Source organism: Phalacrocorax carbo, chromosome 3, assembly GCF_963921805.1.
Source record: "Phalacrocorax carbo chromosome 3, bPhaCar2.1, whole genome shotgun sequence".
NCBI classification, from domain to species: domain Eukaryota; kingdom Metazoa; phylum Chordata; class Aves; order Suliformes; family Phalacrocoracidae; genus Phalacrocorax; species Phalacrocorax carbo.
Window position 1 is genome coordinate 73965891 of NC_087515.1, and position 576716 is coordinate 74542606.

Genomic DNA, 576716 nt, shown 5'->3' on the forward strand with positions numbered 1-576716 from the left:
ATTACCATGGAAAACTTTGTTCTGTACAGTCCTCCAGCTGCAGCACGGAAATATGAGCTCTCTTGTATTAGTGAGTATACTAGAAAGATGGGGATACTGAGCTGTGTAGTGCCACCACCAAGTAGAAGAGGTAGGGAAAAAATAAGCTTTTATGACTGAGCTGACACTCAGTCACTGAAAAAAAAAAAAAAAGCCAAGACAATGGGGCAAATGTTAATGAGTCTTCCTCTTCAAGATAATTTTGGCTTGTTACAAAGTGATCCTAAATCCAAAGTACTTTGGGAGATTGTGAGAAAGATTCAAATTTGAATGTAGATTCTGCTCTCAGATTTACAGTGGTTGTCTTTCTCTACAGTGACCTGAACAACGCCCCAAAAACAATGTCTGAACTTTTCTAGATGCAGTCGGCGCATCATTAGGGGGCATCAGGCTTTATTCAGAATCCTGCTTTCAGCCTCAAAAAATTCAAACCCTGACTAGCTTAGGAAGGTGCTGAGTGAAAGTCCCTGATCCTTTCTTCTTGGATCTTGCTTGGGTAATAGCGAAGTGAAGAGCTTCACCCAGTTCTGCTAAAAGAGCTCCATCCTACCCTTTTACTGAGATTACTGCTGTGATCAGTTAATCAAGCCAGATAGAAGCGTGCAGAGAACCAAGGCATGATTTTCACTTGTAGCATCTACATTCGAGAAGGAAAAATGTTATCATGTGGTACTACCTTGACGCTTGTAAATATGTAATTGTGCCTGAACACTGTTTCACTACAGAGGGGGACTCTAAGTGGGATTGCAAACCTCTGGAAGTGGCTTCCTAATGGAAGCAAGGACAGATCAGGAACAAGGTAACTGAAGTCACTGCTTGATCGATTACATTAATGCCTGGAAGGGAATACGTCCATTACATTTTTTTTCTGTGGCTTTCTGTTGTATCTTTCTCTCATTTAACAAAGATCCATATGGAAGGAGGGGTAAGGACAATGCCAGTTGAGGGAGGGAAATAATTGTCTTCAAGCAACATCCTTTTGCTTTCTGACTATCTGGGATTGTTTTCCCTCTTTCTTAGAAACCTCTATGTATAGCCAGTGAGCAGGGTCGACTGCTTGGTTTGAATTTCTTTTTGTTTGCTGGGACAAAAAAGACCTCAGCTTGTAAGCAAACTGCAAAGCGTTGAGCAAGGATGTGTTTTGAAAGACAGGAACAGCTGAGCCTTCTGGAGGCTCTGCAGTTTGCTGATTAGTGTGGTCTCCAGGCCGATTTTGCTTACAGTGATATGTATGTGAATTATCTGCATATCCAATTTTATAAATTATTCTAAAGAGGAATCAGTATAATGCTGCTCTCCAAACTTCCCTCTCCCCCTCTCCAAGATGAAAAATTCTCTCTCCAAAACTGCATGTTATCAGCCCTTTCTTTCTTTTCTTTCTTTCTTTCTTTCTTTCTTTCTTTCTTTCTTTCTTTCTTTCTTTCTTTCTTTCTTTCTTTCTTTCTTTCTTTCTTTCTTTCTTTCTTTCTTTCTTTCTTTCTTTCTTTCTTTCTTTCTTTCTTTCTTTCTTTCTTTCTTTCTTTCTTTCTTTCTTTCTTTCTTTCTTTCTTTCTTTCTTCTTTCTTTCTTTCTTTCTTTCTTTCTTTCTTTCTTTCTTTCTTTCTTTCTTTCTTTCTTTCTTTCTTTCTTTCTTTCTTTCTTTCTTTCTTTCTTTCTTTCTTTCTTTCTTTCTTTCTTTCTTTCTTTCTTTCTTTCTTTCTTTCTTTCTTTCTTTCTTTCTTTCTTTCTTTCTTCTTTCTTTCTTTCTCTCTTTCTTTCTTTCTCTCTTTCTTTCTTTCTCTCTTCTTTCTTTCTTTCTTTCTCTCTTCCTTTCTTTCTCTCTTCCTTTCTTTCTCTCTTCCTTTCTTTCTCTCTTCCTTTCTTTCTCTCTTCCTTTCTCTCTTTCTTTCTCTCTTCCTTTCTCTCTTTCTCTATTTCTTTCTCTCTTTCTCTTTCTCTCTTTCTCTTTCTCTCTTTCTCTTTCTCTTTCTCTTTCTCTTTCTCTTTCTCTTTCTCTTTCTCTTTCTCTTTCTCTTTCTCTTTCTCTTTCTCTTTCTCTTTCTCTTTCTCTTTCTCTTTCTCTTTCCTCTTTCTCTTTCTCTTTCTCTTTTTCTCTTCTCTTTTCTCTCTTCTATCTCTTTCTCTCTTCTCTCCTTTGTTCTCTCCTTCTCTTCCTTTTTTGTTTAATTTTCTTTCTCTCTGCTTTCTGTCTCTCATTTTTTTGCCTTCTTTCTTGTTTCCTCCCCCTTCTCCTCTTCTGTCTCATTCTGTCTTTCTCTTTCTTATTCTTTCTCTCATTCTGTTTTTTATTATCTTTCTTAAAGTCACTACATTCTTACAGAGGGTACAAATAACCTTTATCTTTTGTTTACTACTTTCTGAAACACTTTGTATGAAGATAACTCATGATCTAAATGCCTATCTTGCTGATGGTTCTTCTGAGCCTATGTGAGTTTAGCAAATCAGACATCAGCTTCTTTTGGAAAAGGATTGGCCCCCAAGATGGATTTCAGTACTGACTGCCCAGACTGCATGAAAGCAAGCAAGAGAAGAAAGACTCATGAATCTACTTATTTGTCTGCCTACACTTTTACATCAAAGAAAGCTTGAACAGTTTCTGAATTGAAGAGTTTTTGAGGAAAACACAAAAACTCTAGAAGGGGATGCTGACACATTTCTGAAAAGGCCTTACTTCATAGTACAGATATATGTTTCTTCGTAGCATCCAGAAAATTATATTCGACTGTCGCTATTTAGTGAGAACTGACGGTGCACTTCATGCTGTTTGAGAGGCAAATGAAATTCAGGGCCTCCTACCAGGAGCCTGTTTCTTATTCTGAATAGCTGACTATGCTTTAATTGTGGTTTGGAAGTTAATGTTATTTCAGAATTGTCCCCTTAATTCCATCATTCCTATTCTGCAGATGTGGAAAATCACCCTCTCTACTATATTGCCCATGACTCTCTTCATTACCATCTGCTAAGGGCCCAAAATCTGTTATAAGCTTGCTGCTAATTTTGACTTCCTTTCCTTTTATTTTGAAAAAAAACAACAAACAAACCCACAACAGAAAATACTCATCTGTAAAGCCACTGAACAACTTACCCTACTGTAATAAAGAACTGCTTTCACAGACATAAGTCAATACTTCTGCTTTAGGTCAGCCAAGAGGAACTGTCTTTTCTTGGACACATCCTATACCCGTCTCTTCTTTCCAAGGGAAAACAGTTTTCACCAGGCAAACTGATACTCTGCCTGCCAGAAAAACTGTGGTGTTTGAAAAATTAAAGCTGTCTCTAATAAAAACTTCTTTTCTAGTACAACTCTTCCTTCTCTATTAGCTAGCTATGTAGTACTGAAGTGTTCATAAAATAGCATTTAAAAGTATCATGAAAATGGCAGTTTCCTAAGAAGTGCATTCATTTCACATTTCTCCATTCCTTGTCACTTTTCCTAATAGCTAGGCACAGCCGAGAAGGAATTGGACCACTTGGATTCTCCCAGTATATTTTTAAAGGTATTTAATTTAAATGGTAGACTTGAAGTTGGTAGTAATAACAACATTACTGTTACAATAAAATCAATTTTTAACAAAAACTCAGCTTACTAAGCTATGAATAAACACACGTAGTAAGTACATTAGCATTGCCTAACAGGGAAGCATTAAACTGGAGATCCCTGAACTCCCTCCCCAACACCATGGTGCGTTGTTGTAAGCCCAGTTTCCATCACCTTTGAAATGGCCACAACTGTAGTTGCTCCCACCAGTTTGGTAGAGATGTCTGAAGTGCAAGAATAAGGCGGAAAGATCTCGAGGAGGGGCTATATACCATGAAGGCCTGGAGGGACAGTTATTTTACACCATCTCTTTAAGAACCTCAACACACGTGTGTTGTCGCGAATAACTCTTATGATGCGTTTGCCAGTTACTTCTGCAGATACTAGCAACCCACTGAAACGAGTTGCCTGCTCATTTGCAGTAGTTGAACAGGGCTGAAGCTGTTGGCAGTGCCTGCATCAAAGCTGAAATATGATGAAAGGATTTGTGTCTTGTGTACTGAACGGGGCAGACTTGCATCATGCTCACTTCTCATCCAGCAAATGCTACTTCCCAACACCGTGATGTCTTTACAGGGGCAGGTCTCTCTCTTTTCTGTGCCGAGAGATAAGCCCAGCCAAGTCTGCCACTCTTCTGTTAGATCTGTAGCAGTGTGACCGACTGTCAAATCTCAGGAAATTATGTGGAGCTAGCTTTGTACTTAAAAATAGAGCTGATGAGGGTGGGTGGGGGAAGAGCACATTCAGAAATCTGGCTTTTTGTTCTTTGCCAAATGGTCCCACTCTCTCTCAGGCGGCTTTTGCAAAGAGCTCGCCATATGGGAGGATGAGGGCTTTGGAAAACTTGACCCCAAGTTCTTCCAAAAATGTGGTCTTCTGGGACAATAAACTGTGTGATTAAGTTGCACAACTAATTGGATACTTTGTTCTACGGTCCTAATGTGCTTATTTGTCCTGTATATCATCATTAGAGTTGGTGCTGAGGTCCAGTCAGTCAATGGATTACTTTCCAAGCCTTTGCAAGTGGATTCAGAGACCCTGAAGGTGCGTGAAGCAGCACTTCCCCACAGACCAGAGCCTCAGGGACCCTGAGCCCTTGCCCTCTTCTGCACCGAACTAATAACTCTTGTGTCTCCCTTTTTTTTTTTGGCAAATCCAACCACAGTGCATCAGGGAGCTTGTAAGTCCATATTGTCCTGCTCCATATGCAAATGCTATCAGGCAGGGAGGACCTGCTGTATGTACGCCGTGTCGTGTGCCAGAAATGTTTGAAGTGGCTGAGGTTCAGGGGCAGTAAAACCCTGTACTGCAGTCACTACTTGGGACAGCAAGAGGATTTCTGTGGGAAATCCTTGCAGCTGTAGGTACAGTTGATCAGGACTCTGCAAGAAAGTCCATTTCAGTGACTGCTCGCTTGTAGTTTAAATGAGCCTTTAGCAAACTAGTCTCCTACCATATGGTGCAGTTTGAGTACCTATATATACTTCATGTAAAATTGTATTTGAAAATCATACAAAAGATTATGCTAAAAAACCCCGTGAGGGAAAATTAAGGACTTCATTAGATAAGGAAACATAATTCACAGCCTCTCAAACTAGATAGTTGGATTTGTTTGATCCAACTTGGCTCACAAATTGACTTGCTAGCCCAAGGGAAGTTACTGTATTTACTAACTTATCTGCTTTTTTTTTCAAGAAGGAGCCACACTGCCAACATTGTCTTGTCATCTGTGTTCATCCAAATTTGACTTTGCAATAGGTCATGTTTTGTTTGTGATGGTGAGCTCCAAGAGGGTTATCTGAGGAAAGCAAAATGTTGATAGCTTATCTGAATCTTTGAATTTTTTTGTGCATCAGAACTGATGTGGAAATCTTGCAAGGTGAAGCTTTGTTCTGAACATTCAGTGTGCCTCATGAAGACTTGATGAAAAAACACCCATTTTTTCTAGTGATTTTTTTAATGCTTCTGTAGAGGTAGTTTCAGCAATTAAAGAACAATGCAGGAAATGCTAAATATAGACTCAAGGAAAATGGTTGGCAGTTTTTGTTTTACACAGCTCAGTTTTCTTATCTCTGTGCAAGGGAGACTGGTTAAATTGAAATATATAAGCTCAAGGAAATATAGCACTGAGTAGATATTATTGTTTGATTATGTTTTGCTTTTAGAGTTTGTTACATAATTTAGAGGTTTAGATCTTTTGGATTACTTTACAAATGTATTAGAGTCAACTTTCAGAGGGCACCTTTTTATGCCTTAAACTGTGTTCTTGCATATCAGTAACATCTGAAAGCAGTAACATATAAATGAAGCAAATGGGTTTGCAATATGTGATTCAACTTATCATTTTTAAAATTAGTTCTTGAGCTGTACCCTTAATACAATGAAAAATACATGGTTTTCTTCTGGTTTTAATCCACATTTTACGAGCTTTTCCTTGCAGCAATTATCTTCAGACACAGAAGCAAAATACAATTAATATTTGCGTGTATTTAAAAACACTTTATTAGAGCTGTCTGTTTCCTTTTAATTTCTTTCTCATTTTTCTGTTCTATCATTTAACTGCAGTGGCTGTGCTAAGTAAAGATCTCGTCACGGTGACTGCTGGAGATGTGTTCCAGCAGGGCCAACATCATGAAAGACTCATGTAATGTAAGCTCAGTGGTGCCTCAAAGCAAGGACTTCCATGAATGAACTGACTTCATGGAGCATTCGCTGGAGCAGTTTGCACAGGGGAGTCTTGTGTACGACTGCCTCCTGCACTTCCTTAATGCCTGTTTGTTGCTACCCATTTTAGCTTCCTGCACTAACAGATCATGTCATTCTTCAGTACATTCTTTCTTCTTTGTAATTTTCACATTGGGAGCATATATGTAATGCTGTTTTGTAAGGATGCAGCCAGTTCTGAACTTTTAGATACACTATATGTCTTCCCATCAATGCATTTCGTTTGGGTGATTCATGCTACTTACCTTGTGTATAGATGGCAATCAGTCTTCCTTCAGAAGCTAAGGGGGGTTCCCATGTTCTGGATTGACCTTCTGATGGTCAGGAGATAGTAACACTGAGAACTGAATGGTCAAAGTACAGAGCATATGTGTACTGTACTGTCCTGCATTAACCAGAAAATTGGAACCATGATTCTTCAATTTATTTTTGATTTACCCAGACATTCTTACTTGAGCTATTAGAATGGAACACCGGTGCACTACATGATGTGCAATTCTTAAACCACGGGATTCCTAGATTAGTGGGACAGTCCCCAACATTTTAAGCAGCAATACTTAAACTTCTATGCTTCTTTTACTTATGTACATTTAAAATTACGTGCTGACTTAGAAGCTCAATTTCTTGTTGTTTTCTCTGTGACCAAGATCAGGTTGCATGTTTACTAAAATGTGTCCCAGATCGATTTGGTCACTCAAGCAATGTGTTATAAGTAGAATACTAGGGAATGAACTTACAGCCAAGACAGAGTCACAAAGTTACTTATAATAAACACTCTCGTCTGTGTTAATTTTAAGTCAAAAGCAAAACAGTCTAAGGATACTGTGGTGGATTTGTACATATGTCATATACTAATCCTGAGGTCCTGTGAAACAAATCTGAGGGGTGCTGTGGGTGGTACAAACTAGTACAGACCAGTTTTTGCATTTCAGTAGTTTTCTACCTTCTTGGGTGAACTGGGTTTGTCTTAAAAAGTGTGTGCTAATATATATGTTTATTAGTTTAATGAGAATGAGAATGCTCTTTAAAAGACTGAAGGATATGAAGCACAAGATACAAGCAAATTGTGCTTTGTAGTCTCAGGCATAACAAAACCAGAGTGTTTCCTAAAGGCTGCCTGTCCTGCACACTGAGAAGTTCTCAGCAGTGCCACGACTGATGGCTGCCAGCTCGCATGCATTGGACAGGGATGTTGGTTCTGAGACATCTGCAGGGGGTGTGCTGGGTGGGTCTAAAATTGTACTTTTAAACTGGATTTTATTCTACCAGCATAGAATACCCCATAATTTCAGGCAGAGACCTCTCACTGCTGAGAGAAAACAAAGTATTATAATACTGATACGTTATTATAGTATATAGTAGTGAATTATTTTAGAATCAATGTCAGTGACTTTCATAGAACAAAAGTCAAATGAGGGAAAAATGGGGCTGGGAGCTTCATGAAGTTAATTGCATTTATAGTCAAAGCATGAAACAAATTTTTCCATCTAACTTTTACATATGGGCATATGACAGCACTGAGCTGACTAAACTGAGCACTGGCATAACTCCATTGACTTTACTGAAATTTCATCCCTTTGCAGCAATACTGGGTTTGGCTCAAACACAAGTGATCAGATAATTTTCTGACTGGTAATGTTTGTAGGTTATATTTCTGACTTGGAGTAAACAAACTACACATTTCAGGCTTTAAGCAGATAATGATGGCCACTTGGAAGAAATTTCCAAGTATTCATACCATGTTGCATGGCTGGCTGGTTGTGCTGTAGTGCGTTTGGCATTCCTGTATATAGTCACTTTTAATTTTAAAGTCTGTATGTCTCAAAAGTTATATAATTCAGTGGGCATGTTTGTTGCAAAGGGAAAACAGGATTTATTCCTTTCTGTGCTGAGGTGGATGTGGATCAGGGAACCTCACGGCACAGGCTGATCCTTTGTTTCAGTGACTGTATACAAGGAGGGTGCTTTTTGATTAACGTTTAAAGCAGGTAGGTTTTAAAAAGGTCAGGCTAAATGCTTCTAATATGGCAGTTACTTCACATTTCAGGTGGAGTTTAGCCTACATCAAGCAGCTTAAAAAATCTGCAAATTTTTGTATAGCAATACCATCCAGTGCTTTAATCTTCTGCACTCACTTGTCTGTGTATAACACGGGGTCAGACAAGACTGCCTTGAACTAAAAGGTCAACTGAAAAAACTCAAGCACTACCAGTGACAGTCGGATCGAAAACCTGACCTGCAGCACTGCTGAGGCTGCTTGTCTTAGGCTTTAGCATAAGTTTCAGCACAGAAAAGTAAACACAAAAAATTCAGCATTTTGATAATCCCAAATAGAAAGGGTTTTGGTATAGCCATTTTGAAACCAAATTGTACCTGCCTGGTCTGACGACTGGTAGCACAGTTATCTCATGCCCTCATTTTCTTCATTTCGCTGGTCTTTCTCTCTGAAGAATTCCAAAGAATACTATCAAGCAACCAAATTATTATTGTTTATTAATTATTACACAGAAGCCTCTAGACTGCAACAGTTCTCAAATATGACCTTCACCAGATGTTTCAGCATCACAATAGATGTAGAATATCACCAAGAGCTCTCAGTCCTCTCTCTCAGGAGGATTTACAACTTGCTGTCTCTTTGACTTAGACTTACTGGAAAAAAAAAAGGATGGGTGCTCCTAAAATCACATAGTGCTTTCATAGAAAGTGGAAGTGACTCAAGTCAGCTGAAGAACAAGAGAACTGGAGAGACTGTAAAAACTCATGCAACATGAGTAGGAGAAACAATTTTTAAAAAATATTTTTTTTGTTGAAGTGTTGTGTCCTGAAAGGGTGTTAGCGAGTCCCACTGGGGCTAGGGGAAGAGGCTCGCCACTCTGGTACAGGCAGTCTGGCTTTTAAATGTGTTAGGAGCCAACCCTGAAAGGCTGGGAGAAGATGAAGGCCTGTCTGTTCTTTTCACATCACATATTCTCTCCATCCCTGCCCAAGTCATTTGTATTTCCCCTTCTTTCCCACTGCCTTTGGGAGAGGAGGGGGTGGAGAAAAGGGAAGGTAGAATAGCGGAGCTCAGCATTTTCCCTTTGAGAAAAACACACCTGGGAAATTCCTGATTGTCTTCACAAGTTACAGGTTAGATGTCACTGGATCCCACTCCCTGCGTATGCTTTTCTTCCTGCAGTATCAGAGTTGATGACACAGGGTTGATTTAAAGGTCTTAGACTTATTTTAAAATCTTATGACCAAAAAACCCACCATGTTTGTCCCACCCACCCGTGACGAACCACGTAAAACCCCTGACTCCCAAGGGTTTTTTAGCAATGATGTAAATGAAAACATTTCCAGGCTGAGATCCTCAGGTGAAAATCTGATTCTGAAACCTGGAACATTAAGAAGAATCTGAAATTTCAGGAGGCTGGCAATAAACCATAGCTACAGTAACAACAAGCTGCTTGGGTTTTTTCTCTCTTGTGGTATAAGCTGTTACCGAAAGCACAGGGCAAAGCAGATTCAAATCGCTATCAATCTGTGTTCCTTTGTGAAAGACAGGCCCTCTCATTTGCTTGTAGAAAAGGCAAAAATGAAAACATTGTATATACCGTGTTGTTTCATGATGCCTGCTTTGCAGATATTAGGTGACACAGTTTATTGTTAACGCCTTACACTGCACACAATGTACTTTTAGCGGAACATTTCAGTCTTTTGTAGGCCAACCTGCCCTACCAGCAGGGGTGCAGTTTATTAGGTAAACTAATCTGTTCTTAATTCTAGTGCCACCCAATACAGTTTAACATCTTGCTTTGCAACATACTTAGTTATTTTTTGCAAAACAGGAGGAAATTCTCTAAGGCTTTTTAAAGGCTGCTTAGACTTTGCTAGGACACAGTGTTCAACTGAAAAAGTTGTGGGTGGATGAAAAGGATTTCTGTATTTAGTGAAGCTACTCAATAACTGAAAATTTGTGATTTTAATTTCAAGGTCATTCACAATATACATGTGTTTGCAGAAATGGTGCTGTTGCTTTTTGATAGAATGCATGCATGCTTGATGTCTTACTTAGATAGGGGAAATAGTCTGCATACTCTTAGAACAATGTTTAGCTACTTAGCATTCAGGGTTTTTTAATAATCTTTTAATTCTGTTAAATGTGAAAGCAAGTGTGTAGAATAAATATTGAATGCATTTCTGGCTTTAATCAAAGAAGAATGCCGCTTTCAGAGGTTATGCTTCAGCTTAATTCCATTTAGAGCATTATGTTTTTACTCAGGGGAAGAGAAAAAAAAGATATGTGACTTCTCAACCTGGAAATAGGTCACAAACTCTTGGGTAAGATGTGCTGCAATTGGCATTAATGAGACAGCATCTGCCTAGTACCAATGCTTAAGCTGTTACTTTCTATTGTTATTTTTCTTTGTTGATTCTGCCAAGAGGGTAGAGTTTGTGTCAGAAAATCATGAGGAAGGAGGTGGGGAGAAGGCTTTTCAGACAATAAGAACTTGAGTCCATTCGCTGTCTGGAGCATCACATTTCACAATAATTATCTGGGGATGCAGGCTGTTTCCACTTACCGTTGATTCGCGTGTAAGGTTACATGAGCTTTCCCTTGTACCACGCTGCCTTTTTCTATGAGTATCGAGACCTTTATACCCTTCATGAGTGGGACAGTACTGGAACACAGCTTGCCACATCCCTAATTCTTGTCACCGTGAGACATGTAAGAGGGGATAAGCTAATGCAAGTCATCTTAGTGTAGGTAGGCTCTGTTAGGTGCAGAAGGACAAAGGCACGCAGAATGGCCCAGAGCCAGCACTACCCAGCATCTCTGCTCAGCTGGGCCTTGATGCTGGGACAACAGAGGCTGGTTAGGAACAGGGGCTTGGGATGTCCTCAGGGCCTGCTGCATTGCCAAGTTGAGATCCATGTGAAAGCAGAGGTTTGCTTCAGCAGCATTAAATAGTACAAACTCATCTCTGCAGGAAGTCCAAGCCAGTTTGCACATTTTTTCAAGAGTTTTTTGAAAATCCAGGACAAATACTGCTCCCGGTCTAGAACTGTGTACATAAGCAGACTGCAGATGTAAAACATTGCAGGATAGTGAATAAAGCGTTAACAAGCTAAATTTATTTATAGAGAAAAACTACTGGCCTCAGTTTGGCTTGGTTTCCAGACAGATACACTGAGGTTACTCGTAGCAAAAAAGCTTTACTAATTACATTCAGTTTCTACAAAAATAGCTTAAAATCCAATCAAAAGGATGAATGTGTCTCAGGTTCTGTTATCTGACTGCTTAAATTTAAGCATGGGTTTTTTTCCTTCTGTTCTGAGCAGTAGCACTCTCAAAGGACCGATGCCCTGGTGGGGGCATCTTGGAAGACATGGCGTTGCTGAGTCAACCTTCCCCGCAAGCAGCGTCATCGGAGGTGACTCAGCAGACTACCTGGTTGTGTTCTGCCACCCCCATCCTGGTCTTTCTGTCTGTTTTTTTTCCTCTGTGGTATTGTTCACGAGTAGACAGGAGATACACAGGGAACTGTAAAGCTGCCATAAATGGCAATATCAAGGTACATGAAAACACTGCAGTGACATTTATTAGGAGATGGAAGAACTGTTATCACACCCTTTCCAGGCATGCAGCTTTCTGGGGTTGTGATATGCCCCTGGATTCTTGCAGCTGCATTACATGACAGCATCACAAACTCCAGAGCTCAGCAGAGATGAGGTAATTTTTCTCCTTGCCTGCTACTAGGTGCCTTCCTGTTCTTGATATTCAGCTTTCTCAGAGCTCACTGCGTCCTCCTGTAAATATGCTAAGCACACATGCTTATCCAACAAAATACTATGCCACAAATGTTGCTTGCAGACAAGTCCTTTAAGGAGATATTGAACTAAGTCGTTTACATGTTTTTTGATCTCGAGTGTTTTGCACGATACTTCAGCTTTTATTCTTCCTTCTTATATCTGTGCTTATCTACCATGATCTCTCTCACAAACATACTTCAATATTGGAGTTGGCTTCAGGGTTGAAAGGCTGGACAATTTCACTGAGATGTTACCAGCAATAATTTAGTTTCCTGCTTTGGTCTTCTACTGTAAGCCGGTATCAGCAGCTTCTTGAAAATGCTTCCAACCTTTTACCATTCAGAGGACCTCTAGCAGCAATCTGAAGGTTTTGACGGGATCTCCTGGAGTTTGAGTATTTGGGGGATTTATTCAGTGTTTACTAACTTTTTAAAAGCTTGTGTTTCTACAAGTCTACCTACAAAACACCTAGAGTCAGTTACGCTTCAGTTTAAACAAGCTGGTGAGGAATGTATGTCATGTCAGGTCTTCAGTGAGTACATAAGGGCTTTACATGGGTAAGAAATAGGACAAAATAACAATATGCAGCATTTCTCCATGCTCATGCCAGTACTTCTGAGGCCTCTCTTTTACTGAGTACATTATGAATACCTAGCTAAGCATAAATAAAATATGACTTGTGCTGAAATATAAGAGATAACTTTCCAAAGAGATAAAAGCTATTCTGTGATCATCCGCTACTAATTAAAAATGCATCGGGTCAGCAGGAAGTGTTTGAACACAGATTTTATTTATTGATTGTGAATGTTTCCACATGAATACAGGGCTGCTCCTGTTTCACCTCAACTCCCTAAGCCATCCCACCCATCGTACTCTGTGATGTTAAAGCCTTGCTTTCCTTGTCTTAGTGGTGGTGGGGTTTGTAGTTTTGGGATGGTTACACTGAAGTTAGAAGCTGTCCAAATATTTTCTCTTTATGGTTTTGTCTGACAATGTGGGTTGCTGATAGAGTCAGGGTACACCTGTCCAGAAGGCAGTTTGCAATGGGGACCACTGGGCTGCAGTTGCAAAGAACAGCAAGGCTGCTATTGCAGAATTATCTCTCCAAGTATTTGGAGCAGACGTAGAGCAGCTGGGGCAGGGAGAGCCTCTTACCGGGTTTGAAATATTGCCGAGAGGAGCATTTTGTTTCCAGTCCTGTGGCTTAAACATTCTGATGATACTGAGGGTCTTTTGGCGGAATTGATCGTTCAAACAAACATTTCGATTCTTCTTTCCAGTTTGTTTTCTCACTAAAACAAGGAAGTAGAGGAGAACTGTTATTTTATTATAAGCTCTACTAAGTCTGCACGTTCCGGCCTCGGGTATTTCAACCGCCGTAATACTGGAGAAAAGCAATTCACTTTTCTTTACCAATTATCTTTGCACCCAATTAAGCGCCTTCCCCGCTGACAGCCGCAGGCCGCCCCCTCCCCGGCCCGCGGCGCAGCGGCAGGAGGCGCGCTCAGGCGCGCTCCCGCCCGGCCCCGCCGACGGCCCCGAGCCCAGCGGGAGCGCCCAAACCGCCCCGGCGAGGGCCTGAGCGGGGCGCGGGGAAGCGCCCGGCCCGGGGGTGGCGGAGCCGCGGCGCAACCGGGACGGGCCGACTCAGCGCCGACCCGCCCTGCCCCTGGGCCGGCTTATGTAAGCGGCTCGTCCCCGAGCAGCAGCAGCATCATCTGCGGGGCTCCCGCCCCTGTCTCCGCCCCGCTCCCAGCGCCAGAGAGGCAGGCGGCGGCAGCGCGATAAAGCAAGTTTTGTCTGCTGCGAGGGGGCGGCGAGGTCCCACTGCCCCCCGCGGTCGCGGCCCGGCACTATGGCTGCGGCGCCCCCGGGGCAGGCAGCAGCCGCCCCTCACGCCGCGGTGGCGGCCCCCCGCTAACCTCCCCAGGCAGCGGGAGCGGCCGCCTACCGCCGGTCATCCGGGCCGCGGCCGCTCGCCGGAGAGCGCGCAGCTCCGCGCCGCCGCTGCCGGAGAGCGGCGGTTCCCCCACTCCGGCCCGGCACCATGTGGGGCGGGCTGCACCCCCAGCTCGGCTTCCGCGGCTACAGGGCGGGTAAGGAGCTCCGCGGCCCCGCCGGGCGGGAAGGGATGGGGCTGGGGGGGAGGCAGGAGGGCCTCGCCGCGCCGCTTCCCCTCCCCCGGCCCGCCTGATTCCCGCGTCCCCACAGAAACGTCCGAGGAAGCGGCTTCCTCCGCACCCGGGTCCGTGAGGGGGGACGTGGCGGTGGGGCCTCACGGAGACGGCGCGAGGGCCGGCCCGGCGCCGCCGCCGCCTCGGCCCCCGAAGGGGCGACGTGCCGGCTGGCTGGGGGGCGCGGTGTTTACTTAGCTGGACCTTGCAGCGGATGAGAAAAGCTCAGCTTAACCTACATAATCCATTTCCTTGTTTTGGGCTTCCCCCCCCGCCCTGTTTTGTTACTGTACCCTTAGGCAGAGGCTGGAAGCGCGCTTCCCTTTATGCTCTTCTTCGTTTTAAATTTAGACTGCAACAAATCGACCCCGTCCTATTTTTTTTTTTCCTCACCACTTCGCTGCCTCTACGTTAATTAGAGCCCAGTTCCTGCAGGTCGGCGGGCATACGTTGAAATTTTACGGCTGGAGTTAGGTTGTTCAGGACAGACATCCTATCTGTAAGTGATGGGGGAACTTCCCACCGTAGAGGCTGTCAGAACCGGCAGAAGAAAATAGGCGCATTTAATTGCGGAGCCATACAAGCATTGCCTTTGGGCAGGTAAGACTAGGTGCCGACTCTTTTGGATGCCCTTTTCAGGATTTGAAAATATTACTGACTATATCACCTGCTTTACTCTGGCAGAGTTCCTGCAAATATTTTGTGACATTTTGACTTACTGAAGCAATTGATCGCCACGAAGGTCTGTAGCTTGGCTCTGCAGTTACTAGTGTTGGAGCAATTTTTTACCTGTTGGAATAATTCTTCGCCCACCCCCGTCAGAAATTTGGTGGCATGTTCTAATTTTGGGATTGCAAAATAGGACTGCATAATATGTATACAGTTAGTTGACATCTTTAAATGCCAGGATTGTTTTGCCTTTGACTGACAGGATTTTTCTTGCAAATACAAGAGCGGCTTAGATGTTCTCAGCAGCTGCCTGAATCTCCACAAGTAGTCGAATGTTCAGTCCCTGTAATGTGCAAGAAGACATTGTTCCTGTTTTCTGTACTGTTATTAAGTTGTTAATTTCTCTGTATGTTTGCCTTGTTGAAGTGTTGTGGGTTTTGTTTTGTTCTGTTTTTTTTTTTTTTTAATGCTTGCCGCAAAAGAATGGCGTTACATTATCTTTGTAGTGCAGCTTGCAAAGATGCTGGGTATTCTGAACACTAGATGCAGAGATTTCAGTTATTTTGATGGAAACTGCAGGATTTTAGGGTGTTTGATTATTCATGTTTGGGGCGGGAATATTAGAAAGTTATATCATTGTCGCTAACTTCAGACTGTACAAAAGTGGTTGGTGTTAATTTTTCATTTGTTTCAGAAAATTTTGGATTGTTGCCATTTGTTATGGTGTCTTCCCTTTTGTTTGGGGTCAAGTGGAGTGTTTAGTACTGTGTTGAATTTGTCAGCAATTCTCATCAATTATTGGATGAATGCTTTACGTTTGCGTGTCTGTCAGTTGCCTTTAAGACTCGAGAACTGATTTTTGTGCATTGCTTTTCTTTCCTCCCCCATCCCCTTTCCTTTAAATACTCAGGGTCAATGTGAAGTTCAAAATGCACGTTTGTCTGTAAGCAGTAGAAGTGTGAGGTACCAAAACTTGTAGGAAAAAAACCAATAACTTGAGGTAAGATAGGCTAACAGAAGGTGGTGGTTAATTAGAAAGCAAGCAGACAAAGGTTTAACCTTGAGATATGATCTGTGCGCTATAATTTTCAGCACAGTAGTCCCTTCCTTCATCAGTCTTACTTTGAAAGAGTCGAGAAGCTGTTCCACGAGGTTTGTAATCCCTTTAAAGAGGAAGTTAATTAGCTCCAAGTGGTATTTTAATGAAGGGATGGTGGCTACTGAGATCCTGTGCTATTATATTATTGCCAGGTTAGATTTTTGGGCTTTTTTTTGAGAAGGAGGCTGTCCATGGGAAAAGTCTTTTTGTTGCAGAACAGAAGCATCCTACTAGTAAGCAGAAGTTTAAGCATTTATTTTTCAAGCCAAAGGAATTTTTCTTCTGCCAAAATATTTCTAATTCTTTAATGGCAACTACTTGTTATAGATTCCGATTGTCTTTTAAATATTGTTGTGGCAGCATAACAGTGACTGTATGTTCCTGTTAAGCTGTGTTTATTACTGTTTATTTTGCTAGTGGTATTTTAGTTATCCAAGGATATTTAGAAGGGCTATTTCTGTTGAAAATCTTGCAATTCCCTTACAAAACTAGGTGCCTGTTGAAGAATTCTGTAACTATTTACACGGGGGAATTATCAGATTTTTCAATAGTAGATGCAAATTTATTCTGGTTTTCTTAAAATGTAACAGGCAAGGAGACTTCTTGTGGACTATTTAATTTGTGGCCTTCAGTTTTATTCCCTCTTGTGATTTCCAAGTTGTTCTTGCTTTTCAGTTCAGTAGGAGTGGATTCTCTGAAAAAATGTGCTGTCTGTTTGCATGATGCAGAGATTTTTATTTATTTTGTTTTTTTAGATAGGTGCTTCTTGTTTAACCAGTGGATTTAATGGCACAGTTTGCTGCCCATGTTTCTCACAGTCTCAGTACCTGTGCTGAAAAATTAAGTTGCTATTTTTGGAATGCATGTGGTTGATTTAGAGTCTTTTGATATTTTATTTAAATGTTCATGAAAATCTTGCAGCATAGTTTATACCTCTATGAAGACAGCAGTTACCAACTATGCTGCAGGAATTTAAATAACTGCAGTGAAGGATATGCAGGGTTTCAAGCCCTGTGCTTATTCATCTAGACCATCTTTTGAAATCCACAGTGGTTAATAACTCTTTTAATACTATGAAAGTGTTCATCTAGATTCGTTTTTCCTCAGGCATGCAGTCATTCAGCTAGGCTATGTGTGTGCAACAGATGCCTGTGGGAAGTGAAACAGACACACTTTAAAATGAAATAACAAGTATTTATTACTTTCAGTACACTGTACCACCTCTGGTCGAGCTTCTCTCCACTGTCTAATTTTACCAATAGTTGACCACTATTGAAATTTGGCTGGTGATAGCTGTTTAGGTGATGAAAGCAAGAAGTGGTGAAAACTGGAAGTAAGGTGCTCGAAAGGATGTGATTGGCAGTCCCTAAAAATAGTAGCCTGCAGCTCTCTGCTCTTAGAGCCCTGACAATGTGATTTGTTTGAAAGGGAAATCCCAGAAGTTACCCGTGTTCTCATACTTAACGCTTGTCAGCAGTGAGCGTGACACCCGTGGGTCTGAAGGATTATTTAATGATGTCACAATCAAAGTGTCAGCAGCAGTAAGGTCACAACATATTGTAAGGCCTGCGGGGCACTGCCTCCGCGGGGTACACACAGGCAGCATCACAACACAGCCAGGGTAGGGGAAATGGGGATGGCGACACTCCTTTTCATCCTTTGAGGTGGAGAGGGGGCAGAAATCCAATGGTTTCGTTTCTGTAACAAGTTTTATTGGTCTGCTGTTGGATGTCTGCAGCTGGGGATATGACAGCTCTCAGGACATCTTGAGAAGGCAGGTTTATCTTTGCAGGTTAGGCAAGGCAATAAATAGTGAGTTAGTGTTACTGAGCATAGACTTCAAACTGTTTACCAATTATAAGTGTATATATGCACGTTTGTATATGGTGCACTGTAAAGATTACTTACACAAGCTTGAAAAATGTAATGTTCCAGCAGCAAGACTGGCTGCTAGAATGGCCTTTGCTATATTTCATAGGTCGCAATGATGTGAAATGACATTCTGTGTTTGAATGGTGGTGAATAAGAGTTCCTTCCCTTCAAAAACAGTGCCAGTGTGCGCTTTTTTTTTTTCCAAATTCTTTCCTCTTCCCTCCAGGCTATTCACTTTTATGGACATAGTAACTACTCTTCTACTGTGTACAAAACATGAGTATCTTAGCTGCTTAGCAAGAAAAGAGTGATAGTTGTAAGGGTGTATTATATTGTTGGTCTTTGGTGTAAGCAATTGTTCTAATCTCTTTTATGTTAACTGTATGTTAAACATTTACTGTCTGGGTATAAACCTGTGGTTTCAGTAGTTCTGTGCTTTTAAAACTTTTAATTAAAGAGGTGGTAATTGGTTTAATGATTTTGAGAAGAATGCATTAAATTTAAACAGTTGTACAGAAAAAGTATATAGTAAAAAGCAGCTGGAGCCATCATGTCTGCACTAGGAGATGGTGGTGAAGTAATTGCTAGTTAGGTTAAGAGCAGCTGTAGTTTCTCCAAAGAATGCCTAGGATTTATGTCCACCAAATATTGCTTGTTGTAGTTGCAAATTAGTTACGCTAAGATTTTAGCCAGGCATTTAATACCTGGTAAAGAACCTATGCATTTCAAAATATGGAGAAGTTGCCAAATACAATAGCAGTGCATGGTGGTAAGAATAGCTGAAAGCCTCCTAAATGAAATGATTCTTGCATGACCTGAGGTTGCAGCCAGAGGTGATCACCTGCGCTGGTTGGAAGCAAAGCCTGTTTGTTGTAGACAGGTTAGTTAAGGAAAAGCAGGATAGTACTACACTTGTTCAATATCAACTGCTCTGCCTTCTGTATTGTGTGGATGCTTGTTTTTATCATATAACTTGTCTGTGGTTTCATAGTTGGGAGTTAAACTAATTGTCAATTCCTGTGCTGGTTGGTTTTTGGTTGTAAAAGTGCTGACTTGGTTGTAGTTGTCAGTAGTCTCTCAGATGCCCAGATGTGTCTTAAAATTGTACTCTGACAATAAAACAGGCTTGTTGTGATTAGCTTTAAAACACATTCAGTGTTTTTGCTATGGGATTCAAAAAGTGGCTTTCTTACTGACTTCTGTGGTAGGTTAACCTTGGCTGGCTGCCAGATGCCCCCCAGCCACTCGCTCCCCCTCCCCAGCGAGATGGGAGAGGAAATAGGATGGAAAAGCTCGCAGGTTGAGGTGAGGACAGGGAGATTGCTTACTAATTGCCGTCACAGGCAAAAGAGACTTGACCATGGGGTCAGTCCATGGCAGCTCCTCTCCATGCTCCTTCCTCCTCATGCTGTTGCCCTGCTCCAGCCTGGCCTCTCTAGGGGCTGACAGGGAATCTCTGCTCAGGTGCCCAGAGCTCCTGCTCTCATCCCTGGGCTCGCAGGGCTGCTTCTTGCACTTTCCCCCCATCACTCATTGCTCCCGGGCAGTGTTTTGCTCCTCCTTACACAGGCTTTCCCTGAGGGATCACTGCCATGCCTGTGGCGGGTGGGTTGGAGCCGGCTGGAACCAGCTGTGTCCAGCTCTGGGCACCCCGGCTGCCCTTCAGCACCTGGTACAACGTCTGAAGAAGGAAGCCGTTATGTTTTGAGTATTTCTTTTGGTAGATCTAGAGCAATACTATACGTAGCCCTGAAGTTTGCTCCTGCCAACACTGGGGGAAGGTGTACTGAAGTATAGTAAGGTTCTGGCTTCTGTCTTAGGCTCCCACATAGGAGTTTTGCTGTCTAGGACAAGTTGAGGAGGTTCTAAATATGGCACATGAGACTGCAGGTTGGCTGTACAGGCCCAGAGGTGGATGGCTAGAGAGAAGGAGAACATGCAGCAGGGAATAACTTGTGTAAATATGCTCACGAGTGTGCTTAGGCTTGTGTTAGTTCTAACCCATCATCCTTCATGTGCCCTGAAACTGCTGACCCCCGTGGAATTGCCCCTGAGAATGCTGGCTTTCCCTGGGCACTGTTCTCCACAGCATCTGGCTTTGTTGCCTGGGCTTGGAGATCCTATTGATTGCACAGCTTCTCTCAAGTGACCTATTTCTCTGTAGCCAGCCATGCTGCAAGGGGCACTGCATCTTTCTGTCCTCATTCCCCAGGAATCTTTCCTGTTCTTTGAGAGTCAAATGGCTCCTCTGTAAAAGGAGGCATTAACACAAATAAAGGAAGGGCAAGTGTTGAGAATTTTTCCTCTTTTTTTTTTTTTTTTTACTTTCAAGATATGATAGTCCCTGAAATATGAGAAGATGTGACAGGTAAACTCCCTTTGTGTGAAGCAGTGTATGTGGGTAAATTGCAGGGCATGGTTTCTTTTTACAGCTAAGATAATCTAGCGGGTAGTCGCTCCCACCCTTCTGGGTACCTCTACTCATGTGTCCTTACTGCTTCCCATGTGCCCTCTCTAGCACTTGTTCAACCTTATGGCAAGATAATTTGGGCAGCTGTACCAGGAGAATACTAAAGTTAAATAAATACGGAAGGGGAGATTGACAGTTGCCTGACCCTGGTGTGAGACATCGCTGCAGGAAGCATCTATGCTGGTGTCAGGTGGGTGCGGAATACCTGGATTTAAATGGGCTGGCTCCTCAGTCAGCTGGTGGATAGTGGAAAAATCTCCTGGTACAATCTTGCTTTCTCACTGCTGGTGACATCAGGAAGTATATAGTTAATCCTCAGATTTACCATGAAGGCCAAGGAAGATTAAGAGAGGATCAGGAAAAAGTGACATTAATTCCACGGGATAGTGGAGCTTCCACCAATTACTGGACTTGCAAACAGGTTGAAACAGGTCCAGAATAATGGATGATGACTGGAGAGGTGGTAGAAGACTCTCTCAGTCTTGCTAAGGACAAGTAGTGCCAAGGAAAAGTCATGCTGCCTCTGTATTGATTAAAACACCTGAAGTAGACTTAGCAAACACAAGCAGAAAAGCAAATGATGCTTTTCAAACTTTCAACTTCCTAATATGTTAAGAGACCAGTGGTATAGTATTCAGACAAGAAACATTCCTGAATCATCCAGGAGTCAGATCTGAGATTCCTTATAAGGTATTCTTACGGTTTTAATGTCTGCTTTACTGCTTTTGTAGTGTAGTTTCCAGATGGTGTGGAAAGCTGCAACTTTTTCAAATGCTTTGGAATAAATAAGACTGTTTTCAAGTCGGCATTTCTTTAAAGATTGTATCTTCTCTCCTGAATGCCTACTCTACAGCAAAGCTATTTATACCTTTTGGCAATTCTGAACCTTTGGAGATGTCGTTATAGTTGAGAATTAATGCTTTGTATAACAGTTCAGTGACTAGCAGTGATCAAAGGCCCGATGGTTCTGTGCGTAATAAGAAAACAAAGTGGGAGTCTGATGACCTAGCTAGAACCACTAAAAGGCGTTGAAAACACCGCTACAGAAAACTTTATCACTCTTCCTAGAGACTTTATGGAAAACAAAGTGACCAGCTGTGATCTTAACCTCTTTCTGTTCACTTCATCATCCAAAATATCAAACTGATAGAACAAGGGCTTTTATGTGGTCAGTAGAATTATTGTAAAGTTTTACATCACAAGTGATTTATAGTTGTGAAGATGGAAACGTGAGAAGTACTTGTTTTGACTGGAGGTATTCTAGGTAGGGTTGATGGTGTACAGTGTGAAAGGGTTTTGTTGGTGTGGTGTTTGTGGGGTTGTGGGCTTTTTAAATTTTTACTGCTGCTCTTTCTTTTTGTACGTGCTTGTATTGAATAGGTGTGAGTAGAAGCTGAGCTTGGGGAAAAGCTGTGCCTTGTAACATAAGCATTGGAAGTTTGTAAGGAAAATCTCATAATGACTTAAGTAAAGCCAGAATTTCATCCTTTTAACCCAAATGTAACAATATGGGTACTCCCTTAAATGAGGTAGATACTTCTGTTAGCATGCAATATAGTCTGGAGCCTTGGTCTCTGGTACGTCCATATTAAAGTAGATCCTGTTTTGTGTATAATGCACATTAGACCTCTTTGAAAAGTGATGGGAAAACTTCTAGTGTCATTATACTTGAGCAAAATGTTTCAGTGAAATTTTTTTTCTTTTGGTCTCTGTCTTCACCATTATTGTAGCATCAAGGATACCTTTAAATCTGATACCTGGTTACAAGGAGGAGAGAAATTATGCTTTTTTTTTTTTTTTTTTGAAAAAAGTAAGACTGCTAGACTCCTTCATTTGATCCATTTTGGAAAGTGTGGGAACTGCTTAAAATAATTTAGTATTTTTTTGACTCATTCTAGCAGCTGTGAGTACTTTACTTTTCCCCATGCATAGAGGGGATTGAATTAACTCTTCAAACAGAAAGAGGGAGGGTAAAGGTAATTCTGTAAGAAAAATGTTGGAGTGATAGTTTGGAGAAAAACTTACCTGATCTTGGTTTTGAATACCAGTAAAGCTAAGCTGCAAGAAGGGCTAAAACATAGGTGATAATTTGTGATCATTAGGTTTTTTTTTTGATAGGAGGAGGATTCAGCTGGTCACCTACAAATGCATAGATTTTTAACATATTCTAGGAACTTAGTTCATGTTCTGAGGGCTTCCTCTTTGGCGTTTATATTAATTTCAAGCATAACTTAATGTGTTTATTTTCCTAGTTGTTCCCCTCTTCGTATTGTAAGTGATAAACTTTCCAAGTTTAAAAGGTAGCCTTCTCCTCTGCAGTTATGATATGGAAGTGAATGGAAACTAAGAATATCATTTTGCGTTTCTCTGGGGTGAATAGTGCATTGAGTCCAAAGACAAAGAGGCAAGCCAGCATAGCAGGCATGAGGTAATATATGTAGTCTGCGTGCCAAACGTGAAATTAGAAACATCTGCAGTTTGTATTTTGAAGTTCTGTTTTATGCAAATGCTCTATCTGGAAGCGGAAAACTCACAGGAGTGCCATCAATAATTGCACTGAATTCCTGGTCTTGTTCCTGTCAGTGATCAAATGAAAGCAAACCTCTTTCCTGACAAAGGTAGGAATTTCATCACTGGGTTGATATTAAATAACTACTGCTAAATGCTGCCTGTATAAAAATCAGTGTGTTACAAATTTTTCTTGTTTTACATACTTTCCAGAATAGAAATCAGGGAGGCTGAGTCCATCATTATGTACTTTGTCAGTCTAAGGATTTTGCCACCTTTTTAGCTAGTAGAATGCTGTGCTAAACACACCTTTCTCCTACTTGAACAGATTTTGTCCTCCACAGTGAAGCCAGCAGAGATTTATGCCTATCTTGCTCCAGTTTAGAATCTGCCTTGACATGCAGTTTGGCAGTAGGGAAAAGCCTAGTTACTAGCTAGTCGCTGCTAGGCATCAGAAGTGTGCCTGTATGCTCCTACGCCCTCCCAGTCTGGCAGTGCTAGTCTGGCCCCTTGCTGAGCCAGTTTAGGAAATCAAATTAGCAGATAACCTTTTCTGTAAGCAGGGACAGTTTGTTCCTGATCCACTTTCTGTGGGATCTGGAGTGGCAGGGCTTACGCTGGGGAAGCAAAAGCGAGTATGTGGCTGGGAAAGGTGAGCAGCCTCTGCGTAGCAGCTGACCACTAGATCCAATTAGCTCAAATGTCAGACAGCATTCTCAGCTCAAACCTGTTTTAGCTAGCCATATAAGCTAGCCAGCTGGACTCTTTGGGAAGACAGAGCTGGGCACCTCTTACTTTCTATGGACTCTGGTGTAGGGGGTTGATAGAGAGCGAGCTACCTGATTACATCTTTAACTGCCATGGCAAGATTCTCTAAAGCTCATCTGTTAGACTGACATATTTATTATTCTTGGTTCCTGTTTTTTCTTCTAGATTGCATACTTCCCTGCACGAGAAACCTTATAACTTGTTGAACAGTGCCATCCACATTTGTAAAGTCATAAAAAACTGTAATGTGTGAAAGTTCACACTGAAATACTACTTTGTATAAAGACAGGTTCTATAGCTATAATTATCTATGATAAGAGATAGTATATTTAGCAACTTCAAGGGGGACGGATGGACACGGGGATATGGGACACTAGCACCAAAATGGTTTAAAATTTAAGGAATTCCAGAGGTAAAAGAAGCTGGAGGCTTGGTGACACAATCTACTTTAAATTTAGCTCTCTTAAGAAATCGGAGCACAAGTTTATATTCCTTAAAACATGACCATAGTCAGGTTCTTTTAATTGATACTGCCAGTCAGGTGTGTGTTTACTTTGAGGATTGTATTTTGAGGATTTTCTTCTTTGTGTTTCTCTCTTGACTTTCATTTTTCTCCTCTACTGTTTATGTTGTTTTTCTCTCTAGTAAATGAATGTTTTTGCACGCGAATAGTACAGAGGACAGGCATGTGCCTTTGTATGCCAGGCAGTATGCTATCAGGCTGTACTAGTAAAAACAATGGTAAAAAGGTCTCTTTCAATATTCTTCTGCTTAAACTCTTGCACTCCTGTGTTTCTTTCCCTGCTTCCTTCTGCATCTGTACATTTTTATCTTTCTTTATACTTAGGATTGCGCTAATCAGTTTCTAACTGAAAAACTAGGGGAACTTAAATAGCCTGCAGGCTCTGTCAAGAAAGGACACTAATAAAGGATATCAGGCCTCAGGATGAATCATACTTTAGCTATCTGACATTGTAAAGTGCTTTTGAGAAACTGAAATGTAAAAGTTCAGTAGTTACGGCTGCCGTTTCATCCCATTTTGCCCTGCTGCTTTTTGCACTTAGATTAAGCTGTATCATCCACCTACTCTCAGCTGCGTTCATGTGAAAGGAGGGACTAGGACCTTCTGGTACCTCAGTTTATGGCCAGCTGGTAGAGCCGTGAGCTTCCACCACCTCCAGAGTGTGTGTGAAAAGGGTCCTGGAACTGTCATCTTCCCTGGAAGCATCAGAAACCCTCTCTTACCAGTGTACTGCTCATGTCAGAAGGGAAGAGGTTGCACTGTAGACCTGAAACTTGTTTTGGACATTTGCATTACTAGAAGTTGCAATTTGTTTTGCAGAGGGTCATAGAGATGAAGTGCACCTAGCAAATATTTGACTAGATGTCAGGGTTGGGATGCCAGTTTTTTAACATTACTTTCAAGAGTATTTATTTGTCTATGTAAGTTTTCTTTTTGCCTGTGTCTACAAGGAACACTTGGTGCCTGGTTCTTTTTATTGTGTCGGGATATCAGATTGAATGAATCCAGCGTATCTTTTGCTTCACCTTTGGTTGAAGGAAGCTGCTGTTGCACCATTCTATCGTTTGACTGTCAGGTTTTTTTAAAAAAAAACCTATGTAAATTTGTTAAAGTATGACATATGCTCTTGTGTCTACTTTTTGGAAAGGTTTTTCGTTTTGTTTTGGGTTTTTTTGTTGTTTTTTTTTTTTAAATTTTAAGTTCCCCTGTCTGTTTCCTTTCTCACTATTTGTGTTGCCTTTCCAACAGTTGAAAAAAGTATAATATTGGCAAAGAACTGTGCATGAAACATGCACCAAAGTGAGGCTTTCTTTAATATTTGAGCAGTAATGATCTTGCAGCTATGATGAGTAAACATAAAAGTTTTCCAACTGAAGTGAGTTTATTCCTACAATACAGGAAATGGTTCACTGAAAGACCGTTTGTGGGTTTGTTTGTAGACTTTTCCTTTTGAAGAGGTCTGTGGTTACTTAGCCATGTGGGACAGGGAGAGAGTGCAAAAGAGAGGCTGGGAAACCTTGAAGGATTTGTTGAGAATGGGGTGAGGGAGAGGTTGCAACTGGGATAAGTTCAGCAGTATCAGGGGGCTGTATGAGTAGGCATGGGGGAATTGGGCTGAAGGTGGGTTGACTTATTTCAAAACACTAGTGTATGATTTTCTAGCTTAATTAGTAGGGTTTTGGTGAAGTTGTTGATGGTGAAGGCGAACCAAATAACTTTGGCAGTGTGTTTGGGCTGAAATGCTGACTCTTTCCTTGAAAGGGCTTCAGGCAGGCTTCAGTGCTGTCGTGGTGTGAAACACTGTACAGCCTGGTCCCATCCATGGTGACTGGAGTGAGCTTTGCATAGCTGTCAGTTTTGATAGCAGTGTAGTGACAGTTTCCTTCAGAATCCTTTGGCTTTATAAATTTACACTGGCTGTCATGGGTGATTAATTCCTGGTCACAATCTATGTCAAGGTCATGGCGTGGAATAGAAAAATCAGTATCCTTAAGTTAGGATGTATCTGCTGTGAAACCCAGTTAAGTCTTTTGTTGTCGCTTTCCACTCAGCATCTAGGTAAAATAACAGTATTATAGCGGTCACTTAAAATAATACTTTTTACATTCAAGCATGTTAGAGGTATTTTAGGAACCAAATATTAAGACAGTGCTGTTATTATTTTGTATATGTAGATCATGTGGGATCTGTGCATGCCACTGAAATTAGGAGTGGTAATGATCCAGAATTAACTAGGTGCCTTTTTGCCAGTGATAGCTGACAGCATTCTGTAGCACACAGAAAAAGATACATGTTTTTGTGGAGTGAAATTTCAACAACTGTTCTCTTTTAATAAATAATCTACTTCCTGCACTTTATATACTTAGTTGTTAACTGATCTGTTTTAAATGCCTAAGCTGGAAACACAGCACTATGTTGATATCTTTAACTGGCCAAACTCAGAGGCAGTCAAGTGTTTGTATAAACAAAGCTCCTGGGGAAAATTGTTTGGGATCTTGGATGTATTTTTTTGTCACGTTTGTTGTTGGAAATTACAGCCAGGTAGGATGACACTACTTTTCTTCTGTTAAGTCCTCTGAAAGGTGGATTTTCTTGACCCAGTAAGGAACAATCATAGTCAGATGGTAAGATACAATTTAGCAGCACAAATATCTATTAGAATTTTTTGCTTGGTTTTCTTGCTCCACTCTGTATTTTGGGCAGATGGATGCTAGCTGTCGTTTGGCAGGCTTGAGATTAGAGCAGTAGGGTAAAGCAGGTGTGCTAGCTGAGCAGCGTGGGGACTCCTGTGTATCTTCTTCCCCTCTTACGCTTGGTTCTTTCAGTGTAGGCTGTTTGCTGCATGAAAGATCACGTGTTTGCAGAGTTGTTGAAAAGGACGTGCATAGAACAGGGTGCATCGCGATTGGTGATTCTTCAGGACTTGGCTCAGGAGGTCGGTTTCGTATAGTGAAACTAATAAGTGAAGTTTTAAATAATGACTTGGACTAATGAGGTCTATAAGGTCTTATTTTATGGGTTATGTTTCCTTACTGCAACTTGTGTAATTACCTTCCCTTGGCGATGAGGAGGGGGTCTGCTCTCTGGCACTTTGAATGGGGAGTACAACTTACTGTTGAGACTTAATTATTGAGTCTGTTTCTACTATCTTGTTGCTTTTATTTGGCCATTTATGGGACTGGGTTCAGTTAGCTTTGAAAAGCTCCTTTTCATGTAGACTGTTTCTGTAATGGCCTTGTATTGTGCAGAAACACCATTAGGTGAGCAAGGTAAAACAATGATGCAGATGTGCAGTGAAACATTAGAAAGTGTAGACTCCTGGAATATGTAATTAGCTATCTTTTTAAAAAAATGCAGCACATTTAATGTCAGGACTTTGGTGGGAGGCAAAAGAGAAAGTGTTTCTTGATCACGTGCAACCTTGTTCTGTTGGCATGTCTGAAATAGGTTAAAAAGCACATACTGTTTGCCTCTTCAAATTCTAAACTAGTTCTGTTTCTTGGGACATACCCTTTTCAAATGCAGAGGCTGCTCCTGAACAGTAGAAGCCCATTGAGTGAGAAAATGAGACTGTTCCACCCCATCCCATCCCCTGTCCATGCCTGTGTACGGGATGACTGTAAGGGAAAGTCGTGATCCTAGTGAGGCACTGTGGGCGTGCTCCAGCTGTGCACAGCCAGCTGTGCATCATGAGGGGGAGTGAGAGGGAGCGCTTGGCTGAAGAGACCCTTCTGGAGCCCAGAGCACCGTGTGGAGAGACTTGAGTAGTTCCCTGCAGAGCCAGATGGGCTCTGGGAGGCCTGCGTTGAGCCAAAGCTAATAAACTGCTGTTGGCGTCATGCTGATCTGTGTGTAGCTATAGATGTATACCAGCACTTACCTCTTTAGGCCTGCTAGCTCAAGAGTCAGGCTTCATGAGGTAACTTAGAAATGCTGAACTGCCCCAGGATGCAAAGGTGTTCCAGGAAGCATTGCATCCGTTCTGTGCTGTGCTAGCAAGTCCTCCTGGACCTGTGCTTCAGCACCGTGCCCGGGGCTTGGTGCATCCCTAGGCTGTGTGCATATAGGTGTAAAATTGAGAATAGATTATAGTAGGGTATTTTGTGATGTTTTTTATTTCCTCAATTACAGTACCTATAGCTATCCTGATGGGGATGACTGTCTGCCCCCTCTAGTATGTTACAGTGCAACTAGACTGGACAAAAAGACTTTTTTGTTGCATCTTTTGGCATTTACTGCAACGTGTTTGGAACGCCAGAGACACTGATGAGATGTTAGGAGTATCTTCTTTGCACTGAGTGGTTAAATGCTGGAACAGGCTACCCAGAGAGAGAGATTGTGGAATCTATGTCCTGGAGGTGTTTAAGGCTCAGCTGGATGGGGCCCTGAGCAGTCTGATCTAATTAGCCTTGCTTTGAGCTGGGGGTTAAAGTAAATGACCTCTGAACGTCCTTTTCTATCTAAGTCCCTCTCTTTCATTCTGCAGTATTTTTAGCTTTTATTCCTCCAAGCTCTACCAAAGTGAAAAGTATTGCTCCCTTTTGGGGAGCTACATATGGGTGGTTATAGGTTCACATATTGAACCTTTGTCTAACCAAGAGATCTAAGAGTTTGAGGCTTAGTGCTACCACTACTACACATTAAATCAACACAGCATTATCTGCTGCATTTCTTTTAACACTTGTTTAATGCCACAAAAGCTGAAATGTCACCAAAGAGTTGAGTTGTGGAGAACATCATTATAAAGGGTAAATGGAACTAAATTTTTCTTCTGTAAATGTGTTTTTAAATGTCTCCTGTATCAGAACTGTGTCTGACTTAATTAGCTTGGACTCCCATAAGTCAACTTTTTTCTTGCTGGAATAGCTAGATGCAGCCTGAGCAGTATGAAGTGGAACTCTTGTGAAAAGTAGACCTATTTAGAGTGAGGGACAGAAAAATTGCCGTTCCCCAAGCAGCCAGAGTGTTTAGTGAAAAATGTGCTGGGTGGTAGGAAAGGAAGAAGCGTCCCAGTTTCCCGCTAGCTGTATATGAAACTATCACATTTCAGTATGTTAAATGATGACAGAGAGAGGAGGGTATGAAGAATGACACCTGGAGTGTATTCACTTAGGATCTTTGCTGGGACTTTCTTACAGGATGTGATGGGTGAGCCATGGGCAGTCATGTTCATGTCTGGCTCCTCTGGTCTTCTGTTCTGCTGCCTCACCCTTGGACTTGAAAGCTACTCAGTAATTAAGAGACTTTGGGGAAGGAAAAGCAAAAGATTTAAGAAAGAGCAGGAAATGCATTGCACAAGTACAGCGAAGGGGAGGGAGGACTGAGTGATTCTGAAGGCTGTGAGAAAATATGTTAAAGGGAAGAGGAGACAGTAACCTCAAAGCAGAATGAAGTTGAGACAAATAAGATGGACAGGCATATCTGAGACCTCCAAGAACCTACTTACAGAAAGCAGACTGTCTTAGATGTCATGTTACAGTTAGAAAGTGCATACAGTAAGGAAGCATGTACTGTATTTCTCCATTTACAAGTGGCTTGGTGAGCAGCTATTATCATTCTGGCTAGTAGGTCTAGTGATTTGGCTGCTACATGGGGAGTATATATGTATACATATATATGTGGGGGTTTATATATATAAAACAGTCATTTTTACGTGCTTTTCTAAACTATTTAATTTACTGGTAAACAAGTACAGCTGGAAATAGCAGCGATCTGCAGATGTCATTGCAGAGGCAAATCACTGTCACGACTTTGGATGGACACTGCTGAAAATGTTTAAATGACCTAAAAATAACCATACGTAGCATAAGAGAGGTTCTATGTGAAGTGATACTTCATGAGTCATTTCCTGCTGAGAGCGTTATGCAAAGCTAACTGCTAGAGGGGGTGTATGTATGTGATTATATATAAAAATCAAGAGCAGGTCGTGCTTTTTTTCCAAGGTTCTTTATGTGGCTCTGCTGGTTTGGAGTGCGAACATGGTGGTCAGTATTCTGCCTATAAAAAATGCTCAGATTTAGATATTGGTTATTGGAAATTGTGATGGTCCTCTGGGACTGTACTGTGGTGTATTTTCCCCTGAGACTGACTATAAAGTAGGCCATGCATTCTCAAAAATTCCGTGAACAGAAGAACTATTTGTTGCTCTGAGTTGTGCTTTACCAGTTAATACTATAACAGTTGTTTAATTCTGTTTTCTTTTTTATTTAAATAAATCACTAGATGGATAGATGTCTCACAGAGACAGCTTGCGTGCTGCTATGTTCCTGCTTGAGTAGGTAGTCTATCTTTTGATAACTGAAAACTACTGATAACAGTGAAACATAATTAATTAGTTGAGATATCAGTGTTAATGATTTCATTGCTGGCTTTATTTTATCACCTCAGTCATGTGGTTTACGCACAGTTGGAAATGGCTGTATTTCACTGGCCAATTCTTCAACTGGTTTCTGTCCTACAATTTGTTCATCTCTCTGATTGTAGTTAAACACTTGCAATGCAAAATTCTGCTGTAAGTTGAGAATTGGTTCTAGAATAGGAATTGTATGATAAGTATTTTGTTAAAGTTAGTGCACAAACAGTTTAAGGGTTATGTTTTTAAACAGTAAAAATTTATTTACTGGGTTTTTTGGGGGATGCTTCCACCTAGTAAAAGGATTGTATTAAAAAAAAAAACAAACACAAAACCGCAAAGCATCGGCACAGAGTCTGGCTCAAACCTGAACTATGAAACATGGGATGCAGTTTTCCTCTTGATTGGTATTTTGTTGTTGACTTCTCTAGTGTATCTGTAATGACAGACTTCTGGCTTCCTTCTTTGTAGGCTCAGATTATTCCTCAGTTGGATGGTTACCTGGTACTGAACCCCTGTGGCAGTCCACAACCCTTTCATCAAGCGGTCAAAGCAATCCTGTCAGAAGACACAGTATAGCTTCCGACAGCGGGGACACTGGGATTGGTACCTCCTGTTCTGATAGTGTGGAAGGTGAGTTGACACTGTTAAGTTTTGGATGTTTCTGAGAGAGAAACGATCCAAAAAGTTTTCAGAATATGTTTCCCAGAATAACAGTAGTTTTCCAAAGCTGTTGAGTGCATGCAGTTCTTTGTTTTCCTGGCTGGACCAAGTAATTGTCCTGGTGAGGTTTAATTAATTTACTTCTGCATGAGTTGTATGCATTAACTTGCATCTCTGCCACAAAGCCAGTACTTGTGTTAGATCTTTCGATAACTGCAGTTACAAGAAGTGGCAGATTTATACAGAGAAGTAATATCCTGTGCTACAGCGCTTGATAAACAAGTGGTTAAAGCAGAAAAACTTTTGAGGGAGTTGATGAAAAGACAATGCTTTCTGGTATTTATTGTGTGTGTCAGCAAAGAAAGCTTACTCATTAGGGCTGGGAGGAAAGTGGGGAGTGTTGTCTTCTCATTTCTTTCCTCTTTGAGAAGTATGTTTACATCTTATTGCATGGCATTTGACACATAATCAAAGATTGTAAGGAAAGTCAACGGTATCTAAAGGTTTTTGAAACTTAGCTTGGGCTAAATCATGATTACTCAAAGTTGATCTTATCAGCGAGGGGTTTAGCCTCTAAGGTAACAGGATCATCATAACATTGGCACCCACCCTGTAGAATGTGTCACTGGAATTAAGCCTGAATGAGAGACAAGGCAGGGAATAAGGCTTGAGGTTTTATTGCACAGCCTTATTTCCCAGCAGGATTTTCAAAACTAAGGTAATGACAGCTGGACTATGATATTCTTTTCTGCCTGGTAAATTTGTCAAAAGGGGTAGCTGAAATGAGGAAGAACAGGAAGAAACAGTAGACATGAAGCAAGGAATGCTGAATCAATGTAAGAGACAGAAATCTGTATAGAGGGGCTGAGCAATACTGAGGAGAGGTCCAAATGCCTCAGTTAAGTCTGTCAGGCCTCTCTGCACATAAGGAAATCCATTCCACCCTCTTCCTGTTGCATCTGTCAGTTGGAAAGGAGCTCTGTAGGAGAGTCCTCATAGCTTTCTTTCTGCTTACTTTCATTTCTAAACCTTTATTGGCTTTGGCAAAATAAAGATTTTAGTCAAATACTCAAATTCTTGGGTGTAAAACTGAAATAGTAAGTCGTTATTAATGTAGAAGCCTTATTGCTTTTTTCTTTTAAGAGATGTAGGGAGAATAAAGCTTTCTCATAGTGCGCATATATATAGGTTTACAATTGGGCTCACCCAAGTATTGCACAATAGTATTTTAAGATGCAATATTTGAATTAAAAACATGTTCTTCCCTCCCCTGCTTTGAGGGCTTTCCCATTTGAGGGGTGGGAGGAAGGAGAGGAAATGAAACAGCACCTCATCATCAGATGTCTTTCTGGCTAAAGAGCAGAACTGAACAACTGTTGTTGGGGGTGGGGGGGTGGGGCAGTGAGGGATGACACACTGATACAATCACAAGTTTGATAGGCATTTTTTTACCAGTTAACTAATAACTCTGTCCATTTGCATGCTCTTAATAGAGCATTTCTACAAGCTGCTTTTGGGGTTTCTCAAAGTAAAAAGGGAAAAATTGCAACCACAGATAGTTTGTGAAGTTTGTGCCTCTGGCAGTGCTTGACAATGGTCAGTTCTGTACCCTCAATGTTATTGATTTCCTGCCACCTTGTCTGAAAAACTTACAAGCAGCAGAAGAAAAAAGTTGGGGGGAAAAAAAAAGGGAGGGAAACCTAAATGAAAAATGAAACTTAATGGAAGGAGCATATGACAGGTTTGGAAATGGAATGTGTAGTTACGTTTTTAGTGGAAAGTAGTGTTGCCTATGATACCTAGTTGTTGGCATATGTCAAGCTGCCTCCTCCCTGAATCCACAGAAAGAAGAGAGTATCGTTGTGATCTGTGGGACTGCCAGGCCAAGCTGGTAATTGCAGACTTGATGCTGGCCATCTGCTCTCAATATGGTGCTGGGGAAGAAGCCCTTGGAGATTTTTCGGAGGGGAATTTCTTTCACAAGTCAGCAGATCATTACAGTTTTTAACAATGCTCAGAGAATGAAGTGTGGCTTTGCTATTTCCTTTCTATTATGCCTACTAAATATCAAAAAATTTAATTTCAGAATTAAAGCAGATTTTAATTCTGAAATTAAGTCGCAGGTGAAATCACTTGTGCAGATGTGTAGTTAATAGTAAATACTCTGGTGCAGACTGTGGAGCTCCGATGCATTTTTAAGACTGTTTTTACTGTTGTTCCTTGCATCTTACATGTTTCTTTTAATTTGTCGTCTTACTCATACTTCATTACAGGAGCATTCGCTCTCTTTGAAAGTGCAGGTTTTAAAGAATAATGCCAAGTGGGTCTTGTGTTTGGCTCAAACCAGTATGATTTGGAGGGGAGAGGGGCTTTGACAGAGGCAAGAGGAAGAGAAATCTTTTACATTAAAATGTATTTGGTTGGTTGTCTCTATATTATGTTGTACAAAGATAGGAAGGTTAGGAAATGAAATGACTAGTTGAGTTTTGTTACTGAGGTTGAACAATGTTGATGTGCCCTGGGAGAAGCTGAAGGGAAAAATTTAGAAATTGTAAATGTGTGGATGTTAGTTTGGGCAAAATAGATCTTAAATTTCTAATTCAGACTTCTCCTAACTTAAGGAGTCATGTAAAAAGGCATTTTTATCTCTGTGTAAACTACAGTTAATGTGGTTGGGTGGATGGGTTGGTTGGTTTGTTTCCTTTCAGTAAGTGGTTCTGGATTAGGATCAGCTTTTGAGCAAGATAAAAGTAGTTACTGTATTCTGTATGGAGCAGGAGGAAAATATTTTTATAGTCTTTTCCAGGTTTTTTGCTCTTTAAACTTACCTCTGTGTTGACCTTAAGTCAACTCTGTTGTTACTGTTTTCAACTTATCCTGTACAAGTCTGACTGAATAGTTTACTCTTGGGCATTGATTGCAGTTAGTCTTCAGGAAAATGTCATACTCTCTGTTAAGAAATATGGCAGAAGCAAAATATAGAGCCCTATGAAACTGTTGAAAAGTTATTGCGTTTCTGGTAGAGTAGGAGGTTGTGTTCAGGATGAACTGCATGGGAGAAAAGATTTTAGTTGGTGGCCAACAGCTGGTCAATTATCAGTAAAGACTGTCTGAACCTTCTTGTTCTTGTTTTCCTTCTCACTGGCAGCTCTGAAATTGGCAGGCTTAACATTTGTGGCTTATGCTTATAGGGACAAAAGATTAGCTCCCAACATCAAACAGCTGACAGGTGTACTTTGTGTTTCAACTTCAGACTTCGAGCAAATGACTGTTGATACTATTTCAGAAGTGAAGCTAAAATAGGAAACAAGGTTTAAGGGGTGGTGGGTGGCAGAAAAAAGCCTCTCTTTCAATGAAAAAGTAGAGGTATAAAGTTCTGACAACTTTCAGTTACAGGATCTTGTGTCTTGTATATGTGCAACTCAGAAGCCTTTCAAATGGAAGCAGGTTCCAGAAGGAGCTGTGAAACGAAATTTAGAATTCTTTTGATGTAGGAGACGTGATGGTGAACTTCTAAATTATGACTTCTCTAATTCTCTGTCTACATAATATGCATGGTCTTGATTAAAGTGCTTCTTTTACAGTCTAGTATGTCTATTGGGGAAAAAGGCGTGAGATACTTTATGGAAATGTGCAACACATTCATGAAGCACAATGTTTCCTATGCTCCATCAGCAATAATAGCATTTATACTTGGAGCTTTAAATAACCATTGTAACACCTATGCTGGTCATCCATCAGTCTCTGTATAACCATTCTTTCAGTAGTATTTATGTAGTAAACATGAAGTCTATATTTTAAGCATTTTTGAGACTGTTTTTATTTATATGACTTAATTAAAGAATCTGGGTCTTATCAGAAATTAAATGGGCTGTAAACCTCAGCAGAGCTGTTTCCCCTGTACACATTCTGAGTTTTGCCTTTTGGACAGGAGGGATAAGAACCTGATATTAATGCGACAAGGTGCAGGGCCCATGGCTCTTGCAGGCCAAAACATCTTCCTCCATCAGATAAGCTTGCTGTTCGGTGGGAAGTTCCTCGTAAATCAGATCTTTCTCCCTTAAATAGGATTCTTGATTTACCATTTCTGGTTGCAAATTAATAGGCATGAAAATTCATAAAGGTTGCTTTCCTGAAGAGAGAGATTGGATGCAGAGTATCAGAGTTACTACTTTTTTTACTGGGGAGTTGGTGTTCTGCTAGTTTATCTTTTTAAAAAAACTTTATTTAAAAACACACCCCTCCCCCAAATGCTGATTTAAGATGGACGGGTAATTGTGTCATTTTCATATAGAAATCTGAATAGGTGTGGTCTGTTCACATTTTAAAATGTGGTTCCACAGCTGTATATATAGGTTGCCTTTGGGAGAGGAGTTTCACAAGTAGTGGTTCAGGGAGTATTGTGGACTAGATGCAGCACGCTTGATATATTGTCTCACTGCATTTTGTATAGATGTGACTCCTCTGGAATGCTTAACTGATAGATTAGGAACCTGGTGTAATGCAGTGAGGGCAGGGAACTCTCTTTGTCTCTAATTTTGATTGGAATATGTTACCTTTCTATCGGATTAAAAAAAAGCTAATTAGTTCAATTTAATTGTAGCATTTCTTGGTACACCTGGGACCGTGGTACAGCCAGCTTCAAAGCGATTTGATTTTGCTATTTCAAGCAGTCTTCTTCCAGCAGATCCTGAGCATGGTATTCCTAACATTCCTCCCTGTCCCCTGCTGCTTTCCACCCCCCCCCTTTTTTTTTTTTTTTTTTTTTAAGAAAAAACAATCTAATAAATACAGCTGATTAATATCGTGAAAGGCAGAGCTGGATTTCCGGAGACAAAATCTGAGTGTCTTGGGGGGGGCTGTTTTGTTTAGCTTAGCATGCTGCTAAAGATAATAGGATTGAGAATGCGTAGAGGTTAAATACTAGTTTGTGCGATCAGTTTTGATGTCAGGAAGGTGCAATAGCACAAGGATCCTAGATCTTGAGAGCTGACAATGTACTTTGTGCTCATTGTCTACTGTGCTCAGTAATGTGGAAGATGATGGATTTTCAGACAAGTCCCTGAACTTACTTGAGTTGAGGTTAATCTTTATGCTTTTGGATCCTGGCAAGTAGTGGTGTAAGTTTGGTGAAGTAGTTGGATTATTTGGAGGTTAGAAAATAATGATGTTTGAGGCATTCTTCCTCGGTTTCCTTCCTCCCTGCTTGCCAACTTTCACCTTGTGAAGCAGTGTCCTGCCCTCTGTGAGTCAGCCTTATTGTGTTACTTGGATATTATCTATCCTGACAATCAGAAATGTGCATTTCACTTAAGCCTGTACTAGACCTAGTTCCTTGTAAAAGAGGTACTGTCATCCCTTGCTAGAATGAGTGCCTATACTTCTGAGGGGAATATAAATATTAATGCTCAGAGCTTGCTGTTTGTTTTCTGAGGGTTTTTTTGGTAGGATTTGAACATGGGTTATTTCAGAATTCTAGTAACTGATTTCCAGGATTTAATGGATAGGAAAAAATGATGCTAATTAAGTTTTCCAGTAAAATAAGACATGGGGAAATTGCTTCAAGTGACGGTAGCATACTCCCTTTGTACTTTGAATTTGAAAATGACTTGAACTAAAGGCACTCACTAATTCCACATGTGAACGTTCTGCAGAGAGAAATAGATGCTGCTTTAACTTCATACTTTGTCTTTGTGATAGTTCCTCCATAGAAACAAGCTCACAGTATGCACATGCTCAGTTTGACTCACATAGAAAAATCCTGCTAGTATTTTTTCCAGCTAGTGGGAGTTTCTGCCCAATGAACTTCAGTGAATTTTGCCTTCAGCTAACATCAGTACTTGGTTTTTAGAAAGCTGACTTCTGTTCAGTCTGATCAGAAATAATTCAGTGAAAATAAATTGTGCTTACTTAGGACTTGGCAGCATTTGCTTTCATACTGTACAAAAAGTTATGTCTATCATGTATATTTTGGAAGTTATGTCACTGTTTGACTTATATCAGAATGAATGTGTTTGAGATGGTTTGGGATGTTGTCCCCAGCTGGCAGGTAGGTCCCTGTGCAACCTCCCCCCCTCCCCCCCAGTGGGATGAGGGAGAAGATCAGAAGAGCAAAAGCAAGGAAAAAAACCCAAACTTGTGGGTTGAGCTAAAGGCAGTTTAATAAGTGAAAGAAAAACCTACCAAACAAGAATCAAGTGATGCAAAAGCACCATCAGCAGACCAATGCCCAGCCAGTCTCCAAGCAACAAGTACTTTGGGGAAAAAACTCCCCCCAGTTTGATTGCTGAGCATGATGTTATATTGTATGGAATCTCTTCAGTATTTCAGGTCAACTGTCCCAACTGCGTCCTCTCCCAATCTCTTGTGCACCCCATTGCTGGGGTGGCAGAGGCCTTGATGCTGTGTAAGTACTCTACAGCAACAGCTGAGACACTGGTGTGTTAGCAACACTGTTTTGGTCACCAGTGTAAAACACAGCACCGCAGGGGCTGCTATGAAGAAAATTAACTCCGTCCCAGCCAAACCCAGTACAATCTCTGCCTCTTATTCCATATCATTTGCATCATGCTCAGGTGAAATCTTGGGGAGTTGTTTTTAATATGTCCTGTAATCTGTATTTTTGTAGTGTGGTGGATAACTGGCATTCTGGTGGGAAAATAAGGAGCATCATAGACTGATCTTGTCTCTGTTTAGGTTAGTATCTCAAGACCTGGGTATGCCAAGTATTGTACATCTCTGCTGAGAGATTTCATGGAGGACTTTGCACTTTTCCTTGCTACTGTTAAGTCAAAGAAAACTTTGGCCTACATTCAGCAGCTCTGTAACTCAAGATCCCTTGAAGCAAACGGGAGTGAGGCCAGTTTCAGAACAGCAAAAGAGAGGAACATTTAGCGGTGTAACCTACCTTTGTATGAGCACTGGAAACATTCTGTAGCTAGTCATTGTTTAATGTACATATTCAAGTAGCATTTGCAGCCTTATATGAAAAAAAAATCACAGGACTCCTTTTTAATCCTTTCCACTATAGACAAAGTAGTGCACGTAGTGATAGACTGTAGTCATTTGGGATGTAGGCAGTGAGTTGATTATAACCTGCTGCTGAGCAAGAAAAGCCCTGTGCTGCTGCCTGGAGTTCTAGCTCAGGACTTGACAGAGAAGACTGGTTGTACCCTCCAGAGAAAGGTTTGTAAATCCCTGGTTTTTAACAGTTTTACAACACTGCCATTTTCTGGAGGGCTTATGTTTTGCTCTTAGTCTTTATTCAACAGAACTGTTTCTACCTTAATGTATGCACAGATAAAACCCTTGTTTTTTTTTTTTTAAAGTGTGAAGTCCAGTTAGTGTGTTTAACATCATCCTTTATTTTAGCTATGATTTCAGTGTAAAAAGATTTTTGAAGTAGAATGTAAAAGTTCCCTGTTAAAGAGAACCTTTTTCAGGGCCTCCCTTGTGTTTCTGTGAGCTTCTGTGATAAGTCAGGTGGGCTTTTTACATCAGTTCTGGCAGTATAAAGGTAGCAGTGAGAAAGAACCATGTGCAGAGACTACTCTTACATGAAGCGTAGTTATTCCATCTCGCTTTGTCACTGACTTTCTTCACATTAGGGGAATTAAGTGTATGAGAAAGTGAGAAGTATGCAGCAAATTACAAGTTTCATTAGGTAGCCCAGGTTTTGGATGGAATGAAACACTCTGAGTTGTGGGGACTGGTAAGGGGAGGAAAAAAAAGCCTGCAAGAATGCTTGACTGTCTAGTCATGAGCAGTTTGTTTGCAGTAACCTCACCTGTGTGATAGTTGGTAACAGCTGGACTGTTAATTTTCAGGCAGAATTAGGTGCAAATTTGTTGCATTTGGTATGTTAAATTCCTTGGAGAACTGTGACTGGTTTGTTTTTAAAGCAACTATTGTCATTGTGGTTTCTCTTTTCACCATCTTAAATGCTTCTTACCCAATCAAACTTAGAAGGAAAATTGGTGTGGGTTTTTCCCAATGAAAACATGGTAAAAGAAATTTTTAGGGTTTTTTCTTTTCTTCCTTTTAAAGGCCTGACATAAGATTTTGCGATGACAATGATTGCATTTGTGTCAGCTGCAGGCGTGGAAGTCTGCATTGTAGAAGTATAGTTGGCTACACAGAGGTCACTTCTTTGCCACTGAAAGGCAATAACGCCTCGTTCTAGAAAGTGTCTTTTCATTGAGTACTTGGCAGATTTGAATGTATGAAAAATATGAGTTGAGATGATGATGATGAAGTTGATCTGTATTTTTTACATTATATTAAGCTATCAACAGCCGTCAGCAATCTTTTGGTTAATTACAGAGGTTTTTGCTTTCTTACCTGTCCATTGACTTTTAGGAATTGCTTTAAAAAGTTATACACATGTATTTTTTCATTCATTCAGACTGAAGAGAGAACTAGGACGTATAATTTGAGATGAGCAGAGGTTGGAATAAACCTAGAAAAAACAGGGCTGTCTAGTTTAAACGGATTTGTTAATCTGTAAGAATAATCTTAGCGGCTTCTTCGTAATAAGTTATTCCAGTTTGAGGTAATATTACAGTGATTAGAAGTTCTCCTAAATATGTTTTTCTTTAAATGTAGGTGTTAGTTTTTGTAAGTATTGAATTGTAGTCCTTAAAAGTGTGCAGGAAGTATAATCTTCTCTTCCTGCTGTGTTGAAGAGGAAATTGCAGATGAAACCCCAGTCACCTGTGTACTGTGGTATTAAATATTTGCTCTGTTTTTGTTGTCCTTAGACACTTTCAAAGCTCCTGGAGCTGATAGTAATACTCTCACATGATCTCATTACATTGTCATGCTACTTAGAAAGGTTGTTTCTTGTTTGTCTCCACAGTACCTAGAATGTGTGACCCTTTTTCACAGCCTCGTACTGGGAGCTACAATGTAATTATACTGCAGTTTCAGAGACATGGGGATTTGTGTCTTCCTTTACGTACACTTATGTACTTGTAATAGCTTATTTACCCTGGTTTGCAGTTCTTTGGTATTTTCAGCTAAAAATACAAGCGTAAAAGTAGCATGTCATTGATTCATTGTAAATACAAGTGTTTGAAGAAAATTGAGCAATGAATGGGTGCTAAAGTGAATTCGTCATTAAAGTTGGGTCTTAATGGAAGAAAAAAAAAGACTTTCCAATACAGGAGTATATAAGCAGATTTAATTTCTTTGATAGCTCATAATTTTACTGTTTTTTGTTCTTACCACTAATGAGGTTTTAGGCATGTGGTGAGAGAAGAAGGTTTCTTAATTCCAAAACTACTTGTGTTTAAGAAGAATTGGCTTGAAATCTATCAGGAGAGTGGAGGTGAGAACATCTCCCGAGTAGATGTTCCTCCATGTGAAATTTAGCTTTATAGCTGTGTACAAAAGATCATCATTGTAGATTATATTATTTTAAAATAACCTGGAAGAAGTCTGTACATAGTCTGAAGGATAGTTGTAGTTACACAAAACAGAGACAAGGCTCTCATGTTGGCATAAACTGAACATCATATGAGCTATTTGCTGTGTTCATTGGGATGTGCTGGGTAGCACCAGGTGACCTGTTATGAGGATCAGCAGTTGGTATTTAGAACTGGGCTGAAATGTTGCCTAAGATTTGTTTTCTTGTGGCTCTGTTGTTAAGATCTAGACAGTATCAGTAGTGTTGGTACTGCCAGGAAGAAAAAAGCCTAAAAACTGGAGGCCCTGTGTTCCCTTCTGGCTGCAGGATGGTCATTGAAATGTAGCAGTAAATAGCCTTTTGATTGCAGGGTGAGAGAGTTTCATTTGAGAGAAAGTCTTTTCACCTCTAACTTTAACAGTAGAAGAGCAAAAGCATTATGGTACAGATAGGACATCTGAATATGCTGCAGTTTTAAGCCAGTTACTAAGAAAACCTTAGGATATATCTCAATTTAAAAAGTACCTTTTTTTACTTTGTATCATGATGACTTGTCAGTGATACTGGAAAAAATGTTTAAACTTTGAAAGAGTAGGTTTTTAAATGTGGGGTTTTTAAAAATATATTTTTAATTGTGTAATAAGTCGTGCCTGCTGCTCTTCAACTCCTCAGTTTTCTGCCGCTGATGCTCTTTTTATTTTACTTAAAATTGGGCTTGAAGTTGGATCTGTTTTGTCTGGATATAGGTTCTGGACTTGCTTTTGTCCAGAATTATATTTACTTAGAAGGCTGAAGTTGATCCTCCTCCTGTGGATGGCAGAATATTGGCCCCTATGAGAAGAAATGTGTCTTGATTTGGCTTAGTTGGGTTTTGTTTGCTTGCTTGGGGTTTTTTTGTTTTTTTTTTTTCTTTTCTTTTCTTTTTCCTTTTCCTGTTGTTAGCAGTGTTTGGGTTGGTTTGTTTTAATGAAACCCCCAAGCAAAACCCACAGCTCTTCTCTTTACTGCGAAATCCTCCCATATTCCCCACCCCCACAGTGAGCATAAATCCTCTCATGAGGAGGCCCCATGGAGGCTTTGTGAAGGTTTGCTGGTTTGTTTTTGTACCTTCTATTGATAATAAACCTCTCAAAGTATGTTCTTGCCTCTTGACTACTTTGAAATTGTTGGAGGGGAAAAAAGCTTCCATTAAAGATTATTTTTCCACTGTAGCTTTATATTCTTGTATTGTAGTTATCCTTGTAGTTGGTTGAAAAGTTAATGCCTCATTCTGCTTATGAAAACAAATACAACTTTTGTAATGAGTAGCTTTTTAGTGAATATTCAAGCTTTTTCTGCAGAAAAACTCTTTGAGGCAACCCTGGTAGGAAATGTTAGTCATGTAGATCTAAAGACTGTCTTCTGTGAATGTGTGTGTATTGTTTTGAAAATGCCTATTAACTAGCAAGATCAGGGGAAAAAAATCAAAAGGCAATTTAGTGTATAAGTAAGGATAAAATTATGTATATTCTCAGAGGGAGAAAGGTGATTGGCAAGAAAAAGATGCAGTGTTTTATTCCCTCTAATGCAAAAGCTTTCTCTTAGACAGCAGTCCTCTGTGCAGCTTTTTCCAAGTTTCTTCTAATGACAATGAGAACCAGAGTGATGTTTTTCAGAGATGGAATTTTAGTATGTGACTTGGTAAAGAGAATTGTAGATTGGGTTTTTGTGTTTTTAAAAATTCTCATGAAGAAACAATGTAGTTCTAAGAGAAATTAATTTGGTTTTGCAAACTGAGGTGACAGTGTGGTGGTGGTGGTAGACTAGACCAAAGACAGCATTAATGGTCTGATTCTTTTGGTTTAGTAGGAACCTGAGGGCTCTTGTAAAAGATACAAGAGTAACTTCTCTAATTTTAGGTAAATTTGTTCTTGTTTAGTGTCTGTCCGGTATTCCTGTGGTGTTCAGGAATTGCATCTTCTTCTGTGCACTGTTCCCTGTCTGGAGGAACAGCGGCACAAGTAATCCTTGGAACAGAAAAAGTAGTAATAATAAAATATACTTGGTGGGCGTTAGTAATTTGTTACATTTATGGATTACATAAACATGAATTAGCATCTCCCTCCTTGTTAATTGTCCTTTTTTACAATATATTGAACCTTGAGATGACTGCATGGATTTTTTTTTTTTTTTTACTCTTGTGGCATTGAACAGAAAGTTTGTAATTATGTTGCTAACAAATTCAGTGGATTGCAGAAGGCCTTTTCTTTTCCCATGAGCTTACTGTCCCAGAAGAAATCACATTCCTGTTCTGAGATCACAACATAATCTCCTTGACAGTATGGCCCTGAAAAAGGGATAGAAGTGGAAAAAACTTTGCTTTCATCTTGCCAGGTAATAATGTAGCTGTGACATGACGTATGACACACCTGGCACTGAATGCCTGTGATGAATTCTACCTGGGTGTAGGTTGGCTCCTTGCAACTCACCTGATGCTTAAGTTAAATGTCACAGACTAGCTCATCTGAAAATAGGAAGCAAAAAGTTTAATTCAGACTTTTTTTAAAATGCAAAATTAATAAGGATTTTAATCTTCTTGAGAAGACTTTGCACTGGATATTTTCATGCTGTAAAATCACAGAAATGTGGTTTGGAAAAGACTGCTGGAGGTCACTGTTTCCGGCCCTGAGCTTGGAGCAAGACCACCACCAACATGGACCAGGCCAGCTATGACTCCATCTGATTCTTGAAAACCTTGACAGGTTCTTCTTTGGGTAACCTATTCCTAGTGCTGTAGGATGTCCTTGTGAAGAATTTTTCCCTAATGACCAGCCTGAACCTGCCAAGCCCCAGTTTTGGGTTGTTGGCCCTTATTTGTTGGTCCCGCTACTACCAGGAAAAGCGTGGCCAATAAATTTATTTGACTGCCATTTAAATACATAGGGTTTTGGGGGTGGGGATATGAGTGGGTTGTGGGCTGTGGCTTTTTTTTTTTCTGGTCAAAACCATGTGCACTAGCTCAGCATTACCTCCTATAGTTTTTAGCAAGTCTAGATATTATAAAACAGAGTTTAAATACGTATGTATATTTTTGATGGATCTTGCTTTGAAGAACAATGCATGCCTCCCTGTGTTTGGGCTACTATTCTTAAGTATACAGGATGATTTTATTCTTGATGTTGGTCTGTGAATCGGAAGGCTTAATGTCCTGTGTGTATTTCTTAAATTGCATGAATTATGCTAAACTCTTAGTAGTACATCCTTTTCCAGCAGGGGTTAGCCTGCCACTGTCAAAGGCTAAAAATATTTTGTATTTTCAAAAATAGAACAATCTTTCTAGGCTGATTTAAACAATGGCCTTTTTTAATGTAGTGGCAGGAGGTTTTCACTTTTCCCATTTATAAGTTTTACCGTAGGAGCACCTAGAGATTTTGAACAGGGTTATAGTTTATTGTTGTATCTTGTATACAAGCTCTAAAGAAACAGATGCTTAGTTTTTAACTGCGGGAGAAGTGTTTTTGGAGTAAGCTTTTCCTTTGAGAAGTGATATGGTTAGAAGTACTCTTATCTCACTGCATCAGCCGTCTGCATACACTCATACTTTGCTGTTGAGACTGATGGCAAGGTTTTCATTCTAATTAGCTCAGCTTAAAAAGTGAATTAAAAATATAGAGTGCATAGAAAGGGAGTTGGATTCATTGGGGCACCCATAATCGTAGGTTGGGGTTTGACCCACATGTTAGACAAATCTTAAGAGGGTTTGGTTTTTGTTTGTTGGTTTGTTTGGGTTTTGTTTTTTTTTTTAATGCTTCTGGCAGTAGTAAACTAAGAACTGGCAAGGTCATGGTGCAGATATTTAGTAAAGGGACCATGCAGATAAGAGATTGTCTAGTATAGTATAATGATCTTTTTATTTAACTTTGTTTTAATGGAATTATTAAAAGTGATAATTTTAAAATCAGCCTTTATTACTATGCAAATATGTGTGTAATGCACTCTAGTAGTCTACACAAACCAAGTGTCATGATGTAAATGTAACTTAGTACCTATTCAAGTTGTGGATTAGATTGTTTAAACTCTGTATGACTTTCTACTTTTATGTATACGCAAGCCCTGCTGGTACAGTGTGGCTATTCTCCATCTAGGAGGAGAACAAAAAAAAAGTTACCTTCTGAGTATAAAGATCTGCCCCCAAAATGTGGTTATTTTCATGCTTATGTGAATCTGATGTCATAGATCCACAATGGATCATTCTGGACTGGAACTGAATGGAAGGCCAGGCTGTTTGCAGGTTTGATGGACATGGGGTCTTGGAAATAATGGCTTTTCTTTAAGTTTGTAAGTTACACTGGAAAAGCTTGTTCTATTGGGTGGTACTGCTTGTGGAAGAACTCTTTCGCCCTATCTAGACCAGGAGAAAAAATACTAATGATGAAAAAAATCGCTTGTAAAGAAAACAGTAGTACTTTTTGTGGAGGTTGCTTGGATATCTGTTGTCTAATACAGCTTATAAAAAATCTTAGGTGAAGTGATTCATGGCTTCTTTGCTGGAAATTAAAATTTATTTAATTCATAATGGAAATTGGGATGGAGTATTTTGGAAGGAGACGAGGAATGTGAAAAATTCAGAAGCTCTTAAATAAGTACTTCTGAGGTTTTAGAATGAATTTGAGAGTAGGTAGGAATATTATATGAAATTTTAGTTAGTTGTGGCAGGTAACATAGTCTAGTAGAACTAAAAAAACATATGACTTACTGCCAAGAGTTCTTGTTTATATGACTCTGGGAGTACTATATGCCCATGGGAGTAGTATACCCTTAATTTACTGTAGCAGTTGAAGAACATTAATTGGACTGCTGCTTACATGAGTGGGTATTACTCCAGCTGTTGGGAGGTAGGTGTGGGACTTGATGGAGAGCGTGATGTGTGCTGCAGTTCTGTGTTTCAGAAGTCGATATATCAGACTTGGAGGAGCATGGATTAATTCTTTTTTCCTCCCTCTGAAACCTACTGATTTGTCTGGTTAAATTACTTAATTTAGCTTTCCTATATGCTTGTATAGTTTCATTAATATGCATTATATGAGAGTTTGTATGTGTATACAACACAGTTACCATACTTGTTTTTCTAACATCACTAAACTTTTTGGCCTGTAATAAGTAAGAATATAAACTAAAATCTAAAAATAAAGTGCAGTACAGAAAGACAAGATAAAAAATATTTGGGGTTTCTGTTAAGAAGCTGTTCTTGCATTCAGTGTTTGTATTATTGATACAGTTCTGTTCCCACTGCTCCATCGTTTCAATATCATAATTATGCCTAATCTGTCTACAAATGCTAGTCCAAGATGCAAAAGGGAATTTAGCAGTGGTTGATTATAAAAATATTTTATGTAATGTGAAGAGTCTTAGCTTTGATTTATCACAAATCATCTGTGGCAACCTCTCTTCTAGAGCTGAAGGGCATTAATAGCTTTCTACCACTTGAGTGGTGATGTGAAGATCTGTATGTAGCTTCTAAAATTGCTACCCTTTGCAGAGTTTCCGATTTCATCGTGGTAGCTTGTATGTGGGCTGAATGCCATTACAATTTGCTATGTTAGGGGTTTACTGGTACTATTAGGTAACACCGGAGAACACATTAGATACTGCATTGCGCAAAACGGCTCTCTTGTGTTTCTCAGGGGTGAAGGATGACTTCAATTATTAACATCATTAGACAAGTGTAAATTTTTTTATTTAAATACTTGCTGTAAGTAGGCAATTCAGACTCTCTGAGCTAGTGGTTATGGAGCTGACTTTATTTCAGAGCCAGAGAGTAGGTCCCAGCAAACTGTTTTCTTCTGCACCAGCTTTTATGATATACTTTGTTCCCTGCTTGTTTTGATCAAAAAGTAAGATCTGAAATTGAGTCTAGCTTTTAAAGAATTCTGTTTCTAATTTCTGGAACATGCTGTGCTGGTAATACCACAGCCGAGGTGTTTCTTAATAGGTTGTAGAGTGGAGAAGAAACAGTTTTGTATTGTTTTTCGTGGGTCAAAGCACTGCTAATGTGCTTGGATACCATAGCGATGAATACTATAAATATCCAAATACACGAGCCAACAACTGGAAATAAATTTATAAACACTAAATTCTTTCCATTATCAAAGACAGCAATTGAAACTTTGCTCTCCCACTGCTGGCTCTGTACCCATAACTGCACATCAGAAAACAAAGTGGACATACGAACTCTGTCTTCTAATTTTCTTAGGGCACAGAGAGAAGCAATCACCAAACTCTTTGAAGAAAAATGTAATTCTGATTGTTTTTGTTCAGGCTTGTTAGTTGTTTGCAAACAGTGAATCCCTCTTCAGTTTTAATATTGCCTAGGAGTTAGTCTTAGAAGACTGGGTAGCATTACAGGTAGCAGCACTTAAAATAACTCTGCAATCCTTACGTCATTTGATATGCTTTGTTTAAACATGAAGGCTGTGCTCAGTAATGCTGTAGATTCAGTGGGTATTGAGGTAGGTGTATTGGCATTGAACCAGCATCCCATTTGGGGCTAGGTAAACCACATTGTTGGGAATTGAGGTGCTAAACTGATTTATAGAATTATGGAGATCGAACCCCAAAACGTTACCAAGGATTTGGAGGGGGGGCAGGGGATGTTGTCGTCATCTTCTTTTGAATGCTGTAGCATGTTTTATCTTTAGTGATTACAGAAATTATCTCAAATATGCAAGTTGGAGTTTGGTTACAGTTCTGCTCTCTGCAGTGGATCAAGTCTTTTAATCTGAGAGTGTTTATATCATTTGTAGCAAGTGTTGTGTTTCATACCAGGGAGGATGGATTTGGTGGACCAAACAGTGCCTGACTTATAAATATATATAAGTTGGCAAAGGAACTTCTGGTCTTTCAGGGTGAGAAACGTTCTTTTAAAGCATTTATAATTACTGAAATACATTTTCTTGCTCTTACGATTTAGTTGGATATGTCACTTTCATTAAATTAGTCTACTAATTCATAAGATTTTCTAAATCATGGTAAATGTTAGGGCAATAAACTATCTTCTCTCTGGCATAGGCAGTAGGGGGAGAAGCAGTAACTTCTTTTTTTTAGAAATGAATTGCCAGTGAAAGAATGGAGAAGTAACAAGCTGCTGTTTAATGTTTTGGTAGAGTTTTTGTGTTTTGTGGTATGGATGTGTTTTTGGTTTGTTTTGGTGGGTTTTTTAAGTTATTTGTAAAGCTAAATATTTTCATGAAGAAAAGCTGGGATAAGAGACTTTTCTGGGCATTATGCATTTCTCTCCTAATTTAGTATGGGTTTAAGTGTGAGTTATAGTTAAAATCAGATCTTTCAGTCAGCCTTTTTCAAAGGACACAAATGGCCTTCAATTTTCAGACTGTTTCTAAAAAAGTGACATATAGGTTCAGATGAATAGTGTATATAACTCTCATTAATTTACAGTAAGGGCATATAAAGAAGTATAGTTCCTTTCGGGAGGGGAGGCTTGTTTTTTACAATACAGAAATTCTCCTAAGAGTGTGAGATTTAGTTCTAAATATAGCCTCTGAATTAACACTGCTAATTTTACCAGTGTATTATTCCCATTTGCTCAAACTATCAACTGTCCTCCAAAAAAAGCAAAATTAAGTACTCAGGGTGTGTGTGTGGGAAGGTGGAGGTCTTGGAGGGTTGTTTATGGGCATTACAGAAATGTGAATCCCTCTCCTTTGTTTTATGTTGCAGAGAAATTATGTATTAGAAATTGAACAACGTTCAGTTATTATCAGCCTTAGTACAATGGCTTCACAGGTGCGTCTGAAAAAATAAAACATTGGAAGCTAGAGTCAAAATGGTGAAAGCCAGATGATGCAGGAAAAAGTGCAAGAAAATTGAGGTTTTTCCACATCTGTTTGTTATATTGTAATCAGTTTTGTGGGATGGCATTCAGTAACTTTTCCATATCTTCTTGCTGCTGTTGCTTTCAGAAATGTCTCTGTTAGTAATAGGAATGCCAAATTCCTTTGGCAAGTATCAAGGTTTTGGTTGCTATAGGAAAATGCTGAGAAATCCAGATGGGTCTTACCCTCCTTTTCCCCCAGTTTATTCCTTCTCTTTGTTCTGCTTGAACTTGTGAAGTTTAAAATATATACATTATATCAGGGTAGCCAGTGTTGCTCAGTGTAGAGAACAATGGGAGGGAGCAGGTAAGGCTTACTAAGTGACATCAGGCTGGTTGTTCTAACACCTTCCCTCCTGTTCTTCATTTGGGAAATAAGGATAATAATGCTTAATTTTTGAAGTATAAAAAGTGACGACTTCTGTATGATATAGATCTATGCTCAAACCCAATTTAAGGTTAATCCTTTGTGACCTGAGCTGGGTTCCAGATGATGACCTACATGTAGAGTAGGCTGTTGATTTGTTATCAAAGACCTACAGTGTCCAAGAAACTCTAATGGAAGGAGAGTGTCTTGTATAGTAAATGAAGGGTAGAATAACAAAGCTAAGAATGTAAAAGTTAGAAAATAGAGAGCTAGATCTACTTCTGCAATATTGTATTTTGCTCTTTTGTGTGTTTATTTTATGGGTGTTTTAACGTTTGTTTAGGTTTTTTTTAAATACTTGCTTTTTCCCAAGTCTTGGTAAGTAATTACATAGACCAAGGGTGCTAGGTCTTCAGCAGACCTATTCCAGTTGAATATAAACTACTGTTAACATATTATTCTGTTACCGTTTGGGGATCAGCATCTGAAGGGGAGAGACTTCCCCAGTGAGCTAAATTATTCTTGAGGCAGCAATTGAATTTTTAGGATTCCTGGGGATGATTTCTGGCCCGTGGAAGGGATTACTGCTTGATGCTGGCGTTCCCAAAGTGTATTAAGTAAATTGCTTGCGGTACATGAACTGCTTCCAAGTGGTACGTAGCATGGCGGTGCTGCAGCAAGCTGGCTGTGTTTGGCGACCTAGCCTGACCTTTGAATGCAGCAGGAGGAAGGAGATAGAGACAGTATTGCTATGAAGCAGTGTGAAAGCCATCAAACAGTATTCTCCTGCCTCACTGGACCCGTGGCAGCCTTACTGCTGTGTGGCTGCTTACAGCACCTGCTTCGGCAGCACTGGCAGTGAAAGGATTTCTTTTTCCATCTGGGTAAAAGCTCATACACATGTGCTCTTGTTGTACAGAAGCCGGTGTGATACTTGGGTCACCCACGAAAGGGTTATCAAGCACTGGAACAGGCTGCCCAGGGAATTGGTTGAGTCACCATCCCTGGAGGTGTTTAGATGTGGCGCTTAAGGACATGGTTTAGTGGTGGGCTTGGGCAGTGTTAGGTTAATGGTTGGACTCGATGATCTCGAAGGTCTTTTCCAACCTAAATTATTCCGTTCTATGGTTATGAGTTTGGACTGGGGTTCCCAAAGTGGGAATGCAGAGGTAAGCTATGAGGATGACTATGACTGCTGTGTGTAAGGCTCAACTGGGGGAAATCAGTAGAGGAAATGGGGTTGGAGTATGAGACTGGGAGAGAAAATGAAGATGAAGGTACATCTTCTCTTCCACACTTGCGTAGCCTGGTGTAAAGCTGAAAGTTGCTGGTCCTGTTAAAAAAAGCTATTCTTGGTGGGCTGTGAACCAAGGTAAGAGATCCACTGCTTAGTGGTGAGCCGAACAGGTATGAGAGGAATCTAAATACGGTATTTTTAAGCTAAAGACCATCTTAGTAGGAGCAGGGATTAAACCTTTGCTAATAAATAATGACCTCAAAAACGTAGCCAGGAGCTCCAGTCTCCTTGGAAGTTGAAAGTGGGATTTAACTGTCTGAAGTTACTTGACATGAAATTGCAGGCTCTGTTTTTGTATGTACTTATGAATAAAATGTAAGGGATTAATATACGCCCTGGCCAACAGCAAAGTTATAACTGCATGGAATGATAGTGCTCTGTGGGAGCCCTCAGGTTCTGCTCTGGTACCTTGAGGTAGAGGGAGTCTCTCCTCTTAGCTCTCCTCATGAGTCTGTCCTCACGTGCACCTCCTTTTCCCTTCATGTCTTAGGTGAGGTGGTTTTGCTGCTGAAAGGCATCAGCCTAGCTAATCTGGGAATGCTGCTGTTAGAGATGGCACCTCAAGTCAGTTAGGGGGTTGGGATAATACAAATAAGTGTCCTTTGGAGCCTGGGAAAGTACAACTTCTGTCTGTCTTGGTATAGGAATGTGGAGGGGTAGGTATGTTTCTGCTACTGGATATTCTTAGAGAACAAAAACACCTAAGATTTTCCCTCTTTGGAGGGCAGGGGTGGATTTCTGTTCTGATGGGCCAAGTTACTCTGAGGTGGGTTTTTTTTTGTTGGTTGTGGGTTTTTCTTTTTTCTTCTGTTTTTATTTTTTTTTTTTAACATCCGTAGTGGGGGATGAAGAAGTAATGCCAGCAGGAGAGAGTATCTGGTACCTGTTGAAGTATATGGTATTTGTGGTATGGGTATCTTGCAGATTCAGAAAGGAAGACAGGTACATTGTGACATCCATAGTATATTTTTTTTTTTTTCCTTCAGCCATTACTTTTAATGAAGGTCCTAAGGGGATATTTGATTTCTGCATGTCTTCACTGTTAAGTGCTGTGTTGGAAAATGGAATTGGAAGCTGTAGATGGCCTTCATAAAAAGGCAAATGCAAGTTAAGATCTGGACCACAAAAAAAACCAAAAACCACCCACAAACCCCTGTGGCAGTCTAAGTTTTCACTTATGCTTTTATTTCAGCAAAATGAAGTTGCCTGATCATGTGACTGCAGTTCTGGAATATTGCTTTATCCTCTTATTGGGGGGGAGGGAGGAGGAAGGAATAGAACCTGTTAATCTAAAAATCGTTCTACTTAGTTATATAACTATTTCTTAAAAATAGCACCAGATTGCTGGAAAAGAAAGATAGATACTATGGGGTACAAAATCTCTCTTTTGTTTAGTTTTCTGCTTTTTTACATACAGCATCCACATTTCATACTTTTTTTATTTTACTGTTTTGTTGTGGGCAGTTGGATGTTACCCTCATGTACTCATACAGCAGCTTATGAACATCCTGGAACACAGATCTCTATCAGATACTCTGTATGTATGGCAGTAATAATAACACCAAAGCTGAATGCTGAAGAGCTGGTAGGCAGAGGGACACACAGAGAGAAAGCATTGAGGATGGGGTATCTGTGTGTGTGTATGTGTCAGTTACTGCTGTGAAAGTTTAACTCTGAAAATGATTGTTCAGAGTATCCTTTATTATGTTTTGTTTCTAGAAAGTGCAATTATATTTGACTGGGTGTGGGATATCCTTGGGATAAGGAGGCAAAAATGCATAAATCAAAAGGTTTGTTGTATTCTGGTAAAATTAGTTAATTCTTTTAAAGGCATACTTCTATTTTAACATGCTCAGTTTTGTCATCTAAAGAGATTTTAATGTAAGTTAGGTTAGCCTTTGTAGTTTAATTTTGCAGGCAAATCTGATTCAGAAACCCAATTTTCGTTTTGGATGGCCATTACAAGTTGGACCCATAGCATTTATAACTTGTTTCCTGTGACTGATATGGAGTAAAAATTTGCTGTTGGGCTTACCTGCTGTGTACTTTAGACTCTGATCAGTTACAGTCTCTGAAATCTCTTCTGCTTCAATTAAATACCCTATAGTATTTGCCTCAAGTGCTTTTAATGAATCTGTGGTTTCACATTTCTCTAACATTGGCATCTGGAATAATTGAGTACAGTAAGGAAAAAAGAATAGAATCTTGCAGTAGTTGACTCTGCTGTAATTCTTTATATCTGCTGAATAATCTTCTCCTGTAAAAACAATTTCACCTGCTGCTTTTTGAAATGTGTGGTACTTCGTTAAGTGTCCTTGTTGCACGGGACTGATACCCAACTTCATTTTGGAGTGGCAGCATCCCACCTCTATACAGTGCTATTCTTCTTTACAGTCCCCTGTTAAATCATCTTCTGAATATGGGCTTCATGTGAGCGAGCTAATTTGACCCAGATCTGGCTCAAGAATAGGAAGTTATTAAATTTGTGTGAAGATGTTTCTCTTCTGGAGTTATGGATTCCCCATCTGAGCATTATTAGCCTAGATATTGCTAGGCAAATTGTTACTTCACAGAAATATTAGTAGGCAGTCCTATTTTGTATTAAATCTTAAAATACCAGTTACGGTAAAATCTCTTAAGCAGGATGGCTGTACTTGGTGTGTAGGAGATACACTGGGGGCTTGGGGGTTTCTTCTTTTATTTTTTTCCATCTGCATGTATATACCTAGCGCCTATTAAAACCTCAGTCTTATCACAGCAAATCCCAGGAGTTTTATGGTACGACTCTCACGTGTTTGCCTTTTTTGTGTTTGTGGCGTTTCTGTTTGTTTTCCGTATCAAAAACTGTTGCGTTAGCTTGGTACAGCCTCCCTGAAGTCAACTGTTGCAAAGCACAAAATGTTGTTAAAAGTTTCTATTAACCTTTTACAGTATATTTCAACAAATAAATTTTCATTATTTGAGACTTGTGATAAACAGCTAGTTTAAAGGAACTTTTTTTTAAGTATAATGTGGATCATTTTACCTGATATCTTCTTGCCAAAAAAAAAAAAAAATCAGTTGTATAATTCAAGGGAATATGTATTTATTTTTAATGAGGCGTGGTTTGGATGACAGGTTGTTCTACCACATGTCTTTTAATTTTGGTTAATATTGGGAACTTTAACATCACACCTGACTGCAGTGGAACTCAGGAGAAAACTAACATTTCCTAATGAGCTTGTGTCTTTCCTGTGTAGTGATTTTATAACTAATAATGTATGATCTTCAAAAAAGCAAATGTATAATCTCCATTGTGTGCTTCATTTTGATCTAGAATCAAAATCAGAATCCAACTGATTCTGGTTCGATCACCCATGTGTAATTCTGTGGGAAGATACTCAGATTGCCTGTTGTCATCTAGCTTAAGCAATGGAATTCGGAATTTTGGCTCTTGAAATGGCTGCTGCCTGCAGAGGTTGAATTGTAGTGCTAAGGTGGGATTATATGAAGATTCTGTCCTTCCTGGTGGTCCACTGTATCATTTAATTGCTTGTCCTTGTAGCTGGAATCTAAAAACTTCACTAACAAGGTTTTTGCCAAGTCTATCATCTTGGAAGGTGTGAGGCAAACTTGATGTTAGTATATGGTGATGACTTCTTGAGTATGGGACAGCACTTTTTAAAAACTTCAAAGCCGGAGAATGTCTGCTGTGTTCTAATGAGGGTTGGTCGAAGAGCAGAGTACTCAAACTACTATAACTGAGTACAGCCAAAGTAGTAAGTTAGGACATGTTCTTTGTCAATACTGTGTTCTAGGGAAGGAGGTAAATCTGAGTGAAGCAATGCAACCTTTTATGTGGTAAGCTGAAAACAGGACTTAAATAGTATGAAAATAGGGAAATAAAGTAACTTTCATTATGAATAAATAATTTCTTCTGCTCAATGACAAAGTGTAATTTTCTCTTGTTCAGTGACAGTTTCTGTGTTAAGCTTCATTAACCAAACTTTAGAACATACTTGTTTTCCACTCCCCCTTTTTTTTAAAAGTTGAGAGTGTTATCCTCACTTCTTACACTAAATAGGATTGTTGCTACCTTATCACCTCTCTGGTAAACAAGGGGGAAGGTTAGTTTGGAAGGGTTGTGGAAATAAGTGAGGTATAGCAAATGGAAAAAAGCAAAGTTGTTAACTGTAGAGGAGGATAATGAAGATGGTGCCAAATGGCCAGTTCATAATTAGTTATATGGGATATATTAGGCAAGCTTTTGTGAAAGCATTTTCATATGTACTTAGTATTCCTTTTGTTCATAAGGATGTCTGAGAGGCTGTTTACCATTTGCTGGAACTCAGTGTTACCTCTGCATTTCCTTCCTTGGATAAGTGTGTATGCTACCCTGGTACTTCTGTGTACAGGTTTTACTCTTGCCCACACTGCTTTCTGCTCTGTTTGCTACACATCCTTTAAACTCCTTTTGCAGTATTTTTTTATTTCTGTGGGTTGTAGGAGGCCTGTGAGGCTGACCTTCAATTTATTCCTCCTTCTATCTCTCTACAATAACACTGCTCAGGTGTAGTAGCTTTACCAGTATTTCATTGTGTGTCTTACTCCAAGACCATGCTGTTTAAAGGGAAGAAATAAAAATGGCAAAATTGCTTGAGTTTTTGAAAATTCTGTCTCAGCTGCAACCTCTGAAGTTTGCATTTGTGTTATTCAGGGTTGTACTGTTTGTACTCCTTGTGACTTATGTAGATTTTAAATCACTTCAACTTCTAAAACAAGCAGGTTTGTAGGTACAACTTGCATTCTTCTAGTACACAACACAGCAGATTACAGAAAACTGTACAGGAATTTGTTTGAAATAAAGTAGGACTGACTTGCAGTTTGCTCTCCACTTCTTATGTAAAACAGTTCTGATCGACGCTGCCAGTATGGTAACTGGTGGTGCTGGAAGCTGGTGACCTTGCTTCTTTTTTCCAAATAACATGAATTGAATATGCTTCTGAACACCACATGAATGTTTTTGCTTTGAAGGCATAAATGTGACACAGGCAACTCAGTTTACTAACAGGACGTATCTCAGTATTTAAGTGTCTTATTTTAAATTAATATTAATTAGCATGAAATTATATTTTGCTTCTAGGAGGTTTTTTGTTGTTGTTTTGTTTTAGTTTCTTGCTGTTCAAACACAACACTTTCCTAACACTATTTGTTTATAATTGCATGATGATTTTGGGTCCCTTTCTCACACAGAACTTGTTAAATGTCTGAACAGTTCTGTCTCTGCAGCACTTGTTTCTCATACAGCTTTATATGATGCATGCTTATATTTATTTATTCTTTGGAAGAGATTTATTTGCAGAAATTTCCTCCATTCACCTCTCATATTTTGACGTAGTAAACTTGAAATAATATGAATAGGACTTGTAAAGAGAATGGTGAAGATTTCTTGACATTATAAAAACCCCAACCAAAACAAACTTACCAAACCCAGACCATACCTGTGACTGCTACTGCACCCTGAAAAGGCATACTTTTTGCTTCCAGACTTTGAGTCAGTGTCTTTGGGGGTTTTTGCTAGGGCTGGCCTCCTGCCTGTCCATTTTGAAATTTCTCAGTTGGCTCATCTCATCATCTATCCTGCATTGAGGCTAGTCCAATTTGTAAGTAGGTAGGTCGGGGGGGAACACACATGTAGCATAAATACTGCTAATCATCCCATGGTCTTTGTTTTTTGACTAACTCCCAGGAGAGTTAGACGCTTCTGTTCTTCTCCAAAAGAGCTGATTTCAAGGTTTTTGGGAGGCAGCCATATGCTTGCATGGAAGAGTGAAGGTTCATGGCCTTCTCAGTAAATCATACGTTGGACACTGGAATTGCTTGTGGCTTGTTGCTGGGGTCCATGCAATTAAGAGTCAGAGAACAGTTCGGGAATCATTCAGAACAACTGACATCCTATAACAAATATAAGAGCCTTTGTGCACTAAACTGCACCCAGATTCAAGACCTTCAATTTGTATAATAGAGACTTGACTCTCCCTGTTTATCTTCTGCTCAGTTAGTAAGAATAATTCAGTTTATTTTCATGGATTGGGGTAATCTGTGTCAGTGTTTTGGGGGGTGGGAGGGGAGGACAGGAAGAGAAGGTCAGCTGTGTTTAATACTAGTGTACTCCATGGTCAGGGCTTTCTAATTATAGCCTGGATAAAATATCAGATTTCAAAGTCCTTCACACAAGGAAGGTTCTCTGTTTTCAGTGGCATGAGATGCATTTTTTTATGGGTTGGATGTGTAACACATGCATCTTGGTTTTGATTAGTATCGGGTAACTGTATTGGCTGATTGCTCTGCTGTTGTTTGATAATACCTTATTGGGAGCAGTAAAGAAATTGTCGCATATAGAAGTGTATCTTCTAGATGGGGTTCTTAAAGCACTAGTTTCACTTCGCAGCTGAACTAGTTGTTCAGGGTTACAGTGAACCTTCTCTCTCTCGTGCATTATGACCAACTGTTGGACAATGGATAAGGATTTTAAGTAGCTGAACAATTGTGCTGTGTATCTGGCCTGAGAAATGGCTTCAGAGATTTTCTTCCAGTTATGATTAATATAGTTGGCATTAGTGAGTTACAAAAACAGCACATGAAAATGTAAATGAGTAGGAGGCGTCTCCCCCTTCTTCAGAAGAAAGTCGCTGCTGTGCTGTCTCACAGTTAAACAAAATTTCTGTGATAAGGTTTTTGGTAAGACCAAAATTGCTTCTGTGATATTTTCTGTGCCAGATACACAATAATGAATTATTTCAGAAGTATAACACAAGATAGTAAGAAAGCCATAAGAAATGCTCTTAGTTTTTTCTGTTCTATCTGTTGCTGTTATGTGGTAGAAATCTTGTAGCGTGTTTTTAAAATATAATTTTCCCAATTATCTTTATGTATGTGGTTTGGGAAGTATTGGATCAGGTATTAAAATGTTATGCCTATTAGCTAAGTCCTCTAAGGAGCTTTGTGGTGGGCACAAAAAAAGAGTTGTTAGAATAACTGAAAAGCAAAATTTGACATATGATCTTGATGCTGTTCAAAGGAAAACCAGTAGCAACTAGCTGTATTTTTTCTCCAGTCTCTTAAGTTTTCGTTAATGGGAGCAGTCAAGCATTGAAAGACTCTGAAGACACACAAGCCATGTTTAAGAGTGTTCGTAATCTTCAAAGAAATACTAGCTCAATGAAGTGAAAATGTGAGTAATGCTGAGAATAGAGGACTTTTAGTTTAGACCTAGGGATTTGCTTACCCCCGACCAATGGAAAGGAAAAACCTGCTGCTTGGATAAAGTAGTCTTTAGTAGGGTTTGGCCAGATGGAGCTTATTTCTGTGACTACAGAAGTAATGTCTTTTCATTTCCATGGTACTTTCTGGATTCTATGTTATTTTCAATGAAATTTCTGATTTTCATGCTTTTTGTGTTGCAAGGAGATGTTTCAGAATGCAGACTGGCTCTCTTTCCAGCTGAGCCTGCAGACAAGGCAGACTGAAGCAATATGCTCTAAGTGTGAATTTTCTCATATGTTACAGTGAGCGTTAATGGGAAGACTAATTAGGACACCTTGAAGCCAAAATTGCTGTGTTTTACTTCGAGACAAATTATCAGAATCATCCACCAGCTGTAGTTGGGTGTACATGGCATTCTGAGTTTAAATCTGCTTGAAGAGTTTAGAATCAGAGTGAGGAAAAGAAGTTTAGATCAGAACAAGGGAAAGTAAAAATCTACCACATATGAATAACTGTACTCTAACAAAAACAGGTGAAGGAGATCATATATTTCTGATTATTGTTTTTAATTCTAGTTTGAAGACTGCGTGTAGGTGACATTAAGTCAGTATTTCAGACTGAAAATGCTATATTAAATACTAATTTTTTTTTGTATGGAACTGTATTTAACTTTTACAGGTATATGCATACAGATAGGGTTTCTTCTTTTGCCTTTCTCTTGCAGTTGTGACATTTCTACCAGTAGAAATCTGCATAGCCTAAAACACAGGTCTCCACAGTCAGTTCTTTTTGAATCCTAATATACTTTATTTTCTTTGGATATAAAAAAGCCTGTGGCTGCTTCCTTAGCAGGACTGACTTTGTGCTGTGTGATATTCAGCTTCTGGGTAAGGTACAGCACAAAAGTTTATTTGCTTGAGAGTTACAAAGGCAGCAGCCATTGTCTAAGGAGTACCTGTACAAGAAGAGGTGTGTTTCTTTCTACTGTGTGTTTTCCTCCCTGCTGTCCCTGCTCTTCTGGTGAATGCTCCCAGAAAGCAGGACTCTAACCCTGTACTTTCCATCTCATAATACATATGTTTGACACTCCAGCTCCATGATGTCATATCTCTTTCACCCTCTTGTCACTGTGTTGATGTCCTCAGCCAGAAATGACTGAGTACTTTTATTTCTATTGCAGAGCAGGGCTGGAAGCTGTCAGCCCCTGCTATGCAGGGTAGCAAGATGTACCTGATTCGTAGTGCCCATCTATACAAGCATCTACTGTGTTACGAGAGAAGATGGGAAGGCCAAGCTGACAGAAGCTGAGACTGCACCTGGTACAGGCAGATTCGTTACATGTGGTGGACATATCACAATTTTGGGAACTGGTAGTGTTGCATGTCACTCTCGCCACTGCTGCAATAGCTGTGGGCGCAAATGCGTTTGGTCAGAAGACTGTGATTCCTTCCACTTGAAATAGGTTGTGTGGCCTTCTGTCTTTCTCTTTAACATGTCCCACCTCTTGAGCAATATCAAGACAGAGAAAAAGCCAAGGAAAACGTTTCTTTCTGCAGTATAGACTTTTTAAGGAAGTAGTGCAGGGAGGAGGGAAGGTCTTTTATCTTCTTTGTAAAAAATGGTACCTCACATTTATTAGCAACATGATCCATCAGGTAACAAGCTACTGGTAGTATTCTCTCCATTTCACTTTCTCTAATGGGAGCTTCTTGTATGTATTTTATGGCATCAGTACCGTATGAATAACTCTTAAACTGTTGGTCCACTTTAACCAGCTCTGACAGTTTTTTCAAGTCTAAAAGATAGCTGTGATCTGTACCTGCTGTGAAAGTAGGTGGCTGGGTAGACGCAAGAGACAATGTGTGAGCTTACGGTTTGAAACAGCAGGGTACATGGTGGGACAGTGACCCATTAGGAGGCAAGAAGGCTTCAGCAAGAATTTCTATCTTAGAAGCTCTGGCTCCTTCAGGAACTGGAAGACAAGTATGTAATAAACAGGTATCAAGGCAAGGAGTGAGGAAGTCTGGTCCCAAATAAGGATGACTATGCAAGTTGGGCGTAAGATTATTTTTATTTGGATACATAGAAAAAGAAGTGCTGACATTTTCAAAAATTGTTGCACCATTGGAAGCTCTCTTCTTTTTCCCATTTGTGGCATGGTGTATTGAGTCAAATATATCCTTTGAAAGGGTGCCCAATTCATAATGTGTTCTGGCTTTCACCAAATCACATTAACCTCGTGTAGCCGTCAAACTGGGTATGACAGTTGTACTTCTGGAGCAAATGATTATTTTTTTTTTCCTTTCTCTTTAATTGTGTCACTATGAACTCTTGTACCAGCTAACAAATCCCAAAGAAACAAGTTCTTGCTAGGTTAGGATGAGGGAAATAAGAAGAGTGTATCTGTCTTGCTCTTGGCAAAAAGGATGCCAAAAGAGTCTCTTAATTAGAACAATTTCATTCTGTCTATCTGCCATGAATCTAATGAGCAACATGAGCTTGCTAAGGTGCAGCCGTGTGACTTGCTGGGAGCTGATCCTCTGAGAGGATTAGGTGTTTATTTCTGGTTGTCCACAGCCTGTGATGTGCACATGTTGCTGGACATGTGAGAGGTTTCAGCCAGTCCCCAGTAACCTCTCATTTACCTCTCTCGTCTTTGTTCTTCTGTCCTCTCCTGAATATCACCTCACTGATTTCTCTGTTCTTCATATTTCAGCTTGAGATCGATTTCATAAATATTGCTGCACACAGTTTGTGTGGTATTGTGTTTGGGTCTGTAAATAGCAAGATTCTGAAGAATACTATGTTCCATTTAGGCTTTGTGTTGTTTAGCAAGTCACCTGGGGAAACATAGTTTGAATCGGCAAGATCCAAAAGGATGAATAGCTCTGCCTAAGAGGCCGTCATTAAACTGGCTCATCTCTGGCACTGCCATTTTATAAAGTGCATTTAGTGAATTGGTTTGCCTTTAAAAAATGAGAAGAGGGATGATAGAAGACGAACCAGTTCTGGGGTTTCTGAATTGTGATACCTCTACCATTTGCGATATAGAAGCTACTTAAGATTATGTGGGGTGGAGGAGAAATCCAACCTGCCTCTTTGAAGCTGGGGAATGAATGCTGCCTTCTGCCCACAGCCTGAGAATTGTCTGGAGCTGCTGTTCCCACCGCTTAGCACGGTTCTCTTTTTGTAATTATGGCATGTGAGCAGAATAAATTTGAAAATATCCCACTTTAATAGGTTTTCATTCTCATAATCTTGAAGGGTTTAGAAGACCCTATTTTGTCAAGAAACCTGTTTCCTTCTGTTTTTGCATTTCACCTTGAATTTGATGTTTTGTCCTCTGGGCACTGATGTTAATGTGAGTTCTGTATTGTACTTACTTACATGATAAATCTCTCTTCCCAGATCATTCAACTTCAAGTGGTACGTCATCGTTTAAGCCCAGCCGATCACTGGTTTCTATTCCCACTGCCCATGTGATGCCGTCTAATGCCAGCTCTTCGCTTTCCAAACACAGGGAAGCTTTCAAGTCTGATGGCTCAAAATGGAGTACAAACTTCGTACGGTCAGGAGGAGGCAGAAATCAGGGTCCCCTGGACAATTCTCTTGACATGAAAGATGCAAGACCTGTAAGAAAATGGTCCTCCTTGTCTAAACTCAGCTCACCAAATACCTTCAGCCAAGATGGCAGTAGTCATTCAGTGGACTCCAGGGCTAGTACAGACAAAGCTGTGTCACCACAATTAAGGACAAATGGGCCAAGTTGTTTGCATGATAGCATGGAATTGCTAAAAATTGAGGACAAAGAAGCGGGGAAAAAACGGTCTTCTCTACTGGACTGCAAATACAAATTTGAAACGTGCAGTAAAGATGATTTTGTTTCAGATTCCTCAAGTAGGAGACATGCCTTAGACTTGACCTACAGTGCCTTACCTGAAAGCAAACCTACAGCAGCCAGTTGTGAAGCTTTCGGACAGAGATATGCAACTCTGGGACAACAGGCTGTGAGTGGAGCTCCCATACAGCCAGCAGTGAGGACTCAAATGTGGCTTAAAGAACAGTTACGTGCAAATCCCCTGGACTGCAGGACTGCTGAAGAGCCCTATGGCATAGCTGCATGGCATATGCAGCAGCTTGAAGACTTCAGAACAGGAGGTGAACAGCCTGTGCAGGTAAGGCTAAAGCATGGTGTTTGCTGCCATCATGTGGCATCATGTGTTATACCTGCGGAATGACATTAGGCAGTCTTTCATAAAATAAGAAAGGAACAGGTCCTCTTAATCAGGTGATGGTGTTTTTAAACTTCATTTGGGGATGCTGCTGTTTGTTTCTCAATATTACCTGAGTGCCAACATTTTTCTTCTGACATCTGCTTACACTTTACCCTGATTCAGTGTGCCTGTATACATGAGACTACCGTCTCCTTTTCTGAAGCTGGTCACAGTAAGAGGTTCATCAAATAACATTTTCAGTAGCTTTTAAGAGAGTCTTTGGTCACAGTATAGTGGGGGAACGTAAGTCGATCCAGATCAACATAGATTCACAAAGAGGCTGCATTTATACGTTCACAGAAAGACTCCTGCATACTGTAAGGATGAATATTGCGTATTGCTGTGACTAGGACTTAAGAACTGAATTAACTTTTGTATTACTGCTTATTTTTAAATAACTAAAATCAACTAATAGTAGTTAACTAATCTGGTTTATTTAAACAAAACAATATGTGGCTTTTGTGTCATACTTGAAGTATTTTCATATAGAAAACATCAAATATGTGGCTTTAAGAGACAGATAACCCTTTCTAACATGGCAATTCACAATCTTTGTTTCCAGCTCTTACCCTAAAGGGAAAAGATAACTTGTGAAGGAAGGCAGTATTGACCATCTAAATGTTCAGGTTTACCTGTGTGGGTAAACTTGACTTGCCAAAAAAGTCCCAAACAGATTACAATATGTAGATTTTCGTGAAAGGCAGTTTAAAGTTAGACTAGGGTATTATCCAAGCAGAGATAATCTAGCTGTATGTGCATAACTGTCTTCTCCAGCCTGAAGACAGATTAATTTACAGTGTTATGCTCAGATTTTGTTGTTTCTTCCATTGTGTATCGAAGGAAAGGCTGACAAGTTCAGAGGTTCTCAAGGTCCAGTTTTGCTCTTCATAGTGATCTGGATTTAAAATTTTTTTTAACCTTAAACATGTATCTAATTAATATGGCTGAACTAAGGGTCTCTCTAAAAATCTGACATTGTTCCAGGTAACCACCACCATTTTACATTATCCTTGTTACTGCAGAAAACCTCATCTTTCTCTAAGCTTTTTGAAGATTTCAGTGTTGAGAAATTACCCAGGTAGAGAGAGAGGCTGAGGGGTCCTTTCAGAGCCAAACTGATGGAAACTGGCTCACTACTGAGGCTGGGTCAGGGGCACTGTCAGCTGGGCTCTTGGAAGCTGGCAGCTACTGGTGGCATTGAGGAGTGCACAAGGGGTTTGGGGAGCAAGAGCAAGGTACTGTGGAGGAGCTAAGTCTGCCCCTTCATTCAAGTCTTCCCGAACACCTGTGAGACATCTAGCTGGCTGCAGCCATCAGCAAGTGCCATCTGAGGTTTGCATGCAGATTACTGTGCCTGGTGGTTCTCCTTTGGGATTTAAAAATGTATATTCAGAGTAAGCTTTATTTACTTCTTTCCTTCATTTAGGTATATGTCTCTTCATTTTTTCTGTACCTTTCACAACACTTTGTTTAGGATGGGTGCTTCAGAAACTCTTGTTTAGGTCAAAACAACTCCCAGATATTTTTTTTTTGTCTCACAAGTGCTTTCTCACTCTAATTGTGATTAAATACACTGTCCCCTTTTTGTATGAAGGCAAAGTTTCTTTTTTGAAACAGATGAAGCCCTACATATATTATTATTATTATGGTTATTCAAAAACAAGTGTTCATGCAGGCATTGATGCCAAGCTGTGTTTTGAGGACAGAGCCAAGAGGGGGAGCACAAGCATTATTTATCTTCTGACTGATTTCATAAAATGGTGCTGCACCTTTTCAGGTTTTTGAGATTGTAAGATTGTAGGATTGCAAGGGGGGCCACAGGGAGTCCGACAGTAATGAAGGGAACAAGGGGTGCAGAGGAGGTTCCTGGTGGCCTTAGCAAGCACTTTCATTGGTATGATTTGGAGTTGCATCAATGGGCCTTGAAAAGCGACCTGTTACATTTCCTGAAGTGAGATGATGTTGTGAAATAGGACCCAGAGGAACAGAAAGTTAGTGTGCAAGAGCAGTGAGCCTTTGGGCTCTTACAGGTGTCCTCCGCTGGCCCTCCCTGCCTGCTCTGTCTTTCTGCCCAGAGGTTACAGCTGTAAGGAGGAGGGACGCCAGAAGAGATGAAGAAAGGAGAATGGTTCTTCCTGTTTTGACACCTGTTTTGTTAAAGGACAGTGTAGTCCTGGTTATATGTACAAACCGGAGGGTAAGAGACTTGAAAGCAGCCCTGCAGAAAGAGATCTGTGGGTTTGGGTTGATGGCAGGTTGAATATGAGTCAGCAGTATGCTCTGGCAGCCAAAAGAGCCAACCGTATGCTGGGGTGCATGAAGCACAGCATAGCTAGCCAGTCAAGGGAGGTGACTCTCCCGCTCTACACTGCAGTTTTGGGCACCTCAGTATAAGGAGGATATCAGACTATTAGAATGTGTCCAGAGGAGGGCGACCAAGACAGGGAGAGATCTTGAGTGCAAGATTTATGAAGAGTGACTGAGGGTCACTTGGTTTCTTCAGCTTGGAGAAGAGAAGGCTGAGGGGTGGGTGACCTAATCACAGCCTACAGCCTCCTCAAGGGGGGGCATCAGAGGGAGAGGTGCTCATCTCCTCTCTCTGGTGACCAGCGATAGGACACAAGGGAATGGAATGATGCTGGGTCAGGGGAAGTTTAGACTGGACATTGGGAAAAGGTTCTTCACTGAGAGAGGGTGGTTGGTCTCTTCCAACTTGAGATATTCTATAATTGTGCTATGATTTCCGCCCCCCCCCCCCCCCCCGAGATCGCCATATGTGCACCTGGGAATGGATATGCTGTTGTTTCTGAGAAACTAAGAAAACTACAATCAAAGTGGAATATATACCTAGGAAAGAGAGACAGCAGAAAGCATGAAGTTTTGCTAGAGGAAGCTGGTGATTTATAAAAGAGGTTAAAAAAAAAAACCCCAACCCACCACAATAGAAACATTTTAATTTTTCTTTTCCTCTTAGTGGGGATTAATTTTGCTATTTTGCTTTTAATAAGTAATGTATGCTGATAGAAAAGCAGTGGTTTTTACAGGACTGAAAAAATTAGTTTGTTGTCCTTTTTCTGTTCATGGCAATAGTGGTTTTAAAGTAAACAAAATGAACTTTGCCTTTAAATGAGAATCTAGAGCAGCTTTGTGTATCTCTAAGGTAGGCCGGTAGAGGGAGAGACTATTGAGGGCAACTATCGCTAATGAAGTAAGAATAGACTGCAACAATTTTCTGAGTTGATTTTGAGGACTGGGTGGTTCAGGAACAGCTACTGGACTTAATAATACAAATAAAATTTTATGCCTTTGCATACTAATATAGAGAGTTTACTCCACAAAGATCTGAATTAGGGTTTATTTTTTATAAAATCAGACAAGCTTTGAATTTAAGTTTACAGTAAAGGATAATGTATTATAGCCCTTAAAAGCTGTTCCAAAGTTAATTACTCCCAAAATTAAGATTCTCTGCTTCCTTAATAGTCTGAATTTAACTGAACTCAGCATCTACCTGTTGTTTTCTTGTTACACTTTGCTACCCAAATTAAAAAGCCTATAATATGGCATTGCTGTTCCAATTGTAAGCCATGATTTTCAAAATATTTACTGTGCATTGTAAGGGAAGTGCAGAGTGTTGGGTAGAAGACCTACAGCTACACTGAGATTCTCTTTCAGTCTATGGTCAGGTTTGCAGCTGCAGGAAAGGTGCTCTGGATCAACAGAACGTCTCTTCAGAGCAGGTGCATTGTTCAGCTGTGGGTGTGACACTTGTCTGTTTTTGAAATAAATCTCCAAGGAGGATCTGGTCTATGGTTATTGTGTAAAGTCGTAGAGTTGTATATGAAAATTCATTTATCTAGCTGATGTGTAGCACTTAATGTATGCTTCTTGAAGATGAAAATTCTATGCATTTCCAAGAAATAGATTTTAACAGTACTTCAATGAAAATAATTTCCATGCAGAATTTATGTTTTACTACACACTTAATTATTTTCAGTTACAGCTGATCTTTTGGCAGACATGGCCATTGTAATTCTTTTTTTTTTCTTTTTTTAACCTTCAAGGTAAGGAAGTGTGTGATTAGGTCTGTGTTAAGGGGAAAAAAATCCTTATAACATGTGACAGCAGTTCCCATTTACTGAACTGGGAGGCCATACCAATCTGGATAAAAGGGCTGTATATTTTCATGTAAAGGCACTTCTTTAAGCCTGATCCTATTATCTATCCTACTATCTGAACATACTTAGGTACATACTGTGTGCTAGAAATGAGTTTTAAAATGGAAGCGTGCCTTTAAAATTGTGGGAGATAATACAAGAAGGAAGGTTTCAGAAGGTTGCATATCTACTTCATAGCTCTGTACAATGTTGTAGGCATCACCTGATGAATCTCAACTTTCTCCAGTGTACGGGACATCTATGTGATTTCTTCATGGCGTGCTAACTTGTGTCAGCATGTGGCAGAGATAATAGAAATCGTTTAAGTGCATCTTTTTCCTTTAATGTATCTGGTTTACTGTGTTTTCTAATGGCGAAAACATGGCTTTTGTTACTACCATCTATATAAAAGTTACTGGAAATTAAATTTTAATGCATTGAGAAATCTAGGGTTACTACAACAATCTTAATTTCAAAACAGAGAAGGAAGTAAACTGCATACATACCTAAACATTAGTAAGCAAAGCTGTAAAACTTTAATTGAAAAAAAAAGTTACAGCATTCTTCAAATAGAATTCTTGCCACAGAAAACTTTATTCTGAAATGTCAACTCAAAAGTAGTTTTTGTTATGATCCTGGCAGATCAGAAAACTAAAACCGATTAATATCAACATTTTTCCTGTGTCACTTTTTAACAAAACCATACTTTTCAGCAAGGTAAAACTTTTTAATGTCAAGAACTATCTCCTCTTCCTGCTTTTATTAAAGAGGAATTTTTTTTTGTCAGGGCTAACTCATTTATCTAATTTTAGCTGTTAAACTGTCACAGTGGTTTTACTAAGGTAGGAGAACTTCTGAATATACAGGAGCATACAGACAATAAGCTTTGTATAAGCCTGAGCAGTGTATCAGTGAATTGCCGTTTCTTTGGGAAAACCATTTATATTCTTCGTTAGAGTAGAGTGGGCTTCATATCAGTTTCTGCGTTTGTGGTGTGCTTTGTGCCATCTATGTCAAGCACCAGCAGAAATCATCCTCCTTAATAAAACGTAACTATGTATCTGTTACAACATCTATTCCTTGTATATAAACTTACAGATTTTTTTTTTTTAAGCAGATTATTTCAAGATTATCAAGATAAGTGATAAAGTGATTATGGTGATGTAGCTGTGCAAAGTTTTTTGTGTTAAATGCAAACAGACAGGAATTGATATTACTATTTCAACATAAAAAACCCTATATATATGTAGCTTGCAGAAGCTATTTTAAATATTTATTGCACATATTTCAGAGCAGATGAGAGAAAAGCTTTCGTTGTGACTATCCGTGCTGCCCCAGCTAGTGTTGCCTAGGCTTTGGAGCAGGTAGCATAGAGTGGAACGTGGATGCCTGTTAACAGTGGAACTTTCTGTTTCCCTAGACATACTGGCTTTTTCCTGTGAAAAGTCTTTTTGTAGATCCAATTTAGATGGGTCTCTTCCAGATAACTGAACCGCCCCACAACAACAGTAATTGTCTGGAAATCCTGTGAATATGAGTAGATCAGCTCTGTAACATATTCAGCCCTTGTGAGAAGTGCTGGATCAGCAGTTTATGTGCTGAATCAGGGATGTGCTGTTGGCAATAGAAAGCTCAGAGCTGGGGCTCACCCTGCCCATGAGCCTCTTGTGCACATGTGCAAAGGGCTGTCAATATGTGTATGTATGGCACCAAGCTTACTGTAACATGCGTATGTGTTGGTGCATTTCCTTCCCACATTGTACTTGGGAAAGAGACATGCTAAGGGTAAGCTGCTTGGCCCCAGTCTGGCCACCTTCTTTCCCAGCACATCTCACGTGTGTAGAGCTACCTTTGGGGCAAATAACTCCAGTGGAAGAGAGCTCTTCTTGGTCACTGTCCTTCCCAGGGACCTGTGGGGAAAGTACATCATCCTGTAAAGGGCCATAGAAGAAGGTCCTGTAAGAATGCTTTATGTGAGGACAAGCTGTGCACTGGGTGACTGCACTGGCAGGTAACAAGTGTTATGTCAAATACGGCTTGAGAGCTCCCATGCTGCACACTTTACCTGTGTGTAAATGGTAAATCCAGCTTGTTAAGGATGTACCATGTTTATGCAGAGGCACCTACTGCTCGTGTGCATGGCTGTGTTAAGGGCTTGGTAGGCACAGTTATGATAACACTTCTTAATGGTTGTTTGTTGTTCAATCGTTTTGACAGCTGCTTCTTTCTATACTGCTGTATAATACTAATGGCTTCTGGCTTTTAAGGTGTTGCTGTGAACCACAGGTGTCAAGAAAGGTATAACAAATACTTAACTTAAACCTAAGTATAATTATTTATCTCAGCTCTTGGAAGCTGCTTTTCATGGATATCCGTGGTTCCATCTACAGCATCTCCACAGGTAGTTTGATGTGTGTTGTCAACCCAATGTAGGCGTTTCGTTCTGCCTTCCTGCTGTATCTGTGTCATTTCCCACGAAGCACACACTCTGTGGAAATTCCATTTTAAAAATTGAATTTCTGCTGTTCCCTTTGCAGGAATGATGCTTCTGAAGGCTGTAGATCTTTTGTAGATCTTTAAATACAAGTCAGCTGTAGCAGTGAGGAAACTGTAGTAACTGCTGATGTACGCTTGGATTTCTTCGTGTACTCAGCGAGGTCCCAGATGCTTTCTTTACTCAGTGGCAGGTAGATAATTGCACGCAGGTTTTAGGTTTGCTTTCTGATAAAATAGGTATGTGAACACTTTATCTAACTGTCAGGTATTTCAGTCTCTGCAGTCTTTGCATATTTATATTAAATAGTTCGAAGTGTCTACATTATCATTGCAAAACCCTCAAAACAAGATTTGAGATGGAAGTGGAGCCTCACAGAGGTTCACATCAGCTTCACAAGGATAAATGCGAGCACCAGAACCAAGACAATAAGCAGAAAATTGAGTAGCAGGTTGAGACCTCTGTTGTTAGCAAGATCCATAACGTGCATCAGTCTGCCCTCTTGTGCTTGCAGCAGACTCTTGATTGTAGCTTTGGGTGGCTCCTTCAGTAGCAGCAATGTAGATTCACATGAACTTCATTGAGTCCTCAGCTGTTTACCTGTTTTTAGTTTCTGCCACTTAAGAAAAAACGTTTGTTTACAATAACTAAATTTTTTCCCCCAGAAAAGGAATCTGGATGCTCCTACAAGCCTTTTTTTCCAAATACCTTAAAAATAAAATAAAAAAATAATAGCAGAGTTAATGATAGCTTTTATTTCACTACTGAAGAACTTCTGAACTGATTAATGGAGAAAGGACTTGAATTTTTTAAAGCTTGGGTCTTTATTTACTTTTTTTAATGTGTATGGTACTTCTCAAGGCCATTTGATTTTCAAAGAAATGGCTATTTTCAACACACTTTCAGCAGAGATTGTTGAAAATTTACTTTTAGAAAACCTCTGTAGGTACAAAAATAAAAACAAACAACTCTCTCATGTGGGCAAAATGTGCTTCTAACAGGAGTGTTTCCTGCCCTTCTAGGGTTTGGCATCATGCAGCTTGGTAGGTAGCGTTTTGCTGGCAATGTGCTATGTAGGATTCATTGCAGCTTTGCAAATGCCTTATTAAGACTCTAGATTGGGCTGGCAGAAGATGCATCTGCAGTGCTTTTAATAGCACATACGCAATAGCTTGTTTTAAGATAGTATTAACAACTTAGCAATTGTGGTTTATATATAGAAATGTAGATATATAAATGAAAGAAACAAATAGGACCACTCAGCCCTAACAGTGAAATGTTGCCAAAACTTCTTTTTAATAACCAGCTAAGTTTTTAGGGAAGATCACAAGAGGGCAGTGTTTTATATTTTATACGAAAATGGAACTTTTGGTGTTTTTTATCTTGGAAGAAATATAATGGGCTTATAAAGCAATCAGTTTAATTAAACTAACTGTCACATATTACAATAAATCCTGTGCGTATTTTAAATAATTTAAATTACTAGGGTTCTTATTGAGATGAGCATAAGTTTTTTAAAGGAATCTGTATAATTGTTGTTCTCAGTCCTTGCAATGAACAAGAGGTGTTCACTCATCTCCTTCCATAACCAAAAAAGATTTTTTCTTTTTTTTAGTTTTTAATTTTTAACATCTAGGTCAAAGCTAAAAGGTTAAATGAAAGATATATGTGAATCCTGTAGGACTTCACAAATATTTCCAGTTGTATTCTGACTGACAGAGACTATTTATTAATAGACGTACATAGGTATCTGGTCTGTAATCTATGGGATATTGGTATGCTTCCAGATATGACTAAGAATACTATCTAAATTAACGTGTTCATCACTCAGCTCTAATTCTGGCAGAATATATAGGTAAAGTCAGATATGCACACTCGTGCTGAGATGTACATGATTATAGTTCTGTGTGTATTTGTAGCAAAACTTACGTAGAAGTTCTGTATGCTGTGGGGCCAAACATTTTGTGCATGTTTTGTGAAAAATTTTATTAAGCCTGTTTTACACTAGTCTTTCCAGTGAGTGGTTCAGTTCTACTAGCATGGGCAGTTGTTGCTAAATTGGTGCAGAAAAGTTAATAAAGAAATGCAAGTACTTGCTGTCCTCTAAAGTGCCTTACTGACTAGTCTTGATCAGAACAAAATTTCTAATTCTGAAATGGGTAGTGTCTTTACCTAGAGAAAAATGGGTAGATTCATCAATATCTGCTGAAGAACTGGCTGAGGAGACATCATCTTTAAAACCATCATATTCTTGTTCCTGATTAAGCTCTTTCCCAGTGTATAATTGCCACAGAAGTTCATGTCATTTCTTTTTTTTTGGCGGGAAAGAGTAATACCAGATTGTTGCCTGCTTAGCTGTGTATTAGTGTGTAAAATGAACGTAGCAAAAAGACATATAGCCTTGAGTGGACTGGAACAGAGAAATGAGAACTTAATCCATGCTGCATGCTGTGTTTGGAATTTTTATTACGGCTCATAAAAGTAGTGAACTTTTTGATTTACACTTTCCTAAAAATCATTAGGAACACTTATGTGCACTAGTTGGTGAGTGTAAATTAAGTATGTGTAAGTGATCTGGACACTGTGAAATAGGCAAGACTACTATTGAAAATCAAACCAGAGTAAACGGAGGTATAAAGTATCAGAAAGCTGTCTGATGGCTAGCTCTTTTCACATAACTTTAATAAGTAGATGATAGAAGGGATGCTTCTTTCTAGATGGAATTGTATTTAAGTATCTTATTTTATGCATTAAAATATTTTCAAGCAGTCATTTTAATAACTAAAAATACAGTAGATGTTAGTTTTAAAGCCTATATAAGTATACAAAGAAGAATGAATGTACTATGTACAAAACGTTTTATTTTTTTAACCTCTGGGTTCAGTTGACATTTAGTGATATAGAGGATGGTAGGTAACAGTTTTTCTGATCAGCAGAACCCTGAGACATGTGAAGCATACAGTACATGCAATTTATCTGCATTGCTGTAAAATAACAGTAGGGCTTCCAGTTTATATATGCTTTGGTTTTGTCATTGTTTGTTTATTTTTTTAAAAAATAATAATTCCTTTTCAGGTACATAAGAAGAAAGTGGTGGATTTATTTTTATGTGGAGGGTGTTTATATTATTTAGCAATGTTTTACTTTGACTTCTGTATATTACTGGCTTGTGAAACCTGTAATCCCAACATGTCTTCAGAATGAGTGTTGGTACTTCACTCTCAACACCTTTTTTTCTTGAGGGAGTTTTCTGTACTGTAAAACTGCTGTCTATTTCCAACGGAAGTTTCTTGAAACACCTCCAAAGCAAAGTAAACTGGAAACCCAATCCATCACAAAAATATAGATTTTCTCTACAGAAGTGCACTGTGTGTGTAGCTTTTCTTAAGAAGAAGAATTAATAGGGAAAGTGCGCTTACTAAAATCTCATGCATTTGTGAGAGTGGTCAGAATGCATGAAATGGAAATTCAGATTTACATTGACGGTTCGAATCACCAGTAGTATTCTTACACTAACTTGCAAAGAGAGGTATGTGTTGCCAATTTCATTGGTGTTTGCCCTAATCCTCATACAGGTGTTAACTAATTTCCTTTAGTGATTAACCTTATTTCAGAGGTCTGGTCTCAGCATGTCTATTCGCCAGGCATAGATGCCTGTTTAAAAATAGATGTCTGTTTGACCTCTGTCTATGGATTCTTCAGCTCTCTTTAAATTTGAAAACTGTATAAAGTTTCTAGGAATTTAGCTTAATACCAGCAACACGTGGGAGAGTTTGAAGTCTACTGCTTGGTCTTGTTACTGACAGCTGCTGGAGTAGAAACTTCATCTTTTATGTGTATAGACTATGGTTTACATGTTGGAAAGGTATTTCTGCAATGCTTTCCCTCCTGTGCATAATGGTATGTATAATTTATTTTAGGAAAGTACTTGCTTGATCTCTAACGGGGATTTGCAGCTGAGGGTGGTGCTGTTACTTGCATTTGTATGATACGCTTCAACCACAGTGACCTAAACCTCTTTCTTTACTGTATCAGATAAAGGCCACCTCGTGAGACAATGGCAAATAGCAAGTTTTCTGTAGTTTTAAACTAAGGAGATTATTGCATACGTTACAGCAGGCAATAATAAAGTTGTCTCAAGCCAAATAGTAAGAACTCTGAGAATTATTTTTGAGTTGTGCCAATTCTCATATTGGTTAAATGGCTATAGAAAATTAAATCTTTGATACCAGGGTGTTGGTGTCAATTTTTCTGCAAAACATAGTGAAAAAACTTTCCAGACATCAGTTCTGTAAGGACATATCTAGTGAAAAATACTGTAAATGAAGTTGCCTTTTCAGATTCAAGCTTTGTGTGTATATATACACACACATATATATACATCTTTTATTTTTATACATACATATTTATATATAAGATCCCTTAAATAGGGAAAAAGCATATGAAATTGTTTTTATTTATGGGTTACAAGGCATTTTTTGTTTCTCATATTCCCTTAAAAGCACTGAAACAATCTGAGTGCTTTCAGTTGATAATGCAGAGATGCAGCACCTTGAAGTAAGCAGAGCAGAAATTTTCCTGGGATGTGTTGAGGGCTGTGTGCCTGTAGCTCTTCTCTGGGTGGACATGGGCCAAATTTACAACCTCTCCAAGGGCTTAAGGATTTCCAGAGAAATTAAAAAAACACTCAGACCCCCAAAAGGAAGTTGCTGTTCATGTGATCTAGCTAAAACTTTGAGGAACTTAACAACTCCACGAAGAGGCAGTACTTTACCCCATTCTGAAAAGACATCTCAACTGAGACAGACAAATTAGGTCATGCACAGCTTTGTAACAACAGGCTCTAAACACTGTTCTGCACAGAAGAGTGTGTTTTTAATACATGTAGTAGGTAGTAAGAGAATAGTGCGATGGTTGGCATACAGCTCTAGTCCAAGTGCTAGCCCCTCTCACAAGATCCTTGCATTGGGAGTTGCGGGTGTAGGCTTCTCTTCCCTCTTCCCTTTCTTAGAGGACAGTGCAGAGAAGTGCTGGAACTTCAGAGGAGCATCACAATGATACAGATCAGCAAGAGGCAAATTAAAATCAGGCAGAAATTCACAAAGAGCTCTTGGAGCCTTTGGCGTGCTTGTGGGTTGACCTCAATAGTTGAGGCTCTCCTCAGGGCAGAGCGGGTTATGTATTGGACCTTCTCCATGGCAACAAGAAAGCAGAGGGCACAAATCAGAGGTTTAGGAGTGCAGGAAGGAAGAGAAGTTGTCAGGAACAGTGCAAAGTGCCTATTATCTTCTCTTTTTGTTTTAGACAGCCTTTGTGGAGCTGGGAAAGCAGGAAAGTGAAGAGTTAGAAATGCAGAAGTGTTTTGATGAGTGCAAATGGAGATTGTTTTAAAGTTCTGAAAAGCCTGAAATAAACAGATTGCCTTTACAGTGTTTTTACTTCAAAACAGGGTTTTTAAAATTTTGCTTTTCACGTTTGTTTGTGCTGTATTGTGCTTCTCCTCCTGAAGGCTACCAGGCACCTGCTTCATAGCAGTGGTGAGGAATTGTAAACTGGAAATTGTGGATATGTGGGTTTTACCCAGATCATTGCTTTAGATCTTAATCTCTCTATCCTTTCCAGTCTGTGAAAAGGCCATGGCTGATTTCCTCCCACTCCCCCACACTTTATTTGTTAAAGCACATGTGAAAGCCTGACGACAGGGCTAGAGTCACAGACCTTTCAGCCAGGAGATCTGGATATTACTGGTGGCTATTATTGACCTGGGCAGGTAATATGACTTACCAACACATTATTCTGGAAGGGAGGAAAAGAAATCTTGTTGAAGCATTTCCATCCAAGTAAAAAGTTCTTTATGGTGCGTAATTAAAAGTTAATGCATCACTGTTATAGGGATTTTTTTAGTAGTATATTTCTTAACAGACAAAACAGAGTAAGGACTACATTTTTTTTTTTTTTACAGGTGTAGTACAATGTGTTACAAAACGTAGGTGCAAAGGCAGAGGACTGCTATGAGGAGCAAAATAAAGCATGTATGTAACTTTGTCCCTTAAGTGAGTGTTTTATTTCAAGTATATTTTTGCCCTTTATAGTGGCAGTTGGAAGCACAGGGTGTAAGTTGTCTTAAAACTGCCAATAAGTAGTTGTGGTGTAAAATCTTCCTGTACAAACCTTCCATGGCAAGAGACTGGCTTTGATATACGCTTGCTTAGTTCATAGCGAGGTGGACTCTGTAAGTGCTACTGCAAAGTGAAAAACTGGTTTTCAAGATTATGGTGATGTATGCATCTCTAACTTTACTCCTAAAACTGCACTTGCCCTTAAAAGATTTCTGAATATATCTTGTGATCGTATCTTTCAAAGAAGGCCTCTCCTTGTCATCTCCCTTCCTTTTTTTTTTTTGAGGGACAATAAATGAAATTCCTGTCTACCCATGTATGCCACATAAAGGAAACCATTGCTTAGATATCTGCTGCCCAAATTAACGTGATAATCCTGACTCAGAGGTGCTTTATTGTCCATGAATTTGTCTTTCGATGTGGCTAAAATGGAAAAACCTTAAAATGAGACAGCAGTGTCTTTCAGATTCTTTTTTTTTTAGTCCCTCTATGTTAGGCTATACAGTCAAATGGTACTGTATGAGCAGAATACATGCGCTTCCAGTGCCCGTGTTGGTATTTAAAGAGACTTTCTGATGAAACCAGATTACACGTGGGTATTTTAATATCTTGAGAGGATTCTATGCAATGACATTGCCTCCTAAAATTGAACTTCAGATTTTATGATGTTTTGAGCTATAGTTGATCCTTTAACTTACTTGCAAATAAAACACCAGGAACTTACTTTCATAGTTACTATAATTTTTCAGCTTGCTTTGACTTCATGCTGTACCTGTTTTCAGCTGTTTAAGCAGTTAAAGTGCTTGCCAAATTAGCTCTTTGCTGGTCACTGTCTGCCCCAAGGGCAGCAAAAGCAAGACGTGGACAGGAATTCTGACGTGACTTGGCTGAAGACACATTCGTTCTCCCAGCTCAGTGCAGGCTGGATTGCATTAGGCTGTTTATCCTCTTCTAGACAAGGCATGGTAGATGAACCACTAGTGGATTTACACTAGTACAGAAAAGTTTGTGTAACTAGCATGTGTGACAGTGCACAGAGAACAGTATTTCCTGCCGATTACATCATCACAACTTGTTATGCCTTTTTTGTTTGTGGTGGTTTTTGTTTGGTATTTTTTTTTTTAATGCAGCGTATATGCAACCTGTGGTCTTCGGGCTGTGTGTGACCTGCTACAGCAATGTATCTTATCTTTTTCCTGGCTGCTGTATTTCTTGGCGCCCTCAGAAGGATTAGAACAGCACAAGTTTTTACCTGCGTGTATGCACGAGTTCATTTCTGTGTGCTGCGTTAGATTTAACTGCACACAATGGTAGCACCTGCACTGCTGTGTTGTTGCATGTGTTCCACTTGCGTGACTCGGGGCAAGGACCAGGGGCTTTGAAGTGCTTCCGTAAAAGGCAATATTAGCTAGTTGGGCATGACAGATGCAAGGCCACCACAGGTGACAAGGGACCATGAGATCTCTTAAGGAGATTTAAAAAAAAAAAAAAAAAATCATTTTTGCCTTTGGAATGAGTGAGGGGTGTTGCTGAGGGAGCAGGCAATAGGTCAGAAGGCTCAGCTTCACACTGGTATTAGCTGTTTGAACATACATTTCCAGACAGGTGATAAGAAAGGATCTTAAAAAAAGGAAGGTAGTGTAAGTTAAAATGTATACCTCATAGTTAGAAAACAGCGTGGAGAAGGGATACGAAAAGGTCAAAATAGAGTAACTTAGTTTTCTTGATTTAAAAGCTCATATGGAATTAGAAATTTTTAAAACACCTTCATGTTGTTTTACCTGCTAAGCCTGTCTGTGGGAGAAGTTTCCTTATAAGCAAAGAAAGCAAATTCTGTGTCTGTGTTTCAACAAGTTTGTCTTTACAAGTGCATGGCTTCAACTAATAAACACGTACCTTGCTCATTAATCCTCCATGGTGCTGTCACCCACCTAAAGTGTGCATAAAGAGAAACTGATTCAGTAACACAGCTGCATATGGATGGCTATCAAGGTCAAAATGGACAGCCTGAAAAATAATTACACTGAAATGAAAGCTGATCATTGCCACAAATAGGAGCTGCTCTCTGCTGTTTAGTCCCCTGTCTGTGTTTTAGGTCAATATTATGCATGCACACACCACTTTCTGAAAGGAAAGTGCAGCAAAAGGGCAAACTGTATTTGACATTTTTTTAAAGTCAAACAGCATTACTCATGCATTAGAAGACCAAGTATTGCACAAGAGAAACTGCTGGTTTCATTGCTATGCAGTTGTATGTTTAGTCCAGTGTTGCAGATGGACGTGAAAGGCTCGTCTTATGCACAGCATGAATCTGCAGGAAGAGGTCATGTGGCTGACCCCATATGTAAGTATGTAGGGGATCCCCTACACCTGGTGCCTTAGAATGAGTCACTGATCACAATTATTGCTACCTTCTTCACTGACATGAGACTGTTTCCCTGATTTGTATTAGGTTATTTTTATCTCTGTTCCTGGATGTCCTTCACAATGAGAGGAGGTATGTTACCAAAGCGAAAATTGTGGCCCATGCTCGTTCCTCATGCAACTGCATTGACTCCATTGAAGTCACACGGGATAAATTTGGCTCCTTTGGAAATGCCACAGCAATTTTAGATACAGCCTGTTTCCTGTCATATGTGTACTAAATGCAGCAGTGATATCAGTGGAATAGAAGAGGTTTGACAAATTTGATTTGTTGCTGTCCCATACAACCAAGTGAAGCCCTGAAAAGGCATTGTTAAGAAGTAATATTGCATAAGTCTCTTGCATAGATTTTCACAATGAGATGTCCCAAAACCTCAGTAATTCAGTTTCATCCATTGAAAATAAATGTCTTAATAACCATAAACAGAGTGAATGCAAAAAGTCCCATCAAGTTATGTGATCCTTGTAGTAGTACATGTTTAGAACTGTTACTAAAAAGTACCTGGCCTAAGAAATTCCTATAGCTGTTGTGTGAGCAGTATGATACTCCAAGGCAGGCAGAGGCATTCTCTGCATGTTCAGAGGAGATTTAAATTTTAAAGATTTGTGCATGCAGTGCCAGAGCAAAATAGAACCCTGTATGAGGACTAAATGCTGTGAGTCGAAGTGGACCTGGAGCCTTGTATTACAGTTGTCTGTGGATTCTGTGGCCCCCAGAGAAGACATTGGCATTTTAAAGCTCTGCCTATGCTGCAGTTGATATGTAGTTTTGTTATCTTCTCTGGCTGTCCTGTGTTAATGTATATATCTTATTCCAAGTTTTATTGCTTTGTTTTGAACCCTGCTGTAAAATACCTCCTCATCCACAGTGTGGAGTCACTGCAGTTGAGACCTCCAAGCCTGAAAAATCTTCTTTTTTGTGTGAGGAAGATGAGGGATGAGAAGGGAGTAAAGAAGGAAGCGGTCAACTAACTCTAGAGACCTCTAGAGGGTCTCGCTACTGTCAATTTAGTTCAGTAAGTAAAAGTTTTCAGTGATAAAACAGAACTTGCTTACAGGTTTTCAAGTACAGAAGCGATTTATAAAGGTATGTCATAACTTTTAATTTTTGTTCTTTTTACAAAAAAATACACAGCATGGAGGTGACTTGCTTAGGATTTACAACAGCAGCTGAATTTTGTATTTACCTATGCTAGTGGTGCTGAATACTGTTGCTTATTCTGATTCTAGGCTGGGGAGTTGTACTAGGCAGTTGTGTCAGTGAAGAAGGGTGTTAAGGATATTAGCCAATTCAACAGACTGCAGAAAAAGGAAAGTTGGTTGTTTTTTTTTTTTCCTTAAGAAGAAGAAAGTATAAAAGGGGAAGGAAAGGGCTGGACATTGAAAACAAAGATTAGGATGGGTGAAGGCAAGAATGCAGACAATAGCATAGGAGAGGACAGATTGAGGGAGGAAAGTAGAAGAAAAGGAGCAGGGGAAGAGAGAGTGTGGAAAAAGAGCAAGGAATTGCGCAAGGGGAAAGAGAAAACTGCAGCTGGAGCACATCAAGTCATTGAGAAGAGCTAGAGACTGACTCATGGCATATAATGTAATTTTTTTCAATTGCATACAGAAAACATTTCCTTGGGATGGGGGAAGAAGCAGCAATTCAGCTCAGTGTTTGTAAAGTGCTGGTAACAGGAAAAGCAAACTAATTTTATCCTTCTGATGTTTTGTTTTAAAGTTTATTTTGTACTGAAGTGTCAGTGTTTTTCATGTGTTTGGGAGGGGATAGGGGAAGGCTCACACTTTAATTTAGATTCTCTTTTTTTTTTTCTCCCCCTCTTATTAATTCATTCCTCTTACAGTCTTGCCCAGATTTGTTCTCAGTGTTCTAGAAGCAAGATCTCCAGTAAGAGCCTCTACCTGTATTACAATTCTATGGGAATGTGAAAGGTGTAGATACCCAGAAATTACACTGATGAGGAGTTGAGCACAGTAGGCTTGACATTTTGGTTTTTGGAGGTTATCCACATACCTTGTGGATACCTGGACGATACCTGGACTTTCATCTGTGTGCTGGTCCGTTAGAGTAGCCTGAGAGCTGATGCTTTGGGCTACTACTGAACTCTGGGTAGAATTCCCTGCAGCTGCTGCAGACCTTGGGCAGGTGCTTCAGCCTCCATACTTATCTGTTCCCCTAATCAAAATAAGACTGTAATAAAAGGTAAATCATACCACCAGATGGTAAAAAGTATATAGTTAAGTAGTAACTTTGCCTTAGGAAATTAACTCCTTCCTCCACTGCACACACTAAGTACCTAACACCTTATAGTTTCAAGTTGGGTTTTAGGGTCTGGTGGTTTGTTTGTTTTGCTGCTTTATTAATAGGAAATGGGGTAAGTGCAATTTGAACTGAAGTAAAAATTGAAATATATCTAGCATGTATAAAAGGTAGAAGTGGATGGGGATGTTGCAAGTTGTGTTTTTAACAGCAACTCGGGACAATGACCTGGTATTGTTTGAAAGAAGAATATGGTACATAAATTGAACTTCTGAGAAGTACCTTGATGCCAGGAAAGTCCTCTTAAGCCATGTATCAATCTCTAGAAAGCAAAAGCAATCTTCCAGGTCTAAAGAGTCTCGTTAGTTCAGGGAACACAGCATTGATTCCCTGTGGGATTTTTTTTGTTTCTCCAGTTTGAGTATGTTGCCATTCCTAAATCAAATTACTCTTAAAGCAAATAAAAAACCTGTTCTTACAGCTCTGTGTCACCCATACATTTTTGTTTGCTGGTAGTCTGACAAAATCAGTGAAAATCACCCTTATGCTGTCTGATTACAAACTGATTTTAATGAGTTTTGTAGTATACAACGAGGACACTATATTCCCAACTTCTTTAGAGGATGAGAAATAAATGCAACTTCTTAAAATAGGGATGGGGTATATACCTAGATCTGAATCTCTCTAAATCCAGATAACATAAGAAATCAGAAGATTGTTATTTGCTATAAATTAAATGTAGTGTTTCATACCTGATTTGTAACGTTTGTCAACTGCTATGTGGCACATGCTTCTGTTGTGACTTTCAGCTGTTGTTACTGAGCTTTGAATGTCTGTGGCATAGGATGTTGCCAGTGTGGAATTTTTAGATTTAGCTTAACAGCTGAGCCACACTGTCATCTACTTTAAATTACCTAACTCTGTGATAGAATGGAATTCAGGTGAACGGGCATCTAATCTGCTATAGCTATGGGTGCATTCCAGTAAAGAGCTGCCTACAGCAGTTAGGTTTCTGTGTGTATGTTCGATCTGTGTGTGTATGCATAAACTCTGTCTTTTTAAAGGTGTGCGTATGCAGTGTATGTGTTAGGAGAGAGGGATTTTCTGCGTGATAGAATAAATAAATCCAAACTCCTCTCTTTACTTGAAAATACATTTTGAACTAACTTTAGCCATGGAAAAAATCTGTCTGTCTCAGAATCATCTTGCTCATTGTAAGCTTTGGTTCAAAGGCACTGTGAGGTCTGAAGTGCTGCTTCTTCCTGGTGGAAACAGCTTCTAGAGACCTTCATAACAGATTGTTTGCCGTATGAGTAACACGACGCCTGGACACTTCTAATACTTGCCTATTCGAAACTGGCACAAGGCTGCTGAGCACAAAACCAAGCACCTGCATGTACTTTTGCCTGATGCCTACCAATTGGTAATACAAAAAGGAATTAGGTGTGTCTGTTCGGTAACAGGGAAAACATGCATCATAAAACTAAGGTCTAGATTAAGTCTGTCTTTTCTAAAACCAGAACCTTAAGTATACATACGTAGTAAGGTATGAATTAATGGAGGGGGGGAACATGATTATAAGGAGGAGAAATTCATTAGAGAACTACATATTCAAGAGTCACGTTCCTTTTAAAAATATTTTTATGTCTAAATATTAAAATGGCCTTTATGTGACATGTTTCTGTTTGAGGTGCACTCTTTTTTTGCTTGCAGTGATTTTAAAACTGGGGTTGTAATTTCTTGTGGAGTGTGTATTCGCTTCCCTTAGTTGGAAATAAAGGGATTACTTTATGAATTTGAAATTCGGTTTATGATATTACAAATCCTAGCTAAATTATTTCTTTGTTATTAGAAGCATTCTAGTACGAGTTTGGCAGTTACAATGACTGCAGCAGGATAAAATAAACCTTTAAAGGAATTCACAGCAAAAATGCTATATGAATTATGTAGCTTGAAGAGCATTTTGAGTAACATGTAGAATTTCGGTTCTAGTACTGCTATCAACTGCTTAAATATTTTAATCAAGGGTACTTTTTCATCATACAGCAAAAAAAGGTTTGCTTTCTCAATGTGTTAGATCAGAAAAATGCTTTTCTGAGTTGAATGGTGAAAGAGCTTTACCTTTGCTAGGCTGCGGACAGGCAGCTTTGGGGAAACAAAAGTGTCCCTACAAAACTTTGAGTAAATTACTCTCCTTGTGGATTTTTTATTTAAAAAACCCCAAACAAACCCCAAAACAAAAAGCAAAGAAAATGTATTAAATTTAAAAGGAGGGAAAAAGGTCCGAGGAAAATGCTGAAAGCTTCTCACCTTCTTGTGTAATGCTGCCTGCATAAATCACCTACCCCAAGGACAGCTAGTGTCCCACTAGCATGTAGAAAAATCTGTTGCCTTTATTGTCCCTAAAATATGTCCCCCACAGCATTACAGTTTTGACTAAGAGCTGTAATGCCCACAGTTCCATATTTAAAAAAAAAAAAAAAAAATTACAGCCATCTGTTAATTTGAGTAGAAGAGCTTTTATAGAAAACTACAGCTACAGTGCCTTGGTGTAAGAATTAAAATTGTAGAAGAGATGTTCCTTACCTCTAGTGTGACTGCTGGTAAAGCACAGAGGAGCTTGCTGTGGGAAGTGTCTGTAGATCTTTGGCAACTTCTCTGTGACCAAGTTGTAGGAACAATTGAAGTAGGTTGAGGGGGAAAAAATAACAAAAGTTTCAGAGGCAGGACTCCTGATGTCATTCAGCAGCTCACAAGTTGTGATTGGTCCCATTTCTGCCTTCTGACACAGGCAGTTGCTCCTCTAAACTTGTTCGCAGCAGTAATATATTAAACGTGGGCAACAACTTCCCTCTTGTGAAGGGAACTGCGTGCCAGGGAGACCACCTGCGCAGCCACTGGATGAAGGAATCCAGGAAGCAGCACGCTTTGGTGGGGTGGCAAAGGGAGCTGCATGCTTACACCCTGCCTTTACTTAAACTGGAATGGAAATGTAAAAAGTAAATGGGAATTTGTTCAGGGAGCTGTTTTGGACATGTTACTTCCACTACAGCAAGGCTGCTTCATCATAAAAACCCTAAATCTTTACTGTGGGTGATCACATTTCCTATGGGCTTTTGACTCAAAGATTTTTCTTTTGTACAAGAGGTTTCTTAAACTGCACTTTCAGTATAGATAGTTTTGACAATTTGATTACACAGCTGGTATTCAGTTTACAGTGTATGATGTGTGTTTTCCAACATAATCTTTCTACTGACAATGCTTGAACTGAAGTAATTTCTCTGTATTTCAAGCCTCTTCCAACCTTTCAAGGTAATTTGTGGGTTAGAGGAATTTTTTTTCCCCAAATAAAATCCAGCATATATAAGTTCATATCCAAAATTTATCATTCCTATATAATTTGAAGTATTTACCTTTTCTTTAAAACACACACCCACACCACTTTTTTCCCCCTCCCTCTTTTTGTGGCTGGAAACTGTCCAAATGATTTTTGAGAATGTTCTGTTTGTTTGCATGGGAGTATCAGTTGGATGTTACTTTGCAGGTTATATATGTTATCCTGTGTTGGGAAGTGACAAATGAGACCACAGTGCATATACAGAGTAGGTTTCCTGCATCCAGGAAGTGGAGGATTTACTGGATGCGAAAGGACCGGACTGTTGAGTGTGCAGGCATCCACCGTCAGGCTTCGTATGTGGATGCAGCTAGCAGCATTTCATTTTCCTGATTTGGAAATTGCAGGCAAAAATACAGAAGCTCAGACTAACTCTGAACACTTGCAGATCCAGTTTTGACGATAATTGTTTAGCATAGATTAGTGCTTGTCTTTGAGCAGGAAACCAGGCATGGTGGGGTTTTTTTTGTTGTTTAGCTTGGTGGTTTTTTTTTTTTCATTCTCTCTGCTCTGCTGTGATACATGCTGCAAACCAGAGGCAAAAAGTCCTTGGAGGTGACATACCACCTTATTTTAAATCGAGCTCTCTATTTCTGTAAATAAGGTTTAGCTCTTCTGCAAAATTGTTTATAACATAGTTGACGTGAGAAACTCAATTTTAATATAATGAGTCTGTCTGCTTTCTGTTATCTCTTTATATCAAACCCAGGAAATTTAGGGTCACATATTTCATTTGAAAGTTAATTGAATATCTCCAAAGCGAGGAGTGATTGTTCTTTACCACTGCAAAGGGTTTTGTAATTTACTTATAACGGCAGTATTAACATTATAAATCTCTCACAGTCAAGCAAACTGTATTCGGCCTTTTTATGAGGGAAGGTTCATGTTTTTTATTGTGTGCTGTCATGAAGCAAAAGTACTGCTACCATTGCGTCGTTTGCTTTTTGTAAGATGTAATATGAAACTTGTAGTATTGAAATTCACCTCTGTACTTTGTTATTAAAGTCCAACACCCAGCACTGCAGTAGCTGCGACGCCAGTTCCTCTCTTTTACCGGGTCACTGTAAAACGGTTGTGTTGTTTAGTTGCTCAACCCCAAATTCTCAGCTTTTTTTTGTTAGTGAATTGGACCTAATCATCATTTCAGATATTAGATGCCTCAAAAGAACGCTAATTTTTTGTGAGCTGCTGACGCAGTCATAGCTTAGTCTTCTTTTTAAAGCATGATACTTAAATGTGCAAGGTAAGGCATTAATAAAAATAGTAGTATTGCATGAGAAATATAACGCATGACTTCTGTAAATGTCTAACTTGGATAAGAAATTTTAAGATTGAAAGTATATTCATTAAATAACAATAACATGCACAAATTCAGACCACATGCATGTTGTTGATCTTGTACTGATGCCAGAGAAACAAGAAGCAGCTTGTTTGGGTACCCTCTCTCAAGAATATTTTTCTAGTTCAGTTTAGTATCGCTCCCTCACGTAACTCTCGGTGATTTTGGTGGGGTTCTGAGGCAGATGCTAAAGTGCTGCTCATGGGACATGTTAGTCTGGCAGGTACAGACAGTGTATAAGAGGACCCCATCGTACTGTTTGATTCACCCCTGGGTGAACAGGTCCAGACATCCATGGATATCAGAAAGGAAAAGCTTTAAAAAAGCAATCTGTGTTGGAGGTTCTGGTCTGCTTTATTTTGTTCTGGGGAACAAAAATGTGCAGCTGTTGCTTGCTTGACCTTAAATGGAGATGATCTGGGCTTTCTCCAGTGGGATTAGAAATCTGCCACCAGAGCATGTTTCCTCTCATAAATTTATTTAGAGATCCGGTTGATGTTTGGGATAATGTCCAAAAAGAGATGTGTTATACTTCAGCATACCAGCTCCTTTATTTAAATAATAATAAGACTTCTCTTCCCATTGGCAATAATTTCCTGGACTATTTTTCCCTTTTGTGTGCTAGTTTTCAGAATTCCATCTGTAGACACTGGCCACCTGTATAACCTATGTGAAGAGTTTCAGATGTGTCTGGTCCATTGATAATCCATGACTCTGCATAGAAATGAACCATAACCCAAGCCCAATTATTTATAATACACAAGTTCAGCAGTAAGTCCGAGTACTCAGGTTAGTGTATTACTTCATGGTGCTGCTCCAGTTTTCTCTCATACTGCAAGTGTAGCTTTCACAATATCACACTGCTAAGGTTCTTGGATTGCACAACTTTGGTTTAAAAGCAACTAAAAATTAAGAGAAGGGAGAAGTGGATGCTCCCACAGATGTGCACTGGTTTGTGTAGGAGGGACAGAATAGCAGATTTTGGTATCAAAGCTGAACACTAGAATGAGATCTTTCCTTTTTGTAACCAGTATTTTTCTGGCCCGATTCTGAGATGCTTCCTGCAGCCTGTGTAATTGCCCGTAGCCATGCAGGTATCGGCAGATGTGGCTTACGAGACACTTTTTGCTGATCTCTGCTAAGGGAAAGGATGCAGCTAATGTATCCTTCAGTTACATTTGTACTGCAGGTCTAATACAACCTAGAGGGAGATGGGAGTTTTTTCTTCAGGACATAGGAAAAGCTGTATTTTCAGCTGGTGCAAACAGTGTTCCAGACTTATACCAGATAAGGAGATAGTCTAATCAATTTGGAGATAGTAGCATTTTCATATGCCATTGAGTTTTCTTGCTTGAATTTGATAGATTTATGACCCATATGTTTGTATGTTTTACCTGATGCCTCCTTTAATGTTTGTTTGACTTCAGTGATTCTCACTCAGTGGTGAGAATCTGGAATCTCAGTGGGTTTTGGGTGTATGTGGACGAAGTTGCCCTTCTGAAGCTGCAGGTTTTCCTGCTTCTATAGTGAGACTTAGTCTCTGTTAGCGTTATAGGAAATAGCTCTGCTGAGCAATCCAGGCTTTGCATCGTGTTATTCTCCTCTAGGACAAGCAGTGTTTACTTTTCCTAAGTATTGGACAGTCATTAGATTAGTTTGATCTTCACAGTTTGTTCCTCACTAGAAACAAGGTGAACTTTCTGAAGCAGCAACTTGAAGTGTACCATTGCAAAGTGATTAAAAAAACTTTACAAAATAAATTAATAGAAAACTATACAACTTGGGCTTAAATATTTCTCATTTTGGGAATGCTGAAGGCGCTGGCAGGACTAGTCATCTGATTTGTTACTAACCAAAGGCATTTTCAGAAAGGTCAGCTTGAATGTTTTCATTTCAGTTGATGTTACTGGCATGAATTTTTAACCATTAAAGTAGATCGCAGGGCTCAGAAGTGTATAACGCCTGTTTATTGTCTTTGGTGCTTTGACCCGATGTTAGGAGAGAAGTAGGGGAACAAGAAATTTTGCCTGGCTCTTGCTCTGAAAATCTACTATGGCCTTCCTCTTCCCATACTCCCACAGGGAGCAGTTATTTCACTTGGAGGCAACACAGTTAGCTCAGGCTTGGCCCATGTAGCTTTTTTTATTTTGCAACAAAATATGGCCAGCACAAAAAGCCATGCTCTTTCAAATACCTGTTGCTTTCATATCAATGAAGTATACTTTTTACTAGATTAATGAAGGGCAAATAATTGAATAGTGGCAGTTAATTGCAGCAGCGTAAAGTGTCTTCAAAATAGCAACATGATACAGAATAGGGAGTTCAGTGATCTTCATTACAGTGGAAGGTTTTTTAGTTCTATGAAATGCTGGGGAGAAGTGTTTTGGTGTTTACTGGTGTCCTCCATTGATTAGGCTGAACAATGTGCTTTAGGTGGTGTGCTGAGATCCTTATACCTAAGAAACTGTGTTGAGTGTCTTTGAGATAAACTGTTCTAGGAAGCACAGAGATTAGTTGTGTTATTTGACATGTTATGAGTGATGGATGAATGGCTGCACAAAGGCATATGAAGGAGAGATAAAGTTGGAAGACCATGTTCCAGTTGCCAAGTGGCAGTGCTGGATTATCTCCACTTAAACAGTAACTGCAGAATGGGAGAGAAATGATTGGGGTTTAGATTTAGCTGCTACCTATCTTCAGCTGAAGGTTGTCCTAACAAAAATGCATAGATGTTGCCCAAATAATGAACACGTTAGTAGCATTTAGTAGCTGAAGGATTCTCTTCTGCAGAGTATTGCAGTGACCGCCCTCATGTAGTGTGGAGGGGGAGCTTGTAGACCAGTGGCCTCAACATCTTGCCTCACTGGGATCTTCATTCAGATCAACGTGGAGATCACACTGACCAGACATTTAAAGGGCTTTCAGGCTAATTTTTAGTTGGCCCGACTTTGAGATGTGTATATGGGAAATGTGAACGAGAAACACTTTTCTTTCTCTTGGTTGGTGTTACAGAATGGTGTCTTTCTTTCTTAACGTATTTCTTCTGCGCATTGCCCTGCCTCTTTCTTGTTCTTTTTTTTTTTTTAATTTAATGGAGTGGCTATAAATAAAACTAGGACAATTCCCATGGTGGATGTCAGCCATCTATCACTTCCTTTCTTTATTATGTGCAATTCATAGCTAAAACACTATGGTAACTTTTTTTTAATTTCATCAGAAATCACTGAAGTTTATTTAAATAGCAGAATGTCTTTTCCCTCTGTAGAAATGAAGTGTTGTTTGATATTACATATGCAGAAAAAAACCCTTCATATTAATAATAAAATTTTATTCTGCTCCTAGCACCCCAGAAAATTAAGATCCTGACCTCTATTACTTGAGAATTTGAGGTACAAAACTTTGTATTTTTCTTTATTCTGTTGTAGTATGTGCCAAAATAAAAGTGTTGCTCTACTCCTCCAGTTCAGACCCTCTCTGAGTAGCAAGAACAGATTTCCTGGTCTTGCAAGTATTTTCTGACTATGTATTTTGTTACAGGCAGCTGCTTCCTCATGGTAGTTCTATTGTCACTCACTGGAGCGTGGAAACTTTTGTCATGTAGAGTCTCACAGGTCCTTTTGGCTGTAGCTGCCTGGCCACTGAGATGATGGGAAGAGCTTTTCTTCCTCCTTTTATGACTTTCTTCTTACAGAAGAAACTATTTGCTTTCTTCTTTTCATGGCCTCTGTTGAAAATGAATCGGTCCTGTGGTTTTGAAATACAGTCCTTTGTATCAGTTGGTTATATGAGTATTTGGTATAAAAATAGCATTGACATATTTGTGAATTAGAAAATGAAAACAAAGGCAGTTCATTCTGAAACATGAACTTTGCCACCTTCTAGATGAGCCTCCCTTCTGTGTTAAAATACAGTTACCTAATTCATGCTATATTAGATTAATCTAGTACTAGTTTTAAAAGAAGAGACTAAATGTATATTTATAGTTTGTTTTTGTCTTGCAATAAACTGCAACATTTATATTAAATTTAAAACTCTTCAGACTGCAGTAAGTCCTGTCTAGGTTAAGAAGTATACAGATTAAGGATATACTGTTTTATTTGATTAGTTTAATATATTAGCTACTGCTGTGAACGGAGTATGAGCATACTTGATATGGGGAAGGGAAAGGAAAAAAGGGAATGTTTCAGTGTAAAAAGGGCCTTCAAATATGCTTATAGCGTTATATAGCTGAAAAACACACCTGCTTGAATATTCAGTATGACATCTGCAGCATGTAGGACTACAAAGGCAAAAGTATGGAGGATCTCCTAAGCTCCCTACAGACCACCTGAGCTTCCTGGTACTTTTTTCCACCTATGGAGGATTTTGTAGATTTCCATTAATCTAAAATACCTTAGTAATGACGGTGCAGAAAGGTGAAATGAGAATTAGCAAGCCTTTTGAATTTCTCTAGTGGATAGAGTATAGCTTAATGAAAGAAGTAGTAGACTGACATTTGGAAAATTACGATTTTGAATCTCATCCTCATTACCAGCTATGCGCATGTTTCTTTGATTTTATTATTATTTTTTTTTTCCCAGTGACTGTAAGAAAGCTACTTTGAGTTTCAGTCACAGAGAAGCCAGGTAAAGAGGTATACATACAGCTTTGAACTAGTTGCTACTGGACCAACTTTTAGTTCTTACCAAATGTTTGGTGTTATTGATGCACTATTAGACAGTATGCTAGGAAGTGTTTGCTGCAGATGCTCTGCTTCTAGCAGAGTGATTCATCACTATGCTGGGAATCATCTTCCCCTCATTCTCTCAGTATTGGTCACAAAAGGGAGTCTCCAGCTGGAGCATGCAGAGACCTGCCTCTGTGTGTGACATTTTCCAGCATGATGAAAAACAGATTTAGATCCTCTCGAGTGGGAGATGCAGCTTCATCTTCATTTGGGCTCTGAGGATGTTCTGGGTGGAGAAGACCTTGTTCTTTTTAATTCAATCAAAAACTTTGTTCAACACATGTTTGTTTTGCTTTAGGCAGGGATAGTCTTATTTGTGTCTGTTAAAACCAGTATTTTGTTTACTAAATGGTTTCCACACTAGAAAATCTGCTGTGTTTTGGTGCTCTTTGGAGAGTGCCCCTCAGTTTATCTCCCAAGGAAGGAAAACACCTTCACACACTGACACGGATGTTCAAATGTACCCTTACATCATACTGCTACTTCTGTTAGAGACAAGTGCATTTCAAGTACCCCTCATAAATTCAAGTGGGAAAGGTTCATAATCTGGATTGAAGCCAAACAGTTTAAATATCTGTCACTTACTCCACACACAAATTGTGTGACTACCTTCCATGCTTGTGTGGTTCCCAGTTTCATAGACAGTCCGATGTTAAACTGGCTGCCTTTCTTCTGTTTGCCAGTGATGAGAAGTTTCGGGCCAGGATTTTCAAATCTCTGACTTTTGACATTTGAGAACCTGTTTTGTCAGAGGCGCAAAGCCTCTGTAATCACCTCTGAAATTTAGAAAGTCACTCAGGTACATGGTGTCTGCACGTGAGTTAAAAGTTGGGGTTTTTTTAAATTCTGGGGCACGTGACTGAATAATAGTTGTTTACATGATGATCTCTAATGTATGTGATCCTGTACAGGGATGGTGGTAAAATCCCTGCCTGAAGCAATGGAAATTTTTCCACAGTAGGTCATCTTCTGTCCTGCTTGTTTTGCTGGCTGAGACACAGCTAGTTCCTCCAAGGGACAATTCCTGCAGTGGGGGCAGAAAATATGCCTCTGATTTTCCCATCTGCTGGAGTTTTTCAAGGTAGTCACCAACAAATGTAAGTGCGCACGTACTCATGTGCAAACCTCTGACATCCATAGACCTTATTAACTCCACAAGAGAATGTTTTCGTAAAGAACTTGGTTTTGTCTTCCAATCCACAGGAAGGGGACTTTATTAAATCTCCCATTTGCTGCTGTTTATAGAATACCCTTGTCTTTTTTTCTATGTCTCTTTTTTTTTTTTTTTTTTTTAAATCTGTGTTTGTGGTAATGAGAGCTGGAGAAGAATAATGGGGGGGGGGGGCTTGCTGGGAGAGGGTGTCTTTGTTTCTGCTTCCTATTTTGGTTTATCAGCCTAAAAGGGAGTGGAAAACAGTATATTACCTAATCATTCCTTCCCCATGTGCTATCAGTTATAAACATGTACAGAAGTTGCATCTGCAAAGCTTGAAATGCACAGGTTCTGTTAATTTGGCTAGACTCCATTCTCTCTGCAAGTGCCCGTAGAGATTAGTTCTGGATTGCCATTATTAAATAAAGTGTGCTTTTGTGAGTCTGTGTGAATACTTGGGTTTGTGGTCATATAAATATTTTGAACACTTCTGCTTTATTTTTGTGGGAGTTTTTGTTTCTTTTTAACTTCAGTTAAATGTGTTGAATATTACACTCATGGCTCATATTTCTTTTAAAGTCATGAAAAGTTAAAACAAATGGAATGTTAGAAGAGAGGGTCAGTTTTCTGGTTCAGGGGCCAACACCCTACACAGAATCTAAAGGTCTTCCATTTGAAGAATCAGGACACTGATGCAGAGCATCAGTTTTCCCCAAATGTATATTCCTGCGTCATATTAAATTCAGAGTGACTTACCTCTCTTTCGGTATGTTTGCATGTTGTGTTAAGCGAATCTGATGCTCAGTACTTACTAGGTCCTTTAAAATTTTCTTTTCCAATTACTGCACAGTGAGTAAGTATTCTTTTTTTTTTTCTTCCCCTTCTAGTATTCACCCAAGTTGCACTCTCTTTTCATTATCCTCTTGTTACAGAAGGATTCTGTCAATTTCTGTGCAAGACTGATGGCTAGTTCTTGCAGAGTTTGTGCAAGCTGGCAAAAAAAAACGGATGCCTTTTTTGCTTGCTTTCTAGGTCACCTTTTGCATCCACTCATTTTTGGCCGTGAGTAGGAGTAATAAGTAATGAATGAGCAATCAGCACTGGCCCCTAGTAAACTGGTATTTGTAGATATTAGCAATTTACATTTAATATAAAGGTTCTTATAAACGATCAGAACTTGCTTGAGGATGCCTGAGTGCAAGTGACTGAGATGTTTTACCTTTAGGGGTGCTTACATTAATGACCAATTTGCACCTTGCCTTGTCTTCCCAACTATCCCTTTTTCTAATCTATTTCTGTCTTACTTATACAGTTCGTAAAATTTTGTAGTGAATAGCGTATGTCCTACATTTGTGCAGCACTTAAAACAATGGTCTTTTTGTGGGCTTTGAATAACTGCAGTCACTTTTTGATCATGCTGCTTTCCAGGCCAGAATGAGAAACGACAACAAAAAATATCGATTTAACAGTGAAGCTTTCACAAAAAGCTTTAAAAAAAAAAAAAGTTAATGCTGCTCTTGTAGAAGCTCTTTTTCATTTACAGATTTTTTTTTTTTTGGAAACAACATTTGAATTTAAATATAATGGGAAGATAAAATGAACACTTAATAAAACAAGTGCTTCTATACTTAGGAAAGACCCCATTGTTATCAGTGGAAAATTCCAGGCCCTGTTGCTTTTAACGTCATATTAAGTGGCACCTAGAAGTGTTTTGTGTTCATAACATTTGCCAGAATACAAATGGAAAGGATTTCTGACAAAAATAATATTGGTGTTGCATGGAGTATAAAGGAATGTTATAATAACACATAAAAGCAAGAGAGGTGTAATTGTTCATAGGAAGATAAGCAGAAGAGGGTATATAATCTAGCCTGCAGCTCTGGGAGTGCTGGTTTCACCCTTTAAGAGTGTAGTAGATTAAGGTGGCAGAGATGAGAAAGTTTAGGAGGATGCTGAAAGGCTGCAGCCTCTTGTAATGAGGCTGTCCTTGGCTCATACAGTAACAACATGCATTTGTAGGCACCCTGCAAAGTCTTTTCAGGGTCATCTTAGTTTGTTGTTTGAGACTTTTGGACAATACCATCAAGGATGTGAGAGGGAACGAAGCCTTGCCGGTTAGACAGTGGCCAGCATTCCAGTTCGCTTCCCTTACTAAACCCCTGTTATATTCCTGTTCTATTCAGTAACCCCTGCGGGATGCAGAATGAGCACATACAGATCTGTCACACATACAGTCTATGACTGCAAGCTAGGGCTGTGCTGCTGGTCCTGTGTGCACTCTCATAATTCAGATAACCAGCACAGGACTATTCTGAAAGATAAGAAAGTGCAGGAGGCTTTTTCTTTATTCTCTTAGGCCACCTTCATGTGGAAGTTTGTTTTCTTGAACTGATTGCATATCTAAATAGGAGGTCTTGGGTGGTAACTTCACATTGTCGCAGTAACTGCATAATAGTATTTTTTCCAGAAGCTTAGGAAATATGCAGTCCACAAACTGATACTTTTGGAGGGTTTGGTGCTGTCTGGAGTTGAGATAATTCAACTTGTTGGTTATGTGTTCATACTAATCCAGCACAAAGCTGTGCCACTGCAAAACGTGTCGTCTCGTATGCTGCTATTCCACTTAACAGTGTGTGCCAGTGCTAGATTTCACATGGCCTTGTACAATGAATCTGATAGGAGCCTGACCTAGATAGAAATAACCTTCATGTGCATGGGATGGAGGGAGAGTGTAGGACTAGGGCTGTCAGAAGGGAGCTGAAAGGTAGGAATGTTTGAAGTGGTGAGAAGGGACAGGAGAACAGGCCTCATTCCCTTTGACAGCAGTGTACATTTATGCCGCGTTTAAGCGACCATGCAGTTGCTATCAAAACTCTGCTTTACTATGCCATCAGGAGCAAAACTCTGCTTCCCCCCCCCCCCCCCCCCGCCTTTTTTCCTTCTCTGTGGTGAGTAGCATACCTGACCTTAGCATTTGTTTTCTCCCATCTCTCTTCGTATCCCAGCAACCATGTACTTGCTATGCTTTGCTCTTAATTCATTTGTAAGCTATTGTGGTAAGGGATCATGTCTTCCTCTCTTGCTGTGGTTATCAGACCTGACCTTGATAAAGTTCAGAAGCCTCAGCTGCAGTATAAACAGTGCTGGGCAAGAAGTAAACGTACAAATAACAGTAACTCGTAGGACAGTCAAATTCTCCCTGGCTTATGTGGGTCAAGTCCGTGAGGTCTCTAATAAAGCTTGTAATGCCTTGTGTGCAATGGGGATTTTGTTTGTGAAGGAGGCTTTGACAAAGATTCTTGAAAAAGGTTTAGTGGCTAGAGGGAGTGTTGCTTTTAGGAGGCAGTTTATTGCTGTTACTGTTCATTCTTTTCCCTTTTGAAAGCTTTCCACTCTCTAAAAGATACAGTGATAGTAGTGTGGTCTGGAAATAGCCAGCATTAGCATGTTAATTTTTTATTGGAAAAGCTTTAAAAAGTCATACAACAGATGCAATAATGTGGTTCCATCTAACTGAAGAGAGGCATGTTGGGGCTCCCCCCCAGAACCGAACAACTCTATTGCAATTTTAAACACTTGCTGCAAAGAGGAGGAGGAGGAAGAGCAGGTTTGTACACTAGCAAAGGACTTCATGTGCCTGTTTTGTAAAGCCCTGTGTGATTTTTGCAATGCCAAACTGAGTGGGTCTGGTTCTATAATGGTAAAAGACCCACATGAAAATGGCGGGGGGATGTTCTTGTATTGTCCTATATTGTCGTAACTAAATTTTCATTTCAACAACCTTGGTTTGTATGGGCTCTCAGCCTAGGAAACAAAGTATTTGCTGGCTGATTTCCTGTCTCTTTAGCGTTTATGGTATTTAGCTCTTTACTCATAAATCACTCTTTCTAAGCTTTTTTTTAATCATGAATATTGCTCTTCTTTGAACATGTTCTACTATTTCAGTGACTTTCTGGTAGCACAATGCCCAGAACTAAACATGTTCTTTCAGCTGGGTTTATGCCAGAGCTATTTAAAGTCACTGTCTTATTCCTTCCCTCACCCCCTTTCTCTGTTACTTGACATATAGGCAATCCATCCTTGCATTAAGCTGATTTTCGGGCAGGTTAAATTGTGAATGCCTGTCAAGTTTGTTCTCCCTGTTAGTTGTCGTCCCTCTTATATTAATTACTTTTCAGGTTGCATGTCTGTATAAAGTATGTGTTTGAGAAATTTTTCCCAGCCTTATTGTTCTTTTTTTTCTTAAAAACCTCCCCACCCCCCACACTGTCCTGGATTTCACCACTTTCTGTTGGCAGTGCTAACCTAACCTCTCCATGCTACATCTGTATTTCTCAGTACCTCGCAATTTGATGATGTTTCAATTTTGATTTTAATTATGCTCTATTCCTCATGAAAAATTCTCCAAAGAACACCACGTGTACCGTGGCTGGAATAAGGGTGCAAGGGCATGATTAGATGTTCTCTCCCCCATGACTGCTGGAGATCTGTGAAAGTATAGCAAAATGTGATACAGCCTAGGTGTTGCTGCCAAGAACTGTAATGATTATATCAAGCTGAGCAGAAACACTGTCTTCCCTAAATGGCAAAGATGGGGCAGAGTGGAACGGTAAGTAGGTGGTGGTGAAATACAGACACCACAAGCCCAGATTTCTTGAATCAGTCCATAGCCTTGTTTTTAGCCATCTGGGAGTCTGTTAGAACGCATCTTTGTGGCTGTTCTTTCTAGTGTGTTTCAGCAAGGCACAGCCTCTTTCCATAGAAATGATTCCTTGCCTTGCTTTTAAAGTAATGCAAAATTAGGGCCCAATCCCATGGTTGCAGCCTTCTGTCATTTTTCCTGCATGAGAGCCTCTAGCCCTGCCATGTTTTGCTGGTGAGACAACGGATGATCCCCCAGGATTGTCTGAATTAAGGGAGCTGTTGTGAGCTGAAACACTCAGCCTGATGTTAGGAAGAATTCTTGGTGGAGAGGAAGGAATGGGTAAATCCTCCTTTCCTCACCCAGGGCGGGGAGCAGTTGCAGAGCTGATCAGAGACCGCTGCTCTGCCTTTACAGATCTAATTCGTTTCCTATCTCAGACGAGCAAAGAGAAGGAGGCATCTCTGTGATAATAGTGCATTTGGGCTCGCTGCTGCCACATCTCCCTCTTCTTTCTCCCTCCTCGCCCAGTGAGGTGGTAGGGCGAGTGCTGCGTCCCTGAGGCACAGCCCGTGGGGACGCTCATATTTGTTTCCTCCACTGTTAGTCAAACAAAAGGAAGCATTTGTGGTGGGGCTGACATTGGTTGCACTGATTCTTTGCCTTGGATTAGCTGTGGATACAAGGAATTCTCTTTCTCCTGAATAATGAATGCCTATAAAATGCAGCGAGAGAAGAATGATATCTACAGAGGGGCTTTTATGATAGCACAGGGCAGTGTAAGCCGTTGGCCAAAAGGAATCACTCACTTAACATAACTTTTGGTGTTCTGATAGCTGTTAGTAGTGTAGTGGGCTGTGAAAACTTTACAGTTGTAATATAGGCGGTGCTAAATTTTTTAAAAAGCAGCTTTCAGAGAGGAAAAAAAAAACAACAGACCTTTGAAATCTATTGCTTTTTTTTTTTGAGATGAGTTATCATTTCTACATTTTACTTTACTTTGTGATACACCTTTGCAATACAGCATATTACGTAGAATGCTGTGCTGAGACAATGAACTGCTTCAGGCAGAAACTACGAGCATGTTTGGAGAAGATAATTTTAATCAGCACAATTAAAAACCCAGCTATTATTGGCTTAAGTTATCCAAATGTCATTACCCTCTAGTCCAGAGAAAAATTATTTTCCCACTGTTAAGAAACATGATGGAATCAGTCAGTAATGTGTGTTCCAGCAATAAATATTTGCATATAAGCTAGTACAGCAAAGATTTTTTATTTTATTTTTTTTCCCAGCAGCTAGCTGAGCCTCAAGCAGTGACTTGAAGGCTTGCCAGGTCGTGAAAGTCAAGGCCAAGCCCTTGTCAAAAAACAAGCTTGTGAGGACCTTTGGACGCCACTGTGCAAAGGATACTGTTTTAACTGAACAGATGTTCTCAGTCCAAGGCTGATACTCTTGGAAGAGGTGCCAGGGGACAAAAATAGTTGTATTTTCTAGGACAGATGGAAGAGAATGCTGTGCGTTCAAGCTGGCATTTTATTTTGTAGTTGTGGAGGATTCAAGTTGAGGACTTGGAGTTGTGGGTGGCTTTCTGTATGTGTGTCTTGAAAGTGTATCTTGCTCTTGCTATTTGGTTTGATGTCCTTAAGAGAGAAAATACTCAAATGTAACTGGACCCACCTGTGTGTTACCAGACCATTCAAATCAGCTAGAAAGCTTTTTGGAGTAGTCAACACCATGTGCTCATAAATGAGTGAAATATCTTGTTATTCTGGGAAGTGCTAAGAAGTATTTTTAGCATATTCTTTTTTTTTTTAATTGTCTGAAACAGGATCTCAGAAACAGAAATATTTTTTCTTCTTGTTTTCATCTGTTCGGAGTGACAAGTTGAAGCACACAGTTATAGTACAAAACAATATTTAATCTGTTATATGTGCATTTACAGCATATATATACTCCATAAGATCAGATATATTCCAAAGCCAAAAGCATCTTGGTCAGTTAGTTAAGGAGTAGACTGTATAGTATATTAATTTAAAAAACAAAACAAAAAACCGAAAAACACTATCATTAGCATCTAACTGACAAAATATTAATCTGTTCTTAACTTTGCAAAACCCATTGCCTTGCTTTTCAGCAGCCTTAATATTTAATTAACTTAGTCTATAGTCGCTTATTGTGACAAAGTTGAAGAGTTTCTTTCTAATTTTAGTGCAAACTATTAATATGCAAAGGTGCTAGATTGAAGTAATGGGCTTGCTTTGAAAAATTTTGTTGCAGAAACCACTGGTGGCTTCTAAAGTGTTTCCAGTTAAGATGGCTTCATATTTAAATATTTGTCTTTAATAGCTTCATTTTTATAGTTCAGTAATAAAGGCAAAATTCACCTTGCTCAATAAATGGTTTGATTTGGCTTTATAAAGTCTTGTATTTCCTGTTATCGTGTCAAACCCCTGTGGAGTGTTTCATTTAGGTAGAGGTGGAATTTCTGGCTCTGAAAAGTAAGGCTCTAATCCCAACTGCATTAAGGACTGTTTGTTTCTTTTTTTTTTTTTTTTTTGGCTGTAGTGTAATGGTATTGAGGTGGGTATAGAAAAGCATTTTTTAGCACTGTAGTGGGAGAAGCAAAAGAAAAAAATTTTATGACACAAAGTACAGTGGTAGTTCCTGATGTTGTCACTTTATACTGCGTGACATGGCATGTGTGACTAAAACTTCCACTGAAATAGTCTTACGCTGGTGCCTGCTAATTCAGCCAGTCACGTAGATAATTGTAATACAGAACAATGTGTGACAATCCTAAGGTATTCTGTAAGCACCAAAGATGACTTTGAAGTTATCTGGTCTGGACTGAGTGGCCCAGACAAAATTAATTTTAGATTAATTGATCCTTCAAGACTCTGCGCATGTATTACAGGAAGAATCATGTCTCGGTATCTTTCCTAAGTTTTATTAGACCTCTGCCCAAACCAAAAAGCCAAGGTGATATTGCCTATTTAGTTTTTTTTTTTAATGCTAATATTGATCATTGCGCATGAAAAATTAAGCAAGACAACTGTTAAATCGATTGCAAAGGTTAACAAATGGGTGGTAGGTCTTAAGTTAGGCAGCACTTAGCTTTGCCATTCCTTGCCTCCCAGTAGAGTGCGGTGCCATCTTTAACAACTTCCTTGAACAACCATAGGTTTAATGGACTGACTTACTAGAAATTGCAGATGTGACAGATTTTCTTCCCACAAAACTTTCAGATGTAGCATATGCTTCAGTAAGCAGTTGTATGCAGTGCTTTTTTTTTTTTTAGGTGCAGCAATTGAGAGAATTTTCAAATGTTTTCTGTAGTTTTTATTGGTTGTGGGATATAATCGTAAATGAGCATGGGATAAGAAATATGAACCGTAGTCATAAACCAGTGAACCATTTTAAGAGAAGACTTTGGTTTTGGTATTATTTCACATTTTACCTTTCCTCAAGAAGCACTGTTTATCCAGTCAATATGGCCTTTTCAATAAATATACAATAGTTGATATTGACTGGCAAGGAACACAGTCAGCATTTTCAATGTGCCTTTGGCCAGAAATTGGCATGAAGTGTTTAATACGTAGAATTGTTGATGGTTCTTTAAAGTCATTCATAACTAATTTACTACTGAAGCTATCCAGTTTACTGAGTGAAAGAAATACTCCCTGAAGAGGGTGAATTGGACTTAGAGGGGTGGGGGGTGACAGTCTTTTAAAAAGTTTTAGAACTAGTAAGTCTTGTCATATTATATCTGGATTTAAGCTCTAAATTAAAAGAGGGAAAATGTGGTTCTGTCCATTTTATCAATTAGCAAGCTAGGGATTGATCTGAACTACACTGAATGGGGGAAAAAGTAGTTTTTCAGCCTAGAGAAGAGACTACAGCTGTCAGGAGTTGGTTCCTGACTTCAGCACATCATGATATGGAGGCTTAGGCAATGAATTATCTCCATTCAGTGTTATAATTCACAGTAAAGCTTTGACCAGAAGCATCGATTGCTTGATAATTGTTTACCTAATTTTAATTGTTAATGATATGCCTTGGTCTTAATAAGGTTTATTGCAATGTCAAATGAAATCTAAAACATTTTAGAGCAATAAAAGTAAAAATACCCTAAAATCTACTTTACTTACAAAAAAAAAAAAAAGCCATATTTTCACTTTTTTTTCCTTCTGCTTTCTTCCAAAATGGTAAAAAGGCAACATAGTCCAGGATGACTTCCAGATAATAAAAAGATAAATCTTTTTTTTCAGTGATTAAACAGCTAGTGGAAGATTAGATGATACCTTATGGCAGCTGATGCTGGGATCCTTCAGTCTGATCACAGAAGTTCTAACTTAAAACTTCCCTTAAGCGAATTCCTGATACAACTATTTGTAATACTTTTTATATTCTGAGTATAAAAATTTTCTTGAGTAAACATCCCGGTTAGTTGTTTACTTTCCTTACAAACTATAATGCTTTTGGTTCATATTCAGTTCCACTGTCATCCTCAGTTTTGTTGTGAAACATGTAGCCTGGGTTTTGTGAAGGTGAATAGAAAGCCTGAAACATGCAACTTGTGAAACTTGTATTCTTGGAAACAGATTGGAATATAATTCTGTTTAAATTCTATGTTCTGTATTTTGAATGCACACACACGTAGGGGATTCTGTCTTTATATACTAAAGTTACAGGTGTGAGTCAAACAAGTGAAAGGAATAGTAAACATTATTTGCAGTTATCAGCAGGTCTAAAGCTGTCAAGCTATCTCATTTGTAGCACAACAAGAATTGCAGCAGGATATGAACATGTTGTGGTGTTTGTCTTGATTATGTACTTAAATTCTAAATGACCTTTTCATCTCAAACTGCTTTCAGAGCTATGAATTCTTTAGTAGAGAAATAATAAAATAAGTTTTAAATCACTGATACTGGACTGAAGTTTGTTTCAAGAAACTTGTTTATAAATCCAATTGTTTTATGTTAAGCAAATCTGAATTAAACTGAAAAAGAGCTGTTAGGTTTCTGAAACAACAAACCACTTTCTGTGATATCAGGACATTTACAATCACAGGTTGGAAGGGGCCTCAGGGATCATCTAGTCCAACCTTTCTGGGAAGAGCGCAGTCTGGACAAGATGGCCCAGCGCCCTGTCCAGCCGACTCTTGAAGGTGTCCAATGTGGCTGAGTCAACCCCTTCCCTGGGGAGACTATTCCAATGGGTGACTGTCCTCACTGTGACAAATTTTCCTCTCATGTCCAGTTGGAATCTCCCCGAGAGCAACTTGTGTCCATCCCCCCTTGTCCTCTAAATGTGACTCCGTGTAAAAAGGGAGTCTCCATCTTCTTTGTAGCTACCCCTTAAGTACTGGTACATGGTGATGAGATCCCCTCTGAGCCTCCTTTTCTCAAGGCTGAACAAACCCAGTTCTCCCAGCCTATCCTCATATGGCAGCTTCCCAGTCCTCTGAGCATCTTGGTGGCCCTTCTCTGTACCCCTTCCAGCCTGTCCACATTCTTTTTGTATAGCGGGGACCAGAACTGTACAGAGTACTCCAGGTGTGGCCTGACAAGCACTGACTAGAGCGGGATAATGACCTCTTTATCTCTGCTGGTGATGCCCTTTTTGATGCAACCCAGCATCCTGTTGGCCTTCTTGGCCGCAGCAGCGCACTGTTAGCTCATGTTGAGCTTCCTGTCCACCAGGACCCCCAAGCCCCTTTCCACAGAGCTGCTCTCCAGCCAGGTGGATCTCAGTCTGTGCTGCACTCCTGGATTATGTTTTCCCAGGTGCATGACCTTAACTTGTTCTTGGTGAACTTCGTAAGGTTCTTGCTGGTCCACTCTTCCAGCCTATCCAGATCTCCCTGCAGAGCAGCTCTCCCTTCTGGAGTGTCTGCTTCCCCACTCAACCTGGTGTCATCAGCAAACTTCATCAGACTACACTTGATCCCATTATCCAGATCACTGATGAAGATGTTGAATAACATTGGGCCCAATATTGATCCCTGGGGGACCCCACTTGTGACAGGTTGCCACTTTGAGAAAGAGCTATTTACCACCACCCTTTGGGTGCGGCCTGTCAGCCAGTTCCCCACCCACTGCACAGACCACTTGTCTAGGCCATAACACATCAATTTCTCCAGGAGGAAGCCATGGGAAACCATATCAAAAGCCTTGGAGAAGTCCAGGTAGACAATGTCCACCGCCCGCCCCACGTCAACCAAGCAAGTCCCTTTGTTGTAGAAGGCCACCAGGTTTGTCAAGCATGATCTGCCCTTAGTGAAGCCATGTTGGCTTTTCCCAATCATGTGCTTCAATTGACTTGTGATGGCCCTGAGGAGGATTTGTTCCATAACTTTCCCAGGGATTGAAGTAAGGCTGATGGGCCTATAGTTACCCGGATCCTCCCTCGAGCCCTTTATATCTAGGATAGTATTTACCTTTACTGTTTTGGAGGCTAATTCTACAATTATTTTATGCAGGTTCCGACTGGAACATCTCGTCAAAGTTACCCAGCTACCAGCTATCAGGACTTCAGCAACTGGGAATCTCTAATGAAAATTAAAGAGGGGCTGCTAAGACAGAAAGAGATTGTGATTGATCGGTGAGTAACCTGCCTCTGCTGTATTGATCAGATAACATGATGTAAAAGCTATGATGTAGGAACTGACTTTCAGGAGAGCTGCTTGTTCAGTAAAGTTGTTAGGTTCCAGTCCAGCAAATATTTATGCACAAATACGTGGGAGCTAATCTTTGCTGGGAGAGAAGACTGGCTGCTGGCTAAAAGTCTTTTACAGAGGTGGAAATTTACTGCGGGGTTTAACACGTCTGCAGTGGAAAAGGGAGAGTGAGACCAACAGCCAGTTCTGCTGTCAGCTTCCCCAGCTTAGCTTCTTACCAGTCTGGGGGTTTGTATCAGACATCTTTCTGCTTGTACAGGTCTTGGAAGTGATTTGCAAGATGAAAACTGGTAAACTGCGTTGCCCTGATTTTATTTTCAGTGACAAGTACAGAAATGCAATAGATTTGAAGCCAGTTGATAAAGCTTTGAGAAATTGGCCTTTGCAGAAACACTCAGTGGCAAAATCCTATTCAAATACTTGTACAAATTATTCAGATAGTAAAATATTAAATCCAGGATCTCTATGTCAGTAAATAAATCGCTTCTTATTAAAATTGCTATTAATCTGAAACGGGCCTTGGCAGCAACTCATTGCTGTTAAGTTCCTCGTATATTTGAAGTAATTTCTGGAGTTCTTGATGTTTGGATAAAATGAAGCCTTAACAATGTGCTTTTAATAAAGGTCTTGAGCTTAATGAAGCTTACACTAAATTAGCAGATGTCATCAGAAGCTGCAGAGTTTGGATGTAGGACATTTAGGAAGGGCATTTTTACATTTGACATAATTATAATTCGGCTAAATCTGTGTTCTAGTAATAAACTCTTGGCTTGTGGCTGAAAGAGGAGTGGTTGTTCTGATTGTAGAATAGTTGTGCCCTCTTATTGTTAATTCCCTCCACAGCATGAGGAGGGCTATGTAAAGCAGGTGTGTATTGATCACAGGAATGTCAGGCATCCATTATGAATGTTTTTATATTTAATCTAGCAGTTTCTCTCGTCTAATGGGTGGAGATAGACGAGTGTAATGTACTTTGGGACCAGAAGAATTATGCTTGTGCAGGGACTGTTCCTTCCACTGTTGCAACAGAGCAAGGAACTGCAGTGGTTTAAGGTGTTTCTGTCCCCTAGCAATCTGACCAGTACATCTGCTGGCATTGTAGTGATGGAAGGTCAGCATCAGCTTTCCCATCGTGGTGTTGGCATATCTGTGTGCATTTACCTGCCTCTGCAGCTGAAGATGGTATGCAAAGTTACAAACTGCAGCAGCTGAGGCATGGGCACACCATGCCACTCTGCCAGGTTCCCAGCAGAGGTGGTGAACTCCCAAGGGGATAAACTGTTAAAATGGAAACATCCTTAACCGTTGCTTAGATCTCTGTCAGAGCCTTTTGATCAGATGCTTAAAGGCTGTCTAAATTACAGTGTGGCTTTTTTTTTTTTTCAGGCTTACTATATCAGTAGTAATGCTGTATAACCTGCAGCCCACCTCTTGGGGCCCAAGCTGTCAGCAGCATTTTTAAGTACGTTGCCCATGATGGCGAGGGGCTGTCTTCGGTGCCTCTGCTGAGCATATCATCCTCCACACTCTGCGTGAAGGCTTGTTATACAATGGCAACTAAAAAGGCAGTTCATGTTATTCTTCTCTTGCTGGAAATGTGACAGTTCGTAACCTAGTTGCTTGCTGACGTTACTTGATACTGTCCATGTTGAGGAAGAGCTATTTCTCGATATCCAAATAAAGTGTGCAGGTTCTTTTTTTGGTACAAATCATACTTCCATGTGACTTAACAAGTGAACACAGTTCTTTCTGGATTTCTGACCAGAGGTCAGTTGAGATGATTCCTTTTCATTCAGCTGAAAAGGCAAAATACACTCTGGAAGCTATTGAAGTGAAACAAAAACCACTTAGTGAGGTTATGGTCGTTTCCTTTAAGTAGACACTTGGTGTTACAGTTAAGCGTGTTGTGAATTATAATAATGCAGTATAATAATACAATCACAGAAAAGGCTCTTTTTTTGAATATTGAAACTCCACTTGGGCAAAATATTTGCCTTTAGAAGTTATTTTAAAATGAAATAAAGTTACTTAAAATAGATGGTTTGTTTAAAATCAGTACAAAGTGATGTTGCATGTTTAGATTGTTTTTCTCTTTTCTGTTTCCCTCCATCCCTCTTTTTTTAAGAAGTGGTAGTATTTTCTATGACAAAAATATTTTTGGTTTCACCCATGCAGAAAATGGTACATAGCTGCTGTCCAAAATCCTAGAAATAGAGCTCCATTATAAAACACTAGTGTTGTATTAGATGGGCTACTAATAAGACTTAAGTGTGAATAATACCCTTTTTCAAGGCACTAAGTGAAAATTTGAGATTATCCATATTTAACACATGGGGACACAAGGCCTTGCTCTGAGAGTCAAGACAATGTTTTGGAGTAAACCTAAGTCTTCCAGCTCCTGATCTTCCTGAGCTTACTTTAAGCATATTTTCAGAACTTGAATTTATATGGGAATGGTGACCCAAAATAAAAATATAAAGTTTGCTAAATTGTGATTAATTAGGATTCAAGATGGTGATAGTTAAATTACAGAATTTATGCTTTCAGGAAGTGAAGGAGGAATTCTTTTGTTAATCGAGATTTGATACTGATAGTAGGTGTTTGCTGAGAAGGCCCTTCCTACCTGTGGTTCTCGTGGAGTTTTAAAACTCCACGTGTAGTCTCCTTAAGTCGTGTCTCATGCTGACTTTTCCAGCTGGTAACTGGAGGGTGCCAGCAAGACTTGTTTAATTCTGGGGGAGACAGAAATTTGGTGGAGATGGGTTAACCTCTTGCTGCCTGGAAGCTGGAGGAGCAGGATAGCAGACAGTGTGGTGCTCCATGCCCAGCTGTTTGCTGCTGACAGGTACACGGAACAGCTGGATTAAAAGAAGCACACCAGAAACACATTTCTCTTGCCCATGCCCTTTCCACCACAGGGTCATTACCCTGTTTTTTTTTAAGGTTAATCCCTCTGCTGTTGGGAATTGCACTGGGGCCCTGCTAATCCAGGAGGTGGAGGAGATTAACATCACTTTGCACCATACACCACATGCATAGCGATGCTTGAATCTGTTGATAAGTTGGAAATGGAGGCTCTGTATGGGGCAGCATCCTTAAGCTGTTCTACCTTTATCTGTTAAAAAAGGGAGGAGGGGCAGGAGGAGGAAAGAGAAACCTGCTGCCTGCTTCCCTTCTTTCCACACAATGATAAAAGGGCAACAAAAATCCAGCCCTTCCGGATTAGATTATTAAACTTCCTTGTTTTGCATCTGAAATCTAACAGTTTGGAATAGCTGCAAGCGAGTTTCAAATAGTCGTTGAAAATGATTCAATGTAAATCATCATACTTGGGTACTTTGGTGTGTCGCTGGAAATTCAAAGCCATGAACAAAATTTTTAAAAACCCAAAAAGCCACTTGTGTCTATGAATAGAACAAGTGGGTTGATTTTTATTCTATACACTGTGTTGAACAGCAGATTTAGTAATAGATTAAAATTTGATTTGTGTAGTCTGTTGGCATAACAAATGTGTATCTTTAAGTATAAATGAACAGAGTAGCATAAATGGGTGGGTTTAACAGTGGGTTTGGTTTGCTTTTTAAAACTACTCTAGGAATCACTGCCAATTTAACAAATTAGAGCCTGAAATTGGCTTTTAAGCCTGATCTTAAAAATGTGATGGACACCGTACTTTTAGGAAATTAAAACATGGTGTGAGGAAGGGAGCCTGACGTGTGTGTGTATGCATGGGATCACAATGGCACTTCTTAAAGGTGTGTGTCATGTTTTCTCCACGTAAGGACTATTGGTACAGGCTGTGAATAAGGACTTAAGGATTTTGTATGTAAGAGGAAATCTGCTGCTGTAACACTTCATTACTAGAAGGTCACCTACTGTACAAAATAATTGAATTATATCATTGCCTTACTTCTCTGGCAGTTCAGTATGTAACACTGCATTATATTTAGCACCAGAGGGAGCCAACAGTGTTTGTATCAGTTTAGAAAATTACAGCATCACATTTTAGTTCTTTGTGTTGCTCCTCTGTTCAGTACATTGACAACACTGAAATCACAGTGTTTGATGCAATTGTGAATGTCTCTTGAGACTGGCCAGCCACTGTAGATGCCTCTAGTGTGGTCCTGGCACTGTTGTTTGGCAGGGGCTGCACGTAGGGGTTACGTGAATAAATGCCAAATATGTGAACATGTGACATAAGCTGCTGAGAATAACACTGTGCATGCAGTGTTCTGTTTCAGACAGCTTAAGGGCATTTGAATAGCTTTTTAAGGAAAGGTAGATACAGAAGTGTAATTTTAGTGAATAGCTGTCATTCCTCAGGGCACAATAACATTTACATCCTTAAAACAGTTGCTAAATCATTAGCTTTCCATCCATAGCTGAATTATACTTAAATGTTTTCATTGAGACAATAGAATTAGATTTTCTTTGCCTTGTGTCAAATTGTCATGACTTCAGTAGTTGACATCAAACTGCATGTGCTCTGATAGTGCCCATGTTACAGCTAGGGTAAAGCTGTAATTCTCTTAATTTGGGATGATCTGTTAAGATCTGTAGTATTAGCATATCCACATGAGTGAGAATTTGATGTCATTTTTGAGGAAGCTTTGAAACTTAATGCCACCCAGGGTCTGGGCACATGCATGTATAACTGGGAGTCCTGTGCAGCAGCAGGGCTGTGAGGAACCTCCTCAGAGTATCTTGCTGTGTAAAATAGTCTTTTATCTTTTTCCAATGTCACCAATCACCCGGGTAACTTGTGGTTGAGGCTTTTGTATCTTGGGCTGTTAAACTTTCAGGAAGATTTTATTACAGAGTAATTATTCTAGCAGTTTTAAGAGTTCACCTTTTCAGAGGTGAACGTAAGTAATATCAATGTAATGGAATTTGTTAACATCAGTTTTCACATAACAACCTAAACCTTGGCAATAATCAGAGGATGTAGGGCTAGAAAAAGGACCTATCTAACCTATCTTCTGGGCCCTAGGGAGGACAAGCTGCAGTGGTGTAACCCCTGGTGCACGTCTATGCTATTGCTATCTGCAGTAGCAGATGTTCTACAAGCTTTCTGGGTTGCACAGTTTGGTGATTAATTAGCTGAAACATTAGAAACCTTTTCCTAATATGACTTAGTCTCTCCTCCTAGGTCATGTTTTCTAGACCTCTGTTAGCTTTCATTATTCCTTGAGTTCTCTCCAGCTAATTAATACATCTTCCCTGAAGTGTCCAAACCGGCCAGTCGAGGCCTCCCTCCAGCTGAGTGCTAATTTCTCTCACAGGCCGTGCTTGTGTAGTGTTTGCTTTTTCCAGTACAGGGTTGTGTGTTTTGGTCAGCTGCAATCCCAGGTTCTTTTCTGTGGAACTGGTGCTGAGCCATGTTCCATTCTGTAGATTTAAATATTTTTAGAAAATTCTAGTATTTGGCAGAGCTGAGAACAGCAGGGGAGGTGCAAGGCTTGCTCTGTCTTTGCCCTGTCAGGAGACTGCAGAAGTCAAAAACCTTTGACTGTGGGAGGGTGGGTGCAGTCCTCTGAGCAGACAGTCATGTCTGCACCCTACATATGCCTCACACCCCTTTGATTAACTAGTCCAGAGCATTTGAGAAAGTACAGTTGCTGACTGTGCTCTTGCCTGCCTTGCTTCAGCACTAGTTTACCTCCCATGGGTCAGGCTAGCATTTCAAACTTCTATGCAATTCAGAAAAGTCATTTAAAAAATAACAATCCATCCAGAACAGAGATCACCTCTTGACTCCCGGGGTAGTGTTCCCATCTCCTCTTCAAGATAAGCTCTCCTGTGACTGGTGGAAAGGTAGTATTCACTTTGAACTGCAGGCTCTTAATTTCACCAAAAACCCCTGACTTTATTGCACAGGAAATTTGAGATCATCTTTTCTCATGAGCTTTGCTGATGTTGGAGTCCTGTTGGCATTATCTTCCAAATTACGGAAACGGTATTTGCATTGTTTTTAGGACTTTGTTTACTACTGATCTCTTTCCCTATCAGTACTCTGCACGTTTGGACTTGTGGTCCCAAGAGATCGTGCCTTTAAAACAAAGGGATATAAAAATTAGTATCCAGCTTCTTAAGCAACAGAACAAAGCAGCACACATCCAACTGTGGTGTGGAGTAAATTATACTTGTAATACGAAAGGATCTGTGTTATGTTGTACTTTGCATCCCAATTCTGAGGAAAGCTGCTCAGGCGTTTTCACCTAAAGCAAATCTCTCGTTAACTCATGACTTTTGAAGGTAAGCATCAATTGTTGTTTGATTTATTATGAAGCTACTAGTGTCTCTTCTGTGGTGGAGGAAGCTCTGTTCTGAAGTCCCTGAAGTGTTTGAAGATACTGGACCAGTAACTTGACTTGTAGTGTTGGACTTAGATTTATGCTAACTTAAGTCTCTTGAAAGTTGAGGGGAGGAAGTGCTTCTCTGGCATATGTGGGTTTTGTGTAAATGAGGGGTAAGATGGGTTTATGAGAACAGATGAGTTGATCCAAGGTTGAAGAAGATGTGGCTTTATTTCCAGATGAATGCATATGAGTGTCACGTAAGCATGCGTCCCCAGTTCGCTTGTCCTGTGTGAATATGAGAAAATGATGTGAATGTCAGTTATGTCTTACCCATGTTTTTGAGATATACGGAGAAGCAATTTGTATATCAAGCAGTTTGTTTATTATTAATGCTGGTCTCTGAAGACAGTCCAGACTTGTGCCTGCTGAGCTCTGTGCTATTCTCTGCTATCCCACATCCTTTGTGCTGACCTGAGCTTTCAAAGGGGCTGGTTTGATCTAAAGAACAGAACTACAAATGTATCAAAGCCAAGGTCTGCCCCACCTCCCCCTCAGCTGAGACTTTACTCCTATGGCTGTAACTTTCTTACTGCCCATTTAAATGGCTCCAGTTAGTGTCAAGTGGCACCAGTAGTTTTCCTCTGGATTCTAGCTAGCTTTGTAAGTACAGTCATACTCATAGTCATCCAGGATCGGGGGAGCTTGGCTGCCATTTCCTGGGGCATAGCATGCTTTCCCATATTTGTTTGTAGAGAATAGTGGCACAGGGAACATACACCACCAGAAGCAGCCCCTTACTGTCCATAGGCAGGGAGACTGTAAATTTAGCAGATCCATAATTGAAATGCACACGTGAAGCCTTTTTTGGTCATTCCCTCGCCTGCCTTTAAGTGTTTTCTGAGTCTGACCTTAAAATACGAATGTCCTAGTGAGGTGATGTTCTTATCACTGAGACTAGTACATGGCCTGCCTTTCTCCCCTCACTGATGTGCAGAAGAGCACTCACTCTTCTGATTGCACAGCAGTGCCAGGGTGGGCCACAGCGGAGGTCCTTGTTCTGGCTGTGGCAGCTTGGTGGGGCGGTGCCCACAGCATGCCATGGAGGGGAAGGAGAGCTGCACCAGTGCTGCCTGGACTTTTGCCTGTCTTCCTCACCAGCTCTCCCTAGTCAGTCCCTTACCTTCAGCATCATCCCAGACACCCAGCTTCAGGGACCAGGCCCACTGTTTTGTTCAGGGCCAGCATTATTCATATTACCACAAGACTATCACTGGTTTTTACTACACAGCACCTTCAAGCCCAGTAACTTCTCATTCTACTCTCTCCCTTCCAGCTCCACAAGGGCCAGGGGTTCCAGGGGAGTGTGAGGGGGTGGGCCAGGGTGCTGTGATCCAGTGAGGTGCTGAGAGCTGATGTCCAAGGTACACAGGAGGGACACTGACAGCCTCTCCCCAAACAGACAGGGCAGCACAGTGTTAGTGCATTCTCTTCTTGTCATCTGCATATACCAACTGAAAGTGAGCTGCTTATTTACAGACCAGGCTTTAGTCAAGCTAGAAACAGTTACTTGATGTTAGGGCACACTGATGGTCATTACAAGAGAAAATGATAGCTGTTGAGCTGGTTTACTGTTTGCAGGGGCTTTAAAAATGTGTTTTTTCCTTAGGTGTGTAATTGGTTGAAAGTATTCTGGGATTTACTTATGTCCCTCATCGCCTTAGCATTAGAAAGATAGCAGCTTGAGCCAGATATAGTGAACTATCCTTCTTGTATGCTTGATGCTCAGAATTTACTTTCTCCCCAAACATAGCAGCTTTCGGGATCAAGGGCTTCTGCTTTCTTCTACAGCAAAGGACATTGGCAGAGACCTGTCAGAACTATGCTGACGTATGTCACTTCATTGGTTTCAGTCCTCTGAGTGTGGGCTTTTAGCTTCCTGATGATTGATGTCCTTTGGTTGATTTTAAATTGTTGGGCTCAACACAGAGGTTACTGTGTGGGAATGGAAGTATCTGTGGCAGGCAGGAAATCAGATAAGGAAAACTACTCTCCGTGAATGCCATAAAAATAGTTACACAGAATCAACATTGTGGTCAGGTAGCCTAGTGTCTAGTGGCAGCAGTTCGTGTAGGGATAAGAGTTGTTAATTCTGGGAAAAGCAAGACAATGGTATGATCTGCCATGGCAGGTTTTTACCTTTCCTTTCTTACAAAGTGTCATTGATCTGCAGTAGTGAAACATGACTGAAACCTTGAAATTTCGTTTACAAAAATAAAGAATGCTCGAGGAAGTAGAAGAAAAGGGAACAAAAGATATGTTCATTTTACAAGACCTGGAAGTAAGCCAAAGTCAATACTTTGTGAAAATAGTAGGGTTTTCTGTAAATAATCTAACTAGTGTGTAAATAACATGTGGGAATTGGGATAAAAGACCCTATCACTTCAGCTGAGTTCCCTCAGAAACAATGTACCTGTGAGCAGCACTGGGAGGATTTGATCTCAGGATATTTATAAATTATGGCTGGACGTTCAAAAAAAATTGGGTGAAAAGCTAGAGTCCAGGGTATCAGTGAAATTCTTCGAAGAAAAATAATGATAATAATAATGAAAATATGAAAGCAAGTTGCTTCTGAGGAAAAAAAGCCCTAAAATCATAGTATGTGAAGAAAAATACATGAGAATATCTTCAGGGCAGAATCCTTCTGCAGGTAACTGTAGTGGTCTTCCATGTAGCAGACAATCTTCTAGTTCAAAAGGAGTTTCAATTCCCTTTGGCTGTTTGCTTCAGCACTGCCACCCCTCTGTTCCTGGAGACAATATTACACCTTGAGGGATGGCTGGAAAGATCTGTGCCAGAAGCATTTGTGAAAACAATGTTACTAGTGTCATGTTTGTATTAATCAATTGGATAGAAGAGTTAAAGTTTATATATCTTTTAATGACAGTTTCTTCTGAAACATCCGTTTAAATAAGGAACACTTTTAAACGTCCCTCCCAAAAGGATGGGGTTTTTTTATTCCTGCCTTTCGTGACTTTGTTTTTTTTTCCTCCTTTTTTGTAAAACAGACTTTCTCCCCTCTGAGTCCCTTTGGTTGGTTGATAACTTTACAGCAGGGTATTGCCCCCTTTTCTTAAGCCTAAGGGAAATGGGTGTGTCAAGACAGACACTTGACACTTGAAGTGAAATAGAGTGTCTTCTCTTTGGACAAAGGAGCTAAATGAAACCTTGTAGAAGTCCCTTGACACTCATAATATGCCAGTAGCTGCTACTTTGCCATTTGCCATCAATGTAGAACTGTAACTCTCACTCATGGGGAAAAAAGGGAATTTCTGAAGGAGAGTAGTTTCCATGGTACGTAGGTACAGTATTTTCGTTGAACCGGGTCGTGTCAGCTGTGGTCTAATTTCTCGAGTGTGGGCTCCTGTCAGGATCCCCCGTGCCTTGAGCTCTAGCCACAGCATTTCTGCGGGCTGCGGCCACTCCTACGCAGGTGGCTTCTGGCATCACAAAAGGTTGAGGAGTTCAATGTCTGGAGACTTCAGTCTTGTGTAAGACTGAGTGATTGGCAATTTCTGTGTAAATCTGGTGTCTATGGCAAAAAAAACCATAAAAAGTTAATTTAATCTTTTTTTAACACATCTTGAACCCCTGGGGGAGACTTGAGGGTGTTAGCAGCTGATAAAAGAGAAGAGTGGAGGAGAGTTTGCCAGCATTGGTCACAACAGTTACAGAATTTCATTCTGCTTTAGTCAGACCCTCTGTGAACACAGAGGGTACACATGAGGTTATAAATGTTATAGCTGATACAAGGTGAGAGTAGCGTTGCTGCCTAGAAGGTAAAAGCCCTCAGTTTCAGGATTATTTATAACTGGTTTGGGCCTACCCAGAATGGCAGTTGCCATGTATCTGAGCAGGATTTTGGAAACACCTAATTTCTGAAGGTTGTTGGGAGGGGTGGGGGGGTGGTGATGGGGTTTTTTTTGGTGTGTTGTGTTCTTCGTTTGTTTTTTTTTTTTAAAGCACTGTGTTGATTGATTGGTAAAAGGGAGGCTTCTGGGGACAGTGTTCCAGCTGCAATACGTGAACTGCGTTTATGAAGAGTGAACTTTTCTACACTCCCTTTAAATAAAGCTCACAGCCTGTGATTATGCAGCAGATTAATAGTAACAGCTGTGGTCTAACAGAGGATTAAAACTGTCTTAGCATATGAGAACATCAGTGATAAAATGCATCTGGTATGAGGCCTGTAAAGACTTACAGGATTGTATGTAAACAGTAAATATGTTTCTATGGTGCTTATCTTTTATTCTGCTTGTGACGGCTGGGCTGTTTTCAGAATTTTTGTTTCTGGCTGCCATGAGGTTAATATTTTCAGAGAGGTGGTTATGCAAAGAAGTTGTGCAGGATCTACATAGCCTTAAAACATTTGTATGGTGTGTTTTGTTGGCGAGGTTTTATAGCAATGGAGAGTTTCATGCTTTGCAGAGTGAAAAGAAACAAGCTAGTTACACTCTGTGCTAGCACAGCTCTGTTTCATCACGGATTAATTTGTCTCACCTTTTTTCCTGCAGGGATTTGGTAGGGTAGGGACAGGATTATGAAAGGAGATATGGTAATGTAGTTCAAACAACACTGGAAGTTCAAAAATATTTTAAAACATTTACTCCAGGCTGTAGTATTTAGTTCAGGCTATTGAAATCCTGCCTGTGAAGGAAGGCACTGCTAAGATACAGTCAGCCACAAACAGAAAACCACATAGTGCCTTCAAGGGATAAGTGACAAATGGATAAATAATTTTAAAACACATGGGGCAAAGATACTTTAGTAGATCAGATCTGTCTAGTAAGTAATAAAGTGATTTAAAAAAAGAAAAATTACTTCTGTCCATAAGACAACTCATACTAAATGATTTTGGTATTTGTGAGCAAGCATGCACAGAAGTCATCAAGGCTTTATATTTTCTCATATGATTATACAAGCTCTTGGGCTCATATAAGGTCTGTTACAAGTTAAGAGCATATTCTTTTACCTAATCTTCAAATCTGCTTCTTCTGAAATAAGTTTGAAGATTTTTATTTGTAGTGCCATCATACAGATGCCAACCAGAACTATACAATGTCCTTCAGTGTTATATATTCCTCTTACATTTGTACAAGCTTGCTCCTTCTAGACAGTGGAATGGAAAAGGGAAGCCTCAAAATCACCTGTGGTGATAAAGAATATTTTAAGAATTGCTATGGAGTCATGTAAATACTTTAAGTTGCTCTGTTTTTTATGAATTGCCTTGAATGATTTGTTCTAAGGTACAACTTGATTATACTGTTTTCCCATTCATTGCTATTCTTTATAGATTTAAAAATAGGGAAACACAAAAAAGATGTTCTGTAGGCGTGCATTATATATTCTGCATCATGTATAGCTTAAAAGTTTAGCTTCTAATATATTCACTATTCTTGAAATTTACAAGAGGAAATTAAATTCCTCTTGTAAATCAAATTGGGATACAGGTGGCTGATGACTAGCTAGGAAAATACATGTGACTAAAATATTCCCTTTAATTGGATTTTCGCATCTTATTTTCCTTCTGAAAATTTGCAGTTGGCATCTTTTCAAATAATACATCTTTTGTGTTAGTTTATAGCTTGTGTAATACATGTTTTGTATACTCATGATAACATTTCCGAGATGCTCTTCCTAAACACAACCCCCCCAAATTATAAAACAAACAAACAAACAAACCACACAAAACCACCAAACACCACACCACAAAAAAAAAACCCTCTGATCTCTTTCTGCACCTTTAGAGCATTTGGTTTTCCAGTGTGTGCACAGGCAGGTCTTCTCCCGTGAAGTTAACCTGTATTTGCCATTTATCTCCTCTTAAGACTGGGTTAAGACTCAGTTCAGTGCTGTCTTTTCCAGCAAAGCCAGTCATACTGTGTGCGTAGAGGTGAAGTGTTGAGAAACAATTTCATGCTTGCATGCAAATATATCCTGGTATAAAAAAGAAGGAAAAAGGGAAGTTAAAGGGGTGCACAAAAATAGTTCTACGTTTATTGAGGAGGTTGCTATGTGTGTTTCTGATGGATGCTGACAGCTCCATTCTGGAGTCAGTTTTTGAGGTGTCCATCACTCCATAGAGTACAGCACACCTCACAGCGCTGAGACTGGCTTGCATTTGCCCTGCAGTCATGCTAGTTCAAATGCAGTCATGATTTAAACAGTGATACAATTGGTGATATAATTAAATACTGATATAATAGCACTACTGTTTCTGCTGTACACTGGCCAAGCAATTGGTGTTAAGAGGTTAATTCTGGTTTAGCATGCAGTGTGGTATTTTACCCTAGAGTTAGGGGACATCTTACATAAAACAGTTGAATGAGAAAATCTTAAGCAAAGCAAAAAGAAAGGCCTTGCAGGAAGGCCATGCTGTCTATATATATATAAAAATATATATATAAAAAAATAAAATGTCTTTTTCTTCTTAAGTTCTTTCTGCCCATCTTGATTAATTGAATTCCTGAATCTCTTTAACCTGTACCAAAAGTCAGCTCTGGCAAAAAGAAAGGGGCCAGACAGAAGTCCAAGTAAATGAAGGTACAGGTTTTGTTTGTTTTCATTCTGTGTTCTGTATACTTTTATCTGCTTATCCTTCTGTGCTAGGAGCAAATCACAACAGAACCTCCCTAAACCCCCACCAAATTGATAGAGTTTTCAAACTGTATTTCTGCAAAATTTGCTTATTATTGCCAGCTGAGCACAGACCCTTTGGGGTATGCTTAAATAAAAGCTACATGGCAACTGTAGTTTGCCTGTACCCTGAAGAGATTCCAGTTCTAGTGATAAACTAGACTAGTTACAGTCTGTCTGCAGTGGGAAAAAGCCCACAGCTAATGTAGATCCAGGATAGTCAAATAGCATTATTACAGTATTATTCAGCGTAAGTCTTAAAATCTATGGGTCTTTTTAATCTCTATTCCATTCCTTTTGTTTTCAAATAAAATCTGTATACTACAGGCAAAAGCAGCAAATTAACAATTTACATCAGAAGATAAGGGAGAATGAATTACGAGCTCAGCATGCAAGAGCGAGCCATCTTGTGAACTATGAAGAACCTTACATGACTAATTTGCAGGTAGTATGGATATTATTTTCTTTCAGCAAAGCTTTCTATTGCCCAGGAACTAGCACCTGAAAGCATGTTCATAATTTACTATAGGCCAAAATGTAAAGCTTTTGTGATTATTGATGGTTGTGTAATTGTATAGCAGAAATCTAAGTTATGTTAACATATTTTACATATTTGTTTTGAAATCTGATAAAAATGGGGTAAGAATTGAGGGATTGTGACATGGTAAGAATAGGGGTTTAACAGTGTGCATGTAGCACAGTTATACAGGGGATACTAGGAGATAAAGTTGTTTGATAAGAGGTACCTGAAAACAACTGATGGAAGGTTTTCTGAAGAGAAGGAGACACTGCCCAAACCAGTGGTTAGATTGTGTCAATAGAATAGATGGAAGAGATGCGAGAAGGCAAAGAAACTGGTGGAACACCTTTGCACAAGACACCTGAAAAGGCTATGGATTTGTACTCCTAAGGAACACTTAGTCTGAAAGGGAATCTGTGGTGGTATTTGGGGCACACCTGTCTTAATTTTTATCTAACTAGCACAAATATCCGAAAGTGTAAGGATGAGATAGCATAGGCTAACAATGAGATGCAGATCAGTTTGAGGACTTGGCTGCTGCCCTTGTTGTAGCACACAAATTCCATCTCCAGACCTTGGATTATCTAAAAGGCAATTCAGAAAGAGAACATTACATGCAGATATGCAGAGAAATAGCTTCTCTGTCCTCCTTTTATTACCATAACTTTTTCTGTCACAAGCACTGCACCAGGATCTCAGCTAGCGTACTTCAGTGTGACGTTAATTATGTCCTTGGAATAACACAGCTGTGCATCAGGTGAAAATGTGGTTTGTGAGAGATGGGAGAGAAATTCAAGTGGAGCCTTGGTGTGAAGTTAGGTATTCAGAAACTTTTTCAGACGTCTAGAAATGTGACTTCCGGTGCTTCCAGAAGTTCTTCTATAAAATACTTTAAAATTCTGTCTAGATTAAGATTTATTTTAGAAATTTTAGTGTACGTATCTTAGTATACCATAATACCCTTCAAGTAAAGCAGCAGATATATTCATCTTTCATAATTTAAAGAATTAAACGTTTCTAGTGTATTAGGATTTCTGCTTGATATGTGGGCCTTCTGTAAGACTAACTTACAAATGCAAATCTCCTTTAATGGAGGTTTTAATCTCTTTTAATGCTTTGCTGAAGGAACATTGCTAGTTAAAAACACTGTCTATTCTTTAAAGATAACAATTTATGTTATTAAAAGGATCATGAAACTGAAAGCTTAATGGGATGCATCTCCTTTTTCATCCCACATACAGCTGATTTCCATTTTGTGCTTGTCTGTGGGCAGTGGAGGTGGGAGAGTATTATTGTGAACTGAGTGAAATGGAAAGGGAAGAGGGTTTTGGTATACAGGACAGAAGGTAGGAGGCCTGCTTTCTCATTGTAGCTGTAGTCTCAGGCTTGTCCCTGCACTGTTCTGTACCTCAGGTGTGATAGTTCTAAGGTTTGACTAGTACTAATGTTCTGCTTTAGAAGGATCTTGAGATCGGAGCATCTCTAATATATTCGTAGCCATTTTATAGAGTGCTTTTCTTCTAGAGGGTGGTAAGATAATGCAGTGGCAATGATTTGTTTTGAAAACATTTTTTTTTGGATTTTCAGGGATTTCTTTTGGAAGAAGTCACACCCCTTCCATAAATCTGAGGGTAAAAGTGGCCCCACAATGTTCATCTGCATGTGTTGTGAATGCAAATGTGTTCAGCTTCCTTATTTTTTTGCTGCAGATTCCTGAAATACATGCTGTAACAATGTATTTTAATGTTTGAAAAATCAAACCCCACCCTTCCTGACAGTGGAAAAAAATGCAGGACTGTGTTCTGCTGTGCTGCTTAACTATACAGTGGTACGTGTGCGTTCATTTGTATGATTATGTTATTTCTTTTTGTAAGCAACCACAGTATGAGAGCACACCACTGCAACCTCACGTTTCAGAAAGATCAGCATCCCACCTTGAGGAGCTTGAGCGAAAGATTGCAGCAGCTGAGAATAAGGAATTACAACTCAGTGAATTTATAAAACAGATTTCAAACAAATCTAGTGAGGAGAAGAAGAAGATGGAGGAGAAAGTAAGTGTCTTTTATGTTCCAAATTTTCTTTTGACACTGTTATAGCAGTATATGTTTTGTTTGCTAGAAAGCAACTTACTGTGTGGGTTGCTGAGCTATTTTGAAAAGGTAGCTAAACTATCTGTGATAGAAAAATTGATAGTGATTGTAGGTGTTTGCAATGGATAAATCTGAGCTTGTAGTGATTACATCCTAAAAAGTGATACTAGATGAAATGGCAGTCATGATGGTGGTTTTAACCAGGTATCAGTTAAACTTGCTTTGAAGAAAACCAGCTCACTTCTAAGAATTCAAGTAGCTTGACATGTTTATTAGAGTAAATAAATATCATTTAAAAACAAAGTGTGAAAATGAAATCCCTATTTTTAGCATGGCTTGTAAATGTGGGCCTCATGGTTCAAGATGCATTTACCAGCCTGTATGTGCCTACTCAAGCAGAAGTGATTCTCCTGTAGCTTTGCTAGGATGTACAGAGTAGACTTTAGTCTGAGACAAGGAAGGGGCTTAGATGGCGGTGTTCTTGGAACTGTCTTGACAAGGGGTTTCTTTGGAGGCTGAAGCAATACCCAGGGGTAGTTTTGAGTGTCCTGACAGCCTTCCTTTATTGCAATCAGGAACATACCATTGTCCAAGTGGTTCCTAATTAATGTTTTGGGGATACATCGTCACTGTTACTTTTTCTTCTTTGATGACTGGGCCCTGCTATTAGACTTAGATTTACATTAATGCAGGTTCAAGGGGTAGGAGCAGTATGATACAGTGAAGTGGCAGGTGGGAAGACAAAGAAGAAAGCATAATTCATCTCAAATGCTGCCTTACCATTTCCTGTGAACCCTGCAGTATGTTTTTCACTAAGGGTAACATTCAGGAAGGGCAGAAATTGGATGCTGCTGCTTCATCCTGTCTTGGCTTTTACTGCTTGTATTCCTCACTCTGTAGGAACTGCCGCTGTAGGTGGTGGCAGTGGTGAGGACCTGTGCAGCAGTGCTTGTGTCAGCAGGATGGTCTGTAGCTAGGAGCCTGATTCACTGCACAGTCCTGATTCACCCCTTAACACCCATCCATTCTGTGCACTCAACAAAAGGCTCTCAAGGAGAGAAGGGGCAGGGAGGGAGAGCACGTTTCTATAGGAAAATCAGTGCCCTTCTGTCTGAGGGAAGACTGTGGAGGGAGGAGGGAGCTGTGCTCTGTTCCCACAGGGCGGTGGCCTGCTGGGTGCTGAGCCTGGGGACAGCCATCTCTGGAGTTCCTCTGCTGTTCTTATAGGGAGATCAGGTCAGAGCCCAAAGGCTTGGTGTCCCAGATCAGTGACTAATGTTAGGGGACAAAAAACACAGTTTCTGTACTGATCAGAGGGATTTCTGCCAACAACTGCTAGGGTTATTTCCGAGTGAATGCCTCCTCCTTTGGAGAGGGTAAGTGTTCTCAGCCCAAAGCCAGATTTGGCCAAGCAGTGGGAAAAACGCTGTTAACATTCAGGTGAGCTTTCCTTCTAAGTATATGCTAAAAGAACACATAGAAGTTTAGGTTAAGGTTTCTGGCATACATTTCTGCTTCTCTCTGTCCCATCTTTGCAAATAATGTTATCTTTTCCTACATTGTAGTTTTTAATACACAACGTTTAAATACAGTGTACAGATGGTAAGTTTTTGGCAATAAGGGACAAGCTGTGACCATTCCATGTAGGTGGGAGGAAAAAAAACCCATAAGGAACACTCCTGTTTCCTTGACTGTCTTTTGTCAGTGGTGAGAAGTTTAGGAAAGTCTCCCTCATCACAAAAACAGGATGTACTGGAACTGGAAAAGGTTCAGAGAAGGGCAACAAAGTGGAAGGGTATCCATCAGAAAATCACAGGAGGAATGATTAAATCTTCACACTGGAAAAGAAGTGACTGAAGGCAAGCATGATAACCTGCAGAGCCACAAGCAACCTGGAAGGGATGGAGGGCACTCAGCTCCTCACTGCAGCTCCCATTGCAGGAAATTTCAGAAGCCTGAAAAAGCTTCCCTGTCATGACTGGCTGGTAGTCATGGTAGCTCCTCACAGCTTCCTAGCTGAGGGAGCCTGCTAAGGTAGATGCTTCAGTACTCTCCACCGGTGTCCATGTCACGAATGCCTAGGTTCTCTTTTTCCTTGTGCCAGGCATGAATGTACCTCTTGGCATCTGCAGATTTTGCAGCCCTCAAATTGGGGTGCTGGGCTGGAAATGCTTCAGTTCAGCAATCCGTACCCTGCTGGCTGTTCCTTCTTCCTCTGGTGTGGGTAATTGTGAAGGACTCCTGTATGGCACTGCTGATAGCTTGTAGTAGTGGTCTCCGCTATGATTTCTCTGGCCTTGCTTTTAATATTTAATTGCCAAGAGGTGGGAGCTTTCCTATTTTATCCTGCCCCAATAAAGTCATCAGCAGTGTGTATGTGTGGAGGAGGAGATTTAAAAAAAAAAAACAAACACACCACCACACACACAAAAATCCAAAGCTTGTTTTCCTCTCAGCAGAGTCAGCAAGAGTAGTGAATTGAAAAAAAAAACAACAAAGAAAAACCAAACCAAAATCCAAAAAAATACACCCAACACTTCATTTTTTCATCTCAGGTGATGGAAGGTGGAAAGAGTTGTCAGGGTGATGCTGGGGACTAAGAGAGGGTAGGAGCAGTCCCAAGGCAAACATGGTAGCTATTAGAACGAGAGAGGTTGCAGGCGAGAAAATTTCCTGTGGTATATACGCAGGACAGAAGGTTTGGAAACGACGTAATCTTCATCACACAAGTACTGGAGTATTCTGACTGGTCAACTTGTCATCCTTAGTGGTATGTGAGAAACAGAGGGAAGGCATTCACTTAGGGAACAGTCAGACTCCTGGCAACTCTTATGGTGCACCATCGGCATACATACGTGTGTGGTTCTGAAGCACATACTGTGGCAAAAGATCATGGCTGAGTTGCAACTTTGCCTTACTGGATCACAGAATCACAGAATCCCAGGTTAGAAGGGACCTCAGGGATCATCTAGTGCAACCTTTCTAGGTTGGACTGGGGAGGTTATTCCAATGGTTGACTGTCCTCACTGTGACAAATTTTCTTCTCATGTCCAGTTGGAATCTCCCCCAGAGCAACTTGTGTTCATTCCCCCTTGTCCTCTCCATGCGACTCTTTGTAAAAAAGGAACTGCCATCTTCTTTGTAGCTACCTCTTAAGTACTGGTACATGGTGATGAAATCCCCTCTAAGCCTCCTTTTCTCAAGGGGTTTACTTGAGCTTTGTGTAGTTAGAAAGATTTTAAAGCAGCCTGGAATCTTTCCTCAGTTTTGAGGCCTTAATAAAATAAAAGATCTAAAGATTTCCGACCTTTTGGCAATCCTCAGTTTTCTGGCCGATATATAGAAGATTATCTCTGGAAAAACTTTCCAGGTATTATTGACTTACACTTTTCAGTAGGCTCTGTTACTGAGCTCTGACATTGACAGTGTCACACACTTACTTCTCAGTGAGATGGATGTCTGTTGCACCAAAATAAAAGTACATTTATCATTTACTCTAGTGGCAAGTGTTTTTATCTGTGAATTACTACACCTGAGTTCAAGCAATAGAGATACTGTTTTTCATTAAATTGTACTATGACTGGAAAATACTCTTATTTTCCTTCCTGCCTGCCTTTCCCCTTCTTTTGACCTAGATAATAAAGCAAAGTACATACCAGGAGTGCAAGCAAAGATAACACAATATAAAACACCTTTTGCAGGCTGATGGCCAGTTAAGATGCCTGTAGAAAAGGTGTTTAAGAAGGCCATTACTCTGTTCTGATGGCCTCTGATGTAATTGTCAGACTACATCAAAGTCAGGCTCCAGTTCTTGTTGGGTTAAGTTCTTGGTCCCTGTGTTTTAAGTTGTTTTCCTAGGTCAGAGGAAGAGGACACGCTAAAATATTTCCTGATCATTCGTTGCATATTAACATCTCCATTGGTGAAAAAATTAAGAATACTTTAACTGTTGAACTGTTCATGTTTTCAGTTAGCAAGGCGCATGGCATGTTCTGGGCAGAGGTGAAGCAGCTGTGGTTTGAGGTCACATGTGGGTCTGTGACTTGGAGCTGCTGGGATTAGTCATTCTTTGGTTTTGTTTTCTGCAGTAACCAAACCTTTCATGCAGCTGAAAGTACAATTCATGAAGACTGACCAGCCTTTGCTTCCAAAGCAGGTTTATTTTTCACTTTAATCATAAAATATGTACTCTTACTTTCTTCTAGCTTAAAACTAGAGACCGATATATTAATAGCCTGAAAAAGAAATGGCAGAAAGAGTCTGAGCAAAACAAAGAAAAACAAAGACGAATTGAAACCTTAGAAAAATACCTGGCTGACCTACCTACGCTGGATGATATAGAAGGGCAGAGTAAACAGGTAAGAAAAAGGGCGTTTGTTTTACTTTTTAAAAATACAAGTAGGCATCTTAATATCTGTTGTCAAATTTTTTACTATTTCAACATGTATTTTTTCCCCATCTGTTTAGTAAGAGAAGTATTTACACGCTTTAGAAAGCACTGTAGCTATTAGAGATTGTAATACTGAGATAACTGAAATGGGCCTAAGATTATACAGAAGGTAACTGCAAGGCTGTGGCCTGCTGCAAGGCCTTTTGCTAACGTGGCTTTGTGTCTGACTAACGTAACCTGTGTTAGCTGCAAATTCTAGAAGAGAAGAACAAGCAATTTCAAGAAACTGTGACGGAGTTAGAAAAGAAGCTTGCAGAGGCCCGATCGCAGTGCAGAGAGAGAGAATTGCAACTGGTGTGTCAGAAGAAAAAGGAAAAAGAGCTGGTCACAACAGTACAGAGGTATGAACAGCTGCTTGGGCTGTACCCAGAAATGGGGGTATACTTTCCCACCTGGTGTCAAGATCTACTGTTATTTGTGCTCTTAATCTATTACAAAGCTTTTCATGGCATAAATATATTACTGTGCACCATGACAGTGTAATGTGATAGAAAATCCAACAAGATTTTCATTTGTGTCAGATTACAAGTAATACCAGAGGAAAGTCTGCCTAGGACACTCTTCACTATTTTTCTTTAAGGATGTGGGACACCGTTGCAATGGCGTCATAGCCTGCTGCTAGACAGAGGATAGAATAAACATGTGCAGCAAAGAGGCGTTATATAGAAGCTGCCCGCACTCCTGTTTGATAACTCATCCTGTCATGAGCTGTGAAAAACTCCCTGGGTATTGCCTGATAGGTATATGAGGGAAGAGTCAAAGATTTAAATAAATTGTAGTTGTTTCTTGCCTTTTCACTGAGGGTGGTGGTATTTACAGGGAGATTTAGCTGTAGCTAATCTGCTGTCATTGAATTTGCACAACTATGAAAAAACAAATGGGACAGGTGCCCGTGAGAAGATTCCAGATGAGACATGAAGACATTGTTACTACAATTCATTTTAGATCAGGGGAGCTACTTAAACACTTTTTTTTTTTTAAGAAGGAAAAAGCAGGGGGAAGCAGGGGGCAATAAGTTGTAATAATTTATGTGGATGTTACTACAGTTCACTGTCCCTCCATTGGGTAAAGGTGCATGCCACCCGAGTCTGAAAGTGTTTCCATGATGAAAAGCAAGCTGGTTGGAGCACCTTACCAGCCAAATTGTTGACACATTGTTTCCATCTTACGAATGAAAGGATTTTTTTTTCTTCATGCCCTCATAATCTAGAGGGGGATCATTTTGTCTTCTCTGAAAGCCTACAAATAGTTGAGATGGCCTCTGGTTTCTAAATTAGACAGCAAGATTAACACTAATAAAGTAATAAAATTTATTTCCTTTCTGAGAGAAGGTGAGCAGGCAAAGGCTCTAGCTATACCTAGGAGCCTGAGTTGAGCTACAGAGGGTCTGAAGGTCATGCCCTCGTGTGGGAGCAGCTGGCAGGAGTGGCTTTATGCTCCCCTTTACGAGTCACAGAGGGCATGAAGGACAGGCCATCAGTACTCGGTGTAACCTCCAGTTCTGGACTCTACTTTGAGTTGTATGTGTCCCAGTGAGAAAGCCTGGTTTTAAAGCTCCTGTAACTTTGAGAGGTTCGAAGGCTCCTCTGATCTATGCTGGTGCTGGCTTTGCCTCCCACAGTAGCACAGAACAGCTGTGAACACCACAAAGCTTTTCTTTGCCCCTCTCTGCCCTCTCTCCCTACGCTGTACTGCTGGAGCTGTGCCTTTTGGGAGATACAGCACAGAATCTGGCCCGTAAAACCATTCCTGCATGAATCTGTTCTTATCAGTGCCATGGTAACTTCAGTAATTTAGGATTCTTGCATCATTCATCTGTTGTTGGTTTGCTCATTCATAAGGCTGGATTGTGCTAGGTACAGTTTTACAGTTCTGCTTGGGAGATGGTGCAACTTTAATTTTTCACTGGAACATACAGCCCTTCTGGTTTCTGTCAGCACACTTAATTTTTCTTTCATGTTGAATGGCAGTTTACAACAGAAAGTAGAAAAATGCCTGGAAGATGGTATTCGCCTTCCCATGTTGGACACAAAACAGCTTCAGAGCGAGAATGAATCTCTCAAAGAAAAGAATGAGAAAGCCAGTAAGGTTAGTCTGCAAATGATCTGTTGGTCGCATCTTTAACTTTGAGTCCTGCATTTTTTTTATTTTTTTACTTCAGAAATAAATATCTCACAAATAAGTACACATTTATTGCTAATTATGATTTCGATAAAGAAATGTCTTTTTTTCTGTTCAGGGTGTTTATTTTGCATTAATTTCTTGTTCTATCAGAGTTAAAGTTTCTGTCTTGTCATTTACATTTGCAAAGATTCCATTTAAAATCTATGGCTACGCACCTGTAAGCTGATTTTTAAAAAAAGAATCTGAAGAGATTCAAGCCTTTTAAATTACTCAATTTTATATTCTAGGTCATAGATAATCAACAAAATCAGATAGCTGGACTGATTTTAGACATGCAGGTAAGGAAGAGTGTATATTCTGTTGTTTACTTTGTCCATTTTTAGTTCATAAAGATATCAGTACTAAAATTGAATTTCATCATTTACCTTCCCAAATAGGAGACTAAGGTAGAAATGACCGGAACTTAATCTTATGGCCTGTAGTTGACCTGTGTTCTCTTGCAGGCTCATAATGTATTTGTTCTTGATGTCTGTATGATTTAGTGCTTTGCCAATACTCATCCTAAAGTGAAAAAACTGTTGCTGTGTAGCATCCTTATTCTGCTGGCCTAGTGGATGTTGTATCAGAACTGCCTTTTTCAAGTGTGAGGACTGTCTCTGTTAGTAACAGTGAAGCCTCCCATCCAGTTTAGGGGTTCAGATGATCGTCCAGAATACAAAAAGTTATATTGATTAGGAGCTTCACTGCTGAGATCCTTGGTAGAGGCAGGTGGCTTCCTAAACCATACCACTTCACATTTCACATGATTTAGGCAGGTCCCTGTTCAACCGGCTTCTGACACATCACTCACTTGGATGTCTTAACTCTCATGGTGGATCTTGGGCACCTGGCTTGGAGCCAAGGACTTTTCAAGGCAGCAGAGGTTGTCAGATAGGAGTCAGTTGCAGCTTTGTGAATCAGATTAACACATCAGGCTCCTGATCCTTGGAAGGTGCTTAGTGAGTAGTGTTTGTTGTGCAGGAAAGGAAACATTATACAAGATACAGGGAAGAAGGTATAATTTTCTCTAGAAAGAGCTAAGCATTAAAAAAAAACCAAACAAAACCCACCTGTTTTCAGCAAATACTGAAGCCACATTCAATAAATTCTAGTTTCTGCATTCTTCTAGATAGGCATTTGTTTCCATGTTTTTTTGCTTCCTTGCCCTCCAGAGAGGCTGAAGTTACAGGGTTATCCCTTGAGAATAAAGAAAGCTCCTGCTTTGGCTCTGTGTACGTTGGGTTTGGAAGAACAACAAAATGGTAGTAAACAATCAGCTGAATGCCTGCTCCTTCCAGAGTGGAAGGGAGCACCCTATGGTGCTAGAATCCGAATAATGAAGAGACACAAAACTGCTTGCATAACACTTGCTAAGAGAACGTGTGTTCTTCTTTCTACTTTGCACACTGTCTTCCACCGTTAAATTGCTTCCTTTCTCTACCATGCAGGTAAATAGCAGGCCTGATTCCTGTTGACAACCATGTTTTTGCTTGATTAAATTAGAGTGCATTAAATACATCCATAGAGAAGCAGTAGGGGAATTTAAGTTGCAACATAACATAAGTCTGTTAACTGAAAAGGAAAATTAATCATTTAAAAGCTTCTCTAGGTTTGAAGAAGACATAAATTTATCAAATTGAGATGTTTTCATGGTGCAGCCTGTTATGCAAAATAGTGACACAGGCAAATGTAGTTTTGGATATTTTATAATAAAAGAAAAAGTTCTAATTGAACTCCATAGCCTTTCTGAGGTTCTCTGTCCCTCTTCATAGTTTAGTTACAATTATTTACATATATACTACGTGTATGTGTTGTGCTTAGAAGAAATACACACAACTTGCCTAAATGTATTATCACCAACCTAAATCTTTTCATATTTCCTAAACTCCCTGATCTTTTTCTCTCCATCACCTTTATCTTGAGACTAGTGATCTTTGTGCACGTTTATACAGATGGCTATTTTGCGTGCTTAGTCTGAAGTGACTTTAGGGAGCTGAGACTGGGAAATGCTGAGTAGTTGTGACAGCCTGAACAGCATAGTGTTCTGTTCTCCACGACTTTCTCTTTCTTTTCCTCTTTTGAGGTATTTTATATAAGAACAGAAAATGAGATTCGAAAATGGTGTTATCCCTCAAATTACTTGTACACTACAGCAGCTTCTTTGTATCCTTGATCTCCCTGGCCTTCCACATTTGTTCCCTGGGAAGCATTGAAAATTAGTTCATTAGAAACTGAAATCCCTTATCAGCACAGAGATAGGATTTATCTTCAGCTCAGATGATCTCATTTTATTCCCTGTCTTCTGCCACTTTGTAAACTTAAGCTTGAGAATGTATTTCAGTTCATTGTTTTGAACTTGGAAGCTGAAAATAAAGAAATTCTGTTTCAGATGGCAGTGTATGAAGCAACACTAGTTTCTATTTGCTCATAATCACGGTGGAATTATTTTGACCTTCCTTGTATGGTTTTGATCGGTTGAATTGTCCTCCTGAGTGTGAGGGATTAAAATTCTGGTGGATCTTGGCAAGGTGTTATGCTGCGTATATATATAGTACACCTTCAGAAAGACAAAAATTATAGATGAGCGTGGCATTTAAAAATCCGTATTTACATGATTAATTTAGATATCACAAAATTAACTTTTTTTTGGTGCAAAAAAAAGATAGTAGTAAGTCAGATTGTACAATGCCTGTGTTACCCAAAGTACATCTGTCAATCCTGTCAGTCACAGTAAACCCAAACTGTGTCAGGCTCAGAGTAATGCCACCAAAATGTAACTTTGGAAAGCATATGGAAAAATTAAGAGTAAAGTACAGAGGACTCGTAGCACTATGAGCAACTTGGCTGAGCCCACAGCGCTACAGTTTCCAAGCTGGTAAGCACATGTGCTTTTTCTGAGCTTTAAAATGAGGGTAGCAGCAAATGATAGATGTTAGGCTTATCTTTTAGAAATAAACACTGATTTCCACTTCTAGTAGTTCCCATTGAACAGTGCAACTCATGAGCTGAGCATGTGCACATTATTTGGAATATTCTAGTAGTTGTTTCTGGAGTAGTTCGCACAGTCATGCAGATTTAGTGGCAGATGTCATTCTGAAAATACACTGGGGAAGATAATATTTCTGAACCTGTCTTCCCACCACCTACCCACCCTCTGGAAGGCTGCACAGTCAAACCTTTAATGTCTGGCATTGACATGAACATGAAACATGTGAGTGGTAGTACTATTGCATGTATTGTAGCTGGGGCTCTGGGTGTCCCTGAACTTGATCATGGAAGAGAACTCCATCAAAGTCCATTAAAATTTGAAGATACTTGGAGGCTGGGAGGGTGTTTTGGGCATCTGCTGTTACTGCATTGCCCTGTTCCCTTCCGTAAGCATTTTCTGTCTGGCTGCAGACAGACAGAGCTAGAAGGACCTTCGGTCTGACCCAATATGGCCGTTTTTCTCAGTAGGCAATGTTGTTTGTTTTTATTGTAAAAAAAAAAAAAAGTAAAAATGATGGTTCAACACCACTGTGGGTTCTCCTCATCTGTAAGCACAACAAAGGAAATGCCTGAAGCAGAGCTATTTCCTGCCCTCTCCCGGCCCAGGGTGTTTCCTCTGACGTGGGGCAGGGCCCTCTTTCTTCCTCCTTTTCCTCCCACTGGAGTGTGAAGCTGTGCTTTCTCGCACAGCTTATCTTTAGGATGCACGTTACTTCAGCACTTCCTTTTGAGGGTCACAGTGGGTGAACTGAGAAGCAGGTCAAGTGTGTGAAAACAGTTTTAAAAACAAGTAGTCATTTCTGGGTTCTGCCTGCTGATTCTTACTACTAACTTGAAAATAAAGTGTGGGGTTTTTTTAGTCCATATTAAGCATGTAAATTTTAGCGCCATTGTTTCACAGTTTTGCAAAGGGTATGACAAAGTACTGGTTTTTCTCACTGCTCATGCAGCGCTGAGCTGAATGCATTGGGAAATTTTGTCAAGGCTGCACACCTCCCGCGAGTGGCCAAGCCATTAAAAACTTCACTCAGTGTCAGCCCTGCCTTGCTTCTTGTTACTCCCTGCCTTCTCATCAGCTCTAATAATTCTTATAGCTGGCAAGTCAATTGAATGTCTTCTTGTCCACTCGATAGGCCACATGCATGGTAAAGGGCAGGCCTGCATATAGACATAGTCTCCTGTGTGCTACAGACCCCAGTACTGGTAACCTGAAAGTTCCATTCTTCATACGTCTTAAGAGCAGATGCACAAGAGTAATTCTGGCTTCTTCTCCAAAGCTAAATTGTTTTCCTAAGACCCCAAAACCAACGTAGCTTGACACAATTTGTTGTGGTTCTGTCAAGTGGGGAGCTTGGGTTTTTTTGTGTCTTTGAATAAGGCTTCAGAGTCATAGTGCAGCAATTTAAACATACCTTTTACTAAAGACTGACATTGATCGTTCTATAGCATTTTATTTAAGCTGCCATATAGAATTCCCTGTTAGAGTGTTTCAGCTTTGGAAGAAGAATAATTAGGATCATTCCTACAGAGATCCAAGAAAAAATATTATTCTGGGACGGTGTCGTTCCATAAATTGAGAGCCATTGGTTTGTGAAATGCAACTTCTCCTCCCCATATCGTGGTCTCTGGATCCACTCCGTGGAAGATTACAATCAAAGCTGTGCCAAGGCATGCACCGTGGTCACCAGTGCTCCAGCTGCATTTTGAGCATGATGGGACCGGATTTGCATCTTATAATTGAAATTGGGCAACAGGTTTTACATATTAACATGCTGAACTAGGGATGGGGAGGACACTTTAAATACACTGTGCTAGCACAGCATTGGAGTTGAGTAGTAACGACAAAGGAGGATTTTAAATTTCTTTCTTCTTGAAAGCTGAAAAGATCTTTCTGTTTTAAGGCATCAGGAGTTTATATAATCACTATTCACTGTTAGTAGTATTCAGATAAAACGGTTTGAATTTTCCTCTTTCTGAATTTTTCCGGATGACCTTGAAAGACACATCTACAGACCTAAAAGCCGACTAGTGGAATAAATATGATTGTTTTTAACAACAAAGACACCTGTGGTCATGCTGAATTCATCCCAACGAATCCACTTTGGAAATATCTCATGGCTGCTCAGTTTCAACTCTGTAGGTGAAAACTGGGGAATTGACAGCAGCTGATTCCATGTTGCAGTGGTTGTTCGTTTGTTGCTGCTTGTGACTGATGTGGAAGTCAGTCATGGAAAGCTCCAATAGTTAAGTACAACAGCACCCTAGAAACTTACTGCTGTTTTCATTACTGAAAATAGTAGTTATTATATATGGTAAAAGTGGCACTATGAGCTACAAATAAGTTACTCTTTTGCCTGCAGTAGTTTTTTTCAGCACAGTAGAGTGGTATAGACTGTTGTGATTTGTCTTGTATGTGAATGGTTTTAAAGAGCTTGCTGCTCTGTATCAACTGTCAAAGGCTTTCTTCTCAGCCATATAGGTGGTGAGATGAATTTTGTGCTGTGAAAGGTTGTAGGAAGCCCTGCCATAGTCTTCATGGAAACTAGAGCCCTCCCCAAATTCTTCAGTTACAACTTGGAATTGCACAAATGAAGCTTAGCTGTCATTAATCTGCTGCTTATTTCAAGTGAAACTATTTGGTTAGAATGAACAATACTGCATTGGTTGTTTTATTACACCTAAATATTATTTATTTTCATTGTATTAGTTTTTATAATTTTAATTACATAGTTATATACTTTTAGAAATATAAAATATATTTTTATAATATTTTATCAAAATTGTTAATTATATATTTAAATAAAGTATATTTCTATAGCTGTGTTTTATAAATAAAACAATTTTAAAAATGTATTTATTAAATAAGATTGCATTTTATTAAACTATTACACACATAAACTGTAAATTGGCTATTTTAGACCTCATGTATTCCATATTGGAGTGACATTTTGCATACATATAGTCTTTTTGTTTCTGAACCGATACTGCTTATTTAGAGGGTTTCACTGATATTTGGAATAACTGTGTTAGTATACAGCGAGCTGTTGAGGTCCAGTTGAGTATTACTGGGGGAACATGGTAGAAAATAAAAAATTAAGAATTAATGCAAAAGCAATAAATAAGTGAAACTTCGAAATTTACTGAGATGCATTTTTTGTCAGTGCCAATATAAAGTACAATAATTTTAAATCATTACCCGTGTTTTCATTTAATTTAGTCTATGCAAGAGAAGCTTGTGCAAGAAAAGCTGATCATTCAGAAGATAACAAATGAGCTTGAAGAAAAAGAAAGGACAATAGAACAGTTAAATAAAACTTGCTCTGAAGTAAGTAAAAATTCCCGAAACCCAACCCCTGACCACACCAGCTGGGAAGAACCTTACAGAGTGACTGTAAGATCTCATGGTAGAGCTTTATGAGCTTAATTACATCCTTGACTGTGCTGGCTGCTGTGCAGACATATAATAGATACCATCCCTACCTCAGGAAGTGAGAACTTCAGGGGTGAAGGCTGCTAAGCAATGCTAACATGAAATAGCCATGTAAAATCTGACTATCTGCCATTCTTCAGAGTGGTACAGAAATACTGAGTATGTGTATGGAAATTAATTATTTTTAATTATATTTTTTGTGGTTTGAATCAGGAAACTTTCTGCTACAGTGCCTGCTGCAAACTAACTTTTCCCTTTTTCCTGGTTGCTTTTCACAAAGAACCAAAGACTGATGGAAGAGAATGCCTCCCTGAAGGAGCAGATGCGGCAGGTGGAGCAGTCCAGGCAGCCAGTATCTGAGAAGATGCCTATAGCGGACCAGTTGTTCAAGGAAATGTCCCATTGCTTGTTTGACTTGAAAGCACTGTGCAGTATTCTTACCCAGAGAGCTCAGGGCAAGGAGCCTAACCTTTCCTTACTGCTGGGAATCAGATGTAAGTGATTATGTCATTTCATTGCTTAATAGTGTTTTGACACAGAGAAGTAACAGTTTAGCTAAGTGGTGCTCAATCTTGCCAGATGGACAGGCCAGTGGCCCCCTTGCTATGCAGCTGGAGCAGTTGTGCGTGAAACGTATTCCTGGAGCTCTCCGGAAAAGCGCTGGGCTTTTAGTGCAGCTGGGCTGCTAAATGCATATGACCACACAGGTCCTTGCTAAGTCAGGAGAGAAGGTAGCTGGCTCTTTGTGTGGACCCAATCATGGATATGTTCATCCGTCTAGAAAAGAAAGGTGTGTTGCCAGGTGTCCATCTCTCCTGAGACACGCTGCAGTCACCCAGAGGATAATGGATGCTTTTCTGTCAAAAGTGTTCTGCCCTGTAAACTCAATATGAGGGAGGTGAGGCAAAAGCAGGCCCGGTGCATCACAGAATGGTAGGGGTTGGAAGGGACCTCTGGAGATCATCTCGTCCAACCCCCCTGCTTGAGCAGGCACACCCAGAGCAGGGGGCACAGGAACGCGTCCAGGTGGATTCTGAATGTCTCCAGGGAAGGAGACTCCACAGCCTCTCTGGGCAGCCTGTGCCACTGCTCTGGCACCCTCACAGGAAAGAGGTTTCTCCTCATATTCAGGTGGAACTTCCTGTGTTCTGATTTTTGCCCATTGCCCCTTGTCCTGTTGTTGGGCACCACTGAAAGGAGTCTGGCCCCATTGTCTTGATACCCACCCTTCAGATATTTACAAGCATTGATGAGATCCCCTCTCAGTCTTCTCTTCTCCAGGCTGAACGAGCTCAGGTCTCTCAGCCTTTCCACATGAGAGAGGTGCTCCAGTCCCCTGATCACCTTTGTAGCTCTCCGCTGGACTTGCTCAAGCAGTCCCTGTCCTTCTTAAACTGTGGGGCCCAGAACTGAACACAGTACTCGAGTGTAGCTACATCACCTTTTTTTGTTTTAAAGCACTTGGGATCAAGTGGTAGGAATATACATCTGCTATTTGAACATACATGTGTATGGTTTAGGGCTGGGGGCTGAGGGTGTCTCCATATATTAGATAAGCGTAGTGTCAGGCAACTCCATCTCCAGTACTGTTGATGGCACATCTAGTCTTCAGCACATACTAAGCTGTTAAACTTAACCAGGAAATGAGAAGCACGCCCTAAAACCAGTCAGAGAAAGCTTCAGCATAGTGAACTTGTGTTAGGTCTTTTCTTTTAACAAGCTTAATAAACAATTACTTTTTTTTTTTACCCTGAATGTATCATGTTCTATTGCTTTCTGAGTGTTAATTAGAATTAATCAGATAGGCTGGTTGCTGAACTGGACCATCAGCAAGGTACAAAGGTAGAAGTATAGTGTCCTGTGCAGCAAGAGCTACTACAGGCCACATAGGCTCATCTGCACCTGAAGTACTGGGGAGTGCAGAATATGCCAGTCTCAAAGTCAGTGAGACCATCGTCAGCCAGCAGGATGAATAGTTTATCTGTAGTACTATCTCATCGTCTTACATGGCCTTGTTTCCCAAGGCCACCTATCCCTCTTGCTGAGTGGCTTTAGAAAGCTCCAGAATCTCTAGGAAACAGCTGTTCTACCCAGGGTTTTTTTGCTGCTGTTGAGATCCATCAGGTTTCAGCAAGTCTAGATCTCGGGGCAAACAGCAAAGCATGTCTTTCAGAGAAGTGCTGATGAGCTCTGAATTGGCTATAAGTTCACACAGTACCGCATTTTGTTTGCTTTTCATCACACCAAAGTGTGATTTGTGTAGATGTAATTAAATTAAAGTGACCTACCTCTTATTTCAAGACGGACTGACTAGCTGAAGTATTCACATAGCACAGTTGCTAGAGCATTAACTTTGGCTGTTGTTTTTTGTAGCACTGAGCTGTTCAGCTGAAGAGAATGAAAATTACCACAGCACAGAAACCCTTTCGAAGAAGCTCTTGGACGTTTGTCAGTTACGAAAGGATATTGATGAATTAAGGACTATAATGTCGGACCGTTATGCTCAGGACATGGGGGACAACTGCATTACTCAATGACAACATTTCATCTAGTAGCAAATGACTTATTAAATGCTGCTGTGTCACAGGTCTTTGCATTTCTATTAAGGAGCCATAATGGAAGACTGCAAACAGCGCCGCACATGCATCTTTCTGAGGATTGTGAATATTTAATCTGGGGAGTCTGGTGGGGAGGGGAGAGTCATCGTTTAAACAGAGTGGTACAAACGGCAAGAAATCTTTTCTCCAAACTACTGAATGTTGGAACAAGCTGTGAAGAATGATTCAGCTGGATACTCTGTTTCCTTCATTAGGGCTCATTCTGTAACTTCATCTAGTTTCTGGAATCGGAGCATCAAAAACAGCCGTGCTTCTACTACTCAGTCCTTTCCTTCGTCAAGGGTTTGTATGGCACTATCTGCGTTCTGAAATCAGAACGGAGGGTCGAAGGATCTATAGTTGTATGTGGTGAAAGCAGAGGCTTCTACAACTGCACTTCCCTCCAGCAATTACGATTGGAACAATCTTGGAGCGCTACAAAAAGTAGTTACTCAAGTTGCCTAAAAAATTCAATACGGGAAAGACGATGTTTTTAGCAGAATAAAACCAAGTTTTAACTCCTTGATGCAGATGAAGTCCGTAACACATAGTGCTATCAAATTGTTTTAAGCACTCCGACATTACTGTAAGAATTTTCAATAATATGAAGTCTGTGACAAACCCGGAGAAGCTGGAAGGCATGAAACTGCAGCATAGTACGTGGCTGTCAGGGAAAAAAAAAAAGCCTGTGTTTTAGTGTTTGTATCTTACTTATTTTTCCCTTAGGTCATCTGCATTTCAGAATGTGGCTGGTCTATATTCCTTCCCTGAAGGCCTCTGATGAGGTTGTCAACCACCTCAGCCATTTTTTACCACAGCTACAAAACGGGTGTTTGGCACTTGGCAAAATCAGGGCTCAGAACAGAATGTTTCCGCTTAGCAGTATTAAGTACTCGGTTATCTGAGGACCGCAACATTTTCCACATTGTTCGGGAATTCTTGATTTCTCCATTTATGTGGGAAGCAATTACATTTTTAAAAAAAAATGCGATCATGTTCCATAGTTTATTCAGTGAGTGTCACTTGGCAGTGCTGTTTCACTCCTGTGGGACAGATGACATATTAATGCTTCTGATTTCCTGGAACATTACTGCAAGTTAGCTGCACAGTTATGCATGGTGTAAAATAGTATTGAACTGAAGGAAACAACAACTTGTGAAGAGCAAAACCACTCTCAAATCACACTGTTAAGAAAATATATGAGCATCAGTTACCTATATGGTGTTAAAAGAAAGTTTCACATGACTAAGATACAAGTCAGTCAACTGACCCGCAGTGTGGATAGCAGCTGAAATCTCTTAGAAAGCTTAGCAGTTGGAACCAAGTAAATTCTAGGGTAACGTTTTTATGGCAAAAGCGTTAGTATCTCAGTTTTCTGATTATATTTATGTTAACTGAAAAAAAAATGGTTTAGCAATGTAGGCTGGTTACCACTTTGAACTTGGTGAAGTTTTGCTTTCTATTCATTGTTTAACAGTTACCGTTAATGTTGTTTTTATAATTTAGTGATTTATTTTTTTTAGCTATATGGACTTATTTATTTGACAGTTTATTTTGAACCTACACATGGACTAGTTTGTGAAAAATAGTGTTGCTATTGATATTATTGTTATGTGGTGTTTTCAGATAGATTAATCGGACTGGTTCACTAAAACAGCATCTAGATGAAATCTCAAGTGAAATTGCCTAGTGTCTCTACTTCAAGGTAAAGAATGAGGCTGTTCTATTTTACATTTCAATGCTCTTTCCGTAGGTTCGAAGGTGTACTTTTATACTAGTGCGAAACTGAAAACAAGGTTCTTGCACAGATGGGCTTGCACCGTTTCCTGTGCCTCTAACAGTATTGGCTTTCGTGACTACGGACTCAGCTTGTTCCTTTGGTGTAGTTCGTTGGGTTTGGCCCTGCAGTGAAGTAATAGTCTCCAGTTTATGGCATCTGTCCCATATCAGAATGCAGCTATAGCATTTCAGATAATAAACCAGAAGTATCAGGGAGAGAGGAAGCACCCAAGTTGCACGATTTTATTTCCTTAGATGGAAATGTTGTATCTATAAAAAAAAAAAACTACGAAGCAACACATTTTTCTAAATTTGGTGGAAATAACCAGGACTTTAATAGAGCAATTGGAGAGAAGCAGGAGATTTTTTTTGAGTCACTTTGAAATATGAAGCTGGTCACTTGGCTGGTGTGCCTCCGCTGTCCCTCCTGTTAAATGGTGATACTGTACTGCAGAGTTGAGATCAGTAATTTGTATTTGTAAAGCACTTCAGGAGCTTTTATGTTCTTAAAGTATTAGTTGAAAGTCCCTCAGGAAGGAGATCCCATTTGATTTGTAATACTTCGATTGCAGTGCTGTAATCTTGCATTGCAATGTTTTTATTACAGAGCCTGTGATATTTATGTTGACTTTAAAGCACTTGATTTTAAAAAAACCCTGAGTTTATCTGCCTCACTCAAATTAAAGTAGGGAGGTAAATGATGGTTGTATGAGCCAAAGATGCAGACTACCAATTGACTGTCTACGGTGATACAGTATTTTGCTTTGATTTCTTAAAATTTGGCCTGTTGTAGTAGTAGCAGTTACTATATATGCATCAGTTTACGGATGCCTCTAAATGGAATAAGCTTCGTCTAAGATATGCATGATTGTTCAATTGGTTAAAATGTAGTGTGTGTGGTCTCATTCAGCATATTTAATACAGATTTGATTAATGAATGTTAACATTGGAATTGCTTAGATTTAGTCATGACAACTTCTTGCTGTAGCTATTAGACAATCTCAAGGGCTGGAAAACAACCGCTAATGAATGGACCCTGTACCGTTCTGGCTGTGGGCAAATTTGTACGGTAATTTTTTTGTTAGAGTTTCAGATCGAATTGATACAGTCCTTTAAGCAGTTATTTACAGTAACTACTGTATTCAGTACTGAATACTGAATGTATTTTGAAAAAAGACTTGGAAAGTAACTGTCTTCGGATGGGCTATAGATATGATGCTATGTATTTACTCTATAGAAGTAACGCAGCTCAGTTGTGTAAACGTGATTTAGGTTGCAAACCTCCGCTGTGCAGCTTTGTAGTGTGATAGTTGTGTGAAACTGTGGAGATTGCTGTAACCACCCACTCAGGCTCCCGCATTCGGAACTGCCGGTGGCCGTGAAGCCCTTGCAAGAGCTGAAATTTTGTCCTTTCCACTTCAAAAGCTTTCCTTCCTTCCTTTGCCCTCGCTGCCCGCCTTTTCTTTCAAACGTGGTTTTGGACGTTTTTCTTACAGGGTAAGAGCACAAGGAGAGGAAGAAAGGAAACCCCTTCCTGCACGACCCGCTGCCCTAGCGCTGGCAGCGGCGGCACGCTGCAGTCCCTCCGCATGGGCGTAGTTCGCTCCAGTTTTCCTTGTCTGTATCAATGAAGTTGCGCAGGTGGAGTTGGAGGTGTAATTGGGCTCTTCTCGTTGATGTGATGGGTTCTGTCATGAGTGGGGAAAAGATCTTCTGAACTAACCTGTGTTCTTAGACTGCAAACAAATCTGTGGTTATTATCTGAAGGGGTGATATATGCTGGTAGCTCATTAGCAATACTAATTCCACAGCTGCATACCTTTGTGCCTTTTTTGCCTGAAGTAAGTGTATATTGCCCTAGAACTTTAGATAAGTTGTTAGGATGCTGATGACTGCACCTTGTTTTCCTCTTACCTGCCGATATTTTGTTTATAAGCTTTTGTAGAAAGAACGCTCGCATAATGTCTAGAATCGGAAGTACTTACACTAGGTACTAGGTGTACACTTTCAATGTTAGGCTGGTCGTAGTATGCAGCTTTTTTGAATATGAAGCGTGAGCAGGAAACTCAAATCATAATGTGTTTATTTTGTGTATATTAATTACAGTATATCATTAATTCAGTGGGGGGAGTGTCTGGAGCTATCTTGTAAAAGCACAGCTGACATATGTACTGGATCAGTCCCTGAAGACTGGTAGTTTTGTAAATTGGGTTCAATTTTTGAACCGCTCAGAATACCTCATATGTAAATAGAGTTGTCATGACTTAATCACAATGTGTTCATTGTAAAAAGTAAAGGAGCCACTGGCTGGCTCAGCTTTAGGCTTGTTGTTCTTGCCTCTTTTTGTAATTTTTTTAAAGTAGGGTTTACAGCTAGAATTTTGAATGCCAAAGTTCTATTTATTAAAAAATAATAAAAGTTTTCATTGTTAATGACTGGTATTTTTCCACTGGAATTTGTTTGTTGATGTTTGGGATTTGTATCGACAGAGCAAAAATAAATTTTGTTACAAAAGTGATTTCTTCATGCTTCTTGTTTGTCCAATACCTGGCATGTGATGGCAGTGACCAGAGCTGGACCGAGGGCAGGAGACAAGAAAGGAATTGAGAAAGATTTTCCCAACACCCACCCGGACTTGAATACCAGCTGACTGAGCTCTCTTCCTGGCATTGTTTTTTCGTTTGTTTTTTAAAAAAAGCAAGGCCTTGGTAGCAAAAAACTTCTATCAAGGTAAGGAAAGGATTTTAGAGAAGAGTTCCTTGTAAAATCCATGCTGCTTTTTTAGGCAGGTGCTGCTCTTGTCCATCTCGGATGCTGATGGGAGATGTCACAGGTAGGACTTTCAAAAAGACTAAGTTGGCACAAAATAGCAGGCAGAAGTGTTTGGGTAGCTAGTTTGGAAGATGCTGAAAGATTCATCAGCTTTGGAACATGTGGTTGCCCCAAAGCCAGTCACACAGGGCAAAAAAGAAAATGGATGGTGAGGCAAAAAGAGGGCCTCAGGTTTAATTACTATTCTGGATTAGAAAGCAGAAATGGATGGCTGGTGAGACTAAGCAGAAGTTAAGGCAGTCAAAAATCCCTGCTGCATGAAATACCACAGGTCAGTGTAGTCCAGCACAACCCAGCAACGTTGGCTTCCCTTCCACGTCAAGTTAGCGCAGTGTGAGGAAAAGTCAAAGGTTAAGGATTTTTAGTCAGTGTAACAGGAGCCGTCACGAGTGCCGAGAGAAGTGGCGTCAGCCAAAAATGGTTTCTTTTCTGACAGTTCCCGATGAGAAATCTTGGAGCCTGTTAGGAGCATCATGTGCTGAATGAGCTTTGTGTTTAGAGTGGTGTGTTCCCCTCTTCCCCCAGTGTACTGCGCTGAGCAGAGCACAAAGGTTGATGCTACCTCCCTCTTCGTTTCAAAGACTCTGGGAAATTCACTTTAATTAGCTGATGCATTATATATGGTAGAGGTCGCTTGCTTTTCTCCAGCCTTGTGACAACATTGAATGATGGACCTCTCGCTCAATTAAAAACATTCTGTGCCCTGTATTAATGTATGTGAAGGGCTGCACCGATGCCAACTTTCCGTAGGATTCCTGAGGGTGACCTTTTGTGAACTGTTCAAAGTCAGGTTTAGGTTTCAAAGTATCATGATGCTAACAATAGTAGTGGCAGAAAAAGTTCTGCTGCCTTTATGCCACAAACAAAATACAGCTCCAAATGTGGCTAAAAATGAAACCTTAAACCATAACGCTGCGCGTAATTGCCGCAGCGTCTTGAATGAGGACAACTTGCAACAGCTAAATCCGCAGTGGATCGCCTACATTATGTAAATTAAGCAATTCTGCAGGATGTGCTAATGACACCGGGTCATTTGTTTTGTAAATAATGGGTTCGGTGTACTTGGAAAATTTCCAAGTGGCGAAGGGAAGTGTATGCTATGAGTGAGGATGCTTAATTGCATTTTGGTACGTGCACATTTCTCTTCCTGCTTTGCGTGGGTTTCTCTTCGGGGGTGGCGGCTGCTTCTCTCCTTTTCTTGGGGTTGCAGGTCTGAATTTCATGGAGGTGAAGGCATGCTTCAAGTCATGGAGTTGAAGCCTGCTCAGCGTGTGGGGAACCTGATAGGTTCAGCTAATGCTTCGGAGCTCTTTCTTGAGTGGTTTGGCAGCTCCCCCAAAGAATGCAACCCGTGGGTATTAATAGACCAGAAAACTGACTTACTGGTCTGTGTACCTGTGAAAGCGTTTGCCTGGAGGAAGGAAAAAGAAACCACTGTTGAGTTCTGGTTGAGAAAAAATGGTGTCTGTTGCTGAGAGTGATTTCTAGTGCTAAAGGTTGTGCTAAGAGACTTTTCTTACTGAAAACCCCCTCCTCAAGAGGGAACCAAATATAGTATGAGAAAAGCTTGTCTCCCCTACATTAAAAAGTGAGAACACAAGTAGTCACTGACTGCTGGGGAGATGCCAAAAACCCCTCCCAGACCAAATGTGTTGTACTGAGCTTTGTGGTGGCCCCAGGTGCCAAAGCGGAGGGTATTTCACAGCCCCGCGGCTGTCAGCCTGCGGCGGGGAGAGGGCCCAGCCGTACCCTTACCCTGGCCCAGCGCAGGGCCAGTTCCCCACTGCCCCAGCTCCCAGGGCTGAGCTCTGCCTCGGGGGGCCAGGAGCCGGCCCCTGGCCTCACGGCCACAAAACTGGTGGTGGTGCTCCAGTGTGGGCTCAGACAGAGGCAGGCTTTTCTTGATTTCTCAAGAAGCCGACTTGCCCTTTCAGGCACCGGTGAGATCCAGCTCCTTAAGGATTTGGCTAGCTGTGGCACAGGCGCCGCAGCCTGTTGCCTCAATCACAGAAGCGTAAACTCTCTCCCTCCTACTTTAGCACATGGAGGAAGAGGCAGAGTGTGAAGCCAAATGAGCCTTATGGTGTGAATTTGGGGCTGTCCTGTGCAGGGACAGGAGTTGGACTTGATGATCCTTGTGGGTCCCTTCCAACTCAGGGCATTCTGTGTTCTTACTGGTTCCCAAGACTGTTGTACTGAGCCAGCAGGGAAAATTAGTTCAAAATGTCTGCATCTGCGACCGACTGCTTTCTCTGATGAGGCAACAGTTCCTTAGACTTACCAATTGCAATGATTTACTATTAGGGAAAAAAAAAACAACACTTTAATCACTACATTTGAATGGGGTAAATATGGTTTTTTGCTATGATTCTCTGATGACAAATAAATTGCCCGTGTTGTGGAGCAGGCACATTACAGGCATCCGTTTGGCTCAGATCTTGATGCTAATGCAGTAATTGGAGCAAGGACTCATTACACTCTCCGTAATCGTATCCACTTTCATTAATTTACCAAATTATTTTTCAGGACTCTGCAATCACTTGCAGACTTTTTTAAAGTTTGGTTTTGTATTTCTAACCATAGGGATCAGGCGTGTTACATCTGGGCTTGGGGGCTGGGGGAGGACAGGGAAGAAACACCTAGCTGTCTGCTTAGACGTGGCCGTTTGCAGGAGCAAGAGAGCATGCCTTTCTAAAGGCAACGCGGATGACAGCACTCAATGGACTGATGCATTTTCTAACCTTCTGGTATTTTTGATCTCATAATGGTTAAATCAGACGATGCCTAATTTAGTGTCAGTTAGCTTGGGGGGGAATCCAGCAGCAGGGAGGGACGGAGGGAGCTCTGATCAGAGTGATGACACAAGCTTTTCAGATGATCCATCTTCCCCCAACGCACGGACACTTGAGCTGTTCAAGAAGCTGGTCTTGCGTTGGTGCATTTGAGCCTGGTGTTTTAAGGTGGCCCAGAAGCAATGCTGGTGCCTGGGGCAAGTCCAGAGCTGTGGGGCAGCCACGCAGCGGGGCAGGATGCGCTGGAGAAAACCCTCTGTCCCACTGCAAACAAATCCTAGCTGTGAGACAGGCTTTCGCATCTGACACTTACACCCCAGTCCAGCCCTTGAAAACCCCACGCAGGCGTCCTGGTGGCTGTCACGCCTCGAGCACAACCCCCCGAGTCTTCATCCGGTTCAGCCACTTGAAAGCTCCCGCAGGATTTTCAAATCGAGCTTCCTTCTCTGCAAGCTCAGCTACACCATGGCACATTGCTGGCCCTCACCCTGCCATTAATCCAGACAACTCCTTGTTGTACTTTTTATGTCAGAGCCGGGGTGCTACGACGCAATTTCTGGACCCTTCTTTGGTCAATAACTCTGTTATGATAAATAGGATTTACTGGCAGGTCAAAGCCGTGAAACAGCCACCTCCCAGAAACATCATCCCTCAAGTACTGCAACAATGACCAGAAGATCATCCAGCTTTAGCCGTTTGCAGCCTAGCTTTTGCTCCCCTTGTTGGAGGTCATTGCTCTGCGGGGGAGAAAATAAAGGTTACAGCAGAGCGGGAGCTGGTGCGGGCTCATCCCCTGCAGAGAGTTCTGCTGAAGGAGGGAGCGCTGCAAAGGGGTTTGATTGATGGCATAACCTGATCAGCCCCCAGGCACGCTTCGTTATACAAGCTGGTGACAATCAGATCATTAGTTACATTTATCGCCCGCTGCCTTAGTGCCCATGAAATAGCACAGATAAGTAATAGGATATTTTTAGTTTAAATTATGGTTTGAACATTTCAATTAAAAGCAGATTATAATCAATCTCTTTCTAACACCCTTTCCCTCACCCTCGTTCGTAAAAATTAATTACCACCATGAAGAACCGGTGAGTGAGTGCATCTTGCTCCTGGCCAGGGGCAGCCTCAGAACCCGGGTCGGCCGCTGCCCAGGTGGCTGCGTGCAAGAATCCAGCCCAAATTGCGTGCGTGAGTGACATCAGCCACGCAGGGCAGGTTAACAGCCTTCCTGGTGCTGGGTATGGCCCAGCATGGGGTGTTGCAAGGCATTTAAGCAAAAGCCATGGTCTGCTCAGACTCTGGTATCTCAGAGACATCCATCTGTGTCTTGCAGGTGAAAGGAGCTGAAAACGCTCGGATTTTCTCCAATTTAAGAAGAAAATCTTCTCAAAGTGCTGGCATTTTCAAAACGTCCCAAATCTTCCCCAAAGTGCTGCTGCAGTGGCTATGAAGGTCAGCACACAAACTACCCTAAATGGCTGAGAGAGCAGCTAACAGCATGGGGATCCCCGGCAGCCTTAAACTAAGTACGTGCAGCCTGACTCCAAAACATACTGAGAATGTAAGAACAAATAGACAGCTGATCCTTTTTTTTAAAAAAAATAACCCCAAGTCATTGGTTAAACTTTGCCTTGACCTTCTCAAGGCTCATCGTTGATCCCAGCCTGCATAAACAAAAGGAGACTTTGGCCTTAAAATACCTCATTTGGGAATTAAACTCTTTCCAGCGACTCTGGAGTCCAAAGCAGAAATGCTTTCACGGCCAAAGAGCAATCAGCAATTTTAAATGAGGGCTTTTCTTAATTGTCAAAAGAAAGAAGGGATGCTACTGTTATTTCCCCCTGGAAAGTGCACATTGTTTGGTGTGTCCATCAGCAGGACAAGAAAGCAGCTCCTGGTACCGGTTTGAAAGAAGGAAGCAATCACTGTCCTGCCAAAAGCAGCCTTGTACCCTTGCTGCCCGCAGGCCGGCACCTGGGCTATAATAGCACAAATGCATTTGAGAAGGTTATCTACCCCATCAGATTTCATTTTCTGATTCAGGATGTTTGAAGCTGGAAAGGACTTTGTCTCAAGCAGCTCTGAAGCTGAGGGGTAAAAATTAAATAGTAAGAGGGTTTCTCTCTACCTTTCAGGCTGCAGAAGAAAGGCACTAACCCTGCTGCTCATCCCAGGAGTGGGCTGCTCCTGGCGCCGCTGCCTGGGGGTCACCGTGCTGTGCTGGTTGGGGTGAGTGAGAGGAGCAGTGCTGACCTCCTGCCCAGGAAATAAGCCCTTCCCTTGTCAGTGGGGAACCTGGGTTTGTTTCTGCAGAGACTGAGAGGGTGCAAATCCATAACAGCTACTTCCCAGGAGGGCACCTTAATTACAAGATTATAGGCTATGGTAAAATGGGGGCAAAGCATCTTGCTGAAAGTCAGAGGCCGCTACGCAGTTACCGAAGAAGAGTGAATTTCCGAGGGGGCATGCTGCCCATGACCTTCAGAAGTTTTGGAGGAATCGGAGTGAGCCAGCTGGCTGTGTATAAAGGGATGTTTGACCGTAGGAGTGCAGGAGGGTACTTCTGCTGCAAATCCTTCTGTTACCCAGGAGCCTCTCTGGGAGCAGGTTGGCGCGGCACGGGGCAGGAGGCACCCAGCCGTCGTCGTGTTTCCTGTGGATCTGCTTAGGTATCTTTTTGCTCCATGTAATGGGAGGCACAAATCCTTTTGGTACATGTCCAAGCTCGGTTTGCAAATTCCTGTGCCCAAAGCAAGGCATTTAGGCATTGCTACAGTCAGCGTGAACATACCTTTGTGACTGAGACCACTTGCTGGATAATGGAAGAGTCGAAGCCGCCTGGCGTTGGGAATTAACAGCTTGTTGGAGTGTTGTAATTTTATGTACAATTTTCTAAATCCTTGGTAGATTTGTTTGTGCAGCTCAGAATTGGTAACAAAACTCTCTACTATTTCCACAGATGAAACAAACTTCACAGTTTGTAATGTGTATTGCAAGTGGTGATTTCACAAAGCAAAAGAAAAAGTCCAAGACCTTGATCACGTAAAGTAAGAACATCTAGTTCAGGAAAGAAATTCAGGTCTATTTTCTAAATAAGCAAAGAACTACATTGTTACAGGCTTACAGGCAAATTAACTGACAATGGCAATAGGATTCATAATTTATCGGTTTGTCCATGAGGGTGTTACAGGAGACAGTGCTGAAGGCTTTCCTGAGTCAAGGTGCTGTCACCTATTGCTCTCCCCTTGTTCAGTGAGCAAATAATTTTGTTTTAGCGGTCTGTCAGGTTGGTCATGCATGATTTCACCTTCATAAATCCATGCTGACTGCTCCAAATAATTTTCTTGTCTTTAGCATGTTCAGAAACGGTTTCCAGCGTGACTTGCTCCTTCACCTTCCTAGGAACCAAGGTGAGAGTGACCAGCCTGTAGTTCCCTGCATCCCTTCTTGCCCTTTCTGAAGATGCCAATGACATTTCCTTTCTGCCAGAATTCAGGACCCTCTGCCATGACTGTCCAAAGATTATCGCGAGTGCCCTTGCAAAGACAAGAGGCACCTCTCTCGGCACCTGTGGGTGCATCCCAGAGGGCACAAGGATTTGTGTATGTCCAGCTTGTTTAAATGCGTAACCTGAGCCTCTTCCATGGAGGTAAGTCTCCATTGCTCCGTATTACAGTGAACAGCTCCCAAACCTGGAAGATGAACTAATCTCTGCCAGCTACAAGTACATTTTGTGCTGCTGTTAACTTGTTTGTGTACACCTTCCATTCGCTCACAAGTAACAGCCTTTCCCCAGACTCTGGGGGTGGCAGACATTGCTCCAATAATTTAGCTCACTCATTTAAATAAGTTAAAACTTCAGTGCATTTTGCAGGTGATAATGCTAACAATTTTTTCCATCTGTCAAACAACTTGACCCCCAAAATTGAAGTAAAACACTCTGAAAGGTCACAGTTATTCAGAACTTAAGCATGTGTCAAGTAAAAAAACTCCACTGAATTCCAAGAGCTGTGGAGGCTGAATGTGTGATCTCTGTACTTACAACATATACCTTTCCCTCCCCATTTTGCCAGCTTGTGTTAGCTCTTCTGTGCCAAAAAGCGAACTGCTCAAAGCCAGAGGAAAGCCTTTCTGTAGCTTTGTACCGTGTTGTGGGGCCCTCTTGAAATGTTTCACAGCAACTACACTTCTCCAAGGAACTTTTTTCCTTATTTTAAGAGATAGTAGTTGCACTTAGCGTATACGAGGCAACTTAATAAGAAAACCAAACCCCAACCTCGTCTCCCATTGCTAAGCACTGATTGAACCCTGCTCACACTGAGAGTTGGCACTGCGGGGTGCTCACAGCACGCGGCCCAGCCTGCTAGGCTGAATATACAGGAATAAGGGAAATTGCAGGCTGAATATACAGGAATAAGGGAAATTGTCGCTTCTCTTCCCCAGCCTGTGGCAGAGTGATTAAGGAAGCAGTAAAGCGTTTGCTGCCGTGTCATCTCACCACTGAGCGCTTGTGGGCTGTTGTTAAAGAGCTGCATTATAGAGCTCATCATTAGGGCTTTCTGCCACTCAGAGAGGAAGAGGTCTTTACATCTGTAATTCTCACCATTACAACTCGATTGCAGTTTATTAACATGTAAGCGAGGAGGCCAAATTCACAGTGGATCAGAAAAAGCCTGGGTTTTCCTGAAATTTGTCCTCCCAGATTTCAGGCAGGACAGCAACGTTGACTGCTTGTCATGATCTTGTTGCATAGGTCCTTTTGAAACATCACGTGATGGTTAGAAATCACACACATATGCACACACAGGCACACAGAGCCTGCTTTGCAGCTCGGTCCTTTACAGGGCCTGCGTGCATTTTGCATTTTGATAGTGCTTAGCCTGACCTTTTTTCCGTGGTCATCTCCGGTAGCCTGAGAGAAGTCCCTCACACTGTGTGACAAGGAGCGGGAGGTCTGGATGGATGCCGAAACACAGAGCCAGGGGAGCACAGCGGCGCTGGTGAGGTCCATACGGTCTCCACGGCAGGAGAAAAGGGAAGGGGAGAGGCCTTCACCCAGTGACAGGTGGGTTGCACCAGCGAGCGTGGCAAGCAGTCAAAGCTTAGCTCTGCCTCGGACAACTGGAGGTAAACTGTTTGTGTGTGTGGCAATTCAGTCCCAACTGATTGAAACGGGGATAAAAGGAGGTTTCATGGGGAGGTAGTCTGAAGCAGCAGTAGTGACATTTTCTGTATCTTAGGTTTAGGGCTTCACACACATGTCCAGAAAGAATCACTGAAGATATCACAGCCCCATAGTACTATTATTTATATGCACATTAATGCAAAGACACAACATGGTTTCTTTTTAATTAAAACAAGAAGATTTATGTGAACTGACCTTCTGATAACAATAAATTAATTAGCCCTGCACTTACACATTCTAAATCTGACTTTTGAATGCTTTGAATTGTTTCAATGTACAGAGTGAAGAATTTGTTTCTTCTTGACACAAACAAGCCAAGAAGAGGTCAGCCTTGCATCTGTGGCATGCCTGAAATGTATTCCAGAGGCACCACGTCCTGAAAATAGGCACAAAATGCCCAAATGCGGTGCTGTCTGTTCTGTTTGGGGTGTGCTGGACAGCTCTGGGCAAGTCGCTCCATCTCAGTGCCTCGGTGTATGTGTATGTCAGGTGGAGATTAGACAGGCTCCTTTGGAAAGCATCTTGGAAGCATCTGGTTGAAAATTTCCATGAGACCTGAACAGCATCTCTGCTAATCAACATTTGCACCTAAGACTGTGTATGTCAAATTAGATGCTAAAATAAATCAGAGGTTTTTCAAATGACCTGCAAAACCGGAATGCTGTGTCTCCTGTCCTGAATCCTATATCACCCCATCACCATCAGTAACACAGAAAAACTGTCCTACTCACAGAATTGAGGTTAGTTGAACTGTACAAAGCTAAATCCATCCCTCATACAGTGAAGGGGTGGGGGGAACCCTTAAAAAGTTTCCTAACTAGTACCCAAAGGGTCAAATTCAGCCAAAAAGTTATAATTTCTTTTGCATACAGCATGATTTCCCTGGATTCACGCTGCTGCTACAGGAAAACTTGAACTATTCTTCTCTCCTCCTTCTGTATATCTAGCACAGAATGTAAGTTTTCTTTCATCAAGTACCAGATCAACTTGTTAAACGTTGAATTCCCTTGGTTGGCTGGATTCCCCACGTTAAGATCCACTCAGCCATGGTCGGGAGATTGTCACCCTGTGCTTGTGCATTGCGGCAGAGCATTGCTGCCTCACGTGCTTGCAGAGGAACGACCAAGAGAGTGGAAAAAGCTAGCACATTGCTCAGGCATCTGGCTTTTTCGGGAAGCAGTCCCTTGGGAAGCGAGCACCACGTGAGAACATCATTCAACATCGCGGGGCTGCATGGAGCTGAGGTTTGCCTCCCACCTGCCACAGGCAGCTGATGCCACCTTTGCTGTTATCCCTTTGAGTCCATCTGCCTCTGAATTTACAGAGCAGCAGCTCCCAGCACGCCTTCCAAGCTGGACCCCAGTGCTTTTCCTCCCTGTTCTGCAGCACAGTAGGCTCACCTCTAAGGCACAGACACAGGCAGTGAGCACCAGCAGTGGATGCTGTTGCACGCTGGCGTTACTCCGTGATTTAATACTCCTAATTGAAAGGCCCCTGCTCATATGTTCAGCGGTCTGTCGGTGCTTTAGGCTGTGTATGTGCAATACTAAATGGAAAATGAGCTAGAAAATATCATTAAAAACTTCAAAAGCTCAGGCACAGCTGTTTGATCCTTTGACAAACAGTGGACAGATTACACTCTCCCATTTCCAACAAGGAGAAGGAACATCAGGATTACAGAAATAAAGTAGTTTCACAAGGAAGAATCCTGGCCAAGCAAACAGATTTGCAGCGCTAATGGGGACAAAAGATGAAGGACAAAATGTACAGGATTAGTTTAAGTGGATAGATCTTGGGACCATGACAGTCACAAGTGGCATGTTTACAGTGCTTTTCACTTCCTTCAGATTAAAAAGAAAAAAGGAGTTGACTTTGTCCCCTTGTTTCACACCTGAGTGTCAGCAGCATGGGATCTTAACCCCACTCCACAGGATCTTAGCCCCACTCCCTTGGGAGCAGAAATCCCATCATGAGGTCCTTCTACCTGCGAATATTAATCCATTTTAGAGGCCAGTCTTCCACTGCGGCAGATGAAGAATAACTGTTATAAACTGTATTTCCTACACTCCCCATGCAAATAGCTGCTGATGCACCTGAAGCAGGAAATGCTCCCTTGGGCTGGCGAGCCCTCGCTGTGCAGAAGCAGCACGCTCAGCAGGGGTTTGTCCCCAGGTATGGGCAGGTGGCACCATTCATCTTAGTCCAACAATTGCAGTAAAAAAAAAAGACTCAAAGATTTTTGTTACCAGTTAGTAATGCTTTTCCCAAGTATTAACCACCCTCCTCCTACTCAACACCCTTGCAACAGAAGGGAGCACAGCAAAGCCTGAGTGCACGCGTGTCTCACCTCCTGCAGATCCTCTAGGTTATACATAGTGCCTGCACACCAGGCACTCGCTGTGCACAGCGGCATATTCACCGTATTGCCTCTGCTGCACTGCGGGAGCTAAGGGGAGAGGTGGAGGGATACTTGACTCAGTTTGGCCTGAGCCAAAGAGCGGAAGGGAGCTGGGCGTGCTCTTGTTGCCCATACCTGGCACAGGCAAAGTGAAAGCAAGGGCTGAAGCCAATCCTGACTTAAATCCCTGTGCATCCTACACTCATTCACCTTCTTCTTGTCCCATCAATTGCTTTTCCACTGTCATGGTTTTAGCTGGGATAGAGTTAATTTTCTTCACTGCAGCTGGCACAGTGCTGTGCTTCAGACTTAGTACGAAAACAATGTGGATAACACACCGATGTTTTGTTTGTTGCTGGGCAGTGCTTGTACCGGTCAGGGACTTTTCCAGCTTCCCGTGCTCTGCCGGGTGCACAAGGAGCCGGGAGGGGAGGGGGCACAGCTAAGAGAGTGGATTCAAACTGACCAAATGGATATTCCATATCATGTAGCGTCATGCCCAGTATGTTAACTGGGAGGGGCTGGCCAGGGGAGGGAGGCAGCAATCGCGGCTCGGGGATGGGCAGTGTCAGTCGGCAGGTTGTGAGAGGTTGTACTGTTTATGATTTTGTTTTTTTAAACTTTTTCCCTTTTCCTTTTTATTGTATTATCATGATTGTTATTATTATCATAATAAATATTATCATTATTGATTTATTTTAATTATTAAACTGTTCTTATCTCAAGCCACAAGTTTGGGGATTTTTTTGCTTTTGCTCTTCTGATTGTGTCCCCCATCCCACAGGGGTGGGGGGAGAGAGCGAGCGGCTGCGTGGTGTTTAGTTGCTGACTGGGGCTGAACCGCAACAGTCACTCACTAAGCTTTTTGCTAGCTAATGAATAATATGTCTGGCCTTCCCCTAAGGAAGATTCAACAGCACAACCCTTTCCAACTGCAGTATGCAGAGGCAAAAGGTGACAGTGTCACAGTCCATTTTTAGAAACATCCAAGTGCCTCTGGCTGAAAGGAGCATAGGCTCCATTCAAGTAATGGGTTCTCCTTCACAGAGGAACAGCCTTGAGGAGCACAACTACAGAAATGCTTATTGGCTAATCTAGTGATGGCCTGCATCATCAGAATGGAGACTTTTATTTTTGAACACCTTTAATTCAATATTCAGCAATGGCACTCATTGCTGGGCTGCCCAGTGAGGAGTCCGTCCCCACCATGGACTTGTACCATTGCTTGTTAAAATGGTAAGGGAATGTGAATACTGACCAGGAAGAAGAAAACTTTGTGAGTGAAATAGCAAGGTATTGCAAAAGAAAAAACAGAGAAATGACTATGAAGTCATGTTAATTTGTTAGTATGTAAGCATCTGTAGCTACCAAGATATAAATTATGACAAGGAGAATGAAAAGAGGAACTGTTGGTACGACCCTTTGGATCAGTATTGCAAACAGTTTCTTTAAAGTGAAAGAAGCAAATATTAGATTGAAGAAAACCATCCAACAGCACAGCTAATGAAATACCATATTGAATTCAAGAGGCAATAAAGTGAATTCACCTGAGAATAAAGACTATCCACTCATGCCAAGAAAATCCTGCCATCAAAGTCCTTCTAGCAAGCAGATCCTATTCTTTCTCCAAAGGGAGAAGAGGAATAGGCTAGAGAGGTTTCATCAAAAGCATCACTAATACAGAGATAACCCATTCAGTACATGCCAGGATTGCTCATGCTTGTGTGCCTCACTACAGCTCAGGGAGAGCTTCAAGGCATGAGGGATCTTCCTGAGCTGCCCCCTGCCATTCAGGGAGTCATCACCTGTAAAAGAGCACATTGTGGGAGAGGAAGGGAGATAGAGCAAAGGGAAAAAATACCACCAACAACTCTAAGAAAAGCCTTGAAATTTAGAAGTATAAACCATGGATGTTTTGAGTCTGGTGTTTTGAAAACCGTAGGCTAAGGATGAATGTGTGAATGTGGGGATTCCCACAAGCAGTGTCTGTCTTTGTGAACATCCAACTCTCCTCTGACGACACAAAAAAAAGCTTTGAACATTGGGCTGGCTGGAGGCAGCCGTGAGCCTTTGGAGTAGGACCCTATTCCAATGCTCAGTAAGTGTAATGAAGGATGAACTTTAGAGCAGGAGCACAGTGAACTTGGGGCACCATCACCAAAAGGAGAGACCACAGCTCTTGCAGCTGGGACACAGTAACTCGCACTGCGACCATCAGTCATCATCATCTTTTAAACTTGCCCCAACATGGAAGTCCCTTTCTAAGATGACCTTTCTCTACTCCTTGAGGTGCTTCCTATAAAAGACAGCTATAAAGAGCACCAAGACACAAAGGGTATGTTTGAAAACAGCAGTGATGCAACAAATATCTACCTTTGCCTGCAGGTTTCCATCACTGTCTTTCTCTCATTGCAGATCTGTCCTGTCTGTCCAAGTTCTCGCCCTCTCACTGTGTTTCCCATCCTCATCTGAGCAAGGCCCCAAACAGGAAAGTGGAAACGCTCAGGATGGTTGCCAAACTAGCTGGGATACGGCGTGATAAACTCGCACCAGTGTATTTCCCAGCGTGCTCCTTCCTGTGATGGAAAGCTGTTTGGGAGGCCTGGCGGGCTGTGAGGAACCTACAGGCCCTCCCCACCAGCTCCAAGCCTGTTGCAGCCCAGGGCTGCTCGCCTTAACGCACGAGAGGCTCTTCAGTTGCCCTCGCTTTCCTTGACGAAAATTCACTATTCATGCACTATGCTCCTTCTCTCCAATTACCTGCCGTGGCTCCCAGCAATTATTGTAATGGCTGGTAGCAGTAAGTAAGTGACTGCTATGTAAAAGAGGGACAAGGCTCAGCCTTTCAGCTCCGCTGCCGGCTTTATTCCCAAGCTCTACTTCATACCATTAGCAGGGGCGGCCCCTGAGCAGTGCGGGTGCGCTTGCAGCTCGGCCCTCAGGCACAGAGGTGGACTTCTGGTCTCCTTTCAGTCAGCAGTGCAGACGTGGCTGTAGAAACACCTTTGGGAATAATAACAGCAATAAAAGAGATTCTTTCTGCAGCCTTCAAGTTTCATTTCTGCTCTGCAATTTTCCCTGAGTATGCAGCAAAACTATTCAGAAGCCTAGACTCTACAGGAAGAAAAAGAGGACCTGGATCCCCATTTGTATTGGATGAACATTTATCTTTATTAGTGATTTATCACCAGTCACTATTTTAATCACCAGCAACATTTACCCTAGTAATGGGCACATTGGCTACGTTACTAATGCAGTAAGGAATTCACTTCCTCCGTTAGCTGTTCTGTTTGTCTTGCAAAGACAAGAAAAAAGCATTTAAAACGAGCCATTGGTCCTAATTTATATCCACAACAACAGCCGCAAACTTGTTTATCCTGACAGCAAACATGGGTGCAGCTGGCCAGGCTGATCTGCCCTGTGCTGCTCCCAGGCTCCTGCTTGTGTCTGGCACTGGCCGGTGGAGGGGGGACATACATACACAAATAAAGCTTCTTCACAGTGACACCACATTGGCACTGAAGGAAAACTGCCCTGTTTCTGCTGGGAATTTCTGTTGGCTGGAGGCGGGAGACATAAGTTTACACATTTTGCCAAACCTTAGGTTATCATACTGCGGGGAATGATCACATCTCAGTTCTCCATGAGGAAGTGCAGTAGCTTCTAGGGATGTTTGGCACCACCTCCTAGCCCACAGCCCTTTTTGCAGGGGTGTTCAGGGACCCCTATTATTTAGCTGTACTGAAAAACTCAACATTAAACTGCAGCTGGCTATTTATAATCCCACTCTTCCAAAGCAGAATGGGCAGGGAAGCTAATGAAAGGGGTCACTGCTTGTGCCTGGGAGGACGGGAGGTGGGCATCCCGCCCAAGGCTTGCGCAGCTCGTCCTCATGCCGCCCCAGTCTCTCGCTGCCATGCCCCGGCTGTCCTGCCCATACCTGGGCTGAAGAGCAGGGCCCATGTCCCTGTCTCTCCTGACCACACCACAGCTGCTCCCCAGGAAGCACCATACCCTGCTCTGGGAGCTCACTACCTTTTATTTCTTTTCAGGAGGGAGTGGGGAGAAGGTAAAGGCAGCTTGTCAGGAGTATGCATAGCACATACACATTTGCGTAGCAGACACCTCTTCTCCCTCGCTCAATTTTTGACCCCCGATGAGGCACAGGATAAAGAAAAATGGTGAAGGGCAGAAAGGTGTTCCTCCCACAGGGGTGAGCACAGTGCTCTGCTCCCTCAGAAAAAAAAAAAAAAGAAATTCAACATTTGTGCAGGATGACCCAAATTTCTTTTTATAAATACACATGAAGCTGTAGTCTGTTTCTTTCCCCTGACATCTCATTTAAATTCAGAGCAATGGAGGTGCCTATATCTTGACAGACACTCAGCCCATTTCATTCAAGGTATTCGTAAAATATTTCACACACTAAGGATGGCTGTCACTACAAAGAGCAATTCCTACATAACAGTAGAAGTTATTATGGTAGCATTGAAATGTATAAATTATTTGACAATAATTTTTCTCTTTCCAGACCAGAAGATACTAAAAAAAAAAAAAATTAATATCAAACAGGAGTACAAACAACTTCACACTAAGCACCTAAGCCTTCATCCTGTAAGTTACTGACAAACTGTAGTCTATTTGTTCTTCATATCCATGAATGACATTTCTGTTTTCAGCCACTGCTTGAATAGTCCTGGAGGCAGGAGAGGGGTTTGTGGCTGCTCACCTCCAGCAGCTGAGTGCAGAGAGGCAGCGGTCCTGATGCCAGCTCCCCTTTCAGACCTGGCAGACTTCATCCCCTGGACCACAGTCACAGCCCCCCCAAACTCATCTAATCACTGGTTCACAAACTCACCTGGGGAACAAGAATAATGCTGGAGTCAAACCCACTTTGACTCCAAAGAAACCAGAACCCAAGTTTTCCAAGACCCTGGCAAGTGCGCTGGCATGTGCTAGTGGGTTGCTACAAGGGAGGAGGAAACAGAGCAAAATGCATAAAGCCAAGCCCTGGGCCCCACACCCATGGCCAAAAAAGCCATCTAAACTCCATTAATTTAAAATCTACTTGCCTCAGTGTAATTGAAATGCAAATCTCAGCAAAACATCTTGGCTAAACTAATAAGCTTCTCTTTCAGTCATGCAGCGATGACCTTCTTACAGAACTATTTGTTTGACACAAAGTACACGGGCTCTGGAGACCTCAAAATCTATCAGCACTTAAGCTTATGAATGATAAAATTGCCACATCAAAACATGCGAAATTAATTTCTACTAACAGCAGAACTTCTCTGATGTACTCAATTTAAACTGTGCGTCTTTCAGAATAACACAAATTCCTCATTTAATGGACTTTTATATGGAGCACAACAGCAGCTCCACCTTCAAGACCTCAAACGTTTGCAAGAGCCTCAGAAAAAACACACCAGCACTGAGACAATGTTTGGGACACAAGAGACTTGGTGAGATGGAGCAATTTTAAATGAACTTTCCACTCTAAACAGAACCAGAAACAGCAAATTATTTTGGTTTTTACCTTGTACCACTAAAGAATTGAAGTGGCTGAATTACTAAATATCAGCATTTGAAAGAGTTCACTGCAAACAAGAATAAAGTCTGGTGTATATGTGATACATTTACAAAAGTAATATATTATGTAGAAATATGTTATGTAAATACATGTATATGTACACTCATATAGCTGTAATTATGCATACACCAACTTGTGACAAAAGATATAAAGATGCTTGAGTGGCTGTACAAAAGCCGTAGCCCATTCGGATGTTGGATCATTCCGTATTATCTATATGGCTATATTTAGTGGCCTTTTTCTTGTTTTAAGGTCAGCACCTAAAATGCTCTTGGGAAATAATTTGCTGTCACACCACATTAGAGACGTAGGTGAAGAGGCACAACCCATGCTGAGATTTAGAACATTGCCTGGTGCCCATGAAAATTACTTTGAAGCTGAGGCTGGAAGAATAAAGAATAAAGAAGAAAGAAGAAGAAGAAGAAAGAAGACAACTGTTAAGTTATGCAGAAATCCTCAGATGAAAAATACTAGGAACTCTGTTGTTCAGTAACAGGCTATCGATTTTCAGTAAGACATTAAAGCGCTAGGAAGCACTATAAATTTGTGTCCTACAAGGGGGTTGTCTATTTGGCCTAATGCTCCACAGTCATATTTTGTGAAGACAGAGAAGGAGCAAACAGCAACAGCAATCCCAGCCTACAGGATCCACCTGCCATGGCCACAGAGAGCATGTGGGTGGAACTGTTACAGTGCCAAAGAAATACTGAAAAAGACGAAGAAATGAACAAGGAAATGTTGCCATAGACTTCCCAGCTGACACCACCTACGTTTGAGGAGAACAGGACAGCTGTCAGTCTCTGACTAGTGAGATGCCAGCATCTCACAGCAGAACTATGGGGCATTCTTTCAGTTCCACTTCAAAACTTCTGGGACTCCGTTGACGTCTGAAAGGCAGGAAATAGATCAGGGCAAATTCACCTATAGTGTAAGCCTATTTATTTCACTCGATTTAGATTAGATTTGAAATTGGTTCCTACTGGGATTTTAAATGATGATTGAATTTGAAATGTCACTATCAGGCTTCAGAAAAAGTGAGAGCTCTGGCAGGCACATACGGCCCATGGAAGGAAGTGGTTCTGAGCCACCTGGAGAACAGCCATCCATCTTCCTGAAAGAAGATCATTAAATTATTCAACCAGAAGCTTATCAAGTTACAGGACTTTTAACAGAGCAACCTTCTAGGTATCATACTTTATCTCCCTGAGAGTGGCAGAAGTTGCCAGATTTCATTACAGCAGGGATAAGATGGTTGGACCTTGTGTCCACCGAGCTGTAGCAGCTGTGTGATGCCTGTTACAACAGCTGCTCAAAGGAATGCAGTAACCTCTCTCTTCAGTGTTGTGCTGGCTGACAGATTCATGACATGGCTCCAGATGTTGGCAGACAGCTGTTCAGCAGTGCTCCAGGTGGTATAAAGTGTGCAGAGGTGCTTGTAGCTTGAATGTCTTCTGTCCTCATGTTAACCTTTGTCGGGACTCAGCCACATGGCTCTCATCACCTCAGTGGTGTTCATCAGTGGCACAGGTGGAAAGGAAATACAGTGTTGACTTTATTTAGACAGTTGTTCAACATGGTCTGGACTAGAAAAACCTTCTTTGCATGGTAAATGAGTCATTAGCTGTATGAGAAGAATACTAAGGCCTAATGGCTGCCACCCTGCACCCCCAACCTTGCCTGCAAACATGTTCTACTTTAATAGAAAATGGAAACAATGATAAAACTTTAAAAAATGTATAAAACTCCTACCTTTACAGCCCTGTTAAACCACTGCCCACCCTAACCTTTTCTGGCAGGCAGTATTGTAATCTTGGCTTCAGCAACTCCTTTTCCAAAAATCAAAATTTGTTGCCTTTCTTGTGTCAGCAGATGGTTGTGTTTCCCTCCCACTGAAGATTAGAGGCACTTCTGTGTGAACACATTTATCCCAGGTGATGGCACCGTGGATTTGCAGTAGGCTCCATATTTCATTACAAGCATCCAGTCTCACCTGCAGTGCAAAATAGGCATGTGCTTAACGGTGACCCCACCTTGCCTTGCCCATGAAGCTGAAGCATGTATTGCAGAGCAGCTTAATATACTGTGGATTCAGATCTAAGCTTACTCACAACTTGCTTGTGAGCAGCAACAGAGCTGTTTTACTTTCCTGAATGCTATTTTAACCTTGCTGAATGCTGATCAACAGCAGCTTGGATGTTTCCTCTCCAAGTGCTGGGATGCAGGTAATGAAATGTTTTGGTGGCACAACTGCCCCAGAAGGCCCCCACTGCAAACAATGCACACAAGGGGCAGGTGGGAACGATAGAAGCACTGCTCCAACAGTACTTGGGCGAATAAGTTTTCAAAACATATTTAGCCACCGACAAATGATAGGATCAATATTTGGGCTAAAGTTTTCCAAAAAGTGCTTTAAAGTTGGTCTAGTGTGCCCCCCATGAAAATGAGAGCTTTCCCATGAGCCTTGATAGGAGGGAAGTCTGAGGTCAGTGCTTAGTTCCTGAAACAGTCCAGCAGCCATGTCTAGAAACAGTGAAGTGTTATTACTGCACGCTTTCATAAAGACTTACAAAAGTGCATAAAAGCAGGGACAAATTTATATCTGGAGATATATGCAACTTTCCAAGGTTTCAAAGAGATAAGTGGAAGAGTTAAAATCAAAACCACAGACAAAAGGCAATAGAATTCTATCTTATTTTGTTTAATTTAAAGTATTAGAATACAGACACTCACCCAAAGAGGAAATCTTGATAAGAAAATAAGGTAGAAGGGGTAAATGCAAGAGGTAAATCTTTAGAGGGGCATTGACACAATTTAGATCTCCCTGTTTGGGAGCACAGAGCAAATCAAAAATCACAAAATAAGAGAGGAAAATCAGGAACATCGAAAGAAAATCAAGATGGCTGTGTGCCAAGGTAAAAGGTATTACTAAAAGCAAGAAGATATCCTTAAAAATAAGCAAAAAAAGCATGGTGTCCTTCTAATGAGGATTACAAAATCACAGAATCACAGTTTGGAAGGGGCCTCAGGGATCATCTAGTCCAACCTTTCTGGGAAGAGCAGAGTCTAGACAAGATGGCCCGGCACCCTGTCCAGATGACTCTTGAAGGTGTCCAATGTGGCCGAGTCAACCACTTCCCTGGGGAGATTATTCCAACGGTTGACTGTCCTCACTGTGACAAATTTCCCTCTCATGTCCAGTTGGAATCTCCCTGAGAGCAACTTGTGTCCATTCCCTCTTGTCCTCTCCATGGGACTCCTTGTAGAAAGGGAGTCTCCATTACCTATGTAGCTACCCCTTAAATACTGGTACATGGTGATAAGATTCCCTCTGAGCCTCCTTTTCTCAAGGCTGAACAAACCCAGTTCTCCCAGCCTATCCTCATATGGCAGGCTTCCCAGTCCTCTGAGCATCTTGGTGGCCCTTCTCTGTACCCCTTCCAGCCTGTCCACAGCCTTTTTGTATAGCGGGGACCAGAACTGTACAGAGTACTCCAGGTGTGGCCTGACAAGCACTGACTAGAGCGGGATAATGACCTCTTTATCTCTGCTGGCGATGCCCTTTTTGATGCAACCCAGCATCCTGTTGGCCTTCTTGGCCGCAGCAGCACACTGTTCGCTCATGTTGAGCTTCCTGTCCACCAGGACCCCCAAGCCCCTTTCCACAGAGCTGCTCTCCAGCCAGGTGGATCTCAGTCTGTGCTGCACTCCTGGATTATGTTTTCCCAGGTGCGTGACCTTACACTTGTCCTTGGTGAACTTCGTAAGGTTCTTGCTGGCCCACTCTTCCAGCCTATCCAGATCTCCCTGCAGAGCAGCCCTCCCTTCTGGAGTGTCTGCTTCCCCACTCAACTTGGTGTCATCAGCAAACTTCACCAGGCTACACTTGATGCCGTTATCCAGATCACTGATGAAGATGTTGAATAACATTGGGCCCAATATCGATCCCTGGGGGGCTCCACTTGTGACAGGTTGCCACTTTGAGAAAGAGCTATTTACCACCACCCTTTGGGTGCAGCCTGTCAGCCAGTTCCCCACCCACTGCACAGACCACTTGTCTAGGCCATAACACATCAATTTCTCCAGGAGGAAGCCATGGGAAACCATATCAAAAGCCTTGGAGAAGTCCAGGTAGACAATGTCCACTGCCTGCCCCACGTCAACCAAGCAAGTCCCTTTGTCATAGAAGGCCACCAGGTCTGTCAAGCACGATCTGCCCTTAGTGAATCCATGTTGGCTTTTCCCAGTCATGTGCTCCAATGGACCTGTGATGGCCCTGAGGAGGATTCGTTCCATAACTTTCCCAGGGATTGAAGTAAGGCTGATGGGCCTATAGTTACCCGGATCCTCCCTCGAGCCCTTCTTGTAGATAGGGGTTACATTTGCCTTCCTCCAGCCCTCTGGGACAACCCCTGTTCTCTATGACTTCTCGAAGATTATGGAGAGTGGCCTTGCAATGATGTCAGCCAGCTCTCTCAACACCCTCGGGTGGATGACATCAGGGCCCATCGATTTGCAGGGGTCAAGCTTCTGTAGTAATTCATGTACTAACTCTTCCTTCACTGCTGTCTATGTTTGGATCAACCAGGAATTTTGTTCCCAAACAGTGCCCAACAGTGCTGTAAAGACAGGGGTGAAGGAAGTGTTGAGGACCTCTGCCTTTTCGCATTGTTGGTGACTGACTCTCTTATTCTGTTTAACAGTGGGCCTGTGTTTTCCTTCTGTTTCTTCTTGTGGTTGACGTACCTGAAGAAACCTTTCTTGTTATTTTTGACATTTCCAGCCAGTTTCAATTTGAGCTGGGTTTTTGCTTTTCTAACTGCATCTCTGCACACTCTGGCAGTGCCCCTGTAGCTCTGGATAGATAATCCTCCACTGCTCCATCTCTGGTATGGTTCCCTTTTGCACTTGAGTAGGCCCAGGAGTTCATGGTTGAGCCAAGGGAGCTTCTTGCTCTGCTTACTTCCCTTTCCTTTATAGGGGATAAACTGGTTTTGTGCTTCCAAGAGAGAGTTCTTGAAGAACTCCCAGTGCTCACTAGCTCCTTTATCTTCTATGGAAGCATCCCATGGAATCCCTCCCAACTGAGCCCTGAGTGAACTGAAGTTGGCTCTTCTGAAGTCCAGAACCCTTCTCTTAGAGCTGACCTTCAGCACACTCAGCAGGATCCCAAACTCCACAATATTATGATCACTGCAGCCGAGGCTATCATTAACTGAGATATATTACAAAGCAGGTTTTCTTGGTTTGTGAATAGCAAGTCCAGCAGTGCCTCATTCCTGGTTGGCACATCTGCAAACTCTGGCAGTACACAGGCCAAAAATGTGCAAGGAACAACTTGTAAAGTGTGTTAAACTCCACCCCCGCCCCAAACCACCACCAACAAAAAAATCCCAAACTTTTTTGAACTCATTAAGATTAGCATCTAAAGGACATACAGATGATCCAGGTATGATAGAACTTCCTATAGAAAATAAACCATGGTCAAACACCCAAGTGAATCTCTTCATGTGTGCAACTACCAATAAGTAGCTTGAAGTTCCAGTGCTAGATGTGCTCCCTCTTGTCCATCCCCTTTTTTTAAAGTAGAATACACAGAGGGCCTCTTTCTAGATGCAAGCTTTGACAGAAGGGCTATGGAATAATGAACAAAGTGAAGGGGAGGTTAGCAAGCAGTAAATGGACAGAACAAGCGGTAGCAATTGGCCAGGACCTAATTGCCTTTGCTCTGGAGTTCTCAGAAAACTCTGAGATAAAATAGCTGAACTGCTGCCAGTGGTATGCACCCTTTCACCTGGCATCACAGGGAAGGGGAAGGTGGAAATGTGATGACAATATTCCTAAAAGGTGCCAGGTTGGTCAGGCCACTGCAAACCAGGGATTCCCAACTGACAGGAAAAACGTTCAGTGCTTTAAAGAGCACCACTGAGCACATGGGTCACTACAAGATTCTGGAGAAGACTCAGCCTGGATTTTGTAAAGGGAAGCTATGCTTATCTATTGTCACTCTTTCAAGACAGGCCAGACCTCCTTGTCCACATTCTTGTGCCACCTCCCTGGTTTTCAAAGAGGCCTTCTCAAAGTCTCCAGAGCTACTTAAGAGACTCTGGTGCCCCAGGTGAATGGAAAAGGCCTCACAGAGATCGACATCTTGTCAGAGGATCAGAAACAGAGGGCAGAACTGAACAGATCATTTACAGAGTAGAGTGAGAACTCACAGGAATCTCTGCTAAAGCTGATGCTATGCAACACATCCACACACAATCTGGGGGAAAAAAAAGTTAAAAAGATTTTCTTCCAGTACTACTGTAATCAAGATATTAAAGGGAGGAAGGGGGAAGGCACACAACAAGAGAAGAACTATAGAGCTATAGAGGACTTTGAGACACTGAACAATTGAATTATGAAACAAGATGAAGTACAACTTCCCACTAGGATGTCAGCTCAGTAGTAGTGACAAAAAAAGGAAAAAAAAAAAGGAGAAGGAGGAGAAGGAGTAGAAGGAGTAATTTTGGAACAAGTTACACACCCAAACATACAGCTGGGATCCTGGGTACTTCTGCATCCTGAGTGCTTTAGGAAGTTCACTTGTCTCAAAGATCGTAAAGGAAAAATAGATGTTTATTAGAAGGATGGTTGGATGTATGGAGCAGCTTTCAGGTGAGGAATAAATAAAGACACTAAGACTCTTCAGTTTAACAAAAAAATATCCCAAAACCCCACAAAACCACATTGTTTATAAAATTGCAAGTGTTGTAGAAGAAACAAGTAAGGATATTTCCCATCCTTTCCAATACCAGTAAATGGGGCATCAAGTGACACTTGTGAGTGCGAAGCTCAAAAACAAACAAAGTGAAGAGGTTGATGCCCATATAGCATGGCAAGAAGATGATCAAGTCCTTGTTGAATGACATTATGGATGCTAAAAAGCTTCTTTGGGCTCAAAAGAGCACCTAGAAAATATGTTCGAAGAAAAATCCATCACAACCTATTACATACAAGTGGCTCAAAGTTCCCCCATGGCATTTCTGCCTGTGGCTAAAAATGTGTTCTGGGAGTTTTTGCTCCTGGCTGAACTTGACCTTATCGTCTCCTCTAGGCATCTGCTGCTGAAGGCAGGAAACTTGTCTATGGGTGTCTTTGCTCTGGCCTTTCTTTTTCTCTGATTACCCTAGCAAACACGATACAGAGAACAGACCTGTCCTAAGAGGAAAAATAGAGAAAAGTGTAAATGCAATTAAAGAAACCTTTATCCAACTGCAAGACAAAAGATCTCATTGCATCTATGTCTGAAGCACCATGTAAACAGTTTCTGTTTGCATTTTTCATCAGATCCATTTTCATCTCTCACTTTGGAGTCTTAAACCCATTACTAAATTTCAGGTAGGAGGCTAATCATTGGAACCAGGTACATGTGCACTTTTTCCAAAATGGATCAGAAACAAGCACAAAGAAGGCTAGAAGATGAGGTGTATTAATTATTCCTTCCAGTGGCAACCTTATCCAGAAGATGTCACCAAAACACAAGTAGTGCTCAGAGTTCCTAGAACAAGAAACATAAACGGAAGGACTTCAGACTTGTATAAGAACCACAGAAAAATCAAGAAGGATAAAAATTACTCTTTTTCAGGAAGAAGATTAAACCCTCATATCACAGCAAGAAGGTCTGTATATAGACGAAATGATGCATAAACAGCGAGTCATGCAGACAAAAATATCACAAAGTTGTTTTGAGTGGAGACTGCATTCCTGTAAAAATTCTCCCCTTAAATTAACGAAGCACAGGCATAGGAACCAGTAACCTGATTGCTCTATTTTTCCATCCTCACTGAGACCTTTGCTATTTGTCTTCTCTGCTTCCTCCTTATCGATACCTTACTTCCATCTGGGACTTGCACATTAATAATCTGCTTCTGTCTCAGCTTGTGTCTATGTACTGTCAGGGAGTATATGCACACCCATTCTGATTCAATATCTAATTGCTGCATTATAGAGATCAGCTTCATGCTTCAGAAGATCATGTTCACCAAGTCTTTTCCTCTTGTACTTGCACTGTGAATTTGAAACAATTGAAGATCATCTTTGTTTGACTGCAAACAAAAACTGAGCTAAGAAAGAACAAAAGGATTCATAACCCAAAGGAAAGCAAAATGCATCGAGCGCAGCAACTAAAAACATTAGCGCACACAAATTCAGATCTACTCTAGTGGTACCTGTTGTCTGGCAGCTGAACCCAAGCCACAATAGAAACTAGGTGGTTAGTTAAGGTCAAATCAGCGTCTGGAACAAAGTCTTTTAGTGCTTCTGAGAGTTTGGTCTAGCATGGCAGAAACATTGCTGCTGCTGCAACCACAAGCAGGTCAGCAATCGGCAGCTGATACATCTGACAGGTAAATATCATTTCACTTCTCTGTGGCAGCTGAACGCAGGCGTAAGCCAGCATGGCTCGTGTTCACACTGTGGCTCGGAAGAGATGCTACTGCAGGAACAAGTTCAACATAAAGCACCCAGACCAGGACACCGGCCAGCAGGAATTGTCCTGAGCTTTGGGTTTAAGTGTTCTCTTGACCCTCTCTAGCACTAGGAGATAAGCCCCATCCCACCACATTTATCCTTCTCTAAGAAGAAATGAAAACAAATCTACCTGGCAGAGGTAAAATATGCAGATGCTTTGGGACTGACAACTTGTTAGGGTGTATCACCATCTGAGTATGGCTTTTCACAGGTGTCCCTGATGAAGGTGTTCTGCGAGCAATAACAGTATGAATCACAGAGCTTTTAAACTCAATAGCCCTTTATTCAGATCTCGTTTGTACACATGACTGCCCAAATGATTTACACCATTTTGAGCATGAAGTAAAAAATGTTATATGCTTCTATATTATAAATATATATGCACACATACTATTAGGAAGAATCCTTTTCCATAATTAGATTTTCAACCTACCCAATGCAATAAGCAAGTCTTCTTTAAAAATTAATATTACCTTAAAGTCTGGACATCTAGCTCCTACTAAACAAAAAAGCTTTTCTTTTTAAATTTCTAAAAATTAATAAAAAACAATTTAGCCAATAATGAGGTGAAATGAGAACTCCTTTAAAAATGAAATTTATTTGGGTTTCAAAAAAAATGAATAGCATGCTTCTTGGCTGAAGAAATTCAAATTGCAGATAGAGCCCTTAAAGAAATGAATGCATAGAACCTAGCCTTCTTGCTTGTGTCTGAAGAATCAGATAAAAAGAAGCAGTTTTCTTAGCAATCTCTGTTAAAAAACACAGCAACATTAAAAACATTAGCCACACACACATGCTTAAAGTACTAATAAAAATGTTATTCTGCTTTACTAGCATGTTGGATTCCAAGTCATGACTAACAGATGAAATCAGCATCTTAGACACCACATAGTCCTGAGCTCCCCCACAGGGAAGAAACTCAACAAGGAGAGAGGGTCAGGAAGTTAAAAGCAATCTCTGCAGAAGTCAACTGTGTTATAAATGTAATTTTCCAGTGCTTATGGTGAGGACTTGCCTGGTTCAGAGAGTCCTCTTCAGAGAGCTCTTCTGATTTGCCTCTACCCATAACAGGCATTTGCTTTCTATTTTACTGAGTGAGAATAAACAGAAGGGGAAGGTGCGGGGCAGGTTATTGTTTCAGTGTAAGCTAGGACTGGAGATCAGGTCAAGTTACTGACAAAGAGTCTTCTCTTTGTCACACATTAAGATGACCATTTAGCTTTATATAAGGGTAGACTTTACATCAAAATCTAATGCCTGATTAGACATAATTTGAGAGATCAGGCAATGTACACAGGCTTCCAGCCTTAATGGGTAGAACAAAATCAGAATTTCAGGCTCTGGGAAGCTCTGTTTGCAGATCTACCAGGCAATAAAACACTGGAAATGCACAGGGTTTTAGACAGATGGCAGAAATTCTCCTCCATTTGACAGAACCATTATTTGCTCTCTTTGTCATAGCCTAAAAGAGGATGCTTGATAATAAACACTCAGATTTCTCATTAATTTGCTAATCTTTGTGCAAACCTTTCCTAGTTTCACACAGATCTGGACAACCAGTACCATTAGAAAGTAAGATGTTGGGACCAGTCAGAACCAGCATGGTTATCAACTGGGAAACCAATGAGATCTTTGTAGTTTTCAAAGTCAATAAGGTTTCAGTTCATACTTCGATGAGCAAAAATACCCGCAGACAAACGAAAACAAGTCAGGAGATGCTGAAATCCACTTTTTTCTCTTTTATTATTATGCAAGTAGATCCAGAGCCTATTCTGTGTAGACATCATGGTTGTGTTTGCTGGTAGATCCCAAGAAGAGCATTTACAACCCTAACACACATTTTTTTGGGGAAAAAATACTTCCAAATGCAACAGTGAGTAACTTGAGCTACTGTCAACTACATGCAATTGAAAAATTACATTTTATTTCGCATGCTCATCATTTAGTCTTCTGTATTTTCAACCAGTGGTTAGCAGTATTCACAGGTTGTCTTATACATTGCAATTAAAAAGAAGCCATAGTTATGAGAGAATTACTAGTTCTTTACATCTACTGTTATCTTCTATTCTGTGCTGTTGTCTATATTGGTAGAGAATATGACATTACATATTGTTCTTTTATCAAATTCGATCATGTAGTACTTGCTGATACAGAGTTGTTATATTCTAAGGAGCTACAGTCATGGAGTTCCTGTAGCTGGTGTACACACAGTCCTGATTACTTAAAAACAGGATGGAAAACGTAATTATACAAGTGTGCCTTCAATTGCATTCAGAGAAGGACTGGGGTTGCATTAAGGCTGACCTCTCAGTCTCTCCTCTGAATGTTTCACTGCAGGCAACGAAACAGAAGTGTTAGTTCAGAAGCTACGCTATCGCAGTGATGGTGATCCACTGCCAGATTTGGCACTGATGCTAGGGACAGAGATTTGAGCTGACACTAATTCACTAGATCTTTTAAATTAATGTGCTATCAAGTAAAACAGCCTGGAAGACACACTAAAGGCTGCGGTATTTTTCTCTGTCAGGCTGGTTTGTCAATGTTCATTTTTGAAACGTACCTCATTTATCTAAGTTGCTCGGCTGGAGCTCTTGGAGGATGCAGAGACAGTTCCTACCCAAAATACAGGGGGTACAAGGCTAAGTGAGCTTCCTGCTACCCCTGGCCGTGTAATTTGCTTCCTTAGCTGAGGCACTGTATTAGTGATTAGAAATAGCAGACTTGAGGGTAATGGGAGAAGAATCTGTATTTCTCTGATGAAGAACATTGGCCACATCTGTGATGAGATGTGGCTCTGACAATTGCCAGCCCAGCAACAGTACTTCCAACTCCGACCTTTTGTCCTTAAATCAGGAGTTCCTCAGGGCAGGTAGGTATCTTTTCTTGAAGTTCAGAGAGGAAAAAGAATTCTGAACACGACCATTACTAATTAGAGTCTACTGTTAGGGAAAATAGAAGAGAAGGTTAATCGAGTTTCTGTGACCATTCAGACACTTAAGGACTTACTAATTAACAGGCTCGATATCTCATAGCCTTAGCCTGAAGTATATAGTTAAGCCCATGACTGCATGCAAACCTGTATCTTCAGCCACTCTGGGGCAGCTGGAGCATCCTGGCATCTATAACGTTTTGTGGTATGGAATCCTGTCTACTCAAAACTAGTCCGAAACCTTAGTTTATTTTACAAGCAAGTCAATGAAGAAATTTAGATTTTAATAATTAGCATGAATGTAGGATGGTTTTAAATAAATCACAGTAAGTAGGAATGTACTAGACAGACTGTGCTTAGCCATCTCAACTTACACGTCTGCCTTTTTTAAAAAAAAAAAAGAACACAACAAAGTAGAAATCTGCAGGATCATTCCTTTTTATTTTGTAAATGACAGCATCATTTCATATAAAAAAAAATCATGCTGATCAGCCACCCACACGCTTTCTTTAAAGCTCTCATAAATTGGATCAACATTTAGAAAGCACAGCAAGTACTGGCATTTAAGTAATATTATAAAAACAGTCAAGCTGTGATAGCGAATATGTATCCTTCCTTTGTACGTTAGCTTCCCTAGGCACACATGATGTTATGAGATGATGCTCAGCAATACAAGAACATGATTTTCATGGGAATTTCACAATTAGAAATCACCTCTTCCTTTACATACATGAGCAATGAAGTTAAGCCCCCCCTCTCCCCAGCACCAGCAACTCGCAGAGCTGCTCCCTCATCCTGCCTCTGATCATGTAATTATCCTGTGAGCCCAGCATCTGCATCTCCCAGTGCAAGAGGTTAGCCACAAGCTCCTCTGCGTCATCGACTTTTTGGTCCTCCCATGTCTCCATTTAAACTGAATTGGATCCTTACATGCCCGGGGAACAACTACAGCTATTGCTGTGCCATATCCCCATCTCATCCAAAGTTCATTGCTTTATCAGCAATGTTTATCCTCTGCTTCCAAGGAAAGACAAATTAAATAAAACTGTTTTAAGATTTGCTCAACTCCAAACACACAGTTGCCATTTCATCCTTTTTCATATACAACAGACTTGCATGAAAACAAGCTTGGGTTGGATTTTTTTCCTTGATATTTCAGGGGAAGATCACTGTGAACAGACAGTGGTAGTCTCATTCTGCTGCTCTGGCTCTGGTTATTATTTAAGGTTTGTGAAATGTTTACATTCTTCTACACTTATTTTTAACGTAGCTGTATTTTGAAACACATACACACGTACAAACCCAAATTTTAGGATGATCTTTTTATTTATAAAGATGCTGATCGAATGCATTATTACCCTTGAAAAAAACACCAAGTCTTCAATGTTTGCCCACTTTATTGCCAGTTCCTCCTTAGAATCAGTCTGATCTCCATTTGTTGGGACATTTGGGGAGTATCTTTGCCTTGAGTATTCAATACAGTTGAAAGTTAGCCAGTTATTGTGATCTTGCTACTATTCCAGCTCAACCCTTCTAAACCAGCGTGGTCGAGCCTCTCGAGATGCAGTGCCCAGGAGCACGAGCTGGCTACCTGCTTCTGAAGCACTGCAGGGAGAACACGGTTGTCCCAGGCGGCCAGTCAATGGCTGGCCCCAAAACTGAGCATTTTGCAAATGGAAATCCTAACACATAAACCAGCATTAGCATATGGAAGAAATATGTCAGCTTGAGTCTTCAGCTACCTAACATTTCAAAGGTGGGACACACATGTTAAAACAATGGCCCTACTGCAGTCGTTTGGGTTGCTGGCTTACCACCGATGTCTTTGCAGTTCCCTCTGGAGCACATTGGCTTCTTTAAGAGGGCAACCAGCAAGTTTTTGTGTGTGGTGAATGTTACTTTCTAGGCAGGCAGACCTGAAAAGCTTTATAGTATTCTCTTTTAGCTTGCATACTGCTGCCATTAGTATCAGAGTTGTTGGTAAGCAATCATCACAAGTCGTAATTATTTTTTCTTTGATCTGTATCATCTGTCTGCTTAATCTTTATGGGCTAGAAAGACAGGCAAACACATGCTCTGCAAATGAGGAACTGTGGCACTCAACGTGTTTTTTTTTTTATTCTTTCAGGAATTGCTGAGGCAAAGGGACCAGCACGAGGCAAGGTCTTTGTAGCTGCTCATGCCACCAGGATGGGGGGCATAGCACACCCTTGGCTGGCTGAGGCAGGAAGAGAATGAACCTGCCCAGCGCCAAGGCTTGGAAGAGAGTACCTGGGACAGAGAGGCTTCCCCAGGGCACAGAAAGGGCCCCTTGCTCCACACTCCCCAAGGGCAGCCAGCAGCTCTGCGCAAGGCCATTCTTCCTCCCTGCCACCCGAAAAGGTGCACATGTCTTATAAACCGTGTCTTGTGAAAGTTAAGAAACAGCTGTGGCTGTGGTGTGTTCTCTCTAAATAGAAGCGAAGATGCCTGCAGCCGGATGCTGGATCCTGTCATCTGCCCTCAAGGCAACATCTGCCTACTCATTAAGTGGTTCAACAGGTTTGGTCTGCTTGGGCTAAGCAGGGACCATGCAATTGATGTCACATAGAAGTGGAATTTAAAGTAGAGTTTAAAACTGCGGACCTAGAAAATTGGTCTTAAAAAAACCCCCACTCGACTCTGTGAAGAGCTCATAAACCTAAAATTAAAGCTTTAAAATAAATGTAAAAGCCATAATCTACTGCATTATGTTTCTCAGTTACACCAGTTTAAAATTTCCACACTGAGACAATCAGAGTAGCCCAACTCTTATCACCTACACTAAGGCCCTGCAAGCACAGCAACAAGCCCTCTCAGGCAGGAGGCCAGGAGTTAGCACCAGCTACTGAACTTGAAATCAATTTTTTCTCTCAAGTGTAACTTTATTCTTGTACTCTGTGACTACATCACTGTGTACAGGGACAGCTGTACACATGTTTTACAGAGATAAGTAAGATGAAACCACTGACTTAATAAATTAATTTTTTATAGATGTACAGTACTTTTGTGCAGCTGTGTAACAGAGCAGGACTGAAGCAAAGTAATGCAAACCATGAAGAAAGTAAAGGCAAGTAAAGGTCTGTTACAGTTTCTTGCTCCGGAAAGGGAGTCCCGTTTCTTTCCTGTGAGCTTTATTGTCTTAGTGAAGGATTGCTTTGAGGGTTTTCACCATTGTTGTCCATAGGGGGTTGACTGCAGGCTTTATTTCTGATTCTCCTGTCATCCATGCAAGCAAACTGCTATTTGCATCCCCAGTTCGCCTTCTCCCATGTCACAAAGATTTAGGTTTACCTGGTCTTTAAAGTGTCTCAGAATAAGCTGGACTTGGAATACCCTTTGCAGATTCCCCAAAAGGGAAAAAATACAGATGAACTACATTATCCTCTGAGTTAGTGGATGCAATTAAATATTACCCATACTGAATTATGGCATATAAGTTCCCTCACCAAATATTTACTTGAAATTGGAGGGGAGGAGAATAAGGAAGAAAAAACATTTTCAGAATAAAGAGAGCTCACTACAGAAGGCAGCAGTTAAGGCTCTGCTGGCAGCAGGCTGAGGTATCTGCATTTATTCTAAAAACTAGCAAAAATGTGAATAAGCAAGTTGTAACATACCAGTGAAGTAGCAGAAAATACCCCCTTACAACCTTCTGTTTGTAGTTGTACCATTAATAAATGAATACCCATTTATTTTCTCATATTAGACCACTTGAGCCTGACCTGAAATTCTTTAATGTCTTTTTTCCACCACAAGAGTTAGTTAACTGCTCCCTCTAACTCCAGGGTCACACATCTTAGCACAGTTCACGATCACGCTTTCGGCAGAGGTATCCCTCGCAGGAGGCAGATCTGCTCACCGCTGTGGCCATTTGATGATTTTGGAACAAGCAGAGACGTTTAGGCAGAAGTGCTGTGGTCGCCTTGCTCTAATGGCTTTGTTATCTGGCACGATGCCTGGCATCTTTTGATGCCTCGTTATCTTCTAAAAGCAGAACAGCTGCACACGTGGTACAGTTTTTCCAATGAACAAGTCACAAGACTCTTAGAGATATAACTGGTGAAAGGCTGTTGAAATGCTCTTGGAATTATAATGACAACTTATCAATGCTTGGAACAAAATCATCCTTTCACTGATTAATTCACAGGCTCTGGGAAGAGTGTTTGCTTGTGAAATCTCTTGTGCTTTTTTCCCTTCCTTTCTTCCTTATTTTCTAATGGTGATCTGTAGAAAGGGAATGTTAAGAACAGCACAGCCATGGACTCTTCTGAATTTAGCTCTGTTATCAGATAGCTTTCTTGGGAGACTAATAGATGAAAGCAAAACATGACTTTTCTCACCAAATAACAACTGCTTTGACATGCAGTTTGAGAGATAAACTGCCTGTGCATGTCATCATCTACAGACCTGTGATCTTCATACTATAGCTCTGTTGCCCACTGGGTAGCCAACCCTAAAATACAGGCATCAGCCCACCTGTGACCATGAGGAAAAGGAAGGTCTTTAGAACTCTTCAGATTCCCTTGTATGAGAACTGGTAATACTGAACAACTCCAGATGAAACTGCACCTGGTTTTTATCAGCAAGCAATAGTGAGAGCTTGTATTCCAATCAGTAGATAGTAATTAAAGATCCCTTACCCAAATTATCCAACTCCAGGCAAAAAAAAGATCTGAACCCACATAGCTTGTTAGCAGATATTCAGCTGATGATAGGCTACAGCCTCTAAAAATTATGCTATAAGAAAATAGACATGATAAGCAGAGGACACTCAATATTAGATAAGTTTACATGTGGAGAAGAACTTTTCTATCTGACAAGCCTGAATCACGCTCTCTGAGGACAAACAACTCCATGTCTTTCCAAAATAAGCCACCACACAGCTTCTTTCAAATAGCGGAATGACTCAGAGGGTGCCACTGTCACCACGTCTGGCTGCAAGTCCTTTAGAAGTCACAGTGACACCTTCTCTCGCTTTGAACACCGGACGACAAAAGCCAGAGCAATCGTCACACTTCAGGCTGCAGAACAGCAGGTGGTTTGACTTTGTATTTAGTCCAACCGGTGCAACAGAACAGTTTATATATGCTCATGCAGCTGATAATTACAAAGTTCCCTATGGTAAACCGTCCCATCAAAAACCCGTGATAGGGACTATAGTACGTGCAGAATAGCTCCTCCGCTAGGAAAGTCCTGTACCCTGAGACCTGACCAGTACAAAGGCTTGCTATGTTTGCAAACAAATCACTGAGAGAAGGACACAATAACATGTGTCTGAGACGGCAGGTTAGAGGCTAAAAGCACTAAATCAGTGTTTGTCTTGGCTGGAAGAGGAAGTGTGCCATAAAGACAAGTCTCTGAGTTTTGTCTGTGGCACTTCTACTTGTGGCCTGCAAGGGGAAGTCCTTCAGGCCAATACTATATGACAACACTACAGTTACCACTGGATTTTCAGAAGTTTCTAGTTTTAAGTAGCGCTTTTCTCTTCAGGTCCAGCTACAAGGCAGGGTGAGTGCTGGCGAGAGATCACAACATCTAGAGGGACGATTATCTCCTCGAGGAAGGGACCCCAGTACATGTTTGTCAGTCTTTTGAAGCTACATTTTTAAATTGAGACAGAAAACACTTGGCACCAGCTCCCCAGGACAGGGATGAACATTGCTCAGTGTTGAAACCTCTGCTTTCCTCACAGCTCTGCTTACAGCTTTTCATGTTCTACCCTGTCTGAACCTGAAACCATCTACTGTCCCTGCTCACAGCGGAGACTTTATGCAACTCTTCCTGACCATTATATACCAAGGGTAAATTGTCTACAGGTGCCCAGTATATGATTATGAAAGACTGAACAAACAGTATGAGAACAGCTTCCGGAACCCCAAATGCCAGTGCTGACGATGCATACAATCACGGCTATGTTATTGAATAAAGCACAACATCAGTTTGAATTTTGAGCGCTTCACAGCCTCAACAGATTTTACATGTTACAGTAGCTGTCTGCTGGTGCCTCACAGTGGTTCAGGAAAAAAGGGGGATACTTTTCTCCCCAACAGTATTTGCAAAAAATAATGTAGTTGATACTATTTATCTTACCTACTTAAAAATTATCTAGTAATTACTAAAAACTGGGAATATATTTGAAGTTTTTGAAAATAGCAACACCCCACTAAAAGGTTGCTTGATGATCCCATTCCCTAAATTTAAAGGGCTTCTTTGATTTCTAAATTCCCAGTAATCTTAAATAAAGCCAACACCTTTTCAACATCCAAGGCAGTTCCTCTAAAGGGGAATAGTGCTGTCACAAAAAGCCCCTATCCATTCATAGATTAAAAAGCAAACAAGCAAACTCAAGCAACTCTCCCATCTCTAGGATGAGCAACAGTAATTTCCCCTATCTGGATTGCTCATTATCTTTTCTGACATCCATACAATATGGGAAGCTGAGCGCAATCAATGCTGCTTTTTGCTGATTTATGCAGCAGGTGAGTCGCTTTGGAACATGTTCACTCATGTGAGTGACTCACTGCTCACCTTTCATTGGTTCCTTTGACATTTTGATGAGGTGGGTTTTATGGAAGTCCTCCAAAATAATACATATTGGGTGAAAGACTGAGTCTATAACTGTTGAAAGGGATGTAAAGAAGTTGCGCTTTTCTGACAGTGACAGAGCTCATAGGAAGATAAGCTATGCTGACTCAAATGGGGTCATCTACAGCTTTTTGTTTGTTTTGCCTTTTTTTTTTGGCCTTCCCCCTCCGAAATCTTCCTTATGCAGCCTTTGAAAAGCCTATGATAAAATGGTACCATATCAGTCACAATTACAGAGTGTAAACAGATGCAGTGAGCTCTTTCATCTCAAAGATGTTTCCAAGAAACTAAGGTACATATTAAGATCATAAATTGCACACTCTCATTTGAACACTGGCTTGAGAAGGCAAAGGAAGTACTTTATGTACTAAAAATCAATTTTGTTTACTCGCACTGAAAAATACTTTATGCCAAAAGATGTTTTGCCACTATGAGGAGGATACTTAGGTTTTCAGTCCCATTGGATCAGAGGCTGGCTTATTTCTAAAGAGACATGGTCCAAAGAGTCCAGAATGAAAAAACTCAGGTGCATAGCTCTAGTAGCAGATCTACATGTTGAAAAGATGCTCCCTAGGGTCTAAGTGGTATTACTTTTTTCTTTTTGGCAATAATTAACTCCAATAAAATGCAAGAATTTTCCAACTTGGTAAAACTCAGACAAGGGTCATGTGGCATTACTAACACAGGAAGGCAAATATTGTATTAGGATATTAAATATGGTGAACATCATGCACATAATCTGAAAATCACAGCTCATTGCTGACTTCTAATGAGGTTTTGCAATGGTGCCAGAAGAGGTTTCCCCAACAAGGGAGCAAAAATCTGAGCTGTTTATCATTGACTAATATATACGACAACTGTTAGAGACAGCTTCTTCAAAATCTAATATTGTAATATGTATTTTGACAGCTGTAATCTTGGGATAAACAACACTGAACATAATGTGATTAGCAGCTATAATTTCCATTTGACGTGAATGTAATAACCTTAACTCAAATCTAAACCAGAAAATCAGTAACTATGAAATTTTTAGCCAGTCAGCCCTGGAGCTGTAGTTGAACAGAGAGCACCCATCTCCATTGTGGAAACCACCTGAGGCTCTTGACACTGGTTCATTTGGGCCCCAAGAAACACCACTTCCGATAAAGCCAATCTAAACACCTCATAACAATTTAAATGTAGATTATAAAGGGTGCTTTTATCAGCAGAAAAGGGAAGTCTTCCAAAGCCTCTGAGTATTTCATATTGCATTAGTTAGTAGAGGAAGGACTGATTCCCGACTGAAAAATATATTACTGCCCAACATCACTCTTGGAAATCAGCAACAACAAGCACCTGGTAGCTTAATGATAGTATGGTCTTAATGAAAGAGATTTTCTTATCCCTTCTTTTCTTTCAATTTTTATTCTTCATGGTTTTTCTTATGTTGCTTTAAACTCCCTAAGTAATATTGCTTCTTCATAATGTTTTAGGAAACCATTCTAATTTGATAGGTAACAATTACAAATTTACCTGCAGGCTAAATTTTTGGTTAATTTGTTTAATGTCATTGATTTCACAATATCTGTCTCCCTTTGAGAGTAAAGCCTTTCAGATACTCAGGAAAGCTTACAGCTATGGACAGATAGTATTATTTTACCTACTTGTATAAAGCCTTTTTATTTTTTTTTTCCCAAACCCAATCTTTTCACATTTCAGTCATTCCTGACAGTCCCTCAAAACTTCTTACCCTTCCTGCAATCACTCAAATTTGCCAGAGCCAATTCTCTGGAAGTCAGAGATCAGAGCCTAGTCTTGGTGCAGGTACATAAAGCAGCCCTGGCTGAGCTCTCCTTAATCACACAATGCACCACACATCTGAGGAAGCTAAAATTATTTCAGACATTTTATTATTTATTTTTTTAATCAAGGTGCATTCTTCTCACAGAGGAGAACTTTTTTTTGCCCCCTCTGCAGTTTTTCTCACAATCTGAAACTGAACAGCAAATTTTTACTCTGAAAGATCTAGCTGTTATTGTGGGCCAAAGCTAAATACATCTCAAAACTGAAGGGTGTCTACTGGAAAAGAAGATAAAAGACAAATATGAAGAATGTACAAAAGGGTTCTAGTGGCCTTATATGCTTCGTTATGCATGTAATATAAGATTGCAGGTAGCATTTCAACCCTTAACTTAAGAGGTCCTGTGACAGCATCAGCAAGACAGTTATCAATTGTCCTGAACATGCACTGTAGAAAAGTGACGCTAATGGCTATGACAAATGGTTATCTGAGGAGACTGTCAAAAGCAGGATAAATTAATCTTTATTTAATAAAGTCGAGCAGACAGCTCCAGTAACACCTCATTCCTAGGCATCAGTCATTGAGCTTTTCAGCAAGCCACAAGCATCGTTAATTAAAAGAAAAAGTGCACAAGCATTTAGCAAGAATTACTTTGAACAGTTCAGGTAATGGATGTGATGTCCTAGCTACTGCCACTCTTCCCAGAGCATACATCAGAGCCCTCTTGCTAACAGCAGTATGCATGTAACTACAACTTCTGCCTTGTATGTTATGTTCACCTCTTTCCTTGCTTTCAAGGCTCATTGTGCTGTGCTTTGGGGACCCCATTCCTCATGACCGGGGACCTGTTGGAGTACAGTGTATGGAAACCACAGCCAGAGAAAACGGGGGCATCCCAGACCTTACATCAATGTGGAGCTGATGTGTGGGTAGGGCACACCTGCAACGCAAGCGCTTCTGACTCCCAGGTCAGATGTAGCCTCCTTCCAGCTTCCTCCACTTCTTCCCTTCTGTCTCTTTTTTCATAGCAGCATTTTTATTCTGAACTCTCTCCTCCTGTTTTAATCTTTGCCCCTTCATAAAGTTATGTGGTGTTTAAAGCGTACATGTTGAGCATGCATCCTTTTAGTGGGCTACTGCACATCTTTGCATGACTGAAGAGAAAGAGGGGAGATACATATACACACACCCTCTTGTAAAAGAATATACTTCTTGCCTTATCCCGTGAGAACAAAGATAAAAGTCAGATGCTAGACGTTGCTTCGCATATAATACATGCAAAAGGCTGTATTTTCAAGACCTGCTGTGCATGGCAGGTTTTCTTACATATTCAACATTTCAAATCAGTTAGAAAAAGCATTTTTGTTGATTCACATATCTAATTGTCAGTTGTCAGAAAGGGTCTAACTACTTATTTCACTAAGAAAATACTCTGCACCTAAGTATTTCCATTTTCTATTGCATTTCTATTAAGACCAGTCACATCTACAGGGCACTAAGGCACTCATTCATAAACTGTTTAAGGAATAAATCCTATGTTTGAATAATTACAAATTAAAAGATAAATCCTGAAATTCAATTGCAGTCTGAGTTTTCACTGTAAGCCACATCATAATCTAAACATTAGGAAAAAAACCCCAAAAATCTACATAGCAATGTCATCTCCATGGAGAAAGGAAACGTCATATTCAACACCAGTGTTTCTCTCTTACAATTAAGCACATCCTGTTGGAATTTGTAATCCCCCATTGTAACCCTATGTTAACTATTTTGACAGAATGAATAGTGTTTTCAAGCCATATAATTTTGACATCAAAACAAAAATATCCAACAACAGCAAAAAGACAACAGATTAAAAGCCACCATTTGATCGCATAGTGACGAATGGTCCCATCACAGCAGCTGCGTGCTAAGCAATAGAAGTAAACACAGACAAACTCAGATTTAACCCTCACTTGCCTGCCTTTCATCTACAGGTAATGTGAAAATGTTTCAGGCTCAACAGCTGATATACAGAAGTTTACAGAATGCTTTCATTATCCCACAACAGTGTTTTAAAACTACATGTTTTCCCAATGTGAGGTAAGAAGACGAATAGATATTAAACGTAAGGGAACAGAAAGCTACTGTCAATTCCTTCTGGTAGCAGGAGCAGGAAAAGAGTTTTAGATGGAGTGACTGCAAGAAATTTATAATTTCAAATGCTGTTGCAGAAAATAGAAAAACAACAATTGAACTATAGCAGCAGAACACATCATGGCAATTACTCGCTTTTTTATCCCCCCAAGCAGATAGACCAAGCAGAAATAGTGAGTTCCAGGGAGAGAGGTAAACATGGAAAGATTACCTGGGTTAATGACTTTTGTCTAAAATAAAGGTGTTTTATTACTGTTGGGATTAGAGTCCAATTCTTACGTACAAGAACTCCAAAAACAGTGAAGATAATTGTAAGATGTTTTGTCATTTGTAAGCCAAAAACCAGTGTAGTAGATAGGATCAGAGAATGCTTTAATTTGACGGGGTGAAGCTATGGTGGAAAGGACTTGTGATAAAAGAGACCTTAACTGCTTATGCTTTTAAAGTTTCACAGAATTTTTGGGCTTGTGTTAGTAGCTGGAACTTCAGGATTGCATTTTAGTGCAAGGACAAAAAAATCAGGCCTTAAAACTCACATAAACAATATTCCTATAGATTTTGGAAGGTTTAGAACTAAGACACACTGGAATGAGGGCTTTAAATGGTCTTTTCATCACTGCTCTTCATATTTGCAAGGCAATAATAAAAGTATTGGGATTGAGGGAAAGACTATTGTCAACTTGCAAAAGGACACCTTAAGAAAGTTGGGTTCAGGAGACACCCAGTATACATCTTTTCTACTAAAAGCAGTGTTCAAATTATTTGATTATTGTGGAAAATAAGGTCAGAACCAGGCCTATTTCATTGGAGGAAATGGGGAAGTAACGCTACACAGGACAGGACACTGGATAATGAGCATCTCCCTCTTCCTCCACACATAAATGCCTATGGTGTACATGTCTCCTTTGATGGCAATTGCTTCACCTATTTGAAACACTATCAGCTTTGAAAGAGCCAAAAAGGCTGCTCCCAGCTCAGCACTAAGACTAGGGTCCTCTTCCCCAGGCAAACTCCTGGGGACTCGGTGTTGAGCAACTGCTTCATACACACAATTGCAGCTGACCTGTGGCCAAGGGATACTAATCACTTCATTTTCCAAATAGCTATCTGCATAAAACCACAAGTGTCTCTCTGCTTTTATGCTTCAGGAAAAAAAGGTACTTGCATTGGAAAATTATAGAACAGATGCTAGAATTATTTATGCTCAAGAAAAAACTCCCAGCATTTTGAGTTTCTTGGCCATGGTGACTTGTTTCATATTCATGTTGCCATCTTTAAATTTTTTTATAGGCCCTCGCAACAGGGAAGGATAAGCCAGTCAAATGTGTTGGGGGGGCTCATTGAGAGGGCTTTAAACTAGGTTTGAAGGGGGGAGTGGGGGTGTAACCAGGCCCACCAGAGAGGAGCCTAGGGATGGCATGCCAGGGTTGGGGGTGAAACCGATAGCCCAGCTCAAGTGCATCTATGCCAATGCATGCAGCATGGTCAACAAACAGGAGCTGGAAGCCATTGTGCAGCAGGATAGCTATGACTTAGTTACTGTCACAGAGACATGGTGGGATGACTTTTAAGACTGGAGTGCTGCAATGGATGGCTATAAGCTCTTCAGAAGGGATAGGCAAGGAGGGAAAGGTGGTGGGGTGGCTCTGTATGTTAGGGAGTGTTTTGATTGCATAGAGCTTAGTGACTTTGATGATAAGGTCAAGTGTTTATGGGTGAGGAGGCGGGGGAAGGCCAACAAGGCAGATATCCTGCTAGGAGTCTGTTAGAGACCACCCAACCGGGATGACGAGGTAGATGGAGTGTTCTACAAGCAGCTGGAGGAAGTATCACAATTGGTTGCCCTTGTTCTAGTGGGGGACTTCAATTTACGAGATGTCTGTTGGAAATTGTGCTGATTTTGGCTGAGAAGGGGTTAATTCTCCTCACCGTGGGGGTCGGCTACCTTTCCAGCTTCCCGCGCTCTGCCGCGTGGCGGGGGGGGCTGGGAGGGGCAGGGCCATGGTGGGGGCGGCTGACCCCAACTGGCCAATGGCACGTTCATTCCATACCATGTGACTCCAGACCAGTATATCAAGGCGGGGCAGTTGCGGCTTGGGAGCGGCGCGGCGTCGGGTCGGCGGGCGGCGAGCGGCTGCATCGCGTGTGGTTTGTTTCGGTGGTTCATTTCCCTCCCCCCTCCCTTCCCCCCTCCCCCGGGGTTTTGCACCTCTTGTTGTTCTCCTTTACATTGCATTTCTGTTGTTGTTTATTTTAATTTTAATTATTAAACTGTTCTTATCCCAACCCACGAGCGTTACCCTTCTGATTCTCTCCCCCACCTACCGGTGGGGGAGTGAGCGAGCGGCTGTGTGGGGCTGAGCTGCCGCTAAACCACGACAGAAATACAACACAGCAGAGAAGAAACAGTCTAGGAGGTTCCTGGAGTGTGTGGAAGATAACTTCCTCACACAGCTGGTAAGTGAACCTTCCGGGAGAGGTGCCTTGCTTGACCTCCTGTTCACAAACAGAGAAGGTCTGGTGGGAGATGTGGTGGTTGGAGGCTGTTTTGGGCTTAGTGACCATGATATGATTGAGTTCTCAATTCTTGGGGAAGTAAGGAGAGGGGTCAGCAGAACCACTACCGTAGAGTTCTGGAGGGTGGACTCTGGCCTGTTCAGGGCACTGGTTGGGAGAGTCCCTTGGGAGGAAGTCCTGAAAGGCAAAGGAGTCCAGGAAGGCTGGGCTTTCTTCAAGAAGGAAGTCTTGAAAGCACAGGAGCAGGCTGTCTCCATGTGCCGCAAGATGAACCATCAGGAAAGATGATTGGCCTGGCTGAACAGGGAGCTTCTGCTGATATGAAAAAAAAGAGAGTCTACTGATTTTGGAAGAAGGGGCAGGTAACACAAGAAGAGTACAGAGACCTCGTTAGGTCTTGCAGGGAGAAAATTAGGCAAGCAAAAGCCCAGCTAGAACTCAGCCTGGTCACTGCTGTAAGGGAAAACAAAAAATTTTTTTACAAATATATTAACAACAAAAAGAGAATCAAAGAGAATCTCCATCCTCTATTGGACACATAGGGGGAATATTGCAACTGAGGATGAGGAAAAGCTGAGGTACGAAATGCCTTCTTTGCCTCAGTCTTTAACAGTCAGACCAGTTATCCCCAGGGTATTCAGCCCCCTGAGCTGGAAGGCAGGGACAGGTTGCAGAATAAACCTCCCATAAGCAGTTTACGAACTGCTGCTCCACCTGGACACTCACAAGTCTATGGGGCCGGATGGGATCCACCCGAGAGTACTGAGGGAGGTGGTGGAGGAGATTGCCAAGCCACTCTCCATCATTTACCAGCAGTCCTGGTGAACAGGGGAGGTCCCAGATGCCTGGAGGCTTGCCGATGTGACGACCATCTACAAGAAGCACCGGAAGGAGGATCCAGAGAACTAAAGGCCTGTCAGCCTGACCTCAGTACTGGGGAAGATTATGGAGCATTTCATCTTGAATGAGCTTACCAGGCAAGTGCAGGACAACCAGGGGATCAGGCCCAGCCAGCATGTCTTCATGGAAGGCAGGTCCTGCCTGACCAACCTGATCTCCTTCTATGACCAGGTCACCCGCCTAGTGGATGAGGGAAAGGCTGTGGATGTAAAGACTTTAGTAAAGCCTTTGATACTGTCTCCCACAGCATTCTCCTAGAGAAGCTGGCGGCTCATGGCTTGGACAGGTGTACTCTTTGACGGGTAAAAAACTGGCTGGGTGGCCGAGCCCAGAGAGGTGTGGTGAACAGAGCTAAATCCAGCTGGCAGCCGGTCACAAGCCGGGTTCCCCAGGGCTCAGTGTTGGGGCCAGTCTTGTTTAATATCTTTATCAATGATGTAGATGAGGGGATCAAATGCACCCTTAGCAAGTTTGCAGACGATACCAAGTTGGGTGGGACTGTTGATCTGCTCAAGGGTAGGAAGGCTCTGCAGAGGGATATGGACAGGCTGGATCGAGGGGCCGAGGCCAATTGTATGAGGTTTAACAAGGCTAAGTGCTGGGTCCTGCACTTTAGTCACAAAACCTCCATGCAACGCTACAGGCTTGGGGAAGAGTGGCTGGAGAGCTGCCGGGCAGAGCAGGACCTGGGGGTGCTGGTCGACAGCCAGCTGAACATGAGCCAGCAGTGTGCCTGGCTGGCTAAGAAGGCCAATGGCATCCTGGCTTGTATCAGGAATAGTGTGTCCAGCAGGAGTAGGGAAGCGATCTTGCCCCTGTACTCAGCACTGGTGAGGCCACACCTTGAATATTGTGTTCAGTTTGGGGCCCATCAGTACAAGAAGGCCATCAAGTTGCTGGAGTGTGTTCAGAGAACAGCAACGAAGCTGGTGAAGGGTCTGGAGAGAAAGTCTTCTGAGGAAAGGTTGAGGGAACTGGTGTTGTTTAGTCTGGAGAAGAGGAGGCTGAGGGGAGACCTTATCACTCTCTACAACTACCTGAAAGGGGGTTGTAGTGAGGTGAGTGTTGGTCTCTTCTCCCAGGTCACTAGCAATAGAACAAAAGGAAATGGCTTCACACTGCATTAGGGGAGGTTTAGATTGGATATTAGGAAAAATTTCTTTACTGAGAGAGTGGTCAGGCAATGGAACAGGCTGCCCATAGAGGTGGTAGAGTTGCCATCCCTGGAGGTATTTAAAAGACATGTAGGCGTGGCACTTCAGGGCATGGTTTAGGAGATGTGTTAGTGTTGGGTTGATGGACTTGATGATCCTAGCGGTCTTTTCCAACCTTAATGATTCTATGATTCTATGAAAGCCTGTACAACTGGTTTATGTTCTGTGGTATTAAAAATTCATATAACAGCAAAAGGCCAAATGACCAAAATAAACTATCATAATGGCAAAATTTAGCTCTACTTTGCAGTTCAGATTGTAGGTGCAGAAATGTTGGTAGCAGAAATACCAAGATTTCTCTGAATGTGTCTGCCCGTGTGTGAGGGCACCAGAAGAAAATGAAGGGTTAAAATAATAGCATATAGCACTAGATAACTGAGTACATGGGAGGACAGCAACCAGACTCATAAGCACAGGATGCAGGTCTTCTCATCTAGATGTAAACAAGGTGATGGCAACAAGGCTACATCACATGTGCAATTCCCACCCCTGACACCAAACCAGAATTCAAGTTACAGCCAGAAAGATAAACAAACCAATGAAATAAAGGCAACAGGCAGCAACTGTGCCTAAGATTAACAGAAGACAAGATAAGCAAGGTTCAGAGGGGAAAGCTCACCCCATGGTAACTGCTGAGTCCTCAGAGGCACATCAAGTCTGTCCATAAATGAGTTTTCTCTCCTGAGACATGTATTGAGGACTTGGAAGCTGAAATCTCAGTTCTTGGTGTTGTTCAATTCCGATCTTGGATGGCTTGTGACTACCTGGGTGTGAATGAATGCAATCCATGAGACAATGAGCATGCCGGGTGACAGTTATTTAAGGTATCTCCTTCCCTCTCCATAAGGTCTTACACAGACTTCTCTTACACTAATTTACTACAAGATTTCAGATGCAAGAGAGTTGTTCTGTTTGAAATGAAAGAAGTGACTAGCTTCCTTAGAGTCAGGAAACCTTTAAAAAGAATCCCATAACAACATCCACTTGCCTCATGCCAGCTGAATACACAACACTTCAGTGATAAACAGTGAGGAGCTTCTGCTGCTGGAGACACTTGTGCTAATTACTTTTCCCCCTCCTTATCTGCAGCAGAAGCAAAAAAGAAGTGGAATTGATCTCTTAAGTGCAGTGCCCAAAGAACAACCTTTAAGGAGAAACTACTTTAATTAAACCAAGATGAGCAGCAGCATTTCTTCAGGACAAAACTGAACACCCAAGGAAAGGAGCAGCAGCTTCAGGACTGCAGAGTTCACAGTAATTACGAACAGAGATGAGCAGCTCCTGTGGGAAGAGTCTGAGCAAGGCTTAAGCCATGCTGCCACCCACAAAATTATGTCAGAGAGACCAGCAGTTTAGTCTGGACGGAGAAGGTTGAACTGAACTTGCGAGAAAGATTTGGGAGTCATAAGCATTCACCTTGGCATATGGTATATGAACAAGTTTACCCATGGATAAGATGAAAAAGGAAGAGAGAATGCAACCAAGGAATTAAATTCTGCAAGACTTAGAGGGGAGCTGGAGGGGGCACAGTTAAGGGCATTCACAGGATAAGTTGTAAAGGTGAGAAGAGACAAACCAGAAGAATGACAAATTTCTAGATCTCAGGGGAGTATGCAGTTGCTAAAGAGACTCGCTGGATGATGTCAAGGTGATTGCCAGTTAAATGGGGAGAGAAAGTGGAGGATCAGTGATGTGTTCACAAAGGACTTCCCAAGGACTGGGCAGGAGCCATCCTGAAGCTTCAGCAACATCTGGCAGATGGGCAAAAGGCAAAGGGATTAGCTACTCCCCAGCCAGCGTTTGCACAACGCACCTCCAGAAAAGGTCAAAATTTGCAGCTGTCTGTTATCAAACAGCTTTCTGTAGAAGTCGTTCCATGTGTACGAATGCCTGAAGGCATCGTCAGGGGATGGAGCTGGAGGGTGGCATCCAAAACAACAAAGCCCATTTAAAGAGAAACATCAGTTGACAGCTCAAGAGAGGAATACATTTCAACAATACATTTCAACTGCTGCATATTTGCAGCAGTTCTCTTTTCTGCTTAAATGCAAAATCGATTAGGTTGCTCCTATTTTTAAATACAATACATAGAACATCACACATTCATTGGAGAATCATAGAATCATAGAATGGTTTAGGTTGGAAGGGACCTCTAGAGGTCATCTAGTCCAGCCCCCCTGCAGTGAGCAGGGACATCTTCAGCTAGACCAGGTTGCTCAGAGCCCCGTCCAACCTCATCTTGAATGTTTCCAGGGATGGGGCATCTACCACCTCTCTGGGCAACCTGTTCCACCAGTGTTTTACCACCCTCACTGTGAAAAATTTTTTTCCTTATATCCAGTCTAAATCCATTCTCCTTTAGTTTAAAACCATTGCCCCTTGTCCTGTTACAATAGGCCTTGCTAAAGAGATTGCCCCCATCTTTCCTATAGTCCCCTTCAGGTACTGGAAGGCCACAATAAGGTCTCCCCTCAGTCTTCTCCAGGCTGAACAATCCCAACTCTCTCAGACTGTTTTCACAGGAGAGGGGCTCCAGCCCCCTGATCACTTCTGTGACCATCCTCTGGACCAGCTCCAACAGGTCCATGTCCTTCCTGTGCTGAGGGCTCCAGAGCTGGACGCAGCACTCCAGGTGGGGTCTCACCAGAGCGGAGCAGAGGGGCAGAATCACCTCCCTTGACCTGCTGGTCACGCTTCTTTTGATGCAGCCCAGGATACGGTTGACCTTCTGGGCCGCAAGCACACATTGCCAGCTCACGTCCAGCTTTTCATTCACCAGTACCCCCAAGTCCTTCTCCACAGGGCTGCTCTCAACCTCTTCATCCCCCAGCCTGTATTAATACTGGGGGTTGCCCTGACCCAGGTGCAGGACCTTGCACTTGGCCTTGTTGAACCTCATGAGCTTCTCACAGGCCCACCTCTCCAGCTTGTCCGGGTCTCTCTGGATGACATCTGTCCTTCTGGTGTGTCAACTGCTCCGCTCAGCTTGGTGTCAGCTGCAAACTTGCTGAGGGTGCACCTCATCCCACTGTCTTTGTCATTGATGAAGGTCCCAGTACGGTCCCTTGAGGGACACCACTCATCACTGAGCTCCATCTGGACATCGAGCCATTGACCACTACCCTCTGGATGCGACCATCCAGCCAGTTCCTTATCCACTGAACAGGTATATATGTGGAAACCTCAGTAAGAGAAATTCAGCACTTATGGCATTAGTGTTAAATACAACAGCATGTTTAAATTTTAAGAGCTATGTCATATAAAATTGGGAAAAGGCCAAATGCATTTCAAATTCTTACTCCCTTTACCATTTTCAGTTATATGTCCTTTAAGGGTTTTTAAAAGTGTAGGACTTTTATATCCCAAGTATATTCCAAGCAGAGATGTAAATATACAGAAAAAATAGGATATCAAATCATGGCAGGTTAAATTATTAAATCATCACAGTGGCAAGACTCAGAAATAAGACTTGGCTCTGCCGTCATTCAGAATTAGCACTGATCATGTGTCTCACTGAGAAGAAAGTATGAAGGCCAAATGGGCACGGTACAAGTGTCACCCACAAGATACATGGAGCAACACTGTATATACAGCTCTGCTGTAAACAAGCTTTTATATATAGCTCTGCAATCATAATAGAAGCATTCAGCTGAAGTTATAAGTACCACATTTCTCCATGTGACAAGTCAACGTCTTAGACTTTATAAAAAACAAGAAAATATTCTTTCTTCTGAAGTGCTACTGGATAGCTCAAGTATCGACAGTACACAAATGAGCATCACCTGCTACATCCTCAGTAGGCTGAAGAATATTTTTGCTTGTATCTAGGTAATATAAATACAAATAATTTTATGTTAAATTACTAAAGTGAAAATCACCTTTGTGTGTGCAAAGGCCAGGTAACTGATTGCATTCAGGTCACCAACTGTAAGTAAAGGGCCCCTACAGAAAGATTTGTTCTGTGGGGCTGTGGATAAATACTGTTGCCTCACAAATATAGCAGCTCCCATGGAAGATGTACTTTCATCCCTGGGGGTGCTATTGCAATCTGGGGACAGTTCTGCGTAGACATCTTCCATTTGGGGATTACTCCTTCTGCACTCTTCAATGGATAGCGTGACCACCTCGTTCATTTTCTGTGCACCATACCTTTCATTTAATGGAAATTAGAGTGCGCAAGCATTTCACCTGTGATATTTTTTCGAAATGCAGTAGGGACATTTACAGATTGAAACAGTTCTTGGTTAGTGGTTACAAGGTTCTGTTCAGTGTACTGTCACACGTGCTGCTTCACTCTTTATTCTTTTTATCAAATCTGTGTATCAAAACGGACCCCTTAGCCTCTGCTGTTAAAGACTCCGGCACATCATGAGGCCGGAAGAATCCAGAGCAATTGTGGCTTTACTGTTTTATGAACCCGCAGTTACAGGGGTGAAACTGTCACACAAGAGGCCTACAGAGCCCCAACAGTTTTTCTCCCTTTATTTCTCTCCCTTCATCTTTTCTTCTGCCTGCAGAACGAGCAGTGAAAGAAGTGACACCTTTATTTCCTAGCCCTGTTGCAAGCCAAGTATGAGGCAAGCAGGAGAGGAAATGTTGAACGTAAGAGCTGGGAGTTGCTTTTGTCTAGAAATGTTGATGTAACAAGGTTGAGTTATTTTATGTGTCTTAAAAGTCTTCCAAACAAAATATTTTGAAATAACCAACAGAAAGTGCCTGGTACTTCTCATCAGATGAAAGTGTCAGTGGCAAACTCCAGGTGCTCCTCTTACAGCGCCTCCAATACACTGCCCAGGTGCCATTCAGCTGGCGCAAAGAACAGTCAGAAGACAGCCAGTATCAACACTGTGAAATACAGAAAACCAAACTAGGGTGTGTTATTTTCCCTCTGCTCAGACATACTGACCATCTCTCACGTTGACAGAGATGACATCTCCCTAGAACGCAAACATCCACCACAGCAACAACGACCCTTGTACATTGATATAAATTTTTTGAAAGTCAGTTGGGGGGGGAGGATTGGTAGGAAAAAAAAACCCCAAAGCAAGGCAACAAGTATACGTTGTCTGCCAACAAGAATAAAGTTCCTTTCCAGGCTTTCTTTTTTGAGAAATTTTTCTTTTATCTTTAATAGCTGGGAAGGGTTGTCCATTGGCTTTGGCAGTGTTTTGTTTTAGGTACGCACAGAGCCAACACAAGCACAGTAAGATACAGTTTCTAAGGAGGAGCCACCTGCAAACACAGCTCTTTTCTGTTTCCACTGTGATTTCAGAGGGAGGTAGGGAAATGGGAGCCCTCAGGCAAACAGCTGCCACGTGGGAAGGCAGGCAACCCCAGAGCACCATTAAAAGTCAGTGGGAACAGCTAAGAGTAGACGTCCCTACTTTCTAGTGTCAGTAGAAGTCAAGAGAAATGACATTGCAATGTGGAGGAGATCTGTTGCTTTATAAAATCAAGAGGTCACAGATGGCTGCCTGCAGCAAAAGGCAGATGCTCCTCTAGCGGGGGTGAGGGCAGAGCACGTTTCCTCCACACCCACTGCTGATCGAGGGGAGAGCCTCAGATTTTGCAGCATTTGGGTAGCAGGTAGAGTGATGAACCCCCTCTCCCACCCCTTTTCAGCCTCCTAAATATCCCCTCAGGCCACAGCTCCTCTGCCACAGCCTTTCTTTCCTTCATGTTCCTTTTCCAACCCTTTTCCATCCCAAGAGACTCTCTCTGTCTGCCCATAATCCCTTTCCTCTCTTCCCCACTGCCATGTCTTTACCTTTCATGACTGTGGACCTTCTCCCTCACCACCGCAGTGGGCTGCAGGAGTCTGGACCTGGCCTTGCAGACACCTTCTTCCCTGGAACACTTACTATGTGAGTGAGGTACAGGACCAAATTTCATGTGACTGAAAGTCTCTTGTGCTGCTAAAGCCTTTTTTTTGGCCTTTTTGTATCTGGATTTTGCTCTAAGTCTCAAATGCTGATGTGGAGAAGGTGTCTCACTGGGACAAAAAGCATGGCAACTCACAAGCAAAATGCACAAGTTAAAATTGGAGTGCTATAGTACTTTTTTAATGAACATGTAGCCTCTCCCTGATACTTCATGATGCACACTCAGAGCCGTGTCCATCGGTATTCCCTTGTCATAATAAAATACCTGTGCTGTAGCTGGCAGTGATGTTTCCCCTTCCATGGTGGTGGAGACAAGGATTACTAGTGCAGCTGCTGCAATTACTTTCTTTAGCTCAGCAGCTTACAATAATAATTCCAATTAAAGTAAGCCTGTGGAAGGTGCCGGACTGCTGGCTCTGCTGAGCAAGGCCCTATACCCAGCCATAAAATTTGAACTTTAGTAGCTGTAGCAGCCAAGCTTTCTCATGCTGTCTTGAGCATTTATCCTTCCCTCCCACACCCAGAGGAAATAAATAGCGCTCAGCTGGGTCTGTGTCTCCACCCTCTCTCATGAACTGAGGTCTGTGGTAGAAGTGAAGGTTTAGGTTTGGGGGCTGTGTATTCACAGTCCTGCTCTCAGCCTGTGATGACAAATGCCAGCTCAGCCACAGTTCATGTTTGCACCAAACGCAGATCAAAGGAACCATTTGTAGGAGAAGGTGAAGCTGTGAGCCATCACAGTTATACCTTGGATAAACTCTACTTTTTTTTTATATATATTTTTTTTAATTGGAATTAAGCCTTATCTTGGTGAGACCAGCTGCAGGGAGGCTGGAGAGGAAAACGTGAGCTGCAGGAGAGAAGACTTGGGAAAAGGAAGCCAGTCTCTATGTATGTGAATGGATTGTCAATGCCATCTCTGTAAATAATTTAAGCAATTACAAGCTGGAGAGGCATTTTGCTTTTTATGCTTGTCTTTTTCATCAGGAAGGGATGATGTGGGCTACTATCACTCGCTCAGTCCAAAAGTCACTTCACTGCCTGAAATAATATGACTTCTTTTGTTACTGACTTGTTAAAGCCAATGACTTCAAGGATACCTGTAGCTCATCCTCCACCAGCCACCCCTCTTAATTTCAAAGTCAGAGACAGCTTTAGCAAGCAAGTTTTCACCTTCACTGTAAGTCAAATGGCCGGCAAAAGCACATTGTTTTTTTGAATCTCTTATGACTGGTTGCTCACCATATTGGCATATCATTGGCTGAATATCACAGAGTAGACCTGGGGGGAAAGGCACATTTTAATTTTATTTTTTAATATCTCCAGTTGCAATGGAGAAGGGCTGGAATCTGACATTCATACAGACACTAAAAGAAGCTGCTATTCAAATATTCTGCAGCCAGCTGTCCCCAATGTCAAGGCCAGAAGCCCATTTGGCTGGACTACACAAGTGGCAAAGCAGCAAGACGTTTGTCTGAGAGGTCCGTGAGCAGGCAGAGGACCTGCACTACGGGGGCAGAGTGGGAGGGAGAGGCAGGACAGCTAATGGTCTTGAAGGTGTGAATGAACTCATTTAGGTCAGGGATTCAGAAGGTATTGTGACTAACACAGAGCAAAAGGGCAAAGAAGACGAGCTTGGCAGTTGTCTTGGCCATGTGGAGATTGGTAGATGGTAACTTGGGAAAAAAGATTGTCAGACCCACTGAGTAACAGAGCACAGGTACTGGGGAGCCAGGCACTGTCTTCTTCTTTCAATACATACTTGATTCACTTTAAAACCCCATTTCATTTTGTTGCGTGTTGTATTAAAGCTCAAGACTAAAATAAAGACTAAAATTTGGGGGTTTTCAAACGCTTTGCTGGTCGGCGTGGCCCGCTTGCACTGCAGCAGTATGCCCTGCCACAGGAGGTGGTGTGCTCCGAGGATGCGATGCCAAAGCAGGTCTTGCAGTGCTTAATGTTCCTCATTGACTTGGTTATTAAATGAATCCTGCTGAACGGAGGGGGAAGTGTGGAAGATCTACACTGCAACAGTTTTAAATGAATAAAGTTGCATTCCTGTTTTGTGCGTACCCTCTTTTCTTTTTAATTAAAGCGTAGGCTCACAGAGGAACTATGGGGACATAAAGACTTACGAAACCCACTCCAGTGGTTGCATCCATGTGTGGCCTATTTAGCATTTGCAGAGCTGTTTAATGTGAAGAACTACATTAGATAATTCAAGACAAAGCTCACAGGGAGTCATGTAATGAGACTATTCAGATTATTGTCATGATTAGTCCATTCCCTTCCCTCTTCTTACTTGGGAAATTCATTTAGGCAAGTAGTGATTTTAAGAACATGTGAACGCTGATTGCTAGTTTGCTATGGATCTGGCAAAAAGCCAGGCTTCTGTGGCGCTGGCTACTATAGGCAGTGTGAAATTAAATGTGCACGACCTCACATAACGTTTGATCCACGGGCTTGCAGGCATTCTGCACCTGTGAAAAATCCAAGCCTACCAACTATCAGAGTCACTATTGCATAGGCATATTTCCTCTAGTGTTGTAGTTGAATTGCTTAGCGGTTCAGTCCTCAGCGATCATGCAAACTCAGCACATGTTCACTACCTATCTCTGCTTTGGTAAGGACTTGAGTTAAAAAAGTCCTTTATTTATCCACGGCAAATCCAATGCTTTGCTCTTGACAAGCATATACATATTTCACATGGGAAGGAGGGGAAGATTTCATACTGACAACTTCCCAATTATGTTAAAATTGGATGAGTCCACTGCTATCAAGACATCGGGGATAAAATGCAGTAGTTAGTATAAATAATGTATTTGGCGGTAAGGAATTCATAATGCATTATTAACATCAGGGTAGCACTAGGCAATTGCCTGAGGGCGTTGTACATAATAAGGAGTCACAAAAAAGTCAACTATAGCTCAAGGTTGTAAATCAGAATCTAAGTGTAATAAAATTTATAAATCCAATAAAATCAGCCTCAAAAATTAGTCTCAATTTACAAATCTATGTATCGTATATAGGACTGACAATATCTGTATTCTTAAAGAGATTCTGCAACATTAGACTACCCATAAAGGGCAAATTCTGACCTCATGAATATCAGAGGAACTCAGTGCATCATTTTTCAATTAAAAATTAAATTTTTAATAATGAAATTTTCCTTATCTTCTAGAGTAAGAAAAAAATGCCCCCAAATAATAGCAAACACATGCTTTTACAACAGAAAAGGACTGCAGAGAGGGCTGACTTTTCATATCGAGCCTCACAATTTACTTTCAGCCAAGTTTTTTTCCACCGCCTGGTTGCTTTAGTGGTAGCAGGGGCGCCTCCTTGCCTAGGGAGATGCCAGTGAGAGGCAGCGCAGCAGTTCCTCCCTGCACCCTGCAGAGTTGCCGCATGGGACCACAGGCCATCCATGGTGTTTTCCGAGGCTGCAGAGGCTGCTTTGTGCCACCCAGCCAGACGGGGCCTGAAGAAACATGTGGGCTGTGAGACTGAAAAACCAACTGTGATGCAAGTTATGCTGTCTGAGGGTTACAACTGGCTTTTCTGGTCATTTTGTGGGGTTTTGTCTCATGTTGGTGGCTCACAGCCAGTCTATGACTAATGTGATCAGTGATCCCAGCCCTGTGGAATGAGCATCCTCCATACAGCAGGAATTTTTATTAACAAATACCGCAGTGCATGACCCTACACTTCAGTTTGGAGGGGGAGGATGACATGGCCAATGCTCTTGCTCCAATGACGTCATCACTGCTGTGTTGTTGGCGTTTGCTACCCACTTTCGAAGTGCTGCGAGAACAGGCTGCGCAGCAGAGGCGTTCCTTTTCGCAAAGGTTTGGCATATTTTTTTGTCTTAAATTGTGGAGCAGACTTAACAAAACAACTTTTAGAACTGTAAAAAAAATTGCTTCCTTGTTTGTACGCCATAGCATATTGCTGTTAAGCATTCAGTTTTGGATCTGTAATATTTTGGAGAACTAGCTCTTAATAAACAAAACCAAAGGGAGACTGGTAAGTTTAAGCTGTTTGAGTGTCCTCCAGTGTTGAAACATGTTTGATTTAAGCACAGAAAGATCCATTAATGCCTATTTATGATCTATTTTTAGAGTCATTCCAAGCAATTACTATTCATATGACTCAAGCACCTAGGCCGAATTCTAGCCAGGCAATAAAAGGATATTTTTGTAATGCCAGAGAGACTATTGAGCAGATTTGGAGGAAAATACAAATCAACTGTTAGCCTGATAAAGCCATGCACACACTAACTCAGTTTCTGGAGCTCTTGATAACTCAGGAAACATTCACACTCGAAAATCAGACACAAACCAGCACATTGGTGCAGCACTTTTGGCTCTGTAATGTCTGTGGTTCCATGCTGTTACGGTGCAGGGAGGGGCTGGAAATGAGCTCACCAGTCTCCATGCCCATCTTTGCTCTCAGCAGTGAAGAATGTGAGAAATACTGATGCGAAGTTTCCTGCGGAGACATCAGGCAAAGAGAGATGGACAGACGCATATGCTGGCAGACACTCTTAGAGGTGAATACATGTTCACAAAATCCCTTGCTCTCACACATTGAGGATCTTCCTTTCCTTCCTTCCCATGTGGACCCCAAACGAGCCAAAGCTTCATTTTCTTTTTTTCCCCAGTTCTACTCCTCCTGACACTCCTTTACCCCCTGATGTCTAATTTTTTGCCTCCATCCTTTCTTTCCCTGTTTCAGGACTCCAGGGAAGAGTGCTGCAGCAGGGCCACCGCAGGTGCCCCTGCAGGGCGGAACAGCCGGGAGGGAGGGCTGGCCAAGGCAGCTGCAGATACTCGGGAACCACTGCCAGATAAGCCCTTCAGCATCACACATGTGCGTTGCTCCAGATTAATTCTAGAGTGGTTAACCAGTTCAGGAAGGCAGCGGGGGAGTGCTTTTGCGTCCAAATGAGGGCAACGAATATCAGGATACCTGAGCCAGCCACAGGGGAATGGCAGGTTAAGACAGGGTGCACAGGAGACCCCTTACTCTTCTGGAGCAGCACCTGGAGGCCAGGCAAGATACCGGAGGGTGCCTAATGGCAACTGTGCTTAGACACCTTGGAAGGACTTGTAGATTAACTACCTCACAAGGGAAAGAAGTCCTCAGCACCGTGAAAAATTGTGCCCTGCAGTCAAGATCTGCACTTCAGAAAATTCGTTTTAGGCTAAGAAAGCAGAAAGGAAACAGGCAAAGAAACTAATAACCCCGCCTTCATAAAGCATTTATTTTTATTTGAAAACATTATACAGGCATTACATTGCCACAGCCAGTCCATATAGGAGCATGCAAATATCAAAATGGAGAACGGTTTGTTCAGCTTTTCGATGCAGGATTCGGGGTTGGGATTTTGTTTGCTTGGTTTTGGTTTTGGTTCGTATTTCCATCTGCGGTGTCAAGATTAGTGTGCTTTATCATGGCATTTAACAATAAAATCCTACCCATGGGGTAAAATTTATATTTGTAGCTAGCGCAGGAATACTAAACAGTTTTAAAAAAAAAAAACAGGAAAGAAAATGATACTACACGCTTGTCAAAATGTTAATAGCACAAGTTAGCAATCTCTACACTATACATTGAAACTTCTTATGACACAGTGGTGCAAAATTTTCAATTGCTTGGTCTATCGTTGCCTGGTTTCAAAGTTTATAGCTGGAACAAAGACAAGGTCTGTCTCCCAGTGACGGTTTTCATCCAGTAGCAGAAAATTACATCAGTCTTGCTAAGGGCTGCACAGGGCCAGCAGTATAACAGAGTTTCAGTTTGTTCAGGCAAGGAGCTATACAGAGCTAGAGACGTCCTATGCAACACGGAGAGTAGCTGCCGGTTAGATAGCTGAACCTTTGCTGGTGCGTACTGAGGCCTCGAACTGCAGAAAACAAGCAGGTAGGAGTAACGTTTTCCTGTACTAGACCTCAGTTCTTCAGTCAACACGGTTACTTGTAAAGCTATACTACTGTTTTCCTTTGAGGTCCATCCAGCGATAGTGCGCTGGTGCTCATCCAAGTATCCACCTTGTTTAACGGGAGACACAGACAGTGAAGCAACTCCACTTTGCACATTAAACTCTTCCTGTGTGTATAACACAGGGGGTGGTGGCTGGGCGCAGAGGGCACACCAAAACATTCATAACCTATTTCCGTACAACAGAGGCGTTTAAAATAGTCTATAAAAATCACTTCAGATGGCACCTCTCAGCCACCCGTGGATCGCAAACCCTTGTATGTAAAAACTCCCAGCCCAGTGACCTGGCTGGGAGATGCCTCCTGCCCAGCTGTTTCTGAGAAGACTCTAACGAACATCTACAAGTTAGTGTCAGAAAACTGAAGAGGGGGAGGTGGAAGGACTACAAACATTTGGCTTAAAAATAAATACTAATAATGAAATTAACCAAAACGATTATGCAAAAGGAAGGAGTTGTAAACATGAAACAAACACACACCCACGCAATCCTCAAAGGTCTCAAGACCAACATGGGGACTAATGTTCTGAGAAAGGTATTTAATTGGTATAAAAGGTAGCAAAAAAGACTGAGATGACAGGTGCCCACCAGTGTGCCTCTGGGTACCTGAGGGAGCCGTGGTGGTTGTAACCAGAGCCCCTGCTCCTGGGCAAGGTATGAGACCCACCTCAAGTCAAAGCCCTCCTAGGGCTTGACCCAAGGATGCTTGCTGGCCCCTGTGCATGAGGGCTTCACCTGACCATGTGCTTCCCACCTGGACTTCTACCTACAGGCCTTACCTCGAAGTATTAGGTAATCTTTCTTGTGTGGTTTTTAATTTTTTTTTCTTTGAATCCCATAGTATTTAGACTTCCCTTAATATCCCCAGAATACCGCCTCTGTTTCTCTGTGGGAATCTTTTGTTTTTTTTTTAATCCTCAATGGTTTAAGAGAAGAAGCTTGGAAACATGAGCGCTAAAAGGATTAAATAAACAGAAGGCAGGGAAAAAAAATCATACATTTGTTATATTTTTAAAACCAAGCCATCATAACCAAAGCTTTTGGGCCAGTTTTGGCCATGATTTGGCAACACTGTGGACCCTTCCCGCAGCTGCAGTAGGATCATGGCAGACAGCCTGAACACGGTGGGACAGGAACTGCCTCTCCTCTTCCTCCACAGCGAGAATAAGATACAACATGCTTCTGCTGTTCAGTAGCATTTTGGCATTTACCACTTCATGTATATTATGCATACATACTTCTCCCAGTCTGCTTCAGGGAAGTAGTCCCTTCTACATTAAAGCAGAACAGGACTATAAAAGATGAATGTTACCTCAGCAGAAATTCATCCTGCTTGGTTGAACTGTGTGGCCTTTCTAATCTCCAGAGTACAGATGGATTTTTTTTTCCTTTTTAAAATAGAAATAGGTAAGTTGTATTATTCAAACATGATACCCTACCTTTTTGCTTGAGACAGACTTCTTCAGCAGAATAACATTCAAAGCAAATTCACCTTCTCTGCCCACAAGCAAAATATTCATCAACCCTGCCGTAAACTCCATTTTCAAATACAATGAACGTATACACACTTCTACAGCACTATTGTGTACTACTTCATCTCCTTCCTTCTGAAGACCCTGAAGCATTTTAAAATAACTTGGTCCCATAGCACCCCTGTGAGGTAGGTAAAATATTATTCCCATATATACAGATTGGGAAACTCAGCCACACAGAAGGTAAGTCATGCCCAAGATCACGCAGAGATATGGCAGATATGTGAATAAAACCAAGCTCTCCTGGATCCCTCTCCTATCTGTTAGACATAAGACCATCTCCCCTTCCTTAATTCTACATTAAAAATAGAGGATGGATGTTAAAACAACAATTTCCTTTTACTGGGCTCTAAGAAGAGCAAACATAAAGGCAGAGATGGATTTTTCATGGTGGTGACTAAGATTTCTCCCATTCTGATAAGGCTCCTGGAGCAGAAGTACAGTTGTGGAGCATACCCTTACTCTTTTCACATGCCCCCAGGAATCTAAGAAAACTGCTGAATGAATTCTTCTGCTAGCTTTGTCGTTATTGAAAAATAATTGGTTGCACCCTGCCAGTATGAATGCCTTTGCGCTACTGCAGCAACACCAGCAGATGGTCCAGTCTTTCTGCTCACAAATTCCTTGCTTAATCTTCCTGATTTTTACAATTTGTGGGTTTTGGTGAAAAACGGACACATTTCTAAATAGCTATTATTAGAATAATGAACCACAGGAGACTAAGCAAACCGGAACAGCAGAAGGCGCCCTCGATGCACTGAGTATCTAAAATAAGTGCTCTGATCCACATGATATGTCATCTTTCCATGGAGAAGTACAATACATAGGAAACTAGAAAATGCGTTTTTCTTTTTACAGATTAAAATTTAAAAAGTAAGAAGTCTGTTTTAAGTCACGACTACAGAGAAACTAACTCCCTGTCACCTGATGCAGAACCTCAGCCGCTAGGAAATCTGCCATGGATCATAGAGAGGTCAATGCTTGAGTACTTCACTTCTGCAAATATAGAAAGGCTAAAATGCTGCCTTATACCTATTCCTAGAATAGAGACGGATATTGTAAGTTGTCCCTCCTCTGGATTCATGGAACAGATTACCCAGAAAGGGCAACTAGACAGATAGCACAGATGAATTCGTTGTCTTTCCCTCACCAAATCCAAGGTGCTAGCAAAAATGTGTCAGGGTATTGCTACCACAGGTAACCCATCTAATTTGTGCAAACAAACAAATCTTACAGAGAAATTAACAGTGACTGCACAAGTGTATTTTCTGTAAAAAGGTGGCTTTTCCACAACTGGTGTGGCTTAGGCATAATATCACTCAATAGGTGCAAAAACACCCTTCCGTGAATTTTTTTTTTAATTTCAGCTTACATATTGAATATCTTTCACAGGTAGTTTGACATTAACCGATTCACATACAGCAGTTTGTATTGCAAACATGCTGCTCGTATCGTAAACGAGGGACTGGAATCTCCTTGCAATGAACACCCTGGAACGATTAATTTGTATATTTATGAGCTTTCCTTATTTGCTACCTTGCAGCTCACCGGTGTAACTGCACCTGGTAAATACCTTTCTCTATGTACAATACAGAGATAATGGATATACGAGCTCCACTGAATCATCAGTAGGTGATCAACAGCCCTGGGTTTAGGCAACTCTAACATGAGGCTCCTCTTCTGTCTCCTGCCCCAGGCTGGTGTATGTTACCGAAGGCTCCAGCTGGCCAGTGGCTGGCAGGTCTACAACAGGTCCTGAAGGGTTTCGAAACTGCTTGTACACTCGAGGATCCTGGGCTACGTAGGTGGATGTAGAAGAGTAGAGCACCAGCCCAACAAGGATAGTGAAGAATGACAACAAGTAAAGTCCTGAAAACTAAGCAGAAATAAAAGTGAAGTCATTAGACACAGCACTGGTTATTCCGAGATCACGAAGACCCACAAATGGGGTAGGCACAGACCCTTGTTTTGGCATGAAAGGCACTGAACAAACCCCTTATCCCTGGAATGTTAATTTTTTATGGGAAAGTCTCTTTGAAAGTTGGTTTGCTCCCATTAACTTCCTTGTCTTCCAAAACCAACAGCTAACCAGTGCCTTCCCATGACCCAGACATCTTAAGAATTGGTCAGTGGGGCTTGGGAAAGCTGGGTTCTCGTCACAGATCCAAAGCTGATTTTGTTGTGCTTTTAGACAAGCCAACTGCTTCTCTGAGTGCAAGTTTCTGTGGCTCCAGCGTGGCGTGGCATGATCTACAGTTGTCTGACAGGTAGTGGACAAATCTGAAGTCAATTACAGCTACACTACATGTCCGCGAAGTATAACATGCCATTGGTAATATAAAAAAGATAATTAAATATGCATTTAAATAATTTAACTAAATATTTAAAACATATATACTTACAAAAGTATTTTAATAAAGATACTTAAAAAGCCCACCTGCAGCTTCTCTTGCTTGTAAACAGAAAGCAGATGCTAGAAGATTAATGTGATTACAGAGAGGATGAACTTCAGCTGTGAAACATGCTCTGGGTTGACCTCAAGAGGTTTGAAAGTACTTATGGAGGGCAGTTAACCAAAAGCTCAAGTACACATACCTTGGCACACAACTCCATTAGATCAGAGTTCAGCCTGAATTTTCTGACATATCCAGACTCAGTGTGCCCGGACTAAAAATACAACCCAAATAATGTTTTTGGCAATATGTTAGTCCTTGCAGATAAAGATAGAGGCAGGGATTTAAAAGTACAGACCACTGGATATTAGCTTCAGATACTGGGTTTCTACTATGAGGGATACAAAAATGGCTTTAAGCCCATATGACTTGTCTCCTGATCCTAGACTTCAAGTTATTTCTTCTTGCATGCTGTGTGTGCAAAGCCACAAAGGGCAAATTGTATAGCCAGCTGCTTGGTGGGGATGTAGAACTGGGGATAAACACACCAGTATTCAGCATGACTTTAAAAAGCGCCTGTATTCTGCAACTGTCAGGGATCCCTACTTAGGCACCAACAACTAGCTGCAACCTCTTATTACCTGCTTCATGAGGTACTTCACTATTTTACAGAAAGGTGTCTGAAAATCTGTTTTTTAATCCTAACTGACTACAGTGCTCTGATGGATGCCTTGTTTCCTTTGCACCGTTTTAGCACAGCACAAAGTGGACAGACCAGATTATATTATCTAAGAAGACGCTTTTTAGCAATTCTGCTTTTTATATTTAAATAAAAAATCATTACAGTGAAAGCAAATTTTACTTTAACTTTGAGGCAATGTTAATCTGTTGTCATTTAAAAGACCTACAGAACCTGTGTCCAGCTTCCCGCCTGAGGAAGCACTTGGCTTTTTTAAAGAATCCGCAGTATCTTTGAACGCTTTGGGCATATAACCATGGGGCTGTATGGTTTTGTTTCCCAAAGCTAGCGTGCACATTTTAGGGGGAAAAGCACCGTAATGGGGAAAGCTTAAGATGTGTCAGAAGGCTTACAGGGTAGGAAGAGTTGCATCAGCTGTTAATTACTTTTTTCCAGGAATGTCACCAGGTCTTTATGTGTCATCTGGCAGTATGATTTGATGTAATCATCCAGCTGTCCCACCAGCCACAAAGACAGTGCCGAGCCTCACCCTGCATCTGCTGAAGGATTTCCCCATGTGACACAACTCTGAAAGGACTGTTTAGGCTTAGATCTCCCCCATGTGGCAATCAATCCCAAGTCAACAATTTCAAAGCATTTTCCAATTTATTTTTTTCCCCTATTTTCAGTTCAATTTTGCTCTCAGCACTTTCCACCCCCCCCCACCCCCCCACCCCCCCCCCCCCATTTTCTCTTTGCATGTGAGTGAACTTGGGTAATGCTTGGCAGCAGCGGACTTGACTAAGCTGAAGCAAAACTCAGGAGCCAAATGCATCTAGTTTCCCGAACTGGGAACTAGCTCCCTAGTTTCCCACTGTCCCTCCTTCCCGCCTTATGCCTGAATTTCTCACCCCAGACAGCCAGCTGGCTTGCTCCACTGAATAACCAGAGTGCCAGCCAGATTTGTGATTGCCTTGTGTCCTGCTGTGAGGAATCTGTGGGGCTTCCAGCAGCGAAATGTGCCCTTTTTCTTGCTCTAGGAGCTGCCCAGCCAAACCCAATTCTCTTTCGTTTTAGTTCGTGGCTCCAGCTCTACCATATCCCCCTGCTCCTGGCCATGCCTGTCATTCCTCTCTCAGCAGCTTCCTTTTGCCTGGCAGTGCCATGGCAGTGTCCCGTCCAGTGGCAGCTCTCCAGCCTGGGAGAAAGGGTTTGGACAAAGCTGGGGGAAATCCAAACAAAGGCCTGTGAATAGTTTGTCTTTGGTATCTATGCACAGCTAGTGCAGAGACCCTGGATCCTGACAGCCCTATAGCAATTCCATCTTTACCTTCCTTAGGAACAAGTTAAGGTTCGGGCTGAATTGTTTTCTATAGCAGGTCTCTGCAGCACTGAAGTAGAAGGGTTGTTAGTAAGGTTAACACAGGAATATACATTGTACGTATATGAGAAATCTCTAGTTTTTGTCAATACTCTGTCAGTTTGACCCAAACCTCCTTGAAATCAATGGGTATCTTCCTCCTCTTAAAATGGCAGTGAATCCAGCAGTGTGATGGGAGGATGCAGACTTAGTTCATCAGATACAAAATTTGTTGTTCACTGTGCTGTGTTCCTCAGAGTCTAGCTGAAATCTTTGTATTTTATTGAAGATAGGATTTCCAGGCACACTCTACTGCTGTATCTACATGTAGGTGTTGGATGGTTTTTTTTTATCTTGACCTGCAAACCTCATCTGCTGAGATTCACTGATAATAGACAGCAAAAGAGACACGTTCAAAACTGGCAGAAAGAGCTATTCCTAAGAAATGAAGTGAGAGAAGATCATTTTTCATTGCTACTCTCTATGCAACTGCAGTGCCAAACTGCAGGCTCTCAGAAAGTGTGTAATTCCTCTCTTTGGCTAAAAAGCTACTTGAGAATGATATTGTGCTTCATTTTTCTGACTTATCTCTCACTTTCTCCAGACACATATTTCCTCTAAGAAAAAATATTTTAAAACTATTCAGCTTTGTACATCTCTCCAAATCCCACTTCCCTCCATACTAAACAGGATAACTGTAAGCTGTTCAGAGTAACACAGTCAGAAATTGTTTAACTCAGATTAGCGAATGGGTGTCACACACCCTAGAGTAAGCAACCAAAAAAACCCCTATATCATTAAATAATTTTACTATAGATTTTGTATATACACATACAAGTACATATGTATATAAGCTTGCTTAACATGTAGTTATTGATAGACAAGATAACTGTGGTTAAATCAATGATCTAACACTAGACTCCTGGGATTGATTTTTGGCCTATGAATTTCTTTTGCGAATCAAGATTACTTTAGATGACCCTCCATTTCTTACCCATTTAAAAGAGACAGTAACACTTGGTTACTGAATAAAGATGGGTTTACAGAATAAAAATGGGGAATAGGGATATCAGCTTCTGTGGAATAGGCAGAGACCTCATTCGTAGAGAAAAATGAAATGTCTTAGTTACAATAACATTTCAGATTCCATACTGACATGAAAAGCACCTGCCAAAACATACTCAGTAATCAAATAAAATTGTTAATTTATACTATTAATAATACTAATTATTACTAAGTAATAATAATTAAGAGCCCCACAGGCCTCACCATGGCTGCTTTGCTCTGGGATCTGGATGTCCAGAAATGCTTTCCAAACAGAAAGTATTCAATATAGAACACACGATGATATTTACAAACATTAAAATACTAGGAAAACGTAAAAAACGTCTTCTCTAGACATTATGTGGTACCTGTGTTGAAAATAGCTTGCACTAAACTACCATTGATTTTCAGCATATAAAAAGCGCATTTTAGATGCCTGTCAATTTGAAGATAAACATACAAAGCAAAACCTAGACAAATGTAACGAGATAACATGGATAACAAGATTTTCTCAGTCTATCAAAACCTGCAGTGATTCTGGGTGAGTTTCTGGTATTTATCTAAGAGATGGTCCTGGGGGACACAGCCTAGCTGCAGGAGCAGGGGTCTTGTTCCTTGCTCCGATATATGCTACTGCAGAACCCCGCCAGAAAACCACTGCAGCAGTAACGTCTAGCTGACCGCAGAAAATATACGGTGAAATCAGACTGACTTTCTGTTATCCACACACAAATTCTTTTACATCAAAAAAGAACATAACCCAAACATATCTGCAGTGTTTTCTTTCTTTTTTTTTTTTTTTTTTTAAAAATAAAATACCTTACAGCAGTCTACATACAATTGTGGATGAAGCTTACAAAACCAATTTGAATTTTAGTTCATATACAGTATTTTTGTTCCAAGTGAATCAAAATCAGGCATTTTGGGAGTAAGTCAAGCATTACAAGCCTTCTAAAATAAAAAGCAACATAAAGGCATCTGACGACTTAAAAATTTTAAAAAACTAGAATGAACAATTAAACCTTTCAAAATTTACTCCCACTATTTCATATCCCCTACTTCTTATTATTTCTCCATGCAAAACTTCTCTTTCATATATCCTTAAACCATTATGGCTAAAACACTGCCACTATTTCCACTTGAGAGGCTTGTGCTTTGAAGTGATCCAGCTGAAAAGACAGGTACAAAATAAACTTCTTGGTGGGGAGGGAACAGCGCATCTGATTTCATGGTCTTGAATAGTGATAACACAATGAGAGTTGAAGAAAAAAGGAAAGAAAAACTGTACAGAAGGCAGTATATTCATGCCTGGGTCTGGAAAGAGTTGTTCTTCAGTACACAGATCATGAATTTAGAAGGGAAAGCAGGAAGAAAGGGCATGGAATAATCTCTGTATCAGTGCTAGGAAACACTGCACTGACTGACTGACTGCTGCACAGGGAATTTGCAGACAAGAAGTTCTGACTGTCACAGAGGCCCACATCCATGTTACCACTGACACTAGGGCAAAACAATATTCAAAGTGACAAAACCAGACAGATGTGAGTCTGCAGAAAAGCCCACACAGACAAAGAATCTCAGGGATTTGCTAATTTTCGTTTTTCACTCAGCTATTATGATAATGATCATGCCCATTATTACAATGGTTATGAAAATGCAAATTCTCTTTTACTCGGTCCACTGAACTGGAAATAGTCTGCAGGAGCAGACTAGTGGAGTTGCGATGCTCCAACGCCATTTGTATTTCACAACAGCAGCCGTAGATTGAATCTCTTGGTAGGTAATATTAAGCCCAGCTCCTACCCTATGGCAACCTAACTGTGTTTTTTTTAGTGTCTTTAAAAGGAATTTTTTTGTTATATGACTAACTGAAAATTTAGAATTGTCGTGTCTCATATATTCAGTGATGAAGTATGAAATGGAGTAACTACCTTTTCCCCTACCTCATCTAGAAATTTTCCACAATTTGACAAAAATGAATAAAGAAATCAGGTCTATTAATTCAAATTTTAAATCTTAGAGAGAAGCCATCTCCTCAGAATCACACTGATGAAGAGGGACAAAAATGTACGTATCAGGTGGAATTCATTTAGTCCCGTATTTCTGTTGACACCTTCCATGCTCTCCAGACCCGCAGTTCCCACCAATGCCTTATTCCAATCAGTGGGTCTGTGCAGTCTAATGAACCTCTCTGTTTTCTGAATTAATTCAGCTTGTCGCATATGCTGCACAGCCAAACAAAGCTAAGGCCAAGAAGGGCTCCTGCACCAACTTATGTCTTTTCCCCCAGGGTAATTTCACACATGACTACCTGAGCAGGCTGAGCTAAGGGAGTTAAAACCAAATTTCTCTCATTATCTTTTATATAGCAAACAGACATTTCCACTCAGTTTGATGAATTGATCGAGAGACTGAGCTTCTTTTCACGCTGTTTTCTATTTTTGCCTCCAATATAGCAAATGAAGTTCACCGTGACCAAGTGCAGAAGTTGCTCTGTGGGATGCACACACTCTTCAGCCAGCAGAAGTACCAGAAAGGGTGGGGGCTCTGAGAGCTATGAATTTGCACAGTGCTTTCACTTGCATAGCTGGATATTACAGACATATTACTTTATTAATAGGAATGGAAGCCAGCTTCCTAGTCATAGCTTATCATGCTCTCTGGTGACTCCCTCAGCTCAGACCAAAGAGGATCTGGCCAAATTTGTCTTAGGTCAGGACTGTGACTCACTCAAACTATTGCTAACTATTTTTGTCCCAGCCTGTAAGAGAAATGTCTCTGTTTCCCCCTACAGGGGAGGAAGGAATGATCCCTTTGGGATTCAGGGTCTACAATGCTCTTTATTGGGAGAATAATTTGCTGTTTCAACCTCAATTATTGCTGTCTGCCTTCCGGGATGAGCGATAAAGACCTGACCTTTGGCTGATCACTGATCCCAGTTGAGAGTTATGGGCAGAATATTTCCCAGGGATACACAGACATCCTTCCAAAGCTCTAGGCAGGTGATGATACATCTCTGCCATCAACAGAAATTGGGGCTGCCACCACAGTGAAATGCAGTACTTTGTAAAACCCAAATGCACCAAATACCAGGAGGGCTGTTCTGAGTTTTCCAGACTGCGTTCAAACAGATAAAACTCACCCACTTGAATCTTTATATGTCCTGCCAGGTCTCTCAGGTCTTTAATCTAGAGATCCCTAAAGGGACCCAAACCACTGAGATATGGTTTAGCATGTCCTCTCAGCTCTCCAACTGCAGAAGCTTGAGTGCCTAAGAAGAAGTGTTGGTTCTTTTGCTGAGAAGGGTACCAAAGAGTGCTGGACAACTTCAGTAACAATGATAACTTCTGGGCAGGGAGTCCATCCAGTAGCAGCAGGATTGCATTATCTTCACACTTTAATGACCTCCAGCTATTTCCAAGGCAAAATGTGAGGATACAGTCTTAAGTGATGACTTAAGGTCTCAGTTCCCTCTGAACTCAGGTGGGATGCAAAGAGAAATTTGTAGCTAATTCTTCCACATTTTTTTTTTTCTTTTCTATCCATTGGCAGTAACATAAGAAGTTTTTCACTAGATGAAAGAGGCTTGAGCTGCAGGGCATGTCACAACACACCATTGTTACTCATGCTAGTCAGCACCCAAAGCAAGAAGCATCTGGCCTGCTTCAACAACAGTGAAAACCTGACATCAGCCTCATTGCCATTTGGTCAAAACAAAGAAGCCAAAGGAAGGTTTGCGTTCGACAGTTCATGCATGACAGAAAGGCCATAATCCTCAATTCCTGCTGCCTGCTTGCATCCTCAGTGTGCTCTAACTCGGATGAAATGCTGCCTGTTACTATGGCTTATCAACTCCTGCCTATACTGAATCACAAATGTTGCACAGAAATTGTGATGTGAAGTAATCATATGACACATTTTCTGTATTTCCAGTTGATTCTCAAAGATCCTGTTCTAGTGCTTGCACGTTTTACTGTACGTAAAACATAGTTGTCCATGCCTTCTGTCATAAAGCAGCACCCTCTTATTCAGCCCTTGCATGGTATTTGCAGGTGGGCACAGTTTAACTGGTAAGACTGTGGTGAGTGGGAAAGCCCTAAGCTCTTAGATGATTAAGTTATCTATATGGGAGAAAATATGAGGAGGGGGTTAACAGAAAACTGTCACCACAAATTCTGTCAAAATTTGTGAAACCTCATAGTTTTCCTGGAATTCACTGGTGTAATAAAACAAACGTATGAATAAAACTGTTAACATTTGGAGAAAGATCTCCGAGGTTGATGTCGGCAGCTGTAAGGCAAATACTGGTTTTGCACAAATCTGCATTATTTTGTGCTGTTCAGATGGTATCATCAGAAAAATTTCATAATAGGCTGTCCTTTCTAGATATGTGCCTATTAGGGCAAAATGTTTGTGTGAAATGGCTTATATCTTCCTTCCCTGGGTGCTGGGAGAGATGGGACTGCTGCTTTCTCTTCTGTTTCTCTCTGTTGCCTCCCCCATCAGATGTGGAGAAAAAATGAGCCTGTACCCCTGCAGTACCAGCAGTCTGTCTAATTAAAAAGTGCAAGGTAGAATGAGTCCTGCAATCTGTTTCAATCTTATCTTTCTTATAAAATAAGATTATCTTATCTTTCTTATAGGAAAGAGATTTTTATGTGAAGTTAAAACCCTTGTATTACCCTCCTCTAATTTCCTGTGAGCATCCTTACCGGGGGATAAAGGGGGCTTTGTTTTTGGTTATTTTATATATCAATTACTCGGCAAGAGAGTGGTAAAACAGTTATCCTTTTAAATGTTCTTAATACTAAAAGGAGGAGCACAACAGAAATGCTTAATAAAAATAAACACCCTTCTCACTTTTACCTTTCAATATTCTTTGCTGGTTTGCTCTATCAGCTGAAAGTTGCCATGTGCCTTTCTGGTTTTGTGTGTAAGTATATAATACAATAGCAGCTGTCTGCAGTGCTTGATTCTGTATTACTGTGTATGAGGCTAACTGTGTTCAATGTGTTTAAAACCAAGGTTACAATAATTGATTCATCTTGGATCCTTTTTTTATATTTTTCTGCTGAATCTAACAATATATTCCTGCAGTAACGCGTTCCCTGAACGGCGTTCTTTTCCCTCAGCCATACAAACAGGGAGCACTCCTCCACTGAGAAACAAGGAATATGCAGCTGCAGTTACCCCTGCCATGAGGGACAATGTAAGATGTCTGGAGGGAGTGTGATATGGCTGGTTTGCATTGGGGTTCTCCATGGACTGGTGCATTTTCTGCAGGCAACACAAGGCCAAACTTCAGACCTCCAAGAGCTCTCAACTGAGTCAATTCACAAGACAGGCGCACGAGGGAAACAGAATGGAGAGCGTGTGCTAAGCCATCAAATTCTATCCCCCATTACTGTGTAGAGCCAGATCACATATTCCATCTGGCAAATATGCCCTGTCCTCCTGCAAGTAGTATAAGGTATTTTGTCCACTCCCCCTAATCCATTTGATGTCTGTTCTGGAACCTCCCTGCTACAATCGCCAAAAAAATCCCCCCAGTTTCTATTCCAAATTTATGCTTTCTCAGTTTCCACCTGTACGTTCTTATGCTGGCATTGGTCTTTAGTTCAAATAATTCTTCTTTCCTCCCTGTGACTTTATAGCTTAATTTATATATGTTGAGGTATCATAGTCCATCCCAGTCCATCAGAAATCAAAGCTGTGCTACACACAGCAAACATTTTTTAGGATTTGCACATTCAGTACATTGTTAGCAGACACACGCTTACTCTGTCAAGGCTTTGGAGCAGATAAAAGAAAAAGCTCTGGTGTCCCTCTTGGGCCAACCAAAAATACCACCAATAGTAGAAATAACTAGACTGACCCATTTGGAAATAGCTTTGTCACAACTGTGCTCAAATTCCTCCCATCTGTTGCCACAGACATTACCTCACAGTTTGTGCTTCATAGCATTTCTCAATGTCATTCAGTTCTCATTGCCTGATATTTTAATCCTTTTTCCTACTGATGTTGCCAAAGCTATTACTATACAGTTACTACACAAGACTCGTCTTCAGACCAACTCTTTGGGACCTCCATCAGCAAGCTCCTTCTAGCAAGCTGTTTCTCTCTCAGCACATTGCCTTGTCCTTTGTCCTCATTAGCCCGTTTCTTACCTAGCTTTCGATCTTTTCGGTGTTAATCCTGTTTCTTAGCTTAATCGATAATTTCTACACTGCACAGTACAAAAGTCTTACAGATTAGATCTACCATTTGTCTTCTGTCTACAAAAATCTGTTAAATTATCAGACAGACATCAGATTTAAATTGGCATGATTTACTCTTTGTGAACCAGGTTGCATTTTATCCTATTTTCCATGTCCCTAATTATTCCTTCCTGTTGTGTACTTCTGATTTTAGTTTATTGCCCACTCCATACGCAATTCTGCCAACTGTCTATATTCCAAAGCTTGAAAGTATTCAGAATATTGTGTTCTGTTTCTACTTCTGATGTAGTAACTTCCATTTCTATTAATTATTGTGCATTGTCTTAATATTTAACTCTCATCCTTACTGAATGTGACAGAAGGTCCCAATTTTGTTTTGGTGCCAAACTAAAGGTTGTTTAATTTTGGCCTCTGCTGTCTTTGCATAGTGAAACTATTTCTTCTCTTCATATACAAGAACTTTTTGCTGTTTGTTTCACTTTCTTCTTCATTGCCAGGCTTGGTTTATCTTTTATAGCAATTAGACTTTAGTCCTTTTCTTTTTCACCTGTACAGTATCAATTTTCTTTTGTGATTATTCTCTATTCCTTGTTTTCTGTTTGTCCAGTTGGATCTGGAGCTCTCCCCTACAAGTTCTCCTCTTGTACTTAAGATAAAAAATCCAGATTGCTTTAAGTCAAAGTAATTTCAGATCTCCTTCAGGCCAATTTAAGCCTTTTAAAGACCTTAAAGAGTAGATACTCTTGCTTGCTAAACTTAACACATGCAGGTGGTGGGAATAACTCCAGAAGTTTACTCCAGTTAACCAAGTTGCTTAGCAGCAGTGCTGACGACAAGTATCTATCCCATATAATGGGCTTGAAAGCTTCCAGTTCAGTGGGAAGAAGGAGTTTAGACAAAAAGAAGATGCTTTTTGAAGACTTTCTTGCAGTTAATAAAACACCTTACTGCTTAGATTGAAAGCATGTAGAAGTGATGCCTTCTGACTGATGTCTGCCTGTTGATTCATTCCTTCATTTTAGTAGGAAATAGAAGGTAATTTGGATGCTTTAACCCTGTATATCTGTAGCATTTATTGATTTGGCTGGTAAGAGGCACAACTGGAGAAAGCACTTCAAGCCAGTTAGTTAATCAAAACAGATAAATGAATTCATTTCCAATTTTACATATGTTTCTCCCCACCAGCTCATGGGCCATGTGGATGGCCAGGCATAATTCTTAACACACTTCCTAAATATTCTACCTTCAATTCTGGAAACAAGGACTTAATTCTGTAAGAAATTGAGCTATTGGACTTAACCCTTAGCATTTGTTTCCAAGATAATTCTGTCTACATCTCTGGGGAACTTCTAGCCTTTGTTTCCATATGCTAACGTGGAAATAGCACTGAATTTGAAGAATCATAATTCATTATTTTTGTTTTTGGCTGTCTCCTCTGGGTTGCAAATTATTGCTGAGGAATGTAACTTGACACATTCATTGCAATCCCTTGTCTTCAAAAGTATGTGTGACTTGAGAAATGATGAGGTTCTCATTTAATTTTTCCCCCCACACAAATAATTATCAAAGTCAGCCTCTTGGTCTTTGTTTTCATATTCATTTGGAAAAGGTACGTTTTCAGTAAGATCCAGCTTTTAATAGGATGTCTTTGTTATGTTTTTCTGTCTGTGCTTTTTCTTGTAATAAAATACAGTTTTCATTACACTATTATTTGCTTTCTGCAGTTCATTCAAACCATTGTCTTGTTCTCTGTTGTTATGCATTTGTATTGCTCCACTCCCCCAAATTTCATTTTTTAGTCCATGCTCACCAGCACCTTTAAAACTCATACAGTTTTGTTGAAGGTTTATCATTTGAGAGTTAATTATTTCCAATAAAAGGAAGATTTCTGCTAGTATGTCTGTGCTTTGATATTGGGTAGGAATTATAAGCACTTCACCTTTACCTTCCACAAGGCTCTTCACTACTTTTTCCAAAACACTTTATTTCCTTCAGAGTGCAAGAATTAAACTTCATAATATACTCTGTGGTATATTTAAGAGATCTCTGAACAACTTTTCTCTTATATTGAAACACAAAAATAATTCAAACAAGGTAATTTGAGATAACCATTATTTGACTCCAAGTGTTCAAAGCCCATTATTATGATACTTGGCTTTTTGCATTTCTTTAAGTTAATAATATCCAACTACTAACTCTAAATGAAAATGATTGATGGATGGAGGCCTATGCTAAATGTAAGGATACCATTGCATGTTCCACTAGGTATTGCTGTTGCTTCCCTTTGGCTGTCACAGTGCTCATGTGTCTGGAGAGCTGTTGAGCCTGGGGGCAGAGATGGGGACAGAAGAGACTAGTGGGATCACCTCTTCTGACTGCAAACAGCAGTGACTTCAAATTAGATACAAAATGAAACAGCATCCTGAGTTACACACAAGCACCCCCAATTTCCTAATGATTTCTCACTAGTTCCCTGAACAGTGCTCTCCCTCACCTACCCCTGCCAAGAAAGCAATGAAGACTTGGGGATGATGGACTCAGCGTTCTGCAAGGTGTTGAAAACTCAGGTCCCATGACAGTGATGTGAATTACCTTCTTCAAGCAGTCAAAACGTATTCTTCTTTATTATCCATGTTCAACTCATTCTCCAAAGACAACTCTTTGTTCAGGACTTAAGAAAGAGTATTTTATAACAACTGAATGCAATATCAACCCTCAGCGTAACACTGTCCATATAGGGAAATGTCAATATTGGAAACTTACAATCTTGTGGTTCCTCTTCATTTTGTATAAAAAAAAACTTAGAGGAAACTAATAGGTTCTATGTGAAGATGTAAAACCTTTGTTCTTTATTTTGTTTGAAAAATAACAAGTTCTTACTATTAGGTAAGTAGATCACTTCCCAGTGCCTTGTAGGTCAGAGCACTTAAGTGGTTCGTTGCAAGCAACTCTGACCATCAATTTAAGTAGATTGCACAGGCAGACACACTGCCTCTCTTCTTTCTCTGGGGACCATCTGTGAACAGGCTGATTTTACACATTTGTTTACTACCGTTAACATTTACGTTCTTTTTTCATTTCATGTATTCTTTTGAGTAGTCAATATCCACTAGGCAATTTGCTATCCACTACGACCAAAGGCAGAACTCAGTCACATAGTGGTGCTTTTTTTCACCGGACTGGTTGGATTGCCAGTATAAACTACTTCCTACTTCAGTCTGAAATCGGTTCTATTTAGTGATTACACGAGTTTCAACTGGCCTCAAACACCTTTTATACAAATGAAAATTTACTTCCATACCTATGTTTTGCAGGTATTTAAAAGGAGTATAAATGTGTCAAATTGAAAAGCGCTTTTGAAATTGCAAACAAATCTTTTACCATTTTAGCACTTAAGCTATGCAGGAAGATGTGATACTGAGACATAAAAAGTTTGATTCAAAACTTACACACAATAAAAAGGGGAGAGAAATGGAGAAAGAAAATAAATGTTATGACCATCTAATCGTTGATACAAAACCCCAAAAAAGAGTTGACAACCAGGTGTGGAGTAGGAAGGCACAGAACAGTGCTGTTGGCAGTAAACCTTGTTAACCTGTCATTCACTAAGAATATTAAGAAATCTAACCTACACAGTTAAGAGAATATAAACCCATGCATAGGTAGGTAGATCAACTCCTGGCTGTTCCCTTGCTGTAATTATGAACTAGTTCCCGGCTAGGAAACCAAACCGTTGCTCTGTAATTAAAGAAAAGAAGAAAATTCCTAAACTGAGATGTGAAGTAGAAACTGAAGCTATTTCAAGAACAGAAATCCTGCGTTTGCTTCTTTTATGAAACACCTAAAGCTGTAGTTTCTAAAACAAAGTATGCTTGCTGAAAACTCTGGCAACCGCTGACTGCAGCTGCCAGGTTTATCTCCATGGCAGATGCCTGGAAGCCTTAAAAGCTCCTTCTTGGGGTTCTGGACTGCCTAATGCAGAACCGAGATTTGTTCTCTGGTTTCCAGAATCTACGAGCTGCATAACTTGTGTTTTCTGGTGCCTGAGATCTTCCACTCCCATAATACCTGGCTGAAAACAGTGCACCGCTGCAACCTCTTATGAACAGGCAAAAGGACAGTCAGGGCCTGAGAAATGCCAGCCTGTGTTTCCTTGGGAGCGTACCAAAACCAGGATGTTTTCACTTAGCATTTCTGTTTCGATAATTGGGCATTTTCAAAAAAAAAAAAAAGTATTTTGCAAGATAACTCCTAACCACTTCTATTGTGAGCAGCCTTTTAATGAGAAAAAAAAAATAAAAATCCCAAGCTATATGCCCTGAAAACAACCTACAAAACTTGACATTTGTGATGAGCTAGTGTCTGAAATAAAATTATTGATATTGAGGCTTTCATTGCAACTTCTTCCAAATGAATGCCACCCCTTTTACACTCTTTTTTGATGTCTCCAAAACAGTGAGTATTCATGTTTCACTATTCATGCTTTGCAACTAATGAATCTATTGCAAGATAACACTGCGAAAGCAAGAGATATCCTTTTAACAATGCAGTACTTTCAGAAACCTGCCATATCTGTGCTGTGTTGTTAAAGATCTACTGTCAGACTATGCAATATTTTTGTGGGAGTAATTTCATTTTCCAGCTTCTACTCTTTTTTGTCATTTTACTTCATAGCTTTTTTTATTGTACAGTATCTTGCAGCCTCGAAGGGTGAGCAGCTGTGGTCCCTTCTGTCACAGGAATATACATTCCAGTGTGACCAAAGATGCACCTAGCGCCTTTCCACCTGAAGGTAGCTCTTCAAATATAGACACCTAACTATTTTCTAATTTATTATTATTTGGAGGAGGAAATTCAACTAACTAAATTTAAAGAAATGTGAAAAATAATCTTTTAAAATGCCACTCAGATGAAAGGCACGCAGACAGTACAGCTTCATGGGAACAGAATTGTTGAAAGCGAGTCCCACTGTAAGAAATATAGTACTCTGGAAAAGAAAGGGGAACATACGCATAGGTTTCTACACATTACCAATGGCACAAAGAATTAACTAGTAATTTGATTTATCCTCATCCTTTATCAAAGGCTTAGAAGCCTTCACCGGAATAAAGGCCCTGTGAGATTAAATTCTATTCAAACAGAGTCTATGAGTCAAGCAGCTTGCATATCCAATTTAATCAGGAAAATATCCTAAAGTATACAACTGAGGAAGTAATAATGTAAAAAATAGTTGTTTAGCCTGCACTGCCTGCTCTACTAGAAATAATGATGCACCACTGACATCACCACTGTCAAAGTTTAAAATACGTGTCAGTCTCCTAACAGGTGCAAGCAAAGAAAAGGATCTTACTGACTTCAGCTTATATTTGCAGGTAAGTTTTAAAAAAAAAGTGAGAACATCATTTGAAGTATTTTCTCAGCTTGGTCAGATGATTGGGAAAAGTCTCTCAGGTGTTTATGGATGGTTGCCAAGTAAAAATCTAACTAATAAACAAACAATCCTCCCCCAAACCAAACCAATTCTACCTCCTGCTCCCAAACCACAGACATCATACCCATCCTTCGCTAACAATGAAAAGGACTGTGTGAAGCATATGGAGTCACAATAAGGCATGGTCTTTATCTCCACAGCCATGAAACTGTGAATTTTTAAAAAATATTATTCCCTGAGTGGCAGACTTCCCTAATTAAGGTAAATGGACTGAAGCCCACTGAAGCCAGCAGAAAAGCTCATACTGGCTTCAGCAATTTGGATCAGGGCAGTAAAGTACATGCTTTTAATGGAGGCTCTTAATTCTTCTCCTTTGCTTCCAGAAGAAGAAAGAGCCATTCCCCATAAGGGCCAAATTTTCATCTAAGTGCAGTCTATGTAAATCCCGAATTCATGGGCATTGCTTAGGATCTGTGCTGGCAAAAATGAAACTGGAACCTATTGCCCCCAACTTGTAATCTCTCTTCTCCATTAGGTTAAAACCACTCTCTTATGGTTTGTGTCTTGAGGTAGTGGGAAGGCTGTCATCTGCTCCCTTCCGTTGGAGGGAATTAGCATTGAAAAGTCATTTTCAGAAGCATCAGCAAGCAAGGTTTCAGCTAGCATAATTTCAGATGTCTAGTGCTTTGAGTATCATGTTCTTCTGTGTAGCCAAGTCCTTTGTCACAGATACTCGCCATGATTCTAAATCAAGATATACAAGTTCCTTGATTTATTATTAAATATATGCATTTTCTTCATTTTGAAATTGCTACTATATCCAGAAATTCTGAATTTTTATAGTTGCATCTTGGATAAAATAATGAATGAATTTGCCAAGGCAGAATATAATTGATTGTGCTTGGCTTGCTAAGTAATGGTATAATATAGTATGACTCGACCTGCTGGTGCAGAACACAATCAGTATGCATGCTCTAGCTGGTGGAAAACATAAAATAAACTGCTTAGATTATTTAGTGAGAACCCAATTTGCTTAGAATGACTAAAGAACAACATACGGCTTGCAAATGAAAGGTATGAACTTTAAAAATTCACGTAAAAATAAAGCTAAGGCTGAGACTCAATGTAAAAAAGAACACCTCCTAACCTAAAAAATAACTGAAGCTATACATAAGTTCCAAACCTGTACACCTGGAGAGCTGGCCCTGAATCCCCCAGCGCCACTGGTGTCAGCGTATCCATGACAAAGAGTGGCTATTGCAGTCTCTGACAGGGCAAGGACAGTCCTGTTACTCAGAACATTGCATTTCCTCCATACTATGCCTAGACATCCCTCTGCACAGCATATCTCACATTTGTATCACATCTTGTTTGGTTCCCAAGCTGTTTACCGTCGTGTAAACCTGTTAGCAACCTGTTAGGTTTTAGGACTCTGATGGCCTTTGTTTTTCAAAGCAGGAATATTGGCAGTGGCCAATATTCAGCTACCAAAGAGGCCAGAAACCTTTTCCCATCCGCTGCAATATTTGGAATCAATTATTGATTACAGAAGAACTAAAAGGAGAGCTTTTATTTTGGGGATGCAGATAATTTTAAGAATGATGCGCTACAATCTAGTAATCTCAAATTGAAAGTCATAAATCATTATATTTTAATGCAATAACACCTTGAACAATTACCATCTTGAATTACAACTATGTCACCAGAGTTGTGTCAAGTTGACCTGCTTTATTTCTAGCTTCCGCAGGCCTGGGAACTGTTCAACACACTACAATGATATGTGCATATGGGGTAAGAATATAAATGCAGCTGTTTATAAACTGTCCCGCGTGTCATGATGTTGCAAGTCTGTATTATTAAAAAATGAAATGCTAACAACTCAAAACACTTCAAGCACGACCTTCCCCTCAGTTTTGTTTCAGAGGCTCTAAAGCCCAGTTACACTATTTTCCTGCATTTTCCATGGATTTTCATAAATTTACTGCTCTAGGTGCAATAAACCTGTCTGGTGATAAAAGTAGCAGCACAGGGAAAAAATCATAACTGTTTCTTGAAAGCCTCATGAAATTATATTCTGCAAGGGGCACTAAATTGCTCAGTTGCTCCTAATTCAGCATAAAACCATTTGCTTCCCAGTGAAGTGGGGCTTCGCCCATTGGCCAGTGGAGCAATACGTGGAATGAGATGTGTATCTGAAGGAGACGTACAGCTGGGCTGGGAAAGAAACAGCATTTTAGAAGCTAGAAAACAAACAAGAGTACACAGTCTTAGGAGGGGAATTAATTTAGATCCTTTAATGTTAACATATTAGACTTCATTGTTGAGTGCAAGTTGCACATTTCACAGTTCTAATTCCTCATATAAAACAACACCTGATAGTAAACCAGAAAGAAAAGGAGGAGGTGGTCTGACCAAGGATAAAAACATGGTAACTAAAGAAGTAACCAGATAATTAACTGGGCTTTTAAATCTAGTTGTTCTGTGAATATAGCCTCTCTTTTCAAATTTCCTCTGCAACGTAAGTTTGAAGGGCACGAAAGGAGACACTGACAGCTCAGGAAGTTAACACTACATTTCAGGTAAAGGCCGTTCCACAAAGTCCTGACAAAGGTCCTCTCCCTGTCAGCACTTCAGCTGGGAAGAACAAAGAAGAGACACACATGAGTTACATGGATTGCAGGATGAGTGCAAACCACAGAGGAAAAGCAGTGATGAAAAAAGTAAATACAATCTTACTATTTAGGAGGTAACATGTTTCCTGAAGAAACCGAGAGACAAGAGCATTGTACCATATGCTAGAGGGATCCTTCCTGCTTCTCAAGTTGAAGGGACTATCTCAGGAAGGATGAAATACAACTAGATGAGGTGCAGAGAAGGACAGAGAGGTGCTCAGGTGAACAGGTGAGAGTGTGGCTTGCTCTGACTAGTGAACTTGGGCCTGAGAGAGGATATGGTTGCTCTATTGATACACCAATGGAGCAGAATGCCAAGGAGACGGGGGCACTCTTCATGCTAAGGGATACTCTTGGCAGAACAAGTGGATCAAAACTGGCCACAAGTAAATTTATTCTGGAAATACGGTTTCTAACTTTTGGAGCAGTGATGTTCTGAAGCAGTATCCCAAAGAGAGCAGAGGAGGTGAAAGACCTAAATAGGCTGAAGTAAGAGTTTGATAAGAGTTTTTGAACAAGATTGCGTGATACGGTTAACCATAGGAGAATGAGATTTTCAGTTTTCTAATCAGACGAATAAGGCGCAGAGGGGACCACCAGCTACTTCAGAGGTGGAACTCAACTCTCCTGTCAGGACAGACGATGAGACCTGGCTTTCAACCAGGAAACTTTTCAGTTCTGAGCCTTCTCCTCCTGATCACTTTTTTCATTATGGATCTTAAAGGGGGCTGAACCTTTGAACTTTCACTGTCTCGTTCAGATTCATTTAGGTACCCTTAGCATCACAAAATCTGGTTTGCATTGGTTAGCTACTCAGTATTTGAAGGCTTTCATTTGCCTAACACTTCTCTGGTCCACCATTTTGGTTACCAAGTAACCTCCCTCTTATGCATAAATGATGGTACAAAGCCTATGGCACCCTGATGCCACTTTCATATGACGGACACTGTGAAGGATACTTGTGAATAATGAAGTGCCATTCCCTGCAACTGGAGACCAAACGTGTGCCTCTGCAATACAGTCTTGCAAATATTAGAGGACCTGAGAGACAAAAGTTTAATTTCAACACAGATCTGCTGCACATTTTGGCATTTATACTAACAGGCAAGCCATTGGTTTGGCTGACAAGAAAGGTATAATTCATGGACAATTACGAGTAATAAATTCAGAATCAGCATGAATGAAACAACCTCGTTACCAGGCAAAAAATTTCCATGGGATTTTTGGAAGAGTCCTTCCCTTCATGCTGCCACCCTGGGTCTGGTCACAGCAGTTAAAAGTGAACTCTGATAAGTAAAATGAAATAAGTAAAATGAAATAAGTAATACAGTTGCTGGTGAACAGGTACACAAATATTAAAACTTGTAATAACCAGACCAAATGAGCTCTCTTTAAGAACTGGAAATCATAAAATAAAACTGGTTTTTGTGTGGGAAGCCTGAAGTACATATAAAAAAACCCCTTTTGCTGTGTACATCTAGCAAAGCTTGGAGACTTCTTTTGTTACTTTGTTCTGCATTGTTATTTCTTCAGGCTTACAGCTATTACCCAAATATATATCTCATTTCTACATACCTTGTAGTGGAAGAGGAATAATCCACAGAAGAGACTGTATAGGTCAGCTGTGAGCAGGGAGAGGTTGACGGCAGTAGCACTGGTTTTCTTTATGACCACTGGCATAAAGCTGTAGAGGCCAAACATACAGGCACTAAAGCCAACATACAGCAAACCTGCAGAAGAGAAACAAGACGCAAAGTGAACTTCCATAGCCTGCAGAAACCACTTGTGTTGGGAGGAAGAAGGCTGTGTTTTTAGAGAAGGATGAAGAACGATTTTCAAAAAAAACATGGGTTCAAATTATTAAGATGCACATATATATACAGATTAAGAGCATCATTCTAAATATATACGAAAACCAGTAAAAACCATACCTACCCAGCAGTTGACACAAGGTCTGCTCTCTGTGGTCCCCATAATAGCAGTGCTGTTTTAAATTGGTGTCTTATATTACTAGTGAATACCTCATGTCCATAAATTAGGATGAAACGATGCATTTGGACACATCAAATCCAGTCTCTTAAGGAGCTGAATGTCACCAACACCAACTGAGTTCACCTGAGTTGGGTGGAGCAGACAATATTTTCTGGGAACGGACCCAAAAAATGAATGCAAAAGTATTTGCAGAGGAGTTAATAAGCCAATGGATGAATGCATAAGGACAGCACTCAAGTGACAGAGGTCGTAGTCCTATTTTGCCACCAAACCTGATAAATAACTTCACAGTTTTGTGCTTCCGTTCCTCTACCACTTTTTGTTTGCATTCCTTACTAAAACTTTCCAGAGCTAGGACTATTTCTTGATACATGTTTACAGAGTGCCTCACACAAATTAGATTGTTAGACACTAATATAATAAAAATACAGTAAAGTAAAAACCTAACTTAATTAAAAAACCTAAATAACTTACTGGGAAAGAATTCATTACTTCAGTTATTACTTGATAAATCCCAAGGCACATTAATCAATATGAAGATAAAAAAACAGCAAACACTACACTCATCTGCTCTCATGCAAATGATATTTCTTAGGCCACAGAATTTCTTAGGCTGCAGAATTCCCAGCAGATATTTGCACGAGCCTAAATTTAGACTAACGCTAGCTCTTCAGAGCATGTTGTTATTGACTAAAAGTTGCAGAAAATCTGATTGCCAAAGTCCTGAAAGGAAATAGAAGGGGTGGGGTGGGGTGGGGAAGCCCATATGATTTGTATCTGCTTGTGGATCCACTTAGTTAAAAACTCTTTAGGAAAGCTAGCTAAAGGACAAAATCAGCTGTGATAGTTTGAGTCCCTTAGAAGCATCTGAACTGAAGTGTACCTTCATCTGAAACAAATATTGCAGTCACAAAATGTCAGTGTCTGTATATCAATTGTTATGGCATGATAACAAATTTGAATTTATATTCAGAATATGGATAATCATGGTAAGAACTGCTTTTAATAACAGGTAGCAAACTTTTAACGTTGCATTGTATATGGGTAACAATGGAATCAGTCTTTGGCAGTGCTTGAAAGAGTTGCTTTATGCAAACTCTGCAACTCCTCAGTAGCAGGCAAACGACTGCATCAAATGGAGCATAGTTTTGATCAATGAGAAATTGTTTGCATACATGAGCATTAAGTCAGCTTTTCTTCCAGGCTTAATCAAGAGCAGGTCAGGTGCAAAAGCCATTCTGGACACAAAGTCAGCATTCTTAAAGTACAGCCTGCAAACTACCAGCTGGTCCACCGAGCCCCTGCTAGTCAGTCTGGATTTAACACACATATTCAGGTGCTTGCTGGGTTATGCTCTCAACTAACAGTATAATTTTATGGTTCTGCCTTGGTGTTCATATTCTTTGGCAGCCAACTACATGCACTTCACAGGCTGCTTTTCCAAAGGGCATTTCAGTTCCAATGAAAAATTGCTTAAACTGTAACTGTCCTATCAGGGGTGAATGTAAAGCAGCGTTGCATTTACATCTTAAAAATACATGTAATACCCACCAGCTGAATGGCATTTAGCGGTGACAATAAGCAAACTGGAAATAACATCATATGGTTTTCAGACATTGCTTCTTGGAGGGCCAATTTTCAGACCAAAAATACATTTTAAGTAAAAGGTTTGGAGCCTCAGCAGCTTGGGTACCCCTGCAGTGCTAACAGCAGCCTTGGGAATCACCACTAGTGCTGCAGTCCCAGGTGCTGGGACTAGCCAGGCACAGAGTCACCAGCACAAACTGCCAGTAGCAGGCACTAGAAGGAAGCAACCTGGTAGGTTAGGAGGTGCTTTTGTAATGATCTGCTGACCAGCTGTTCTGTGTTAAACCCTGAAAAGCTCATAATTCATAACTGTCTATTTTCTGATACGCTGGCATTGTCCTGAACTGAAGGCTTCATCTGCAGGAAGGCAGCTGTGGGTGGGATTCTTTACACCTAACTCTGGACACATACTGAGGGTTGGTGGTCAATGAAGAGATTGGGAAATTGTAGGGTGCAGATTGTCAATGTCTTTCAGACACCAGCTAGTATGATTTCTGTCATGCCTGTTTATTCTTGCTGCTGATAAAGGGAGTCTATCTAAGTAAATGAGATGTCGATGTCCCGGATATCTAAAGTTGGTGGAAGGAATCCCGTCTTGTCTTTCAGTGCTCACCCTGATGGTTAAGGTCACCAGTTTCGCCTGTTCAGGTGTTTTGCCTGTTCGGGTGCGAATGCCTCATAAGTGTCTGAACTGGGCACTTAGGATCATAGGATCGTGGGATGATTCAGGTTGGAAAGGAGCTCAGAAGTCCCTAGTTCCAACCCTGCTCCAACCAGGCTCAGCCATGAGATCAGACTAGGTTGCTCAGGACTTTGTCCAGCCTGGTCTTGAAACCTCTGAGGATGGAGACAACCTCTCTAGGCAACCTGCTCCACTGCCTGCCTGTCCTCAGTGTGAAGAAGATTTTCTTTTTATCCAGTCTGAATCTCGCATTTCCACTTCTGCCTGTTGTCCATCATCCTCCTGCCATGCACCACTGTGAAAACCTTGGCTCTGTCCTTTTGATAACCTCCTTGTAGCTAACTCCCTGAAGCCTTCTCTTCTGCAGGCTGAACAAGCCCTAATCCCTCAGTATCTCCTCACTTGTTTTAAGACTGGGTATCTTCACACAGATGGCCAGGATCTGGCCACAGGGACTGCTCTAAAGTAGCCCAAGTACCAGCAAGATTAATAAGCCTTGGGAACTTCTGTTTTAGATCCTGAGCATGCTGGTTGAATGTTGTGTGTTTTAACCTTCACATTTTTACTCCAAAACCTATTGTTTCATTGGGATGAAATGGAATCACTTACGATTTTTCATGCTGTTTTCTTGGAACAAAGACCATTCAGAAATATTCAAACCCCCTGTAACACTGAACACTTCCCTGGAGATCCAAACTGGATTTTCTCTTAAATAAAACTGATGTTAATTTATTTGTTATTATCTCATATATCACTCTACAAAACATGTCATGGTCTCATATGAAACCACTCAGTCAGAACAGTATAATCATTCTCCTTTCAGTCAGGTTGTCAACAAGTATTAATACTTAAACCTTCAAGGATTCAAACAGAGCTGCACTGATTTATGCTAAGTGTGAAGATGATGCTATGTATCAGGGGAATTTGCAAAATTAAAACCGGGAGGACCACAGCCTGTTTTAAACATGATAGACATAACAGATTGGCTTTAGATCTTTATATTCCAAAATAATTTGTATTTTACATCAGTTGAAAGGTAGTTCATCCATTCTTAATAGCACAATTATGGCAGATGGCAACAGGCCACCTTGAGTTATTTATTAGGTTGCCTGCTGTGACTTTATCACTATCATTCAGAAGGCTGATGATTTAACTCTGCTGGACTGCAAGTTTGAGTCTGTCGCAGTGGATAACTATTCAGGACAAGGCTGTGAACACCCTGACATAGATTTGTCAATCACTACTTGACAACCTTGTATCACTGCCAATCCAATGGAAAGCACACTGAGTGTAGCAGAAGCCAGGGAAGAACACAAAACTGCACATAACCGTCACCCTTTAATCCATGTTCAACTGCACCGCATTTCCAATTATTGCTCTAACAAAACAAGTATGTATCTATAATGCTCTTGCTAAGATGATCTCCTCCTTATGAAGCGTGGGGACTCTTCAGAATTAGTGACTAACTTTCAATGATGTTTTCATGGCATCACAGACCAAGTAAGACTTTATTTTAATAGCACATTTCACTGATATTGAGTTACAACAGAACTCCCATAGAAGTATATATGACATTTACATGAGTGGTAGATTAAGTCAATGACCATTGCCAGTTCCATCAGTACCAGATTAATTATGTCTCTGAGCTCCTTATCATGAAGTATAAACAAACACTGATGCAATTATGCTAATTACCTCAGATTAAAGAAGGCCAATACACTTATAGTACGCAGTTGAGAGTATTTCTCCATGGATACTTTAAACTGATTTGTCATTTAGTTTTACAGTTCAACCACCAACTCTCCAAGACTTCTAGGTGCCGTGTTTTGTCAAAGATAGAGTTTTTATTAAGGTTTATAATGATGAGAGGATACTGTGAACTCAGTTTAAAAGAAAAAAACAGTGTATTCCATAACTTGTATCCCCTGTCCTCAGGGACTCTCCACACAATCAGTTGCCTTTGCACACTTCTGAGCTGTCATTTTGATGTTCATCCTGGAACTAGGTAACAAGCTATTGTCAGGGGATTGCCAAAGCTTGAACCCCCTGCTAGGTATATCAGCTCTATACTATTAGTATTCTTTTATTTCTTCTATTGCCATAAATAGTAAAAGAGTGATTATAGGGACTCAAATGTTGATTTGCCTTTAAAGCAAATAATTTGTTGGGCTAATTAGAAGGGAGTCTTAGATCATAAACTCAGCTTCTAAACTGAAATGGGAACATGCAATCCACTGTGTAGCAAAACACCATAAGAGCTTCATTGTGCACAATGTTACCTAAACTTGTCTAAAAGAAGCATCTGCTATATTCCACCAAGACTACTTGGAAAGCAATAAACCATTTGCATACAGAAATGCTCCCCTTGGAAATGAGTTTATGGGTCTATAATATGCGCTGCAAGTATTTTTCTATTTTTTTTGTTAGATTCCATTTTCTTTGTCATTCATTGAAAAGGTTCGGCTCTTAATGACCACCTCATTTATTTGTCCCAGTGTTGCATTGAATCTCAGAACTGGAACCCCATTATTGTTTCACTTCATGGCTGTCTGAATAATTATCTTATGGCATTCATATGCTTAACCTAATGGTGCAAGGAAGACATAATATGGCAATGGAAGAACAGATCATTTAAGAAAGGTTATGAGGCATGTGGTTCAACCTTTGGCAGTAACTGGCAGAAAAGTCACAAACATTGGCTCATGTGAAACTTTGTGCCTCCCTCCCCAAACATTGCTTGTCTCCACGCCTCCTTCAGCAACTATCTTCAATGAGGTGAAGAGTTTTCTTACCTATTTGCCAATCCCAGGGAACTTTCAACAGCTCTTTGTGTTCCATGATTGCACTATAAGAGAAGAGAAGGCAAAATTTGATGGAAGAGAACAGAAGTTAAATTACTTCCACTCATTCAATTCAAATGCTGGACAAAACAACATAAATAACCTTATAACAAAAAATCTCTGTAGGAACCAAATGCAATCAGACTTTGCTAATCCACTCTGGCATTATCCCTGTGCCCATGTATCTGAAAGATCTTCAGGGCAGTAATCAGACGTGATAGCATACAATTTGTACTGGTTTATTTCCAGCCCTCTATATACCTGCCCAAAGTGCCCATCCCCCTATATGTTCAATCCTCTTGTATTATTCTGACTTAATATTCTGAAAGCTTTCGAACTTTAATGATTAATAATTTATCTGTATGAGTTATTCACCCTTCAGAGTGGCCCTGCAGTGTCAAATAGATATCACAGGCTGGCTTTGCAGAGAATACTGTCATTTGTTACACACTGAGAAAGATCAAATAGTCACAGCTATGAAAGTCAGGAAACGAAGCAAAGGATGGCCCAAGCTGTGAAAGTCCACTTTCAACATCTTCTAAGTCTTGCATTGTACATTAATATCAAAATCCCAGATCCAGAAAATTCTAACAAGGCAGCTCTTCCAAATCCAGGCACATAGACCCTTGGAGATTAGGTATCTCACAAGCTAGGTCTTCACTCAGCTAACTGCTTTCTCTGATCTGTGATTTGCAGCTAATTCCTGCTGTGCAGAACTCTGCATGCTGTCTGGACACTATTTTAAACAGGTATAAAACACAGAATTATATAGATTGAAAAACAAAGTACCTAGTACAAAAAGTGGTATATGGAAGACCAAGTCTAATAGTAAAACTGCAGGCACTCAGTGCCTTCGAGATTAATCTGGTCTAGAGACTTGCATCCTGGAAATTCTAATTTGCTTGCTGCTGATGTGTGGCAAATCTAATACTGTGTATAGAATAATAAGATAACTTTGTCTGCAAAATAACTAAATTATAAGTGTCTTTGCATGCATAGGCATATGCTTCTTTTATCAGCAAGTCCTGAAGAATGTAAAACTTCAACATCTCTTGTTCTGGCAAACAAATTTTGATACAACTTAAATGTAAGAACATTGCTTTCCTACTATGACTATCCAATACAAAAGGAGTTTAAAACAATATGCTATGTACTGTGATGCATTATGATCTGTGAAACAAAGAGGGGTGAGAGCAACTTTGCCAGAAATTGTCATTTAGTGATGCCAGATTCACTGAAGAATTGGAACCACAATGATCTCTAAAGGTTGTAGTGATTGGAGGAGGTCCCTGATGACTGAAAAGAGACAAATGCAACATCTGGTTTCAAAAAGAGAAAAAAACCTACAGCCTGGCCAGCCTTATGGTAACCTTCACGAAGATTATGGAGCAAATCTTCCCAGAAACCATTTGCAGGAAATGAAGAAGAGATGACTGGAAGCAGCCAGCACAGACTTCTCAAGAGCAAACCATATTGACCAAACTGACTGCCTGCCATGGTGAGATGACTGGCTCGGTAAATAAAGGAGAGGGAATGGATGAGAGGATGAAGTGTAACCTATCTTGACTTCAGCAAAGTTTCCAACATGATTCCTTGAAAGGTCCTTAGAGACTGAAGAGGTATGGACTGGATGGGTGGACTACCCACAATGTCGTATGAAGAAAAGGGCCACGAGAAACCTTGTGAAGTTCAAGAAAAACAAATACGAATGCCTGCACCTGGGGTGGAATAACCCTGTGCAATAGTACAGCCTGGGAACTGACTGGATAGAAAGCTGACTTTTAGAAATAAACCTTGGACACCTAGTGGACATCAGCCTGAATATGAGTCACCAATGTGTCCTTGGAGTAGAGAAGGTCAACAGTATCCTGGGCTGTGTTAGTAAGAGTCTGGCCAGTGAGCTGAAGGACGTGATTTGTGAGACAGCAGCTGGAGTACTGTATCCAATTTTGGGCTGCCCAGAATAAGACAGATATTGCCAAATTGGAGGGAGTACAGTGGAGCTCCATCACAATGGTCAGGCAGCTGGAGCACATGATGTAAGAGGAGATGCTGAAACAGCAAGGTTTGTTCAGTGAGAAGAAGAGAAGGCTAACCTGGGGTGAAGGAAGATGGGACAATAAATTTGCTCTCTTAACTACCTAATGGGTAAGTTACAGAAAAGATAGAGTCAGACTTTTCTTGGAGGTGCACAACAGAAGGATGAATGACAATGGACACAAGTTGCAATGTGGGAAACTGATTAGATACAAGGAAAAAAACTATTAGTCAAACACTGGAATAGGTTGCCCAGCAAGACTGGCATTTCAATTCGTGGAGGTATTAAGAAGTTAACAGTACAAGTTCCTGAGCAACCTGACATAACTTTGAAGTTAGCTTTGAGGAGGGGCTTGAATGGAATGGACCTTCAGGAGTCCATTACAGTGTCAGTTATTCTATGATTATGTGATTCCATCAGGCAGCATTATCTCCATTTGCTGGGTAGTTGCTATATCTGCAACTCTTGTCAACTGATGTCTTGTCTTGTTTTGACATACAATTCCTCCCTGCTTTAATCACATTCAACCCACTGAACTTTTCACCATGCCTGGGTAGACAGCCAATTCCTTCCTTTACTTCACTGTTTTCCCTGACACCTTAGCCCTTCATTTGCTGTCCAACAGGCATTATCCTGGTTTATTTTATGTTACAGTCTAATATTAAGCACTTTTGCTAAACTGTTCTAGAAAACAACAACCTAATTCTTGAAAGTCCTCTTGAAGACACAGACCTATACTAGAGCTTGAACAGACGTGAGTCACCTGTACTTATGTAGATACTTGTTCTTACATATGGAATAAAAGGCAAATACCACAGCTTTTTGCTACTGTATTATTTTGATGTCAGTGCATGTTAATAAAGGCGACATTCACTTGTGGGTACTGTTTTGCCTTTCCTACATTCAGCATAGTCCTACACACTTTTCAATATTTTCACTTCCTCAAAATTTTTCTGCTTCCTGGACACGCTATGAACATCAGATTTACATCTTCAGTGGTATTAGCACACATGTTCCCCATCCTCAGTCAATTTGTGGATACCAACCAAAATTCAACTACCTGGTCTAGCATGCTGGGAAATGGTCCTATTTTGAGACATTCCTTCCCCAGATTACTTCAGTTTATAGGACCTAAAGGTCCTATATTGTACCAAAGTGGCCAGTAGTGTTTCAAAGAGAGAGTCTGCAATTTTAACATGGGGAGCTGGCTTCTCTTTCAAACCATTTGTATATTTAGCTAGATTAAACCTCTGTGAACTCACAACTATGTGATGTCTGCTCTTTATTACAGGTAAGGGTTAGAAAAATGCTGAATTGCTTCGTAGAACCAAGTAGCAGAAACATTATTGGCCTCTCCCGATATGCAAGCTTTTGCCACCTTGTTAAAAAAGTACATATATGGGCTAAGTGTGCTTTGGGTTCCACAAAGTGCCACAAAAGCATTAGCAGCAAAAAGCTGTGGAGGCCGATGGAGAAAACCTGCTGGTGAGAACTTCTGGGGCAAAGGTTGACTAGAAAAACCTTAGGATTTTCCACAAATAAATGGTTTCTTATTCCTTCCAGTTCTGTCCTCTGTACGCAAAGATGCCTTGTTCCAGCACCAGCTTCTTCTCCCCAGCAAAACAACTCACAGACCCTGAATTGTGACTAACTGCTTGGGTCAAGAGTGGGTATTGGCATTATAATTAAATTCAGGAATATGAGATGTACATGACAGTTTACACACACAGAGCAAGACAAGGGCACTGCTTTGATGCCCTCAGAATCAGTTAACACCTACCTACCATGAACAATGTAGGTAATAAAAATGCTTCGGCCGAAGATGCTAGGCACATTTACATGCTCTTGAATTCTATATTTTTAAAAAAGGAACTGCCTGTGTGGCAGCCAGTTAATATAAATCATTTTAAGTCACATGTTCAGATCCCACATAAATATAATAACCTTTTTGGCTAAAGAAATAGAACTAATTAAGTGGGAATTGATTGGTCATTTTTTGATCAGTCTCTGTTCTTAGAAGCTGAGTAGCTCAGATGTGCAGGGAAGCAACATGGTTTTGACTAATAATCAAAAGTTATTCTGTGTGACAAGCACCAGTGATGGATATCCATAAAATGTGGCAATCTTGCATGGTCACTTTTACTATGCTTTCATCAGTCACAGTATTATGACACTGGAAGCTACCTTCCAACTCTTAGGCTTCCAGGTAAGGTCCTCATTAGGTACATTTGGATATAGACAGGAATCAGTAGTTCCTGACATCCATGTGACAGTCTCCTGAGTATTAAATATTTTGAAGTGAAAATGCCAGTTTCTTACAGGCTTTTTCATTATTTTTGCCATATCATAAGGTAGTTACAGAGAATGAACCAATCACTAAAATACCTTCTGACTGGATGTGTTTCCTACCGGTTTAGAAATCTAAGTGACTTTTTAAAGGTCTGAAACAGAACGAGAGAGTTGTAGATTTTGTTATTCACAGATCAGCTCAACACATGAAGTATCCACTTGCCTTCAAGCAACTATGTGGTAAGATGTGTCTTCTACTCCTCCCTCCTCACATGATTATTCAAGGATACCAGACAGAGAATCATAAAATCATAGATACATAGAGCTGTTTGCATTGGAAGGGACCTTAAAAATCACCTAGTTCCACTCTGCTGCCGTGGGTAGGATACATTCCACTACCTCAGGTTGCTCAAAGCCCCATCCAGCCCGGCCTTGAACACTTCCAGGGATGGGGCATCTACAGCTTCTCTGGGCAACCCATTCCAGTGTCTCACCACCCTTGAGGTAAAGAATTTCTTCCCAATATCTAATTTAAATCTATCCTCTTCCAGTTTAAAACCACCACCCCTCATCCTATCACTACGATCCCTGATAGAGTCCGTCCTCAACTTTCCTGTAGGCCGCCTGAATTAGAGTACTTACATACAAATCTGTGTTATTATTCAAATCCACTGATCTGAAATATGAAAACCAATGCAAATTCCAGAATTAGAGGATACCTACTCTCCACAGGAAATGGCTACCTTTCAGGAGAGGCTATCTCAATGGAGGCCACAGCTGCACTTATTTGAATGACCTTGGGGCTCAAACTTGCTCACTTACAGCTGAATTCCACTGAAGAAGGAGCCAAAGAGTCCAATCATGCCCAGGAATTCCACTCGACTCAGATTTCGGACGATATACTCCTCACAAACGTTCGAGATGCCATATAGAGTTGCTCCACCCAGTACTAAGAGATCCCCTATCAGTTTATTTTCACCTAGGAATAAACAGAGGAAAAATCAGAATGTGTCAGAATAAGCATCTCTTGTCTAGAACTATTGCAAGTTCTTCCCTATAGATTTCAAACCTCAGTCACTAAGTAACCCATGTCTGGGTTAATAAGCTGAACGCAAATGTCACTTCAACAGTTTTCATTCAATACCCCAGCAAAATATAGCAGAGATGAAGGGAGAGCATTATCCTTGCTGTGGATTAGAGAATCTGAAACAATCTGAAAAATTTGTAAAAAAATATAGAAACCATGTGGTACTCTTCAGTGACTACTCCTTTTTATTTTTATTACTTTTTTTGCAGATAGAATGTGACTCAGCTATATAGAGCAGTTTGAAATCTCATCTTGAAATCTAAGCAGTCTAAAACATGTCCAGTATTTAGATGTGAAACCAACTGAAAAATTCTGCGTACCTGTGAAATGAGTGAAGAAATCATTACAACCCCAATATCGACCTCATTCTCACATGAAGCTGTTTGTTAGAAAGAGAGGAGGAAGGATGGGGTGTATACAGGGTGATGATAATGACAGATTTTTAAAAGAGGTTCAATTAACATAACAGCACGTAATGCATGCAACAAACACCAAGATGTATTTTCAGTACCTCCAGGTATAAATAATTACTAAAACATTGTATTATCAAAGACTGAAATCTTTTTAAGTCTTGGAGGCTTTTATTATTGGGGGGCAGGGAGGGCTGCAGGGAGATTTGCTTAAGATCAAATTCCAGCTTGAAAACTGAGGCCCTGGCTTTGCAAACTGATGCACATGATTCCCTCCATACACACGGCTTGTTTTCTCTAAGAGCACAGCTTCACAGACCTGTCAGACATTGCTGCAGAACCATATTCTGAATGGCTGGATATAATGGAATTTCCTTCGAAAAGGTTCAGTAGAAATGCTGAAGTACCGTACTGTAATTTTCTTTTTGAAAGAAACCTTGTTTTCTTCTAAAATACCTCCTGATTTGTTTTTTGAGTTCCTGCTTTTTTATGGTTTTTTATTATTGATTTGTAAAATACACACTGCAGTAAATAAAAATGGAAGCCAAACATTCTGATTGGTTCAAAATTATCTTTTCAATATTTTTTGTTATGGAGTTTGTTTAAGCCTTTAGTTTTCATTCTAAACTACAATTCTGAAATTTCCAGTGAGAAGTTGTTTACAAAAATAAGAACAGTCATAAGAGGGCAGACCAAGGGTTCATTTATCCGGTATCCTGTCTCCAATGCTGGCTATAAGAACCAGAAAAGTATATTTGTGTAGGGGTGAATAGGAACAGGGCAAATCTTTAAAATACTCCCAGTATTACTCTCTTAGTCTCCAACAATTTTTAGCTCAGAGATGTCGCTTCTGTGTGTTTAGCAAACATTACTAGATTTCTCTTTCATGTACTCATCCAGTCTCTCACTGAATGTATGTTTTGCATCTAACTTGACTGACAGCATGTTTATATTTGACCGTTTATCTTTTTAAGATTTGGTGCTTATTTTCCTTTTAGCCTTCTTTGGCAATCAGCCACAGAAGATGCCCTTAATTTAAAATAAGAATCAGCACTTTACAAAACCTCTTCATACCCCTGATGCATTAGATGTTCCACAGTGGCTCCAATCACCCCTCACTGAGCTCACTCATTTGGTATTTATTACAGCTACTCACTGACACTTTGGGGAAGTACTGTTGAAAAAGCTTTTGACCTTAGAGCTTGGCTGTGTTGAACTGCTGAGACAAAAATATCATCTTTTTGCGTCTGCAAAACAAAGACACCTCAGAGGCCAAGCGTTTTCATGGAGATGGGATGGCCCCAAGCACCACCCTGTGATGACCGTCCCCCAAGTGCACTCATGCTCGGGGAGCGTGAGCCTCAACCTTCCCGGTTTTCCAGGATGAGGAAGCCAAGATTTTGTCAAAGCACAGGTCTGCCTAGCCCAGTACTTTCCTCGGGCACTGGGCAGCACAGGGTGGCTCAGGAAAGCATGAAGAAATAGGGAAGCACAGAGGGATTTTTATAAGCCAGTTCTCAACAGATTAGGGATTTTCTGAGATGGAAGTTGCATTAGACCATCAAACTTAATAGATCCTGAGGGATTCCTCATTAATTTGTGTGAAGGCCATAGTCTGCACAGTTTTGGCCTCTACAACACCCTGTGGCAGTAACTCACCTGGTTTAAGCATGCACTACTAAAAAGTACTTTGCATTTTTAGCTTTTAAGGCCAATGCCTGAAAATTATATTTGGCATTCCATAATTTTCTGATCGTCAGAAATATTTAAGGATCACTCTGTATTGAACCCGTCCATACCACTGAAGACTTCGCGTACTTTTACCATATTCTGCCTCTTTCTTGCCTTTTCTGGGAGATGAAAAGTCCCAGTCTGCCTATAATCTCTTCAACCTGAAGCCATTTTATGCCCTTCAACAGCTTTCTCACCTTTCTCCATTGCTTCTATAAGCTTATTTTCTGGCCATTTCTTTTTGAGATGCAGTGACCAGAGTAACACACAGTACTCAAGAGGCTAGTATACGAAACTTTATATATTGGCATAAAAATGTTTTATGCTATGTTTTTTGTTTCTTTCCTAATAATTTCTATCATTCTGGCTGTTAAATGCCTTTTCTTTGCTTCCTGAACAGGCTGTCTTTGGAACTTTCCCCCAAGACTGACCTATCTAACAGACGTATTTTCATGGATGTAAAATCTACATGCAGCCAATGGTTTATTGCTAAGGAAATATGTATCAGCTGAGTAAGGCATTCTAGAGACTTTTAGGTTAATAGAGTTGTACTTGACCAATTTAATGGCGTGGGTCATTCTTCTGAAGAAACACAAGGCAAAACATGCTTTGCATTAATCATTGTTAGCACATGTAATGTTATCTGGAAGCAGAAGTCATACAGTCCAGAGAGGAGTTAATGCTCTGGGGACTAGTTATAGGACTATAGTGTAACATAAATATTTTAAATATTAATTATGTTCTGACATGATTTCTTTTCACACTCTCACTAGGCCACTTTGCCTCATTTGTACCTCAACCTCCAGCATTAAGCAGTGGGTTTTTTGCTTTTGGTTGTAATTACTGATGATAATAATATCTAAAAATCAGTCTCAATGTGTCCCATCTTAGACTAAACATACTCTCATATACTTACTAAGAGGACTGAAGTTACTGGTTTTTGGAGACTGTGGTAAGCTAAAGCTGTGAAGTGCTTTGAAAAATCTGGATGAAACACTTAGACCTCTGTGTCTTAGACCCCTGTGTATTAAAGGAGCACAAGTACCAAGGTACCTCAGGAGTATTAGTTTAGAAAAATGTTTTTTTTAAGGTACACTTGGTATGTAAGGTGATAGAGCACAAAGTACTTGGCAGTAATTGCTTTTCCCATTGAGAAATGTGCGAAACATCAGTCAGGTTATAATAAAACTAAGTAAACTACCGTATATTTATTAGAAGTTGAGAGCATGCCTGCACATTATACCTAATTCGTGCGGATAGTTTGGAAAATACCTGTTAATCTCTCAGTGATGCATTTTAAATTAATTTTTCCTTACTGTAAGAGTTAGCAGGCTAGATGTCTGTATGCAGTATGTGCCTACCAGAGCTTTATGGAACTTCTAATACAGTAAATAGTATGATCAACAGGGACCCACAGGTGTCAACAGATCTTGTCCCCTAAAATACAGGATAAACAGAGGATTTTACTGAGGGCTAATACAGCATCATTGCTTTTGGTGTATTCCTTTCTTTTGTTTGCCCAGTCCTAGGAAATATCCTTTAAATGGTGTGGAACCCCTTAATTAAGTGTTTAAAGAATTTTTTTCTTTGCTGCCAATACTTGTTTTTATTTGTAGATTTTTAACGTACAGTTTTACCCCTTCAGATAAATAACCAGCTGATCTGTTTTATTCTGTTAAAGACAACATTATTAATAACATCAGTTTGCCACTTAAAAAGAAAGCTGCAGTCTTGCTGCATAGCAATAAGCATGGACACAGTTCTTCATGTGTAGGTCCAAATTAAAAAGCAATAATGCATGTTAACAGATTTTTCTGGACAAATTTACCTAACAGCTATACCCATACTTTAGTAATGAATATGGCAAATAATATCTAATTATTGCAGTTGGATGGCAAAGTGTCAGTGTTCTTCAATCTGTTCCTTGTCCGCTGAGGTCCATTGCCCCACACACTCCTGCTGATCCACAACTCACTCGCCCTAGCATGTTACCCTCTAGATTACTGGGACACAGGAAGTTTCCTCTGGAACCCAGGGTTGAAATCCCACTCCCTCTGAAATCAGTTATTCCTCATGCAGCTTTGGCTGGCTAATTTCATAGTACAGGGTGTATATTATTTCCTTTTTAGCTGGGGCAGGGTTATTTCTGGAGGATACCAATGAACTAAAAGTCTCCTTTTTGGATAAAGCACAGGGGTAAATGGGGGCAGGGAGATACGGTGACTACTGTCACAAGCTCCCTTGCTTTCTTTAGCAGCACACTGGCAAAAGCAGTTCTTACAGCACTTGCATTTGTATTCAGAAAGCTGAGTCAAGAATTTTAAACCCCAGTGTATTATGCTCAGCTCACAATTCAGTGCTTTTAATTAAGAATGAAAACTGTGCCTAATTGACAATCTTTGAAAAGGATTTCCAGCCTTCCCACATCATTCGGGTTGGCACTAGAGAAATCAATGTGACAGAGGAAGTTGATCGATGAAATCTAACTCTGTCTAGTCTGCATTAATAGCTACACACACATTATTCATATGATGCCACCCATAAAAAATAACATCTTACACACAAGAAGGTTCTTTTCAACAGTGACGCAGGCAAACCCCAAACCTCTACTCTCAGACTGTGTGCATAACATAATTGGTACAGTTAGTATGTAGGTTTGGTGTCTTTTAGCACCTACCCAGCAACCCCACCTCCATACAAAAAAGGAGGAAAGCTCAGAAGTAAGAGTACATAGTGGATGTGAGAGGTGCTTATGATTCAAAGATGTAACCTATTTGGAAAGGAAGCAACTGAAGCTTGTAGTCAAACAACTAAGCCAAAACAGAAGGAAACTACAAATATTTAGCTTGTCCCCCTTGCCTGCACAGAGGGTGATCTGGGCTGCAGACACAGGGCCCACCAAGTCTGTTTGCAGCAGTGCTAACTTCAAGTGTTCACCCGTTTTTGTCCTCTGTCCCTTCTGACAAAGAAGCAACTTTGAATGGTGCAGTGCTTTGGATCCATCAAGGCACAGGGTTTCTTGCCGATTTTCTTTTTTTTTTTTTCCCCCAACCTGACATGTTCTGGTCAATGGCTTCTCTGAGCGGAAATCGGTCATACAACACATCCATCCTTACTCACCTGCTCCTTGCTGTCTCCCAACGAGGACATCTGCTCCTGCCATGCATCCCATGCCCAGAATGCAGACCACAATCCCAATGAAATGTACTGCCTTGTATCGTACCAGTAAGAAGAACCAGGAGAGCAGAATCACCACTGGGATGACAAAACAGTCTAGGAGCTGTCAAGAAAGAGAGGAAAAATCAACAAATCAACCTGCTAACACTTTGCCGTAAAATACTAGGATAGATTTCAGCAGAGGGGAGCAGGGTTATTTAGTTAGCAATAGCACTTCCTACCAGACAGAAAGTGTATTCAAGTGGCTGTCATCCATCAGACAGAGGATAAGGCTTCATTCTGTTCATGACTATTCCTTGAACTGAGGAAGAGCTGTTGCTCTAGAGTAACACCCAAGAGCACTGCCTTGCTCTTGGATTTGGATGCGTATTTCAAATCCATGGGCAGGAAACCTGGGCCAAAAGGGAGCCACACCACTCCATCTGCTCCTCACCTCTGCTGACTAACGGACAAAAACTGAGGACACTCTTCCTACAGTCTAGACATATGCTTTAATTCAGTTATTTCAGGTCCAATTAGCAGGAATGTTCATAATGCATGCACTGACAGATTTATTAAATCTGGCCATATAAATCAAGGGGTTTCTGCATGCAGAATGCTTATGAAAAATCTGCCCCCTGTGGGGACTGTTATCTCCTTGAAAATGTGCCCCATATGTCTCTGAAAGAAAAAAGAAACATTGCCTGCAGTGCAAGAAACTCAACCTTCTTGCCAATGGACCCTGGGTAAGAGCTTTCTCAAAGAACTGTTATGAAACACAATCTTCACTTATTTTTTTCAGAGACACCCAGCAATAAACCCAGGGAACCCATGATAAAAAAAAGACATGCACCAAATGTTTGTGAGAGGACCTTCAGATTTTCAAATTAAAATATATTTTAGAAACTACCAGTGTGTCACCAGGAAATAAAAATCCTGGGTAAGAAACACCCAAAGAAACTTGACTTTAACCCCACTTCCTAAAAGGATACAGATAATTGAGAGTTGCGATTCTGTGGACTAAAATTGGGATTTAACAAATTGTGCAGGGTACATGCTGGTCGATGCCAATTGATACAGCAGGAACTAGAGCTATATGGTTGCATCTTCTTTCTAATGAAAATATCTGGAACAACAAAAGGAGGAGACTGTGTCTGTAGTTCTGGAAAACTACTCTGGATGTTCTTACCTTGATTTCAGATGATACAATTTGGATTTTCTTCCCTTTGGGCCTATTACCTGTTACTTGCTCTCTCGGTGTGATTTACCACTAAGCACACTAAGTATTTTCAAATAATGATCACATCCCTTTTAACTTTTTTGTCTGTCACGTTATCTGAAGAGAAAAAGATTTTTGGCTGATTTGAAGAATTTCAGTGCTTAGAAAACTACTCTTTATATGTGAGACCCCTACATAATAAATATTAAATTTGAGGAATCAGCAAAAATATAAAAGTTGATTTTTGGACTAAAGATAATGTCCCTTAAACTTTGACTGAAAAACAAGAGTATGCAGTGGAAAACCATCCATTCCAAAGATTCCCCAGACAGTGAGTGGCAAAAGCCTTCAGAAGAGAAATGTTTCAGCAGGGGGACCACACTGCTCTCGGGAGGCTCAAGCAGTCCCAAAGAACTGTAGAACAGACAAAGGAAATTACAAATGGGAAAAGACTGTGCTAAAGCAAGTTCTGCATTTAAAATGAGAGCTAATCATCTAAAAGGCATGGCAGGCCTCTTTACAGTGAAAACTTCCTCCGGCAGTCCTCAAAACGTCGTCCTTCACAGACCGAACACGAAAAGGGACAACAGCTGAACAAACTGTAACAAGCTCCTTCGTTTGCATAGGGCATTGCTCTGAAGAGCCTGTAACATGTACAGTGTATAATGGAGCTAGCACTCAGTAACCACTCTTTGTAAAAACAAGCATATACAGACACCACGTACACAAGAAAACCTTCAGAAGTCATGCTGCTGGGAGCAGCCAGGTCCTGGGGCAGGGAGAGGTGGTGGCAGGACTAGCAGGCATACGCATTAAATCCTGGCATGTGGTATGGGCAAGGTGGCACATGGCTTTCTCCTGTCACTGGGAGGAGGGATGAGGCCCACCCAGCTGGCACAGATGGTCACTGCTGCATAGGTAACATCCACTGCACATTTCACATGTGCTGCGGATTTCTGCACTCTGTCAATGCAGCCCTAGCAAGTACCAGTAACGAGTGGCACACCTAGGGGAAGCTCACTCTTTAGTGTGAACACAGCTCAACACCTCCCCTCTCAATCCACAGCTCATGTCGTCACGCCTGTACATGCTGGATGTGTGTTCTTCATTAGCTGCGCTAGCATACAGTGCATCCATCAGCTCTGCTGAAGACAGAGGGAAGGTGGTACCAAGCAGTAGGGAGGCAGTTACTACTTACATTGCTCATAGATATCCCTGAAGGTGTGAATGCATCTATCCCATTCCCTCCTAGTACAGCATTGAACAGGTAACCCTAACTCACAGTTTTCTGACCTCATCACAGTTTTCTAGTACTCACAGTGGGGCTACAAAGAAGACAGAGGCTCTCTCTTCACAAGCAGCCACATGGAGAAGACAAGGGGCAATGGGTACAAGTTGCACTGGGAGAGGTTTCATCTTTATATAAGAATGGGATTTTTTACAGTCAGAACAATCGTTCACTGGAATAACCTCCCCAGGGATGTGGCGGAGTGCCCATCATCAGAGGTTTTCAAGGTGGACAGGGTGCTAGACAATCTCATCTAGGCTCACTTTCCCATGAAAGGTTGGACCAGATGATCTTTTGAGGTCACTCCCAAGCTGGGCTCTTCCACCATTCTGTGATTCTAACTTACTGATAGTTTGCATCAAAACAAGGTGGAGGAGAAGCTCATGTGGGTAGGCACCAGTTTTACCTTGGAGAAAGCAACTGAAACCCATCACCAGTAAGAGCTACCTTTACCTGGCTCAGTGTGCTCCCTTCCACACTGTGCTATAGGTTATACCAACTTGATGAGCTTTGCACTGGAGAAGAGGCAGCCTTACACCTAACTCAGAGCTGGATGTGAGTAAAATAGCACAGTCTGCCATTGTCTTTCTCACGAGAGCACCTAAGATTTGAGCACCCTCTTCCCCATACGTACACAGAGGTGACTGTGCCCAAGACAGAGCAGAAAGCCTTATGCAACAATTAAGCACAGAGGTGTTTTAAGAGACCACTTATTAAGTACGACAGTAAGTGTCTGCAAGCATCTTTCCAGTTCTTCTCTGTGCAAAGGTGAATAAGTGAACCTCAACCATCACCGAACCAACTATTTGATTTTACAAAATCAGGAGCTCCGGTCACTTATGCAAACAATGTCTAAGAATAGATTTAAGAATATGAAGATGTCACCTTTCAGCCACTAACTACTGTCTCTCAAGAGACACAAAGTGACTCAGTGGATATTTTTAACGCCCAGCATCTGTAACACAGCCCTTGCCCACCTTTACACACAGGACATGATGCTGCATGTTCATTGTGGGAACATTATGGGACAGCAGCTCTGATGAGGACTGCTCTACTTAGTCTAGGCTAAGCTAAACACAAAAAGAACATTTTCTTGTGAATGTGATACATATTAGGGTGCTAGTGTGTTTCCAATAGCCAGTTTTAAAAATTGTACCTGCAGCATGTGTAGTTCAACAGGCAAATTCGCACTAACAGTCTTTTAGAGGAAGATTTAGGGAATTCCTCTCATTCCATAAATATTTAAACATAACTATGCTTTCAAGTATGTGAAGACATGTCTTTTAAGCACAAACATAAGGGCATGCATGAACAGAACCTGTCACAAACAATGCTGAGAGCAGCTGGGAAACGCCCCTTTAGGTCTGGTAGTCCAAGGTCTAATTCACAAACTGCTATTCAGAATACTGCAGGATCGATAGATATAAACATGAAATGTAGGCAATGTTCATTGACATTAAATAGCTCTTGAATCGTGCTTAGTTTATACTTGTAATTAAACAATGGGGTAGACAGTAATAAATTAGGTTGCTACAATATAAGCAATAAGATAACCTAGTGTGTATTTCTTAACTATTTTTCAGGTATTGCTTTATGTTTCATTTCTCCATGACTAAATTTGCTCTGCCTTTCTTTTATCCTTGGATAAACCTGTCTAGCAGAGAAAAAATACACATATATTCTACAGACAAAAGATGTGAGATTGTGGATTACCTGATCTGCAACAGGGCTTTCTTGTTTATTTTTTCCATTTTTTCCCTTTCTTTTGTTTGTTTTCAGTTATTACAGCTATTAAGAAAAAAAACATTATACCTAATTGTCATGTTTCTGACTATAGAGCTGTTACAATAACAAAGATAAATTATGCTTTGCTTAAATTTCATTTATAGTACATAAAGTTCAGTCGTTTACCAGTATTTCCCTAAGAGTCATCTTCAATATTTTCAAAAGGTACTGCCTATACCCTGTCATTGTTAAATTAATGAGCGACCTGATTTTAATAAACATTCCTGTTTTAATCACAGAGTTATCAGATCTTGCCAAACTGAAAGAAAACATATTTCCTATTTTGCATGAGAAGTTAATGTAACCGCTATGAGTGTGTGGTGCAGACCATGTTCTTTGATGCTGCTGTGTTTGTCAGTGGTTCTCTTCAGTCACACCTCTGAATTGAGCTGCTTTAGAAGGCAGGATACAAAAATATATAATCTATTGATATACCATCCTACAGCAACTCCTTTCTATTATAAAAATGTTGTGTTGCTGTAGAGATTGAAGATTATTATTTGATTCTAAATGATATTACACTGCATCTAAGTCTGTTGATGATACACAATGTTGAAACATATTTTCTCTGATTGTTTGTTTGTTAATTTATCTTGACTTTATTAACCTTGTGAATCATAGACAAATACTCTCTTGCTAACAGCAAATATCCAGTCTCTGATCTCACAAATTCAGCATGTGTTTGCACATATATAGCAAGAATGTCCTGTTAGTCATTGGAAAGGAGAGTTGGCAAGCTTTACAGGAAAGGCCTGTAATACAGAGGGTGAACTGCTGATCTGCAGTGGTATCAAAAAGGAAAAAGCTGGTCAGCAAACTCCCTGTGGAAACAGCTGAGCTGAATCTTCCTTTTTAAACATTCATTGGATTTTTTTCCCCCCAGTTATAAGCCCCCCTTTTTTTTTTTCACATTAGGGGTTTCTCATTAGCGCTGCCCTCCAGCAAATCACGCAGAGAATCAGCTGCACCCTCTACTCAGCCTACTCTCCAGATCAGTAAAATCAGTGTTGTATCTGTCCAGCGTTATATAGTCAAGTACATGTGATGGTAACTGAATTTCAGCATGCAAGCTGGTAAGTTTAATACAGCAGCAAGTGCTGTATCCAGTAAGAGGCACACCTTCTAACACTTGCTTTGTATTTTTCAAAGGAAGAAAGGGTTTGCTGCCCATTTGAGGGCTCTTTCCATCCCAGTTTTCACACTACTTTCACAATACCACACACACTTGATTTAACTATATGTTACACATGCACAAAAGCAGCCAAGATGTGAAACCTCACAGATGTGGCTGCCGGCTGCCAGGGGAACTGCGTGGCAATTATGCTACCCTGTGACTGAAACCTTCTGCAGGGAAGGTATGGATGCTGGCAGCATTTCTGACAGGGTTATTTCCAGCAATTTAAATAAAAAAGGAGCATTGCTTTTACCTTTCATGTTTCTATTTGGTATCTCATCACAACTTAATCACTTTCTTGCATGGTTTTTATATAATCACAGAACTAATTTAAAAACTATTAGTTTTTCCATCCAGCCAAAATGTAGAGTACTCCAGGTAGGGAGGCTGGTGAAAGAATCAATTTGTTAAAAAAAAAAAAAAAGGAAAAATGTTTAATTTCTATGAGATGGAAGAAACAAAAGCCAGAAGACTGCTCCCAGACTGAAGCCTCTTTAAATCAGTATTTTTCCTACAAGCTCTCTAATTTTTTCTTGGGGTCACATGACCGATGTTTCTGTAACTGTTCCCACCAGTTCCTTTAATCTGTTCTCAGGATTTTTTTCCTTGCAGACACAGAAACTCCCTCAAAACTTTCACTAGAAGACCTTCACCTACACCTGACTTGCACGCACCAACACCCAAGACGAGCATTATTACAGCTCCAGCTTTCCACGTACATAAAAGGAATTCAGCGAGTTCTTGCAGTCATGTTAAATGAAAGGCGGTGGTCACATCCAACCCAGAGCTCCTCTGCTCTCAACTCTCTGTGCTTATGCAAGATCTGCTCAAATGCCAAGAAGAGTTACCAACAAACTGACCACTGAAATGGCCTTTCTTTTAATTGCCTTCCTCCTCCCACTTTATACACCATTGTCAGAAAAAGATCATTCTAAGACAGCAGACGGCTCTGCCAGCAGTCACGTGTTTTTGCAGAAAAAAAATATTTTCTGTTTTGCTTCTCTCTAAGTAAGATGACAGGACATGGGCTTTGAAGACCTCTCAAGGTTACTTATTAAAAACTTCTCTATGTCACCAGTTGCTGTAAGCTATGCAGGGGATTAGATCCTGGCCTAGCAAAAATTATGGATGTCTCCTGCAGAAAAACCTCTGCTTTTGCATTTCACCTGCAAGAATATGCAAAATGGGCACATAATGCCAAAATCTCTGCTGTTGTAACGGGCACAGCTCCATTGACTTTAATGAGAATTTGCATATTTATGTTAGCAACAAGTTTGGCTTAGGGTGAATTTTGCCATTAGAGGCAGGAGTTCTGGATACTGAGAGCTCAGTTGACCCCAAAACCATGTACAGAGACTGAAGATACTGTAGGGGCTGGTTTGAAAACCATATGTATATATCAGTTAAAAGACAGAACAGCAACTTGGCGTGTGATAATAAATCAGATGCAAGATACACCTCACAGATTCTCACAGTATAAATGTATAGTATGCAACACTTCTGAACATGCTGCTCTGCAAACCTTATTAACATTGCAGTATTCCCTCACTGCCCTGAAGCAAAACAGGAAAGTATGATCAATCATCAATGCATAGGATGGGGGGAGGAAGGGAAGGAGCGGAATTTATCGCTGCTTTTGAGCTATTTCATGTTAGCAGGTACTGGACAAGGTCGATCAACAACTTCAATATTGTAAATCCCCTGCTCCTTACCTCCCAGATTTGCTTCAAAATTGTGTCAAACCTTCTGCCTCAACACACATTGAGTCCACAGGGACTAAGAACAAAGCAAAGTCTATTCCCATCCAGCACTGCTACAATAAGCACTTACTGCTGACTCCTTTCCTTTTCTGGTGGCAGTTGTTGAGGTATGAAAACTGCCAGAGGTAATTGGAAGTATGATGTACTGCTGAGCCTCACAGTGATCTAAGAGTAGCTGAGAACATCAGCATCGTAGTTTTATTGTCTGTCTCCTGGTGTCTATAAATCCCAGCCTTTACTACCTTTGTTTTCATCATGCCAATCAAAGGGTTGATTGCCCAAGGAATAAATTACCAGATAAATCACTATTTGGAAACACAATGCTCTCTTTGACAGAACCTTATTTCTTATGATATTGTATGCATATTCTACAGTACCACTAGGCAAGGCATTGCAGAAATAGTCCAGATTTCTATGTGATGTCATAACACAGAAAAAGAATAGCATTACCTCTAGAGAGTACAACACAACAGTGTAATATGTAGACGGATGGAACAGTGTATTTGCAGAAAGGAAAGCAAATTAATGTGGGGGCAACGGGGGAGAAGGGAGAGGACATCTGCCTCATAATGAAGCTTGGCATGATGAGAAAGCACTTACCTGGCAGCAAAGGTTACAAATGTTAGTATCATAACAGGCTTAGTGGAAGACATTATGGACTGGGTAGGATGTGCAGTACACTGTAAATGCAGTACAGGGAAGTTGAAGTCAAAATGTAGTTTCAAACAATTAAATATCTAGATCTAAATAACTGCAAGAACTTCAGAATCTGTTAATTCCCTCTGGGGGAACTAATTTTATCTGCTGTGTAAAAGGTGTCTCTAACAGTAGTTAAAATACCCTTCTTGAATAGTTATTAAACCTTCCACTGGCCTACACCAGGGTTGTTTTAAAAACCACTAAGATAAATACGGAAAGCATTACCACAGGCAGTCCTGAAAATTAAAATATAGTTTTTTTAAAAAGTCCATGGGATCAGGTACTAGTGTACAGGGGAGTGTTTAATGCACTTTCTGCACCTGCTACAGCTGACATGCAAGGTGGCTGCAAAACCTAGTGCAAGTTAGTTTAATGCATCAGAGAGAAATTAAAGACCTTTTCGCAAGTTTGCGGCCACCTGGGAATCAGGACACATGTGTCTGAGAGCATTAAGTGTGTCTGACCTCTGGCATTTCTGGGACTTCTTGAAATATGTGGTTTTGGGTATCAAATTCATCCGTCAACAAACTACTGTGCCTCTTACGTGGTATACACTCAATTTTTAAATGTACCCTCTAGTCTTCACTTACTAGCCTGAGCATTTTCATTGCTGTGGGAAGCTTGACTTTCAATCCCTCCAGCTAAGACAGAGTTAACTCAAGCCCTTTGTGTGGGCTGCTGTTTTAACAGCTATGGCTTTATATAAAAGGCGGGTCTACCCTTGCAATTTGGAAAGCACTCCAGGCTTTCTCTACGTACTTGAGGCATGCTAAGATCATATCTAACAGATTGAGTTCCTCAGGGGTACTTTGACGTAGGAGTACTTAGCTTTTGAATTTTAAAATGGTGGCAGGTATTTAGGCATCTGGCTCCATCAATACAGGAGCACTCCGGGCATGCAAAGAACCAGAACTTAAAGCTACCGAAGAAGAAGAAACCTGAGCTGTTCAAACAAACGTTTTCATGTCCCAAGATTGTGCTCTGAGCAGCAGGGTATGTTAGACGTCGATGACATTTTAGATATGTAGACAATTAGCTGTGGTTTTCTTGGATTGTTCTTTTAAATCTAGTTGCCCCTAGATTGCACTGCAGGTACCTAAAGGGTACCTTGGGTTTAATCCTTAGCAATTGACCTACACCTTGATGTCTGAAACATAAACAGTCCATTGGTTTTCAATCTAATTTTTTTATGTCGCTTAGTTTATAAAGGAGGTTTGTGGGGTTTTTTTTTGTTTTTTCTTTTTTTTTAGAGGAAAAATTATATGTTTCTAGGATTCACAGTACTTTCTTTTCACCTTATGATGGGGCTGAGTGCCACATGCTCAGACAGTAATTATAGAGTACATGAGGATTTGAAATAATCAGAAGCACATCCAAAAGTAAAGGTTTGGTACCTTTGGTACCAAAGGTTTGGTACTGAGATGTATACATCTCAGATTTATGCCTGCGTGTCCTCATTCACTGTGGTTCTGAAGGTGTATGGTGAAAGACATATAGAAAGGTTTATTAGAAAATTTTGTTTTCTCAAACCAAAATCAAAAGGGAATTTTAAAGGAAAGTATAGGAAAGACTTGGGTGTGAAACAGTAGGTAAAAGTAGGGTACCATTTTAGTCTTTTTCTGAAACCACAATGAGATAATGTCAATTACAAAAAAACATGGAATTTAAAACTAGAATCTTAGACAGTCCTAAGAATTTAAAGCTACTTGGCAAACAAAAGTGTTGAGTACTTGGGAGTTGTTTGGTGAAAGCAGAACTGCAAATCAATTGCAATAAAGATATATTTTTACAGTTAAACTTTGGCTTTTTGCTGGGAGCAGCTTAATGCTTTTTGCCTAAAAGCACCACAAGCCCAGTACACTCGCATGTTAGTTTTGCATGGCAGAGCAGAGATACCATGTGGGAAAAAAGTATACGCTGTAAAACTGATTGCCTACTGAAATGGTCCATGTACCAGCACTACAAAAATATTGAAAGATTTCTCATTTACTGAAGTGACAATTTTAAAAACTCTTATATTCTGCCCATCATAAAAGCCTTGGTGTAAAGCCTATTGAGAATAAAATCCCCCAGAATTGACTGGAGGGGCTCAAGTCTCAGTCAACATGTACATTGGCATAGATCCCACAGCTTTCAGGCGAAGCCGTGCTGATTTGTAGTAGGTAGTAATTATTTCTCAGGTCTCAGTGCTGAAAGGATCTGAACACTTTGGTACGTGTCAGTGAACATTTACTCACTGAACATTTATTCACTACTCACAGGTAGTGAAGATCAGACCTTTTGGAAGATGCTCTTGAGAGAGTGGTCCTGTTTGCTTCTTCAGAAATCAGATTTAAGGAAAAGCTTGCTTTTTAATCTTTTGCTTTCCCTTTCTTCAGTCTTCATTCATACCATTATGCACTTTGACCAATGCTGTTTCAAGCTGAATAATCCCCTGAGCTTCTTCTGTTTCATCTTTAAACAAAATATGGTGGTGTTTGGCTACATTTCATAAAATGTGTCATTCGATTCAACACCTTAATGCATTACCTCATACTCATCCCACTCTCACCATATCTTTGGGCTTGTCTATACTTAGAAGCTTACTCAAATTAAGGCATGAAGTGAATTTAAAATGCAACAGGTATTCCCAGTCGTGTATCTGAGCAATCCAGGACAACTATGGGAAAAGGAGACATTGCATTCATTCTACTGGAAAAAAGCTTGACAGCATTTGAGCTTCTACCTCTTCCCTCTTTCAAGCTACATGGGAAGAGACCTGAACTCTGTTGTCATCTTTATGTGGAGGAGGTCTAAAAAGGACACAACACAGTCTGGGTCCTATGGCAGTTCTCCTGTTCCACCCTTCCTCTTTCTTTCAAGGAGAGAGAGACTCTCTCTAAAAGGAGACTGTGGATCATTTCAGCTAACAAATTCCCTGCTGTGACACAAGCAATGCCCTTGAACTCTTCTGCCTGCTTCCTCCTTGCACTGCAGTTTTGGATCTTTTGCACTAAAGGCCATGCTCGTTGCAAAAGCGCCAGAGGGTTTACACCTTCTGGAATAGGTGTTTCATGGGTCTGGCTGGACGAGCCTCTGATACGTGCTTGTTGGTGGCTGTGGAGATGGGATTTAATGACCTGGATCGTCTTGCTCAGTCTCCTATTCCTACTGGATATGAGTGAACACGCAAAAGCAGCAATTCAGCTTTTGCATTTCTCTTTGAGGCTTTTAGTAGCTATAAAGTCAAACAGTACCAGGTTTATGTGGATTTATGCTTTACTCTATACTGAGTAATCTGATTTGGAAAAGTGTTAAAAGCAATATCACATTGCCTGGGAATATTTCAAAGAATTCTCAAACCATGATTGTGATGGCAGAGGCATTTGTGAATATTTAGTATAAACCTCACATTCAGATTCCTTGAATTCATCGTTTTCTTCTATTTTTGCTTCTTATTTAGCTAAACAAGGTCAGTATTTTCCAATATCACTCTTCAACTATGGAAGAGAGATATTCCTAATTAGCTTTGATTATGCAGAACGTTAACCGGTGCTCCTCTATTTTACTGGCTCTAATACAAACTTCAGGCAAATAAGGTGTAAAATACGCTGAACAGTACCTAGTGCTGCCCAGTTATTTAGAGATAATGTAAAAAGGGAGTAGGTTTGTTTTAGGACAAGAAGCAATGAAGTATGCGATGATTTTCCAAGAGAGACAATTTCTAGTCTTTTAAAAATATTTCTGTTATTCAATCTTCCACTTAAATGGGACGAAGCCTGATTCTTTTGTGTTTGCATCTAAAATATACAGGTTAGATCTTTGGAGAAATCGCTATTGTGGCTTTCATTCACTGCACATACAATTTTTCAAGGGAGTACACTTCTTGATAGCTGCAGTTAAGCTGTTATATAACATAACACATCTAACTGCTTGAATTAAAGTAAGACTTCTTCATCACAACTACACTCATTTTACTTAATGACAACTTTTGCACTCAGATCTAATTATGGAATCCTAAAAGAAGTGCTTGTATTTTTCCCAAGTACAATATAAAGTGAGATAAACATTTCAGCCCATCCGAGAATATTTCCTTAAAGGACCAAATTAAGTAGATAATGCCAAAAACGTGATTATGAATGGTTTAGCACAGGAAAATAAAATGAAAGCCAGTATGTTTTTGTACAGTTTGGAAAATACTGAGTAATAAAAAGAGTGCAATATGAAAAACTGCGTCTTATGAGGCAGCGTTAAGAAGTACACAGAAGACACCGGCAGTAACTAGCTATTAGCGCACTGAAGCCAATGGACACTGCGCCATTGACCCCACTGGGGTTACTATCTTACCTCAAAAGGGAAAATCCTTTGAGTCCTTACCTGTACACTAGTAAGAGTGGTGTATTGATAAGCTTTGACTACCAGATAATTGGCTTCTATATCTATTATCCCCAGGATCATGTATTTCCACCATCTCCTTTTCAAAATTGCCAGCAAGTTTTCTTCTCCTGTGGTAAGAAACAAGAAGAATTATGTAAAAGAGTTAGGTTTACATGCACAAAATACCTGCCTGTCAAAAGAAATTATCTAGAAGATCTCTCTCATTTACAATATGTAGTCAAAGAGCACCATATATAAAAAGGTACTGCAAGGAGGTGAAAACTAACACACCCTATTTGTCTCATTGATGTTAAACCAGCCAGCCTGGTGAAGTAATATGTGAGGGTCAGATTGTCACCTCACTTAAGATGTAAAGAACGCCAGGAAAAACAAGTGCAGCTTGGGCAGACTATAAATGTGTTCTTAGTTTTACTTTTATATATACACACATAAAATGTTAAAGAATAGAGCAGTTTATTACATACATTTATACTTCCATACATACTGATAAATGTTGTGTCACACATGATGCAAGAGATTTTTGTCAGATGTGGGAGATTACCAGTATTTGCAAATATGATGGAGTATTAGGGCAGGAGAGTAACAGCATCACCTTTGGGCAAATTACAGATCCTCTCCAAGGATGGTTATTATGACCCCAGAGCTTCAAAATATCAGACTTGTTTAGAGAAAGGCTGCACTGAGACAAACAGATATTGTGTGACAGGTTGCTCTGCTCCCAGGATCGATTTCTGAAGTAGACAGGTTTGCTGCCTTCTACTGGAGCCCTGCCAATCACCCAGTACTTAATTTCCACCACGTAAAGACTGACAGTACAATATGGTCTGCAGATCAAACCCACAACTTTCAAAAGGTCAAAGCATTCCTCATGCTAGGCTAGGGATTATTATTGTTCTCCATTCAAAAGAAACTAGCTCATTAGTGAGGGTGGGCAAACCTGTTACTTATTTGCATTACAGTAAGCTCCAGACATGATGGGACCCCACTGTGAAAGGGGCCGGACATGCTGACCGTGACTGAACACAGTACAACTGGAGGTCTTTAAGAGTCTGTAGCCTAAACGGGGATCTAAGTAGGGTTGACCTGTACTGCCAAAGTACCATAAATGGAATTGGAACTGTCTTGAAAGTTTTTTTTAAAAAACACTACTATTCTGAGATTTGTTTGTGCTGCTGCAGCCTTTCTAAGCGCCTGCAATCATCAAAATCAGTGGTGGAAAATACAGAAGAAAAAGAACATTATTGTCAATTGCCACCAAAACTTGCTCAGGCTTCTCAGTTGTCCCTCATCATTTTCCATCATCACAAGTGTGTTCGCTCTCTGGTTCAAACAGACCCAGTGATATATGTGCTGCAACACCATCAGAAATGTCAGGCTTTCTGTAGCACAGGACTACCTCAGCTCTTATATGATGCAATCACAGAAAAACAGATAATTACTTCAGAAGTTGATTCAAGATCTTGGACATTAAATCTTCATCCACTGAGTGACCTCAATGGGTATTTAGCTGAACCAAGCATCTGAATTTGTTGTTTGTTCATTAACAGATGCTCACACACACGCACTGTGAGTGGGCTATTATTGGGCAACAGCCTAATTATTTGTTACAGTGATAATGACACAGTGCAAAACTGTAAATGCTAAAAAGCCTCCTTCCTTCCTTCCTTCCTTCCTTCCTTCCTTCCTTCCTTCCTTCCTTCCTTCCTTCCTTCCTTCCTCCCTCCCTCCCTTCTCCCTCCCTCCCTCCCTCCCTTCCTTCCTTCCTTCCTTCCTTCCCTTCTTCCCTTCTCCTTCCTTCCCTTCCCTTCCTCCTTCCTTCCTTCCCTTCCTTCCCTTCCTTCCTCCTTCCTTCCTTCCTTCCTTTCCTTCCTTCCTTCCCTTCTCCTTCCTTCCCTTCCTTCCTTCCTTCCTTCCTTCCTTCCTTCCTTCCTTCCTTCCTTCCTTCCTTCCTTCCTTCCTTCTTCTCCTTCCTTCCTTCCTTCCTTCCTTCCTTCCTTCCTCTCCTTCTCCTTTCCTCTTTCCCTTTCTCTTTCTCTCTTTCTCTTTCTCTTTCTCTTTCTCTTTCTCTTTCTCTTTCCTTTCTCTTTCTCTTTCTCTTTCTCTTTCTCTTTTCCTCTTTCTCTTTCTCTTTCTCTTTCTCTTTCTCTTCTCTTTCTCTTTCTCTTTCTCTCTCACTAAGCAGCAGAGAAATAGCAGAAACAAGGTGGTGAGCAGGCTAATTATTTAAGACCCTAAATAAGAATGAGTCAGTACATTCAACTGTACCACACTTTCCTGTTACCACCGACTGACAGGAGAATGCTCTAAAAAGAAAATTACCACCCTTTGTACTGGATTACAGGGACAATGCACTGCAGACATGAATTATGACCATATTTATGTATTTGTTCTGTGATTTGAGCATGAAGAAAGAGGAATATTGTAGATTTTATTTTTTAATACATTTAGGGAGGTATTTTCAAAAAAGATTTGAGATTCCTACTAAAACCAGTGTAAACCATGCAGATAGATTCTTTCCAGGTACTGAAACAATATCTCTAATTGTTGTGCTGCCCAGATAATATCTTTAAAACACAAGCTGAAAACCACCAATGCAATGGAAAGGCATAGTTAACACTTCAGAGCAGTTTTTCCTGTTAATTGTAAGAGAAAGTTTAAAAATCAAAGGCATCACACTATTAGACAGTATAAACCTCTCAGAGTCACTGCAGTCTCTATTCCAACACCCCATTTAAATCTGTTTTTTTGACAGTAAAACCTTGGTGATACCTATAAAGCAGAAAGAAGAAGCAGGTTCAAGAACTGGCACTGGCATTAGGCTGCCTGAGCAAGGACTATAGAGAAACCTCAAGGAATCTTTTGGTACCTTTGATTTGCCAGTGCTTGCTTTCTCCAGCCTCAGTTTCCAACCACAGATCACTGTACTGTTCAGGTGTGGCCAAATAAGTTAGCTTTAAAAAGGAATGTATGCTCACGACTTCTGGCTAACAGGTAAAATCAGAGTTTCCAGAGATTGAAATTAAATCTGTGATTTTAACTGACACACACAGTTCTCTCTTTTGCTTTCTCAATCCTTTCTGGGCTAATGGCAGAAATAAGAAAAATGTTTGGCAAGTTGGTATTTTATCTTTGATATATAGGTCTGAGATATTCCAAACTGCAAAGGATCAGGTTCGGCTGAGAAGGCTCTGCAGAACAAAAAGCAATGCCGAAATTAATTTATGCAAGCATTGTGCAGCTCTGCTGAACATTGGTTTAGCTTCTCAGCAAGTGTCTTTGCCTTGCCCAGTGGAAAGCAGAGAGATATACAGGCATTCAGCATGACAAAAAATAAAATAGAGAATTTGTTCTTGGAAAAAAATCTTGTGCAGGAGACGCACCTTTCTCTATGCAACAGGCTTAGTCTTCACTTCCACTCACTTGCTGCATCTCCTGTTACTTAGTGTGTGAGAAAGGTCTGGCTTCTGACCTGCATCCCTCTGCCCACATTATTATTACCATTTATCATTGGCATATCTGTTGTGCAGATCTACAAGCATTAGCAAAATTGACGGACCCCATTTGAGGGTATATCTGAGCAAAAAGCAATGTATGCTTAACATTGTTAATTGCTCTCTATTTTTTTGCATTGTCATCACAATTCATAGAAGGGAATGAATCGCTCCTGAAGCGAGAGATTTTCTTTGGAGAAGGGCAAAAGAAGAGCTGCAGTGAATGTCAGTCCAATGCTATGGACAAATCAAGGAAGAGGCAGGTGGAGTCCTGGGTTTGAGATGGGGATGAAATAAAGCCACCATATTTAAATGTCATGCTTTTGCAAGAGTGACCCAATAGAACGTAACAGTGTGAAACAGCCTGGAGAAGGTGTGGGCTGCCAGCAGGACAGGACCTCTGGACAGCAATCACAGATGGCATCCTCAGGGAATTCAGAGGCAACAAGGAGAAGTGAAATGGGAATTAGGGAGATTGACTTAACTTGTGAAGATTAAAATGAGAAGCAGAGGGAATAAAGAGCTTAATTCCAAAGTCTACCTCCTGAATAGTAATAAACATCATCTTTGTATAAAAACAAAGTCGGGGAAAAATATCACAATTAAAGACAAAACAAAAAGAAATAATCTGAGTTTTCTTATTTCCCTTGATGACAACTCAAAGCAAACTAATTATTCAGGGCTTTTGAGTTGTAAGCATTGTAGGCCAAAAGGACCGACTGTAAATGCTTACACCTGAACTAACTGGTAAGCAATTTTTTAAGCATTTTTCTCCTAACATATTCCAGATGAATTGTTTAGGATGAGATAACCAGTGTTTTGAAAATAAACATCTCTCCCACTGAATGTAAAGGGAAGAGAGATTATGTCAGATCATGTGCTGTTGTTATTATCTCAATAGGACTGTGACCATCTTCCATCCAGTCATATAAACAAATACTAAACCATAAACTGTGCAGGTTAGCTTAAAGGCAACATTGCCAGTGACCCAACAAGCACATATTGATGTTAGTGAACATGCATGTACGTGAGTGGACAGAGTAATGCCATCTTCAGACAGTGCCATCTTTTGATGGAGATCCCCTTTCAAAAAACAAACCCCTACCTTCTGTCAGCACTTAAGCTTTTGAAAATGTAAGCCCTCATATTCAGCCTAATCCAAATGTAATGTAGATTTAAAAGCATTGCAAATTAAGAATGTTTTTAGATTCAGAAATCTCACATATTGTTAACACAGAGAAATACAAACCTCCTCTTTGCCCTTTCTAGAAGGATAGGTTTAGGTTTTATATTTTGTAGTAATTTTGCAGTGAGACACACACTCGACAGTTATATATACAGGGGAGCTCTCAGTGTTTGGAAAAAAGCTACAGCTTTGCCTCTGATGGCTCAAATTAAAAATCAACAAATAAGCTGCTTTGTAGAAGAGATGATTTTACATCATATAATAAGGATTTACCCCTGAGGGGTTACAAAATTAAAAATAAATTAGAGAGAAAATTGAAAGAGGCTTTAGCTGTGCGGTGTCTACCAAAAATACATATATACATGTGCAAAAATCTTTTCACATTCACCCACACAGCCGCAGAGGCATAATAAAAAAAAAGCCAACAGCCATTAAGACAGCAAATTCCCAATTATTTGTGTATGGGCATGGGACACAGGTAGAATAACAGCACTGCTAGACCAGAAAATAAGCATATTGCTTCTCTTTCATCCACTGCAGTCTCTCCCTTTGAATTCAGATGACAACTTGCTTAGATCAAGATCATCAAAGGAGCTTGCTGTACTTCTGCTTTACAGAGCTCAGCAGAAGAGATCTAAATGTGTGCAGGAGACTTCCAAGGGGGAAGGCAGCATGAAGAGGGAGGGCTGCTGGACGTGCTGGTCCTCCCCTGCCTCTAGCAGGAGCGTCAGAGTCAAGTGCTACATGGTCAGGAGGCAGAAGTCTCACAGAGGATGAAGGTTAGAGCACAATTTACTTATTGCCACTTTCTTTGAAAAATAATCTCAGTTACAAAGCACAGTTATGGGATCCTTGTTTGTTTTCTATTTTCACCCATTATAGCGAGTCTAACGGATACAGAACACTACCAGTAACAACGTTCCTCCTCTACAGAATGTAGTCATCCAGCCTGCTGCAGGATCAGGAGAAGGAGGCAGTCACATGGGGTAATACTGTGAGGGGTAACGCAGATCTCTGTATTACTATGCCAAGAGGCTCCCATGCCTGAACAATAAAACCTTGCTTGTATCCTGCTTGGCCAAGTTGCTGATTCAGGGGACTTAAAGCCTGTTTTAGAAGGCTCTCAGCTCTCCACAAAGCTCAGAACTGTCCCTCTTCTGTGTGACTTTAAATCCTTGACCCAGAATGGTTTCATATTTCCTCATATCTATTTGTATTACTGACGACTACTTTATGGCAATACTGTTGCCTAAAGGCAAAACACCATCACTGCTTAATTATTTATGCAATAGAGAAAATGCTCTCTTACAGGAATACTCCCCCAGTCTGGCTTCACAAAATACCTGAATATACTGTGTTCACCTTACGGATGACCTCTTACAGGCTGCACTGCTTTTGCCCTGTACTGTGTTTTCAGTAAGCCTTTTGGGAGGCTAGATAACCTCAGCTCCTTTTGCCTCCTCGGAACATCTGATCTTATCCAACCTGATCTTACCCAGAGCCTACTTCTGCTTCCTCCCCTGCAGTGGGAAACCTGCAGAACCCATGGACATGCTGCTGGTGTAACAGCCTTGATTTGCTGCTGCAAGCAGCTCCCGTGCCCTCCAGCTCCTGGCCACACGTTCTTGCCGCTTGCCTTGTGCCAGCACTGGTGCTTGCGAGGCCGCACAGTGCGGCAGGGCAAAGAACTGCCTGGAAACAAAGATTGTGGGTTTTCAGATCAATTTTTAGACTGTGTCTGGAGCAGCCTGTGACCAAATTAATGTTAGTCCTGTGGGAGGTGAGCAGCAAGTAATAGGGGACCCAGGCAGGGGACAACTACCCCTTTCTCTGACACAGGCTGAATCGTGCATGTGTCCTATTCATCACAAGGCGACAGCAGTCACTGAACAAACCCAGCAGCCGTCACCACTCCCTTGCTGCGAATATGCAGTGTACAGTGAGGCTGCAGGTCTTCCTGCTGTGTGTGTTGAAGAAAACCTGCAATGGGTGGTGCTGCTGAGGTAGAACGCAGTCACAGGACACGAGTTTGTGTACATGCCTCACCAGGGGTGAGCTATGACATGGCCATTAGTTTTCACCTTCTTGGGAAGGAAATCTTATTTACCTGTAACAGTCAACAGGATTTTTCAGTTCTGAAGGGGTTCCATTTATTTTTGTTGTCTGTTTCAACTCTGTAATGCTTGTGCGGCTACCTATCATACTAACATTTATTTGGCCAGCACTTTACGAAAAGGTACTTTATATAACCTTTGATCTCCAAATTATTCTAGCAGTAACACAAACTGAAGGTAAGGTTTCTGTAATATGCTTAGCCTATTAACGTGATGTAACGTAGCTTTCCAGTTAGTAAATTACAACTTCATCCGAAGTATTTAGACATGCTATTTTCTTTTAGGGATTTTGCAAATCAGTCTGGTTCAGCCCTGGATGTAAATCATAATAGCTGAAGTCAGATCTAGGAATTTGAACATGCGTTTTCATAAAACATGAAAGGATTAATTTCTGGTGCATTGATTTTGATCCAGCCTAAGTTTTGTGGTTTGATCGGATCATCTTTAGATGCCTTCTTACTAAATGAAATCACTGGTCATACAATTCACTTTTAAGAGTAAATTACAACTAAAACGGCAACAATAAAGTAGTTGTTTGCCATTTTACAGATGCCTCAGTTTACCTGCCTGCCTGCTATATTACATATAGTTTTTCCTTTGGTGGCAGACAATGCTGTAAGTTACTGCCATGTGGTATTGCAAGAAACAGCCCGTGTCAAGAATCGTGTAAAACCTGAAGAAAGCTCCAAATGGTGCACTGTTTCAAAAAGCAGACCTCTACACTCCCAGCCCTTTAAAATGTCAAGATAAAAAACACTGTGATGTTTCTAGCACACAGATTTTTCATTTAAGTTGTTTTATCTCCCAGCCTAAACTTAGGTAAGCACCTTCCCTGAAGTGGCAGACTGCATCCTGGGAGAAGCATTTGCACCTCTGTAATGCAGAGGGACATGAGCACACTGAGAAGCCGGAGCCTTCCCTCAAACCTGAGATTTGATTATGTCCTTATGTCTTCATGCATGAAATTTCCAAAATTGATTTTTGATCTACAGTACTCTCAGATTTAAGTTACCTCTGAGCTAACACTGTAGTCTGCCAGTTTTCAGGGTTAAATCTGGCTCACTCTTACACAGAACTACTTCAAAACAATCATAGAGTCATAGAATGCCCTGAGTTGGAAGGGACCCACAAGGATCATCAAGTCCAACTCCTGTCCCTGCACAGGACAGCCCCAAATTCACCCCATGTCTCTGAGGGGTTGTCCAAGTGCTTCCTGAATATTGTCAGGCTCAGTGCCACGACTGCCTCCCTGGGGAGCCTGTTCCAGGGCTCCACCACCCTCTGGGTGAAGAACCTTTTCCCAATACCCAACCTAACCCTACAGTGGCACATCTTCCTGACATTCCCTCGGATCCTGTCATCAGTCACCAGAGAGAAGAGATCAGCGCCTGCCCCTGCTCCTCCCCTTGTGAGGCAGCTGCAGACTGCGATGAGGTCTGCCCTCAGTCTCCTCCATGCTGAATAAACCAAGTGACTCTAGACTCTCCTAGTACGATTTCACCTCTAAACCCTTCACAAACTTCATGGCCCTTCTCTGGACACTCTCTAGTAGCTTTATATCCTTAATGTACTGTGGCGCCCAAATCAGCACACAGCACTCGAGGTAAGGCCGCACCAGTGCAGAGCAGAGCGGGCACAATCCCCTCCCTCGACCGGCTAGCAATCCTATTACTTTACTGTAAACTCTGCAGTCAGGCCCTTTTTCCCACTGTTTATCCTATTTCATCTAGTGTGAAGCTACTTACAGCACTGCAAAGAAAGGTTTCCAGAAGAAAAAAAATTAATTTTCAAATTTGCCAGATTGTTAGTGAAATTAAAGAAATCAGTATATATCTCTGTATATCATTTATAAATGTGTAATTTGCATGAATAATTTACCCTCCTGATAATCTTAGGCATGTTAATCATATTCAGAAGACTTATTTAAAGTCAAATAATTTTAAAAGAAATTATGTTCATTGTTTAAGGCACAGGAATCATTTAGGGTACATGAGCTTTCTTTTTTTTCCTCCCTTTCATCAACTCATTACAAAAAGTTGGTCCCAGCCACCTACCCACTTCGTGACAATCTTCTCCCAGCAGACAGATATGAATAATGAATTATCTACTTCTTATTTGTGATTCCTATCAAACTTATTCCCCAAAGCATGAGATTTGCCTGAGATAGTAAAAAAAAAAAAAAAGACACAATGCAAATTGTCATTATTATTAACCACCCAGAGATCAAGCAGATTCAACTGAAGTTGAATTTCTAGCCTTGTCTTTAGAAGACAATAAGAAGAGAATACGGAAGTCAAGGAGCGCATATCTTTCTCTGACCCCATCAATAATGTCTGAACACACAGATCCAATTTGAATCTAATCTGGCACAACAGAGTGCAAAGATATTAGTTCCTACAGGTTTAGCTCGCATAGGTAACTGAGCAGAAGAGAGAAAACCTAACGTCACCACCAATAGGTGGTAGACTCACTACTTACTAGACACCAGAGTCTGGACTCTGCATCTTCTTAGGTACCAGCTCATTCAACCCCTCAAACATAAACCCCTCAAGAGATTAGGTGATCCTGGTTCTGGGACTCACCAAACTACTACCCAGAGCAAGGACTGCATACAATATGTGTTAAGCATGAAAGAGAACCTGCTTTATACATGAAGCCTAAAGACATCCATAAAGAAGGAAATCCATCTGCTGATGACTACTAAGAGGCCAGTACTATTAAAAGGAAAAAAGCTATTGGTGAATAACTGAAAACGGGAGCGTTGTCTTTTGTGGTATGAGCACTATGGAAACGTACACACTCCAATACTATGACAATTCTTCTTAGGTTAGCAATAGCATTGGGGCATTTTAAAGCAGAGTAAATGGGAAGCCGATGTTAAAGAAGCACTGCAGGCAGAATTAAAACTTCATCCAGAGTAGTGTTAATTGAAAATATATAAAGTCCTAATACCCAGCACTATTTCATGTCATTGCACTGGGCCAAGGGGGCAGCCGAAGAGTTCAGAATACATTAGGGCTGGATGGCTCAAGACAAATATGGCTTTATAGATGCTCAATGATCTCTAGAGGTATTTCAGTATTCTTCTGTGATAAAATGCCGCAAACACACACTTAGTCCTCTTGGAGCATCTATTTGTGGCAGCAGCTGTGGGAAAAGCTAGCAGAGTTTTTCCCCTTCTGGGACTTTCCTCACACCACTGTTGGCAAACTGGAGTAAGGTTTGCTAAACTTCCAAATTAAATATTAAATATTATCCCTGGAGGAATATAGAAGCTTTGGGAGTGTGTTGCCATCACAGGTTATAGTTAAAGCCTCATATCAGAACCACAGATTATTCAGGAAACGCCACTAATTACACATGAAGCAGAAAATGTAGGAGCTGGCACTGAGTTAAAGTAATTATGGGGCCGGTCCAGGACACTTCTTGTCTCCACGGTGACCAGCAGCAGAGGCTCAACAGAAGGATGCAAAACACACCAACTCATTGTGGCTCCTTCATTGTTGGCCACAGCATGAGCACCTTGTTTTATGCCTGGCAGGAATTCCAAAAGGCATGAGTAAACCCCATTAAGAACAGAGAAAATGCAGGCATGAGCACATAGAAATATGTGAAAAAACAATGGCTTCAAACAGTACCCACAGCTGTTGCATTCAATAATTTGCCTATATCATGATAGGGAGAGGAGTGGCTGGAGAGCAGCTCTGCAGAAAGGGATCTGGGGGTGCTGGTTGACAGCAGGCTCAATATGAGTCAGCAGTGTGCCTTGGCAGCCAAGAGGGCAAACCGCATCCTGGGGCGCATCAAACACAGTATTACCAGCTGGTCGAGAGGTGATTAACCTGCTGTATTCAGCATTCATGTGGCCTCACCTTGAGTACTGTGTGCAGTTCTGGACCCCACAATTTAAGAAGGATGTGAAAGTCCTTGAATGCATCCAGAGGACGAGAACAAAGCTGGTGACAGGGCTGGAAGGCGTGTCCTATGGGGAGCACCTAAGGACTCCGAGTTTGTCTAGTTTGGAGAAAAGGAGGCCGAGGGACGACCTCATTGCTCTCTACAGCTTCCTGAGGAGTGGAAGTGGAGAGGGAGGGGCTGAGCTCTTCTCCCTGGTATCCAGTGATATGACACATGGGAATGGTTCAAAGCTGCACCAAGGGAGGTTCAGGCTGGATATTAGGAGGTATTTCTTTACCAAGCGGGTCGTCAAACACTGGAACAAGCCTTCCAGAGATGTGGCTGATGCCCCAGACCTGTCACTGTTCAAGAAGCATTTGGACAATGCCCTTAACAACATGCTTTAACTTTTGGTCAGCCCCAAAGTGGTCAGGCAGTTGGACCAGATGATTGTTGCAGGTCCCTTCCAACTGAAATATTCTATTCTATTCTATTCTATTCTATTCTATTCTATTCTATTCTATTCTATTCTATTCTATTCTATTCTATTCTATTCTATTCTATTCTATTCTATTCTATTCTATTCTATTCTATTCTACTTTCATGAGTCATACACACCAGAAATCTCAATGTTGTGTCTATAATGATGAAAAGTACTTAAAAAAACCCTGTTTATATCCTTTGCAGCTTAACTACTGATGTATGTTACTAAAAGCATAAAACATCACTGAACCATGCTATTTAATTGGCATAAGGCATCACATAGCTACCGTGTCAACTAGACATTTATAGGCAATTCTGCTGAAGAAACTGGCTATTTGTTATCACATAATCCTGAATAAGTTAATGACCATTACGATTAGAAATCAGGCCATATTTTTTTTTTTTTTATGACAGGTTGTTTTGAGCAGGTGATACTTTGTTTTATGTGTCGTGTACCTAAAACCATGGCATCTTGATGGGACCTTTGGAAATTTAGCAACATTAGTATCGAATAACAAAGATAAACAAATCAGCATTATAGATCCATATATCTACATAAAGTAGCAGGAAATCTGGGATACAAGAGGAATGATGGAGAGCAGCCCTCCATTCTGGGTAGCCACCATGTATACACTTCTTTCTTCCTGAGTTGGCAATAGAGTCAAGTCTTTAGCATTTCTGACAAGAAAAATACAAATTTTCCATGATTCAAACTCTGTAACAGGACAACTTATAGGTTTATGAAGCACCTTTAGCACATGTATAGTCAGAATAGTACATTTTTATGGTTTTTTTGCCAGCTTTCACATGCACGTTTGTCAGAACTAGCACCTAAGTGCACTCATACCCAGGAAGGTGGAGAGCTGTGTAAGCTGATGCAATACAGTTCAGATATTGTTTTGCTCTAAATAGAACATTACACAGTAATGAAATGCTCAGTGTGTAGCAGCTTAGCTTCAGTAAATTGGTCAAAGCAGCTTTGTAGCAGGGACTGAAGCTCACCTGGTCTTGTTTTTGAGCAAAATAATGAGTGACATACAAAGTGAAACCAAGATCCACAGACAATGGAAATTTTGTGTCCCTGCCTAATGTAGTCTCAAGCTAGCCTACGAAGACTGAAAAATACATAATCTAATTATTGTAGCTGTGCAACTGAAATAACGAGGAGATTGAGAGCGAGACCGATAAGCAGTTAGATACTATGCTAGCAAGCTGGAGATCTGCATTCCACCAAAAGTCTAGCAAAAATTACCTGCGGTGGTAAGTACAAGCTGAGAGATATTCAGTCAGCATTATTATAATCTGAATTAAGCATCTAGTGCTGCCGATGGCTGGAGATAGTGCACATGCTAAAGTTACCTAAAAAGTAATTAACTGAACATAACATGTATTATCTTTCCATGGTAGAAGGTGACAGCCAACAAAAAGCATGATAGAAATCCAGGATCTCATTAAATATTTAGAAAAAAGCATTGTAATTTAGATCCTCAGGAGAGCTAATGCCACTGTGCTGTTCCTTAATCAATGAAAGACTAGTAACAAGTACCAAGACTACTTGGTACTTCTGTACTACCATAACAGAGAAATCCCAGTAATTCATCCAGTATGAAACTGAACTGTGCATCTTGGAAAAACCAAGTGTAGATTTAGGAAGAGCTGGTGCTAGGGGCAAGATCTGGGGCCAGCACATAAGCAGATGCTTCCCAGAATGGTGGTTTTGGGCCCATTGGGGTCCAGCCCCAGGAGAGCTGTGAGTCCTGGGAAGGGAAGAAGAGATCAGTGGGGGAGGCAGCCAATACCCATGTTTTGGCTTTAGGGTAAATGCAAGTAGATCACAATGGTGTATTAAGATCTCTCCTGAAATAATCAGCAATTGGTGCTTGTCCTCTAAAACTCTCAGTCGCTTAATGTAAACTCTCCTGTAACGTGTGGTACTGCATCATATTATGTTCAGCAAGGTGCACTAAAAGTTAAACGCCTTCCGCTCGTCCCCACCAAGAATTCATTAAAACTTATATCTGAAAACACCGCTGAGAGGTGCACAAACTTGTCACAGCAGCTGTGAGAAGTGACTGTTCCTCTCTTGATCCCAGCTGATTGCCACAAAACTCAAAAATCTCCAGCAATAAAAAAGCAGTGATACTCGCAACAAGCAACCTTATTATAGAAAAGTGTCTCCCTTACATGAATCCTGATCTATGACCAAATTGCTGAATACCTCGATCGCATTTATCTTACCATGTTGCCTGTGCTTTAACAGTAATTGACACAGTAGCCTTTCCGTAACAGTGAGAAATAACACTTAATTAGAAATATGCCCAAGTTCTTTTTTAGGAGAGGAAATACTAATGTGTTAGAAAGATATTCTAGCTGATAACTGCAACATGAAGTTCTATAACGTGATACTGCAGGGTTAGAGTGAGTGGAACTTGCAGCATGTCCAATTAACATCCAAGCAGAAATTCCATCAACTGATGAGGTATCCAACCATTATTGCGTGAATTACAACCATGTATCACAACAACAGGATGTCCCCTTACACACTCAGCTGCTAAGTTACACCAACAAAACCCTAAATACCTTTTTTCTCCCTTCCCCCCGTTCCACAGCTGAAGTCCAGGGACAGTTCAGTCATGCAACAACTCTTCAGCGCATGAAAGAAGGGAGTCAGTGCACCTTCCTAGCACAAGCTGCTGATACAAGCGACAGAGCACTGACGGCTGCAAAGCACAGAGAGCGCATTTTTGGTATTTCATATATGAGTGTCATACTGATACATCCAATGCTGAGCAAGGCATCAGCACAATGCTTCAGGAAGAGGAAACCATCCCAAAAGCAGGGGAGACCTTACGAATTCTCTCAGAAAACTCATCATCACAGGCAGAAGGAAGGTATATCACACAAGATCAGGCAGTCAGAAAGCCTGAGCAGGCTGTCTGACCTTCTCAGAGAAGAGATGTTACCTCAGTTTCAGTGTTCAAGACTCAAACTTCATCATAAAGGCTGATGGACAGCTATGAAATCTTGCTTGCCAGCAACAGTAAAACAGTCCCAGACTGTGAGAGGAGTAGCATAATGAGCTTTCAGGAAATGCAGTTAATATAATAATTCCCATAAAACACTGGGTGGCACCTAGCATCAAGAAAACCTTCTTGTTGTACAGAAAAACTGGATGAACTTTTTTTGTGGAAGACAATTCACAGGTGATGAACCTGCACACAACTTGATAGGAAAAGGAAGCAGTAGCTGCTGCTGGTCCCTGAACTATAGAAAGGAAAGCCGAGGGTTCTGTAAGCCTATCAAACAAGAATGAAGGCACCACTGAACATCCCATATCTGTTCGCATTCTTTGATACTTAAATACACATTCATAATTATTTACAATTATGACCTTGATTTTCTGCAGCCTCATGCCCAGTGAATGCAACCTGGGTGAGGACAAGTTACACCTGCTTTCTCCAGTGTGGTAATGGCTCCATGAAGTGCACAACAGCAGAGAATCAGGGCTCTCCATGATGTGGGAGCCACACTGGGTGTTTCAGCTCACATCCTCTACAGCAGGTCTATAAACTGTGAAATGTATTCCTGCTGTGGAGGCCCAGCCCTTTCAGCCAACTTTATTACCGACAGTAAGACAAACTATGTAAAGTAAGCACAGGTTTCAGGTGAAATTTATGCAGGGCAGTCCACGTGAATTATATCCTTTGGGATGCTCACACAGTTGTGGGTTTCCAGTTGTAAGCACCAGGCTGAGCTCTTCTAGTGAGAAACCCCCAAGAGGCAATTAATATTTGATGGCATAAAATTCAGCATGCCAGACAGATAGCAAAGGAAGAGGAGGAGAATGAAGGTAGCACTTGGACAAAACTATGCTGCTTGGACATGTGCATTCTCCTGTTAAAACTATACATGCAGTACCTGAATAGGAAGGGGTCCGTATCTACTTTGCTAGCGGTGACCTTAGGCTTGTGCAAGAAGCAGAAATACCCTATAGAGATCTGTGAGCCACTGTGATTTATAAGCTGATCATGAGATCTCTATCAATCCCCAAGCAAGTATGGTAGCTGACTATAGCCACAAATGCACTAGCAGGAGTTCAAAAAGCCCTTCTTTTTGTTTTGTTTTCCTGCTCTCCATTTCTCTGTGTCGCTCTCAAGATTTTCATGGAAAATCACAGACAGCTTTACCGTGGTCCTAGGGAATGAATCCATTTACCATTATGGTCTCTACCATCTTCCATGAGTATGCAATAACATGCACGTATCTTCAATAATTTCAGCCTGGCAATATTCAGCATTTGCATAAACGATCTTTGCTAATTCTAAGCGAGCTAGAAGACAACTCCAATGGGATGATTTAGGCCTGTTTATGGGGTTAATAACAATTTGTTTTGGTTTTAGGCATATAGATTTAGCTTTGTTTTCTAGACAGGAATAAGTAACAAGCCATTTTGATCTGAAAAAATGGAAACCACTAGTGCTGTCTTGTGTTGTGGCTGCAAAAGACTACAGAGCTCTCCTGACAGCCTCTCCTATTTTTCGGTCTCTCCTTATGCCTGGCTCTATTTAATTTTGCTGCAGAGGATTCTCTAACATTTGGGCATAAAAATACACAAATCCTCCTTTAGGAGATGATGTTACTTTGGACAGAATGGGTCAGTATAGTTGACCTACATTAGAGCCATGGTATAATATAATTACATATCTCACCTTTGCATTTCTATCCAACACACCCATTACAGATATCGTCCTGGAAAAATAGCTTTACACAAACAAACAAAATCCTCCAGTATGTTGGTCTAGGAAAGCACACCCTAACAGGTGAGCCAGCTGTACATAAACATGTATATCACAACCATACCTGCTTGAATTTATGCACCAGAACTTAGAGGCCACACAAACACCACCACATGCAGATATTCTCTTGTACACTAGTTTAGTCAAGATATTGACCTGCATAGGCTCATCTGCTGCCAAATTCTGTGTTTCTTGAATATGTAAGATCCATAATAACTATTCAGGTCTGCTGTGATCTGTCTTACATGTCTCTGAAAAAGCTCCTGCTTCAAAACAAATGATTGCATTTATACTTGCTTGCCAGTTTACATAATTTGCAAATAGGGAAGGCTGAAAAATTCTTCCTGGGATTCAGACTTCTGCATCCATTTCACCAGTCAAAAAGCAATAAAATTTCCTTAGACAACATTTTTAATGAAAATTGGATAGTATCTCCAGTGAGGAGAAAATGTAAAAATGTTTGCCTTAGAACTCTCATATATTTGTTTTACAGGTTTGAGAAGTCCTTTTGATTTTTAGTTAATGAATTTTTCATGGTTTTATTTTTAATATACTTTTTAAATCATTTCATAGCAGGTCAGGATCAGCAATGCGGACTGATGGACTCATGGTCTTATACTAGTGATATATAACCTATCAATATAATAGTTGAAGTACTTACTTTTAATGCATGATCACTTTTAAAATATCATTAATAGAGACACTTTGACATTGAAAAGAAGACAAGCTTCCCTTAAGAGGTATCAGAATAAACTAAACTAAAATTAATATTCCAACTCATCATTAGTCACAATGTATATTCTGAGACGTGGCTTTACATTCTCAGCTCTTGCTCCAAACCTTCTGCCTTACAGCATGCAGTACTCTGTCAGAGGAAAGGGCTAAGGTGGATGGCATCACTCAGGCAGGAAGAATATCATTCACAACATTATTTTTTATAATCTTACTCTGTGATGTCATAGATATCTTTAACTATTGCAAGTATACTGTTAGGTAAAGAATCAAGACTTAATGTTGGAAAAGACTTTCCTTTGAAAGAGGGGTTGATACCACAGGTCTTTAACAGCTCTTGCAATCAGAGTATTTTGTGAGCTGGAAACACATATGCAGATGTTTTCAAGTGTTGGTTTGATTTGCATTCTGGAAAATTCCAGCATTCAAATGCAAAATATCCCCCAAAATAATTATGCGCTCTCTCTCTTTTTTCCCTGTTCACCTCATATGCTACTCTCCCCCTCTGTACTTTTTTCCCTGCATGCCCACTGCAGCTTTACCTTTCCTTTTCCGACCTATTTTGCTAGATACAAATACGAACGTATCCTATATTCACATGCCTGCCTGAAGCAATTCAGGCTGGCACCATCCACCATGCTGCCATTTGACTCTGTTCAGCAGGCGGCTCCAGCCTCGAGCCAGATATTTTACCTTCTGTTTCAGGAGCTGGCACATGGCTGCATGGTCACACTCACAAACCCAGCATATTTACCTGCCCCCAACAGAAAAGAGCAGGTCCAGCTTCTGCAAGAAAAGCGGAATCTCCCCTCGCTGCTGACAGGGGAAAGCAACCACTGAGCTGCTTCTTAAAAGAGACTAAACATAATGAAAACCTCCTGGCCTGGTACACACCTTGTATGCACATGGTTTTATGCAAATATTTATTTTCCCCCTAGTCCCCTCTAAAATAATTTCAGATTGGATTGCTTTGTCCTCCAACAGAAGATAACAGGAATTATGATGAGCACTAGTCAGTATTAATAGTAACTATGGATTACACCCCACATGATGTGATTACTTGTTTGATCCTCTGCACGCTACACATGTACACACACAAACAGAGCAGTATGGGCACAGTATTTCACCCGAAGAAAACATGCACAACATGCTCCAGTTGCAGTAGTTCTGTAATTCTAACTCTCGGCTACTGGATTTGAATAGTTTAGTTTATGCTTTTGGCTCCTGCTCTCAAGACTAGCTATAACTGAGCTGTCTTTTCTCTTGGCCGGTGCTTATATGAGTAGCTGCAGTTGGGAGACAGGGAGGAGCGAGCGTGTGTGCACGCGCACACGTGCACGCACGTATGGGTTAACACAAGCATACTTCCGGTGAAAGAGCTCTTCACACACATAATGCTGAGGGTGTCTTCATATTTGGTCCATTTCTGTCCTCTTGCAACAACACTTATTCCTGTAACACATGTTGGTGCAGGCCAGAAGAAGCAGAGGAGGGCAGCGACAGACCATAGTCCGTAGCTATCACTCCTCTGGGACTTCCAGCTGCTGCTCCCTCCTGTATCCCTCTTTCCTCCCCGCATTGCCCTGCAGCTGATCCTCTCTCCTCTGACACTTGACAACAACGCAGGGCCCTTTCCAAAAATCACTTTAAAATATATAGTTTTCCAGCCAGCAGGACTCAAATGACTCAGCTGCTCACAATGTCCTCAGCACCCACAGCACCACAAAGGCTCTGGTTAACTCTGTCACCCCTATCTGCCTCACCAATTCTGCTGCTCTTGGAAGCCAGAGAAAGATACTCTCAGCCCAAGCAATAAACTTGACATAAATGTTAGGATTTTGGTATGTCATTTTCAGAGCTACTTTACAGATACATGTGTTTACACTCACCCCACTGAAAAATACCGGCACATGCTTATTAAAGAGCAAGATATAGGGCTGGACAATACTGTCCCTTCCACTGCAAGCCTGCCTCTCCCTTGTCCATAGAAGAGAAAATTTAAGCTGAAAAAGAAACTGCAAGACTTAAGAGTTGCAGCTGGCCTTGGAGCTGGAGCATCAAGGGGGGAGAAAGCTCCTGCATAACCACTGGAGTACCCAAACACTAACCCAGCATTAAGTATTCGGTATTTTTATTCTTTTCATTTCCACTTCAGTGAAAGATAGAGGGTTTTCCTTTTCCCGTAATCGCTGTTTCAAGCTGTAGCATGAAAACCTGGAAACATGGGGTTTCACACACAAACTTTATTTAAATGAGAGTGAAAGGAAATGAAGGATAGCGCCTGTGATCTGAAAGGTGACTGGAGCGTTAACTATACAGAGACACGAAGAACTGCATTTTAAATGCCGCAGCATATTAATACCACTACATTTTGATAGCTTCAGTTGAACCATACTATAATTTCACCACTTTAGGTGAATACAAGCTTTCTTACCCAACTATTCCTGTTTTGCAGTCGTGCGTTCCTTGTGGCCTATCTGGACATGAAGAAAGCAAGCAAGGGGGAGCCCCAGTTCCCAGGCTTATGGTCTAAGAAGTAAAAATTGCTTGTTATATGGGTCTGAGAAACCCTGATTGGGAAAATGCATGTAATGAAACCTCCTGCCAGGTTAATCTGTCATATATGTCTGCCAGGTCATCCGTCTTATAAATATTTGAAAAAACATATTCCAATTTTCCCTTTGCCATGGTTTGGCATCTCCTCGTGCAATAGCTGTCCCTGCGGAAATCTGTCCATCCTGGCTTCCCAGCAGTGGCTGCCTGAAAAGGCCATCAACCCAAAGCCTTTCACTCACCCATAGTTTAAAGACCTTTTCTGCTATTTTCCTGCAATAGGTGGAGCTTCCAATACCAGGTTGTCAGCCTAGTGTGTACTCTGACACGGGTTTGCTCTGCAAGTCTCCTGCCCTCCCCTCCTGCAGGTCCCACAGCTGCCCATCTGCTGGAGCTGCCTGGCTCCATGCCCCACAAGTCACCTCTCCTGTCGACTCCCCCAACCACCCCTTCCCTGATCTTATTAATGAAACCTCAAAAAACGCCCTTCCCTCAAATGCATGTTTAATTCCTCCTCCTTAGTCAAGGGAGGCAGCTCATGAACGCTCACGCTGGCATCCCCTGAGCTCTCGTTTCTTGTCCACCTCCACGTCTAGCACTCCAATATAAGGCTGAGATTGAAAAAAGGAACAAGTGCCTTCCCCAATATTGCTATGCCTGCTTTATAGTTTTACCTTTAATGTACCTCCTTGACCATGGTCCTGAGCATCAAGGTGCAATCTGAATGAACAGTTGTCATTTATATACAAGATACAAGCTGCCACTATAGCTTAGCTGCCCCTTAGAGGGACACAGTCATCTCCAAACACAAGAGTCATATTTAAGGAAGGAAAAGATTGTGATGAGTGTGTTAGCTTCCCTTAATAATATATTTCAAAAATGGCAGTGATATTGCTCTAAAAGACCTTTTATACTTCAAATTCGCATAAACTCTATCACTTCTAAGAGCATCAGCCAAAGTTTGAGCCGTTCATCATCTCTGTTACATTCATTTACATGCTATTGGGCTTGACACTGGATAATAAGGGCTTATCCAGTAATATTTCACTTTTTGATCTGAAATATACTATAGGCCTTATTCTTTATAGATAGAGTCTTTATTTTCCCACCAACTGCCTTTTTTCTTGTAGCTCACAGCAGCACTGATTTTTGAATGTAAAATAGTTATGGAAACATTGATCTTTATGTTATTAGACTTCCTGCTCCAGTTGCCTTGACCAGAAACTCCCTCTCCAATAATGAAAGGACCTTCTGTTTTCTTCAGAGGTGGTGTGAAAGCTGCTGTATATAGGCACCATTTACTAGATCACAGATATCAACCATATTTCTAGCGTTCAGTCTATTATCACCTAACAAAGTCAGACAACTGGCAGTTGGACCGGAAAAGATCCCAGGTCGTGTTTTCCCACAGGGATTCACACCCATTTATGGTCCAATTTAGCAGCATGAACTTGCTGTGACACATGGGTCCCCTCTGAAAAATGTTCATCTGAACCCTTAGAAATGTTTATGATCTGCTTGTTGTTTGCCAGCTGCCTGCATTAGGCAGGTAGGCTCATGCTGTGGGCATCACCAGTGTTTGTGGGTACTAAAGGAAGTTTTAGGCTCTGTAAATTAATTTGGTAGAAAAGAACAACATAGTTTTAGGCATATGGCTGACATTGACCTCTCCCCTGAAGATAAATATCCTAGTAACTACGCAGAAGACAGTTCACAGCTTCCCTTTGTGTTTTATGGAAAACAAACTTGTTTTAACATTACTGTGATTATTATAAAACCTTTCTCTAAAATGCACACCAGTATATTCAATAAAGATTGAGTGAAAGGCAACAGGCCATTTATCTAGCTAGATCTAAAAAATTAAAGTGCTAGTTCATACTGAATAAATATATACAGAAACACTGGGCCTGGGGAGGGGTATTAATTATTTTTACTGCTATTAGTCTGCAGTGTCATTTCTGTGACCAAGAAGTGACTTCTGGACTTCTGCAGGGCACTGTACTAATGTATCTGATTTTTAAGACCACGGCAATGTCACTAATGTCTGCTCCCCATCTTTCAGGAACGTAAGCCCTCACAAACAGCTGCACTGGGAAGGAGTGGAGCAGAGTTGCCAGGCCTGTGTGTTGGGCAGGAAAGCAGGCAGTCGTGCGAGACTGGAATTTAACAGAGTGCTTGGCCATGAAGACAAGCGTATGATCAGTCAAGTATGCGGTTAACAAGAAACCACATATTTTCAAGTATCAGCACTATTTTACCCATGAATAGCTAGAAGATAAAGTTTAATTAGATGCCTATACAAGCAACCATGACAGTTATCATGTCTATACTACAACTTTTTCCACTTCAAGCACATTTTGCGATGCAGCTAAGGATTTCTTAACTGAGTAACTTCCCAGTGCCCTTAACATCATTAAGAAGAATACAAAGATTAATGGCAGCTAAAAAACACACTTAAAACTCATCCAGGGCAGAAGTGGGCCTTTCTTCAGAGGCATCCGTACGCTGAAGCATTCAACACGGGATGTTGCCCATGATAGTAAAGGTGCATGCTCCTTTTCAGTAAGCTAGGCGTAGGACTGTGCGAATATGAATTAACAGCAAGTTGTGATAATTTACCATTTATTTGTTGCTGCATTCACAAAAAATCTTGCTCCTATTTCCCTGAGATTCTCTGATGTATGCTGTGCTGCACCTGGCTAGTAGCTTACAAAGTAATTATAGTGGTGCCTGGCAGACTAGCTCAGGGCAAAGGCAGAAATCAAGAAATTACCTTTTTCTGTTGCCCTGATATGGCTGCATAGCAGGCATATGTTGTTGTACATGGATAAATAGGGAGGGAGTGATCGTACTCCTAATGTAGGATGAAGGGTCCCTCACCTTAGTGTTCTTAACCTGACACTTGCACCACAAGGATATGAGGGGTAAGTAGGCTTTTGAGGCACCTTCATCCTCTTTCCCCACAGGTATGTTTGAAGGAAACAGAAAAGTGATCCTACACTGGTTACATGCTAGAATATAAAACTGAATGGGGGAGAAAATGATCTAGTCTTTATGCCTGCTTTTTCTTTTACAACCAAGAATTAAAAATACATTTAGATTATTTCGCATTTGGAGCTGTCATGCTAAAAAAAAAGGCAAGCAAATTGCATCTGCTAGGTCAAGCTTCCCATCCCCCAACTCAGAAAATCACCAACCCAAATGTCACTTGTTTGTGTTGGTTCTCACAGAAGGCAAACCGTATGTTGCATTCCCAGTGTCCATGCATTTCTGCAGTTCCTAAATAGCTGGCTCCCCCGAAACTGCTGTTTGCCAGATTTTGGTTCTCTTCCAGCACCAAAAGGCAGAGGGTAGGAGATGTCCTGCTGCTACTCTCCTTTCATTTAGAAAATGGAGAGGTTGTCTGGCTGCCAACCTGTCAGTGCAAATAAGTCCCCTCTGCAGACCTTATCAGATGAATCTCAATGTGAAAACTTTTTACATATGAATTGCTTTGCAAGGAATGCCTGACTCTTTTCAGAACAAATAAGGAAAAGAACAAAATAAAGGAAATGAGAAAGTAAAGAACCTGCACTGAAAGGTCACTTCAAAGGAACGAAAGTCCACATGGCTTCTTTCTCCAGTTCTTTCTTTCTTTACAGTTGACTCCCCAGTATCTACATGCTGCTCCCCTAACTGCAGAAGGCTTCGTCACCTCAAGCTTCATCAGTGTACAATTAATTACTCCAGTTAATCAAAGCTGAAAGGCTAGAGGAGCTAGAGTGCCCAGCAGATTGGTAATGAAATACCATACCTTCATAAGTGCCAGAAGTCCACCAACAGCCTAGGTGAGTAAAGATAAGAACAGCTCAAAGCTACCAGATTTTCAGCAGCCTAGGCAGAACGGCTAGCTGAAGAGAGTGTCAGTCTGCAGAAGTAATGCTTATCCTGGAAAATCACCAGCACTGTAAACAGTAGCCAGGGCTGTTGGTTATATTAAATCAATATTATTAGTTACGTTATTAAATATTAACCTAAGATATAAAAACCGGAGGGATCTTCTGGCTTTGCCAGAGACAGACGGTGTAATCTTACGCAAATCACTCCATTTCAGTTCCTCTCAAATTCCCATCTGCAAAACTGAGATAATACTATTTCCAAACGTCCACCTTTTGCAAGCTTGTCTCTCTGGGCAGGCTCCCTGGCGGCCTCTCATGTTACATATATATAGCCTGCCGGAGGCTGGCACCTCTAGAGGCCACTGTAATGTTACAGATGAAGAGACATGCCATGGAAAGGTCACACAGCTTGCACTGAAGCTCTAGAGTCTCACCAGCTCTTGCTAGTTGCAAAGGGGTAACAGCTTGGGCTAGAAGAGTGAAAGGATAGACTGGAGTGCTTTAGATAAATTTTGTCTTAAAACCAGCTGACTCAGAAGAGCCCTGTCCTCAGCTGCTGACAAGCGCTGTTGAGACAGCCACTGAATTGTTATCCGTTCTCTTTGAGGATTCATAGAGCGTGAGGGAATGCAACGCAAAGATGGGGAACAGTGACACAGATTTGTCAAAAACAAACTGTGTAGGACCAAGCTTATTTCTATCACAGGGAAAGAAGTGTTACGGGCAAGGAAGACGCACTAGGTTTCACATTTATGGATCTCAGCAAGGCTACTGGCAATGTTACTGTGCCACCTCTGGCTTCTTCCAGCACCTGCTTTTGGCACTGATGTACATAATAACGAGAAGGTGATATAGCAGTAAAGGGATTTAAATTTGTCTTTTGATTTGGCCTCACTCAGAGAGTTAAGAACACAAGCCAGTGAGATTGTTGCTTTTGCTGTGTAGAGATCAGCCAACTAGGCAGTAAATATAGGCAAATAGCTTATTTTATATTGGCAGCAAATGAAACAGTGGCTCCATTTTGATTATATGGATGTAAAAGATTTGATGCTGAACAGAACCAAGCAAGCTCATGTCTGTCATATAATAATTGCCAGCTTGACATCCACTGGGACTTTGTAAATCTATATGTAAGAAATTTAAATAATAAAAGAAAGATTAGCCTTCACTTTGTCTCTCCTAACATAATTTCAATGGATATTTTCTAACATGTTTGCCATAGGCATCACACAGAATTTATGTTACTTCTTTCAGCCAAGACTCTCACAAATGCATATGGTAAGCTTTGTACATGTTATTACATTTTATTTGCAGGCCAGGATGGGTAAGAACAAAGCTTTCAGAAATAGCTATTGATGTGGGGTGTTAAAGCACTCAAAAATAAGAGCATGAATACTTGCAAGTCAATGAAAGAAAATTTTGCCCACCAATACAAGTACTTGAAAAAAAAGCCTGAGTGCAGGATCTGAACTTGAGCTTTAACTGGAAAGTCTCGGTGATTAAATGAATCCACAGCAGACAGGGTCAGACCATTCCTAGTCCCTCTCTGAGGCAGAATGAACCTCCTGTCTTTGGGAGGCCTCTATAAAGGACATGTGGCAGATGCAGGACTGATCTTTCTGTCACCTTGGGGAAAGACAGCAGGAATGAGAAGGGCTGTGGTGTGCCTATATTGATATGAAGCTATGGGTCTGGTCTTCCAAACACATGATGGGGACCAATAACTGGGAAAACGCTTGTAACACTGTCTTCATAGGAGGGTGACTCTCAGTGCAAAGGCTGTGCTGTAAGGATACGTCACCTTTCAGCAAATAGCACCTTAACCTGCTGCTGCCCTGGGCACACCTCAGCCGTCAAACAGGGCCACTTGCATTGCTCTCCACCCCTGCTGTCACTCAGGGGCCGATGCAAGACTCTCACCACACCTGTGATGCAAGAGCAGCAAAGCAAAGGACAGGACATCTGTTTTCTTTTGCGAGGTATTGGCTAGAGAGCTAGAGAGGAAGAGAGCAGCAAGCACCAGCTGAAACACCTTCATGTCAGGATATCAGCTAGCAGCCAGCCTGATTCAGCTTTGGTTTTGTGAGTGGACCTCCCCGCAGTTACTGCATCTGTACTTGTTTGACTGCCCATTTGGCTAACCGCAGCTGGACTGGCTGCCTGTTGGTGAGACCCCAGAGCATTGTATTAGGAAAACATCAGCCTAAAGGGATTTTGTTTAATTCAACGGGATTACAACAGAGGTACCAGTGAAGAGGAACTCAGCACCAGTCTTATTTCTAGCTTTACTGTATTTATTTTTTTCTGTTTGTCTTGGTCCTACCCATAGCTGTAACTAGATATATTTACAGATTCTGGTCCAGACTTTCAGCCAGCCCTTTAAGACCTAAAGGGTTATTCCAACCTAGTAAAATCCTCCTTTCTCTGTAGAAAATAACAACCTTCTATCTGTTCACCTGACAATAGTAATGCCATAAGCCACTATAATTGAAGTCTAGGAGCAAACCTGACACAGAGATCGGCTTTTTTGCTGCTCTCTATCAAGACAAACAAGAGAACCAGAGACTGGTTTTGCAGCTAAGGACTAATGTAATTTCTCCACAAGTTCTTTTGTTCTGTACAGTGCTATGTTTCCTTAACCTGTATTAAACTGCTCAACAGACTGGCTTCTTTTAATGGTGTCTGCCAGCTAACTGCTACACAGACCAAACTTCCCCTAGCAGAGCATCTCTACCTTATACTCTGTGAGAATTTAATCAGTTCCTTGGCCCACAATCACACCATATCATCAATTCTGGTACCCAAAATCTGATAAGTTTCTGAAATTAGAGAAAAATTATAAATATCCTGCATTAAACATTAAGTGGTGGGATCCAGAAACTATTGTGCAGTTCTTCCCTCCACCATCTCCTTGTTATTCCCAACCTGGAATGCTATGAAAAGCAATAGCCAAGTCGGTCTCCTTGGGACTGCAGTCTTTAATTGGGAATGGGACCGTTTTCATCCATAGCTGTTCTTGGAGCAGAGAAAACCCCAATTCAACTCTTGCTTTTCCCCAAGTGAGCCACAAAGAGAAGGGAGCCAGGCTAAACAACAATAGCTTCAATCAGCCACACACGCATGAAACAAAGGGAATTTTTTTGCTGCACAGCCAGAAGAGGAGGGGTCTGATTGGCATTCAGACTTTGCAGCATCTCACTGTGGGAGAGAGGTCTTCTGCAGTCATTACTCTCCTATGGTGCTTGTTATTGACAGCACTTTCGACTGGCTCTGGCAGAGAATAAAAGTATCCCTCTCAGTAATATCACTCACTTCCCCCACTTGCTGTTCCCCCTCTCTGTGCTTCATACAGAGCACATGTGCAGCTGACACAGAGTGAACACGGTGACCTCCTCTGAATATGCATAAATGCTAAGGATTGTCTTTTTTTTTTGCTCTGCTGCCATGGCTGACTGAAGCAATAGCTTGGCCAGCATTTTGCTTTTGAAAGAATGCACTAGTTTGCAACTGTTAGCCCACAGATGGTCAACTTCTGAGTCTGGCATCCAGACCTTGTATTTAGTCTCACAAGTAATTTAGAAAGCATGTAGTTAAAACTGATGAGACATTGATGTTCAAATAATGTGCACCTGCTTTTATTTTCTTACAACAGTTGGGAGATACGTCAATGCACTGAGCATGGAATAAAGGAGATTTAAGGGAAGAGAAGATTAATGTTACCAAATGATTTTTTAGAATTTAGCTCTCTAGTGCCTGGTAGTCAAAGTTTGCATGGCAAGTACACTAGAGCTGTGTGAAGTTCACTGGAGCTGTGTAGATTCAACACTGCTGAACTTCTTTAGGTTATACACACAAAAAGGGGGATTCACCATCTCCATTCCTTTAAAATCACACTGGGGGCTCCTTGCAATAGTAAGAATAAACATAATTAACTTTTGCTCATAATTCTTGAGCACAATGTTCTGTAATTGCTTTCTGCTTTTTAGCATTTATGGTCTAATTTTAAAACATTTTCATTATCCATGAAAAGTTAAAGACTCACTGTTTAGATTAACACAAATTGATTGGCATATTATTTAGACTTTAAGACCAAAATTTTCAAAATAAACATGAAAGTGATTAAAATACCAGAAGAAACAGTACTGCAGAATATGGAGATAGGTCTGCTGAGGCTTATTTGCTCTTCTGCTAGTGATCGCTGGGAGGAAGACAAAGAAAATAGTGCCATTGTGTGATGAGTGCATTTATAAAGGATTTGCTTCAAGGACCTTGTAACACAGAAATAAGATTTCAGTTAATCACAGACAAAACTTTAAGAAATCAGTAAGTCAGTGAAGTATTTGGGAACATCAGTGTACATTCATGATTCATGCTCTACCTTCCTTGAGGAGTTAAAATCACTCTTAATTCATCTTTATATTGCCCTCCGCCCTGTTGTATCAGAGAAATTCCTGCTCTTCTTATATTAATTTCATTTATCCTTGTATTGCTACTAGTAAGCTCACACTGTCCATTCGCCACAACTCCTTGGCTGTTCTAGCTGGAATAATGCTTCCAGAGGACTGTAATCACCAGGGCCACTGACAAACACAGCCGCAACAACTTCACTCTTCTTGGGCCTGTGATGCTGATTGCTTGGAACAGGTCTCCTGTAAACACCACCAAACACCCAACTCTCAGCCAATACAAACCATCATAGTGGAATTAGGGTGTTAATTTATACTAGTTAATTCATACCTATCCTGAAGTCCTAAACAAATTGTCTGGTAAGCAGCCAGAGTAACGACATTTTCCTCTGCAGAAGCTTAAAAAAAATAAATCTAGGTTTCCATTATAGCTTGTTTGTCATTAGTTTTGAATCAAAACCTTGGAGCTTTTGTAATGAGAAGGTAGTTTAACAGAATCAAACACAAGAATGTCACAGCCCACAGCAGGGATGGGATGAAGGATCAGAAATCATCTCTGGTCAGTATTACTGCTAATGAGAGACCCACGTCCTAAAGAAATGAAAATAGTTGGCTGCCCAGTAAGAGAAAGCGAATGAAGCAGGCAGATAGAGAAAGGGAGGGAAAGACAAAGAAAAAAAAAAAAAAAGAGGTATTTTTAAGGGCTTGTGTCAGGAAATGGAGGTAAAGAATTGATCAGCATTGAGATTTTTAGTGAGCTTTTAGCAAACCTGCTACTATCCCACAGTTAGTTAAGGGAAAAAACCCAGCCGAACAAAATCCCAAACTTTGCTTGTTCTACTAACAGTTCAGTGAAAGAGGAGTTGCTGGCACAGGTTTGTTCTCCAGAAAGAAGTGAGGATCTGTTTCTGCGACTGTGACCCCAAGAGGGACTCGTCCTCTCAGAGTCAGCATTGCAAGGTCCAGATTAGATGCCTGAAGTTTTAGCCATCACTTCTGAAAGACTTGGGAGCTTAGAAAAACAAAAAAACAAACCCATAATAAAAATAAATTAAAAGTAACAGACAAAATCTTCACAAATAGGAGTGTTCATTACCAATGCTAAAGGTACTTTAAAACTTTCATGGAGAATTCAGTACGTATTCTTCTGTAACTGCTATACCGCCTTAGAAATCTGTGTGGCACAGCGGTCATGCAGCATTTCCTCTGCTTTGTGGCAAACAAAGAAAATAAGTGTGTTACTGCTGAGTTCTGTAAATAATCCTTGAGAAGTGATAAGAAATTGAATAATTCATGCTTTAGTCCATTGTTAAGTATGTAACCCAAGGGCATGCAATGTCATATGCATGGCTGCATAGCACGTGACTTGAAAGAACCTGCTTGCAATTTATATTTATGTAAAAATGATATATTACAGTGCAAAAAAATTAGAAAACAATTATTTTGCTTTGACACTGCACACTGAAGTGTGTCTAATCTTCACTGCTCTGATGATTTAAAGATGCTAATGAAAAGATTTTTCTTTTAAATGTGCAAGCAACCTTGTACAAGAGCAAAAAAAGATTTTGTGTTGAAGACAAAAAATTTCATATTTCAAGAAATATTTTAAGAGTATGTGGGATTGAAGAAAACATGATTTAAAGTGTTTTGATTTTTAATTTGATCAAGCATTTTAAAATACAATTAAACTATTTTTAAAAATTAAAGCCTTTCACATTTATGAAACAAGAGTTTCATTTTGAAAAATGTTTGAAAGGGTATTCTTGGACTTTTAAAGAATTACAGTGTGAAATATTTGAGGAAAAATGACAAATTCCTAAAACATTTCACTGCCGCCAACCAATATTTTCTTAGTAAAACACTGCATGCACAAAACTATCCCTTAGTTCTACTTACAGTATTTGATATTTCCCTCAACATACAGCTTCTGGCATAATTTCATTTTGCTTCTGTTGGAACCTCCGTTAAAACCTGAACCCAAGCACTCACTTCATACAGCAAAACTTGAAAATATGGCTGATGTATTCTAAAAGTTAAAATCTGCCATAAGCCAAAAGGCACCCAAAATGTATTATTCTAAGATTCAGGATTTTTTCATTTGACTTTTTTTCTTTACGGTCAGTTAAACAGTATTTGAGAAGCTAAAGCTGACAAATCTGGTACCATAAACACAACCAGAAATACAAATCCTGTTTCCCCATGCCAGAAATAAGAGTTACTGCCTAAATGAATTATACCCCAAAGTTTGTAAGAGAAACAGAAATAAGCATTGCCTTCCTAGATATCATGACCTTTGGGAGCATTGGGAATGATCAACATCATATCAATAAACTTTCGGTATAGTAAGAATTTATTCAGGTGAAATAAACTCTATTCAAACCCAGATGCCTTTGAACTGAGACAAAGCCTAAGTCCAGAGTTTGTTCTTCAATTCACATTTTAATTAAAGAACTCAATGACATACAGAGAAGTGGTATGTATAAAAATAAAGTTTGAAATGTAATCTAACAAACAATACAAATCAACCAGATCTATAAAATACTTCTTCTCCTCTACAGCTGCAAAAGCAATTTTGGTTTTCACCAGAAAGAGATGAAGAAGCTGCTATTTAAGGCAACACCTGCTTATATCTTCAAGTGCAATTTTTCATTTGGATTGTTTCTAGTCACAGCTGATTGTATTCAAGCAAACAGAAGTAAATTAAACAGGTGAAGAGAAGTAACTCAGCCTCCAAAAATCAGTATGTGCAAATTGTTCTTGTAATTAGTGTTAACTTGAAAGAAAAAAGGTAGGCTGAAAGGCTGAAGGTGGTTTTTAAATCAAGGGTCGAGACTATTTGTGCCCAATGAAAAAACAATCCTTATAGGATAACTGTGATTACTTATACGATGAATGTGACTAAACTGAAACTCTGAGTAATCTCGTGTGCAGAGCAGCTACAGAAAACTCGTATCAATAAACGATCAACATAGCTTTTAATGAGAATGTTAAAGATTTAAGCCTTTTTTTTTTCCTTACCTAAAAAGGGCATTTTTCTCTGCTGAACAGGTAAGATTAATGGACCTGCCACTAGAAGGTGAAGGCTGCATTTTCGTAAAGGATATGCGAAACCAGTCCTGGTCACAGCCTTGGGACTGTCTTTCCTGCTTCTACACTGCAGGATCCCACTCACACATATATCAAATAGAAGATGAAGCTTCTTTCTGATAAGAATAACCTTAGCTGACCCCAGACTTCATGAAGGAAGAAAAGTGCAAGCAACAGGAGAGATATAGCAATACTGAATTTGACGTGGGACAGCTCTTCCTGCAAGGAGGGCATCTTCTTCCTGTCCACCTATGCTGGGAGGTAGATGATGATGGTGTGGCTACAAAGTCCTGGGAAACTCAAATGTGAAAGCTTCTGGATTCAAACTTGTACTGCCTTAAAGCCCCCTTATTGAACACTATTTTGCCTGTGTGGTGTTACATGCTTTATAACTCAGGATGTGAAGAACTATATTGTGCCTGATCTTCTTATATAATTACATGATGTAAAATTGCACTGCACTAAAACAGAAGTCAAAGTGTTTCACAGCATTTCTTGTATAGGCTTCTTTCTATTTCAGACATACTTGCATTCCCTGTCTGTTAGATTACAATATAATCAATTTTTGGATAGGGTAGTTCCAGTTTCTTGGTCAAAAAAGCACTTTTGGCATCTATTACAGAAACAAATGCACTTACTTTTTTTTTAAATTCAGTATTTATCTGTTGATGGGCAACATTTCTTAGATACCTATGATCTAAGTTTTAAATGGGGACAGCAATTTTTATTTTTGTCTCAGAAAGCCTTAGCTGATGTGACAGCTCTGAGTGGAAACCTATACACAGAACCTTATGCCTAGTTGAGCTAAGTATGTCCAATGATCCACTACACAGACACACAGAAAATGCTTTTTTCTCTGTGCTCATAAAACTTCATAGTATATTAAGCAGCTATCCTGCAACCAAACTCCAAAAAGAAGCTGCGATATTGCAAATCACTAATAATCCTAAAGGAAAGTTTCAGAATATTCTTTTCAATGCAAAAATGGATGAACTATAAGTCAATAGTAACTGCCTTTTGGAGTCTGTCCCTTCCTGTTTGTAACTATATCGCATCTGGTTCAATTCCAGCAATTGCTTTCATAGAATACACATCGGAGAAACATAGCTGGTTTTAATAAGCATTTTGCCTTGGAAAACTTAAATGGGCTGCTCTATTTTGCTCTACATTTAATCTCCTCTCCTTCGCTACTTTTTATCTCTCATCTTAGAGTAACTGCACCACATAACAAGCTCACCGACAGAACTGGCTTGCTCTCTCTCCACCAAAATTTGTTGACTTTTGTATTGGAGCACACGAGGAAACTCCACCAGAAATGCCTAAAACCAATTAGGGTATTGGCTATATTGGGACGCCCTGAGGAGTTACAAGATATCTTAGCATGAGACCAATTTATGGATGCTTAAGTTGTAATGAACCAGAAACTGTAGAGAAAAACAAACAATTTTAAAATATTTAAGCTTTTGGATCATGCTTCGAAACGAGAAAATTTCTATCATATTTTCCAAGCAGCAGAGTACTCTATGATTTAAGAATAGGCTTGCTTCTCAAGAAATGCTAAAAATTGCTTTAAAATAAACAGTCCCATGTAAAAGCCAAAAAGCAGGACTATATGAAGCTTGGAAACAACAGGGGACTTAACCCTCCATTCAGCACAGAACGAATACTCCATAAGAGCTAGGAAACTCTAGGTAACAGAGATGAAGGCTAAAATTTGATCTTTAGACAAGCTGTCAAACAAAATCTCCACAAGCACTGCAAGCACTGAAAGAGCATGAGCAGCAGACACCACGGCAGAGGAAGAAATGGCACTAACTGCAGGCATCTAGCAAATGCGCTGAAGTCAAAAGTTCAACTTTCCCTTACAAATTCTGCTGTGATAATACTGATCCTGATGTGTTTGGAAGACTAGCAGCATCATGGACAAATATATTTATGTTTTGAATTTGGTCTTCTGATTTTTTTTCACGCAAGTAGCAAATCATGACTGAAGAGATGATGGTCTTAAGAAACACATACCCACATACCAGCAGTTTCAAATACCCAAACAAAATTAAACAACAGATTGGGGGGTTCTAAAAGGCCCTCAAGAATAGAAGATATCAGGCGCAAGGAGTGTTATGAAAGCATTTTATGCAGCTATGCAATAACCTCGAAAGTTAGAAACCTAAAAGATAGTGACTATGTTCTTTGATATTAATATTTATCACAACCTTGTGCAAAATACTGTAAAGGTGGTGTTCTTAAATATAACACAAATTGAATTCTCACACAGATTGGAGTTTTTTTTCTGGGAGATTTAGAAGTATTTCTGAGAGGACTATGCTGGAAACTGTTAAATAAATAGCTGAAGATTAAAGACAACTTTTTTTCTTCAGACAGTCCCTGTTTCCTAACTTTTCTTGGATAAAAGTTTTAAGAAAGTTCTCACTGTTGAAATTTCCAGTGAGCTAGTAAGAAGAACTGGGCCGTTAGTGTCAAATCATAGAAATACAGTGGGATGATTCGCACAGCTGGCTGTACAACTGATGGCTGTAAGCTCATCAGGCCCAGTCAGCATTGGTTTATGAAAGGCAGGTACTGCTTGACTAACCTGATCTCCTTCTATAACAAGTGGATGAGGGGATGAGGGAAAGGCTGTGCATGTTGTCTATCTAGACTTCAGTAAAGCCTTTGACACTGTTTCCCACAGCATTCTCTTGGAGAAACTGGCTGGTCATGGCTTAGACGGTGGACTCTTCACTGGGTAAAATCTGTCTGGATAGCCAAGCCCAGAGAGTTGTAGTGAATGGAGGTAAATCCAGTTGGCAGCAGGTGGTCACAAGTGGTGTTCCCCAGGGCTCAGAATTGGGGCCAGTTCTGTTTAATATCTTTATCAATGATCGGATGAGGGGATCGAGTGCACCCTTAGCAAGTTTGCAGAGAACACCAAGTTGGGCAGGAGCGTTGATCTGCTTGAGGGTAGGAAGGCTCTGCAGAGGGATCTGAACAGGCTGGATCAATGGGCCAAGGCCAGTTGTGTGAGGTTCAACAAGGCTGAATGCCGGGTCTTACACTTTGGTCACAACAACCCCATGCAATGCTACAGGCTTGGGGAAGAATGGCTGGAAAGCTGCCTAGGGTAAAAGGACCTGGGGGCATTCAGCAACAGCCAGCTGAACATGAGCCAGCAGTGTGCCCAGGTGGCCAAGAAGGCCAACAGCATCCTGGCTTGTATCAGGAATAGTGTGGCCAGCAGGAGTAGCGAAACGATTGTGTCCCTGTACTTGGCACTGGTGAGGCCGCACATCGAATATTGTCTTCAGTTTTGGGCCCCTCAGTATAAGAAGGACATTGTGTCCAGAGAAGGGTAATGAAGCTGGTGAAGGGCCTGGAGAACAGGTCCTATGAGGAGCAGCTGAGGGAGCTGGTGTTGTTTAATCTGGAGAAGAGGAGGCTGAGGGGAGACCTTATTGCTCTCTACAACTACCTGAAAGGAGGTTGTAGTAAGGCGGGGGGGTCAGTCTCTTCTCCCAAGTAACAAGACGAGAGAAAATAACCTCAGGTTGTACCAGGGGAGGATTAGATTGGATATTAGAAAATATTTCTTTACTGAAAGAGTGGTCAGGCATTGGAATAGGCTGTCCAGGGAAGTGGTTGAGTAACCACCCCTGGAAGTATTTAAAAGACAAGTAGATGTGGTGCTTAGGGACATGGTTTAGTGGTGGACTTGGCAGTGTTAGGTTTATGGTTGGACTTGATGATCTCAAAGGTCTTTTCCAATCTAAATGATTCTATGATTCTATGAGTCTACGAAATATGGCTTTAGGTTAAAAGGATTAAACGAAGAAAAATATTAGAGATGGCTCAGATTTTAAGACAGTGTCATCAATGTGGGTAAATTAAATTTACTACCTAAACAGGAGGATTTTGCTTAATGCCATCTCACCCTGAGCTGTGGGGAAGAGCAGAAAAGACCCTGGATGCTTTGGGAAGCTCCACAGGAGCTTACTTTACTTTGGCCATTTTATTTCCACCCCTCAACTAAAAGTCACCTCAGGCTGGACCAGCCTGTAGATATAGGCAGCAGCCAGCCAGCTTCCTAGGAGCAGGGGAGCCTCCTTCCCCTAGTCCCTTCTGGGGTGAGACAGCTCGTCCCCTGGGATAGGGATGCAGAGAGCAACCTCTGAAACTGTGGCTCAACCCTGCCCTTACAGGGCTTGTGCAAAAGGGGGGCCGCTATCGCCTGAACTGCACGCTGAGTGCTATGAGGGTTGGTGTAACAGATTGGGTCATTTTCTGCCTCTGACCTTCCACGTTGTTTAAAAAATGCCTTTAATTTCTTTTCAAATTGAGTCATCAGTAGTGACTCCTTTTTCCTCCCTAAAGTATTTAGATTACTAATGTGGTAAGAATGCCCAAGACCGATACGCAGTCATTCCAAGACACTTAATTAAGTTTAATTTTATTCTGGTTGGATAGTAAGTATTGACCAATTTGCTTGCAGTTAGCTCCTGGCCTATTTCACTCCTTTCAAGTATCTGCTTACTAGCACAGTGAATCTTCCTTTGGCTATTAACACCACAAGGAAATATCCCATTTTGGTTTTGTGAAGACCCTGTTCTCACAAGAGTTAAGCAACAGAATTGCTTTTGGACCAGCTGACTTGCACCAGAGGTCCAGAAACAGCAGGAGACATTAGATGGTGGTGTAGTCCAACTGGACAAGATGCTGGAGACACAGAGTAAAGCACAACAGGAGCAGATATCCAGACTCCTCTCCACAGGGCACAGAAGCAACCTAGAAACACACTGCAAAGTGGACTATGCTTTCCTTAACTGTGGGACATTTCTCCTTTCTACTCACCAAGGTACTGTAAATGACAAACAAGTTGCATCTTCTCTTCTCCAAAATATTGTCCTGTTTATAAACTAACAGTAATTCTATAAACCAGCAAGAAACACAAGGCAATAAGGAGCTGATTTGAATAATCTCCTACTGAGAACACCATAACACTGTAAGAAGCAGCACACCTTTGATTTGCAGAAATGGTCCCCAAACTCTTTGAATCCAGTTATTTCCTTCTATTTATTGACTAATTTACACCTGTATTAGCATAGAAGTCAGATTAGAGAAAGTGAGAGAAGAACAGGAGTTTTATGACCTTGTTTTCCATTTCCATTCCTCTACAGAGAGCATGGAAATAAGTACCCACAGGAGAGGAAAGGCTGTAGGATCCCCTACTTTTGTTCACAAAGAGCACTCACTAAAGAGACTAAAATGCCTGGGTTTATACAGTGCCCTTAAGCATTATTGCTTATTATCATTTATGTGATTACAAGCTGTGTTCACAGCAATAAAATAAGGCTAAGCTTGGGTAGTATTAATAGCCCAACTAATTACAGTGCTATAAAAGGTTTATGGGTGGTATAAATTTCGATGTTATTACTACTATGCCATGACACTGGCTTTGTCTAAAGGAAGGCATTACAAAGCCAATCTCCATGTGCTCTATTTTCACTCTAATTCATAAACAATTAGTGAAGACAACAGGGTATAGGAACATTCCCACCTGGCTGTAGGGCCAACTTAAGTCATGTCCAATCCTGCAGCTACAGCAGAAAACCATTATTGCTCTGGATTCCTATTTAAAGATGGAAAAGAGCAAAAGGGTTGTCTTTTTTTCCCATTTCTATGGTCATTTAAAATTCCAGCAGCGTTTCTTCAGCTGTGCTGAACCTTGTCAGACATCAAGAGCAATCTGAGATATTCAACTGGAAAATTAAAAACTCTCTAATCTTCCACTTTGTGAATTTCTCCTTATTAATGACATGACTCTACTATGAGCTAGACTTGGAAAGAGCAGAAGATCCACTTAGGCAGGATACAGACCAGCTTAACGATACTGCTTTGTGGAACGCTTCACAGGTTCTAGGTTATATTATAGATGAATTCCAAAACCTCAGAATGATGCTATTTGCTTGTAGCAAATCAAGATTCTTTTAATTCTTTGAGCAAAAGAAGGCAGGAGAAGGCAAAATATTATGGAAATGAACTTCAAAGTTTATGTATGGTGTAAGAAAGAAAGATCTGAGTTTGTTCAAAATTGTTCTACCACTTTACATATCAAAACAAGAGCTGTAGAAAGTGGATAGCTGCTGTTTCATTCAGTAGGGGAAGCGATCTTCCAACAACCTTGCTATAGTTGCCAGCGGGGCTTTTGAACGAAGCGGAAAGTGTAAAATGGACACACAGGAGAGCCTCCTGATCAGGTGGCTTTTCTTCCATATTACTGTGACAATTGAGCTTTCTAATGTGATGGATTTAACAAGGCAACTGGGAACAGCAGGGAAGGAGGGGCTGCTCACTTACTGGAGCCAGAAGATGAAAGGCAGTCTGCCAAGATCAGACAGAAAAATATTGATGGTGATCATCCAGAATCAGGAAATGAGGATTCATCTGTTACTGGAAGGAACACATTGCCATGCAATGTTGCTGAGTGGGAGGGTGAGATGGTAAAGTCATTACAGCTGGTTTTAGAAATGAACAACTGGGGCCATTGCTGGGGCATTGGGACACCGAAGACTGAAAGGGATCTTTTAAATAGGATTGGAAGTGCATGTCATCCAGTGTATAGCTGCATCTGCATTACCCTTTGCAAGTCTAAGGCTGCAAGGGGCTTCTGATACCGGATTTCAGCTGGAGTGCCAGGCTACCCATAGTAGTCATGCAGGAAAACACAACTAGAGTGTGTTCCTAAGAGTTTGTTCTACAAGATAACAATCTAAAGTGGCAAGTAGCATCTTGTCCTCCTTCATATTCTGTACTTGCTGCCAGGATGCTTACTTCCTTTAACAAGCAGAGGGAATGGATAGCCACTATAACAGTATATAAGGAAGCTGTGTGCTTTTGGTGGCATGGGACTCCTCTGCACTCTGTGAAGGCTGTACAGTCTGTTATACTTCTAAAAGCTGGGATCGGTGGGCAAACTGCTAGGCACTGGGCATAATACTAGCAGCACTGTGCATTATAATTTTTGCTTTTGTTTGTCACTACTTTCTCTTGCTCTGGCCAGGAAAGGCACAGACAAAGGTAGTCTCTTCTTAAGAGCAGCAAACTTCTGAACCTATCCGTCAGGCACGTACTGTCCTCAGTACAGCCAACCACAAACACTGAAAAATTTCTTTGAATGACATATCTCATTCAGAATTTGAGAGACAGGTTTGAGAATCACATTATGCCGAACATACTAAACTTGAGATTAAAAATAAAAAGAATTTGAGATTCCATGTTTGAACACTTGTCTTTGCAACCATGTAAGAAGCATACTTAAAGATATTCCCAGCTGACAAAACTAATGAGAGTTTTAAAGAAAAAACAGACGCATATTAACATGAATCTCCTTAAATTACAAAAGTCTTCTATAAAAGTTCTATAAAAGCAGCACTATTCTGTACAAAGCACAATCTTTGGCAGTTCGCTTCACTGTCGCTGCTGATTTTTCCTATCCACAGGAGAGAAACAAGAATAAGATTATACTTTAAACAACTTGTTCAGTTTTATACACTGAATCAAAGCTATAAAGAGAATTTTGACACTTTAAATATCTTGTGTAATACATCTGAACATATGGGGTCTAAAATAAAATAGCTTTTAAAGGCACTCAGCTACCACAGTAATGGACATATGGACAGATAGATAATCTGTGTGCTTTTGATGTGATTTACTGCCTTCCAGGAACCTGTGCTCTGCAGCATTGAAACTACAAATTCCCTAAGCCTCTGTGTTAGACTGAACTCTAATCACATGGGGAATACCTTTCAAACATAACCTCATTGGTTTTATTTCCATGGCAGCAGCTATGAAAAGGTTATATGGCTTAGACTAACTCCACTAATATTTGTGATGGAATGTTTAATCATCAAATCTCTATAAGCTACTATTTATATCTACGGTAATTCAAAAATACAGACATATCTGTGTTATTAGAGCACATAGCTCAAAAGCTGATAAGAATCTTCTGCATTAATAAAATGCCTGACTTCAAAATAGTCTATTGGGCCAGTTTTGGCCGGGATAGAGTTAATTTTCTTCACAGTAGCTAGTATGGGACTATGTTTTGGATTTGTACTGAAAACAGTGTTGATAATACAGGGATGTTTTCGTTACTGCAGAGCAGCGCTTACACAGAGCCAAGGCCTTTTCTGCCCCTCACCCCACCAGCGAGCAGGCTGGGGGTGCGCAAGGAGCTGGGAGGGGGCACAGCCGGGACAGCTGACCCCAACTGACCAAAGGGGTATCCCGCACCATGTGATGTCATGCTCAGCATATACAGCTGGGGGAAGAAGAAGGAAGGGGGGGATGTTCAGAGTGATGGCGTTTTTGCTTTACCTGTTAAACTGCCTTTATCTCAACCCATGAGTTTTCTCACTTTTACTCTTCTGATTCTTTCCCCCATCCCACCAGGAGGGAGTGAGCAAGTGGCTATGTGGTGCTTAGTTGCTGGCTGGGGTTAAACCATGAGATCTATTGTTTCTCAGAATTCACCTATATGAAAAATTCTCATTACAGCTTAAACATAAACCAAACCCTTGTGAAATTTCATTCAGCATCTGTTTGTATCTTAGATATAGATGTAATCCATTACTGATATAGTGAAAATGCAGCTCTGTAACAGTGAAAACATCTTGTTCTAAAATGCAGGTTCTTTTCCTTTTTGTCTTGCTCTATATTTCATAATTCTTCTCTATACTATGCTTCTTTCAGACAAAGGCCCTGAGAAATGACCCGGAATCTGGTCTTATTGTGCCATTTCTTTTGATAAACGTGCCTTGTACAACCTGCTATTGCTGCTCTGATGTTAATTTCATTTCTCTTCCTAAAAACAGTAAACAAGTTGCATCCATATGAAACTGTATTAGAATAAAAACTGATCCTGACATGTTAACATGGAGTAGGTGGAAAAGAAGCTAACGCCTGGCTCAGAATCAAATGCATCATTTGAAGACAGTTTCAAAGATGTGATCTGTTGGGAAGCATTTTCCATCTATAGGCAATATTTGCAATAAATCACAAAAATGCTTACAGGATAAGGCAGGGAAGCAGGGAGTGGTGCCTAGCACTACTGAAAGGGCTCAGCAAAAAAGGAAGTCAGAATATCAGAAAGAAACAAAGCTTTGGATGACACTGATAGTAGGGACAAGCAGCATAAAAATAATTTTGGTATGACGGGGAAAATGGAATCAGCAGGGAATTCCTCTGATCACAGATGCAACACAAGGTGCTCAAATTAAGCAGAGGATGAGAACTGCTGTTCTCCAGGCATGCTGACTCACTCAGCTTTCTGCAAGCCTACATCAGCATTTTGGTCTCAGCTCCCACTGCTTATTACAGCTTTGTTTTCTTGATTTACATGTCTGTTTGTCTGTTCAGGCAAACCCTTAACCAATTTCTTTGTATACAATCTCCAGAATTTCCCAGAAAGCTATGTGAAGATCATGTTGTATTTATGTTCTGAACTTAAAATAAAAGATCACTTTCTGCTGCACTTGGCTTTTTACCTGGTCCATCCAAATCATAACCCTAAATTCTGTGTTCACGCTCATGGCCGCTTCTGTTTCAGCCTAAGTTTCATTTTGTCTTTTCAAATGGGACTGGACAAGGTCAAAAGACAATTTTTCTCTGTACAATTGCTCTCTGAGGGTGTCAAAGAATTAGAAAGGGGTATCATCAACTCTTGACCTTAAACTGAGCTATTGCTAAAAACTCCCCACAAATCTGCACTTTGTATAGGCATGGTCTGCTTTGTAATTATATAAAGATCAAACCTGACTGTACAAACAGCCAACCACCATGTAACCATCCGGAGACTGTGCCGTCAGCAAATCAGACATCCAGAGCATAAAGTATCACAGCCTGTGCTGGGTTGTTGGGTCTGACAGAGTAAATCACAGACACATCATAGAATCAGATTTCTACTTCCACGTGCTGGAATCACTCTTCCCAGTGGTGAAGTTCACAGCATTTACAAGAGAGAATCACCAGGCAATGTCACTTTGTGACTCTGGCACTACTGAATGTCCTTGAGGAACTATTCCACCTCAGTGTTCCTGTCTGCAGTCCCCTTTCACAGCAGTTCCCTCACAGAGTCCTTTTGTCATCCAAATCAGCAAAAACAGAGTTCCAGCAGTGATATTTCAAATCCTCTTTGCAGTGACATACAGCTAATTGAGTATCACTTTCCCATGCTGAGGACACTTGACCACTAGAGGGGAAGAATGACCTCGGCAGGTCTCGGGAAGGGACTCGGACAGTACTGGTGGAAACACTCCTATGTTTTCTTTACTCAGAAGAAAATGCTGACCACAATCTGTGGGATGCCTGTTTTGTGACTGTACAACTCAGCCACAGATGCCTGTCACACACCTATTAGCCTGGTGCTTAGGGCATAGCAAATGGCCCAATACAATAAAAATAATCCTCTTGTTCAGGATGCTCCTGTGGTGTAAGGGCAGTTCCCAGTGCAAATATTTGCACCTCCTGAGCTTTCCCACCTTGTTGACGTTGTCTGACCACTTTCCTAAGAACTTCTTCTCTGACCATATCCCCCTGAAGCCTCACCAAACTCAGTTTCCCATGTTCACATTTTCCTTACGTACTAGATGGTACCTTCCCCTGAGAGGATCTGATGGGGCCGTGAACACCGTTTGTGCTTGGCCAAAGAAGTACAGAAATATAAATCACCTAATCCAACCCCTTGCAAGACTATTATCTCCAGAAGACATTTTTCTAATACCAGAAAACTGAAGGAGGTGTTAAAACCTCCATTGGTGGTAGCTGACACAGTGGTTTACCTGGGTGGCACAATGTTTTCTGCAAGTTTAACTTAGGCAATCTTTTTACTTTTTATGATCATATGATTATTACCAGACAATATAAGTTTGGAAGAAAGTGGAAAAAACCTTTCTTCCAGTCATTTAAAGCTCTGATATACTTATTATCATTTCATCTATTAAAACACTTATTGTCCTTGCTTTGAAGTTAGTAAAATAGGTAATAAAAATAATTTGTAATTAATAGTTTACTGAATTCCTTGAAATGGAGTGCTTTATTCCTGAATGTCACTTTGCAGCTAAACTGTTGGTATGGGATATGGTTTTCAGTTGAAAATCACTACCAATAATTTGCCCAAAACTCTTCACTAAAGATTTAAATTTTGGCTTCTACAACTAATTAGTTTCAACCCAACAAATACGAAGCTTTGTCTGTATGATTGCAAAAGGTAATGACAAACATCAGTGCTATTGATCCTGTTACCTGCTACTTCTTAATTCTACAGCTTTTTAGACTTGCCAATAAAAACCCAGGTTTTCATGAAAAAACTGCTTTTTTTTGTGTTGCTTACTTCTATAATAAATAATCTGTCAAGTCCATTAAATACTATTCAGTACACAACAGATTCAATTCAACAAAACATTAAATGGAGTTCAAGGAAGTACAAAATAAAGGCAACAGTGGGAGATATTAATACTACAATACATAATTTTTTGGAAGAATATACTCAGGCAGATTATCTCTCAATATTGTCATTAGCAGAAGACACAGTGTTCCCTCACCAATGCAGGATTAGTGGAAATCCACTACGGTTGGACTTGATGATCCTAGCTGTCTTTTCCAACCCTAATGACTCTATGATTCTATGAAATTATGGAAATAAACACAAGCTTCATCAAACACATGAGAAGAAATGCCCCTGCAATGAATATGACGGAGACAGCTGACAATTAATTTCCATTTTTATTCAACTGTTTAAAATATTAAGAAATAAGGAGGTGACATTTTGTCACATTACTGACAAAATATGAACTATATTAACGAGACTTTTGTGAAAATTGAGAAGGAAAGTTGATAGAATCTGATGATTTGCCTAAGCAGCTTCCAATTAGGAATGAGTTGCTGCTGGTGGTATATAACAGAAATTGAAGGCAATTGTGAAACTTTTAGGAAGATGTGTCCTATTTAAATTTGAAAGATGTGACATTCTTTCTTTTGTCAGTTGGCTTGTGTTTATTAGACTGTTTAACTTGGAATTTCAGGTGCACATACTTATAAAGATCTATTTAAATGTTTGTTGTGTACATTTGCTTAGAAAAGCTTTCTGTACAAGTTCATTGACACAGTATCTCTACATTTTAGACCTCCCTCCTTCTTCCATGGAGAGGGCTATCACTGCCTTTACTGCTTGACAAAAGTAACAAGCACCTTGCTTTTAAATCAAGATTGTTTTTACATCTCGATGATTTTAAAGAAAAATCAATCACCTGGAAAGATGACATGTCTTTACGCAGCTTTAGGCATGGATACAATCCTTATAAACAGAGACATTGAAATACAACCTGTGTGTGAAATGAGTCAGCCCTGCTAGAAATGTTTCTATCATCAAGGCATAGTAATGGTGCAATTCTTTCACAGGCACTCTGGGAGCTCTTCCTTGCAATCATGCATTTCTGTTAATGGAAACGCAAACATATAGAGAAAGAAGTAGTTCAGCATACATGTCCCAGCTTCTGTGTTGCCTTGTATCTTATGTTCATCTCAATAGGCTGCATTATGAAAAGCTCCTGGTGAGCGCGATCTCTGTTTTGAAGAAGGATCCTATTCAACAGTCATTATATTGTTGGAAAAAAATACTACTGTAAATACCACAGTCATTTGTCTTCTTAAAGGCAGGTTGTTCTGAGATCTGACTTGAATTCTCTCACCTTGAAACAACAACGCATTCATTTTCTGCAGTGTGCCATATCCTTCAAAGAAAAAAGACCCCCACTTTTTTATCAGTTTTATTTCACTCTATACTTCAGAGAAACCTTCTGATAAAGACAGACTATTTTATATTTTCTAAGCAAATAACAATAGAAGAAACAAATATATTCAAAATCCTCACTAAATTAAAAGTGACTGGATTCCCACGTTTCTAATACCCCATTCACCAAAGAAAAGGCAGGTGATTTTGAGCGTGCAGATCTCACAGCATCACACACTGCAGAGCCACAAGCATTCCAAAATATTACTATCCATGCAGTTTCAGTGTAACAGCTACAGTGTGGGGAGAAAAGTTGAGAAAAGTTTGAGAGTCTTGATTCTGCTCATTAACTTCCAGTGATTATTACTTCCCCTATACATCCTCTATAGGGCACTTTCTGGGGTTGGTTTTTTTGTCTGTTTGTTTTGCTGCTCTCTTCAGCTTTGGAATACAGCCTTAACACAAAAGTCTTTATGCAAGACATCTTTTGTCTTAACACAAAATATAACCCACAGTTTCAGCACACTGTGGCAAAAGACTGCATAGGATCCTTCATCAGCATCCATGCATTCAGGAATGCCTGGAAAGAGCACACTGGCAACTTGATTCACATGGAAAGCATGGTTATTGGCAAGCTTCTGTTGCCTTTATGGGACTTCACCTCTTTGAACTGGTATAAAAGCTGTGAGTGGACATGAGATATTCCTGGTTACACCATGGCCTGTTTCTTATCATATACCTGTCCGAATACGCATGAAACCTAGCTCAGGAACACCTGAAGTCCACTGGGATCTTGAGATGATAAGCAATATAAAATAATACTAAAATTAAATTCTACTGATAATACATAGGGTTTCTTGTATATGTGTATATATATGTGTGCACGTATATAGTTATATGTGTGTGCATGGAAAAACTCTTAGGATCACTCCATAAAGGCAAACCACTATAGGTCCTTTAAAATGGAGCCAAACCTCTTATATGCCAAACATAGGAAATAAGGGCACTAACTCACTAACTAGTTGTTCCTCTTGGACACCAAGCAGCTGGAATCTTAATAGGACACTCAAGAACATGTTCAAACAAAAGATTTCAAATAGCAATGAAAATAAACAGCGTATATCATCATAATTCATGGTCAAGAACATGCAACTCCTTCACTTACATCATCAATAGTGCAAATCAGCACAGATCCATTTACTTAAAGCAGTGACAGTTCACCTCTACCCTGGGGTATCAAAACCTCCTTTAGAATTAAAACCAAACCAGGTATCAGACTGCAGACAGATAATCAAAGAAGCATGGACAAATGATACTGCGTAAATATTCTAGTAGCTGCACAGAAGCAAGTTCATGAATAATTACCTCAAAAAAGGTACAAATGCATAATTTTCCTTTGAAACCTCAGTTGCTGTGTTTCTGTAACAGTTACAAAAATATCCCTGTGAATTGACTGTCACTGTCATATTACTGAAAACTAAAGGATAAGTACTCCTCTGAGACATGCACATGGTCTCTCCCTCCCCTGTATATTCAGAGTGCTCACTACTACTGTCAGCAGAGCTCCCACCTTCGCTCAAACATTCCTCCTCCCATCAGAGGAATGTGTACATGAAATGGAGGAGGATGCTAGACAGCACACGTTATCCTTCTGCTTTTCTCTTTAGCGCTAAATCAGGAAAGTTAACATAGGGAATGGTTCTGACAGAGCTGGCTGCTAATGGCCCTGAGCTTCCCTATTCAGTAGCAACCTGGGTCTAAAGCATCCTCAGGGTTTGTGAAGCCAATGGGAGACCTAAGCCAAGAGGTGAGTCCCCAGGTCCCTGAATTCTGAGCACCTTCCAGAAGTGACTCGGTGCTCTCGCCTGTGCTCGGCAGCTTATGAGCAGAAGGGAGAGCATAGAGCACAACTGCAGCCCGCATGCTGAGTGCTAAATTTGTAAACATTTTTTCAGATGAAGCTGCAATTATTATTATAGCACTATCATCCAGAAATGCAACAGGATTTTGAAGTAACCATATGCCAGTGGCTAACAGCTCAGCCAAATATAAAGGAAAAAACATGCTTACAAAATGGTGGAAAAACTTAAAGGATATTTGTATATTTTTGCCTGAAAGATGTATTTAGTTGTAACAATAATTATATGGATTACACTGATAATAATGGAGAAGGAGGAAGAGAAAATTACTGCTTGTGTTATGGCTTGGTATTAAGTGTAAGCCAGAAGAATAAATTGAAAATAGATCTTTTTTTTCCAGTAGCCTAGCTTTTTATTCCCTTGATTCACATTGTCTCGTAGTCCTTATTTTAGAAAAGGCAGTTTACTTAGACTAAGTTTTACAGTTGTTGCTCTGAGTTACCTGACACCTCACATACACTCTTTGCTCTTCCCTTTGTCCCAGTACCATCTCATTAACAGAAGCTAATGAAATGAGAAAAAGAAAATGGAGACAGGGGCTATTTCCCACGTAAGAGAAATATACTGCACTTCCAAACCTTCAGAAAGGATGTGATCTTCATAGGCACTTTTCTGCAAGTCTTGTGTACAGTTTACAACTGGGTTCTGCAAAATGGGATGCTGCTAAGTCTTTGATTTAATGAAAACTTAGGAAGGCAATCCAATTCACTGCAGGGACCGCTTTGTTCTTTCATTATGATTCTTCTTTAATGAGAAAGACGATCGCAAGGATAAACTCTATTCCTCTGAATTTTTACACTAATTACATACAAAGCACCATTCTGGCAGAGCGGGACTTATCTCCTTCAGGCAATACAGTTATCATCTTGTAACCACACTTCAAATCTCCCGTATGAACGCTGGAGCTACGTGTGCTGAATGTGGATCCTGCTACCCTGCCTAGCTGCTTGAATTGATGAATGTTTAAATATTCAATAAATCACAGGCAAATACTGATACTGCATGAAGTGGCAGAGACAACCCTCGCATTCTGCTTACAGCTGTAAGATCAAGGGTACACTGTTTTATCAGAACCATTAACTTTCCTCATTGTGGTAGGAAGGGCTGGTTGGTTTTGTAAACAGCACTTGAGATGTTTATGTCTTAAGAAGAAGAGACAGACCCATATACTAACACTACAAAGGACAGTTATCCCTTAATTCTACAGAAAATCAACTGTTATGCTCTGTTTATGATTCAGCTCACATCCTTAAGAGACAATTTATTATTTGACATACTGTAAGGCAATCTTGGCTAGATAGGGAGCTGCTTTACCCTCAAATAAAATTACCGAGAACCACGTTCACCCCTGCGCAATGCTCTGATACTGTGGGCCAAAGTTCAAAGCTCAGTATGTGCTCACTGCCACGGTATCCCAGCACTTCCAGGATTGTACCATGCAACGCCTGGCTTTCCGCATGCTCAAAAGCATTGATTCTTTTACCCATGACATCTGTGCCCCTAGCTGAATCTGTGGTACAAAATCAAATACATGTAACTGTAGCTGCTGAGATGGAGATGCAAATCAAGCAGCAAGATGCACGAGGGTTCAAACTGCACTTTCTCAGAGCAGTTTCTCCTTGAGCCTGCCCACTCACGCCTCTAGTGACAAGGTTTGTCTTCTCAAAGAGGTACTCACAGACTTCCGTTCAGATTAGCACCATGTCTGAAAGGCCGGCATGGCTCCTGGAAAAGTGTGCAAGGAGGGAGCTTCCCAGGCTCAGCAACAAAATATAAGTCCTGATTCAAACATAAATGCTTGCAAGTATGTTGCAGATTTGCCCTAAGTCTCATATTTAGGTGCTGGAATCACCAAGAAAAGCATCACAGTACAAAATGCCACACTGTGATCATTTTTCGATTCTGCTAAATTCCACTAGCTACCTGTGATGTTGCAGCTGTGAGCTGAACAACTGCATCACCTCCCATTTTATTGCATCTGTGGTTTCTATTTATGGACTTACTGACATCGAATGGCCACATCTGGCTAAATGTTTCTAAACTGTACGTACATTTACCTCCAGGGTAAAACTGCCTTATTTGCAAGTAGCATATTCAGTACAGACATTGCTTCACAGCAATGATGCAGTGCCTTGATGCACACATGGTCCATCACCCAGGACTTCAGCCAGCCTAAAGCTTGGTATCCCTTTTATGGTCACTGCACTTGTGCCTCTAAGGTTTGCTCTCATAAAATATGCACCAGGCTTTGAACCACAGTGCAAATCTGAATGCTGTTTCTAGAAGAAACTGGTTGAGGGCATAAACCTGGCAGCTAGAAACATGACCAGGTCTGAACTTCCTGAAGTGAGAGTGACCTGAGCATCTGTGCAGTGAACTGCCTGATTTGAACCCTCCAGGAACTTTGTTACAAGGAGAGGTATCCTTAGTTCACATGCAACCTTAACTTCTCTGTGTGGAAAAGACCTCCCGTTTCCTCATTTAGGTCAAGAGGATGGTAAGAGATGTCCCCCCCTTTTTTTTTTTAATCTGCTTGGCAGCATCAGCAGGCATAGGAAAAATGAGGTGCTCTGTCCTTTTACTTGATGCCCTCTTGCAGCTTATTTTGCCTCTGATGGCACAAAGGATACTTCTTTGAGCAGCAAAGCTATTTTGAAAGCAACCTAGTAAAACAAGAGGCATCTCTGGTTGGAGCGAGCTGCATCAAGAATCATGAGATACTACTCCAGAGAATGCTACAGCATGGATGCTTGATTAGGCCTGGCCTTTATTGCTTTGAGGCCATCAGGAGTGTATTAGTGTTTGCATCATTAAACCATGACACACAGTGTTCATGCTTAACTGCTGCCACCTGCACCCAAAAGGAACAATTTTCAATTTGTATGTGCTGTGGGATGTACATGATTAATTCCAATGATATGAGGCAAGAAGAAAGACTGTGTGTGCTGCTTTGGCCAGCATTAGCAGAAGGAGACGTATTTTGTAACACAGGACATGTGCTGTGGGTTTGGACAGTCGGTGCCTAACCTAACAATCAGGAGCACAGAACTGAGAAATAAAAACACTCGAAAGAAAAGGCTGAGGTTTCTTTTGTGCCTTTACCTGCCAACACATTTTCAATAAGTTTGGGGCCAGGATTCCTCTCTGTAAGTGTTTATTTGTACCTTGCTACACAGCTGGCAAAGCAAAACACACCTGATGAAAATGAAAACTGACTAAGCCTTGAGATGCCCTGAGATGCCTGGTCCCTTGTGAAAGTAGAAAGGAGCAGCAGGGCCAACGCAGAAGGCATCTGTCTGCTGGGTGGTGTAACAAGGACAACAGACAACGAAAAACCCTGAGGACTAAGAAAAACCACCCAACCTCTCCACTAGAAACAGCAAAACAAAACAAAGCAAGAGACAGAAAAGTCAAGTCTATTGGTTTTAACCCTGCCTTATATCAGCAACATAGTCTATTGTTATTCACCCTTTCTTCCTACCAGCTATGTGGAATAAATCATACTCTGTTGAAATTGCATCTGTTTCTGTATTATGGCTGAGAATGTAAGAAGACTTCATTGGAATGGGAAGGGAAATTCTATGGTTTTGGGAAACTATCATAAATAATAGGATCCCAAGGTCCATACAGGATCCTCTGAAGGCCCTCTGAAAAGTGTACATACAGGAAAAGTTTAACACCTCACTGAATTGTTACCACCTATGCAGTAAAATAATAAAGGTTCATGCAGTAGAGAGAGCAGCAGCATTGAGAATTTTACAGCAGGAAAGTTTTAAAACTCATTTGAAAATAGGGGAAAAATGCAAACACAAACACAATGATTATATAAATGGGACTGAATGGGAATCTGGCTCTAGTCATACTGTTTTTTTCTAGCTAGCTTGCTGTGGTGTCCATGATGTGATAAGCAAATGCCGAACACGTAATACATCATAATTCTTGCTCCTGTGAGCATGCTATCCAACACAGAAAATTGCATGTTACAAAAAAGATCCCTGCAATTTGAAGTGCCTGTAAACAGCCAGCATTCTAGTTTCATTTCTCCTGAAGCACAGAATTCCCTCTGAATATGAAAAGAGCTCTTCAATGCCCAGACAAAAGGACTGTTTGGCTGACCATTTTCATAATAAACATATCCCACACAGTTTGGCATCCCTAATTAGAAGCCCGAAGTAATTAGGAGAAAGTGCACTGCAGACTGCAAAGCGCAACACAGCAGGGAGCCTCTGCAGTGCTGCAATGAGAATACCAAAGACCCGAAGGTCATTATTTTTCACTGGTCCCAAGCTATGATCGCTGCCATGTTTCGTTTGTACAACCCAGGGTTAGCCTGGTCCCTTGCAGCAGGAGAGCCAGGAGGAGCTGGGCCACCTTGACGTACCTTCGCCTGCGCTTCGAGGGGAATTGCCGCCATGCTTCGCAATGTTTGCCATGCGTTTGCAGGACAGCATGTGGGCTGGGTCGTCACCTTTAGGGACCAAGGACCACTTCTGTTGCAGGCAGGGAGCACCATAAGGCTGCTTGGCTGCAGCTTGTGCAGGTTCTGTTGCACACTGGAGGGATAACCAAGCTCTTCGTTTGACAGCAGAGGCATGAGCATACTTAGGAAACTGAACAATCATGAAATGCATCTTTTCTAATCAAAATCACTCCCTGTCATCCTCGGTGAAGAGAAAGTCCCATATTTCTGAAGGCTTCTAGTTGAAAATGCTGACAGGATCGATGCCTTTCCAGAAGACATTTCATCTCAATGGTACAACACATATTGCCCAAAGTACATTATATCTAATATAGTTCAACCAGCTTAAATCACGTACTTTCTTTGTTTCCCAGGTATGTTCTTATGGGCAGTCAACAAAACAAGGTGTTAATATCAAAGAAATTCTGATATGTCTACCTAAGGTAAGTGCATAATACTAGCTTTGTGTTAATATAACATTACTAGTGGAATGAAATTCAGTAAAAAAAAGAGACATTTACACTTTCTGTCATTCAACACACAGCTGGCAAGCACCACAGTAAACCAGACCAACTCATATAAAGTTCTCTGTTTTCCTTCAAGCTTGTTTTGGTCAATTTTGGGGAAGTAGGAAGGATGTTAGGGTAGGGGATTCTTCACGTATCTAAATGGAGTTATGTATGTGAATAACAGATAAATCAGGAATTTACATATGATTGAGATAATAATGTCACAAACCAATCCTAGATAGAAATTAATAAAAAATTATATTCCAGTAACAGGACGGCAATCCTTAATAGTCTCACAGGACCCTCTAGCTGACTCTGGGGCAGAGATCACATCTGATTATATGTCAAATCTAAGACATTACAGTTATCTAGGGAAAACCATATTTCCATTGACATATGCTATAACCTCATCACTTAGCCTAGAAGCAGAATTCAACCAGACATACATAGATTCACAAAACCCTTTCTGAACTAGTAAATTATTGCCAGCCCTCAGCAATGGTGGGCTGAAAAGAACTTGTTGCACTAAAATTAAAGGAACAGCTTGCAATGTGGAGCACTACTTGCACAGAATCTGGCCCTTAAGGCTTTATGGTTCCCTTCTGTTCAAAAGACATCTCTACTGCTCCCTCATTTCTTGCTTTCCAGAATAAGAAAAAAATAGCAGTTTCATATTTTTTCTTTTTTTAATGATGTCTAGTAGATGTGTTGTTTTCATTTGTAGCATATGTGAGGTGGCTTTTAGAAGTAATTTATTTTTGGTGGCAAGCTGCTGATGCTTGCACCCATGTTGACTGTTAGTAATTAACACCTGCTGGTCCACGATGGACAATTTCCCACTTACAGCTTTTTAAGGTGTTAAAACTAATCTCCACCAGCTCTACATCCCATAGCTCCATTTCACTGATAGGAGGCTTTTCTTCCTGATAGCCAAGCTTTTGTTTTCCTCAATTAATAATAACACACAACCCAAAGGAGTATCTGGAAGTGTCCTGACAAGATTTTGTTAAGCAGAATTCTGTCTTGACGAGGGTACCGAGCTGAGACAATGTGTGTTAAAACCTTCTTTTCAACTCAGAGGTGTTATCATGGACAAATACAGGTTTTGGCTGTGAAAACAACAGGCATGACAGGAAGTTACCTCAAGAGAAAGAAGTGAGGACGTCTTCATTACCTATTTAATTTTTGGCATATCAGCCAGATAAAACATAATGACGTTTATTGCCTTATAATGCTGCATTAGCAACATTAATGTTAGAGCATTATTCTCAAAGACGACTCCTAAAGAAATAATATTCAGACCTCAGCACTGGTGCATTAATGAGCATTGGACAGGAAGCTCTAGTGGATATGTATTTGTGGGTAAGTGGTTACTGGCATCTGTGCATGCCTGAGCGTGTGCATTCCTAACTGTGAAGAACAACTGCACTCACCTCTTTGGGGAAATAAGAAGTTCAACTTGAATGTACATATAACAAAAAAAATTTAAAATTATCATTAAAATATCCAGAATAAAAGAGAGAATTTTCTAGATACCAGATTCACGATTTAACTTCAGAGTTCAACTGACAGAAAAGGTGGTTGGTTTTTGTATCAGAAAGATTCTGGTTTGGCCAAAGACTTTCCCTTTTCATGACGACTACCCGAGTAGTATCCATGTTTTAAAGCTCATATAAAGTCTCACAAGAACAGATCTCCTTTAACACTTCTATCACTTTTTATTTCTGGTCATGAGAACAAAATTGCAACAATGATGAAAAGCCTTATTCATATGGACTTTGCTGCTTAAAACTGTTGAGTCCGTTTTTACTGCCTTCAGACTGGTCCCCCATGTAGAGCTACAGGACAAACTTTTCCTTGGTTGGTTGTTTGGTTCCCCCCGCCCCCATGGGAATGAAGATTAAAAGTACTCAGAGGTTCTGGCACCTGCCTGACTTGTGCATCTCCTACACTGTCTGATGACATGTGGATTCATTGCAAGGTGGTAGTCCTAATCTTTGCACTCACTAAAGTGCGGTGATAAAATTATTTTGGAAAAAAACCATTTTGATCCACAATTTTAAAATGCAGTGGAAGCTGCTGGTGCCCATGGACTACCTTTAGCTACTAGAAGCTGGGCATTTGCTGCAGAAGGTTTTAGTCAGAAGAGCTGAGGAATCAGGAGCTTTACTTATCTGCTAATGATGATTTTCAGAAACCAGTGCAAATTCTACCCTTTCATTATCACCGAGGGAGTTTATATGGGGCAAGAAGATGAACAGCGAGGGAAGGCTAAGTCAAAGGGGGTACACAGTAAATCAAAATTTGGAAGAAGCTTCCAAAGAAACAGGAGTTCCTTATGTCTCAGGAAATTACAGTTTTCAGTCCTACAATGAACTAAGGGTTTTTTTGGCCACCTCAGGTGACACCTCCTTAGCCAGTATGTTTCTGCAAAAACCCAAGTGATTACGAAAGCAAGCAAAGAAAAAAACAGAGGGATGCAGTTATTTTTGTCTACCAGCCAACTTATGATAGCTTGATTTTTGAAGGAGAAAGAGGATAATTTAAAGAATCTTAAATCTTGCATACAGAGTAGGAGAACCGCACTTGAAAAAACCAGCCGTCTGATGTTCTCAGCACTCAGAACAGAATAATCCCATATAAAATTAATATCATTATTATGTGATTTCCATCTGTTAACGAAGCCAAATGATTAGAGCTGCTAGAAAAACTGCCTTAGTGGAACAAACACAGATAATGAACTTGAATAAATACACAAGCAAAAAGACAATGTCAGGCTCAATCATTTGGCAATATTAAATGCCGAGTAAATGAGCTGGGTGCATAGTGCTATACCATCCAGCAGGACTGTTATGCTGAGTGCCTGGATCACCGCTTTCACTGCTTCTGTAGCCAATTTTGTTCTGGATTTTTTTGGACCCAACCATCTTTCTTTTTTTGACAGCTCCTTTTCCAGACTATTCCATTGGTACACTTTACGTTGTACTCTGGTTGTTTGTATGGTTTATATTCAACCACAGGCCTGTTCAAACACCTTCCCCAACCCTCCTCACATGTCCAGAAAATATTTTTCACACATCCGTAACACTTTCCCTATTCGCTTCCCAAACCTATCTTGCTGGCACAACAGAGAGCTCTGACAAACTCTTGTTAGTCCACCACTACGTTTTTAAACAGTCAGAATATTATTTATAAAGTACAGTTTTAATACATATTTTTATATGTGTAAAACAGAGTGCTCGATAGCATTTTTGGAATGTCAATATATACCAGGTGTCAAATGTTATTCTAAATAAACCCCTGTAATGCACAGCCGTATGCTGGCCCATATATCCACTCACAAGCTAGCATTTTCAAAAAAGTAAAACCTACTTAAAAGTCATAGGGACTTGGCTTCCACAGTACCTAAATCAGTCCTGAGAAGGACATTTCTGGGACAGAACTTGTGAACATCTAGGCAATCCTATACTCAGAAGAATTATTTTTAAACATGGTTCTCCAGGAAGATGCTACTAATATACGTTTTAAACCTTTTGCAGAGCAAAGCATGTGGTGATGTTTCCCCCTACACAAACTGAAAAGCCAAGACAGTAACACTGCATGAGCAATCTCTCCTTATATAAGAGCTGACACTTCCTCACCAGACTGGCCTTCATCGCTTCTGAAAAATGTCAGTGGAGACCAAGGTTTACAAAACTTAAGTTGTAACACATTTAAGTACTTTGTGCTGGAGCACTGTGGTATATTTTGACTGTTCATTATTTTGCATGGAAATGAAGTCCTTTCTGCTTTGGAACGCTTTATAGTATTGTTTCACAAAACTGTACTATGAGTGAAGAACTTAAGGGTCAGGCTTGTTCCCACATCACTAAAAATGTGACATCAAAGAACAATCCAAAAATATTTGTTCCTGTAAGAAAACACGAACCTCTCAGTATGCTGATAAAGGTACCATGGCCTAATACATTTTGTAGTTCTTTTCCTCCATAGAGCCCTTCCCTCCTTATGTCAGGAGAGCCAAGTCAGGAAAGCAGATGATATTTTTTCTCTTTTAGTTTGCTTGTAATCCATGTGTTCTGTGAACTCGAATAAATAAAATTATTACAAAAATAGAGTGGGTGAGAAATGTGCTTAAAAGCATTCACCTCCCAGACCTCATCCAGACATGAAATCTCAAAGGGCGGGATGGGCAAGAAAGGTACAAAACCCCCTGTATTATACATAGACTGTCAAACAGAGGATCATTTGATGAACAGTACCAAAGCACACTGTCCTTGTTTCGTCAGGGTTAGAGTTAATTTTCTTCCTAGTAGCTGGCACAGTGCTGTGTTTTGGATTTAGTATGAGAATAAAGTTGATAACACACTGATGTTTCAGTTGTTGCTAAGTAGTGCTTACACTAGTCACGGACTTTTCGGCTTCCCATGCTCTGCCAGGTGCACAAGAAGCTGGGAAAAGGGCACAGCCGGGACAGCTGACCCAAACTGGCCAAACGGATATCCCACATCATAAGACGTCATGCTTAGTATATAAACTGAGGGGTGCTGGCCAGGGGGCAGCGATCATGGCTTGGGGACTGGCTGGGCATCCGTCAGCGGCTGGTGAGTGGCTGCATCACTTGTTTTTTATCCTGGGTTTTGTTTTTCTCTCTCTCTGTCATTGTTTTCCTTTTCATCACAATTTTTTTTTTTTTAATTATTAAACTGTTCTGACCTCAACCCACGAGTTTTCTTACTTTTGCCCTTCCAATTCTCTCCCCCATCCCGCTGTGGGGAGGGGGGGAAGTGAGTGAGCGGCTGCGTGGTGCTTAGCTGCCTGTTGGGTTAAACCACAACACATACTATAATGGATTTCTCACTTTGGAGGTCAGATTGGTTACACAGGCCCTGTCGCAAAGCAGTGGCAGGACCGTAGTGCTGCTCTTCCCACCCAGCACCCCAGAGAGACAGCACCTTGAATTCCCCCTCTTTATGTCCTACTCTGCAATGGTTAAAAATTGGCTGTTATTTTTTCCTAACAATAAACTATTGAATTGCCTTGATTAGCAACTAGAACAAGCAAGTTCTTCTTTGCTTAAATCTAAGCTTTCCTTAGCCTATGTAAGACGTAAAGCATACTAATATTTCCAAGAAAGATATGCAGTCAAATCGAAAGCAAACACTGAGCGTGTGGATGTGGCACCTGCGAGGCAGGTGTAAGAGGAGCATTCCCATGAGAACAGTTAGGAAGTGAAAAGTACCGATGTTTCTTTTTGCTTTGTTTTTTGTACCACTGTCCTTGATATCTACTGATTCATTCCTTGCTAATGAAGATTTGTTGGATTTTTTCAGTCCCATACTTATTACTAGGTAATGTAAATATGTAACAAATGTTAATGGGTTATGTGTCTAAATTACATTGCTTGTTGTTGTTCTGCAAAAGCCTTTACCCTCGCTGTTGTCTACAAAACAGTTTCAGAGAGGCACTTACCTTGTCTGACAGCCAGCGTTGTTGTGTAGACCAAGAATAGAAGGATATAATTGAGGAAGCTCTGAAAAACAGGTGTGTTGGCATGGAAATCTTCTGACAAATACTTGCTCGTGAGACCAATGCCACAGATAAGGAGGGAGAGTACCTGGCCAAGTGCCACGGACAGCAAGAGATCCCTAAAAGGAATGAGAAAAACACAGACATAAAACACTCAGGCCCCTTGCCAAGGAGGAAATGCTCATACTCCTCCAGGATTCACGTTCGACAATGCTAAGACATGAGAAGAACCACAGTGCTTCAGTCAATAAGGGATCTGCTGGGTGCAGCCAACATAACATTTCCATTATTTCTGCTCTTATCACGGGCTTAAACATTGCCCAAACATACTAGCTTTTATTCACATATTAAACAATAGCAGATGGTACATCTCTACCATTTAATTTCGCATTTCACATTTCACAAAGGATAAATGGTAGTTTAACAACCAAAATACAGCACTGCTTCCTTCAAGCATCTTCCCTAACTGAAAGACCCAGGAGTATCATTCAGACAGAGTGGGAATCACAGCTCTTCCAGGACTTAGTAGCCAAAGTAGAGAAAAATAAGAGAAAGGATTTTATTGTGTTTCACCATCAACATAAATTTAACGTATAACTTCCCTCCCCTCATCTCTATTTCACCATATAAACTATTCTTTCCATCTACAATGTGAATATATGTATCTTTTCCTTCACCTTTGTCACTGCATACTTCCCCTTCTGTTTCGTGGGAGCAGGAGGCTTCACTTTCTTCCCTTTCTGTCTCCTTCCCGTTCTTAAAAATTTCTGGTTTGGCTTCTGGCTTTAATCTGTTTTTCCAGTCTCCTCTGCATCCCGCTATTGCAATGTTCCCCATTCTTTCTTGCCGCAGGTCTCTGATAGTTGTTCCTTTTGTGCGTGTTCTCTGTCTTCCTATAGTTTTCTCCTCTTTACTCAAGAAATCGCTATATCTGAAAGCCCATCCTTTTACAGTGTATATTGTTTTTACATCCCTTCTTCAGTCTTCTCAGTGATATCCTTTTCTTTTCCAACTACCTTTGTCTCTTTTACTCTTCTCTCAGAACTTTATTATCTAACCACACAGCCCAACTCAGCCCAAACAATCCTCCTTTTGCAATTTTTGTCACATGACCCCCTATACCCACAGCACAGGAATAGGTATATTTTTAAATTACCCTTAAGAGGCTTCCCAGGTTTCCCATGTGTCAGTACTTTCGTGCTGACCAAGCCTGCTCCACAGTTACACGCTGGAAGAGGAGCAAGCACGACGACTGCAAGGGAGAGCAAAAGGACATTGGAAGGGGATGTTTAGCCCAAGCTTGGCCAGCTGCTGCTGTCACTGTCACCAGCCCCCACAAAAGAGGAGCTGTAGGGTCCCTGGGAGAACCCACAAAAGAGAGGGGAAGATGGGAGAGAAGCAATGTCTCATTAGAGCCTGGTACAAGGAAAGGGGCTTAGGCAATCCTAAGGGAGTAAAGGAAGCAGGGCAGCTCTCTGCTCAGCTGTAACAGTATTTCACGTGTGTTCTCCTCTGCCAGACAGTTAAAAAAAAATTGCTTCAAGGCTGCTTTGCATTCCCTGACAGTTTTCCCTGACCTTGGCTGTGCATATTCAGCTGCGATGAGCATCTGTGCTCCTGCAACAACTTTCCTGGTAAACTCAAGTGTCAAATTTGTTTCCCTTTTTCTCATAAACAATCTTCCCACTAATGTGTCTCAGTGTCAGTCATGGCATGATTCAACCAAACAGACACTGGAAAGCACAGGAGGCTGGGTAGTTATATTCAGCTAACATACCTCGCTGACAAAAACCCTGACACACATGGTAAGAGAACAAACTTTATTGTGCTAAACCCCTTGTTTTGACAGGAGACTGCTGGACAAGTAGCAAGTAAGATTCCACAACTGCTGCCTCCACTTTCAAATTACTCACTCTACTGTGAAACATAACCATGGGAAACAAACGTACTCCACGGAGATGACATCTGAGACTACGATGCAAATGCTGTCAAAACTATGGATTCTAACTTCCTGCCGTTACCTGCTATACTGTTGACGTGGAGTAGCTAATTTGAATAGTGACTGCAATTTAAATCCACATATTAATCTTGTAAACTTGTTTACATTTCTTCATTGAGTTGGACAGTGGTTCTTATGTCCTTCTCCTGCAATGAAGTTTCACGCAGGGCTGTCCTCTTGCCTACTGCGGTTTTTGTAGTTTATTTCATTAGTAAATTAAATGTTTGCAAATCTGTATCTCTAAATGTGTTACCTGCTTTACATGGGATGCAGGTGGTTATTAGCAGTTCTCTGTATCTCAGCTAAGCCCATGAGCGAATGTTGTATTACATCCATTGTGGGATGGCATCTATTCTGGAAAAAAGCATCTTGAATCCTACTTAGATTTACAGAAAGCTAAATATATCCTCACTCCTAAAAGGATTTTCCCATCATATATTCCTTGCTCTATATGGCAGTTAGCTCTTGGACACCACTGGCTTAACCAGGCAGTACTGACCTCTGTATTAAAAATCCAACAAACAAAAAATGAAAAACACCAGGTCGTTTTTCAAGGCTGTATATGCTAACTATAGCCCTCTCTGGAGTACATTTTGATTCTGTCATTGCCATTTTACAATTTATAAAACAGACATATTTTTTAGTTGATTCTTTGGCGAGTCATTCAACTACACCTACAAGTGGCAGTTTTCCTAAAGAATTCAAGCAGCTGTCTACAGCTTTGTTTTTAGATATATATATATCTCTCCTGTCCTCAGTTTCTATGATTTACATTTCATAAAGAGACAAACAAGAAGGTAATTCAAGGTAATTCAAATTTTATGGTCTTCTTCCTAAGAAGTCATTTAGAATAGCTTTCAATATCTTTTGTCAATTACAAAATAAGTCAAAAATTCCATTAACTGTTGTATTACTTAAGTCACCGATGAAGACAAAAGGTAATTAGGAGTTTAGTAAAAACAGACACAGACAAGAATGAAGACTATGAACTTGGACACCTCCAAGTCTGTAGATAAAGGTTGGATGTGGATCAGAGTATAATCCCTGTAGCTTGAAATAGCATTTAAGTAAAAATCGTCTTTTGGATAATAACAGAACATAAAAAATGCAGAAAACTACTTTTTGGAAGACCAGTGCAAGTAGCACTGTCAACGCCACCAGCTTTCAAAACGCTGACTGCATAAATGATATTGAACATGTAGTGCTTGTCTCTGATTTTTGCACACATTTGGTATTTTTAATTATGTAAGAAAATTCATTCTGAAATCAAGCTGTTGTGTTCCTCCTCCAGTGTGAATTTAAACATTTCACTGATGATATATGACATAGAAAGATAAATCTCCTCTGTGCAAAGAGTAGAGTTAGATGTTTAAGCAGAACTAATTCAAAAGTCCATGAAGCGTTCAGACTTCAAGCGAAGATGATCCATTTTATACAGTAAGGTTATTCCTAAGACTGTTCATGCCCACATTAACTCTCCTGCCATACCTAAAGATATGTCCACTATAGACAGGAATGACACGTAGCAGCAGCACAGAAGATTTAGTATGCTCCCCTCATCAGTGTAGGCTGCAACTGACACTAATCACTAGCATGGAAAACAAGTGAAATGAATAAGTAAGACAAACCAAAGCACAAGATCGATAAAATGCTGCATTTTGCCTTGGGTGAATCCACGCAGAATCTCTCTCCAAATAGAAAAGTAGAAGCAAATCTTAAATTATTTATTTTAATTAGTGACAATGTCAGCAGCATCAAAATAATACGTTTGGAAAACCCTAATAACCAATGTAAAATGCCTGAATTGTACAGAAAATGCCTGACAGCATTATCTATATGTAATTTTTCCTGCTGACAATGATCTAATAATACAAGAGTCTTAGCTCCTGAGCCTTTAATACCTAGATAAGAATAATAACATACACATTCTTTTTTAAGAAGAAGCAGCAAGCAAACATTGAAAAGAAGCTTTCAATGCCTGTGGAAAACCTACTATTTCCTTTAGACAGAGGAAAAAAAGCAACTAACTCACTGCTGTCATCTTTGGCACTCAGTATCTCCTAAATATCACAATACCATTGAAATATGCAACACATGGCTCCTATCTGCAACACTTTCCCTGTTGGTTTTCATACCCCCGCCACCTGGCACAAAGGACTGGAACAAAGGATGACTTCTTCCCTAAGCCTTTGGTCTATCATGCTGGCTGCAGTAGTACATTCATTCACTGAGGAAGCAACATTCATTCATATCTCGAAGAAAAGTTGTATGGTTTGAGGGCCTTCAAACAGAACACCAAAAAAAGTCTCACTGCAGAAAGCTTTATAAAAGTAAGGTTTTCTGCCTTTCAGGGTCCAAATTCTCTTTAGTTGAGTGTTATTCTATTTCTCTACTTGTATTCTTTTTAAACCAAAATAAAGCAATTCTTCAAAAATCCCATTTTCCCTCACTAAGACCAGCAGCATCTTCTCAAGCCAAGTTAAAACAGGGAAAGATCTTCAGCTTGCCTCTGAACTTTGATGCCATGAATGCACAGAATCACAGAATGGTCAAATCATTTAGTTTGGAAAAGACCTTTAAGATCATCAAGTCCAACCACTAACACTGCCAACTCCACCACTAAACAATGTTCCCAAGTGCCACATCTACACATCTTTTAAATACCCCCAGGGATGGTGACTCCACCACTTCCCTGGGCAGCCTGTTCCAGTGCTTTATAACCCTCTTGGAGAAGAATTTTTTCCTAATATCCCATCTAAACCTTTCCTGGTACAACTTCAGGCCATTTCCTCTCATCCTATTGATAGTCATCCACTAATACAGAGCAAATAGAAGGCATTATTCTCCTGTAAACCACCAATTGAATACTTTTTGCTTGAATTAAAATCCTGCACTGGAACCAATCAAGTTCATTTCACTGTAGCCATGACTGCTAGTTAATCTGTCTAACACTTCCTATTGAGTCAGATGGGTATTTTGAAGTAAGAAGTAGGTCAGAATTACCCCTAAACGTCCAGGTGTCACACTGCCAGGCATCTATCAAGGGTTTTTCATTATATCCTAACAGAAATTAAACAACATTTCTTTATCACCTTTTCAGAAGTGGAGCTAGAAGACAAAGCCTCATCTTTGCATTGAGAGACATTTAATTCTGTTTAAATGTCTGGGCTGGTAGCTGCTGTGCATCATTTTTACTTGCTCCTCCAGGCATACAGAAATTTCTGTCACTTGAGTTTCTCCTTGTTTATCAGCCATGATAACACCATCAACTTCTGAAGGCAGACATTCTCATATCAAAGAACTCCAAAGCTAGTGCTTGGTTCCCAGCACATACCCACTGGCATGACATCAAGTACTCAACAGCTATCCTCAGGTTCTCCTGTAATTATTTTTCATAAGATAAAACATTTAGCTTTGACTATTACTGCATTTCCATGTCCTCCCCAGAACATTAAAACACCATTCACAACACAAAATCGATGCAGTCCAACATTCAGAAGAGGCCACACAATGTCACAGCTCCTATATGCTGGAGAATCAGTGACATGCAAAGGGTGGCCAAGTTTAAACATTCGTGCCTATTTTATTCTGACACTAAATCCTGTTTTAAAGCACTCTTCATGTCAGTTTTCTTTTAACTTAATTGCTTTACCTCCTCTCTTTTGTACTTTATTTGGTCTCTTTCCGCTGATAGGTCCCCACTGCATCAGCTAAAGAGTACCTCAGAGGGTAAAGAACAGATGCTACTGCTACTTTTAATCTCTAGCATGAGGTGTGTTAACCCTTCAGCATGCCACAGGCTCCAGCAGACGAGAGATTCGCAGTCTGTTTCCTGAGCTGAGATTTCACTAGAGGAACACATCTGTAAAGGCTGCTCCATAGCACCGTTAGAGCAGGCCTGCAGGCAGGACCATGCTTTCTCCATGATGGTTATGACTGTTATATAGTGTTATTGCACCAAATGTTCCAAGTGTGTACTTAAAAAAAAGAAAAACCAGATATGCTTCATTTAGAGACTGATTACTGCTATGCTATAGCAAAGTTGATGTCTGTCGCCGCACTGTGATTTTGCCAAGCTTCTTCACTTGAGTGCATTTTATTGTGTTTCTATAAAAGCGCAAGGAAAAATAAAACGAGGTCTTAAAAACTTTACTTTGATTCAAAGTGAGCTGAAGTTATGCCCCTATATGAATCCATTCAAATTTATTTACATGCTTAAAGGTAGATGTGGCATCTTACTGTAAACAGCTATCACACCCACAGAAATGCTGACACACATTACCAGAGGAAAGGCACACATGTCAAAATGTCAAATACCAAACACCCCTGGGATGTAGCTGCTTCCACTGTGGCTGTGTGCCTCAGTTCCCACACCACCCCCCATTTGAATGGCTGCTTAATGAGGCCAGGCACATTACTTGCATATTTTGCTGTTCACGCTTAATAGGCTGCTTGTGAAAGAATAAATTAACAAGGTTTGGTAAAACATTTTTTCAGGACAATGAGCTGACCTCTCATTGAAAGCTAAAGCTGCAGATATTTCTAATAGGTCTAAGTATATGAAGCCTCCTATTAGTCCTGCATCGCTCTGAAATCAATTGCATCTAGAGAACATGATTCTACATTAATTTTGCACAGAAACTCATCTTTTCTTATTTACCTGTTATTCTGACATGAGTGTTACACAGGGGAGAAATTCTACAAGTTGGTACATGCAACCCGTCCCTCCTCTCCACCTCTCTCAATAAGGTAAGCATTGCAGCAAGTATCTTCAATTAATGCATCAAAGCTGCTGCACGCCACTTTAGAGCAATTTACAGAAGTAGTCACAATATTCTATAATAAAATGTTCATAGCACTAAAGAGCAACCAAGTTCCCCCACATATATAGTAATAATAACACCATTGGTACATGTACCACATTTATTCTATTAGTCAACTACTCCCACAGTGTACATTCTCCACAATCATACTAGATGATGTCTCAAGAAAATATAATGGTCTTGAAGGTCTGAACAAAAGATTTTTTAAATATTTCTGGCAAGGAAGAACAAACCAACCTAAAATATTTTCAGAATATAAGCATCAATCCATTGTTGAACAGTGAAATACCAAAGCCCGAATCCCAGCTAAACTCATATACTGCATTAGAATATGAGTAACTCTAATATTAACTTACGAATCAGAAAGTGAAACCCACGCAACACCAAGCCTATCCATCACTTAATTCCTACCGAGTCATTATTTTGAAATCTTCTGATGCGTTTAAACGATGTATAGGCTTTTTACTGGATCTCAGCAGAAAGGATGAATTTTTTACACGGTGAGTTGCTGAGTACCTCAAGCTCCCGCTGATGCTCAAAAGAAATTAAGATTCTCTGCAGTATCTTGAAAGGATTAGCTTTTTATTTTCCAAATGTGCATGCTTTAGTCTCTTTATGAGAGGACAACACTGTGGACTCCACACACCTCAAACTCTCAAACATGCAGGCTGGTCTGAAGAGCTCCAGGCTGCGACGCCCAGGCCAGCAGAGGGGTAAAACACTGCCCATGCGTTCCTAACCTGTTTTCTGCTCTGTATCCCAAATAAACTAAAAAACTTTTTTTTTTTTTTTTTTTACCAAGGCTTTGATCCTTTCCAGGTGGGCCAGAAGTACAAAATCAATTCCTTCTCACTGCAGTTAAAAGTCTTTATGCCTTAAGCTGGGGAGGGGAACTCTGTGCCTTCTTGGTCTCTTGCTACCTCCCCAGCTCACCACCGCCTCCTTATTTGAGCTCCAGTCCAGACCAAACCTTACAGATATTTCCTCAGTGGAGCAAAGCTCCCTATTACCGTGCTCAATACAGCATGGTATCGGCTGTATCTGCATGTTCCCAGTTACCCATGACGTGTCTGTAACAAGTCACTGACTTGGGTAGGCCCCAAAGGAGGGAAGTGGGGTTGTTTTTGACCTTTGGTGGCTCCAGGGAGAAGGCTGTGCAGGCAGGGGAGAGTCACCGTGTGAAGCCGAGGGCTGCAGCTCAGGCAGCGTCCCAGGGATGGCCCTGAGGAGCAGGGAAGGGACAACCAGACCTGGCCACGTGGCTGGTGCTTCCCACGAGCTGAAGGAGCCCTGGCAGTTGCTGCATTGACTGGAAGGACACACTGGGCAAGGAAGGAGCTGCGTGCGTTTCTTATTCTTCTTTTGGCTTTCCTAGTTGCTTTGAAGTTTTTCTATTTAAAGCATTAAGATTCTAATTTTCATTTGAATACAACTGGGCTTGAATTTAAGAGTTGTTTGGGGGAGCTCACTAAAATTCAAGGTCTAGGTACATCTGCCTCAAAGCTGTGGCTGACTCAGGCTCTGCTGCTTTCAAGTGACAGCTTGAGGAACCAGCACAGATTGCTGGCTTTGGATAAAACCAAAGCAGTATCATATTCAGCAAGTCTTGGGAGTCTCTGGAGCAGTTTCTTAAGATGAGATTTACCTAATAAATTTCCCAACTCCTGTATATTGCCAATTACAGCAGTTCTTCAAAATGGGTTTCATTATTATAAGCTTTTACCCCAAGTTCACACACACACAAATGCTCATAAACATGTGTGGTTTACAATTCTTTAGTAACAAAGGAACTGGAATTTTTTAAAGACTATTCTTACAGATATAAAACTTACCCCTGCACTTAATATTTAGCAATACACTGCTGAGACAGTCTGCTGCACTGATTCTAAGTGCAAAGAAGGCAGTAGGATTTTGATTTTTATTTTTAAATAAGAAATACATTTAAAATAGCAAAGGATAGGTGGTGACAAAATTTCCATGCTATTATCTTGATACAGTCTAGTGGTAAATCATTACAGGCAAATTGGAGGTGGGGGGATGTGTTGGTGCAACTTGTTAATAGCTTCATCCCACCAGTGAGCCAACAAAGAACAGAAACCAAGTTTATCCTAAAAACATGCCTAAGTTTTGAAACAGCCAGGGGCCTTCCAATCAGCAATCTCCTAGTGCTTTTTCAGCTATGAATCACAGGACTTGGAGCACCACAGGCTTTTTGTCTTTAAGAATGAAGGTCTCTCCCTGCACAGTTCTTGGCAATTTCCCAGTCTAAGGAGTACTGGATAGACTGAAAATATTCCAATCTTTCTGATGGAATAAAAAATATAATTACAGATGACAATGCAATAAAATAATTTTATTTCAGGTTATTTTGGCCAAATAAAATTACTGAAGCTAGCTGCAGCCCATAAACTTCTATAAATTGTCACTGTCCACCCAAGTATGACTAGACAAATTAAGACTCCTAAATCTAAAGATTTGATCTAGATTGGAATAATAAATGACAATTAACTTTCCACACAAAAGCTTACAAAACTAGTTATAAACACTTATTGAGGAATATAGTACTTTTAAACAAGTAACTCTTCTTCCATAATTTGCCAGAAATTAATTTAAAAAGTGAGATTACAGTCTTAGAATAAGTGACTCAGGTATAGATAAAGAGTGCGCTGTAATTCCTCAGGCTAGAACCTCATATGAAATATGACAGCTACTGAAAATATTACATTTTAGTCTATGAAACCTACACAGTCATTAGGATGCTGATCATTATTTTTATAATTCAAAAACAAAGCACACAAATAGATGTCTTTTTATGAGATAGACATTTGTTCTTACTCTGTTGCACCAGTTTGAGCTTTCAGCTGTTGGAAGAAACTGGGACATTGAAGGACTGACAACTTTCTTGGAGAAAACGAAGTTCTCTGCCAAATTTCATTAGTTCATCTCACTTGCAGTCATTTTTATGCCTGAGGCTCAGGACATTATAAATACAGTGATGAACATCTTTAGATAACTGAGAAACAGTTTTAAAACTGAAAGTTTTAAAGCAGTTTGAAAACAGTTCAGTTAAGATCATCATTAGCTCCCAGTTTTCTCAGAGGAGCTGAGAGCGTACTGTAATAGACCTGGATGATTCCCAGCATCAAGAAAAATAGCTCACTAGTGCCCTAAGTACAACATCACTTGTTATTGCTCTCCTGCTATTACTGTAGAGTGCTAATACAGTTTAAACTGACGGGGGTTTATGGACTAAGTCTTACAGCTATTCAGAGACAGTTGATAAAGAAGGAGGTGAAAAGCATTACAGCTCCTACTATATCCCTGTCACTGATAAGCCAATCTTGATTGAACGATCTGATGGAAAACAAGTTTAAATGACTCAAGATTCCTCAAGTGATAGACGCTACTGCAACTTAATTCAGTGTTGTCAGAAACAAGAAGTATGTGCTTGGAAAATTAGGTATAGAGTTGCTAGAAAATGGTATGTATGATGGTATGATGGATGATTTCAGATTTTTCCTGATGTTCCTGAAAATTGCAAAAGTCGTTCCTGAATTACTGTCCCTGTAAAATGTATAACTCTACCTGTATGCAGTTCCGAGTACTGGCTGTACACCCACAATTAGGCACCTAGAGCAATTATAGTTTATTTGTTTCTCCAATAAAATTACAGGTTAAAAAACTGACAGGTATGAATATTGAAAGTACGAAGTGTATCTGTAAAGATTGTGGCTGGCTTTGGGATAACTAAAACTACTAGTTCAATTATTACAAGATGTAGCATTTTTTCTTTTTAATATCAGCACATCTGCAAAATGCAGTTATTAAATAACATTAATTATTCAATGTTCATTATTGCGACCATTTAATATATAATGTAAAATTTTAGTTTAAAAATCAAATTGATCTGCCTGGCTTTTGTAAAATCTTTTGCTTGGCTGAAACTAACTATATATAACACTTCAGAACACAGCTATCACTTTTTTTTTTTTTTTTTTTCATTTTTTCTGGAACTTATCAATGATGTTTTCAATAACATTGAAACACAGAAAAACTGAAAAATGCCTGCTTCAGTGGTCATGTTTTCTCCCCAAGTATGCATGTGCAAATCCCATAAATTTGAATCCTCTTTACAGTAAGTTCCAACTATTGTCTACATGCTTAAAACCCCTAAATGAAACCTTAATAAAAATGTCCTGAAATTGACCCCTGCATGTTGGGCCCTTAATTGCACCCCTGGTACAGAAAGACAAAGGATACTCACATCAGCATTTCATCAAGGATAGCACTAAGTTGCTGCAACTATCCCACATCTCCAGCTACTTCAAAGCAGAGATGCTCATGTGCCTGTGGCTTATTCTGACTTCAACTATTCAAGGCCCTGACCTTCTTTCACTGTTTCCCATGTGTGTGTCAGTATTGCTGCTGCCTCGTTCTGCAGCCCCTCAAGCAGGAGTAATGCTCAAAGTTGCTTGCTCATGGATATTATGACAAACACAAGGACATTAAAATTTTACAAATTTTTTTTCCCAGCAGTTCTTTAATTCACAGAGGCAGGATTTTTCCCTTTTGGCTGAGTGTCTTTCTCTACCCTCTTCTTCCCTGTGAAGCCTGCATACTTAGTTTCATGGTGGCATAACTTCATTAAGGAGGAACAGATAACACCCCCATGAGATCTACCTCTAATCTGGTGGTTAATACACCACAGGATGTAGAATATATGAGTATGAGTCCTCAGAATGAGACCACTGAAGCCACATAGGCAAAATATTTAAGGGTTCAGCTGTTTCACAGAGCGGGGTACCACCTTCTGGAAGAGAATCTGTGCTCCAGATCCAGAGGAAGTACTGAGGCACACCTGGAAAGTGAATTCTTGGTTTAGGTAGGTAACTACCCCAGGGTTGAAGCAATGAAGGATTTCAGTAGGCTACACACTTCCTGGCCCAGCTGGTTTCCCTTAATAGGGAATTACAGTGCTTAATTCAGGCTTACAAATTCTGTTGCAAGAGCTATCATGTAAAAATTATGGTAACAAAGCTCAACATCACCATCACGACATCCCTCTGCAGATCTGGGCAAAGTCAATACTTCAGGGATGGAACCAATTTAGAGTGCCCTGCTTACAGGACTTGAAAGTTGCCAAGTTTTCTTCTATGTCTGCTACCGGTCATTTCTGAAAATGAGGTCCCTCTAAGGCATTTCAACTTGGGTGACCAGAACTGACCCAGTGATAACCCATAGCTGCTTTCACAGGTGTTTCTCCCTTTCTACTTCAGTGATCCCACAGGTCTGCAGAAAAGGAAGCAATTGGTGAAAGGGGCCACTGCAACACCAGCCTCCTCAAAGGGATGTGGAGTGCAGGTACTTCTCCCTCTCCTTGCTTTTGCTGTTTGCTCACTACACAGCAGTGATGGCCATTACCCAACATGGGAGTACATGGGAGGCCTAAACTTCTGCATCTGTATTTAAACTTCTGTTTCATACAATTCAAAAAGAAAAAAGATATTTTGAGTGGAACTTACAACTAGAGATAATTCACCTCCTGCTAAATGGAAAGTCCATCTATCTGCAACACAAAGTTCTTCATTTTTAGGTATGAGTGCAATGGTTCTGGCTTACTGCTCTACCCTCAGGCTCCAAGATAAATCTCTCCCTTCCTCTCTTCCTTTCAGTTCGGTGAAACAGCATGACTGCCTCTGTCAACACTGTAAATTTACTACAGACCTGACACACAATGATGGAATGGGCTCAGCTGAAAAAACATAAGGGCACTGATCTAATTTCTGCTGTTTTTAACAAGGTTTAAAATTGCAAGGTGTTTGAAATTAAAAAAAAAAAAGGAAGTGATCTGCGAAGGTGTCAGCTGCAGATTTTTACAAGGTCAGGATAGAGAAATTTCTGGCCTACAGGATCCTGCTGTAGTGCCAAATGTATAACCACAGCCACCAATGATCTAAAGGATAAGAATGATGACTCACTTAAAGTAAAATGAAACCTGTGAAGAAAGGGGAGCTATAAGGTCCTCTTGCAGGAGTTAAATCGAGCCTGACATTTTGACAGAGCATTGATCTGCCTCTGCTTCTTGCCTCCCAGGTTGCTTTATTGCAATTTCTTCACAATATTAGCATCTACATTTCAGATATGCAATAAAATAAAAGAAAACTCAATCATGTACATTAGATTATCTTAGTGGGATTTGGGTATAATACGGCACTGAGCTGTGGAGTCACACAAAGGTGATGAACAGGCTGTAATCAGGCCACTGAGGGTCTCCTCAGTGTGCCTGGCCAATACACCATCTCCTTCCCATACACAGGGCGATAGCAGGCCAAAATGCACTCCTGAACCAGGAGAACATGGATCAGCATCAACATCCAGCTGCAGTAAATGAGATCAGCCTCATGAGGCTTTCCCATTTTATGCTGGGAAGCTAATCAGAAGGCCACTACTCTCCTGACAGTGGTGGGTCCGGAGGAGGCATAGCTCCATTCTTCCCCTAATCCTTCAGGTGTGCCAACTTCCCCATTCCCGGCACTGGAAAATGGCACTCCTGTATCCCCTGGGCTGCTCTCCATGTAGTGCTTCACCAGTGACACTTGTATTGGTTCACCCTCATGCACATGGATCAGGAAGCAGCCTGGACAAGCTGAAACTGCCCATTGAAGAAGCTTGTCTCCTGTGAAGACAGCCATGGAGGATGTCATTCCAGCGCAGGCATCTCTCCAAAATGATGCCTTCTCAAAAACAGAATAAAAGTCCACTAGGGTGCAGGCAGGCTTCCTCACAGACCAACTGCTTTTCTTCAGCAGAGGATCTTTTGCCTCCAAGCCATATACAAGCGTGGTCACAACCTTCAGCTGGCAAGTTTATTTTATTTCCCCTCCCAGCATGTTTTAGATCTGTGCTTGGAGCAAAGAGAGCAGCGGGTCAGTCTGACAGTTGAAAAGTGTGAGGAAAAATCAGGGATTAAATCATTTTCTGTGCACACATGACATTTGAGACATTCTGTTCTTAAGTTTTACACAGTTACTGTTACAAAAATACTGAATAAACCCACCATTAGCATTAAACAGAAGAGGAATAATTTCTGTGTTACTCAATAGCATTTGCTCTCCAGAAATCACACCTCCAAAAGGTGTCTAAGGCTGCAGTTTTAACTGAAGGATGAAACCCCAGCCCTAGCTCTCCATTTCCTTGCCTTTTGGATTCAAAGTTAGCCATTAAACAGGATTTCACTGTAACAATATGTATTTAATTTTCCATTTATTTTTTTTTCTAGTAAGAAATAAAAGAAATGAAGAAAAGGCAGAAATTCTCTTGTAAGCTGCATGAGTGAATCAAATGACATACCCATCATATGCAGTATATGCGCTCGGTTAAGGGGTTATTTTCATGCAGGCCATACCACAACATGGTTGTAGGTACCCTACATGTTGCTTCTGAACAACATGCACTGGATAATTTATGTGTGGAAGGGAGTATCTGACAAGGGCCATATGGGGCTGTAAAGCACCTAAATACTTCATAGATGTAAAAAAAAAAAATTACCTTTTCATTCCCATCCTTAGTTTACTTATGGATTAAACTAAAATTTAACTCAATTGTAATTCAATTACTCTGTATAAATCAAATGCTTTTGCTCATAAAGCCCAGTTGGAACACACAGACCCATGTCTATATCTGAGTTAAGCAGAAGCAACTCCTTTGGGAGCTCCCACCACCAGTGACCTGAGGCTGAGTCAGGGCTCACCGTGACTTAGGAGTGTGCTTTCCTAAGGCCACTGCACTCACCCCTCACTTCCCCACATGGAAATTTGGCTGCAGGTCAAAACATCCTGGTGGCCTGCCCAGGCAGCAGCACGGAAATCCAGAACAAGACTGAAAAGTTGTTGAGACTTGTGAAATACAATGATTATGATTTACCCAATGGGATGTCATTCTGCTCTTTCAGATTCTGTTGTATATAAAGATTTATTTTCTTGGGAAGACAGATGGAAAGGACATCATATAAGACTGCAGCTGCAAAAACATCTTTACCCACAAAAACTAAATTTGGCATGACAATGGCCCTTCAAACATTTAGCTTTACATGAAATCAATGAGGAGGTTTTTTGTCATTATGACTATTTTCCCATTGCTCCCTAAGCCTGACGACTAGGCCAAGTGTCGGGACAGACATCAGAGGCCTTCACAGAGGAAATTATCTTAACAAAACAGTGGCAGTCAATGGGAAAGTTTTGGTATCAGTGGCCATCAAACCATGTCACATTGCTGTTATACCTTCCTTACTGCATGCATCTTACCATTCAAAGGTAGGTAGTATACGACCCTTCAAACATGAGAGCAATCTGAGAACTAGTTTTCAGTTTACCCTATTGGGAAGTATCACACTTCACCCGTGTGTACTGTTCAACTATGTGAGGTGCAGAATATCATCACCATCATATTAAGGTGTACATATAAATAATTTCATGCTCAACTAATAAGATTATGTATATGCAGGCATACTTGAGACATATCATGGGACCAGATGAGAGAGATTAATCTTGTAATTAATTGTGTGCTTGAATTTAATTTATATGCTTTTGTTATTTAGTACCTGTGTCAACCACTTAATTTGTCTGCAAATCATTTTCTTATATAATATTAATGAAACATGCTATACTGAAATTCATCAAACTATGGAAATTAGAGATTAGGAAGACTCATTATATCATCAATTTATCCTCTGCTAGTTTAAAACAGTTCAACAGCTGTGGCTTCAGCAACCACTCCTTCCAGAAGAATATTTCAGTTCAAGAAAGAGCACTTGTGGCAGAATGGACAATGTTTTTTCATTGTCAGAGATCAGAATGAAAAATCCGATTTACACTGTGGAACAAACTATTTTGGGAGTCTAAACTTCATTTTTTTCTTCAAACAAGATTTTGAGAAGGAAGAAATAATAACAGCAATATTAATTTCAACACAAACCTTGCACAAAGGTCAATGTTTTTACAGCTCTGTACATATGACACTCTGAGCAAATGAAGATCACATTTACACAATAATAAAACTACAAATTTGTCTGCACGACCTGCTCAAAACAATTCATGTCCAAGCATGGAGATGGGACTGCTTGGGGTGCTGAAAGCTGCTGACTGAGCACAGGGAACGACCAAATCAATGAAGACCATCAAAGTAATCGCTTGTTTAATCTTTGCTAAATTGCTTGCCTAATCTTTGGGTTAGTCTAATGAATGTTTAGGGCACTCCTGGACTACTCAGTTGGGAGGGTGCACTGCTGTATTTCAGAAGGAGTGTCTGGAAATGAGAACGGCTGGAAATTGGATCTGTTGTGAGAAGGGGAAGAAATCGCTAAGATTAGAACAACCTGTCTACAAGGTCCTTGGGGGTCATATTGGGTCTGGCTGGGATAAACTACCTTTATCTTGACCCATGAATTCTTCATCTTACTTTCTCCCCCTGTCCTGCTGAACCAGGGGAGTGAGAGAGCAGCTTGGTGGGCACCTACCAGCCAGCCAAGGTCAACCCCTGAACGGGGTGGAGGAGATCTTGTTGCGGATGGATGTGAAGGAACATTAGCAAGCCTCACACAACCACAGGAACAAGTATGTCTCACCTTGAGACCCTTCTGCCCTCCCTCTGCCTGTGCTTGACACTGGGAACTTGGAAGGTGTAGCAGCAATGATGCTGAGGCCACATTGCCTGCTGAGCTTGTGTCACAGCAGTGTTAAGGAGTTAAAAAAAAAATCAACCCTACATCTTCTGACCCTCTGGCAAGCATCTGTTAGGCTTTCTATTGTGTCTGACTATTTTTGCAAGGCCAGACAGAAGAAGCATTCCACTGGTCCAGCCTGGTTTGTGGGATGGAAATTATAGTCCTTGGTCCAAAGGTCTTACCCTTACAGTGGGGATAAGGAAAAGCAGGAAGAGCTCTTTAACTGTGGGATTTTTTTACCAACATCTATTCCCAGTTCTACCGCAGACCTACCATGGATATCTTCAACTCTCCCTGCCTCATTTTAGTCTCCAGTAATGACTGTTGTGTTTGTTCAGGTCATAAAATCTCAGAGAAAGGACTCTCTGAGCACCTACCAGAAAGCCTTCCTTTATGTAGGAAGCAGAAGGGGAACTGAGAGGCAACACAAAAATAGAGTTTCCACATGAAAACCCAGTGGAAGGTACCCACCAGTGTTGGTGGTTCCACCCCTCCTAACTCCTTGTGGCCAAGACCTTCTCATCCCTCAAAGAAAAGAGTATTATATTGTCTCTTTGTAACTATGGTTTATTTTTCACAATTTTCTTGGAAAAGCTAAAGCTTCCTTGTTTCCATTTTCAGTGAACTTTTTGTGGTGTGATGGCTTTTGGTTCTTTGTAATAAAAATGCTTTCACTGCCCGGTTATATCGACTTTCAGTTTCCTGAAGCTTTGTGCTTTCCTTCTTCTAAGGTTTCACTGACACAGCTTAGGCTGAGTCTCACAGTCCCATTCCCCCCTGCTCCTGATTGAAGAAACAGTTCTGAAGAAACTGGATGAAATTTATTAGGCATTTAAATATTATGCCCATTCAGCTCAAGCATCCTATTTTATCCATTCTTTTCATCTCTTCCATCTTCCTCCTGGCATTTCAGGAGAGGAACTGAATGTAATTCAGAATGTGTGTTTTAAAAGCAAACCTCTACCTTGGTGAACTTGTTCTGCAGACAGTTGGCGTGTTGCAAGAGGACAAGGGATAATGGTTTTAAACTAAAAGAGGGTAGAATCAGACTAGATATGAGGAAGCAATTTTTCACAGTGAGGGTGGTGAAACACTGGTGGAACAGATTGCCCAGAGAGGCAGTAGATGCCCCATCCCTGGAAACATTCAAGGTCACGTTGGACAGGGCTCTGAGCAACCTGATCTAGCTGAAGATGTCCCTACTCACTGCAGGGGGGTTGGACTAGGTGACCTTTAAAGGTCCCTTCCAACCCAAACCATTCTATGATTCTATTCTATGATACAATTACAACAGTTACAATTGTGATCTATACACATGGGGTTTTATAGGTAACTTTTTTTTCTTACAAATATACACGTACTGAGGTCAGAACGTAACTTGCAGGAGAAATTTACACTGACAAAATTCAATGATGGCATGTTCAGTCTCGCTACAGGTGAACCTGGTTCTATGCCCCTATTTCTTATTTCAATCAATTGAAAAAGCACACAGAAAAACAGATCCTTGAAAGTGAAATCTGAGTCAGGCTTGAAAGCCTCAGCTGCCAAACGTTTTTCATGTCACTGAGAATTCCCTGGAGAAAACAGCAACTCAGATTGCCACGGTGTAAGTGCTTTTTTGTTTCATTATCAAGCAAACAAACATCAAGCGTAATCTCATACCCAAAGTATGTAAGGTCCACAATTTTAGAAGAAAATCCCAGAGAAGAAACAACTCCTTACACCAGCTAACTCCACATCTAGTACCAAGAAATAACATTTCCATATTTTCATATCTCAGTAGGTTTTTACTGTCTACCTGCTAGTGAATACTCTCAAACTCTCCTCCTGCACGCACGATCTCAGACCTTTCAATGTTCAAGGTAATATCTAATCCTAAAATCACTTTGAGAAGAGTAAACCATCACAGCATAGACATAGATGAGCAGAATGCAATTTCCAAATTATTCTGAAATTACTTTTTCATAACTCCTATCCATTGCTTCCTTAAGAAGTCTAGTATTTGCCTGTTTGAACTCCTTCATTTTTCCAACAAAATTCTTTTGATCCTAATTCTAGCATTCAGGCAGCTTCACATGAAACAGCTAACCCAAGCAGTAGAGGATATTTAGAAAAATACACAGCTTGATACTTTTCATGCCATTATATTAAAATTAAAACTGAAACAATCCATTCATGCAATCTAACCCTGGGTATAATACACACCAAAACACTCTACAGAGCAGCTCCAGGATCAAAATCAACACTTCTTGCACAAAAGCCTCTTTCAGAAAGACATCCAGTTTTGTTTTACTTCAGGGTATGGGAACCCATCAAATTCCTAATTAAGCTCTTTGAAGACATGCTTACTTGAACCTTATTTCTTGCATGAATTTTTGTAATTTCAACCTTCTACCACCAAGTCATATTATGTTTTTGTCAAGTATCTATTATACGAAAAGAAGCTGAAACAGAAAAAGGAAACAAATCTATCTATAAACTTCTAGTTTAGCTGGAAAAATGTAAATATAGCTTAAAATACATTCAAGGAAAATCAGTTTCTCAGAAGAGCTTTATGAGGGACCAGCAGCTGGCTGACTGTGTAACCTACCGTGCTTGGAGTGACCTGGCATCCTGGCTAACCTGCCTCTGGTCAGGAAGCTACTGTGAAATGCTTTTTTGCAAACAAAGCTTTTTCCTGTGAAGCTGTCTGTTACAGTTACAGCTAACATGTATTTAAAGAAAACTAAAATGAATACAATTACTGCAGGTACTTATAACTTCTTTCTTTTCATCTTAGTGTTTTGAGCCGTGTGTAAGTTCCAACAAAAGACTATAGCTATAAAAAGCTAAAATGTCAGTGGGGATCCACACAACTCTTTAGTTTAACCTCCAGCATAACACAGGCCATGAGACCTCTCAAAATTAATTCCTGTTTGAATCAGAGTACATATTTTATAAAGGCATCCAATATTGTCCTAAAAATGTCCAGCATTGGAGAGACTTGACAAGTTGCTCCAGAGATTAATAATCTAACTATTAAAAATCTGTCTACTATTTCTAGGAGGAATTTTTCTAGCATCAGCTTTTACTCTACCACTGCTTCCTGATGCTCTATTACCAATTTTTGCTTAACACATACAAAACTCTATCAAGTCACCCTCTAGTCTTATTTTTAATTAAACAGGCCAAATTTCTTCAGCCTTTCACTCTAAAGTATTCTTCCTTTTAGCGCTCTTGTGGCTCTTCCCTTAATCTTTTCTAGTTTATCACTATTCTTCAGTCTTGAACAATAGAATGAGACACAGTGTCCCAAAACCAGTCACACCATAACCAAGAAGTGTGCTAATGTAGTCTCCCTCCTCAGCATTCCCTTGTTCACATATCAAAAAATCTCATTATCCCTTTTGCACCACACACTCACAGTAGGAGGTCATACCCTGCTAATTACACACAAAACGTCTCAACTCTTTCTGTTACTGCTGCCTGGGATAAAGCCAACAATCCTATCAGCATGGCCACTATTTACTTCTATATATAGTCCTTTTACTTGGCCTCATACAAACTCCTACTGCTTTCTTGCATTTTGTCCACAGCAATCAGGGCAGACCACTCTGTACAGAAATTTGTTCTGTTAACTATTATCATCGCCTTTAACTTTGCGTCATCTGCAAATTTCATGTGGAATGATTTTCCCATTTCTTCCACATCCACTGATAATAAGGTAAAATAGCATGCAATTCATCATCCTGTTTGTTCAAAAAACACAATTAGGTTTAGAAACTGCCACTAAGCCAGTTTTAAAACCATTCAATGCATGTATGATGTTGATTTTGGATCATTCTACTTTCTTAATGAAAAAGTTGTGTAATACCAAGTTGAAAAGACTGAGAAGAGTCGAAATACACAATTTCAAAACTGTCCCTAAACTAGAAACTACCTCAAAAAAGGCACAAAGCTATTTTGACAAAAGGTATTAACCATAAACCCACATTGATTAGAACTAATTATTTTAGCCTTTCCTTAACATCTGATTAATCAGATCCCAGATCTGCTGCCATTTCAGATAAATGGCAAGGTGACAGGACAAGGAATATTCGGATCACCTGTTTGGCCTTTAATAAACCAGTACAACACTAGCTTACTTCCACTTCTCTGGAACCTCTTCACTGCAAACCAGCATTAGCAGCACAGAGTGCTCCTCTGGATGCAGATTACATCGCTCATTTACAAGCATCCAGCTTCAGTCTTATACCTTCCTCAATTACTGCTGGAACAGAAAGTATTTTGTCATTGCTATACAATACACTGCCTGGATTTTTCTCAGAACCCTTCTCCTTTTCTGTTCTCTCTCTTGAAACAAAATGAGCAAACAACTCCTCGTTTCCCTGCAGTACACCACCAACAACAAGCCCCAAGCAAAGCAAAATCAGTTCTCCTCCTGCTTTCTGCCTCTCCTCCCCTCACATGCTTTCTAAAGTCCTCAGCGTTTGCTGCACAGAAATTCCCATCTGCTTTCATTTTCTTTCATTGGTTATAAATTTTAAGTCTTTCTGTTGATTTTTAAAATGTAGTCACGAAAGCACAACTGACTGGAAGGTAGAATATTCTGGATGCTCTTCTAAGAAATGCTACGAAACACTTTTCAGACAAACTAAAAAAAGGTACCCAAAGAAGACCAGAGAAATATCTAAAGAATGTTTGCACTCAATCAGAGAAATCCATTCAAATACAAGTAATGCCAAGACCGGTGGCATTTCTCAGCTCCCTTAAATATCAGGAAATGTTCAACCCCTAGAAAATGTCACTGTAGTTCAAATCAAATTTAGTTTCACTGTTATCCATCCATGTGGATCTTTCACTGTATAGACTGAATAATGTTTTCCAAAACGTAATTTGCATGGGGATGAATACTTTGCTATGCTGATCAGTGGGGGTTGTGCTTCTATAGCTTAGACTTTGAAGTTTTTCAAGATAGGGAAGAATTACAGTTTTTTAATAATTCCCCACAGCAGGTAAAGAATGTTATAACTGTGAGAAAGCTTATTAGAGTTACATGGGTCTAATTGATCTGTCCTGGTAATAAAAGACTCATTTTCTTTTGGCAAACCAGAGGTTTTGCACCTGAACATGCAAGAAGTCTATACTTCTTTAAATCTATTACAAATGAAAAAAAATCATATTTGCACAAAGAACTAGTGTAATCAATTTAAAAATACTGTTTGAGCCATCAGAGAAGGACTTAAAATGAAATTAATTGCTGGAAAGTCCTTGTGAGGCTCTTCATGACATAGAAAGAAATCTTGGCTTCCCTGAAATCAATAACAGAGAAATCAATACTGACTATTGAACCACAGGTTTTTAGCTCCTTATTATGGCCCACACTGCCTTTTGAATTTCATTGTAACAACGGCCGGATTCAAATTAAAATCATTCTCCCTACTGCTTCTCTGAAATAATGGTTGTATTGTTCTTCAGTGATCCAAGGGAATAAACCTTATCTTCACTATTAAAAAGGCTGGCACTTTATCAAACAAAAATGTGTGTTGATTCTGGTTTACCTTTCCTGTAAAAATAATGGCTTATACTTTGATCTTTCAGAAAGAGTGTGTAGTGAAAATGAGAGCATAGTTCATATAATTTTACTGAGAAAAGCACAGAATCATAGAAATGTTGATTCAAAGGGATCTCTGGTGATCATCTAGTCCAACCTTCTGCTCACAACAGGGACTATCACTACGAGCAGATCAGATCACCTTTGTCTTTGGTTATCCTAGATGTAAAAACCTCCACGGATGGACAATCCATAACCTCTCTGGATTACATGTTCCTGTAACACCTTCCTGGAAAAGAAGCGTTCCCTAATGTCCAGTCCAAGCTTGCCAAGCCACAACTTGTCCTACTGCTGCCTTTCATGTTGAAGCTTGAGTGATTCAATGTACAAGAACCAAATATAGTGCCTCATGTCACGGGATGCTGCTTGCCATACGCTCCTATATAAGTCAATGGGAATTAAAACCCGCTCAGGCTGTTGGCAGAAAAGTGCTTGGCTTCTCAGTGGCTTTTTCCATAAAAGCCTTCTCATGATTCAGCAGTACGTATTTAGCAGTAATAACACAAAGGCCTATCAGTCCATATCTCTGCAACAGCTAGATCTAAGCACTACATTCCCCAGTCAACACAAGTTAAGGCTTCACTATGGGTAAGGTACAGGGCTAGGCTCCATGTTTGTTCTAAAATGGCTCGAAAGACTGACAGCTGTTTTCTTTCATTCCGATTTCTACAAATAATATCAATTCCTTCAAGTGCAAGACAGAATGTTACAGATGTGTCATCTTTTGAAACACAGGTATGCATTGTTCATAATTCAATACGCAACCTATATCCTACTTGCCTTACTCATGCAAATAAATGCTCTTGATGTAAGTGAATAAGTATGGCCCTATACATGCCTTATTTTCTACTTTCATTGCTCTTAGTTCAGCTTGCTGGCATGCACTAAAGGAAAGAAATAGTATGCCAAGACGTGGAAACCCATAATCTTGACAAAGAGGATGTTGTTCAGCTTGTATGGGAAGTTTAGCTGATGGAAAGAGAAAAGAAAAAAGCTCCTTTATTCCCACTTTTTTTTTTTAAGAACTGTGCCTGCTACAAGGCTAGCAGTAAATGGTGAAAAAAATAGCAAGGAAATGAACCAAAGGGCACCCATGCAAGTCTTATAATGCTATCATTTAGAACGTAATTAGAATTACTTCTATTCCTGATTTCAGCAGTCCCAGGAAGCAAATTTTGCCTCTTAACACCCTCAGCTTTTTGAAAGGCTACATATATATACATACAAAGAATTTGCCACTGTAGCCTGGGTTGATAGGCTTTCCTCGGCCATTACTTCCTGCTATATTTTGCCCTCCGTTTGTAATAAACATGCCTCTTCAGTCAGCCCCAAGCTGAACAAAGACAATGAAAAGAGATATGCTTGCAGGGCAACTTTAACAAACATTAAATCTTTATTTATCCTAGGAAAGGATGTTGAAAATTAAGGCAACAAACATTAGGAAAGGGAATTAAACTGGATGTGATGAAATAGGGATACAACTCAGTCATCTGTGCCTCATCAATTTTAGTAAAAATCTCCAGCACTAGGGGAGGACAAAGCTGGAACGGGCATACCCCTGTCCTGTCGGTTTATCTGCCCCAACCCCTTTTTCAGTTCAGGAACTTTATCCTCCACTTCATCAGCATCATTGTGAAAGGGGCCATGACCCACATTTTCTAAAGACAAGCAACACATTCCTGCCTTTCTTTAACCTCTTGACATTGGGTCTATCTCTAAAAGCGAACATGAAGTGACTTACCAGACACAGTGGAAAAGACAATTGATTAACCATGTCCTGGATGAATTACCAGCAGCACTGAGCGACACCCACCTGCACGTACAAAGTCTATAACCCAGTTGGACTTTTTAAGTGGGATTTGAATGGTGCCTAGGCTTTCTGATTCTGTTTAGTTTTTCAAAGGGATGCTCTAGTCCACCTTAGAAAAAGTGAACAGACTTTTGAGGAAATTACCAGTTGGCAACTTGTTAGCATTAGCAAATGAAACCGAAATGCTCCCTGCACAATGTGAATCCTACGCAGCCATAAAGCCCTCTCCTTTCGGGAAGCAACAATAGCTCTTTGCGTGGAACACAGCAACATTTCAGTGAGCAAAACTATGAATTTTCCTTTTGCTCTTGGTGAAAGGTAATGATTTTACTGGATGAATATGTCTTTGACATTTTAATGTCTAAGAGAAGGAGGTATTTGCATATAGTGTCCCGTCCTCCGTCCTGTTCCCCGCCCTTTCTCCCGGGTTGATGCTAAGCTCTGGCATCCCCCTTTCTCAGGCAATTCTCAGCACTCTTCTCTTGCCTCACCAAAGTCAGTTTTCCTATGTTGTGATCTGCTCATCAAAGCAAAGCTTTCTGGTCTGAAAAGGGAATCTTTCCACTTAGGAAAAAGGATGGTAATTACGCTAAATGAATGTTAATTTCTTGCTAATGAATGCATTACATCTCTCCTAAACATTTCTGGAAAAAGAAGCAAGCAAAGAAACAAAAAATAATCAGACATGCCATTCATTTACCAGAAGTATTAATTACAAGTAATTAGGAAAAGTGACTCATTTTTTAAGTATACAAGATTCCTAAAAAGAAATACAAAGGTTTCAGCAAAAGCTGAACAGATGTATCTGTACCAAGCAGATAATACTGTGTAGAAATACAATATTACATATATTTCAAAGGAAAAAAAAATCTCCTTGACTTTTAAGTTTCCAGTGACAGCAATCTATAGCCACCATAAACTGTATCAGTATCTGATTGTTTTCACTGTTCAAAAGATGTGTCCAATATCTAGTTTGCATTTACCTTGGTTCACATGCTCTTGGATCTTGTCCAGCTTTGCTAGACCAAAGATTTCCCCGCCATTTATTTCCTGCTTTCTAGGTCTCTACTTTCAGATAGCCCCTAGGTAGGTTATCATCTTTTCTGTCTATGACTTCTCCCTTCCAGCAAACATCAGGTACAACACTGAATTAAGAAAAAATCTTCCTTTTTTTTCCCTTTGAATGCTATTGCAAGCTGCCACAGAATTTTAGTAACATCTCCTACATCTAGACTATGAATTTCCACAGTTGTTCAGTCTTGGTAAAAACTAAACTGAACAGGTCGAATTAATCAAATCTCTCCCTTCAATATTTTCCAGTCTTTCTTCTGAGTCATTTCTGAATCACCTTCACTATATCAAAAGTCTAGCTGAGCTGCGGCCCAGCTACCAGTAGGTGGTTGTGGCTCTGGGACTCACAGCCTGGCCTGCTGCCCTGGCTATCCCGAAATCCCTGTTTCCCCAACATCCCGCATGTCCCAGGAAGCTCCAGGTCTCCCCACCCGCCTACTGCATTCAACCAGCATGCACACCTCTTCTCCTTTTTTTACCATCAGATCACACTATTACTAAGGCCCACATAACTTCCCAGTTTGCAAGTATAACATTTTTTAATCCACTGGAACACAAAATACTTTCAGCAACAGCAGATGGAAACATATGTAGGTATTAATCACTTCACCTTATTAAAATCTATTCACATTAACCATCTCTAATGTGAAACCTGGCAGCTACTGGACAGCGCTGTGGGGCACTACAAAACCGGATAGGAGAAAAATCATCCAGCTATGCTTAACGGGAACTGTAGGGGAATTCAGCTAGCGAAGCTACAATGCAGGATGGGATGCTCCTGCCAGCCTCAGCCCCTGTGTCTTCTTCAGTGACAGAGAAGTTGGTGTAACTCCCCAAAAGGTGGCACCAAGGCACCCCTACTTATGTGTACTGATGAATCTTTAATGGCTGTTCTCCCTTTATTGAATCTTTAATGCCAGTGTGTATAGCATAACCAGAGAGCAGGAACAAAGCTGCCAGGCTACTTTAATCTTTGCTGCATTTGAGTTTTCTTGATACTAACCAAACAATAACAGTTTATGTTCTAATATTGTTGTACTTGAATTGCTATGTACAGGAGAGAAAACAAATTAGGAGACTGGGGGAAAATTGCACTTGCAAAACAAATTTGACGAACTTAATTATTTTATTATAATACACTGTTGCAGCATAATTTTGCCTTGGATGTGACACCAAATAAAATATCACTGCCTGGCATTGCAAAGAGGAAGTAGGAGATCCTTTTATTGGCTCTGCAATTCCTCAGGGCTTTATTCATTGTGTGAAGAACCTGCTTTAAAATGGGATCGCTCTTTTCCTCAGAGGGCCTGGTGGGAACAGTAAATCTCTTCTACAGAAGTGCAAGATGAATTCCCAGAAGTGTTAGAGACAGCTCAGAAAATGCAGCAGCGTACAGTAGCATATCTATTTTTTAAGTTCTTAAAATACACATATAGCAAAACACTACTCAGCAATTCATTGTACATTTGTATGCATACATTTAAAAATGGAAAAGAAATGTGGAAAACAGTGAATAACATGAAATGAAAAAATGAGGGAAATGCAAAAAGCTGTGGAATCTTTTCTATTGCTGATGGTTAGTTTAACCTCACCATATATCTCAACAAAAATGTTTTGTATTTTAAATCAAGTATGAGCTTCCAAACCATATCACATTTAAATGCTTAAGAGCCAGATTCAATCAGGTTACTGGCAACGTTGCCGTGCTTGGCACTGTGACTTCCATTTGGAAAAATTTATTCTATCATGACTGCTCAGAGAGAATGGAAAGGCATTATCTGACATAAAGAAAGATATCTACATTTGATCCTCAATAAATTTGAAGGAATAGGGTTTCTCTTCATGGTTCATTGCCTTTATCTGGGAGGTTGGTTTTCTTACATGTAGTTTTATTTGTTCGGCAGTTTAGGATGAAAGAAACATGTTAAACTATCCCTAGAGAAAGATGCACACAGTCCCTGAAAGTCTTCTCCTGTCATATGCTCTGCCCCGGAGGAGGAATAAAGTCTGCAGGATGAAGATTTGTTTTTGAGTCTTACTGCATACAGTGACTCTCCTTTGACAAGTTACCAGTATCAGGCTGCATGCTTTGAAACAGTTTCCAAAAACCACACGTACTTAATGAGTGATCACAAAACAGTTTATTAATAAACTTGGCTGTCAATGCTCTCATCTGCCTACAACCATCCCCTACACGTTGCACAGGGACACTGTTTTGAGCAGATCACATAAACATCCCTGGGCTTTCATCAGCTGAAACACCACTAGTTCCCTACTTGTTCCCACCTTTTTACCCCTCAGCTTACCCGCCTTCCCCACTATCAGTTACTGTCAGGTTGGCTGCTTTGAAGTTCTGTACTCAAAGCCCTGGAGACAAGAACAAATATTTGTATGGGCTATGAAAAAAATTCAGTTCTGCTTTTTTGACCATTATTTATCAAGTTCTCTTCCTTACGTTAATGTGATCTCTTTGCTGATGTTGTTGTGGGGGGTTTTCCCAATCTTTTACAATCTCTGGATTTGTTTGGTCATGTCTCTCTGCTTGGTATCAAATATAATATATATGCATTTGTATTTATGTAAGTATAATTGTACACTATATATAAATCTAATTTCTTTTCCCATGTTTTGCAGTCCAAATCTCATTATTAAAAAGACCAACATGAATTCTATTCACACTGGAAGCAGAAAAGAATAAAAAACAATCAGCTAAATATAGAAGAAAAAAACAACTCAGCTGAAATATGCCAATAGACCAAACTATGGCTTGAAAATTTCACTTTGAAAATCAGAACTATTTGTAGAAAAAATAAGCTATTAATTTCATACTCTGGAGAAAACGATTGTGATACACGTTATGTGTAGTTCACATATTGAAATACGTTGCTCTTCTCTAGGGTATCCTCGGGGCAGTTCAGGCATGGATTTCAATGGACAGCAAGGGTGCACTTGTGTTGGCAGCTAGCACAGCTCCTAAAGAGCTGGCTTTTTTTTTCACAGTTTATAAGCCGTAACAATGTAGGCCAGGTTGTTAGGCCACGTTGGACACCTTCAAGAGTCATCTGGACAGGGTGCTGGGCCATCTTGTCTAGACTCTGCTCTTCCCAGAAAGGTTGGACTACGTGATCCCTGAGGTCCCTTCCAACCTGGGATTCTGTGATTCTGTGATGGGTAAGTGATCCACTCCCATTAGGTACATCATCTCAACTTCAATCAACTTGAAAATTATACTTTCTTACTTTTGTTGACATAGTAACTGGCCTTGAGAGGCATCATTTATACCCTGAGCACAGAAACAATGAACGTAATGATACTTCTTTCATACACTGCAAATGTGTGTGCGCTCTGAAGGACTTGCAGGTGGCTCTGGACCTCAGCAAGTGTTCGTTTCTTGCAGTCACCATTTTATTTGAAAGAAATAAAGTCCGTGTCAAATTCCCTGTTTGTTAGGAAGGACAATCTTTGGGTCTCTGGTGTCATCCATTCCTATTTAAAATGGAAAGGCTTGAACAAAATAAGAGACTTTTTTTCTTCTGTAAAAAGGGAGCACAGCTTCCCTGGTAACCTGTCCTATTAGCAAGTGTTGAAACTCTGCATTAAGCCACAGAGGCTCTGCTGTCACAGTGGGGCAGATGCTGCTCATTAGCTCTGCCCTAGGCACTAACAAAGAATGAATAATTCCCTCAGCAGGGCAGTCAGGGCAGCTGAGGGTCTTGGGAGAAATCCTTTGGGTCAAAAAGTTTAAGGTGATAGTGTATGCAGTAAGGATGCTGTAGGGCCTCTGGATCAGGTCTAAGGAATGATATATAGATGTCTAACAAGCAGGATAAGTCAAAACTGAATGCTCTTATTCAAACACTCAAGTCCACTTCCCACTCAGCTCACGTTGGCCACCCACCTCCTTGTTCTGTCTTCAAAACTCTACTCAATCTGAGTTCTGCATTTAGGCAATCCCTAATTTACTAGTTGCCCACTTGCAATTTGAAAAGTTAAAAGTTAGGGCGCATATCTGTGATGTGACAGACTGGAGTAAGATCCCTCATCAGCTTTGCTGCACCTTCTTTCCTGAACATGGGTTTCTACTATGCCATGTTAAGACTGCGGCATGATGCAGCAATTAAAGCCACACGTAGGGAAAACTACAAGAAAGAGAGCTTACAGAGTGATAGGAGGTTATGGTATCCCTTTGGGTACATTAATATTTCAGTCATATGTGGGGTTGTGAGATTTCTAAGCCATATTTGAGATTCCTTTTAATGTGATCATTTATAACCCTTCCTCTCCGCAGGTGGCATTGCATATACTGCACTGTTCTTAGCAAAAATAAACCTTTTTTTCTCCTTCTTTCTAAATACATATCTCAACTTGACACATACTCCAGGAAATGAAACTGCCTTTTTATTATCCAACCTCCAAAACAATATGTTTTCTCTTTTCTCGTGTTAGTCAAACTTGGAAATGAAGACTTAAGCAATTATATGGAAGAATAACATACCAGAAGAACTGAGTAGCAAGAGAACTTAAATTTTGTCTTGTATAGTTAGTATATTACACAATAAATCCTATTTGTAGATCCAGACCGCTATATTTAGCTATGCAAAAAAATCTGCAGTTTGAAATACACTTCACAGGCAAGAAGTAAGATTTAACTTTAGAAATCAAGTATTCTGACAGCTGTGCCTCATTTAACTCACTTTTAAATTGTCATTTTGAAGTCTCTGTCCTTTATTTTGCCTGTGAGTGGCCCACTTGCTTTAGAATAAGCTGAACACCAACCTTATTTTCTCTAGCCCTTTGTCTATCTGAATCAAGAACTAATTCTACATCCATTTTGCTGCTTCTTTTGGCTGATTCATAACTGATATAATTAAGCAGTAAGACATAGCAGAAGTATACTTGTGGGTATTAGTATCATATCACATATGGCAGGATAAGATATTAAATTTTAACCATCCAAGAAGTGCTGCAATTGTCCAGAGATATTGTTTGAATTTCCTGTGCTATTATTAAGAGGAATCTACCAGACATCGAAAAAACTAGGAAGATTGGAAGGCTTGTGTCATATACCTTCACAATATGTAGGGATGACTGGGTCAACACTTTCGGAAGAGGCAATGGGTGGCCTAATTTTCTGTTGTGCCCAGCTTAGCCTTTCAGAAATTGCTGCAGAAATCCTCTGCTTGCACCTCCTCTGAGAAGCCCACTAGGAAGTCTCAAATTGGCCAGATGAGACTGAAGGCAACAACAACTGTCAATAATCAAGTTTTAAACTCCGACCAAATATTACAGCTAAAATATTAATAATGGCAAATAATCAATTCACAGGACACAGTGCTTCAGTTAATCTTTCCTTAAAGTTTCACCCCAGTCTATCCACGTTGCCTGTAACAGTGGTGTGGCAGTTTCAGCACTAGACAACGCAACGATGCTATGGCCACAGCATCCCAGCTCACAGCCAACAGATCAGTTTATTCATGCCTGAATTGTTTTCAACTGTTTGAAGAAGTGTAACTGGTCTTGGATCCACTTTAGCCAAAGGCAAACTAAAGATGGTGGGAGGCATGTTGGTGCCGAACAGGAGCTCCACACGCACCGGTGTACTGCCAGGCCTGTATTTCTCTGGGCTATTGCCACAGGGCAGTGCTGCCCTGGGAGGTAGGGGGTCTGGCTGCAGTCCTGGGGCACTGAGGGTCCCTGCAGGTAGGAAGGCAGAGGGCGGGCAGGCTTGTGTGTGGAGGAAGAGGAACATTCCTGTCTGTGCTGTGTCTATGGGCAATAATACAACTTTAGGAAAAGGGAATCAGGTGAGAAAACTTCATTTTGGCCAACTCACGGTGACTCTCTGTTGAAGGGTACTGAGGCACTCTTCTGCTGAACCGACAGGGAGTCATGAGAGATATGCTGCCTTCCAGAAGCTAAGGTTCAAGATGTGGCCGAGAGGGTGTCACAACTCGTCAAGAGAATGGACTATTCTCCACTACTACTATTTCATGTAGGCATGAATGACACTGAGAGTTGTAACCTGGGCAAAATGAAGGAAGACTTTCAAGACCTGGGGGAGCAAGTGAAAAATATTGGCGCCCAAGTTATCTTCTCCTCCATTTTGCCAGTTCAAGGGAAGTGGGCAGCAAGAAATAGGCAAATAACGTATATCAACTCTGGGCTACATGGCTGGTGCTGCCGTGAGGGGTTTGGTGTTTACGACAATGAGGTGTTCTTTAATGACTACAACATGTTAGAGAGGGATGGAATCCACCTGTCTAGAAGGGGTAAGGGAATCTTCAGCAGTAGGCTGGCTAACTTGGTGAGGTGGGCTTTAAACTGAAGGACTGGGGGGGTGGGATCCATTACAGAAATGCTCATACCAGCACATCCAACAGGGGAGTAAGTCAGGCCAACCAGTGTGGTGACAAATGTTCCTTATTTCTCTCCCAATATGTGAAACAGAAGAGTAATCACCTCAAGTGTATGTATGCAAACGCACGCAGTCTAGGTAAAAACCAGGAGGAACAGGAGCTCCATGCCCACTCAGAAGGGTATGACATCATAGGAGTAACTGAAACATGGTGGGACAATTCACATGACTGGGGGATCGCAATGGACGGTTTTTGGCTCTTTCATAAAGACAGGCAGGGTAGAAGAGGTGGAGGAGTTGCACTCTACATTAAGGAAAACCTCGAATGTATCGAAGTCAACTATGGAGATTACGACTGCTCTATCGAATGCTTCTGGGTTAAAGTGAGAGGGGTGGCCTCCAAACTGGACCTCACAGTGGGCATCTGCTACTGACCTCCTAACCATGATGACAATGCCAATGAAGCAATACTTGGGGCATTAAAGCAAGCTTCTGGCCAACAAAACCTGATACTTATGGGTGACTTCAACTACCCAGACATGTGCTGGAAGAACAATACGGCAGCTTGCATGTCATCCACCAAGTTCCTGGAATGTATAGAGGACTGTTTCCTGATACAAATGTTAGATATGCCAACCAGGAATGAGGCACTGCTGGACTTGCTATTCACAAACCTAGAAAACCTGCTTTGTAATAGTAATGTCTTGGTTAATGATAGTCTTGGCTGCAGTGATCATAATATTGTGGAGTTCGGGATCCTGCTGAGTGTGCTGAAGGTCAGCTCTAAGAGAAGGGTTCTGGACTTCAGAAGAGCCAACTTCAGTTCACTCAGGGCTCAGTTGGGAGGGATTCCATGGGATGCTTCCATGGAAGATAAAGGAGCTAGTAAGCACTGGGAGTTCTTCAAGAACTCTCTCTTGGAAGCACAAAACCAGTTTATCCCCTATAAAGGAAAGGGAAGTAAGCAGAGCAAGAAGCTCCCTTGGCTCAACCATGACCTCCTGGGTCTACTCAAGTGCAAAAGGGAACCATACCAGAGATGGAGAAGTGGAGGATTATCTATCCAGAGCTACAAGGGCACTGCCAGAGTGTGCAGAGATGCAGTTAGAAAAGCAAAAACCCAGCTCGAATTGAAACTGGCTGTAAATGTCAAAAATAACAAGAAAGGTTTCTTCATGTACGTCAACCACAAGCAGAAACAGAAGGAAAACATAGGCCCACTGTTAAACTGAATAAGAGAGTCAGTCACCAACGATGCGAAAAGGCAGAGGTCCTCAACACTTCCTTCACCTCTGTCTTTACCAGCACTGTTGGGCCCCAGGCTTTGGGAACAAAATTCCTGGTTGATCCAAACACTGACCCACCATCAATGAAGGAAGAGTTAGTATGTGAATTATTACAGGAGCTTGACCCCTACAAATCGATGGGCCCTGACGGCATCCACCCGAGGGTGTTGAGAGAGCTGGCTGACATCATTGCAAGGCCACTCTCCATAATCTTCGAGAAGTCATGGAGAACGGGGGTTGTCCCAGAGGGCTGGAGGAAGGCAAATGTAACCCCTAACTACAAGACAGGCTTGAGGGAGGATCTGGGTAATTACAGGTCCATCAGCCTTACGTTGGTCCCTAAGAAAGTTATGGAAGGAATCCTCCTGGGGGCCATCACAAGTCAATTGAAGCACATGATTGGGAAAAGCCAACATGGCTTCATTAAGGGCAGATCGTGCTTGACAAACCTGGTGGCCTTCTACAACAAAGGGACTTGCTTGGTTGACATGGGGCGGGCGGTGGACATTGTCTACCTGGACTTCCCCAAGGCTTTTGATATGGTTTCCCATGGGGTCCTCCTGAAGAAAATAATGCGTTATGGCCTAGACAAGTGGTCTGTGCAGTGGGTGAGGAATTGGCTGACAGGCCACACCCAAAGCGTGGTGGTAAATAGCTCTTTCTCAAAGTGGCAACCTGTCACAAGTGGAGTCCCTCAGGGATCAATATTGGGCCCAATGTTATTCAACATCTTCATCAGTGATCTGGATGATGGGATCAAGTGTAGCCTGATGAAGTTTGAAGATGACACCAAGTTGAGTGGGGAAGTAGACACTTCAGAAGGGAGAGCTGCTCTGCAGGGAGATCGGGATAGGCTGGAAGAGTGGGCCAGCAAGAACCTTACGAAGTTCACCAAGGACAAGTGTAAGGTCTTGCACCTGGGAAAACATAATCCAGGAGTGCAGCACAGACTGGGATCCACCTGGCTGGAGAGCAGCTCTGTGGAAAGGGACCTGGGGGTCCTGGTGGACAGGAAGCTCAACATGAGCGAACAGTGTGCTGCTGTGGCCAAGAAGGCCAACAGGATGCTGGGTTGTATAAAAAAGGGCATCACCAGCAGAGATAAAGAAATCATTATCCTACTCTACTCAGCACTTGTCAGGCCACACCTGGAGTACTGTGTACAGTTCTGGTCCCCGCTACACAAAAAGGATGTGGACAGGCTGGAAGGGGTCCAGAGAAGGGCCATCAAGATGATCGAAGGACTGGGAAGCCTGCCGTACGAGGACAGGCTGGGAGAACTGGGTTTGTTCAGCCTTGACAAAAGGAGGCTTAGAGGGATCCTCATCACCATGTACCAGTACTTAAGAGGTAGCTGCAAAGAAGATGGAGACTCTCTTTTTACTAGGAGTCACATGGAGAGGACAAGGGGGAATGGACAGAAATTGCTCTTGGGGAAATTCTGACTGGACATGAGAGGGAAATTTGTCACAGTGAGGACAGTCACCCATTGGAATAGTCTCCCCAGGGAAGGGGTTGACTCGGCCACATTGGACGCTTTCAAGAGTCGGCTGGACAGGGTGCTGGGCCATCTTGTCTAGACTCTGCTCTTCCCAGAAAGGTTCGACTAGATGATCCCTGAGGCCCCTTCCAATCTGGGATTCTGTGTGATTCTGTGATTCTGTGACAGTGAGCCCGGAGTGGTTTTGCTTAAGAAAGGGAAGAGGTGGGCAGGCAGGAGGGGCCTGGGGTGCATGTCCTGACCTCTGTTATTTGTGGGGGAGCAGATATAGGTGTCAGTCCATAAGCTGCTCTCATTTTCAGGGCACAATCTTTGAGCAACCCTAAAACACACCATAGCACAAGTAACCATGGAGAGCAGGCACTTGTCACTGGCCATTTATTTTCTGACTAAGTGAAAAAACAGCAACAACAGGAAAGCACAGTCACTAAGTCTTCTCAGACAAAAATTTTATCACATTTGTTCCCATACAAAACCTTGGCTCCTCTTCACTGCTTCAGTTTCTCCTGAAAGCAGCTGTTTTTCACAAATTCCTCCCTACTTCCAGTTTAGCATTACATTGGATTTTACTGCCTTTTAAACACACCTATTGTTAAAAATTTCTAAAGCCCAAACTCTCCGAGGTCCTGAGATTCGTGGCCAGTACATTTTGCCACCATTCAGAAAGAGCTTTAGAAAAAAAAGCTTGCTGTATTTATTTCCATGGTTGTGTTACAGGCATGCAATCAAAGGGGACCCACTTTCTTCTTCTACCTGGAGGTCTCCTACTGCATCTACAGCAGCTCTGGCATTTGCAACTTGACAGCCTCATCTACTCACCAAGACAGTCAGTTTTTCTCACTGCATCCTCCAAAGAAAAATCTTGCAATAGCACAGAAGATGGCACTTGTCAACACCAAGACAAAATAGCCTGATGATGTGACAGATTGTACTCAGGCATTCAGACTAGCCAGAAGAAAAGAAAAGGAAAAAAAAAAAAAAAAACACCCACCCAAGAGACATTCCTTTTCAGGATCTCACAGCCAAAGCAAGCTACAGCAGTCAACACTGCAGAAATACCTGCTTTGGTGAGTTGGTATGGAGGCAGGCATGGGGGAGGACTCTGACTTCTAATGAAATGCTGTAAATAAACAACAAATACCACTTAACATTATGAGAAGCATAATTTCCTTTGCATGGGAAAAACATATGTTAATTAGAATTTAGAAAGCAAAACTAATTTTTTAAACACAATAGCAGATGGCCAAATATACTTGAATGTGGACCACCAAACTAGTCATTTGCAGCATGCGGACTAAAAATGGTCTAATCAAGACTGAAGGAAACCCTGAGCAGCTGTAGGCAAACTAAGGCTTGTTTCACCTGAATCCTGAAAAACCACTTCCCATCCTTCCATATTACATATAAATGGACATTATATACATGCCAAAAAACATGCAGTGCATGATATTTTTTCATTTGGTAATTTGGGTTTCTCCGAACACATAAAGAAGAGCTAGTAAGGGAAAAGAAAGAAGAAGGAAGAAAGAAGAAAGACAGCCCTGACTGTTTCCAATCATCCAACATCCTCAACAGGGTTAACAGGAGAGAAAAAGAAAGGGAAAATTGGGGGGAAAGAATAGGAAAAAAGCCTTACAAAGGTGTTGTGGTGCCCTCCTACTATTTTAGCAAGGATGCAAACAGTTCTGCTTGTGGCAGTAGCACAGCCCCACTGATGGACAACAGCCCTACCTATAAGCCACCGAACTATGGACCCTAAGTAAATTGATTGCACTACACCAGTACCCAACAGGAGAGAGGATATCATGTTCAGTGTAGAAAATCCAGTAGTCACTGACTGACTGAATACAGCAGGGATACAATGTCTAACAAGAGGCCAAAGAAGTAAAGATGAAGTACAAAGGTAACACCCTGGGCTTCTGAAAGAGTATTAGTCCTAACTGACTGGACACATTGGTCCTGAGAATCACAGCAGACTGTCAACAGACACACTAAAAGCCAGGATATTGCCCTTGGCAGGTGCTGTCAGTCAAATAAACAACAACAGAGACAAAGAAACCACAGGCAACAGCACTGCTATCGGGTGGTTACGACGGGCACTGGCACATCCCTAAGAGAACTCCTCTTATGCCACTGCATGTTAGGACTCTGTGCTTTCCTCTACTGTGATACACCAGCTGAACCTTGTTTTCGAGACTGTATGGTAAACAATACACATTGCTGGAATAATGATCAGGAGAACTGCATGAACTGTGGTCCTACCCTGTCTTACCATCCTACCCAAACAACAAGAAGTCAAGCTGCTGTGCTGTTTGCTCTCACAGCAATGTTTCACGGGTCAGCTAAATTCATGCTGGTTCCGCCTCTTGTTCTTAATTCAATCCAATCCATATGACACCTGCAGCAAATTTGCAACTATACTTTTTCCTTCCTTCCTGATGCCTTTATGTTGCTCTGACGGCAACCAGGAACCACCTCAGCTGCACACCTCAGCTGGAGCACTCCTAAGGAACAGACAAGCTCTGCCCAGTGCTACTCTGCTGGCTCTTGACCTCTGCCTCCGCCCCCATCAGCGTCAACACAGTCTGTTCAAAACCACTGGCTCTCCACCCCTTTATATTGTTTTCGCGTGGCTGTAACTTTGTTGATGCTGAAAGACTTTCTTCAAATTTTCATAAACAAAAGTCACAGGACAATCATATCAATTACGGACCAAATTATGCAGAGCATAAATGGCATTACTCATCCAACGACAGTGGAGAAGCATCAGATTATGCTAAAAGATAATTTGGTTCTCCAAATGAAGTTATCTCATAACTGTAATCAAGCATCTGTCTAGATTTTCATAGGCTTTGATTTGGACTCTCGTAGCATTGTATAAATGGACAGCACTATAATCTGCAATCTCCTTACAGTTCAAATCCTAATTTTCCAGAACAGAAGATTAACTTTACCGGAGTCAGAGAAATGTTCTTTCTGAGCACTTATGTCACACATATTTTCTTTTTGCAGGGGCTATTCAAACAGCCATTTCACCTACGCCAATACCCACAATGCCTTTACAAAAGGAAGAGGAGGACTAGGAAAAAAGATTAAAATAGCTAAGTAAGAAGGCACTATAGAGTGAACCTAGCAGTCATTAGGCAACGCACATTTGGGAAGACAATGTAAGATACTGGCATTTTTACTACACAAGAGGGGGTCTTTTCCCACCCCTCTCAGACTGCCCTGCCATGTGGCCTCTCCTGTTAGGGACTGTTTCCACAGCTCAGTGAGCACCTTCCACTGCTGCTCTGGCTGGGCTTTAGCCCACTGGGGCAGGGTACACTGTAGCCCTATCTCACATCTGCCCTTCTCACATTCACTAATGGCTGAGATGAATGGAATAAAAAATAACCGCAATTGGACCGCTTCCTTCCTGAAATGATGAATGGGTTATTATTTAATTAAGAACAGTGCGTTATTTTTTTAATGGCAAAAGCTTAATTAATCTTACTTTGTAATAGAGAACACGCCTGTGGTAGACAAAAGAACTGGAAAGGAGGTGCAGAATGTGTGAAGTAATTGGTGCTTACACCCAGAGGCAGCAGGAAAAGTCTTGCACTAATGAATTTAGCATCCAGCACCACTTGATTTTCTCATCCTAGCTAACTGCAGTCAAATGCAATGTACAGGCAGCTGCAGATGCTCCAAGTGCAGGCTTCAAATAGTAGTGGTAACTACAAGTGGAGTTGTGCAGGCTCTGAAAACAATTTGGCCAAGAGCTATTGATAACTGTGCGTTCTTCTTGCAGAGCTGTGGCTATTTTTCTGCCTGAGAAATTAAAGGATTTTACCTGTGATCTCAAACAGAGCTTTAAAAAAACAAGCTTCAATTCACAACCCTAGTGTCTTAAAATTTGTTTCTACCAGATACTCATTTCAGCTGTGCAGCTAGGATCACCAAATATCTTTCAATAAATACTTACAGCATTGCTATTGCAAAACCCAATCTGATGATAGCCAAAGGGATTGTAAAGACCTCAACAGAAATCCATCTTTTACCATAAAATTCTTTTTTCTTAATAACCATTTAATACAAAGACAAAGAAACTGAATAAACTGGGTCTGATCTCCTCTGCTTCCAGAAGCAAAGCATGCCTTCAAGTACATCTTACCCAGCCTGGATGAAGAGACCACCACGTCCCCCTTTCGTCTAGAAGAAATTGTCCCATGGATCATCCAGATCAGATGAATGAGATGTGTACCGACAAGAGAAACAGATGTGGGTAATCTTCCTTAGAGCATTCCCTGTCTTGAGGCAATAGATTCTTAACTAGATAGTGCAGCCCAAGGAAATTACAGTTTTAAAGCAATATTCAGTTTACACTCCATTCTTTTATTCCTGTCAGAAAGGAAGGAAGGCCATGTACATCAGTGGTCGAAAAATGGGTTTGTAGGAACAGTGTGAAAGGGCCAGAGGTGTTTAGTAGCTTGGTAGATAAAGCGGTATTTTGAAAGCTAAGACATATTTGGTCAAGTCTCATCATGGAGAGTAAAGAATGGAGTCTGAATACTTCACCAGCTACTTCCTGCCCACCAAAAAGGGACAGAAGGGAGATACCATCTCTGGCAGTTTACTCAATCTAAACTTCAATGCATTTAATTTCTAAGACAAAACTATCTAGTGGATTTTTCCAACAGAATTAATGAACCGTTTTGTGACAACTGAAACTGAACTTTTGACAAACTGATTACTCCCTTCCTCTTCAGTGCAAGGCAGCTCTGATTTGCATGCTTACAGACCTTGGGTCTCCAGAGCCAGAATCAATGGGATTTGAAGGCTTCATCCAACACCTACAAGCTGTGCATGTGTGCTAATACACAGGAAAGGACAAGGAGTAAGGATGTGGTTGATTATCCATGCTGCTAGGAGAGAACTTTGACTCCCACTTCTTTAGGGCAAAATCCAAGTGTTCCCAGTATTTTCATAAGAGGATTTGCTTGACCCATTGTCATTAATGAGAGATCATTTGGAAACTGAAGCCTTCTAGGGTCAATCCTGCTCAGACCACTACAATGGAAGGATTATCACTGACTTCAGTAAGAGCAGAATTAAGTCTCTCTTGATATAAATATATTTATTCTATGGTTAACTTTCTCCTTTGAAATGTCTATGCTTATCTACAACATGCAGATAAATATTTTTGTATATGAAAAACCTTCCAACAAAAAAAAAAAAACAACAACCCTTAAGTTCTTGGTATTAATAAGATGTGACATGTACTCGGTTTGCTGTGAAAATACCGCAACCTAGCATACATACATGTGTGTATATACAAGTGTGTGCACATGTATGCATGTGTATTTCACACATTTTTGCTGCTGAAAATGAGCATACAAGGTATCTACACAAATAAGCACACTGTGATGCCCATGAGGATCCCTTCATCATGCAAGAACTAAACCCTCAAATGGAAACAGACTTTCATTTGCACCTAATAATGACTCCTGAAATTTCTTATTTGCATCACCATCCTTTTTGGTCTTCCCTAGGTGGAGAGTGCTGACCCAGGATTGCTCAGGTCCTCTCCTTTGTCATTTTACATGCTGATTTTGTTCCTTTTATGTGAGAAAGAGAGTAGACGGTGGCATGGCACTGGATTTTGAGTCCAGACTCAGGCCAGACCCCACAACGTGCCTGTCTAGCACACAGTGTGTTTCAGCTCAAGGAAGGACAGAGGTAAGCATGTGCTGATGCTGTGACTGAGATTCTGGGTGCCCAGACACTTAGCCCCTGTCAGTCAAAACACCTACTGACTCCTCCAGCCTGTCAGCAGCTCCTGCCACCAGGAACATGGATGATACCACTCTCTTCCACAAATACCTGAACTTGAGTATCCTTTTTTTTTTTTTCCCCATGCCAGAACCCTGCATTTGGATGACTGAGTGCTCATGGGCAAAAGCGCTCAGAGAAGCTTGTGGTGCTTCCCCGAAAGGCGGATTGTGGTCCTCCCTTGGAGGCACACAGCTCAGCTGGAGGGTCACTGGACATGTGTAATTCTTCTCCCACTGTGCACTAGATGCCACTGCACAGACTGATTTTAGTCTCACCGCCAGGCACCCTCTTCCCTCTGGGCATATTTCCACATTCCTTCAACAGCAAAACTTTCTGGTGATAAGGAAGGAGAGGCATTAGGACAGATTTCCTAGGAAGGCTGGAGAATCTTCATCACGCAAAGTTTTTAAGGCAGCAGCAGAAGGTGTCCTTAGATTGTAACACCCCCCATTTCAAAGCAGCTGTACGGTCTGGGATAAGGAGGAGTTACTACTGCTGCTAGTGGCTCCTCAAGGCAGATGAGACATTGGGAACCTCCGTAGTACATGATCTCTTCCAGCCTTACTTTCCGTTGATTCTGGGAACAGATATACAGACTGTGGAGGAACGTAAGTTCCTCTTCCTCATTGCAGATTTCCTGACAGGACACTCTGTCTGACCTAGACACAGCAGCATCTCACAGATGTCATTCAGCAATCCCAGATGCCTCCCAGAACACCCTTCTCTCTGGTGTGCCCCGCTGGACTCTTTTGCATGAACCAACTCCAGGAAGATGTGCTAAGCCTTGTGCACCTCCTTGTCACCTGCTTCACACAGTCAGTGGTCACTAGCTGAAGGTTATGCAACATCTGATTTATAATCTGTAGTACAGTTCAGTGGAAACAGCTGTTTACAGCTGTGAGTGACAGGGTGCCACTGGTACTTCGAGGGCTGGTGCGTGAGCCCTGGCTGAAGAGGGCAGCTTTGAAAACACTAAGCCCTACCTTCTACTTCCCACCTCCCAGCACAATCTAAGCTCTTAGTTTGGGGACAGGCCAGAAAACATGTCTGTGCATTAACTTGGTGCCAAGAATTACAACACCATCCCAGTATCATCCATGATCATTCGCACACCTGCGTGGGGTTTTTATGTTCACTCTGCCAAGTGCTCATTCACAAATTCTGTATCTGCAGCAGATTTTACTGGCTTTCAGGAGCCAAGTAAATAAAATTAAGGACTCTCTGACAGAAGCAGGTTTCATCCCTACGCTAAGCTGTATGAAATAGGAAACAATGACCGAGTCTAAATGGAGGTCTTCCTTGAGGTCTGAATCAATTAACTACAAGGTCTGTCAGAGTTAAAGCTATGTTACAAAAGATTCAGCCACAATAAATACTTGTGTCAGCCCTTTCTTTCCCAAATAGTGAGTTTTCAAAAGGTGCTTTTGTGGCCATGGTAATTTTCAGTTCTGATTTTTTTATTTCTGCTTGACAGTTGAAAATCCTCTGAATTTTAGGGTAGCCCTCCATAGTGGAAAGGATGGTCCCAGAGGTTGCCAAGGCTGAGGGCAAAGCATCCCACAGCCATCCATATTAGCCCGCGCCTGGGCAGCTGTGCAACACGGGGCTGTGCTGCAGGGGGGAAAACAAGCCTTGCTGCTAATCGGACCTGGTAGGGTGGACCCTCCTCAAGTCACCCATAGCGCTGGAGCCAGCAGTGGTCTGCCGGAGCCAAGAAGCTGGCGGTGTCAGGGCACACGCTCGGCCAGCCCAGCAGCGAGGAGCACCAGAGCAGGCATAGCTGGAGGCAGCACTCAATCATCACTTCCCACACGAGCCTGAGGCCAAGCAACAACTTCCCCACCTCCCTAAAAATCCAGTAGCAGTATATATCCAAAGCCTCCATGTTGCCACAACAGGTTTTACATTTGCACTCTGGAATAATTACTGTGTAATTGCTTTTTTTTTTTTCCTGATGATTATTAAAGCTTTTACCAGAGTGTTATTTGTTTATTTTATGGATTAGCATATTTCGCGTTGCTTGTGTCAAGTACTTTTGTTGCAGGTTTATCAGCTATTGCTTGCTGCCAGCTGAATAATTCCGTAAATGAGATTTGAATAAACTCTCCCATGTAAGTAAATCTACACACAAAAGTGTCACTCCATGAAAGCTATCTCTTGCTTGGTAAGTAAACTGTGTGCACACCCATCTGACATTCAGGCCATAAACAGCCCTTGCCGTTTAACAGGACATTGTGGAAAAATACAAAGCAGCCTGTGAGAATGCATGCAGTATTTTTTAAATTATAGAAGAAAGAAGGTGAAGGAAACTGGGAATGCCTGTAGGAAAATATTCTTAAATAAAACAGAGTGAGAGAGACACAGTAGCTTCCAGAACAATATAGCTTTTCTTATTCTACAGTATTTCTAACACCGACCACCCAAACTATGAATTATACTACCCAAAACCAGGGTGACGAGTTTAGTGAGTCATAGCTTTGAGCCCTCTTGTAAAATATTTAATTCCAAACACACAAAAAAGGATGAGTCCAGACCTCAAAATATTATATTTGTGTTTTTAAAAATGAAAATAAAAATCTGTCAGGTTCATAGTAAGTTTTCCAAGTTTTCTTGAAAATATGGATGTAAACATTTTCATTTTTAAAAATGAAAGCAAAGACCTCCTTTGAATTGAATCCTAGTATGCCAGGAGCTATGGCTTTAAAAAAAAAAAAAACAAAACAAAAAACACAAACAAACAAACAACAACAACCAAACCCAACAACCTACCCAATAAACATTAACAAACCTATAAGTAAAATGTCAAGCATTAGCAGACCATGGACCACAAGCCTTTTCCCTTTTTCTATTTTCCAGCAGGGTTGACTGTTCATCGTCACCAGGCCTCAGGTTCTTCACAGTAACCAAAGCTTAAATTACTTTCAGCGCCATTTGCGAGGCAGTTGCTTGAAAAAAAAAAAAGAAGGGTGGAGGGCAAAGAGAAATGTAATCCGGATGGTGCTCATCTGGATAAGCTTCTGGGAGCTGCAGACAGGGAGCAAATTTACCTGCCAGCTCCGGAGCGCAATATGCAACATCGCTGGTTCTCAACAGAATGTCAGCTAAGCTCGTCCAAGTTATGTTTACAAACTAACCTCCAAAAAAGAGGAACCAAAATCTTAAGGATTCCCATCTAGGAGGATTTGCTTCCATAAGATAGTCTTAGGGTGCTTACTAAAAAAAGTAGTTTGCAAAAAAGGCATCAGTTTGACAATACTCTGTGAGAGCTCAGCAATTACCTTTGCTTCCTTGACATGCCAAATAAAGGGCACAATCAATGAGAGACTGACTCAATTACAAAGGATGAGTGAAACTTGATTTCAGACACTACATTGGTCTTTTCGTCCTCTGTTCATTCTGGAGGGGGTACAATTTCTTCACCCTTGTGAAAAAAAGCTACACAAATGGAGGGAAGAAATGGCTGACTATACCAGGGTCAAAATGAAAGTAATAAATATGTAGGGAATGTAACTCACCTCCCTATAGCAAGCCTACCATAAATGCCTCTATCAAAATATGGGAAGTTGTAAACTGCAAAACACGTTCTACTTAGTTGTACAAGTATTGAGTGCCTGCTTTCCTGTCTAGTATTAAACTGTTTATTTTCATGCCATTGGACAAATGGAAAAGCTATCTGTTAGAGCAAGTCTCTAAAATAAGTAATTTTATTACATTGACTCAAGAGATGAGGCAAGCAGCAGCATCCTAACTCATTTGATTTAGGGTACTCCAAAAATACGCAACCAACACCTGCCAATAACTGAGACAAGTCCTGGTAGAGGTTGGAAAGAAATTTAAGAGACTTGGTACTTTCTGTCACTGGCAGAAGTCCCGCTAATACATGCTGCTTATTTTTCTCTGTCTCTATCCTCTTTTTTTCAAAGAAGTTTTCTTTACAAAATCTACACTAACCCAAAGTTCTACACCAAATGTTCCATATCATGCGTGGGCACAATTACTATTTTTTTTTTAAATAACTGGGACGATGTTAGTACAAACCATAAAGAATACGAAAACATTCTTTGGTTAATCACAGAACAAGACCTGTTGCGCATCAAGTCACCAAAACATCCTGGGTCTATGGTGTAACCACAGAACCTCAGGAAGCTAACCTTCCATATCAGGCAGTAATTCTTACTATTAAATTCAAGTGAATGACTAAAGTTAAGCCCATGTTTAAGTGTTCTGCTGAGAAGGAAAGAGCTAGCAAATCAGGATCCTTCAGAATAACCAATTAACACAAAAGTTGTTGCTAAGTTATAGAACTGTTGCTGATCAGCTGAACAACTTGCAGATGTAGCAGAGATCAGTGTAATAGTTTACACCCATCTATAACAAGTGTGTTAATGCTCAGCACGCTTTAAAAGGGTAGTCCCTGCATACCCAATATAGCTGTTAAATCATTCAAGTATGTATAAATTATAGAAAAATTATAGAAAAAAAATACTGGAGATTAAGATACTGGAGATGGGATGCTCCTTATGATCATGCAGTCCAGCTTCTCTACTGCCCCTCCTATTTAAACACTCAACTAACGCAAGACTTTTGGGATAAGGCAAAAACTCTGAGAAGCTGCAGGAAGTCAAAAGGAAGCATATTTATTCCCCCCAAAAGGGCAAAATTTAGAAATTTTGGAAGAAATGTTGAAACCTCAGAATTTTCACACAACAAGTAATTGCAAAATATTCAGTTTCTGAACCTACAGAAATGTTTCATATGGAAGTGTTTCAATATTTACATGATAATAAAATATTGTAATATAATTTATCATAACATTACAGATTACATGTGCTGACTAATCTCAGGGAATCATTTGCGTAATTTATTTCTACAAATCTAAATACCATTCATGTATTTCTACAAAACATTTCAGCAAGCTGGAACAGGGGTTTTCTGTTGGTAAACCCTTCTGTGAGCTGCCGGTTTGCCGGCAGCTGCAGATCGCACCAGGCTGGCTGGCACAGCCCAGGAGCAGCACAATGCCAGCATATGCAAACCTGAAGTTTCCCTGACTGTAATACCGTGCCCCCAGACAAAGGCACATGAGCAAAGGTTTTAAAAAAATCTGTAACAGCCTGCTTGGAAACAAGCATTACCAAACAAAAAGCACTCCCAGAGCTCAAAAATTATTTAATACAAAATTTCCAGTGGCAGTACATCCGTGCTGCTCTGAGTATCCGAGATGTGATTCAGAGTGCCTTTTGTAATGCAACCAGCTCTTAGAGTTTTACTCTCTGTTCTACTGCACGGCAATGCTTTTAGTCAACGTATCCTATCCGCAAGTTCTGGCAACAGCATATCAGCCCCATGTTAAAAAAAATGCTGCAACGACTGAGTGGTGGACTTTGTATGAACCTTCAGTTACAGGCTGTAATGCATTTTAAGCATGGAAATGATTAGGAGCCCAAGCAAAACTGAACAGCTTCCCACCTTCTTCTCAATCACCATTTCAATCACAGAGCAAGCACCAGCATATGCTGAAAGGAATTCCATGGTATTTCAAACCTGGCTCTGCTTCTAACAGCTCAGTTAGGTCCAGAAAAGCCGTTACCAATCAATCACAAGAAATACCAGCATGGACTTTGATAGCTCCCTCCAGCAGGTATCTGGTTTATTGTAACTCTGGCTTCCTCGCATTTGGTAACCCATACATTCACCAAGGGCACAGAGGTTGTGGCCAAAGGAAACCTTGCACAATGCATGGGGGAAATGCAGGTTTGGAATCACATTCTAATATTTGCATTTAGATTCTGCAATGTAAATATCAGCCCCAGCGTGAGGGAGACTCAGTAGAGAAGCATGGTCTTCTCAGGTGAGATGTCTGTGGTGGCCACATCACAGGGCAATGTGTTTCTTCCTTGCAGAAACATTTTTGAGAAGCAGAACAATTATCCAAGGTACAACCTGCAGTGCCCACAGTTTCTTCAAGACTTTCAAACTACTGCAACAACAACTTTGTCAATTCTAGCGCTCACTGTAATTTTATTCACTAATTGATCCATTTACAGTCTAGACTTAATTCTCTAAGGACTGGTTGTACTATGGTCTTCTCTTTTTTAATATCCTCGTAGCTGTCTCTCGCTTTTTTTTTTGGTCACTATTTAAGTGAACATACTTGAAGAACGAGCCTTCTATGCTGCTGACCCTGAAGAGGGTTTTTGCATAACCAGTTAATTTAAAAGAACAGAAGGAGAAAGACTAAAAACCTAAAAAACAACCCTACCACATAAAAAAACCTGATACCTGATGGCGTCAGTGAAATCCAGTTGGGTACTTTAAAATCCCCAGATGTCATCTGTCAGTGCTCTTCTGAACTCAGGTCAACACAGACATGTATCACTGCCTGTTTTATTTGAATGGGTCACGTCTGAACTAGAAGCCACCTTTTTAAATGATCTACCAAGACGTATATAGAAGTGCATTCAGTCAGACAAAAAAAATTAAGAAGTCCTTCAAAAATAATATATATTGTAGAACAAAGTTATCTTCACTTCTGCTCTGTGATACGCAATGCAACCATTTTCTTCTAAGCAAGCTGTTGTGTAATGAAGAAATGCATGCCTGTATATAGGCCCCAGTTCACCACAATATTCAAGTACATACCTAGATTATAATATTACATTAGAAAATCTGCTAATTAGACTTCAGAAGCTTCATTCAACCAACGAAATATACAAATTAATACATATTATAAAGGTACATACATACATACACATAAACATACATACTCTATTAGTCCTTGTTTTCCTGTTGGTGCTATTTGCACACCTAATTATGGCATTAGTCATCTTAACATTTTCATTACTATTTCTAATGCATACTGGGCTGCAGTCATCTAAGTCATACAGCTCCTAGAGGAAAAACGTGGTTTATGGGACCACTGTCTCTAGTGTACAGTTTAATAATGTTAAAAAGATACCAACATAAAATTAATGACTAAATTTTTCATGGAGGGAGCATTACATTTCCACTTAATGGGGGTTTAAACAGTTATTTCTCTATTATTACTATATTGCTGAAACTAATGTTCAGTAGCCCGTTGTATGAGCGGACGGAGAATCCAAATTACTATCGGCGCTAATGATAAATATCCTTAGAGAGTAAATATCTTCTGAATGCTGTGCCAGTTCTAATCTGACTGAACGTATTTCAGCTGCAGCAAAATCTCTTCTGGTGGTGTTTGAAAGTAAAGGATTAAATAAGGCTTCACTTACTTTTCTGTGTCAAAGCAAACATTTTCAGGCTCTGTAATTTCAACTAACTACAAAGTGGAAGCTTTCTAACTGGTGTTGGGCTTCAACATCTACATACCTGGTGTCAAAAACGCAGCACACTTACCCTGGTGCAACTGCACAAGCAGTCAAGCGCAGTGTGCTGTGGTGAACTGTGGCTGGCTTCGCTGCGGTACCCTTCCTACTAAAGGGCAAAGCAATCTGTTCTCTGCACAGTATGCAAAAGCCAGAAGGATCTGAGCATGAAAAACAGTTTTTTCAATTCTTCTGAAATAGACATTGCAAATGTTTTACATTTCTTCTGTGTTTCATCTGATGAATTTGAAGGCATTTTAGATATCCACGTTGCCTATGTTCTACAATCCAACAGCAAGTATGTTACATAAAGGGAGTACATTGTTCTTTTCTTTCTCCTCCCTTCCATTCCCTTCCATACAGTGTAAGAAGAGCTGGCCTGACAGCCTGAGGAAACAAGCCTTGCACCTCCCAAGAGGAGGCACAGCTTGGAAAGCTTGTGCACAAGCTTCCCCACACAGTCACACCAGGGTGCTTCTGCTCTGGAGGGATGCAGATACCCTTTTTACCTCCACATCCTTTACCACGAAAGCAGGTTCCAATCTCCTTAGCTACGTCGGTTCCAGTTACTCCATGCATCCCTACCTGTGCCTCATTTTTATTCCTCATTCCTGTATGACTAAAATCTACCCTTTCACCTCCCCACTGTTCATATAGCCTCTGCTCACATTTAGCCCTTTCTCTTTCCAAATGCAATTTCTGTGACCTTATGGCCTTTCTAATTCCCACACCTTGCTTACGTTATTCATAAAAATAGATTTTCTCTGCAGACATCTTACTTGCCTTTTGCTTTGCTCACATTACCTCCTCTTTCTTCACCACTCATACTCCTTACATTTAATATTTTAGGGAGAGTATTTTAAGATATCTTCTGAACTCTCTTTTTTCCAACAAGGTGTTTTTTTTTAATCCCTGGCAGCCAGAGAGCGATGCTGTCTTATGCCTTTGTTCTGCACATTTTCCCCACTGCAGTTGGTCTCTCCGGTCCTGCACAGGTTGCTTTAAGCCACTATCTGTTTTCTCCCAGAATTGCCCAACCTCCATCTCCCCTAATGACTGCAAAGCCTAGACAACCGGCAGATCAATCATCCTGCTCTAGCTTCTCACTTGCACACACACCCTTCAGAAGGAAAAAGTTTCCTTTCATTAACGGGGATAATAGTCTGGCACAAACACTTCACAATCCATACCTCCTCCTCTACCACCTTGCCTCCATGGTACCTGCTTTGGTTCAGCCACGGTGCACATTAAACAGGATTTGGGTTTCTTTAACTGTTCGGGTTGAGGAAACGGGTAAGAGATGATGCCATCATCATAGCTAAGGGGCAGACACCTGCAGCCAGGGCTGCGGAGCAGCAGGTGCTCCTCCTCAGGGAAAAGGGGCAGCCAGGCAAGGGGAGTTTCTCAAACTGGCTGCATCCCCAGAAAAATCAGAACAGGGAACTGCCGCCTAAGTCACAAGCTCAGTTTTCCACGTAATTGCTGATACTGTAAAATACTGCTGTTTGCCCACAAGACCAGCGCTGTGAAGCAGACCTAGTGAAACCAGCTGGTTTCAAATAACTATAGCTGCCAAAGCTCAACAAAAATATGAAGCTGAACTCATTTTGATTTGAGAATGACCCCTTCCTCTTCTAAATTGGATACAGCAATTCATCACAGCAGGCCACGACCATGGCACAGCACACACCTAAGCTGGGATGCCACTTCTTCACTGACAATATTTTAGTTAATACCATTTAAACCTAAATTTATACTTGTTAAAATATAAATATTCACAAATTAAACATAGAGCAATGTGGAAAACCAATACTTAACCTGCTTCTGATAAGCTAAAACATTGGCTCAGGGGAGTAAATGGATGACAATCCATCAGCCATGACATACAGGCAAAAAACTGGAGAGAGAGACTACGGGAAATGGTTTCTTGGCTTGCGCACACATTTACAGAGGCCTAGCAGAAGGAAAAAATGCAGGAAAAAGCTATTCCTACTCGTGAATTTGCAAAGGTTTATCACCTCGTTTATCACATAAAAAGCCTGTGTTTCCCCACTTATATTTGTAAACAGTCCAAATGTTGCTCATGACAACATGACAAATATTCCCTCCAAATCTGCATTCTGTGTATGATGACTTAAAGATGCTTTTGAACAGAGTGACACCTCCCACCCTTTTTGTTAAATATTTGCTTTTTATGACTTAGTTTAATGCATCCCATTTCCCCACATAAATATTTACAAATTTCCCATCATTGACTTAATCACAATAATTTATTTCAATGGTTTGGCCCAACCTAACATTATCTGGGATCCAGCCTTTACCTATATTGCTCATTCTTTTTCAAATGGCAGAGCTCTGTTACCCATCATAGAGGGGTTTATATATTTGCATTTGTAATAATAAGATAGAAAGTTTTTATTGAATAAAATGTGCTGATTTTTTATCAAAGTGCCAGGGTTAACATCGTTAAATTGGCACAAAAGACACACACCATCACCATGTTCTGGGAAAGGTGGCTTAAGAAGCAAAAAAATCTTTTCCTTCCAATTTAAATTGGACTCTTTCCGCTGACTTGACCGCACTGAGCATTAGAGGAGGGCCTGAATCTCCCCAGAGATTGGAGAACAACAAAGAAAGAAGGTGTCTATCATGCCTGAAAGGTACAGTCAGAAACCTGAGGAGGGAAACAGACAGTGGCATTGTACCAACAGTACAGCCCTGTTCAACAGATGGGTCGTAGTCTTGCTTCATATTTTTCACTTTTAAAAATTAACATTTTTAATGTCAGAATTTAAGAGAATCCCTGAGGCATTGGAGAAATTAACCATTGTTCATTTTTTATTAAGTCATAAAAAGAAAATAAAAAGATCTTTGTGGCCAATTCAGGATTCTTCAGCCAGACTGTAAAGCAAAGGGTTCCCTGAGCTATTTCTTTGTCTAACGGATCATTTGCTTTGTGTCGGGTTTTGCTTCACAGTGTGCAGCATGCAGCCCAGATCCCCTTTAATTCTTCTTGGCTAAACTATAAGTCAGCCCTTGCTCCATGACAGAGCCATGGGAAGTACAAATCATTGCAGAATATAAGTGATAATTATCTGGCAGCTTAGTTACCGGTTTAGATGTCGAGTTACAACCCACTCCCCAGACGCCCCTCTACCGCTCACCATAAGCATGTATTCCTACAATAAAATCAAAGTCCGCCAGGGCACTTGGAAGCTGACAAGCCATGCGAGACTGCCTGCAAACTTGTCCATGGGACAAACAGCAGCTGTAAAATGATAGTTACAGCACCTATAAGGAATGCGAATTTCCTCTGGAAAGCAGACATACACAACACTAGCCTGGTCTGAGCTCTGATCAGGCTTTTGGGAATGGTTTAGGACCACAACACAGTTCTCCCTCTGAGAGAGAGGATGAGAGAAAGAACAAGCCCTACACTGACCAATGCTATCACACTCCTTACCACGCTACCTAGGTGCTGAGGGTGTTCAGGTAAAGTGGAATAAAATAGTCAAGCTCACTGGACTTCTCAAAGATTTGTGTCCATAGACGCTGGAAACAGCTTAGCTATGGACCTTGAATTGAGTAAACAGACAAAGGCAAAAATTAACAGAAAACAGAGACAAGAGCTCTTCTACCCTGCTGAGGCAGAACAAGCCCCCAGTCATGTCACTCTACTCATGGCAAGACTCTGTCTTCAGTGGGAAGTAACCAGGAGATCCTCAAGGGAGTCTACTGACCGTATGAAACACAGACTGGAGCAGCTCTGAATTTAAAAAAAAAAATCCCCCCAAAACCCAACCTTCAGTCAAGAGTTCCACATATGCTTGGGGTCTTGGAGACAAATCAAAGTATTTCCTACATTTTCAGTCACTCCTCGTAGACACTTCTCATCAAGTCCTCAGAGCGGTGCAATAAGAAGCCAGCACAGCCACATCACCTGACAGGCTGAAAAATACTTTCTGCCAAATCAGCAGCCCTCATGAGGTGACGTTTTCTCCATCTTCCACCACACAGTCTCTGCTCCTAAAAGTTCAGCCAGCAACTGCAAATTTTCTTTGCCTCACATCCTAGCACGTCTCCACCAGCAACAACTGTCTGATCAGAAAGGGTACTACTATTAATCAGAACAAAAGTACTCCAGGCCAACTGACAGCAAGGCAGGAAAAAAGAGCAATGTCCCAACCATGAAATAACACAGCAACAAATTTTATGTGTGGTTTCATTTGTTAAAGTCCTTTTGCCTGCTGACATTTAGACCTTCTTCTCTAGCTTAATTTCTTATAGCATGAGAACATGTCTTAAAATTTCAGGGTCAAGTAGAATGTGGTCTATATATATTCTTCGTGCTGGGTTCAATTTGTAAAATTTCTCTTCTGTGGATGCAGTTACACCAATACAGGTTATTCCCTTTTCTGAATCCTTTCATGTCTAAAATGCTTTTGTAGTGGTGTAGCTGAATTCACATAAGGCAGCGAAAACCAATTTAATCATATCCATACTATATATTATTGTCATGAACTTAATTTTGTAATCACCATACAAAGGAATAAATTACAACCTTGTTTTTAAACCAGAACCACTTACATGGTTAGACAAAACCTCTCAAAGCAATTAACTATATTACTGCTATTACTGGGTTATTAGCTTGAAAAAAATACTTCCAAACAAAATTATCTTCTATGGTAACTTCTCTCCCCACGTTATTAGAAAGGGAGGAGCTGGGCTTACACTGTTTCTGGATGTGGCTAATCTCCTACACCTCAGAGCCAAGGGAAAATGGCTGCAGAAAAGCAACCTGGAGGAAAATTAATCCTTCGCCTTCCTGTTTCTGAGGGCCAAATAAAGCCAAATCTCGTCTCTGGGGTAAAGTCTGCCGAGCTCTGACATATTTCCACTCAAGGCCATCTGGCTCACTCCCCCAGGAATGTCCACCTCCTCCTTTGCACCCACATCCCCCCCCGCCACGGGGCTGGCACAGGCCATCACTGCTCCCACCACCTCGCCTCTGCAGCAACACAGGCAGGTCCACGCTGGCTGCACAGCTACGGCTTTGCAGTGGGAACACAGGCTTTGACCTTACATTTGTAAAGCACATAAAAAGCTTGACCGTATATTCAAGCAAGAGGAAAACTTTTAAACTCCTATCACACTCAGGGGGAGGTGCTTTAAGAGTACCTGGCGTACCTCTGTAAATAGGTTCACTGCTACCTGAGTGCCTCCTGCCTAGAGAGGAGTTATCATGAGATGACGTTTAAGACAGAGCAGCTCAAATACAGCGAAGTAATAGCTTAGGTATTTGACCACAAAATGGAGAACAGCTACAAAAAAGGAAAACCAGCGAAGGTCCTAATGGAGATCAACCTGAAACACAGATGTGATGCAGCGGCTGTGCAGATTCCCATCTCAGGGCTTGTCTTTCTAGGGAACTTATCTCAGCACATACTTTTGTCTTTCCAAATGTAAACTCGGCGATCCAACTCCTTCCTGTGGCCTCCGTTTATCAGTTACATCCTACTTTTTTTGAGTGAGTGCTCAGTCTCGGGAACCTTCCAAACGTATTTGGATCTCTGACTTTTCTCTTGCTCCTATTCAACTCATCAGTATGAACATATACTGTCATCCCGTCAGACAAAATGCCAGGGAAACATTGTCTGACTTGACCAAAACAAAACCACTTGGAAACTCTTTTGGATGCAAATGAATCCTTTTCAACTTGCTTTCCTGCCCATGAGCCTTGGTGTCACCCAACATCTGTCTTTCCCATGCAATGTAAATACGTCACTTGAGGCTCATCTGGAAGCTGTAACCAGCTCTATTCAAAGCCATTCTTGCACAAGAGGGTTACAGTTAATCCTCCCACTGTACCTTACAAAACACATGCCTTAGGAACACTTACACACATCTTATAAACATACACACTTCTTAGTGACTGTACTGTTTGCGTTTTGTCCCTAGCATTGCAGAAATTCAAAATGTAACACAAACATGGATCTGAGACTGAGGGGCCATACAGGGACTGAGCAAAACCCTCCCTTCCCCCATGCACAGACAGGGTTATGGAAGAGGCACAAGTTTAAATGCTTCTCCCAAAACACTAAAAAGAGAAATATTCCAAGACAGTTTTCCTCCTGTTTCTCCCTAAAGGTCCCGTCTTATGTCTTGTCATAAAACCAAAGCAAATTCTGATGCAATGCTAAAGCACTTACTTGGTACCAAACATGACCTATGATCCTAGGGAAGTTCTTTGAAATTTTCCTTTTTTGCAAATCATATCTCTTGGGGATTTTATTTGTGCATGTACTCATACTGAAGTCTTTTGCTGTAAAGATATTCCTGTTCACTCTTTGGGGATTTTTTTTTTAAATCTTAAGTTAATTGACTGCCAATTAACTGAAGCTATTTAGCATCTTTGAAAAAGCAAGTCAGAACTCTCCCCGAACATTTGTAGTGCGCTACAAATATTTGTAGTCTGGCTTAATCTGATCCCTAAAGTAAACTAGAAATGTCTGTAGTATATATTTTAAGATTGCACAAATTCGTGGTTGACAGAGGGGTTTTCACTTTCTGTGGAAGCTCAGCATTGACTTAGGTTGATCTTTGGCTTTTTACACTGTTTTTTTTTTTGTTAAAAAAAAAAACCAAACAAACAACTTCCAAAGTCCTGGCTCTTGGGCCTATGCCCACAAAACTTCCTCTAAATAACTTCTTCAATTAAAGATAATTTTGAGGTTCTGAGATACAACGATAAAAAATAATATTGGGCACCCAAACAGTGCAAGATAGAGGGAGTATTTTTAGGAGTACCAATAAAATGGAACATGTCATGTATATAAACAACCACAGAAGTATTTTGGAGCTTGTATTATTTGATTATATGCAACTTGTAGTAACTGATTATATGCAACTTGTAGTAATTGATTATGAACCCCATCCCAACAGTCTCTACAATTTAATAATGTCAAAGCAGGAATATATGCATTCTCCTCTTTCACTAGAGTTTCATTAGCATTTATACTTATTTAGTCTACACATACGTTTATTTGCTTGATTGGAGAGAGGCATCATGTATATTACAGCCATTTACTCATGTTACAGACTCGAATTGCAAGACACTCTTTCTCTATCCTGACATGAACAGACACCATTTTGTCAAGAACATAATCTAAAAGGGTTCATACTGATTTTTGTTTTCTTTTTTAATCAATCAAAAGTCTACCTCTTCAACTACAGCTAATGGATAAAGTAGCTTTTTCAAGTTGAGAAGCATAACAGTCTTGCTGAACACAGTAACAGGACAGAAGAATGGCCAGTTAACGTTTACTCTGATTTCTTTAAGTGTGTGGGATATTTTATCCGTATATTATCTAAACGTAGTAATTTAAAACTTCAGTAGCTAGTTTATGATTGCTGTTTTAAGTGATTTCTCTATATACAGAAACATGTATATCCCTACCCATAGAAAGTAGTTGATGAGATGTACCACAAACCAAGAAGAACAGGATTTTCAGAGGACAGGTATTTACTCAGCTTTGCATATAATGGTTTCCCTGAATCTCAAGATTCTGATGCGCGCTTTGATTAAATGAGGATTACTTGCAATGACTGGCAAAGTAGAAATAAATCTCTAGCTTTACACTAAAGCCCACCAAAATGCAGCTATATTTAATTCAGTGTTTGGGCTGACCTACTGTTGCTTTGAGCTGGTAAAGTGATAGAAAAACATAGTATTTGGAATGATTAGATGAACCTGCTTAATGGGTATTATCTAAGTATCTATGTTCCCAGATTTTTTTTTTCATTTCCTATTAATTCTACCCGTATGTTGTTACTGATACGCTATGCTTTTATCTTGAATGATAGAGGGTATGTTTGAAACATACAAACTATTGGTAAAACATCCATTTCAAGCCAAATTACTCTTCCCAACAAGCAATTGTACGTTTCCCCCCATATTTCATTTACTCTAGTCAGCTAACAATCAAATCATGCAGCTCTTCAGGGCTGTTTAAGATTCACATTCGTATGTAGCTTATAAATGTGTTGCCCATTTTAGTCAACGATGTCTTAGAGAAATGACTTTTCAGAGTTTGGAATATTTTCTTGCTAGCCCATCCAGTTGACATAACATACTCAAACATCTCACTTTCTGACAATCCAGGCTTTCTTTAGATACAAATGTTAGCAAAGCCTTGGAGTTCCATAAAAAAAACCAGAACAGACACATGAAATTGTTTTCTCGTGTATTCCTGCATACATCCCTTTTGTCTCTAAAGCTTTCTTTGCTCCAGACAGTAGCAAAGCCCTGTAAGTGAACTAGGTGTATCTCAACATATAAAGTGAGAGCAGAGTCTGCAATCGTCTCACTAATTGCTTATAAAAACCTTTGTATCACAATTCTGCTATAATATGGGTCCATAAGAAGTGCAAAGGTAAAGCTGTTTCCAACTGCAGAGAAAACATTTCTAGTAGCTTCTGCTACAGCCCACGGAAGTTCCTGCTGTAACTAAACATTAAGAACCCTTCCAAGGAACCTACTAACACCTCCTTAAACACGTGGTAAAATTCAGATGAAAAATTATCTGATCCTGGAGTTTTACCACTTTTACATTTAGCATAGCTTCAAAGAATTTGCCTTCCATAATTTATCCTAAATACTTTGTTAGTATTTGTAAATTGCCTGCAGCATTCAGATATGTTTAAATAACTTCTGGTGGGGTATCTGAAATACACAGGTCATCATCATGACCAGGAAAACATAGTAAATGTCTCTCTCTGACAGACATACCTGCATTGATAAATACATACTATTACATTGAATTTAACAGAATCTCTGAATGAACTGATGTATAGGTAAAGAAAAAGCATGACTGTAACAGGCTATTCTGCTAATTTTAGGAACTCAGACAAAAACTGTCCATTAATACAATAAACAAAGCTAAGCTTCCACTTGTAATGGTTAGTTTTGCTTCTAATAATTACAAGCAGCTGCCATGTGAATATTTTAAATTTCCCAAATAAATATTTTTTGAAAAGGTAATATAGGAACTCAAAGAAGGAGGAGAATCCTATGGTCTATTTGCTTTTCTAAAAAAGATCAGTTTGCAGATGTTTTGGATTATTGATATAATTTTTGTTATGATCAGGAATGAAATCAGTAGCTAAAAATTAATTCTTGACTTTATTTACTGAGCCACTGAACAGATACAAGGAAACATCTACAGCTGAAACATGTTGCATATCTGCTCCACGTTAAGTGGTTTACAGCAAAACCTGTGTGACCAATGCGCTGGACCATCATCAGTTCTGTAGTACTGCTCCTCCTGCCTTCCACCTACCCAACCCCACAGCATTGCAACCTTTGGAAATAAACACTGAGCATCTGGTCAGACATCCTCTGGCGCAGTATTAAGCTGCCGCGCGGTAGGGGTTTTGGTGCACAGATATGTGCATCACTGTCCCATAGTGGCTGTCCTTGTAGATCAGAAAGCAGGGGACATAGAGAGAGTTATTAATGGGGTCGCACAGGTAGACCCACATACCTGCTCTTCACTCCTCATCCACACACACATATATTCTGAAATATATGTGTTATATATATATATATATATATATATATAACAGAAAGCGTTATTCTGACAAACTGCAAGGCTGTCGTGATCAATGTGAAAGGTTCACTAGTATTAGTATGGGATAGTCTGAAAACAACCATAAAGCCAAGCTTTTTATGATGTCTGGACTATTTTCTTCCATAGAAAATTTCCATGGTAGTATTGACAGTCGTGTTTTCTTGCCTCTGCTTTCTTCTTATATCTTAGACAAGAAGATGGTGAGTTACAGCCCCAGCACCTGAAGAACGCTGGTGGAATGTGCTTTTAACACACTGAAAGATAGATGGAGAAATGGGATGCCAAGGCTGATGACAAATATCCACCTCTTATGACAAAATAACTGCTTGCTGTATTGTCTATGACCTTTATGAGACCCATGGAAAGAACCTCAGAGATGAATGGTAGGAAGAAACAGGCAGACTAAGGTGTTTAACAGCTGCTGCACAGTTGGTTTTGTTGTTTTTTTTTTAATCCTACAATACATACTGGAAGATTTAGACTATGCAGTTTGGGGCTGTGGCTTTGATGAAGACTAGGCTGTGATAGTCTGGTGTTTTCGGGATAACACCCATACATTCTTTGACAGGTTGACAAGATCCAGGAATTCATAATCAAGATTTTCCCTGCTGGCAGCACAGATGATAATGACAGCAGTGGCAGGACCTTCTACCAACATGCAGACACACCTACCATAGGAGCTGTGGAGCCTGAAAGCACGCATGGGGGTCCTGTGACTACTCCTTACACTGTTAATGCTAATGAAGCTTTTTGACTCTGCAGAAAGCAAAGTCAGCAGAACATAGGACAGAGGAGCTTGCTTCAAGCTACTCCAGTATCTGGAAAGGCCACAGCAGTCTCAGTCACAACTTGTAAAGAAAATATAGATGTGTCATTTTTCTTAAGTGAGAACATCTGGAAATGTCCAGTATAATTATCTTTTTCCTGGTGATGAAGCACAAGGTTGAGAGGCACAGCTTACAGCTGATGTGAGCAATTTGCACAGCCCATAAGAATGGAGCATCCAAATGCAATGAACAATAGGATGGGGAAAGGCTTCTTAAATGCCTCCCTGAATACGAGATAAAAGGCACATTTAAGCAATTCCTTTCCAGGTTACTTTCATTTACCAGGCCAAGTTAAGCAATGACAGGAATGAGGTTGAAGAAAAAATACAGAAGTACTAATTTGTTTCTGATACCTGAAAAACATTAATTGCCTCTGATTTCTGTACAAGTAAAACCTGAGGTTCTCCCTGAAGCACAGGGAACCTCTGCGAGGCAGAAATTCACAAATCCTGGGTAGGTCCTATCTGATCTCGATGTAACTAGACAGCCAACACCGCTCCCATAACCCTACCAGAAAGGCAGCAGCGAGGGTCCCGGTGGTGTAAGGCTTGCCAAATCCAGTGCCCGATACAGGGGAGGCTCCTGAAGATCCATGTCCCCATGCCCAGGCAGAAGCCAGGCTGAGCGTGTATTCCCAATAGGGCACAGGTACACATATTCATACGTTATATGGACATATACATGTGCAGTCAAGCACATCAACTCAGATTGGGAATATGGTACTGACGCGAAGACAAATGGCGTTTACAGCCTGGTCAGACACAAGCACTAACCAGCCACTTTTCTACCTGTGACCAGCCCCTTTTATATCCTTTTCCTCTAGTTTTCCATGCTTGTTCCGTCCCCAGCCCCTCCCTTTCCCCACCCCAGTACTGTCCCAAAACATCCCACAGTAAGTTTTGTGCAACCCCCAAGAGCTCTTCCCCCACAACGAGCCCATACCCCCCAGCAGCAACCCCCAGCCCATAGGTGATCTCAGGACGGCATCTCCTGCTGACTCTTGGTGGTGGGTGTCACCCCAGTAGCCAGCACACAAGCAAGGAAGTGACATCCACCCAGAATAAGACACCCAAGCAGAGGACGAATGGCAAGTGGGAAGGATGGATGAGCCACGCAGCCAGGAAGGCATGGAGGAGCCAGCAGATGCACAACAGCTTTGTCAGGAATGGGATGCGTGAGAGCTGGTGTGGATGATGCTTAGACAGTCCAGTTGATGCTTAGATGATGGAGACTTCAGTCTGGAGCACAGGTGGATTCCAGGCACCTACTTACACTCCCCTTTGAAATGGAAAAAACTGATCCCTGATAACATCAGCCTTCCCCCATAAAAGCCAGGCCAACTCCATTCTAGTGGGAAATAAATACAAATTCTGTGTGTTCTTTGAATTTTAAAAGGCAAACATCCTTCAGCAATATTTGGCCAATGGAGCAACTGGAGATATTTTAATAGCTGCTGGTTGACAGTTCACAAACTGATCGGGTAAGTAGATGAGAGGGCACTTGTTTCTGATTTTGCAAGTATGGGGCGGGTTTATAGACTATGCACACTGCCTGTACAGACAATACATTAACCTCTGAAATAGTATTAATGATCTAATGTTAAAAGTATTTGTCAAGAATCAACTGGCACTAGTGAGCATGCAGTGAAGAACTGCTTGTTTCAAAATTTTGATTCTGCTCCTTTGTGCATCTGGAGAGTATTACTTCAGGAAATTATTCCGGCATGTGCTTAAATCCCTCTGAAATGAAAAGAATATAAGTGCAAGCTTAAAGTTAAGTGAATACTTATGCAGCCTTCCTAGACAAGGGAGTGCAGTTGGGGCCGTAGTCTTCAACTGTATGATCCTATATTCCTCCAGTGTTACGATATTTCTTACAGGCTGCTAAGCATCTTCTTGTCATGAGTGGTCTTTGGCTAGAGTCAAGCATAAATCATGGAAGTAATCTCATCCCACAGTAAATTTTAATCCCAGATCCTTCTACAAATTAATGAAAATTAAAGCGTTACTGCAGGTTGGTTGCCCGCATACCCCACTTCAGCTTGTACCCCCGGGCTTACTGCAGTTTTACAGACAGGACCATAAGACCCATCTATCTGCCCATCTGAACTAGGAACTTCTGCTGTCAAAAGACCTGCAGGTGCCCCACTCCTGAAAGAAATGTCGCCTGGATCCACACACTGCAACAGCCTGTGCAGTACCAGGGCTCCTTCCAGGGGATCATGAACGTCTGCAAACATTTTCCTGCAATCTGCGCTTTTTCACACTAGTTTTTGATCACTGCTATCTCACCAAGAGCACGTGTCACTCCTGGCCTCTGTTTTAGAAAGCTGATTTCCATTCTCTTTCACCCCAGCCTCTTAAGTTATGTCACAGAAACAATGGTATTGCGCAGAAGCACTGTTTCCTGCAAGACCTGCATACACGTGTGTGTATACACACACACACACACACAGAGCCAAAAGAAAATCATATGAGAACCAAAAGATACCACTCAGATGGATCAATGCTATTCTTGTATCTGCCTTTTGCACAGAGAGCTGATTAATTTCTATTTGTGGAATCAAGGCAACTGGCTGCTTAGCACAGAAACTCAGCATACTAAGAAGCAAGGAAACAGCACAAGCAGTCCTTGAACCTGGGGAAGTGGTTGACTCGGCCACATTGGACACTTTCAAGAGTCATCTGGACAGGGCGCTGGGCCATCTTGTCTCAGCTGCGCTCTTCGTAGAAAGGTTGGACTAGATGATCCCTGAGGTCCCTTCCAACCTGGGATTCTGTGATTCTGTGACTTTCTTATACCACAGTCATGCATGAATAGGGCCAGATACAAAGACAGCATCGTATCAGCTTTGTTGGGGAGGTTGTAGCCTCCCTTTCCTCCTCCAAGTCATCCTCCCAGTGCAGGCAGCTCGCTGCAGCTGCACAGGAACACCACATTACGGATGGAGTATTTTAAAAGTTCCAAAAATAATTCCTATGAGGAGTGAGAAATTGTGTCTGAATCCCGACAGAGTAACAGATACGCCGAAGCTGGATGGAGACAAGTAGATCAGAGACAGAGCAGTCACGACAATACTAAGCTATTGAAAATCGGAGGACCTAGGCAAGGTAGAATATCTGCAGCCTGGGGGAAAATGAGGCATTTTTTTCTCTCCCACACAGAGCTAAAAAAGAAAAGAAAAAACAAAGGGGTTTTGATAAACAGAGAGCTCTGGTTAGCACACCAGACAAGTGCTAACTTTTCGATAAAGTCCTCAAAGCCTGCTGATAAACAGGCTCGAGGACGAAGAGTGCTGCTGTTAAATGAAAATGAAAGGCAGTCGGCCCATCAGAGAGGCAGACCCAAGGCATTCCATATAAGCATCCCAAAAAGTATCTACTCAAAATTTAGAGATTACTTTTGAAAAATTTTGAAAACTATGCCTTGCACTTGAGCAAGTAATTGTAGAGCTGCAGATCACACTGAAAGTGCTGCTGGGCTTAGACCCCCATTGCTGTTTCAAAAGGTTTGCTGCAGATTTGGTAAATTTGATGATGACTTTCCTTGAATTGCACGTTCTGGAGTTCAGCCTCCCATTATATTTTCATTGCAGTAAAATTAAATTAAAACTGATCAAATGATAGCTGAGGATCACAGACTATTTTAAGAGACTGTTCTTTCACTTTGAGCTAAAATGAAACATTGCCAAGGGCTGGCAGAAAAATGGCAAAGAAGGAACATGATTAAGAAGGAAAGCATCATTACGAAGATAAATGGCACATTTTGCATGTTGGCTGTTAAAGACACTTACAGACTTTATAAAAATAATACACCGAGCTACCGAAAAGGTGTTCTCAGGCAGGTGTGAGGGATTACAAAAAGGCTGTTAAAGGAGGAAACCCCTTCTCCTCCGGCAAGGGAAATTAGAGGAAGGCTTTGTACCATGCACTGCTGCCAATCCATCAGGGCAGAGAGAGAAACAACCCCAAATGGCAGCTCTCACCAAGGCGTCAGGGGCAACATATCTTCATGCTTCACTCCCCCTCTCTTAATTCTCGCTGGCACGACCCATACGCTGAGTCTCTGTGCTACACACACACTGTCCCCAGTCCCCCTGTGCTGGGCAGGAGGTGACCAAAAGCCAGAGCTGGTCCAGAGGGCTGGAAACCTCTCTCCTTCAGGGAAAAAAGTTAAGAAGCAGAAGCAGATTGCTTTATTTCCCTGCTTTTTGAAGGCTGCAAGAGTTAAAAATAGTATTAAAAAGAATACAGGATTTTCCACTAATGCTTTAAGAAAGTTCATTAACACCTTGAATGACAGCTCTGCTCATGGGATTTTCTTTGAGTGACAAATCCCAACAGCATAAAAGTATGGTCTGACCTTGGGTTTTTTGGGTTGCTGGTGCACTTAAATCTGAAAATCAAGGTGCCGTTTAGGTCAGGTAATAGGCCTAGTTGAAAATAATGAAAATAGGCTTTCAGGAGGCAATTTTGCTGAGTGAGCCAACTGCTTCTGACAGGGTGTGCAGGTGGCACCACCAATCTGCCCCTGGGGAGAGTGGGACACCCAGGCAGGCAGGGATGCCTCAGCACCCAGCGGGGATGGATGGCAGAGAGCAGAGCTGGAAACCGCTGCACCACAATCCAGCACAGTTGTACCGTAGCCAACATTGCATCATTTATTAAGATAAAGAAAACCTATTTAGCTGACATTTGCTTTGTGTGCCATTAAGCCAGACTCTGCCTTTGCCTGCACTCACCCAGTTGGCACGTATGTTAATGCACAAAAGGGTACAGACAGGCACCCACGCTGCGGCAGCCTTTCCCGGGGTTTCAAAAGGAGCTGGGCCTGGCACCGCCACCCCAGGTCCTGCTTTAATCCAACAGCAAATGGCTTTTGCTTTGTGCCCAACTGGGACATCCTTTAAAGTTGCGACAGGGGGTTGGATGGGGGGTGTTTGCTTTCCTGAGTGAATTAAGCGGTTCTAAAGAAGCCAAATTTGCAATTCTGAGAACAAGACTGGTGTTTAACTGCAGCCCAAACAAGGGCAGTGGGAGGAAAGCAGCCTTTCCCACACCTTCTCCTGGCACTGTTCGACGCCAGCCGGAGGCACTGTGCTGGCCAGGACAAACGCTGATCCTGCCAACCCAGGTGGCAGCTCAACGCCAGCCCTGACGATGCTTTTTGTCATTTATACAGCTGTCCTGGAGCAACTGGGCTGCTGTCACTTACTCACTCGCCAGCAGACATTTAACAGCTGCCTAATAACAACCATCTTTGCTCATTACTGCTTTAAACCAGGAATTCAGAGGAGAAGGACAGATTGAATTACTACCTCCCTGAACTAGACTGACTTTACCTAATATTGTTAAAGCCTTATGTTAAATAATACAGGATGAATTGTGAACTTCTTTATTGCTTTCTGGGTAGACAGCTTTAAATGCTAATCATAGCTAATTAAATTACTTAACTTCATTTGCCTCTGCCAATGGGCCATGTGATAGGATGACTTTGGAAGACAGTGCTCTTGGAGGCTGTGGCTCTTATATTTTACACTGGGGCAATGTTAATCACCAGAAAATACAATTACCACATTATTGCTAAATCCATATGTATGAAATAAAATTAACTCCAGCAACAGGAAGACATGAAATATCCAACTTCTTGAATTATGACAAGGACTGCTATTTAATCCCTTCTGAACACTCAACTCCCGGTTAGTAGGTAAGACTCACAGCACAAGAGCGGTGTGTTATGACCAAACTAATATTTAATATATTTATTAAAACTCTATTACTTATCTCCACATCCCAGAGAAGTATCCAGCTGAACATTTGATATCATTGCCTAAAAACTTCCACAGGTCCACGCCAAGAATAAATGCCGGCACAGAACCCCTCTCTGCAGCAAGACTTCGCACGCTCTGCCTCATCATACAAAATATTTTTCACATCTCCAATCTACATCTGGAGAAGCTAAGGAAGAGATGTAACATCATTTCTCCCTAGCTATTGATAGAAAAGGTATCAGACTCTAGACTGTAACTCATGAGATCTTGGGGCTTATTCTTGCACCTTTCTCCCAGATAACACTTCTGTCTTTCTACTGATCAACACCATGTTCACAGCCTGAAGAGTAACCTCTGTATCACTTGGCCAGCTGCACCCGTCAGTTGCTTTCATCTCTTCTATGCTAGCAGTCCAGTCATTTGAACTACAACACTGTAGTTGAAGCACCACCACCACTCTGTATTTATACTGAAGTAAGGAACAGGAGTCCTGCATAGATCATTGGTCAAAAAGTGTAATTTGAAAACACTAGGTGATTGGCCACTGAAATTTTTCACTCAATTTCCATCCCTGGCAACAGCCTGCTGAAGAAAACTTCTTCCCATTGCAGCCTGGCACATTGGCTACACCAGTTACAACAGCACTATGTATTATTCACATGGGGGAGGTTCAGTCCCTCCATCTTTGCTGGGGTCATCGCCGCCTCCCTAAGAGTGCCTGCTCTAACCATCTATTTTTACCATCAGCATTTGTTCACACTGCTCCCTTTTCCTAATTGGGGCATTTTTCACGTAGGGGTTGTTCGTTCATTTTCCCTCTCAGCTTCTCCTACCCACCTCTGAGCCTGACTCCAGTAGGGCTTGCAGTTACTCCTTCATTTGGTCTGTCCTGTACCTGTGGCAATAACTCTCACTTTCACTATAATCTCATATACCCACTACAGCCTTGCATCCATTAAGCAACTAACTGCCTCTGATGCGAAATGCCGAGGCCTCGAGCTCTGCAAACAGCAAGATTAGCAGTCAGGCCTTCCCGTGCTAACAGCAGGATTTGTGATGCTCTGGCTCCATCAGTTTAAGAAAGCAAGTTAGAAACATCCCACTCCTTTCTCCTCATGACCCAACTTTCCCAGCCAAAGACAGTGTCTAATTACAATTGTACATTACACGTCAGCCAGCAAGGAGAGTGCATGTATCCAGATTAACATAGGAGACAAAAGGAGTATTAATTGCTTCAAGGAGAAAATTTGTGCCGAAAGCAAGACTCGGTGAATTCAGCAGTAGCAACACCCTCCCTTGGCAGAGCCCGGGACTCTCACCAGTCACTGCATGGCAGCAGAGCTATGCCATAGCCTGCAACTGATGGAGTGGCAGGGATGTTTCTATTCAAAGTATATGCAATCATACTCCTCCTAAAAGGAACCCATACATATATATATACACATCTCTAGCTTTCCCTCTGGGCCATTTTAGGAGGGCATGCAATTTTCATGAAACATTTCCCGCAGAGAAAAGCAGGCAAAACACTGGAGTGTTATTACTTTGTGATATCTTACCCGCCAAGAAGATTGTGGGAAAAAAAAACCTCTTTCTGACAGTATGTCACCACAAGGCACTTTTAATCAAGAGCAAACTGACTAAAACACTCAGCCTGGATTAAAAACTGCTCTTTTGCCTTAAATATGCAATCAATCAAAATGACACACTTACCTGGCCTGAATTAAAACACTTGGTGATTTGTAGTTCAAATGCAGACAACTCCAGAAATACAATTATCCCTTTAATATTCAGAACCAAAGAAAAACGCTCCTGAACACTTAATAAATCTTCAGATAGAAAATTTAACGTTCAGTAACATGTTATATTGGTTTTGCTCCCAGTTTTGTAAGTACCAATTTGTCTCTTCAAAAAGAAAGGCAAGACTGACAGCATTTCTTAATTGAGTCAGCAGCTTTGCCAAAACACTCCACACCACTTCTTAACACTGAGGGGGGGGAACCTGTTTCAAGCAGAAACAGTCATGCCAGGCAGACTTTGAACTTACAGTTTGCACTGAAAAGGCCAAGGAAAAATCCCAAGGTCTTCACAATCGTTTGAGGACTGAGTAAAGACTTGAAGATCTGGTGGTATTTCATTCGCGTACAGGGATATTGTCCAGGGCAGAGTAAGGCGACTTGCCTTGTTTTTCAGTGATATTACCCCATGAAGTTGCAGAAGAGAGTTCTATTCATTAAGGTAATATTGAGACATATGCTAATTGTTTAAAACCCTTTATATAGCTTTTTTCCCCCATCATTTCTTGTTGTTATGAATTATGAAAACCAATAGTCATTGCTGCAAATAGTTGTAATTAGGGTAAAAAGACGCGTTATTGCTTTCACTGCGTAATTAACCAAATGTTCTTTCTCTGTCAACTAGAAATGAAAACATGATCATGTGGGCTACTAATAAGCATTAGTAAAGAGATTAACTGTACTTAAATCACTAAGCTCAACATAAATGTTAACTTCAGTTACACGCCACGGACTGTCACAGGAAGACAACCAGTTTACAAGCTGCAGATTAGAAAATAATGACCCAAATGTTATTGTGATCAGATACAGCCCTCAGCCAGAACACAGTGGTTTTATATCAGAAATAGTGTTTTTAACGAGAGCATTTGAGTAAATTCATTTCCAAATTTGTAAAATTAAAATTGTAACACTTGACTGTAGCAGCAATAGAAAGATGTCTATATTTGTACAGCAAGATCATGCTTCTGAAGGAGCAACAATTGCAGATGAGTAGACGTCGAAGTGAATTTGTCACATTTTAAGATCTTCTTTAGAGTGAAATCTTACCAGGAGGGACTTTGTTCACCAGGGATTACCCCTCCATCATCACATTATGCCCCTAATGAGTGCACGCAAATTCTGAAGTGGTGGCAGCCAGGCAATCCAGAAGGGAAAACAGAGCATAACACACCTGTATCTCACCTTTCTACCACACCATTTCTGAGTAAAAGCCAAAACTTCATTTCAACAGCTGCCAGCTCTAGCAAGCGAGAAAGAGGGAAAAGAGTCCTGGCTGCAGATGAAAGTGAATCAGCTCCACCCATCAGTCCCAGGGAGCCGGGGGGTATCTGTTTCATCCTGAAGGGATCAAACAGGACAACAGGCTGCCTTTGCACAGCAGCAACGCTGTGACATTATTTGCATCATGGTGCTGCAGCTGAAGTTACCAGGGAGAAAAATGGGCTCAGTACTAGGGTGTAATTCAAACCAGTAAGTTGTAAGATGTACCAAATGCAAAACAATTGACAATAAACAAAGTTCGCAGCAAGGATGAAAGAAAGGAAGAGGAACCCCAGAGGATTTGAAGTTCTTTTTCTGTGGGTGTACAAAAACTCTAAATTTCCAAGAGTAACGGCGTGATCAAAGTATCTTCCTTTAGGTGGATAATAGGTCACTTGATACACACCGCATAGAGGCAAAGTTGCATTGTACAATCTTCCCTCTCATTTTACAAACTGAAATACGACTTTGGATTTCAGTTTAGCTTTGTAATTACTAATTTAGCCGAGCTGTAGAAAGAATATGATATCGCCATCAAACCTTAACTCCCTTTATGCTGAGGACCTCCATAAGACCTTATGGCATATATAAATCTTACAGTGCTTAGATGGCAGCTTTAGAGCTGTGGCAAAGCCTTTTCAGCCTAAGAATTTTTGCTATGTTAAAATAACATTCAGCATATAAAATGCTAAATGAGTAACCTTTGCAAAGGTATATTTTATTTAATAAGATATTTTGTAATCCAGTGCTGTTGCACACATATACTTATGTAGAGTAATAATCCTTTCCTTTCCAAATCCAATCCAGAATTACAACCATGTAATTGTAATCTTTTAATTAATGGATCCTCTGGGATGGAAAAAAAAATAGTTGGCAGGTATAAATGCAGAAATAGTAGGTACCGAAGTTCCTCAAGTGCTAAATAAAAAAAAACAAACAGGAGATAAGAAGAGAGAAACCAGAACCAGGGCTGAGCACGGGAGGGAAAAAGTGATTTTGTTTCTGTGAGAGGCACTGCTGTGACCAGTGCTGGAATGCTATGCATCCTTCTGCTACTTACCATCTCCAAAGACACAGAAAACATGGGAAAGGCTATCCAAAAAAAGCCAGTAAAAAGGATACAGATCTTGGAAAATACCTCATTGTGAAAGTGCAATCAGTTTAGTTAAAAAAAAAAATCTATAAATACCTTTATAAAAAGAGATATTGCCTGGCAAAAAATATTCTTTAATTAAGTGGAGAAAGTGTGGAGAAAAGCTAGATACTGGAAAGAAGGTACAAAACCTAGCTGCTGGGGCAAAGAGCTGAGAAATTTTGCATCTGTGCAGTCTTCAAGCCAAAGCTGGGCATCCTTCTGGAATGTACACCTGACTCAAAATCAAATCTGGGCTATTACAAAGAGAAAACCTGGCAAAGTGTAATAGTTTGTCATTGCATGAGTTTACATCTTATAGCTCTTCCTGGCTGAGCATCTCTTCATCTGAGAAGCAGACACCATGGGACTGCCTCCCCAGATACCACCAGCATCGACAGTGGCAGCAGAGCGGCCTCCTCTGGCCTCACATTTCCCATCACAGAATCACAGAATGGTAGGGGTTGGAAGGGACCTCTGGAGATCATCTCGTCCAACCCCCCTGCTTGAGCAGGGACACCTAGAGCAGGGGGCACAGGAACGCGTCCAGGCAGGGTTTGAATGTCTCTGAGACCCAGTCAAATGAATTAATGAGGTGAAGAAAAACCCAACAGCAGCCTTGTAACTTTTCGAAGGCTTTTCAAGGGAAAACATCACTTTTCAGTGGCTATGGTAAGTCTTTGCTACACCATTTTATAGATCAATATAGAAAAGACGACAGTTAATGACACAAATTCCTTACAACAACCAGACCAAGAGCATCTAAATCCCACTCCTGGGCAAATTCGCAGATTCAAAATTTATCTCAAATAAAGGCATCCTTCACGTGTTTTGTATCTTTTTATTCTTTCATGAGTATATATTGTCAAAGCTAGTCATAGTACGGAAAACATTTCCATGCAACTTTTTAAAAATACTAAAGCAAATTTCACTCTGAACACCTGCATACTTTTATTCAAAATTGTTCAGGCTTTTTCTTTAAATAGGCTTCCTTTTATGGTTTTCAGGGTTTTTTTTATACTATGACCACTATTAATAATGGATAAGGAAGAACCTGAAAGTCTTAACCAGATCTCGGTCAAGAGAGTTGCTGTTGTGCATCAAAGATATTACAGTCTTATCACTGCTGGTATAATTGCCTTCACTCCTTTTTGTTCTGCTCTCTACTACAATAGCCTTATGCTTCATTGACCTTCCCTCATTTTCATAAACTGTACCAACCATTTCTCTTTATTTGCTCCTCTATTGCTACATTAAAACAATTCAAGAAGATTAACTAGTGAAGCACAGGCTGCCTTTGTAGAAGTCATCCTATTTTGACCTCATCTTATCATGATTTTCCAGCTGCTTGATAGCAGTATTTTTTTTTTCTTTTCAGTTTAATCAGTTTGCCGCGTACTGAGATAGGGCATCCTGGTTTGTAAAACCCCGGATCACCTTCAGTGCCTATAAAGGATACAAACACCAGTGTGCTCTTTACCAGTGCTCCAGTACAAGTTGTTTAAATCAGAAATGACACGATTTTACTAATCAACACGAATACTCCCAAGGCATATATTGCCAGACATGGTGCAGAGGCGAGGCTGCTGCTGCTCCATGTGCATACAGCAAATGATATATCAACAGCTATCGCTTCAGTGCAGAAATACAGCATAAAGCAACTGAGGCTGGACCTGACAGAGGATCCAAAACAGAGGCTGGAGCCCTGGCAGCAAAGCGTGACTCTGCCTTGGGTGGGCGGCACTGCTGATGCCCTGCACTGCCCGGCACCTGCCTGCAGCCGCCTGCACTGTGCCGTACGCAAGCCTGCGGGTGTTAGCGGGGTACCACTCTGTGATGTTGCTCTGCATGGTCCGGAGAGTTAAAGAAGTTGTTGCTATTGTTTCACAGTGCACCTTCCTTTAAAAGTGAGCCAGGAGTATAAGCCACACATAACAATGCCGGAAGTCTGCGGACAATGGTGCTGCCATTAACATCTTATATAAACGTAGAAGGAAAAGTCCTATACTACTTGTCATTTTTAGAAGCTTCTAAAAATAAGCCCTGTGTGTTCCGGAGTTGGAGATCTACAGAAAGAGAAGCCTGCCTGTTGCTCGCAAGTGAGCCCGCCAGACACCACCGCATGGCGTCTGCTCAGCACTACCTGCAACGTGAACGTGTTGAACGTGGTGAACGTGTCTGAGCAACAAATGCTTGCTAAGTTTGTAAGGGCTTGTCAAGAAAGCTAAAGGCTTCTGTAAAAACAAAAATATTCCTGTTCTTTTCAACATTAGAAAAAGACAGGTAAATCATGGCACGTTAAACTAAACATCTATCCAAAGACATTTTCTTTTCCAGTTTGGTGAGGAAATAAAATATTATTCTGTAGCTGACCTGAAATACTTTTTTTTTCCAGTTGGGTAAGCTAACTCACAAAAAAAAGGAGATTATTCATAGACTGTTACTTTAAAAAAGGGGGTGGGGGGTGGGGGGTGGGGTGGGGTTGTTTGTGTGATACCCTTGCCAAGTTTGAATTCTCTACTCCAGACTCCAGAATTACAAGGATTTTTAATAACTGTAAAGTAATATTTTTTCCAAATCTATTCTCAGACATAGCTGAATGGCTTTTGTAGACGTAAAGCAAGCAAGTATTCCTCTCCGAAGAACTCCCTCTCACCCCCAGAATTAGGTCCCACAGACAGAGGCGGTCAGGTGGGAACACTTCAGCCCACCAGGTCAAAAGCTACAGCCTAGTAGTTAAAACCATCTTCAAACAATATCTTAAAACTGAAACCATTAGGCAATATCAGTTAGAATTGTCATGAACTGTGCTATGTAGAAAAACCCCAAAAGGTCATATGACAGCAATGGTTTCAGTGGCGTGGTATTGAATTACAAGAGCCTGCAATCTACCCCAACGCATAGAGCAACTGTGAGGTATCTATCACCTGAAAACCTGTCACACAGTATTTCTGCACCCATTAGAGACTGGCATGCTAGACAATCATCCAATGATTATTGGAAAGTCATGGCAAAAGTGATAACAGCATATATTGAGCAGCTCTTCTTAAAGTTATGAAGTTAATGCTTCTTTTATTTCAAAAATCCCAAAGAATCTAAACCAACAAACATTATTCTTTCAAGACACATTCACAGATGGAAGCTATACAGGCTACGCAAAGAAGAATGAATGAATTAATACCGTTAACTTCTCATTTGTTCTATATGCATATCTTTTAAAGATGGTCAAATTTATTCTTCCTTCACTTGTTCTTTTGTAAGATTCCAGAGGATAATGTTGACCTTCTGAGAGATGTGTCATAGCAGAGATGTTAACACGCTTCTTAATTAAATGCATGTAATGCCTGACTGATTTTAGCAATGTGATGTGTAGATCTAGATATGCAACAGCTCAGTAAAATCAAATGGTGAACAAATGCAAATTTACATGGTCAGGTGTCTAATACATAAATGCATTTGTTAACTGGACTCCATAATTTGCTAATAGTATGCAGTCATTTAGGATACAATCACAAGAAAAAACAGGCATACTAATTCATTAGCTAATAGTCTGTAAAATAATTAGCTGCTTCATAGCATTTTAAATGAATGCACTCAAACTCCTTTAAAACCCAAACCTGAATCTTTGTGTGTCTGCCTGTCTGCCTTGGAAAACCCTCCTTCCTCTAGAGTCTGGCTGTAAGAGTCTTAAAACCTCACCACACATCCACACCAAAGCAAGGCACAGAGCAGAACAAGATCAGTCACTGATATTAATTCTCCAAAAGAGGCACTAGCGAGAAGAGTGAAAAGGGCACCGGGGCATTATACTCTCTCCCTATGGCTCTTCTAATCAATCTAATGAAAATACAGTACCAACAAGTTCAGGATGCACATTCTTTCCAAGAAGGCAATTGAAAAACTGATGTAATTTTATGTCTTTGCAATTACAGTATCTGCACTGCAAACTGATAAAAGTTTACAACATCAAGCGTGGAATAAAAGTGAACCTTGTGATTTATGTTCTCATCTGAGTAGCAGAAATTATGCAAGCACATCGTTATTTCTCTGCATTGGAGAAATACATGGCTGAGGGCAGGAGGGGAGAAATCAAGGGATCTTTGCGGTGGGAGTGCACACCAACCATCAGAGTCCTTCTCCTAGTGGAAGGGGAGAAACATTTCCTGATGGATCCACTTTGAGTAGTAATACCTGGAACATTAAAAAGAGAAGAAAAAGAGAAAAAAAAAAAGATTCAAAATCTCAGTCCTACACGTTGGATCTGTCCTCTACAGCTTACGCTCACATCTCAGAACACTGCACTTTGAAAACTTTCTTTGCCACTGCTTATATGAAAATGACTACAAAATCACTGTGTTCAAGAGACAGGGGAAGCTATTTATTCTCGTAACTTGTTCTTGCTGCAAATGTTCTGTGCAGAGAACACAGCTCATTTTTGTAGAGCTAAAGCTGATTTCTTACATAAGTTAAGAATCTGCTCTAAGGCAGGAGTGGTTTCAGGTGAGCCGGGCTATATGGGAAAGATGACAAAAGTCTCATGATGCCGCGGACTCTTTCAAGTATTAGCTTTTAAAGCACTGGTGTACTCCATGCACTCTTTTATTGTATGCTAGGAAAGTACAAGTATTCATCGAAACACAGCAAGAGTCAGCTTTAAAGCCAGGTATCTGACACTTAATCCCGCCAATAAAATGCTGCTGGTGCAGAGTTTTTAGAGCAGCCAGGTTAGCCAACAAAGAGCCCTTTTCATCCTCTGCTGTCTGTAATTACTGCATCCCCATCAGGAACAAGCAGCGCAGACCCTGTCCTGCACACGCAGCAGTGCAAATAGTAAAGGGTAAATTTATTACAGAATACCCGTTTGAAAGTAATCACCTACATCAGAGAAGGTATAAGGAGAACAGTTTCTTGCTACAGATCAACAAATCTTATCACACCTAGTTAAGTGCAAGTAATTCAAATCTTCAGCAAAGCTAAAGGTGCCTAACAGCACCTTCTAGCAGAAAGAGAAAAGGGAAAGAGAAGGCAGAAAACAACACACAAATGCAGAGCCTGGCCCTTCGGTAGATGCGGTGCATGAGGCAGCTTCTGGCTCTGCTTCCAGAGCTCCACCACACAGCTTCTCCCATATTTCCACAGTGTACAAGGCTGGCTGCAGAACTGAGCTTCACAGAGCTAAGACAGAGAGCAACAGCCTCCAGAGACTCTAAAATGAAAGCACTGAATATAGAAAATAAAAAGGAAAGAAGCAAAATACATCATTCAAGAACTTAGATCAATCTTTTACAGCCCCACCCGCTAAATACAAGATAGACAGAATTAGTCTACTGCAGCCTAGAGAAACTAAGTGTAGAATAAATATCTCAGTGAAACTGCAATTTCAATATTTTTGTGCCACTGAATACAGGAGCATAACATTCAAGGACATAACGAAGGGAAAGCACTCAACTTATCCAGTATCGCTGCTCTTCGCAAGACAGACCCAGAAATTTGCTTTTGCTTTTGACCTATACAGGAGCATGAGCCACTTTGTAGCTCAATAACGGCATGCAAAGTCTGGGTCAACAGGGTGATGCTGTGGTGAGTTTGTTGATGTCAGATAGGACACCAACTCAGATACAAAACACCATGCTTCGGAATTTAGAAATTTCAGAAGGATTTGAAAGCTTTTCATTCATACCATCAAAAACATCAGAGTCAATTGTCAGGCTTTCAGTTGGGCTACCTTGTCACCTGCTAATGGGTCACCTTGAGATTTTAACATGAGAGCTGCAGGAGCTCAGGAAAAACTAGTCTAAAGCATCATAAAGCATCAGAAGGCATTGTCTTGCCCAGCAGACATAAATTTATGGGACATAAAAATGGGAAACACATATCAGCAGTGAAGATTTGGGAGGCAAAAGATCTAGTTTATCAGCAAACTAACCAGCATCTATTGACTCTCTTGTGTGTCTTTTTAACAGACTATAATTAAAACCCATCATCCTATGCCCAGGGCAGGTACCCCCAGCCACGAGGCTCACTAATGCCATTTTCTACCTTCTTTCCTATCACCCCCAAACAAGTTTTAACTCTTGGGTCAGTAAGGTGTTATTGGTTTGAGTGTTCCAAGATGTGGACAACCAGCTCTGGTACAAGAGCTGTGCAGACAGTCAGTATTTCTCCCAGTCCTGAGAAAATGAGTTCACTAATAGACTTTGCTTACCGTCTCTGAAATTTCATTTTAAAAGCACCTGAATTCTCATTTAGTCACAGGAGCCAGATGTACTGAGGTCCTGGGATCTAATGATGTTCTGCAGTCCGCAGACAGCTGAAGAGACTGCTGGCAGACTCCAGTGGAAACATGAATATATCATCCATGATTTTCATGGAAACACAAATCACAGCTTCACCAATTTTAAATTCAAGGAAGACTGGGATGTGGGAGAGGGAAGAAGGTGACCCAAGAAGGAAGGCAGGCAAACAAATAAATGAATATTTTAAAACTTACAGAGAACATGTCTTCAAGTATCCTCACATCACATGAAAATTCTTGCTTCAATGCCCATGTATTACTTTAATGAAGATTTGTCCTGACTTTCAGCTGCCTGCCTGGGTAGCAAACTGAACAGCGAGCCCCATGTAAGTTTTCCATCAAAGCACTACACTGAAATATTTTTTCCTCCAGTTGACAACATAGGTGGGGAGAACAGTAGCAAGGCTCTGTATATATCAGTAATTTGATTCCTGAGAAGCCATCAATCTATCACACACCTGTTTGGCCGAACCCCCCTAAAAAACGAGCTACATTAATCCAGTCCTGTGACACCTCACGCTGAACAGCTCAGCACGGGCTCCGACACAGCGCCAGTCGTCTTTTCCAACTTCCATCACGCTTGGCATTTTATGGATGCTTCTCTGAAAGCAATCAGTCAAAAAATGTGATAAATAGGTAAGGAGTCTCAATACAGTAATCAGGACAAAAAGAAAAATCGGCTACATTGTACTTGTGGCCTTCAAGATGTAGCTTCTCAAAAAAGTTATTTTACGTGCCTAGCTAGTGGGAGTCAGGAGTTAATAAGGCCGTGCAGTATCTGCCACCAGCACAGTATATGCTTTTACACAAAGAAAAAATGGTACTGCCTTAGAATGCAATATATGAAAGAATTACTTGGTAACATACAGGCCCTGAGAATGAGAAGGCCAAGGGATAAATTTGTTGCCTGGAAGAGGCCAAATCTGGAACTGCTCTGCTGCTTAGAGAATGACAAATTTCAAGAGAAGGATGAGCAGCATCATTTGCTTTAGCTCCGTACTGTTCTTAACCTGAAAAATAATTCTGCATCAGGTTCACTAATAGAAAGAACAGGTTGCAAAGACATTATTCAAGTCAAGTCTTTTACATGCTTCTCTATTTCTAGCTCAATCTACAGGAAACACTGTTAGGAAGACGACAAATTTAAAAAAAAAAAATTCAAAACTTAGGAAGGAGCAACACTAGGAGTTGGATACAAACCCTACTCAGCCTTAACAGCGGATGTTGACTGATCCTAAGTGCTTCAGCATGGAAGCCTGACATTTTCTTGATATAGAAAAGATTTTCATTGGACTTTTTTTTTTATTCTTTTAAGATAGTAACAAAAATATAGACAGTCTATAAAAATAAGTGTTTGAGAAAGTCTTAGCAGGATCAGAACCTTGATTTCTATTTTTTTTTAATCACTACACCACTTTCCCTACTTCATAGACAAAAATAATAATTTATATGCAAATAGTCAAGAGCACACTTCTAAGTTGTGACTGGAGTTTCTCCATCACGATCCATCAGTTTTAGCAGATAATCTCTGTCATGGCTTTTCTGCACATTCCAGCAGCTTGCCTGATTTTGTCAGGCTTGTGACAGAAACTGCATTTATACACATTTTTATGCAAAGTGATTTCTGAATGTTTATCAATTTAAATTTTGAGATTGCATGCATCCTATAACTTAACAGGTAACAGTGCCACCATCGCTGTCCATGCAGACGAAAGTGTGAATTCAAAATTATTTCTTCTGTTTACTGTGAGAATGGAATTTTTACGTCCAGAAGGTTTATTGCTAATCTCTGTCTCTTTCAACTTCATCAGAACGATTGGAATAAAATGCAAGCTGGACTTTCACTATTACTTTCAGTAGGCATGACATTTACAAAGCCATTTCCATTAGGTGCTCCTACTCATGTACTGGTAATTTCAAAAAGAAATCTGTTTCAAATTTAAAATTTCCATGGTTGGTTTCTGCTTAGAGTTGTATTCTTTGAAAATTTGGAGAGAGAAACTGTACAGTGAAGAGGTGGTTGTTTTCCAAGCTTTTAATACTTGCCAAACAAACTATAACCACATTTTCAAACTGTAAATCTTCTGACTTCTGAAGCTTGGTATGCTGAGGCTTCCTCCTCAAAGCCAAACCTGTTAATCTTGCTACAGGCTTGTGTGACTGAATGAGAACTAGGAAGTGTCCAGATGCTCCCCTGTCACCACATCCCAAGTCTTTCATGGACTCTCCACACCTCTGCCAGCACCACTCTACAACACACGGTCATGGATCCATCCTCTGGACCCACCGTGGAAAAAGAGAAATGACTGCATCAAAGACCAGCAACTCCACATGGTAGTTCAAACAGTCAAGCCATTTGAAATGCTCTGATTACTGCACTAACTATTCACGATGATGTAAAGAGCTAAGTCACAGTAAGTGTTTCACGTCCTTCAAATGCTTGGATCATTATATTGTAGTTTGAGAACTTTTATCAGGGATAAACATGTAAGTTAATTAAAAAGGAGTGAGGTTGTGTGTGATTTCTTTTTCCAAAATTCTACTCATCAAATACAGTATTGACAACACCTGGGGTTTTTTTACTGATTAAGGAGTTAAACAGAAAAGGAAGTATTAATATAATCTCATTAAAAGTCAGAAGTGTCAGTAAACTTCTAAATAACTCTTCTACTAGCACTATAAATTCAGTCTTATGTACGTTTAATATTTTTCATCTTGCTTTTCTCATTAATTATACAGCTTAATATTGCACTATATTTTACATCATTTAACAAATACTGCAAAATATGCAGTACGTAAAATATGCCATACGTACAGTGAGTCAACATTAATATTTTTGCTTCAACTTTTACTTTCTGATGTTTGGTGATCTGCCTTTTCACCTCAGCGTTACATGAACAGTTTAATATCACTACCGCTTTGAGGCTGAGCAGGTCCAGCTCTGGCCATTTCTTGTAGAAGCAGCCCGATTTCTGACCATTGACCAGTGCTGGGCATTCCTGAGCCCTTACAGTGAATGCTCTGCCACCAACCAGCAGAATAGGGCTTCATCCTGGATCATGTGAAGATTTATGCATCTAAATTTAACTGTATGTCTTCTTGCACTGGCACTATTCTCATATAGGTAAGCATATAGGAGATCAAGACCAAGGAAAAATAACCTCAGTTTTGAGGAAAATCAAGAGCTGATACCGGCATTAATTACTTTTGTTAAGATTTTTTCCAGTGAATGACAAAATAAGCAACGTTTTCATCAAAATCCTTAACAGAGTCACATGGGAACCAATTCATCTATGATCTAGGATTTGCTTTTATTTTCAATACACGTATGAAACTCATTTAAGAATCCAGTTAAAAACTAATCCTTTGCAAACATGCCACACCAAGTTTGCAATCAAGGAGTATGTCAGGCATTAAATGAGGGCTATATGAAGCAGACACATCAATTTTAAAAGAAGATTAAGGATAAAGTATAGGAGAATATAGTAGTGTTAGGACAGCATGAAATTTAAATTATTTATACTGAAATATAGTATATAAACTATTTTTCAGGTATTTCACAAGAAAAAAAGAAAGCAATTCTATTTACTGCATATAAGCAGCTATTGAAAAAACAAAAGCAAGCTTATTTCAGATAGTGGATTGAATTTTATTGTCATCTGGTGCCCAGCCTACTAAAGATGTGTCATTTTATTTCAAAGCCTGAGCTATTGAAGAAGCAGACGGAACAGGCCCAAACCATTCCCAGCTTGTTACTTCTATGGCTGGTAGGCTGCGCCGGCCTATGGGCAGCTGCACTCAGTTTCACAACTTCTACGGATGCCACTGTTATTACTTTTTGCAAAAAACTGATCCGCTAACAGCGGTAACTGTCCTATACTGGGCTTGGTTCGAAGTTGACTGCAGATGATGGGAGCCTTTCCAGCTTTTGATTCAAGATCCCTGAAACACCATACGAAAAGTAAAGATAGGAAAGGTTTGTTACATAGCATGGCTCGGCATTCTCTCTGGTACAGTTAGTTATACACCCAGGTATACGGTTGTAAGCTTTATGAGATATTTGTTTCCTGATACCCAGAAGCAATTTTGGAAGTAACACGGCTTCTGTTTTGGAGGGGGGAGAAGAAGGAAGAGCCACCAAAATGCAAAGAACAAGAGAAACATCATAGAAGTTGGAGACTTTGCAGAAAACCTTACAATTGGCAATGGCTGCCCATTAGAGAGTGTAAAAAGAGCAAGTTTTCCTCAGATATCTATTAGATCCTGTCCATAGAGATCCTGCCCAATAATTAGATCCTAGAAGAGCAGCCCATATTCTGAGAATGACATAAGGAGAGTGATAGTAAGACCAAAAAGGCATAAAAGTTCATGAAAATTGCTCAGTATTTGACACGGGCTGTTGGCAGGAAGAAGGAGCCTCACCACTGTCACAAGGGCAGCAAACCCTTCGCAGAAAAAGCCCTGAATGAAGGAGTCAGACTCCTAGGAAAGCCATTGCTGCTAGGTGAAGAACAAAACCAAAATCCCTCTTACCATTCCTTGAGGGTTTGCAACAAAACATATAGACTTGCATTTGCTCACTTGTGTTGTGAATCTTAGTTGAATATGCAGTTAGAGTTTCTTCAGTTTTTTATGAAAGACCATCATTTTGAACCTAAGAATATACAACCTGGGCTCTTTTCCAGTAGATTTGAATTGTTTATTTTTTGTAAGAAAAATCAGGGGAAATCAGTCTTGGCCACAATACCCACGGGCAAACATGCTTAGAGGAGTTTGTGTCAAGCCGTTCAACTTTGCCCGCAGCAGCTCCAGGTAATTTACTAGAGAAAATTAGATTTTTCTGGGACTATATTTAATATTTTCACTTGCTAGAAACCATCCAGAATTGAGTGGAGGTTAATGAAAACCAACTCTAAACTTCAATACAACTTGTGGATAGCTATAAAAGGTGCAACCACTTTCACCTGTGACTGAATCATTTAACGTGGCCTCAAGCAGATAACCCACCCCCATGAAGAGAGGATAGACTCAAGTCATGGTGTTTAAAACAGGACTTTTCTTTCATTTCACATGAAGTGTTTCGGATTGACAGGCTTGCAGCCAGCCACATCACACCACCTCCTAATGAGCAGCCAGCCCCGCAAAGTGCTGCCTTCAGGGGCGTTCAGTGCTATCAGCAGGGGTGGTGGCTGAAATCAAACTCCTGTGATTTAAACTGGTATCTGCTTCTAAATTACAATTTGCAGATCCATATGTTGTGACTTATTGAAAGCTTGCTAAGATATTACCAAAGTTAATGAAACTCAAAGAGGCACACAGTAACAGGTCCAAGCATTGTGCGAGACCCAATTACCTCTACGCATAAGGGCAGGTAACTGCTCGTAAACCTACCCTTCATCTATGCATTCTTCTTCATTGTGCTGATAAAAGTATTTGGTAATAAAGCTTCTGGAAACCAGTGTGTTGCTTTAAATTCCATTACTGGAAACAAAATTTATATTATTTTCAAAATCTGCATAATCTTGTGTAATCTTTTCAGTATTTGAAAAGTATTTGACACAGTAAGCTCCTAGCAACTTTGAAAGACTACTCAGAAATGGTACTGTAACATACATCTCAGTGGCATTAATTTGAATAATTTTACCAGTAGCACAGTAAAATGCTTGAAAGCAAAGTGGAATGTTTTTTTTTTGTTTAGACCTGTCCTCCTTTTTTCATTTCTTTCTGACAAAAACACAAGTCTGATCAATTGCTGCTTTAATTCTTTCACTTTGGTTTTTTCCCCCAAAAGATAATTGCTTATGCTTTCTGATTTTGCCTATTAAAGTATGTTGTCAGCTTTCTATGCTGGGAATAGTTGGAGGCAGCACATCTTTATTAAAAAGGGAGACTATGTGTTCCTTCAGTAAAAGTAGGAGAAATCAACCAACCTTCCATAAAAACTAATAGAGAACAGCATAAACACTACTGATACTTAGATTGAGAAAACTTGAGGAATGGTACAGGAAAATGTATAAAGGAGGACTGAACATTAGAACAAAACAAAGAAAAAGTTATTTTCTTTTTCCTTTGCCCATCACTTTACAGTACCTATATCATTAAGATTATTAAGGGTTTTGTGATGGATTCCAGGAATTTTGCACATAAGTGAGATACACTAATATAGAGAAAATAGAGAAATCATTTCATGTACCTTAGAAAAACGTGGATGGTGACTGTGAGCCAAGGGATTTTGGGGGGAGAGAGAGGCTTTCTTCTTTTTGCCAACACAGTAACCGTATGAAAACATCTACGTAAATCTAGTAATTTTTCCCATAAATGGATAGAAGACAGATATCACTGGGTCGAAGAGTATAAATTAGCTTTAAACAGTCTAGGCTGTAAAACTGAAAAGCCAAATCCTTAACATCATACCTCCCCAAAGCAACATTTAGCTTATCATTCCCGTTCTCATTTGCTGGCTCCATATGCTGGCTCTCACTTTCCAGATTTCTCATTTTTACCACTTCACAAGCAACATTTACAAATGCATACCAAAAATCAGTCAGAAGAAAAACCTTGAGTAGGTGTGTTTACCAAACTTCATCAGCCCAAGGGAGAAATCAAGTGATGACTTTGAAACTTGGGGATTCAACTGGAAAGAGAGGAGGGCTGAGCTAGGTGGCACTGGATTTAGGGAGCACAGTTGAGCCTACCCAGGGACAATATAGCGACTTCTTCCAAGGTATGAGGTCACCTTCCAACCCTTGCACACTACATGGTATGCAGGAGAAACCTGGCTGTGTGAATTGCAAAGCTCACACGTGGCAAAAAAAACCTGATGGAAGGGAGAAAAAAAAAAAAAAGTAATTTTCTTACCTCAGATTCAGTGATTTCCAGAACTAAACAATGAAAATGAAATAGAAAGAGGATGTCTTAAAAGACTGATTTGCCACTATGTCTTTATTTTGTTTGAAAGCAAAAAGACACAAGGATCTCCACAAAGTTTTTTAGTTCAGCTATGAAGTCACCTTCTGAATTTCACTGATGTTTAGTTACATCCAGGTTCCTGAATTGCCTCAAAATTTTAAAGTTATACTTAGAAGGCAGAAAAGATAGTCTCAGTTTCAGTAGCTCCTCTTTTCTTCAATTTCATCATAAATAAAGAGGACACTTCAGCCTTAGGTGAAACAGGAAGATCCTAATAAAAATACCTCATTTTCATTGCATCCTAGTAGACACCGCTATTTAGAGAATCAACTTTAACTTTTAGTTTATAAAGTGCTACGCTTTAGAAAAATGTTTCAGAATCAGCACGCATAGCATGATCACATAATAGGTGTAAGATAAAGCCATAGACATCTTCTAAATGACATAATCTGGTTCTTGGCTCCTCCATCGCAACAAACATCCTGAACCATTAAGTTACAGAAGCATCCTCTCCTGCGGGCTGCTGGCTGGCCCAGCTCTTGTAAGGGACCATCAGTGGTCAGGCTACAGTTCAGTAAAATAGAGCTAGGTTCCCTCAGGCTGAAAACCACCCAGAAGCCTCTCCCATCTGAGCTTTCTGGATCATCATCTTATTACCTTAATGCCTGAATCCATGGCAGTCGACTCTGAGTTGTTGCAGTCGCTGTTCCACATCACATCCTACTTGAAGAGGAAAGCCAACAGCCCTTCTAATAGCTGCAGGGATATAAGGCTGTATCCTGAATGGCTGGTTTTGCCTAATGTAGGATTGCTGCCTACTGAAGGACAGCTAGGAGCAGAGCAACGTTGCTGTGTGACACAGTACCTACCCATCGTTTTTCATTTAAAGAATGCGATTAGAAATTTCATACACTGACAAGCTGCTTCAAAACTCACTAAAATTCTACAAGTGCTCCTTTTGTCTAATTCTAGCATGTTTTACTCTATTATTCATGGGCATCAGTGCTCATTTTAAATGTTCTATTAATTGGAAGTCCAAGCAATCATGATGGAAACTCTAATTTTGATTTATGCGTTGTGGGAGTCACCAGCTTTCATTTTCATTTCAGCCCTTGATTTAGCGACAAAACAGGGACCTTTCTGCAGGAAATGGAATAAAACAAAATAAATCTTTGTTAAAAATGACAAAATTCCAAATCATGTAGGTTAGCATACTGCAAGAAAATGAGGTTATTTTAATGGCAGAAAACTTACAAACAAAAAGAGAACCAAAAAAGCAAACTCCATATGAGAAAAGCAAAATTTGAGAAAAATGTTGTAGATCTGCACCATAAGATTAAAAAACTGCAATGAACCCAGCTGCCACAGCAATCACGCGCACCGAACTGATGTATCACTTCAGGCAAAGGACAAGTGCTGCTATTTAAGCGTACACAGCTGAATGCCAAAGGCCCATGTTTAAACAGCACCTAGTGGGCTTCATCTTTCCCCTGGGGTATTTATCAGGGATGCTTCAGCATATTATGCAGCATCCCTTTCCACTATCCAACCCTGTTGGAAAAGTGGAATTGACAACCAGTGCTGCTTGGACATTCAAAGAACTGCAACCACGAACCACCACACTCCAGATCAGCGTTGTTGCTTATGTGAAAGCCTACCAAATCTCATTCAACCTTAAGGGCAGCCTTAGACATAGGGCAAGTACAAAACTGCCTTCATTAAATAAGGCATCCCCAGAACAGTGCCTTTTCCGCCTGTGCCTTCTTATTACTTGCCCTTCCCTAAACTTCTCTTTCCAAGGTGCAGTTCCTGATGCAAGTGCAAATATATCCAATATAATGGCACATTGGATGAGGGATGCTCAGAGTCCTAGGTGCCCTTTGCTACGGCATCTTGCTTGAGGTACTGCTGTAGACAGCCCTAAAGATTCAGAGACTTGTTTGAACTAAGTCCTGATTGCACGAAGTTAAACAGTAACATTACAACTCACGTAAGGGTTAAACAGAACAGAATTTGGGGATCTAAAATGCCACAGTTTTTGAGATTTCCATGCAAACACAAGTGTAACACAGGCACTGAGGACACACTGGGCAGGAGGAAAAGACCCCTCTGGATGGCAAGAGCAGGACTCGCACAGCTGCAAACCTGACAGTTACACTAGTATGAGGCCAAAGTAACTGCACGCAGAGCAAGCGTACCACTCTGGGGTTGGGCCAGCAAAGTAAACTAAACTTTCCTGACCGCAAAACCTCAAGGGAGTGGGGGAGCACTACTGCTACCTTGGCTGGCTCTCCTAAAAACATAAGCAGCAGCCTCCAGGCATCCAGCAGTGTGCAGACAGCAGAGTGGGCACCAGCCAAACCAGCCCAAGAGTGAGGAGCCCCTGCCTGGACAGAGGGCAGAGTGTGAGAGACCATTTCCAGTCCTCACATCCACCACTAACTCATCTTAGAAGTGAGAGCGAAGAGCACGCAGGTCATAGATAGCACAACTGGAAAGGTTCACCTAACAGGTTTTGAAGATTTGCATTTCAGTGAACATCTCCACATCTCCAGCCTTCTTTTTTTCTTTTTTTTTTTTTTTAAAATCTGTCATGACAATACTAAATCATTCTTGAGAATCTTTTGCCTTATGATCTCCACAAATTATTTTTAACACTTATTATCTACAAAAGTGAAATGATTCCTTCATCTTTATTTGCATAACCTTTTAAAGCGATAAATCCTTTCCTGACAGGCCTTCAACGTGCAATAAATGGAAAAGTCAGTCAGACTTAGGTAGTAGCTATTACTCTTTCCTAAAGCATCTGGATCCTGTTTCTTAAGAAAAACTCAGGCCAAGAAAGTGGTCTGAGGGGGAACAACAGGGAAACACAAAACATACAAAAATGCTTCTGACGTTTTTATTTTTTCAGTTGTTGGAAAACCACAGGGATAGCACAAGATCCAATTAGCCACTCTAAGATCCCAGCTTTATTTCCCTGGCTTCTGAGAACATTTGGCTAAGTTTTTATGGATTTTCCTGCGGGAGGCAAATCTTTCATATGAATATTGGACCGCTTACATCCCCACTGAGCTTGCCAAAGTAATACAGCAAAGCATTGCACGGTTAAATATGCTCTGCTTGGCTGAGCTTCATTCCTATTAGACAGATACTAAAAAGAGAAAAAACTAAGTAGAAAAAAATGAGAATGTATACCAACACGCCAACAGGAATCAGCAGATGGATTGGCTTCACAAGACACGACTGGTGTACAACAGTCACAAAGATAAAACGTCTTGTTCTCTAGCCTCTCCTGATGCATTCAAAATACCTTTCAAGATTAGATGACAGGAACTGTAACGGTCACTTTATATATATATATAATAATACATGTATTATAATAATATAGGAAATGCCAAAGGAATGGAGCTCTTTAAATGACCTGAAAACATTTCCAAATGCTGTGCAGGAAAGCAGCCTAAAAACAAAACAAAAAATGGGGAACTAAGGAATAACTAAATGTGGCAGCAATATGGGAAAAGAAGGAAGATAAAATGAAGTAGAAGACAAAGTCCTTCATTCCCTCAGGCTTAAAAAACATGTCTTTTCTCCAGCCTTTTAACATATTTGTATTTACTTCAAAATTACATATTTTGTATCGAAAGCTAGCTGTCTGCATCGGCCACATATAGATATACATCAAGCCAAACAAACAGGGCTTGGTTTACTACAACTGGCTGAAAACCCTCAGACCATTCATTCACACTAATGGATTCACAGTGACCACAATCTTTGGAATAAACATGGGAGGATATTCAGAAATGCTGACTTCAGTCTCCTAAACCTACTTTTCCAAGGTTCCCTTTAATATATGGAGAGGGAGGAGGTCTTCCAGAGGTCATTCAGAGCAAAACCTTAACTCAAGGTGTGATTTCACCTTCTACTCCGTCCAGCCCAAGCAGAGGCTGCAGACGAAAGGGGCGACTCCACTCCTTCCTCTCATCCTCCTCCCTCCCATCCCTGGACCTGGCAGTCACGCAGCCACGAAACAACCCGGACCCACCAGCTCATCTGGCTGAACACTATGCACCAAGAAAGAAAGTACAGGTTTTCCTTCAGGCAGTTACTTGCTCCAAACTACCCCGTAACAACCCAATTGATACATTGATTTTAACTTAATAAAAGATTTTTCTGTTCAGCATTTAACATTTTTGTTAAGAAAATGTTGAAGAAAGATAATTGGACAACTACTTGTTTTGTTTTGAAATGGAAGATGCAAAATCTGCTCCAACAATTTTGGTTTTTGTGCATCAGCATTTTCTGATGAAAGAAACTCTTGCTGGAAAATTCCAAGCCAATTGTCAGTCAGTTAACTGTGAAGCCACACAGTTACTTGCTGCATGAATACTTTACCTGAACTGCAACACCCTATTTGTTTCATAGTTTCTTCACTCACATGCTGAATGTTGAGAGGTTTGATAATTTATTACTTAGGCAAAACCCTATTGACTTATGAGTATGGATTAAGTGGCACTTCAGCATCCTTAGTTGCCAAGGTTATTTGTGTCTTTGCTGTCAGAACTAAAGAGCAGTTGAAGCACACTCTCCATCCCCCAAACCTACCCAAAACAAATCTTGCCAAAGGACTGAAATGCATCAGTGATCCATGGATAAGCACATGTTCCTCTGGGACAGAATCACCTCTTCGGTGTTTCCTTGCCCCAGTATGAACACATCTAATTTTAATCAAGTGCTGGTGTCATGAGGCGGCACAACTTAGTCAAGCAACGAAGTGGAGAAAATTAGTTGTATTAACAACTAATGTACCCATGAGTTTCAAGTAGGCCTGCACAGACTAGAACTGAAAGGGCACTGGGGAAGAAAGAATAATGTTGATGTCTGACGTGGCATATTTAAACAAAAAAGAGAACTACTTTACTGATCCTCATATGCTGTTATCGCATTACAAAAGTAGAGAAAAGCATGAGGTAGAAAACCAGAGCCTCAGAGGGTCTTTTTGTGTACAAAGCCTTGAAAACTTCTATTAAGGTCACCCAATCAATAGAAAAGTATTGACAGCACAGTCTTGGCAGTTTTATGCTCTTTGGGCTATCACTGAGCGATACGACAGTCTCAGTTAACTTCTACATCACTGGCTCTTTAGTACTTAAGTGCTTAAGTACTTAAGTACTTTTGTGTGTGTACAGACACTTTCCTGTATTTAAAAAAATCCTAGTAACTATCTACTACATTATACATGGCCTTGGTGTTTACCATAAATTACAGAATGTACTGAGATGTTCTCCAACATTAGTGCATACCACAGAAATTGAAAGGCTCAGTAGGTCAAGTTGACATCTAATAAGATATTAGCAACTGAGGTATCTCATACAACTCCCATTTCACAACGGTGGAACCGCCTGGAAATTGGCATTTTACAAAAGTGCCCAGAAACAATACGCTTGGAATAATCTCTCGCTATAAAATACATGGTATGCATAATCAACTTATTAATACCTAACGCAGCATTTTTGCTGCTCTGCTCTACCGTGCCCAACTCTGTTGCTTTCATCAAAGGAAAACACACAAAAGAAGTGACACATCGTGCTCTTTGCTGCCTGAGGAATGCCTGAAAGCAGGGCGGCAGCCCTCCCTGTTCATTAAGCACGTGTCCTGCATGCGTAGAGAGGAAAGTTACCCATCAGACAAGGCTGATGAGGCACAGAGAATGCACTGAACTTGGCATCTTCTATACACCACGTATGCAGCATCAGACCAAGAATGCATCACGCCAAAGAAAAACAGGAAGGTGAGTTTCAGCAATAAAAGCATCTAAAATAAATATGTCCATTAAGTAGCTCTCTCCCAGCAACTCTACATAACTTCTACATACTGTTTTCTAAGCTAATCTTCTCCATGACTGGTGCTTAAGACTGTCCTAGTATCACTTGCACTACTAAGTAGTCAGGTAATTAGGTACCTAAGGTAATTAGGACCTCTTTTTCAGGATATCATTTCTGCTCCTTCAGACTCGGTCAGATCCACTTACCTCCACTTAGTTACATGTAACTTATGCCACTTCATCCATCAACCCTGAGTCCAGCACAGTAACTTACCTACTTCTGCATTTAAATTGTGCTTGGCCTTCAATTTCATAGTGCAAGTAGCCACTTGTTCCTTGCTGTGGCTCACATGTCCCTCGTTTCTTCTTAGACTACAACAGCTTCAGTAAAGCCACATAAAAAGGGTTGATTTCAAGTACTTCAGTCAATGAGCACCTTCTGCAGAAGAGCACTAAAATAACACCGCCGGGCTAAAATAACACCACTTTCACATTAGGGCTAACACAAAAGCCTACTGTTGATGAATGATAGAAACGTAATTAGTACAAGTTCACAGCATTGCTTAAGTCGCTATTATTTAGAAGAGCCCTCTATACTTGCAGTTAGGCTTTTGACATGCTCTGAATTTGAGAATCGGTAGTAACTGAAGAAGGAGCGCCCCAGAAGAGCTCACAAGCTTCGTATGAAATCAGAGAGATTTCATTAGTTGATAACACACCAGGACCTACTGCTGCTAAGAGATCTGGCAGCCAGCAAGCTATGTTTATGACCTGAAGCTTTGTATCACGCTGGAAAGGGAGCTGGAAAGGGAGTGGGGGGGAGTGCTCTAAAAAAGTGCTGCAGTTTTTGCTCGTATTTTACAAGGCTATTGAAGAGGTATTGCTACATTGCCAGCCATCACAGGTATGGGCTGGTCCCATGGCAAGTGTCAAATCCCTTCCGTGTCACCTAAGAAGAACAGACATACGTCTCTGGGAGAGATACAAAGAACAGCAATACTGCACAATTTCATGGTTCCCTGGTTATTGTGGTGATAGCCACAGATGTTGACACTCTTTCCAACAGTACTAATTAAAGGTGATAATTATAAAATCTTCAGAAAAGTTCCTGGGATAAAGCGTGACAATAACCCACAAAGATTCTGTTAAAAGGTAGGAGAAATAAAGAATAGTCTCCAGGGTAAGCAAAAGCATATTCCAGAAATCAGTGATGTAGCCAGACTCATTATAGCATTTTATTAACCACACACCTTTGCTAATGTAAATGCAAATCATAACTCAAAGTTGCCTTTAAAGCCAAGGAAAATACTAGATTTCTTTTATGTCTTTGCTGTGATCTCTCTGCTTCTGAATCTGTGTTGTCATGTGCAAAATGTGCTCCATCTTTCCAGTACAGTGTTACTGAACTTCCAGTGTCTCTGCCTTTGATTTTTTTTCCGATCTAGACTGGAATTTTACAGACCTCCACTTGGTATAAAGAATGCTACTTGGTTTTTTACCTTAATGGTTACATTCATCTGGCATGTCAGCCTAGTTCTCTTACTTTACTAATTGATCTGCTTCTAATTTACATCACAGCATACAGATACTAAAATAAACTCATAACAGAAATCAGAAATCTGGGGGGGGTTAGCCCTTACAAAGCAGCATGCAGAATAAAAACTTCTGGTCCCTGAAGAATGTGAGTCTATTTTGAATATTTTATTTCTTTGTTCTTCAAGGAATTAATGTTCTTTTCTCTTGCGACTTTGTATACACCCCCCAAAAAAAGTCTTCCCAATAATCTTCTAATTTTATGCTATTTCTTTTAGGATTTTAACAACCTTTGCTCCTATTGTTCATGCAATGTTCACATTTTATTCTGGTGGGGTGTAGAGCACACGAAACATTTCTACACTCCCCCCACTATCCCCACAGAAAGGATTCTGCACGGTACAAAGGGGGGGACAATCTTGTGCAGGACACCAGGGGCAGCACCCACCAGACCTTCCTCTGTTTGCCATCTACATCACGTCATGAGGGAAAAGGTTTGAGGTAACAGGTTGTTAAAGCAATGAGCAGTACGTGTCTTTTCCTGTTAGACCTTGCCACCCGACTTTCCAAATGCCTTCTTAAGGACCTTGGACAAAAGACCAATATACCAAGAGAATGGGCATCTTAGTGGAATACAGAAGGCAACATGAAATACTACTGAACCAAACAGGGAAAGTGCATGCTTACTGGATTATCAGGGTTTGAAATTCTATTGGATAGCTCTTATTTCTAAATCTCCAAGCTACAATGACAGAGTCTTTTTGTCTTCTTCTTTTCATTTTTTTAAAATAAATTATACTGTAAATTAACCAAATCAATGATACAAAATCTCTAGTTATCACAGCCTTTATAATAGCTCATCAAACAGAGCAGTCATTATGTTTTAGTCCTTTCTGCTCTGGTAGATGAGTGGGCTCTGAAAATAGAAGAATGATGGCACAATGAGTCCTCCCAGAATGGACGGCACAGTGAGTCCTCCCAGATTTTCACTGCCCACACACCAAAATCCCAGGATGGGGATGTAAAGTTCTGCTGTGCAGAAAACCTGGAGGCAATTCTAGTTTGAATTAAACTGACATATTTTAGACATTTATGCAAGCATAAAGTGAAACAGTTTGGGGATTTCAGGAACAGGTCTGCACTTCTTTACATATGATGGTAAATTTAATATAAAAGATCAAATTGTTCATAGGGGAGGTGGTTCCCTGGAAAATAGCATTCAAAAGGGTAATTACATGACATCTCACCCAATATGACCTTGAGATTCAGAAGCCATGAACCAGTTTAACACTGCCCTGTTCAACATTTTTTTAAGTTTTCTCTGGTATGGCATATATGGAAAAGTTGGCACCTGGACAAGCATCAAAGTCTCCCAAATTGGGGATTAGAGTGAGCTCATCCCATCATGGTAAGAACTAGTCTTTGTTCTCAGTGTGACATCTTGCATTAATAGGAGATCATTTTCTCACAATCACCGCCATTCATCTGGAGTGCAACAGGGTCTGCATCGAACAACTCCTCATTGAATTGCAGAAAACAGGGAAATAACTGCCGAGTTTTCCCGGTTACGCTATTGATATTTAAGTGCTGTTCTCTGTGGGGACGTAACAGCTTAACTCCAAAGAGCCTGTGACCTATTTCCATGATTATTGCTGCACTAATGAACAAATGGTTTCTAAAAGGGCATAACTGCACCACAAAAGTTTGGAGAAAGATGGATGCTCCCAAGAGAACAGGCTGGGTTAGATAAAAGATGTAACTCCAGAATTACTTGGTCTAATTCCATACAAAATAAATGTTTGTGTACACATCCACAAACAAATACTTTCATATTGATTCTGTCTTTTAGCTCTGAATCCCCTTGAATTTGAATCTATTCTCACAGCATCTTAGGTCTGGAAAAGATGGAAGGGTGAAGATCTCAAAATGTGTATCGTCCACATCCCCAGCTCTACCATGGCTGTAGAGAGTGATCAAAGAAGCCCATACTAATACAAAATATTTCCTTTTCATAAGACAGTGTGTGTCTTTAGGGCTGTTTCACTACAGAACACTCAAATCATAGACAAAAATCTCATTTTCATTGAGAATCTGTTTTTCACCCTATTTTGCATCGGGGTGGCAGGGCTGAAAGATCAGCATGATCACAGGAGCCCATGAATGAATTTAAAATAGCACTTGAGCTCATTCAGGCTCCAAGACCTTTGTTTTACAGGAAACAATCATCCCAGTTGCTTTATTCATGAGAGCACGGTTATGTGATACAATTCTTCATCCTTAAGAAATCATATGCAACCTCCCATTGCCATGGATTGCATTTACACAGTACCAGGTGGGAATCCAGCTCAGTCATCTATGTGAAAGGCCACTGTCTCTTTTGAGAACATACATATGTAAAAACTCAGAGATTACTAGAAAGTTTGCATGTTTAAATTGGAGGGAAAAGAGGACTCTCTGCTTCTAACTACTAACTGACTGGGCTAAACTTAACACAGAAGCACAACAACACGCAAAACTCTCTGCAGCATGGACGATTTGCTCAAAACAACAGAAGTGGTTCTACCTGGGAACATAACAGAGACCGGAAATGCTCATAAAGCTCCTTAATGATCATTTGCCAGGTGAATGGCACAAAAGTGCAACCAAGTCCAGCCACGCCCTCCCTAGGGAGGGCAACTCTACACAATGCCTGATTTTTAACAAGCTCCTTACATCAGTTTCTTTCCTTTCCCATAAAACTGGTATATAGATTTCCAAAGCAATTTACATCCACAAAAAATTAAACTAACTGTTTTAAAATATGACAAAGAGCAGAATTTAACCTCTGACTTCAGCCCTGCAAAAGTTAAGTATCTCATCTAAGATCCGCATCTGGGCTTGCTCTATTTCATGGATACAACAGACACCTCCGGAGGGTTATTCATCTGTCTTGCACAGCTGTATCACCACTGCTGAGAAACGTCCCGGTTCCTCACTGATCTCCTCTGTTTTGACCAGCTAATCTTACATGGCAGTTCACAAGTCCTTCCTGGGGAAAGTGGTGCTAAAACTAGTGTATTGTCCAACAGGCTATGGTTCTGTTGAATCAGTACTTTCCCAAGAAAAAGCAGTTTGTGAAAACATAAATGAGTTCTAACTTAGGCTTTTCTTGCCAAGGAACTAAATCAACAAACCTCTACAAACAGCTTTGTGAAGTAAAACAATTTTAAAAGGGTATTAACAGTTTGGAGACTATTCTCTTCAGTTGCACGTTCCAACCACCAGCCTGCATCCATTGTGGACATTTCCTGCATCCCAAACAAAGAAGTCTTGCTCAAAAAGCAGCCACCTCCTTGCAAAACAGCCTGCAATAATTCATAGCCTGTGGATTAAAACACTTACAATAGGTTATTCTGCACTGCGGTCCTAAATGCTCCTTGGGTCATTTACTGGCTAAGAAGAAAGAAGGTTTGGAAGCAAGCCCTTAGCAACTTTCTCTCTTGATGGTAATGGATTAGTTTAAAAGAAAAATGAAGAATATACAACTTCCGTGTTAATCAGCAGAGATCTGTAGATGGTAAGACCTGGAACAGGTTGTCCAAAGAGGCTGTGGATACTCCAGTCTTGCAGATTTTTGATCTGAACTGCACAAGGCCATGAGCAACCTGCTACAGCTTTGAAGTTAGTCTGACTTTGAGCAGGAAACTGGGCTAGAGACTGCCAGAGGTCCCTTTCAATATAATATTTCTGTGATCCTATAAGGCCTTCAAAAAAAAAAAAATTGTATCTTTTGATAAACATTCTCCAATTTGAGTTTGTCACTGGTGGGTGAAGCAACCAATGTTAAAACCATTAACCAAGTACTTATTCATTTGCCTTCACCTCCATTTACATTTAAGATCTTCCTTCATTGCTGAAAGGGTGGGGTATAGGAAAGGCCTTATAATATATGAGAATCAGCAGCATTAAATTTTCAGTCAACAGAACTTCATAAATAAGCAACAGAATTTCTTTCTTTGAGCTTTATAGTTTGTGAAGAGTATAGTATATTTAACTCCAGGATAGCAAGCTAACATAAATAAATACACATCTGTGTTGATATTGAATTACACATAATACTTGTACTGGTTTTGGCTGGCATACAGTTAATTTTCTTCACAGAAGCTACAGTATGAGGCTGTGTTTTGGATTTGTGCTGAAAACAGTGTTGATAACACAGGGCTGTTTCAGTTACTGCTGAGCAGCGCTTACACAGAGCCAAGGCCTTTTCTGCCCCTCACCCACCCCACCAGCGAGCAGGCTGGGGGTGCGCAAGGAGCTGGGAGGGGGCACAGCTGGGGCAGCTGACCCCAACGGACCCAAGCGATATCCCACACCATGTGATGTCATGCTCAGCATATAAACCTAGGGGAAGAAGAAGGAAGGGGGGTACCTTCAGAGTGATGGCGCTTGTCTTCCCAAGTAACTGTTACATGTGATGATGGAGCCCAGCTTTCCTGGAGATGGCTGAACACCTGCCTGCCCATGGGAAGCAGGGAATTAATTCCTTGTTTTGCTTTGCTTGTGTGCACGGCTTTCGCTGTTAAACTGTCTTTATCTCAACCCACAAGTTTTCTTACTTTTACTCTTCTGATTCTCTCCCCTCATACCACCGGGGGAGAAGAGAGCAAGCAGCTATGTGGGACAGTTGCCCGCTGGGGTTTAACCATGGCATGTCACAAAAGAGACTTCATATGTGTGGATTTACTGATAACTGCCTTGAGCAATTATACCAAGTATAGGAACGTTCAACAGTGCCATCATTATATACTGCCTAGTCTCCTGAAAATAATTCCCAAGTTACAATGTGACTTCTGACATACTTTTCCCTACCTTTGACCCCTAAATAACACAGAAATTGCACAAATATTCTAAGTGCCCTTAAATCCATTATACATGAGTAATTACAAGAATTCAGCTAAGGATGATTACTCTTGTGTTGTTCTCAAAGTATATTTTGTTAAATACTTGAAACACAACAAATAAAAGCTGTTGTCTTAAGCTAGATCCAAAACCAGGGCTTATAAATATGAGTCATGGCTCATCAGTGATGTATTAGATAAGTTACACTAGTGTTTTTAAAGATACTGAGTATCTCTCCATTTGCTAGCATTATATCTTATCTATGCCCACTCAAACTTGGTTCCATGAAGCATCCTCCAGGCTAGGCTGAGCAGGACCTTTTATTTTGTTTTCTTTTTGTCTGTCTTTATAGTAAAAGGAGTTATCCATTCCTAAAAATCAGACTTTTTCATCAAATTACTTTTTACTGCAGTGTGCTAGTTAACTGGTAATATCCCTAATTTCTCCTGCAGTTTTCTGTGGCATGCTGTTATCTGAAGTTTCTGTTATTCTTTCTGAGAAAAGTAGGTATACTGTAAATTCTTTGAGACAGGTCTGTTTTGTCTGTGTTTGTGCTATGAAGCCCAGATTTTTCTGGACCCTCTAGGTGATATTGTAACAAAAGTTAAATGATATTCCAGATGTTCCATGCTGCTCACACTGAAGCTGACAGTTTATGGCACTCTGGAAAGCTTCAAGATTTCTGATTTGTAATAAATCTATTAAGATTTGTGTATGATCCCACATTTTTATCTTCCTTTCCTGCAATCAAGGTACAGAGCATATATATGCATATGCTTTCTAAAACAGAATAAGACAAAGGAGGTGAGCCATTCAAGCTCCCTCTCCTTTTTTTTTATGTATCCAAAAATCAGCAGCAGATATTGTTCTTGACTGTTCTTTTTGGCTCCCAGATTTTGGAATGTTTTATTGCTAAATGTCAGAAAAGGGAGAGAAAACTACACATGAGCTATTTTAAGACACCTTTTAAATTCAGTGGCGATAAAGAGGTACTTCTAAAGATCAATTCATTAAGTCCTTTTTGTTTTTTCTTCCCCATTTTGCATGAAATGCAACAATCTCACAGGTGTCTTCTCTGCAGTGACTGTATGAAAGTGCCCAGACATGAGCTCAGACATAGTTGTCTACCTCCATGCTGATAACTCCCTCACACTTCTGCCAGTCATAAGTTGTGCCTTACCCCTCCATCAGACTTTTCTAATATAAGAAGTGTTTCTCAGCTAAGAAAGGTGATGAAATAAAACCTTCCAAGGGTACTTGAAACACAGAGAAGTTTTAGCTGATTTCACATTACCCTGGCTTAAAAGAGTATATTTTCCACAGTTATTGATACTTATTCCCATGCTGTGTGAACTTGCAATTGATTATTCTTTCTAGAAATCATCTGTCACAGACAAGGAAAACAAAGAAGAGCTTCAAACCGTAAATCATTTGACAAAACCAGCACCTCAATCTCATGAAAATAGTAATCCCATAAGCATTTTTCTGACCCAGATTTCTTATTTCTGTTAAGAATTACCAGGCAGCTGACAACCTTTGTGACCCTGGACTCAGAATCAAGGAATGATGCCTAAATGTTCCCACATGACTGCTGGCTCTGGGTGTCCCTCTTAAGATACGGGAACGGGGATGGACTTTAATGAATGGTAAAAACTGATGCATCCAAAATCACTGCTCCTTTCTGAAATCCTAGGCCATGGCCAGCTTCAGCTCTTGGCACATTTGCATGCTAAATGTTCCTCAGCATGCCATACTGAAAATTATCTTGATGTCATTCCTGTCTCATCACATTCCGTTTTACATTTGTGTGCTGTACTACACCAGTGCAGTGCAGCTAACTGGACCACTATAGCCAAAAAGTGACTCTGCTTCCTTTGACCAAAACCTTGCTCTCATTGCAACTCATTGTTGATTTGTTCAAAATCTATCCATGGAGTTTGAAAAAGGTCACAACCACTTTCAGTGCAGCACACAAACATAAATTAAACAAGTTACCTATGCGTTCAATATCCTACGATTACAAAACTCTTTAGGAGAGAGAAATTCTCCCCTTCCATACCAGATTTAACAGCCTTGTGCAACTAAGGATAAAACAAACAATGTAGCAAGAAGAAAATAATTTCCACCTTTCTTTAGCTCTTATTACGGCACTGAGGGTTGTACTATTCATTCCTACCTTGAGGGCAGCTCCCTCAGAGCAGAAAGACGCCTTTCCCTCCCCACTTTCTGGGCCTAGTCCCCTGAGACACTCACTTCAATAACAGCTATTGGTACTTGGCTGGAATGGGCTTTTGTTAATAAGTGATGGAGAAATACAATCCTAAATCTAGTAACTTTGCTGCCAACTAAGTGAAGGAATTAGCACACTGATTCAATATATCCAGAGGAGCTGAATTTAAAGTGCCAGTCTGCTGGGATCTCCTGTCTTCTCCAAAATCCCACCTTTGATCCTGATCTGCCTTCTTAGCTGCTTCTCATATTCCTTCTTCCCTTCATTTGTAAGGTAAATTTAACAGTGAAAGGTTACATTTCACTCCTCCCATTTCATCTGCTGTTCCCAGCACTTTTACAACCGTCTCTTTTACTGGTTTTGCTCTCACCAAGGCCTCCAGCAATTCCTTCAAATTCAAGGTTTCGACTTAGGCCCCATCCCCCTTGGCATGTTTATGACTTTCAACAGTTCGCATTCAACACAACACCCTGATTCACACCATCTACTCCCCTCCTGCTCTTTCCTTCTACTTCAGTGCCAGGGTCTTATCTAATGATTCTTGCTACACTTCTCCATAAAGCACTATGACTTCTCTGTTGCTTCCTCCATTTCCTTCTTTACCCCTGTTAAGCCCGGGATGAATGGTATCTGGTTTATTTGGTTTCCCATTGGAGTACATTATAAGGCTGTTAAATTCTGTATGACTGGGTTGCAGACAGGGAGGGCCTCTTGGTCTGCTCCCAGCTGCAGCACGCTGCAGGGGCTCGAAGTCACTGGTGAGAGCGGGAAGCTGTCCCATCCCCCAATGCAATGGGCCGTGCTAACCTGGGGAAACCTTCCAGACCACAGGACAGGCAAAAGTAAGAGACACACAGGAAGAAAGGAGGAAGCCAGCTGAGCATCAGAGGTCATGGCAAGACAGAGGTTTTCCCTCAGAGCAGCAGGGAACTCTGTGGAAGCTATTCAAACCAGGAAGTCACCAAAATGAAAGATTGACCCTGCAAGGACAGAGTGAGCAGGATTTCTTTACTTATTCTCCCATTTTAATCTGTTCCGATTCAGAAGTCACTGTGTTAGAGTTAACTGGACCCCGGTCACTTTTAACATCCGTCAGTCAGTATGCAGGAAGCCTCCTCCATGTTCTCATTCTCTCGGGTCCACCATGTTGAGGCTGTATTCAAACATTGCCCTTTCTCTCTGGAAGGTTAATTTCTACCCATCAAGTCCCTCCTCAGCTAATTTCAGTGATCACTACTCTCTCTTCTCAATTTCAAATCCATTACTAAGACCCTCTTCTACAAAATATTACACATGTGGCAATGTCAAGGTATCCATCTCGACCCTGCGCACTCTGTACGTTGCTCTGTAGAACAGAAGTTGTACAGGGAGTAAGATGCTTCTGTTTAGGTGTCTGTGCACAGGTGCCCACAGAGGTACCAGTTGTCTACATGCCCATTATAATCAATGCAGATCTAGTCAATACAATCGTTGGAGCCTAGAGCGTGATTCAACTCATGTTTAAGCCAACATCTAGGGTACAATCCAATTGTCATAAGCATAGGACATAGACAAGCCACTAGGCATAGCTATCTCATGTCATATTCACTAGAATACACATCCCAGCTCCCAGCTGCCTGTCCAAAAGGACATGGAACAAGCCTCCTGCAAGCCTGTATGGCACCTAACCATTAAGATGTCCCAGATTCTCTAGCACGTCTCAAATACCCTTATATGTCTATGTTTAGGCAACTGAATTGAGCCCATACTGGTAAAGCGCTGAACCACTGCTCTCTAGGCTTTACCAACCATACTGACTGGAAGTTTAGGGACCCAGCACACACTGTAACACCCAAAACACTCAATGTAGGCATCTTCACCTCAACCTGAGTCATATCTGCTGTGTCCTCCAGGATTCACTGACAGTGCTTAGTGCTTTGTGGCCATCACAGGAATTCAGCAAGTAATAACAGCAAAGAACATTTGCCTTTCTTGCATTTCACTATGCAAACATTTACCCGTTTATCTAAAAATCAGGATGGACATTTTCTAAGTATCTATCCTGTACCTTGCTCGTTAGAAGAACAGGACATGGGTTTTGCCCTCAGTGGCAGCAGACTTACGAAGCTTCCTGAGAAAAGGAGAAATTCTTCCAAATCTAGTGTGATAAAGTCGTCACTTAGCTTTTTTTGCATGAATGGATTCATTATGTGCAGATGTTCGGTGCACTTCTGCAAGTTTTTATGGAAGAACAAATCACATCATTATGGTTTTATCTGACCAGAAATGAAGCATGGACTAATGCCATCGGGGGGGGCGGGGGGAGCAAAACAAACAAACCAACGAAACAAAAAAAAAAAGAAAACCAAACAAAACCTGTGGTTTTGAGTTAGAACGTTAGGTGAATCTAAAAGATACATGCAAAATGAGCAAGAATATACCTGGAGATGCTAGATGGCTCCTGTGATGATTCATCAGAAAATAAGAAACTGAATTTTTCATTACACTGCTGTCTCTATAATATCCCTTAATCTGCTTTGGGAGTTTTACTACAACATCCAGAAAATCACTTTAAACTGTACTCTGATAGATCCTCTCCAAGATGAAGAAAAAAAATAAGCACAAACTATTTCATTATAGCCAGCAAGAAAACTGAGCATCCATGGCAATTTTCTAATTCTATTTACGCCTTGGATTTAAAAAAGTGACTCATGTAAGTACTTACGCTGGCAACTACAGGGGAAAAAAAAGCTAATTATAAATTGTATCTCAATACTTTCATCGAGTTATATGACAAAGAGTTCCTTATTTTCAAACCTTATGGCAACAGAGTACAAAAATCCTCTTTCAAATACTACTAACATCTGTATAAGTTAAGACAAAACAGTAACTCAGAAGCATTCCCATGTACTAGCAAGGAATCAAGACAACCACCACAATTGTAAGTTTTCTAATTTCTTCAACAACAGACATGGTCTAAATAGAATAACATTATTTGGGGCCAAAAATACCTCAGACTGCAAAAGTGGTGCTAGGGTAAGGTAGCTGATGAAGAAAATGCTTTACAGCCTAAAAGGCTGGTTAGTCACTAAGTTTTTTGTTAGGAAGGACATACATCAGGGAAAGCAGCAGCACTTTCTCCCTGCTGTCAGGGCACAGCAGGGACTGGGGGCTCCCCTGGGGCAGGAAAAATGGGAGACCCTCCAGGGCAGGGCTACTACTTTGAACTTTCATTGATTAGTCTATGACACTAATCCTTTTGAAATACACAATTTCTACATGAAAGTAAGTACAAAATGTTTCTTCTGCTAAAAATCAGACTGAACCTAGCAAAACTGAAAAATCCTGTCAACAGCATACACAAAATAAAAATTATTTTGGTAAGGGTAAGGTAAAGGTATAATGCCATGTTATCACAACAGGTACAGAGTTAACATGTTGTGTGCATCCTTCATCCGATGCTCAGGTGCCTCAGCAAAAGACAAAGAACACGAATAGAAAAATACGCCATTACAGACGTTCAAACCTGAAACGCTGTAGATTTGCAGCAGGGCCTTTTGGTTTGCGGTTCTTCCATTTGTTTGTTTATTTTGGCATGTGATTCACTGTAGGGCTCTATAGAGTACCAAAAAGCAGGCGTAGTGATGCTGCAGAACAGGGTAAGGACAGGTGTTAAGTGGACATCTTTCAGCTGTAGCATAGGGCAAAGAACCAGCAAATTTACTCCAATTCTATGTACATTGCACATGGCGAGTTAGCCCCACCTACTTTCTGGCTACCCTGGCATTGTAGATTTGCAGTAGATATTCACTCTAGTGATTACCTCCCCCACTGCACGCAACAGGTACGCTGCCTAGCTAACCTATGCTCAACCTAGGAAAGCAACAAACCCCTGGTTCTACTGAATATATACAGTAATAATACAGTAATACAGTAATATTGGTCAAAATTAAGATGATGCTTAAAGGGCTTTTGGATTCTTTCCTATTAGAGCATCCTATCATCATCTAAAAAAAACCCTCAAACAACTGCTAAATCAAAGCGTCCAATGTAAACAAAAATCTACTACGCAGTACTTTGTTTCCATAGCACAAGTCATAGCTGAAAAAGATACTAATTACAGCACTAGTGCAGCTGTATTAATTATAGCTGCATTAATTAGAGCAAATTTCTGTAATTTAACTAGTTTGGCAGTTAAAAGTGCTTGTTCAATTACGACACATTTCCAACCTTCGTCCATCTCTCCTCAACAAGTTAGTGAACTTTTAAGTTAGTGCTTTGGTGCTTACAGAGGTATCCATTCAACAGAGGTGATGCTCCATAAATGTTATGACTTCAGCTGCCCTTAGGTTATCAAGAGAGCTAATAAAACTGGTCAGCAGGCAGAGCTCAGCCTGTTCAAGCTGCCTGCTACAGCCCTCAGATCCTAGGATTTTGTCTCTCATTTCGGGTCTGCCCTGACAAGTGTCAGTCTACAACGTTCTGCATTGCTAAAAATACCTTTTAAACTCAAAGTGATAATTTCAACAACAACCAAAATAAACCCAGCACAGTTTGCCTTTATAGGCTCCACGAAGCAGGGTAGGAGAAAGAAAAAACTTCAGGGTCAAGATTTCTCAAATCCCACAGGCGTTGCTGAGTTTTAATCAGCCCATGCTCTTATTTAAAAAAAATCCAACACTGCATCAATGGAGACATTTCCTATGCAAGGGTGGGGTAAAAGAAAAATGAGGAGGAGCCGGACGTCAGGACTTAGCTCTTTACATGCAGTCAATGCCTTTTTGAGATTTTTACGTTCCAGTATGCTCGTGCCTCAGCTGAGGTTCTTGCCAGCCCAGACACTTTAAGTTTAACAGTATTGAGGTATTTAAAGACCTGCAAGTCCACCCCACATAAAAGGAAGAAAAAATGAAGACTAATCAGTAGGATGAAGCTTTTGCCTTCAATATTGCCATTCCACTGAAAGGAAAAGACAGATAGTTAGCAAGCAGCTAATACGCTCCTCTTAGCAACTTGAGACTTAGGTATATACTTGAAGCATTTAAGTCTAGTAATGCTTTATATTAATATGGGAATGCAGATAATACATTCATAAATATCATGAAATTTTTTTAAACCTCTGAATAGCTAAATAGACGTGAATCACAGCATATGCAATCATGCTGTTTCTTTAAAATTGATATTTTACAAATTTTTAACTAGACTAAAATGACCCAAGACAGAAAATTGTGAATACACCTGTTTTTAAATGGCATGTAGCATTTTAATAATAATTATATTATTAAATCATATGTTAATAATTAAAATCTATAAAATCTATATTATAATCTATATTATATTTGATATATTTACATATTTATATATAAATATATATAAGATACAATATATTTTATATATTTATATACTATATATAATTATATACATTTTAGATAGAATTATATAGATCTTTCTATATGTATAGTATAGAAAATTCATAATCTAACCAGATTTTTGCAGGCTATGATGACTAATTAAATAAACATCACTGTCTACAGGAACATATGTTAACAGAAATTCTGAGCATAAGCATATATGTGTGCATGTGCTAGTGAGATACCCAAGTTCAATTAACAGGCCTCTACTAAAAATATGTCTATACGACAAGAGAAAGCTCAGTTAAAAAAAACAATCTCAGGCTTGACTGAAGAGGCAGTGAAGAGGCTGAAGCTGTGGAAACGGAATGAAAATACAGAAAATTATTTTAACTCCAAGTAAATACGTCCTCAGACCAGGAGAAAACTCACTAATAAATATTGTTACTGATATCACTAGAGACAAACTTGGCTTAACGAAATGATGACACAGATGTAGAAAACTATGCTGTGCTCAAGATACATACTGGGCCGGGAGGAAATACTGGTTGTAGTGAAGTTGGAGACATAGATTGCCTGCACATGGCACGCAGCCTACACGCACATTCATTACAAAACCCCAAAATGCATTCCTTGCACATCAGCCAAAACGCACATCACATGACATTCAAAACAGCGTCAGGGATTCAGACAATCGTTTACAGACATCTCAATAGGAATTATGTACCCTACTCCCTTACATAAATGTATATTGATACAAGCAGTTAATTAGTGGACAACTTCATAACAGAGACATCTCTCTACTATAGCCCTGATTGTCAGCATTAACTACAACACTTAATATTCTACAGATGATACACCGTCTGTGCCACTGAGAGCAGCTGTTAACCACTGACATGGCAATGAAGCAGTGGATATGGATATACCACCTGCTGATCTGCTGTATCTTAAATCTAAGTAAAATTGTCATTATCTCCTGAACAGTGACCCAGAGATTATATTAATCTATGCTGTCCAATCGCTTAACATCGCTTTAGATTTGAGGTGCATAATACTTAAGGGAAGATCAGAATAAAAAGCCCCTATCCCACTATATACAAAAGCTAATAATAAGTTTATACTATTGGCACCCACATAAATTACATGAAAACATGCTATCAGGCTCCTGCTACCAAAACCCACTTGCAACACCTTCTCAACTGGCAGCACAAGCCACCTGCTTTTTCCATGTTTTAAATCACAGTCAACTACCCAAGAAGCCTTCAGATCACTCCATCTTGTCCAAAACCACAGAAAACTTCAGCTTTTGTAACACCCTCCCCCTAATGAAACCTACATGTAGCACTCTCATTCCTTAAACTGGTAATTGGGGAAAAATTTTATCAGCGGGAATCAGTTCAGGGATAACAAAGCCTGTGCAAAAAAAATGATAATGATTAATGCTTGTCAATCATAACATAAATTGGAGGCTCACAGCTCCAGGAGTAAAAATGACCCATGTTATCTGTTTGTGATGCACAGCTGGCTAGGTGATTTATCTTCTAAGATCAAAACAACACACTGACTTTTGTTTTTGTTATAATGATTAAGTCTTCATCATTCAACATCCTGAACTAGTTCCAGCCTAGAACTAATCCTGCCCTTTCCCATGCATGTTAGTTCATTGGCCACCTTCTTTTTTGTTACTCTTACCTTCTGTTGCTGTTATTCCTGGATTTTATGAAGGTCCTAACACTGAAGGCTGTGACATCAAGGGTTGACATCAAACCTTCAGCTCCCTAGCGCTTGGTTTGTCTCTGGCTGTCTTTCTCTTTCCCAGATGCGTAGCAATCTACACTGGTAACTCTAACCGAAGCTTCTGTCCAGAAGAGATGAGAAGAATGAAGGCAGCTTCAAAAACTCTAGCTAAGTGGAAACCACCTTGGTGTTAAAATTTTATCTGCATTCCTCTATGAAAAAACACTCAAATGACATTATGGTGGAGATGGCTTTTCTGCATCATAAAGGAACAAATCTTTGCAAAAGAAACAAAGCAAGGTAAGGAGGGGCTGCTTAAGGAGATCTGGAGAAGTCAAAAGATGACTCTCAGAGAGCTTGGGTGACCTGCATAATGATCACAGTATTTGGATTCTTGTTGCAGAAAACTATTTCTGACCACCTGGAATTCAATCACAATGCAAAACCAGTCAGGGTTCCCATCTCATATCCGTATCTCGTGGACTAGCTGTGGACACATTTTCATTTATTTATTTGATTATCTGTGTCACTGATAGCTGTTTATTGATACAGAAAATGGAACTGAATATTAGCACATTCTCTCTCTCTCCCCTACAAAAATGAGCACAAAATCCTGCGCTTGGCACTGCCAGCCCCCTCCTGTTCTCTCAGACACCGAGCAGCCACGGCACGCAATTACAGATCAGTACAATGGAGTGTGCAAAAACTCTTTATACTGCTGTCACCACTGAGTCTCCAGAGAAATTTAATCTCAGGCAGCCTAAAAAACAGAGAACGAGACAGTCAACTAACAATTTCCTATCAGCATCAATGCAGTTAGTGCTTTGCATCCCAGACATTTATTACAGGCAAAAAAAGGAAAAACTAACAGATTTTGATTTTTTTTTTTTTTTTTACTTCTGTAAATAGCACTAGTTAAATGAAAATAGAAGAAAATATTTCAAGGGTAGTGTTCTCCATTTCTGTTTTCAGTATAAATGCCAGTGATTCATTAAAGAACATGTGCAGGGAACCAGAGACGAAGCGTTCCTACAATGGGAGTAAGTGAACAGGAGCTAAGGTCTAGTAATTATCTAGGACAAGGAGCCCTTTCACCTTTCCATTTTATGGCCCATTTTATGGCTTTAGCATTACATGGGATACTGCTAAAGGAAAAGAGAAGTGGTTATAACTACTGCTTACTTAAACAACCCAAGTTACCTACATAATACTCAAGCCCTTATTTTCTCTCTGCTTATTATCCTGTTGTGACTAAAACTCTCCTATTCTGAATTCACACCAGGGTGTTTGCACGGAGCTATATATAGAAAAATCAAGCCACTACATATTGCACAGACTTTCAAGCAATACTAAGAGATCGGTTTATTTGTAACAGCGGTAGAAAGCTTTAGTATTTGGCAATTAGCTTGGCAATTTAATAGAACATCTGAACTGCAATAATTACTTTAGAATACTGTCATTTTCCCGAAATCAATCCCCCTGTTATTAATTAATATCCAAAACTCTAACTGTGCTTTCATTACACAGTACAGAAAGACTCTACAAAGGGGTTTTTTTCTGGAATAATTATATCAGAATATTTACTCTGGAATAACTATTTCAGTAAATTTCTGACTGAAGACAAACCCCTTCACTACACCAATGACTGGAGCTCCCCATGAAAGATGATTGGTTTTTTGCACTCAACATTTAGTTTTTCAGCAATTAATATTTTTAAGTGAACTGTAGCTTCAACTGAAAGAATAGATAGGACAAACAGGGTACTGAAACTTTCTAGCCACAGAAGTGCTAGAAAGCAGATGCAAAGCACATGATTTTTGCACATGGAAAATACAGAACTGTAAAACTACTGTTATTAATATTTATTATTACTGATAGCATGATGCCACAATATGTTGATTTTCATGTATGAAAATTTTATTTTGCATGTCCCACATTTTGGATGTTTGTTAGACGTAGCTAAGCCCAAATCAGGGGCTAAGAGGCACAGCTAGAGAGAGAAAGAAAGATGAATCCAAGGATCCATGCTCTGTGACGACAAACACAAGAGCAGCTCCAGAACAAAGGGATCTGGTTGAAGATGTCCCTGCTCATTGCAGGGGGGATGGATTAGATAACCTTTAAAGGTCCCTTCCAACACAAACCATTCTATGATTCTATGAAAATGCAAACTCATATATGGTTGGTTTTGTTATTTAGGTAGGGATTAAATAATCTACAACCTTCCAAAACTTTATGACCCACACCAATTAACATACCCTGACTTAAGATGTCAAAACTCAGCTGAGAAATCTACAAAAGCTACAAACTTTGGGACGTTATCTTTTGTTCTTTTCCCTTGCAAGTATTAATATTTTTAGGAAAAGAGAAATACATGCTGAAAGATTGTTTCTCTGCAAAAACATGACCTTTGAATATAGAGTGAAATTTCCAAAGGCAGAAAAGGCATCAAGGTGCTTGACTCTCAGTGAAAGTAAACAGGAACTGAGCGCCAGATTGTCATTTATGTTTTACCCTAATGAAAAGCAAGAGCTTAATTATAGGTCGTCATGGAACACCCTCAACCTTCAAACTGACTTCAATGAGGGTGGGAGGAGAACAGCCTGATCACGCTTTTAAGGCTGCCATCCTCAAAACAAAAAAATACATAGCAGAAGTGTTGTGTACAATGCAAACTAACTACTTTCATGGGAAAATTAATTATTGTGACCCCAGTCAGTAACAACAGTCACCTGATCTGAGGAACTCTGCCCTCCCCAAACCGATCGAGCACAAGAACAGTAAATTAAATTCTAGCTGCTGCAATGTGTGAGCAACCTCCCACTCGCTAGAAACCACGCTACACCCGAGTGTCTCCATTAAGTGCCACTGAAAGAGTACCAAAGCCCTATATTCACAGGAAAAAGCGTATTACTGAACTTGGTTTTCAATACTCACTGTCTCTCCCTGCAAGCAAGCAAGCAAAAGTGGTCAGCATCAGACCTTTGTCACTCTCTTTTCTTTTTTCTGACGCGCTATGAGCACACCACAATGCCTAAGTTCTTGCACTAATGCAGGGCCAGCAGCGCCAGCTCTCAACTCCAGTCAATAGGCAGGCAGGCTACTCTAAAGTCCCCACACCAACCAATTTGAGATGCATGAGCTCCTGGCAGCAAAATAATTATTTCCTCAGAGGTTCTTATTGTCTCCAGCACGCCATGAATTCTGTTCAAGTTCAATGTCAATTTATCACTCCACATTACTGGCGGCAGCTGACATCATGGGTGCAATTGTTAAAGAAAAGGGAAATTATTTCTGCCCTCGTACATTTAGACTCCCTCCCCCCACAAATAAGTGCGGCAAGGAGGAAGAGCTTTGAGCAATCTGAAATAGCAGAATGCCCCTTTCTGTAAAAGCACTGCACTTGCCCAGCAAACCTCTCTGTCTACCAGTACTGAATAATGTCAGGTACTAGAGTGACCTGAAAGGGAATAGAAAGAGAAAGCATGACCTGCGAAGAGGTAGTGCTTTTCCAGTACAATGTGGGGTTTTTTCCCCCTCTAATATGCAACACTTTCTTTGGGCTTTATACAGCAGGGTGCTGAGCATGCTGGCCCCTCTCTAGCAAAGCATGGCAGCGTGTACTACTTACTAAGCACAGGCAGCCGGGCACAAAATCAACTGCTGTGCTGAAGGGAGACCAAGGTGCCAGCACTTCACAAGCTGGAGCCTACCAGCCTCCATGTCATGTTTGTGAAGGGCTGCACAATACATCATTTTGCTTGCAAATAATTTCTTTTTAATAAATGGGGTGGTAAGTTGGCTTAAACTAGTGACATCCCCTCCAAAAACAAGGGACTGCTTACACAGTGTGTGTTACTCAGTGTCAGTACAGAAGTGTTTTACCTTCATCTACCATCAATCTTCAACTTTGAGTTAAAAAACACCTCAAAAATCCACCATTTCCACAGAAAAAACCCCAACACTGTGAGAGACTGGACTCGCTTCAACTAACCATTCTGAAAGTTAGCATTACTATACTTTTTTCCGAAGGAATTAAGCAACTTTTAAGTAAAAAAGGTGAAATTAGTATCAGACAGGTGCTTCTGCATAGAGTCCAAAAATTCTGTACCTGCCCTTGAAATCTTGCAACCTATTTGACAATACAGAAATCTTCCAAAATGGTGTAAGCATGTCCCGGCAGTGCACAAGATGGAGGAGGGTTAAAAGTGGCAAGGCTGAATTTTGATCACCGCTAAAAGGGAAAACAACATCTATTTAATTCAGTGTGCCGGAACCTGCAGCGTGTGTAGCACAACCCCACCAGCAAGCAGCTACAGCCCAGCTGGTGGTACCAATGCTTCTTGCTGGTGCCCGCTGGCAGGACAGGAGGCAGAGGGCACCTACTGATACACATGAAACAACTGAAGACAAGACAACATTTTGACAGCAAGAGTGGTCAAACACTGCAATAGGTTGCCCAGACAAGTTTTGAAGACCTGACAGTATAAGAGTCTTACGTGCCTTCTCACTGCATTATTAAAATTTGATCAAAGAATAAAAAGTTTTCTCATTAACTTTCAACACCAGATAATGTCAATGGCACAGAAATTCCCTTCCATTAGGAAATTAACCTGCATAGTTTTAGAAACTTCAAAGATGCTTCATTACTCACTGTCTAAGCTAACTTTCCGTGGCTTGAAGGAATTATTTTTTTTTAATGATCACTCTGGTCAGATTCTTAAGAAGCAGCTTAGCCTGTGAGCAGCAAGTTTTAATAGCCTAGCAGATGTCCACCCCATCTCTGTATTTAGCATTACTAGCTAAAATGCTAAATCCATAAGCAGTCGAATGCTTTTCACTTTGAATCCTGTTCGACTCGTCCTTCAAAGCAGCCTCTGACACCCCAAACTGCTGAAACACTCCCCTGCCATCCTGCAGTTCCCTTGTTTGCCACGTTTTCCAGCTTCTGATACGGGGACCGGGTCAGAGGGCCAGCAGAAAGCTGCAGTACAGTACCCCAGTGCAGTCCTGAGCAAGTCCCTCTGCTTACTGGCAGGGCAGGGAATCTGCAACATGTGATTTTATGATCAGAAGTGCTACTGTAGTAGAAAGGGGAAGCAAACTCTATGTTTATGGGTCACTCATTCTAGCAACTGAGATATGCTTCACATGCAGCCCTAACGGTACCCTCCCCCTGTGAGTGTTTGCATTTAATCATTTAGATTTCCAGTAACAAACTGCAAACCCAGAAGTGTCCTCACTGGGCAGCCTGCTATGCTGCTAGGGGTCACTGGCACAGTGGGAACTTACTGATCTGCCATTCAGGCTAACAAAGTAATTGAAATTAGTCATAGGTTGCCATTCTTGTGGTGGACCTCCACTGGTAAGAAAAGGCCCTCTCTGCCATGAGATTTCAGGTTACTTGGAAGCTCAGCAGCTGTGAGACCCAGGAAAAGCATGTCTTTTTCCAGACCTGGATGACTACTGCCATGGCAATGAATCCTTCTGTCCACACCTGGCAAGCGTAACTCCTTCCACACTCTTACCTTTGGCCTGTGTCTAGTCCATCTCCTCCTACATGCTGTTGGATCTCTGTCCTTTCGCACTCCCCCCCATATCTCTGATTTCTCATTTTCATACAGTCTTCCCAACAATCACCTTGAACACCATTGTCCGTTTCAGTCTTGCCCTCATCCCCACAAAAAACAGTTTTTCTGGTCTTCTAGATCATGTCCTCTCTGCATGTACACTGGGAAACCTCTCCCTCTACACAGCCTAAGTCCACAGTGAGTCCTAACAGAGGTTGCCAAGACAGACAGGTCCTCTGTCCTCCATTCAGATGCATAAATCTAGCCGAAGACAGCCTACATAAGCCAGAGCTGTAACCACTGGGAGACTCCAGGTCAGCCCACCCCTGGAGCACATCCAGTATAAGCATAACCCAAAAAGACTCTGCGGAGAATATGTTAACTGCAATTTCTCAATGCCACGTAATTACACAAAATTCCTAAGCGTGAGAGATTGACAGACGGCACACACTGCACCCCTTCCCTTGGAGTTCAGGGTTTATATTCAAACTCCAGAGATAACACGGATTTTAAACAAAAACAAAAAAAGGAGGCCAAAAAAAATAATCACTGGAATTTAAGGCAAACAACATCCCCTTTCTTTGGTCTTATTTACAGAAATCAGAAATTTTGGCTTAAGCTTAGAAAATAAAATCAACCAGAAATATCTGCTCTGCACCCTACCCAATACATCACCCAGGGGAGGGGAGGCTCATCCCAGGGCAGAGCATCAGAAGACAGCACATCAAAGGGGGACAGTGCCAGGTCCCAATCATGGGCAGAGGTGTCAGCCCCCACCAACACCACACCTCCAGAGCCACTCCAGCATACCTGCAGCCTGTCTCCATCCCACAGCCCCAGCTTGGTGGAAGCTCTGCCTGCTAAAAATAACCTTTATCTTCTCATTTTTCCCTTGTCATACTCTGCACTACTTACAGCAAACACAGCTCAAGATGAAGGAGCGGAGCCGAGTGCAAACAGTCCAGGCATTCACTGGAAGAGCATGGTGGGGAGCTGAAGGACAGCTTTAAGGTCTGGGATTCTTATGCAAATGTGGTGGCAACATGAAAGATTTCCCTGCATTTCTAGAAGTAAATGGCTAGTCCCTTATTATGACGGGGTTGCTATGTACTCCTCGGACCCAGATGTGTAAGATTTTGCTTTGCTATAGAATAGCAAATTCAACCCTCTGTTTTGTTTTCAGTAGGTACAGAATTAGCCATAGGTACTAAGGCATATTAAAAACAAGCAATAAAATGAAATATAGACAAAACCAAAATACTTATATGCTGTTGTAGTACTTATTCTTGAGGTAGTTAATAATGCCATTTCTCCGGTTACATAAAGAAGCTGGGAAATATCCCATTCCCCACCAAATCAAGGCTTTTGCTGTATCAACTTAGTTTAGTCATAGCCAGGCCTAAAATTTGCAAAAAGATAATCGCATCATAATGCAAGTTCCTGTCACAGCAAAGTTAATTTGCAGTAACACGTTGTGTTATAGAAGAATTTTACCTTGCAGATGAAAATAGAATTACAAATAATTACATCAGCACTCTGAGACTGCAAGTCAGGAAGATGTTATGAAAGCAAAGCAAAGACAAGTCTTCAGACTGTTCTGAGAACTAGCTGCTTTCTGAAGAATAAACTGTACCTCTGCTACATACAGAAAAAAAAAAACACAGGAAGATATTGATGACTTGAAAAAGTTTATTTGAACATCTGAGGCTGGATCTAATGTGGAACTGTTCTTACTTTTTTTAAAGCCAAGGCAATGCAAAGGTTGGTCTGTAAAAAGATGACTCCACAGCAGAGAAAAGGAGCTAAAATTGGATCTCCATTGAATACTGACTTTTATGTCTCTCTCTCTCTCCATATATATACACACACTGCATTTCTCCAGCTTTATTTCATCCAAATAAGACTATAAAATACAAGAAGAAAAAGTAAAACACAGACATACAATGAATTCCCATAACTGCAAGATATGAGATGTATAAATATGTACTCCTGCAAAATCTATTGCCTCTCCTTCTCACCATAGCCTTTGACAGAAAGTTGACACCTATTTGAAATATGCATCGATAAAACATTTTGGCAGTAAAAGAAAAGGTCAAACCAAAGGAAACACTATGGAAACACATACTTAATATACCATTTTCACCTCTGGGTTGAAATAACATGAGAGGTTCACAAGCAACTTGTATCAATGTAAATCAGCTTTGCACTGTGGTTTGTGCAACTCTTTAGTGTGTATTTAGGGGGAAAAAAAACCCAGTTATTTTTACCAGATATTCCCTAAAGCACATTTTAAGAGAGTTCTGAGATTAAAGGAACTGAAGTCTTTTCATAAGCTATTGACAGGTTTTGTTTTGGTTTTTTTAATGTATAGGAAAAACCTCCAGCTGCATGGATGCCTTGCTGGCTGGAAATGCAAGCATTCTTCCAAGGTGGATTGTGTGACAGCTGGCTATACCTATTTCTAACACTCAACTCTAAGATAAACTGCAAATACGAAATCTCCCAGTTACTTATGATGGTAAAAGAAACCATATAATTTTGCGCTTCAGTCATCTATTGGCTTGGAGTCCTGGCCAAAATCCAGCTTCAGTAATTACTCTGTGATGCATCCCGTTGCCCTTAAGCTGCATTCAGCAATAATAACTTACTCTCATTTTCCTCCCTATGGTTACAGAGAAAATGGTGTAAATTTTGTGCGTGTGAGCACTCTTAAGAGAGAACTTCAGTGAAGTTCTACATGTATATTGAAAGACCCTCCTCCAGAAACCTTTCCATCAAGTCCATAAATTACAAATGACAAAATCTTGAGTAATCCCACTTCATACCAATGATTAAAAGAATAATCAGTCTTCCTTAATACAACAGAGGAACACAGGCTGGGAGACAGCTGTAGCTGCTGCTGGTGGCCTGTGAATGCTCCTAGATGGACGAGGTTATATTTATCATTCAGATAAATGAAAAAAATCATTTTTCTCGCCTGCAATGATACAAGCTACACGCTTCTAAGGCAGAATGTGTAGTTTAGAATACCTCTGCGTGTATTTTAAATGCACCGCAGTTATGGGAAATCTGCATCATGGCAAATGAAAAACAAAGACATTGTTCATTGTTTAGAAATTATTATTCTTCTTAAAACAGCTTGATTTTGGTAAAACAGAAAGAGATGTGTAGGAGTATGAAGCAACAAGATTATGAGAAATTCATTAATTGAAAGGAGAGAAGTGTGAAAGCAAACATGAAGATATGAGGCGGTCAAGAAGCAAGCTAGAAAGGACCAGAAAACCTAGGGAGAGGTAGAAAGCCAGGCGCAAAGGTAGGAAAAGAGCTAGCAGAAAGCAGATCAAGACTGGGAGTTCACAAGACTCCCAGTGAAGACAGCCAAAAGGTACAACATCTGAAAGAAAATCAGAGACTGAACATGATGCCTCACATTGCCTCCACCCTACCGCTGAGCAGGGAGGACCCCCAGAGAAGGTTCTCACCAACCGCTGGACAAGCTTCTCTCTCAGAAGATGGGTTTCTCTCTGATAAATTAAGAGCCTAAGTGACTGATCCAGTCTTATTTATTAGCACCCTGAAAAAGGGACATCCAGCACTTGCAACTTGTCCTGGTTAGATCTTGGGAGCAGAATCACTTCTTCCTATGCTGCAGTTACCGCTGGAAGAGCAAATCACACTGCACCTCATCCAAACCCCACTGAAGCTAAGGAAAAGACCGCTGTTGATCCTTGTGGCATTATGATCACAAGGAACAAAATCTGAAAAGCACCAGAAAAACAAGATGCTGACTCAGAGCCTGCCCCAGGCTCCTATCCAGGTCATAGGACCTGCACCCCTTCCCAGCTGCCTGCCCCACAGCACTGGCTGCCTCTGTGAGTCTCTTCAGGTGCTCCTGAGGCTGAGTGTACTTTAAACTCTTACCTTGCACAAAAAAATAAGACTTATAAAAGTCCTTTTAAATCCATCTTGCTTTGAAAAAAAACTGCAGGACATTTTATAATCAGCTACTAACCCAGGGAGCCAACACTGCTGCATATGTAGGCAAACAGATTTTTTTATGAAAAGGCCAACTATTCGAAAAAGGTATCAACTAGAATAAATCACCATTCCACATTTGTGCAGACTGATTATCCTGATGTCTCAGGATTTGTAGCAGCTTGAAGACCTGCATTAGCTACACACCAAGCAACCTCAGCGCCCAGTAACTTTAATGCTAAGTAACAGCATTCAGCATTTTTTTGGCCACAGTGAAGCATGGCTTTGGAGAACTCAGAGGACAAAGGAGTAATGGCAGGATACTGGATAGGCAAAGAAACATACAGTTCATAAAGGTTTCTAGCAGTGCTGTATTTATTACTGATAGCTACTGCAGTAAGGCAAACGCTTCCCATACACATGGTCCTCGCTTAAAAAGCTCAAAGTCTCTATTCTCTGGTACAAACCACAAAATTAAACACAGGAAGAAACAACAAGGGGAAGACACAATTGTCCTTTCAGAGTACAACTGGTTTTGATGGAGTTATCTATTGCATTTTAATAGCATCAAAAACACAGCAAATCACTTCTACCACTAAAAATTCCACAGAGGTATACTTTTGGGTGTATAATATTTCTTAGAAGTATTATTTGCCTTTTATTCCTCTGTCAGCATGCATATCACTTCATCAGCCTCCTTCCAATTTCCTTTCGCTCTGGAAGAGAACACTTCCTGCCTTGCCCTAGAAAATATGAAACCTTTGGAACAGAAAAGCTCATTTTTCCACTTCATCAGATGCTGCTGCTGTTCAAACTCATCTCAAGAAATACTGCCTGTGTTCGTGGTCTGCACGCTTTCTCATTTTCCCATGCCAAGAAATCAGCTATAAATGCCAGAGACAGAATTTCTTCCTGCTTCTGTCCAGGGCACGTGAAAGTCAGCTGGAAACTACCACTATGGTTGTTGTAGAAAATCACGTAGAAAGCAGTAAAAAAAAAAAAGGGTGATGCCAACTTCAGTATAAAGATTCTCTGTTCTCCTATGTAGCCCTTGAAGATTATTTTTAAAAAAAAAAAAAAGGAAGAAAAAAGCAGCTGTAGCAAAGTAATTTTAAATTGCAAGTACAAATCTGATTCAGAATCAAATATAACCCATAGCTCATCTGTGTCTAACATCAGGGGCTCTGGCCACACAGTTATTTTACTGCTTTTCTCTAGGGATGCTGCCACAACCACTTCACAGGTGCTCACCCACTCGTTTGTTCTATCTGTACTAGTGCACACCTGCACACATCACAGCAGCAAACCCCAGCTCCCAGTACAGGTACTGGGCTCTCCTGAATAGCACTAGAGATGATACTTTGTTTGCAGGTGTTAGACCTTATACACCAGCACTGAAGCCTGGCAGCATGTGACTCCCTAACTTTGCTGATGATGCTAAACTGGGAGGAGTGGCTGATACACCAGAAGGCTGTGCTGCCATCCAATGAGACCGGGACAGGCTGGAGCTGGACCAAGGGGAACCTCACAAAATTCAACAAAAGCAAGTGCAGGGTCCTGCACCTGGGGGGGAGCAACCCCATGCACCAGTACAGGCTGGGGGCTGACCTGCTGGAAAGCAGCTCCACTGAGAAGGACCTGGGAGTGCTGGTGGGCAGCAAGCTGACCCCGAGCCAGCACTGTGCACTTGTGGCCAAGAAGGCCAATGTTATCCTGGGCTGTAGAAAAAGGAGTGTGGCCAGCAGGTCCCCTCTACTCTGCCCTAGTGAGGCCACATCTGGAGTACTGTGTCCAGTTTTGGGCCTCCCACATTAAGAAGGATGCGGAGCTGCTCAAGCAAGTCCAGCAGAGAGCTACAAAGATGATCAGGGGACTGGAGCATCTCCCTTATGAGGAAAGACTGAGAGACTTGGGTTTGTTCAGCCTGGAGAAGAGAAGACTGAGGGGGGATCTCATCAATGCTTATAAATATCTGAAGGTTGGGTGTCAAGAGGATGGGGCCAGACTCTTTTCAGTGGTGCCCAACGGCAGAACAAGGGTCAATGGGCACAATCTGGAACACAGGAAGTTCCACCTGAATATGAGGAGAAAATTCTTTCCTGTGAGGGTGCCAGAGCAGTGGCACAGGCTGCCCAGGGAGGCTGTGGAGTCTCCTTCCCTGGAGACATTCAAAACCCGCCTGGATGCGTTCCTGTGCCCCCTGCTCTAGGTGTCTAGGTGCTCAAGCAGAGGGTTTGGATGAGATGATCTCCAGAGGTCCCTTCCAACACCTCCCATTCTGTGATTCTGTAACCCACCTGTTGATTCACAAGTGCCAAGACATGAAAAGCAGGGGGGGAAGTTCAAAGCCGCACCTGGTTGCCACGTGGACAGACAAGCCTGAAGAAGGCACTTCAGAACATGTGCACGTGGAGTGCAGATAAAAGCAGCAGCCAGTTTCATCTTGTAAAACCTCCTTGGGGGAATGCTGATCCCCAAAATGATAGACTGGATTATCTAGGCTTGCTTTGTGATCCCTACAGTATCCAAAACTTGTATGCAGGCACACAGAGATATGTTTAGTCATTTACTGAGTGCATGCAGGTGTCTATAGTTCACTAGTTATTCCCTTCAGAGAAAAGTATTTTTAATATATGACAACTTTCTTTTCAGTAAACTTTACATCATATGATCTGTATTCCGTGGACAAGAGCCAACAAATGGGCCGAGTTACAGTCCTCCCTCTTGAAAATCACAGCTTTCTACTTAGGATACTTAAACAACGTAGAAATGGTCTGATCTGTTATGCCTCTTTCCTCAAAACACACGACAAGGACCCCACAGCAGCCAAACCAAGGGAATGTTCCAAGGCTGTTCGTATCAGCAAGCCTCTCTGGAGGCTAAAGACAGAAACTGCTGCTTTAAATATTCTGGTGGGTATGATAACAACTATATTTTACAGGACCACCATGCAAAATTTTAAATGAGGCTTTAAACTTTTTCACTAAATTTAATGTTTGGGGTTTTTAGCAGTTGTTGGTTTGTGGGGGATTTTTGCCTCTACATCAAAGATTTAAAAAAAAATCCCATTTGTAGAACTTGAAAACTTGTATTGGGACATAAAGAGAGTCCACAGAACTCAAGATTTCTCTAGACCTAAAAAGATAATTATTCCCAACCCCAAAAACATATCTCAGGTTTTGCACGACAGTCTCAATGACTGTTGTTTAGCTACCCCCATTTGCAGCCACTACATTGTGAGAGAGCAGGAAACCCCACCTCTCCCCTACTGACAGAATTAATTTGATCAACTTGACTTATCGCTTGCATGTTTTATATTCTTCAGAGATTGTGCATATTCTTTTTTTCTTGTAGGGACATCAAACTATTAGAAAATCTTTTGTTAAATGTATTTGGTGAGATAACAAACCCTTATTAGAATTAGCTATGTTATTGCACCTAAAGAAAAGGCAGGTCCTTCCTTTCCCAAATTTATAGTTTTATAATTGAGTATGTCAATTAAGATTTAACCAAGATTTAGCAGGCAGTAGCTGAGGGTAATTACTGCAAAGTCACTGAGGTAAAGATATGTGCCTTTATTTTTCTAGAAGCTGAATTAATTTTATCTAGCATTTTGTACAGCAACCATCTTTATACAACTTTGCTGCTTATTTGCAAGATACTAGACTTTACATTAGCAGGCCAGATGATGGTACCGTCTCACTATGGAAAATTTTATCATCTTCTTCATTGTTAAAAGAATCCACCTTTTACTTGTCCATGGGAAATCTGACTCTGAAGCTGACAATCTAACTATTCCAAGTTAGATTTCCCAAACTCAAGTCTTGTTCCTGAAACAGGAACATCTTTACAGAGCTCTGAAACTCTTGGGAGGAGACACGTTTCTGGGGGTTCCAGATGACACTCACAAGACACATTCTTTTAAAGGCTTGATTCTTAAAAGTGACCCATGCTCTGGGGATTTGAGGCTGTGAAACATTTCCTAGGAAGAAGACAGCACCTCAATGGTTAGATGACAGGCATCTATCAAACAACATATTGATATCAACAAGATGGTATCAAATGGTGATGATACGTTAGTATCATACTGACAATGAAGACAAATTGAAATATGGTATCTATGGGTTATGATGGGCTACCCATGCTCAGTACTACCTCTTCCTGATGTCAACAATTATTTCAACAGTGGAAAGCAAAAGCAGAAGGAAGACGACACTTTCCTTGTGTTCTGCTGGGTGACTCCATGGCAGGGTTACATTATTAAAGTAGGAGATATATCTGTGTCTTATTAAAGGAACACTTGAAGTCTGGCATGTTGCCAAACACAAGCTGTATTATAGGACATCTGCATGTGATTTGTGGTTTTTTTTTAGAAGTGTAACAGTAAATTAGAGCAAGTTTTCATAACGCAAGTAGATTGTGTCCCTCATCCTCCACACCTACTCAGTGTTAAGGTCTCACACTGAAAGCTTTAAAGGGCTCTGCTGATATGAAGCCATCATTAAAATTACAAGAATTATTAAATTACATAGGTCTAGTACTCACTGCTGCTTCTCCAAAACACATTCACCTAAAATTACCCCAAATTGATAAAAATTAAAGCTGAAGGAACACATTACATATCAGCAACAAGGATTATGTTTGACAGCTTTACACACCTATTCACTCATCGGTGTGAGTGCTGCAGAACTGCCCTGGTATTATCCAGATGAGGATCTTTGCAATGCTGTCTCCAAGTACAGGAAAACGTGGGATTATTTTTGCAATTGTTCAGAGTGCAAGATTGTATTAGCTGTACAACAGCCCAGTATTATCACACAGCACAGCAGCATGAAATATAGCAAAGTACAGGGGCTGGGAGAAGGAAATCAATGGGTATTTAAAACACCATTTAGTTGATTTACCTATAGCATGAAGCACTGTCATTTAAAAACCTCTCATGGAGATGTCTCTTTTCCAAATAAATGTCTGTACTGAGGGGATTATTTACTAAAAGGCTTTTAAATGCTGCCATTAAAAGCAACACATTAAAATCAATTAAAAGGTTTTCTAAAGACACCCATCTTCTCTCTTGCTTCCTATGCTCTTGCCAGCATCATTCCACCCTTTCATATGCCTACTAAAGCTAACAAGGTGTTTTTCCCCAGTTGAAATAGCGCAGAAGAGACCATATTCTAGGCATTACAACATGACATTGGAAACCTTGTTCTAAGCACCACTCAAATGTTCCTGGATACATATATATACTTTCATTTAAATTTAGCACTCTCTTGCATAACCTAGGTTTACCTTGTGTACATGTTGGGGAGGAGGTAGACTGAGTCTTGATCAGGTAGTGTTTATCAAGGATTTTTGATACCCTTGAAAAGACCAAGAGAGCAACCTAGTAATATTAATTTAGGAGTGGAATCCATCCCACCTAACTTAAGCCTGTCCAGTCACTTCTCACTCTTCCATGAAGAAGGAGAAAAGGCACATTCAGAGAACAAGGATCCATTTTAAGACAGAACAAGATGTACTCTGGGAGGGCACATCTTCCTCCACTGAGCACAGAGGGAACGTGTATTACCAAAGGCCCAGTCTAGAGACAGCCAACCTCAGGCAAAGAAAAAAAAACAACACACAATCTACATTACAATTAATAAACCATTCTTTATATGGGGGTGCTCTTATCACATTTAAACCTATGTCCATGAAACCTGGCAACACTTGACGACCACTGAAGTATAGGAGCAAAAATTGCAGAAGTAGCCTAAATCATTTAGGAGTCTAAACCCCATTTTGCAAAAGGCATAGTGCTGCTTAATCTCTCACACTAAGAATACACAAGGATTCAAGAGTGGGATCTGTGACTTCCCCACAGGCCCAATTTAGTTTCTTAAATTTTAGAAATGTACATATAGCTACTAAACGTACCCAAGCTCAGAGCTTAAAAGAATAAATATATTTTAAGAAAATCACACTGGCATTTTATCATTGAAAATTATTCACTTTTTAGCACTTTCTAGCTTGCAGAAATAACTCGGGCTCCTAGTTGTGACAAGCCTGCTTCAGGTAGCAGAGCCTGCTTAGGTGAAAAACACAACCTTTGCACCAAGGATGGCCAGCTGATGGCTGCGTCATGGTTAGCATCTTGAGATAGCCAAAAAGTGAGCATAAGTTTCCCCTCCTCTTTTTCCTTATCCACCCTTTTTTAGTTTGGCTAACCTTTGGGGAACGAAGTTTTCCTCCTCTCTTCCAGCATGAAGATGTCTACTCTAAGCAGCAGCTCTATCTACAAAAACAAAAAAATGGCTACAAGGAAAACTTCTCAAGCCTTTATCCATCAGCATAGGAGGCTGAAGGTCAAACAAAGCATCATGTTTTCAGGCACTACAGCAGAGAGGAAAAAAAAAAGGGGAAGAAAAAAAAAAGAAGGTGCAAGCTCTGCATTATTTTTCTGCTTAGCCCATGAAAAAGAAGCAGCCAGAGAATTCTCAAAGGTGCAAAATTTAAAATTCATTTTAAATCTCAAACTACTTTAACAGTGCCACTTGTAAATCTCAGAAAATCATTATGTGCTCAGAGTTTCTGTGGTAATTTGAAAGACATGCCATTCTCCATTCATAGCCAAGCAGTTGGATTATCTGCTTTAGAAGAAAAATTCCACTCATTCACAGCCTAAGAGCGTGACTGGGGCTTCCATAGGAAGTAATAATTAGAGCAGGGAGAGCGCTACCTCAAGCTGGTGCTACACTGCTAACTTAATGGAATTTCACCCATTTATTTGAGATGTGATATTTGCTGTCAGGCCAGCAGGCAGAGAAATACGTACCTCACACTCAGTTTATTTATTGTTTGGCTACCAGGAGATAGCCATTGTTTCGCATTCACGTTAGGGCGGGGGAGGGGAACAAGAACCAACCACTACTTCACTGCTTCGGTTGGTTGGGTGGTTTTTTATCCTTCAAAGCAGCCTACAACGTGCTGTTTCACTTCCTCATGCAGCAGGTCTCAGCTACGTTTCTGCTTCCAAAAGCTCACAGTCCTATGGAAAGGTCATCTCGACTCCTGAGTTTATGCAACATTCTGTGGTGATATGTTATTATAACACAAGAGATTTAAAACCTCAGAGCAGGTCCCAAGATGTAACTTCCCAGTGGCTCAGATTAAGCAACAGAGGGCTTGGGCGGCAGAACTTGGTGACCGCCAGCCTGTTGCGGAGGCCTGGATGCACTCTCACAAAGGCATCATAATTCTTTCAGGCTTGGGTTTTATCAATGAACTGAACGGATTCCAGGCACTGTTTCCCCGTTGCCTAGCGGAGGGACACTCATTGAGGCTTTAATCACAGTTTAGGTGCCACAAAGGAGGGGACCAGAAGACCGCACCGCACAAAGCAGCCCAGCAGCACATCAAAGAAGTGGGAGCTATAGCTGTGCCCAGTCTCATGTACGTTCTCCCACCCTGTGGCGGCCGCCAAGAAGGACGGTGCTGCTCCGCTCCCCATCATGGGAAACCCCGGCAGGGGGAGACCAGCTGCGGTCTGGGATGATGCTCTCATCCCTGTCACTGCTCTGAGGGGAAGGGCATGGGGGCTCTGTGGGGGGGAAAACCAGAGCCCACCACACAGGACCTTGCGCCTGCCCATGCACTGGGAGGATGCCTGTGACAGTTTGTACCCCTGCACCAAGGGAAACAATTAGGAAGCAGCACACCTTGGTGATATAATAAGTCTCAGATCTGAATGTAAATCATTTATCCCTTTCTTTAATAACTCTGAAATTGCATCTTTGATAAAGGGCTCAAAACAAAAAATCATGGAAATAGGAGATATAAAGGATGTTTTAGATCATCTGTGCCTCCCTCTTCCTCCCATCAGCAGAGAATTATTTCCTCCATGTGGGCTTGGAAGGGCTTTCTGTGGTTTAGTTTGGATGATATCTCTTTTTCCACAGAGCATTAGTCCACATTCAAATAGATATCTCCATTGAGTCCTGTTTCCTATCACCCAGCTTCTGCATCTACCCCATTAGTCCTAATTATGTCTTTTTTTGAGATGTCCCAAATGCCTTCTGGAACAGCACAGAAAATAAACAAGACTTTCAGATTTTGTCCCTTAAAAATAAAAATGAGTAGCACACACAGGTTAACTAGTACCTGTTCTTTCACATCCTTCAGCCTTCCTACCCCTAAATGAATATAACTTCTTTTCTAAGAGCACGTAGCAAGACAACATAGAGCTAGGACTTACCAGAAAAAGACGATATGACAAAAACTTCTAGCAAAGACAGCAAGGAGGAAATTTGATGAAAAACTAGGGAGCTTTTGGGGATCAAATCAATCTTTGACGTACTGGAGGGTGCATGTCTCCTTCAGTGTGTTTTGGGGCTCATTTTTATCCTAAATCAGCTAGCAAAATTCAACTCATTCAGGAAGGTAATAAATTTTGTGTTAAGCTTATTGCTATAGTCCAGGATGAACAGGCAGGTTTTGTGTTGAGGTTGGTAGGTTTCCAGGAGTATGCCACGCTGCACTACACAGATACCAAAACACTTGAGAATTATATTTTTTTCTGATTTCTTTACTTCCTTCAGGCATCACAGAAGATGCGATTGTCAATTTTCAAACTCAACAAGCTTTACAAGAAAACACCTATTTTTCCTAATGCACACTCCACACTGATCTTTATTTTCCATAGGCTGAAGACAATCTTTTTCAAATATTTAAGACTGAAATTTCAGGTTCATTAAGTGCGGCTAACATTAGCTTTACAACAGTTGTCTCTTTGTCCAAGTAACCCTGTTTGCTGTAGATTTCTGTACCCTGAAATCTGAATCTCAATCTTTTTTGCTTGTCTGGACTTACAAACGCCTATATTAGGCTACCATATCACAGCCAGACCACTGAATTTGCAGAGGGCTATTCTGCCTCTGTCAGGAGAGAAATTGGTGTTCTGTTGCTTAAGCAGTAAAGATACCAGTGCCTCAGAGACACAAAGCTGATATATGGAACAGAAGTACCCTCAAGTTAAGGAGGGTGCAGGCACACGGCAAAGGATACAAGCTGCAAAGTAGGCAGAGAAATGTACTTGCAGACACGTTTGGATCTGAAGCTGGACAAAAACCTTCTGCCCAGGTTCATATTATTGTCTCCAGGTCAATTTTAAGATGTAAAAGCTCTAGAAGTACTGTGTTCATAATACACTTTACTAACTCTCAATTTTACCTCTATTAAAAAGGTAGAGAGTATTTAAAACTATGTCGGAGGCCATTCTTATTGTGACAAGCAATTCTAAGAAAACTGAAGAAAGGCAATGAAGCTGTCAGCAGAATGGCTTTTCCTGTTTTTTGGGGTTGAAGCATGTGCGCTTATGTGGTCAGTTAAAGTATTTCAGATGCAATCCTAGACTATCTACCCGTCTGAGCTCAATATTAATTTAAAAAGTCATAACCGTCAAGCGATAATTGTATATAATCAGGCCGTGCAAGTAAATGAGGAGGCAGCTTATTTACAGAGACTATTCTGTTGGCAAGAAAGAAAGCATTACCAAAATGAAACTTGGTGCCAACGTTATACATAATTCAACAGCATCCCAATTACATCGCCCTTTTATGTTTTCTTGAGCTGCAGCGAGACTCTTCCATATCTGTGCCATGGCCTTTATAGCCTCTTATTCTCCTTCACCATGGCTGCTCCTCTCCCTTGCCAGCCTGTGTTTACAATAAAAATTAAAAGCATTATTTATAAATATCTTTCCTGTTTTTTCATTAGACAGTCCAAGTCTCCTGATGTAGGGCTGGTGGTTGCATCCAAGGGGGAAAACCAGAAGCAAACCAGGGAAACGCCTTGCTCGAGAGGCAGGGACTAGACATCAGAACGTAGGTTAGAACTAAAGAGGCTCTGTTCTATGTTCATACCACTACAGCGTTAATCTTGGCAGCTAAAAATAACATAACAAGGATATATGTGAAGTCAGTTAAAATCGCTCTTCCACTAGAGGGGATGCTGTGCCTCATGTGATTTTCTCTGCATCTGGAAGATCCATAGACCCGAGAGCAAGACACCAGAACAGCAACTCAAAGCCCTGCACGTGGCAACAGAGAAGCTGCTGCCACAAAGACATCATTTCCAATCCAATGGTTATTGTCACACTGAACAATCTCAGCCACAGAATTCAAATGTAAGTTTGTATTTGTTTTTAATCACATTGCTTTTGTGAGACATGCCAAACAGTTAGGTTAAAACCATAGGAAAGCAGACCCAGCTTACTTGTGCTCCTCAAACCCCCTTCAAGTGTACACGTTTAAGCAGAGCCAAATACCTCCATTAGAGCCTGGAGAAGTTGGTGGAGATGATACAGACTAGTAACTCCTCCCAGCAAGCACCAAAAAGCAGCTGTGCTATTTCAGTCTCAAAACCCTGAACTACTTTCCTCAAGAGCCATGAGCATTTGACCCTTGCCTAAGAATATCTTCTCTCTAGGAAGGGCAAGAAGAAGAGGCAGCCAAGCTGAGGAGAAGAAAGAAGGGCAAAATGCAAGTGATGGGGTGAAGGGAACAGCAGCCACATGGGGAACAGAGGAAAAGGGACAACCAACTAGTGCTTCACAAAAACCACACTAAAAAGACAAAAAGTAAAATAAAATAGTTTCTCAGTGCTGGCCCCAGGGCAGGTGCAGGTGGAGCAGGCACAACGCTGCAGGGCTCGGTGCAAAATCTATCCCGTGTGAGTGGTACGGGGTCACGGCTAGCAGCAGCTCCTGCAGTGCACTGTGATGGCTCCTGTCAACTGTCTGGTGGCCCGCAGCTGGCAGGGACCTGGACCTTTTAGCAGGAAAAATTCAGGGATGGACCACTTTCTTGTGAGACAGATCCCTCTTCCCACCTCACCAGCCCTGCTGTTCACCCCCATCCCTGGCACTGCTCAGCTTCGGCAGGTGGGAGACCGTGGGAGCAAGCAGCTGCCAGCTCACTGACACCACACCGGAATATTGCTTTATCTTACAGTACCGGTTGATTTTTCCCTCTCTCTCTCCCCACCCCCTTTACATCTTTCTAAAAATAGGACAGGGATCTATCAGCTCCACCACGTTCAACAAGCAAGCCCCTCACAAAGGAGCTTCCTGTGTAAGAGACACAAGCAAGGTCTTCCCCCCCCAGACACACAGGTTTGAAGGAGCCCACGCACCAACACCAGGCCCCAAGGCCACCAGGACGTGCCAGGGCACATTGCTTGGCCTTCACAGCTTCCCGTCTTCAGAGTCCACCCTCCGTGCCTGGGCTGCTTTCCACCAGGGCAAGCTTACATTGACGGTCCTGCTGGCTGTGATGCCACAAAAGCTGCTGGGCGCTACCAGGCTGGAGAGGACAGGACGGCATCCACTGCTCTCAAACAAGACCCAGTTTCTTCTTTGCCTCTGCTAGCAGTACAAGAAGCTGTTATATGTCATTCTGCTGTGCTTCAAGATATTGTAAATTAAGAGAGACATCTGAACTTGCTGCTATTGCATTAGGATATCTCCTCCTGGCCTCCACCAGCCTCTCTGTAGGCAGCTCCACTGGGACCTTGGGATTTTCACCTAAGAAAAGCCCTGAGAACCTGGGCCACCATTTCCACAGAGGGGAGTCCTGGCAATGCAACAGATGCAGAAGGATGAAAGGAAGTTTTCAGGACTTCTGCAAGAATAAAGGATGACTGCTGAATATGATGCACTCCACAACACCAGAGCTTGTATAATCACACTGACATATTAAAGACAAGCACTGCTCATGTACGCAGGGCTGCCTGCAATATTTTCAGTGAAGCAAAAATACCATCATATTATTATATTGCACTGGGGGGGGCCTTTCACGAGTCTCTGCTGACCAGGAACAATGCAGACCTGGGAAAGGGATTTCCACAGGCTCTGTGAAAAGGAAGGAAGGAAGAGAGAAGGATGCTCTTTTAACTGGTACTCATTCTTCCACACAGGAAAACTGACCCTGGGGGATACTAACTGAATAAATAAGACCTTAGCCTGCAATCCTTGAACAGCAACCTTGCACACTTCCAGTCTTTGGTAAGGGGGCAAGGTAATGGCTGCAAAGACATACATTGTGGGTTGGGTCCGTTTTGATTACTTTTCCTCCAACTGCTCTAGTTTGACCAGTCCTGAAAGAACATACTGATTTGCCATACATAAGATGAAAAAGGACTATTTCTTGAGCCACATTTTAATTATCAGCAGTATGTAGCACCTGATGCTCAAGTATTGAAATATCAAAAACAGAGCAAGCCAATATCATGTTCCTATAGTCCTGTAAATTGTATATTCCTGTGTCTGTGCATAGCAGAACTAAACTAATCACTCAAACCCAGGACATATAGCACACCCCGATTGTACACAGCTATTAACATTACCGATAATAAAAGTTACCTCATCTGTTTTAACACAGTGTTTGATCTGGCATAGTAAAGAGTGCCAACATCTTACCTGCTATCACCAGTAAAAGTAATTGCAAGTTTCCACGCACATATGTTGTGTATACAAATGTGTATGTATCAAGGTAGCATTCATTAAAAAATAAGAGACTATGCTGAATCATACCTATCGCTTTGTTTAAAGCTAAAAGAGAATATTGTGCACTTGATAACTTCTCTCGTTAAACTTGCTACCCTTCATGGGGTTTGTTTTTCGTGGTTTTTTTTTTTTTTCTGAGAAGCAATATTAAAGGTAACGGAGGCTTTAATGCCTCCAAGGAAAAAGAAGGCATTAAAGGCATTATTTTGTCCTTCTCAAACTGCTGGACAGATTTTCCAATCATTCTAATAATGTGCCGAGGAAATTAAGACTGCCTTTTTAATGAACAGGGCTTTAACCTACAGGAAGATTTCTAAGTCGAATTTGTGTTCAACACTGTTCAGATTTCTGGAATAATGACATAGTAAACACCTCCTATTTCTCTCCCATTACTTATGCAAACAAATACAGAGCGCAGTCTTGCTGTAGCTGGTTTTCATTTCCATCATGGTTACATAAATTGATACAAACAGCGCAGTAATTCCCAGTTGTTCTTTTCACAGCACAAAGAAAAAAAGCCAAACACGTACACATTAATTGCCTGGCATAAACCTTCTGATAATAAAAAAATCCATGCGCACCTCTCAAAGACTATGCTTGTTACGTTTCCCAGGCATGCACAATCTGCTGGTCGCATGAAGATTACATGCGCAGAGCTGGAAGCCACCACATCCCCGTCTATTTTGCAGTTTTTCTTCACAGAAGTTCCCTGTGTCTCAGTAAGCCCAGGAGGATGAAAGCCAGTCCAACAGCATACACCAAGTTATTCTGGCTTTTTTTCACTAGTAGGAAGAAAAATAAACCCCGCCATCCCATCTTTGGGGGTAAAATCAAACAGAAAGGTGCCTAAGGAGCAGCTTTAACTAGTGTTCTGGCCAATTTACAGGGATTTGTAGTCTACAACAGCCCTTAAAAGCGGCGATTAATTGCTATGGCAACCAGGGCATCACACCACACGCACTTGGGCTGGGATACAGGGACTGCAGTGCACCCTCTTACCCACACACGCATCGTAAAAGGGTAACGGGCTCCTCGAGGGGCCCCATTGTTTGGGCGCAATTAATCCTTTATAATAGACCCTTGTCACTGGGGTTGGGGGACTCTGCCCATACTCCTCTTTTCTTTACAGTTAATCTTGCAACTACAGTGCTGCTGTGGCTTTGGAGGGCGCCTGCAGGTAATGGGAGAAGGAGGAAAGGGGAAATGTTGGACATGCAGGGAGAACAAAACTGGGGGTACCATGTATTTTGGGATCCAGGTAGTAATGCATTTTAAGAACTGACGTACCACTTTTTCCTTTGCTGTCATTATATTTTCTTCACTCATTTCATGGGTCTTTCATGAAAAAAGAATCAGACGTCCCTCCCTCTTTCAACACATGCCCATCACTGTGTTTATAAGACCAGCCAATGTGTTTATGCTACATCCACATGCACAAGCTGCTTCATTGCAAGCCACATGGCAATATCTGCCTACCCGAAATCAGAACAGAGCTATGATCATTAGGAACACCCAAAAGGCAAAGAAACAGGTCCTTCCCCCCTCCCTGGCAATTTATTTCTATGCCACAGAAACATATTTAGGCACAGAAAGACAAAATGAGATGGAGATTTTTGCTGTGTTGTGTCTCTACATTCCCAACTACTGGATTCAGACACTGGCAGAATTTACCTGGAAGCTTCTTCCCTGGCTTCCTGCTCACTCATTTTGGTATCAAACCATGAACTGCTATATATTACCCCGTAGCACTGCTGGGTTTTTTGGCGGTTTGTTTTTTAATTAAAAATGAACAGGGCCCATACTCCTACTAATAGAGTCAGTATGAACGCGATCACTCAACTTGGCCATGGGACGTGGGATTATTGTTTAGGGGTTTGGGGTTTTTTTCCCCTACCAATCAGATACCAACCTGGATTGTATTTATTTACAAGATGCTGAAGCTTTAACTAAGAGCAGCAATACTACTGGTTTCGGCTTCCCCAGACAAGGCAAGCCCCAGCAAACAATCCAAGTTTGTGTTAGACGGTAATCTGGAGGGTAGAGGGGAACCAAGAACCAGAGAGATTTCTGCATTAGGGCATAAACCAAAAAGAAAGGAAAACCCCACAGCTGTCCCATGGTCAAACTTGCTGTCAACGCTGTCACCAAAAAAATACTGATATTAACACCCAGGCCTGTAATTACACATCCAGTTCTTTGTACGGACAGAAACACAGATCTCTGACCTGAACCACAGAAGTGAAACCTACCAAAATTCCGCTTCAGGGATCAGAAGGTGGTCATCCACCACTGCTCAGAAAAATAACTAGCCGAGAAGCTCAAGCACAACCTCGTATTTGCTAAAAGCTGGATAAACCACAATCTCCCAATTATTTTTTTTTTAAGAGAAAAATCACAACCCAAAGAGACTTTAGAACCTGACCTGGAATTTCTATTATCACTTCTCTCTTCTTTTCAGTAGGATCACAATGAAGAACTGAACAATGGGAGATGTCCTCTCTCCGGATTTGTTAATCCCTTATTTGTCTTCAGGAACAGCATACAACTAAACTGTTTTATGCTTATTGTCTTCTACAACACCTGTTTTCCTCCTTACCTTTGTCTGTCTATGCTTTTGGTGCTCCAAGTACAACAGCTTTACCAGCTGCAGGAAAGGAGAATGTATTGTGAAGCAATATAGATAGACTGTGCAGCACTTTTCCACAACAGTACTGGCAAGTGGCTGTACAAGGGCACGCTAGGAGGATACAGGATTGGTTCAGGAAGCAGGACTAACGAAGAAACACAGAAAAGTGTTTTTCAATGTGAGTGCAATCTGCCTACCCAGAAGGAGTTCTGATGGGACTACTCCCAAGGTGATTAAATTGGTGGACGCTTTGCTTTTAAGAAATTCTTTCCTTAACTGAAACCATGGGATTGCTCATCAGAGCACTCCCTCAAATGCATGGCTTTTGGGAAAGAAAGCTCATGGCTGCTGGCTCTAGGGAGAAATAGAAGAGAAAAAGAGAGGCCAGGGAGTGGCAATAGGCCTCCAATGTCACATCAGCCAAATAAAACCAGCTATTCACAGGGGACCATATATGGGAAGGCAGTAATACAGCACATGCCATCACAGAAGGTGGGACAAACCAGTTCAGCAGCCACTGATCAACTGCTATTTTTCTAATCCTCAGCAGCACAGAAGTTACCACACACCTTGCCAAAGAGGCAGAAGCAAGTCATAAAGCCTGCAGTGGCATTGCCACACACTAGATGCAATGATTTTAGATCTACTGAACATGCACCTCTATTTCGGTTACTGTGGGGAAAAAGGTACCAGGGATAAGGCTCTTCTAGCAACAGGGAAACATGTATGCTTACATTAAGGTTTTGCACAAATGCCCATCCTCACCAAACTCAGCCCTACCTAAAAAATAAATAAATAAAAGGTATAACAAGGAGGACTGGTGCCCATTTAGGGCTGCATCACACTTCCACGATCACCTCCAACTGCATATCATACAGCAAGTACTTACAGGCCTAACAGAACATATTTTTCCTCCAGCTCCACCCAGACTTGTGCTACCAGATGTCAAGCAGCCTTCTTTTTCCTCTTTGGGTACAATCACATCACTTCTCCCCTACTTGAGTGAGGAATTGACTATGGCTGACTGCTTACCAACTGTTGATACCCACCAGGTCTCACCTGGGGTCATCACCACTCTTCTCAGGAACATCAGCACTAAGGTTTATAGCAAGGGAGAGGGCAGGACAGCATAGGTAGCAGGAAGCTATGGACCCTGGCAACAAGCAGTTACCTCAAGCATGGTATTGTGATACAGATGACCCAAATAAAAACCTTGTACCATAGAAACAGATACTTCCCTTTCCTTCATTCCAGTTTCTTTTACCTCCAATCCCTATCGTTCCCGTGTCCTCTGCCTCTCCTCCGCCCTGTTCTCCTGCTCACAGGCTCCCTCCTTTCACCAGTCCAGGCACTAGTCTGGCCAGAAGTTAGCTAAAGACCCAGCACCAACAACACCTTTTTCAGCCAGGTTAATTCTCTGCTATTTTAGTGAGCTGACTGTGAGATGTGACAGGAACCAGATCTGGCTTAGCAAAAACAGAAGGAGTAATTTGGCCAGGAGCAGGGAAGAGACAGAAGTGAAACCTCCTTCTGGCAGTTTGTGAAACCGTGACTTAAGAACAAACTCATTCCTCAGCCTTAGCTCATATTTATTTTACCTAGTTCTGTGAAATGACTGAGAGGGTGAATCTTCACACATGGAAACCCATCACCCTCTCCTAACAACCTCTAGGTATTAGTTCAGGAGCGGCTGATCAGGAAATGGTTTCCTCCCACCACCACTACCTTTTTTTTTTTTTTTACAGCCTTGTACAGACTTTTTCACAGTCTCCTACTAAACCAAATCAATAAATATGTGTGCATGTGCATTGTTTACATAGTGCCATATAGTCACATCGTAATTATCTCAAATAATAGTGTCAAGATGCAAATCTCAGAAATTATTGCAGGCTCATCTCTAACACATCTTTAGCTCCTTCCTCCTTGTTAGCAGAGTTTCACACATAGCATGGTGAGCTTCAGCTAGGATCAGCTCTTCACCAACTGATCTCTCATGCAAGTATGTATGCTACCCATGCTGCCAATGAAATCAGTGTAACATGCCTTAGGAGGCAGGAAATTACATTAGCACACTAAGCCCTGTCATACCTTCAAACCCCTGTGATGGCAACATCTTCAGTGTCAGAAGAGCTTCAGCAACCCCAGCCCTGCCTTCTCTCCAGACACATGTTATCTCCTCTGTATCAGCCTCTTCACTGCGTTAGTCCATGGGTTTGTAGCCACGTTATAAACTACACTGGACAGGGGATCCACCCAGAAAAACAAACCAACAACAACAGAAACTTTTTTCCCATTTTTAACCCATCTGGATCAAGCCACCAACCTGGCTCTCCATGCCGCCGCGCAAACTGCTCCAGCAGCACAGCAAAGGGGGAAGAGGCTGGGAATGGAGACGAGTAAGAATGAGCAGCTGGGAGTGGAGCAAGGCACTCTTCTGTCACCTGCCAGAGCCCCCCTCTGCAGTCCCAGCCTCATCCAACCCCAGTTTCAGTGCCAGACCACTGCAGGTGCTCTTGGGAAACCTCCCCTTGTATTCTGACATTGGGTACCTCAGGAAAGTTAGAGCCTTTGAAAAGATGCCACCCCCTCGTCTCCCTAAGCCCACATGTACTGCCCACATCAGTCATTTTGTTTCTTGGCAAACGTTTGCCTGTAAAGTTTCAGAGAAGCACTACAGTAACTGCAGACCAGATGCTTCTGAGTACTACACTGTGTTTTATAGCACTGTATAGCATTTTACGAGCATTAACTAATCAACAACTCTTCCAGGTAGTTAAGTTTAATTATCCCCATTTTACAGGTGCTGAACCAGACCCAGGGAGGTTGAGAGATTTGCCCAAGGCCAAAAAAACAATTGGTGTCCAATCCTGACTGTAAATCAGGTGCTACTGTATGTAACTTCTTCCTGAGCCTCCCACTGCAGCAACAGATGAGTTCCCTTCATCTGCTGCTTCAATACAAACTTCTCCTGAAAACAAAACAGGCAAAAGCCCACCCCTCCCTGCCGTTCATTGCATCGGGTTGGTTGAGCTGCTTTTGGTCTACCAGCTCTCCTGTAACTTAAGTCAGGCACAGTCAAGATGACCCAAATCATCATGCTCTGGCTTTGGTCCCAAACCCTGCGACTGAATCAGGCAAGCAGTATTCACAGGGCATCTCCCCATCTTTCTAATTCTGACGCCTACTTCTGCACCATACTTATATATGATGTTTTGAAGGGTGGGGTTTTTTTCCCCCCACTCAGTTTCCTTTTATCAGCTGACTGGTCTTTTTGTGCACGCTGTTATTTGTTTATCAGGCTTGAGCTTTTAATACCCAGCAACTGCAGTGGTGCACAAGTGGCAGGTACAGTAGCAACAGTAAATCCAGACCAAAAAGTGGTGAGATGAGCAGTATACTGAGTGGATACAGCAACTTTTTCTAGAAAACAACAAACAAAGGCTGGCTGGAGAAGAGTCAGTTCTAAGGAGCTTCACCTTACAGACCACTGGATGAAATACTATCTCTGTGTGCTTGCAGCTACTGGGGATTTCCCCACAGAAATGTTTGTGAGCTGCTGTGGATTGGATTTAAAGGCTGGGCTGAGGTCAGTCAGACTCTGTAATTCTCCTCCCAAGAGTTACAGAATATTTCTGGTCCACCCAAAGAAAGGATGGTATCTCCGAGTACCACAATGGGAACAGAAAGGCCTATGTTGGGACTGCCTGAAGACTGATCTCTCCCTACCGTCAGTGCTGTCTACCAGTCTCAAACTGGCAGCATGGGCAGGGGTGAGGTGACCAAATAGATTTCCTCCCCCATACTTGCTCTGGCCTCCACCTTCCTCACTTCCCACCACAAGCCTTCAGCAGGTCCCATCTGATGCTCGTGGTCTGGAAGCAAGCGAACAAGCCCCACAACAGTTACCCATTTTGGCTGGTGTTTGCTACTGATCCTCAGATAAACACCGCTGCTTCTGAAAGATAAATGCACACATGGCCACTGCTTGAAAAAAATATATTACAAATATACTGCAAATATACTACATTCGGCAGGCAACTTAGTTGTAAGTTACATTTGCACCTTTGTCCCCTCTCCCACTTTGGGCCTGCCATGCAGAACTGCAGCGAAATCGCATCTCAAAGATTAGGTCTGGTCTCAGGGCTCTAATCTTGCAAACACCTAAATTGCCAACTAATCTCAATGACTAGAGTATGGGCATGACTCGTTTGATGCTTGATGCATGGTATTTTGCTAAAACACAGCCCACGTACATAGAAAAAAAAATAATCATTAAAGGACAAAGAAGAAAGACCAATTTAAAATTGTCAGTGTATGCTTCAAAATAAATTGCAGCTAAATATTCTCAAGTGTAACAGTATTCTGGATGTTAGTAAGACCATTCATAAATGAGAAAAGAAACTGGTATTGATTCTGCAGGCTCACGTCTCAATACATCTACAGGTTGTAAAAGTGTAGGAATAAATCTAATAAATTAATCTAGCTGACTAATAATAAGTTCCATTAATACATTAATACCTACCAAATCAATATGAATGAACAATTTCAGACATCAAATTTAACAGAAATTCTTCTGCGAGTGAGAATGTGCTAGAATTTATTTATTTATAAGATGATGTTAAACTCAGGTAACTTTTGTAGTTCATCTTAAAAGACCTTGCGTGCTTACACAGACACACAGTCCTTTTTTCAGGTGAATTATTTGGGAATTATTTAATGTCTTAAACTCAGGTAACCTCTTTAGAGCAGGAGAAATCTGAATCCCAGAGATTTTGCTCGATTAATACAGATGCAACGTAACTCTTCCACTTGGGGCAACCCTCCAACCACCGCATCACACTGCTTCTCACCCTGACCACTCTGCCTCACCCCTTGAGAGCATTCTACTACTGAATGGTTGTTCTGGTAAGACATCACCTTCTCAGTTAAGTGAGAGAAAACCTGCAATTTTCCTTTTCAAGGAAAATTACTGCCGATAAGCGGTGCCTTCATACATATGCTACAGCCATCATACCACTTTGTCCCTGTGCTTCTAGATTAAGTCCTCCAAGTGTCCTAGACTCTCCTGAATCTCTTCAGTGGCATGATTCTCTGTACTGCACACCGGCCCTGAAAAAATCTTGAAGTATACTGTCAATAAAATGCTGGTGAGTGAGCAAAGCAGATTTGGCAGAACATGAAGAGGAGGCAACAGAGCAGGGTCTCCAGGGTTACGCACAGGTGTTGACCACTCTGGGAGGAACTGGACCACACTTTGGCAAATGGCAATCTCTAAACTCCAGAAAAACAGTTGTTTTTCTAGAAAGCATCCCCCTCAGCACACCAGGCAACCAACAGTGGGGGTCAGATGCCCAAACTCTGACTGGAAGTTACCTGCGCATATCATGTAGGTCGCACAGGAAAAGGAGGCACCTCAGTCTGGCCATTACATTTTCTTTGGGTGCTGGCTTTTTCCCCACCATGTTAGATGAAGTTTAGCAACTCTTTCTGCCTGACAGTACTTAATCCTCATACCTAGCCTGATGAAAATTATATCTACAGTATTAAAGCTTTATTTCCTTCAAATATCAAATCCCATACCCATTAAAATATTTTTCACCTCCCTGCTCAACTCTACCCAACCTACTTGATATTTGTTGTCCGTCCTCATTTCAATCTACCCAGGACGGTCCCTACGGACCTCAATATACTGGCAGCAGGGAGTTAAAAAACCATAATCAAAAGCATTTCATGTCTGTAGCAGCAGCAGAGAAAGAAAAGGAAAGGAGCACCAGGAAACAGCTCAGTTTCATTACGGCACTCAGCTTCTAGTGAGAAGAGATTTCAGAAGGTAAATGGCCCAAATCAGGCTGCAGAAGCCACTGAAAACACAAAGCTATTTAAACACTATAAAATATCTGGGCTTAGAATAATGACAAGGTAATTAATTTAATTTTATTATGTATTTTCCAGCACTTGCCTCATCATCATGGTGGGGGGTGGGAAGCAAAGATCCACGCAGAAGAACATTGCACCCTGGGATGACCACAGAGGCACCTGGGTAGATAATGATCCAAATCTTGGGTTAAAACCAGAAAGTATAGGATAGGGTACTGCTTATGCCTTACTCCCTTGGAGCACTAGGCCCCTACCTGTCAGTGACTCGTTTCAGGCCTCCCCTGTCTGCAATTGACAGTCTTGAAGAGTTAGACTTCTACCTCCTCTCTTCAAAAAAAGGCAGACAGAAGTCCCCCACCCCTCTTCTACCTTGTAGACACCACTCTAATTCAGTCCATCCCCCTCAAACTCCCCCTTCCACTGAAAGGGTCTGAGCTAGCAGCCCCAAGGCTACATTAAGGACCAGGATTTTAGTTATTAAGCTGGAGAGATCCCAGAGTGGAGCTGTGGAGCAATCTTCCTCTTCAGTGATGTTGATGAAGAGGTATCAGAGCTGGAGCAGACTCAGCTCTCCCACGCTGCTGGTGGCTTCCTCTCCCTTTCACCAAACGGGGGGAAACATCTAGTCCCCTCTTAACTCATTTTCCATTTCCACCAAATGGAAACCAGAAAAAGTCAGATCACACCAAAACACTTGCCAGATGAGAAAAGTAATGAGAACCAATGTGGTACAGAAGGCAGCACCATTTTAAAATCAATGCAGCCCAATAAAATACAGTGAAGAGGCTTCTGGACACACGCACGATAGTTTCTTTGACAAATGAACACCAGAGAGGGCTAGGTAAACTAATGGCCATTACCATAACTGTTTCAAATTTTGTTTTCGTTCCATCATCATCTAATACTGGTTTACAGGTTGCAATTAGCACTAGGGCTTAGGAGGTAATAATTATGGTCTTGATACTGGACATAAATTACCTCATTTATCTGTATTAGAGATGCAGCAATCTGTTTCAAGCATAGTGTGCTTTTGTAAATGAACACACCATGAAGCCTGAAATGCCTTGGGAGATGAGCTGGGAAAAAAAAGCATCTTCTAGTTCCAAACTTTTAATTTTTAAAACTTCCTCCATTTTGTATTAGGACAAAACCATGACCTTTACAGGTTCTTCATCCCAAGAGAAACTCACAGTAGCCCTCAGGGATGCAGAAAAGCAGAGATAAACTTGGTCTCCTACACAAATACTCCCATCACCAGATTACCATGAAGCCTTACTTGCTTTCCATCAAAAAAAAATCTAAGACATAAGAAATCTTGCTGAACATGCAGTGTTAAGAAAATCCAATCCTTCTTGCCAACGTTTTGACTCATCTACATTTTCTGACAGGAAAAAAAGTCATAGCAAAACAGAACATTCACTATCTGGCTCCTAAGTTCCTACGTGCCACCACAGGTCAGACCTATCTGAAGGTGGAGCGTGGCCTCCCACATCACTATGGGAAAAGGCACTGTAAGGAAGCAACTGACCACCACACCAAGGGGAAACTGAAATTAAGGGCCCAAATGACTCTGCTGGCTACAAACAGAAAGCTGGCTTAATACACGTCACAATTTTTTACAGTGGCACCTACATGGCATCATTTGTGGATAGACCTTTTGTGTGAGATCGAGGGTCATCCACCCCATCTAGGAAATTATTTGGCTAGTGCCGTGTACTGTGGGACATTCCAAAAAGCAGGTGCGCTCCCTGCAGAAGTACAGCACGGTATTGCTGCACAGGTACCCTCACTGAGCACAGCCGGGCTGTGGGAACGATCTCTCCTCTTTTTATTTCTCCTCAGTTCCAGCTGTACCAAGGAGAATGTGATGCATGGGAGCCAAACCCGCTACCTCAATCGATTGGTGTCTCTGAGAAAAATGACAGAGGGTATGTATTGAAGAAATGCTTTCTTAAATCACAAGACAAAACAAGTCAGAGAAAGCTTAAGAAAAGCTTCAAAAGTGGCATGTTTTCAGTAAAAATCCAAGAAAGACAGATGATGGATAAACAAACTGAGACAGGTAGATGAGGTGGTTCACAACATGAATTTCACAGCCACCAATACTTACACACTTTACTATCACAGCAATTTATGAGTTCCCATACAGGTTCTTGCAACAGGTGATTTCAGCTAAGTTTGAGCTCAGCTCACAAGCCTTTGAGCATGAGTTTTAGGGTTTTTTAAAGTCTAGCTTCTTCAGCAAGTTCTTTTCCCTAAGCTTTTCTGGTAATTAGCCCTAATCAGTATTCAAGTGCTGATCTGTAAGGCTATCTGCTGACTTAAAGGAAGGGAACACCTCACTAATAGTCCCAGTGTTTCAACCCCGATAAGGACAGAGACTCCAGCCATCTCCAGAGACAGAGCCACAAAGAGCCCTTCTGATCGCTGCTGGCATCTGGCCTTCTCCTCATTAGCACATTAAAGCTGCTCTGTCCATCCCATAAGAGCCACTCTGTCCATTCCCCTAGCTTTCTCTATGGAGCCATTTACAGTGCTGCTCCTTTGAAACCCCCCTGGTTCAAGAGGCAGTAACCCCTTCCGAAAGCCCACAGCACAGCCAGTGTCAAAAATTCCTACTGACAGACAGGCACCCAATAAGTACCGGCCTCCGGAATGTCATAGGTAGACAGATGACACCCACATATTTTGCCTTGCCAAATTGCCCCTCCTAAGGGAAAGTCTCTTCCCAATTACTATGCGGGCTGTTGCATTTAGATTACAGTGCACTTACCATATCAAATCACTCCAAACAACTCCTGTTTCAGAATAGGACTGGCAAGGCTTGTACCTCCTAAGGTGCAAATTCTCAGGAGCAAAAGCGAGGCAAGGGGGGCAAAGCTTTCCAACACTGACTCCGAAGCCTGTTAGGAAACCATGCTCAGATGCTTTGAAACCATACTTGGACGGATTTCCAGTACCTGCTACAGCAGCAAAATGGAAGCTTTATGTCCTTTAGTTCATCTTCTCACCTCAGTCAAAGCATTTTAAGTGTGCCATGGCATGATAATAAGTGTGCATTCACTGAAATAATCTGTTTGGAGGGGAAGGGGAAGAGCATCTTTTTATCCTGTTTTACAGGTGTTTCCCTCACGCACCCAAATCATTGAGAACGTAGCTAATTCACAGTGGTCACTTGCTTTCAAAATGGCGATTACAAGTAAACTAATGAAAAAGTGAAACAGTGGACAACTTTTCATCAGTTGATTTCTATATCCTCTGCCAGGATGCTTTCCTATGGGCAGATATGACCTTCCCACTTCCCCAGCTAAAAATAATAATACTAACAGGTACAAGAAAGTAAACCTAGTTGCTTTATCTATGCTCTGAACTAATTTTCTTTGACTTACTTCAGAATTGTATAAATATTTTTACCTAAAAGGAGAGCTACAGCTATCTGAATTGGGCTCAGATTCATTCTTCTACAGTCACTGTTATTCTGGGAGGACTTTGAGAAGCTATTTGTACTTTTTAAGAGTAAAAAATCCCAAAGGAAGCTAATCCTTTTGTTTTGAAGAAGAAAGCGAAACAACTGAAGGTTATGAATACCGAGTCCTTTTTTTTTTTTAAGGATTCCAAAAATTATACGTTTGATCCTTGCCTTGCTTTTCATTAAGGAAAAATGCCATAAATTATTTCGTTTGTTTGCCTCTCTGATCAGTCAACTGAATGACATTATTGCTTTGGGGCAATGGCATACACTGCCTCAATTTCATTATTATTCAGTTTCAGGTTCTTTTTGGCACATAAACTCCATCTGATTTACTATGCGGATACATATTATTAGAAAAAAAATCATTGGGTTATAGCTTTTGATATGTCATTTAAACAGCTCTCATCTCTGAAGAGTTAGTAGCCTTTACACATGGTTCAAGTTCAAAGTTAATCAGCTAGTGGGCCAAATTCTTCCTCACCTCATTATCAGGGATGAATTGGGCCTGCAGCAAACTAAAAAGGCAAAAGTTTTACTCAGACTGTACCCAAACAGGCGGGCTGTCTGACAAGAAGAATCCCAGTTGCTTTTCTTCATGTAATATTGTTAAATAAATCACTGCCTAACCTAATCAATTATACTTATTAGCAATATTATTTTTTCTTCCTTCTCCTAAGAAAGGTAGTGGTAATTAGACCATACACTGGCTTTATGCACAAGGCTAAAAATTATCTGATCAAGTGAATAAGTGAGCAAAGTAGAGAGAGACACACTGCTCCAGAGAAGGCTTTCACAATTCACTAGTGCAGAGAACTTAAGTACAAAGCTATTTAAAAGATGGCATGGGACTGAGTGCCTGAAATTACTCTTACTCCATTTTCTGATATCAAGTTTAATATGTCTCTGATGTTCTGATATGATTTTTAGGAAACTTCTGAAAAATACAAAGTGCCATTTAGCAACAGAGAGCAAGAAAAAACACATGAAGACATCCTTGAAACAGCAAGATAAGGCATGGCTAGATTTTATAGCAAGTATTCCTTAAGAAAGTACTAAAAGATAGAAGTAGGTAAACCCAGAAAAATGTTATGTGCCATCCAGCTTTCTAAAAAAGTCCTCATCACGGAAAGCAATACAGCAGCAGGGCCTTAGATGTTACTTTGGAGACCTGAGTTCATTGACACTGCTATGGTATTTTTTGTGTCCCTGAATAATCTCATTTACTTAGGTAAAATAACTTTGTCATAGTATCTAAAGATCTTAACTGATTTTCCCTGCAGAAACTTAATTTTCCCTCCTTGTCCTGGTGCCCAGGACTACGGAGATTATGTCCAGGTACCTCATTTGCTGGCTCTCATTTAGATAAAAAATTTCCAAGAATCCCCCAAAGAGATCATTTGGCAGCCTGCTCCCACTGTGTTTCAGCAATGTTTATTCTCTGCCCAGTTCCTCTAAGGAGGTGATAACCAGCCTTCCCAACATGAGATCAACCTGTAAATTAGTTCAAAAGGCTTCAGAGGCTACAGGCAACGTTTTGCAGGTGATTCTCTGCTCTTGACCCTTCAGGTCACCCAGGGAGCGCAAGGAAGGGAGAGAAGCCACCACTCTGTGCTGGGACAGAGCCAGACAGAGCGGGTTCAGACCCTCCATCGGGCATCTCTGAAATACAGAGGTGCCAGGGTGGAAGCATGGAGAACATCAGGGTTCCAAACTGCAAGGTTTTCTCCTTTTTTTCTTGCTTCCCACTATAGGTGGGAGGCAATAGGGAGCAGGTGAGTCACTGCTCATTAAGTGGTCCTCTACAAGCAGACAGAGGTGGTGGAGTCCAATTTTGGCTTCACCGAGGCTGTGGGGAAGCAAGCAAGCAAGCAATCAAGCAGCCAACATTATTCTTTCTCTGCCCTGCAATATAGCAGGGCAGGGTCAGCCAGGGACAGCCGCTGAGCAAATGTCACAAGGAAGGTACCAGGCAGGGCCCTGCAGCTGGGATTCATGGACCACGGGTGTGAATCACAGGTCCAGGAACACATTTGCAGTATGTAATCACCACGACATTTCCCCTTAATGCAACGGCAATTAAAAGTCATCCTCTACAGACTTCAAGGATAACAGGAAGCTTGTTCCTGTTGCAGCAGGTCCTGTTCACCATCACTGGCAGCTCAGAATTAATATCGAAACTATTCCTGTAAATCCCACAATTTAATTGAGCATCTCCAGTCCTCCATGGTTCTCACCCTTCTGTTTTGTATTTTACTTTGGTTTTCTGTTATGGCCAGCTTTTTCACAGAGTGCAGTGTTTGCTGTGATCAATGAAATAGAATTTTACAGTCAACCAGCTCTGCTTTCAGTATGTTCTCTCTCAAACACCCTGGGGGGGTTGTTCCAGTGTTTCTCTATCACCTCGGGATCTATTGAGTGAACAGGGAGGCAAGGTTGGAAGGTGAAATTAAAATAAGTTTCCATAGCCTTCAAAGGCGATTCAGGAATCACCAAGTGCCTGGGTGACCAAACTACATATAAAGTGAGAAAGAAATGATGCTCAGTTTCTGCCAGTGTCTATCCCCATTCTCCTGCTGCCTTGTTAACTCCACAGCCACACCAGAGCCTGTCCCCTCCCTTGGGACAGACGTTTTAGCATGGGCTGTTGCAATAGGAAACAGGTAATGGTTTTAAACTAAAAGAGGGTAGATTCAGACTAGATATAAAGAAGACATTTTTTACATGATGGTGGTGAAACACTGGTGGAACAGGTTGCCCAGAGAGGTAGTGGATGCCCCATCCCTCATTCAAGGTGAGGCTGGACGGGGCTCTGAGCAACCTGATCTAGTTGAAGATGTCCCTGCTCACTGCAGGGGGTTGGACTAGATGACCTCTAAAGGTCCCTTCCAACCCAAACTATTCTGTGATTCTACCAGCTACAAGGAGGTTTCTGGCAACCCCAGCTGTTGTCAACCTTTTTATTTTGTTCATCTGCCTGAGGAGCCACCACTTTGTCTAGCAAAAAACAGAAGCACATGAGCTCAACGCAATGAGTCAATCAGGAGCCTTTCAAACAGGTCTCAAGAGAATGGCGCAAAAAAAAGTGTAGACAGAACGGAAAAAGTGCTACCCTTTTCCAGTAGAAAAACGTTAACTGAAGATGCCAATGCTTGGTTTGTTCTGGGCTCCTACTTCTTTTGGGATATGGCGTACATATTTCTTCCTTTCCCTTACACATTTGCATGCTGTTGTTTCCATATTAGATGAATACACAAACATGGTGTCAGGATTCATTTTGATGTTTAAGGATGCATTTCACTGTATCAACAGAAATACTGCATGGAAGCCATGATGTTAGACAGGCTGAGTCCCTAGCTCCCATGTAAAGTCAAATGAAACCTAACTCGGGCAAAATTTCCCTTTATACAGACTTTGGGATGGGCTAAGGAGTCTCTCACACAAATAAAAGGCTGCCTTAAAACACCACAGTAACAAGTCTTCTCCCTCTCCATAAATCACATAAATTTGGAAAAATTTGGCTCTTGTTTCATGTTTGGGGAGGGGAAAAGAATATGTTTGCGAAAGAGTGACTGGGCTGCTGTTCATTAGGGCGTCACTCTGGGTGATGGGAGATCTCATTTCTAGATTCAAGTTTGTGAATCAGAACAGAGATTTGAACTTTGGTCACCATAGCCAATTTCTGTCCTTTTCCCCTTCAAAAAAAAATCTAGTTATTCTCATTTCAATCATACATATATAAAACAAAATATTGATTTGACTCTTTAGCCAAGGCTGAGGTACGGTAACTGCTTGAACTATATGAATTAAGCCAACACCTCCTAGCCATAAAGCCTGCGGTCAATCTGATGGCTGCCCAGAGGTCACTATTACCACTCTTGAACAGAAGTACCTATTGCTTCTGTATCTGATCCCCTCACCACATCTTCATACATCTCTTGCTGCCCCTGAGAAAACTTCTCTAGTGTCTTATTTCAGGACTGGCACACACCTCAGGATGACCAAGCAGAAGGAGAGCAGGATTTTGCAAGCACAGGGCACTGAAGATGACACAGACCGTTGGGCTGAGGAACTGAGTGAATTTTACTATACAGAGAGTCACAAATGCGCGTGTACAAGAAAATGTGTAACCGAGTTTGAGCTGAAGAAGCTTTTACTTGTTTCAACTTCTTTTCAATCCTTCTCATGCTCGAATAACAAAGGATAAATATTTCCTCCCTTACTGATGCTTTTGAGGATCCTCCTAGAACGGTAACAGTTAATTAACTGCATATAATAGCAATGATCTATGAGCAATCAAATACCTTCAGGTACTTGTAACAAAGACAGTAACAATGATAATTTCCTAACGTTTAAAAGCTTGAAAGAGTCAACAAGCATCATCTTCAAAACTAGTATATCCAGATAGAAAAGCTGATGTTTTTCTTCGCAGCTCATCCAAACTACAAGTACCCGAAACTGAAGTGGGGACAATGATACCGACACTGGTACGACTGTCCCATCGCTGCACCTGCTCTATTTAACAAGTAAAAGTCATCAGGCAAAAGCGATGGCTTGGGCTGGCTGGTCAGACAGGAGCTCTGATGCTCCTTCTGGAGAAGCGCAACCAGTCGGGCTTTGGAGAGACGCCGTTTCGTTGTAAAAACCTCAGCCCTAACGAAATGCAGTGCAGAAGAAACAACTGGCGAAGAGAAGAGCGTGAAGGATTTAAGTAAGATGGTTCCAGCGTCTTCTTGTGCGCTCGGTAAAATAATTTGACCCGAGCACCCTGCAGCTCTCCTATCTTTGCAGCGCCAATTCCGAGCCGCACGCACAGGCGAGCGGAGCGGCGACCGCCTCGGCAGCACCCCGCTCCCGAGGCCAGAGCGTGCTCCCCCCCGCCACGCCGGATGGTGGGAAACCGGGCAAAAACCCCACGCGGGGCCACCCGCCACCCCGGACCCTCGGGCCCCGCCCGGCCGCTGCCGCCGGCGGACCCCGCCGGGCTGGTGGGGGGGGGGGGGGGGGGGCGACGCTTCCCGCCCGCCCCCCGCCCGCGCTCCGGGCGCCCCGGCAGCGCCTTCGCCGCCGGCCGGGCTGCGGCAGCGGGGATGTCGGTGGGCTCCCTCCTCCCCGCCGCCCCACGCGTGTCCGCGGCGGGCCAGGAGAGCCGAAGCAGGCGGGAGGCGCGAGGGACACGCTGTCGGGGTGGGTGTGCCTGCGGGAAAGGCAGGTGCGACCGGTCCCGGTGCCGGTCCCAGCAGGGAGGGAGGGAGCGGGCCGGGGCCGCGCCTCACGTCGCCGCCTCGGAGGCAACAATGGGCCGGGGGAGGCTCGGCGTCGCCGCCCCCTGCCCGCGGCTTCCGCGGGGAAAGACGCTGCCAGCCGAGCCCAGCCTAGCCGAGCCCAGCCCAGCCCAGCCCAGCCCAGGCGGAGCCCTCGCGTCCCCCGGTGCACCCCGCCGAGGAGGCCGGGCCGGGGCTCCCCCGACGGCCGCCCCCGGGACCTGCGCGCCCCGGGGCGAGCGGCGGCGGGGCGGGGAGCCGCTCCGCTCCGTGCCGCGCCGCTCCGTGCCGCCGGAGCCCCGGTCCATCCCCCGGCCTCACCTGTTCAGCACTTTCCTGATCCTCTGGCGCACGCTGGAGGAGGGCGCGGAGATGCCGCTCCTGCCGCCGCCGCTGCCGCCCTCCGCCGGCAGGTTCTCGATGGTGGCCACGACATGGCTGGGCTGCGGCGGGTGGTGCGGCGGCGGCGGCGGCTGCGGCGGCGGGGGGTGGCGGTGGTGGCGGTGGCGCTCGGGGGAGAGCATCGCGGCGGGGCTGCGCCTCAGCGGAGAGCGGGGCGCATCCCGGCGGGCGGCGGGCGCTGCTGCCGCCGGCGCTGGCTCCCTCGGCTTCCGGGCAGCGCCAGACCCTCGCCCGCTCCTCCCTCACTGGGCTGCCATGCGGCGGGGGGCGGGCTGCCGCCGCCGCCGCCAGCGAGTGCCGCTCACGGTCGACGAAGTGGCAGCAGTTTGGCGACCCTCCTCCTCCTCCTCCTCCTCCTCCTCCTCCCCCTCCCCCTCCCCACACCCCCCGCGCCCAGCCGGTGCCTCCCCCCGGCGGAGCCGCGGAGCCGCCTCGATCCCCTTTGTTCCCCGCGCAACCCCAGCGCACGGCTGCCGGCCCGGCCCGTCACGGCGGCGGCGGAGCCCCCCGCGGAGCCGTGAGCGGCGGCGACCGCCCCTGCGCGCCGCCAGGCCGCCGGGCCAGCGCGGCGGAGGCGCCGGCGGCGGCCGCCAGGGGGCGCCGTGAGCGGCGGCTGCGCCCCCGCGGCGGCGCCGGGAGGCGGGCGGGGGTCCGGGGGTGTCCCCTCGGGGGTGTCCCCCCTCCGGGGGTGTCCCGTTCCCCCCACCCCGCCCGCGGGTCCCTCCCGCAGGTCGGTGCCACCGTCCCGCTCCCGCCCGAGCATCCGCGCCGACTGAGCGAGGGGGCAGCCGGGCCAAGGGGAGCTCGCCCCCAGACCTCACCCCGTGAAATACCCGTTTTCTTTTTGGGTGTTTAGTTGCCTTTTTGGGGTGTTGTTTTTGCTAGTCGCCCGACCCGCCTACAGCTAGCCAGCACGGCATCTCCCCCACCGGTGTTAGCGCCTAGGAACTGCCGTACGTTCATCCTCCGAACCGTGGCATCCTCTTCGGTGAATTGGAAAAAATAAAAATAAAAAATGAATTCTGAACAACTGTGAGGGGCTGCGGGAGGACGGCGGTCGCCGCAAAGTTCAGAGCTCCATGCATTTTTCATGGGGATGGTGCACCACAAGTTCATGCCTGGGCGAGGCTTATTAGAGAGTATCGTGTTCGCCTCTTTCACATACGGGGAGTCTCTCTGAAAGGAAATGGAATGGATGTGGTTTTAATATTTCTTATTGTGAAGAGGAGGATCTTTCATTTTAAAAATTGAATTAGGCTCAGAGGAGGTAAAACATATACATACCTTTTAAATCGATCGTGCCTCTGAAATGTATTACCTGATAATTTCGTAAAGTCCTGTAAGTTAAATAAACTTGAAATTTCACCTTTTCCATTCAGTTGTACCCCCTACTTATTTCTGTCACAGATTTTTTCCCTGTATCCCTGTTTGTGTGAACCTTACACAAAGCCATGAAGGTGAGAAGAATATTCACAAAAATCAGGAAAATGTGATTATAAAGCCGTGGAGTGTCCCCAGGGGAAATCAGGTAGATGTAATACTCAAAATTACTTTTACCTTTGGTTTTTTTTTTAATGACTAGACTTCAGGTTGGTAATGTCTGTTTATAGGAACTATTCCTTTTGCCAATATTAATTTTTAATGTATCGGTTTACTCTGAGCACCTCAGCAACCTCAGTCTAACAGGTCTTCAGACGAGATCCAGTGGAGCATGTTGCTCTACCAGAGGAATGCTTTTGAAGATGGGGCTCACTCACTCAAAATCCTCTAAAGTTCATTCTCCGTTCTGGGCAGAAAGCCAGCTGTTTTCAGCACGAGCCGAACCTCACTGGAATCGGATTATGCTACTAAGAGATTCTTCTCTCTCCTATTCCCCCCATGGCAACCACATGTTTCCATAAGTGGAGAGAAGATGAGGTTCATTCTCCCTGACAGCTCCTGGAAGTGGAAGGGACAGAGCCTCCAAAGCCTCAGTGTCTGCAGCCAGGGCAGCGCAATGCTAGCTGTGGGGCGGGCTGCCCGGTGCAGCCATCACCGCTGTGTGCCGTCACCGTGTGGGTCCAGCATTAGCACCCCCAACTCACACGCTCGTCTCCATCCTGTGGACCTCTAGCACCTATCTGGTAATGGTTCCATGCCCTTCGTTAAATGCGCTGCTTCTCCAAACTGTGGGCTGGATGGCAACTGCAAATATTCTGGAAATACTCTCTGCGCCGGATTGAGAGGGGTTAGATAGGAGATGTGTTTGCTTCTGGGTGCTCAGTGGCCATTTCAGACTAATCCAGCAGCTGAGAGGATCAGATCAACAGTGTTTGTGTAACTTTATTCCTACTGATTAAACCAAATGAATGCATACCTTAAGTTCAGTTTGGGAGCTGCTGATAAACAGGGGAGGCTCAGGACAGCCTCCTTTTTTGGCAGCCTCCTTTTTACCGATGCAGAGAGAAGCTGTAGGTCCGTGCAAACAGCCCTGCTGCCATCACCACGAATGGATTTCTTGCATGTGCAGGTCTGTCATAAGTATGATGCCAAACTTCTGCTGTGCCCAATAAAATTGTTTCCAATTACTTTTCAGTTCATCTCACTGTCACGCTGCACATGTAGCATTACCCCATCGCATGGCTTTATGTGTTTGATGTTGCAGCTTAGCCATGCTAGGTTATTTGCATGATTAGACAAAATTACTGTGAGGAACAATTATACTGGATGTATTCTGTTTAATAATATCAGCAGATTGACTGCATCATACAATCAGTAGTGACTGATTGAGAACAGCATTTTTAAACATTTTCATAATTACTCAGGATGCTGTTCATGTGGCTCAATATCCCTCGCAGTCTGAGCACTCTTGGCCCGGTTTCAAACACAGTGCTAAGCATGTTCGTCTCCCTTGTAGCTGCTTCTCAGTGTGCTGACAGTCAACTATGGCATGTCTGGCATCATCATTAATGTAAAACCTGACTGGATTAATTCTACCAAAATATAAGGTTAGAATTTATATAACTGTGAAAATGTATTTTTTGTTAAACATTTCAACCCACTGATTAATAGGTGAACATGCTAGAGGTTAGTCCAATGACTCCTCTTTGTGGTTTACGTTGAAGAAGTTGCTTTGCCTTCTAGGGTGAAGTCCATTTTTAAGTCTGGGTTTTCCAAAATTGTCACATGAGTTTAAAGCCAGATTCTCAAAGGCGCTGAGCTGAGTCAGCCTTTGTGGTCACCAACATCCCCCGTAAATAAAATGAAAACACCTCTCCATGGTCACCTAAGTTCACAGGGGATGGAGTCTTTTTTACTTCTCAGTTTCTGTCAATAAACATGCACAAAGCTGGTGTAACACAGCCTCACCCGCTTGCAAACCCACTGCCTGGGGGCCTGGCTCAAGCCTAAATCCCAGCGCCTGAAGGCCAACCCTTATGCTAAGTGGGGAACTCCTCTCCTGGGGATCTGACTTGTAGCTGTACTCTGACCCTACTCAAGACCTGGCAAGGCTTGTAGCAGGACTAGAGGCCAATCAGTAACTAGGGGGGGTGACACGGCACCAGTAAAATTTATAAGCAGGGGAATAGTGTCAACAAATGATATTTTTTTATAAAGAAGTGCACCTCCATCTCCCAGTAGGTTGAATGCTGGATGTAGGGACTTGGGGTCTTACCTGAACTTAGCCAAATTTTAGAGTTAAAACTCAATCTTTCTTTTTCCAGCTGAGTCTCCAGGAATCGCTGAAATTGCTGTTCTGCAGTACTGTCGGCATGCCTTGGTCCCCAGCTGATGAGCAGCTCCGAGAAACCCGAACGCCAGTGGTTGCAGCTCTCACCTAAGATGTGGAACAGCTGTGAGTGTTGTATTCCCCAAGGCTGGTTGGCTTGTCATGGGGATTCAGTCAGGCAACCAGCCCACTGCATCATATTTTCTCAGGAGTGGGAAAAATGAGGTACTGAAGCAGCTCTGGCCAGGACTGGGCATGGTCTGTCACTTCTCAAGCAAGCACCAGGGCTACCAGGAGGATGAGTCATGATCTCTTTTTCAACTGTCAGAATGACTGTTCTATACTTGCTGATTGATTTATATCAAACTTATACTTTGATTTATTAATATTTCTATTTTAGTATTTGAGATAACACTTTGTTGATACTAAACCTTTTTATTTGATAGAAACATTGCTTGATTATTAGTAATAAACCAAATATTACATTTGGTTTTGATTTTATACCTGGAATGAAATAGTTGCACCTGGAGGGAATGAGAAGACCTTTTGTTAGCACACTCTACTGCAACACTGCGTGGGTCAATGTTAGCTCAGAGCTGAGATTCATCCCACTTGTTTCTGCATGGCATTCCAGAGAGGAGGTCTTAATATATCTGGTGAGTTTGAGCTGAGCACCGTCCTGGGGCTCTAGTGGTTCTGCCTAGCTTATTTAAAGGTAGCCCAGGTATCTTTACATGCAATGCTGCACAGGGCAGTGGTGACAGCCTTTGTTATGGTGTTTTTGGGGGACAGGCAACAGCCACAGAGGCAAGATGTTGGTTTGCACAGAAGTCTTTTACTCAAAATCCTGCCGAGCCTCTTCTCAGGCAAGCTTTTATTAGAAGAGCCCAGCTACTCCAGCCACCTCCCGACACCTGAGAAAGTCTCAGAGAAGTGATACGGTTCCAACATGTAAGGCTGACTATGAGGAAAAGAAGCAGGAGCAGCGCACAGCAGCACAACCTTCATGTTAATCCTCAGCCGCCATGCGCCAGTGTCCCATTTTGGCACCATTGTTGCCATCTGCCAGGTTGTTACAGATAATCAGGGCCTCACAAGTCAACTTCTTAGGAGATGAGAAGTCAGCAGTTCTGAATCTGAGTGTAGCATGTTTATTCATACACACCAGTGGATGAACAGCTGTGGAAAGGCAACATGGCTGTGGGGAATCTCAGCACACAGCCCACGTACAGTTCCCAGACAGCATCTCTGCATCTTACAAAACAAGAAGAGAGCACAGAGGCCCACAGAGCTGCTCCTCCCGCTGGCTCCTCACTCATTTGCAGCACAAGCAAGGCAAGACAACCCACCAGCATCACACAAGGGGTGAGGAAGGTTGCAGGTAACAATGCCTATTTTTCATATCCACTGTAACAATATTTTATATTTCTCATTAGTTGCAGGAGGGAATATACCAACTGACTAATAATTTTCACTCTTGTAGGGAAATATTTACACACAGACACACAGAGACAGGGAGAATTACATTGCTATACCATTGAAGCCTGAGTCCATATTAAGAAAGATACATTCTACAATATGGAAAAGGTAAAATTAAATAGAATTTATTTGCTTCCATCACCTTGGGTGAGCAACAAAGGCACAATAAAAAGTACAATAAATAATCTGCGAATGCCTTGGCTTACAACAGTAAAAGGTTCACAAGCAGTTCAGAAATGGAACATGTGAGATAGCTCAGTTTCTCTGGAGGAGGATGGAGAGTGTTCCTGTCTCACATATGATTGCCTCTTCTTCAAGATTTCACTTGCTTCACTGCAGCTATCATTTCAGCGGAGTTTGTAGTAGGCATGCAGTCACAGGTAGCCTTTAGACAGTTGCAGATATTTACCTACTTGTCCCTTCCCTTATTTGCATAAAAATAGATGAATCCTGCAGAGCTTAATTAAGAGGTGCATTAACTTTCCTGCTTTGCTTGTAGCATAGGTCACTCAAAGACTCAAAAACTCAAATTGGAAAGAAAGCTGAATCTCAAAAGAAACTAACAACAGCTCATCATCTCAGAAAGCTGCAGGGAGGCAGGCTGTTATTTCCCTCGTTGATATTCAGTACTGAAAAAGCAAGTGGGAAGAAGTCCCTAATCTGCTAGCAGAAGAGAAATGAACTTATAATAGTCGTGTCATGCTATTTTTGCACAGCCCAATAGCAATTCAACCTACTTGTTCTTTTCAATACACCACATGACAATTACTTTTATTTGTTTTATTGCATGCTTCCCTCTCCTTCCTCATTACATAATTGAATGTTACTCTACAGTATGCCCTGATAAGTGTCTCTACCTGTCCAGAAATAACAAGTTTTTAAATTAATCCTGGTTTTCTATGAAACAACAAAAACCCTTTTCAACCTGTTACTGTTCAGCAATCAGAAAATGTGATACACAAATGTGAAGAATCAAACCAATTCCTTTTGAGGCTGAAGAAACAAGTCTTGAGAATTCCTTTTCGGGAGGAATATGACTAGCTAATATTGCTTTATTTCTTTACTTATCTGTACTTTTTACAAAAAAACTCAGTCTTGCAGACTTTGTTCCCTCATGCATTATCCTTAGCTCTCATGCCCACACTTGTGAAACCTGTTTCCTGCCACGTGAAGGGAGCACTCCTCCTCTGGATGGTGGCTTGGGAAGTCCAGGCTGTACAGGAGGTCTCTTCTCTGCCTGGGCAAGGGCAGACTCAGGGAGCAGGTTGGAGGAACGCTTTGACCCGTGACTTGGGAAACATTTTTGGGAAAGACGCAATAGACGGAGCCATTCTATTTGTCTAGGAACAGCTCCCTGTTTCCCCGTCTTAGGAATGAACTTTGCCCATGTCCTTCCTGCATGCAGAGGTACCCACATGCCTAGGCCCCTTATTGTGAATTAGGAGTGCTAGCCCAAGGATAACTAGAGACTGACTCCCTAAAATGGGAAGGGATACCCACTTCATGACAGAGGTGGTTTACTAGTCCATCTGCAAGCCGGATAATCAACAATCTGACAAGGAGAGGACCGGGTTTACAGGAGTGAAGTTGCCCTTGGACTAAGAGCCTTTTCACTGCTCCAGTTTCATCGTACACTTTTCATACAGAGGTAACACAGTGAAACGTAGAGGCCTGTGACGTGTAAAAGGTCGTATAAGGTGATCTTGAGGTCCTCCTGGCCATGCAGTCTCTGCGTCCATGCAAACACTCAAGGTAAGAGGACAGAGGCATACTGACATACTCCAGGGCAAAGTAACACAGCAGTTTTACTGGATAAAAATTAAATTTGGAAAAAGTATTTCGACGTCTAAAGAAATTCACCTTAGAAGAACAAGAGTGCATTTTGTCAGTGAGAAAAGCCATTAGATGGACTGTGGAGGAATTAAAGGGGTTTCCCAAACAGAAAATGTGCTAACCCCTAGAGGAAATCAACCATACGTATTGTATGCCTTAGTGTTACTATAATACATTTCATTGACAGACTTTTGTCCTAGTTCATAGCACTTCACTTTCAGAGGCCTCTTGGTTTCTAATTACTGCTGTCATAGCTCCCAGAGGAAACAGAATGGCAGGGCTGAAACCTAAATCAAACCCGCTGGAGATGTGAGTGAGACCCCAGGGAGTGCCAGCCCAGCCTTGACCGAGGGCGAGAGCAGTGTGGTCCTCCCTCCTCCCCCAGGGGCACGGGGCGAGGCATCCAGCCGTGGACAGGCTGCAGAGGGCAGGAGCAGAAAGGTCACACTTTCAAGCAGTAGTCATGATGGTGCCGGCAGGTTTAGCTTTGCTCTGTTTTATCTGCATGATACGGCCATTTGAAATGGAACTGCTGTGACCACATCTGCGTCTTCACTAGCACTGCCTGCTCTTCGTGCTCAATTCAAACTTCTCAGGTCTCTACTCTCTGGCCTTGTGTACATCTATTCCCACCAGCCTTGGCTCCTGCTGCACAGAGACGCCTTCTAGAAGTGGATCCATACATCTATGACAGCACAGCAGTGTTTTAATTAATTCTATAGGGGGAGGACAAGGCCTGACTTTTGCACTGCCTTTCCTTCTGCTTTTTTTGGTACATATTTGGCTACACTGAAGGCAGAGCAAGGTGTTGGAAGCAAAAATGGCTTTCTATCATTTTTAACTTCCTGAGGCCGTCTCGGACTGTCAGGATCTTGGTCAGACCTTGAGGCTGCCTTATAGTCTGGGATATACGGGAACAAACACATGCTTTTTCTAGCATGACAGTGCTCTAAAGATGCCAAATCACAGCATCTTCAGGGTACAGGCTACAACAAGAACTGCCAGGTGCTTTATTAGTTCCATCCAACAGTGGCACAGACTGCCCAAGGCAGATGCTTGGAGGTTTTCAAGACCCAACTGGAAAAAGCCGTGAGGGACCTGGTCTCACGTCATGGCTCAGTCTGCCATGAGTAGGAGGTTGGACGAAAGACTTCCTGAGCTCCCTTCCTATGGTCATGAACTATGACTTCAGTTGTGCTAAGTTATGCTTCAACAGTATGTGCATGTGTAACTGTGGGGTCAGAAAACTCCAGAAGGGGAAAGAGCTGGGAAGAGTAACCTTGTCACTACTTTTCACTTTGTTAGGACAAAGTTACAGAAAGACACAAAAGAATGAGGATCTATAAAGTGACTTATTCCCACATGGAATTATACAATAGTGAAAATAAATGAACATAAATAAAACAACAAAGTGCTTGACCAACACAAATTCTTAATTACATTGGTTTATTGATAGAAATAATAGAGACTGGACTGGAGAGATGAGCACGTCTTGGGATTATTGCCTCAGTCAAGATTCAAAATGTATGTGACTGACTGGGCATTTAGGATATCCACCAATAGAGGTAACAGCTAATAAAACCAGAGAAAAATCAGAATACTTCCTTCAGGATCAACACTCTTTGGGGATATTTATTATTGTTTGCTCGTGATTCTTTATGTCTGTTAAGTTTTTATGAAATGTCTTATCTTTTAAAAATAAAGACTGATATCCAGATACTAACACATTCTCCTTGTCAGTGTAAAGTGCCTTTCCATGTTAGCTTTTTTCATGTGTCACTCTGTTTTGCAAGCCTCGTTGGCAAGTCACAACTGTAATTCTGCAAGTGAGTGAGAGAAGGGATTGTTCTTGAGCCAAGTCCAAAGGCTGATGTTCTGAAGGAATTAAAAATAAAGACAAAATATATTGTTTTGGGGGACAAGAAAATCATACCAGCTAGTCACACTTTACAAATAAGTCAACTTTTTGTGTGATTAATGGAAGTTATCATCAGGTTCAAGGCTTTATTCAATTGTTAGTTATTGTTTTTGTTCTGACTTACTGAAATAGCAGCAGTAGACATGCTTAACATGATGACTTATGCTCAGGAATGTATCAGCTAATGAGGTCATTATGTCACCATCATTAGTGTTGTTCAAGGTAAAGATGGATACACAGAAAGTGGAATTATTTCAGGGCTTAATCCTGTTTGATTCCAGAGACTGATCAGGCGATCAGTCAAGTCATGTCCCACAGTACCCTCTACAGTAAATTTTACAGTCTAAGAATATGCTAATGGTTAACAAAGGATTCTCCGAATGAACACTGAATTTCAAAAAGAGATATGGAAACTAGGGTCTGTGGGCAAAAGCACTGGACCAAATTCAGCTCTTTTTTTTCTGACTGGGATGCTACCTCCTTTTGACTTGTTCCCTTTAACTTGTTCTCAGCACAAGTTCAATTAGCTCCCAGGTTAAACAACAGATGCAGGACACTTAGGCAGAAATTTTACCTGGTTCCAGCCAGATGACTCTTGCTTGCAGGTGCATAAACTGCTCTGGCAAACATGTTTTCTTTTTATTTCTATGCACATTTGTACCTAACTGCAGAGCTGGAGCCCTGCCCTGCTCTGCGCTTAGGACGAAGAGCAGAGGAATAGGATGAAGAATGTGCTTGTCCTGATATACATGCAACTGCGATTTACTCCTTACTACACTGGGATTAATGAACATGCCTATCATATTCTGGAGAGTATTTAACTGCCATGCCAACTGAAGCAAGAGCTATCCTCAATGATAAGGACTACTTATCAGAGAGATATAACACCTGTGTTGAAGTAAAAGCAAGTAAATCCCACCATAATGTGCTCCTGCACATACTGTGAAATCCTTCTCAAGGAAGCAGGGCCTGGGTAACAGAGTTTAAATCCAGTTGATCCAGATGACTGGGACTGCTTTTCAGCTTTGTCTGACTCAGTAACCCAGCACAGGAGTACGGGAGACAAAGTACCAGAAGGGTGCTAAACATGCAAAATATTTCACAGCTGGACTTGAAGGCTGACTCGTACCCATTATGATGTATTGCCTGACAGCTAATCCTGTAAACTACTGCCTACTGTCGTATGAAAAGACTGCCAGATACTGCGGGTCCTTCTGCTTGCTGAGTCCTCCGCTTTCTTGGGTAAACACAGGCTGCATTTGCAGATTCAGATTCAACTTTCTCCACCTCGACCCATCCAAATAATTTATCAGAAAGAAAAATGGGCAGCCAACCTAATGTTACTGCAGGGCAAGTGTCCTTTCAAAGTCTATGGAATGCACAAAGATATTTCAAATTTTACCTCAAAGACTTTAAGTAAAGAGTGGAGATATGTGATACAAAAACAGGGCCCACCCTGTGCTTGAGGCTCCCTGAAATTGTTTGGGAGTTTTTGAAATTACCAGGAAGAACAGAGGAGTCATTGCAAGAAGCATCCTCAGTACTGTCTAGGAGCAAACATATCACGATACCTCAGCAGTATGGCATCTGCCATTCAGAGAGTGTCAGCTGCTTAGTGCTTTGCAGGAAAACAGAGTGCTAATTCTTCTGTTCTCCAAAATACCGTAAATGGTCAATGCAATAGCTGTGCATGGGATACTTATTTGCTCCATATGAGGATTTTCTGGGTCTCAAAAAGCTGAAAATCCAAGCCATGCCTCTCAACAAGACAGCAACTTGTGCATTCATGCTGAGTTCATTACAGTGTACAAAAGCTGTACTGAAAGCAATTCATGGTATACTATCACAATTGATTATGGCATTTCCACCTGCTGGACTAGCTGCTGGACTAGGAGTCCCTGTGGGTGATATTAAACCCCATATGAGGGGATGAGAACAAGAGATTGTATACTCCAGTCATTTTACTTAAACTGAAAATACTGTGCAAGTAAAATAAAAGCTATGTGCCACTCCAAGAGCCTGGATTTCAGACAGAGCGAGACAATGTCTTCTTGCTTTGTAGACTTCTTCAAGGCTGCAGTACTCAGAGGAAGCGTTTACACAGAGTAGCTGGACATAAGCTCTGGATCTGCGTTCAATGGTAATGCAGCAGTAATCTGTGCACAGAACAAGGTAGGAATCTTGGCAGGCCCCTTACCAGCTATAAGGTTATGTCACACTTCAGTGTAAGCAGCTGCTACAGCTTTCCGAAAAGTCTAGAGGGTTTAAGAATGACATTACAGCAAAAAAACATACCCAGAAAATGTCAGTGTGACAGTTTCATAGGCTTTCAGCATGAAATGCGGAGACCCCCTGAGCATACCCTGGAAACCCAACCATATTTTTTTTTACAAGCCCTACCATGTGCCTGAAGGTCATCACCACTGACTTTTCTGACACAAGGAGCTTTTCAGGAGTCTCTTGTGGTAATTTAGATGCTTCCACAGCAGATGAAAGGTTTCTCCAGCAAAGGGAATTGTCTGTGTACAGTAAAAATTAATGATGAGAGATGACAGCTATATGGGCAGTGCTTATGAGATGGAGAATACAGGATTACAACTATCATTGCTGTTCTCAAATTTTCCTACTCTCCAAACCCTGTCTACTGTGTGCAGCTTGCCTGTTTCTGCTACCTCCCTGCCACCTTCTTTCCCTTGTTCCACCATTTCATGTGCTTTTTGTAGCACATGGTATCAACAAGCTCCATTTTGCTCCAGCAACAGAAGAAAACACAGGTTTTTACTTTCTTCCCTTGCCTTGTGACTTTGCTGGTATTAGATGAGTGCACTGGTTAAAAAATAATCATGATTGACATTCATGGCAGTAGCAGCACTGATGCAAGATAAATCAATATGAACATAGGTTAAACCAGCTTCAGTACATCTATCATAGTAATTTACATAAGTTTAAATCAATTTAATTAAACTGACTCACTTTTCTGGTAGAGACAAGGCTTTAGAGTGTGCCAAATTTAATCCATTGACTGGATTAAAATAATAAAAAATTGGTGGCTGGTGATGATCAAGATGATGAGTGACTGGTAGCGTCATGGAGAAGGAGCCATACGAAGAAGATAGCTGGATGTGCTTTTAAAGGAAGAAAATGAATTAGAATGAAGAAATCTCCCTTACAGTGCAGTGGTGTATAATAAGCAGGATTACTCTGAATTGTTAACCCTGTGCATTATCAATACCTCTGTAACCCTTGCCTCTGATGGACAGTCACCTCTGAGGAAAGCAAAAAAAGCCTGTCATCAGAGACAGCATAACTGATCATTGCATATTCTTAGCTGGCCACTTTTACAAAGTAAAGCCTATTGGTTTAAATCACTTTCCCCTTAAACCGCATGTTTTTAGGGTAAGTCTTGCCCGTGGGAAAGGTGGAACAATACAGAGTATGAGTTTTACTTGAAAAGTTATGTCAATTTGGGCACCTGGACAGTTAGCTCAGCTCAGGTGATCAGTGGGAATTTCCTAAGCTGTAGTTAGAATCTTCTAAACTCTCTAGGCCAGCCTAGACTTTGCTGCCTACCTGCAATACTTCCAAGCAGACTGTCATTTACAAATATCTATTCCATGGGATAGTTTGGGACACACCAAAATGTTCACCAGAGATCTCTGGCTGAAATGCCCATAGAAGAAAATGGTAGGCTAAGAAGCCCTGCTCTTCCCAAGGAGAACATTTTGCTTATGACTGGGACCAATGTAATTTTTATCAAACCCAGTTTTGCAGTTATAATAAGTTGAAGAGTGACTTTATGTGAGAACTCTTCAACATCCTTTCTTTCCATTCCAGAGGTGACCTCCAAGGAAATATCATTTTCAAGCCCCTCCATTACAGTGAAGATGACTTGTTGACATGCCATTATTGCAGGCAGTCCATATGCCTCTCTGTGTGACCACTCTGCGGCTCACAGCAGACATTGATGTGGTGTTATTAACATAGAATTTTCCCCTGTAGAAAGGTCAGAGATTTTATGCACAGACCATATAACGATGCAAATGTATTTGGTCTATTACTCCCCAACTCCCAAAAGAATGTCTTATTTCTCTCTTATGCACCGTCCACTTTCAGAGCACATATCATTCGTATGACCAGGATGGCATATGCTACACAGATGTGGCTTTCTGTGGCTGTTTCTTCCCTTCCTTCCCTGCTCCAAAACTATGCAGGGATTTTAGGTGCCTTGACAGCTGATGTTTCTTTTAAAACAAACTATTGAAGATTGTATACCTGCAGCTTCTCATTCTGAGTGAGACTTAATTAACTTTCACCAGGCTCTGATTTCCCAGAAAAACAAACGATTTCAAACTCAATAATAACAAGCCCTAAAAAAAAATTAAAATTCACATTTTTCTGTCTGAGGTCATGGGAGATTTCACTTCAGTGCACAAATGTTCTTAACAACTACTTCTGTTCTTCTGATCTCTGAAACTCAGGAGGGGCTGGTTTTATGTGGTCCACTTATTCCTGTCTGGTTTCTGACTCTGCTTTTTCCTCCAGAGTCTGCCTGTTGTCTAAGGAGCAAATCATGGCAAATAGCTGCTGTCTTGTCTAGCTAATTGCTACACCAACACTATGAGCAAGAGCAAAAAAAACCAAAATGGGAGTTTGAGCAACAATAGTGCAAAATGTTTGGTAAAACAGGCATAAAAGGAAAAAGACAGGTCTAGGAAATCATCAGTGTTCTACTTGTATTGCATCACTCCTACCATGTTTAATAATTCTTTCTCCTAATCACAGAACTGAATGTCACAACACTTCCTCAAGATTGCTCGCTATCTTGTACCCCACAACTAAGTACATTTTGTTGGCACATGGAGACTCCTGAATCAGTGGCCACTGCTACTGCAATAGTAGTGTGATACTTTTCTCCAACCTTCTAGCAACCATTTTGTTGTTATCCTTCTTGGCAATGTGCAGTTTAGGATAAAATGGTTTTCTCTATCATAGGAAAGTCACACGTAACTGCTGCCAGCTTGAGTTTTGTGTGATATGAATTTAAACTTTTACCAAGCTTTTGACCTGATTGGTAATAAAGAAGTTCCCACCGAGTTTCTTCCATTACCAAGAAAAAAAGTCTTCAAACATATCTGGAGCTCTCTTACAGTAATTTGCTGCCCAGCTGTAGTAGTCCATTAAAAAGTTTGGGGTTTAGAGCTGACAGAAGACTAACAGCAAACTACATGGGTGGGTATTAGCCTTTTAGAGCAAGGAGTTGGATCCACTCCTTCACACCTAGCTGTGCATAAGAAAGAATGAGTTTGAAATTAGGGTGCGCCATCTCTTGCACCAGTCTTGGTAGCTACGGCACGGGCACAAATATTAGGGCTCCTGGTAATAACAAAGAAAATACAACTGGAGCATGGTTCAGTCCAGCTGGGCTCCAAAAGTTTGGACTGCTAAATCCAACCCCAGATCTATCTGAGTAATCTGCACTGGTAAGTTTAATTTCATTGAAAGTTTTCTGTTCAAAGGAGGGAGGGGCTGTTGAAAGTTGCACCCTGGTTTTGGGTCTTTATGAGAAAAGGTCTTTGGTGGCAGTACCAGCCTGAGGCATTGACAGCTTCTCCTTCTCTTCCCCACCGCCCTGTCTCTTGCTACTGCTCTGTTCAAACACCTCGCTGCCCGAGGTGCGCGGGCACAGATGTTTCCACAGCACTGTGAACGAGATGAAAGAGTCAACACAGCTTCTCCAAGGGTGTTTTTAATAAGTCATTTTTAAGCTGGGCCAGTTCCGCTCTGGGTTTGCATGAAGGTCTGGGGTGGAAGGGGAGCTGAGCAAGCAGCGGCTTGGAGACTTTGCGTCACAAAACCACGTCTGAGGAAAGGACTGCCAAAGGGCTGGGTGGGGTGCCGTCAGGCTCCAAAAGCGCAGGGAGAACCCACTGTGATCCCCTATCACTTGTGGTTTTCAGATTTTGACTCATTCGGTCAACACAGAGCAGCACTAAATTAAATACTTGACTCTTAAAGTCAATTAAGTGACCTCATTTGCAGTGTAGCTCCTACTAGTGTCACATTCAGGGTAAGTCAAATTTCTGGAGTTAGTTTTGTAATGCATGGGGCCAGATTCATCTTCTTGCAGAACTACACCCAGCAGAAAGGGGCTTTGTGTCTGCTTTGGGAAAACCCTGCCTTCTGCCTGATGTTCAAGCATAGAGATTATCTCTGCTTCCTCACCTGTAAAAAGATAATTACACTGCCAAACTTTCTAAAGAGCCTTTGCATCTCCAGATAAAATATACTACAGAGAGGCACTACATGAATTATTCAGGCTAAATTAAATTAATGAAGACTGTGGAAATTCAGTTGCTTTTGTTTCTTTTTTTTTCTGCGCTAGGTTCAGAACCTGCAGGGGCCTTTGTGGTCTCAAAATATGCTGAAAGAAGGGTACTGCTAGATCACAGCTCTGCTGCAAATATTTTCTTCATTGTCTGAAAATATATTAATTTAATTATTGATGAGCCCATTTGTGAGAGAGCTATTGAAGCACGACCAGCTTACCACAGTGTTTTCTCTAACCATAGGCTGCCACAGGGAGTGAAGAATGAAAAGTCAATGCAATCTCTGTGAGACAGCAAGATGGATTTATGAGGAATTACAGGCTGGTTTATAAGGAAAAAATGATCACTTGGTCAACAGTGTAGGATTATAAGGACAGTTCTTGCACTGTCCAGGAAGGACCTAGACAGAATATGTACAGTGTCACTCCAGGACGCCTTAAATCTTTTGCAACAGTGCTTTTGGGTTAGCTGTGCTACTGTACCTGTTCTGGGCCTCTCTAAGCAGCCCCTTTCCTTTCCTCTGTCCCCAGGATGCTAGGAGACACCTCCGGGATGAAATCCTGCAATTCTTACCCCAGAATTTGGGTTGAGGGGCTGCCAGTGCTGGAACACATAAAGGTTTCCTTCTGGAAGCCTACAACAGCAGCTTAACTGAAATGAAAATATTATTTATTTTGCCAAAAAGCTGCACTGCTCTTAGTAGAATGGATTTAAGAGAGGTGCCTTATACATTATTTTTGCACTCATACGTAACTTTCCTCGCTGGAGCTTAGGCAGACCTGGTATTTTTCCCCAGTATGGAGAACTGGAAGCTGTCCATCATGCTTGCAGCCTAGTTCCCCTGATTAATTTATATTTTTTTAACATATCTTTAGCCTGTCAGCTTTTCACAGCTCACATAATCCCCTGCCCTTTCCTGGAATCTCAGAGGTGTTAGGGGCTCCTTTGAAAGCAGGCTCAGCTACTGGAGGAGACTCCCAGCCTGGCTGGGTAGAGCCAGACATTGTTATCCTCACTCCTTTGAAGCTGCGTACCTGAGCCTGGCTTAACCAGGTCATTATTTTACTTTTCCTTGCTCAGATCTGTACCAAGCCCTTTAGTGCTTGCTTTCAATTAACTCTACAAATTCAGGCGAGCAGCAATAGGAAATGTGGGCAGGGGGCAGGAGGAGCTATATAGCATTAATCAAAGGGTCGTGCAAGCATTTTCCCAGTTTGCCCCACTTTGTTACCATAGGCTTCCACACGATCATGAAAATGAGGATTCTTGCCTACAGCCTATAACAAACAACCTGTCACTGCTGGGTTTCTGTTTATTTTAATTAACAAAGAGCTAATTCCTTTCTGGCATGCAGCGGAGTGGAAAGGCAAGAGAGACCAGGCTTGGCTGTGCCACCTCCTTCCTGCTGCTTTGGCTAGGCTGGGCTGAGACCCATTGCCAGGTGGCCCCTGACAGCCCCCAAACTGTGCCCAGGGCAGTGGACACAGCTGGGACATGGCCCCTGTCCCAGGGAAGGGCTGGGGATTCATAATTAATTGGGAAGTACCTACCTACCTACCAGCCAAGACATGAGGTTTATTTTTCTAGTGGCAGATCTCAGATCCAGACGCACACTGAGCTGCTGGAAGGGGCTGAGGGAGGGAGGAGGGAGGGAGGAAAGGGCAGCAGCTACTTGAGGTGAGGTTTAGGCAGCCACCAAGAGTATCCACTGCTTCTGCACATCCACCGGCACAAAGATGGAGCTGAGTGCAGCCTACCTAAAATCTGAAGGGGAAGGATGAGGTTCAGGGAGACCCAGCTATCCCTTTTCAGTGCCTTCTCCCCTTCCTTTTCTGGGTACAGGTGTGCTTCAGGTTAAAAAAAACCCTGGTTTGGAGTAACTTTACTGAACCACTGGAAACAGGCAGACTGCCAGGAAAAGACTGTCTGGTAGACCCCAGCTCAGGTAAGACTGCTGCCTTTCCATGCCTGAGTAACAGGGGGCTGTGACCCAGGTTTGGTGGGAGCATGAACTGCACCATGAAGAGGAGCCATGCCTTGCCCTGCAAAAGGCTTCACAGTGTCTCCCCATGAGCCACAACTTCTGTATCTGAGGCCAGGCTGTGGCCTCACTCACTGGGTTTGATGCCAGCTGCTAGCTGTGAGGGTGCACAGGCTGTGGTGGGGCTCTCTTGCTGCTGAACAGCTGCAGGGGACTTTTGTAGTAGGGTGCAATTAGAAAGTGTATGATTTACTTTCCTCTGGCCCGTGGCAGACAGCTCTGAACCTGCCCAGCACCTCAGCCACATGTAGTGAAGCAGAACATACAGGCATTACATTTTTGGAAACATGATGAATTTTTTCTTAATTTCACAAAAACAGATCCTAGCCATTAAGAATGTGTCCAGAAAACACATTTGATATTCCATTTTTTTGAGAAGAAACATCAACAAAACGGTGAGCACGTATGGATGCTTTTGGTTAGCTGACTGGTAAGCTAAGGGTGTTTTTTACTCTTCCTGTTTCCCATGCAGTGAGCTCAATGGAGTACGTGAGTTCCCCACTCTCATTATCTGATCGCCTCCCAAAATAGGTTCCTGCATATTTCATCCACTAGAAAACTTTGAGAGAGAGAAAAGACCTACTTTTCTTTTTTTTCGCCAGTTGTGCCTGAAGCCATGCAGCACTCTGAGCAACTACTGAGCAGCTTTCAAACTTTCTTCTGCTTCACAACGATTCAGCTACATAGATGTCATGGCCCTGAGGGCAGCCACAGGCCTTACTGCTCCTGCCCAGCCTCTGCTGGGTCCACCTTGGCCCAGGAGCCCCATTGTCTCCCAGCCTGGGGCTATCAGTCCCTGCCCCAGTGATGCCACAACAGTGCTTGTTGTACACTGGGACCCCTTGGTCATATGTCGCAGCCTTGTCTCTGGTCCTGTTTCCAGCCCCCTCTTCTTTAGCTCCTGGTGGGAGCCCCTCGATGATCCCTGGCCCTGGTTCATTGCGTTTCAGCTCAGGCTGCTGATGGACCCCGTTACAGCCCCTGGCTGAGCCCACTGTGGTCAGACCCTGTGGGACAGTACCCACTGGTGAGGGCATGGCCTGCACTGGGCTCACCCCTGGGTCCCAGCTCATCTCCCTTTGAGAACAGCTGTCCACCATCAAGAAGCAGGGCAAACCAGCCCTGACAATACAAATGTGGAAAAATTATGGTAATGAACACTTTCATCTTGTAGTATTTATGTGTGCCAGCAGTGAGCACCGTTACTGACTCTGTGCTAAGTGGTCAGAAAACATTTCCTGCAGCCTGGGTCATGTGTGTTGTGGTGGCTTTGCACAGGAGCAAGAGGGAAGGGATGGAAAACACACTCTGAGGTTACAGAGCCATCTAAAAGTCTTTAAAACACCCTTTTAGCTACTGTAATTTTAGTTATATAGCTTGATAATTATCTGTTTTGTGATAATGCTTGGTTCTTACAGCAAATAAAAGGCTAGCAAATCCAGTCCTCTCAAGCCTTTCCTCATTTGACACATGCTCCATCCCCCTGACTCAATCACAGGGTCCTCTCCAGTTTTTCAGTCTCTTTCTCATACTGGGGGACAAAGCTAGTGCTCCAGCCGTGAGCTTGCAAGTGCCCAGCCATGCAGAGCAACTGCTCCCCTTAGCCTGTGGTCGCCCTCTGGCTAGCACAGCCCAGCTGCCAAACAAGTCCAGGTCAGCCAGGCTTACTGAGATGTTCATGTTTTCTCTGCCCATTCAGCCCCTCTCCTCTGAGCTCTCTCCAGTTGATCCCATCGTTCCTGAGGATACTTAAAAATAACAGCAATGCCCACCTGTGGAGCAGGTATGTCACGAGACATAATGTAGCTCCTGCAGAAGATAGCACTTCATGGATGCTGGGGGGACAGGAACAAGCCTGTGAAGGTTGGAGATACCTGCACATGAAGTAAATTGTTTGTATCTCTGTGTGAGCTGATCATAAGATGGACCCAAAACTCAGAAACTGTTTGCAGAATACAAACAAGATAGTCATAATGATGATTGATCGTGTGACAAGCCACCTTGTTAATTCTCATCTTTGACCAAGTATAGAAATGCTGGCATTTCTATCTTTTCTTTAAAAAATAGTTGCATACTTTCTGAATAGGAGAGCTGAAGCCAAACCTCCATACCTTCTTCCATTTTATTATTTGTCAAAATAACATTTGGTAGAAGCAAGACTGTGACAGAACACAGATTTTTATAAATATTGCCTAAACTGCACCCCTAACATTCTCTCCTTTCCTACATTCTCCTATTTCTTACTTACTCTGTTCCTTTCATCATCTTTATTTCCTTCTGATTGTTTTTTTTATTTCTCCAAATCACTGGTCCATCTTCTGGTTAATTTAAGCTCCTGAAATAGCTATGAAAAAGCTTTTTTCCCCAAAGAAAAAATAAAATGCTGACATCGGAAAATAAATCACTTCTAAGAATACCACTACTAGTATTTCATATTCAGCAATGAAAGATTGGCAAGGGGCACAAAGAAGTTATCTTTTTAGAAGTTAGAAGTATGGTTTAAAAAAAACTTCTTAAAAAATTTTTATATAAACACATGTGTGTATATATATAAGAACAGGTAACTGCAAAATAACTACTAACTCTAATGATAACCGGGAAACAGACATCTGGAGTATCAGATTCTCAGTCTAGTTCTGCATTCTCCTTACGTGAGTTAATTTTTTTCTTCAAAAAGAATTTATCGAGCACAAGCAGATATTCAATCTGTCTTTGATTACCCACAGTTTTCCCCTATGGTATTAAGTCATGGAATACCCAGAGGAACACATTCAAACTGCGAGGTGAAATGTGGGAAAACAGAGACGGAGAAATTATGAGTAAAATACTAGAACTTCGGCTTTATGTTTACAAAATCTTGTCTTTTCCAAGTTTTACTCCAAGGGTGCAATTCCACTACCTTAACCATAGCCATATAGGGCTGTCTGGGATGCTGTAGAGTGTTGCACCAGTCTTCAGCTGCTGCCCCAAGGTGTATGTTTGGCAAGTTTTATGCCACAACTTTCAGCCTTGTGCAGATGTCTTGTGTACCTGAAACATCATGGGTTACCTCTGCTCAGGCACCTGAGTAGCTCCCCTAGTTTTGATATTGCAAAAATGTCAGTGGCAGCCACGCAAAACTCCCCATGTAAGAGGACTGGTAAAGACCAAGAAGCTTGAGGGCTTGTGTCTCTCATCTTACTTGCCATATAAGCAAATTATTTCAATAGCGCCATGAAGTGCAAAAGGAGGTGGACGCATTACGGAGTAGATAAGCATAGTGAAAGGCAGTCCCAGAGAGCCAGCACATTACACATTTGCACACAGTGAAGAGCAGGTCCCAGCCTCAGCTCAGTGACCCTCTGAAGAAAAGGAAGGTTACACTGTTCCTGTGGTAGCACGAGCCACGCCAGCCTGTTAAGCACGACACAAAATCCCAGAGAAACACATCAACACGACAAGAAAATGCAACCCCGATGTCTTGTTTATCTGCTAGGGGGTGAGAAAAGATGCTGCTGCTGGTTGCAAATGAAAATGTGGTTTAGTGCAACAGTACTCTCTAGAGGGTTTATTGTATTCACCCATCATTACTGGTTAGCTACGTGTCCTGGCATATATTGTGTGTGCTTCAGAAAGCTCCCATTCTTGACATTTCCTGCAGTCCAAACAGTTAAAACCACCTGATCCCCCATGGGACAGCTGGATTTGCAGTGCTATTCAGCAGTCACAAGTATTCCTCGTCGGCATTTCATGGAATTCTGAGGGGATGAGCTATGACAATTAAATGAAAGAAAACATTAGCACGTATTAAGAAACCGAGGGAAGATGGAGCTTTGTTACAGGACACTTATCTGCTTGACTTTGAAATCCCACAACTTCAAAGAGACTTAGTAGAAATGGCAAACTGAAAATATCCTTTCCTACAAAAGGAAGAGACGTACCTATATTTCATAAACAATTAGAATCCAAATTGTGAATGCCATCAGAAGCAAAGGATGTGCAGTCTGTTAATTACAGATTAAATTTATGGACACAACGCTCTTACCCAAGAATACCTATGTCACTGACAGAGATTAATGCCATCTTTAACAAGCTAACTTGCTGGACACCAGTTTTTGCTATAATCCACGTAGCGGCTGTGTGTTCAAAGGTGTGCTTGCCTCATGGGGCTGCCTGCTGGACGAGTAACTCAGCAGTGGAAAGAAAGAGAGGAGAAAGTGAATTTTCAAGGGTTCTGTTCAAGAACTAATTTATCCATGATGTTTATCACCGCAGTACTCTGTGCTGTCCTCAGCATGCTTTACTTAGTTGAAGTCCAGGTGGTATATGGAGCCTAATTAAGGCAGACTCTTCCACTACCAAGTTTACCACCTTTGGTTTAGGCTGTTGTTTTCTTCAGGCTTCTGTTTCTATTAGAGGGGGCTAGAGCATCCCCAATGAGAAAAGCAACAGGACCCACCCCTTCTGCAAGTACCACACAAAGGAATAAGAAGTACAAAAATCCAGAGGCTTTGTTTGTCCCTGTACTGAGATCCCCTTTTTAATCCACATTAAAAGCAATAAATCTCAGTCAGGAAGCAGCTCTAGCCCCCACTCCACTGCTGGCCCACCTGCAAGAGCTGAACTTGGGCAGGGCAAGGGACAGAGAGGAGTCCTGGAGAGAGGCATGAGCTGCTTTAAGCAGCACTGCCACTGCAAGAAGTATGCACACAGAAGCAGGTGTCTGTGGGGGACAAGACCCATGGGCAAGGATGCATCTCGCTCCTCGCCCACCTCAGCCGAGGCCTAATGGAGCACGGCCACAGGTGAAAAGATGTTACGGAGGCTGCTTTTGCCCTGTATACACTCCAGCAAACTTCCTTTTCCTTCCTTCTATCTAACTTCCCTTGCAAGTCATTAAAGCTCATTTGGCAGCTGTTTGCGGGGAGACGGAGGGCTCCTGGCTTGAAGTGTGACAGTGCATCCTGTGAAGGGGAGGGCTCGGCTGCGAAGGCAGCACGCCTTTCACATCACAGCACAGAAACAGAGGCAGCAGAAATTTGTTTTACATGGAAGAAATTCGAGGTCCCAGGAACTTCAGCTTTACTTTGGCCAGAATTGTTTCTGTAGTTTTGTCGACTCACTTCCATACCACAGGATTTACCGTAATAGTAGTGCCTGGGGCTGCCGGCGGTGCAGATCTTCCAGTGCCAGAAGTTGCCTCCCAGGAAAGAAAACTAGCATTTCTTCTGTTCAAAACACTATGTGACCTCTTTTAATAGTTTTGTTTCCATTGCCTTTGCCTTCTCTGAGTGTTCATGGCACAGGATGGTAAACAAAGGCACCAGTTTCCTTATAACAAGGCATTGCACTGACAATACATTGCATTTATCTTCAGGCTTCACTGAAGTGCTTAGGGGGATGTCCAGCCTCCTCTGTACTGTGCTTTCTTTCTTTTCTTTTAATGTGGTTTTGGAATGATCAATGTCCCTGGGGTGTCTGTTACTCCTCTTTTGCTCTTTTTTCTTCACTTCAGAATGTGCAAGCCTCTTTTTTCTTGCATTTTTTTTTTTGCATTTGCCTCTTACGAAGGAAGAAAAATCAATGGATTTGTGATGCATCAGGTCCTTTTTTGAACAGTTTTGAGAGGTGAACGTGATATAAGCAAAACAATTACTTTATCAAATCGAATTGGCTCAATTCTGGCTGATTACTTTTTTGAAGTCACATTTCAATACAACTCTGATCAGATCAGCCATTTTCCATAGCTAGTATTTTTGGCCTGCGTGTTATTTTAAGCTTATCATTACCATGGGACTAGAATTCATTTGGAACTCATTAACAATCAGTATAATTCCCATTAGAAATCTCTTATTGGAGTAACCGCTTCTGACAGTTCCCATGAAGTGACCAGCTGTGTAGATATACAGATGGCGATGATGAAGTAATATGTAACTTTATATTAAACTAATATTCCCCAAAATAATAAAATGCCTTAATATATTCCATGCATAGTTAATAGAAAATCAGAAGGATGAAAGGTACAAGTGGAAATAGGATTGTTTTCTTGGTTATCAGAATTCCCCTTTTTTTGGTGTGGTACATTAGAAGGATTTTCTGTTGCATATATATATATATGCATCTTTCTCTGCACCATGTATTTTTCCGCCACATATAATGGAACTCACAATGAGAAACACTGACATACCCAATGAACACAGAGTCCTTCCCAACATTAACACAATGCCTGGTGGTTCACCATGTCTGAAGAGAAGATTTTATGATCAAAGACACTGAAAAGCTGTGAAAGAGTCGGTTAAGAAAAAAAGAGCAGTTTCTTCTTGGAGCATGGTCTGCAGTCTTCTCTGTTTTTCTCTAAACTTTTACTGAGCAAACATATCTATATCTTGACCCTCTTCATGAGTTACAGTTTTTGTAGAAATGCTTGTATGCAGGCTAACAAAGTGTGCTGGTTTTGGCTAGGATAGAGTTAATTTTCTTCAGGGTAGCTAGTATGAGGCTATGTTTGGGATTCATGCTGGAAAGAGTGTTGATAACACAGGTATGTTTCAGTTACTGCTGAGCAGCGCTCACACAGAGCCAAGGCCTTCTCTGCCCCTCACCCCACCCCACCAGCGAGCAGGCTGGGGGTGCGCAAGGAGCTGGGAGGGGGCACAGCCGGGACAGCTGACCCCAACTGACCAAAGGGGTATCCCGCACCATGTGATGTCATGCTCAGCATATAGATCTGGGGGAAGAAGAAGAAGAAAGGTAGGGGGATGTTTGAAGTTATGGCATTTGCCTTTCCAAGTAACTGTTATGCGTGACTGAGCCCAGCTTTCCTGGAGATGGCTGAACACCTGCCTGCCCATGGGAAGGAGTGAATGAATTTCTTGTTTTGCTTTGCTTGTGTGTGCGGCTTTTGCTTTCAACTGTCTTTATCTTAACCCATGAGTTTTCTCACTTTTCCAATTCTCTCCCTCATCTCACCGGGGAGGAGTGAGCAAGTGGCTGTGTGGTGCTTGGTTGCCAGCTGGGGTTAAACCATGACACAAAGCCATAAACAAGTATTCATGCTGCTCTCTAGGGTTGTTGGTATGTTACATTTCCCTGAAAAATGATGGGCTGTAGAGGAGGAAGAGATTTTAAGTAGCTTTGAAAGAACATGGAAAATTCCCTTGTTTTATATCTCTTCCATGTGTATAAGTACTCCATGATGTGACAGAAAGCAAACACAATAGTCCTGGCTAAATTTGGTGAGACTGAGATTTAAGAAAGAGCCTTTTCTATAGCCACACTTCTGCTGATAACTTCTGAATTCTTTTATGGAAGATGCAGAGGAAAAGAGTAGTCAGCCAAAGCTAGAAGCAGATTCCCATATTGGAAGGAGGGAGAGGATAAGGACAAGAGCAGGTCCCATGGGCATTTCATTGCCTGTTTTGCTGTCCAGCTTGACCCTACTGCAAAGGTGGCAAGCATCCCTGGGCAAAAGGTTCTTTCAAATGCATACAATCACCAGTAGCATTTCTGTTGCAACAGATCAAGCCATTTTTTTCAAGAGACTCATGACTGCCTCTAATAGGGTTGGATGACTCCACTTTCAGATTACTTATATCATTCCTTCTACCCCCGTGGCTGGATAGAATAGGAGACTGCCATTAAGCCATTCATATTGGATTTAAATGTCAACATGATCCACGGCAAAATAATTCCTGCTGCACCAATGGCCATACCAAAGCAGCAATGGCTCTCTGCCAGGCAAAGGGCTGTGCCGCATCTGCCCAAATATCCTGTGGAGAATTGTCTGCGAACAGGTCATCTAAACCTCTCTTTGGCCCATGGCAATAAGTCTTCTCTTTCTAAAATGGGCATTTCTACTGAGTTAATCTCAAATAACTCTCACCTTGGAAGTGCCAGTTTCTTTCTATGTACCACGGTGGAAACCTAGCTGGCACCTTGGGTAGGGGAAGCTGCCCTGTGGGAAATACTGATGAGAGAAGTCGGTCCCATCCCCCGTGACAGTGCTCTGGGACCTCCCTTCAGTTCTCAGCATGAGGAGATGAAGCTCCTGATAAAGTGAAAAGTTTCCTTAGACTCTTCCACAGCTCAGATGCACTGTGAGCAAAGAGACCTTCATCCTCCTAATGAGCAAATGCGTTCAGAGTAAATGCACTCCTTGAAGGGCGTTAATGCTTTCATCACCACTGGCTAATGAGCCTGAACTTGCACCTTGTACTAGATACTAATCAGATTCCTCTTTCTGTACTCTCTAAAGCAGTGCAATTCGGTCTGCCAGCTGGCAGCGACGCTATTTAAAAATAACGGCACATGGGTGTTCAATATTTCTGTCACAGGAGCTGGTAAAGGTTTAGTCCCAGGCAAGGCTGGGGCCCATTTTAATATGCATTGCATTCTTCATTTCTTTTAAGGTTATTATTAACTTATTCCAATTACAAAATCAAATAATAAGCCTTTTAATTTAAGAGTAACTATTTCTTGTGTAATGTAATTTGATTTTTTCCCTCAAAATTTCAAATTACTTTGGTCCCGGGTTTTTTTGTAATCATTTGCATAATCTACAATACTTTCAGGGCTTTCTTGCTTTGCATAAATCAATTTCACTTCTTGTTCACCTCATCACTTTTAAGGGGATTTTTTTCTGCTTTACTGGACTTAAATTAATCCTCTGGAGGAAGCAGTGTCACGACACGGCCAGCATCAAAATCTGCATAATGAAAGCAATTTTTTCCATCTAAATTGGCACTCAAGGATATCACTGCTCATTAGCAGACGTTAGATCTTTTATTTCATTTTAAGTGAGAAAGACAAGCATTCTTTCCCTAATATGAGTCTCTTGCATAAGAATTTATTCAGACACCTTTAGATTTATTGCAGTGCAAGTTAGGTGCTTACACATCTTTAAAAAACAAGTCTATGTGATTTGTAGAGTATTAACATTGCTAGCAAGACCATCGAAATTGCCGTGCTTGATCGGAGTGGTGATCTGTCTGGTTTGGTTTCTCTTTGGGGTCAAAACTGATCTGAGATGGTTGAATAATGGATGGATGTGGAATCACTTACAATGAAAGGGAATTTCTTCCTGGTTCTGGGCACTTAGCATATGCTTTTGCTGGTGATGGTCTTAGATGAGGTTTAATATGAAATCTGTACTGAAGCTTATAACGGAGAGGAGTGCTTAGTATAACAGGAGAGCATCAGAAAAAAAGCTTTTAGGCTGGAAGCGGGTGAGATGCAAAATCTGTGTTGCTTGTCCTTTGGGTACTAGTACACAGCTGCAAAGCAACCACATCTGTTTCACTAGAAGTCTCCAGGCCTATTTAGGCTTCCAGGGTAGATGCCCTCACACTTTCCTGCAGTCTGAAGGCTTTATCATTAATAATTTTGTATTTGTCTTTCACAGTTTCAAAAGAAATAACTGTCTGGGGAGAGGAAGAGCACTTCTTGCTCTCAGTCCTGTAACGCACCTGCAGGATGGCGCAACCTGAGCTCCTCATGCATGTGTAGCCTTGGCCAGGCTCAAAAGCTGGGGTCTGCCCACTGTTGGCTTGTCTCTATGGCCTTGCCTCAGGCTCTGCTATACCTGTAGTGCATGACTCAACTAAGGCTTCCCCAGACAATGCTACTGATTTAATGATCCCAGGCAATCTGTGGTCTGCATCGACCTTTTCCATTCTGTCCTGTCACATTGCCTTACAAAACACATGTTTTACTGCTTTTGGCCCAGTTGTCAAAAGTAACATTCTCTCTCTTTGTAAGATGAAGGTTTTTTTCTTAACTTTGCTTGTAACTCACTGTTTCCATTTGAATATTTTACAGGATCAAGTAGCAATGATATCTGCTTGCCTTTTGTTAAGTTTCCTTGGTTATGAATGAGAAGTTGCTTTTGTCTGCTAAATACGATGATAACAAGCATTTAAACACTTCGAAGAAAGTGTGGGTGCACATACTTCTCCTGCATAAATGTGTCTCTTGCAATCGTTGAGTATCTCTTTTTCATTGCTGTGATGTACAGGGAACACAGCAGAATAAACTGAACACAGGGAGCCTCTGATAAGAAAATATAAATTTCAGAAACAGCATTGAAGGTTATATTTAATTTGGTAACATTTGTGAAAGGCTTTTTAAATTACTTTCTTTCCTAGTTAGTACGTATTGTTCCAAAACACATGCCTTTGATTTTGGAAATTGTCAGAGGAAATGAATAATTTTACCACAATTGTTAAAAGTCTTGTTTGTCTTACATATTCAGTGCCAAATAAAAAAAATCTGTTTATGCAAAGTTTATTTATGCTAAGTCTTGAAAAAGATTTACATGCTAGAAAAGTGGAAGACATGGTGATCCTTTTTTTGCAAGACACATTAAAAACAAAGCTTCTGTCTGACATATTTCAAAGCACACATTTTTGTTTCTTCTTCCATCACTCTTCCCCTAATTCCCTGATCTGCTGCAAAATAAACATAGGAGCAAAGTAAGTGGTTTTGACCTGCAATCAGCATTATTTTCTAGTTTATTTATCAAATGTTTTCAAAATGAGATACATTGTCTGGTCAGATGTATAACTGAATAAAATTAAGCCTTTTTGGAAAATGTATCCTATTTATCCCAATATCTTTTGAGACCTGTATTTGTGAAGGCACTCACATTTTCTGCACTCATGGACAAGACACCTGGAGCTGGGGCGAGAGGAGAAGAGCGAGGATAGTGACAGCTCATCAGGGGGACACTGGCAAGGTGGAGAGGGGGAAGCTGAGTTTGGTTCCTTCACTCTGCGTTGTTTCAGAGCTTATCTTTTGGGTGCCGGATAAAACAGTTAATGCATGTAAAGGCACGGAGTAACTTGAACCTAAATCTTCCATTTACTTGGTGACTATGCCAAATCCTTGGCAAGAGGGGAGTAGCCATGCTATTGAAAGACAGGGCATCACTCAGCCCTTTGGATAAATGTCAGTAAAGCATCCATACAGTGCACAGCGCTGACCTGTGGATAGAGGCACCTGCCAGAGAGATGCAGGATTTGGATACAGCCGTGTGGTCAGCATTTTATCTCTGTCAGCCTGGAGCACCCTTCTGCAGACAGTATTATCTGTAGGTGTTCCCTGCTCAGGCTGCTGTTTCCTTAGTCCCTAACCCTCTCCAAACCCTGCACAACTGGGAGCACAGGGCTGATGGTTCCATTTCATGTCTGTACTTGAAAACACTGAATTTCACTGGCTGAGAATAAAGAAATTGCCTTCTACCAGCTCTTGGATTTTTCAGCCGGAAGAAAACAATCTGACCATTTTATGCCATTGTGAAGAGCAGATCCTTGGACCATGGGGGTGCAAGAAGGACAGTATACTGCAAAACAGTAAAAAAGACTACTGTAAAAAAGTTATGGCCTAGTAGAGCTGGAGCCTCTATGGCCAGGATGGAAACTCCTCTGTCTTCCTAAAGTCAGCAGATCATAGTAGTTGAAAGCCATAAAAAGACCCTGCTACAGAGCAGTCAACTATGGCAGACTCTAATATTGGTTTTTTTTTTTTCTTCTATTTGTTTTAGGGTTTCAAATAAAAACAGAGAGCATGCTCTTCATCCCAGGAGCTTTCACTCTAATGGGCTGATAATGAGCTATCAATTACTTATGCAAAAGGAAATACACACATATGCACACATTACTATTCCTTAGCTAGAAGGTTTACTGTGCTTAAATGTTGGGGGCTATACCCTCCTCACCAGGATCACTGGCTCTACATACATCTTTGTCTGCATTCACTCTGTTACAAGGTCTAGCATGTAACGCTTCAAGCAAGATTGCATATCTGAGGTTCATGGACTCATGCTCTAATCTCATGCAACATTGGCAGTTCCCTGGGTAACTCGATACGTAGCACTTCTATCAAACAGTCGCAGTGTATTAATCAATCCTCAAGCCCTCTTGTGAAGCACACTAGCTGTTAATCTTATTTCTAGAGGCACCATCTCCTTCTTGACTGTGGATTCTTGAACTACAACGGCTAAAAAGCATTTCTGCCCATTCACAGGGGGACCAGAAGCTAAACTTTCTTCCAGCCAGCCTTTGTCATCCACACAGTGAGGACTGATCATTGTCATAAGCTTGACCTTGTAATGAAATCGGTGACCTTGAAGGTGGCACAGGCGATACAAATCCTCTTGTTCACCCCAAGTTTAGAAGCTGTTTGCCTGAGTCCTTTGATCAGCTTCCTCATGAATGAGGACCTGCCTGAACCACTTAAGTCGCTCCCTCCCATATGGCGTAGAGGAAGCATTTGTGTGGCCCAGGAATACCAGAACACAGATTGCTAAGCTTAGTGCTTGGGCTACTATGGATCCTTTTCTTTCCTCAGTGTCCTCTCCTACATTTCCCTGCACATTCCAGTCCCTATTATCCCTGTAGTCGTCCCCAGAGTAGCCTCCAGCCCAGGGATCAAGAACATCCTACCACCCATAACATTCCCTGCCCCAACTCCTTTATTGCCGCCTGCCAAAGCTACCCACACCCAGGCTGCCTGAGGAGAGCAACACACAGAGGTAAGGTGGGAGTAAAAATCAAATAGAAAACGTTAAACAGTGTACAAGGAAAAGTTTTATTTTAAAAATATATTGTTCGTGTGTGTGTGTGTGTGTGTGTGTACGACTGGTTAACATCCTGGAATTAGCCACGCTGCTAAGGGTTAAGGGTATTTATGAACTTGTTAAGAGATGGAAACATTATGCACTGTTCACAGTGTTTAATTTTAACTGCCACGCTAGAGAGAATCTTTGATTACATTATCGGTATATTCTCATTGAATGTTAGCTGTTGTATCTTTTTTTTTTTACAGTGCTGTTTCTGTGTTAGAAAAGAAATTTATCCTCATTGACTGGAAATGGAGGATTTTAATTAGCCAACCTTTTCATGCAGCGGATTCCTGCTGCTGAAATCATGGGTCAGCATAGGGTTAAATGTCAGGCTAAAAGTTTAATGACTTAACTGAAACCATTTTATCACAGATACAGAAAATAAATCCCATTTCCAGAGAGGCACAAACCATGTGTGCCACTGAGGAAGGCAACTGCACAGACCAATAACAACTGATTGCTCCTGCACCGGCAAATGGCAGCGATAAGACAAAAAAATCATTATAAGGATCAAAGTTACTGAGCTCCTTGGCCAGAGCTGATGCTGTGGGGTTGAAATATGAGGTGCATTGCCTACCCGGAGGTGACTTCATCCAGAGATGTTCAGAGTCTGTGCCCTCAGCTGGCTTTCTCAGCACAGGAAAGCAGGGATAAGTGCTTTCATGTCAGTTTTATGTGAGTGAGAATACCCCGTGCTGCTGCAGCAAGAACACAGGTGCTGGTTTTCATCTCTGGCACCAGCATTTAAAACTCTGGTTTGGATTCTCAGAGGCTGCTGCTGGGATCGACATGGTGTGGACTTTGAGCTTCAGAGCCCCAGCCGGACACATACTATGGGGACAAATGTATCAAACTTGCAACAGCTCTGATTAAGCATTTTTAAAAAAAATTTCCAATTTCTCCTCCTTCCTTAAAAGTAAAAAAACACCCCACCACTCCACCTTTCCCCACATGCTTTCTGCTTCCTTGTATCATTCAACACAAGGCTTGCTGCAACTATAACAAGATGCAGCAAACGATGTACCTACTGACTGATGGGAGTCCGGAGAACATGCACAAGCAAAATGGACAGGAGTCTCTCCTGGAGCACAAACATTTAGCAGTTAGGAGTACAGTGCACTGGATATTACATAAACGTTTGGCTGCATGTGTTTTAAGGCTTGCTTGCCCATGGATAAGGAAATTAATCTGATGTTTAGATTAGGTTCGTGTCTACACACTGTAAGTATGGATTTAGTGGCTTTTTGGCCAGAAATTAAATCAAAGATGCTCAAAACCACAAGCTTTAAAATGTTCTTTCTTTTCCAGGACTAAATCCTTAAGTTGTTAATTGTTAAACAGGCAAAACTTTGCCTCAATGAGGACAGAAAAATATCCCTCCTTCATCCACAGAAAAACGTATCTTGGGAAGGTGACTCCTCTGAAACTGCTCCCTCACGGTGGACATTGACCTGCTCAGGAGAAAAAGTATGTAAAAATAAGTCCTTCAGGGCAAGAACTGCATCATCTTACATTACATTCTCATTTTTCAGTGCAACGCTTTGGTCTGTAATTTCGCAACAGCAGCTCTCAGTAGTAGGAGCCATCTTTATTTTAGCAGGCTGAGGGGCATAAAAAGTCCTGATCCTCAAGAAAGGCCCCATATACCAATACCATGGACATAGGCAAACCCCCCACCTACTTCAGAACTACTAGGCTGCTGGAAAAAAAACAGGCACTAAAAAGAAGAGGTAATGTGACAGTTGTTTGGACAACTTTAATTCAGTCCACTTGCATGACTGTGTTATGGCACAGTCTTACACAACCTTCCTCGGTCCCCTGCACTGTGAAGTGCAGGTGAGAAGGTAAGGCAGTCGTTGAGCAGATGGTCAATATTTTATTTTATTTCTTTTTTTCTCCAGTTTGTAGCCCCAGGCCTTGTCTACTGAGGACTTTTCAAACCAGCTCTGAATAAAGATGTGTCTGTTTTCCCCTGGCCTTTTCTATAGCCATCATCATTATTACTTCTGACTGCTTCAGACACTGGTTTATTTTCACTGCCTTGTAGATACTGCCTCCTTTGGTGGGTGGAGGGTTGAGGCATTGAGAGAGCAAGATCAGGGTAGTGTGTGCCTGGCTGAGGCAGCTGGACCTACTTTTCCTTGAGCAGCACACTCATGAGTAGGCTAGTTCTTCAGGACGTTGCTCCCAGCTACTTCAGCTGCAGGTATTACCATATCTACGGCAGGGTGGGGTGGGAAAAAAAAAAAAAAGGATCTCCAGGCTGGTCCCATAGAAAAAGGGGAAGCTCAGATTCGTGAGAGTAGGCTTAAGTGACTGGACTTTGCAGTGATGAAAAATAATCAAAAGATGATTCAGAAGTAGCCAGACTCCAGCTGGTACTGCTGCACTATGGACAGCCTGTAACAAAAGCTCTGCCAGGCATCAGCTGCTGTTATGCGCTGGGGAGTGCCAGGCTCGGGCACCTCAGAAGAATTTAACCTGTCCCAATGCAGTGCATAGGTTTTGCTTCCCAAGAACAAAGCCTATGTGGGAAGATTTGCCCCATCATGCATCCCAGGACAGCTGCCTGCTCCTGTCACGACTGGAGGGTCTTCTCCATCAGGTCTCACCAACATGAGATCTGCACCGCAAGGGGTGAAGGGGCAGTGTCGCCTTGTGTGGGAGGGGATCCTGCTGGGACATCCTTGGGTCCTGACTTTCCTGTACCCTTTCCTGAAGTAATGAGCTGTAAGACTGAATCTTCTTTTTATAGAAAGTTACACAAAGGAGCTACACGATTTCTTTGATTCTACCTTTGCATCCCAAAATATACAACTTTCTTCCTGATAATGTATGATCTTCAGTTACCATACAAAAATAAATTATCTGCGTGAGAATGAGGGCAAGTTGAAAACTTATTTATCACCCAACCATTATAATGTGGTTGATGATCAAACAACCTGTGAAGCTGAGATAATTTTCTTCATCTTCAAGTAGCCACTGGAAAGCCTCATTACATGCCTGAAGTTGCATTGCTTAGCAACAACATTTCAGAAATTCAAGTTATCAGCATGATCACTAATAAGACAGTAAGCTGCAAAAGAATCCTGAATAAACTAGATGCATTTGCATTTCAAAATAAATGAGAGTAAATGTCAGATTGTGTTTTGGAGTATATGAACTCTTCTTAGCATAGATATATTGCATTTATTCAAGCATTTGTACAATGGAGACAAATCTGAAATATTTCCAAAATTTCATAAATACAGCATGTCTGTGAGCTCCACATATTTTACTACTCTGTGACTGTTAACTTTAGCTAAAGAAGTCTGCTATCAGAAAAAACATGCTGTCAAAGAATGGCACACAGAAGAACAATTAGAATTGGTATTTTCCACAGCAGGACACGACTATGAACAGCAGTTTCTGAACAACAAAGATACAATTATCATGCTGCAATGCACAGGATCCATTTGAAGGATTACTGGGTTTATTCAACCACATTTGGGAACACTTTTTAAACTTTACAAATACCCGGGGGAGAGATTTGTTAAATGTCATATGAAAAACCTTCGTAGCCTCTGTGTAAAAATGTTGACAGTCAAGAGTGGCATGGTTCACAAAACCAAAGTAAGTCTGGGACTGCTCTGTAGCCCTGGATTTCTGGTGAAATGTACAGAAAAGAGCCATAGGAATGCTCAGTGGAAAAGTGAATGAGAGCCCAAGCCTGTTGGTGACACGTTGCCTTTCTCACCTGCTCATAATATTGAGCTCATCAGCTACCAAGAACAAAAGTACCTGTCAGAGACCTTGAAGTGGCTGGTTTTAACTTGTCCTTGTTTTGTCTCCAGAGGATTGATCTTGAAATGTTTCCTTCACTCATTCATTCACAGGAATAGCATTTATGGGAAAAAACCCACTTATTCGCGTTCTCTCTACAGGCAAGCCTCACTTACCTTGAAGACAGAGAAGAGTTATTGTCTTACCTACCTACTTGTAGCTAGTTAGGCACCTTCTCTAGCGAGCGTGTGTAATGTAATGTAGTAGAATGTGTATGAACATTCATGCATTTCCAAAAGATGCCATGTCACACCTGTGCAAAACCTCCTCTTTGGCTGCAGAGGAAGCCTCCTGGTGAGCTTTGACTCGTTGCTTCAATATGCACTCGCTGAACTAGAGGAGGTGAATTTTTTTTCTAAGAGCACCACTGGGGACAAGCAAAGCCAAGCACAGCAGTGACAGCTCTGAGAGGGGGATGCACAGGAATGACCTTAGAAGAGCATTAAGACTGTGAGGGGAAGCACACAGAACCCATGAACCTCACCCAGCCCACCACAGCATCCTCTGAGGTGAATTTTCACGGCACCTTCATAGATCCCCTTGCTTTTTGCAGGGCCCAGGACACAGGATGGGCAGTATTCACAAGAACAACAGTTGAAACTCAGCTTCATTTAGGAAACACTAATCTTTATTCATATGAGGCCTGAATTACTAGTTTCAACATAAGTTTGTTCACTACAGTTAATCTCAATGATTTTGCAAGTTATCTTTCCAGAGCACTTTTGAGGTGCAAGGAAAAAGGGCTGGATAGTCAGGCTTTCTTGTTGGGAGTCTGATGCACAGAGACATTAACGGGGGTGCTCAGACTGAGAAGTCTAAAAGGTGACTTCTCAGAGCTCTCAGCAACATGCACCACCTCCTGTGCTCAGAGCACGGCTCACCTCCATTCTGTTGGCAGCCACAATTTCTCAGCACTTCTCCAGTCAGGCATCAGGGTGTCAAGCTTAGCAGTTAGGGATTAGCTGTGAAAAGTTTGACTTCAGAGTTTTGCCTTTACTTAATTAGACATGTCAGGTAAGCTTAGCAAAAGACAAGGATACTGACCCTACCTAGGCCACAAGTCCCCTTTTGCACCCCTGGTGGACAGATCTCATTCCTTTAGCAGTGTTAAGATCTCTACTTGTACAGCCTGTATTTTTGCAGTTCTACCCAGGAAGAGTTAGATATTTCCTTCCCAGCTTCCTCACAAGAAAAGAACAAGACTCACTCTTCAGGCTTTCTTTTACTATTAGTTGTCAGCAAATAAAGACAAATTCCAAGCCAAGTTCTCTCTAGTCTAGAGGTCATTCAGTGGGAGAGCTCTTTCCCCTGCAAGGGAAGGACATGAATCCAAATGACAGGCAAACATATCTGAAGGAGAGAAAAAGAGCTTGGCCTTGCAAAAGAGACAGAGGTAAGGTTGTTTGGATACTTCAAGAATATGAAGATGCATAGTTTAAATGACATGCGTCTTTCAGAGGGTGTTTTCAAAATGCTTTCTGTAAAGCACAGAATTATTATCTTGCTGTAGTACTCAGGTCTTTTCCAACTTAAAGACCTAGCCTGGAGTTATTTTGTCCTGAAAGCAGATGTTATTTTAATTTTATATTTTTTAGGAAAAAAGTAAATACTTGTGAAGTGGTATTTCCCCTTATTTCAAAGCATAATGTTGGATATAGTTTGGAAAATGCTATCATTTTGAATACTGTGAAACCTCTTGTACTTTGACACCCACACACAGCTCTTCTGGCCTACAAAATAAGCTAATAATGGAAAATGGCTCATTCTAAACTTCAGTCATGTTTAATGCTGAAAATAAAACATGTAGACAACCTTTAATTTCTTATAAATAATGATTCTACAGTCCAGAGCAATAAATGTGAAAACTATGGTTTATGATAATGTATTCTGCAGTGACAGTAGAAAAATAGGTCATCATTTTGCAAAGGGAAGAAGCTATCTATCATGTTGAACACACTAACAGGAAATCTGAAGTAGTTTTAGAGGCAGTTAGTCCAAGATATTGTTCTTCTGACCCACATGTTCGTGAGCACAACACGTGAAAGAAGAGCTTGTCGTGTCCACCATGCAGGGAGGGTTGCTACATATGTCCATTCCAAGGCATGTCATTTTTTGTGTTAGGAGTCTTTCTATCTATCTATCTATCTATCTATCTATCTATCTATCTATCTATCTATCTATCTATCTGTCTGTCTGTCTGTCTGTCTGTAGCACAGAACATTGATCTGGATGCCATTAACCAAACCACACAAGCTTTACTGAAAAAAAAAAGGAAGGAAAAAAAAAAATGAAAGAAAGGTATTTAAAGAACAGAAATTACTATCAGGCTTAACTGTAAGCTCCTACAGGTACGAGTTCCCACAGAGCAATGAATCATGTTTTATCTTTACCCCTTTAAACACAGTTGCCCCAATAGGTCTAATTAGCCAGTTTTTTTATGTAAATAATTAACACTTTGGCGGCTGGACTACAACCAAAACCTGTGGATTTCAGGGAAAAGTACATGCAACCCATACCTCTCCACTAGCACTAGGTGAAGATGGTCAAGTCTCTGGCAGAATTTGGTTTTACCTTTGTCTACAAGGTTCCTCAGTGACATATTTCTCTCTGCAGGTGTAAGGTGTGAGGGGAGGCTCAGTTCCACGCATCCGGGGCAGGATGCTGACTCTGTGCTTTAATAAATATTTGACACAAATCCTTTTCCAGCCAGACAAGGCAACGGTTCCTTCATTTAAATGGTTTTCTAAATTACCAATGTCAATTCATTTTAGTCTGATGTTTTAATTTTTCTGTGGTAATACATTTATATGTCTTATCCACTTTATCATTAAGTTGCATAAGAGGAATTCACCAAATCCCATTTTATTATGCTTTTGTTCTACCTTTTTTTCCTTTCCACCCACACTTTAGCAGCTGCTTTTCAGCAGGGAAAAACCTGCTCACACTTTTTCTTGCTCTCAGCTTTGTTTATCTTTACCCAGTGCTCCTGAAAGTGCACTGCTTGTTCAGTATCTCAGGAATAGTCTGCTTCTGCAGACTGAACTCTGCATAAACAGACAGTAATTGACCTCCAACAGCCAATTTAACAAGTTTGGTGGAAGTCTTGCATCTGAACACTAATTTTGGAATAAAAAGGTTAATGGCAAAGTCAAATAAGACCCATTTGTTACAAAAGTAAGTAAACCGATTTGTCTTTATTTGACTTTGCATCAAATAGATGCTTATAAAAGGTCCAATAATAAATGTGCATCATAAAAATAGTTCTAAAAATATTGAAAATAACATTTCTGACCAGGAAAGGAGAGCCTCTGCTCATCAGCAGTGGATGTCTAATGGTAGGTTGTCTCAGTCAATACTTTGGCCTTTCTTTGCATGCAGCCTTGAGCAAAGAGTGCTTCCAGAGGGCTATTCACTATCCTAATCTCAGATATTTTTTGTTACGTAGCAGCAGTGGCTGCGCTCCTCTTTGCAATGCAATAACTGACGTCTGTTTCATTCACCCCATTAGCTACTTCTGTATAAAGATATATATTAAGAGCCAGAAGGTATTCTTGCAAAGCTGACCTGGCAGGAATTTCCAGTAAAAAATATTATACAGGTAATATTGCTGAAAAGAGAGGTCCGTCACACAGTGGGATTGTGGCATGCCTGAAGCATGGTCTTGGTTACCCCTTCATACTTGTACAGTCGCTTGGTTTGATACAGAAAACTTAATTCCTGGATTTTTTCTGTTCAATTTTTTCTTTGACAGTGGTTGGATTAAAAACCTAAATTAAATCTGACTAAAGTATCTTGAGGTGGCAGGTTCCAAGCAAACAAAGCATGCCCAGGGTTTTGTGCATATTGGGGTTTTTCCCAAGATTTGGACTTGACTTAGTGTAATGCATGCAACACTTCTTTGCAAAAAAAAGGCCTTCAGAGAGAAGAGCTTCAGGTTTCAATTGTCAGAATTATTACGAGGGCCTGTTTTCATTTCATTCAGCTTCTGATGGGGCTGGTGAGTCCTCAAAGTATGGGCATATATACATATATGTTTAGGTCTTTTATATATTCAAAAGCATATAACACAGAGTTATTCACATGCCTAAAGTGAGACAGGGAAGAAGGGGAAAACAAGGTCTCCAGAATAAAGTGCAATTTTGAGTGTTTTCTATACAAATACTAAATTATCAGAATCATCGGCTCTTGCTCGATTCATTAAAGTGGCCCCTTCTTCATCTAATTCCTTAAATATATATATAGCTTGGCTCACCTTGGACTTTAATTCTAGGCATCTACCTTTGAAAAGTCCTAGTAAAAGTGAGAAAGAAGCCCTAAATTCTTGTTAACCCAGAGCACCATCCAAAGGTTTTCCAGCAGGACTGGTAAGCAGACCCTCCTCAGCATGCCAGTTCACATGGTAGTTCAGTGGTAGACCCTTCAGATGTCCTTCCCATCAGCCTATCTCCTTATGCACCCCAAATTATTGTGTGAAAAGGCTCCAGGCAGGTGCACTAGTCTTTTATGATGGGAAAACCCAAAAGAGGAAGGAGTTGGAGGATAGAAATCCTTGAGGGAAGACTCATCAGAGACTTCTGTGTTCTCCCAGTCTAGCAGTGGGAAGGAAACAGGATTGAAGTAAGCCTGGGAATTTCCTAACCCCAGGCAGTAATAGCAGCCAATTTGGTATTACAGTTTTATATCTATCTATCTATCTATCTATCTATCTATCTATCTATCTATCTATCTATCTATCTATCTATCTATCTATCTATCTATCTATCTATCTAATTTTTCACAGCTGCAAAATGAATGCTGGGAGATTTCAAATTTCTTAGTATCTGGCCTTCAGATATTCTCTAGCAGCAGAATACACTCTAACTTTCATTAGCTCAGATTTAGTCTGATCTAGTTAAAATTAAGCTAAAATAAATTTCTCTTTATCAATTTATGTAATATGTGGATGCCATAACAGTATCTTAAAAATAAATATTTACTGCTTTACATCAACAACGTCTCAGGTTGGCATGTGTATGTTTAGGTATGGAACTGGGCAGCTGAGACGTGAGATAAAAATCTGACTGGGTTCAGAGGAAGCTGTTATCAAGGCCAAAAGAGCTTAACAGAGAATTACCTCATATTTTTCTTTCAAAAACTATCCTAGAAGACTTGATGATGGACCTGAACATGATCTCTAAAGAGAGCAAGCTGCTAGTAATTATAATTTCATCTGTTTTCTCATGGTTATCTAGTGGTTTGACTAATAGGAGCCCCAGGGATTTTGGTGTTACTGCTTGGATTTCCCACACAATATATGGTATGGGTTTGATTTTTTTTCAGAGTGCAGATGGCTTTAGCTGTTAATCTCTGCAAATTCCCACTGACCATTCATACGTGCACATTTCTCTCCTTAAGAGTTGACTCAGTCTACCTCCTCTATCATTCCTCTTGCAGAAATTGGAAGATGTTTTAAGCCATTATAGAAATAGACTTTTGGTGGTGGACTCAGTCCCAAGAAAATAAGAATCTTCTCCTTGTGTCCCTGTGTTTTTCCCAGGGAAGGCAGTTTTCTGGCCAGTGAGAAACATAAGAGGGGGGTGCATAGGGCACAAAGATACTTCATAAAATGTCATTTAATGTTCTGGTTCCTACTTCAGCAGTTGGCATCTTCTTGGTTTGCACCTTTTTCTGCCTCTCTCAAACTCTACTTTCTTTCATTTATATTTGAGTCATCACTCCATATTGCTTAAGAATAAAATTCACTGTTTCTGCATCATTCCTAGACATGTTTTTTGGGGACAGTGCTTCCTTTTCTTCCTACAAGATATTTTAAGCCTTTTGCTACAAAATTATGATTCAGGTAGCTCCCCTGGAGCAACTTCTATCCTCCTGTATTCCCCAGGCACAGACAACCCTTTTACTATTTCACATGGGAGACCCTTGAGCTCCATCTTCTGGAAAATCTGGTACAAACTTGCTTTTCCGAGCTGGTTCCCAGGAAAGCTGGGCGGGTTTGGGGCAGCGGCCAGTGCAACCTGACAGAGCACCACAGGACAGATGTGCCCGGGCTGCAACTCAAGGCAATTCCCCCCGCCCCTCCCCCCACCTTGCATCCCCTTTTCCCACGTTCTTGAAGGAGAACCAAAGCTCCTGCAAGGCATTTGGAAAATACAGGTATGGCTCCAAGGCTGGTACCACCCAACAGATCAGTGGGGCACAGAGCCCTTGTGATTTTTTTTATACTGACAGTGGCATCATGGGTGGGTGGAAATGGCCTTGCATACCCATTGCTGTGAGTCTGAACATCAGCCCGAGCAGGTTTCCCCAAGCCAAATTCAAGTACACATAAATATCTTTAATCACATTTTTCAGCCTGTTTTCTGTGCTTTGGCTTCATTGAGGTGTAGCTGATTTAAGTATGCCTGGCCAGCACTGGCAGGCTGTTTCTCTTTGTTACAGGAGAGGCTGAAACAGCACTTCAGATTATACGCTTACCTTGATCTCCCTTACTCAGCAATGCAACTTTTTGTGCTGATTTCGAAACCACACCATCAATTGTAAGCACCTTATTTTGTTTCTTCTGGACCGATTCTTCCAGGCCAGAGTGAATGCAGCCTCCCTCCACCCCTGCCCTGCAAAACCACCTGGCTGAGCAATGCAGGCTGAAACACTGGCACTGGCATTGCCAGGCTCCACCACGACAAGCCCTGGTTGCCACAGCCTGCTCCCTCAGGGATCACAGCACCAGGAACGCTAAGCCAGAGGGAAGGAGGAGAAAGATGATCTCCAGGGAATCCTGAAGGTGCTTTGGTGCCAACTGGTTTTGCTGATTGCATCCCAGAAGCAGGACTGTCCTCCTCACGTACGCAAGGGGCAGCACACGATGAGGTATAGAGTCAGCCCCCAGGGATTCTCAGGCATTTGAGCATTTTTGCGCCATGGCACTGTATATTTAGGGGTCTCTTGCCCCGTATGCACTCCATGGGGCCACAGCTGAAGTACCGCAGCACTGATAAGAACCAGCAGATTTGTAGGAAACGTCTTGTGGTAGAGACAGCCATACACTCAGTCCTCCCCTTGGGCCACGCTTGCAGAAATGCATTTTCATTACTATAGTAGTGCCCAGAAGCACCAAAACCTAAAACAGGCACAACAAAAGGAAATTAGTACTGCACAGAAAAGCTGAACATCTTAGTAAAAGATAAAAGCTAGGTATAATATGGGCATCCATAAGTGGAGAGGTGCTACATCCTTACTAGGCTAAGCAGGGTTGTTTGAGGCCATTTAAGAAAAAGCAAATATTTATTTTAAATATTTGGCTTTCATGGGGGCTGGTTGGGAGCAGGATGGGAATTTAATGCCATTAAAAGAAATGGGGATCCAAAATTCCACTGAATCCTAGAAAAATTTAGATTACTCCAGAGGTCATGTAATCCAACCTCCTGTTCAAACCAGAGCCAACTTCAAAGGTACTTCGAGGTCCCGAGGTTGCCTGGGACCCTGTCCAGTGAAGTGTTGCAAATCTTTAGGGTTGGAGAAGCCACATCCTGCCTGATCCCTGGTTCTAGCACGTGGCCTCTCACCGAGACATCCGTTTCCCTGTTTTTTCCATGTGTGGGTATAAATCCCCCTGCTGTAGCTTGCGGCTGTTACCTCTGTACCTGTCACCGTACATCTCCAAGAGGTCTGTCTCCCCCATAGCCCACTATTAGTTTGTTACTTAATTGCAGAAACCACTCTTCATTCAAAGGAAAGGAGTGGAGGTGTGGTAGTAGCTAGGATAACAATTGCACTGTCAACTTGAAATGTTTTGTTTTCTTTGTCTAATTCTGAAAAAAAAGGAAAAAAAAAAAAAACCAAAGCAGTGCTTTCACTGCCTGAATGTCAACAAGAACAAAATTTAGGTTTACCATCATCCTCAGATTAATTCAGTGCTTTCACTCTTAATGACACCATTACAATATTATTTTGGAAATATCTCCACTTCCACTCACTAACGTGGGGGGGACGGGACACTAAATCTCTACCGAAACAGTGTTGGGTCTTGATCTGGGGCTAGAAAATCCTCTGGCATTGCTGTGACTTGAACACTTCCAATTTTTAGCAGGCTGACTTGCAGGATAAATAAAGGTGCAAATGGGAACACCTGGTTAGAATGTGTTTAATTTAGAATTGGTGCCCTGTACTTACATCATGATGTTATTCTACTTTAACGTGATCAAGGAGGCTAAAATAAAGGGAGGCTATTTTGAAAATACTTCATCGATTGCATGTGTGCAAAAATCCTGTACTGAACAAGTGCTGGGTGCATTCCAAGATTTAACTTGTGTGGACAAATAATCTCTGCATTGCAAACAAACACCACAAGATTTTCCTCTCAAAGAAGGGAAAGAAAAGAAAATAAGGGAAGTGGTCTTTACAAATACCATCATATCATACTTAGAGGTTATTTCCAGGAGGCTACTGAAAGCTCTAGGTCCTCACAAGACAGAAAAGTATCAAATTAATCTGAGAACTGAGTCACAAAACACATCCTCTCTTTTCGATTAACAAGATACAAGGAGTAGATTTTCCTTCCTCCCAATTTTTGACAACTTCACCCCAAACTAGGAACAGCTAAGCTGATCAGGATTTACAAATGCTCATCTTGGCCCCCGCAAGGCATTCCTCTAATGCTCCCCTTCCCACAGGAAAAGCGGCGAGCATGGCATGCCCAGGCAGGGGAGCGCAGCTCGGCACTGGAGAAGTAGCGGTGCGTCCTTTCTAGACCTGCTAGAACGATGGGTCTTGTGTCCTGTTTTGCTCTGTTTTGTCTTTTGGACTCTTAAGTGTTGGCTAAGTATGTGTGTGTAGCCCCAGCATAGGATATGACCTATAAGCACAGCTGTGCTGTAGATATTATTAATAAAATATTCTTAATTTCCCAGCACCCTCAGGACTACGGGATAGGTGAAGGCCTGGAAAAAACATTGCTTGAAGGAATGTGAATACTCTTCCCCTTTCGGTAAGATACCCACCAGAGGGTGCAGTCCTTGGCCCTACATGCGACTGCACAGCAAGATAGACTCCTTCATTAAAATAATAGCAGGTTCCCAAATAAAACAGTCGTTTTCTTTTTCTTTCTCAGAGGTTATACTGTTGCTCAAGAGATTGGGGAATGCCAACGGATTAGAGGTGTCTGGGAGAGACACTGAGGAGGGCGGCAGATGGAGGGTGACAGGGAGAAGAAGAAAAACACTGTGGCCCCGGGGTGAGGCAGGACAGCCCCAGAAGCAGCCATGGCCCAGGAAAAACAATGGGGCCGGGGACTGGCAAACCTGGGAGGAGGGGGATTGTCTCCCACTGCCTGCCTTGAGGGAGCCACAGGTCCCCTCGCTCTGTCTCTGGCCTCAGGCGGAGGGAGGGCTGGGGGGAGCCTGCCCATAGCTCCTCCGAGGAGTTGCCTTTCTCTTACAGTAACATGGGGCCCTGTAATGAAAACTGGAGAACTCACCACTCCTGTTGTTTTTCCCCTGCCATCCAAAGTCTGCAAATTTGGGCCCTGCCCGCCCTCCCTGCGCGGACGCCAAGAGGAAAGCCATAGACAGGAGTGCTGCTGGCATCATCCTTTCCACAACAGTTTCCTCTCTCCTGCTTTTGGTAACATGGAGCCTGCTGAGGGTTCAGGCACCGTCATCCAATGCTTCTCTCCTCACCACACTTCACGTAGCATTTCAGATGTGTCAGGCAGTAAATATGCTGTTTGCTGCCAGTAATGCAGACTTTTCTAGACTTCTGAGATGATTTAAATTCATTTCCATTACCTGGGAGGCCTCCCCTCAGCAGAGGCAGGATTGCTTCCCTTGTAGACATAGAGGTTTTCTGCCTGTGCGACCTCACACACTTTTTAAATGCAAGCACTTTGGCAAAGAAAAGGTGAGGAACACATTTTCTTTTCCCCACAGCCTGAATCCGCCAGTGGTTGCTTTTTCAGAAGTAAAGAGACCCAAAGGAAGAGAGATTTTTAAAACTTAAAAAGTTGGAAAGGAAGGCTCCTTACCGTTTCAGTTCCAGTGCACAGTGATGAACAAGGTCCATAGGAGGTTTCAGCCAGCGGCTTAGGTAAAATTTCTCCGCCCAGGTCTTAGCTGGTGTAAATCACTCCTGCTTAACCTAGAACCAGAAGTCTGGAGGGTTAAAATCAATGAAAAAAAAACCCTCCAGGCAGGGGTGAATTATTTCTTATAAGGAAGACCACAAACATATGTTGCTCTCTTTCCCACCCCATTTCTTTCAAGAATAAATTTAAGAAAAAAGGTGAAAGAATGACAATGTAAAGGCACCCTCCTTTTTGCTTTATTTGTAGCTTGGCTGGCCTGGAAGTGCCCTGGGAAGTGCACCACAGCAGTGATCCCATCCCCTAATACGTGGGTGTGTTTCAGCAATTCCTCCATGTGCAAGTTGTTAAGTCTTCCTGGCTTTAAAGCACTGGTACTAAAAAGCAGTCTTCTGCCTTCTCATATCATTCAATGTTTGTCTTTGTCTACTTTAGCTATATAATTCTTCTCCTTTCTGCTTTGCTAGTTTTTGCAGTAAATTAAAGTAGCATGCATGCTTGCCATTATATATATCATTTCAAACATAGGAATTTTCAATCTATTTTTTATATTGTAAGTACATTTGAAAAGCAGCATGCCTTGCTTGAAATCCCATTTCTGTGACATTCAGAAGCAACACCAGCAGTTTCAGCTACAATCCTTTTAATTATATTTTGCTTTGATTAAGACAAATTTATTTCCCAGAGTTATGTGTTTGCACAAAAATACAAAATACAGAAAGACCCTATATCAACAAAATGACACTGGTTTTGCAAATTACCCTGACTGCAAATATTTATCACTTGAACATCTGTCAGAGCTCTACTTCTTAGAAACATTTATACTAAATTTTTACTTAATGCATGTGGAAGGAAAGGTGAGGAAGGGAGATTAGAAGAAAAATTATAGAGCATAAGGAATACAATCTAATCAAGTGTCTCAGGTACACAGATATTTATTTTGCCTACTGCTCTTTCCTAAATAATGCTCAAGGCTTCCTGTTTTTTTTAAGGTTACTTCCTCTCTTGCCTCACTTCAAAAGGTTCAAGTGGAAAGGGATGCTGATAAATTTCTTGACATAATTTCAAATAGAGTTAAAAGAGATTTTTTTTTCCAGTGGAGCTCAGATAACAGCCAAACCCAATATTATTTTTAATACAAAAAATTCCACATCTTATCAAAACTCGAGAAGGCGCGTGTGCACCTGGGAAGCAGTTGTTGATGGAGCTGGTCTGTATCTGCTCCATCCCAAACGATCCAGCTGTTATCCAGCTGACATCTGCCTCCTGCGCAAACTTTAACTTCGGTCCCTATGGCCAAAATAACAAGTGGCAAATGAGCTTTCATTCCACATTGGAAATGTAATGTGCTCTCAACAAACGTCATTGAAAAGAAGGCATTAACCAAATGTTTAGTCGCTGAGGATAGGATTGTCCTAACTGAATAAAATACTCAAAAAGCCTTCAGGATGTTGCTGATTCTGCAAGCTGCAGCTTGAGATGCTCTTATGGCTGTTGAGGGGCAGAGTGTGTCGGCACTATATGCTAGGTATTTCGAGACAAATGTTTAATAGCCTTAAGGAGATTTCTACGTTTGCTATAATAATAACAACCTGAGAATAGCCTTACTGGGTCAGACACAAGATAGTCCAGTATGTTGCTGCTATCAGTGGCCTGCAGCAGGTGACTAGGGAAGAGTGTAAGACCTGGGTGACAGTATATGGTATTCTCCCAGCCTCTGAGCTCAGTCACTGAGTTAGAGGTGGTTTATTTGCATTTAACAGATCTCAATGGGGTTTTCTGTGATTTTCCTTCTTTGAAATCCTATAGACATTTGGCATTATCAGTTCTCTCTCTGCCATACCTGCTCTAGTGACAGGTTTGTAACGCACAGCCTGTGCTGCCTGGGCAGGTATGGGTATTTCTTAGAGGGTACAGAGACAAAATGATGGCATGACTGGCTGGGTAGATGAAGGGAAAGCAGCGGATGTTGTCTACCTTGACTTCAGCAAGGCTTTTGACACCGTCTCCCATAACATCCTCATAGGTAAGCTTAGGAAGTGTGGGTGAGATGAGTGGACAGTGAGGTGGATTGAGAACTGGCTGAATGGCAGAGCTCAGAGAGTCATGATCACCAGGACAGAGTCTGGATGGAGGCCCACAACTAGTGGTGCTCCCCAGTTATCTGTGCTGGGTCCAGTCATGTTCAACATCTTCATCAGTGACCTGGACGAAGTGACAGAGTGTACCCTCAGCAAGTTTGCTGATGATACAAAACTGGGACGAGTGGCTGATATGCCGGAAGGCTGTGCTGCCATCCAGTGAGACCTGGACAGGCTGGAGAGCTGGGCTGAGGGGAACAATAATGAAATTCAACAAGAGCAAGTGCAAGGTCCTGCACCTGGGGGGGAACAACCCCAGGCACCAGTACAGGCTGGGGGCTGAACTACTGGAAAGCGGCTCCACTGAGAAGGACCTGGGAGTGCTGGTGGACAGCAAGCTGACCCTGAGCCAGCACTGTGCCCTTGTGGCCAAGAAGGCCAACGGTATCCTGGGCTGCATTAAAAGGAGTGTGGCCAGCAGGTCGAGAGAGGTTATCCTCCCCCTCTACTCCACCCTAGTGAGGCCACATCTGCAGTACTGTGTCCAGTTCTGGGCTCCCCCGTTCAAGAAGGACAGGGAACTACTGGAGAGAGTCCAGCGGAGAGCTACAAAGGTGGTCAGGGGACTGGAGCATCTCTCCTTTGAGGAAAGGCTGAGAGAACCTGGTTTGTTCAGCCTGGAGAAGACGGGGGGGGGGGGGGGGGGGGGGTAATGTTATTGATGCTTCTAAATATCTAAAGGGTGGGTGTCAAGAGGATGGGGCCAGACACTTTTCAGTGGTGCCCAATGACAGGACAAGGGGCAATGGGCACAAGTTGGATCACAGGAAGTTCCACCTGAATATGAGGAGAAACTTCTTTCCTGTGAGGGTGCCAGAGCAGTGGCACAGGCTGCCCAGGGAGGGTGTGGAGTCTCCTTCCCTGGAGACATTCAAAACCCGCCTGGATGCGTTCCTGTGCCCCCTGCTCTGGGTGTGCCTGCTCAAGCAGGGGGGTTGGACGAAGTGATTTCCAGAGGTCCCTTCTAACCATTCTGTGATTCTGTATAAACAGCCTACTCCTGTGGGAACGGCTTCTGAACAGTCACTTGCTGGATGTTTCTGAGCATCAGAAAGGCAGATTGGTGCAGCAAATTCACCATCAATTAGGTGCAAATGCACTAGAAAATAATAATAACTTGTATTTTTGTCAGAAACAAAAGGCATGTTTTAAATTTCACAGTGACTTTAGGCCAGGTAAGGAAGACCAAGTACATGAATGGCCAAGCTGAGTCACAGCAAGGTCAATGGAATTACCTCTCCCTGTATGACCTGGAGGCAAAACTAGACTATGAAACTGTTGTACTCTAACCACAGTGTGCGTGCTTAGCTAGGGCACATGGCTGTAAAAGCAAAGGGAATTATCTGAGTGCCAATAGGTTTTTTTTCCTAAAACATCCTTTTGAAAGCTGGAAGCCAGTTTGGGCTAGGAGGAGTTTTTCCAGTATGGAACAGGAGCACGTGGCCAGTTTCAGCATCTTGCTTTCTTTGTGGGAAGAGTAGTCCACAGACAATTTCTGACTCTGTGTTTACAACAGGGATACACCAAAACAACAGTCTCCGTCCCTCTTTATACCCACAGCAGCTCTTTGATTTTATCATAGTGTCGGTTTATAATGTTAGAAACTGTAGTGTAAAACACAGGAATATCAGATATTTCCTAAGCTTCCTTATAGACCCAGCATATTTTCCATAGCTTTGAAATCTGTTATATTTATGGAATCTTTTTTTTTTCCCTGTATTTTACTATTGCAACCCTTTGTTGATCAAAACAGGGAATCTGCATGTTCCCTGCTCAGTTGTGCTTGGCCAAGTACTAAACTGTAGGAGCTGTAGCAGCAGTATGCAAAGCTGGCAGCTCCTTGGAGAAGGAAAGGTGCCCAAAGCACCCTGATGCTCGTGGTTTCAGGTTTGCTGTCGGTCTGGGCAGTGTAAAGGTACTGTGCTAAGGACAGCCAAGGCTCTACACAAAGTCTTGAAAAGCAGTCAGTAATGTTGACTGTCCCAAAAGGCCTGAGTGTCTGGAAGAAGATGCTTAGCACTTTTTAAAAAAAACTTATTTATTTCAAGCTGGGTCCCTGAGAGCGTGAGTAGGTCTTGACAGTTCATTTTTGCAAGTGAAGGTTTTTGGGATGCCAGCTCAGCATTGTGCAGAATATAACAAATGATATTATGTACTTGACATGGAAAAAACTTGCCTTTTAGGGTTTTTTTCCACTTCATTTATTTCTCTGTGTGTGTTTGTGTTGTACTAGACCTGCAGCTTCTGTGTGGCCAGAAAATTTTCATTCTGTTGTTATTTAAATTTCTGACTTTTCTTCAAACTTGACACCTTAGTATACCCATCCCCACTCACAATTGTTTGTTGTTAAGAAAATATGTTACTGATCAATATGCTTTGAACCCTCTCCTTCTTTTCTTCTTTTTAATATCACTAACTTTCATTTTTTGCATCCTTGCAGATTCTGCAGCACAGGATGTCCTCCTGTTGTCCTTGTTTCTGATGTTAAAAAACCTGCTCCACCCCTTTGCAAGAGACTTTCTTCTATCAGCCTGCAAACAATAAAAGGGGCTTTAAAGATAAAAGGCAGAGGAAGCCAGATTCATTTTTTAATAGTCTGGGGACTGGACACTATCCCCTGGAACAGGGGAGTTTGACTGCAAAAGCCTAGAGATGATTGAATTAAGCTCACACATGTAAAGTCTTGTTCCCACAAGACAGCCCCAGCTGGACTTTCAGCACTGGTGTGTTGCTAAAAAGATATAGAAGAAAAAGCCCCAAACATGATCTGGAATCAATATGATATTATTATTTCCTTTTCTTGCTTTCCACTTTGCTGCTTTCAGCCTGACAATACTGTAACCTTCGGTGTCACCTCTGCAGAGATCCTGCTCCCTCCGGAGCAGCAGTGGATGCTTTGCAGCCATTTGCTTCTTCCCAAAGGTCAGATAACAGAAGTCTCACATCTAAACATTTGTATCTTCTGGTTTATGTTTCATCTGTCTGAACAAGGAATCTGCAGAATCTTGTGCAATAAAAAAATGGTACAGGTTTATACCGGAGATTTTAATTTTGAATGCTCCTTTTTTCTCAGCTTGCTACAGCTCAATTTGTTTTCAACAGCTTTCCTAGAATGTCCACTTTTTAGAGGGGTGCTGGTGCCCCATATGTTCATATTAACTCCTTCAACTTTAGCACTTCTTTCTTCACAAATGCACTTTCTTAGAAAGCAGGGGTTTTGCCTAACATACAATGTACTTTAACATATCAGAACAAATATTAAAAGCTGTTTTCTACAAAAAAAAAAAAACCAAAACCCCTTATACAACAATTTAGTCTTTGATTCTTCAGACATAATCTTCTTAGATTGATAATCTCACTTATTAAAGAAGAGCATGTTATCACTCTAGGAATATTGCGATTCTTCGTCAATAAAACTGGATCCTTTTTTCACCTGGAGAACTAGGCTAGACGACAGAAAATAAACTTTCATTTTTGGAAATTATTATTTTAAACATGTCAAAGCAGCAGTATTTATTCAGTATTTGTATACAGCGGAAACTGAAGGTGCAGGATGATAAAATCATGCTGCAGTTTTCATTTCCTGCATAAAAATAAACTGCGTACTACAGATTAGAGAGCTCAGACAACATTTAATAGGTTCCCAATTCAAGAGGTGTAATTATCAAGATAAGCTGACATGATGCCCTGAAAAATAAGATTGTGAGTGACTTAAGGTCAGAATAATGTTATGATAGGTCACCTGTGGGCCTGTTGTCAGATGATATGTTCTGGCCATGAGATTTGAGTTACCCAAGCCATCTTTATTACTACTGTAATAAAAATGAGTAAGAGGAGGTTATGTCTCCCGTTCACTGGCTTAATGTCAAAGCTGATGCTATCTGGTGGTGGATGTGTTACTGTAAAAGAGCTGGTGACCTATATTTTCTGGTCGTTATTTGTTTGCAAAACAGTAATCAAAAGTGGAATTTATTCTTCCACATTGATCAGCAAAATGCTAAGGACTTGAAGAGGAGATGTTTTCCTCAGGTCAAAGCAAAAGCTGATCTTTTGGGACATGGTAACTCTGGGGCTACCCATGCAGGTTTCCCAGATATGCATTTGTTTTTCTTTTTTCTTCTGAATACTTTCTCCAAGCAGAATTTGGGCACCTCCACCACCTGCCTATTTTTTCTGGACCAGTGACCTCCTCCTCCCCAGAGCCTACCGCACAGTAATTCAAACCGGCGTTGTACCTAGCTGATAGAAATGGGTGTGATGCTTCCATGAAACATCACAAAGATTTACTGTGTCTGTAGGGTGTGTTACGCCTTGGGCTTGCATCCAGGGTTGCACTTCTGGTCCATGCAGAACCCATGCCCGCAATGCACAGGGACGAGATCTGGTACATCCTGGGAACAACGGGCTGGTTGCTCCCCCAGGCACATGTCAGGCTTTGAGAGGTGCCAGGGAGGAAGGTGGCAGCCCGAGGCCACCAAGCAGTTAATGCTGCCTCGTTAGTACTGTGGATGCAACGTGAGGGAATGAGACTCCAGCTGCAAAAGCATGACAACTCTTTTATATTTCTCCTACAAAATATATTTGATACACTTACAGGTATTGATACAGGAGGAGATTCTGTTCTGAAGACAGCAAAAAATGCAAACAACTAAGATGAGAAGATTTGTTATAAGCAGACCCATTTCTATTCATTGTACCAAGGTTTGGGATCAGATGTGCAACATCTTTAGGTGCCTAAAGATGCAGGAGGCTGTTGTGGAAAGCAATAGGAACCAACACCAAGGTGATCTGAAATTGTGATTAGAATGGGCACAGCTACATTGGCAAGGTCCTAAAGAATGGAAAAGATGGGTAAACGCGGCCCTCACACCACGAACAGCAACACAGTGAGCAGTCGGGGTTGTGACGGTTCAGACAGATTTTGGCACAGTGCTTGAAGTGGGTGAGCTTTGCCTAAATAGCATTTACCCCTTCCTAAGAACTGATTTAGCTGCATAGTGCAGGGAAAATGTTCTCCTGGCATAGCCAAAACATGGAGTTGTACTACATTTCCAGGGCTTTTTAAGATGCTATAATAAAATCAACTCTTGATATCATGCAAAGAAAGGTTCTGTGATAAACCAATACAGAAAAACAGCCTTTCTGGTTTCTGGATGCTCCGCATGTTTTGGAGCACAGCACATCATCAGAACTGGCTATTTGCCTCACAAGTTTACTGAAAGCGCCGTTGTGGGGGATCTGTGCTCAGCCTGTTTCATGCCCTCAGTTGGCAGAGGCTTGATGGTTTCAGCTGGGGGGCCAAAGCCCGACCTGCCACCCATTGCCAAAGGGCAGCCAGAGAACACAGCTCCACAGATGTGCTCTGGGGATGTTGTGGATGAGCCGTAGTGAGGAGCTAGCGAGGAGGGGTCGCAGTGCAGGGCTGGGCACTCCCGTTGCTCCTGCCAGGTCTGGGTTGCAAGGGCGGCCGAGGAAGGCAGCGGGGTGATGAGCACAGTGGGGCTGAGCAGCCCTGCTCTGCCCTCAGCTATGAAGTTGTGTCCATCCATGCTGTGCTTAGCGTCACCTCTGCATGCCGGCATCTGAGACACAATGTACAAATCTATCCTGAAGCCAGGGCGGATCTCCCATGGCTCCCCATTTCTCTTTTTCCTCCTTAATACATTATGAGAAGGAGTTAACTTCATGAATAAAATGTAAAAGTAAGTGATCCTCAGACCTGGACGCTCTCTTTTTCCAGATTGTTATCTTTCAGTAGTTTAACGCAGCTGGTACTGTAATGCATTCATGGCTTGCCAAGGGCTGCAAATATCACATACAAGGAGCTTCCTAAAAGCTTGCACTTATTTTTCAGAGCTGATAGGTCCTTTCTTGTGAGGATATCCTCACATATAACTGCCCTCGTAGGTTACCCTGCCCTCTCGGTTTACAGCACAGTAGGACAAATAGCAAGTGCTGGGAGGTTGGGTAGAGCACCTTAAGAGCTGAAAGCAGTACTTTTGGAATACCACTGGGATTGCAGTGTTTCTGTCCACTGCCTCAGATATTTACAATTACTTTTAGCAAGACACTAGCAGCTGTTTCACTAATTATCTGGACAATTATTTTACTTCTAAGTCTATACATAGGACAACCTAAAAACTGTGAGGAGCTTCATGTGCAAAATGACTTACACCTCCTGGTCCCCTAGAAAACCAGCACTTTCAGAGACACTAAAAAGAGCAGGAATTAAGAGCAAGTTTATTTCAGGTTTGTGGTTGCTAGCACAATGCCCGCAGAAATGTGGCCAGGGTCTCTGAACGTATATGCCAAACTCATGCAGAAAGCTGCTGTCTTTTGGATCTGCAGGTCTCCACAACCTTCTCCACAAGCTGCACAAGCTTGTACACAATGCAAACAACATTTGCAACGGTTGTTCCCATCTCTGTACGTGCCTTGTGAAGGCAAAAGACCCTGCAAACAGTCTCACCTGCAGTAGCAATTACAGGTCTTGTTTTGCTGTAAGAAAGATGGATTGATTTGACCTGGTCACAATAAAAATGTAGGATAAAGTCAATAAACACAATCTCAATGTATTAGGATTTAAATGCCACCATCAGTAAAATGAGGGAGAGCAGGAAGCCATAAACCTCAGCAGAACTAAACTGATTATACGGCACAAGCATTGTGGTATTAATCAGATCATTTTGCATATATACAACGTGTGCAATGCAGCTGAGCTGGTGTCAGTATAAGTTTTATCTTTTTACTCCCATCCCTATGTGCTTTTTAAACTCATATAAGAGATGATGCATAAATAGAAATTTAATTTTCTTTCCTCTTTCCATTGAAAAGAAATACCTCCCCAAAACCTCATCTTCCAGCATTGCTGTCACCTCCCACACATTTCACATATTTTAAAGATTCACAATGAATAAAACTACACTCTCTTTCAAAGCAAGCCAACTTTTAATTTACATTGGAAAAAAAAATAATAACGCTTCTTAATGAGGATAGACTCTTGATTTGGAGATGGAGAACTTTGAAAGCCTTACTAGAGAGGGCTGCAACTGTGGTACCACAGGCTGCTGCTGGGAGCCTGCCATGTGGAGAGAAGCATCCCCCCGTGCCTCTGCCTGCACAGAAGGACCCTCAGGACAAGAGGCCTCCAAGGAAAGAAGCTGGTCCTGAGCACGTTCTCTTGTCAAGTGGGTTTGAGTCATGTGGGAGCAGGAGGGATGTGCAGGGCCAGCTGGAGGCTTCCTGCCCACACAGAAGTGGGGTTTTGCAGAGGTGAGGATGAGGTGACAGGCAGTTGTGGGGAGGGGAGTTGTGGCTGGGACACATGGCATAGCGATGAAGGGCTCCTTGATGCTGCGCTGGCAGGCACCACGCTCACCTCAGCCTTCCCCCTGAGCTGGACCAGCCAGGCTATGCCCAGCTCCTTCCTGGGCACAAGCAGTCAGAGTACTAAGTCAACACAACCTTCAGAGGAGTGTCTGAAATTGCTTTGACCTGGAGGAGGCTGCAGGCTTTCAGGGCAGAGATTGCCATAGCCAGCCAGCTAAATAAATGTAGACAGAAGCAGCTACATAGAGAGAATTGTGAGGCGGCGACCGTCACCAGACACACTGTTTTAGGTCTCCAGAATATACAGAGAGGCTCATGCAGACTGAACAGGGAGGGCTTCAGTGATGAAGCCAAGGGGTAGTAAAGGGCCTTGGCATTGCTAGGCAGCATGGGGGACAGTCCTGCCAGTCCTGTGCCTCCATCCCTGGTGCCGCAGCAATGGGCTGGGCCATTGCCCCCCCCGCAGCTGACGTGCAGCACGCCTGAGACAGGCTGCATGGGCTGTCGGTTGATATGTGAGGGAAGTTACAGGTGTTTTGATCAGTTAAAACTACTTTAAAACATATAAGCTACTAATAAAATTTGCAAGTTGAGTCTGTGAAAATCCAAGCTTCTGTCCAAACGAGAGGGGTTTCTGCCAGGGCCAGCTCCAGGGCAGCTCCCCGGAGCTCAACGGTTCCTCTCCAGCTGCAGAAGCGTGTGACAGTTGTGATCTGACAGTGTCCACGGCAAAACACTCGGCCTCGTCTCTGAAACCTTCCTGAGTTTTCTTTCGCACCTAAAAGCTGCTGGCTCAGGGCGCTGGATTACAGCAGCCCTGCAAGTGAGATTTTGCAGGACAGAGCACTGGAAAAGGACTGAGAAAACCTGAACCCCAGGTCGGACTAGGTGATCTCCAGCATCCTCCTTCTGTTGAGCAAGATTTTTCCTGCAATTCTGTAATTCTCATCACCATATTAACTCTGCTTGCTTTCAACACCACCATACTAGCAAGAATTAGGGTCAGCACAGTATTTAATTCTGATATTGTTATTGCCATAATGCCAATATGTCCTCCTAGGATCCTGATTCCAACAGTGTGACTGCTCCATCATGCAGAGGAAAGAGATCTTATTTGGATTTCAACTTTAAATATTGTAAATTGCAGAATGACTCATGACATCAGCTTAACAAAAATGTCCTTGCACTGCCAGTTTTAGAGAGAAGGTCCCTTTGAAATGACATTTTCAGACACCTTTGTGCTCACAAAAAAATATTAGACACCCCGCTAACAAAGTCACAACTTTCGCAGAATTACAGAATACAAAGTCTAATGGGAAGGTTTTAACTTTGATAGCTGACTCGAAGAGAAAGTTTCCATTAAAATTACATCACCGCAGCCAAGGAGCATGACAAATGTTTTGTTTCAGTTTATCAGCTTCTAATGTTTACAATGTGAATTATATTCCAAAATTGTTGTACAAGTCATGTTTAGTTCAATCAAACATTCCCTTAAGAATATGTTTTCTATATAATCAATCCATTAGGGTCTTCCGCTGTGGGGTTTTTTTTCTTGGAGGGGAAAGGCAGTATTTTTGCAGGCCAGGGAGTTATGTGTAGAAAACAACAGTACTGAAGACTGGCTGCACACGCTCAGAGAACTTATGCTGTATTAAAGCAGCAAAGGCTTGTCAGGGAGATGAAAGAGCCCTGGCTTGTGTTCGTATTCAGCCAGTTAGTACAGCAAAAACCTCAAGGCGAACGGTTTCATTAAACATTAATTTGTGAAGTGCTTCAAAGTTAACGTTGAGGCATGCTTCTCTATAATACATAATATTATTCATCATCTAAAAAAGTTGTTTTGGATGCAATTAAGGAATAATCCTACAGCTCTCAGCAGTGATTCAACAGAATTCAGGGAGGTCTTGCATCATTTAACACAGACAAACATACAGCAGAAGAAGGGCTTGCAAGTCTCTCTCCCTTTTAATTTGGGAGATCTGAGGAAAAAAAGTTGTGTAGGGGTTTAAAGCATGGCCTTTGATTCATTTGCTTTAGCATTTCAAGCTTATCAAAGTAGCTTAGCTCCTAGAAGACAGCTAGAAGTTGTTTACGGTCATTCATGGTGTGGTGAAAATTGGTCAAATGGCATCCTTCACAGCAAGACTAGTTGGAAAGTTTTGCTTAGGATGGGCTACAGTTCAGCCTTATTCTCCAGTTACTTCCTTGCTCCTGAGACAAAGCTGCTGCTGTTGCATTAAGTGCTTGGGAGCAGCACCAAGAACCTCTTTCCAAGACAGTGCGCAGCGAGCAGAGCACTGGGGGGGCTGCGACCCTGGAGAGGATGGCAGCGTGGAAGCCAGCATGCCAAAGCAGAGCGCCTGTCCCCGTGTCCCCGGCACTCCTCCTGCCAAAGGCGCTGGCTGAGCGTCACAGTCCTGGCTGGCAACACGGGGCAAAGCCTACCTGCAAGGCAGCTGGTGCATGGGATCAACAGACGGGCTAAAACTATCTGCATGTACCCTTTGGTTTTTATAGGTATACCTACCTTTTGGTGCCAATGAATAAACATGGTTAATAGTGCAACATTAATTCAACTATAAAGACAAGAAATGCTTAATCTATGCTTAAAACATCCTTATTTTGTACAACACTTGGGGCTGTTTGGGGCAGTTATGATTTCACACACAAGATGAATTCACAAAACATACAAGAAGTCCAACCAGTGGGTTATTTTTTCTTGCAATTTTTGTGAAGTACTTTAGAAAGCACTTACGGATGTGTGTAAGAATATACTTTCCTCTAAAAAGAATGACCTTTACTTTACATCCTACTTGCTTACCAGTCTTCACTCAATGCAGCATGCTATGCCATCCAGTTGCTCAGCGCATGTTTATAAGAAGTCCTAAAAATCACTATAATCTCAAGAACTGCTTTGTAGGCCTCTTTCCTGTAACAGCTCTATTATTGACTGTGTCCCCAAACACCCCACTGCAGAGAAACTATTTCAGAATCCCATCTAGTTCCTTCACTAGACATCAACTACTGTGCACCACTGGAAAGGGAAAAAAAAAAAAGATGTAGAACCATTTGTTAAAAGAGTAGTAGTGTTGCTGTACGCTTCTACGGGAGAACTTATCTTGGGCCGCATATCTCCGGGACACAGGGCTCTACCCACCCTGGGGACAGCGATGCACAGACATCAATATGATGGATACAAAACGTCCGTTTATTTAACTGCGTCACACGCTTATATAGCTCTTGTGCTTCCTGTTCCTGCCACTCCTATGGGGAGGAGTCTATCCTTCTGTCACATCCCGTGATCTTCCGGTCGCTGATCCCTGCCCATTCCCCTACATAGTAGTTACCATGAGTAGGGGCTCTCACTTACATGGGGGCAAGTGAAGATGAATTTTCCACCATACGGGCAGCTCTAATATTCTTTGGTATTGAAATTATAAATTAACCACAGCAAGCCACCGTCGCTGGTTCTTATTAAAAACCGGCTGAGGTAGGAGAGCCCAGCAGCACCGCACTAACACTGCTCTAGAGCTAGTTCCAGTGTGGAAACTATTAACCTTTACAGGCAGGTTGTATCTGTGCAAGTAAGTAATAACTCAAAACGCACCAGAGACACCCAAACACCTTTGCAACAGCCAGCTTAATGCTGGCAAGCGTGAAGCTAGGTATAAGCCTATTTAGTGAAAATCCAGGCAAGATCCTCTGCATTCGCTGTCCACCAAATTGCATGGTAACAAGTTTTGGGTATCAAGTAGGATATACCAAAGAGTTACTTTCAATACAGGACAGTTTTCTTACCAGGAACTTGCGTATCTAAGGAAACAGAGTGCCAGCAGCACTGGGTAAGGAAGGAAGAAAAACCGGAAGGATGTGATAAACAGACAACACAGAAAAATCGCTATCACAAAGTAACTGAGCAAAGAATAGCGCTTTTCCATCAACAGCTGGGATTTTGAGACCCAAGTATTAATTTGCAAGCTTACTGAAAACGTGCCACTGTCTGTGCCCGACATGCTCTTTCACTCTTGTGAGCAAAACAAGCCAACCAGCCGCAATAGGTGTTCAAAAAACGTGTAGATGTGGCACTTCAGGGCATGGTTTAGGAGACATGGTGGTGTTGGGTTGACGGCTGGACTTGATGATCCTAGAGGTCTTTTCCAACCTTAATGATTCCATGATTCTATGATAATAGTGCTCTACCACCTATTGCTTTCCTCTAGTGTACGCAGTTAAAGTGAGCATGGAAGTGCCATACGCTGAACTCTGGCCACAGGAGACACTTTGCCATAAATACCATTCTCTGTAAAATAACTTGTCCGACTCCTGAGTTTTCGATTTCACAGCACAGCTGAGGTTGGAAGGCACCTCCAGAGATGTTCTAGTCCAACACCCACCCCACCCCTATATGTTGAGTCCGGTTTTGAAGGAGACTCCACAACCTTTCTGGGCAACTTGCTCCGCTATTTGACCCCACCCTCACCAGAAAAGGTTTTTCTGATGTTTAAATGGATTCTCCTGTATTTCGGTTTGTGGCCACTGCCTCTCAGCCTGCCACTAAGCACCACTGGCAAGAGTCAGTCTGTTTTTACTCCCCCTCCATCACATGTTTATACACATCAGCAAGATCCCTCCTGAGCCTTCTCTTCTCCAGGCAGAGCTGTCCAAGTGCTCTCAGCCTCTCCTCATACAAGAGATGCTCCACTCCATAATCATCATGGCCTTTTGCTGGACTAGTTCCAGTAAGGCTGTGTCTCTCTTGTACCAGAGAAGCCCAGAACTGGACCCAGCCCTCCAGATCAGAGTAGAAAATATCACCTCCCTCAACCTGATAGCAACACTCCCTGACACTGCCCAGGAGGCTGCTGGCCTTCGTTGTAGGCTGGCTCAAGGTCAGCCCGTTACCCACCACGACCCCCAGGGCTTTTTCAAAACTTGCCTGAAGGCTAGCTTCCCTTTCAAAAGGGGTCATGCTCAGCCTGCCCCCAGCATCACTTGGACTGTGGAGGCTTCTTCCACACCACACCCTCACTTCACCCTGCTCCAAACCAGAGCTGGCAGGAGGCCCGGCCCAGCTCATGGCTCAGGACTGACTCAGCGGCAGGGATAGGAAGCAAGCTTTTCAGTAGCCAGGAACAAGTTTAGCAACTTCCCAGGACTATCAACGAGGTATTTTTACAGTAAATGCTTTCCTATAAAAACTTTCATAAGAGCTTCTAAGAAGTCGGAAGTGCTGGATACAAAAATTTGTCCTGTTCTTACAATAGAGGAAGGGACCTAAGGGGAGCGCAGAAGAGCATGTGACATGAAGTTCTCTACTTTCCCAGAGCAATGCAGCAGTATGAAGAAGGCTGCAGCTCCCCAGTCAAAGCTGCAGAAGTATTCATGTATCACCATAGCCTGTAGAAAGATTATAGTCTTTTATTGATTTCTTGTTTTACAGATTCAGATTTAACTTCCAATAATAAAGTTCAATAAATTGATTCCCTAGTCATAAAAACTTGTTTTACACATTATGTACAGGTACCCAGAGACTACAGCCATACAGCATGTCACAGCTATACCACAGACCTTCACACAGGACAAGTCGAGGAGAGGCGCTAACTGCAATGACGTACATTCAGAGATCAAGTTGTGGATATGCACAGTGCGTTTGGCACGGCTCACTGAAGATTGCCCACACAGGGACAGTAAAATAATCCCAACTAAGTGATAACGTGGATTAGTTCAACTACATTAATTCCAGGAGGAGCACTTAATTCACAATTAAACTAGCCAGCATAAGAGATTTGATTAAGTTGAATCAAATGCAGCTGAACTAATCATTTTAGTTTCATCAAGCATCCCACTATAGACAAATCCTAGACCTTGAGGTCTGTCTCCAATATAAAACAAGTTTTTTTAGTTGAGATATGCAGAAGTTTGAGGACTGAGGGGAGCTCAGGTATTGGAAGTATTCTTTGGCAGTTTGATACAAATATAAAAAATAGATTACTTTTGAGGACTAAACTAAGCTTTTCCCATTTTATATCTTTACTGCCAGCACGAGAACTGCTTCAGTGACACAGTAACGCTTACATAAGGTAACTTAAACACAACCTTACATTTTAATGAAAACAAAATGCATATTACAGATGAACTTCAATACTCAGGACACTCTCCAGCAGGCTAGCTGCTCCCCACAAGAAAGTTAAACTTAACATTCAACGAGAAAACTTTCCTATGGCAACAACAGAACTCAGGAAACATTGCACGACTGTTCATCATCGCTGCAACAGAGCACCTGGCAAACGTCAGAGACCAAAAGGAAGCCAACGGTACTCTGAGCATTCCAGCCCATATGTAATATTATTTGATGTCAAAACCATTAGTTAATTGATTAATCATCCCTTCCTCTTTTATGAGATAAAGTAGACCACAGCACTCTCATGTAACTGCAATCCGAGCATCATGTGACAAAAAACTGCAGCTAAGAGTTTATGCAATCTGCTTTATAACATTACATCAAGCTACAACAGTTAAAAATGCACTGTTTCACAAAGAAGCAGACATTCATTTACAATCTGGCAATTCCCTTTTAAAAGCAGAAGTTTTCCCTGCTAGTGACATGCCTATCCTGAAGGAGATAAAGCCAGACTCATTTTGAAGATGGGGCAGGTGGGTAGGAAACACTTCCAGAATGAAGTGTCCAACAGTTCTGCAGCCTGCAGGGCAGAAGGCTGCAGTATTAGTGTTCGTCTCCAGTAATACAGCTCTAAAGATATTGCTTTGCCCAAATGCCGCTACAAACGCTTCCAATTTCAAATTACTTCCAACAATAGGGATGTAACTCAGACAGGACATTCCACAATGAAGACCATTCAGTTAATGTTTCTATTTGGTTATCTCAGTTTTGAGATATTGTAGTGCAGCTTCAGTTCATCTTCTTTGCTGCAGACTCCCATTCCAACTTCTAATGCGTAGTTCAGGACAAACCTAACAGGAGGCTCAAGCAGACTCCCCTGCTGGGTACATGAGCACAACAAGCAAGTCACATAAGCCATGGAAGTGGATCCAGTCCATTTTCAGATTTTTCAGCAAGTGATACCAGAGCCTTAGTCACCTTAGGTGAGAATTTTATGGGGAAAATAGGTATACAAACAATACATAGTACTGCTTATGCATATTCCCTTATGGAAACCTGACCCGATGCTAAGAAGTTTCACTCAGGGCTATATGACTATTCTGATTTTACCTCAAAAAAAAAAAGAGGATTGATAGTGCTGCCCAGACTGCCTAATCCACCCACCACAGAAGCTTCCATTCCTTTTTATGGAATCTTCTCAATATTTCTAGAACTCGATACCTACTGCTGGCTTAGTCACACAGGCAAGTAGTGGTCTCGGTTCTGTTAACTAGGAGAATAAATATTGACCCCTCTGAAATCCACATATTATATAGTAAGTATATCTGAAGATAAACCAGGTGATTAGCTCTGAAATGACTGACCACGAAGAATTAAAAAGAAACAAACTGGCATAAGAGTTCTTCCTTGGATTTAAGGACCTTCAGGGCATGGAACTCCTATTTATGTTGTCCTGTAGATTTCACAAGACTTAATTCTTACAAGTTCTTTTGGTCTCTTGGACATGAAAGTGAGGGTGATTCAGCTTTGAATAGCTTTGCTTGCAATAACTGTCTTTTTCATACAGGATATCTGTGAATTTCCCCCAGCCCATAGATTCTCACGCATTCACACAGACTCTCTAGAAAGGTAAGACACTTTATTGAATTTGTTGATAAATTAAGAAAGGACTATGAACCAGACTTATGGGTCACAGGTGCTTGTAAACAGACATCAACTCCTTCCCACAGAAAGCCTGACTCCACGTGCTCTGCCAGAAGTCACTTTCCCCAGCGTTGCTCACAGGCTGCATAGTGATGGAGGGCAGAGAAAAAGTCTTCATAGCTGATGTTCAGGTGGGAAGGCAAAGAACTGAGAAAGCAAGTTAGAGAAATTAAAATAAGCTTTCAAACACCACATGATTCATATGGCCAGCCAGGAATATCACTACTTAAAGCAAGTAAAGCAAGCTCATGAAGTTGTTCTCAACACTCCTATTGTCACTCAACTCTAAGCTAGCTGTTAATATCTTGTCACCCTCTAAATCAAAGCCTACCCATTACAGTACACAGGGCACTTCAAATTAGTGAGAAAGCTGGAGAAGTACAGGTCTGCCCAGGCATTTAAGTGCCCTATAAACACTTAAGTGTTATAAGTGTATAACTTATAAGTGTTAAGCCCTATAAATATTTAAGTGCCCTATAAACACTCAGATCAGCTACAGTCAGCTCACATCAGTTGCCAAAACTGGAAAGTTATCCAGATCATCATACATTTCCCTCATATCTTCAGTTTCCCTGATAGAAACCTGTAAGCCACTCAAAATCCACATAAGGAACATTGACAGAACTGGGACTGGACCACTGAGACTAGATGATGACAAAAGTTGTTCCTTAAACCTGAAGAGTAAAGCTTGCTGTTGCCTAGCTGTGGCTGAAGGACCATCAGTGAATGTTTGACAGGTTTCTTTTAACAATCTTTAAATACCCTAAAATCAATCTCCAGACACTTTCGTTTAGACAGAAGTCCTATTATGGCTATTCCCATAAATTAAGTGACAAAGACTTTAGTCAGACATTACTCCAACTTGTTTTACAGTATGTATAGGCAACTCACATGATCTCTGTCAGTCTGATGTGCCACGGAAGGAATCCTAATGTGCTGTCCACAGGACCAAACTTCAAGACTAGATCAGGATCAGGAAATCCATTTGTACCTGTAACAACAAGTTAAATTAGGTTTTGTCAAATTCACCCGAAGATTTGTTTTAATTCTAATCCCTAAGGCATCTGCTTTTTCATTGAATGTATTTTTTTTTTTAAACGAAGTGAAGCTCCTGAGGACAAGTTAACAATTAAAAGCCCTGCTCTTGCACCACCTGAACAGGACCAACAGAGCAAAAGCTTAGACAGCCACTGTGGGCCCAGCTGGACTGTTATTTTTATGTCAGGTAGTTTTCAAAGGCTTGGTGAGGAAGTGATAAGAACAGTTACATTGTTTTGAATTAAACAGCAAACCTTAACACTGCTGTTTAAACTGACTTGTTCTAGTTTTGTCTAGGCAAACCTGATTTTAGTACCATCGAACATGCTGTACCCTGACTCACATCTACTACAGTCCTAACTCAGCTACATGGAGTTGCAGTCAAGTAAAGTAAAAGGACTACTAACACACAAAAACACCTTAAGAAGTTCCACTGAAGAACAAATTGATATCAAACCATCAAGAAAAATTGTAAAAAAATACTGTCAGATGAACTGTCTCTTTCTCTGTCTGGCTAAACCGACAATTTTAAGAACAACTTTCACTATGAAACTTCAAACTGTTGCAGGTGACATCTTTCTGGTTAATAAGTGAGGAAGAACAGGGCAATTTTTTTTTTTTGTTGAGGTTACTAAGTGGATAGCATGACCCATCCCAGGGCAGAGCTAAATAACACCAAACGACCTCACTAAGTGCTCACACTCTTACTGCCAATCCCTTAAAGCCCCAGTCACTGTCATTCCACTAGTCTAATCCCAACTCAGATAACCTCATTGTCTCTGGAATAGGACATAAACAGCTGTTTGAAAAAAGCTAATAAACTTCATTCCCTGAAAAGCTGAGACCAAATACTACAGTTTGACACACAAGGAAGTCTCCCCAATAAAACAGAAGCTAATTAAATCTTTAGTAGCTTGCTGTCTTGCTCATCAGTGAGAGCATCCTACTGACCTCCTGAGGTTGAAGACAATCAGTGGTCAAAGGACACTGTCTCCCTTCCATACACACTCCTGCCATGCCTGAGCTGCTCCAGGCTAAAATTGACAGACAGGCAGTAAGCTTAGAATGAACAGTCTTAGTCCAGCTTTCCCCGCTAATTCTACCAAGTTGATTAGGGCAACATGTGAAATCCAGTACAGTACCCCAACAGGACCCAAGAAGGTAAGCCGTTGTTCATGCACCTACCTCGCTCATCTGAAAAGCATTCCAGCAGTCATGACCCTACTTTGTTATAATGCTGCAATTAGCCATTATTATTGCATGCTATTTGTTGTTTAACTAATGCTACATGTTAACTGCAAGAGTGATTACATTTTATCTACCTTCAGATAGAAAAGTTTAATACTGCTTATTTTCTGTGAACTTCAGGTGTTATTTCTCAGTGCTTTTCTCACTTGTTTAAAAAAACCAAACTAGTCAAGAGCCTTTTTTAAGTTTAAGTTTAGTTGTAGTGGAACTTAACTTTGGGAATAATAGAACAGGAAACTAAGGTCCTATCAGATTTTGCTCCACCCAGATTTTGAAACCGAAGCTGGAGATTTCAAAAAGTTCACCTACTCCCCACTGAATCATCACAATAATAATCCTTCTACCAGATGTAACGAAGCTGTTTTCCCAAGCATGTGCATTTCTAAGGAAGGATGAAGTATCTAGATGTGTGCCATGTGCCACAGTCCAAATCTTATCTCAAAGGTAAGAAAAAATATAAAGCAAAAGCTGCTTATGTGTTCAGAAGCTAGCATGTTAGTATGAAAGAGCTTTGCAGGGAAGCAGTGAATACTTAGAGGTGGGGACTCTGGAGGAAGTGGACAGCTTTACTCATCAGCTGATTCAGTAGCTGAGTACTCCTCAGCTGGCCAGTTCAGCGGCAGGATCTTCAACACTGCAATGGCTTTTCAAACAGGAAAAGACCTTCAGAGAGCCCAATTAATGCTAGTATTTCCTTCTGGTTCCTATCTGAAGGAAAATGAAAATGTACACTGTAGAATTACAGTCAGAACAGCCTATTCACAACACAGCACTGTGCCTTCCACTCTGCATCCATTTCTCTACCTGAACGTATTAGCAGCACAGCTACTTCACATGTGGAAGCCCCCTCAGACCTACTAGAGTTACAGAATTCTTCAAGTATAGCAACACAGAAGGATTTGGGAATAGACTCAAAAAAAAAAAGAAGCCAGAAGACTTGGACACTCAAGGGACAGGAATCTGGCAACATCCCTTCTAGGTCATGAGTTCTGTGAGGGAAACATGAAGGAAGGCGTAGAGCTGACAGCACTACCCTTCTCTTCTCCACATAGATTTTAAGGCAACTTGAACAGCCCTAACTGATAGTCATGTTCTTTACTAAGGCAGCAAACAGCAAGTAGAGATAGTATTAATGCAGCTGATACCTACTTCTCTGAAAACAAGCTGGTTAGCTGAGGCATTGCTCAGAAGAAAGTACTCAAACTGAAGAAAACAAGCTGTAAGAATTATAGCGTGACTGGATTAAGCCACTTGACAAACTAGAACCATACCATTTTAGGACTAGACTTCAATAACTGCATCCTAAATATGAACAGAAAAGTTAAAGTCTACATTTACAGGTATTTAAGTCATAATGTGAAACCCAGAAACTTAGAGAAGTCACCATGAACACAAACCTTAAAACCATAGCTACTCAAGTACTGCTTTTCAGAACTCACTCTCAATTTAGATCAGTAACTCACAGATGTTTACTTTCAACACCTTGCCACTGAGGGTACACAGAAACTAAACTTGCCTACAATTAAAATAAAGTTTCTTAAGTCACTACTAAATAAGTCATGAAAGAGTAGTTCTTCACCTCCAACTGACCTAAACATTAAAACCGGGAAAATTAATAAGCAGGACTAGTTATAGATACTAACCTTAGTTATTAACTACATAGATTAAGCAGCCTGTTTTCAAAGTTTATAGTTTTGACTGATTAAAAGTCTAGGATATTTCTTCTTCTGTGCTCAAGCATGCATCACTGGAACCATAAGTCTGTCCCGTTTTTAAGGCTAGGCAGACTGGACCCTACACTTTTAGCATATCCAGGCACTGAAATGAATGGATAGGTGGTCTTGAACAACTGTTTGAGAAGCTCCAGTTAAACATGACTAGCCAAAATACATACACAGGTATCAACTGTCACCAGTTCTTTGCAAAGTGAGTTACTGTTTCAGACAAGCAATTATTGATTTCCTTAGATTGCCTTTAGGGTATAACAGGATAGATGTCTAGGTTACTTCTTTAGGTGCCGTATTAAACACATTTAATAATTCCATTACAGTGAGAAGCTATCACGCAGCATGCTGTCAACCGGGGAAAATTCAGTCTGAAATTAAGATTAAACTGCCAGTGTAGTCAGTCTGCAGAGCAATTCAGCTGATCACCCATTCGGGAAAAAGATTCCCTCTCTGAAGTCCAATTAATGGGAGCCACACTACAATAATGTGCCTGCAGACATCCAAGTTCAAGTGTGCAATCTGAAACCTGAACCCTGCCAAGTTAATTACAGCTGCAATTAACATGCATGGATCATCTAGGAAAGCTGAGCAAGTACTACAGCTCCATAGCACCTTTGCAAGTGGAGGCTTCTTCTAAACTAATTATCTCAGGTGTGGGATTAGGGCAGCCCCACCCTTTTCACAGCTATTGCACATACCCATGAACCTCAGTGCAGAGTCAGTAACCTGCATGAATTAGTAACAAAGGTAACTAAACTAGTGTGGGTTATACAGCAGCAATAAATCAGCAAGTGCTCTATCATTTGCACTCAGGGTGGTAATTAGGCAGCAGTAACAGCTTTAATTGCTGTAACTAGATCACTGCCCATACCCTGGTTTGCCCTATACTAACTTAGCAAGAAGTTAACCTAAGTTATAATAGTCTAGTTTCAGCGGTACTTTTTTTCAGAAAGCTCATTGCAGAACATACCGCAGAGGCTGTAAACTCTGAGAAGCTGACACTCTCCAATCTGGCTTAAGGTTTATTTTTTCTGCTTAAAGAAAAAACTCAAAAGGGAATAAAGCAGTAAGACATTTTTAGCACAAGCCTGAAAGTAATAATCGTAACTTACCCTGATAGATTAAGCAACAAGATGCATACACTCTAAGCAATAAATATACCAAAACCCAAATCTTTTATGAATCAAGTATTCTTTCCCCTCCTCCCCATAGACCATATCATACTTACTACTTAATAAGTTGTCTAACACATTCACATCCAGGTCTGTGTATGTTCTTTGCTGCTGTGCTACCAACTGACAAAAGTTCTGAGCAGCTTTTACTATGTCTGCTTTTCCATCTTCTGGGGACAGCACCTTCAATGTAGATTGGCAATTTAAAACTGAAAGTACAAAACACAGTTTAAAAGCAACAGAAATATAGTTGGTTTGAATATGCTTTAGCTATTCACAGGATATGATTAAAAGTCACTTGTAGATTACTTCATACATTATACAGCTAGTCAGATATACCTCATCCATCTCTTACAGAATTGGTAAGAATCTTCTGGATTTGCTGTATTACTAAAAAGCAAGTTTAAGGCAACTATTTTGAGGCGTCTTGTGAGAAGTGGTTTAATGTCAGTCTTGAAACAGAGTCTTCCAGGGAATTTGCAATGGTTCTTATGCTGTCAGACAAAGCAGTGAGAGGAAGGAGCCTAGACAGTAACCTGGAGGGTGGTAAGCAATGCAGAAAGACTTGCAGTTCAGGGAAAGGAAAAAAATTATCTAATCCCTACCCTAAAAGAGGAAGGTTTTTTAACAGCTACTGTGGACATTCATGTGACACGATGATTAAGCTGGGGCCGTCCCTGAAGACTATCACAGGATCTTTCAGCAGCACTTCGAAATTGATGCAAGAGTTACAATATTGATCTAAGATTGCTACAGAGAAGCTAGGAACCAGATAATAGTACCAGAATTCACCCATTATCCTGTAACTATGTCTGTGACTTAACAGGACATTTCACAACAATCTTATTGTCTACACTACTGTGAGGTAAAAGCCTTCTCACGCTGCATGACTTGCATCATTGTCAATTCTGATAATGTACTTAAGAGGTAAACTTACCAAGGAAGCTGAAGGCTACAGATAGTATACTAAACCCAGCTTGAAGTAACTGGTTTTAATATTAGCGTGTGGACACATTAGACTGATACAGAACTTACGACAGCTATAACTAGATACTTAAAAACAGCACTTCTTAAAACTGCAGAACCTGACTGCAAAGGACCACAGAATACAGTCAGGAGACTCATAAGAACACCAAAAAAACCTCAGTTAGCCTATCCAAAGTCACCACAGTAAAAATAATTGTTCCTTGATATTGTTTCGTTTGTCCTATGTTAAAGAATATTTCTCTAACAGTATTCTCAAATGTAAGACATGTCTTTTGGCTTCTCAAAAGTGAAAAAATTGCCGTTTATATTATAAACTGGACAGGTGTCAGCTTGTTCAGTTCCAAGTATGAAGCACCTGGTCTGACTGTGGAGCCTTCTTCGTATGAAAAATTCTAAAGAGAACAGAAAAAACTTCTGCTTTTCAGTTTCCAGTACAAAAGGTTCGTGAGACTTAAACGTACCCTTGCAGTTAGCAAGTCTGAGCAGTCTCTTCCAGTAGTTCATTTGGTCTGGACATGAATATCCTGATTGAGGTAGATGAAGTAGGTATGCTAGAGTTTAAGACATTAACAGCCTGTCTACCCTGTTTTCTGCTGGTTATTTCAACCTTCACAGGAATAGAGAGAAATAACGTGAAACTCAGATACTTCCATGTAAATACGAGCACCTTAGGCTAAGTTGGTTACAAGGCAAATTTATTCTACGACATTGGATTTCATACTAGAAAACCGGCACAAAGGATCTTACCATCCTATTAACTCTTGTAAGGGAAGCAAAACTCAGCCAACAGTATCTTAAACACAGCTAAATGTATTTGACCTTGTGTAGTTTTTTTTTCTTAAGTCTTTGAACTATGTAATATGATTATCTTAAAACATAATGGGTTTTCTACTATGAGACCTATTTAAATATGAGTTTTAAGAACACTAAGTATCAGCCTATCCCTCCAAGGCAAAGGCTTGCTTTAGTAAGCACATGCTTCTGATTTACTAGATTTTGAATAGACTTCAAGTGTTTGTGTTAGTCAGCATATCTAAATGAGTACTTACAGGAGATAGCGTTGAATAAGGAACATTAACTTTAAAACATGTTACTGTTTTCTACTTCTACTACATGCAAAGGCTGCTGTCACAAGGGTTTTTTATTATTTTGGGTTTTTTTTAAACTTTACATTGCTGGCATCATTATACATTGCCATGACAACCAGCAGTTTTGCTCATTCCCTTTTTCCTCCAAACTTTGAGGTGTAAGTTTGGAAAGATGGAAGTGCACGCATTGTTAACTTGACATCAGTCCCCTTACAGAAACTCCAGTGCTTTTTCAACTCTCTCAGCACACAAATTCATCTCACTGAAACAGTGGGGAGTTGAGCTACACCGATGCATTAAAGGGGTCATGGCACAACAGTCAGGCTAAAGATCAGACTACCCAGTCTATGGGAAGGAGAGGGCAACACTTGACTATTAGTTAAGAACAAAGCAGCACAATGAAAGTTTACTACTAGCCCAGGGAAGGTTGTGTGTGTTCTGATTATCAGTGCTTAATGAAGGAAAAGGTCACTGTACAGAGGAATGTGTTTAAGTAAAAGCAGAATTTGATTTATATACAGCTATTTAGTTGTACCAATCCCACCTCGCAATTCATCTTACCTTGATCAGCTTTGTCTTGATTTGCAAATTCCACGGTGTACTTGGAGCAATCTAGTCCAAAGAGTTCTTGCTGCTGTTTCAAGATTTCATCCATCAATCTTGAATTATTCCTCTTGAAAATACCTTTTAAAAAAAGGTTGCATTGTCAGCCAACTCCTATAAAGAGTGCTACAAAACAAATCTGACACTAAACAGGAAGAAAAGAATCAGGTAGTCAGTACTGGTTTCAAACTGGAGTTCACAAGTACGGCAAGAATCCAAAGCAAACACTATTGCACATGACTGATTTCAGTGACCTTGGAAAGACAGCTCGTGCTTTCATTCTTCTTTCACTCAGCCTGGTTTAAGTAGCAAGGTACAACTGTATAAGGGATAGTTTAAGACTTACTTCATTGCTCCTAGCATGCCTGCAATAGTTTGAGATAGCGGTGCCCCACGAGCACAGGACCACCAAGTCAAATTAACACCAAGTTTCTTTAATGCCCATGGTGCTGGAAATTTGCAGCTAAAGTCTGCTACCACTTAGTGACACACCATTAAGGCTGCAGGCTAACAAACCAAGTCACCACAAAGCAGGAGCCAGAAGACTAAATCTGCCTATAAGGCCACAGTAACTGTCCACTTTTGTGCCATAGATTTCCTAATAAGACGATTTCACAAGCTGTATATTCCAAGGAGTAAATACTTACATGTTTATGGCAGACATTTTAAGTGCAGGAGATTACAAAAGCTTGCTTAACTAAACATACTTGGGTTCCTGTTCTAAAAGAAGTTCTAGCTCGAGACACACAACACAACTATTTCTAATTAAAAGCCACAGTAAAAATTAAGTGTTACAGCTTAAATATTTGCAATGCAGAAGTGTGGCTAGGCATATTTACCTAGGAACTGATAATGCTTTTATCACACTCTATTCAGGGGTTGTTACTAAGAGCCTAAGTTTCATTCAGAAATCCTATATCAAGTACTTCCACTGACCAGTCTAAAAATGTCCACACAATAATCTTTCAAGAGACAATGAATTTGTATACAATTTTATGATCAGACTGGTGACTCATCACCTCAACCTGATTCTGGGATTAGAAACTGCTACAAACAGCAGTTTCCACAGCAGTAGTGGTCAAACAGTGTACAACCATTGGGTTAAGACCATAATACATTAGGAGTGAATTTGCATCATGAAGTGGTACAATGCATTTATTTAATACGCTAGTCTTTTAGCCCTAGCGAATCAGTATTTTTATACAGGTTTCATTAGAGGTTTTGAAGAATGGTAAAGCATCTGGTTTTCCTCCCATCCTGGATACTTCCTGCAAAAAAATAATTTATTTCATTCTACAAGCATAAGGGATGTTCGTAACCAATTCACATGTTGACACACATGCAATTCTCAGTAAAGCAGCAACCTCGATCAAAAAAGTGTTAGAATACTGTAAGTCTAAAGTTAAATTGTAAAACTTCATACACTAGTAAGCAGGAGCACACTCGTACATATTAAAAGTTGAGAGTGCTGCTTTGAATATGCTGTTTGATACAACTCTTCTTGGATAAGTCTGTTTTGTGCTGGAGTTTGCACTGATTGTCTTCCTTACACTGAAGGTCAGCAGCAGCGCAGCTATTGCAATTGCTAATCCCACACCATCTTCAAGTAAGATCTGTACAAGGTTACATTTGCCTCACCTCTAAGCGTCACTTCATTTCCATCCACTTTTCAAGATGAGGAAGAAAACCCCCTATGTTCAATATTCAGAAAAAGAGTTGGCATAATGAGGAAAGGCTCCCAATCTGGGAAATGGACAGCTGCTCTCTTCTTTCCTTTCCCTACCCAACACTAAAGATATAAATTCGTTTCTCATGAAAAGTGGTTGCCTATTCCTGTCAAAGACCAGAAGAATGGATTTAAGAATCTGCACTCCAGCTCTAAAGTAAATGAAGGTTTTGGGGATAGCAGGTAGGAAAGTAGACTAAGGTGCTTACTGCTCAGTAAAAAAAGGACGTCAGATAAAGGACTTGGTCCAGCTCTGAAGTTGAAGGTCCGTAATACATACAGTTGATACTGAAGACATGCTGGATGTGTTCTTGTGATTCTTCTGAAGATCACCAGCATTTCCCTTCTACTCTCCTCATTTATCTCTAGCTGTTCAAACCTGGGTCCTGTGTTGCTCTTGGATTAGCTATTTAACATAAACTGGAACATACCATAGTTGTACTTTACAGTTGTAGTATGTCTTTTTTGGAAAGACCTCCACACCTAAGTTACAACTGATCCACCAACCTTGACACACTTGCAGTTTTCCTCCAGAGAGGATCCTGAAGCACATCAGAACCTAATAAACATACAAGCTGACTGAAATCTTCATTTAAAACAATAGCATTTGGCAATTTTACTCCTTCAGTGTTTTGTCTCTCACTCAGTGCACCACAGACTTTATGAATGCACATGATGGCAAATACAGTCCTGCCAGAGGCAACGTACATAGGCAAAATTTACATTTGATTTTAAAAATTATTTTACATGGTAGTGGCTCAGACATACACTCCCTTCCCTTACAGTATCTCAAAAACCCATTTGTCTACAAGGTATTTTTTTTAAAAAACTACCTTGGATATATTTTCAAAGTTCTGGAAGATGCTGTTGATAATTTATACATGATAAATATAGTAAACAAGAGTTCATGAGTAGACCAACTCACTAACAGAGTTCAAGTGTTTCTAGGCAGCAAGACTTAAGCCCTAATTTAACACTACCCTCCAATTTTGTTCAGTTTTCCACAGAAGCTGAAAGCAAGTCCATAATGACTTTAACATTATAGAAAGCTAATGTTTGACAAGAGGTCTAAAATTTTAGCTGTTATTACAGCTGTTTGCTGTTAAGTGGGAAAAGTTTCAGCCCCACTACTGTTTCTAATAAGGAACACAAACATGGAATTGTCACTATTATTTCTCATTAGATACAAAAACCTGTTGTTTTTGAAAAGCAGAAACTGTTTTGTTCAGTCAGAACTCTGGGGTCTTTGTAAGCTGGTGCAAATGTGTATATTCCAGCAAATGAAGTGTTTTAAGAATTATGCACATTTAAGCACTACAATTCCCAAAGCAAGAGTAAAAAAAAAACACAAACCTGAAGTTTTATAACTACTGCAACTGTGTGAGCTGCTTCCAGGGTTAATTCTTGTTTTTACAGCACAAGCGGCAAACCTGCTGTTGATCACTACTCCCCATTAGACTGGAGGCAAACCAGAAGTGTTTTAGCTTCCTGCACTAGTCCTCCATTACACACGTCTTTTCCAGGGCACATGCCTTTTGCTCAGTTTTACAATAGTTACAAGCCATGTCCCTTTGCAATCACCTGTGGTGTTGCAGCATTTTAGGGTTAGAGACCAACAAATGTATTTTGTAATTGAGAGACTGAGTTCAGCAGAAGCAAGGCTCAAAACTGACAGGAACTGTGAACTGGAAGGGAACAACTAGCACAGAGAAACACCAGGTGGTATCAACCACTTGTTTGTCTAGCTAGACTACCACAGCCACCACCTGTTAACACCTTGGTAGCATCTCAAAGTTCAACATTCTCACTTGCCCTGCTTCTTAAAGCAGCAGAACCTGGTAAAACACAGAAGAGTCAGCTCTTCCTTACAAGGGAACACCTTAACCAAAGTTAAGCCTAGGAAAGAATGCATTTCCACAGCATTTTAGTTATTTGCTTTTTCCTCTCAACTCCCTTCCCATACCAACAAGGGAAAAGTTGTAAGGTAACAAGTCTGTTTTAAGCATCAAACTATTAATAGTTTGAGAAACGTCAAATCATAACCCACTTCAAATAATGTACATGCAAGAAACTGTTTTAACACCTGAACAACTTCTGCCTACATCCTCATGTTGGATCATGCTGGCTGCAGTTTAATGCAGGGAAGCAAGGTTTGCATCATTACACTGGACTTCACAGGACAGAGCGCTAGAAAAATGTGTTAGGCTTGTCTATTCCAGAAGTCTAGAAAAAATATAACTCAAGTTTGAAAGTGGCTGAGGTCAGTTAAGTTTCATCCACATTACAGCCACTTAAGCTAGCAAGCACTAACCAAACACGCCGAATTCAAGTTAGAACTTATGACCTTGTAGGTGACTATTCCTCCACATTTCTTTTTAGAGGGACATTCTGTACCAGGAGAAAGAGAGCTCAACAGCAATCAAGAGAAGAGATACTGCTTTCATATTACCCATACCTATATGGAGATTATCTTCTCTAGGTTAGCGATAGCCCTTTTAGTAAGTGTGATCTGAGGACCCCTGCCAGCTCAACACCAAAACACAATTGTTGGATTTGGAGTTTCACATGGGTGAAAACCCACAGCAGTTGCCATGTGGTACTGGAATCTCACAAAAAGCATTGCAGTGACACAAAACTAGAACATATTTATCTCCCCAAGTGAAGTGAAGGGAACACCCAGAAAGTGTTTTGGATTGATCAGATGTGCTGAACTACCGAGTCATTTGGAAGAGAGTAAAATCCTGTGTTTGGAGCTAGTGAAATAATTTCTTTTGCATACTGCAGTACTCAAGCCTTTCAAAGAATTTAAGAGAAAACTGGTCAAAGTAAAGCAGTTCACTGGAAAGCTAAACCCAGGATGAAGAAACCCAAGTTCTCAATACAGTCATACTATGAGCTTTAAAGAGCCTTCAACCTGAAGCATCCATTCAGGAGCCCAAAGTACTCAAATGGCAGGAATCAGCAAGCTCCCAAAAAGTACTCTAGACTTGTAACACTCAAGCAAGCTCTCTCGAGTGGCAAAGCAACTTTAACAGAAGAAAGTTAAAGTATGTAACACTGGTCAAAGGCTGGGGTGCCCCAGAAGATATCTAACTGCTATTACATAATTGCATAATCACTGCCTTCTGACTGCGCAAAAGCTGCCTTATTTCTCAGACATAAGGTCTTGACCAACACAGCTGGATTTCGATCAAGTAATAGGATTGGCAATACAGAAGTCCACAGAAGTAGAGTCTTGATCAGAAAACTAAAGTTTTAGTCAGTCTGGATTTAAAAACCAAGGTGCACATAGTAGCACTAAGTTTAAAACGGCTCAGTTCTGCTGCATATCAATGAAAACTGGGGCAATGAAAAGGGCCCCTAAACATCAGAGGCAGTAAAAGCATACCACCTTAGGCCTCCAAGCCTGCTGGGGTGGGTGGAAATCTCAGTTTTGAGCACTGCTACTCATAGCACCATATATTTAGAGTACAAGACTGGTACTTATATTATGGTCCTCTTGCACTCTGCAAAGACCTTTTTACCCATCTTCTGGCATAGTGATTTTCATGAATTCAGAGAAGACAGCCAAGTACCTGATCACATTCCTCAACTCTTACCCAATACCTTTGTAACATATTGGTTTCTGTAATTGCCCATGAGAATCAGCACAACTCCAGCCAAGCTGCCCTTAAGAGTCACTAGTGCAACACATTAGCGTCAGCTGGGATGCAGCTACTTATTTTGACACAAAAGAATACAGAAACAACCTTCTATTTAGTAATTTTGTTAAAAATATAGAAATTAATTGCTATAAACAAATACAGCTTATCTGGCACTTCTTTAAAGAACATCATGCTTCTCTCTCTTCCTATAGAGGGGGCAATTAAGGACACATTTTTAATTTGGGTCTTCTACAGGAAACTGACATAGTATTTCTTCCAGAAAACGGAACCATAGAAGACCACTCTTGTAATCAAAGTTTCCTGTTGCACTGAGAAGAACCTCAGTATTACAACACACACAATGAAGGAAAAGGAAACAAACTAAAGTACACACCACTACATCTAACACAGATTCACATCACTGGTCACTGTGTTTCCTTTGACACCACAGCCAGCATCAGTGGGGACAACATATCTTTGCTAAGTCAATAGTTGGCACAATTGTATGAATGCAGAACCTTGCTGAAGAAGCTCAGCAGACCGAAATTAAGTCTCACCACCTGAGAAGACAAAAACAAGTACACAGTGTAATTAAGGTTCACCCTCTGCTACTGATAAGAACAAGCTGTACCTGACTTCATTCCCCTTCACTACACTAGTGTTACTGCTGAGGGTTCCAGACATGACTATATTCAGAACCAGATTTAGCAACAACTACAACATCCTGCTTAACGACAAGTCTATCTGGAAATGCTGTACACTCAATCCAGACACCATAAGGAGCTTAGCACCAAAAGAAAGTCAACATATCTTCTATTACCAGAAGTAAGCATGTACTCAAGCTGTATGAATGACCACTTGCTTGCTCTCTGAAACCAGTCTAAAAGGCTCAGCTGACAAGATGCCGTGCAAAAAGCAGTTGTGACTGCTATCCCAGAAAACCCATTGAACACCCATGAAGAACATGCCCATGCAATGGCAGGCTACTCTCATCAAATCTGAAAGTTTGGCAAAAGCCACTGATTTAAAACATTTTAGTTACTCTGCATGAAGTCCTGCTTCTTCAGTTATGTTCCAAACAAACTGGAATTCTAGCTGGCAATTAAACCACCATATTCTGGTATCAAATAACTAAAAGAAGAATGAACTACTGAAGAGCGTCACATCTTTATACTAGGATCATAGCCATATTTTCAGATTTCAAAGGTATTAACAAAACCTCTTAACATGTAACTTTAGCATGAACATAATACATGGAACTAGCAGCAAATTATCTCCAAGATATATTTTTTCTGAACTGCTAACAAAAAGACAATTGTTCTGCAAGGTTATTTCAGCTATACTGCTCTTCGGAGGACATAACCTTGTCATTTCTGGTCATCATATTTCCAGTCCTGTAATAGTCTTATGTCTGACCGGATCTCAACACACATGCTGGAAAAGCAGAAGTAGCTTCTCCACAATGAAGGCATCGGACACTATAACAGCACTGGCTCCTCCCTGTCAGGCAGGACCTCAGCAGCAGTGGCTACCTACACACTGGCTGGTGCCTTCTCCTACCTCAGAGCTGAGCGGTTGCATGGTGAGCAATCTGAAAACCAAGAAACTCTCAGCTAGATCTGTTCCTCAAATCAGTTCTCATATATATAATTTGTGTGGCACAATGCAGGGATCTAAAAAGGAACTACACACACACACATAACATATTGGGCAACAGTGCAACAGCTTATTTGAGTTTTGACAGAAATTAGAGATCCCGTAAAATAAAACATCTCTCTTCAGGCTATAAGGGAAACTCTCACTCATGTTTGGCACTACCATTTGCTCTGCAGCATTTCACCTGGCTGAACACTTTCCGAATTGAGAGCAAAAATTACCAACATATAAACAGCTTTTCAGGAGGCGCTGACTGCTTTCTGTGTCCTTGACATGTTATGCAAATATTTTATTCCATTCCTTGACTTCCGAATGAGGAAGTAGTCTTCCACTGAAACACAAGATAACCAAGTTCCACAACAGCCCTGCACAGATGGCCAGTTTATACTGCTAAGTGACTGGTATTAAGCCTAGTTTCTTAAAAAAAAAAAATCTTAGAGAATTTAGCAAAAGTCAAGCCATTTCAGTCTTATACCACATACAAAGGACCAGACATGAAACAGAACTACTAATGGCAGTGGTTTTAAAAAAAAAATCAAAACCAACAAATGCCTATGCTCAGGGAAAGGCCTACATACCTCAGATGCTTTCACACACTTGACAACAGATTGCACCTACTTAGGTGGGACTCACTGCTGAGTTTTTCCTGAAAGAGCACTAGAAGGCTACTATTGCCGACTGTTCCTCTAACCTGGCATAAATCTACAGAGTTAACCTAACTTGCATGACATCTCTAGACAGCCATCAGAAGTGGCTCAAAACAAGAGTTAAACACTGCTCTCCTCCAGTCTCACCACTGACAGCAAGAGCATCAGGATCTTCAGCATGAAGCTTTCTCCTCCACAGAGGACAGAAACAGGACACAGTCCACCTCATGTATCGTTGGCCTTTCTGAGTTGACAGCTTGACTAGTCTCAGTTAGAGATCATCTCTCAACAGCTGGGTTGAAAGCTTCACTTAATATCTTGAATATGGCTGGTTTCATCTCCTCAGTAGGAAAAGGATAGGTATGAGGAAGACAGGTTTGTTCCATGATTGTTCCACAGAACATTAAATCCAAACTCTGAGCTTATCTTTAAGATACTCAGTGACGTGAAATCACTTATCTGTAAGAGCAAGAGTTCAACAGTCTTATACCTGAGACCCAATAATTAATATAATCACACAGCAGATATGAAGACACCAAAGTTTTCACAAGCACTGGTTCACAGTTAACTCAAACATCAAGTAGCGCCAGTTCTTATATCAAATGCAGACCACACACATAATTAAGTTTCACAATACAGGCAGCACACCGGACACACATGCTTACGTTTAAAAACCTTTCCACCCTGTCTCTTCACAGGAAATAGATGGCTACTCTCATTCATCTCTTTCTCGGAGTTCAGCCATAAACAGAGCTCGGAAGTGCTGGCAGCTTAAAGCCCTCCTCTGCCGACAGCCGGTCCCCTATACAGCCACGGCTCTCAGGTGCCAGCGGCCCCTGCCAGCCCGGGGGCGAGGCTCTGCCTAGAAAGGCCCCACCACCCTCCCCAGCCGTGAGCGGGCGGGACCGGCTCACGCCGGCACAGAGCCGGGGCAGGCGGGGCGCCCGGAGCACCGCCGACCCCACCGGCGCCCGGAGGGCCGCAGAGGCCGAGCGGCTCCGGGGCTGCCCGCAGCGGGGGAAGACCCCAAGCGGCAGGGGAAGGCCCCACGGCTCCCGGGGGGTGGGAGAGGGCAGAGGGCGCGGGGCCGCCCGGGCCGGCACTCGGGGCCCCCCCCGCGGTACCGGTACCGCCCCCACTCACCGTTGTGGTCGTAGACGCTGACGTAGGAGATGCCCACCGCCATGCACCACACCACCAGGCTGGCCATGTCAGCGTAGCTCGGCTCCTCCTCGGTCACCACCAGCCCCATGTGCACCGGCAGCTTCTGCAGGGCCCGCCCGTCCGAGCGCCACCGCTGCCGGCCCTGTGCCGCGCCCGCGGGCCGGGGCCGCCGCCGCCCCGCGCCCGCCCTGCGGAAGGCGAAGGCTCCGGCGGCGGGCGCCAGGAGGGCGCAGGAGGAGGCGGCGGCGGAGGCGGCGCGGCGGCGGAGCCATGCGCGGGGCCCGGCCCCGGCCCCGCCGCGCAGGCAGGCCAGCAGCGCGCGCTGCACGCAGAGCAGGGCGCGCAGCAGGGCGTGCAGCGCGCGCCACGCCAGCCCGCCCGCCCCGCTCATGGGGGGCGCGCGGCGCGGGGCGGCGCCGCCGCCAACCGACAGGAGCGCCCGGGGCAGCGGCGCGGGGCCCGCGGGGGAAGAGGGGGGAGTCGGTGGGTGCCTCAGCCGCAGCGCGCCGCGTGCCTCCCCGCCGCCGCCATCCCCTCACTGAGTCCGCGTCCCCCGCCCGGCAACTACCGCCAGCGCGGCCATCTTCCTGCCGCCCCGCCTGATCTTTCACCTCTCACCCCGCCACATGCCAGGCGCCCGTTGGCCGCCAAGCGGGATGCCGTCACTTCCGTCCGCGGAGAGCGAATGACGTGGCTGTGAGGGAAGGGGTAGGGCGGGGCGAGGAGGGGACGGGATGGGAGGGGTGGGGAGGCTGGGCGCGGGGCCTGCGGGGGCGGGGCCAGGAAGGGAGGGGAGGCTGGCCGCGGGCGGGGCCTGGGCCGGGGCCGCGCTCCCTGGCGGCCATTTCGGGCGGCGCCGTCGCTTCGGGCCGGGAGGCGGGGTTAGAGCCTGCCCCCGCTCCGCCAGTCCGTGCTTGGCCTAGAGTCCCCCCAGCCCCTCACCCCGGGCCGGTTCGCGAGGCTGCGCCGCCCCCCAGCTGTCCCGGGGCTCCCGCCCCCCCGCCTCGCGCCCCCTGGCGCCCCCAGTCCCGCCCCGGCGTTTGGAGCAGGGGTGGGGGACACACACACCCCGGTCGCCGCCGGTGCCTGTGGTAGCGGGCGGGTCCCCCCCCTCACGGCGCGCTGCCAACACCGCACGGGGCCGGGGCCGGGGCCGGGGCCGGGACGGGGGCGCCCGCCCTGCGCCCGGGGCTCCCACAAACCTGCGGTGCAAGTCCCACGGCGGGCAAAAGGCAGAGCCGGAGCTGACAAGGCAGCCCTGCGCCGTCGGGCGTGGGCGGGCCGAAACGGCACGGGGAAGCGCTTAAAAGTGCTCCGTTAAAAGAATCGGCCAATATAAAACGGAATGAAAAATACTGTAGCATGAAAATATTTTTCTTGCTCAGAAAATAACCACTTCCCAGGCTTCTAACAGAGACCAACATCAGCCAACAAAAGGAACACACTCAAACTGCAAGGAAGGCTTCAGCTGCTCCATAAATACCTAAATCTTTAGCTACCAAAAATTCGAGTGACTGATGATGTGTTAAAAAGTTTAAAGAGAAATGAACTTGCATCTTTCTGTTCCAGTTGTAGAGCTTAATGTGCTGGGTGCCCAAGAAACCCAAGCGTCAATTGCATTTGCGTAGGCGACAAACCCAAATAGCTGCACTCTGACACCTGACAAAACAGCCTCTGTGCGTGTGAGTGATTGCTCTGTTATTGAATGCCAGCAGAAGATAAAGAATAATATAACTGTTTGCTTTGAAAAGTAATTTGCTGGTGTTATTCCTCCTCAGTTATCAGCTGAGATTTATGAACTGCCAGGAAACCCCTTAGATTACACTTAGTAAGTCCCTGGGTTTAGTGGTCTCAGTAATCCAATTTTGTTTAGTATTCAAGCACTTTGGGAACTGCTTGATAAAATCTGTATGCGCATCAGAGTTGATGCATACACCATTAAGTCCCTTCTTTGCATGCAAAAGTCTGGAAGGTTCTTGCTAGTGAACGCTTGTGTCGTGTACTCCCACGTGAAGTACACCTGACCCAAAAGCAGACACACAGCATCTTGAGCTATATAGTGGTCAATGAGCTATTCAGCTACCAAAACAAAAGCTTCCAAAAACTTTGTCTCACTTGGTCTTGCCCTAGTGTTTGCCAGAGGTAGAGATCTATTTCCTGAGAATCTCCCTCCTCCTGTTTACAACAATAGAACTGGGACAAATTTACCTCAGTTTTTTTATTCCTCACTATTAATTAACTTTGGAACTAGTATAAAAAATCATTAACCATGAATCTCATGATTCTTCTGTTTGTTGCATTTGCAGCGATGAAGATGAGCCTTCTGTGTTTTGCCTGGAGCTCAGCTAATTTAGTCTAATGTAATTTAAAGTAGTCTAAAATACAAAAAAAAAGGGGGGGGGGCAAACATTTCAGGAAAACTGAAATTCATTTCTCAAAAGCAAGAATCTCTGAACAATCCTGAGAAATTGCCTGCATCAGTGTAATTCTCCACCTCGAACTGCAGACCTGTGAGTTTAAATGTGTTGAATGCCAGACTCATAGTAATAATATCTTGTGGCGTTGCAGGATTTTATTCATGGTTTTTTTATGCAACTATAAAGAACGGTCTACTATAAAAAGGTCCATACAGAGTGACAGGATGCTTTTCTAGGAGATCGTAATTGTATTCTTACTTCCCTCAAACTACACAGTACTAATGGCATAGAAAAACTATTTTTACAGTTTTCACTTTACAATGGCATCCTTTCTACAGGCCTTCTGTCACCAGCTATTAAGTTTTATAGTACAAATTAAAGAGAAAAAGCTAATGGCAGACCAGCAGGCTGGTTGTCAGTAGGGATGCTGGTAGTAGAGGGCAGCTCTGGACAACTTTAAGGTTCACTGTAGATTAACTGTGGGGCTAATCTAATTCATAATCATAGTAATCATCATCTGTGTTTACTCCAACACTAGAGGCCTCATTGGGTTTCATTTTCTTTCTGTCCTCTTTGCCCCTTTCCATGGAAGACAGATTATCTTCACACTGCTGCAGAATCTTTTTGGAAGACATCCAACTTTCTCCTCGGCTTTCTGCTGGCGCCGCGCACTGTCCTCCCCTGACATCCGTCCCTTTGGCCACCAGCGCTCTTCTGGTTCGGAGAAGGTCACAGGTGCAGTTCCAAGGGTTTCCATCTAAATACAGGTGACGGAGACGAGGTAAATACTCTAAGATTTTGCGATCCAAGGCAGATATCTTGTTGTTCCGTAAATTTAGAACCTGAAGCTGTTTCAAGTCCTTCAGCTCTTGTTCTCCAATGTCCTCTATGTCATTTCCCTTTAGATCCAATCTAGCAAGAGTGTCTGGAAGTCTGAATAAAAATAAAACAACATAAATATGTTATCTTCATCACATTGATTCTGTAAGTGGTATTCGGTGGCACGTATTTGCCCAGGCACATCTGACATATTAAATAAAACTATCACTAACAAAATGCAATTTTGTGCGAAAAAGATGTGATCCTGAAATTTTAATGTAAATTTTTTTTAAGTTATAGGAATACTGTCTATGCACACTTGAACTGTTTTCCTGAATTATTGCAGTTCTGACCTGCACTGACTGTGTTTCTGCAACTGAACTAAACAACAATTTTAGTCCTACTGTACTAAGAAGAAAGTTGTATGTTCAACTGAATGTCAAGCTTAAAAATGCATTTTGTGCTCTTTAATGCCGTAAGTATGCCAATGACCAAATTACAGCAGCATTAAAGACCAAAAGTTTAGGGAAGCATGGCAATACCGTTCCTTCAAGTACTTCTTGAACTCCTATCACCTCTCTGGGCAACTTGTTCCAGTGTTTCACCACTCAAGTCAAGTGGATTATTTTCTTCTCAGGAAAAAAAACCCAAAAGAATCTTCCTTTCTCCTCGTTCCTGCCAAAGAATTGCTGAGATCCATTAACTGTGGCACATTAATTGTATTTTTTAGCCTTTGACATTGGTGACTGAGTTCTCAGATAACTGTCAGAAATAATACTTTTGTTTCTGTATATCCATGTGTACCTGCTGATCAGCAATTAACTTAAGAACATAAATGTTACATCTTGTCATTTTTTCCCCTCTTCTGTTTACAGCTTCCGCTTGAAATCTATATTCATTGCTGAGTTGAAAATGAAAGTCCCCAATATCCCTTAAAAGCTGTACTGTTTAAAGGCTAATAGAGAACTCCCTCCTGTTAATTCTCTTATTAATTCTACAAAGGTTGTAAAATAAGATGGATTAGACAATACTAAATTAACTAGAAAGCATTAAACATTCCTGTCAAGCTAGACTGAAATCAAATATTTATACATCACTGAATCACTTTCTGATTATAAAGCTGCTGCCAAATAGATTCAAATGCTAAAGGACCTGATGCTAAACGAATGGAAATTTTACTGCATTATTTATTTGGGCTAGTTAAACCTGCCCACAAGCCATAAAACCAAAATTTAATAGTGCAGTTGTGTTAAAGAAGTTGATGTTAATGGAATTACTTTGCTATTTTTATGTCATCTTATTGTACAGCTTTCTGAAATAATAAAATTGCCACTTTATATCAGACCTGCCTCCATTTGGCTTAATATGCTGTCTCTGATAATGGCCAGGTCCAACACTCAGATGAATGCGAGAGAACCTGTAAGCAGGGCATTAATGAGCACAGAGCCCAAGGGATGTTTCATCTGTGCTCCTTTCACTGGAATTTTGCTTATAGCCTGAAGCCGGAGAGCTTATATGCATTCCAAACACTTTGTAATGTGTGAATTTAATGAAGTTGGGAATGCTAATATCCACTGAAAAAGCACATTCTTTTTGACCAGACTCAGCTCCTGAAATCTTGATATTTTAACAATAATAAACTCAGTGTGGGTTGGTAGAAACATCAGCTTTAAAATTGCTGTCTTTCCTTTTTATTGAACGCTCTATTAATTTTGTGTTATGGGAGAAGTTAAAGCTAAGCAGCAGTATAACTTCTTTGTAATCATTCTGTTACATTCTGCTAGCAGGTTCCTCTTATTCGTGTGCTAATTAAACAAAGTAGCCTCCCTGGCAGGGAGAGATGTGAAGTGAGTAGATTCACTGGGGGCCGCAGATGTAATGAAAACAGCTCTACTTCTATGATGAGACTGCTTACAAGAGTGGAAATTAGTGCCAGTTATGGCAGCGTGTTTATGGTATGGATAGACTTCTGCCATGACTGGGTCTGAATGCAATTTTTTTTCCAGTTTGTTCCTCATTCTCATAACGTAAGGAAGGAGAGATGACACCTGGGAACCAGCTGTCCTCAGATTCACTTGCCTCAGCGGAATAGAAATGAGGAGATTCTGTTCCAGTGCCAGATTCGAAAGCTGAGCACACTGCTGAAGAGCTCCTGCCTCAAACATGCTAACGGCATTGTTGTCAAGAAACAGGTGCTTGAGGTCTTGTAGTCCTTGGAAGTCCTGCGCTGTCACCCTTTGAATCAGGTTATTGCTACAGTCGAGCTTCTGCAACCTGCTGGGCAGCCTGAGTGGCATAGCATGGAGCTGGTTCTTAGAGAGCTCCAGTGTTATTAAGTTAGGAAGAAGCTGGGCACCGTCTATTGATGTTAGCTGATTTTCTGACAAGAAGAACTCAGACAGGTTTTCTAGGTGTTTCATGTCTCGAGGTCTTATTGTTTTGAGTTGGTTTTTCTCTAATTTTAGTGACAGCAGGGATTTAGGTAGGTCAAGAGGCACTTTTGTCAGAAAGTTGCCACTTAAACTGAGAAACTGTAGGTTGTGGAAAGATGCAAAGAAGTTGGTTGGCAACGAGTTCAGTTTATTATCAGCCATGCTCAGATACTTCAGCCTAGGAAGCTTCAGTGGTGCAGACACAGATTCCATGTTGTTGCCATCCAGAATCAGACTTTGTAAATTGCAAAGGGAAGAAAATGCACTCGGAGGCAGAGTTGCGATCAGGTTGTTCCGAATATCAAGCACCCTTAGTTTCATCAAGCCTTCAAAATCAGACGCATGCAGAGCGTTGATGGAGTTATCAGCAAGTTTTAAAATTTCAAGGCCAGATGGGAGGAAGGTGGGTATCTGCGTTAGCTGATTTTTATAGAGTTCCAGGGACTTCAAGGTGCTCAGAGCTTTGAAAGTGTTGTTTTCTACTGATTCTGTGCCACTGCATGACAGAACCAGCTCTTCGAGGGCTGACATCCTCCTGAAGTCAGTAATCTTAAAGAGAAAAAAATAATTCATGTGATAGTACACCATCTATTTATGGATCTCCTCACTAGTTACTTCTTCTGGATGCTTGGACAATCGCTAGTATATATTAAAAATTTATACATTTAGAATGAGAAGCTAAGAGAAATGGCAGCAATAAAGGTGTTACTATAGGTTCCTGCCATTTGCTGGTATTTACTTACATTTCTATAATTTTATTGTTTAAGGCCATACTGTGTCTGTTTTTGAGCAAACACACATATTTGAATAAGGAATATTTCTTTTATTTCTGCCAGGTGGGTAGCCTATGTAAAGTGGAGAGCTAATATCACCAGTGGTAGAACTCTCTGCAGAGAGTAGGTGGCTGTTAATGTTCACTGCGCTCAGCTGAGCTTGCTGGGGCGGTTTTGAGTTCATCACACAGCTGTTCCCATGTATCAGCAGTATTGTCACTGCAGCATGTATTCCCCAGAGGAAGGACACATGGATATCATCACCTTTCCCTACTCTAAAGTTTTGGCAGGAAACTGAAATCTGACGCTTGCATTTCTTCTCTCCCCCCACTATCTCTCCTTTTTTTTAAAGTAAAAACCTCACATATTAAGATGACCAAACCAAAAGCATCAGATCAGCTTGGTCTGAAAATCACCTCTGTGGAACAGATTGCCTTTGCAGGAGCTTAGTTTTTGTTAGTTGGTAATAAACAGATGCTTTGCAGTGGCAAATGGAATTTAGCTGTTGACTGTGACTATAATATACAGAGGCATACTAATTGTTTCATTATTTTTCTGCTCTATTGGAACCTGCTTGTTTACAAAGCTTGCCATCTTGTGTCTCAAGTTAAGAAGCAAACTTAAGTGAATCTGGCAGTTTCCTCCAAGGTGAGATATCAGGAAGCATGTGATGAGGGTGAACCTGGGAGTCTCCGAGCACATAGTAGTTTTCTGAAATTGTCAGAGATGCTGCCCACTGACCTAGGTACTTGATTTTTTAAAATTCCTTTATATGGGAATCACAGAAAATTCAGAGCAAGATGAGCAAAGTGTTCTGCATGTGAGAGGTGGAAAGGAGTGTCCTAATCTATTTTCCCTTCCCATGTCCAACAAACATCTCACTAGAGGTCTCAGGAGTACCGCATCAGTAAGAGATGTTAAATTAACTCTATAGCCTTTGTGCTGTTTCCCCCAGGGCTTAGTAGCTACCAGCACGTTTTACTCTGATTGAGAGAAGCTATAAAGCATGTTCTACAGCATAACACCTCATCCCAGTCAGGAACCTACACGGAAGGCAGCGCCTGTCCTTTTGCAGCACAGGTACTGGGTAGTAATTTTGTCCCATGATCCTGATTGAACACATTTGGCTATCATACTTGTGTATGTGAAATCAGCTCATAAAGGTGACTGTTAAATGATTCCTTCCAGCTTCATTTATCCAACTCTTGCATGTTTTGGGGTTGTATCTCTCTACCATAGCTACAAACTCTGCATTTTAACTTCTGGTGAAATTAGAGCCCACAGAGCTGTGAAAGAGGAGTCAGATTTCATTTTGCTTTGGTCTCCTTAGTTGTCACTACCTTCTGATTACATTTATTCTGTCTTGTAAAGTTCTTTCCAAGCATTTCAAGACTTGATGCAGTTAGTGAGAAAGTAGAGATATGGAACCTCTATTGATACAGGTTTCTCCATCAATTACATTTAAGTTTAATGGGGGAATGTACTTCCATTAAAAAAAATAAAAATATCCAACCTTATATTCTCAACAGCAAATATCGAAGTTGTCCATTTTCTATTTTTTCTAGAAATGCAGTTTTTAAATATATAAATACATATATTGCTATATAGCAATTACAGAATTTCATGTCCGCTTTTGATTAGGAGATTAGGGATTTTGATTAGGAGGCTAATCTTGCAAAGCTTTGTCATGAGAAGTCCCATAGGAATGCACTGCATTGCTCAAGAGCAGAAAAGCATAGTCATATGTAAGTGATAAAACAGTCTTAAGGAAATTAAAACACATGAGAACCTTCATAAGTTCAATACGTTTTCTCCTATAAGTTCAAAAGCAATATTTCCTTCTTTTCCTCAGTTGATTGCTGCATGTCTCTAAGAGGCTTAATTTTCATCTTAAGTGACAGAGAGCTACGTGAAGGTCAAGGTACAGACATTCATTCTGCAATGATGCTAGGCTTCTTAATGCGGATCATTATAAATTCTGTTTTCCACCTACTTGGTATGTTTTGCTGGGCTTTGCAACTGTGCTGTTTTGAGACTTATCCATGCTGTTACAAACCACCTAGTCCTTCTAATATGAATCAAGACATATTTGAAAGCCTATCAGCTCTCTTTTTGCTATAAAGTGATGTTTTATTCTCTAACTGGACTGTCTGTAAAGTGATACCAATATAGTTTTACATTTTAAAAAGTAGATCTCCTGAAAATGGATCTAATATATGGTGGTTTTAATAGAAACTTTTTAACCATTTTGTCATTTTATAATGACTGTTTTTTTCTTGTAGAATTTTTGTGAACTAGGGTTTTTTATAAGTAGTTTCTTAAACCAGTCCCCTATTGTGGGGGCCAGATAAACCATTTTCTTTTAGCACATAAAACCCCACATATTAATATAGTTAGAAATAAACCAAATCTTAAAGTGAGAGTAAACAGGTTATAGTTGGTCTCCAAAGCAAGGAGGAGGCAGAAATTACTGACAAAAAAAGATGCTAAAAATAATCTAGTTTTGTTATTCTGAAGTCTGTTTATAACAAACCCCAGTTTGTAAAAATACCAAAAGCAAAAATCCCAGCCAGTGTTTTCAATGATGATCAACCCTGTCAGAACAACTACAAAGCTGATCTGGGTAAAAAAGATGTATGTTTTTTCTTGGTTTTCTTCAAAACATTTTTTGTTTTGTGTATTTAGCAGACAAACATATCTTCTTTTTAATTTCTTTACAATTTTAATAATAAGCTGTGCAAAGCAATGTTCAAAAGAAATTGGTGCTCATTTTGAAACAGTATTTGTTCATTCTTCTGAGGCAGCTAATTCCCAAAACATAGTATATGTGAATGCTTACATATAAAAGTGTCTTGGAGGTCAGCTGTGGAAAGTCTAGGCTTCCATTCAACTTCTTTTTGAAAATACATTATTTTCTCTAAGATTGGGTAAAAGAAGGAATTTAAAAAATAAACCTCAAAAAACCCTATAGAGTTCTCATAGCGCTTCCAGACATGTACTTTATGAGCAGAAATCAAAACCTGTTTCTATAAGCACTATGATATGTGCCAATAGAATTGCTCAGCTGTGTAAAATTAAGCATATGTATTTATGATATCAAGACCTCAGAAGCATAATTTGTTGCATAGAAAGGAAAGTGAAAAATATATTCACAGACCCAGCCTAATCTTAAGGAAAGGATCTACATAACCACAGGCCAATAGCATGAAAGGACTGACTTCCTTTCAGTGCAAAGTCAATAGCAGAAGTAAGGCATACTGGTTGCTCAGCTGCATTAATACATAAAGCAAAAGACTCTCTCTTTGGATGGTTTCATGCACCATTTGTTCTGAACAGTCATAAAACATCTATTCTACTACTCTGTTGACTTGTATCCAACATTTAAATCCTTTCTAACACTCGTCTTTTGCTCTAGTCAGAACCTAAGGCCACTTCACTAGTATCTGAGGAGTAGCTGACAGGTATGGGCAACAAGCCTAAGAAAGGAAAAATGGCTCATCTTCCTTATCTTGGAAAGACAATAATTGGGGCTTTTTTTCACAGGAAATGTATTTCTTAATAAAGGACTCATTTGACAGATCTTTCATTTAACTAAAGCACATCACTATTGCTAAATCACACCAATGAACTTCGACTCCTGGAGGTATGGGAGTGAAGACAAGAAAACCAGAGATATTATTAGTGGCTAAAAAAGAAGTTATCTCTTTCTCATAGTTAAATTGTAAAATTACTATTTCTCAGTGGGCAACAGGTATCTCAGATGCTGCTCCAAGCTGTCTTCTAGTCTATTTCATTCAATCTTGAGAGAAAAATCAAAAATGTTAAAGTTATATTATTTGTAAGAGGACAAGGATACTTAAGAGAAAATGTGTCTCTTCTGAATCAAATATTTCTTATTATTTGTAGTAAATTGATGAACAGCAAGCATGTGTAATACAGGGGGTTGTATTTCCCTTGTGACTATAGAAATTGAATTTATTAAATAAGTATACTTCAGGGTTGGAAATAGAGAAGCACTGTTCGAGAGTGCAGTGAAAAATGGGCATAAACTGATCATGCCTTAAATAATGTGATCCACTGATGCCTCAAGAAACCCAGAATAAACTTTTTTAATACCACAAAGAGCTGGCAGCTTCAGTTAGAAGTTGCTATTGTTTATATGGGTTAATGGATAGGCCTAGCATTGCTCTTAGAAACATCTCACATTCTGCCTTAGACTCTAACTTATTCCCTCAGCCCTTTCTAATAGCAGTTGTACCTGACGCTTGCAACTCAAGAGGGGGAGAAGGACTTCAGTTTCATTCATTAAGGGAATGATCCTAGCTACATAAAACCTTTCCATTTACTGTGAAAAAGTATTATATTTTATCAAAAGTAGCAAAAGCTTTTAAGAAGTTAAAAATTTACTCTGGAAATCAATGGTTATTTGACCGTATAAAAAACAAGTGGACATTTGGGTCCTCGTCGTAAATAACTGGTTTTTGACTTGCATACAAAATATCATTGTGGCAGCATGAACTGGTGCTCAGAGACTGCGGGATAATGAAAACGTTATAAGAATATATTTACATATACTTAAGAAGTAAAGTAAAAATAAAACCAGATCTGACAGCATTTCATCAGTTTTTAGAACATGGAATAAGATTCTCCCATCACTTGCAAGCCACCACCATCTGGGAAGCACAGCTTTCGGTTACAGTGCACTACAGAAAGTATTTTTACTGGATTTTTTCCTACCTGGAGTTGTTTAATTTTGCTGTGACTGATGTAGAGTCTCCTGGTGGTAAAAGGAATCTCTCTGGGGATCTCCATAGCTCTGTAGCATTGCACTGACTGGGCAGGGTCACAGCTGCATCTTCTTGGGCAAGTGGTACTTAGACCACTGTGAAAAGAAAAGGAGACAACCAAAAGGTAAGATAAATACATCTTCCAAAACAGGAGCTCTGAAATTGTCTCGGCAACATACAGCTTGAATTAAGCACTAAAGTCCTTTTATACCATGAAATCTGATAAAAGGATATTATGACTGTGTATTTTATCCCACTGAAAAAACAGCAAAAACAATACCGTAATTTGCCTGGGTTAAAATGTTGGCAGGCATTACAAAGAGCGAGAAACTTAAACAGTGATAAGGTGCCTTTGCATTTGTAGGTATGCGAAATTAGTGTTATTTATTACCTGACATCTAATCTGCAAACATCCATATTATCTCCAGTTTCCTAGTTTTGTTAAATGTGACACCACAGAATTAGTGGAGAAAAGATAAAGAGCTGTTTTATAGTAGGGCTGTAAAACCTTTGTATCTTCTGTGACCCAGTATTAGAAACAGTAAAAACACAACTACAGCCAATACCGAAGCTTTTTCACTCTTCCTTCTGCATTATTCAGACCCCAAAAAACCCCTAAAACTCAGGCAGCTGTAGTTTTAAAGCTAAAACATTCTATTCACTTTCTGAAAACCTGTAGTTCAGCTGAGTGCTGTTGGTTGGGACACATTTTTTTAAAGACTGGACAAAAATCTAAGTTACCTGTGTTTGTGTAATACCTCTAAATCAAAGTTTAATTATTGTTGCATTTGAAAATTACAAACGTGAAATGCCTGAGAGCATTTAGTATAAATCAAGTGGTAGATGATCAATAAGACCTATTTACCCCATGACAGCTGGGGAACAGAAAGGTTCCCTTCACAGTTCTGTCTCTACTTATTAGTGTTTCTCTCACGTACCTACTAGATGTGCCAGCTAGAGATGTAAAGTTTTGAAAGGCTTACAGCATGTGATTATTTCACAAACTTTTAATGCATTGGTTTTTTTCATTTGTACTCAGCAATTTACAAGGTACAAAGCAGCGCACTTAGGAAACCTTTGCATCTTATCACACTGATCTCCTTTGCACTGTTACCTGCTTCCTTCCATCCTCTCTGTCATATCTTCAGTAATAGCTAATCTTATTCCTTGAATGCAGAACTAGGCCAGTTATTTTTCCAAGCAGAAGATGATGTCAAGTTGATCTGACAAATGGATAACTGAACTGGGGACTATCCTCGATGGGAATGCCTCTTGGGTGCAGCTGGGCTTACACTGGACAGCTGCCATATTCCCTCCCAGAGACCCTTCTGTCTCCTTAATCCCCTACACTATAAGTACAGAACTGCAACCCAGCACCTGCTAAACTAAGCAGCAAGAGAAGAAACCTTTTCCCAAAACAGCCTGTCAAATTGGCATGTTGAACAAGCTCTGCAGAAAAATCCTGCCTGGCTTATACCATAGTGATCAACTGAGCAAAAATGGGTGGGTGAGCAGGATTAGCAATGGTGCTTTAAAAAAATACTTTTAACATATCTTGACCTGAGGTTTGGTACCTGGTTTGTGCTTTTGCTTTTATTTTTCCTAATAGAGACAAAGTACCCAGACAAAAGTGTAAAACCTTCCTGCATACTGACAGCTACTTGTGCTATGTTTTAGCATGCCCTGGAATAAGTCTTTGATCCTGTTTTTCCACTGACTTGAGTCTAAATGCTGATGTTACTAAGACAATAACATGCAGGATCTTATGTAGGGATTTGTGTTCCTCAAAAATGTCATTAAAAAGCAAATGCTTTTTCATCAAGGAGGGTCAAAAGACATGCAGATCAAACCCTACAGTTTCCAGTTTAGAGCTCTAGAGTACTGCAGAGTCAGCCTGAGAAACCCTTCAAATAAGAACCATATATTGCATCCTTCCTGGTTTTGTAAACAATATGTCATGCAGCTGATGTTAGAATTCACAGCTGTGGTTACAAGGTAACACCACATTAAGGTGCAATATTCTTGGCTCTTCGCAATTTTGAGTAATATCTATATGCTTGGTCTTTTCAAACTAATGAGAGACCTTATGGCTTTATTAGTTCATTTATGTGATATTAACAACAATGATTTATTCAAGAATTATATTATGTATCCATTAATTTATGATATATGCCTGCATTCAGCAGCTAGATATTTTAAAGTGATAACTGTGAAAGATGATCCTATAGAATCTGTTCTGTACAAATTCTGACACAAATCCACCAGAGCTGATACCTTTGCTTTTGCACAAAACTGTGACCTGTAGGTTTTTAATTGATTCTAGGAGACCTGATGGCAACAGATATATGACAAATATATACAATAAATATATCAGTTAGTCTAATAAAAGTAATATGTTTTTGTACAAGCTTTGTCTCATGCAAGATTTCAGCACCTACAGTACTGGTGTTTGGGTCTTTCTTCAGAAAAGTCAGAGGTTTGACAGAAGCACACATAATGTGTGTCAAGACATAATTTTTTAACGTAGGATTACATTTAGAAAATCACAAAAAGTAAGATGAAATTAAAATTAGAAGAATGGATCTGCAAAACTCTAGTTATGGAGCATTTAGAAACGTCTGAGTTAAGACAGCCCATAGAACTGAAGGTGGATCCCTTGTGATGTACATGATGGCACAGACCATGCAAGGGAAGGTGCAGACTTATCACAAAATAATGGAGAGGCTGAGCTTTTACTTCCAGGGTGTCCCTTGTCTATGGAAAGGACAAACTGCAGGAAAAGACCAACTTAGGGCTTGCAGAGGGCATGGGTAGGAGCTTGGTCCCTGAGGGATGTCACAAGCATCCTAGTTTGGCAACTAGGAGCCGCGAAGTGATGGTGTATGCTCTAAAGAATCCTTGGCATATTTAGCTGCCATATGCTATCAAGTGCCTGCCACTCAGTATGTGTGAATTCATAATTATTTTTTGCTGACGGTTTTTAACTGGGATTTGGACCAGTTTTTCTCAGGGACAACAAATGGCATTTGTCTGCTGCAAAGGTTACCTCCGATCAAGCACTTCTTTCCAGAGTGGATCGGGCTGCTAAGGGAAACAATCATAAAATTGTTCTTAAAAACACTATGCCTCCCTTATTAATCTATTGAATAATCTGAACTGCTTTACAGAAATGTTTCTTAAATAAAGAGCCTCAGAGGGTTACACTGAATCAGGAATATCAACCTAGGTGTATTCTAGGCCAATGAATGATATCTAATTAATATAAGGATTATAAATATATCAAAAGTGATTTTGTGTTTTATTCCTACAAAATAAAATTGCAAGTAGAGTTTCACAAAAACAGAGGCCTATCTGAAAATGATGTCTCAATCTTCTCTATAAGCCAAGAATTTTTTTGAAATATTTTTTATCCACTTTTATAGTATGTGGACTCCAGGAAAGGTCATCTTCATACACTGGAAACAGTTGCTGTATGATTTAAAGCAGATTTTTCCTCTGCACAATTAGTAAGCTAGGTTTCCTTTTCTTCCTCCACCCTGGCTACATAGAAGAGATGAAAGTGATAACCCCTTAGGAATTTCTCACATCTCGCCTGTCTGTGGCACTTTTGCATTCCAGAGGAACTAGCACAGTGAAACCTGCTGAAAAGGAACGAAACTTTTTAAAATAAGAATTCACATATTGAGGAATTCTAGTCATTGCCAGTTTTACGATAGTGCTGAGGGATGCCAGCCAAGATGAGATGCATCTGGGGCAGGCACCCCACAAACATCAAATAGGCAGCACCCACACGGAGGAGGTCAGTTTAAATAATTTCATACACATATGCTACTAATGCTGCTGTAATTGGCCTTGAAAGTATTGTTGCTAATGGTCTCCGCTTGATGGAGAACTGTTATTCATTAATAACTGGACCACCAAGAGCAGTGCCCATGAAACCATGGATTATGGTATGGTATGGTGACAGTTTTCTAGCAATGATGTTCTGAGTTAGTCCCAAAAGGAATGAAGAAGGGGAAATAAAGAAGGCAGATATGATGGCTGAATCCATTCTTAACCTGGAATTTGAACACACGGGTCTTCTGTATATGAACATTTAGGTAAGATCTGTAACCTATGTGAGACCGCGACTCTTGCAGTACCACCTAAAAGTAAAGTGGCAGGGGTGGATCATCCAATTGATACTGGAACCATTACAATTCTGTTCCTAGTGTTTCTCACACACAAAAGTGGTTCAGGTCAGTAGTTAATAACTGTGACCTGTAAGGGCTTGTCAGAGCCCTGTATGACGCGAGCTAGTCCTGGCCCTTCCACTTCCTGTGGGTGTCTTTTGCCTTTAAGAGCAGCCTGCTAGTGACTGCACAACTGACGGAACCAGAATGGAGCTTAAACTGTAAAAATTGTCTACCATTCAAACTCTGAGGCACAGTTTCAACAAGATGAGGATGCTGAAATAGCAGGTTTTGCAATTATACCCACTGTGTGCACAGAAAGAGGGTTTCATTCTTCCACACTATAAAAGCTAAATATTTTTGGCGTGTGTTTTATTCATTTTAAAACATAAAACAAAAATTCCAAATGAGAAGAGTTAAGCATAAATGTATACATTAAAATAAGCATTGGAATAAGACCACAATAAGCACCGTAAAAAAGAAAAGCTGGTCCAAAGACATGACATGTGGAAGTTGTCTTCTGTTAAAAGAAACCAATAAGGAGTGAATGTTCCCTCAAAATAGTAGTGAGTGAATTGTTGCACCCGTGGACTCACTGCATGGACCATAAAAGGCAGCCAACTATCAACTCTCTAGGTCTGCAAGGCAGGAATCACCTAAAATGTAAAAAACTAACAGGTCTGGGCTCTGTTAGCAGAAAATTTTCTGTAATGACAACTAAAACTGTATGTCCCTTTCAGTATCAGCATGGATGGATAATCTCCTCTCTAACATGCTTTAGAAAGGCACGTTCTAATCATCTAGCCTAACTCCTTTTTTAGAACATGAAAATCTTGCTTTCTCATCTCAATTTTCTCCCATACTTTGATATTCCAAGATATTCTTTGCCATCTCCCCACTGTCCCTTTGGTGTCCCTGCTTGTGACCGTACAACCACCCACGCGATCAAACCACTCAAGATGCTTCAGCGCTAACCACACAGAAGACGACCTTGATGTGCACAGGCTGCAGCCTGGCACGCACAGCTGGGCAGCTGCAATTAAAGGAGTTTCCAGGTGAACTGACCCTCATGTGCAAACACATGTGTTTATATTGTAAATTCTTTGTGCAGAGGCTAGGTCTAACCAAAGGCTCGTAGAATATCTCACACAACACTTTCCCAGTCTTGGCACGGACATTAGATAGCAAATATACAGCAGCAGTGATGTCGATCAAAGTTTTCGTGTGTTTTTACCTTTTGATTTGGTTATTACTTTGTTTTGTTTTGTATTAAAATGTGTCCTCCTCACGCATAAGGTCATTTACTCTTTAAGCACAAAGTAAGTTTTCAGGTAATTTATCAGGTACTCCAGAAATCAGTTAAAGTATGTAGGTTTAAATTTATCAAGTACTGTTTGTACTCAAATGTACTTAAAGCAGAGTAACACAGGCTCCTCACATTCTCTACACTCTGTCTTGTCTAGAATAATTAAATTTATGTGCATAAATTATACGTGAAGAAATTACCTAGTGATTAGCTTCACCAGCTCTGCCACATGATAGATAAGGTCAAATGAGCAGATCAGGAAACTGTCAGTGAAGTCCTTTTGACATTAGAAGTATTCAACAAATTTAAATTCTTCTTGACATATCACTTGCTGCAACCCTTTGATTGTTAGAAATGTATCTTGGGTGTAGAAAGGGTTCTTACTGCTAGACCAGTTGACTCAAACTACCACCGTTCTTTAAATATTCTTCAGTTATTTTGTTGAAGTTACCAGGGTAGAGTATATACAGTTTACTTTAAATCAATTTGATCTAATTAAAGGCCAAAACTACTAACTTCTCTTAGGCTCAGTTCCATAATTACGGCACAGCTTGCTTACAGAACAGAGTTCAAGCTGTCTGGGGGCTTTTGGCAGGAATTTCAAGGGTAACTGGAATTGATCAGAATTTTCTAGGGGACCTAGAAGTATAGTTTTGAGATAATTAAATTATTCAAGCTTTTACCCTTATATCAGTACTATCTGCTTTTAATTTCAACCACTTTTTTAAACCTGGTGAGGAATATGAATAGTACCTAATGATAACTACATTTCCTAAGAGTTTGTGTCACAGCCTCAAATTGTCTTAATAATATATAGCATTCCTTCTCATTTATCCATAGCCCAGCAAGCGTTAGGCAGGTAGGTAGGCTACACTGCAGGTAGGCTTCTGAAAGAACTGTATTTGAGAAGCTAATCTTTCAGTGGAATAAGCAGAGACAAAACCTTGTTCGACTGGTGAAATATAAGGACATGCAAAACAAAGGTAGCACTGATAAGTGATGAAAGAATTAAAATTAATGACCACAAAACTCTGATACCACTGTAGATAAGGACAGTTTAAGACAGAGCTGGACCAACCCCTAAGCTAAAGGTAAAGGACACTAAAAAACTGAGAACCTGTGATTTTTTTAAAAAAGGCTGTCATATATAAATTACATTAAGTGTAAGTTTTTAAAGGCAGTGTTTGCTAGAGATATGTTATGTAGTGACTATGGGAAACTTCCTTCTCAAGATAAGCAGATACTGTTCAAATGCATGATTGAAATATACTAGCAGAAATTCTAATATTTGGCTAAATAATAGTACTGTTCCATTAAAAAAAAGGCAGAATGTAAAGTAATTCTATAGGTACAGTGTGATATCTACCCGATTCAAAGCCAAAACTAACGTAAAACCCAAAAATCTTGAACCAATTAACTTTATTATATGGCTGAACTAATTTAAACAACAATAATAGTTTAGCTTTTGATACAGCAAATACTTTGATTCCCCGTCAGACGCTGTTGTGTATAAAAGACAGTCGATACAGCTGTGGAGAAAGAACATTAGAACAAAGGTCAAGCAAATGGTCTCTTAAGCTGGGCTCACTCAGAAGCACTTGGGTGACTTTAGATGCTCAAATTCTTTGCTCAGCTACTATTCTGAATACACCAATTTACTGAGCCAGGCTTTTTTCTGAGGCCATATATAAAGGTGTTTGTAGCTTTTGTTTCCACCATGGATGAGCAGCCCCGTTAGATGCCCAGTTTGTTACTACCTACCTTCCATTACAGTGCAGACCATTTGAGCAGTAAAGGGCAAATGAGCAGGTTTGTAATAACAATCTGTAAGCTTCTTGGGGCTGGATCCCAGAGGAAATGTGATATCTACTGTTAGTGCTGAAGTTTGCTTTCATTCAGCTCTTCTGAAAGCACAGATTGATGGAAATACAGTTCTTTTGTTCTTCAACAAACGTATCCCTTCATATTCCAGGCAAGTGGTTTAACTACTGAGCTGTAAGGTTGTATCTTTCTGTCTCTCTGTGTCCCAATCAATTATTTATGCAAAGCAGAGCAAGAAAAGCAACTCAGCCCAGGATGCCCTACAGCCCAGGGGCAGGGCATGCAGGGTCCATTCTCTTGGTATCCACTCCTTGGCTGGCTGGCGGCCCCCTGTGCTCCCCCCCTGTTGTGCTGGCAGAGTAGTTTGTGGGGCTGTGTGGTGGGCAGGATTAGGGTCCTGATCTGGATTAAAATGATCCTTTTTCTCTTTTGAGGTGGAATGGCTACTTTGATGCAGTAAAGACAAGCTGCATGAGATCTCTACAAGACCTGCTAATAAAGCTTCCGCTGAAATCAACACAGAATCAATCACAATATTTCAAAGGAGATGAGCTGTAACCAAGGTGAGTGCCTTGGAGAAAGCACACATGTAGATATAGCTTATTCCCTGAAATTTATTTCATTTTCAGAACCAGAATGAGATAAAAAAATATGCAAATATAACTGCATTCATCAATGCTTCTGTTTGGTGGATAAGGGATGGGTTGGATGGTCTCATCCAGAGGGTAGTGTACAATGGCTTGATGTCCAGTTGGAGACTGGTGACAACTGGTGTCCCTCAGTGGTTTGTACTGGGACCAGTGCTGTTTAACATTTTCATCAATGACTTAGACAGATCTTGTACACCTTCAACAAGTTTGCAGATGACGCCAAACGGAGCGGAGCAGTTGACACACCAGAAGGACAGGATGTCATCCAGAGAGACCCGGACAAGCTGGAAAGGTGGCCTGTGAGAACCTCATGAGGTTCAACAAGGCCAAGTGCAAGGTCCTGCGCCTGGGTCAGGGTAACCCCCAGTATCAATACAGGCTGGGGGATGAAGAGGCTGAGAGCAGCCCTGTGGAGAAGGACCTGGGGGTACTGGTGAATGAAAAGCTGGACATGAACTGGCAATGTGTGCTTGCAGCCCAGAAGGCCAACTGTATCCTGGGCTGCATCAGAAGAGTGACCAGCAGCTTGAGGGAGGTGATTCTGCCTCTCTGCTCCGCTCTGGTGAGACCCCACCTGGAGTGCTGCGTCCAGCTCTGGAGCCCTCAGCACAGGAAGGACATGGACCTGTTGGAGCAGGTCCAGAGGAGGGCCACAAAAATGATCCAAGGGCTGGAGCCCCTCTCCTATGAAAACAGGCTGCGAGAGTTGGGGTTGTTCAGCCTGGAGAAGAGAAGGCTCCAGGGAGACCTTATTACAGCTTTTCAGTACTTAAAGGGGGACTATAGGAAAGATGGGGATAATCTTTTTAGCAAGGCCTCCGTGACAGGACAAGGGGCAATGGTTTTAAACTAAAGCAGGGTAGATTTAGACTGGATATAAGAAAAACATTTTTTACAATGAGGGTGGTGAAGTGCTGGAACAGGTTTCCCAGAGAGGTAGTGGAGGCTTCATCCCCGGAAACATTCAAGGTCAGGTTGGACGGGGCTCTGAGCAACCTGATCTAGTTGAAAATGTCCCTGCTCACTGCAGGGGTTGGACTAGATGACCTCTAAAGGTCCCTTCCAACCCAAAGTATTCTATGATTCTATGATTCTATGATTATATTTACTGAAAGAGTGGTCAGGCTCTGGAACAGGCTGCTCAGAGAGGTGGTGGAGTCACCATCCCTGGAGGTGTTCAAAAAACGCGTAGACGTGGCACTTTGGGGCATGGTTTTGTAGGCCTGGGGGTGTTGGGTTGACAGTTGGACTTGATGTTCTTAGAGATCTTTTCCAACCTTAATGATTCCATGATTCTAGAGAGGCGAAGGTGCCTGGGGCAGTCCTTTTTATACAATACTTGCAAATTTGCATCTTCGCTGAGCACCAGCGATGAATATTTAACTGCAAAACCAGCTGCATGGCTTGCACTTGCTCATTGTGCTTGTGAGCACAGTAGTGACTCACAAGTCACTACTCACAAGTCACTACTCCCCTTCCCCAGAGGAGGAGGGAAGGGTGCCCATTTTAGTTAATTTTGTTGGTATTCTGGCTATTGGTACTCCAGTCTCTTTGAACGCCTCCCGAAGGTGGGACTTCTGTGAAGGATACAAGGGTCTCCGGTGGGGGCGCTGTGGGGAAGTGTCCCCCCGCCCCGCCCGCAGCGCCCCCTGGCGGCGCGGGCCGGTTCGCGCGGCGGCCGCGCTCGGGGTTTCGGCTCTCGGCCGTTGCTGCCTGCCGCCGCTTGGAGTTGTGGCAGGCAGCACGAGCTGCGCGCTGCCGGTCCCCGGCGCCCCGCCTCCCGAGCCGCCTGTCAGCACCGCCGCGCATGCGCGCCGGGCGCATTCCTCTCGCTTCCCTGCGTGGCCGCCCCGCTGCAGCCGGGCCCGGGCCGCTGCCGCCACCGGTACCGGTACCGCCACTGCCACCGCCACCGCCGCCTTGTCCCGCGGGACGGGAGGGGGCGCAGGCGGGGAGCGGGCAGCGGGGGCGGCTGAGGCGGGGCGGGTACTGAGGCGGGGGTCGCGGGCCCGGCTCGGCCCTGCCGTACCCCGCGCGGGGGGCGCCGGGGAAGGCAGCGGCGGCGGCGGCGGCATCATGTCGGCGGCGGGCGGCGGCTCCTGCGGACCGGGCGCCGCGGGCTGCGGTGGGGGCGCGGGCGGGTCGGGCTCGGGGTCGGTGGCGGGCGGCGGGGTGTCCATGTTCCGCTGGCTGGAGGTGCTGGAGAAGGAGTTCGACAAGGCCTTCGTGGACGTGGACCTGCTGTTGGGGGAGATCGACCCCGACCAGGCCGACATCACCTACGAGGGGCGGCAGAAGATGACCAGCCTCAGCTCCTGCTTCGCCCAGCTCTGCCACAAGGCGCAGACCGTGTCCCAGATAAACCACAAGCTGGAGGTGAGGGGGGGGCGGGGGAGGCCCCGAGACTCCGCTGGGACGGGACGGGGGCGGTGGCGGTCCCGGAGCGGCTGTCGGGGCCTGGGGCCGGGCCCTGCCCCCGGCGGCGGCGGGAGCCCCTCCCGTGCCCCCAGCGACCAGGGAGCGGGGTCAGCTCGGCCCCACGTTTGGGGGAGCTGCGGCTGGCCGGCCCCGCGGGACTGGGGCCCGGCCCTGCCCGTCTGCCGGTCTTGATGTCGGTAGTGTGGGCATGAGGCCCTGCGTGCCAAAAAAGTTCCCTTTGATGTTGAAAGCGGCAGTCTTGAGCAACAGATGCCGCTGACGGCTCTTCTGTGCGCTCTAAGTCTCCGGTGAATTTGGAAAGCCTTTTAGAAGCGGGACAAAGAGATGCGGTTGAGATGCTTAAATCTTCTGGTCAGTCAAAATGAGGATGTTATTTCTGCTTGAAAGTAGATGAAACAGAAAAACGGCTTGGGGATGTCCCTTCACTGGAGTACAAAGGGACAGAAGGACCTTTGACAGGTTCTCTCATCCCTCCATACTCCGAGGGAGATCAGATAGCTCTCTGCCAAACTTAGGGTAAGAAAATTAATAGGTGAGGTTGCATGTTCTGTGAGGAGAATAAGTGTCCATACTGTTGGAAAGTTTTCTTCATGCCTAATCCAGAATTTCAGTCATGGTGGGAAGAAAGAAGCATCAGCTGGAGCCAAGCTGGCTGGTGCTGATGCTGCTCAAGAGGCAGGGCTGCAGGTCCTGTCGCTTGTGCAAGAACTGGAGCACTCAGGGAGGAGATTCTGGTCATTTTATAACTGTCCAACCTGAGTCATCTTGGGTTTAGTAGGTGATGTCATTTGTCTTGCCCTTAATAGGTGTGGATGTTAACTGTCCTTTTGTCTGTCCATTACATATTAGAAGGCTGTTGATCTGTCTTCCCACAGTTAGCTTTTCCCTGGGCTAAAACCTTCAGACTTCTTTAGTATCTCTTGTAGACCATGCTTTCTAGTGTTGAATTGCTTGTTCCACTCACTTTTAAATATATGGGAGTAAGGGGAAAATGTTCTTCAAAACCATGAAGATAGGAGCTTTGTAAGAGCTTCAATGGACAAGTAAACCACAGAATTCTGGACAAAGTTCTTTCTGTCCTTTGTGCTATACTTATTATAATAAAGGATCTTAAGAATCTTCAAAGAGTAACCTGCTCTTCTGAAGGTCTGCCCTCCAGCAGGAAGTGAAGTAAGTAAATTGGCTTTGGTTTTAATCAGGTTTCTTCCTGGTATAAAGACATTGTTATGCAAAACAATCCATAGAGTTTAACAGAGGAACAGGATATTTCAGAGTAAAACAAAGACCTATTAAAGTAGGCACTTATTTTTCTTGCAGTCTTTATTTCACCAGAATGCTTGCTTTAGCGATGTTTATGGTATTCTTTGTGTTTATATTGCTATGCTGTTGTACACATTTTAGTATTGGGTATGTAGATATACTATCAACCTATACAGTAGGCTTAATTTTGTAGGCGTAGTAAAATAAGATTTATGAGTTTATAGTAGACAATCAGTATTTATTGCATGTTACACTGGGTGGTGGGTGTTGTGTAGAGACTTGTAAAACAGATGAGTTTTCAGATTATTTTAAGAGAGTGAGTAGATGCTTGGTAAATATTTCTTTGAAAAGTTGTTTCAAGCTTAAATATTTTGAAAGGAAATGATAAAACTTGGGTTCTGAAAGGTATTTTGATATCTAATTAAAATCATCAGGGACACCTAAATAACTAAAGATCTGTGCCTCAATCTCGAATGAGTTGAAGAGCAAAAGAGGAGTTAGTAGTTGTACTTAGACATAAACACTAATTATGCAATTACATGAAGTAATTGTTTGATAAAAACCATCCTGGGAGTCCAGAGTGGGTGCTTTAGAAGCGAACAAAAAGTCTTTTGTTTTGTGAAATATTTTTATTACTGGTACTAGTATTAGGCCCCATACCTGTAAAGGAGTTTTCATCTTTCAAATAGACATTTAGAAGGTTATGGTATTGTCTGGAAGATTGTTAATTTTAGGACCTCATGATTATTACAGTCATAAACTTGAAATGAAAACTGCCATTTACTATCTCAAAAAGATGGAGCTGGTCTGTTGAGAATGACTGTCTCATCTTCTTACGTGCACAGATGTCTAGTCAAAAGCCTCGGTGTCTGAAATGAAGGATAAAGTTATATCTTTTGAAAGAAGTCACTGATGTTAATATTATATTAAAATAATGAAGTTAACATTATTATATTAAACTAATATCCAAATCCTGGAGTTTAGGATGTGATCAGTGGGTTTACTTTTTTTTTGTAATGCAAGTTACTGTATTTCATATAACTTTTGAAATTGCAGTGATTTCTTAATAGCTGACAATTGTAACTTTAGAGTGCTTGTACATTTTAATACAAAGCTGTCATCACATTCATGAAAGTGTCATTAGTCATAGTTTACTTGGGTATGAACACTTATTCAAGCCAATAAGTTAAATCCATCTTCAGAAATATGCCTTTATTTGGATTAAAATAATACTTTGAATGTGTCAGTGGCTGTTAAAAGCTAACAGTTTGCTCCTGAAGTTGTGTGTCTGCTGTTGTCTTACTGAATGAGTGACAGAATTTCCTAAAGGAAAATCAAATTAATAATAAAATTTTGAATATCATTCTGTTGTTTGTGGGTTCCATTTCCTTGACCAGAATTGTTGGGTGTTATAATATTACCAACAAAAGTAAAGAAATGCTGTTCAGACTTTGATTTATCGACTTTATCAGCTTAATATGCATTCTTTGATTGATACATTTGCTTTTAAGAGGCACACCTTAGTTGGTTTGGTGGATCGAGGTTCCTGTGGGGCTTTGGTGCAAAAAATGTTTTGGCATCATTGATGTATACCTACTGCTAGAGAGATGAGTCTAGGTAAAATATTGCATGAGGGATGTTTCTGAATAGTGAAAGAAGTATTCCAGGAAGATGGTAGTTTCCAAAGAGGGAGTAGTATATCGCCTGTTCAGGGGTAAGTTATTTTTAGAAGGAACCTGAAGGAATGCAGATGCACAGTGGATGTATGTGGATGCATTACTTGTGCGTTAGGGTAGTGAAAGGTTATAAACATGCTACTGTGCTAATCACATTTGCAGTCCTTAATTAAACAGTAGGGGAGAAGGATTTGTTTTCGTATTTTTCCTTCTGGTCACAGTAGGACAGAGTTGAATTAAGTAGCTTATCAAAGAGGAAAAAAAGTGTTAGGTGACAGAAGCCACCGTCTTCTCTGAGATCAGCTTCACTTCAGTGTGAACAAATGAAGTGTATCTTGATGGAGGACAGTAAGGGTGTCAGGCTGTTAGAACAAAAGGGGATGACAGCCATTTTAAGGGGGAATTTTTGTGATGCTCTGTCTCTCAGAAAGCATTATAAATCGGCAGATGCAGGCTGGCAGTCAGTCCATGAGATTTCAGTAGATTTTTGACTGAGAGGAAGTTCATAGGATTTGTTTTTTCTGTTTGACTATTACTTGAGGTGAAAAAATTAAATGATGCTGAGTGTGACATTATCTAAATGTCCATTTCAAAAAATAGAAGTTCTGTATAGTACAATTTCATAGAAGTAAAAGTAGGTCAATGTGCCAGTAAAAACTGAGCTTGACTTCAGCTCTGGCACTTCGACTCAATCTGATTCTGTAATTTTAAATGAACAAGCTAGAAAGGAATGTCTGGTAGAGCACACCCTGTGTCTTGGCAGTTGTGTAAAGCCAACATACATGCTAAAGTTAAGGAAAACATTTAAGTGTGTGTCTAAGTTGTTAATCGCCTATGTAGTTTTATGTCCTTGGTGAACTTGGAATCAGTTGGCAGATTTAGAGGAACATGTTTCTATAAGCTGAATTCTTCTGTGAGAAACTTGTTACTGTATCAGCTAAAGCATATGCAGTGTTATGCAGGTAGTCTGAATATCCCTATAAAAAACAAACAAACAAAACCAAAACAGAACAGCTGCAAACCGAAACCCAAAAAACCTAAACGTATGTGGTTTTATGTGCTCGGTGACTTTTCATATAGTGTGCAAGTCCATCTCATGGAGCGCACTGCAGAATTGTAGTCCTGCTTTGTTTAGCGTTACTTTTTAAACCAAGATAGGACCATGCTCCTTCTTATGAGGGTCTATTTGGATTTTTTTCCCTCTCTTTCCTTTGCCTTGTAGCGAGAAATGCACCCGTTGAAGACCGAGATATTTCTTTGCCCTGTGACAGATGTGTCTATAAAACTGGGAGCATAGTTACAATTACTTCATAAGAAAAGTACATTGTTGAATTTTTTCAAGTACCACAAAAATTTCCAGCATTTACCAAGATGTTATTTTATTAATTACACTTTTAACTCTGAACACTTTTTCTCTTTTGGAATAGAAGTCTTGTGGTACTAGATAGAATGTGGTCTTTTGAAAAATCAATTGAATGAGATTTGATCCAGCTAATTTCATATCCTAAAATGTGAGAAGTTTTCAGATATTTGGTAAGTGGAAGTACAAGTTTACATAAATTTTCTAGTTGGCTTATATACTAAATTGTTGTTAGTTTGATACATGTAATTTCTCTCACAATAATTGCACCCTTTTTAAAGGGGTCACATATACTTAATTAATATTTTCCTATATCAGAAGCTTTGGAATTCTATACAAGTTTAGCTTACTTTAGTTTTAGTCAGCAGGTAGTAAAGTGTTTTCTTTTTTTCTGTCTCATTTGGTGGGAGTTGCCAAAGAGTAAGTGATAGGGAACCAGTACTTTAGTCTATATTTCTTAATTTTATTTGCCGAATTCTGTTGCATAGCTAGTATGACTTTCAAAATAATGGCAATAATAAAACTACCAATAAGACTTCTAAAAATGGATTGTGTCTTCTTAATAAACAAATAGAAGTATGGGCAGTCTGAAAAAAAAGTCTTTGTGAGGCAGACAGAGATTTGTCAGTGGCAGCAAAGTGTACAAGCAGTGATTTAAAAGAAATATATAGAATTTGTGCTTCTGTGAGTAGGTGCAAACAGAACGATACAGTCGAATACAAAGTAAAACAGTGGCAAGAAACAGTACCTAAAGCAAGGTGAAAACAATAACAGGTTGCTGCAGAAACAGGTATTTTAATGATGGAGATGAAAAAGATCAGTGACTGGCATATAAATGGTTGGTGTATACATTTATGTAAATGGCAAGCAAATTTTGAAGATGCTCTGCATGACCTCTTGTTACCTTATGTTTTAATTGTTGGGAGGACAAGTGTGCAAATAATTACATATTCAGAATGGTCTTCAGCAGTGGAGATAAAGTATGAATGTTGTTTTGCATCCTTCTAATGTACAGAGCAGCCTTCTGAATGTTTTGTCAGGCATGGAATGGAATCTGAGAAATGGAGCAATTCATTCGTAGATGTCTCACGTACTTTTTGTCTGTATGGGACATATTAAAGGTGGACTAAATTAATTAATGATTAATTTGTGTGCTGAGTTTCCTATGCTGCATTTTTACCAAGACTGCCTACATAGCTCCACTACTGTAGTGTTCATTTAGGGAGTTAGTAGTCATAAATTTTGTCATTCAGGTTCTTATTAGCCACATGATAAAGATCAGTTTGCTAAATTTAAAGCTTTAACTAAAAACCTGTCACATATTTCCTTTCTGAGGTCACAATGATAATGAAATAAAGGCTTTTAATTTCACTTAAAGATTTTTAAGTACACTCTTTTAAAATAATTTTTTGAAACAGGCAGACTATTTTTTGAAATAGTAATTTTCCTTACTGACAAGTGGTAAGCACTCTTCAGCTGTGTTGAAGGTGGGGTTTTTTTAATCAACAAAGATCATGGTCCCAAGTGTATAATTTATTCAGAAGCTCTTATTTTGTACAGTGCTGTCACATTGTTTAGGTTTGCGAGGAGCACAGTGAGATTAATAGGGCTCTGATCTGTTTCATGGTTTCTCATTCAAACCAGTCCATTAAACTTAATAGGCTTGTGTGAGAAATTGCAGCAAATGCTGCTTAATAGGCAGGAAGAATCAAATAGTCAAGGCTGAGGAAGGGTAGGGCGTTCTTGTCTTTTTGAGAGCTGCAGTCAAAGTGCTGAAGTGACACTGGTGAGATAATGGAGACAATCCTTTCTTGCAGTAATTAGAGAAACATAATACTTAGAGTTTCGGATGCTTCGCATCTAGGGGCTGATGCCAAAGTAAGGGGTTCCCGTGAAAACTTATTCGTACGTGGGCTGCGTGGTTCCTAACTGTGTGCAACAGGCTCTGTCGTTGTTGAGCCAACACTGCTTGTGTATCTGGTGTCTCTGAGTATGTTTAGGCCCCAGGCTCTAGGAGCTACAGCAGTCATGTTCTGAAAAATTGTTTTCTGTCCTGCAGTTGTGTAATGTTATGGGAACACTTGGGAATAATGATTTCGTTGTTTGTAAAGCATAATTAGGGTTGGGTTTTTTTATACCTACTTTTGCCTTTAAGTGACGTGTGCCTTTGAAAAAATGCCCCCCAAATGTAATGTTAAGCAAATATGCTAGTGTCATATCTTGATATTTGTATTGCTTTTTTGTGCATGCACTGGGCCAGAAGCTACAGAATAGTTGCAGCATCGCAGTGTGCTCTGTTGTGTTTCATGATCCTAGATCCTTCGGCCTTTAAATCAGAAGGTTAATAGTCCTGATCAGGAATGAATGTTTATGTACTTATAAGCACATATGTCGGTAAACTCTCTGGAGTCTAGGACAAATTACATGGGGAGATGCTGCTGAAGAAGTAAAAACACATCATATACTTTATTTGTCTATGCATTTTGGTTTGATCCCATGGCAAGATTTATAGGGACCTCCCTAGTACAACTAGCTATTAAGAATGCATATACCAGAGGTGTTTTATTGGTAACAGAATCAATGGAGCTTGTGAAATCTTGCTTCCTACTGGTTTGTGGGGAATGATTTGTCCTAATGCAAATGCTGAGCACTTTCTTGAGTCACCAATTCAGACACTCTCAGTTCTCTCCCATATCTGTGAGTTTCCGCACCACAGCGTCCTTGCCTCTCCATCTACCAATGGTTTGGGTCAGTTGGCTGGACAAGAGGCAGCAGCACAGCCGCTAGCTCAAAACTGCGTGTGGTGCCTGGCCACCACGCTGTTTGCTCTTGTCTCTGCGTGGGTTAAACAAAGTAGCTTAAGGTCTGTCTCTTCTTGCTTTTCCCTCCGTAAGGGCAGTAATCCATCACTCTTTCCTACCAAGCAGCTGTTTTGCACAAAACTTGTTTGTTGTAGGATCTTTAATCATGCACATCTTTACCCCTCTAATGGATTTGTTTGAATTTCAAAAATTGATTCAATTCAAATCAGCAGGGAGGGAGGGTGAAATAGGGAGAAATGTACACATACAGATAAAATGATGGCACTAGACTGCCTTGTTTAGGAAACTAAGAAATGATGAAATGTTACTAGTTTTTGTTGTTTGTTGTTTTTATTTTTATTTAATTGCTAGTCTGCTTGTTGTGGGTGTTTCTTGAAGTCCTAGCTGCTGGCATCTGGAGATGATATGGTGGGAAAAAAATCATCTTTCATTTTAAAAAGACAGTTTTCAGACCTTTATGAGTTTAGAAGGCTTGGTATGAGAATGAATTAGGTGTATCCTAAAGGCCTGAAATGAAAGGAAAATGAAAAAAAAATCCTTAAAGAATATTTGCTGCTTTAAAGGCATTTGAGTGCTTGGCTTATGAATTTTAGTCACTGGAGTCTGGAGGTATGGTGGATATCTTTGTATGTATCTAGCTTTCCTTTGCTGAAAAAACTGTTTTCTAATATATCCATTATGCTTAGTCTTTCTGAGCTAGATACTGATACACCAAAAAGTGCATCATTACAAGCCTCAAAAAGCATTCGTTACATGTTGAGGGAATTCAGGTCGTCTTCTCATTCTTATTCCGCATGATGAATAATGCCACTGCCTTGTCCTAGGATTATTCAGGCCTATGACCAGTTCAGCTTGGCTCTGTTTTGAGTCCTTATGTCTGAGCAATGGATAAGTCTTAGATATTTTCTCATCTCTATTAGCTCAAATAATGCAGCTCTTGTCTGTACTGCGGAAATAACTTCAATGACAGCTCAGCTCAGAAAATGAAAAAGCTTTTCCCAAAGCTAACACTTTCATTAGTTTATCTGACGATGCCATCTCTCTGTTTGCCCCCCACCCCCCTGCAAATGGTTTCCCTTTCAGTAGTGAGAGGTAGATTGTTTCCTGTGAACATGGTATCTTAGTCACCATTATCCCACTTCCTGAAGTTTTCTCAGTCTGTGTGTGCTCCCTCCGATGCTTTAGATCTCGGAGGTTGCGATCTTGTCATCTTCTGATGCCTCATTCAAGCAGTGATGGTTATGAGAAATGGTAACTTGTGGTTTTAGCATGCCAGCTGTCTACTTCCTGTTGTGCAGTTCTGTACACAAACACCTCTGTATTTGTACTTCATGTTACACTTATTCATAATTTCCTTCGTGTATTTACACTGTAAGTTGTTCAGGGCAAGGTCCGCATTTTTATTCTTCATTATGTACAAATTGGCCATAGGATCTTTGAGTATGGCTCTGAGATCTTACAAAAATAAATTATTTTGTCTAGTTATTCTAACAATCACTGTTCTATGAAAAATGTACAGGTGGATGAATAGTTAGTTCTTTTATGAGAGTTCAGACCAACATATGAAAAAAAATAAGTTATGATGCAAAGTAATTTGAAGAAACCTCAGTGATGTTTGTTTTTAAGGCTCAAAGCCCCCTCTCTCCTAATGAAGAACACTGGTTAAGACTTCAAGAACTCCATGACTGTCAGTGCAATCAATCCCAGCATTTAAGCTGAAATTGATTATATTGACAGCTTAAAATACGATTTCACGTGAGATCATTTATATCAAATGCAACTTTTGCATAACTCATAACTGCTTGAACAGGAAATAAGAACTGTGATTAAAAATAGAAGGACATTATGCCTGGACGGTTTTGTCTAAAGCTTTTTTTTTAAAATTTTTGCAGTAATATTCTTGACTGCTCTGTGGAATAAGTATTTGTTGCTTAATGCTGTGATTTATTTTCTCTTGCATCTTATGGAAAAAAAGATTAATTTATGATTTCTTTAGTAATTTAAATTGAAATTTTGTTTTAGTTTTCATAGGTGTAAAGATCTCTGTGAATACAAAATACCTAGTATTTGGGCAAAATATGCCCCAAAATAGAGTAAATATTTATTTAGCCTTTTAAAACTTTTCTTCTAGTATGGTCTGTGTGCTAGATTGTTTGGAAGGAAAATATTGTGTTTTATTATTTGATTAATTTGACCCAGATATTTAATTAATTTGAATTGTAGACCTTTATTTAGAGGTAGCCTATTTATAGACAAATGGTCTGACTTCCTTTAGTAAAGAAGAAACTTGGTTATTTTCTTGTTGATTTCAGTAAGCTTTGGCTTCTGTTTTAAGGCCCAGACTGGGCACTTCCCATTGCCATTGGCACCAAATTCCAGTTATGGATCTTGGTCTGAGAAAAGTGTCCAAGGCTTCAGTGAGGCAATGGCAAATAAGCACATCTCAAGGGGCAAAGAATATGAAGAAAAAGAGCTGTGCAAATTCTGTCTCTTGCATCCTGCCTGCTTGATTCTCCAGTTCTCTCTCCATCCGTGCCATAGGACTGGATATAGGTTTTCCTGAATAAATCATACTTCCATGAGTCACAGTCCAGTCCTGCTACTAACTGTGTGTTGCCTAGGGCACAGACTCACAAACGAGTTAGCAGAGAGAAACTAAGGTGTTACCTTGCAGTGCAGTACTTGCTAATGTGGGATAATGGCTAATCTGCACAATTGTATGCTAGCCTAAGTACAGACGAGTTCCTCTTTTGGCTGAATCAGCAAGTTACAGTTAAAGTTTTTGTTCTCTATTTGTTGTTTGGTGGCTCTTCATAATCTCTCCTAACCATGAAGCTCAATGGTCTCCTGTGGGTGGCTGTTCATTACTTCTGCCCCAGCTGGCTTCTCCACAAATGCTAGAGTTGTTGCAGGTGACCGTCAAAATACATGGCACCTCTCATTCGATAGTCTTGTTGGAAAGTAGGCGTGTTGGAAGGCATGGTTTTTACTGAGTAGCTTCCAAAACTGATTGTAGAGCTGTTGATTTTCCAGTGGTCTTTCCGTATGATTCCTTTGTAACGAAGTGAGGGAATGTAGATAGAAGACAGTGCTAGTAAGAGTAATATAAAGGAGAATTAAGTGAGCTGGCCAAGCTGAGAGGGGCAGGATTTCTGTGAAATGCTGTAAAGATTTGTCAGCCTTTTTTTTTTTTTTTTAAACTATGAGTTTGATGGTCTCTTTGATCCCTTTGGAGCATTGTGCATGTCGCAAAACTGATAGCTGTCATTCTTCTGCTTTGTAATTTGCACAGGGAAATAACTTTTTTTTAAAACCAGAACTCTATTCTGTTCCTTGTATGCCATTCTCTACTAGGTGAGGCTGGACAATATTAAATTGGTGTAATTTATCTGTTCTGCCACTTTTTGCTTTTCCAGGCATTTCAAACTAGAATGGATGAGTGTTTGTGAGCCTAAGTGTATATAAAAAAAAATAATAAAAGTTAGTATGTTAGCTATTGGTAGATGTTTGAAAGGAGGAAGACATTAGTGGTCTTTTTAGGAGTACTGTTGTTATACATTATACAATAATAATAACAACAACAACAAATAATAATAATAAACTAGAAGTGATATTGTCATACATTATGTGAAACTGACTGGGTCAAACTGTGCCTTCATTATTAAGGTCTTAGTTACCTGCTCTGCACTAGATCATCACCTTATGCTGGTGATATTGGGTTTGGTTTTTTTTTTTCCACTACTTTAGTTCAGGTGTGTGTCTGCTGTCGTTGGAGGGTAGATAATCCATAGCAGAGATAATTTAGCAGTGGCTGGTCATTGAGGAGAACAATGCAGTTTTGTAAATAACCCATTGCTCTAAAGTTCTGTGGCTTTATGGTATTTTAAATATCATCTTACTGTAGAAGGCAATTTCTGCTTTAGAGTTCTGCAGGGGTTTACACGTTATTCAAGTTTTTTGTCATTCTAGTGGCTGGAAGGTAGAAATGCATGCAGCCCCAGTCTTTGACAAAAAGTAAACGCTAACCTGGTCTGTTGAGGCTCCATCTAAGCGGACAGAGAGAGGTGATTCTGCTCTGTTCTGAAATCAGCAGAGCTCAAGGGCAGGGTGTCTCCCACCCTCAGGTCCCATAGATGTGGGGTGAGGGAGCAGGGGCAGGAAGGGAGATCATTCTTCTTGGCAGCAGCGAGCTGGAGATTGGCTTGACCCATCTCATCAACTTGCACTCTAATTTAGGTGCTCTGAATCACCTCTGGAAGAGCCTGCTTATGTCCAATAGTTATACTGGAAGCTTAAGGAGGCTGTCCATCTAAATTATGTACCTAAAGTTAGACCCAGTAAGTACTCCCCACTGATAGTCAAATCCTTCCTGCTTTTTCTTTTTTTTTTTCGTTTTTACTGATACAGACCTCTTAAAGCAATGATTTATGTAGTTGAATGGGGTGATTGTTGGCTTGCAATTTGATATTCAGTGCAAATTTGAACATTAGTATAATGTTATTAAATTATCTAAAATACACTAATGGGAGGGGTTTTTTTGAAGAATCAGTGGCTTTTCTGTTTTGCTTTTTAGTTCCAACTTTTTGGAAGCAAAAATATAATCTGGGAATGTACCTAAAAATATTAAGCATGACAAACTCCCCTCCCCTGAGATCATTTTCTGTGGTGTTTTTTTTTTTTTTTGGCAAATAGTAGCTTTAAAACTTATATAAATGTTTTTTGTATCTATATCTATACATATCTCTCTTATAAAATGCTGTTTGGACTTAAGGATAACAAGTAACATGGTAAACATGTTAGAACTTGTTCTTTTATTCTAGATATACATACTACGTGTAAACTATATTTAAAATGTTTCAAACCCACTTTTTTAAGAGTTAATAACTACTCCTGTTTTTCTATAAATGCATTTTAGGGGCATGTTAATTCATGGCTTCTGGTTTGTCCACCTCATTTACTGTTTCACTTAAGCTGTTGATAACAGACCAATTGTAAATTGGGTTATTTGATTTCAGCACTGCGTTAATACTTGTCATTTTACTTCGATCAATATTTTTTCAATAAGATTTAATAATTCACAAGTTTTAAATTGTTTACATTGTTATGGTTACACACCCTACGTAGGTTTAATGCCACTGCCCTGTTTTGGAGTGGACATAAGCATTGTGTGCAAGGGAAAATACAGCTACTGTTACTTTCAGCAGCATGGTGGTTTGGCGCTGGATCTGTGGATGAATGGATTTGGTGGCAGCTGGGGAGCAGAAAAGCCTGCAAATGATCCAGTGCTTAAGTTGGGCTACAGAGGAACTTGTGACAGCATGCACTCTTACCTGTATTGCACCACGTATGCTGTATATGTACCAGCAAATGATGTATCTATGTATCACAGTTCTGGTGATCCCATTTAGTCATTGCCCTAATTACTATGATGGATTATATCCTCACAGGCACAGTTAGTTGATCTGAAGTCTGAACTGACAGAAACACAGGCAGAGAAGGCAGTACTGGAAAAGGAAGTGCATGATCAGCTTTTGCAACTCCACGCAGTTCAACTTCAGTTACATGCCAAAACTGGACAGAGTGTTGATTCTGGAGCTATTAAGGCAAAACTGGTGAGTATGGTGGCTTGAATGGAGATATATATTACACTTTTCCCTCTCCTGGCTGAAGTTCTTTCTTGGAAGGTGTGAACAAGCTGGTTACAAATTTTCACTTTAAAAATGTTAGAGAGAGTTAACGTTTTCTTTTTTAAATAACGTTTACAGTTGGTTGTTAGCAACCACTAAAAAATACATATATTACATCAGAATAATGAATAAGAATTTAAGCAGTTGTTTTTACATAAATGGTTTGTTAGTGGTTTCTTAAAGTAGAATAAGGAAATATTTTGGGGGTTTATATAGCTTTTCTGGAGACAGAAGTTGCAAAAGATAATAGGTTCCAACATACATATACAACCAAATCTTCATGTATCTTAAAAAAGCCTAAAGCGAGGTAAGTCTATTGTTTTTATCATACTTATACTCTGATAAGGGTAAGAATAGGCTAGTTTTACTATGCAGAGAGAGGGTAGATGGCATCACAGTCCCCTCTCTGTTGTCATTCTTTCTCTTTAAGAATGCTGCAGGCACACCTATGGTGCAATACATTGCTGCATGTAGCAGACTCTCATAAAAGAACTCGATAAACCACTGATAATTTTGTACAATATGTTTTTTAGAAACTTAGACCTTTACAAAGCCCACCAAAAGTTAACAATAATTAATCTGTGTAATTATTTGGCATTGACCAATAACCAGAGTGTAGTCTGCCTTGTTACTAGCTACAGTGCAGATTCAGGCTCTAATACTGAGTCTTTGTAAATTAGAAAAGTAAAGTATTGTTGTATTGATTGTGATTTCTAACTGTTGGCATAAATCAAAGTCTAGCTCCCTGGCTGTTTTTAAAATTGCTTCACAGGTTGGTTGCAAATACCTAGTCCCAGCATATAGGGAACTTTAGTCTCCTCTGCTATTTTGTCCTGTTAGTTAATGTATAATAAAACATAGTAATAGGCTATAAGGCTTAAAGGCTATGTAGGCTAATCACTGAATAACAGGAATAACCCAAATTCTTCCCACTTCAGATCCCAAAGCTGTAACTGAATAAGAGCTATGCTTCTAGGTCAACGTACTGGCATATTCAATATAATAGTAACATTTTCTGGATTGTCTGCACATAATTTATTCTGTATTGAATTACAGTTTAAACACGATGAAGTTTTTTCAGAGCTGTTAGTAATTTTTATGGCCCTATAAACAAGCATTAGTTAAATATCACCAGCATTTTGTAAATGTGAGGTTGCAGGTTTACATGTAGCATATTTTTTAAGCCAACACATCACTGTGAGTGATTATAGTCCCTAAATTTTATTAGTGAGGCTTAACTTCATTGACACAGAGAGTAATACTTCTAACCTTTTTTTTTCCTCCTTATCTTGTTATAAACATTTTCTAAAGATATATTAAATCTTTGTGCTATTGACAGCAGTCTTTTTCCCACAGGTGACAATAAATACTTTTCACTTACATTGTTTCAGATTTTACCTGTGTTGAAACTGGAATTATTAACAGCCTAGACTGATACTGTCTCCTTAATTCCAGTTAGTTCCTCCTGTTTTATAAACATTGGGGCTAATCTTTTGAGTTTGCTTTACTTTACCTTTAGGGATTTCATAGCTCTAATGGAGAGAAACTCACTTTTAAACTGTTCTAGATACAGAAAGGTATAAAGGTCTGGGCAGTTTGAACAAGCAAAACTGAAGATGCTTGAATGGCAATAAAAAGGGAAGTTTGAGTTTTAGGTAAATAAAAACTGTGGTGCTGACATTCGGGCAGTCAGAAAGGCTCTGAGGGCAAAGACGGACTGTGTCAACATAATGTGCGATGGGGAAGTAAAGTTCTGTACTAGTTAACTTCCTGCTTTTTTGTTAATGACAACCACTCTTTTGTATCTAAAGTACGAGCGTAGACTCAGCTTAAATGTATGCTCTGCAAACTGTAAAGTTGTACATAGCGGTGAACTAAGATACCTTTAAATGTTTCAGATTGCTAAGCAATTGATAACATCAGGGTAGTTTAGGCCCTTTTTATGAGTGGTCTATCTGCTTAGTCCACACATAACTTTTCTTTTTTGTAATAGTATGAAGTTGCCTAGTGGAATTTTTTTCTTGAGTTTTGCAGCTGACATTTCTTTTTTGCTACTTCTCCCTGTCCTTTATGTCCCTCTTGCAATACGTATTTTGTTATTCTTTCTGAAAGGAACAGTTGTTGTATTACAAAATATATTTTCTATGATACTTTCAGAATTGCTTTCATGCATTTCACATTATCTTGCTATTCTTTATAGAGATTCTTGTAATTTTAGGAGAAAGTATTATTTTCAATACTACAATAAGGTTAAAATTTTAAGTAAGATTTTAATAACTTTCACTGCAAAATACCAAAATTGCTGCTAAGTACAATTATAGCGATGTGCTTGTTTATGCCTTCTAATGAAGTACACAATCTGCTGGTAAATTTCTTTTGGAATAAGTAATTTATGTTGTTGCATTTTCTTGAAGTTCCTGTTGCCTGTTTCTCTAATTATGGAACTCTTTTCTTCTGTCTTAAGTCTGTCCTTTCTGTGGATGAAATGGTAAGTATGCTGATTGCCTTTTTTTTATGTTTAAGCAGTGCTTTTGTTTTGTGGAACAACTATATGTTGGCCTCAGAAACTGGCAAAACAGATCTGGCTTTTTCCTTCTTCCTGTCTGTTGGCAATATGCTGTGTAAAGAATTTCTTTTGCACTTTACTTTTCTGGTTTTGGTACCCTCTTTCCTAAATCTGTGTGTGTTTTATTTATTATATCTAATTTGGGGTGATATCTGACTACTTGACATTCTGAAAGTTTATTATGGCAGTACCTCAAAAATTTTTAAGGTATTATAAAATTTCTAAAGCATAAACACTGTACACATCTATCAGTGTTATACGAAGTATTCATATATTGTATTTAAAAAAAAATCCTGTCCACTTTTTCTTGTTTTTTCTTTTCTTGTTCTTTTTATGGGCATGATTTAATATGATTCATTGGCTTGTGTAACAGCCCAAAACATATAAACCCAATGATACGTAGATATGAAGAAAAAGTGATGCAAAGTTAACTTTTATGTTTCGGTCTTTCACAGTGGTAGACTTGAAGGGTTTTAAAACAGCTTTTCCACTTTTATTACGTTATATACTTCATTATCATTGCTCAGCAGTTGCTCTCTGAAAAGCCACTGGATGGCTGACAGCTGGAAGCTTTGACCTTCAACACTGCAGCTGCATTTTTGGTTTGGTCATTTTTTAATATTACCAACAGAAAATACAGGTTTTCCTGTTTTGCAGAACCTGTGCAGTACTATGAACACTAGAAAGCATGAAACGGTTCTGTAACTTCCTCAATTTTTTTTAAAGATTTTTGGAGACTGATCACATCTCATGACAGTCAGTCAAAAAAAAGACATATTCTTTCAGTATATCTTGAGATATTCTGTATTGCAAACCTTTGATTTTTCTTGGTGGTGATCAATTGGAGACAGTGCAGAGTAGCGTTAAGAATGTCTTCTGGGTGTAATTTTCCACCTCAGCCACAGAATAATAGTCATGATAATGGAGAAAATAGGAAAAAACCCAATTCTGTGGGATTACATCGTTCCTTGTGTTTTACGTATAACATTTAAAATGCATGACTAAGAGTTATTGCACTTAGAAATATAACATTTGACTTTCTGTTTAAGTGATGAATCAAATTGAGAGAAAATAAATGGAAATTTTTATTCCTGAGAGTTTTTAAGCTGGCTACTTTGTATAAATACATTAAAGTGTGCTACATGGAATTTGCTAGGATAAGCAAATATCTTGAATCACTTCAGCAATTCAATTTTCTGGGGAGGTTGGAATTCTTCTCCCAGGGTATATCTTAGATATAGCACACAACTTGTACATCTCTAAGGTTTTTTCTGAATAGGAAATAGGGCAGGTACATTGTAACACAGTATTGGCAAAGATCTTACGAATTTTTAGTTTATTAATTTTATTCAATAAATAAATCATAAAAATATCCAGTAAGGAAGAAAATGGAGGTTTGGGTGTGAATAATGTACTTTCATATGTCTGTCAAATTCTAGTCTTTGTCTTTTTATATTTGTCAACTAAAAGATGTTCTGAAAGTGGGTACGTACACAAACGGAGGCCTATACTGTTTAGAGCAATATTGGCAATACGTACATGGCTAACATAAGTGTTACAGCAACACCGTACCTGTATAGCGACTCTCCAACTACTTGTAAAACAAGCGTTATGTCTGAACTGTGACCCTTCTTACAGCTAAAGTGTGCGGCAGAGGCAACACAGCGTGTTGGCACTCTTGAATCCTTGTAATTGCCCTTTGGCTACTGGCAGTAGATGTGAATTAAAATAGCCGAAGACAATCATAGTAACAGAGAAAATTGGTAAAATTTTAATAACTCCTATTCTTCAAATGTAGATTAGTCAAAATTCATGGTATAGGCGTGATCCTGCAGTGCAGAAAGAGATTTGTTGACGAGTCGTATCACAAGACAGCCCTCAACTCAAAGACCAGAAGTCTTTGTGTGACAGGCTTTCTAACACGCATGCGCAGTCAAACCTGATCTGAAACCGTGTCAATATGGGAATTACAGGAAGTGAAATGCCAGCGATTTCAAGCAATCTTTGTGCCACTCCTTGTGAGCAGTATGCTAGGCAGTTTATGGCCAGTATGTACCTACATGTAACGTACTCCATTCTTTTAACCTGACACAGATACTTAACAGATGAGGGACATGGTAGAGTCCATCAAATTCAGAGTTTCTGGCAAATAGCTGTGAATGCCTACGTATAACTATTGTGAAAATACCTCTCTTTGGAAGGACCAACCTTGCTTAATATCTCAAATGTCGTAATATCAGCCAGATTCATGGTTTTATATCCAGGCTTAGAACAGTGAATAAGCATATTCAATTTGATAACGGATTTGTCTTGCCAGTTCTGTCCTATCGCTTCTTTAGTAGCACCTCCTGGTTTTATTTGTTTAATAATGTAATTGGTACAAGTACAAAAAACACTTCTAAAGTATTCAAAATGTCTTCAGGACGGTGTTATGGTGAATTTAGTTTTTATTGCTATTTCAGTTGACAGACATTTTTAAAAGGGAACCGTAATAGATCCTGTGTGTCTACTCCTTTCCTAGTTTGCAGTGGGTTCCCCCCCCCCCCGCCCCCACTTTGTAAAACGGATATAAAAAAAAGATAGAAAATACACAAGTAATCAGATATGCTCTTCTTAAAGTAGATGTTGTAGAATCGCAGTCTGAGTTGCGCATACGAATTCCTCTGACTCCAGTACTCGGGGTATTAGAAGATAATGACTATGCATCTTCTGTACATTTGAGACGGACCACTGTGGGAAATAATTCGTGTTTCCATAACTCTTTTTTTGTTGGGGGGGAAGTATGTTCCTTAGACTGGTTTTTGTGGGGGGTTTTTTGTTTAGTTGTTTTGGGGCTTTTTTTTTTTTTAACAAAGCTATTTTGCACTAACTTCCCTTTTAAATTTTGTCAGGGTAGGCATCTTCACGCATAGAATCTCTGGCTTTATTTTTGTGGTCTTCAGAGTCTGATTTGGAAATGCCCTTCCTTGGTCGGACATTTCTTAGTTGTGTGCATGAAAGTAATTGTCATTTTAAGGATGTATAGACTTAAAGAACATTTCATTGACATCTGGTTATATTAAAAATTCTATTAAAACTGGTACAGAATATTATCAAATTGAAATATTTAGTGCTTTTCACTTTTAAAATAATTCCCTCTCTCATTGTAAGAATCTTTCATTTGAACACTGGAAAGAGTAAGGACGATCTCCAGGCTGCTTAAATTTTGCCACCTATGTGTGACAGGGAGAAGCACTGTTGCTTAGTTTCAGTCCTTGGGCTTTGAACCAGTATATGCATTTTGTTCTAAGGAGTTGTGTGTTGGATAAAAATCGTGTCAGGAGCACAAAGTTGGATGCAAGGCCTCGTCTCCCCAGAGGGGAGTATGCAAACCACTAGCTGCAGTGCCAGAGTCCCTGCTTTCATTTTTTTTCCTGCATGCATGTCTGGTACACAGGAGAATTACTTCACATTGTGTGTGCAGAAACAGTAAATGCGCTCTCATTATTAACTTTGATAAAAGCTTTCAACTTTTTTTTTTAAGGAGAGAGAACTTGAAGCTAACAAGAAAGAAAAAGTGAAAGAAGCTCAGCTGGAAGCTGAGGTGAAGTTGCTGAGGAAAGAAAATGAAGCTCTTCGTCGACACATAGCTGTGCTTCAGGCTGAGGTTTATGGAGCAAGATTGGCAGCAAAGTATTTAGATAAGGAACTAGCTGGAAGGTACGTAAAGTCATTCCATGCCCCTTAGCATGAGATGTTTTTTGGTGTTGTTTTCTTCCTCTGCATCCCCAGAGGCAGGTCTAAAGTTAAGACTAAGTAGGAAAAGTCTCACATTTGTGGTTAATTTAACAAAAGGAAGAAACAAAAAAATCCCAGCAGTTATTACACTTGCACTAGTTGCTGCGTGACTGTGTCGTGTAGCCAGAGGAAGCGTATGAGTTGTGCAATGCATTGATTTTTCAATTGTAATATAGCATGTTGTTTTACTCTCTTTGCCATTATGTAGGGTCCAGCAGATTCAGTTACTGGGCCGAGATATGAAGGGACCTGCTCATGACAAGCTTTGGAATCAGCTTGAGGCAGAAATACACCTCCACCGTCACAAAACCGTTATTAGAGCATGTCGAGGTCGGAATGACCTAAAACGACCAATGCAAGCACCACCGGGACATGTGAGTTGACAAGATGAGCCATTCCTCCATAATTTCTAGCATTTGTGGAAAACAGATAAGAGTTATTCCTTTGTTTTTGTGACTGTTTTCACTTCAGTATTGTGTTCTTTCAAACGTCACCTCTAAATATATAATTCTTTGGTGTGCGGAAGGGACAGTTCCACGCTGATTAGCATGTCCCCATAAATGACCATGAAACATGATACAGTTCCTTCGACTTACCTAGGAACACTCAGTCCTTCTGAAAACTGAGCCTCTGCTATGTGTGTGTATAAATATGAATTTAACAGTATAATTTTGTTACCTAGGTTTCAAAATGTGGATCTTGCTTATTTACAAAAACCAGTAACAACATTTTTAGGATTAGATTGAACTGAAATTAATTTTTAAAAATTTTTTTAAAGGCCAGATGAATTGACACTCTGTAAAATAATGGAGTTGGATTTTTTTTCTCTAAAAGTTACTTTTTAAAATAAAAACTTTAAAAGGCATTTCACTGTAGGTAACCTTGGTAGATCTCACCCAACCTGGCACATGACCTGTTAAACACTCCAGTGTTCAGTGCATAAAACCAAATATTTTCAGGAAAGTGCTTTACTTTGGTCTGTTCTAAATACCTTAGCTGGTCAGATGGATCTTACTGCTTATGATGCTGACTGCATATGAAATATTCGTGGACAAATGTGTATGTGTGATTTTAAGGCTATGTATAATGGCAACAGCAGCAAAAAAAAAAACCCCAAATACCTTGATTTATTTAGTCTCTCTTTTAGTTTTGAGTTGAATGGCTTTTGGTATGGTTTGTTTCTGTTATAATAAAAATAAACGAGCAAGCAACCTCTTCCTTGTGACTATACTACATCTTCTATCATTTGGTTAGTTTTAAATTGCAGTTTACATCATACAACTTTACACAAAGGAATGCTGATCACTGCTGTAGTCCCGGATATTTTAGTATGTGGCTGATTTCCTTCTTCTGAGGTTAAGTTTTGTCTTGTGCATCACTCAGCACTTAAATAATAGAAATAATTATTCTCATCAGGAGAATGCATAGTGAGGAATCTTTTCTGATTTCGTATCCTGTCTGTAAAGGGGCTCTGCAAGTTTGTCCTGCCTGGAGCTAGTCTAAGGCTCTGTTACTGGTATACTGCCTGTATATCATTGGGGGAAAAAAAAACAAAAACCAAAAAACAAACACCACCCTGAAATGCAGAAATGCCTCACTTCTTGGTTCACACATCTATATTTATGGTCTGTCTTTTTTTTTTTATCAAACTAGGATCCTGATGCCTTAAAGAAGAGTCAAGGTGTTGGTCCAATCAGAAAAGTTTTGCTAGTTAAAGAAGACCATGAAGGACTAGGAATTTCAATCACAGTAAATACTTGTATTTATTTTCCATGACGCAGAAGCAGCAATTTAAATTTGTATTTTTACTTCTGTAAAATAGATGGATCAGTGAATGTATTGTTAGAACTTATGAAAAAAAGCAAATCCATTGCTATGGTCATAGCACTTGAAGGCTCATTTTGATAGATTTGGAAATAGGTAACTGCTGCTTTATGTAAAACTTAACATTTCAACTTATGTTTAGGGTATAGACACTTCAGCAGATTAGCCAGTGGTGAATTTCAGGTGTGGTAAGCCCATAGAAGAGCAGAAACAATCCTGAGAACTAACTTACAAAGCTTAGCTGTTTTGATTGTAACTTTTGTTTTAAAGTATCAGTATTGGCATCTCACACCTAAAATAAGCTGTATTAACTTTTTTAAAACAGATTTTGAAAATTCTGACTATTATGCTTTAAATATGAATATTGTTTCTTGCGGGTCAATATGGTGCCCGATATGCTTTTTTAGTTAGGTTTTGATGTTGTCTCATGAGCTTGTGTATGATTTTATACTATTGTTACTATTTGGAATTGTCTCCTCTGACTCTTTGAGTATATATTTGAAATTTGTCCATTCTTTTGTGGGGAGGATAATTAAGGGAGTCATCTCAGGCATTCTTCTCAAGCATTCTTTTTGTCTGAAGCATGCTTTCTAATTCTCTGTAGTAAAAGTTGAAATAAGCACTTTAAGAGCAAATAACCAGAATGTTGATTTTATGCTAATGGCCATCTCAGTCTACTTTTCCTTTTTTTTTTTTTTTTTTAATAGGGTGGGAAGGAGCATGGTGTTCCAATACTGATCTCTGAAATCCATCCTGGACAACCTGCTGATCGATGTGGAGGACTGCATGTTGGTGATGCTATTCTGGCAGTAAATGGAGTTAATCTGAGAGACGCAAAACATAAAGAAGCAGTAACTATTCTTTCCCAACAGGTCAGTTGGGACCTGTTATGCATAGACACATTTAGGTGCTTCCTGTGTTCTGCCTATTGAATTACCTTGAACTTTAATGTTTTCTGTTAAGCACAGCGTTATGCTAAGCTACAGTGATTCCTGAAGCTGTATCACCTTACACTTAAACCTCTTAAGTCTTGCAATTTAAGGAGAAAAATGCTGGGTCAGTACTGCTTCAGTTAAACCCATGTGTTGACTAATGATTCTTCAGTAAGGCAGATGGAAATTAGCTTGTTACATTGCCCCACAGAAGTAATTAGTTAGTGACATACATTTTATTCTTTTATGACTGGACAGCTGCAGCCAAAAAATGTTTTTCGTATGCTTTGTGGTCTAGAATTTTCCTGCCTTGCTTCCCGTTTTCAGACAGTTAACTGGTGCATGTAATTTATCAGGAACCTTACACATTGAACAGTGACTCCTAATGAGTATTGGCATGTAAATAAGAAATTCAGGTAACTTTGATAAATCTTAGCTGTAGAGCTGTACTACTTTAGTTAGTAAACAGCTACATATCCAAAATATTCAACACAACTGTAAATATGTTTACAACAGTAAAATGTATTTGTTTTGCTAACCTAGCTCATCTCAGTAATCCTGTTACGTAGCTGTGCAGTAGTAAGTAATTTTGTAATTTTTGTTGCATTTTAGAGAGGTGAGATTGAATTTGAAGTAGTGTATGTTGCTCCAGAAGTTGATTCGGATGATGAAAATGTAGAATATGAGGACGAGAGCGGACACCGTTACCGTTTATATCTTGATGAATTGGAAGAAGGTGCAAATTCAAGTTCTAGTAGGAAAGATGCAAATGTGGACGTCAAACCCTCACAAGGTAAACCTTATTAAATGTATTACATGCAGTTTAATTCTCAACGTGCAAACCAATTTCTGGAAAACACTGGGGTTTTTTTAGTTGTAAAATTAATCTGCTGTTAATTCAATTAACCTACTAGTAGGCTGTCAGCTCGGTTGGTTGGTCCCTCACTTATTGGCCTGGTTTACTTAGGTACAACTGAATTAACTGAATTAATGGGGAGGGGAACGGGGGACGGACAGGGACACGATGGACACACACACACACACTCAGTATGATCACCTTTTCCCTAAGGCTGAAATTCAGATTTAATCTCTTCTTTTCCTGACTCTGGTCTAGGAGTAGTTAATTCCCCTTAAACTTTATGTTGTGGCCTTCTTCAAATATATTTTTTTTAGATTAGAGAGGTACAGAAACAGTTTCTGTTTTCCTGTCATATTATGTTCTGCTAAAAGCCTATTAGCTCTTATTGCAGTAGTCATTTTGCACACTTTCTGAAATAAGGCTCACTGATCTGTCCTTCCCAAGATTACTTCTCTTCCCTAAATAAAATTTGTTTTTAACTTGCAGTGTTTGATAAGAAACAAGGTATTGATGGACATGAAAATGGAGACCTGGGGAATTCAGTTGAAGCTCCGTTAGAAGACACTGCACACAAATTAGCCCGTTCTGCTGAGTCTTTATCCTAAACACAAACAGTAAAACCTCAACTGGACAGATCCCATCTTTGGGAACAATGGATAATCAATATTGACTGCTCCAAGTTGCATATACTAGTGTAGGTTGTAAAAGGGTGATTAAATGTCAAAGGGAACTGTATTGCTGTTGCCTGGAAAGAAGGCGGTTACCTCAGGGCTTTATCGTGAGCAATTCTAAATGTGGAAACCTGTCTTTTGCGTGACACACAGTAGTTATCTAACACATGGCATGTGAAATGAATTTCTTTCAAAATAAGCACCAAAGCATGGGATTTCTAAAAAGGATAATCTCAATACATTCAATTTTTAATCTCATTGATGTCCCCAGGGAAGCAGAATAAGATGTGGCCAGCTTCATTTTGACCCTTTGATGTTTTAAAGGGACAACTGATGTTCAGTTTGGCATGAAAGAAGCTTTAACTCTAGTGGGATGAGGGGGGGAATTGTACCATTGCATCCTTTAATTTTGTACTTAAGATTTTTGAACTGTACCTTTTAAAATAAAGCTTTTTTTTTTTTCCCCCTCAGAATAGGAAACAGAGCTTTTATTTGAGCAAAGACCATCAAAACCTAAATGGGACAGTGGAGTACTTGCTAATCATGATCCTTTAGCCCATGGTCATTTTACGAGTGGGATTTTTGGCATTGTTGTTTGAATGAATTCACTGCCAATTGTTCTGCTTGAAACTTGCTCCAAAAGTATTTAAACAGATTATTATGGGATTTTAAAAGCAAAATTATTTTTAAAAATGCTCACAGTTATGTGGGCCCTTTGGTATTTTTTCTTTTCTGAGCATCATCAATTTGGCGTTCATTCTTGAGTGGGTATGGTTACTGCTAATGCAGAGTGGTTTGACTTTGGTCATTGTTAGCTTGACCTTATGAAATGGTGAGTGCTTTTGATGGGTACTGAACATATTCATTTCACATAAAAATAATCTTTAAAGAGTTGAAAGTTGAGTGCACAGTACTTTACAGGAGGTGCTGAGAATCATCCAGTGTCTGGCCTTACCTGTGTTACGGCAGTCATGTTAACCTGTAATTGTCGTGCTGTTGAAACAAAATGTTACTCCTTTTGTAAGAGCAGCGTATCTTAAAATAGCTTTTAATTGGTGTACATCTAAAGGCCCATGGCAGGCTGCAAATGGGAATGTTGAGGACGGTTTCTTGGCCAGTTTCTCACACTCCATTTGTAGATCTTTTGGTGAAGTGCAGCACTCTCCACATGCAGGCTCTACATTGTAATCACATTTATTATTTCAGCATGCAATGCCAGCTTTCCTGTTCACTGCTCTGCAGGCTGTTGAACTGTAATGTGAAAAGATAAGGTTTTGTACATTGAGAGAGGAACTAATGTGAAAAGACATCTTTGCAAGTGTTACTGTGTAGGATGTACATACATAAGAAAAAACCTCAAGGGCCTTTAGAGTAACATCAACTAATCTTACGTTCTAAATTGTGATGTAGAACACAGTTACTTGTCTCTCCTAGGAGCACTATATATATATGTTTATAGAAAAAGCGTAAAAATGTATATACTTTATTCAAAGATTTTGCTATTTATAAATCCCTTAACTTTGCTATTTACATGATCGTTTTGTGTGTGTGCGCGCGCGCATGAGTTCCACTTACTCAGTGGAATAACATTATTTGATTCGTTTTTTTATAAGAGTCCTTGTCATACAGCATACTGTTGAAGGTTTTTAAAATAGTCAAAGCTGTACAGTTTTCATCAAACAGAAACTAGTATTTAAAAAGAAAGCTGTGTGAAGAAGAAACAGGGCCCCAGGCATGTTTCTTTTTCTGAAGCTTCAGAAACTTGAGGACACATTGGTTTTGTGTTAGCAGATAAATCCACTGCCATAATTTTGCATCCAGATTTGTTTTCCCCAGAGTTACTCGAGCAGAGTGTGCTCTGAAACTGTCTGTGGCCTGGACACTCAAAGGCCTCTCTGTCAGAGAGAGGATAGTTCAAAGCCAAGTAGCGATGATCTTGTCTTTGAAGATCACTGCTGTAGGACGCCTTGCTTCGGTTGCAAGAAATGAGGCTCGTCCACCTAGTCTAGGAACTTCTTAAAAAGGCGTTAAATTTGCCGGTACAGTTTCCCTTTATTTGAGGGGAAGGTGACATTTTTAATTTATTCATTCGTCCTTCCTTCTTAGCACTCCTTATTTTCCACTTAGTGCTTTCGATCAGTTTTAGGCTGAAGTGGGAGAATGTTTTTAGAGTTATTTTCCTAACATTCCTTGTCCACCAGTTTTTCATGATGCTGTGCTCTTTTCTTCATCTGCTGGAAGTTGCTGGACCCTTTCTGTGCTCTTACTTTGTCTATTTTAAACCTATACGTGATATCAACAGAAGGCACAGTTGCTGAGGAAAATTAGTAGACGTAGGCAAATCAGGTTAGCAGTAAATTATCACCAGATTTCCTTCCCTGCAGGTTTTATAATCTTTGTTTGGAAAGCCCTGAATGGGAGGGTTTACTCAGACACTACAGTCTGTCTCCATGTACTCAATACTTCCCTTCAAGCTGATTTAGCATACTGGTTCCTTGTAGTTATACTGAGATGCTTAGATATTAATATTTAAACTGAGAAAAGTTTTGCAAGTTGGGATTTCCAGATTCAGTAGACAAGTGTGTACTCTGCCCTTTGTCAGTAACTGGAAGACTCAGTACTGCTGATTCCCAGAGATTGAATGAATTAGACTTGGAAGAATTTCCGAGGAAACTCAGTATTCAGACTTCCTTTTTATTTTCTAAAGTGTAAAACGGTTTACTTGTGTGTGTATATATATTTTTACTTAAAATAAAATAATATTCTAAAAGAATTTTGCAAATTTTTTTAGTAGATAATTCCTTGCCTATTAAAAAAGTCTGCAGTGAGACAACTGTATTTTAAGCTGAAGGTGGACAGTGTTTGTGGGCATCTGGGACCAATGTTAATTAAGAGCATGTAAGTTAAGGAAACTGCTTTATGGCAATAAATTTAACTCTGATCAAAGGCTGTATGTAGTATTTCCTTTGTAGAAGTGTATTCTTGGCAGCGAAGAGGGTTTGTATCTGTCTCAATATATGTCAATCCACAGTTGTATCAAACAAAATTCAGGTGTTTATTGTATCTGTCCAAACATTATTACATCGTGGTTTAATCTCGATTCTGTAGCAGATAGAACACTTTGCAACAAATGTATACATCTAGTTAAGATGAATATAATATATTTTTATTAGCCTGTAAATAAATATACTCTTCTGCATTGCAGTTACTTCACCTAATTCAGACTGGTATTCAATTTACTTCTGGTTTTATATGTAAAATACAGACACATAACTCTCTGTGTTATCTTTTTCTTATAAGCATGTGGTCCACACCTGGCAAAAAAGCTCGTATGAGGAAACCCAAAACTTTGTAGCATGAAGCTTGACACTAATCCAGTCTTGGCTATCAATGGTGAATAGCCAAGGATGTTTTTAAAAAGGTAGAGTTATAGGATGTCTCAAATTTCATTATTTGAGATGCAGTTTCTGCCTGATGTTTTTCAATAACAGAGAAAAAGGAAATATTTGCAGTGCCTGGCTGTATAATGATGCCATAAATATGCTGAAGCCTTTGGCCAGGAAGAGCTATAAAGGCGCAAACCTGTCAAAGGATTAAGTCATTTGGGTAAAATTGTGGAAACTGCAGTTTTTCTTTTTTCTGTCTTTTTTTTGTTTGTTTGTTTTTCCATGCATTAGGAATAATAGGTATGTTCTGATTTTTTTCCACTGAAGTTACAAAACACTTCTTTTCAGGATATAATTCTTAGGCCTGTTATTAAAGTCTTTTTGTTCAGATTAAGTGTGTTGTGTTTTAAATTATATTTTTTTAAAAATCATCTCTCACCTGTATGTGAGAGATGCAACCACCTATACGTGAGTGGTCGTCTTGCCCTAAAGCATCAGGTTCATCCAGATGAACGGAGAGCTCAAATGGAAGGTGATGGTGTGGTAACTGGTAGTAGCGTAATTGTGGTAGTACTTAAGGATTTATTGAGAATGTATAAGTAGAGAGCAGAAGACTGTGAGGGTAAGAACTGTCTCAGTAGACAAGGCTGAGTCGCCTTGGATGAAAAGATGTATAATGCTCAGTTGGTGAGGGCTAGAACTTGCAAGTATTTATTTTTTAGGTCTGTAAAATTTTTAGAAGGGTTTAGATTTGGGTGCCTTCAACAGATGGAGGATGAGGGAAAGGAGAGAAAACTCACACTTGGCTGAGCTGTCATAAAACAAGCGGAGGATTAGAGGCAGCTGTGAATGAAGATGGAAACGGATGGAAAGAGGAGAAAGAACATAATTTCTTTGTCAGCTGGGGTCAAGGAAGATCATTCAAACTTCCTGTGTGTCCCAGTGCCCAACTACAGGATCTCAAAGGCTGCTCCCAGTGACCACGGTCACTGAATAGCCCTCTGCGTTTTTTTCCAAAATACCCACACAGGTGACAGGAGAAACACCTCCTGACTCAGGATGTGTGCAAGGAGTCCATTTTTGCTGGTTAAAACCTGAGTGCAACGACCCGAATAGAAAATTACCTAAAATATCTCAAGCTTGCCTTTTGTCCAGAGTGTGTCTTTTCCGATATGGTGTGATTTGCGAATCTTCAGGAACTGTCGAAGTTTCACAGCTGGAGGGGAACCCAGGAGTTATGACGTGGCAAACGTGCTGGCTTTGAAAGAAAAAATACTCAACCTCTTTGGTTTTTCTTTTCTCAGCAAGGCAGTTGTTGTTTCTTATGCTTCAGAGTAACCTCACCTCATCGGTGTTTGCCTGGTGTACGCCTGCCACAGAGGTACTTTGGTATCTACTCCTGATGCCCACACCTGTGCTGCGTGGGACACACACGGGGCTTAAGGGCCGAATGGCCGAATAAGGCCAAGCCTTTTTCAAGGGTTTTTCCTTTTTAAGAAAAAATTGAAGTCCCTTGGGTAAAATTCCCACACACTTGACAGGTGTTTAATTCAATCAGCTGTCAAAATTATTTGGTGTCTCTTTGTCAGCCTTCTGCTGAGTGTGCCAAGACTTATTTCTCCCAGCTGTATCAAGGGGAAGCATCGGAGCTGCCAGTGTTTTGAAGGCTCTGGAGGAGGATGCTCTTCCAGCCCCCCATGAGAGGTATGCTAGAAGTTCATTGATCCCTACAAAAAAAAATCCAGGAAAACCAGTTAAAATTGTGCTATTTTTTCCTTTGTAACTTTCTGCTGGAGGTAATGATCACGTTTCCCTCATTAAGTTTTTGGCACTCTGTATTTCTTCAAATTTCCTTTTTGAAATGCAAAAGCACCGCTCCTCTGAACGACAGCCTGAGCCAGATCCCCACCATCTCCTCCATCAGTTGTGGGGCTGTCAGCTTGGTGCTGCCTGGTTTTCAATGGCTGGGTCTCCAACAGGAGGTTAGGAATATGTAAAAACAAGGAAAATGAAAGTACAGGCATTCATATGCATGTTTTGATTGCCCATAGTGCTGGAAGTCAGGGGTGTCTGGGAGACATCTGGTAACTTTTCTATTGAATTCAGTCTTCAAATTGTTAATGTATCTGTAAACCTCATGAAGTCCTGTTGATTAAATCTTAATTTTCCTACTAACTGTCTAAATCTTTGCACAGCTATTACTTCTGTAAAATGGAATAAAAAAGAATGGCATGAAAGTATTTTTATCTAATGATATTTTATTTGCTGCTGTCCAAGTGTTTATGGTTATTCTCAGATTGTTTAGGGGAATTAAAGCATTAATAATCACGCTGCTGAACCAGAGTCGCTACGTATCCAGTCCACTGTGCTTACACTGCTGGAAACGCCCTTGCCCTGAACGTTTTCCTTCTGACAAGGAATGGGGTGTCCCAGTTCACTCCCTGTTGGAACAGCCTGAGGTGCGTTTGCCGCTGTTGATGCTTCCTCAGCTGGGGTGGGTGAAGAAGGCTGCTGTGGGTTGCCTATGCTGATCCTCTTATAGGATCAGAGCCTTTGGGTGGCAGCCACAAAAGCACCAATTCCTCTTGCTTTCATTTATAATTTATGTGGTTTTTAATGGTTCTGTAAGAAGGGATTCCCAATGGGCACTTAAACCCTTAAATTAAAACCCTTAAAAACTTAAACCCTTCAATGGATACTCAACTCAGCTGCTGAGCATTGGCAGCTTTGAGCCTGAAACTGAGGAATGAATTTTTTATATATGATAAATGCGGTTTTTGTATAGCTATCAAGTGCGTGTTGCTGCACAGTTCTCTATTTATTTGATCTTCCTTTTTGTCCAGAGTGAGAGTTCCGGTGTTTTGCTAATTTACAACAGACGTGGGGTGTCATAAGAGAGTTCAGGGAGCTAGCAGAAATTCTTCAGACCTGTTGTGCTCCTGAAGTGGTTATTCTAAATCCACATCATGTATTACTAACTTTGAAACTGATTTTATGTTAAGATGAAAAACACGGGCACTTCTACAGTAGCAAGACCGTTATGTATTATAGTAAATTAATGTGATTTTCTTGAGTGAGCTGATTGAACAGGCAAGTGTATTTTGGGATATCTGTTTCATGCTATTTTCAAAATGAAAACTTGTCTATTACTTAGTAATTGCAATTTGTGATCAGAATCCTGAAGTTTTTGGTGCTAAGTACTTGCATTTTTATTTAGTGCCAAAAGGGGGAAGCAGCTTCCTTCAAATCTTCGGCGTTAACCAGACTGGGAGAAACAGAACCTTTTGTTTTGCGAGGTTTTTTTTGCGAGTTTTTTTGTTTTGTTCTTTTTTAATACAAAAAATAGAAGAAACTTTATCTGTTAGAACTATTTCTAATAACATGTAGTCTTAACAGACACAAACATCGAGCCTAGTTCACATCCTGTTGCAAGTACTTTGCAGGTGATGCATCTTATGGTAAAAATTGTCCTCTACAAGCCCACATGAACACATTCACAGACAATTATAATTTCATGGATCCATGACTTGTTAAAGAATCCTTAAATATCCTCATTAATTACTTTAAAAATGAGTGCTCTGCTCTTTTACAAGCTCACATCCAAGCAGTGAATTTTTTATCTGTTTGCGGGCAGATTTAGTCTTTCCAAAAGAAGGGACCAAATGCACTGATAAAATGTGAAATGAGATATTGGGTAGGTTTGTAAACTCTCCTGCCTGCACTTTGCCAGTGCCCTTCAATCATCATATGCAGCCAGCCTCATCACATTCCTGGGATCTTCGCTGGAACAGAGGCTGCCCATGGTCATGTCAGACTGTGGTGGGGAGAAGTGAAAAAAGAGAGATGATGCTTACATTTTGCTCCAGCCCAGTTTCAGGCAAAAGCTTCTTGGTCAGAAGGCTAGTTCACATTGAGTCACCATCATGTTTTCTCTGCCGCTATTGGTTTCCAGTGACCACCAAATGGTAGCGCAGTCTCCAAACCTTGTTTGCTGTCATTAACCAGGCAATCAGTGAACTTGCCAGCCAAATGTTCTGTGGCATAAAATATTTATGTCCTTGATGCTGGTTCTTACACAGTGAAGTGACTGTGCTATAAACAAGGTGAGGACAGGGTGTGACTTCATCTGTCAAAAATTTACCTATACGAATGAAATACATACCCTAAAGGTGTACTTTTAGGAATCCCATCTGCCAGGAATTTGTAAGATAGTAGAAAAGTTATTGCAGCGTTGCTGCTAAAATTGTGGCTCGCTTTGTGTTGTGGGGTGTCAAAAAAGGCTTGTGCTGTCTTTTACTGCAAGATGCTGAAAGTGCTTGAATATCTGTGGAAAAGAAGTTGCGTGAGCTGTCCACAGCCTTTCCACATCTACGTACAGCTCTGGCATTTCCATGTAACAGGCATGCTTTATCCAGGTCACCTTATTCAAATATTATAAAACTGTCTGTCCGAACAGATGGTGTCACTTAAGGATAAAAAGCTTAGCCATAGATGTGAAGAAAAGCTGCCTCTTCAAGTGAGGTCTGCTGCTAGCATCGTAGTCTTCATCACCTCTGTCTTCTCTCCCTGTGTGACAGAGGACTTTTCACAGGTTTGTGATTGGTGTTTTCAAAGGCCTTTACATTTTTGGATGCACTTGATTTGTTGCTACAGCTCTGGACCAGTGGCAGCATATCTGTCTGGCTCAGTTTGCCCATCTGTGAAATGGTTGCCTGGGCCACAGAAATTAAGATGTGTAAAATACGTTTGTAAAGGCTGAAGTTTCTAGTACATGCTCAAGGCTGGGTACTGGCTAATGTAACTTACTGTCTTTCTATGGCCATTTCTCCCCTTCTTTTATGGCAAGCATCACCATCTTCTCTGCTATCTGCTACTTCTCATGGAGGAGGAGAAGCTCGCTGTTGCGGGTCAGGCGTCAGCCATTGCCATACGTTTCTGTATTGTTTGCACTAAATTGTCCCTAGTGTGTCTTCTAAGCCTAGAATTTTGGCATTACTTTTTTGGCCATCTTCTAGTAGGCAGCATACATGTGTTTTTAAAGTCTGTTATTGTCTGTTGTCATCTGATCTGGCTAAGAGAATGTCAGGTTTTGAATAACTTGTTATCTTGTAAGTTTTTCCACTCTTCTTACTAGGTCAGATTTATAGGAGGAAATGCTGGATATTCAGGGTAAGCAGCTAATGCAGATCATTAAGGGAACTCGTCCAGGAAGGTCTGTTAAAAACTTTGTGTCTAATCAAAATTATGGATTCCTGAGGTCAGTTCAGGGTGGTTAATCAGGACACAAAAGCCTTAGTAACAGTACTATGTCATATATGTTGGCTTATATTTTTTGCTGTGCTGAAAAATACAGTTGTGCTTTAACTTAATCAAGTTGTCTCCTTCCTAGATTTCTCTTTTTGATACCTGGGACTGTATAAAAATAAACAGGATGATTATCTCTTGGAAGTCACATAGCAGCTCGGTAGCTGTGTTGCAAGTGGCTGGATAAATAATGAATTAACACTGCCCAGGACAAGAAGTTACTGAATAACCTCGGCATACTGTAGAAGGCAAATGTTTTTCAGGACTTGCAGATGCATAATGTGAGGCCAAGCCTAAACAAATACGGTGATGTTTGAATGAAAAAGTGTCCAGATTCTCATGTCCAGACTATACAATGAGATAGCGCCAAAAGTCAGACGCTAGGCGTCCTCCATATCATGGATAACATGAGTTTTCCCCAACTAAGGATGCCTTCCCTCTTGTCTTTATCTAGTTTAGAAATACTTTATCTGACCCTCTCTTGCATAGCCTTTAAGCATGGTAGGACTGTATGGGGGTGGGGTGGGGCTTCAAAAAAAGAAACCCTCAGGAGAGGTTTCTATTTTAAGTTTGAAAGTGATTGTGCAGAAATGGCACCTTCCCTTTAAATAAGCATGTTCCTGGAAATTTAGTCAGTCTTCAATAATTCATAGGCCGCTTCTTCATAACATTGTTAGTCTTGTTAAGCCCACACAGCTATGGCAGGGTAATTTTCAGTATAGGTATCAACAACACTGATTAGTTTCAAATGAAATGAGAAGTTCTGCTTTAATTTACTCCATGCTGTACTACTGCAGAGGAGGTCCGAGATCAGCGCAAGCTTACATCACAGCTAACACTGGAAAGAAAAGGGCAGTAGAGAATTTTTGTTATGGAAGATAATAAGGAAAAAAGGAATGCCACACACAACCTTGTCATTCCTAGGGTCCAGATGATTACAGGCTAGGGGAGCCCTTAAGGCACCCACTCACTGAGCAAACCTAATCTGGTTTTAGAGAGCGGTTGAACAAAATAATACTGATGGATCTCTACGAGGTTACTTTTCAGTGGGTACCTGACTCCACAGGACTTCTGTGAGACCACTGACTTCTTTCTTAAAGGTCACAAAACCACTCATTTTCTTGCTTTTTGTCACTTGCCCTCCTGAATGGAATTAGAACTCCCTGGAGAAAAATCACTGGCTTGCCTTCCCTTTGCCAAAAGCCAGGACACAGACAAATAATTGCACTTCATTTAGGTTTTTATTGACTACCTCAGTGGTGAATTTATATGCACATTTTTGAAGGTGTTGCTGAAATGCAACACTGCTGGTTTAAGGTCAAAGGATGTTAGTGTAACTGTGTGAACAGTGTAATTTCTATGATTTGTTATGGCAATAGCTCTTCCTTGCTGTGGTTTTCAGATCCTTCAGAAATAGCAAGTGAGTAAGTCCTCATGTCAGATGATTGCCACCTGTATTATACGGATATAAAATTGGGACTTACTGGGGATGTCACAACAGCACTGACATGGGGGTTTCCCTTAACACTTCTCCCATTCAGCAGTGGGTGTAGGTCAGAGGCATGGGCTCTACCAGTTACTGATACTGGTCGCCTGGTTTGCTCTGTGTTGCAGATGCAGGTTAGATCACCTGAGCCCTGAAAGGCCTCTGGTGTCTTCTGCAATTTTCTTCATGGCTGCAAGACGGTTTTCCTCCAGTGCAATGGAGATGAGTCCTAGAGTAGCTCAGCTTCTGGTAGTGTGTCCAGAGAGCCTGGCAGTGATGGAGTGGTGCTGGGGAGGGTGCAGCAATCCTTGCCACATGTCTGCATGGGGTAGGAGTCTCCAAACATCTATTAGTTTGGGGAAACAAATCATATGTTTTTTTGATAGCGAGCCAACAAACAGTTAAGCACGGTTAGGTGTCTGCTCTTGTAACAGGACCTACAGCCTGATATTCCCATCTTGTGTAGGGAGTATTTCATGCCTCAGCCACGGCTCCACTAAAATCTGCCCATGGAGTGGAAAAAGGCCAAACGGCAGTTTGGCAGGAAAAATCTGAAGAAAGTCCGCATTAAAAACTCAGTGTGCTCAGGCTTTAGCCATGCCAGTAATGCAGACAAGCCATGGGATTCATAACCTGCTTCTGATAGCTGGAATCCAACCCCATGGGGTTTTTTTTAAAGAACAAAGCAGGGATCCTTCATTTTAAACCTCACAGGTGCTAGTGGCACTGCTGTGACTGCTGCCATATTATCTTGGTGGTTACAGTACTCATCAGACGCAGGGGATGCCAGGTTGGCCTTGGTGCTTCTCCTGCCTTCCCTAACCTACGCAGAGACTGCTGTAGCCAGCAGGCTACGGAGCTGGTTGAATCCATCCTGTGGATGGTGTTTGGAAACGGAGGTAAGGCCAAGTGCTTGATCCAGAGAAAGACAATAAAAGAGACCAGGTGGTGCTGCAAGTGAGTAGGACATCCGCTGAGCTGGGGAATCCTAGTTCCAGTCTGCAAGTCATGGACTAATTTTAATCTAGTGCCTGTTAGATGTAAAGATTCTGGTAGGTACTAAGGTAAGATTTAATATCTGATGCTAAGAAACTGAAAGAAATAGGGAAATACTACTTAGAACGACACTTGATAGGAAAATAAAAGGTTTTGTATTGTGTGTTGGAAAGTTACTTGACAGAAGAAATACCAATTCATTTCCCAGTCTAAGGAGGTCAGAGCAAAGAACATTTGTATTTTTGCAGTGGTGTTTCAGGAACCTTTGTTGTAGTTGTTTTTTGTGGTGGGTTTTTTTTTTTTTTTTTGTCTTAGTTTGGTTTTTAAATATAAGCAGCAGCTGGGAACACATGCTAAGCTGTCATTTTTGGTTTTCAGTTGTAGGTAGCATACATCAGCTTTTATGCTTTCTTACCTCAAGACCCTTCTTCAATTCCCTCGGTCAGAGGCACGCAGTTACAGTGCGTGACCCTGTTCCTGGCAAAGTCAGAGGCTTGCTGTCAGCTGCAGCTGGGACAGGCAGTGCTATGATCAGTTAATATATAACCTTCTTGTGAACTCTGGCTTGGTTTTACCGTTCCAGCCTACTGGGAGTGTCTGCTTGGGAAAGAAGTTTGGTACGGAAACGCTATTGAAAGTCTCCATCGACCAGAGGGTCAGGCTCTGCTCTCACACAATCTCTAGAGACGTTGGAGAGACCCAGAGCTAATGCAGCCCTTCCAAGTGTGTAAATGTCTCAAAATGGTGCATACTTTAACTTTCACTGTGGAACTAAGATTTTTAAATTTGTGATGTTTGATAAGGCTGCCTTATACTGTGTCTTATACCTGCGACTGGTTTAGATGGTGAGAACAGGCTGATGTAGACAAGCTGGAGTTTGATGTACGAGTGCATGAGAAGCCATTCAGAGGAGGAGCATGATGAGCCGCTACCACTGGGAAGAATCACAGTCCCCTTTCCTTCCTACACCAGGATTTAGTATCTCCACCACCATCGGGGTAGAGAGACTACACAGGTAGGAAGTCCGCTCGTGTGTCTGCTGCTAGGGTCACTAAAAACTTCCTTTTTCCCTGGCTGAGGTGGAGAAGCCCAGGACTTTTTGTTAACCACCTTCAGCAGTCACTCAGGCATGAACCCTGAAGCATCACGCGGTGACCGGGGGTTGTGAGTGACCACAGAGCTGCTGTGCCGCGTCTGTTCCTGTCAGCACCAAGCTGCTGTGACTCAGGGAGGATGGAGATGTTTGGGGATTTATTTTAAGCCATCTTTTCGCAGTTTTCCAGGGTTTTTTTGAGGGGGATGGGGATGAAGGCAAGGTGCAAATTGAGACCCAACTTTTCATTAGGCTAAAACAGCTGTGTTAAGATGGGTTTGAATGGCAGCAGAAATGGGCACATGCTACCAAGGACCCTTTGACACTTGTAGCATGCTGCAGATGCGCAAAGCACGTGGCAGAGGCATGCAAAAAGTTTATGATAATACAAGCAGTGTCATCTGCTGCCTGGTCCCCTTGCAGTGCTGCATTATCTAGGTTAGGTGGGGAGTAGCCCTGATTACTGAACACTGCTTGTTTGTAAAGCGACAAGTCAGGCTAATTCGCTGTGTGGGTGGAGTATTGGTTTCAGGCTCATCAGGAGGGCATCCTCATCCTTGCCTCAATTATATGCATCCAGCAGCGGGGTTGGGTGCAGACATTTGTTCGTGGGAGCTTCTTCTCTAGAGCTTATGGACAGAAAAGCTGGGCTAAATGGGGCACTGAGAGAATCTTTTTTTAGCCTGTCACACTGTGACTGCGAATTGCAGCAGCGCAACTGGCACTTTTGCAGGGCGTAAGGAACGCTTCTTTCTCACCCTGCAGGATATGTGACGAGAGTGGGCGTGCAGCGATGATCAAGTCAAGTTAAGTAGCAGGCCTGTGTGAC

The 576716-nt window shown here is 41.2% G+C and overlaps 7 protein-coding genes across 10 annotated transcripts in view; 2 read left to right on the forward strand and 5 right to left on the reverse strand.

Annotated features, from left to right (window-relative positions):
* The first annotated feature begins 14081 nt into the window (after positions 1-14081).
* CEP85L (centrosomal protein 85 like) lies at positions 14082-136567 on the forward strand. Its single transcript, XM_064447401.1, has 13 exons — positions 14082-14193; positions 31004-31165; positions 60789-61555; positions 100847-100968; positions 114364-114481; positions 116431-116607; positions 120852-121004; positions 121283-121437; positions 123067-123184; positions 123508-123558; positions 129465-129572; positions 129958-130171; positions 132051-136567. Exons 1-13 carry the CDS (start codon positions 14145-14147, stop codon positions 132212-132214), a joined length of 2358 nt encoding a protein of 785 aa, XP_064303471.1. The 5' UTR covers positions 14082-14144; the 3' UTR covers positions 132215-136567.
* Positions 66320-81873, reverse strand: PLN (phospholamban). 4 transcript variants are annotated; one of them, XR_010372219.1, is made up of 4 exons: positions 81695-81873; positions 76318-76352; positions 74021-74098; positions 66320-69010 (listed from the first exon to the last, which is right to left on the reverse strand). XR_010372219.1 is itself a non-coding variant. In XM_064447400.1 (3 exons), exon 3 carries the CDS (start codon positions 73497-73499, stop codon positions 73341-73343), a length of 159 nt encoding a protein of 52 aa, XP_064303470.1. In that variant the 5' UTR covers positions 73500-73621; positions 76318-76352; positions 81695-81873; the 3' UTR covers positions 69027-73340. The 4 variants fall into 4 exon arrangements, 1 of the variants encoding a protein (XP_064303470.1); XR_010372220.1 differs by lacking the exon at positions 74021-74098 and having other exon boundaries at positions 66320-68921; positions 81695-81870; XR_010372218.1 differs by lacking the exon at positions 74021-74098 and having other exon boundaries at positions 81695-81856.
* Positions 136568-190565: 53998 nt separating the features above from the next.
* On the reverse strand, positions 190566-441124 carry SLC35F1 (solute carrier family 35 member F1). The gene is made up of 8 exons (XM_064447402.1): positions 440696-441124; positions 298524-298699; positions 242743-242870; positions 230426-230585; positions 224900-225056; positions 219703-219755; positions 214225-214379; positions 190566-194728 (listed from the first exon to the last, which is right to left on the reverse strand). Exons 1-8 carry the CDS (start codon positions 440896-440898, stop codon positions 194504-194506), a joined length of 1257 nt encoding a protein of 418 aa, XP_064303472.1. The 5' UTR covers positions 440899-441124; the 3' UTR covers positions 190566-194503.
* A 60662-nt stretch (positions 441125-501786) lies between these two features.
* Positions 501787-519220, reverse strand: NUS1 (NUS1 dehydrodolichyl diphosphate synthase subunit). Its single transcript, XM_064447403.1, has 5 exons — positions 518552-519220; positions 509694-509816; positions 507114-507266; positions 502764-502863; positions 501787-502019 (listed from the first exon to the last, which is right to left on the reverse strand). Exons 1-5 carry the CDS (start codon positions 518961-518963, stop codon positions 501929-501931), a joined length of 879 nt encoding a protein of 292 aa, XP_064303473.1. The 5' UTR covers positions 518964-519220; the 3' UTR covers positions 501787-501928.
* A 2147-nt stretch (positions 519221-521367) lies between these two features.
* LOC104045226 (nephrocan) lies at positions 521368-529939 on the reverse strand. The gene is made up of 3 exons (XM_009505172.2): positions 529751-529939; positions 523888-524789; positions 521368-521922 (listed from the first exon to the last, which is right to left on the reverse strand). Exons 1-3 carry the CDS (start codon positions 529937-529939, stop codon positions 521475-521477), a joined length of 1539 nt encoding a protein of 512 aa, XP_009503467.2. The 3' UTR covers positions 521368-521474.
* Positions 529940-539571: 9632 nt separating this feature from the next.
* GOPC (golgi associated PDZ and coiled-coil motif containing) lies at positions 539572-566840 on the forward strand. The gene is made up of 8 exons (XM_064447404.1): positions 539572-540125; positions 552754-552918; positions 559083-559258; positions 559545-559710; positions 560990-561085; positions 561868-562032; positions 562705-562885; positions 563438-566840. The coding sequence occupies exons 1-8, from the start codon at positions 539826-539828 to the stop codon at positions 563554-563556; spliced, it is 1368 nt and encodes a 455-aa protein (XP_064303474.1). The 5' UTR covers positions 539572-539825; the 3' UTR covers positions 563557-566840.
* A 9872-nt stretch (positions 566841-576712) lies between these two features.
* The window catches only part of DCBLD1 (discoidin, CUB and LCCL domain containing 1), a 48427-nt gene continuing 48423 nt past the window's right edge, over positions 576713-576716 (reverse strand). Inside the window, exon 15 of the mRNA XM_064447405.1 lies at positions 576713-576716. This exon is cut by the window's right edge and continues 2427 nt beyond it. The gene's annotated coding sequence lies outside the window, so the exon portion shown is untranslated.

What these genes read in the sequence shown, in the direction of transcription:
- NUS1 (XM_064447403.1), bottom strand. Translation starts at nt 518,963, where the DNA reads ATGAGCGGGGCGGGCGGGCTGGCGTGGCGCGCGCTGCACGCCCTGCTG. An exon ending in CAGCGTCTACGACCACAACG is followed by an intron (nt 509,817 to 518,551) that starts GTGAGTGGGGGC and finishes TTTTTTTAAAAG; the next exon opens with GTATTTTCAAGAGGAATAAT. An exon ending in GTTAGACAACTTATTAAGTA is followed by an intron (nt 502,864 to 507,113) that starts GTAAGTATGATA and finishes TTGTTGTTACAG; the next exon opens with GTACAAATGGATTTCCTGAT.
- LOC104045226 (XM_009505172.2), bottom strand. Translation starts at nt 529,939, where the DNA reads ATGTATTTATCTTACCTTTTGGTTGTCTCCTTTTCTTTTCACAGTGGT. An exon ending in GCAAAATTAAACAACTCCAG is followed by an intron (nt 524,790 to 529,750) that starts GTAGGAAAAAAT and finishes TTTCTCTTTAAG; the next exon opens with ATTACTGACTTCAGGAGGAT. An exon ending in CTCATTTCTATTCCGCTGAG is followed by an intron (nt 521,923 to 523,887) that starts GCAAGTGAATCT and finishes ATTTTTATTCAG; the next exon opens with ACTTCCAGACACTCTTGCTA.
- CEP85L (XM_064447401.1), top strand. Translation starts at nt 14,145, where the DNA reads ATGTGGGGCGGGCTGCACCCCCAGCTCGGCTTCCGCGGCTACAGGGCG. An exon ending in CTGTTCTGATAGTGTGGAAG is followed by an intron (nt 31,166 to 60,788) that starts GTGAGTTGACAC and finishes CTCTCTTCCCAG; the next exon opens with ATCATTCAACTTCAAGTGGT. An exon ending in CTTACATGACTAATTTGCAG is followed by an intron (nt 114,482 to 116,430) that starts GTAGTATGGATA and finishes TCTTTTTGTAAG; the next exon opens with CAACCACAGTATGAGAGCAC.
- SLC35F1 (XM_064447402.1), bottom strand. Translation starts at nt 440,898, where the DNA reads ATGCTCTCCCCCGAGCGCCACCGCCACCACCGCCACCCCCCGCCGCCG. An exon ending in AACGCTGGCTGTCAGACAAG is followed by an intron (nt 242,871 to 298,523) that starts GTAAGTGCCTCT and finishes TTCTTACCACAG; the next exon opens with GAGAAGAAAACTTGCTGGCA. An exon ending in TTCTTCAGTGGAATTCAGCT is followed by an intron (nt 219,756 to 224,899) that starts GTAAGTGAGCAA and finishes CTTCTCTTATAG; the next exon opens with TGCAATCATGGAACACAAAG.
- PLN (XM_064447400.1), bottom strand. Translation starts at nt 73,499, where the DNA reads ATGGAGAAGGTCCAATACATAACCCGCTCTGCCCTGAGGAGAGCCTCA.
- GOPC (XM_064447404.1), top strand. Translation starts at nt 539,826, where the DNA reads ATGTCGGCGGCGGGCGGCGGCTCCTGCGGACCGGGCGCCGCGGGCTGC. An exon ending in GACTAGGAATTTCAATCACA is followed by an intron (nt 561,086 to 561,867) that starts GTAAATACTTGT and finishes TTTTTTTAATAG; the next exon opens with GGTGGGAAGGAGCATGGTGT. An exon ending in GGACGTCAAACCCTCACAAG is followed by an intron (nt 562,886 to 563,437) that starts GTAAACCTTATT and finishes TTTAACTTGCAG; the next exon opens with TGTTTGATAAGAAACAAGGT.